The 576,716-nt window shown below is 36.5% G+C and overlaps 2 protein-coding genes and 3 non-coding genes across 5 annotated transcripts; all 5 read left to right on the forward strand.

Moving 5' to 3' along the window:
* Positions 1 to 227,077: 227,077 nt before the first annotated feature.
* Positions 227,078 to 227,184, forward strand: LOC141694909 (small nucleolar RNA R71). Its single transcript, XR_012564188.1, has one exon. It is a non-coding gene; the product is annotated as a small nucleolar RNA R71 (small nucleolar RNA).
* Positions 227,185 to 299,919: 72,735 nt separating this feature from the next.
* Positions 299,920 to 300,654, forward strand: LOC141690666 (uncharacterized). Its single transcript, XM_074495445.1, has one exon. The coding sequence runs from the start codon at positions 299,920 to 299,922 to the stop codon at positions 300,652 to 300,654; it is 735 nt and encodes a 244-aa protein (XP_074351546.1).
* Positions 300,655 to 303,147: 2,493 nt separating this feature from the next.
* LOC141690667 (uncharacterized) lies at positions 303,148 to 305,057 on the forward strand. The gene is made up of 2 exons (XM_074495446.1): positions 303,148 to 303,967; positions 304,252 to 305,057. Exons 1-2 carry the CDS (start codon positions 303,148 to 303,150, stop codon positions 305,055 to 305,057), a joined length of 1,626 nt encoding a protein of 541 aa, XP_074351547.1.
* Positions 305,058 to 409,802: 104,745 nt separating this feature from the next.
* Positions 409,803 to 409,909, forward strand: LOC141694325 (small nucleolar RNA R71). The gene has a single exon (XR_012563643.1). It is a non-coding gene; the product is annotated as a small nucleolar RNA R71 (small nucleolar RNA).
* Positions 409,910 to 513,318: 103,409 nt separating this feature from the next.
* LOC141694451 (small nucleolar RNA R71) lies at positions 513,319 to 513,425 on the forward strand. Its single transcript, XR_012563757.1, has one exon. It is a non-coding gene; the product is annotated as a small nucleolar RNA R71 (small nucleolar RNA).
* The last annotated feature ends 63,291 nt before the right edge of the window (positions 513,426 to 576,716 follow it).

The raw sequence follows: 576,716 nt of genomic DNA on the forward strand, positions 1-576,716 counted from the left end.
AGAGTTGAATGAATTTGAAAGAAACAAAGTCTGGACCTTAGTGCCAAGACCTAAGAATAGATCTGTTGTTGGTACAAAATGGGTATTCAGAAACAAAACTGACAGTGATGGCATAATTGTAAGGAACAAGGCAAGGCTGGTTGCAAAAGGATATTCTCAACATGAGGGAATTGACTATGATGAAACATTTGCGCCAGTTGCTAGGTTAGAAGCCATAAGGATATTCATGGCTTATGCTGCTCACAAAAAGTTTACTGTCTTTCAAATGGATGTGAAAAGTGCTTTTCTCAATGGAGAATTGGAGGAGGAAGTATATGTTGAACAACCTCCAGGCTTTGTAGATTCCAAACATCCAGATTATGTCTACAGGCTTGATAAAGCACTTTATGGACTTAAGCAAGCTCCTAGAGCATGGTATGAGACTTTAGCTCAGTTTCTTCTGGAAAGTGGATTCAACAGAGGAACTATTGACAAAACACTGTTCTATCTCAACCATGGCGAGGACTTACTTTTGGTCCAGATTTATGTTGATGATATCATTTTTGGGTCTCCAAATGACAAACTTTGCAAAAAGTTTGCCAAACTAATGCAGTCAAGATATCAGATGAGTATGATGGGAGAACTTAGTTATTTTCTGGGCCTTCAAGTCAAGCAGAGTGAAGAAGGCACTTTTATTTGTCAATCTAAGTACACCAGAAACTTGCTGAAGAAATTTGGAATGCAAGACTGTTCAAGTGCATCCACTCCCATGGCCACTGCAACAAAACTGGATAAGGATACTGGTAATTCAGTAGATATTACTGATTACAGAGGTATGATTGGCTCACTTCTCTATCTAACTGCTAGTAGACCAGATATCATGTTTGCTACCTGTCTTTGTGCAAGATTTCAAGCAGATCCAAGAGAACCTCACTTAACAGCTGTAAAAAGAATCTTTAAGTATCTTAAAGGAACAGCTGATCTAGGATTATGGTATCCTAGAGAATCAGATTTTAAATTAATAGGTTACTCAGATGCAGATTTTGCAGGTTGCAAAATTGACAGGAAAAGCACAAGTGGAAGCTGCCAATTTCTTGGAGGCAGATTGGTTTCTTGGTATAGCAAGAAACAAAAGTCAATTTCCACATCAACTACAGAAGCAGAGTATATTGCTGCAGGAAGCTGCTGTGCACAGATTCTTTGGATGAAGAATCAGTTACTGGATTATGGGTTAACATATTTCAAAATCCCTATTTACTGTGATAATCAAAGTGCTATTGCTATGACAGGTAATCCAGTTCAACACTCTATGACAAAGCACATCAGCATCAGGTACCATTTCATCAGGGAACATGTGGATGAAGGTACAGTGGAATTGCATTTTGTTCCCACAGATCAACAAGTAGCAGATATCTTCACAAAACCACTGTGTGAAGCTACCTTTACAAGATTGGTAAATGAACTTGGAATGATTTCAGGTTCTTTCTCTAAATCTGCTTAAACTTGTTTTATGTTATCAGACTTTATGATCAGTATTTACAGAATTAATCTCTTTATGTATTCTGTGCTTAATTGATAAATGTTTTTAAGTACTGACTGTTGTCTGATATATATCTCTTAACTCTAATAAGTGCTATATCTGTTTAAGTAATCATTCAATCCTATGAGGATAATTGTGCTAGATACTGACCTACTAGTCTTCAATAAACAAATGATCCCATGAAAGAAGTAATTATTTCTGTGGAAATCTTATGACACAAGCAAATTCTGATACTTGAGCTTAGTTTAGTTTACTTTATTCATCTTATTACTAAGTCCCAAATTAGAATAATGCTACTCATCTGTTTAAGTTCTGATTCTAGTAAAACTGCTGAATGTACTAAGTGCTGATAAACCTCACTTATCAAAAGAAGAAGAAAAAGAATCAAAGAATAATATCAGGTACTCCTTTGAGATCTAGAGTAAAAATGTGAATGGGACGACCCAAGTGCATAGCTGGTATTAAGTAAATATGCATTAGAAAAGCAAAATATTTTCTTGGTGACTTTTCACACTCTATGATTACTGGAGAAATACTCTGATAATAGCATAAATTCTGATAAGCAGTCGTAACTCACTTACACTGAGAAGCCACTGTAAAATAGAATTTAAAAAGATGCATAAAATTAGCACAAAAACAGTTGAGGTGGACTCATGTATGAACTCATTTATCAGTAGGTTTCAGGATAATGACAGCTCTTTAGCAAAATTTTAATTATGACTTATTTCTAAGATGTACTGAAGTAAATCAGACTTTACTCTTTATTAGTTATTTAGCTTAATGCACACACAAATCACTCCATATGAATGATGAAATTTTTGTGGTGGTCTATGTTCTTTTAGATAAACAGTCACTGTGTCACCTTGCACAAATTCTGAGGACACGTTCTAGTTATATGTTCTGATGATTAAGTTCTGAAGACTATAACTCAGAACTTGTATGAAAACTTACTAAGATAGATATTCCTTGTTCGAGTTAAGACATTATGTTCTGATGACTGTTAAGTTCTGGTATAGGTCTAAGTTCTGATTTTTCAGTCTAACCCTTTACTTGACTTATCTGTGAGTAAAATTTGGTAACAGTCTCAGAGTAATTTAGAATATGTTGAAGTGGAAGATTAATAGTCTATGGTTAGGACTAATGGCACTCGTCCTTGAACAGTTCACTCTTGTTACATGTGCACATTCCTTTTCAAATGACTGTTATTCTTTTTCAAGTCTAGGGAGACGAGGTAGACTTAACTCTATCTGTCAGCATTAAATATCTTCGCGTCTCCTGGCATTCTCTTGCCTATATAAACAGCCACTTCACATTAGCCTTTCCATCAATTTTTCTCACAATCTTAACTTCATATTCTTTTTCAAAAACATCATGGTCCGATTCAACATGTTTTTGAATTACCAAAATTTTCATATGGAGCTAAGCTGCGCCGACTGGCAGCAGGAGTGGCATGTAACTGCCATTCCTGAAGAGATATGGGGCTCTGTCCCACAGGCGGTGCTGAACCGACTTCTGTTCTTCGAGATGGACTACCAGCTTCATCTTGATCGATTGGAGGAGGAAAGGCGGGAAGCTATCCATCAGCAAGAGCGAATCATTCGACTCGCTATCTTGTTTGTCGAAGATAGGAAGAGGAAGATGACTTAATCTCGTCTTCTTCCTGTTCTTCTTCATCCTCAGCTTTGTCAGGCTCCTTAGCTAGGACTAAGGCTGTTGATGTTAGATTTAGAAGCTTAGGACAAGATTGTAAAAGTTCTGATGTAATTTCAATTTCATCAATGTATTATTTTGATATATTAATGGAATTTGTTTTTGTCTTATGATCTTGTCTCTGAGAAATTTTGATACGCATTGATAAATCCTGATAAATATTCTGATGATAGTATAAATTGTGTCTGACTTTAAGTTCTGATAATGTTTTATCAGTACTTACTTAACTGATTGATTTTACTCATTCTCACACACAGTTTTTTTTCAGAATATTGATATTGCAGAGTAAAATATTTGAATTAGTGGGAACAGTTTCAATTTTAAATTAAAACTGATTCACCTTGATTAATGGAATCTAGGTAAGTGGAACGGTTTTTCCTTGAAAAACTGTAAGTGGGTGGTAATTATTCCTTATTTACCGTGCCCATTACTTTTTGCCTTCTCTATGTATAACAGGTGTCAAGGTATTTACCACTACTTTTACATGCATGTCTGCCATGTGTCCTCAACGGTTACTTTTTGTGTATAAGTAAAAGAGAGCAAAGATTGTCAAATCTTTTATTTACCTTTATATTTTATCTCTCTCTTTACTTTTCAACTCTCTCATCTACTGACGATTTTCTTTTAAGAGGCATTTTCTCAAACACATTACAGGTTACCGATTTCTTTCCAAACATAATGGCGCCCAAGGACATTCTCTTTGATGGAGCAAAGTTTGTTCCTAATAACTTCTCTGCGATACTAAACACTACAGAGGCACCCTCTGAACTTCATTTCATTCAGGACTTTCTCACTAGTTCTGATATTGGGTTTGCTCTAACTGAGCCTACATCCATTTCTGGAGTTCAAGTACTGGAGTTTTGGAGGAGTGGAGTATATGACAATGGTGGTGCTCAAGGGTCCCCAAGTATAATATTTTCATCAGGGGAAGATGAGTATGTTGTGACTTTGTCTACAGTTAGACAGGCATTACAGCTACCTGAGGACTGTGTTTATTCTACTGTTGATGACTCAATTCTTCAAAACATGATGGTTAGTCTGGGATATGAAGGAACATTGACCAAGCTTGGACAATTGAAGAGATCTTTCATAAGGAGGGAATGGAGTTTCTTCTTTGATTGCATTACCAAAGCTTTCGCCAACAAATGTTCAAATTTTGATGCAATTCCCATATTCAGCCAACAAATCGGGTATGCACTTCTAAATCACACTGATTTTGATTATGCACGAGCAGTCTTAGGTTTTATTGGGGATAGGATGACAGAAGATCGCAATACAGTATATTTTGCAAGATTTTGTCAGCTTATTTATAGTTTTTGTTGTAATCCGCCCCAAAATTTTGGTGATCTAATTCCATCTTTCAGAATAGCTAAGAGAGCTTTTACTGATTTATTATCTTCTGATACTAAAAAGGCTGTGTTAAGACCCCTCGTAATACCTTTATCTGTCAAACAAGCCTTAATCACCTATGATCCTGTTAAGTACACTGCACTTTATCCTGATGTTCAAACATCAGAACCTGGTTCATCAGCACTTACCACCTCTACTCAGCCACCTCAAACCTCTCTACCATCTCTCAGAACATATCTCAAGTCCTATGTGAAGCCTACATCTTCTAAGTCAAAGAGAACAAAGACTGTTTCTCAAACACCTCAGAAGAAGAGGAGGATTACTTTGAGAGATGAATCAGATTCTGAGGAACAGATTCTTTCTTCAGAACCTGTGGTAACTGCAGCTGAGAAAAAGATTTCTCAAAAGGATTCTGAACTTGGAGGATCTAAGCTTCTCAAGAGGCTTAGAAAAATGACAATTCCTGAAACTTCCAAGGACTCTAAATTACCAAGGAAATACAAGAAACAGAGGGCAAAAAGGCCAGTTTCAGATGATGAGGAGGAAGCAGCTAAGGAAGGGGATCAGGAATCTCTGATCTCACAAGAAAAAGAATTTGATCCAGTTACTTCTTCTCCATCTACTCCATCTCAGGAAACTGTATCTGACAAGGCTAATTTCCCATCTGTGTCTCCTGGTAATCAAGGCACAAGTGCTGATAATGCTGATCAACACTTAGTTGTGCCTGGAGTAATTTTCTTAGAAGCTCCAACAACAACAAATCTTTTGCCAACAAATGTTACTGATGCTATTCAAACTCCGGAATTATCTAAGTCACCTTCTCTACATCTAGACACTGATGATCAGACTTTAGGTGAGCATCAAGATATGGCTGTTGATCAGAACTTAGCATCAGATCAGCAATTAGAGGATGCTGACGCCTCCATTGCTACTCACACTGCTATTATATCAGATGATACTGATTCTATAAGTTCTGATGCTGCCCATGCTGGAGATACTGGTGATGCTGCTCCAACTGCAAATACTGATGCAGCAGGTCCTTCAGGACACATTCCTCTTTCTAAGTCTGAACTAGTAAAGAAGTTTGTTACAGAGGAACCACCAGTGCCTTGGAGTGAAACTCCTGCAGGACAGGAGTGGACTAAGGAATGGAACTCAGTCTCATGTATTCCATCTGCGTTACATCTTACTGAGCACTTGACTAAAGCTGATGAAATGTTAAATTCTGATGATTTCAAAACTCAGCTTCGTGTCACTGCATTGAGTACTAAACATCTACAAGGTCTTCATTCAACTACTCATGCAGAAATACACAAGATTCAGGAGAACTTTATCAAACAAGAACAAGTTTGGAAACTTGATAAGAAAAAGTTCTTTCAACCATCTATGGACAGGATTGCTTATATTGAGAAGACTCAAGATCGTCAACAAGCACAGATTGATAAAATTCTGCAAAATCAAGCTTCTCAGCAATCACAACTGACTGAAATCCAATCTTCAGTGGAATTGCTTATCTCTCTTCTACTTCCTGCTGATGCCAAAAAGGGGGAGAAAGTGATTAAGTCCAAATGCAAGGATGACAAGACACTGCAAGGAAAGGATGATGAAAAAGATGACCAAGGAAACTCTGGAATGGGTGGAGGTCATAGTCAAGGTAAAAGATTCTCATCAAGAAATGCTGAAATTGCAAGTCACAGGATAAGTTCTGATACTGGGAAGAGAATAAGTTCTGATACTGGTAAAAGAATAAATTCTGATGAACTTCTAGATCTTGATGAAGAAATGTCAAGACAGTTATTTCTTCAAGAAAATCCAGGAATGGACTTGGAAAGTTTAAAGGAAGAAGAAGCTAGACTTAAATCAAAGAAAGCCACATCTAAATCTGAAGCTTCTGGTAAAAAGTCACTTCCAAAACTGAAAGGTATTGTGATTAAAGAAAAGGCACAAACTGAAGCAACATTTGCTAAATCACAACCAAAGATAGATCCAAGATCCAAGGGTAAAGAAAAGGTTGGTGAACCTGTTAAAGTTTATGTACCTCCTGTTGATGAAGAAATTACTGATAAAGAAGATAATCTTGCTCTGACTTCAAGAAAAGTTCTTAAAACAACCTCTGACATGGCTCAAGTTGTTCAGAGTCAAGAAATTAAAAGTTCTGATATTCAAAAGAAGCAAGTAACCTCTGACACAGCTCAAGTTAACTTGATATCAGAAGGAAGATCAAAAACACTCCTACCAGGATTCACTAAAGCAAAACAAACTCAACCTTTGAAGACTACTGCAAGTCGTTTTGAAGCTAGAGTAGTTACTGGAAAGGAAGCAAGAGATAAAACTGGATTGGGAAGTGCTGATGAAAGAAGAGTACACAACACTACCAATGATCCAACTTCCTTGAGTGAACCAGGAATTGGAGCAACTCCTGAAAGATTGAATCAATTGGAATCTGTACAAATGGTTTACCATACCTACTTGAAGGAACACATCTTGTTGTATTTCATGACAGATGGTAGGGTTTATCATAGAAGACAAAATGCCATTCCATTGAAGTATTTTGAAGAATTGGAGCATGTATTATTCTTACTTCAAGTGGATGACAGATTGACAGGGACTGCTGCATACTATTTGAAAGAACAGATTCAGAGACAGAAAAGACTTTATTCTGTTAAGTCTGACAGCATATATGTTCCAAAGTACAGAAATCACAATGGTGATATTGTTGATATGAAGCCTAATACTGCACAGATCAGAACATATCTTGGTATTAAGGGGCTTGAATTCAATCTAGAGTCTGACAAAGCTTATGTCATAAGACTAGATCAGGAGTTGAGAAAAGCAAAGATTAATGATCTCAGAGCTGCAATATTTCAAACTGGTGAAGATACTGCAGAGCTTAAAGATGTCAAACGGAGAATGATTGATGAACTCAGATATGCTGAGAAATGTTTGTTGAAGAATTATCTCAGAATAACTCCTGACATCAGAGAGATCAGAAAATGATGAAGCCAAGTCGAAGATCTACAACTGCTTAAATTCTGATATGTATACAGACTAAAGTTGTTATCAGAAGTTGAATTGGTAAAAGCTTTAAGGACTGTAAGTTGTAGTTATCTTGTCTAATTCTCATGCATTTGTACTTAATGTTTTTGACATCATCAAATATCTGTTAAACTTGTATATTTTGCTAATTTACAAGTTGGGGGAGATTGTTAGATATATTTGATAATGTCATGGCTAATATGTTTTATGTTTAGATTTCAGATCTTATTTGAACAGGACAAATCAGTACTTAACTGGAGATCAGTACTTATACTGGACGTCAGGACTTAAGGGATATCAGTACTTATGTTATCAGGAGATAAGCATCAGGAGATAGATATCAGAACTTAAGTGCTGAAGGACGATCAGATAAGGACAGTAGCTGATTAAAGTTAAGAAGATCAAGATAAACATAAGAAGAGATATGCATGAAGAAGGAATTCCGTAAAGAATGGAATACTTGGAAGAAAAGATATCTGATTGATATATATTAGGAAGCAGAATTATATTCCATATCAATTAGCGATTATCTTGTAACTGTGTAATATATAAACACAGACATAGGGTTTACACTATAAGTGTTATCATTATCGAGAATATTATTTACTGTAACCCTAGCAGCTCTCGTAATATTTTGTTCATCACTGAGAGATAACAGTTCCAGATTGTAACAGAGTTTATTGTTTCAATAAAGTTTGTTTTCTGTTACATAAGTTCTTGAAGTTTGATTTGATTGTAATAAACACTGTATTCACCCCCTCTACAGTGAAAGTGTGACCTAACATCTTTTTTTCCTGGTCATTTTGGTATATTATATGATTAATTTGGAGTTCAATAACATGTCAAAATTGATGTTTGATTCTTGGATTGTTAAATTAGGGTTTATAAGCGATGAATGTTCTTAATTGAGATTTATGATTTTCTTATTCGGGGGTTATGGATTAGTTTTAATGATGTAAAGAGTTTCCTGGCATCGTTTATATTCAATTCAAGTATTTATTTGTATGGAACGACACTCAGAAGTGGTCAGTCGAGGTGGCCGGATTTTTGACCGGTTTTAATAGAGATATCGTCGGATTTTCATATACGGGCACAGTCTGGGGTTGTTATTGCAGTAATTGGATTTCTGTTAGGATGTTTATCAAAACACAGTCGAAGGGAAGGCCAAATCACGATGTTTTAACTAAGATCGAAGCCTCGCCGGAGCTGCCAAGGGTCGCCGGATTCTAGGTTCCTGCCGGTGGTTCATGGCAGACCCGACCCGGTTCTTCCCAACCCGTTTGGGTTCTTTTCCGACCCGCCTTCGATCCAATTTCCCCTAACTCTGTTTCTAAAAATCTGTTTCTACAGATTTTTATTTAAAAATTAATTCAAAATTCTATTTATAAATTCTAAAAATTCATTTTTAATTTTAAAATTCATTTCAATTATTTATTAATTCCAAAAATAAATCTGATTTATTTTATTAATTAATTTTAATTAGTTTTTAATTATTTTAATTAATCGATTAATTTAATATTAATTGATTAAATAATTTAATTAATTATTAATAGATTTTAATTGATTTAATAATTGGATTTAATTATTTAATTGGATTTAAAAATTCCGAAAAATAGTTTCGAGCTTTAAAATATTATTTTAAATTATTTTCAAGGCTCAATAATTATTATAAAATTATTTTAAAGTCAGATTCGGGTGTTTGAAACCCATTATTTAAATTATAAAATAATTCGGAGTCCCGTTTAAATTCCGAAAAATGTTCAAAAATTCGTATTAAATACTTGAAAAATCATTTTGACCCCGAATCTTCTTTGAAAAATTATTTTGATAGAATATCTTGCATTCTACGTGCTACGTGCTATCTGATTAATGTGTTATATGCCTATGTAATTATTGTTTGACTGTTTTAGTCATAACTTTCAATCCGTAAATCGGATTTGGGTGAAACGAAGGGTAGATGAAAGCTTATGATGTATATGTGACAATTAGAATGATATGAGATTGAGTAATGATAGATACTTGTGATGCCTAGCAGAGTAAGCCAGGCATAGGAAAGAAATCCAGTGATTAATAAATAGAAATAAAGCGTAGAAAAAGAAAGCAAGTGAACGATGAATAAAAGCAAGGCACAGAAAAAGAAGGAAAGTGGTTGATGAGTAGAACTATTAGATAAGTACAAGTAAAGTTGAAAATCAGCTGTGATAAGACAAGTACTTCCGAACCTTCTTCAAAATATATTGTGAATATTTTCGAACTTTATCATAACATGGTGCTATTATTCAAAATTACTCATGTTTTATATTGTAAGCGCTTTAAACTGTTCAACCCCGAACCCTGATCGTATCATTGAACGTGAGCTGTAAGCCTTATTTCTTGTAAACCACCAACGGTTGATTTCCCAGATATCAAACCATACAAATACAATACTACTCCACAAATATATACCCACCATAAACAAGATACTGAATCTGAATTCCTTAAAACTGATAAATCTTATACTACCCTATGTTAAAGATCTATATCCTGCTCTATCATTGAACCATTGATCATCATATACTTAATTTTTCATCAGGCTTACAGCCGTTCTTCATATTTACACCTTGACATACCATGGTGAAACCTATGAAATGATTTATGCTCTGAGATAAATGCTTTATCAACGTTAATCATGATTATGTTTTTATTGAACTGTACCGGTTATCATATTGAATTGTTTTAGAATTCGATGGTTTTATAAATATGGACCATATTCGTGGTCGGACCAGATTCGTGGTCATAATAGGCCAATATGTGCCTTGGATCCAGTATATAGAGCAAAGTTGGGAGCCTTGCTCGAGGTTAGTGCGTGACTGATCAACAACCTAACCTTGGTTTTTAAAATGAAATGTGAATATCCAATTCTAATCATTTCTTATTCAGAATACTTGATCCTTCTGAATTGTTCAAATTGATCATTATTTAACTTCAATTGTTGCGATTATGACTTGCTGAGCTAGTTAGCTCACTCGTGCAAACTTTTTAATGTTTTTAATAGTTGAAAAAGGAAATTGTTGGTAACAAGGATTCCCAGTCCAATGTGCAAGCTAGGATTCCAGGTTAAGTTGGATCGAGCTAGAAGGAGCTTTATCTTGTAGATGAGTTATGCAAGATTGTAAGAATGATATCATTATCAATTGTAAGTTGAACTAGTTGGGATTTGGTACGATGTAATAAAAGTTAAGGTTGTAGCTTGTTTTTATACTTTAACCTGTTGCGATCTGTGGTTCAGTAAAGAAGGGTCAATGCATATAATATTTTATATACAGGTTTATATATTGGGTGTGTGTTGTGAGTCCCAAACTTCTGACCCGGGTTTGGAGGGCATTGTAGAAAGAAACTCAAGAAGAATGTCTGTTTAACAGCTTTCTCTCTAAGGAAGAACCAAAGAAGGTAGACGAAGCTCTGTTGGATCCTGATTGGGTTTTAGCTATGCAGGAAGAGCTAAACCAATTTGAAAGGAACAAGGTATTGAAGCTGGTACCCAAGCCTAAAGGAAAGAATCCAATTGACACCAAGTGGGTATTAAGAAACAAGATGGATTAAAATGGCATAGTTGTCAGGAATAAAGCTAGATTGGTTGCTAAGGGCTACTGTCAACAAGAAGGAATAGATTTTGATGAAACTTTTGCTCCTGTTGCAACATTTTGATGTCAAAAATGTCTTTCTGAATGGAGATTTGGAGGAGGAAGTCTATGTCAGTCAGCCTCCTGGTTTTGAAGATCCAAATTTTCCAGAATATGTCTACTATCTTTTGAAAGCACTTTATGGATTGAAGCAAGCACCTAGAGCCTGGTATGATACTTTGTTAGTCCCTTAACAATATAGCAAGAATTACAGAAGGGGGGTTGAATGGAATTCTTGAACCTTTTTCTTGACTTAAAAATGTTTAACTCGATTATAGATATATTTGTTTTGATTAGTACAATACGGAATGAAAATTTAATTGAATCAAAACATAAGTAATTAAAAACAAGAGTCTTTAAAAACTTTCTGGTGGATTTAAACAATTCCACCAGAGATATATATATATAATATCGAGAGGACTCTGTGTGCAGAAATGCTCACAGCTGCTTACAAATGGAACTGCTGAGAATACAGGAAATGCTAAAGATTATGCTTACAAAGATTTCTCTATTTTTGTGTTTCTCAGCTATCTCAGTCATTTTTCTATTCGCTACTCTCTTGGTATATATAATACCAAGATTACAAAGTCAAACAGACTGAACAAATATAAAATCTAACAGTCTTAAGCTTTGTTGCTTTTTGTCCTCTATTACCCAGTTAATGGGCTTCCACAGTGTGTTTGTATACATCTCGACGGCTGTGTGTCAGCTTTCACTGTTCAACTGCTGTTTGAATTCTTCATATGATCATCCGTCGACTTTCAGAACATCCGTTGATGGTTTAATTGATCATCCGTCGACTGCTATATTAAACATCCGTTGATAGTCATTTGATCATCCGTCGATGGTTTTGTTAATCATCCGTCCGTAGCTCTTTTGGCACTTGACTCTATTTCACTTATGCAGAATTACAAGACATCAATTATGTACAATTAATCAACCTATTATGCATATCTAGTTAAAGTCAACATGACTTATATGCTACTACAGATTCTATACAAAGGTGCATACATAACTGTGCTACAAACTTATTATTACATAAGCTACTCACTCGATGGATAATAAGTTAATCATCCGCCGGGACTATAATGAGTTATCCGTCGAGACTATAACTCTTATCCGTCGAGTGCTACATAATTTCACTAAGTAAAATCTACTTAGATGTTTTGTTTATGAAATCATCAAGTACACAACATATGCACAACAATCTCCCCCAATTTATGGCTACTGGAATTGTAGCCATAAATTAAGAGATACTTGATGATAACAAAACTTCCTGAACATATATCTTTAAAGATAAGTAGATAAATTGAAAGTGCTTCAATTAATTAAAATGTGCAAGGTTTAGCTCACAGTCAATTCAAGATGCTCCTCTATCCTGAGCAGATTTTTCTAGTTCCTTGAAGATCTGGATCTTCTTCCAAGCTTTCTGTTATTTTCTTCAATTTGATTCTGGAGCTGCCTGTGGAATTCTAGTTCATCAGATTCTGAGAGATCTAGCTTTTCTTGCATTTCCAAGAGAATCTCATTGCTTGAGATACTCAGTTGGTCTTCTAATCTGAAGAATCTTCTCACACCCTTGTCATCCATGAATTCCATCAGCCAGTAGGGCCTTAGATGCACTTTTCTCCCTGTGTATGGGATGATTAGAGTCTTTGGGAGTGCATCTTTAGCTCTAACACTCCTCAGCTCTTCAATCTTCTTCAATACTAGTCTTCTTGCAATTATATTGAACCCAAAGTTTTTCTTGAAGGATGAATAAACTTTAATCAGCACAGCTTGGCTTTCTTGAAGAATCCTGTGAAGTGGCCACTGAATCTCCCTTCCTCCTTTGTACTTGAACACCAACCTTTCAGGTAGGTTTCTGTATGCATCAATTGCCCTTACTTCATCCAGTTCATCCAGATAAAGGTTTAGATCTGAAAATTCTTTGATGTCACACAAGTACAAGTACTCTCCCCTGTTGACCTTGGGTTGAGCTTTAACTACTGACTTGGATTTGAGAGGTAACAGCTTCACTTTCTTGACTGCCCTTGACTTTGTCCTTTTTGGCTTGCTAAGGATTGGTAAGTTGAAGTCAGGAATTGGTATGTTATCCCACTCTATTGGCTCATCCTTTGGCATAATAGGTTCACCATGTATGTTCCTGTAGGGATCCACCACCCTTATGTCTTCAAATACCATAGAGGGCTTTAATGCTTGAGTTGTAGCTAGTGTGGATTCCTTAGGAAATTGATCTTCCAATTCTATGTCAACAACATCCAGTTTCCTTTTTGTTCTTCTAGCCAATTCTTTATTCCTTGGGGATTTCTTCTGTTCTTCAATCTTCTTCTTTGATTCAGCAGCTTCAGATGGTTGAGAGAGAATTTGTTGAGAAGAATTCACAGCCTGTAGCTTGGCCAAGATAGCAATCTGTTCTTTCTTTTGTTTAGAATTCTTTGCATCTAGAGCAACTTGCCTCTTTTCCTGCTTTAATCTGGCTTTTTCTTCTTTCTTTGCTTGAGCAAATTTTGGATGTCCAGCTACCACACAAATTTCCTTTCCGTTTATGAATATCTTAACAATTCTCCTTTTTGAAGCTGAATCAGCTAGATCTTTATAGAAGACAATAGATCTTGACAGAAGCTTCTTTTCATCAGGCTTAGGTGTCTCATACACAGTGTCCATAGGGTTCTTCCAAGATGATTTTGGATAATTTGCCCTTGGTTTAAGAATTGTTTCAGCCTTTGTAGACTTGATGCAGGAAGATTGTCCGTTTTCCAGATAGTTCATGCTCATCTCATTCACACTGATTGGCTTGACATGAGAATGATGGATGGCTGACTGAACTGGCTCCTTGACTAGTTCAAACTTTTTCTGTATCTCCTCATCAATCTTATTCCAGTTGATCAAACTCAACTTTCCTTTTTCAACAACTTTCAAATTTGCTGCTGCTGCTGCATTAATTAGATCTATACCATCTGCAACTGTTGGCTTGGAGATTGTAATTGAAGGTACAATTACTTTGCTGATTTGTACTTGAAGTTTCTCCCCCTCAGTTGGTCCTTTCTCCCCCTTACTTGATTCTCTCTCCCCCTTTTTGTTATTATCAAGGTGAGGAGTTAGGCCTTGTGCTTTAGCCAGTTGCATAAGAAGATTTATCTGAGTCTGTTGATTTTGAAGAAGGATAGCCACTGAATTCTCAATAACTTGAACTCTGTTTTCCAGCTTGGCTAGCTTCTTTTCAGAATCTGATTCTCTCCTTAATCTTAGTAGTAGATCTTGCATGGTACCATATGGTATTACTGAATCCAGCTTCTCAGAATTGTATGTCTTCAAGTCAGCTATATCTCTTTTTAGTTCATCCACACTCATATTCTATCTTAAGTGATGGATCTTCATAAGATGTAGAAAGTCTAGGTGAGCTCGAAGAATAGCCTTGGTACCAGCATCTGAAGTCTCCTGAAGGGCCTTTTGAATAGCCACCACTTTCTTGACCAAAGACACATCAAATTATCCTGGTGTAAATTCCTTTGTCCATGCCCATCCAGGTAAATTTAAAACAGAACTTGGGCCTTCATCTCCCCCTAAGTTCATGCTTCCATCCAAAGAAACAGAGTCATCATCATTAGAATTTACTCCAAATTCTTCAGATGTATCACCAGCTTGAGAAGGCATCCTATTGACAGCAGCTTTATCTCTTTGAAGAGATTCTGAGGTTTGTACTAAATTCAAAGTCTGTTCTGCCTCCACTTTGCCCTGAGCAGTCAACAATTGATAGGCTGACACAGGATGAGTAAAAGTGTCAGCATCCAAGGAAATGTTATCAATTTCAGCTTTGTAATGTTGCTGAAATTGTCTTCCCTTTTCAGCATCATCCACAATCATTGACTCACTAGCAATGGCTGGATCCATCCTTATTTCACCTGTACCTGCCTTTCTCTCATAATCTCTCTTTTGTTGCATCAGGGTCTCACCCTGGCTCCCCACCCTCACACCCTCACCTTCACCTACTAAGATGGGACTCCTCTCACTCACTTTTGCCAATCCTGAATAAATGGATTGCTGAGATTCACTCTTTTCCTCTCCTTTTTCCTGGGAGCAACCCAGCCTCTCACTCAATACACTCTCCTCTCTCAGTCCTAAGAGTGACTGTATTACCACTAAGTCTTCTGCACTAGAAATAATTGAAGTTTGAAGTTGTGCAGAGACACTCGACGGATAAGTGATATCCATCGGGTGAGTGGTAAAGCTATCCGACGGATAACTGCTGTTAAGCTTATCTGTCGGGATACAATCACTACTCGATGGATGAGCAATATCCATCGAGAGAGTAGAAATGAATGAGGTGAGAAGAAAAACTATTGTTGACTCTGTGTTGATTGAAGTTATTTGAGGCACAGATGTCACAATAATATCTGAAAGAATTGGCAAATGAGCCAACAAATCATCTAAAAGATGATGCTCACTTGCACTAGATTTTGACTTCCCCAACAGAGTTAAAGAAGGGGAATCGGGAATTGAAGTGTTTATCATATCCACTTCCAGAGAGTTTGTTGGTGAGTATGGTGTTTCAGAGGCTTCTATTATAAGAGATTTTGGCTGTGACTCCACATTTTTTGGAGCCACATCAATCTGAATTTCAGAAAGTGTAGGGACTGTGTCTTTAGCACCAGTTTGCACTGTGTGTGTGCCCTGTGCATCCCCAGTTGTTTTGGATTTCTTCTTTCTTGTGTAAGTTTGGGGTGAGCTTGTGTCCCTAACCCTTTTGGCATGTGCTCTTGGCTGAGAGCTTTGTTCAATAGCCACATCCTTTTGGGAGGATGCAGCTAGAAGTGAGCTTTTGTCCTTTTTAAGCACTACAGTTTGTTGGGAAACTGCAGTGTGGCTAGGCTGGGATTCACTCAACTCTCCAACCTTATCCTTGGGGTTTCTTTGATGTTCACCCCTTCCCTCACCTAAATGACCCTCCTTCACACTCCCCTCTTTGGCTTTGGTAGATTTTTCAACTGGTACCTTTTGAGAGATACCAGAGGGGGTTTTCTTTGACTTGGATTTAGAAATTACAGTTATTTTGGCAGCTTTGGTAGACAAATGTTTGGTCATTGTCACAGTTGCCATAGCTACTCCTGAACTCAAAGAAATTGAGGAGATTGGAATAGTTGAGGGTATGGATGAACTTACCTCACTTACCTGAGGTGTCTGCATTACAGGAAAGTAGAACATTGGCACATCCCTATGATGGTTGGCTCTGTTCAAATCTGCAATGATTCTTCTCTCTTGAACCCAACAAGCTAATTTGTTGTTTGGGTTCTCAAGTACAATCTTTTGACAAAGATGGTTAGCCAATATGATGAAAAATCTAGCATAACATACATTCTTTCCCCTTTTGTCTAACTCACCTAGTTTAAAACCCAACTCATACAAGACAAGGTCACTGAAATTGTAAAATTTATCTGTAACTAGCATGTATAGCATGTTAAGCATGGAAATATTCACAGAATCAAAATTACTGACTTTTCCAGAGAAAATTTTAGTCACAACATCACACATGAAACTCCATTCCTTCCTAAGACCTAATCTTCTAATCTCACTTAGATTATTAGTAGGAAGTGCATAATGCATGGAATTAAGCATATTGATAATACCAGTGTCAGTGTGTGGTGAAGTTACATTATCATCAGGAATTTTGAAACATGCTTTTATGACATCACTATTGATACAGAACTCATTACCTTTGATAGTTAGAGTGATGGTTTTGAAAGTAGAGTTGTAGATTGTAGTGGTCCACATCTCTTCAACAACTTCACAGTAAACTGTGGGTGATTCAAGAATGGCATAACTTAACTTGCAGTTCTTCACGAAGTTCATCATCTTGTGATAGTCTTCTGATTGCTGAATACCCTTATTGACTAAAGCAGTGAAGTTGTTCTTCTCATAAATGAACCCAGTCTGAGACATGATCTTTACTACAGGTGCCATTGTTAGAGAATGAATGCTTGAAGAGAAAGAGGATATTTGCTTGAGAGAGAATAAAATGAAAGCTGTTGAATTTGAGAATGATAAAAGAAAATAATTAGAATGAAATAAGCTTTTATACTATCTCAAAAACAACGGATGAAAATAATAAAGAAAAGTAAATTACCCCATAGAAATTGCCTAAATTAGCCGTTTAAAAATAAACTGTAAAAATTCCACCCATTATCCGTCGTGTAATGCTTACAAACTGTAAGTATACTCGATGGATAATGTTCAGGGAATTAACGGCTAAGATTTAGACACTTCGACGGATGAGGATAAACTTTTATCCGTCGAGTTTTAAAAGATTCCAGAAAAGTAATTGATTTTTATTTGCACATTATATATCGACGGACGACTCAACTCTATGGATAATGGTCATCCGTCGAGATGCAAATTTTGACTTAGCCAAAATTTCATCCATGACTAAAAATCAGTTAAATTTCTGGCTACATATCAACTTGCAAAATAACTCAGATAGATTCAAGAGTAATTAAGCATACCTAACTCACTTACCAACCTAGAAAAGGTGGATTCATCCAGTGGCTTGGTAAAAATATCTGCAAGTTGCTTCTCACTTGGAACAAAATGTAACTCTACAGTACCATTCATTACATGTCCCCTTATGAAATGGTACTTGATGTCTATGTGCTTTGTCCTTGAATGTTGCACTGGATTTTCAGTGATGGCAATTGCACTTGTGTTATCACAGAAAATATGAATCCTCTCAACTTGCAAACCATAGTCTAGCAATTGATTTTTCATCCATAAAATCTGTGCACAATAACTGCCAGCAGCAATATATTCAGCTTCAGCTGTAGAAGTAGAAACTGAATTTTCCTTTTTACTGAACCAGGACACAAGCTTGTTTCCTAGAAATTGACAAGTTCCTGTTGTGCTTTTTCTGTCAATTCTGCAACCTGCATAATCTGCATCTGAATAACCAGTTAGATCAAAACCAGAATCTCTAGGATACCAAATGCCAAGTTTTGGTGTTCCCTTGAGATATCTGAAAATTCTCTTAATAGCTATCAAGTGAGACTCTCTAGGATCAGCCTGAAATCTAGCACATAAATATGTAGCAAACATTATATCTAGCCTACTAGCTGTTAAGTACATAAGTGAGCCAACCATGCCTCTATAGCTTGAAATATCCACAGACTTTTCAGTAGTGTTTAGTTCAAGCTTAGTTGCAGTGGCCATGGGAGTTTTTGCAGATGTGCAATCCATTAGATCAAACTTCTTTAAAAGATAAAAAATATATTTAGTTTGACTAATGAATATTACATCACTAACTTGCTTAACTTGTAAACTAAGAAAGTAAGTTAGTTCTCCCATCATACTCATTTCATACTTACTTTGCATCAGTTTGGCAAACTTTTTACAAAGTTTCTCATCTGTAGAGCCAAAAATAATATCATCTACATAAATTTGAACAAGTATGCTAGAGCCATTAACATTTCTGAAGAATAAAGTTTTATCTACAGTACCTCTTGTGAAGTGATTTTTCAAAAAGAACTTTGATAAAGTGTCATACCAGGCTCTAGGTGCTTGCTTCAGTCCATAAAGTGCTTTCAGTAGATAATAGACATACTCTGGAAAATTTGGATCTTTAAAGCCAGGAGGTTGACTAACATACACTTCTTCCTCCAAATCTCCATTCAGAAAGGCACTTTTGACATCCATTTGATAGACCTTAAAATTGGCATGGGCTGCATAGGCTAAGAAGATTATGATGGCTTCAAGTCTTGCAACAGGAGCAAATGTTTCATCAAAATCTATTCCTTCTTGCTGGCAATAGCCTTTAGCAACCAATCTGGCTTTGTTCCTTACTACTATGCCATTTTCATCCATCTTGTTTCTGAATACCCATTTAGTGTCTATTGGATTCTTTCCTTTAGGCTTGGGCACCAGCTTCCATACTTTATTCCTTTCAAATTGGTTTAGCTCCTCCTGCATAGCTAAAATCCAATCAGGATCTAGCAAGGCTTCTTCTACCTTCTTTGGTTCTTCCTTTGACAAAAAGCTGATGTATAGACATTCTTCTTGAGTTGCTCTCCTGGTTTGAACTCTAGAAGAAACATCACCAATAATCAGTTCAAAGGGGTGATCTTTTGTCCATTTCCTTGGTTGAGGTAGATTAGCTCTAGATGAAGAGACCTCAATGTTGTCTTGATGTGTGATTGAGTTTTGATTGCTAGAAACTCCCCCTGAGTTTGTGGATCTTTGATTTGAGAAAGGGGTATTTTCTATGGGTGATCTGTCTTGACTTCCTGCTTCTTTTGATAACCCGACGGATGGTGAATTTTGAGTACCGATGGATGAGGCAGGTTGTCTACCGACGGATAACACAGATTGCCTTCCGACGGATGAAGCATTTTGTAACTCGACGGATGTTGAGTTTTGTGCTTTATTGGTGGTAGATTTGTCTGCATTATCCTTAGACACTGTTTCTTGATCACTTTCATCATCACTTCCATCATTGACCATCTCAACATTGTCGAATTTGAGGTTCTCATGGTAATCTCCATCTTTCAGTCCTTCAATCTTTTTATCATCAAACACAACATGTATAGATTCCACAACAATGTTGGTTCTTAGATTGTAGACTCTATATGCTTTACCAACAGTATATCAAACAAAAATTCCTTCATCTGCTTTAGCATCAAACTTCCCATTTTGATCAGTTTGATTTCTCAGAATATAGCATTTACAGCCAAAGACATGAAGAAAGTTTAGAGTTGGCTTCTTGTTCTTGAACAATTGATAAGGAGTCATGCATCTTGCTTGATTAATCAGAGAGATGTTCTTAGTGTAGCATGCAGTGTTTACAGCTTCAGCCCAGAAATATGTTGGTAATTTTGACATGGTCCGGAGTCACCTCAACAACTGATAGAGAAATTACTAGAATAATTAGTTATTCGCTAATCTCATTGCGAAGTTTCACTGTATATAGTATATCTGGATAACATAGTTATTCATTATCTATCAAATAAAAAGGTTTGTTCTAGCAGAATGATTGCAAGAATGAAAGGATTCCAATAATCAAATGACTATTGGTATCTAATGCATCACAAGAATATTTATAAACAGTTCTAATATTTTGAATACGTAAAACAATAAACTAATCTAAATTTAGAATAGGGGAAAAAACTTGCATAATCGGATTCAAAATAAATATCACTTGAATGATAAGTGCAGATATAAATACTTGCCGAGTATGCTCGATAACTTCTCACTATAACCTCGGCTTATACCTGCTGGCTATCAACTCCGTCTAACACTTGACTACACTCCTTGCTACTCGATTCTATAAACAAAAGGACTATCTTAATTGACAGAACCAAACTCAAAAGACGTAACTATACGTCTTGCCATCTACCCAATCGTTTATAACTAATCATGGCATTTAAAACTGTAAATAGATAGCATGCATATCACGTAACTAGTAATCATGTTATTCGTATAAGACGCAATCATATAATTCATGTAACACATAAGTCACATTATCAAAATATAGGTCTCAATACGTTTAGAATTGAAATCAGGTCAATAACAGTGTTTATCGACTAAATACCGACTCAGAATGATTCACAAATCAAACGAATTTTCAATACAAAAGAAATTAGATCTCGAAAGTATTTTTATTGAAAGCGGAATATTTTTCTGAGTCTATATACGTTCATTTCGTATTAAATGAACGAACGATTTATTTATTACGAAGAAAATAAGATTAAATAGGAATAAATCAATTAATAATAATATTAATTGATTTTTTTAAATACCAAAATATAATTTTTAAAAGTTTAAGAATAATTTTTAGGAATTAATTGAATTAATTATAAATAATTATACTTTATTTAACTATTTATAAATAAAATTAATTGATTAAATGAATTAATCAATTAATTAAATCTATAAATAATTAATTAAAATAAATTATAAATAATTAAATCAAATTGGATTTTTGAAAATAATAAAAGAAATAAGATTTTGGAATTTAAAAACAATACAGTTAATTATTAACATAATTAACTAAATGAATTTTAGAATTAAAAATTGAATTTAGGAATTTAAAATAAAGAATTTTGAATTTTTATAAAATAAAATCTGTAAAAACATATTTTATGAATTGAATTTGGGGAAATAAGATTGAAATAAGGTAAAAGGATTTGGGAATCGGGTCGCCAAGAAACCGGCCGGGTCGCCAAGAAACCGGCCGGTTCGCCAAGAAACCGGCCGGTTCGCCAAGAACAACCCACCGGATTTCTGGAAAACCCAGAAACCGCGGTAAGTCCGGCGAAATCCCAGCAACATCCAGAACGAATTCATTCAAGTCTGTTTCGATCGATTTCGATTCCAAATCATACTGTAAATAATTACACTAACCCAGAAATCAAATTCATCACCTGATTCAAGTTTTTTGGCCAAAACCTCAAATTTTCGATGAATATATCGGAAAATTCGAATTCAGTCCATCCCTGATGAAAATTCACACTACTGTTATCAAAATGATCCTAACATCGCATACAAATTAATCATAATCTTAAAACTAACAAACAATCAATAGGTAGCCCATAAATTCAATTCAAAAATATGACAAACTTAAAAAATCGGTTTTAGTCGAATCGGGATGAAAATTACACAATTTATATACGAAAATGATCCTCTCAGTCTCAGGAACGACAATCGATTAACAAAAACATCAAACAATTATTCAATAATAAAAAACGAATTCTAAGTTCAAGAACAAAATTTCGATTTTTACCAATACTCAATCTCAGATGTTGAAACTGGAATCAATTTGTAGAGCTTGAAATAAGCTTTGATTTTGTTACTAGAACATCCGATTTGGTTCCCTGAATCGTCCACAATAATTAATCAATGTTTGAGCAAAAATTTTCACCCCCAAAATTAATTAAGGGTGTTTTTATCCCCTACTTAAAATAATTAGGCCCATTAATAATTATTATGGGGAATAATTTTTAAATCCAATAAATACCAAATTTACGTCAAAATTCCCCAAAAATTATGAATAATTTAAAAATACAATAATATAAGGTATTTGAAATATGAATGATTTTATAAAAATAAAAACATGAATTTTGTGGGCTTTGACGTCCCGGTGGAGTCCGGATTCATTGATTTTTGAAAAACAGAAACGATTCCTAAATTAACAAAAAACCCTGAAACACACATTAAATACATTCAAATGCACATAAAATGAGATAAAACGAGTACCTCGATAAAGATGCTAATAAACACACTCTTGTAATATCCGGGATATATCGTGTAATTGTTTTTGCTAATAGAATATTATTATATGTGTTCAGTATCTATTTTATGAATTATTTGTTAAGTGTTAAATGTGTTTGGATGTTTAAAAATAATATTAACCGAGTATTTTAATTTTTATATGTCCAAAATAAAATAAAAATAATTGTCATATTCCTATTTATTTTTATGATGATTTATGATTTTATAGGAAATATATGGATTTTATAAAATCTTTTTCCGAGTATTTAAAAACTATTTTATACAATCGAGAACCAACCGACGTCATCCTTTTTTACGTTTTTATAACCCGAAACTCTTCCGAGAACTCCTTCCTAACCTAATTGCAATATTCCGAGCATTTTTCATGTTTCGACTTTTTCGATCCGGCGTACGGTTTGTCCTGTGCGGGTCCCGGCGTAACATTTTCGATACATTATTCATTTCTGTAAATCAATAAAACTCGTATTTTTGATAAACGGGAACTTTTTATTAAACTATCACAATTATCACCTCGTAATACGTGTAACCAGGCGCTGAGACCAAGACCGCAGTACAAATTGTACTAATTTGGATAATTATCCCGAAAACCGGTACCGTTTGGATCAGTTTTTATAAATAAACGTACCATTTTATATCTGGAATGATCCAACAGGATACTAATTTTCATAATTATAAATAGCCTCTACCGTATTTTCTTTTGTACCAGAAATCATTTGCAAACAGTATTTACAGAGTTTTTATAGAGAAAATACCATAAATATATTTTGTTCTTCGTAATCAAACACAAATTCGGAGGCGTTATCGATATCCGATTTTGGCGTATATATACTCAAAACGAAGCTACTGAAATCTAGAATCCAAATCTTTCATCAAAACATACCCAGAACCATCAGGTGATTTTCTATTTAATTAGTTATATTCGAATTTTTTGGTATTTAAATTATGAATTTTTGTTCGAGAGATTGTTTATATGATTTGATGAATTTATGTTGTAGAGCTTGTTTTCCTGATCATTTTGGTATATTATACTCTTGATTTGGAGTTCAATAACATGTTTAATTTTGAGTTTGATTTTTGAATCTCAGAATTAGGGTTTATATTGTTTTGAATGTTTTCAATTCGATTTGGGGGTTTCTTATATCGGGATTGATAGACGTTCTAGAGGGGTGGGTTTTGTTCCCTTTGAAATTTGCAATCGATTCGTATAAGTTGTGCAAATCGACGAGGCCTGTAGAGGAGTGAGTTGTGATTTGAAGTTCTCGACGGTGTTCTTGAAGCTTTTGGCCGGATTTTTGTTTGCAGATATCATTTGGTTCGTTTGTTGTTTGATTTGAACTCCCGAGGTGATTTGGAACGAAAACCCCACCTGAATCATGTAAAACCATGTCGTTTTGATCGAATCGGGGCTCGCCGGGGTTATTTTACGGTCACCGGAAACTGGGTTCTTCGCGACCCCTTTCTGTTCTTGGTGACCCGGATTTTGACCCGGTTTTGACCCAGTTTCAATCCAAAATTTCCTAAAACAAAATATTAAATAGTGTTTTTACAGTTTAGTCCCTGAAAGTTTCTAAACTTTGTAGATTTCAGATTTCTGTTTCAAAAGATTTTAAAAATTAGATTTCTGTTTTAAAACTTTTCAAAAATTAGATTTCTTTTATAAAATCATTTTAAAAATTGTTTTTAATTTCCAAAAATTCCGAAAATGATTATTTTAATTCAAAAATTCATTTTTAATTCAAAAATAATCCAAATTATTTATTTAATTAATTTTAATTAATAATTAATTAACTGATAGATTAATTAATTTAAATATTAATTGATTAATTAGATTAATTATTTACTAATTAATTTTAATTACTTATTTAATTTGATTTAATTATTTAAAATTGATTTAAAAATTCTGAAAAATAGTTTCGAGCTTTAAAATATTATTTTAAATTATTTCCAAGGCTCGATAATTATTAGAAAATTATATTAAAGCCAAATTTGGCCAACTGAATTCTATTTATTTCTTTAAAAATTATCCGATGACCCGTTTTAATTCCGAATAATGTTTTAAAAATTATTTTAAATACCCGAAAGCCTATAAAATGATATTTCATTGATTGTTTGACGTGCTCTGTGTTATATGTGACTTATTTGTTTGACTGTCGGTCTATGTGATCAGTTCTTACTTGTTTTAGCATAACTTTTAATCCGTAAATCAGATTTGGGTAAAACGAAGGGTAGTTGAAACCTTATAACGTCCATGTGACGATTATAATAATGTAAGATGAATATTGATAGATACTTATGATGCCTAGCAGAGTAAACAAGGTGTAGGAAAGGGAAGCAAGTGATCAAAAAATAGAATCGAGGCATAGGAAAAGTAGACGAGTGGTTGTTGAAGAAAGCCATTAGGCGAGTACAAGTGAAATTGGAATCGATTGTGATAAGGCAAATACTTCTAAACCTTTTTCGAGATATAATGCAAATATTTCTAAACTATCTCGTAACATATTGTTAAGTATTCAAAATAGCTTTGTTTTATGTTGAAAGTACTTTGAATCCTTTAGCCTTGAACCTGAGCCACATCATTTGATATTTGAGCCGTAAGCCTTATTCTTTGTGAACCATTTCTTGTTGATTTACCAGATACTAAACCACACAAACACGATGCTGCTCCACAAATATATATCCATCATATACCAAACACTGGAACAGAATTGTTTACACATACATAAACTTTTATACTCAACCATACCTTGTGACATCAAAGTACTAAAACCTTGTAAAAACATTATTCATCTAATACCCGATTATCCTACAGGCTGGAGGCCACTTCTTTTATATACTTTGACATACCCTTTCGGTACTCATGAATTTTCACCATGCTCTTATACAAATGTTTTATTGTTATTGATTATGATCCGGTTTTATTGAATTATATTGTTTATCATATTGAACTGCTTTAGAATTGGATAGTTTTCTTTATGTGGACCAGATTCGTGGTCAGACCATATCGATGGTCAAGTTAGGCCAATGTGTGCCTTGGATCCAGTAGTTAGAGCAATGCTGTGTGCTTTGCTCGGGGTTAGTGCGTGACTGATCAACAGCCTAACCTTGGTTTTAAAAACTTAAAATGAATATCCAATTTTATTGGTTGTTTAACAAGAAACTTGATTCCTTTGAATCATCTCGTTTGATCATTGTTTAGCCTCAGTTATTGTTATTATGACTTGCTGAGCTAGTTAGCTCACTCTTGCGAATCTTTTTATATATTTTATAGTTAAGAAGGATATGGATGATAGTGAAGTTCCTTAGTCCAAAGTGCGAGCTAGGATTCCACTTTGAGTTGGATCGAGCTAGCAGAAGCTTCATATGGTAGTGAGATAATAAGATTGTAAGAATAATTTCATTATCAGTTGTAAGTTAAATTAGTTGGGATTTGGTACGTTGTAATAAAAGTTAAGGTTGTGGCTTGTTTTCATACTTTAACCTGTTGCGATCCGTGGTTATGTAAAGCAGGGTCATTGCAAATAATATTTCATATACAGGTTTATATATTGTATATGTGTTGTGGACCCCAAACTTCTGACCCGGGTTTGGAGGGCGCCACACGTCTCGATTGCGGTTCGATTTATATAGATGTAGTTTAAACACATATTAATTAATCGAAAACTTTTCTTGTCCTTGCAGGGCCACAAATAACAGTTATAACATGTAATATCATAGAAATAATCATTTTAACTTATATAAACACATAATATTTATTTATTTAACATAAAATATTCACATAATTTTTGCGGAAAACAAGTGAGGATACTTGGTTTGCATTTTGCTTTCCAATTCCCAAGTTTACTCTTCAACCTTGGGATTCCTCCACAAGACTCGTACTAAGGAGACAAACTTATTCCTGAGTACTCTTTCTTTCCGGTCTAAAATCTGCACTGATCGCTCTACAAAAGATACGTCTGGCTGAATCTCGATTGGCTCATTGTTAGGAATATGTGTATTAGTTTGATGATAAGTTAAACAAAACACTTAAGTAGAAATCTAGTGTTTGTAGCTTCAACGGATAAGACCATTTTGGCTATCCGTTGAAGGAGTAGCTTTTCTTAGAAATAAGTTTAGTATTGTAGCACATTTCATTCTCTGTACTTAAGTTGTAATTCTTAGATGTTGTGGGAAATTATCAGTCATGTTGGCTACTAGTGATATGCAAATAGGAGGGCTAATTGTAAATATTTCATGCCTTGTAATTTTGTATAAGTGAAGTAGTATCAACTGATATTAAAGGCCTTCAACGGATGAGAAACAAAGCTTCAACGGATGTCTCTAAAGCTTCAACGGATAATATCCATCAACGGATGAGTGCTTCAACGAATAAAGCTTCAACTGCTAATGCATCAACGGATAAAGCTTCAACGGATAAAGCATCAACGGATGAAAGCTTCAACGGATGCTTTGTTCAAATAGCAGTTGATAGTGACAATTCATAAGCTGACAAAGGCACATGGATTGACAGAGACAAACTGGAATGTGGCAGCCTCTAGGAGGAATCAAGAAAATGCAGCATTTCTATTCAGGTGCAAACAAGCAAGTATTCAAAGATTCATAGCTAAACCTAAATTGCATTGGATAGAGAAATGAAGAAGAAATATGTGAAGAATCTTTTAATTGTATTTTACAGTTTTGTCTTTACTTGTAAACTTGGTGATATATAAACCAAGTAGCAGCTAGTAATTAGAGTGTGAATTTCCCAGAGCTGTTTAGAAAAATCCAGAGAGAAAATCATATAGTTTGTACTAGGACGCAGCTGTGATTTAATTCTTTGAATCACAGATTTTCTGAAATAACACATCTCTGGTGGACCAACAAATTCACCAGAAAAGTTTTTAAGTCTGTTGTGTTCTTTACATTTGTGTTTAAATATATATCTCTCTGCATTAGCTGGAAGCAATTCACACACTTGTTCATCAAAACACATAAGCTTAGAAACCGCTCAAAACTTGAAAAAGTTTTGAGATTTACATTCAACCCCCCTTCTGTAAATCTCATTATTAGTTCAATGGGAATAACAATTGGTATCAGAGCAAGCTCTTAACATACAAAAAGTTTAAAGATCTATTCTGCTAACATCATGAGTAAGAAGGATATTGGTGTAAAGATTCCAATCCTGGAAAGAGATAACTATCATCACTGGAAAGTGAAGACGCATTTACATCTTCTCTCTCAAGATGAAAGCTACATCAACTGCATTGAAAATGGTCCTCACATCCCTCACAAGGTGGCCACAGCTGCTACTACAACAGTTGCTGTTGGACAGTCTATTCCCAAGCCAAAAGCAGAATGGACTGTTGAAGATATTGAAGAGGTTCACAAGGACAAGAAAGCCATGAACATTCTGTTTAATGGCCTAGATCAAGATATGTTTGACAATGTCATTAACAGCCAAACTGCTAAGGAAATTTGGGATACTGTGCAACTTATCTATGAAGGTACTGAGCAAGTTAGAGAAAACAAAATGCAGCTTCTCATTCAACAGTATGAATATTTTTATTTTGAAGAAGGAGAATCATTGAATGATACCTTCAACAGATTTCAGAAACTGTTGAATGGATTGAAGCTGTATGGAAGAGAGTACCAAGTCAAGGACTCCAATTTAAAATTTCTGAGGTCTCTACCAAAGGAATGGAAGCCTATGACTGTTTCTCTAAGAAATTCTCAAGATTATAAGGACTTCACACTTGAAAGATTATATGAAATTTTGAAGACATATGAACTTGAGATGGAGCAAGATGAGCTGTTGGAAAAGGGAAAGAGAAAAGGAGGATCAGTTGCACTTGTAGCTGACAATGAGAAGATTGAAGCCAGGAATGAGGAAAAGACAATGTCAAGTCTCAAAATTGGCACAAGCAAATCAGAATCAAGCAAGGGAAAGGAGCAAGTAGCTGAGGATGAAGACAATTCCAGTCAAGATAACTCTGATGATGTTGATGAACATCTGGCTTTTCTGTCCAGGAGGTTTGCAAAGATGAAATTCAGGAAAAATACAAAATTCACTAAGTCAAACAAAAACATGGTGGACAAATCTAAGTTCAAATGTTATAACTGTGGCATTAGTGGACACTTTGCCAATGAGTGCAGGAAGCCAACCTCTGATAAGAAGAAATTTGAGCAAGTTGATTACAAAAAGAAGTATTTTGATTTGCTCAAACAAAAGGAAAGAGCTTTTCTGACTCAAGATGATTGGGCAGCAGATGGAGTCAATGAAGATGATGATATGGAATATGTCAACCTAGCCCTGATGGCTAATTCTGATGAAAATGAAACTAGTTCATCAAACAACCAGGTAATTACTACTGATCTCTCTCAGCTTTCTAAGATTGAATGCAATGAAGCCATAAATGATATATCCAATGAATTATATCATTTGCGTGTTTCCCTTAAATCACTAGCTAAAGAAAACACAAGAATCAAAGAGAATAATTTATTTTTAAGTGATAGGAATGCTGTGTTAGAGAATCAGGTAATTGAGCTTGAAAAGATTAAAATTAAATGCTTGACTGTTGAAAGTGAACTAGAAGAAGCTGTTAAGAAAGTAGAAATTCTTTCTAAACAGTTAGAAAGTGAGCAAGAGGTAATCAAGGCCTGGAAAACATCTAGGGATGTTAGTGCTCAGATTGTCAAGGTTCAGGGAATTGAATCATTCTGTGAGAATGCCTGGAAGAAAAACAAAAAGGAGTTAAAATTAATTGATGGATTGTCAATGGATGTGGAATCAATGGATGATGAAAGTTATCCGTTGAAGGAAGAAAAAGAGCATCCGTTGAAAGCTCATCAATTAAAATAGGCAAGTGATTCTAAAAAGAATAATCTCAATAAGAAGGTTGGATCAACTTTTAAGAACTTTGTCAAAGAAGGAGCTAGCACATCCAAAGATGCCAGTAAGGTGAATATAGGACACATGACTTTGGATCAGCTGAAAAATAGGCTTAAATTGGTTGAGGATAAAAAGGAAACTAAAAGAAAATCTAATAGAAATGGGAAGGTAGGGATTAACAAACACAACAACTACACACCTGATAAGTATGCTCCTAGAAAAAGCTGTGTGCATTGTAAAAGTGTTAATCATCTATCTGATAACTGCAAATCTGTTAACAATGCTCCCATGCCTTTAACTCCCTCCATGCCTAACATGTCTATGTCACCTCTGCATGCTATGCCTGTTATGTCTCATCAGAATCCTCATGCACATTTTTTAAACATGCCATATGTTAACAATCCTTATTTTACTGCATTCAGTATGCCTTAGATGCCATACAACATGCCTATATGGAATAATATGTTTGCACAATCCATGCCTTATCAAATTCAACCAAATGTGCTAAATGATTCTGTGACTAACCCTACACTTCAACCAACTACATCTGAGACCAAGGTTGACCCAAAGTTACCTAAGTCAAAAGATGCAGGAGGAATGAAGTCTAGGAAAAAGACTAACAAGGCTGGACCCAAGGAAACTTGGGTACCAAAATCAACTTGATTGATTTTGTTGTGTGCAGGGAAAAAGAAGGAATCTATGGTACTTGGACAGTGGCTGTTCAAGACATATGACAGGAGATTTCACCCTGCTCACAGAGTTCAAGGAGAGAGCTGGCCCTAGCATAACCTTTGGAGATGACAGCAAAGGGTTCACTATGGGATATGGCTTGATTTCAAAAGAAAATGTCATCATTGATGAAGTTGCATTAGTTGATGGTCTCAAACACAATCTATTGAGCATCAGTCAACTATGTGACAGAGGGAATACTGTTTCCTTCAATTCTGAAGCCTGTGTTGTCACAAGTAAGAAGGACAACAAAGTGGTTCTAACTGGAGTTAGAAAAGGGAATGTGTACTTAGCTAACTTCAACTCTACAGATTTAGAATCAATTACTTGTCTTCTCAGCAAAGCAAGTCCAGATGAAAGTTGGCTATGGCACAAGAAGCTATCCCATTTGAATTTCAAGACAATGAATGATCTAGTCAAAAAGGACTTGGTTAGAGGAATTCCTCTAGTGGAATTCACAAGGGATGGACTCTGTGATGCTTGTCAGAAAGGAAAGCAAAGGAAATCATCATTCAGTAAGAAGCTTGAATCTGCAATTGATGAACCATTACAACTGCTACACATGGATCTTTTTGGACCAGTCAATGTATTGTCAATTTCAAGGAAAAGATATTGCCTAGTGATTGTAGATGATTTCTCAAAGTTTTCATGGGTTTATTTCCTTGGATCAAAGGATGGAGCTAGTGAAATCATTATCAATCATATCAAGCAAGTCAACAATCATCCAGATTTCAAAGTAAGGAATATCAGGAGTGACAATGGAACTGAGTTCAAGAATACAACCATGAAGTTGTTCTGTGAAGAAAATGGGATCATGCATGAGTTCTCAGCTCCAAGGACTCCACAACAAAATGGTGTGGTGGAAAGGAAGAACTGATCAGTAATTGAAGCTGCAAGAACAATGCTTGAAGAGTCAAAACTCCCAACATACTTTTGGGCTGAGGCTGTTAACTGTGCATGTTACACTCAAAATATTTATCTAATTAATCAGGAAAAAGGAATGACTCCCTATCAATTATTCAAGAGAAGAAAACCAACTTTAAACTTTCTGCATGTCTTTGGTTGCAAATTTTATATACTAAGGAATCAGCCTGATCACAAAGGGAAGTTTGATGCAAAGGCTGATGAAGGAATATTTGTTGGTTATTCTGCTGGTAAATCATATAGAGTCTACAATCTAAGAAACAACATTGTCATGGAATCTGTGCATGTTGTGTTTGATGATAAAAAGATTGATGGACTAACAAATGAGGGACATCATGAAGGACTCATATTTGACAACATTGAGATATATTGTGATGATAGTGAAGATGAGAATGATGGAGAAGGCACCTCCAAAAGAATTCAAAATCTGCCTTTGAATAATGCACAAAATGCTGCATCCGTTGAAAGTCATAATTCAGCTTCCGTTGATAGAAGCAATGCAGCATCCGTTGAAAGACAAAGTGCATCATTCATTGAAGTTCATAATGAAGCATTCGTTGATCACAGTCTGTCAACGGATAATCATTTTACTTCATCAGTTGATAGAACTCCCAATTCCTTTCAAAGGATCAGCAACTCAAGGGGAGTTTCAACCAATCAACATTTTATCTCACATCATGACAATACTGAGGCAACCTCATCAAGAGCTAATCTACCACCTCAAAGGAAATGGACCAAGAATCACCCTTTTGAACTAATCATTGGTGATGCTACATCTAAAGTGCAAACTAGAAGGGCTACTCAAGATGAATGTCTGTATAGTAGCTTTCTATCACCGGAGGAACCTAAGAGAGTGGAAGAAGCTCTATTGGATCCAGATTGGATTTTAGCAATGCAAGAGGAGATAAACCAATTTGAAAGGAACAAAGTATGGAAGCTGGTACCCAAGCCAAAGAACAAGAGTTCTATTGACACAAAATGGGTATTCAGAAACAAGATGGATGAAAATGGCATTGTCATAAGGAATAAAGCCAGATTGGTTGCTAAAGGCTATTCTCAACAAGAGGGAATAGATTTTGATGAGACATTTGCTCTAGTTGCCAGACTTGAAGCCATCAGAATCTTTCTAGCCTATGCAGCCCATGTCAATTTCAAGGTCTATTAAATGGATGTCAAGAGTGCATTTCTGAATGGGGAATTGGAGGAAGAAGTTTATGTAAGCCAACCTCCAGGATTTGAAGATCCAAATTTTCCAGACTATGTGTATTATCTGTTGAAAGCACTCTATGGACTAAAGCAAGCACCTAGAGCCTGGTATGAGACTTTGTCAAAATTTCTTCTAGATAATCACTTCACAAGAGGTACTGTTGACAAAACTCTTTTCTTTAGAAATGTTAATGGCTCTACAATACTTGTTCAAATTTATGTAGATGATATTATATTTGGTTCTACGGATGATAAGCTTTGTAAAAAGTTTGCTAAGTTAATGCAAAGTAAATATGAAATGAACATGATGGGAGAGCTAACTTATTTTCTTGGTTTACAAGTTAAACAAGTTAGTGGTGGAATTTTCATTAGTCAAACTAAATATATTTATGATCTGTTAGATATATTTGATAATGTCATGGCTAATATGTTTTATGTTTAGCTTTCAGATCTTACTTGAACAGGATAAATCAGTACTTAACTGTTGATCAGTACTTATACTGGAAGTCAGGACTTAAGGATATCAGTACTTATGTTATCAGGAGATAATCATCAGAAGATAAATATCAGAACTTAAGTGCTGAAGGACAATCAGATAAGGACAGTAGCTGATTAAAGGAAAGAAGATCAAGATAAACATAAGAAGAGATATGCATGAAGAAGGAATTCTGTAAAGAATGGAATACTTGGAAGAAAAGATATCTGATTGATATATTTTAGGAAGCAGAATTATATTCCATATCAATTAGCGATTATCTTGTAACTGTGTAGTATATAAACACAGACATAGGGTTTACACTATAAGTGTTATCATCATTAGAGAAGATTATTCATTGTAACCCTAGCAGCTCTCGTGATATTTGTTCATCACTGAGAGGTAACAGTTCCATACTGTAACAGAGTTTATTGTTTCAATAAAGTTTGTTTTCTGTTACTTAAGTTCTTAAAGTTCGATTTGAGTGTACTATACACTGTATTCACCCCCTCTACAGTGTGTGTGTGACCTAACAATTGGTATCAGAGCCTATCTGTTAACATACATACAGTTAAAGATCCAAACACAATCATGTCGGACACAGAAACTCCAACTAAGCCTACCAAAACTGAGGAATCACCAAAGATACAAATTCAGAGTCGGTATGAGACCATCAGAGTTCCCATACTGAGACCATCTGAATATCCCATATGGAAGGTAAGGATGACCATGTTCCTGGAAGCAACAGATCCAGAATACCTTGATAAAATCAAGGAAGGCCCTCACAAACCAACCAAGCTTGCTGTTGCAGTTGCAGGTGAAGCAGCAAAGACCGTACCAAAAGAGAAGAGTGATTATACTGCTGAAGACATAGCATCAATTGCTAAGGATGCTAAGGTACGACACTTACTGCATAGCGCCATTGATAATGTAATGTCAAACAGGGTAATCAACTGCAAGACTGCTAAGGAGATATGGGATGCTCTGGAAACAAGGTGTCAGGGAACTGACACAATTAAGAAGAACAGGAAGACAATACTCACTCAAGAGTATGAACACTTTGACTCAAAGACTAATGAGTCATTGAATGATTTATATGATAGATTTGTCAAACTTTTGAATGATTTATCATTGGTTGATAAAGAGTATTATCTTGAAGATTCAAACCTTAAGTTCCTGTTAGCTCTTCCTGAATGCTGGGATTTGAAGGCAACGACAATAAGAGACAACTACAATCTTGATGAAACAACTCTTGACGAAATCTATGGAATGCTCAAGACTCATGAGCTGGAGATGGAACAAAGAAGCAAGAGGAAAGGAGGAAAGTCAAGGATAGTTGCTCTTAAGGCTGAAGAAGAATTCCCCAAAGCAGCTTTCTCAAAGGAAGACAAGGGTAAAGCTCTTTTCATAAAGTCTGATACTGAGTCATCAAGTTCTGAGAGTGATGATGACTCAGATTCTGAAAGCTTGCCTGAGACTAATGCTGATGAGGAGATGATGAAGCTGTGTGCTCTTATGGTGAAAGGAATCACAAAGATTGCATACAGGAAGTTCAGGAAGGGAAAGAAGTTTTCCAGGAAAGGCATAATTTCTGATAAAAAGAATTTCAGAAGATCTGAAGGCAGAGGAGGAAAGTCTGACAGAGGAGATTACACCAATGTTAAATGCTATAACTATGGTGAGAAAGGCCACATATCTCCTGACTGCAAGAAGGTAAAGGGTGACAAAGGCAAGGCTCTTGTCACAAAGCAGAAAAGCTGGACAGACACCTCAGACTCTGAAAGTGAGGAAAACTATGCATTGATGGCAAATGTTGATAAAGAAAGTGCTGAGAGCAGTTCTGAAGCTGCTGAAACAAAGGTACCTTAGACTACTTATGCTTTTCATACTGATGATATTAATGAGTTGAGAAGATATCTTAAAACCATGTTTGTTAGTTATAGAGATCAAACTTTAACATGTGAAAGATTAACTTCTGAAAATCTTGCATTTAAGAAAAGAAATGATTTCTTAGAAAAAGAGTTAGTCATGTTCCATCAAACTCAGAAGGATAGAGATGATGCTTTTTATGTTAGGAATGAAGTGCTAAAATTAAATGAATCTCTAAAAACTGAGTTAGAAAAGGAAAGAGAGATTATCAGGACTTGGACTAACTCTGGCAAAACAACTCAAAATTTGCTAAGTAGTGGAAACTGGAAAGAGGGCTTAGGTTATGGAGAAGATAAGAAAGATAAAGGAACTGGAGAAATTAAGTCTATTGATAAGCAAAAGCCAAAGTTAAAACCTGTTAAGTTTGTAACTGTAAAGTCTGAAAATGAAAAATCAGAAGTTACAAAGGAATCAACTTCTGACAAACTAAAACAGGAAAAGACAGCTGAAGTGAACATAGGCTTAATGACAAAGAAGCAGCTTAAGCATAAGCTGAAAGATGTCAAGAATGCAAACAAGGTAAAATCACCTAGGAAAAATAGGAATGGAAAGGAAGGTGTGAATAAAAGCAATGATTATAAACCCGTTCCTGATGCTCCTAGGAAAACATGTCATAACTGTGGAAGTTCTAACCATCTGGCTTCTTTTTGCAGGAAGAATAAGAATATTAACTCCTTACCTTCAAAATCAGGAGTTAAGAGTCAGTCTGTTAGATACAAACCACAAAATCCTTGTTTTCATTGTGGTAGTTTATGGCATTCCATTTATACTTGTAAGGAATATCATAGTTTGTACTATGATTATTATCAAATAAAACCTTCTTTGAAGAAAGTTTCCATTATTCCTTCTAGTGTAAATTCTGATTCAAAGTCTGATAGTGTAAATTCTGATAAGAAAAATGTTAACATAAACTCTGATGCTAAATCCGCTGCAAATGTTAACAAACTTAATAAGGCCAAAGGATCCAAGCAAGTCTGGGTCCTTAAAATTAATAATTAGTGGTCTTTGTGATTGTAGGGCAACAGGAAAAATATTCTAGTTCTGGACAGTGGATGTTCAGGACATATGACTGGAAATAAGGCCCTGCTATCAGACTTTGTGGAGAAAGCTGGCCCAAGTGTTTCTTATGGAGATGGCAACATTGGAAAAACATTGGGATATGGCAATATCAATCTTGGAAGTGTCATAATTAAACAAGTAGCTCTAGTCTCAGGACTTAAACACAACCTACTGAGTATAAGTCAAATTTGTGACAGAGGTTATCATGTTGATTTCTTTGAAGAACACTGTGAAATTGTGAGTAAATCTAAAGGCAAAGTTGTTCTGAAAGGATACAGGCGTGGTAACATTTATGAAGCTAAGCTTTCAACAAGTACTGATGGTTCTGCAATCTGTCTGATGAGTAGAGCATCAATTGAAGAAAGCTGGAATTGGCATAAGAAACTCTCTCATTTAAATTTCAACAATATAAATGAACTGGTCAAGAAAGATCTTGTGAGAGGATTGCCAAACACAGTATTTGCTCCTGATGGTCTTTGTGATTCATGTCAGAAAGCCAAACAAAGAAAATCTTCATTCAAGAGCAAGACTGAATCATCAATTCTTGAGCCTTATCATCTACTACATGTTGATCTATTTGGTCCAGTAAATGTCATGTCTATTATAAAGAAGAAGTATGCGTTGGTCATAGTGGATGAGTTCACCAGATACACATGGGTGTATTACTTGCATACAAAAAGTGAAACTGCATCAACCTTGATTGATCATATCAAACATCTGGATAAAATGGTCAAAGACTCTGTGAAAGTTTTAAGGAGTGATAATGGCACTGAGTTCAAGAATTTGATAATGGAAGAGTTCTGCAAAAGCCATGGAATAAAGCAGGAATTTTCTGCTCCTGGAACTCCACAGCAAAATGGAGTTGTTGAAAGGAAGAATAGAACTCTCATTGAAGCTGCACATACAATGCTTGAAGAAGCAAAGCTTCCAACCTATTTCTGGGCTAAAGCTGTGTAGACTGCTTGTTTTACTCAAAATGCAACACTCATTAACAAGCATGGAAAAACACCATATGAGATGGTGAAGAAAAAGAAGCCAAATCTGAAATATTTTCATGTATTTGGATGCAAATGTTTTGTTCTCAAGACTCATCCTGAACAGCTATCAAAGTTTGATCTAAAAGCTGATGAAGAAATCTTTGTTAGATATCCACTTTCCAGAAAAGCCTTTAGAGTCTATAATTTGAGAACAAAAGTGGTCATGGAATCTATCAATGTCTCTTTTGATGACAAAAAGATTACTGGTCTTGAAGATTTCATTAACCATGATCAGCTGAGATTTGAAAATGAAGACTCAAATTCTGATACAGAAAATCCTGACAGTTTAAGTCCTGATACTGTAAACTCTGATGGATTAAACTCTGATGTTATTGAAACTGTGGAGACTACGTCAAAGGAAGATGCACCTATGCAGGGGGAGCATACTCAAGATCCTACCACATCTCAAGAAACATCAGAACATGCATCTGGCTCTTCAAGTTCTGATTCGTCAAGTTCTGATAAGCCAAGTTCTGATAGTGCTGAAAATCTAAATACTGAAGAATCCAACTCAGAGAGCATAGTTTCAGGGGGAGCATCAGAAAATGAAAATGAAAATAGCATGGATCATGGGGGAGCATCCAGTTCTAGAGAAAACCTTCCATCTTCAAGGAAGTGGACAAAATCACATACACCTGATTTGATAATTGGAAATCCTGATGCAGGTGTCAGAACTAGAATAGGTACTTCAAATGAATGTCTTTACAATTCTTTTCTCTCTCAGACTGAGCCAAAGAAAGTGGAAGAAGCTCTTCAAGATGCTGATTGGGTGCAAGCAATACAGGAAGAGTTGAATGAATTTGAAAGAAACAAAGTCTAGACCCTAGTGCCAAGACCAAAGAATAGATCTGTTGTTGGTACAAAGTGGGTATTCAGAAATAAAACTGACAGTGATGGCTTAATTACAAGGAATAAGGCAAGGCTGGTTGCAAAAGGATATTCTCAACATGAGGGAATTGATTATGATGAAACATTTGCACCAGTTGCTAGGTTAGAAGCCATAAGGATATTCTTGGCTTATGCTGCTCACAAAAAGTTTACTGTCTTTCAAATGGATGTGAAAAGTGCTTTTCTCAATGGAGAATTGGAGGAGGAGGTATATGTTGAACAACCTCCAGGTTTTGTAGATACCAAACATCCAGATTATGTCTACAGGCTTGATAAAGCACTTTATGGACTTAAGCAAGCTCCTAGAGCATGGTATGAGACTTTAGCTCAGTTTCTTCTGGAAAGTGGATTCAACAGAGGGACAATAGACAAAACACTGTTCTACCTCAACCATGGAAAAGACTTACTTCTGGTCCAGATTTATGTTGATGATATCATTTTTGGATCTACAAATGACAAACTTTGCAAAAAGTTTGCCAAACTAATGCAGTCAAGATATCAGATGAGTATGATGGGGGAACTTAGCTATTTTTTGGGCCTTCAAGTCAAGCAGAATGAGGAAGGCACTTTTATTTGTCAAACCAAGTACACCAGAAACTTGCTGAAGAAATTTGGAATGCAAGATTGTTCAAGTGCATCCACTCCAATGGCCACTGCGACAAAACTGGATAAGGATAGTGGTAAATCAGTAGATATTACTGACTACAGAGGTATGATTGGCTCTCTACTCTATCTAACTGCTAGTAGACCTGATATCATGTATCCTACCTGTCTTTGTGCAAGATTTCAAGCAGATCCAAGAGAACCTCACTTAACAGCTGTAAAAAGAATCTTTAAGTATCTTAAAGGAACAGCTGCTCTGGGATTATGGTATCCTAGAGAATCAGATTTTAAACTAATAGGTTACTCAGATGCAGATTTTGCAGGTTGCAAAATTGACAGGAAAAGCACAAGTGGAAGCTGCCAATTTCTTGGAGGCAGATTGGTTTCTTGGTATAGCAAGAAACAAAAGTCAATTTCCACATCAACTGCAAAAGCAGAGTATATTGCTGCAGGAAGCTGTTGTGCACAGATTCCTTGGATGAAGAATCAGTTACTGGATTATGGGTTACATATTTCAAAATCCCTATTTACTGTGATAATCAAAGTGTTATTACTATGACAGGTAATCCAGTTCAACACTCAATGACAAAGCACATCAGCATCAGGTACCACTTCATCAGGGAACATGTGGATGAAGGTATAGTGGAATTGCATTTTGTTCCCACAGATCAACAACTAGCAGATATCTTCACAAAACCACTGTGTGAAGCTACTTTTACAAGATTGGTAAATGAACTTGGAATATTTTCAGGTTCTTTCTCTAAATCTGCTTAGTCTTGCTCTGTGTTATCAGACTTTATGCTCAGTATTTACAGAATTAATCTCATTGTGTATTCTGTGCTTAATTGATAAATGTCTTTAAGTACTGACTGTTGTCTGATATATGTTTCTAAACTCTGATAAGTGATATGTCTGTTCAAGTACCTATTCTATCCTATGAGGATAACTGTGCTAGATACTGACCTAGTAGTCTTCAATAAACAAATGATTCCATGTAAGAAGTAATTATTTCAGTGGAAACCCTATGACACTAGCAAATTCTGATAATTGAGCTTAGTTAAGTTTACTTTGTATATCTTATTACTAAGTCACAAATTAGAATAATGCTACTCATCTGTTAAGTTCTGATACTAGTAAAACTGCTGAATGTACTAAGTGCTGATAAACCTCACTTATCAAAAGAAAAAGCAAAAAGATCAAAGAATAAAATCAGGTACTCCTTTGAGATCTAGAGTAAAAATATGGAAGGGACGACCCAAGTGCATTGCTGGTATTAAGTAGATATGCATTAGAAAAGCAAAATATTTTTTTGGTGACTTTTCACACTCTATGATTACTGGAGAAATACTCTGATAATAGCATAAATTCTGATAAACAGTTGTGACTCACTTACACTGAGAAGCCACTGTAAAATAGAATTTCAAAAGATGCATAAAATTAGCACAAAACAGTTGAGGTGGACTCAAGCATGAACTCATTCATCAGTAGGTTTCAGGACAATGACAGCTCTTTAGTAAAATTTTAGTTATGCCTTATTTCTAAGATGTACTGAAGTGAATCAGACTTTACTCTTTGTCTGTTATTTAGCTTAATGCACACACTAATCACTCCATCTGAATGATGAAAATTTCTATGGTGGTCTATGTTATTTTAGATAAACAGTCATTGTGTCATTATTGCACAAATTCTGAGGACAAGTTCTAGTTACACGTTCTGATGATTAAGTTCTGACGTCTATAACTCAGAACTTGTATGAGGATTTACTAAGATGGGCATTTTTTTGAGTTAAGAAATTATGTTCTGATGACTGTTAAGTTCTGGTATAGGTCTAAGTTCTGATTTCTCAGTCTAATCCTTTACTTGGCTTATCTGTGAATAAAATTTGATAACAGTCTCAGTTCGAACTAGAATATGTTGAAGTGGAAGATTAATAGTCACTATGATTAGGATTAATGGTATTCGTCCTAGAAACCTCATTTAGTCAGCACTCAAACCCCACCTTTTAAGGTTGTAAAATGATACTTTAATGACCTGGTAAATGCTGATACTAAGAAAAAAGTGGTTAGACCATTACAGATTCCTAAGTCTATAAAACAGATCCTGGTAAATGCTGATCCTGATACTTATAGATCTGTTTACTCTGATGTCCAACCAACTCCAAACACCCAAAATCCATCAACCTCAGTACCTACCTCTCATTCTACTCAACCTACCCTCAGAACATATCTCAAATCCTATCTCTCAACTTCACAGACTGCTTGACCTTCATCTTCAGCACCTACTGTGAAATCTTCATCTTCCAAGCGAAAGAGGACAAAGAATGTTCCTCAAACATCTCACAAGAGAAGGAGGATTGCATTGAGCGATGAATCTGATTCTGAGGAACCGGTTCGTGCTAGAGAACCTGTTGTATCTGAAGCTGAGAAAGAGATTTCTCAGAAGGATTCTGAAATTGGGGGTTCTAGGCTTCTCAAGAGGCTTAGACGAATGACAGTTCCTGAAACTCCCAAGGAATCCAAATCAACAAGGAAGTACAAGAAACAGAGGGCACAAAGGCCAGTTTCAGATGATGAAGAGGAAGCAGCTAAGGAAGAGGATCAGGAATCTCTGATCTCACAAGACAAGGAATTTGCTCCAGTCACTTCTTCTCCATCAACTCCATCTCAGGAAGCTGTATCTGACAAGGCTAACTCACCATCTGTGTCTCTTGTTGATCCAGGCACAAGTGCTGATATTGATGTTCAACACTTGGTTGTGTCTGAAGTATTTCTCTTAGAAGCTCCAATAGCAAATAATCCTTCCACAACACCTGTTACTGATGCTGTTCAAACTCCAGAGTTATCAACAACACCTTCTCTGCATCAAGATGCTGATGATCAGACTTTAGGTGAGCATCAGGATATGGCTATTGATCAGAACTTAGTATCAGATCAGCAATTAGAGGATGCTGAAGCCTCCATTGCTACTCACACTGTTGTCTTATCAGAAGATACTGATTCTTTAAGTTCTGATGCTGCAAATGCTGGAGATACTGGTGATGCTGCTCCAACTGTAGATGCTGATGAAGCAGGTCCTTCAGGACATACTCCTCAACAGACTCTTCCTAAGTCTGAACTGGTAAAGAAGTTTGTTACCGGGGCTGCACCAGTACCTTGGAGTGAAACTCCTGAAGGTCAGGAGTGGACTAAGGAATGGAACTCATTTTCATGTGTTCCAACTGCAATACATCTTGCTGAGCACTTGACTAAAGCTGATGAAATGTTAAATTCTGATGATTTAAAAGCCCAGCTTAGAGTCACTGCATTGAGTATTAAACATCTACAAGGTCTTCATTCAACTACTCATGCAGAGCTACACAAGATTCAGGAGAACTTTATCAAACAAGAACAAGTTTGGAAAATTGATAAGAAAAAGTTCTTTCAACCTACCATTGATAGGATTGCTTATATTGAGAAAACTCAAGAGAAACAACAAGCTCGGATTGATGAAATTCTGACAAATCAAGCTTCTCAGCAATCGCAACTTACTGAAATCCAATCCTCAGTGGAATTACTTATCTCTCTTTTACTACCTGCTGATGCCAAAAAGGGGGAGAAGGTAATTAAGTCCAAATGCAACACTAACAAGACACTGCAAGGAAAGGATGATGGAAATGATGATCAAGGATACTCTGGAATGGGTAGCGGTCATAGTCAAGGTAGAAGGTTTACATCAAGACAAGCTAGTCACATGACAAGTTCTGATACTGGGAAAAGAATAAGTTCTGCTGCTGGTAAAAGGATAAGTTCTGATGAACTTCTAGATCTTGATGAGGAAATGTTAAGATAGTTATTTCTTCAAGAAAATCCAGGAATGGACTTGGAAAGTTTAAAGGAAGAAGATGCTAGACTTAAATCAGAGAAAGTCACATCTAAATCTGAAGCTTCTGGTAAAAATTCACTTCCAAAACTCAAAGGCATTGTGATCAAAGAAAGGACACATACTAAAGCAACGTTGGCTAGATCACAACCACAGATAGATCCAAGATCCAAGGGTAAAGAAAAGGTTGGTGAACCTATCAAGGTTTATGTACCTCCTGAGGAAGAAGAAATTACTGATGAAAAGGATGATCTTGCTCTGACTTCAAGAAAAGTTCTTAAAACAACCTCTGACATGGCTCAAGTTGTTCAGAGTCAAGAAATTGTAAGTTCTGATATTCAGAAGAAGTAAGTAACCTCTGACAGAGCTCAAGTTAACTTGATATCAGAAAATAGATCAAAGACACTCCTACCAGGATTCACTAAAGCAAAACAGACTCAATCTTTGAAGACTACTGCAAGTGGTTTTGAAGCAAGAGTAGTTACTGGAAAGGAAGCTAGAGATAAAACTGGATTGGGAAGTGCTGATGAAAGAAGAGTACACAACACTACCAATGATCCAACTTCCTTGAGTGAACCAGGTATTGGAGCAACTCCTGAGAGATTGAATCAACTGGAATCTGTACAGATGGTTTACCATACCTACTTGAAAGAATACATCATGTTGTATTTCATGACAGATGGTAGGGTTTATCATATAAGACAAAATGCCATTCTATTGAAGTATTTTGAAGAATTGGAGCATGTACTTTTCTTACTTCAAGTGGATGACAGAATAACAGAGACTGCTGCAAACTACTTAAAAGAACAGATTCAGAGACAGAAAAGGCTTTATTCTGTTAAGTCTAACAGCATATATGTTCCAAAGTACAGAGATCACAATGGTGATATTGTTGATATGAAGCCTAATACTGCACAGATCAGAACATATCTTGGTATTAAAGGACTTGAATTCAATCTGGAGTCTGACAAAGCTTATGTCATAAGACTAGATCAGGAGTTGAGAAAAGCAAAGATCAATGATCTCAGAGCTGCAATCTTTCAAACTGGTGAAGATACTGCAGAGCTTAAAGATGTCAAAAGGAGAATGATTGATGAACTAAGATATGCTGAGAAATGTTTGTTGAAGAACTATCTCAGAACAACTCCTGACATCAGAGAGATTAGAAAATGATGAAGCCAAGTCAAAGATCTACAACTGCTTAAATTCTGATATTTATACAGACTGAAGTTGTTATCAGAAGTTGAAATTGGTAAAAGCTTTAAGGACTGTAAGTTGTAGTTATCTAGTCTAATTCTCATGCATTTGTACTTAATGTTTTTGACATCATCAAATATCTGTTAAACTTGTATATTATGTTAATTTACAAGTTGGGGGAGATTGTTAGATATATTTGATAATGTCATGGCTAATATGTTTTATGTTTAGCTTTCAGATCTTACTTGAACAGGATAAATCAGTACTTAACTGTTGATCAGTACTTATACTGGAAATCAGGACTTAAGGATATCAGTACTTATGTTATCAAGAGATAATCATCAGAAGATAAATATCAGAACTTAAGTGCTGAAGGACAATCAGATAAGGACAGTAGCTGATTAAAGGAAAGAAGATCAAGATAAACATAAGAAGAGATATGCATGAAGAAGGAATTCCGTAAAGAATGGAATACTTGGAAGAAAAGATATCTGATTGATATATTTTAGGAAGCAGAATTATATTCCATATCAATTAGCGATTATCTTGTAACTGTGTAGTATATAAACACAGACATAGGGTTTACACTATAAGTGTTATCATCATTAGAGAAGATTATTCATTGTAACCCTAGCAGCTCTCGTGATATTTGTTCATCACTGAGAGGTAACAATTCCATACTGTAACAGAGTTTATTGTTTTAATAAAGTTTGTTTTCTGTTACTTAAGTTCTTAAAGTTCGATGTGAGTGTACTATACACTGTATTCACCCCCTCTACAGTGTGTGTGTGACCTAACATGATCTTTTAAAGAAGTTTGACTTAATGGATTGTTCATCTGCAAAAACTCCCATGGCCACTGCCACCAAGCTTGAATTAAACAAGGCTGAAAAGTCTGTAGACATCTCAAGTTATAGAGGCGTGGTTGGTTCACTTTTATATTTAACTGCTAGCAGACCTGATATAATATTTTCTACATGTCTCTGTGCTAGATTTCAAGCTGACCCTAAAGAATCTCACTTAGTGGCTATTAAAAGGATTTTCAGATATCTCAAAGGGACTCCAAATCTAGGAATTTGGTACCCTAGAGAGTCTGGTTTTGATCTAATTGGCTACTCAGATGCAGATTATGCAGGTTGCAAAATAGACAGGAAAAGCACAACTGGCACCTGTCAATTTCTAGGGAATAAGCTTGTGTCATGGTTCAGCAAGAATCAAAATTCTGTTTCAACATCAACAGCTGTAGCTGAGTACATTGTTGCTGGTAGTTGCTGTGCACAGATACTGTGGATGAGAAATCAACTATTTGACTATGGACTAACTGTTGACAAAATTCCTATATTCCGTGACAACACAAGTGCCATTCCCATTACTGAAAATCCAGTGCAACACTCAAGAACCAAGCACATTGACATCAAGTACCACTTCATAAGGGAACATGTGATGAAAGGTACAGTGGAACTTCATTTTGTTCTAAGTGAAAAGCAGATTGCAGACATATTTATCAAGCCACTTGATGAATCAACATTCACAAGATTAGTAAGTGAGCTAGGTATGCTTAATTATTCATAAATTCATGTCCTCATTATAATCTGCTTTGAAGCCTGAAATGAATTTGTGTCGAGAACAAAGTTGGCTTTAAGTAAAGATTATTCTATCAATGGATATTCCCTATCCGTTGAAAGCCAAAATTGTTCTATCAACGGATGTTTATTATCCGTTGAAAGACAAATACATTTCTGGTAATTTTATCCTTCAACGGATAAAAACTGTGTTAATCTTCAACGAATAACTATTTACCTCATCCGTCGAAGTGTCACATCAGTTACTTTAAGTGAGTCACAGCCGTTGATTTGTTTACTTAACCGTTGATACATATATACACTGTTGTATGTATTTGTATTAAAGGCAGTTTCAGAATTTCTATAGTTTTCTTTATTCTCAAACGGTTGTAATTTATTTAAAAGTATCATTTAATCATTTTATTTACGTTTTAATTCGAGAAAGTATAAAAGCCCATTGAATTCTTATTTTCACTTTACGCTTTCTTGCAATTTTTACTCTTTTTCTCTCCCAAAACTCTCAATCTTTTCTCTGCAACCTCTACTCACAACAATGGCACCAGTAGTCAAGATTATGTCTCAGTATGGCTTTGTTTATAAAAAGAACAATTTCGTAGCCTTGGTGGAAAAGAATGAAGCCCATTCAGATTATCACAAGATGATGGACTTCATCAAGAACTACAAACTAAGCTATGCAATGCTGGAAGCCCCAACTATCTATTGTGAGATAATTGAGGAGATTTGGACAACTGCTGAGTTCAATTCCCCAGATATGACCATTGTTTTCTCTCTCAAAGGTAAGGATTATTGTATTAACTGTGATGATATACAGTCATGCTTTAAGTTACCTGAGAATAATTCCATGACACCACACACTGATAATGATGTATCTGCTATGGTAGATTCCATAGGCTATTCTGCTATGGTAGATTCCATAGGCTATTCTTTTGATTCTGCCAGTTTAGGGAGCATCAGAAGAAAGGGTCTTAGGAAAGAATGGAGTTTTCTTGGAGATGCCTTTATCAAGGTTTTCTCTGGGAAGATTAGCAATTTTGATGTCATAACTTCATCTCTTGTTAATATGCTCTACATGCTAGTTTCTGATAGGTACTTTAATTTTAGCAACTATGTCATGCTAGAATTAGGTTCCAGGTTAGGTAACAAAGCCAATAGACCTCATAACATCTACTATGATAGATTCTTTATGTTATTGGCTAACCATGTTGCTGAAGGTTTGGTCATAACTAATGAGAGCAATAAACTCAAATGTTGAGCGCAAGAGAAAAGGGTCCTTGCAGACCTTTTGAGAATTAACCTCAACAACCAGGTGCCATTGGTATATTTACCAATAATGAATGCACCTCAGGTAAGTGAGGTAAATACTTCTGCAACTCCTACATCTTCCACCCCCATTGTTTCTTTGCCTTCTAGTGTGGCAATGGAATCTGTCTCTTTGTCTCAACAGATTCCTACCAAAGCCGCCAAAACTAAAATTCCAAAACACAAGTCAAAGAAAACCACCTCTGTTGTCTCTCAAAAGACAACAGTTGTAACAACTACCATAAACCCTGAAAGGAGTGAACAGGGTGTGAGTGGTGAGGGGAGGGGTGAACATCAAGAAACCCCCCAGGATAAGGTGGGAGAGGTGAGTGGTACCCTAGCCAGCCAAGCCACAGTTTCTCAAAAGACTGTGGTGGTTCAAAAGGAGTCAAACACATCCCTAGTTGCATCCTCCCAAAAGGATGCAGCTATTGAAAATAGTCCCCAACCAGGGACACAGAACAAAAGAGGGAGGGACACTGAAGCCACACATTCACCTGTCAAAGCTTTTTCAAGAAGAAAGAAGGCTAAAACCCTAGTTTCCACACAGGGGGCACACACTGCACAGATACATCCACCTGTATCTTTTCCTTCTCAAATTCACTTTGATGTGGCTCCAGCAAATGTGGAGTCACAACCCCATTCTCTCATAATAGACACACAATAATCACCAAATTCTCCATCACCATCTCTGGATGTGGATATGATATTCACATCAATTCCTGATTCTCCCTCTTTAAAACTCAGGGAGGAGCCCCACTCAAATCCTGGTGATCATCATCTGTTAGATGATTTGTTGGATCATCTGCCAATTCTTTCAGACTTAGTTGAAGAATCTGTGTCACCTCACTTAAAATCAATTCACACAGATTCAACAATTATGTCACTTTCAATATCTACATCTTTTCCTTCTTCAACGGATATCTCTCATCCGTTGACAAGTGGTTGTTCTTCGACGGATAAGCTTAACAACAGTTATCCGTTGATATCATCAGTTTCCACTTCAACGGATACTCCCTATCCGTTGATAGTCTCTACACATATAACTGAATCAATTCCAAGTGTAGAAGACATGGTTACTGTACAATCACTTCTAGGATTGAGGGAAGGGAGTGATAATTTGAGTGAGAGGCTGGGTTGCTCCCAGGAAAAAGGAGAGGTTGAGAGTCAAAATATGCATGCTATTTCTTCCAGCATGGCAAAAGTAAGTGAGGGGAGTGCCACCTTAGTAGGTGAGGGTGAGGGTGTGAGGGTGTGAGGGTGTGTGTGAGCCAGGGGGAGCCCCTGATGCAATAATATAGAGAAAATGAGAGAAAAGCAGGTATAGAAGCTATAAGGGTGGATCCAGCCATTGCTAGTGTGTCAATGATTTTGGATGATGCTGAAAAGGAAAGACAATTTCAGCAACATTACAAAGCTGAAATTGATAACATTTCCTTGGATGCTGACACTTTTACTCATCCTGTTTCAGCCTATCAAATGTTGGCTGCTCAGGGCAATGTGGAGGCAGAGCAGACTTTGAACATAGTGCACACTTCAGAATCTCTTCAAAGAGATAAAGCTGCTGTTAATATGATGCCTTCTCAAGCTGGTGAGCCATCTGAAGAATTAGAAGTAAATGATGATGACTCTAATTCTTTGGATGGGAGCATGAACTTAGGGGGAGATGCATGCCCAAGTTCTGTTCCAGATTTACCTGAATGGGCATGGACAAAGAAATCGACACCAGGACAATTTGGTATAGCTTTGGTCAAGCAAGTAATGGCTATTCAAAAGGCCCTTCAGGAGACTACAGATGCTAGTATAAAGGCTATTCTTCAAGCTCATCTAGACTCTCTGCATCTCTTGCAGTTGCAGCATATCAGACAGAATTTAAGTGTGGATGAACTCAAAAAGGATATTACTGATCTGAAATCCTACAATTCTGAGAAGTTGGATTCAGTTATGCCTTATGGTACAATGCAAGATTTGTTGCTGAGATTGAGGAGAGAATCTGATGCTGACAAGAGGCTGGCCAAGTTGAAACAAGAGTTCAAGTCATTGAAGACTCCGTGGTCACCATTCTTCAAAATCAACAATCTAAGACAAATCTACTATTGCAGCTGGCACAAGCACAAGGCTTGACCCCTATCCTTGATGATAACAAAAAGGGGGAGAATAAAAGGAAAGGGGAAGGAGAGCCATCAATAACAGTTCAAATATCTAAAGTGCTAGTTCCTGCCATCACTACTTCTCCAACTCTTCAAATCAAAGGAAAGCTTGATGGAATTGATTTAATCCAGATAGCAGCAGCTGAGATGAAAGTCAAAGAGCAAAGGAAGAAAATTGATGAAAGGATGCAACAAATCTTTGGTTCTACAACTTCTAAATCACAATCTGTAAAGCATAGCACAAAGGTGGAGCCAATCATTATGGAGCTCAAGCCAGTAAGGAGGAATAAGGTTGGAGAGACTTCTTCCAAGTATCTGAAACCTATGGTTCTCAAGCCCAGCAAAAGATCCAATAAGGAATCTACAAAGAACCCTTTAAGCCTTGCTCAGTTGAAAGAAGTGGACTTTCCTCTTCCAAAGCCTGATAAAGACAAGGTTTTGGGTGGTAATATCATGAAGCACAAGGAGACCAAGGATGTGATTGAAAGGATGAACATGGCTATTATATTTAGAGAGGGAAAAAGTATCTGTGTGATACAAGGACATCCCAAATTCTCAATAGCCAAGAGGGAAGAAGCCAGAAGGTTAAAGGAAGAAGCTAAAAAGCTAAAGGCTGACAAAAGAGCACAAGCAAAGCTTGAAAAATATCTAAAGTCAAGACAAGCTGAAGAAAAGAAAGAAATTGTAGACAAGAGTGAAGATGTAGGTATGGGGGACATGATTAGTGATGATGTGGAAGAAAGAAGTAAGGAAAGAAAGGAATGGCAGAGAGGGAACAGAAAGAAGGCCAATGCAAAAAGGAAGATGGTAGATGAAACTGAAGAAACCTAATCAAAATCCAAATCACCTTCTATTCTTGAACCCATTGTGCCTGACCCCTTCATAAACATCCATTGTGAAACAATCACTCCTAAGGAGGAACCAATTGATTGGGACACCATCAAATTGCCCACCTTCTTAACCACCTCTCCACCATCAAAGAAACAGAAAAGGAAAATCAAATCAACACCTCCTCTAACCTCAATTAAATTCACTCAGAAGCCTAAGCCTAAGCCACAAGCCTCAAAGGATGCTTATGTTCATATTTGTGACATAAAGGAATTTTCAGACATTGAACTCTATCTGGATAAGCTGGAGGAAGTAAGGGGAATAGATGCCTACAGACAGCTTCCAGAAAGACTAGTGTTCAAATATAAAGGAAGTGGGGAAAGGACTTGGCCTCTTCACAGAATTCTGAATGAAGGTTATTCTACCTTGGTTAGAGTCTACTCAGCCATAAAAAGGGATTCTGGTTTTACCAGGACTGCCAAAACTGAGATTCTCAACAAGATTGCCAGCATAAGGAAAACTTGGTGGGAGCCCAATGCCTTGCCTAGAATATTACTCATACCAAAGAGAGAAATTACAGTTCATAAATCACCTCATTGGTTGATGGAGTTCAGAGACAATAAAGGAGTCAGAAGATTTTTTAGACTTGAAGATCAGCTCAAGATTGCCAGTAATGAAACTCTCAAGGATATGCAATCTAAGTTGGACATCAATGAAGAAGATGAAGCTGAGTTCTACAGACAACTCCAACTCCAAATAGAGGAGAATGACATGAGGCTAGGGAAGAAAACAAGGGATTAAAGGAAAAGAAATTAATCTGCTCAAGATAAAGGAGCACCCTTGGAAACAATGTAATTCTTCAATTCTATCTCATTATACACACCATTGCAGCATTTTTGAATTTCTACTTTATTTCAGTTCATATGTTTATTAAGTGTTTTGTTATCATCAAGTTAAACCCAAATTTATGCCTACAGTTCTAGTAGACATAAATAGGGGGAGATTGTTAGGAATATGTGTATTAGTTTGATGATAAGTTAAACAAAACACTTAAGTAGAAATCTAGTGTTTGTAGCCTCAACGGATAAGACCATTTTGGCTATCCATTGAAGGAGTAGCTTTTCTTAGAAATAAGTTTAGTATTGTAGCACATTTCATTCTCTGTACTTAAGTTGTAATTCTTAGATGTTATGGGAAATTATCCGTCATGTTGGCTACTAGTGGATATGCAAATAGGAGGGCTAATTGTAAATATTTCATGCCTTATAATTTTGTATAAGTGAAGTAGTATCAAATGATATTAAAGGCCTTCAACGGATGAGAAACAAAGCTTCAACGGATGTCTCTAAAGCTTCAATGAATAACATCCATCAACGAATGAGTGCTTCAACGGATAAAGCTTCAACTGCTAATGCATCAACTGATAAAGCTTCAACGGATAAAGCATCAACGGATGAAAGCTTCAACGGATGCTTAGTTCAAATAGCAGTTGATAGTGACAATTCATAAGCTGACAGAGGCACATGGGTTGATAGAGACAAACTGGAATGTGGCAGCCTCTAGGAGGAATCAAGAAAATGCAGCATTTCCATTCTGGTGCAAACAAGGAAGTATTCAAAGATTCATAGCTAAACCTAAATTGCATTGGATAGAGAAATAAAGAAGAAACATGTGAAGAATCTTTTAATTGTATTTTACAGTTTTGTCTTCACTTGTAAACTTGGTGATATATAAACCAAGTAGCAGCTAGTAATTAGAGTGTGAATTTTCCAGAGCTGTTTAGAAAAATCTAGAGAGAAAATCATCTAGTTTGTACTAGGACGCAGCTATGATTTAATTCTTTGAATCACAGATTTTCTGAAATAACACATTTCTGGTGGACAAACAAATTCACCAGAAAAGTTTTTAAGTCTGTTGTGTTCTTTACATTTGTGTTTGAATATATGTCTATCTGCATTAGCTGGAAGCAATTCACACACTTGTTCATCAAAACACATAAGCCTAGAAACTGCTCAAAACTTGAAAAAGTTTTGAGATTTACATTCAACCCCCCTTCTGTAAATCTCATTGTTAGTTCACTGGGAATAACACTCATATTCTATCACATGATTGGAATCAAGAAAATAACACTTTAACATTGACACATGGAACATATTGTGGATATGCTGCAAGTGTGGTGGTAAGGTTAGCTTGTAAGCGACCTTTCCCACATGCCTAAAAATCTTAAAAGGGCCAACATACCGCGGACTCAGCTTTCCTTTCTTCCCGAATCTGGATAAACCTTTCCAAGGTGAAATCTTCAATAGCACTCCTTCTCCAACTTCAAATTGCATATCCTTTCTTGCAGGATCAGTATATTTGCGTTGACGATCTTGAGCTGCTACTAATCTTTTTCGGATGAGTTCTACTTTTTCTTTTGTCAGCTGGATCAATTCTTGACCCAAAATCTTTCTCCCACCAACTTCATCCCAACATATTGGAGATCTGCATCTTCTGCCGCACAGGTCTTCGTAAGGCGGAATTCCAATACTGGCATGATAGCTGTTGTTGTAGGAAAATTTAACCAACGGCAAATGTTCGTCCCAACTTCCTTCAAAATCTAGCGCACATACCCTTAGCATGTCTTCGATAGTCTGAATTGTTCTTTTACTTTGACCATCTGTCTGCGGATGATACGCGGTACTCATATTCAGCTTCGTTCCGAGACAATCTTGAAAACTTCTCCAAAATCTTGAATTAAATCGAGGATCTCTGTCTAAAACTATGGATACCGGAAATCTATGTCGAACCACAATTTCCTTTAGATATAACTGAACCAATTTTTCCAATGAGTATCTCTCGTTGATAGGAAGAAAATGCGCTGGCTTCGTCAATTTATCAATAGTAACCCAAATAGCATCATGATTTTCCTTGGTCCTCGGTAATCCAACTACAAAATCCATTACAAGATGTTCCCACTTCCATTCTAGAATGTCCAATGGCTGTAATAGTTCACTGAGTCTTCGATGTTCTGCTTTGACTCACTGGCAAGTGTAACACTTACTCACCCATTCAACAATTCTTTTCTTCATACATGGCCACCAAAAGTTTTCTCTTAAGTCTCTATACATCTTTGTACTCCCGGGATGAATTGAATATCTAGAATTGTGAGCATCTCGAAGATTTTTCTCTTTCAGCTCGGCCACGTTGGGTTTTCATATTCTGGAAGAAAACCTTAGGATTCCTTTATGTTAGGTAATGAATAACACACAGGGGGGTGAATTTGTTTTAGTGTTTTTCTGCTTTTCTTGATTTGTTTATGGTGGTGAACAAAGTAAATAAACCTTGTAGTGAAATGTGTTAAAACTGAAATTAAACAAGTTACAGTAAAGAACAGAGATCTTTCAAAACTCACTTATTTATATTAAAAATAAGAATATTTTGCTACAAAATTTCTAGGCTCTTTGTTGATAAAGAGCTTAGCTTCTTCCTTGAGAGAATACAAGATTTTTCTGATCCAAATTGTTACAACTGACAAAGCATCCAGTGTTTACTTTATAGATCAGTAAACACTGGTTATTACAGAGCATGCAACAGCATGTACTAAACCCTATTTTTAGATAATCAAATCTTTCTATTTCTGGCTTAGTGTATCTTGCTAATCTTGCACGCCTGTGACTTTACTTTTCCCGTTAATCTTGGCCTTTGATCTTATACTCTTCAAGCTACTTTTTGTAGACTTATCAATCCAACTTATTGGATTGTTTGTTGATTTATAATCTTGGATATTGAACTGGTCTGCATTTTGTACTTTGAGTTTTACCTCGATATCTCCAGTTTGGTATATAGAGAACTTGACATCTCGATAAGTATATTGGTTTATCGAGATCTCTCATTTCTCTATAGTTGTTTTGACTTGTAGAGGTCTCTGAGTTCTCTATAAGAGAATTTAGCTTGTCGAGATCTCTCATCTTCATATCTTCACTTTGGCTTATCGATATCTCTGAGTTCTCTAGTGACCAATTGACTTGTCGATAACTTAGAGTTCTCTAGTGATATTTTGACTTGTCGATATCTCAGAGTTCTCTAGTGGTATCTTGACTTGTCGATATCTCAGAGTTCTCTAGTGATATTTTGACTTGTCAATATCTCCGAGTTCTCTAGTGAAGAAATGACTTGTCGATATCTTCAATCTTCATGTGTTCAATATTACTTGTTGATATCTCCGAGTTCTCTAGTAGCTTTCCTGACTTCTCTATAAGTCATTCTGTAGTTCTCGAATGACTTCTCTATAACACTAAATCTGTGACTTGTAGAGATCTTGACTTAGAGCATTTTTCTCAAAACAGATTTATTCAACTCCAAGCTTCTTCATAATTATTCTGAGGCATGATCTTCTTGATCTTCTTCCAGATAGAATTCTTAGGCTTGATACTGTTTACAGAAAAAGACTCCAGTATGCTCCATTTACATTTTTACAGACTTTAAATGTTACAATACATAATGCAAACAAAGATTATCATACAACTTACTTAGGATTGTCAATTTGACTTAGTCTTGTTATTGTACAGGCATGTCTTGCACAACAATCTCCCCCAATTTGTGAGAAAATTGTTTAACACAAATTATGCCTGTTAACAAGACTAACCCCAAGATTCAATGGAAAATAAGATTAAAATATAAAAATTGACACAATTACAACATTTATACATTAGGAGATTTCTTGAGTTTAAATAGTTACAACATTTAGATAAAAACAGTTTTTGCTTTTATTTCTTCTCTAATGAGATCCTTTAAGTAAACAAGAATTTCATGTTCTTCTATGATTGGTATCTCATTTAAAGCTTCCAAAAGTTTGAGTATGTCTGTCTTTGCATAACCATTTAGTAAATCAATCCTAAATCTTGTGAATTTGCCAGCTTTGATGTTTAGAAATTTTCCATCTTTAGAAATTCTGCTCATTTCTTTGGCCTTGAGTTCTTCTGATCTTTTGATGTACATTTCAATCTCCTCATTTTATTTCCTCATCCTCTCCTCAGATTCAGCTTTATTCTTTGCTCTTCTTTCCTCCCTTTCAATCAACCATTCAGCTAAAACAGATCTCATTGCTCTTGTAACAGTATTCTTATCCTTAAGTAGGTTTATCACTCTTTTAATTTCCGTGGGAGAGAGAGTGTCCATTAAGGTACACCCTAGAAATATGAAGGATCCATCTTCATAGTAGATTCTTACTTCCCTTAGAGTTACAACCCAGAATCTAACTATTTCCTCAGCTAGTTGTTGAAAATAATCTTCATCTGAGATGCACCAATTTAAGGGTAGAAAGTCATTTTGCTTAAAACAATTCCAGGTGGCCCTTTCAGTGACTTCCACTTTTTCAGTAGGCTTGGCTTTCTTAGGTTTCCTCCCAATAGAATTGTAGTTAATATTGAGTGAAGGCTTGACAGAAGGTAGGTTTGTGATTTTCTTGAGAAATGTCTGGCTTGAGGTGATTGGTATTTTTAGGAAGGTGTTTGCAGTTTGTTTATACATGAACTTAGGCTAAGAGGTTTGAGGTGGTTTAATGATTGAGTTTGTTGGCTTTGAAGGTTGAGCTTGAGTTGTTTGGATTTTTAGGGTTTGTTGTGGTTGTGGTTGTGATCCATCTTCCTTCTTCCTTCTTCTTCCTTCTCCTCTCATCCCCTTTCCTCTTCTCAGCATCCTTTTTCTTCTCATCCTGCTTCTTATCCTTGCTTCCAGCTGCCTTAGATGATTGACTTGGATTTGAGCCAGAAGGTTTTTGATCATCTTTCTTCTGCTCATCATCATCCAAGTTATTCTTATTGATTTAAGTTTTAGGCAAGCTGGCTTCAGGATTTCTCAGATATCTCCTCAACAGCTTAATCATTTCTTCATCTTCAACAGTCTTATTTTTCTTTACTTTTAAATCAGTCTCCATAATCATGATAATCTTTTTGTTGGCCATGACACATTGCTTAGGGATTTTTAATTGTTTGTAATGTTTGGTGGTAGCACATATGTATGCTACTCCCTTGCTAGGCTGTAGATAAGCTTCTGGAAAAGCAGCCACTTGAGCATTCTTCAATTCATTTAGTAAGAGAGTGTCTTCATGAATCACTCTTTGGACTTTGTTTATCAGAATGTCCAACTCAGATGCCCTTCTAGAGATGAGATAGTTGAGGGAAACCTGCATACACCTGTCTACCCCTGAGTCATTTATGTTGACCACAATCCTTCTTTTCTGAGAATTATCCCTTTTTACTAAGATCACCCTTATTAAGTTTATCATCTTTTCCAAAGCTTTCTTGTAAGAGAAGAAATTGTCATTGAGAGAAACCCTGAGAGCCATAAGCAATTCATCAAATTCCCTGCTTAGACTAGGTCCCTCAGTTTCTCTAATAAGCCTCTCCATTCTAATATCAACTTCTTGAGTTTTGCTCTGTTCAACAGCTTGGACACTTTGAGTAGATGATCTTAATAGCCTGGCCTCTATCTCCCCTAAGTCTTGTTGGCAGGCATGAGAAGGGGAGTAGGAATTTCAGGCCTCACAACTTCAGGTAGTGTAGACAATGGTATGTTGAGCTTGCCCATGATGGCTCTCAAAGCAACAAAATTTTGCATTTGTAGGTGCTTGTGGGGGTCTACCATGACTTGAATGTCAGCTTGTTGACTCTTCACTGGGGTAGTGAGAGCATGCACTTGAGCTGTGAGCTGGTCATTTAAAGCTTGCAGAATGGAGACTTGACCTTGAAGAGACTGAATTTGAAGGTTTGTAGAAGTTGAGACAGGTTGATGAGAACTTGCAGATGTTAAGGAGCCAAAAGTTGCTTCCACAGCTTGTTTGATTCCATCCATAGGCAATGCAGAAGGCTCATATCTGGTCTGGTGAAGCTGGTCCAACTTGATCTTTGTATCATTTGAATTTGTGATTTGCTATTGAACCACTTTATGAAGAGCAATGAAAGACTGTATGAGATTTTTGACATCTTTTTCAATAGAATCCAGATCCATCCTTGCCATTTGATCAGTAAAATGTTTGAACTTTGAAGTGATCTTGACTTGTGGTGGTATGATCTCATCCATCTACTCTTTCACTAGTTTCCTGATTTTATCTTCATGACCAACCATCTTGAGTTCTAGTGCTTTTCCAAAGAGATGGAAAACTTTGAGTTGAGCCTTGGAAACTTCATTAATTGCATCATAAACTTCACCAAGAGTCAGTGCTTTAGCATTGCTGCCCAAAATTGTCAGATAATCTTCCCTGAACTTAGCTAAAACACCCTCCATCTCCAGATTGTAGTCCATGTTCAGCCAAGCATCACAATTGCCATCATGTTCAGCTTCATTAACGATTTTGTCTTGTTGCTCTTGGACATCTGTTTAATAGGAGAGCATAATGGCTTGATAGTCCTGGTTAGACATATCAGAGGTCAACAATTGTTGAGAGATTTGTGCAAGTCCTGCAAGCTGATCCACCCTGAAACTTTCAATATTAGATGTAGGTGCAACTTCTTGTAGCCAGTTGGAGAGAAGGTGAGGTTGTTAAGGTTGTGAGGTTGAGGGTTGTGGAGTTGGATCAGAACCATCTGTGACCGAAGTCACAGTTTGACTCACAGTAGGTACTGTGCTTATGACAAGTTGTTGTTCCATACTAGTTGTGGGAACCTCCAATATTGGAGGGGATTTGACTGGGTTACTGTCATGTGCACCAGTCTCAAACCCTTGTGTGTCTTGCACCACACTGTCACCTGAATGTGCTATTCTTACCTCCTCTATGACAGGATCATTGGCAATTGTACTCCCTGATTCAATTGTCAAGGCAATCTCAGCCAGGGTTTTTAGGGGAGTTGTTCCTGGAATATGAACCTCCAATTGAATTGGAGAGGATTTAGATAGCTCCCCCTCAGGAGTACTACCCCCAAACCTAACAGCATGTGAAGGCTGATTTGCACATAAAGGTGCATTTGTAACATCCATTGGGTCTTCAGTAAAAAATGATGAATCCCCCATAGTTTTGATGGTGTGATCAAGGTGTACCCCGGCTAGTAGCATCTCACCATCTGATTATAGTGTCTGGGTGGTGAGCAAGGTTTTTTGAACCAAGTCACTTGAATGATCTTGCACTTGAGAAATAGATTCAAGTGTTGTATGTGAAGAAGAAATTTATGAGATTAAGAGTTGTTATTCAGTAGTGAGTGTTGGCAGCTCCCCCTGAATGGATGAGCGAGCTTCAATAGATGTGTTAACACTGTGTGTGCCATCCTTATTTCTTCTACCATACACTTGAATTTGATCAAGTGTTGGCTGTGCAGTGTTGGCTGTGCAGACTCTTTACAGGATGCATTTGGGAGAATGCTCTTTTCAATAGAAACACCCCAATGAGAGGATGTATCTAGAGTCTATTTTGTCCCCATTTTTACAACTGCATCCTTTTAGGAGGATACAGAGGAGGTTTGAGTGGTCAACTCAGTTTGCTTAGCCTTCTTTGTCTTTTTGACCAAGGGTGACTCAGTTTGTGTTTGATCCTCACCACTCTCATCTATTACTGTGAGGGTTATCTCTTTTCTCTTTTTTTTACTCACTTCACCCTTTTGAGAGGATGAAATGGTTCGTTTCCTAGCTGCTATAGGTATAGAATAAAGAGTCTCAGCATTGGAAGGTCCCTGCTGGTATTCCTGTATTTGTACTTCCACAGGTTCAGGAACCATTGATGTACTAGATTGAGCATTGGCCATCATGTTAGCCATAGGATAAGGGTAGGTCTTAAATCTTTCAATCATGAAAGGTGTTAACTTAAGACCCACTGGAACCTTATTCTTGGTAATAAGTGATCCAAATGAAAGTTTGGACACTTGATTACAATTGCCTATTTGTGATCTAGCTACACCATTTCTCAGATGTTTGTCATTCACTTTATAGTTTAAAGCAGACATAATGAATCTAGGAAGAAAAATTTCCTTACCTCTTGACTCCAATGGAATGGTTAGCCTGGTGCTCAACTCCTCCAGTATGTAGTGTCCTACATTGATTTATTAGTTGTGAGCCATTGTGTAGACCAGGATCTGGACAATACTAGATATGTTATCAAACCCTGACTTCCTGCAAGTGAAAGCCCTTATCACTGAATCAAACAGGAAGGACCATTCTCTCCTCAGGTGCTTCTTGTTCATGCTTGACTGATTGATCTTCTCAGGATAGTTGATAAAGTCCATGAATTCATATAGCTTATCCTGAGTTGGAGTCTCCACCAGCTTGTCAGTAGGTATCCCTAGAGCAATATTGACATCATCCTCAAAGATCTCCACCTGTTGGCCCTTGATTGTGCAGTTTATTATAATTGATACAACCCGGTTCTCATGCACAATTGTCCTTATTACTGCTGTGTTCCAAAAATCCCCTAACACATCCAAGTAAAGCACAGGATTAGTGTTAGTCCCTAACAATGCAACAAGAATTACGGAAGGGGGGTTGAATGTAATACTAGTAAACTTTTTCTTGAACTATAAAATGTTCTAACTCAAACTATATATATAAGTGTTTTGATTTGCAAGGTACGGAATCACAAGTTAAATAAATCAAAAACACAAAGTAATAAAAACAAGAGACTTTAAAACTTTCTGGAGGATTTGAAAGTATCCACCATATATATATATATATATATATATATATATATATATATATATATATATATATATATCGAATTAAGAACTCTGTGAAGAACAAATTGTCTCACAGCTGCTTTACAAGTGAACAGACAAATTACAGAGAAATTCTTAACAATTACAGCTTTTTCTATTTCTCTTCTAAAAGTGTTTGCTTAGTTATTTGTTCTACAAGCTACACTTGGTTTATATACCACCAAGTTTACATGGTAATAGGACAAGATAATAAAACAAAACTATCAAGTCAATCTCCCCCAATTTATGCCTACTAGAATTGTAGCCATAAATTAAGAGAAACTTGATGATAACAAACACCCTAAAAATACAAATTTAAAAGGTAGTAGATAAAGCTAAAAAGTGTTGCAATAATTACTGAAGAATTTACAAGACAAATTGTACACAGGTTTGCTCACAGTCATTTTCAAGGTGCTCATCTAGTCTGAGCAGATTGATCTATTTCCTTGATGGTCTGGATTTCTTTCCAAGCATCATGTTGTTTTCTTCTATCTAATTTTGGAGCTGTCTGTGGAATTCAAGTTCATCAGCTTTTGACAGATTTAGCATTTCTTGCATTTCCAGTAGAGTCTGATTGCTAGAGATGCTCAGCTGGTCCTCTAGTCTGAAGAATCTTCTAACTCCCTTATCATCCAAGAATTCCATCAGCCAGTAGGGCCTTAGATGCACTCTACTTCATGTGTAAGGAATAGTTAAAGTCTTTGGGAGTGCATCTTTGGCTCTAATACTCCTCAGTTCTTCAATCTTCTTTAGAAGTAGTATTCTACTTGTCACATTGAATCCAAAGTTCTTCTTGAAATATGAATAGACTTTTATCAGTATAGATTGGCTCTCTTGAAGAATCCTGTGAAGTGGCCATGTCATCTCTTTTCCTGCCTTATACTTGAATACTAGCCTTTCAGGTAAATTTCTGTAAGTATCAATCCCTCTAACTTCTTCCAGTTCATCTAAATAGAGGTTTAGATCAGAGAATTCCTTTATGTCACAGATATACATGATATCTCCCTTGTTGACTTTAGTTTGAGCTTGGGTTAGGGACTTGGATCTGAGAGTTGAGGGTTTCACTTTCTTGACTGCTCTGGTTTTTGTTTTCTTTGGCTTCATGAAATGAGGTAGATTTAGTTTAGGAATTGGTAGACTATCCTAGTCTATTAGCTCATCCTTTGGAATGATAGGTTCATCATGGAAATTCTTGGATGGATCTATCTTGTTCTTCATGTGCAACAGAGGGCATGGATGTTTGAGTTGTTGTAGAAGTAGACTTTTTGGGAAACTGATCTTCCAATTTCTCTTCATCAAAGTTCACTTTTCTCTTGGAATGAAGTTTGTATATAAATCTTCTTTTCTGTTGTGATTCTTCTAGCATTTTCAGATCCTTAGATCCAGTGGTTTCAGATGGTTGTTCAGGAATTTGTTGTGTGGGTTTCACAGCTTGCAACTTGGCCAAGATAGCAACTTGCTCCTTCTTTTGTTTGAGCTTTTTAGCATCTAGAGCAGATTGCTTCTTTTCTTGCTTCAATCTTACCTTTTCTTCCCTTTTTGCTTCAACCAATTGAGGATGTCCATCCACCACATAAATTTCCTTACCATTTTTGAAAACCTTGGAAATTCTCCTTTTTAGAGCTGAATCTGCAGGATCTTTATAGAATGCTATAGACCTGGACAACAGCTCCTTCTTATTAGGCTTTGGTGTCTCATACACTGTGTCCAAAGGGTTCTTGAGTGAAGACTTTGGGTAGTTCACCTTTGGCTTCATGATTAGATCTGCCTTTGGGGATTTGATGCAAGATGCCTGGCCTCTCTCCAGATAGTTCATGCTCATATCATTCACAGAAATTTGCCTGACTTGAGAGTGATGAATGACTGATTTTTCTGGCTTCTTTGCTAGACCAAATTTCTTTTGAATATCCTCATCAATTTTCTCCCAGTTGATTGGACTAAACTGCTTCTTCTCAGCATCTCTCAAAGTGGCTGCTGCTTCATTTATCAGATCAATGCTATCTTTAGTTGGTGGCTTTGTGAAAGCAATTGTTGGCACAATTGCTTTACTCACTTGAATGTTAAGCACATTTTGCTCCCCCTCACTTCTAGAACTCTCTTTCTCCCCCTTTTTGTTATCAGCAAGTTGAGTAGAGGAGGAGGTCTGTGCAGCCACCAGTTTTTGAAGCAAGTCTGTTTGTTGAGCTTGGTGTCGATGGATTGCTGTAAGAGAAGCTTCCATAGCAACCATTCTTTTGTCCAAGGAATCTACCTTGGTTGCAAGATCAGAGTTTTTCCTGAGCTATCTTTTGATGTCAAGCATTGTGGCTTCTGGAAGTTTAGCTTCCAACTTGTCAGAGATATCTTTCTTAAGTTGATCAACTTCATTTTTGATGAGGGAGACATTTTGACTTTGTTGGTGGCCTGAGATTTGTTGTAGTTGGAGAGAAGCAAGATGTGCTTGCAGAAGCTTCTTGGTGCTAGCATTTGTGGTTGATTGAAGTGCAGACTGTGTTTGGCTAATAAGTTGAATGAGTGTGGTCTTGAAATGGTGATCATCAAAGTTCTTGGAGAAGGCCCATAATGGTATGCTTGATCTGGAACTAGGGCCTACTTCTCCCTCTATGTCCAATGGCTCTTCTTCACTATCTCCACCCTTACCTCCAAAGAATTTTTCTGATCCACCAGTCTCATAATCAACATCACTAGCTGTTGAGGGCAAAGCTGTGATGGCATCCTTAGCTCATTGCATGGACTGTGTGGTGTGCACCAAATTGAGAATTCTTTCTGCATTGTCATTGCCCTGTCCAGCTAGAAGTTGATATGCTGGAACATGGTGAGTAAATGTCTCAGCATCTAAAGAGGTAGAATCTATAACAGCTTGAGTTTGCTGAGATAGTCCCTCCCTGTCTGCATCCTGGACATTCATTAACCAACTTACAATGACATCCACCCTTATATCTCCAGTACCTGCATTTCTCTCATTTTCTTTCTTTTTTTGCATCAAGGTCTCACCTTGGCTCCCCACCCTCACACCCTCACCTTCACCATCTAAGGTGGGACTCCTCATACTCACTTTTTCCAGTCCTGAAGAAATGGATTGCATTGGATCACTCTTTTCCTCTCCTTTTTCCTAGGAGCAACCCAGACTCTCACTCAAGTCACTACCTTCCCTCAATCCTAATAGTGATTGCACAATTACTAAGTCATCTGCACTTGTGACTATAATTGAACTTTGGAGTTGTGCAGAGACACCCGACAGATGAGAAATATCCATCGGGTTAGTAATTTGACTATCCGACGGATGACTGCTGTTAGGCACATCCGTCGGGATACAATCACGAACAATATCCATCGAGTGAGTAGAAATGAATGAGTGTGGAGTGGAGACTATTGTAGACTATGTGCAGATTGATGATAATTTTGGCACAGATGTCTCAACAGTCTCAGAAAGAAATGGCAAGTGAGCCAACAAATCATCTAGAAGATGATGCTCACTTGCATGGAATTTTGGCTTCTCCAACAGAGTTAAAGATGAAGAATATGGTTGAGATGTTTGAATCATGTCAACATCCAAAGAGTGTGTGGGAGAATTTTGTGTTTGAGGTGTTCCAATTTGTACAGATTTTGGCTGTGACTCCACATTTGTTGGAGCCACATCAATTTGACTTTGAGATAGTGCAGTGACTAGGTCTTTAGCTCTAGTTTGCACTGTGTGTGTACCCTGTGCATCCCCATTGGTTTTAGTTTTATTTCTTGTGTAAGTTTGTTGTAAACTTGTGTCCCTACCCCTTTTGTTCTGTGCTCTTGGTTGAGAGCTTGTTTTAATAGTTACATCCTTTTGGGAGGATGAAACTAGAATTGAGCTTTTGTCCTTATTAACAACCAAAGTTTGTTGGGAAACTGTGGTGTGGCTTGGTTTTGGTACACTATGCTCACCATCCTTATTCTTAGGGCTTCTTTGATTTTCACCCTATCCCTTACCTGTCTTTCCCACCTTCACACTCCCTCTTTGTGTTTTGTGGATTTTATAACTGTCATCTTTTGAGAGACACCGGAGGGGGCTTTTTTTGTCTTTAATTTTGAAACTTTGGTTTTGGTAGCTTGGGTAGGCATCTGTTTGATCATTGACACACTGCTACACTAGAAGGCAAAGAAATGTTTGAGGTTGGAAGAGTAGAGACAGTTGAAATTACCTTACTTACCTGAGGTGCCTCAATTACTGGAAAGTAAAAGAGTGGCACCTCTTTGTGGTGATCTGCTCTATTGAGATCTGCAATAATTCTTCTTTCTTGAACCCAACAATTTAACTTGTTGGCTGGGTTCTCAATCACAATGTCCTCGGAGAGGTGGTTAGCAAGCTCCCCTAACTTATTAAGCTCCCCTAACTTAAACCCCAAATCAAATAGGACAAGATCACTAAAATTGAAGTATTTATCAGTTACTAGCATGTAAATCATGTTGAGCATAAAGATATTAACAGAATCAAAATTGCTAATTTTACCAGAAAATACTTTAGTAACTATATCACACAGGTAACTCCATTCTTTCCTAAGACCCAATCTCCTAATTTCACTTAATTTAGAGATGGTGAGTGCATAACGCATGGAGTATAACATATTAACAATATCAGTGTCTGTGTGTGGAGTAGTGACAGTATTATTAGGAATCCTAAAGCATGCTTTAATAATGTCACTATTAACACATAATTCCTTACCTTTAATAGTGAAAATGATGGTCTTGTCAGTTGAGTTGTACACAACAGTTGTCCATATTTCCTCCACAACCTCATAGTAGATAGTGGAAGACTGTAGCATGGAATATTTGAGCTTACATCCTTGCATAAAATCCATCATTTTGTGGTAGTGGCTAGACTGTTGAATCCCCTTCTTCACTAGAGCTGTGAAATTGTTCTTCTCATAGATAAATCCAGTTTGAGACATGATTTTGACGACTGGTGCCATTGTTAGAGAGTAAAAATTGCAGAGAGAGAGAGAGAGAGGATATTTGCTTTTGAGAAAGAAAGAAGTTAGAGCAGATGAATTGAGAATGATAAAAGAAAAGTAATGAAAATGAATTTTGCTTTTATACTCTCTCAAAAATAAACTGACAAAAGTAATAAAACACCAATCAAAATTGCCCAAAATAGCCGTTTAAATTAAATAAACTGTCAAAATTCTATCAACCATCCATAGAAATATACTTACAGACTATAAGTAAACTCGATGGATGATGTTCAGAGAATTAACGGCCATAATTTGGACAACTCGACGGATGAGGATAAAACATTTGATCCGTCGGGTTATTAAAATAATCCAAAAAATAATTGAATTTTAGATAATCTATTCCGACGGATGATCAATACTCGAAGGATAATGATCATCCGTCGGGATGTAAATTTTGACTTAGCCAAAATTTCATCCAAGGCAGAAAAATCAATTAAATTTCTGGTTGCATTACAACTTGCAAAAATATCTGAAATAATTCAAGAATAATTAAGCATACCTAACTCACTTACCAACCTTGAAAAGGTGGATTTATCCAGTGGCTTGGTAAATATATCTGCAAGCTGTTTTTCACTTGGAACAAAATGTAGTTCCACAGTACCATTCATCACATGTTCCCTTATGAAATGGTACTTGATGTCTATGTGCTTTGTTCTTGAATGTTGTACTGGATTTTCAGTGATGGCAATTGCACATGTGTTATCACAGAAAATAGGAATTCTTTCCACTTGCAAACCATAGTCTAGCAATTGGTTTTTCAACCACAAAATCTGGGCACAGCAACTGCCAGCAACAATATATTCATCTTCTGCTGTAGAAGTAGAAACTGAATTTTGCTTTTTACTGAACCAGGAAACAAGCTTATTTCCTAGAAATTGACAGGTTCCTGTTGTACTTTTTCTATCAATTCTACAACATGCATAATCTACATCTGAATAACTAGTTAGATCAAAACCAGAATCTCTAGGGTACCAAATGCCAAGTTTTGGTGTACCTTTGAGATATCTGAAAATTCTCTTAATAGAAATTAAGTGAGATTCTCTAGGATCAGCCTAAAATCTAGCACAAAGACATGTAGCAAACATTATATCTGGCCTACTAGCTGTTAAGTAAAGAAGTGAGCCTACCATGCCTCTATAACTTGAAATATCCACAGACTTTTCAGTAGTGTTTAATTCAAGTTAGTTGTAGTGGCCATGTGAGTTTTTGCAGATGTGCAGTCCATTAGTTCAAACTTCTTTAAAAGATCATAAATATATTTAGTTTGACTAATGAATATTCCATCACTAACTTGCTTAACTTGTAAACCAAGAAAGTAAGTTAGTTCTCCCATCATGCTCATTTCATACTTACTTTGCATCAATTTGGAAAACGTTTTGCAAAGTTTTTCATCTGGAGAGCCAAAAATAATGTTATCTTCATAAATTTGAACAAGTATGCTAGAGCCATTAATATTTCTAAAGAATAAAGTTTTTTCTACAGTATCTCTAGTAAAGTGATTCTCTAAAAGAAACTTTGACAAAGTGTCATACCAGGCTCTAGGTGCTTTCTTCAATCCATAGAGTGCTTTCAAAAGATAGTATACATGATCAGGTAGATTTGGATCTTCAAAACCAGGAGGCTGACTGACATAGACTTCCTCCTCCAAATCTTCATTTAGAAAGGAACCTTTGACATCCATTTGATAGACCTTGAAATTGGCATGAGCTGCATAGGCTAAGAAAATTCTGATGGCTTCAAGTCTTGCAACAGGAGCAAAGGTTTCATCAAAATCAATTCCTTCTTGTTGACAATAGCCCTTAGCAACCAATCTAGCTTTTTTCTTGACCACTATGCCATTTTCATCCATCTTGTTTCTGAATAGCCATTTGGTGTCAATTGGATTCTTTCCTTTAGGCTTGGGTACCAGCTTTCATACTTTATTCCTTTCAAATTGGTTTAGCTCGTCTTGCATAGCTAAAATTCAATCAGGATCCAACAAAGCTTCTTCTACCTTCTTTGGTTCTTCCTTAGATAGGAAGCTGCTATATAGACATTCTTCTTGAGTTGCTCTCCTTATTTGAACTCTAGAAGATACATCACCAATGATGAGCTCAAGGGGTGATCCTTCGTCCATTTTCTTTGTTGAGGTAGATTAGCTCTAGATGAAGAGGCCTTATTGTTGTCTTGATGTGTGATTGAGTTTTGATTATTAGAAACTCCCCCTGAGTTTGTGAATCTTTGATTTGAGAAAGGGGAACTTTCTGTAAGTGATCTATTCTGACTTTCAGCTTTTTTTGATGACCCGACGGATGGTATGTTTTGAGTTCCGACGGATGAAGCTGATTGTCTCCCGATGGATGATGCAGATTGTCTCCCGATGGATGAAGCATTTTGTAACTCGATGGATGTTGAGTTATTAGCTTCATTAGTTGTAGATTTTTCTGCACTATCCTTAGTTTTAGTTTCTTGATCACTTTCATAATCACTGTCATCACTAACCATCTCCACATTGTCAAATTTGAGGCTTTCATGGAAATCTCCATCTTGTAGTCCTTCAATCTTTTTATCATCAAACACAACATGTATTGATTCCACAACAATTTTGGTTCTTAGATTGTAGGCTCCATATACTTTTCCCACAGCATATCCAACAAAAATTCCTTCATCTGCTTTAACATCAAACTTCCCATGTTGATCAGTTTGATTCTTCAAGATATAACATTTGCAGCCAAAGACATGAAGAAAATTTAGAGTTGGTTTCCTATTCTTAAACAATTGGTAGGGAGTCATGCATTTTTCTTGATTCACCAAAGAGATATTTTGAGTGTAGCAGGCAGTGTTCACAGCTTCAGCCCAAAAGTATGTTGGTAACTTTGATTGTTCAAGCATTGTCCTTACAGCTTCAATAAGGGATCTGTTCTTTCTTTCTACCACTCCATTTTGTTGTGGAGTCCTTGCTGCAGAGAATTCATGCATAATCCTAGTTTCTTCACAAAATGATCTCATCACAGAATTCTTGAACTCAGTTCCATTGTCACTCCTGATTCTTCTAACTTTGAAATCAGGATGATTGTTGACCTGCCTTATGTGATTGATGATGATTTCACTAGCATCATCTTTAGACTTTAGGAAATATGTCCAAGAGAACTTTGAGAAATCATCTACAATTACTAGGAAAAAATCTTTTCCTTGAGATGGACAACATATTGACTGGTCCAAACAAATCCATGTGTAGCAATTGCAAAGGTTCTTCAATTGTTAAATCAAGCTTATTTCTAAATGATGCTTTGATTTGCTTTCCCTTTTGGCAAGCATCACACTGTCCATCTTTTGTAAATTCCACTTGAGGAATACCTCTAACCTGTTCTTTCTTGACAAGCTCATTCATGGTCTTGAAGTTTAGATGGGACAGCTTCTTGTGCCATAGCCAACTTTCATCTTGACTTGCTTTGCTGAGAAGGCAAGTGACAGATTCTGCATTTGATGAGTTGAAGTCAGCTAGATACACATTTCATTTTCTCACTCCAGTGAGAACCACTTTGTTGCTCCTCTTGTTTGTCACAACACTGGCTTCTTAATTGAAGGTTACTGAATTGCCCTTGTCACAAAGATGGTTGATACTCAGCAAATTATTCTTAAGACCATCCACTAGGGCAACCTCCTCAATGATGACATTGTCTTTAGAAATCAAGCCATATCCCACAGTATAACTCTTACTGTCATCTCCAAAAGTAATACTTGGGCTAGCTCTGTCCTTGAACTCTGTGAGCAGGGTAGAATCTCCTGTCATGTGTCTTGAACAACCACTATCCAAGTACCACAGATTCTTTCTGTTTCCATGCACATATCAAAACCAAATCAAGTTGATTTTGGTACCCAAGTTTCCTTGGGTCCTGCCTTGTTAGCTTTCTTTTTTTGTTTCTTAGGTTTTATCTCATTTGACTTGGGGATATCAGATTCATCCTTAGTCATCTGAGTTGGACCTTTGAAACTAGTCATTAAAACAGAATTATCATGCATATTTTGATTAACAGGAAATGGCATGTTATTTGTAAACATGTTATTCTAGTAAGGCATGCTAAATGGCATTTGAGGCATATTAAATGCAACATAATTAGGATTAGGTGCAAATGGCATATTAGCAAATTGTGCATTCATATTCTGTGCAGAGATAGCATTCGTACGCATAGAAGGCATATCACTCATGTTGGGAAAAGAAGATGGTACAAATATGGAAGTAGGCATGGCAAGTTTGCAATTAACAGATAAATGATTAGTACTACCACACTTTACACAGATTTTTCTTGGAGCATACTTATCAGGTGTGTAGTTGTTATGTTTGTTAATCCCTACTTTCCCATTTCTATTTATTTCTTTTTAGCCTCTGTTTTAACCTCAATCTTTTCTAGTCTGTCATTCAATTTCTTGATAGACAGATGACCAACATTCACTTTCTTCTCCTTCTTCACTTGACTTGTTTCTCATGAAATAAAGTTTTTGGAAACTGATCCATATTTCTCATTTAACTTGGCAAGTTTACCTTTACTCACAGATTTGCTCACAACCAACGAATGAGGATTTATGTCACTCGACAGATAATCTTGTTGATTATCCGATGTATGACTCTCATCATCCGTCGAGTCTACATCTGTTAGCAATCCTTCAACCAAATTGGATTCCAGCTTCTCTTTACTCTTTTTCCAGGCTGCATCACAAAAGGACTCAATACCTTGAACTTTGGTAATTTGAGCATGAACATCTCTGGATGATTTCCATGCCGTAATCACCTCCTATTCTCATTCAAGCTGCTTCTTCAAAATCTCTTCTTTCTTCAAGGACTCGGTTAATTCATCCTTAGCAATCTTACATTTTATTCTCAATTTTTCAAATTCAATAAACTGAGACTCGAGCACATTATTCCTCTCACTTAAAAACACATTGTTTTCTTTGATTTTAGCATTTTCCTTAGTGAGGGACTTAAGTGTAATACACAAATGATATAATTCTGTAGACATGTCATTAATTGCATCATTACACTCAGCTTTAGATAAATGTGCAAGGTTAGTGGTGACTACCTGATTACTTGAAGAACTTATCTATGTTTCATCAGACTTGGCCACTAGGGCTAGATTGACATAGCTAACATCTTCATCCTCATCCAGACTATCAGCTGCCCTGTCATTTTCTTGTGTAATAAAAGCCCTTTCCTTTTGTTTTAGCAACTCAAAATACTTCTATTTATAATTCACAGGCTCAAACTTCTTCTTGCTGGAATCTGACTTTCTACACTTACTGGAAAAGTGCCCTGCCAAGCCACATTTGAAACACTTGAATTTTGATTTATCCACCATGTTTCTATTTGGCTTAGCTTCTCCAAAGTTCTTCTTGAACTTGAGCTTGGAAAATCTTCTGGAAAGAACTAAAAGATGTTCATCAGTATCATCTATATCATCTTGGCTCATAGAATCTTCATTTTCTGCTACCAGCCCCTTTCCCTTATTTTCACAGACCTTTGAAGTAGACTCAACAGCTTCTATCTTCATCTCCTTCTCTTTCTCTAACTCAGAAACCAGTGCAATGGACCTCCATTATTCCTCCCTTTCTCCATTCTTTCATCTTGCTCTATTTCGAGCTCATAAGTCTTTAGAATGCCATACAGTCCCTCTAGTGTAAACTCCTTGTATTCTTGTGAATTTCTCAAGGAGACTGTCATTGGTTTCCATTCTCTTGGAAGGGATCTTAGGAATTTGAGGTTAGAATCTTTAGTTTGGTAGACTCTTCCATGCAGCTTTAGAGCATTTAGTAGCTTTTGAAATCTACTAAAGATACCAGTGAGAGTTTCACCTTCTTCACAGTGGAAATGCTCATATTGCTAAATTAGTAACTGCATCTTGTTTTCTCTAACTTGTCTAGTGCCATCACAGATTATTTGAATGGTATCCCAAACTTCCTTGGCTGTCTTGCAGTTAATGATGTTATCAAACATGTCACCATCAACTCCATTGAACAGAATATTCATGGCCTTTTTGTCTTTCCTGACTTGTTCAATATCAGGATCTGACCATTCATGCCTTGGTTTGGGAACTGATGGCTCATTTCCAGTTGCAGCTCTCATTGGTACATGAGGACCTCTCTCTATGCAATCTACATAGGCCTCATCTTGAGAAAGTAAATGAAGATGCATCTTCACTTTCCAGTGATGGTAATTATCTTTGTCCAGAAAAGGAATCTTGACTCCAACATCCTTCTTGTTCATCTTGCTATTTGTTGTGATCTTTAAATTCTTTGTGCTTCAAGATCTTGCTCTGATACCAATTGTTAGTCCCTAACAATGCAGCAAGAATTACAGAAGGGGGTTGAATGTAATTCTAGTAAACTTTTTCTTGAACTATAAAATGTTCTAACTCAAACTATATATATAAGTGTTTTGATTTGCAAGGTGCGGAATCACAAGTTAAATAAATAAAAAACACAAAGTAATAAAAACAAAAGTCTTTAAAACATTCTAGTGGATTTGAAAGTATCCACCAGATATATATATATATATCATATTAAGAACTCTGTGAAGAACAAATTATCTCACAGCTGGTTTATAAGTGAACAAACAAACTACAGAGAAATTCTTAACAGTTACAGCTTTTTCTATTTTTCTTCTAAAAGTGTTTGCTTATATATTTGTTCTACTAGCTACACATGGTTTATATACCACCAAGTTTATATGGTAATAGGACAAGATAATAAAACAAAACTATCAAGTCAAACTCCATGTTGCTTCACTACTCTATTCTAGCATCTTTGAAAATCTTCTTATCTTGCATGGAAATAGTAATGCTTCTTTGTTCTTCATTTCTTGTTAAACAGGCTTCCACATTCCTTTTGCAAACACCCAACGCATGTGACTGTGTTGTCACTGTCAAAAGACATTTGAATTGATGATCCGTCGGGTACATGCTTGTCATCCGTCGGGTAGCTTTGTTGATCATCCGTTGGGTAGCTATTTGACACTTGACTTCATTTCACTTATGCAGAATTACAAGACATCTTATATTTATAATTAATCAACCTATTCTGCATATCTAATAAGAGTCAACATGACTTATATGCTACTACAGAATCTATATAAAGTTGTTTGCAGAAATGTGCTACATGACTTATTGTTACATAAGCTACTCACTCGATGGATATCAAATCATCATCCGTCGGGACTATATTTGAGTTATCCGTCGGGACTATATTTGATCATCCATCGAGTGCTACATTTTTCACTAAGTTAAATCTACTAAGGTGTTTTGTTAATATAATCATCAAGTTCAACATATTCCCAACACTTAGCAGTAAGAGCCCCTACAAAGTAAGTCTCAAACAAGAATTTGACAAAACTTTTGAAAATTTCAGGAGCTTGGTTTGCATCTAAGAATGCAAGGAAGTTAGTCTCCTTTGGGATGAAGGGTACAATATTGTTGGCTGCCATTGTTATGAGTATGAAGTTTAGTGGGTAAGAAAAATTAGTGAGAATGGAGTTGAAATGAGAGTGAAATCGGTTTTGGATTGAAAAAGCTAGGTCACTTAGAGTTCTCGAAGGTGTAAGTATGTATATGTATCGAGATGTCTGGGTATTTATAGTGAAAGCATATGACTTGTCGAGAAGTCAAAAATAGACGTTTGGAGTATACTTATCGAGAAGTCATTTTTTGATATGAAAGATATATCGATAAGTCATTTTATATATTCTTGTAGAGAACTAAAAATTAACTTATCGAGATGTCAGATAAATACCCAGTTTGTCCAAAATGGACTGAATTGTTTCCAATTTTTATTTGATTAAATTAAAATAAAATCAGAATAAATTTGCCAAAAGTATTTTACCAAAATAATTTATTAAATTAAACTATTTCAGTTCTGAGTTATTTATAAGTCTAAAAGTTATACTTGTAGAGAACTTTGTGAGTTAACACTACTAGAGAACTCTACAATGATTTATATGTAAGTCGTAATAAAGCTTATCGAGAAGTCAGTAAATTGACTTATCAAGAACTCATTCGAGAAGTCTTAAAATGACTTGTCGATAAGTCAGTTAGACTTATCGAGAACTCAGTTCTCTATATACTTTTGATCACTTTGATTCTACCTTGTGTTAATTTTACATATTAAGAATATAAATTAACAGCTAGACAGTTTTCTTAGAATTTGAAAAATTTCAAGCTGAATTTTCATTTTTGAAAAATAAATATGCAGAGATTTCTGAAAGATATATAATTCATATTTTAGTTAATTTTCAATTAAATCAAATTAATTTTGATTTACTAGAAATTAATCTGCTGCAAAATATTACCTGAGTTCTTGCCTTAGGATGACGAATTAAGCATTCCAATCTTACCTACAAGTCTAGTGAAAGTTGCTTCATCCAAAGGTTTAGTAAAAATGTCAGCTAATTATTTTTCTGTTGGAACAAAAATGAGCTCAATGGTATCACTTGAAGCATGTTCTCTAATAAAATGGTACCTTACATCAATGTGCTTAGTTCTAGAATGATTAACTTGATTAACCACTATAGATATAACACTAGCATTGTCACACATAATTGGAATTTTGTGTAACACTGGACCATAGTCCATTATTTGATTTCTAATCCAAAGCACTTGAGCACAACAACTTCCTGTAGCTATGTATTCAGCCTCTGTTGTAGAAGTTGACACAAATTGTTATTTATTTATACCTGGATACAAGTCTTTGTCCAAGAAATTGACAGCTTCCACTAGTGCTCTTGCTGTCAACCCTGCATCCATCAAAATCTGCATCTGTGTAGCCAATAGCTTCAAAACCAGTTCCCTTAGGATACCATAATCCCAAGTTTGGAGTCCCCTTCAAGTATCTGAAAATCCTCTTTACAGCCTTCAAATATGATTCTTTTGGATTGGCTTGAAATCTTCCATACAGACATGTAGCAAACATGATGTCTGGTCTACTTGCAGTTAAGTAAAGCAATGATGAAGATCCAATCATTCCTCTATAGCTTAAGATATCTACACTCTTGCCTTTTTTATCTTCATCCAATTTTGTAGCTATAGACATAGGTGTAGATGCAGGTGAATAATTAACCATACCAAACTTTTTCAATAAATCTTTGACATACTTAGTTTGGCTGATGAAGATTCCATCACTTATTTGACTGACTTGAAGTCCAAGAAAGTAACTTAATTCCCCCATCATACTCATTTTATATTCACTATGCCTAATCCTGGAGAATCTTTGGCAAAGCTTTTCATTTGTAGAACCAAAGATGTTATCATCCACATAAATCTGAACTAGGATCATATCATTACCATGGTTCTTGTAGAAGAGAGTCTTATCTATAGTGCCTCTGGTAAAACCATGTCTAAGTAAGAATTCTGACAATGTATCATACCAAGCTCAAGGTGCCTGCTTTAGTCTATATAGAGACTTGAGTAACCTGTACACAAAATTTTGAAATTCTGCATCTTCAAAGCCAGGTGACTGTTGCACATAAACTTCTTCTTCTAGCTCACCATTTAGGAAGGCACTCTTGACATCCATTTGATACACTTTAAAATTTGAATGTGCAGCATATGCTGGAAAAATCCTTATTGCTTCAAGTCTTGCAACTGGAGCAAAAGTTTCATCATAATCAATTCCTTCTTCCTATGAGTAGCCTTTTGCAACCAACCTTGCCTTGTTTCTGGTAACTATACCATTTTAATCCATCTTGTTCCTGAACACCAATTGTGTTCCAATTACACTTCTGTTCTTTGATGTAGAAACTAACTTCCAAATTTTATTTCTTTCAAACTGATTCAGTTCTTCCTGCATGGAAGATATCCAATCAGGATCCATTAGAGCTTCTTCAGTTTTCTTAGGCTCTACTTGAGACAGAAGCATGCATGTAGGCACTCATTAGCAGTTACAATTCTAGTTCTCACTCCAGCAGTTGGATCGCCAATAATTGCTTCTCTAGTGTGACTTCTATCCCACTTCCTTCTGTGAGTTTGTTGACTCGTGCCTTCATTATTTTCTTTATTATTGGTATGACTGGTAGATCCCTCTTCTCTTTCTCCCCCTGAGTTTGTGCTATCAAATTCAGGTGTTTGAGATGAGCTTCCATTTTCATGATTTTCTTGTTCAGTAATCTCTTCATTCATCATCTGTTGTGCATTGACTTCATCTTCTTCATCAGAATCACTGTTAATATTGAGGTTTTCAAATGCAAGGGCTTCAGCTTCATTATCATCAAGGCATTCCAAGCCTGGACACTTGTCATCATCAAAAGTCACATATGTGCTTTCCATGATCTTCTTTTGATCAATTACATAGACCTTGTAGGTAGTTCTTTTCAATTAATTTCCCAGAAAAATTGCTTCAAAAACCTTTGAGACAAATTTTCCCACATATTCAGAGTTTTCTTTCAAAATGTAACACTTTCTTCCAAACACATGAATATGCTTTACAGTACGCTTTCTCTTAGAAATTATTTGAGTAAGGTGATTTTCCAGTTAATGATATATCTGTTTTGAGTAAAGCATGCAGTGTTAACAGCTTCTTCCCAAAAACTAGTTGGCAGCTTGGCATTTTGCAGCATTGTTCTTGCAGCTTTAACTAATGTTCTGTTCTTTCTCTCAACTACCCCATTTTGTTGAGGTGTTCTAGCAGCAGAGAATTCTTGAACAATGTCTTTATTTTTGCAGAATTCACCCAGTGTTGCATTTTTGAATTCTGTTCCATTATCACTTCTTAATCTCTTCACACAGTTTTGATCTTCAGCCTGTTTATCTATTTTCTTTATGTGCTCAATTATGATGTGTGAATTTTCATCTTGGGAGTGCATGAACTCTACCCAAGTCTATCTTGAGAAATCATCCACCATCACAAGTGCATATTTGTTTCTTGAAATTGATAAGACATTTACTGGCCCAAACAAGTCCATGTGAATAAGTTGCAATGGTACACTTATAAAATTCACAGTTTTTGACTTGTGACTTAATCTTTTCATTTTTTCTTTCTGACAAGCTTCACAAACTTCAATTTGAGCAAACTCTAACTTTGGCGTGTCTCTCACTAACTCTTTCTTGATCAAGGTGTTGATTGCCTTGATGTTTAGATGTGATAGTTTCTTATGCCATAAGTTGCTTTGCTCTATAGATGCCTTGGTGTAGAAGCAACAAAAACCATACTCATTTGTTGAGTCCAAGTCTGCAACAAACAAGCTTCCTTTCCTTGCTCCTTTTGTAGAAGCTTCATTGGTTTTCTTGGTGATGAAAATACATTTTTCTTTATCAAATAAAACTTTAAAACCTTTGTCTACAAATTGGCTGACACTGAAAAGATTTACTTCAAGACCAGCTACCAATGCTACATCATTAATGACAACATTTCCAGAAACAATCTTTCCATATCCCATTGTGAATCCTTTGTTGTTGTCTCCAAAGGTCACCAAAGGGCCAGCCTTCTCCTCAAATTGTGATAGCAGGGCCTTATCACCTGTCATATGTCTGGAACATCCACTGTCTATGATCCATATGACCTTCTTCATTTTTCCCTGCACACAATGAATTTTAAGTGTGTTTAGCAACCCAAGCAGTGTTGGGCACTTTCTTCTTATTAACTGATTTAGCAGAAGTAGAATGACTTGTTTCAAATAAAATAGAATTCATTGACTGTTGTACATTTTCCCTGTCTGTTGTAGACCCAATTTTTATTTCTTTGAGGTTTACTCTCAGCTTGTGGCAACTTTTCATTACTTTCAAGTTGCAAGGGATGCAATCAAACTTGTCACAGAATGAGTAAGGATCATTTGCATCTACTTTATTGTATTTGCAGGCTCCTTCAACTGGCTTCCTAACAACCTTTTAACAAAGGTGAGTTAGGTGATTCATAGAGCCACATTTCTCACATTTCTTTCTTGGAGCATCTTCAACATAAGCAAAATTGTTGCTTTTGTTTATTCCAATCTTCCCATTTCTATTTTTCTTCTTCTTTCTTGCATCTTCAGTTTTTGTTTCCTTCACAGGTTTCTTGGAATCTTGGTTGTCCATGAGCTTCTCTTCAGCTTTAGAAGATTGCTTTGTTTCTACAATTTATTCTCATTGTCTTCATCAGCAATCTCTTGCTTTATAATCAACTCTTCTTCACTGAAGTTTACTTCACATGCTTTGAACATAGGTGAACCAACCTTTTTCAGAATAACTGAAATATCATCATTATAACGACTCGTATATTTCTGTAATATTTAAATATATAATTATTGCGTAGATAATTAATAAAGAAGTTATAGTATTTATGGTCTCTGTGTTTAATTATTATTGTTTATATGTGATTGCTGGTTTGCGTGATGTGTTTTTATGATTAGCTGGTGCTCAATGTTATTTTTGTTTCACTTTTAAAAAGTGATTTTATGACAATTCTATTTCCAAAATTATTTGGGTTGTCTCCAAAATTGTTTTTATGATTTTATAATCTTGCTAATTATTTTAGGGATTTTATAAAATTTACAAATCAATATTTTGTTATTTATTTATTCTTCAATAATTTTCTGAATTCATTTAAATTGTAAAATCCATATTTAATTCTTGGATTCTTCAAAAATTATGAAACTCATATTTTATTATATTTACAATATTCTATGAATTTTAAAATTATTCTGGTAATTTTCGAGATTAATTTTACTCGCGTGCTGTTTCGTTATTTCATTTAATGCGGGTATAAGTTGTGTATGTAAAATGCTTTAAAAATTATGAAAATTTTATTTTTATTAACTTCCGAATATTTCGAGAATTCTGGTATAAATTTTGTAAATTTTTCGGGATGTTTTAGCCAGTAGCTGGTACGTTATTTTAGTCAGGAACGAACCAAATTTTTTGTAAAAGCAGGGTAGTGACACGTGTCAAATGGTAGTTTCTTTTGTTGATACGTGGCTGCAGTTGGGTTAATCTAATAAAAAAAAGAGGAGGAAACCTCCCCCTTCCCCTGTTCTTGACCCCGTTCGTCTCTCTCTCGGAATCTCTCCGACTCTCTCTCAAATCTCTTCCTCCCTCTCTCTGTAACACTCTCTTCTCACCTCTCTTTCTTCTCTCTTTCTTCCCCTTCCTCGTTTTCTTTTTCTTTCGCCGTTGTTCTGCGGATTTCCGGCCGCCGCCTTCGGTTTCCGGTGGATTCCGCTTGTGTTCGTCCTTATATATATACATACAGTGTTATTTGTATGGGCATGTGTATATTTATGTGTGTGAGTGTGTGTGCACAGTGTGTGTGCACAGTGTGTGTGCACAGTGTGTGTGTGTGTGTGTCGTGCGTGCGGTGGCGCGTGCGGTGGTGTGTGTGCGTGTTTTTGCAGTGTTGTGCTGTGTTGGTTTGGTTGTATCTTTGGCCCTGTTGTTCGGTTATTGATTTGCAAATTTTGATTTTCTGCAGAATTTCGTTGAGTGATTTCGTGATATTAAATTCGGTGGGTGCGGAAAATGATTTTTTTTAAAAAGAATCGGTGAAATTATTTGGAAACTCGTATATTTTCGGGCACCAATAATTTTGCTGCCGCGCGCGATGATTATTTACGAGCGCGCGGTGGACGGTGATGACCTTGTTCTGAGTCCTATATATTTTAATAGATAAAATTTGTATAAATTGTTTTCGGGACTAAAAATTTAGTTATGAGACGATTCAAATTGATTTTGTTGGGATTTGACATCGATTGATGTTTCGACGGGTAGGCCTATAAATAGAGGAGTCGCTGTCCAAATTTTTCTAAAAAATACCTTAAATTATAAATCGAGTATATATATCTCATTTAATACAAATTAACCCCTGATTGTTATGTGCACTATTATCGCGTATATATTATTGTTATTAATATGTATGCGAGTCCGGAATTATGTCGTTGGGTAATTAATTAGTGAGGAAAGTCAAGCATAATTGGTTGTTTAACCTAGGTTATTTCGATTTCGTAGGTTCGAGTCAAAGGACCCAGTAGTTGAAGTCAATTAGAGTTAAGCCAGAGTTAGTGCAAAGCTTCGCAAGGCAAGTACCCCTGAACTAATCTTTTACAGTTCAGTATATATGAATCGTTGTTGATTTAAATTATGTACTGGAACATAACGTTTTAAGTTACGTATTCCCCGTATTTAAATATGTTTTACTGAATGAGGTTTTGGGGAAAAAGTAGCTTCTGAAAATGCCTATCTCTAGATTGTGATTAAAATTAAAAAGGGATTTTTTTTAGAATGTGTGCTGTAATCGTTTAAAAAGAGATAGGTGTAAATGATTTAGGAAACTGGATAAAAATAAATCAGATATTGGATGGTCAGTGGCGTAAGAGGTCCGTTATTAGGTAATGACCCAGCATGGTTACGTAAGAGGCTAAGTCGGATGCGCGCACTGGTAGGACGCTTAGTCCAGCATGACAGGGACCTAGCTAGTCTCTGAGTTCCGGAACGAAATTGTGGTGGGATAGACTGATCAGTTATCCCTAGAATTCATCCTCTTTTATATCTGATAAAGGTTTAATGGTTCCCTAAACGGAACAAATGGTTTATAGTCCCCGTAACGGGACAGGTGATTTATGGGTCCAGCAATGGACAGTGGTTTTGGAAAGGAAATAGCATGCTAAAATTGAACTATGGTATTTTTACACAGCACACTACAGATAATGTTATTTTACAAAGCATGCTAGTTTTGATATCCAGTTTATACCTATTTTACAGATTTTTTGTATATCAGTTTAATATATGTTCCTATACTATTTTATACATCATGTTACTGGTTATTCATATAGAGGTACTGTTGAGCAATGGATTGCTCACCCTTGCAGCTTATTTTGTATTTATTTATTGCGGATGTCTAGAAGACCAGGTCCGCGTAGAGTGTCAGCCTCCGGTCCCGGCTCCTCTGAGGTAGTTTGTATCAGACCCTGAGGTCTGATGAGTTGCTGTAATAAGTGAAGATGTCTGGTTTTGAATAAGTGAGTGTGTGTGTTGTAACCTAAATAATACTTGAACCTGTCTCGGCTCCTGGTTGGGGTCGTGTATTATAATAAAATATATTTAGTAGTTTTTGTTATAGTTTAGCATATTTTTGGTGACGTCAGCCCCTGACCTCGGAATTGAGGCCGTCACAGTTGGTATCAGAGCTACAGGTTTAAGTCCCTAATTTAGGTTAAGAGTTGAGTCAGTAATGTGTAGGAAGTATGTCCTATAGTGTGAGTCAGCAACTCATGTCGAGGAGCAACCTTAGGTGTCAGTCGAGGGTTCCGACGGTGTTACCCTGGCATCTATTAATATTTTAATAGACTTGCCTTAACCTTGTTATGTTTTTCCTGTATATTGTTATGATTGGCAGTGGCCTATAGTGATCTCCAGTTCTCCTTCTCGGGGAAACCCGTCAGACTCAGATGATTAAGATTCTGAGCGGACCTTGGATGTTGTAGCCGAGGAGACTCCCATGCCTCCTCCACCTGTTCCTCCAGTTGTATTAAGAGGTGTGTCAGGACCTAGTATCCGTCCTCGCTGGGTACGAAGGTCAGTGTCGGCTGTTAGGGATTTCCCTCCAGGATGTGGTCCCAGTTCCTCCACTTCGAGACCACCTGTTCCTCCCTCTGTTCCTTCAGGTGCATCCTCCCCGATCCCTTACCATGTTCATCGAGCGGTGAACTAGTCTTTGATCAGAGAGCAGAGCCCAGGGTTAGCAGCTCAGCTTGACCAGATTCCGGTTGGGCTTTTCCAGGGTGTTCCTGCCCCTTCCCCAGATGTGCAGGAGAGAGTACGATCCTTGACTCAGGCTGCAGTAGAGAGAGCTCGGACCATTGACCGTTTCATTAGCTCTGAGTTTAGAGCTGTTCAGTACCAGGATCTCGTGAACTGGTTGGTATTTGAGTTAGGATCCATTAGTGGCAGTGGCTAGATTAGAATTGCTGCAGTGAGATACAGAGCTCGGAGTTAATTGTAGGAGTTCTGTAGATGCTTTTCTTATGTATGTTTTCTATGTATTGTAGCTTGTATTAGGCGGGGCTGCTATGACAACCAATTTTGTTGTGTACTTAGTATATTATGAGTGTTGTACTGTAGTTGTTAGATGGATTTGTACTGTTGTTGTACTATTATTTTCTGATGTTACGGTTGTCGGTTTTATTTTATTGCACTTTTGTTATTGCTGTTATTGTTATTGTTGTATTTGTTGCTGGATTTGTTGAATTTAGTTATGCATCATGGGTGGACCCCAAATAAACAAGGAAGGGAATATTTAATTGTGACCGCATTCTCCTGATGCATAAAGCTGTTGCTACCCAGGGGCACAATTTTCATATAAAACCTTTTTGTTGTGTTTTAGGAGAATGCCTCCCAAGAAAAATTTCCCGTCCAATTCCTCCAGCAGGAACTCTAAAGGGGGCCCAGTCATGGATGAATTACTAGATTTGCTGCGCCAACAGTCTAATCAGATGGCTCAGAAGCAAGAACAATTCCAGCAACAACAACAATTCCTAGAACAGCAGCAACAACATCAGCAATTTATACAACAACAACATCAATAAATCCAACAACAGTTACAGCTTCAACAACAACCCCAGCCAAGAGAGTTGAACCAGACTGTTAGTTTCAAGTCTTTCCAGTCAGTTAAACCCCCAGAGTTTAAGGGCGAGGTAGACCCGATTGCTGCTAGAATTTGGCTTAAAGACATGGAGAAAGCCTTCACCCTTATTCAGGTGAGTGATGATTCTAAGTCAGATTATGCAAGTTATTTTCTTAAAGGTGAAGCAAGTTTTTGGTGGGAATCTGCGCGTGCCTTAGAAGGAGAAGGCCCTGTTTCTTAGGCCAGATTTACGGAGTTGTTTCTAGAAAAGTATTTTCTAGATTGTTTGCAGAGTCAGTTGGAAGTAGAGTTTTTGGAATTGAAGCAAGGAGAAAAGAGCGTGGCTGAGTATGAGGCCAAGTTTACGGAGTTGGCTCGACTAGCCCCTGGATATATGAACACTGAGATTCAGAAAGCTAGGATATTTTAGCAAGGACTAAAGCCGGATGTTCGTAATGGAGTGGTGGCCCTAAAACTTAAGACGTATACCTCTGTAGTTCAAGCCGCCCTGGTGATTGAGAGTGATCAGAAGTTAGCCTCCAAGGAAAGGGGTGATCGGAAGAGAAAGTTTGAAGGTGGTATAGGTAATGCAGACCAGGAGGAGTCTATTCAGAAGTTTCCAAGGAAGTTTGGCCGGAATAAGAATTGGAGATTTAGAAGGCAAGGCATGGCTCAGACAAATTCTGGTGTCACCTCAGTTGCCTCCGCCCCAGTCTAGTCAACCAGGCCAGTTGTGGATTGTAAGTTATGTGGTAAAAAGCATAGTGGTCAGTGCTGGAAGGATGTCCAGTGTTTTAAATGTGATAAAAAGGGTCATTATACGTCAGAATGTAACCCAGGAAACATCGGAGTCACCTGCTTCAAGTATGGTAAGGTTGGGCACATCTCCAGAAACTGCAAGACGGCTACTCAAGGTAGTGTAGGAGGGAATGAATCTCAAGGACCAGCAACTAGCACAGCAAGAGCCAGAACCTTTAAAATGACCAAGAAATCTAATGCTCAAGATTCAGATGTGGTTGCAGGTACACTTTCTTTAAATTCCGTTCCTGTTAAGGTTTTATTTGATTCGGGAGCATCTAAGTCTTTTATATCTAAAGAATGTGTAAGTAAAATGAATTTGATGTTGGAAAATCTAGATGAGCCCTTATCGATAGAGGTAGCTAATCAGGATAAAGTTTCAGTAAACCAGTTTTGCCCTAGATATCAAACAGAAATTTGTGGGCATCTCTTTTTTGGTGGATTTAATACCTTTTCAGTTAGGAGAGTTTGATGTAATTTTAGGAATAGATTGGTTGTCTCAGCATAAGGCAAATATTGATTGTAAGAAAAAGAAAGTTTTGTTATATTCAGAAGACGATAAAAGAATAGTTTATAAGGAGTACCTGGATAAGTTTGTTATTGTATTTATTGATGACATCCTCATCTACTCAAAGACCAAAGACGACCATGCCGGACATCTAAGGATTGCATTACAAAGGTTGAGAGAAAAATGATTATATGCTAAGTTCTCAAAGTGTGAATTTTGGTTGGAGGAAGTCCAGTTTTTAGGTCATATAGTTGGTAAGGATGGTATTAAGGTAGACCCTGCAAAGATTGAAGCGGTATCCAGATGGGAACAACCGAAGACCCCAACGGAAATTAGAAGTTTTCTTGGATTAGCAGGCTATTACCGAAGATTTGTGAAGGACTTTGCCAAGATTGCAACCCCGTTGACCAAGCTGACCCGGAAGAATGAGAGATTTATTTGGACGGAGAAATGTGAAGAAAGTTTCCAAGAGCTAAAGAAAAGACTAGTGACAACACCAGGGTTAGCATTACCAGATGAAACCGAGAATTTCGTAATTTACAGTGATGCTTCTCTTAAAGGATTAGGCTGTGTGCTAATGTAACATGATAAGGTTATTGCGTATGCGTCTAGGCAGTTAAAGCCCCATGAGTAGAAATATCCAGTTCATGATCTTGAGTTGGCGGCTATAGTGTTTGCTTTGAAGTTATGGCGTCATTACTTGTACGGAGAGAAATGTGATATCTACACGGATCATAAAAGCTTAAAGTACATATTCACCCAAAAGGACTTAAACATAAGACAAAGGAGATGGTTGGAGTTGATTAAGGACTATGACTGTTCAATTAATTATCACCCAGGTAAGGCTAATGTGGTAGCTGATGCCCTAAGTAGAAAAGAGAAATTAAATATGGCCCGTATCGCGGATAAATTAACCCGGGACTTAGAATAGATGGAAATCAAAATTCGAGTATCAGGTAAAGATCGGGAAATGCTATACGAGATTACTTTCCAACCAGCGTTAATGGAAAAGATTAAAAGATGTCAAGAAGGAGTTATGGAATGAGAATTGGAAGATCTGACATGAGAAGAATTAGGTACTCAAAAGGATAACCATGGTCTATATAAGTTTTCCTCTCACATCTGGATTCCTAATGTAGCAGAACTGAAGAATGAAATATTGCATGAAGCGCACAATTCTAGGTTTTCTATTCACCCTGGTAGCACGAAGATGTACCAAGATTTAAAGAAGCACTTCTGGTGGCCAGGAATGAAGAAAGAGATTGGAGTGGGTTAGCAAGTGTCACGTGTGTCAGAGGGTAAAAGCAGAGCACCAAAGGCCCAGTGGATTGTTGCAGCCTCTGGAGATTCCACAGTGGAAATGGGAAGAAATTGCAATGGATTTTATGGTAGGCTTGCCGAGGACAAGATCGAATCACGATGCCAATTGGGTGATCATTGATAGATTGACCAAGTCAGCGCATTTCCTCCCGATTAATAAAAAGTATTCTCTGGAAAAGCTCGTTAAAATATATTTAGATGAGATAGTTGCCAAGCATGGGGTACCTGTGTCTATAGTATTGGATCGAGATCCAAGATTTAATTCAAGGTTTTGGACAAAGTTTCAAGAGTGTTTAGGAACTAAATTAAATATGAGCACCGCTTATCATCCTCAAACTGATGGCCAAAGTGAAAGAACGATTCAGACGATCGAAGATATGTTAAGGGTATGCACTTTGGATTTTAAGGGAAGTTGGGATGATCATTTACCGTTAATAGAATTTTCCTATAATAACAGCTACCACGCCAGCATTGTAATACCACCCTACGAAGCTTTATATGGACGAAAGTGTAGATCACCTCTGTATTGGGATGAGGTAGGAGAAAAGAAAGTGTTAGGACCTGAATTAGTACAGCAAACCAAGGAAGCAGTGGGGTTAATTCGAAAAAGATTGGAAGCCGCTCAGAATAGACAGAAAAAGAATGCAGATTTGCATCGAAAGGACATAAGTTTTGAAATAGGATCATTGGTATTACTAAAAGTTTCACCATGGAAGGGATTGGTTCGATTCAGTCAGAAAGGTAAACTGAGTCCGAGATATATAGGACCATTCGAAGTTTTGAAGCAAATAGGAAAAGTTGCATACGAAATAGCTTTACCCCCGCAGTGGCAGCATATCCATAACGTATTTCATGTGTCCATGTTGAAGCCGTACATTCCTGCCTCGAATCAAGTAATTGAATATGAACCGATCGAGCTTCAATCGGATTTATCCTATGTGGAGCAGCCAATCCAGATATTAGACCGTAAGGAGCGTGTACTTAGGAATAAATCTATCCCTATAGTTAAAGTACTTTGGAGAAACCCTAGGGTACAAGAGTCTACTTGGGAACTAGAATCAGATATGCTTGAAAAATATCCTCACTTATTTAATTAATAGAGATTCTGAGGACAGAATCCTTTTTAAGGGGGGAAGGATATAACGACTCGTATATTTCTGTAATATTTAAATATGTAATTATTGTGTAGATAATTAATAAAGAAGTTATAGTATTTATGGTCTCCGTGTTTAATTATTATTGTTTATATATGATTGCTGGTTTGCGTGATATGTTTTTATGATTAGCTGGTGCACAATGTTATTTTTGTTTCACTTTTAAAAAGTGATTTTATGACAATTCTATTTCCAAAATTATTTGGGTTGTCTCCAAAATTGTTTTTATGATTTTATAATCTTGCTAATTATTTTAGGGATTTTACAAAATTTACAAATCAATATTTTGTTATTTATTTATTCTTCAATAATTTTTTGAATTCATTTAAATTGTAAAATCCATATTTAATTCTTGGATTCTTCAAAAATTATGAAACTCATATTTTATTATGTTTACAATATTCTGAGAATTTTAAAATTATTCTGGTAAATTCGAGATTAATTTTACTCGCGTGCTGTTTCGTTTTTTCATTTAATGCGGGTATAAGTTGTGTGTGTAAAGTGCTTTAAAAATTATGAAAATTTTATTTTTATTAACTTCCGAATATTTCAAGAATTCTGGTATAAATTTTGTAATTTTTTCGGGATGTTTTAGCCAGTAGCTGGTACGTTATTTTAGTCAGGAACGAACCAATTTTTTTGTAAAAGCAGGGCAGGGACACGTGTCAAATGGTGGTTTCTTCTGTTGATACGTGGCTGCAGTTGGGTTAATCTAATAAAAAAAAGAAAGAGGAGGAAACCTCCCCCTTCCCCTGTTCTTGACCCCGTTCGTCTCTCTCTCTCGGAATCTCTCTGACTCTCTCTCAAATCTTTTCCTCCCTCTCTCTGTAACACTCTCTTCTCACCTCTCTTTCTTCTCTCTTTCTTCCCCTTCCTCGTTTTCTTTTTCTTTCGCCGTTGTTCTGCGGATTTTCGGCCGCCGCCTTCGGTTTCCAGTGGATTCCGCTTGTGTTCGTCCTTATATATATACATACAGTGTTATTTGTATGTGCATGTGTGTGTTTATCTATGTGTGAGTGTGTGTGCACAGTGTATGCGTGTGTGTGTGTCGTGCGGGCGGTGGCGCGTGCGGTGGTGTGTGCGCGTGTTTGTGCAGTGTTGTGCTGTGTTGGTTTGGTTGTATCTTTGGCCCTGTTGTTCGGTTACTGATTTGCAAATTTTGATTTTCTGCAGAATTTCGTTGAGTGATTTTGTGATATTAAATTCGGTGGGTGCGGAAAATGATTTTTTTAAAAAAGAATCGGTGAAATTATTTGGAAACCCGTATATTTTCGGGCACCAATAATTTTGCCGCCGCGCGCGATGAATTTTTACGAGCGCGGTGGACGATGATGACCCTAGTCTGAGTCCTAAATATTTTAATAAATAAAATTTGTATAAATTGTTTTCGGGACTAAAAATTTAGTTATGAGACGATTCAAATTGATTTTGTTGGGATTTGACGTTGATTGATGTTTCGACGGGTAGGCCTATAAAAAGAGGAGTCGCTGTCCTATTTTTTCTAAAAATTACCTTAAATTATAAATCGAGTATATATATCTCGTTTAATAAAAATTAACCCCTGATTGTTATGTGCACTATTATCGCATATATGTTATTGTTATTAATATGCATGCGAGTCGGGAATTATGTCGTTGGGTAATTAATTAGTGAGGAAAGTCAAGCATAATCGGTTATTTAACCTAGGTTGTTTCGATTTCGTAGGTTCGAGTCAAAGGACCCAGTAGTTGAAGTCAATTAGAGTTAAGCCAGAGTTAGTGCAAAGCTTCGCAAGGCAAGTACCCCTGAACTAATCTTTTACAGTTCAGTATATATGAATAGTTGTTGATTTAAATTATGTACTGGAACAAAATGTTTTAAGTTACGTATTCTCCGTATTTAAATATGTTTTACTGAACGAGGTTTTGGGGAAAAAGTAACTTCTGAAAATGCCTATCTCTAGATTGTGATTAAAATTAAAAAGGGATTTTTTTAGAATGTGTGTTGTAATCGTTTAAAAATAGATAGGTGTAAATGTTTTGGAAACTGGATAAAAATTAATCAGATATTGGATGGTCAGTGGCGTAAGAGGTCCGTTATTAGGTAACGGCCCAGCATTGTTGCGTAAGAGGCTAAGTCGGATGCGCGCACTGGTAGGCCGCTTAGTCCAGCATGATAGAGACCTAGCTAGTCTCTGAGTTCCGGAACGAAATTTGTGGTGGGATAGACTGATCAGCTGTCCCTAGAATTCATCCTCTTTTATATCTGATAAAGGTTTAATGGTTCCTGAAACGGAACAAATGGTTTATAGTCCCCGTAACGGGACAGGTGATTTATGGGTCCAGCAATGGACAGTGGTTTTGGAAAGGAAATAGCATGCTAAAATTGAACTCTGGTATTTTTACACAGCACACTACATATGATGTTATTTTACAAAGCATGCTAGTTTTGATATCCAGTTTATACCTGTTTTACAGATTTTTCGTATATCAGTTTAATATCTGTTCATATATTGTTTTATACATCCTGTTACTGGTTATTCATATAGAGGTACTGTTGAGCAATGGATTGCTCACCATTGCAGCTTGTTTTGTATTTATTTGTTGCAGATGTCTAGAAGACCAGGTCAGCGTAGAGTGTCAGCCTCCAGGCCCGGCTCCTCTGAGGTAGTTTGTATCAGACCCTGAGGTCTGATGAGTTGCTGTAATAAGTGAGGATGTCTGGTTTTGAATAAGTTAGTGTGTGTGTTTTAACCTAAATAATACTTGAACCTGTCTCGGCTCCTGGTTGGGGTCGTGTATTATAATAAAATATATTCAGTAGTTTTTGTTATAGTTTAGCATATTTTTAGTGATGTCAGCCCCTGATCCCGGGGTTGAGGCCGTTACAATCATTTTCATTTTCTTTCCCTTTTTCACCTACAACTTTCTTCTTGTTATTCAAGGCATCATGGTCAAGACCAATAGCAATATTAGCCCATGACTTGTTCTTCTCATGGTATTGTCCAACCAACTCAGATGCAATCTTGAAAGATTTTAACTTGACTTCATTCTTTTCCAGCTTCTCCCTTAGCATTGCTTCAATTTCACTTGCACACTTGAGCTTGTTCTTCAAATTTGCATTTTCTTGTTTCACAACTTCAAGCTCTACCAGCAACAACTCAGTTTCTTGTTTCTCATTTTCAAGTTTCTCATTTATCTTTGTCAGTCTTCTAACCTCTTCATTAGCAGCAACCATACTTGTATGAATGTGAAACATTTATGTGCTCATCTTTTCTACAGTTTCCTTATATTGACTCACATTTAAATCAATGGTGGTAAGAGTTGGTACCTGTGATTTTGATGAGGATGACTCTCCTTGCTCCAAGGCCATTAATGCATAGTTTCCAACTTCCTCATCTTCATCATTATCAGAATCATCCCAACTCTTTCCCTCTGCAATATAGGCTTTGCTTTGTTGTATCTTCAAAAGAACTTCATACTTTGCTTCCAGTTCAAGATAAGATTTGTCTTTCTTTGCTTTCTTGGGTTTCCTACATTCTGTAGAAAAATGGCCTAGCTCATCATAGTTGTTAGGTCCCTATGTGTTTGTAGAAGGGGGGGTTGAATACAAACAGTACCGAATAATCGAATTAAATGCGGAAAAAAACTGTGAAACAAAATTCAAGTTAAATAAAAATATTATTAAACTTGAAAGGTGTTACAACAACTGTATCGATTACAAGGAATTAATCTCAAATTAATTATCACAAATTTAGAATAAATTTGACATGAACTTTTTCTATTTTTGCAATAATTAGAATCAAATGCTAAACGCGATTTGAGATTAAGTTCTAGGGATTTTGATCCGCTAGATTGTTACACAAGAACAAGAGAATGATTTCTAGTTGATTGGATTTAACTTTGCAAACTAGAAATTTGATCTTGAATCTAGCAGAGAAGATATAATGTTTCAGAGGCGGCTGCTTTGTTCTTGAGTTGTGTTCTGTGTTGATTTCTATTTTTTGGATTATTGAATGACTTCTGCTGCTTCTCTTCTTTTTAAACTAATCAACAGACTTGAATGAACTGGAGTGACAATAGGTGAGACAATCCAATTGTATTAGCAAGACAATCTGTTGAACGGGAGAGACTTTCGGTATGACTATTGTTTGTACTAGCAAGACAATCTGATTGAACTAGCAAGACAATCATCTTCCAGTGTAACTTTCGGCAAGACAATTATTTGTACTAGCATGACTTTCAGTATGACAATTGATTGTCATACCGATTGTCATATTAGTACAATCAGATTGTCTTGTTGAATTTAAATAGATTTTAATCCAATTTAAATTCTGAAAATCCTTAATATTAATTCTGAATTAATTAATCAATTAATTTTAATTAATAAATAAATTAATCTTTGCAGATATAATTTATTTTCTTAATTAAATTATATGACTTAATTAATTAATAGAGAATTAATACTAATCTTAAGCAGCAACCATTCTTCTGAATATCTTCTGAAAATCACTGAAAATTATGAATCAATTCCACCACTTCAATGTTGACACTCGATGTACTGTCTGGTTCATGAGTGACTAACTTCCGTGACATTTCTTTATGTCTTGACTTTGATACTTGATTTTCTTTAGATTAAATCCTTGTAATTATCTGATACCCTGACGAGATCTCTGTCACTTGATTAAATCCACAATCTTGATTTATATCACTGAGGCATGATCAATTTCTTGAACTTCTTCCAGTGAATTAATTCCTCAAGTCTGTAGATGAAGCTTGTTTCTGAATCCTTTGACATATATTACTTTGCGAGATCTCTTTGACGGTAGATCCACTATTTACTTATTACATTCTTATTTGAGTTGAGTTAAATCCTCGAAAATACAAATAGGCTATGAAATATGCCTTACAATCTCCCCCTATTTGTTTGTTAGACAATAACACACAAATACCTAGAGGATAACTCAACTAACAAATAAGAAAAAGATATAAACAGAAATACAAAGTAAATAGCATAAAAGTTCTGAATAACATTTAACCTTTTCCAGATTCCAAATAAATGTTCCTCTAGAGTGAACATATCTTCAAGTAGTTTCATCTTCTTTTGTACAACCACATTTCCTGTTGAGAAGCAAATATCTCTCTTGCTTCTCCCCCTATGAGAATCAACTGATTAAAGAAGATCACCTTCGTTTACCACATCTCCCGTACAATAGGATCCGCAGATAAAAACCAATGGTACTCCCCTTTTGAAAATAGCTTCTTCCCTTACTAGAAAATCACCTTGTGTTTACCACCTCACCCGTACAATAGGATCCGTAGTTACAAACAACAATGGTGTGGTGTAGTGTACATATGTAAGATCTTTTTCTTTTTTCTTCCTCCCTGCTATTTCTCCCCCTAAGTTGAGGAATCCTCCAAACTATTACTTAAGCTTTTATCTCCCCCTTAAAGAAGGAATGTATGCCATCGTCTGAAGGAGTTCTCATATTTCACTTGGTTGGAAAAGAAATAACAAGTATTTTCTCTTTCTTCCTCACTGTGAGTGTGTGATTCTGTTTAGTGTACCTCATATATGTTTCACTCTTCTCTCCACTCGTGTTTACACTCATTCTCACAAGTGTATCACTTCACTCATAGCTCCAAAAATCAGTTGTATTTGCAAGGAAAATCACCTTAGCCATCCTTAAGGAGGTCACAGGTGGTGCAATGGGAGTTCACAAATCCCCATCCTCCTTAGACTCGTCAGATGAATCTGAGTCATAATCTACAAGTTGCTAGTTTCCCTTTTAGGGTTCCAGATTTGAATTCTGGGAAGGTAAACAATGATCCAACGAATTTAACATAAAGATCAAAGTTCCCTTCTAATGTCTGTGAAGACATTTCCTTGAGACTCATCAGGTAATATCTGAATCATTGTCAACAAGTTGCCGATCTGCACCTATGTCAGATCCACTATCCGCAGATACATCTAGGGGATTTAAGCCTGGGGAGGTAGACACTGACCACTGACATATGGCTTTTGGATCAGTATCCTCTCCTAACACCTGTAAAGGCAATTGGTCCATTAACGAACCTTGAACAATCGAATCTGACATTAAAATGGTCGAAACTCTTATTTCCGTCAACTCATCCTTTGTGTGTGTAACCTTTCCTTGTGCATCAAGAATTATTTATGTTTGAAGTGGTGACACTACATCGGATGCCTTGGCCGACAGGCAAAATTCAATAGACGCACCCTGTTGAGAGAATGAATCTAGTAACTTTTTTGTGCCTTTTCAGCCATTACATCTTTTTGAGAAGATGTATGGGGGCTAGCAGTTGTCTCGGTTTAAATACTACTCATCTATGTAGGAGACAGAGCTACTGGGTTGACTTCAGAACCTTCCTTATGTGGTGCACTAAGGCACTATCTCCCTCACGCTCACTCATACTTCATTTTAGTGGTAAGAGAGTGTTGGTTGGTTCTGTTTCTGTGTTTGTCTTTACAGTCTGGGATAGATGTTGTGGGTTTTCAACCTCATGACTGTCAATGAAAGAAAGTCATTGGAGACTGAACCTATATCACAGAACATATGGCAATAGGGGGATAAAATGTATTTAAGATCTATAATGAATGAAAATTATACATTTAATCTTTTGAGAGTAATGATGTACAATAGTGATTTCAAAAGATTTTACATGAAATAAGAAATCACTATTGTAGAAAGAAGTTTGATTTACTCCTAAAACTCACTGCACATATAAAACAATATGATTGTGCCTAGTGATTAGAGAGTTATAAATATGACGATTGCTTGAGCAGTACACTAGTTCATACCAACCTGAAGTGAGATTATGAAGAAGAGATTGCATAGTCCAATAGATCTGCAGCTGCAAAGTCCATGAACTGTGGTGCACTGACTTCCTCATTTGACTCACCAACTAGGAGTACACTTATACACATCTTACTAGAGTCCAATTCCAAGTGTAATGTGCAGCAGGTGCCTGATATGTCGTAATATTCTCAAGTCTCGTCACTGGTCTATATGTTAGATACTGCTTCCTGATAATAACCTAGCACAATATACAAATTTTCAATGATAACATTCCCAGCTTGCAAACAGCCATATCCCTCAGATAAACCTTTGCTGTTATCTCCAAAGGTAACCAGTGGGCCAGCTTTCTCAATCCACATTTGATAGCAGGGCTCTATCTCCGGTCATATGTCTTTGACGATCCGCTGTCAAGAATCCACACTACCGGTTCCACCTGTTTACTGCCCTGCACTACAAATGGATTAGACCTTCTTCGGAACCCAAACTTGGTTGGGCCCGACATACTTGTAGAATTGTCTTTTGTCAGGCAAAACAACATTTTTAATTTTAATGGTCTCAACTTTCTCAATGACTGAACATTTGACCTTGTAAACAGCCTTAACAAATTTCTGTTTAGGCTTAGGCACAAATGACTCCTTTCTAGCCTTAGAAGGACTAGCAGTCTTAGACCTATCATGCTTCTTATTATTCACATGCTGACGAGGAGTAGTCTTATCACTAGAAACATGCTTACCATTAAAATAAGCATACATCAAATTAAAAGCACAAGACATACAATTAGCAACACCACATGCTTTATGAGAGTGGTTAACAGCATGCAATTTATGCATGGTAGACATGGCATTTTTGTTATCCAACTCATGTATGTCTGAGTTAGTCTCAGTTGTTTTCACAACTTTGACTGGAACTTTCGACACACTCGACTTGGAAACAACCTTCTCATTAGCAAGATCTTCAGCACGTATTTCTTCTTGAATAACAGAAGAGGTCGCATCAAATGGTTCAGCAATTGATGGTTTATAGAGGGGTTCATCAACACCCTTAAGCACATGTGGTACTTCCCTCCCTTTAGCACAGACATGAGGAGGGGAGTTTTTGCCTAATTCTCCAATAGAAATATTGTAATCATAACCTATTCCAGATGTTTGATTAACAGATTGCTTACTGTAGAACTCTTTAGCCTTCGAACAAGAATTGAAGTAGGCTCTAACCTTAGTCTCAAGACCGGTGATCTTGTCTTTGAGAATGGTTTTGAGTTTTCTATAACAGTCAACTCTATTCTCTAGAAAAGATACTTGTTCTTTTAATTTGTCTTGATTAATATGCACAAGTCTTAATTCATTGACCTCTTTCTCAAGGTCTTTGATCTGTAAACTTAACAGTTCATTATCACGACGTGCATTATCTAAGTTACCTCCTAGATGATAAACCAATTCAGCATCAGTATATTTTACCTCTTTTCTTGATGATGAAGCTTTTCCATCAATAGCCATAAGAGCAAGATTCCCTTCTTCTTCATCTTCACTATTAGTATCATCCCAGCTTCTTCCCTTTGCCAGATAAGCCCTTTCAGAGTTACTCTTCTGATTTGAATCATAAGAGTTCTTCCTTACATGCTTTGGCTTCCTACATTCTGTGGCAAAGTGTCCCAACTCATTGCAGTTATAGCATCTAATAGTGCTCCGATCAACCATCCCTATTTTGTATCCACCACTGCTGGTGTTAGAGGATGAAGATCCACCTTTCTGGAATTTGTTGTCGTTGGACTTGTACTTAAGATTGGGATTCCTCTTGAATCTGACATTGGAGAATCTTTTGACAATTTGGGCCATTGACTCATCTTCCAATTGCTCCAGCTCTTCCAAGGAATAAAAATCATCACTTGATTGATTTGTAGTAGGAGGATCATATTCTGCTACTAACACATTTTCCTCAGCCTTGGAAAACTGTACCATTCTCTCCAACTGTTGAGATTGTTGTTGTTGTTGACCTTCAGCTACAAGAGCAGTAGATGTGCTAACCATTCTATCTTTCCCGTAGACTTCCTTTTGCTGAATCTGCTCCAACTCATAGGTTTTTAACACACCATAGAGTCTTTCCAAAGAAATCTCACTCAGATCTCAAGCTTCTCTAATGGCAGTGATTCTATGTTCAAGATGAGTTGGCAGTGTTAAAAGGAACTTTTTGTTGACCTCCCTGATTGAATAAACTTTTCCATTTATGTTCAGGTTGTTGATCAACGCATTGTACCTCTCAAACACTTCAGTAATTCCTTCTCCTGGATTTGATTTAAAATGTTCATACTCAGAGGTTAGGATCTCCAACTTGTTTTCCCTAACTTCCTCTGTGCCTTCATTAATCACCTCAATAGTTTCCCACATGTGTTTGGAATTTTTACAGTTCATCACATGTCTGTTCATCAAGGGATCAAGGGAATCAATTAATATTAATTGAAGGCTGGCATCCAAGGAGGCTTCTTCCTTCTCAACAGGAGTAAAATCTTCAGGCTCTTTTGGATAGGTTCTAGCTTTGGTAACCACAACATCATCTACTATCACCTCTGGTTCAATAACCATCAGAGTTTTTAGACCCTTCTTTAACAAGTTCAGATATTTGGGATTTGCAACTTGTAAAAATAATAGCATCTTCTTCTTCCACATGATATAATTTTCTTCATCAAATAGTGGAATTTTAACGGTTCCAACTTTTTGTGAAGTCATTATGAATTTTTGAATAAATAAAAATTCAAGGAGTTGAAAAATCACAAAAGTCTAGGATCTTGATTTGTTCGTTAATCAGAAGGCTCTGATACCAATTGTTAGGTCCCAATGTGTTTGTAGAAGGGGGGGGTTGAATACAAACAGTACCGAATAATCGAATTAAATGCGGAATAAAAAATGTGAAACAAAATTCAAGTTAAATAAAAATATTATTAAACTTGAAAGGTGTTACAACAACTGTATCGATTACAAGGAATTAATCTCAAATTAATTATCACAAATTTAGAATAAATTCGACATGAACTTTTTCTATTTTTGCAATAATTAGAATCAAATGCTAAACGCGATTTGAGATTAAGTTCTAGGGATTTTGATCCGCTAGATTTTTGCACAAGAACAAGAGAATGATTTCTAGTTGATTGGATTTAACTTTGCAAACTAGAAATTTGATCTTGAATTTAGCAGAGAAGATATAATGTTTCAGAGGCGGCTGCTTTGTTCTTGAGTTGTGTTCTGTGTTGATTTCTGTTTTTTGGATTATTGAATGACTTCTGCTGCTCCTCTTCTTTTTAAACTAATCAACAGACTTGAATGAACTGGAGTGACAATAGGTGAGACAATCCAATTGTACTAGCAAGACAATCTGTTGAACTGGAGAAACTTTCGGTATGACTATTGTTTGTACTAGCAAGACAATCTGATTGAACTAGCAAGACAATCCTCTTCCAGTGTAACTTTCAGCAAGACAATTATTTGTACTAGCATGACTTTTGGTATGACTATTGATTGTCATACCGATTGTCATATTAGTACAATCAGATTGTCTTGTTGAATTTAAATAGATTTTAATCCAATTTAAATTCTGAAAATCTTTAATATTAATTCTGAATTAATTAATCAATTAATTCAATTAATAAATAAATTAATCTTTGCAGATATAATTTATTTTCTTAATTAAATTATATGACTTAATTAATTAATAGAGAATTAATACTAATCTTGAGCAGTAACCATTCTTCTGAATATCTTCTGAAAATCACTGAAAATTATGAATCAATTCCACCACTTCAGTGTTGACACTCGATGTACTGTCTGGTTCATGAGTGACTAACTTCCGTGACTGTAATAACCCCCAAAATTTTCAACTTTTTGTAACCCTTGTGAATAGTGTTTTAGCTGAATGAGAAAACTTTTCATGCCACACTATGTAGGGGTTCTATTATGGATATTCTGAGATTTTATTAGTACTCTATATGGTATATGAGTGTATGTAAAGATCGCCAGAATCCAATTCCGAACACTTTGGTTTTTCCCGGAAATACCCTAGATGCGGAAAGAATTGAGTATAAGGTAACAGGATACGAAGGATTTAAATTAAAGGATTATAATAGAGGATCATAAAAAGGAATATAATGTATTGAGAAAGGTTAAGGGAACCTAAGTAATAAGATGCCGGGTATGATCCTTCAAACGATAAACGAGAACGAAAGTTAAGCGAACCGTATAACAGATCAGCGGTCATTAGGCAAATAATTAGGAAGTTAATCAAAGGGATTAGAGAGAGTGATGTCACCCAACCAATGAGAAGAGGACAAGGAGGGAAGGATGACATCACCACATGACATGGGCATGACATGGGAAGGAAGGAGATGTGGTGGCTTTATAACCACACAAAATCAAGGTTAATTAGGTAATTAACCTAAAACAAATCAAAAGCAACCAACCAAAAGCAAAACAAAGCAAAACACAAAAATTATTTCATCTTCTTCAAGCCTTTGCTCTCGGCTTTTCTTGGAAAATGCAAGGATGAGAATTTCAAAACCATAGCTACACACCTTCAAAAATCAAGAGGTTTGTTTCTTTAGCTTCCATAATTCATAGCTTAGATGAGCCATAAGTTTAAGCTCAAGATTCCATGATTTTCATAGCTAATTAATTCACCAAAGATTAGGGTGAATAGTGTTTTCAAAATTTTAACTTTGTGTTCTTGATTTCATTTGCAGATCAAGGTTATATAAGGATAGATCAAGGTTCTTTGAGGCTCCCTAGTAACTTTTCACTCTCCAAGGAAGGTATAAACTACAAACCCTAGCTTTAGTTTTGAGTAATTAGGAATGAATATGTTTGATATAGTATATGTGAAGCATGATGCTTGATTATTTGAAGTTTGGTTGAGTTTGTAGAGATTAGTTGGTTTTGTGGTATTGTTGGAGTGGTAAATCTTGTGGTTTTGATTAAAAGAACTTAAGTATAGTTAAAGTTAAGCTTAGGCATAAGTATAAATGTTGGAATTGAATTGATTGGGGCTGTTATGATGTGATAAGGATGGATGTTAGTTGTGTGTTTGATTTGAGGTTGAATTGTGGTTGGTTTTGAATGGTTTAAAATTGGGAAATCGCGTAAACATAGCCGTCGTAACGTCCGATTTTCTTTAGACTGTTTTTGTGCATAACATTAGGACCCGAGAAACCCCTGCTAGATTATGACCATTGCCATTTCTAGATAGCTCGTGTTACGAGCTTCGTTTTGATATGTAGTTCGTTCGATTCCGATGCACGGTTTAGGAGAAACGACCGTTTCAAGTAACGGCGTTTCGCGAACGAAACTTTTCCCCTCGCCTTACTTTGAAACATAGGTTAAAGACCAAAAATGGTTAATTAATGTATGAAACATTTATGGTAAGTGTGTTAGGCAGTTGGTAAGACACTCGCGAAGGAATCGCCTTAAAACTCGTAAAGGTTAAATTATTAAAAATGGTGGAGCCGAGGGTACTCGAGTGACTTAAGAAAATCAGTAAGCGCAAAACAAGCGTTACAGTCTAAGTTAGTTAAAGTATAGATTTACAAGTGACTTTGGTTTAATTCCAACTTACTTGTTGTTATAGGTTACCAGACTCGTCCCGAGCCATTCGTAACCCCCAGTCGCTCAGGCAAGTTTTCTACCCCATATACTGTTGTTGTGATGTAAATATATGTATATGCATTATCTTGTGATAGTGCATGATTGTTATTAGCAAATTTTGCGATATATTGGAGCATGCTGATATGGTATATATGCATGTCTGTTTCGTAATCTGGTTATCTATCTATTGATTTCAATGCTTATAGTTGCATAATACCTATGCTAGAAATAAGCAAGTAGTTGCGTATACCCTTAGTATAGGGGATAAAAGGTGAACATATTTCTAAAACGGGAGTCGTCCATCTACTAGTAGAAAAGGTTACTTATTGGTATCTTTGCCTGATCAGCAAGATATTAGGTTTATGCCAAAATTCTTTCCTTTCCAAATTTATTGGATATTGCAATTCTGTTCATACTTTACATGACAGAGGTTTTCAGGAAATGTATGTATATATATAGGTGTATATATATGTCGGGACTTAATGAAGTATCTCGTAACTTCATTATTTATAATGATATTCAAAGATTGAATCTATTCAAATCTTGTCTTGTAGTCTCATCTATGTGATGAACTTTTGAAACTGATTATAACTTGAATGGTGGTAGTTCAAGTAGTATTGGGAAAGATATAAGTGTATTGGGGTATCTTGTAACTTCGTCTTTTAAACTTATATCTAATTAATAATTGTCTTATGAATGACAAAGATTTTCAGAAAAACGTTGAGACAAGGTTAGATATATGAGATCACCTTGCAACGATATTTTTTTATACAGTTATACACTGGGACTTTGTGTATATTATGCATGGAAGAGGACTTCCAATATTTTGAAAAGTATATATGTATATATATATTGAATATTTTGCGACTTCATCGCATTAAGATATCAACTTGGTTCATTTCTTTTGACCAAGACTTTCATGAATACTATGAGAAGGCTCATATATTGTTAATCATTATACATATTATTTTGGTGGGCTTGCTGCTCACCCTTGCTTTCTTCTTTCATCACACAACATCAGATAGACAAGATGAACAGGACCAAGCTCCCAATTCGCAAGCGGATAGGAAATGTTCCGCAGCTTTCTGGAAGCGTTGAGGCCGCTGTAGCTGAGGTAGAAATTACCAATAGGCTAAGTTTTCAACTAATAATGTACCAGACTTATGTATATTAGGTAATGGCAAAGAAATGTAAATTTATCCAGAAAACCTTTTAAGGTGTATTGACATATAATTGTGGAATAAAATGACTTGTGATTTTTTTTTTTGGATATTCATCTCTGAGACTATAACTTGTGGTGTGTGTGTTTATTGTGGGGTCACAGCACAGAGTAGTTGATTGTGTATTAAGATTGGGTGTTATTAAGGGAAATGGAACTCGTGACAACCCGGATCCCCAACCCCGGATTTGGGGGTGTTACAGAAATGGTATCAGAGCGAAGCGTTATAAACCTCAGAGATGATGTGACGTAAAGATAATAAGTTCACTAAGATAAATAAGAACTCTTGCCAAGTTCATAGTCGGACTACCTAATGTAGTACTGAAAGTTAAAACCCTTATGGGAACCCTTATAAATATCGTGATAGAAGCGTAGTACGTTATCGTATATGGTAGCGGGACTCCGAACCCTGAGGTTGAGGAGCAACAACGCGATGATGTTTTATTAATTATTGGAGATCAGATTGTGGACCCGATAGAGCGTCCTAACGCAGGACCGGATGATGTTCATATTGAGGATGTAGCGGTTGAGGATGTTGTCCTAGAAAGGATTGTGGCTGAGGAGGATTCCGTGGAGGATCCTGACAAGAATGAATAAAGGACCACTGAGGAATTGATGACCATGGTTAGGGAAACTACCAGAGGTAGGATTGGCCGGTCACTACCGGAGGTTCGTTCAAGTTTGTAAAGATAGTAGCCCCTTTGACGCGGCTTACTCGTAAGACTAAGAAGTTTGAATGGACAGAGAAATACGAGAAAAGATTTTAACAACAAAAGCAAAGGTTGGTGGCGGCCCATATGTTGGCGTTGCTGGATGAAAAAGGAGATTTTGTGAGTTGTAGTGACGCTTCGCATAAGGAATTAGGGTGCTTCTTATACAACACATCAAGGTAATCGCGTACGCGTCAAGATAATTAATGGGAATATAAAGTTTGATATCCCCACCCATGAGCTTGGGCTCGTGGCAATAGTTTTGTCCTAAAGATTGGAGGCACTACTTGTATGGAGAGAAGTGCGAGATTTACACAAGCCATAAGTGCTCAAGTGCATTTTCACGCAGAAAGAGCTCAACATACGCCAGAGGAGGCGGTTAGAGCTAATCAAGAATTATGATTGAGAGATTCTTTATCATTCGGGGAAAGCCGATGTGGTGGCTGATGCCCTTAGTAGAAAGGAGAGACTCAAGATGATAATGTCCTTGGGAGAGTTATAAGAGATTTTGAGAAAATGGAAATAGAAGTGAAGGTAACCGGAGCCGGTACCGAAAAGCTGTTTGAGATTGCAATACAGACCGAATTATCGGAAAATAACATATTGTGCCAGGAAAAGTGATGAATGAAGGTAGAGAGCCAACAAATAGATATGAGATTAATACCGAGAAAGATGATAAGGGAATAATGAGGTATTCCTATAGAATTTGGGTTCCAAAAGTTCAAGCGCTTAAGGATGAGAACTTAGATGAGAGCCATAGTTTGAGGAATAAGATTTAGGGCAAACCCTGAATGTGATAGTCAGGGAGGTTGCCATCAAGAAAGAAGGAGCCCATTACATAATGAAGTGGAAAACAAGGATTTTAACGTATAAGATAACCCCAAGTATGGGAGAAGGATGAAACATTTCATACTAATGAAACAGAAAGTCGAGTAAGGAAAGGAGACCCGAGACGGTACTCCTATACGGTAATTCGTGGACCTGTCTAAAAAGGACTTAGACTATTATCCCCAACCACCACCCTGAGGAAACAATGCGGTGAGAAATTCTTTCAGGACCTTTAAGTCACCAAGCCCTTAGAGTTCCAAGGGACAAGCTGACCCAGTCGAGGCAAGAGCCTGACTAAAGGAAATATAGGAATCATTTGAAATTCTAAATGATTGACGAATCACAAAAGACTGTTTTTGTCACTTACCCTCCTAAGAGAGAGACCACCCGCTGGTGAAAGACCAAGAAAGGCACGGAGCCAGAGGATAGAATAAACTGATTTAAGTTCAGTCAATTGTTTTCGGGAAAGTAATTCCCAAAGATAAGGAGATAGTGTAAAAGCTTTGGAGCTAGAACAAAAGTGGATGGGTATGATGAATTATGAATCTAAGTTGTAAAATTTGTCAAGATTCGTTCTAAGGATACGAATCCAGAATGACGGGATGTTTGAAATCAATGCTTATATTGTATTGGTTCATGAAATAATGATAAGAGAAAGGGAAATAAAAAGGAACTGAAGTGGAAAGGGATATAAAGGCAATAGAGTTTGAGGTATGATAAGGGAGTTGGGTATGAGGAAACCCTAAAGACTCGTAGCAATAGAAATAGGAAAGTATGTAATCATTGGTATGAGGGTGATTCACCATGAGTTAAAGTTGATGGTTAAAGGCATACGAGTTATGTACATTTTATCCCCTTTAAGTTGGGAGGATTCAAGGAAACCTTTAGATAGTTCGAAGGATAAATAATAAGACGCAGATAGACTAAGGAGACAAGAAAGTAAGAAAGTAGGAAAATTGGATGAAGGAAGTGACCTTCAATAATGTGAAATGTAAGACCGGTGGCTCGATACTCAGAAAGGGAGACGCCAGGTATGAGAGGTATCCCAACATTGAGATGACTGTTGAGATAAACAACAAAAGTAAATAAGGAATTATTAAGAAGAAGTTCACGTTGAACATGACCAATATCTTCCAGAACATCCATGTTATCATTACCAAATCAAGAAAGAAAAGCGGATGACCATTGTTATCTTTTGGAGGCCATATGGATTGATCTCAATTTGAATAAGGATGCTATTATGAAGTTAGGTATAGACTATCGAGGTGGGAATGATGAATAAGATAATCTATCAAGGATATATGACTTGATTTATCCATGGAAGGATGCAGGTACCTTTTAAAGGTGGAATTAAGGATAGAACATTGGTAACTTAAAATGAATCCTAGGGGACTGCATAAAGGTTGGCATGTCACCCTTAATAGGGACAGTATGAGTTTTGACAGTATGATTGGGAAAGGGTTAAGGTAACAACAACCTTTAAGAATCAGTAGAGAAATTTTTCAGAAGAATATAGACAATGGTTCTAGTATTAGTAAATGGTATTGTGATATGCCCTGTATCTAGGGAATACAGGAGGAACGATTGAAGGATAACCTTAGAGGTTTTACAAGGAGAAAGGTAATATTCAAAATTCTCAAGAATAGAAATGTTGATAAAGGAAATATGACGTAATTATAATATTGCCAAGTGGGGCACGTGTTAAACCACGAGAAAGTATGGATCGAACCAGTAATGGTCGAAATTGTTCAGGGCAATTAGGACTTAAGATAAAAGGTGTTCTAATTATGATTGAGAGTCAGTCATGACAGTGATTAACCTCTAAAGACTAAGGGGATAACTTATGGAAAAACGGTAATTTTTTTTTACTCATCAGATTTTAAGGAAAGCATTTTCACATAAGCTGTGATTGAAATAAGGTAGAAAATTTATTTGGAGGTGGTTAAAATGACATTGACTGTAAGGAAATTTTACTATCAGGAAAGGCCAAAGAGGTGGCCGACACTTTAAAGGTAAGAGGATAATTATTGGCGCTTGTGCCAAAGGAATACAGTGATGATGGTTAAAGCTATGAAGGTTGTATTATGGTTTGGAAGATTGACATTCCTTCTGATGACTGTGCAATATCCAACCGTAATAGTAGTTGGTAAAGGTTTAATTCGTGTAATCGCCATGAGCGGGCTATCTATCTTAGAAGGTACTATCTTGAGAATGAGCCTGGACCATGTTTCAAAAGGACTAAACGAACCTTTGAGTTAAGTCTTCTATCGAAGGCATATGATTAAGAATGGTATTAACCTGCTATCGTTACTTTGATTGAAACTCTTCTGCAATTTTATCTACTTCATGTCATGAAAGTACGTCAGAGTTTGGAGTGTTCTTCATGAATTGTGATTGGTGGTTATGTTAACTCCTTAGGAGAATTAGATACGAGATGTATGGACTCCGTATGGTTAGCTATTAAGACTTTATGGAAAATGAATGACTACAGTAGGTCAGTGGTGGACCATAGTAAGGCAACAATGATTCTGCTAGTAATGAGCTGATTACAACCGTGAGAGTTGTATTGGAATGGGTGTTGAGATTGAGTACCACTAATCGAGTCATGGTAGTGTATAAGTTATCATTGATAGACTAATTAAGTAGAGTATCTACCTATTGAATATTATTCTTTCTTATCAATAGAGAGTCGTATTACTATACGAGGAAGGTTGCGGTGCAAGCATAGAATTCTATTAACGATGATGTATAAAATGAGATTCCAGATTCGATTTTCGATGTCGAGGGAGTTTCATAGGTGATTGAGTATAAGCTCGAGGAAGAGCATGGGTCCATAGAATGATGGACGGAATAACAAAAATATTTAAGCATGTGAAATGCGATGCGATAATACTTGATGTTGATATATATACATATATGTTTTGTTCTCCTATGACAAACCTCTATAATTCAGAGGTAGGTTCCAAGCCAGATATTTTATGGAAATATTTTTTCATATATACAATTCTCTTCAGTTCGTTCTTTTCTCTCTTTTCATTTCATGTAAACTGAGAAGAACAACCCTTCCAGAAGGGGAGGTATTGTCGAATGACTATCTATCTGTGTGATAGAAGCCGAGTAGGATACCAGCTATTGTTTAATTGCTTGTCAAGTACTAAAGGCTGGCCACCTTCTGTACTAACTATACGATATAACAAGTGTTCATGATCATAGTGATCTCTCAACAAATTCCTTTACTTCAATTTGATTGATCAAATTTTGGAAAATAGAAACAACTGAAAAAGGAGTAATAAAGTGGTGGTAGTATGCGGAATGGAAACACATTCATGATACTAAGGTTGACGTGGTTATTAAAAGGTTATAGAACGCTAACGAGCCAAAGGTATAACCAGTATAATATTAGGAACGGAAGGTAATAGCGATTACGAACTGGAAAAGAATGGGTATTGAGAAGCAAAAGCTCTAATGCTAAAAGCTATAATGAGAGTCTGTGCAATAGACTTGAAAGAATTTGGAATGATCACTTAACGCGGATTAAGTTATCTTACGACAATAGATCATATGTCATTATCGAGATGTCACCTTATGAGATCCTTGAGGGAAGACAATGTCGATCTCCCTTATGTTAGGGAAGACAATGCTCGGACCCGCAGTAGTCCAAAGGACCAAGGATATGATAAATCTAATCAGAGGATGGCTGGTAGTAGCCCAAGATGGGAACACGAAGTATGTTTATTTAACACGAAAGGACAAGGAATGGGAAATAGGGGACCTAGTAATGTTATAGGTATCCCTTGGGAAAAGGGTTGATGAGATTCGGAAAGAAAGGAAAGCTAAGTCCACGAATTATTGGACCCTTGGATATATTAAGACGTATTGGGAGGATAGCATATGAGCTAGCCCTAACCCCGAACATGTAGCAGGTCGTAACATGTTCCACGTATCAATGTTAAGGAAGTGTAATTCAGATGCCAGATAAATAGGGGTATATGAGCGCATAGACATGCAACCCGACGTAACCTATATGAAGTGACCAGGAAGGGTTATAGAGTGAAAAGGAACAAGTGCTTAGGAGAAGGATTATCAAACTAGGCAGAGTTTGGTGGTAGGACCACAATGTGGGAAATTTTACTTGAGAGTTAGAAAGTGCAATGCTAAGAGGGTATCCCTATTCATCTTCTATCTAATTCCGGGACGGAATCCTTTTAAGGAGGGGAGACTGTAATAACCCCCAAAATTTTCAACTTTTTGTAACCCTTGTGAATAGTGTTTTAGCTGAATGAGAAAACTTTTCATGCCACACTATGTAGGGGTTCTATTATGGATATTCTGAGATTTTATTAGTACTCTATATGGTATATGAGTGTATGTAAAGATCGCCAGAATCCAATTCCGAACACTTTGGTTTTTCCCGGAAATACCCTAGATGCGGAAAGAATTGAGTATAAGGTAACAGGATACGAAGGATTTAAATTAAAGGATTATAATAGAGGATCATAAAAAGGAATATAATATATTGAGAAAGGTTAAGGGAACCTAAGTAATAAGATGCCGGGTATGATCCTTCAAACGATAAACGAGAACGAAAGTTAAGCGAACCGTATAACAAATCAGCGGTCATTAGGCAAACAATTAGGAAGTTAATCAAAGGGATTAGAGAGAGTGATGTCACCCAACCAATGATAAGAGGACAAGGAGGGAAGGATGACATCACAACATGACATGGGAAGGAAGGAGATGTGGTGGCTTTATAACCACACAAAATCAAGGTTAATTAGGTAATTAACCTAAAACAAATCAAAAGCAACCAACCAAAAGCAAAACAAAGCAAAACACAAAAATTATTTCATCTTCTTCAAGCCTTTGCTCTCGGCTTTTCTTGGAAAATGCAAGGATGAGAATTTCAAAACCATAGCTACACACCTTCAAAAATCAAGAGGTTTGTTTTTTTAGCTTCCATAATTCATAGCTTAGATGAGCCATAAGTTTAAGCTCAAGATTCCATGATTTTCATAGCTAATTAATTCACCAAAGATTAGGGTGAATAGTGTTTTCAAATTTTTAACTCTGTGTTCTTGATTTCATTTGCAAGATCAAGGTTATATAAGGATAGATCAAGGTTCTTTGAGGCTCCCTAGTATCTTTCCACTCTCCAAGGAAGGTATAAACTACAAACCCTAACTTTAGTTTTGAGTAATTAGGAATGAATATGTTTGATATAGTATATGTGAAGCATGATGCTTGATTATTTGAAGTTTGGTTGAGTTTGTAGAGATTAGTTGGTTTTGTGGTATTGTTGGAGTGGTAAATCTTGTGGTTTTGATTAAAAGAACTTAAGTATAGTTAAAGTTAAGCTTAGGCATAAGTATAAATGTTGGAATTGAATTGATTTGGGCTGTTATGATGTGATAAGGATGGATGTTGGTTGTGTGTTTGATTTGAGGTTGAATTGTGGTTGGTTTTGAATGGTTTAAAATTGGGAAATCGCGTAAACATAGCCGTCGTAACGTCCGATTTTCTTTAGACTGTTTTTGTGCATAAAATTAGGACCCGAACACCCCCTGCTAGATTATGACCATTGCCATGTCTAGATAGCTCATGTTACGAGCTTCGTTTTGATATGTAGTTCGTTCAATTCCGATGCACGGTTTAGGAGAAACGACCGTTTCAAGTAACGGCGTTTCGCGAACGAAACTTTTCCCCTCGCCTTACTTTGAAACATAGGTTAAAGACCAAAAAGGGTTAATTAATGTATGAAACATTTATGGTAAGTGTGTTAGGCAGTTGGTAAGACACTCGCGAAGGAATCGCCTTAAAACTCGTAAAGGTTAAATTATTAAAAATGGTGGAGCCGAGGGTACTCGAGTGACTTAAGAAAATCAGTAAGCGCAAAACAAGCGTTAGAGTCTAAGTTAGTTAAAGTATAGATTTACAAGTGACTTTGGTTTAATTCCAACTTACTTGTTGTTATAGGTTACCAGACTCGTCCCGAGCCATTCGTAACCCCCAGTCGCTCAGGCAAGTTTTCTACCCGATATACTGTTGTTGTGATGTAAATATATGTATATGCATTATCTTGTGATAGTGCATGATTGTTATTAGCAAATTTTGCGATATATTGGAGCATGCTGATATAGTATATATGCATGTCTATTTCGTAATCTGGTTATCTATCTGTTGATTTCAATGCTTATAGTTGCATAATACCTATGCTAGAAATAAGCAAGTAGTTGCGTATACCCTTAGTATAGGGGATAAAAGGTGAACATATTTCTAAACCGGGAGTCGATGTTCCCGAGTATATTATATATATATACATATATATATATATATGGATATAATTTTTAAAACTATTGATCGAATAAGGTTTATTTGATACCTTTATTTTACTTAATTGAATATTAATTCGAGTATTCATTCGAGGGCTTATGACTCAGTACATTTTATTATTTGAATATTATTTGAATATTCATTCGAGGGCTTATGACTCAGTTCATTTTATTATTTGAATATTATTTGAATATTCATTCGAGGGCTTATGACTCAGTTCATTTTATTATTTGAATATTATTTGAATATTCATTCGAAGGCTTATGACTCAGTTTATATTATTATTGAATATTACTTGGATATTCATTTGAGGATGTATGACTCCTTTATTTTATGAATATTATTTATAGTATTCATTCGAGGTATTATGACTCCGCTTATTACTTAATAATATTCTTTATTGTATTAAAGAATAAGGTGTCGATAATCAAACTTATTTTTGATTATTCAAATAAAGATATTACTTTCGTATAAGTATATCTTTGATTATTTGCTATTCATTCAAGTATAAGTTTTCCAACTTCTACCTCAATTATTCTTTATGGGAATATTATTTAAATGATAATATTCAGATATTTCTTTCATATTGGGACTGATTTATTTTATAAATCAGCATTACTCCAAACATTCTTAAAAATGTTTACGAGTCTTCAAAATGAATTTAAAAGGTAGAGCGGATCCCAAAACTTGTTTTCAAATTCAAGATCTTCCACTTTAAGGGGACTTGAATACTCGCTCAAAAATCTAAGGGATCCGGCTCTATGGTGTATTTTATATTCGCAACAAGGTTGCAGTTTTGGTAAATGAATTGATTACTTACCCAACGTTCGGGAAGTAAGTCCATCTATTGAGTCGGCATAAGCAACATGGGCTCAGTGGGTGTCCATGATAGTGTAAGTGGCTCAGTGGGAGTCCATCAAATGCATAAGTGGCTGAGTGGCAGTCCAGCATAAGGTCCTATTGCAACCAGGGTGATGACCAGTGGGGAATTCGTCCATCTACTAGTAGAAAAGGTTACTTATTGGTATCTTTGCCTGATCAACAAGATATCAGGTTTATGCCAAAATTCTTTCCTTTCCAAATTTATTGGATATTGTTGGATTTTTAAACGCAGCGGGGCGTGGAAAAACACTTTTACACATACAAAATCCAAATAAAAGCATATAAATCGTGAATAAAAAATTCGAGGGATCGAATCTAACCTTTTAAAATAATTCGGAGACAACGATCAGAGATCCTTAGCAGTTGCTCCTCAAGTGTGAAGCACTCCACCGGTATCCACCAAGAAAACGATGTTAAGGAGGAGGAAGGAGGTGGAGAGAATTGGGTTTTCCAAACTTTTTGGGTTTTCGGGTTTGATGTGGGTTCGAATAAAATTAGGGTCTATAATAGTGTATTTATAGGCAAAATTTTCAGCTGAAATTTTCCCATAAATATTATTATTATTATTATCCCATTTATTATTCTCATTAATAATTAAAACACCTTTTAATTATTAATCCTTTTTCTAAACACTTTAGAAATAATTCTCTCTCTTGATTTAATTTCCAAAATTTAAATCCTTAATTAATAATATTAAGAACTTTTCTTAATTAATTTATAACCAATTAAATCTCATTTAATCAATTATTAAATTTGCCAATTAATTATTTATTTCATAAATAAATAATTATTAGCCATTATTAATTAATTCCTCCACCATTAAATCATTCTCTTTTTATGGTGTGACCCTGTAGGTTCAATATTAAGCCGGTAGTAGAAATAAATAATAATAAAACTATTTTATCATTATTTATATAAATTTTCTAATTTATTAAATATGATTAATTAATTAATCACATTTATTCTACATCGTGAGTGATGCTTCTCAACATATCGCGACTATCCGGATAATATGAATTCACTGCTTAGAATACCAAGAACCTGTCAGTGAATAGTTACCGTACAATAAACTCCTTCTACCCTACAATGTCCCGATTAAATACAAGGCATGGATCTCGTGTCAAGCCTATCTAATTCAATCATTTTGCTTACCATTTACTATGCGTAGTTCTATGCAAATTAGAAACTCCTTTCTAATTTCATTTACTCTGGCCAGAGATTCCTGAACTAGCATAAGTGGATCAGCCTTGAACATTCGCTTCCTTCACTGGAAGGGGTAGATCCTTTATTGATCATACACTATCTTCGTGTACAAATTCCTATACCCAGAAGAGCCCTAATAATTGTCCCTGGAGACTAAGAACTAAACCAAAGCATAGTTCAGTGTACACAAGATGACTATGATGACCTCAAGTCTAAGGATACTTGTACAACTATCACTATGTGAACAACTGCTGACACGTGAGTGAACTCCATCAGTTGTTCAGCTGTGCGAGTCATGTTCAGTGAACTTATTCCATAATAAGCACCTACATACTAGCTATAGTGTCACCACACAAATGTCTATGAGAACAGACATCCTTCATAATGAAGCAAGCATAGTATGTACCGATCTTTGCGGATTATTAATTACCAATTAGTAATCCTATGACCAGGAACTATTTAAGTTTAGAGTTATCATCTTTTTAGGTCTCACTATTATGATCTCATCATAATCCATAAAAAGCTTTACTCTAAACTATGGTATATCTTATTTAAACACTTAAATAGATAGAGCCCGTAATAAAAACAAAACAAGTCTTTTATTAATATCAATGAAATCAAAACAGATTACATCAAAGTTATTCCTAAATCGTAATACATGATTGGACTTAGGACATATTCCTTTCAATCTCCCACTTGTACTAAAGCCAATCACTCTGGTATCTAATACTCATCCTGTCATTATGACGATCAAAGTGACTTTCAAAAAGTAGCTTTGTGAGTGGGTCTGCTATGTTGTTATGTGTGTCAACTCTAATTCAATACAATACAAGAAATGTTACCGCACTCCCACTAACCCTTTTGTAGATGCATGGTTCATCTACGTTTTTGATAAAATCAAACTCTTTGATTGTCTCATCAAAACGAATGTTCCATCTACGAGAAGCTTGCTTTAAACCACATATGGTTCGCAATAGCTTACACACTAGGTTTTCATTTCTCTTGGAAATAAAACCACCTGGCTAATTGCCAAATCTCATAGTCGTAGTAAGCAGCAATCGCAAGCAAAATCCGAACTGATTTTAACAGGGCTACAGGCAAAAAGTTTCATCAAAGTCAATCCATTACCTTTGTTTGAATCCTTTTTCCACAAGCATGGCCTTATAGGTCTCCACCTGGCCATCTGCTATAATCTATCTTTTGTATACCGTATACATAGATTCCATTCTGGATTTCATGGCACCATGCCATTTCTCTGAGTCAACACTACTCATAGCCTCATTATAGGTCACAGGGTCGTCATCAACAATGATCGACAACTCATTGTCATTCTCAATGACAAGGCCATATTACCTCTCAGGTTGGCGAGACACTCTCCCTGATCTATGAATGGGCTGTTCCACAAAAAGTTGTTCAGTCAGAACAGGTGTTTCCACTTGAACTGTAGTAGTTTGTGCTTCTTGAACTTCATCAAGTTCAATTTTGCTCCCACTGTTTCCTTCAAGGATAAACTCCTTTTCCAAGAAGGTAGCATGTCTGGAGACAAACACCCGATGATCGGTGTAAAAGTAATACCCTAAAATCTCTTTAGGATATCCCACAAAACTACATTTTACGGATCGATATTCCAGCTTATCTGGGTCAACTTACTTGACATAAGCTGGACATCCCCAAATCTTAACGTGTTTAAGACTCGGTTTCCTTTCTTTCCATATCTCATACGAAGTTTGAGGAACAGATTTTGGAAGGCACCATATTCAGTAAATATGCTAAGGTTTCCAATGCATAACCCCATAGGAATACTGGAAGATTTGCATAGCTCATCATGGACCGAACTATGTCTAACAAAGTTCGATTTCTCCTTTCAGATACTAATCTGGAGGAGTCCACTGGGAGACTATACCATTTACTTTGAGATAATCTAGAAACACTCCATTAAAGTATTCACCACCTCGATCTGATCGAAGAGTTATAATACTATGTTTGGTTGTTTCTCCACTTCATACTTATATTCTTTGAACCTTTCAAAGGCCTCAGACTTGTGTTTCATCAAACACATATCCGAATCCAGATCTATCATCTATAAAAGTAATGAAGTATGAAAATCCACCCATGGCTTGCGTAGACATTGGTCCACATACATCTGTGTGTACCATTCCTAGAAAATCTGCAGCCCTCTCTCTATGTCCACTAAATGAAGACTGCAGTGCCACTATGAAGTGAGATTTTCATCATCCCTTTTCTTTTATTAGTTTGTTCAATCTGAAGTAAATTATGTCACATATATACAGACCATTATTTAAAGTACCACGTCCATAAAGAATATTATCTCTAAGAATAGAACATTCATTATTCTCAATAATAAATGAAAATCCAGCCAAGTCTAACATGGGAATAATATTCCTCACAATCGAGGGAACAAAATAACAATTATTTCAAACAATAGTCTTGCCCGTAGGCATATGTAAATGAAATGATTCTACATCTTCAGCAGCAACTCTTGCTCCATTTCCCAACAGTAGAATCACCTCCTCTTCCTCAAGAGTCCTACTTCTCCTTGGTCCCTGCAATAAATTGCAGATTTGAGAACCACAGGCAGTATCTAATACCCAAGTAGAAATTTGATTTAATGACATATTCACTTCTATCATGAACATACCTGAATCAGAAGCGGTAGTCTCACTACCCTTCTTCTTCAATTCTGCAAGGTAAACCTTGCAGTTCCTCTTCCAGTGCCCCACCTTATTACAGTGAAAGCAAACAACTTTGCTCTTGGGGTCTTCAGCTTTTGGTGGAACCGGCGTTTTCTCACCTACTTTCTTCTTCTTGGAAGAGTTCATCTTCCTTTTCTTAGGATTGGAACCTTCACCAATTAGAAGAACAGAACTCTTCTTAGGGGGAAAATTCGATTCCGCAGTCTTCAACATGTTATGGAGTTCAGGCAGGCTGACATCCAACTTATTCATGTGAAAGTTCACAACAAACTGCGAGAACGAACTCGGAAGCGATTGCAAGACCAAGTCTTGGCTCAGCTCCCCATCCATGGCAAAACCAAGTTGTCCAAGACGTTCAATCAAATTGATCATCTTAAGTACATGGTCATTCACAGATGATCCCTCAGACATCCTACAACCGAACAGCTCCTTCGATATCTCATATCGAGCTGTCCTCCCTGCCACATCATACAACTCTTGTAGATGCATGAGGATAGTGTGAGCATCCATATGCTTATGTTGCTTCTGTAGCTCAATGTTCATAGAAGCTAGCATGATGCATTGAGCAACATTTGCATCATCTATCCACTTACGATACACAACATGTTCATCATTATGTGCATCACTAGCAGGTTCATTAGGCTTAGGTGAGTCAATCACGTATTCCAGCTTCTCAATCCTGAGAACAATTCTCAAGTTTCGAAGCCAGTCAGCATAATTAGGACCAGTCAATTTGTGAGCATCTAGTATGCTCCTGAGTGATAGTGCAGAAGATATAACGTACAAAGTAAATCTGTAAATGATAAACACATAACAATACTTAGCAAATATTTGATTTCATTTCAAAACACTATATGAATCGGGTCTTTATTCATAAGTGGCTCCCACTAGTTTTCTTAATTTATTCAACCCCCTACGTGAAAAATTAAGCATTCATAATGCTAGTGAGAATAGGGATCCTACATTCCATTACAAGACCCCGGCTGTAGCACGAACCGCCATGTAATGTTCAATAGGCAGACAACTCTTGTCAATTACATCTTATGTTATTCCCTAATCAAACTTTAGCCTCTTGAATAATTGAGTCTCGGCTGTAACACGACAAACTCAATATTCTAAGTGAAGTCTAACCCAACATTCCGTACAGTTGAATCAGTCCCCAAAGGCCCACGGCTGTAGCACGTACCGACCTTTAAATTCTTATTCAATGTACACATCTCTATGTAATAGACAAGTATTTCTTATTTCGAAATCAAAGCCCTCGGCTGTAGCACGAACCGACAATGATTCAAAAATAAGAACTACTTTCTACCATGTTGGAAGGCTATGACCGACACAAGCCCGTTGTGTCATTGGCCAATTACTACTTGATATTATTTAATTTTAGAGGGATTATATTACGTTACAATCATAATCATATTATAAAGAGATTCTTCCTTTTAAATTAAATATTTCAAATCAATAATCAATAATCAGATGATTCCCAGATCGGGTGGAGCATTGTCAAGAGGCGTCACTTAATAACCCTTTCTTACCGATAGAAATCTGTTGTTGACAGAATCATCCTTTCTCTCATATCAAAAATTCATATTCATTTACGTGTTTCACAAACACAATAATCTCATTATTGTATTCATAATATTGTTCTTAAGGTTATGAAACAATTTCACTATACTAGGTTGTCTAACAAACGCCTTATGTTCATTTAAGTTCACCTAAATCTATCATCGCATGATAAACTAAGCATATATCACATATATAAACATGAATAAACATCAAGGTAGGCATGTTACATCATCTAGCACATTAGTCTAAGCATTATACATCTCTATGTATCACATGAAGCATTTAAAAGCAATTAAAAATAGTCAAAAACAGCTTTAAAACACTTCATGGAAATATAAACAGTTCAAAACTTTTATATAAACTAAAATTGATCACTCCATTAGATCCGTCTCGGAAAAACGAATCCAACGGTATATTGCACGCCCAAAACGGAGTTACGAAACTCCCAGAAAATCAATTTTAAAATCAACAGAAGGGCTGTAACGCATTACAGGAACGCGTTACAAGCCCTGTAACGCATTCCGGTGATGCGTTACACACCTTTTAAGCCATTTAAGGGTGTAACGCATTCCGTGAATGCGTCACAGGTGTGTAACGCATTCCCGGAATGCGTTACACCCCTATAATTTATTTATTTTTTAATTTTCAGCAGCCGACTTCTTTTTCCTTCTCGAAAAACGTGCATGACAGCTGTTGACAGCCGTGCAGAACAGACAGCATACAACACAGACATAACAGCAGTACAGCTTTGCAGATGTATTCTTTTACAATAACAATACAAATAATTCATATATATATATAATTATTTAATTATGAATTTAATTGCAAGAACTTCAAAAATTCATAATAAAAAATCTATACATCCTAAAATTATGAAAAAAATACCCAAACGATCTACAACACTTGTAGAACCCAGATCAACATTCAAAATTATTCTGAGAAACGATTTCTCATTAGGCAAAATTAATCCATAATATAACTTGTAAAAATCATAATTAATTCATACAAGCACATAAAATTCTGAAATTTTTACCACAGATCTATATGCATACAACCTATGCTCTGATACCATTGTTGGATTTTTAAATGCAGCGGGGCGTGGAAAAACACTTTTACACATACAAAATCCAAATAAAAGCATATAAATCGTGAATAAAAATTCGAGGGATCGAATCTAACCTTTTAAAATAATTCGGAGACAACGATCAGAGATCCTTAGCAGTTACTCCTCAAGTGTGAAGCACTCCACCGGTATCCACCAAGAAAACGATGTTAAGGAGGAGGAAGGAGGTGGAGAGAATTGGGTTTTCCAAACTTTTTGGGTTTTCGGGTTTGATGTGGGTTCGAATAAAATTAGGGTCTATAATAGTGTATTTATAGGCAAAATTTTCAGCTGAAATTTTCCCATAAATATTATTATTATTATCCCATTTATTATTCTCATTAATAATTAAAACACCTTTTAATTATTAATCCTTTTTCTAAACACTTTAGAAATAATTCTCTCTCTTGATTTAATTTCCAAAAATTAAATCCTTAATTAATAATATTAAGAACTTTTCTTAATTAATTTATAATCAATTAAATCTCATTTAATCAATTATTAAATTTTCTAATTAATTATTTATTTCATAAATAAATAATTATTAGCCATTATTAATTAATTCCTCCACCATTAAATCATTCTCTTTTTATGGTGTGACCCTGTAGGTTCAATATTAAGCATGTAGTAGAAATAAATAATAATAAAACTATTTTATCATTATTTATGTAAATTCTCTAATTTATTAAATATGATTAATTAATTAATCACATTTATTCTACATCGTGAGTGATGCTTCTCAACATATCGCGACTATTCGGATAATATGAATTCACTGCTTAGAATACCAAGAACCTGTCAGTGAATAGTTACCGTACAATAAACTCCTTCTACCCTACAATGTCCCGATTAAATACAAGGCATGGATCTCGTGTCAAGCCTATCTAATTCAATCACTTTGCTTACCATTTACTATGCGTAGTTCTATGCAAATTAGAAACTCCTTTCTAATTTCATTTACTCTGGCCAGAGATTCCTGAACTAGCATAAGTGGATCAGCCTTGAACATTCGCTTCCTTCACTGGAAGGGGTAGATCCTTTATTGATCATACACTATCTTCGTGTACAAATTCCTATACCCAGAAGAGCCCTAATAATTGTCCTTGGAGACTAAGAACTAAACCAAAGCATAGTTCAGTGTACACAAGATGACTATGATGACCTCAAGTCTAAGGATACTTGTACAACTATCACTATGTGAACAACTGCTGACACGTGAGTGAACTCCATCAGTTGTTCAGCTGTGCGAGTCATGTTTAGTGAACTTATTCCATAATAAGCACCTACATACTAGCTATAGTGTCACCACACAAATGTCTATGAGAACAGACATCCTTCATAATGAAGCAAGCATAGTATGTACCGATCTTTGCGGATTATTAATTACCAATTAGTAATCCTATGACCAGGAACTATTTAAGTTTAGAGTTATCATCTTTTTAGGTCTCACTATTATGATCTCATCATAATCCATAAAAAGCTTTACTCTAAACTATGGTATATCTTATTTAAACACTTAAATAGATAGAGCCCGTAATAAAAACAAAACAAGTCTTTTATTAATATCAATGAAATCAAAACAGATTATATCAAAGTTATTCCTAAATCGTAATACATGATTGGACTTAGGACTTATTCCTTTCAGATATTGCAATTTTGTTCATACTTTACATGACAGAGGTTTTCAGGAAATGTATGTATATATATAGGTGTATATATATGTCGGGACTTAATGAAGTATCTCGTAACTTCATTATTTATAATGATATTCAAAGATTGAATCTATTCAAATCTTGTCTTGTAGTCTCATCTATGTGATGAACTTTTGAAACTGATTATAACTTGAACGGTGGTAGTTCAAGTAGTATTTGGGAAAGATATAAGTGTATTGGGGTATCTTGTAATTACGTCTTTTAAACTTATATCTAATTAATAATTGTCTTATGAATGACAAAGATTTTCAGAAAAACGTTGAGATAAGGTTAGATATATGAGATCACCTTGCAACGATATTTTTTTATACAGTTATACACTGGGACTTTGTGTATATTATGCATGGAAGAGGACTTCCAATATTTTGAAAAGTATATATGTATATATATATACTGAATATTTTGCGACTTCATCGCATTAAGATATCAACTTGGTTCATTTCTTTTGACCAAGACTTTCATGAATACTATGAGAAGGCTCATATATTGTTAATCATTATACATATTATTTTGGTGGGCTTGCTGCTCACCCTTGCTTTCTTCTTTCATCACACAACATCAGATAGACAAGATGAACAAGACCAAGCTCCCAATTCGCAAGCGGATAGGAAACGTTCCGCAGCTTTCTGGAAGCGTTGAGGCCGCTGTAGCTGAGGTAGAAATTACCAATAGGCTAAGTTTTCAACTAATAATGTACCAGACTTATGTATATTATGAATTGTAATAATGGCAAAGAAATGTAAATTTATCCAGAAAACCTTTTAAGGTGTATTGACATATAATTGTGGAATAAAACGACTTGTGATTATTTTTTTTGGATATTCATCTCTGAGACTATAACTTGTGGTGTGTGTGTTTATTGTGGGGTCACAGCACAGAGTAGTTGATTGTGTATTAAGATTGGGTGTTATTAAGGGAAATGGAATTCGTGACAACCCGGATCCCCGACCCCGGATTTGGGGGTGTTACAGTGACGTTTCTTCATGTCTTGACTTTGATACTTGATTTTCTTCAGATTAAATCCTTGTAATTCTCTGATACCCTGACGAGATCTCTGTCACTTGATTAAATCCACAATCTTGATTTATATCACTGAGGCATGATCAATTTCTTGAACTTCTTCCAGTGAATTAATTCCTCAAGTCTGTAGATGAACCTTGTTTCTGAATCCTTTGACATATATTACTTTGCGAGATCTCTTTGACGGTAGATCCACTATTTACTTATTACATTCTTATTTGAGTTGAGTTAAATCCTCGAAAATAAAAATAGGCTATGAAATATGCCTTACAACAGTTATAGCACCTTATCTTTGATCTGTCAACAGATTCAGTTTTGTAACCATTTTTGCAATCAGATGTGTACTTCCCTTTTCCTTTCCAACTGCTGTCTTTGTTGAATGATTGTCCTTTACCCTTGAAGAATCTTGGCTTATTTACTCTAAGGTTAGAGAACTTTCTTTCCAGATAGGCTATTGACTGATCAAGCTCATCAAGTTCATCCAGGGTGTAGAACTCATCTTCTTCCAATTCCAGTATGACTTGTTCCTGTGAATCATTATTTATTTGCTCACTTGCTGAGGCAACTGGAGTCTGGGATCTTGGCTCATCATTAGAGGTTTGGCTTTCATTGACAATTAGAGCACTTGAACCATCTACAACATGCCCTTGACCAGCTCTTAATGATTTCCTTTGAATCATCTCTAATTCATATGTTTTTAAGATTCCATATAGAACTTCCAGAGTTATTCTGCTCAAGTCTCTCCCTTCTCTGATTGCTGAAATTTTCTGTTCCAAATGATGAGGGAGTGTAAGCAAAAAATTCAAGTTCACTTCTTCAGCTTCATAGTATTTGTCATGCAGCTGCAAGTTATTTATCAGCTTGTTAAACCTTTCAAACACATCAGTGATACTTTCTTTTGGCTTAACCATGAAACCATCATATTGTGAAATAAGTATCCTTCTTTGAGTAGATCTAACTTCCTCAGTTCCTTCACAGAGTATTTCAATCTTTTCCCAAATCTGCTTAGCAGTTTCACAGTTGACAATGTTATTGTACATTACATTGTCAAGTGACTCTATTAGGATCAACTGCAAGCCACTGTCCAGGGAGACTTTTTCTTTCTCAGGCTCAGTATACTTTGAAGGATCTTTAGGAGCATAATGAGCTAGGATGACCATGTCTCAATCTGTAGATTCCTCAACTGTAACCATAGGAGTGAAAGGCCCATTTTTGAGAATCTGAATATATAATAGATTGGTCATCCTGATGAACAACAACATTTTCTTCTTCCATAGAGTATAGTTAGTTTTATCAAAAGTAGGGACTTTGATGCTACTGATTTTCTGTGTATTCATTCTTCCAAGATTTTTAATATGTTTACTTTCATATTTGGCTCTGATACCACTTGTTAGGTAATGAATAACACACATAGGGGGGGTGAATGTGTTTTAGAGTTTTTTCTGCTTTTCTTGATTTGTTTATGGTGGTGAACAAAGTAAATTATACCTTGTAGTGAAATTTGTTAAAACTAAAGTTAAACAAGTAACAGTAAAGAACACGAACCTTTCAAAACTCACTTAATTTTATATTAAAATTAAGAATGTTTTGCTACAAAATTTCTAGGCTCTTTGTTGATAAATAGCTTAGCTTCTTCCTTGAGAGAATACAAGATTTTTATGATCTAAATTGTTACAACTGACAAATTATCCAGTGTTTACTTTATAGATCAGTAAATACTGGTTATTACACAGCATGCAATGACATGTACTAAACCCTATTTTAGATAATCAAATCTTTCTATTTCTGGCTTAGTGTATCTTGTTAATCTTGCACCCCTGTGACTTTACTTTGCTAGTTAATCTTGGCCTTTGATCTTATACTCTTCAAGCTGCATTTTGTAGACTTGTCAATCCAACTGATTGGATTGTTTGTTGATTGATAATCTTGGATATTGAACTGGTCTGCATTTTGTACTTTGAGTTTTACCTCGAGATCTCCAGTTTGGTATATAGAGAACTTGACATCTCGATAAGTATATTAGCTTATTAAGATCTCTCATTTCTCTATAGTTGTTTTGACTTGTAGAGGTTTCTGAGTTCTCTATAAGAGAATTTAGCTTGTCGAGATCTCTCGTCTTCATGTCTTCACTTTGGCTTATCGATATCTCTGAGTTCTCTAGTGACCAATTGACTTGTCGATAACTCAAAGTTCTCTAGTGATATTTTGACTTGTCAATATCTCAGAGTTCTCTATTGATATCCTGACTTTTTGATATCTCAGAGTTCTCTAATGATATTTTGATTTGTCGATATCTCAGAGTTCTCTAGTGAAGAAATGACTTGTCAATATCTCTAATCTTCATGTATTCAATTTGGCTTGTCGATATCTCTGAGTTCTCTGGTAGCTTTCCTAACTTCACTATAATTCATTCTGGAGTTCTCGAATGACTTCTCTATAACACTAAATCTGTGACTTGTAGAGATCTTGATTTAGAATATTTTTTCTCAAAACAGATTTATTCAACTCCAAGCTTCTTCATAATTCTTCAGAGGCATGATCTTCTTGATCTTCTTCCAGATAGAATTCTTAGGCTTGATACTGTTTATAGAAAAAAGACTCCAGTCTGCTCCATTTACATTTTTACAGACTTTAAATGTTACAATACATAATGCAAACATAGATTATCATACAACTTACTTAGGGTTGTAAATTTAACTTAGTCTTGTTATTGTACAAGCATGTCTTGCACAACACTTTATCATCCTTTTGACTCTCTTTCTCTTCTCTTGTTAACTGATCTTGTTCATGGCTCATTACTTTTTCTTGACATCTTCTTATTTTCTCCAACAGTTCTGGTTGAAAAGACATTACACACAACATTTCTGTAGACATACTTGAAATACTGACCTCTATTTCAAGCTTCTCAAATCCTTTGATCAATTCTTCAGATGAATTAATCATGTTTAACCTTTCTTTTCTGCTTAGAGCATCTGCCACCATATTTTCTTTTCCTGGATGATAGTTAATTGTACAGTCATAATACTTGATCAATTCGAGCCATCTTCTCTGCCTCATGTTTAATCTTCTGGGTAAAGATATACTTTAAACTGTTGTAGTCTGTGTAGATCTCACACTTCTCTCCATTAAGATAATGTCTCCATATCTTCAATACAAACACTATAGTTGCCAATTCAAGATCATGGGTTGGATACTTCTCTTCATGTGGGTTCAGTTGGCTTGAAGCGTAGACTATCACTTTGTCATGCTGCATCAAAACACATCCTTATAGCTTATACGACGTGTCACTGTAGATCACAAAATTTCCTTGATCATCTGGTAAGACTAGTACTGGAGAAGATACTAATCTGTTCTTTAATTCCTAGAAAATCTCTTCGCATTTTTCATTCCATTCAAACTTCTGGTTCTTTCTAGTGAGCTTTGTCAATAGTATAGCTATCTTCGCAAAATATTGCACAAACCTTCTATAGTAACCTACCAGTCCCATGAAACTGCTTACTTCTGTTGGTGTTTTTGGTCTCTCCCATGATTATACCTTCAATCTTTGACGGATCCACTTCCACTTTTTTATTACTAATCACGTGCCCAAGAAACCGTACTTCTTTTAACCAAAATTCATACTTGGAAAACTTTGCGTACAATTTCTCTTGTCGCAGTGTCTCCAGAACTATTCTCAAATGCTCTGCATGTTCTTCTTCCGTTTTGGAATAGATTAAGATGTCGTCTATGAACACAATCACAAATTTATCCAAATATTTCTTGAATACTCGATTTATCAAGTCCATAAAAGTTGTTGGTACGTTGGTTAATCCAAATGCCATTACCAAGAACTCATAATGCCCATATCTGGTTCTGAATGCTATCTTTGGAATATCTTCTGGATTAATCTTCAGTTGATGATATCCAAATCTTAAATCGATTTTAGAAAACCATACAACACCTTTCAGTTGATCGAACAAATCATCAATCCTTGGCACCAAATAATTGTTCTTAATGGTCATCTTATTCAATTCCCGATAGTCAATACATAGCCGCATACTTCAATCTTTCTTCTTGACGAACAAAACAGATGAGCCCCACGGGGATACACTGGGTCTTATAACTCCTTTATCCAAAAAATATTGCAACTGAGTTGCCAATTCTTTCATCTCCACAGGTGTCATCCGATACGGAGCTTTAGAAATTGGTTCTGTTCCAGGTGCTAAATCAATCGCAAACTCAATTTCTCTGTCGGTCCTGGAACATCATCTGGAAAGTGATCTGGAAACTCATTGACAACTGGAATTGCTTCTTGTGCTGACACTTCTTTGCTGATGTCTACCACTTGGGCCAAATACGCCTCACAATTTTAATGCAATAACTTCTTCGCTTGAGCTATCGCTAAGAACTTCTTTTCCTGCTTACTCCCCCAAAATATCACTTCTTTCTTACTATCCAATGTCTGCAGTCTAACTTTCCTATTCTTACAATCAAATGGAGCGTTATTCTCTGACAACCAATCCGTTCCTAAGATACATCAAATTCTCCCAACTTAAAAGGTATTAAGTTGATATAAAATGATGTCCCGCTATCTCAATGTCACACCTCGGGCACACTTGGTCGACGTGAACTTGGTTCTTATTAGCTAATTCTATCATTAACGCTTGTTCTAACAATTCAACTTCATAATGCAGTTTATCGACAAAATCTTGAGATATAAATGACCTTGTAGCTCCAGAATCAATTAAAACTTTAGTATCTACGGAGTTGACTAGAAGCGTACCTGCAACTACGTCTAAACTCTGAACAACATCTTTCATAGTCATATTGAATGTCCTGGCTTTTGGATGATTCTTTTCCGGTGGTCCTTCAATCTTTGCCACACCCTGAGAGGATGGTCCTGCAATCCTTGATACATTTACACCTTGAGTTTTCTCTTTACAGTTGTTTGCATAATGCCTTGTCTTCCCGCATCGGAAATATGTAACTTCTGGCATCTGATTACGGCACTCATATGTATAATGTCCTTTCATATTACATTTGTAGCAAACAGAATTAGCTTTGCAAACCCCAAAGTGGAATCTTGCACAAAACTTGTAATCTGGCATTGGTGGACGATTGGACCTCTGCTGATTTGAATTCTGAAAACGGATACCTTGTCCCCCATTTCCTGATTGTGGTCTTCTGAATCCCACACTCCTATTACCCTGAAACTCTGGCCTTCTGTTGAAACGGCCTTGGAAATTACCCTGTTGTCCTCCTCCTGAAGTTTCTATTTTTCTTTTCTTTCCATCCTTTTCTCTCTGAGACATGTCACTTCTACTTTTGATCACCATCACTTTCTGAACCACTGCCACATATGAAGTCAACTGAAACATGGCCACTCTATTCTGAATCCATAATATTAATCCTTGTTTAAACCTTCTTGCTTTCTTTTCATTTGTATCAACCTGATCTAGCACAAACCTCGCCAATTCAGTAAACTTAGCCTCGTACTCAGCGACAGTAAGATCACCCTATTTCAGGTTCAAAAACTTGATCTCCATTTGGTTCTTCATATACCTCGGGATATATTTCTCCAAGAATAGCTCTGTAAACCTTTCCCAAGTTACAAACTCACCTTCTTCCAATGCTCGCGTGGATTCCATCAATAGTTTACCTCACCCTACAGGAAGTAACTGGCAAACTTGGTCTTTTCTTTAGCTCCTACTCTGACTAGATCAAAAGCTTTCTTAATCTCTTTAATCCATGCATTGGCTTCCACAGGATCAACACTTCCCTTGAACTCAGGTGGTTTTACAGCTTGAAACTGCTTAAAAGTTACCGTAGGTGGTGCTGCTGCTTGTACTGCTGTTGTTGTTGCTGTTGTGTAAGATGCAAAACTTATTGCTGCATCAGTCCCAACATCTGGACAATCGCTGGATCTGTACGACTCTTGGTACGATCCTCTCCTGAATTACTCCTCCTCTTTGGTGCCATTATTCTAGTAAGAAACAAGCAACGTATATAATAATCTGTCAATCATAGTGTCAAATGTAGCAATCCTTTAGTATATCAAAAATTCTCAAGCAGTATCTCTTTTCAAAATATTATAAACTTGCTACCATATTAACACATGCGACATGATTATCACATAATCCTGCTTATTATCTCAAAGAATAGTAACACAAAGAAAATTGATGAAGAATTAACCAAACCTTCCAACTCTTACTCAAAATCTCAATTCAACCAACAAATGGTGGATAGGGTTGCAACACAACCTTCCAACCTATTTCATCACTTCTTACTATCCTCAGAAACTAACAAAATAGCAAAGCAATGGCATAAAATCCTAATGCTGAATGCAAAATAGGAACCTCATCAACTTAGCTATAACCCAGCCCAAAAACATAAACTTAACTCTATAAGAGCTAAACTACACGCACTTATCTTATGTGATCTTCCTATGACTTACTTATGACAACCCTAAGCCTGTTTCAGTGACCATAATATGTAGCTCTGATACCAACCTGTGACGCCCTCCAAATCCGGGGTCTAGATTTGGGGGTCACTATACGATAAACAATACTAAAATATGCATAACGGAATAAAATAATAAATATGACCCCTTGCGTGCAACTGGATCGATCACAGGTTATAGTAGACAATTATACAAACTAAATGTTATTACAACCCATAAGTCTATTTAGTTTTACAACTTATTCAAATTTTATTCCAAACCTTTAGACTAGTCAAGCATCCCAAAACAGTCTACCTGGAAAACACACCAAACTATTTACAAGTACACATCTCCTGGTAAAACCTGGATCTCAAGCCTGATCTGGATTAGCTGAAGGTCAGAATAATAAACAAGTATGAGTGAAGAAATGCTCAGCAAGCAATATATAGTTTATAATTGAACAACAATAACAATATCTGAGTAAAACCAGAAGCTTATATAAACTTTAATGTTTAAGAGACAATTTTTAACAAACACAATTATGCACTATGTTGTTCCTGATGATCAGTCATAAAACAACACCGGTATCCTGCAGCCATACCGTAAATATAGGTATCGATATCCCCCAGCCATACCGTACCTACTGGATATCCATAAAAAAGGCATATACTTGCCTTACACTTTCATATAATAGATCATGCGGGACCGGTGCGTCGGCCTCTTACGCTAACCAATAACCAATTCACAAAACAATTTTGATTAAAGGAGTCGTATCAATGACATCCTTATCCATCTAACTCCCCATTTCACATGGTCCGGAGTCACCTCAACAACTGATGGCGAAATAACTAGAATAATTAGTTATTCGCTAATCTCATTGCAAAGTTTCACTGTATAGAGTATATCTGGATAGTATAGTTTTTTCACTATCTATCGAATAAAAAGGTTTGTTCTAGAAGAATGATTGCTAGAATGAAAGGATTCCAATAATCAAATGACTGTTGGTATCTAATGCATCACAAGAATATTTATAAACAGTTATAATATTTTGAATACGTAAAACAATAAACTATTATGAATTTAGAATAGGGGAGAAAACTTGCATAACTGGATTCAAAATATATACCACTTGAACGATAAATGTAGATATAAATACTTGCCTGGTATGCTCGATAACTTCTCACTATAATCTCGGCTTATAACTGTTGGCTATCAACTCCATCTAACACTGGACTGCACTCCTTGCTACTCGATTCCATAAACAAAAGGACTATCTTAATTGACGAAACCAAACTTAATCGACGTAACTATACGTCTTGCCATCTAACCGATCGTTTATAACTAATCATGTCATTTAAAACTATAAACATATAGCATGCATATCATGTAACACGTAATAATGTTATTCGTATAACACATAATCACATAATTCATGTAACACATAAGTCACATTGTCAAAACATAGGTCACAGTACGTTTAGAATTGAAATAAATTATAAATAATTAAATCAAATTGGATTTATAAAAATAATAAAAGAAATAAGATTTTGGAATTTAAAAATAATTCAGTTACTTATTAACATAATTAACTAAATGAATTTTAGAATTAAAAATTGAATTTAGGAATTTAAAATAAAGAATTTTGAATTTTTATAAAATAAAATTTGTACAAACAGATTTTAGGAATTGAATTTGGGGAAATGAGATTGAAATCGGGTCAAAGGATTTGGGAATCGGGTCGCCAAGAAACCGGCCAGGTCGCCAAAAACAACCCGCCGAATTTCTGGAAAACCCAGAAATTGTGAGGTTTTCTGGTGACCGTGGTAAGTCCGGCGAAACCCCGGCAACACCCATAACGGATTCATTCAAGTCCGGTTCGATCGATTTCAATACCAAATCGATTCCAAATCATATTGTAAACAATTACACAAACCCAAAAATCAAAATCATTATCTGATTCAAGTTTTCCGGCCAAAACCTTAAATTTTCCGATGAATATATTTCGAATCTAGTCCATACCTGATGAAAATTCACACTCCTGGTATCAAAACAATCCTAACATCACATACAAACTAATCATAATTTTAAAACTAACAAACAATCACCAGGTAGCCCAAAAATTCAATTCAAAAATCTGGCAAACTTAAAAACTCGATTTCAGTCGAATCGGGATGAAAATCACACAAATTATATACGAAAGTGATTCTCTCAATCTTAGGAACGTAAATCAATTAACAAAAACATCAAACAACTATTCAATAATCAAAAACGAATTCTAAGTTCAAGAACAAAATTTCGATTTTTACCAATACTCAATCTCAGATGTTAAACAGGTATCAATTTATACAGCTTGAAATAAGCTTTGATTTGTTTACTAAAACATCTGATTTGGTTCCTTGAATCGTCCACAATCATTAATCAAAGTTTGAGCAAAATATTTCATCCCCAAAAATATGTACTTGGTTTTTGTTTTTAATAATAAAAAATTAAAATAAAAAGAATAATAGGCTATTTATATTAATCATAAAATTATACCCCCAAAATTAATTAAGGGTGCTTTTATCCCCTAATTAAAATAATTAGGCCCATAAATAATCATTACATGGAATAATTTTTAAATCCAATAAATATAAAATTTATGTCAAAATTCCCCAAAAATTATGAATAATTCGAAAATAAAAAAGTAAGGTATTTGAAATATGAATGATTTTATAAAAATAAAAAACATGAATTTTGTGGGCTTTGATGTCCCGATGGGGTCCCGGTTCGTTTATTTTTGAAAAACAGAAACGATTCCTAAATTAACAGAATACCCCGAAAATACATAAAATACATTCAAACGCACATAAAACGAGTACCTCGATAAAAAGACGCTAATAAACACGCGTCTCGATTGCGGATTGATTCATATTAATGCAGTTTAAACATGTATTAATTAATTGAAAATTTTTCTGGTCCTTGCAATAATCATTTTAACTTATATAAACACATAATATTTATTTAATTAACATAGAATTTTCACATAATTTTCTCGGTTATTACAAATATTGACTGCTTCTTCCGAAAAACTTGTTGGCAATTTGACATCTTGAAGCATTGTTCTAGTAGCCTCTACTAGAGTTCTATTCTTTCTCTCAACTACCCCATTTTGCTGAGGTATCCTTGCAGCTGAGAACTCTTGAACAATTCCTTTATCCTTGCAGAATTCATGCAAAATTGCATTTCTGAATTCTGTGCCATTGTCACTCCTCAATCTTTTTATACAGTTTTAATCTTCAGCCCGCTTCTCAATTTTCTTGATGTGTTCAATTATGATGTGTGGAGTTTTATCCTTTGAGTGCATAAACTCTACCCATATGTACCTTGGATAGTCATCCACCATCACAAGTGCATATTTCTTTCTAGAAATAGATAAGACATTAATTGGTCCAAACATATCCATGTGAATGAGTTGTAAAGATGCACTTATGGAATTCACAGTTTTGCTCTTATGACTAGACCTCTTCATTTTGCCTTTTTGACAAGCCTCACAAACTTCATTCTGAGCAAACTCCAAGTTTGGCATGTCTCTCACTAACTCCTTTTCCACCAGGGTAATGATTGCTTTGTAATTCAGGTGAGAGAGTTTTTTGTGCCACAGTTTGCTTTGATCAACAGATGCCTTGGTGTAAAAGCAACATATTCCATCCTTATTTGCTGAGTATAAATCTGCAACAAACAAGCTTCCCTTTCTTGCTCCTTTCAAAGCAACTTCACCAGTCTTTTTGCTGATAATTGAGCATTTTCCTTTGTCAAATCAAACATTGAATCCTTTATCTGTGAATTGACTACCACTCAGGAGATTCACCTCAAGACCAGCTACCAATGCTACATCTTCAATGGCAACATTTCAGAAACCAACTTGCTTTATCCCATTGTCAACCCTTTGTTGTTGTCTCCAAAAGTCACCAATGGGTCATCCATCTCCTCAAACTGTGATAGCAGGGCCTTATCACCAGTCATATGCCTGGAGCATCCACTGTCTATGATCCATATGACCTTCTTCACTTTTCCCTGCACACAATGAGGATTAAGTGTATTTAGCTACCCAAGCAGTGTTGGCTACTATCTTCTTATTAACAGAAGTTGCGCTAGTAGAATTTGATGATTCAGAAAGAACATTGTTTAAATTTTGATTTGCAGTTTCCTTTTTAGCTGTAGACTCAATTCTTGCATCTTTGAGATTAACTCTCAGTCTATGATAACTTGTCATTACTTTCATGTTTCAAGGAATACAATCAAATTTGTCAGAGAAGGAAGAAGAATTTTCAGCTTTTGCTTTATTGTATCTGCAGGCTCCCACTTTTGGCTCACTAGTAGCCTTTTTGCAAAGGTGAGTTAGGTGATTTGTAGAGCCACATTTTTGATATTATTTCATGGGAGCATCTGCAACAAATGTAAAGTTATTGCTTTTGTTCACTCCAATTTTTCCATCTTCGTTCTCCTTACTGCATTTTCAGTATGAATTTTCTTGATTGGCTTTCTAGAAACTTGATCTACCATGGACTTTTTTTTCAGTTTTAGGAGTTGGAGTTGTTTCTGTGCATTCCTTATCATTTTCTTCATCTGCAAGCTCTTGCTTGATAACCAACTCAACTTCACTGAAATTGACTCCACATGCTTTGAACAAAGGTGCATCAACTTTTTTTAGCATAACTGGGACATCTTTATTTGCAATTGCTTTACCTTTGTCACCTTCACTTTTCTTGTTATTGTTCAAAGAATCATAGTCCAAACTAATATCTATGTTAACACATGGTTTGTTCTTCTCATGGTACTGACCAACCAACTGAGATACAATCCTGAAAGATTTCAGTTTTACCTCATTCTTCTCTAGATTTTCCCTCAATACAACTTCTATTTTACTTGCACACTTCAGCTTGTTCTTCAAATATTCATTTTCTTGCTTGACAGTTTCAAGCTCAACAAGCTGCAATTCCAAATCTTGCTTCTGAATCTCAAGGTTCTCATTTAACTTTGTCAGTCTACTCACTTCCTTAGTAGCTGCCATCATTCTTGTATGGATATGAAACATCTCTATACTCATCTTTTCGATAGTTTCTTTATATTGGCTTGTATTTAAATAAATGGTAGTTAGAGTTGGTACCTCTGATTTTGATAAGGATGATTCTTCTTGCTCAAGAGCTATTAGTGCATAGTTTCCAAACTTTTCATTCTCATCTTCATGATCAGTATCATCCTAACTTTTGCCTTCAGCAATGTAAGCCTTTCCTTGCTATTTTTTCAAAAGAGCTTCATACTTTGCCTCCAATTCCAAATAGTCTTTATCCTTCTTCACCTTCTTAGGCTTCCTGCAGTTAGTAACAAAGTGACCCAACTCATCACATTTGAAGCACCTTATCTTAGATCTGTCAACAGATCCAGTTTTGTAGCCACATTTGTTAACTGAGTTGTACTGAATCTTTGGTTTCCAATTGTTGCTGTTGGGAGACTGTCCCTTGTTCTTGAAGAATCTTGGCTTTTTGACTCTAATGTTAGAGAATTTCCTAGCCAAATAAGCCATAGATTGGTCCATCTCATCTAGCTCATCCAAGGTGTAAAACTAATTTTCCTCTAGCTCCAAAATAACTTGCTTCTAAGGTCCTTTGTTCTTTTGCTCCACAATTTGAATAACTAGAACTTGAGCATCTTGTTCATCTTCATTTGCTTCACTGTCATTTATAACTAAGGAACTGGAACCATTAACCACATGTCCTTGGTTTGCCTTTAAGGACTTTCTTTGCAACATTTCAAGTTCATAAGTTTTCAAGATCCCATATAACACTTCCAATATTATTCTGCTCAAGTGTCTTCCTTCTTTAATAGCTGATATTTTCTGTTCAAGGTGGTCAGGAAGAGCTAGCAAGAACTTTAGGTTAACCTCCTCAGCTTCATAATACTTATCATGGAGCTACAAGTCATTTATCAATTTGTTAAACATTTCAAAAACTTTAGTCATTCATTTTTTAGGCTTTTCCATGAATCCCCCATGCTGAGACACTAGTATCATCCTTTGATATGATTTAACTTCCTCTATACCCTCACACAAAATCTCAATTTTCTCTCAGATCTGTTTGGGTGTGTTACAGTTGACAATATTATTGTACATGACATTGTCAAGTGACTATATCAGAACTAGTTGTAGGCCACTATCCAGTGAGACTTTTTTCTTTTCAGTTTCAGTGTATTTTGAGGGGTCTTTAGGAGTATAATGAACTGGGATAACCATGTCTCCATCACTAGATTCTTCAACCCTTTCTATGGGAGTAAAATGGCCATTCTTGAGAATCTGGATATATGATGGGTTAGCCATCCTTATGAACAACATCATCTACTTTTTCCAAAGTGTGTAGTTGATTTTATCAAAGAATGGTATCTTGATATTGCTTATCTTTTGTGCACTCATACTTCCAAGATCTTGATCTGTTTACTTTTAGATTTTGCTCTGATACCACTTGTTGGTTATTGAGTACAACACAGGGGGTTGAATGTGTTTTATGGATTTTTAGCCTTTAAAAAAAACTTGTTTGGATATGGTGTGTGAATAAAGCAGTTTAATTGTAGAGATATTGTGTTAGCATAATTAAAACAACAAGCACAACAGACATAATATTTCAAAACTCACTTAATTTGTATTAATTAAGTTTATCTTGCTATAAATTATGTCTTCTTAAAAATATAAGAACTCAGTTTCTTTCTTGAGAGAATACAATAAAATGTGAATATGTTTGTTACTTTTAAACTAAGGTTCAGTGCATGCTTTATACACTAGCAGCACGGGTTTATAAAACTTGCACTAAAATGTACTAAACCCTTTTCTAAAGCAACCTTTTTCTATTTCTATTTCTGGCTTAGCAAATCTGTGCAGAATCTTGTAGGCCTATGACCATCCTTTGTCTAGTTAATCTTGGCCCTTGATCTTGTACTTTCTCTAGCTACTTTATAGACTTTTCAATCTAGATGATAGATCGTTTGTTGACAGATAATTTTAAATCTTCATTTGTTTGCATTCTTTATTTGAAAGGCGTATCGAGATCTCCAGTTTGTTCTATAGAGAAGTGACATCTCGATAAGTATAATAACTTATCGAGATCTCTGAGTTCTCTATAGATATATTTGACTTGTCGAGGTCTCTTGATCTTTGCATGTTAAATGACTTGTCCATATGTCTGATATCTCTACATGTAGAGTTGACTTGTCAATATCTCAGAGATCTCTATATACATTTAGACTTGTCGATATCTCTGAGATCTCTAATGAGAAGTTGACTTGTCGATATTTCCGATCTTCACATGTTTACTTGTCGATATCTATGAGTTTTTTTACATGCAGAAATGACTTGTCGATATCTCCAATCTTCACATCTTCATTTGACTTGTCGATATCTCCAACACTTCTCTATAAGCCATTTTGGACTTCTCGATAATTCATTCTGCAGTTCTCGAATGACTTCTCTATATTGCTTGATCTGTGACTTGTCAATATCTTGACTTAAAATATTTTTCATAAAATAGTTTATTCAACTCCAATATTCTTCACTTTTCTTTGAGGCATGATCATAGCTTGATCTTCTTCCAGAATTTATTCATTAACTTGAATCTATTTACAGAAAAATACGCTAGTCTAATCTTCTAACCATTTACAGACTCAAGTAATACAACATAAAACACAAAGTTGAATATCAAATAACTAAATTTTAGGGTTGACAATATGACCTAATTTTCTTATGTAGGCATGTCTTGCACAATAGTGGGAACCCATCTCATTTCCTCTTCATATCCTTACCATTCACCATGGTTATGTTAGGCTTAAAAACTCCACTACGAAAAACTTCACAAACAGAAAAAGTATGTAATAACCCCAAAATTTTGAACTTTTTTGGTAACCCTTATGAATAGTGTTTTTGCTGATATTGCTGAATAAGAAAACTTTTCATGCCACACTATGTAGGGGTACTTTATTGTTATTCAGAGATCTTATTAGCACTCTATATGATATATAAGTGTATGTAAAGATCGTCAGAATCCAAATTCAAACACTTTGATTTTTCCCGAAAATCCACCAGATACCGAAAGAATTGAGTATAAGGTAACAGGAAAAAAAGGATTTAAATTCAAGGATTATAAGAGAGGATCATAAAAAGAATATAATGTATTGAGAAAGGTTAAGGAAACCCAAGTAATAAGATCCCGGGTATGATCCCTCAAACGATAAACGAAAACGAAAGTTAAGCGAACCGTATAACAGATCAGCGGTCATTAGCCAAGTAATTAGAAGCTAATCAAAGAGGTTAGTGAGGGTGATGTCATCAAACCAATAAGAAGAGGACAAGTGTGGGAGGATGACATAACATGATGACCTAAGCATGACCAAAGAGAAGTGTGTTGTTGGTTGATTAAGAACCACACAAAATTCACCATGGTTAAAAGTAATAAATCAAAAACAAAAGCAAGCAACCAAGCAAAACAAATCACAAAATCACAAAATACAAAGTTGACTTCTTTTCTTCAAGAAAGCTCTCGGCCTTTCTCTTTTTTTCAAGAAGAAAAATCCAAAATCCAAGATCCAAGCCTTGTTAATTAGTGAGGTAATTATCTAATACTCCTTATGCATAGATATAGCTATCCTATAAGTTTGAGCTTCGAATTCATTCACAATCTCTTCCTAAAATTCATGGAATAAGAGGGTGAATAGTGTTTTTCAAGAACTTAAATTTTTGTTCTTGAGTTTTTGTTTGGATTAAGCTTGGATAAGGACTTTCAAGGGTGATTCCAAGCCAATTAGTTACTCCTACTCACAAGGAAGGTATAATCTCTTAACCTAGCTTTGTTATTGAATGTTAAGAGCTTAGCATGAGTATTATAGTTCATAAGAGGCTTGATTGTTGTGTATGTAGAGCTTAGTTGGTTTTGTGATGTTTTTGGAGTTGTAAATCTTGGTTATTAGTTAAAGAACTTAAGAATAGTTTTAGTTCATGTTTGAGATTAATATAAATTGGAAAAACTTGAGGTGTTGGGGCTGTTGTAGTGAGGTATGGATGGAGTTTGGTTGTATGGTTGAATTGTGGTTGGTTTGTGGTTGATTTGGAGTAGAATAAAAATTGGTATTCGCGTAAACATAGCCGTCGTAATGTCCGATTTACATTAGACTATTTTTGCTCTTAACATCAGGACCCGAGAACTCACTGTTAGGTTTTGACCATTGCCATGATTAGATAGTTCATGTTACGAGCTTCTTTTTGATATGTGGTTCGTTTGAATCCGATATACGGTTTAGGAGAAACGATCGTTTTAAGTAACGGCGTTTCGCGAACGAACCATTACCACTCGCCTTACTTTGAAACATAGGTTAAAGACCTTAAAGGACTAATTGGAGTATGAAACATTTATTTGAAGTGTATTATGCAGTTGGTAAGGCACTCGCCAAAGAATCGCCTTATAACCCTTAATGGTTAATTTATTAAAAATGGTGGAGCCGAGGGTACTCGAGCGACTTAAGTGAATCGTTAAGCGCAAAAGCGAACGTTAGGGTCTAATTGGCTAAAATATAGATTCATAAGCGACTTTGGTTTAATTCCAACTTACATGTTGTTTATAGGTTACCAGACTCGTCCCAAGCCATTTATCACCCCCAGTCGCTCAGGCAAGTTTTCTACCCGTTATACTGTTGCTGTGATGTAAATATATGTATATGCATTATCTTGTGATAAGTGCATGATTGTTATTAGCAAATTTTGCGATATATTGGAGCATGCTGCTATGGTATATATGCATGTCTGTTTCGTAATCTTGATATCTAATTGTTGATTTAAATGCTTATAAGTTGCATAATACCTATGCTAGAGATAAGCAGTAATTGCGTATACCCTTAGTATAGGGGACCCAAAGGTGAACATTATCTAAAACCGGGAGTCGATGTTCCCGAGTAAATTATATATATATATATATAGTTATAGTTTTCAAAACTATTAACCGAATAAGGTTTATTCGATAACTTTATTTTTATTAATGAATATTATTTTGAATATTCATTCGAGGACATATGACTCCGTTTATTTTATTAATGGATATTATTTTGAATATTCATTCGAGGACATATGACTCCGTTTATTTTATTAATGAATATTATTCTGAATATTCATTCGAGGACATATGACTTCGTTTATTTTATTTAATGAATATTACTTTGAATATTCATTTGAGGACTTATGACTCCGATTATTTACTAAGTAATATTCTTTATTTTATTAAAGAATAATGTTTCGATAATCAAACTTATTTTTGATTATTCAAATAAAGATAGTACTTTCGTATAAGTATATATTTGGTTATTTATTACCAATTTCAAGTATGAGTTTTAACACTTCTACTTCGATTATTTTTACAGAGATTATCCTTTTTGGGAATATTATTTAAATAATAATATTCAGATATTTTCTAATATATTGGGACTGATTTATTTTAATAAATCAGCAGTACTCCAAACATTCTTAAAAATGTTTCGAGTCTTCAAAATGATTTTTAAAAGTTAGAGCGGATCCCAAAACTCATTTTTTTTATATTTAAGATCTTCCTTTCAAAGGGGATTTAAATACTCGCTCAAAACTTGAGGGATCTGGCTCTGTGGTGTATTTTATATTCGCAACGAGGTTGCTGTTTGGAATAATGAATTGATTACTTACCCAATGTTCGGGAAGTAAGTCCATCTATTGAGTCGGCATAAGCAACATAGGCTCAGTGGGCGTCCATGAAAGTGTAAGTGGCTCAGTGGGAGTCCATCAATGCGTAAGTGGCTGAGTGGCAGTCCAGCATAGGTCCTATTGCGGCCAGGGTGATGACCAGTGGGGAATTCGTCCATCTACTAGTAGAAAATGTTACTTATTGGTATCTTTGCCTGATCAGCAAGATATCGTGTTTATGCCAAAATTCTTTTCCTTTCCAAAATTCATTGGATGTTACAAACTCTGTTCATACTTTACATAACAGAGGTTTCCAGGAAATGTATAGAAGATATATATGTGGATATATATATCGGGACTAAATAAAGTATCTCGTAACTTCATTTCATTCAATAATATAGCAAAGATTGAATCTATTCAAGTCTTAACTTGTGGTCTCATGTATGGGATGACCTTTTGAAACCTATAATACTTTGAACAGTGGTAGTTCAAGTAGCTTTATAAATGGTATAAGTATTGAGAAGTAATTGGTAACTTCATCTTCCTTTAAGCTTATATCCAGTAAGTATCTACCTGACACTTGATAAAGGTTTCCAGTAAGTTATCCATTTAGATACTTGCATTATTATTTACACTATATATTATCTTGCGAGCTGTAATGCTCACTCTTGCTTCATTTCTTCATCACACAACAATAGTTAGGAAAGATGACCAGACTCAAGCAGACCCAGCGCAAGCGCGTGGGAAGCGTCTCGCGTCTTCCTGTTGATGTTGTAACTGCTATAGCTGCAGAGGTAGATCTATTGGTAGATCAGGCTTTCTACTTTTGGGAACCAAATATTGTATAATTATAATTTGTGGCAGATAATGGCAAATAACTGTAAACTTATCAAGTAATCATTTTGGGTTGTAATAACTTTTAAATTGTGGATTCAAGGACTTGTACTTATTTCAATTTCATCTCTAAGACTGTAACGGGTTGTGGTGTGTGTTAGTGTGGGGTCACATCATGAGGTTATTTATTATTAATTAAGTTAAGTGATATTGTGGGAAGAAAGACCGTAACGACCCGGATCCCCGACCCCGGATCTGGGGGTGTTACAAAGTAACCTTGGATCTAGCTCCACTTCCCCACCAACAATAAAAGCAGAGGCGGAAAGAGCCTTCTATATTATGAACAAAGCCTAAAATGCGTGCACCTCAACAACCTCAAGAAGCTCAGGTCCTGTTAAGCATCGCCAAGAGCTGCTCCCGACAAAGAAAAAAAGACAGGCTCTCACATTTAGAAAATTAATTTATTTTTTAATTCTTTTTTAACACGTCTATTCTCCATTGTACAGAAATAAAATAAAACTCTCCTATATAAAACTCTATAATTAAAAGATCTAAAGATCTTTTTGGAGTAAAGGGGGGACTGAATGTCGGGCGACCGACCTAATATAGAGTCCACTTAGTAGGCCCATTTAGACACTATAAATACACTATAAATACGCTTGTACTCACACATCGTAAAAGGATCCAAATGTTATAGTTCAACAGTCTCTAGACGGATAAAGTATCTTCTGTTTTCTGACAGTAGGGTTCCAAAGATAGATATTGTACTGATAAATTTCTTCGCTCGTGGCATAAAAAATCACTCCATTACAACAGTCATGTATCGTTACATCTTTTAGCCCATCCGGAAACATTAACGCGCAACACTTTCTCAGAGGGTACATTGTCAGAGTGTAATGAAAATCACAAACAATGTTAGAGTCGACTAAAGTCTCACAGATCAGATATTTGGTATTGTCCGGACTAGAGAGGTGAGTGTTGATAAATTGCGAAGATTTTATCAAAGAACGACATGATTTGCAAATGGAGGTGCATCTCACAATAAATTTTGTACATTGAATTTTTAAAGAGAATCTGCTCTAAGATATTTCCGGGAAGGAAAATAGAAGAAGGTTTGGCAAGCATAAGACCCCATTATGTACAAACAAGTTGATTAAAATATACATAACTAATACTCATGTCCCATCTATTAGAGATGCTCTAAGGGTCATTTTTAAGATTTTACCGTGTCTACTTTATTAGGGGTTTTGTCCTCCCCAGGTCATCATTACTGTGTTAGTTTTATAAGTTTGTGTGTTTTGAATTCTCTTCACCTCCTATTATTCTTACCTCTTTTTATTTCTTTTATTTATTCTTGTACAACCACTCCGGTTTCAAGCGTAGAGTTTATTTTTAAAATATGTTATTAAATAAACTAAATATTTTTAATATTTTTGTGGTAATTACTTAAATATTAATTATTTTGTTAGGATTTTATTTTCCATGATAAATATAAAGTTATTATTTTGTAGTACCTTATCATTCATGTAGTTATAGTAAATATAACACGTTACAAACTATATTTTTTAGTAACTAAAATTTAATTTAGATGATTCGAGAGGTTTAACATTTTGTAGAAATTATAAGCTCGAGTTCGGCCTAAAAGGTGTAATATATTCAAGGTCAGAAGCTTTTGCAGGAGTGAATCCCACTCGTTAGGCATCTACTAATAATCTCAAGTAGTCCAGTTAACCTAGTTTAGTATTTAAAGTTTGAAGTTCAACCTAACAGTATCTTGACTTTTAGAACAAGTCCCATGCAACATGCAAAATAACTAGTTATTACTACTATTTGACATCAAAAGGTGTCTTTTGATACTAAAATAAAATTTGAACTCCAATGCTAGACACATTTGGAAACCAAATATTTTCTAATTTACCTAAATTTTGTCACTTTCCCCTAAGTTTCATTTCAAGCACAACAACATTCATCTCGTTTGTAGTAGTTTGATGATGTGGTTAGATGCATAAATGCATCTTTGGTTTCAAATTTAGAATCAAGAATGCATATATGCATATTTGCATCCGAGTATAGAACTCCTTTGGAGTTGAAATTTTTGACATTTGATTTCAAATTATAGAAATGGCACCACTTATAGTTGATAGGGATAAATAAATTATGATTGTATAATTAAATACTGCATTAATTGTACAAGCTGTGGGCTGCTAGGCCCAATAAAAAGATATATGATACTCAGACCAGAAAGGTTAAGTCTGATGGACCAGATCAGGCCTGATGGAATAAAAAAGGCCCAAAAGCCCTAATTATTAATTAATTTCGTAATTAATTAATAAGGGAAAAATCAGCAATTGAGAAGAGTCCCGATAAGGATATAAATCCTTATAGATTAGCCTCAAGGGGACCTAAAAGGATAAGGAATCAGCTTCCTACTTCCTAGGAATCCTAAGTCTATCCTAATTCAGAGGCTTGTCCACCAAGTCTCCTATACCAAGTCCAATTCAAGGACTCCCACATCTATATAAGGGGCCTCACCCCACAAATCAGAACTACGTTTTTTGGCTTGATTCTCTAATTCACAGAGATACGTAGGCATCTCGTAAAGGCAGAATTAAGCTATGACACACGAGAGCAGCCATTAAAGGCCTTGAGCTCCCGAATCTTAGTAATAAATACAGCAAATAATAACCTTAGCTTTTTATCCATAACATTTGACGCCGTCTGTGGGAAGCACAATAATAACCATGGCGAGAACACGGAGAACAATTGGAGCTCTAGAGGAAGGAACACCATCAGAGACAACCCAGGTGATTTCATCAACCGTGGAGGTTCCTCCCCATTCAACTTATGCATCTACTCAGGAGGAAGCCCAGACAGGGGCAACTCAACCCCATACAAGGGACAACTCCCCCGATTCAAGGTACGAATCCTCAAGTTCAACAAATACATATACCTGTGAATTCTCGACCCGTCGGGTATAAATATTCAACTATTGTTACTACTAACCCCCCTTATGGGATGCCCCTTCACCATGAGGTTGAAGGAAGCGGATATGTTGGGCGAAGTGAAGCACGAGGGCGGTCACCCCCTATATACGAGGTTTGGGTCCTATCCCTGAGGATCGGGAATTTTCTGGTCCATACACTGAGAGAGACTCCGAATCTTCGGATGATGAAGTGGCCCCGAGAAGGAGGCGTCCTGGAAAAGAGCCAATGGCTGATGGAAAGCAACGCCCCAGAGCACCCCAGGGGCGAATCCCCAAGAAGTGCAGGAAAGGATCAGGGCTCATGAGGCTGAAATCCAAAGGCTGAGGCGTGATTTGGAGGCTCACCAGGACACCAGACCCCAGATACCTCCTAGGGGGAGAAATCCTCCTCCTGTCATAGACCTGGATGGTCCGGTAAGAAGAAGGGCTGCTGTCCCAAGAACTGATCCAAGCAATCTCCTTCCCCTTGGAGATCCTGATGATCCAACTCCACCCTTCACAGAAGAGATAATGAATGCCCATATCTCGAGGAAATTCAAGATGCCCACTATCAAAGCCTATGATGGCACGGGAGATCCTGCTAATCATGTTAGGACATTCTCTAATACACTGCTGCTGTAACCCGTGAATGATGCTATAAAGTGTCGGGCCTTCCCTCAAACCCTGTCGGGTATGGCTCAAAGATGGTACAGTCGCCTGCCCCCAAATTCTATTGGATCGTTCAGAGAATTAAGTCAGGCTTTTATTAAGCAATTCATCAGTGGAAGAGTCCATGAGAAAAGTTCAGCATCTCTTATGAGTCTTGTGCAGGGAGCTAAGGAATCCTTGAGAGATTACCTGAATCGTTTTACAAAGGAGGCTTTAAAAGTCCCAGACCTTGATGATAAGGTAGCCATGATAGCACTGCAACAAGGAACTAGGGATGAGTTTTTCAAGATGTCCTTGGCCAAACATCCCCCTGAAAACATGTTGCAACTCCAAGAGAGGGCAGGGAAGTATATCAAGGTTGAAGAAAGCATGAGGAAGACCGTAGTGAGTAATGAGCCCACTGGAGGTAAGAAGCAAAAAACTGATCTGGAGTATATCGCTAAGGACAAATATCCTAGAACCGAACAAAACCCTGATTCAACCCCCAAGAAGGAAGGACCTGGGCAAAAGTTCACTGAATACGCTAAGCTGAGTGCTCCTAGAAGTCAGATTTTGATGGAGATTGAGAAAGATAGAGATATTCGCTGGCCTAAGCCCTTGAAGGCTGATCCCGCCAAGCTAGATAAGAGCAAGTATTGCAGGTTTCACAAGGATGTTGGCCATGACACCGATGAGTGTAGGCAATTGAAAGATGAAATTGAGTTTTTGATTCGAAAAGGAAGGTTGAACAAGTATACTGGAGATGGAGGAGACAGAAATAATAATGGAAGGAAGGATTTTGAAGATCGTAGGAGGGACTAAGATGATCAGGGGTGGAATCCCCAACCCAGAGGGCCGGTTATAAATGCAATTTTTGGAGGACCGCGACGCCCTCGAGGGCCAGTGATAAACACGATCTTTGGAGGTCCAACTGCTGCTGGATTGTCCAAAAATTCCAGAAAGGCATATACTAGGGAGGTTATGCATATTGTTGGAGAAGCCCCGAAGAGGGTCAGGACAGAAGTAACATTGGCTTTTGATGATTCCGACCTAGAGGGTGTGAAGTTTCCCCATGACGACCCGCTGGTCATAACACCGATAATAGGAAATAGCCCGGTTAAGAGGGTCCTTGTGGATAATGGTGCTTCTGTGGATATCTTGCTCCACGACACCTTTCTAAGAATGGGATATAATGACTCCCAGTTGACACCAACCGACATGCCGATATATGGATTTGCTGGAGTAGAATGTCCTGTGGAAGGGATAATCAAATTGCCAACCACCATAGGTACGGAACCAAGGCAAGCAACGCAGATGCTGGATTTCGTGGTGGTAAAGGCTAGTTCAACTTATAATGCTATCATGGGGAGAACAGGGATACATTCAGTCATGAAGTTTCCCACCCGAAACGGGATTGGAGAAGAGAGAGGAGATCAAAAAATGGCTAGAAGCTGTTATGTGGCCTCTTTGAGGGAAGATGGAGTCGGGGGGCAGGTTCTTCCTATTGAAGATATGGATGTTCGAGAAAATGATGAGAATAGAGGAAGGCCAGCAGAAGAATTGGTTTCGGTTCCTTTAGACCCCGAGAATCCTGAGAGGATGACTTTCATTGGAGCCACATTAGAGGAGCCTCTTAGAGGGAAGTTAGTGAAATTTTTACAAGAAAATAGTGATGTGTTTGCATGGTCAGCAGCTGATATGCCAGGCATAGACCCGGAGTTAATTACTCACAAGCTAAACGTGGATCCAAGCAGGAAGACAGTAAAACAAAAGAAAAGAAATTTTGCCCCGGAAAGACAAGAGGCTATAAAACAGGAAGTAGAAAAGCTCTTAGAGGCTGGTTTCATTAAGGAGATTCAATTTCCGGAGTGGTTAGCAAACCCTGTAATGGTGAAGAAGGCTAATGAAAAGTGGAGGATGTGTATAGACTTCACTGATCTGAATGATGCATGCCCCAAAGACTGTTTCCCGCTGCCTAGAATTGATACTTTGATTGATGCCACTGCTGGACATGAGATGCTGAGTTTCATGGATGGATTTAGCGGATACAATCAGATCAAAATGCATAAGGATGACATTCCAAAGGTATCATTTATCACTGACTTTGGTGTTTATTGTTATCTTGTTATGGCGTTTGGTCTCAAGAATGCAGGAGCCACCTATCAGAGGTTGGTGAATAAAATTTTTAAGGATCTTATTGGGAAGACTATGGAAGTCTATGTTGATGACATGCTAGTCAAGAGTCTAGTAAAGACTGATCATATAACCCATTTGAGGGAAGCTTTTGAGGTCCTAAGGTACCACAAGATGATGTTGAATCCAACAAAGTGTGCTTTCGGAGTAGGATCTGGAAAATTCGTGGGATTGATAGTCTCAAAGAGGGGAATTGAGGCCAACCCCGATAAAATAAAGGCAATCTTGGATATGGAACCACCAAAAACTATCAAGGATGTACAGAAGCTCACAGGAAGGGTTGTGGCGCTAGGACGATTCATCTCCAAGTCAGGAGACAAGTGCTTGTCATTTTTCAAGTCATTAAAGAACATTAAAGACTTTGTATGGAGTGAGGAAAATCAGAAGGCATTTGAAGAGTTAAAGAAGTATATGGGCCAGGCCCCGTTGTTGGCCAAGCCAGTTCTGAGTGAAGTTTTATTCTTGTACTTGGCTGTTTCAGAGAGCGCCTTGAGCGCGGTGTTGGTTAAGGAGGAACTGAAAGTCCAGAAACCCGTATACTATGTCAGCAAAATCTTGCATGGTGCAGAGTTGAATTATTCAACTATTGAGAAATTCGCTTTAGCCTTGGTAATGGCTTCAAGAAAGCTGCGTCCTTATTTTCAAGCTCACCAGATTGAAGTGCTAACAAATCAGCCACTGAGAAACATCATTCACAGTCCCAAGGCAAGTGGGAGACTGATTAAGTGGGCAATAGAGTTGGGAGAGTTCGATCTCAAGTATAAGCCACGTACGGCCATAAAAGCCCAGGCACTAGCTGACTTCGTGGTGGAATGTACCATACCCAACCAAGAAGTCGGGGGGCAAGAAGATACCATACCTCAAGACAAGGGAGTCGACAATGGGGATAAGGAGAAAGAATATTGGGTTCTCTATTTTGATGGAGCATCAAAAACAAATTCCAGTGGAGTAGGGTTGATTTTGCAAAGCCCTGATGGATTATTAATTGAGTATGCTATGAAGCTAGACTTCCCAACCACAAAAAATGAGGCAGAGTATGAAGCCCTGATTGCTGGCCTTGGTCTAGCTGGGACACTTAGAGTCAAAAACTTAAAGGTCCGTGGAGACTCGAAGCTGATCATATCCCAGGTAAAGGGAGAATTTGAGGTAAGGGATGATACGATGGCTAAGTATGTTCGCCTAGTAAGGGCTGTGATGACCCAATTTAATGAATGCCATGTTGAACACATTCCAAGCGAAGAAAATGCTAAAGCAGATGCGCTATCAAAGTTTGCTTCATCTGAGATTGAAGAAAGTTCAGGAAGTGTGTACTTCCGTGTTTTGAAGACACGAAGCATAGATGTTAAGCTTGTGGCTCCCATAGGCTTGGGGACGTCATGGATTGATCCCATCAAGGCTCATATTCAGACCGGTTGGTTGCCAAGTGATGCAACTGAGGCACGGAAGTTAACTATTCGAGCACTAAGGTACTCCTTGATAGATGGAATTCTGTATAAGAGATCTTTCGTGGTTCCTTACTTGAGGTGTCTCAGGCCCGACGAGGCACGCTTGGCTCTTGAGGAAGTGCATGAAGGTATTTGTAGGCAACACTTGGGGGGCAGGGCCTTGGCTCATAAGATAACCCATTTAGGCTTCTATTGGCCAGAAATGATGGCTGATGCCAAAGAATATGTGAAGAAGTGTGATCGCTGTCAGAAGCATGCACCAGTTGTTAGACAACCCCCCGAGATGCTGACCTCTATCAACTCGCCTATTCCCTTTTCCATGTGGGGATGGATATTCTAGGGCCTTTTCCTATGGCCACGGCACAAAGGAAATTTATGATTGTAGCCATTGATTATTTCACCAAGTGGATCGAAGCCAAACCCTTGGCCAAAATCACAACTAAGCAGGTTGCACAATTCCTGTGGGAAAACATTATGTGCCGATATGGAATTCCCCGTATCCTCGTCACTGATAATGGAGCACAATTCAACAATGAGGAATTCAAGAATTATTGTGAAGAAAATGAAATTGAATTACGATTCACCTCTGTGGCTCACCCGCAAGCCAATGGGCAAGCAGAAGTAGCAAATCGGATAATCCTGGATGGACTAAAGAAGAGGATCGAGAAGTCAAGAAATAATTGGGTGGATGAGATACTTCCCATATTATGGGCCTATAGGACTACCTGTAGAGTCACGACAGGAGCAACTCCTTTCATGTTGGCATATGGGGCAGAAGCAGTAGTTCCCGTGGAGATATCACATTCCTCTCCAAGGATTCAGGCTTTCAACGCAGAAGAAAATGAGGAAGGGCAGAGGTTAGCCCTGGATCTGATCGATGAAGTGCGAGATAAGGCACATGCAAAGATAGTAGAATATCGGAAAAGGCTTCATTCTACTACAACCTAAGGGTTAAAGAAAGGTTTTTTAAACAAGGCGATCTAGTCTTGAGGAAGATAGAAGCATCTGGTATAGGACAAAAAGGGAAGCTTCCCCGAATTGGGAAGGGCCGTACAGAGTCAAGAGTGTTCAAGGTAGAGGAACCTACAAGCTAGAGACTATGGATGGATTTGAAGTCCCGAGAACTTGGCATGCACAAAACCTGAAGGTTTACTATGTGTAGGGCAGCCGGATACGATTCTCACTCGTCAGGATGGCGAGTAGGTTGAAAAGCACCTTGAAGCTTTGCTTGCTTAGGATTTATATGTTTTAGTTTTATTACGAAGTTTATTATTACTTGTGTAAGGGACGAATCCCAGACAATTTTACGAAATTCATGAGTTCTTCAAAGTATGTTTGTGGCCTAACAAATAAAAATCAAATGCATGGATACAAGCATAGAAGGTGATAAATGAAATAGATCTGATAGATATTACAAATATTCGATAAATAAAGTCTCGAAAATAGGATAAAAAACAACAAGCCATGCAGGGCTGAAAAAGCTCTAAGGAGCTGAAGTACCCTCGGCATCCATATCATCGTCCTCTCCGCTCTCGCTGGATGTCTCCGTCGTCTCGGAGGAGGAGGAAGAGCTATCATCCTCAGCTGGTCTGGAAGAAGACTCGGGAGGAGGAAGGAGTGGATCCTGAGGAACATGGTCCGAGACAACTACTCGGGTACGAAACCTCTGTAGCAAAGCCTCGTCATCAGGGCAGATGTAGTCCGCCGGGTTAATATCAGGACAAGCCTCGTTCACGGTCCCAAGGGCCGTGTCCCAACCAGTCTTAAAAAACCCGGGAAAGACTGAATCATCCCTAATCCTCATGGATTGGGCAAACTCCTCCGAGTCCAGATAGTTGTCTATAGTTTTATCCTTCTCCGCCCGAAGTACCACCAGCTCGGCGTTAGACTCTCCGAGTTCTTCCTCCTTGCGCTTGAGCTTCTTCTCCAGGGTAGCATACTTCTTCTGTTGCCTCCTGAGGGAATTATCGGCCTTATCAGAAGCCCGCTTCCATGATTCGGCTTGCCTCACAGCGCCTTGAAAGTAGGCGTTAGACTGAAACAAAGCAATTAACAAAGTATAAGGCAAGAAAATGCTACAAGAACGAAAAATAAGTTCAAAAAAGAGAAGGCATACCGAAGCCAGAGACTGAGCTCCCATGAGCTTAATCCTCTCAAGATCAGGGGTGGCCACCACATCAGTAAAGTCCTTGGGAGTCACGCTATGGTATGACCAATCCCAAGCATGTTTCGTGGAACCAACTACGGTGTCCCCTCGGCGGAATCCCCAGAGAGGCTGAAAGGCGCCTGTGGCAGCAGCAGTAGGGGCAGCAGCAGTGATAGGAGCACCATGGCCTCCAGCTCCTTCAGTTGAAGCCTCCCCTATAGGCTCTTTGTGCTTCTTCAAAAAGATAGGCTCCGTGGCCTTTCCCCGGGTGTCTAGGCCTGCGAGCCGAGCTTTCTTCATCCTAGCTGTTTCCTCAACCAAAGGAACATTGTCCTCGTTAATCTCCTTAGCAGCTGAAACAAAGCAAAAGACAAAATAAGTGATGTTAATAATGCATGAAATGAAGTAAAATTGAGAAGGGAAGAAAAATACCCTGTTGAGAAACAGAGGATAGTCCCACATGAATCAGGGAAAACTCCTCTAAGAGAGTCCAGCTGGTGGTGGTGCCATCATCCTGAGTAAGCCCATTATAAATAATAGTTTCTTCAGGAGTTAAGTGAATGGATTTGAGGCTACCATCACTGACCTTCCCGAAGGAAGATCGAAAAAGTGTGCCCCAGTCACCATTCTCCCAACGTAACCCAACGAAACTATTCCTCCAATTTTGATTATTATCAGGAATAGAGGCGCTGTTAAAGATATGTTTGCTTTTGGGCCTTTGCTTGACATAGACTCAGCCACAGATATTGGAAGAACTATTATAACACTGAAAGACCTTCCTAAAAACAGCTACAGAAAGAGGAAAGCCCTCCCTAAGACAACAAACCATAAAACATAGAATGTTCCTCCAGGCGTTTGAAGGAAGCTGACACGGGTTGATTTGTAAATCAGCCAAAAGATGAGGAATAAAAGGATGAAAAGGAAACCTAAGCCCAGCATTAAGGGCATCTGTGTAAATGAAGAGAGTGTCGGGTCTCCAGTGGCAAGTACGGTCACCACCAGAGACTGGAACTAATCTAAAAGGAGGAAGGACGTTATAACGAGCATTTAGTTTATTGAAATCAATGTTGTGCCAAGTGTTACAATGATTAAAAGAATCGAGATGTGCAGTAGAGGGATATTCATCCCCCCTAGTGTTAATCATATCGATTAAAGACATGTACGAAGAATGGATCTCGATATCCTTACCTCGTTTGAAGCCGAGGCAATCTTCGCCGCTCTCTCGGAATTCTTGTCAGCCATTAGTAAAGCCTAGAAAACCTGAAAGTCTTGAAGGGAGGAGTGGCCAAAAAAAACTAAAGGAAGAGAAGAGGGAGAAATTTGTAGGATGAGTGGAGAAGTGAAATGAGAGGTGTGAGGAATCACACTCTCATCCCACCTTTTTATAGCCAAGAAGAAGGGGATTTGGGCCTCAAAAAAGCCCATATGGGCCCAAAAATGGAAGGATCTGGAATGTTCCAGATTATTTTAGAAAAATCTTAGAAATATATGGAAAAATCTGGAATGATATAGAAATTCCAGAATATTCTGGAAGTCAGGCTTAAGAGTTAAAGCCCAATCCAAGTTTGAATGGGCTTTGGATATTAAAGTATGATAAAGGCTCAGTCCAAGAAAGCCCAGAAAGAGGGCCCAATTAGTTGACAGACAAAATCCCAGATTTAAGAAATGGGCCCTGGTTGAAGACTCATTAAGAGGGTGGCCCAAGAAATCCAGGCCCAAATCAAGGACCCAAGAGAGTCCACCCCAGATGTATGGCCCAACTTCAAGGTAAAAAAAAAGGGGGGGGGGAGCCTGACCCAATTCGATCAGAACCTGCACCAAGATCCTAGTCGATTGCATTGAGGTCGATTTTCCTTCGACCAAGGCTGAAAAAAGGGGCTATTTCGGTCAAGAGAAGGATCCTGACCAGAAATTCCTGGTCGAAAAGGGGAAATAACTATTTCATTCAACCAGAATGCCAGAACGTTTTTTGACCCTGTCGACCAGGAAGCAAAGTAAAATCCTGATCGAATGGACCCTGCCCGAATTTACGTCGACCTGGGCAACAAAAGATGGCTAATTCGGTCAAAAAGCATGAAATCCTGACCGAAATGAAATCCTGGTCAAAAAATTCTGCTTGAAATAAAAAAAAAGGGAGAAAAGGAAGAAAAAAGAAGAAAAAGGAGGGAAAAATTCCTGGAAAATTACAGAAAAATAAGGAAATTCCTTAAATAATTTCTGAAAAATACTAATATTTTCAGGAATAAGGAATAAATCCAGAAAATAAAGGATAAATCCCAGAAAATTAGGGAAAAATCCAGAAATTAAGGATAAATCCCAGAAAATTAAGGGAAAAATCCAGAAAATAAAGGATAAATCCCAGAAAATTAGGGAAAAATCCAGAAATTAAGGATAAATCCCAGGAAATTAGGGAAAAATCCAGAAATTAAGGATAAATCCCAGAAAATTAGGGAAAATCCAGAAAATTAGGGAAAATCCCAGAAAATTAGGGAAAAATTCCTGGAAATTAAGATAATTCCTGAATAAAAGGAAGATTCATTGTAAATGTGTAGGTCGCTCCACACTTTACGGAAAAACGAAACCCTGTAAGGGAACGAATAGACTTAACTTCTGCGAAACCTAATCAATGTTTCCCAAAAGTTGGGGGGCAAATGATAGGGATAAATAAATTATGATTGTATAATTAAATACTGCATTAATTGTACAAGCTGTGGGCTGCTAGGCCCAATAAAAAGATATATGATACTCAGACCAGAAATGTTAAGCCTGATGGACCAGATCAGGCCTGATGGAATAAAAAAGGCCCAAAAGCCCTAATTATTAATTAATTTCGTAATTAATTAATAAGGGAAAAATCAGCAATTGAGAAGAGTCCCGATAAGGATATAAATCCTTATAGATTAGCCTCAAGGGGACCTAAAAGGATAAGGAATCAGCTTCCTACTTCCTAGGACTCCTAAGTCTATCCTAATTCAGAGGCTTGTCCACCAAGTCTCCTATACCAAGTCCAATTCAAGGACTTCCACATCTATATAAGGGGCCTCACCCCACAAATCAGAACTACATTTTTTGGCTTGATTCTCTAATTCACAGAGATACGTAGGCATCTCGTAAAGGCAGAATTAAGCTACGACACACGAGAGCAGCCATTAAAGGCCTTGAGCTCCCGAATCTTAGTAATAAATACAGCAAATAATAACCTTAGCTTTTTATCCATAACAATAGTATTACATTGGAATTGCTCTTAGTATTCATTACATCCGGTTTCTCATATTCTCTCAAGTTCTGCAAAATGCAGCAAGCAAATTCCCACCGATACCCCGGTGTGATAGGCCTATGATAGCACAAATAAAGATGATGGTTTAATATAAAACAAGAGTCGCACATTTACTTGATGCATGATTGATAGCAACATATAAAAACGTCTCCAACCCATTTGCACTATACTAAAATTGAGGCGGAAAGAGCCTTCTATATTATGAACAATTCCTAAAATTCATCAGTAGGTATCATTGCATGCAACTCAACAACCTCAAGAAGCTCAGGTCCTGTTAAGCGTCGCCAAGAGCTGCTCCAGACAAAGAAAAAAAAGACAGGCTATCACATTTAGAAAATGAATGTATTTCTTAATTCTTTTTCAACACTTCTATTCTCCATTGTACAGAAAGAAAAAAAACTCTCCTATATAAAAGTCTATAATTAAAAGATATAAATATCTTTTTGGAATAAAGGGGGTACTGAATGTTGGGCCAAGACCCACCTAATATAGAGTCCACTTAGTAGGCCAATTTACACATTATAAATACACTTGTAATCACACATCATAAAAGGATCCAAATATTATAGTTCAATAGTCTCCAAATAGATAAAGTATCTTCTGTTTTCTGACAGTAGGGTTCCAAAGATAGATATTGAATTTCAGTACGTGAAAATACAGAATTGAATGTTAATATATGTGAAATTCACGTTGATCCGTTGAACTTAAAGATTCAAAATGAATCGAATGTTCAAACATCTTCTAAAGACAATCTTGATAAAGAAAAAGAGCTATTAGAAACCAATGAGCTTACTATTGAAGCTCAAAGGTTAAAAGAAGAAAATCATAAGCTCATAGCTCAAGTTAAGGATCAAGAAAGATTTCTTAACAACAAGATTGATGCCTTAATAAAAGATGATGAAAATCTTAAAATTGTCATTCAAAGATTTACAAAAGGCAATAAGATGTTGGATCAAATGATTCAGACAAAAGCCTCATATAATCATGAAGGTTTGGGATATGATAAGTGTTAGATATATTTGTGATGTCATGTCTAATATGATTTGTGTTTAGTTTTCAGATCTTACTTAACAGGACAAATCAGTACTAAACTGGAAATCAGTACTTATACTGAAGTCAGGACTTAAGATATCAGAACTTAAGTTGTCGGAATTTAAGTTATCGGGAGATATTTATCAGGAGATAATATTAGGAGTTAAGGAGGCTTTCAGATAAGGAAGGCGGCTGATTGAAAGGAAAGAAGATCAAGACAAACATAAGAAGAGATATGCATGGAGAAGAATTCTATAAGGAATAGAATACTTGGAAGAAAAGATAACTGATTGATATATATTAGGAAGCAAAATTATATTCGATATCAATTAGAAGATTATCTTGTAATTGTGCGTCTATATAAACACAGCATAGGGTTTACATTATATGTGTTATCATAATCGAGTTTATTATTCATTGTAACCCTAGCAGCTCTTGTGATAATTTGTTCATCACTGAGAGAGAACAGTTCTTTGTAACAGAGTTTATTGTGTTGAATAAAATCTGTGTTTTGTTACTTGAGTTCTTATATTCGATTTGATTATCGTAAACACTGTATTCAACCCCTTCTACAGTGTGTGTGACCTAACAAGTGGTATCCGAGCAATCTGTTAACATACATACAGTAAAAATCCAAAAACAATCATGTCTGAAGAAGCACAAACTCCAACCAAGCCCACCAAAACTGAAGAAACTCCAAAGACTTAAATCCATAATCAATATGAGACTATTAGGGTTCCCATACTGAAACCTTCTGAGTATCCCATATGGAAGGTGAGGATGTCTATGTTTCTGGAAGCTACAGATCCAGAATACCTTGACAGAATTAATGAAGGACCACATAAGCCAACCAAGCTCTCTGTTATAGTTGCAGATCAGCCAGCACAGACTGTACCAAAGGAGAAAAGTGAATATACAACTGAAGATATCTTATCTATTACAAAGGATGCAAAGGTAAGACATTTGTTGCACAGTGCCATTGATAATATAATGTCAAACAGGGTAATTAACTGCAAGACTGCAAAGGAGATATGGGATGGCTTGGAGACAAGGTGCCAGGGAACTGATTCAATTAAGAAGAACATGAGGACTATACTCACTCAAGAGTATGAGCACTTTGACTCAAAACCTGATGAGTCATTAACTGGTTTATATGATAGATTTGTCAAACTCTTGAATGATCTGTCACTGGTGGATAAGGAATATGATCTTGAAGACACTAATCTGAAATTCCTTTTAGCTCTTCCTGAAAGTTGGGATTTGAAGGCCACAACTATAAGAGACAACTATGCTCTTGATGAAACTATCTTGATGAAATTTATGGTATGCTCAAGACTCATGAACTTGAGATGGATCAAAGAAAAAAGAGGCATGATAGAAAGTCAAGGACAGTTGCTCTTAAGACTGAGGAGGAATCCCCTAAAATGGCTGTCTCAAAGAAAGGCAAAGGAAAGGCTCTCATCACAAAGTCTAATACTGAGTCATCAAGTCCCAATAGTGATGAGGATTCAGAAACTGAAAGTCTATCTGAGATGGACCCTGATGAAGAGATGATGAAGCTGTGTGCTCTTATGGTGAAAGGAATCACAAAGATTGTATACAGGAAATTCAGAAGGGGAAAGAAGTTTTCCAGAAAAGGTGCAAGTTCTGATAAGAAAGGTTTCAGAAAATCTGAAGGCAAAGGAGGAAAGTCTGACAGAAGAGATTACTCAAATGTCAAATGCTACAACTGTGGTGAGAAATGCCACATATCTCCTGACTGCAAGAAAGGAAAAAGTGATAAAAGCAAGGCTCTTGTCACAAAGAAGAAAAGCTGGACATACACTTCAGATTCTGAAAGTGAGGTGAACTATGCCTTGATGGCAAATGCTGATAGCAGTTCTGAAGCTGCTGAGTTAAAGGTACCTCAAACAACTTATGCTTTTCATACTGATGATATTACTGAGTTGAGAAGATATCTTAAAACCATGTTCATTAGTTATAGAGATCAAACTTTAACATGTGAAAGATTAACTTCTGAAAATCTTGCTTATAAAAAGAGGAATGATTATTTAGAAAAAGAGTTAGTTATGTTTGTTATTCCCAGTGGGCTAACAATGAAATTTACAGAAGGGGGGTTGAATGTAAATCTCAAAACTTTTTCAAGTTTTGAGTAGTTTCTAAGGCTAAGTGTTTTAGTGAGCAAATGTGTGTGAATGGCTTGAAGCTGATACAGACAGATATATATTCAAACACAAATGTAAAGAACACAAAGAACTTAAAAACTTTTCTGGTGGATTTGTTATTCCACCAGAGATGTGTTATTTCAGAAAATCTGTGATTCAAAGATTTAAATCACAGCTGCTTCCTAGTACAAACTAGATGATTTTCTCTCTGGATTTTTCTAAACAGCTCTTGAAAATTCACACCTAATTACTAGCTGCTACTTGGTTTATATATATCACCAAGTTTACAAGTGAAGACAAAATTGTAAAATACAATTAAAGAGGCTCTTCACATGTTTCTTCTTCATTTCTCTATCCAATGCAATTTGGGTTTAGCTGTTGATCTTTGAATACTCCCTTGTTTGCACCAGAATGGAAATGCTATATTTTCTTGATTCCTCCTAGAGGCTGCCACATTCCAGTTTGTCTCTGTCAACCCATGTGCCTCTGTCAGCTTATGAATTGTCACTATCAACTGCTATTGAACTAAGCATCCGTTGAAGCTTTCATCCGTTGATGCCTTATCCGTTGAGGCTTTATCCGTTGAAGCTTTATCCGTTGATGCATTAGCAGTTGAAGTCTTATCCGTTGAAACACTTATCCGTTGATGGATATTATCCGTTGAAGCTTTAGAGACATCCGTTGAAGCTTTATTTCTTACCCGTTGAAGGTCTTCAATATCAGTTGATACTTCTTCACTTATACAAAATTACAAGGCATGAAATATTTACAATTAGCCCTCCTATTTGCATATCCACTAGTAGTCAACATGACTGATAATTTCCTACAACATGTAAGAGTTACAACTTGAATCCAGAGAATGAAATGTGCTACAATACTAAACTTATTTCTAAGTAAAGCTACTCCTTCAACGGATAGCCAAGATGGTCTTATCCGTTGAGACTACAAATACTAGATTTCTACTTAAGTGTTTTGTTTAACTTATCATCAAACTAATACACATATTCCTAACAATGTTCCATCAAACTCAGAAAGATAGAGATGATGCTTTCTATGTTAGAGATGAAGTGCTTAAAATGAATGAATCTCTAAAAACTGAGTTAGAAAAGGAAAGAGAGATTATCAGGACTTGGACTAACTCTGGCAGAACAACTCAGAATTTGTTAAGTAGTGGAAATTGGAAAGACGGCTTAGGTTATGGAGATGATAAGAATAATAAAGGAACTGTAGAAATTGAGCCTATAGTTGTTAAACAAAAGCCAAAGGTAAATCTTGTTAAGTTTGTAGATGTAAAGTCTAATATTGATAAATCAGAAGTTAAAGAGAAATTAACTTCTGAAAAACCAAAACAGGATAAGCCAACTGAAGTTAACATAGGCTTAATGACAAAGAAGCAGCTTAAGCATAAGGTGAAAGATGTTAAAAATGAAAACAAGGTAAAGCCACCTAGGAAAAATAGGAATGGAAATGCAGGTGTGAAAAAAAGCAATGATTATAAGCCTGTTCCTAATGCTCCTAGAAAGAAATGTTATAACTGTGGAAATTCTAACCATCTGGCTTCTTTTTATAGGAAGAATAAGAACATAAACTCCTTAACTTCAAAATCAGGAGTTAAAAGTCAGTCTGTTAGATATAGGCCACAAAATCCCTGTTTTCATTGTGGTAGTTTATGGCATTCCATTTATACTTGTAAGGAATATCATAGTTTGTACTATAATTATTATCAAATAAAACCTTCTTTAAAGAAAGTTAGCATTATTCCTTCTAGTGTAAATTCTGATGCAAAGTCTGATATTGTAAATTCTGATAAGAAAACTGTTAACATAAACTCTGATGCTAAATCCGCTGCAAATGTTAACAAACTTAATAAGGCCAAAGGATCCAAGAAAGTCTGGGTCCTTAAAACTAATCATTAGTGGTCTTTGTGATTGCAGGGTAATAGGAAAAACATCCTAATCCTGACAGTGGATGTTCAGGACATATGACTGAAAATAAAGCCCTGCTATCAGACTTTGTGGAGAAAGATGGCCCAGGTATTTCTTATGGAGATGGCAGCATGGGAAAAACTCTGGGATATGGCAATATCAATCTTGGGAATGTCATTATTGAAAAAGTAGCTCTGGTCTCAGGACTTGAACACAATTTGCTGAGTGTTAGTCAAATCTGTGACAGAGGTTATCATGTGGATTTCTTTGAAGAACACTGTGAAGTTGTAAGCAAATCTACAGGAAAAGTTGTTCTAAAAGGATACAGGCATGGTAACATTTATGAAGCCAAGCTTTCAACAAGTATTGATGGTTCTGCAATCTGTCTGTTAAGTAGAGCATCAATTGAAGAAAGCTGGAATTGGCACAAGAAACTCTCTCATTTAAATTTCAACAATATAAATGAACTAGTCAAGAAAGATCTTGTGAGAGGACTACCAAAATCAATATTTGCTCCCGATGGCCTTTGTGATTCATATCAAAAGGTAAAACAAAGAAAATCTTCATTCAAGAGCAAGACTAAATCTTTAATTCTTGAGCCTTATCACCTACTACATGTTGATCTATTTGGTCCAGTGAATGTCATGTCTATTGCAAAGAAGAAATATGTTATGGTCATAGTGGATGAGTTCACCAGATACACATGGGTGTATTTCTTGCACACAAAAAGTGAAACTACATCTATCTTGATTGATTATATCAAACAACTGGATAAATTGGTTAAAGACTCTGTGAAAATCATAAGAAGTGATAATGGCACTGAGTTCAAGAATTTGATTATGGAAGAGTTCTGCAAAGACCATGGAATCAAGCAGGAATTTTCTGCTCCTGGAACTCCACAGCAAAATGGAGTTATTGAAAGAAAGAATAGAACTCTCATTGAAGCTGCACGAACTATGCTTGATCAAGCAAAGTTACCAACCTACTTTTGGACTGAAGCTGTGCAGACTGCTTGTTTTACTCATAATGTAACACTTATCAACAAGCATAGAAAGACACCATATGAGATGGTGAAGAAAAAGAAGCCAAATCTGAAGTATTTTCATGAATTTGGATGCAAGTGTTTTGTTCTTAAGACTCATCCTGAACAGCTATCCAAATTTGATCTAAAAGTTGATGAAGGAATTTTTGTTGGATATCCACTTTCCATAAAAGCCTTCAGAGTCTACAATTTAAGAACAAGGGTTGTCATGGAATCTATCAATGTCTCTTTTGATGATAAGAAGATTATAGGACTTGAAGATTTCAATGATCATGATCAGCTGAGATTTGAGAATGAAGTTTTAAATTCTGATTCTGTAAATCCTGATAGTCTAAATCCTGATACTGCAAACTCTGATGGGTTAAACTCTGATGTTATTGAAACTGTGGTGACTATGCCAAAGGAAAATGCACCTGTGCAGGGGGAACATATTGAAGATCCACCATATCTCAAGAAGCATCAGAACCTAGAATAGGCTCTTCAAGTTCTGACTCGTCAAGTTCTGATGGGCAAGTTCTGATAATTCTGGAAACTCAAATTCTGATTCATCAAGTTCTGATGGGCCAAATTCTGATAATTCTAGAAACTCAAATTTTGAAGGATCCAACTCAGAGAGCATAATTTCAGGGGGAGCATCAGAAAATGTTGATGGAGACAGCATGGATCATGGGGGAGCATCCAGTTCTAGAGATAACCTTCCATCTGCAAGGAAGTGGACTAAAGCACATACACCTGACTTGATTATTGGAGATCCTGAAGCAGGTATAAGAACTAGAACAACAACATCAAATGAATGTCTCTATCACTCCTTTCTTTCTAAGACTGAACCAAAGAAAGTGGAAGAAGCTCTTCAAGATGCTGATTGGGTGCAAGCAATGCAAGAAGAGTTAAATGAATTTGAAAGAAATAAAGGCTGGACCCTAGTGCCAAGACCAAAGAACAGATCTATTGTTGGTACAAAGTGGGTGTTCAGAAATAAAACTGATAGTGATGGCATAATTACAAGGAATAAAGCAAGCCTGGTTGTAAAAGGATACTCTCAACATGAGGGAATTGATTATGATGAAACATTTGCACCAGTTGCTAGATTGGAAGTCATAAGAATATTTTTGGCTTATGCTGCTCACAAAAAATTTACAGTCTTTCAAATGGATGTAAAAAGTGCTTTTCTTAATGGAGAATTGGAAGAAGAAGTATATGTTTAACAACCTCCAGGTTTTGTAGATTCAAAATTTCCTAATCATGTCTAAAGACTTGATAAAGCACTTTATGGCCTTATGCAAGCTCCAAGAGCATGGTATGAGACATTAAATCAGTTTCTTCTGGAAAGTGGATTTAACAGAGGGACTATTGACAAAACATTGTTTAATCTCAACCATGGAAATGACTTACTTTTGGTGCAGATATATGTTGATGATAACATTTTTGGTTCTACAAATGACAGACTTTGTAAAAGGTTTGCCAAGCTAATGCAGTTAAGATATCAAATGAGTATGATGGGAGAACTTAGCTATTTTCTGGGCCTTCAAGTCAAGCAGAATGAAGAAGGAACTTTTATTTGTCAATCCAAGTACACTACAACAAAATTGGATAAGGATACTGGTACATCAGTAAAATATTACTGATTATAGAGGTATGATTGGCTCACTACTCTATCTAACTGCAAGTAGACCTGATATCATGTATGCTACCTGTCTTTGTGCAAGATTTCAAGCAGATCCAAGAGAACCTCACTTAACAGCTGTAAAAAGAATTTTCAAGTACCTAAAGGGTACAGCTGATCTAGGATTATGGAATCCTAGGGAATCAGACTTTAAGCTTATAGGTTACTCAGATGTAGATTTTGCAGGATGCAAAATTGGCAGGAAAAGCACAAGTGGAAGCTGCCAATTTCTTGGAGGAAGATTAGTTTCTTGGGTTAGCAAGAAGCAAAAGTCAATTTCCACATCAACTGCAGAAGCAGAATACATTGTTGTTCTTTGGATAAAGAATCAGTTACTAGATTATGGGTTAACATATTCTAAAATCCCTATTTACTGTGATAATCAAAGTGCTATTGCTATGACAGGTAATCCAGTTCAACACTCAATGACAAAGCACATCAGCATTAGTTACCACTTCATAAGGGAACATGTTGATGAAGGTACAGTGGAATTGCATTTTATTCCAACAGATCAACAACTAGCAGATATCTTCACAAAACCACTGTGTGAAGCTACTTTTACAAGATTGGTATATAAACTTGGAATGGTTTCAGGTTCTTTCTCTAAATCTACTTAGTTTATGTTTTGATACATCAGACTTTATGATCAGTATTTATAGATTTTACTACCTTTGTGTAATCTGTGCTTAAATTGAAATTTTCTAAGTGTTGATTGTTGTCTGATGTGAATTTCTAAACTCTGATAGTGATATGAATGTTTCTGTGACTATTCAATCCAATGAGGATAACTGTGCTAGATGCTGACCTAGTAGTCTTTAATATACTAATAATCCCATGTTTGAAGTAATTGTTTATGCGAAAATCTTTTAACACAAGCAAATTCTGATATTGAGCTTGGTTTAAGTTTACTTTGTGTATCTTATTACTATGTCAAAAACTAGAATAGTGCTTCTTATCTGTTAAGTTCTGATGTTAGTAAATCTGATGGATGTACTAAGTGCTGATAAGCCTCACTTATCAAAAGAAAAAGAAAAGAAAAGTAATAAATATAAGGTACTCCTTTGAGATCTAGAGAAAAATATATGTGGAAGGGAAGACCCAAGTGCATTGCTGGTATTAAGTAATATGCATTAGAAAAGCAAAATAAAATTTTCTTGGTGACTTTTTACATTCTCTGATTACTGGAGAAATACTCTGATAACAACATAAATTCTGATAAGCAGTTGTGACTCACTTACACTGAGAAACCACTGTAAAAAGGAATTTCAAAAGATGCATAAAATGAGCACAAAACAATTGAGGTGGACTCATGCATGAACTCATTCTATAGTAGGCTTTAGACTAATGACAGTTTTTAAGCAAAGTTCTTAGTTATGCCTTATTTCTAAGATATACTGAAGTGAATCAGACTTTACTCTTTGTCTGATATTTAGCTTATTGCACACACTTACACTCCATATGAATGATGAAAATTACTGTGGTGATAAATGTTGTTTTAGATGAACAGTTTAAGTGACAGTTGCATAAATTCTGAGGACAAGTTATGATGGAAGTTCTGATGATTAAGTTCTGATGAAATCATATCAGTATTTATGTGAAGAATTACAGAAATACACATTCACTTTTTGAGTTAAGGATCCATATTCTGATGACTTTTAAATTCTGATAATAATCAAGTTCTGATGCTGACGTGGCAATATTTATTTACTTGGTTTATTTTTTGTCATTACTTGAACGGTTATATTTTCTCAGAATAATGGTTTATGTGAGATAAAGCAGTAATAATCATTTGTTTAGTGGGAACAATTTTTTTTTAAAACTGAACGTGCAATGTAATTATTACTTATTTATCGTGCCCATTAACTTTTTCCTTAACTGCTGCATGCCTTACATGTGTAAAGGTCTGTTCCACTTCTCATTAACTGCTGTCACATGTGGTGTCTAAGTAAAAGAGATAAAATATTTCCAAATCTTTTATTTTCATTTTTATTCTACTCACTCTCTCTCTTTTCTTATTCTCTCTCACATTTTCTGACGGTTTTCTTTACAGACATTTTCTCAAACACCTAACAGGCACTCTAACTTCTCACTTATTTCTGATGGCGCCCAAGGATTTAATTGTTGATGGAGCCAAGTTTGTACCAAATAACTATGTTGCAATCTTGAATAAGGCTGAAGCTCCATCAGATCTGCACTTTGTGCAAGATTTATTAGCCAATAGTGAGACTGGGTATGCTTTGACCCAACCTCAAACTATTTCAAGCCAACAAATGCTGACATTTTGGCGAACTGGGCTTTTTGATGATGGTGGTGCTACTCGTACTCCAAGCATTATTTTCGCATCAGGAGATGTTGAGCATGTGGTTACTCCTGGAGTAGTTCGTAAAGCTCTCCACTTACCTGAAGGTTGCACATTCTCAACAGTGGAGGATTCTGTCTTATGGAAGCTTATGGCCAGTTTGGGCTATGAGAAAAGTTTGGGAAAGCTGGGTCAACTGAAAAGAGCAAACATCAGAAAGGAATAGAGCTTTTTCTTTGATTGTATCACTAAGGCATTGGCAAATAAGTGCTCCAACTTTGATGCTATTCCCATCATGAGTCAGCAAATCGGGTATGCCCTTATTCATCAAACTCATTTTGATTTTGCAAATGTTGTGACAAGTTTCATAGGGGATAGGATGACAGAGGATAGGAATGTAGTATACTTTGCTAGATTCTGTCAGCTTATATATACTTTTTGTTGTGCTGATGAACCCCAACTAGCCAGTACTTTAATTCCACCCTTTAAGCTTACAAAAAGGGCTTTTAATGATTTGTTAAATGCTGACATTAAGAAACAAGTACAGAGACCCTTACAGATTCCTCAGTTAGTAAAACAAATCTTTGTAAATGCTGATCCACAAATATACACATCTGTTTACCCTGATGTCCAACCCACCAACACATCACATCCAACACAACAGCCATCAGAACATACCACCTCTCACCAACCTCAAACTTCTCAACCTCAACCAACTCAACCCTCCATCAGGACATATTTCAACCTTCAACACATCAAATGAAGCCTTCATCTTCAAAACCCAAGAGGACTAAGATAGTACCTCTGTCTCAACAGAAGAGAAGGAGAATTGTTTTGAGAGATGAGTCAGACAATGAGGAACAAGTTCCAATATCAGAACCTGTTGTTGTAGAAGCTGAGAAGATATCTTCTCAGAAAGATACTGAAACTGGGAGTTCTAGGCCCCTCAAAAGGCTTAGAAAGCTAAATTCTGATGATGAAGCTCCCAAAGTCTCTAATTCTGCAAAGAGACTTAAAAAGCAAAGAGCCAGGAGGGCTGTAAGTGTATCATCACACTCTGAAGAAATTCTGGAAGCAGCAGCAAAGGAAGGGGGTCAGGAATCTCTGATCCTAAATGAACCTATAGTCATTGAATTACTTCCCACAGCTGAATCAGACTTAACTCAAGCTCCAAAGTCTCCTATTCAAGAGCAAGAGGATATTCCAGAGCAAGTGTTTACCCCTCCTGTGTCTCCTATAATTGATCCAGTAATACTGAAGACCCAGGTACAAGTGCTGAAATTGATATTCATAACTTGATTGTGTCTGAGGTTCTGTACTTGGAAGCTCCACCAACTCAACTCACTCCACTAATAACACCAATTCTAGATGCTGATTTCAATGAAGATATTCCAACAAAGCCAATTCTGAATCTGGATGATGAAAATCAGATTTTAGGTGGGCATCAACATTTGGATGTTGATCAAAACTTAGTTGCAGATCAGAATTTAGAGGATGATGTTGAAGCCTCTATAGCCTCACATACTGTAATTTTATCAGAGGATGTTGATACTGCAGGATCTGTAAGTTCTGATGCTGACAATGTTGAATCTACTGGTGAAGCTGCTACTAATCTAGATGCTGATGCAGCTGGTCTTTCAGGACATGCACCTCAACAAACATTTAACAAAGCTGATTTGATCAAGAAGTTTGTTAGAGAGGATGCCCCAGTACCTTGGAGGGAAACTCATAGAGGAAATGAGTGGACTAAGGAATGGAACATAGTTAGTTTTCTTGCAACTAAAAAAATTCTTGCTGAGCACCTTGCCAAAGCTGATGCAATGCTGATAAATGATGATTTCAAGGCACAACTTAGAGTTACTGCAATGAGTACTAGGCACCTTCAGGGTCAACACTCAATAACTCATGACAAGGTGAATAAAATTCAAGAATCTCTAATCCAGCAAGATATGAATATAAAATTGGAGAAGAACAGATTTTTCAAGCCAGCCTTTGACCGAATTGGGTATATTGAAAAGACTCAGGAGAAGCAACAAGATCAAATTTATGAAATTCTAAAGAATCAAGCTTCTCAACAAACTCAACTCAATGAGATCCAATCCTCAGTGGAATTACTTGTCTCTCTTTTTTTACCTGCTGATGCCAAAAAGGGGGAGAAAGTAATTAAGTCCAAATGCAAATCTACTCAATCACTGAAGGGTAAGGATGATGGAAATGATGATCAGGGAAACTCTGGAATGGGTAGAGGTCATGGTCAAGGTAAAGGTTCTTCATCAAAGACAACTGAAATTTTTGTTACTGATAAAAGGATAAGTTCTGTTGGACATCCGAAGCTTGATGAAGAAATTTCAAAGAGATTATTTCTTGAAGAAAATCCAGGAATGGACTTTGAAAGTCTAAAGGAAGAAGAAGCTAGACTTAAAGCAGAAAAAGTCAACTCCAAGTCTAAAGCTTCTGTTGTTGAAAAGAAACTTCCAAAACCTAAGGGTATTGTGATTAAGGAGAGGACAAATTCTGAGGCAGCCAAAGCCAAATCACAAGTAAAGGTAGATCCAAGATCCAAGGGCAAAGAAAAAATTGGTGAACCTGTAAAGGTATATGTGCCAATCATGGATGAAGAAATAATTGATGAAGAAGATGCTAGTCTTACTCTGATGAAAAAGAAGATTTCTCAACCAACCTCTGACATTGAACAAGTTGTTCAGAGTCAAGATGTAGTAAGTTATGATATGACAGTAAAGCAAGCAACCTCTGACATAGCTCAAGTTGGCTTGATATCAGAAGATAAGGAAAAGGAAACCTCTGACATTGCTCATGTTAAACCCTCAAAGATTCTACTACCAGGATTCACCAAAGCTCAACAGACTCAACCTTTGAAGAATACATCAAGTGGTTTTGAAGCAAGAGTTGTTACAAGAAAGGAAGCAAGAGATAGATCAGGACTGGGTAGTTCTAAAGAGAAGAGAGTACACAATACTACCAATGATCCAACTTCCTTAAGTGAACCAGGTGTAGGAGCAACTCCTGAGAGATTGAATCAACTTGAATCTGTACAAATGGTTTACCACTCTGTTTTGAAAAAAGATATCATGTTATATTTTATGACAGATGGGAGGGTATTCCAGATCAGGGAGAATGCAATTTCATGGAAGTATTTTGAAGAACTGGAACATGTTCTATTTTTGCTTCAAGTGAAAAACAGATCAACAGATGGTGCTGCAGGGTGTTCAAAATCAAATATTCAAAGACAGAAGAAGCTTTACTCTGTAAAGTCTGAAAGCCCATACTGTCCTAAGTACAGATCTCACAGTGGAGAAATTGTTGAAATGAAGCCTAATACTGCTAAAATCATCACTACATTTTCTGGTATTAAGGGACTTGAATTCAATCTAGAGTTTGATAAAGCCTATATCATCAGACTAGATCAGGATATAAGGAAAGCTAAAATAAAGGATCTCAGGGCTGCTATCTTTCAAACTGGTGAAGATACAGTTGAATTGAAAAATGTTAAAAGGTGGATGGTCAATGAACTTGAATATGCTGAGAGATGTCTGTTGAAGAACTATCTCAGAACAACTCCTGATATCAAAGAGATCATAAATTGAAGCCAAGTCAAAGATCTACAACTGCTTAAATTCTGAAGGATATACAGACTAAAGCTGATACCAGACTTTGAGGATGGTAAAGCTATAAGGACTGTAAGTTATAGTTATCTAGTCGAATTCTCATGCATTTGTACTTAATGTTTTTGACATCATCAAATATCTGTTAAACTTGTATATTATGCTAATTTACAAGTTGGGGGAGATTGTTAGATATATTTGTGATGTCATGTCTAATATGATTTGTGTTTAGTTTTTAGATCTTACTTAACAGGACAAATCAGTACTTAACTGGAAATCAGTACTTATACTGAAGTCAGGACTTAAGATATCAGAACTTAAGTTGTCAGAACTTAAGTTATCAGGAGATATTTATCAGGAGATAATATCAGGAGTTAAGGAGGCTTTCAGATAAGAAAGGCAGCTGATTGAAAGGAAAGAAGATCAAGACAAACATAAGAAGAGATATGCATGGAGAAGAATTCTATAAGAAATAGAATACTTGGAAGAAAAGATAACTGATTGATATATATTAGGAAGCAGAATTATATTCGATATCAATTAGAAGATTATCTTGTAACTGTGTGTCTATATAAACACAACATAGGGTTTACACTATATGTGTTACCATAATCGAGTTTATTATTCATTGTAACCCTAGCAGCTCTCGTGATAATTTGTTCATCACTGAGAGAGAACAGTTCTTTGTAACAGAGTTTATTGTGTTGAATAAAATCTGTGTTTTGTTACTTGAGTTCTTATATTCGATTTAATTGTAGTGAATACTGTATTCAACCCCCTTCTACAGTGTGTGTGACCTAACAATAAGAATTCTCCTCCTAAAAGGAATCCACGGAGATTTGTATCACCAATAAAGACTTTACCCAAATCACCATCTTATAAATGTTCTTATTACAATAAAATGGGACATGCCTTTCAATATTGAAAATTCAATAATGGTGAAATTAAGGGGAAATATGTAAGTATTCGCAAGGAATCATACAAGAAATATGATAAACGAATGCCTTACAAGAATATGAAATATAAAGATCAAGACAACAAAGGTCTCATAAACCTCCCATGTTTCAAAATGGAAATATAAAATATCATATCAGTGATAATGCATTTAGAAGACAACAACCTCTTAATAAGAATATGTATGCTAATTACCATGCTAATAATAGACATATTGTTTATCATGATCCACCCAAATTTTATGATAGCTCGAGGTATTGTCAACCTCAAACTAGGCATTATGCATCTAAAAATATTTATATGCCTAATGATAAGTATACAATGCCTAGATTCTTTCATGAAAATCAAATGCTATATATAATATACTAACCCTAGGACCCTCAAGACAAAAGGGTACTTATAAATTTAATTAATCAATTTTGAAGGTTTGTCTTGCCGCAAAACAAGACATATGGTACCTTGATAGTGGGTGTTCAAGACATATGACCGAAAATAAGTCACTCTTAAACAATATTAAAAAGGTCACCGCGGGGAACGTAATATTTGGAGATAATAACAGAGGAAACATTGTCGGTATTGGAGATATCGGTAATGAAAAAGTTAAAATTTCTGACGTGCAACTAGTCACCGGATTAAAGTAAAATCTTCTCTCCATTAGTCAACTATGCAACAATGAATACAAGGTAATTTTCTACACTACTCATTGTTCAATTCTAGATAAATACGGAAAGTTGGTCCTCACTTGCCCTCGAAAAAAATGTATATACATGTGACATGAGCAAGCAAGTGAGCGTATACCTAATCACTATAAATGATGATTCATGGATATGGAATTAAAGATTAGGACATGCCAACATGAAGTTGATAAAGAATATATCAACTAAAGACCATGTACGAGGTATACCAAAGTTAAATTAGCATAATGATCATACTTGTGAAGCTTGCGAAATTGGTAAACAAATTTGAGCCTCTCACAAAGCAAAATTCATGGTATCTACCTCAAGATCTCTCGAGCTATTACATATGAATCTTATTGGTCCGGTTCCTATACAAAGTCTCGGAGGTTCCTCATATATGATGGTAATCGTAGATGATTATTCACGATTTACATGGACGGAATTTCTCAAAGCTAAAAGTGACGCTTTTGAATCCTTCTCTTCTTTATGTAAAAGGATTCAAAATCAACAAAATAAAACCATAGTCTATATAAGGGCTGATCATGGTAAAGAAATTGAGAATTCGAGTTTTACCAACTTTTGTGATGAACATGACATCACACATAATTTTTCCACTCCATATACTCCACAATCAAACAGAGTAGTTAAACGAAAAAATAGAACACTCCAAGTAATGTCTAGCACAATGCTAAATGAATATCGTCAACCTAAATATTTTTGGGCCAAAGCTATGTCAACCACTTCCCATATTCCTAATCGGGTTTTGCTATGACCTATAAATCAAAAGACTCCTTACGAGCTCTATTTTGGCAAAACTCCGAAGTTAAGCTACTTTTGATTATTCAGAAGCAAATGCTTCATATTAAATTCAAAATAATACCTTACAAAATTTGATCCAAAATCACATGAATGTATATTTCTTGGATACTCGATTAATAGTAAAGCTTATCGAGTGTTTAATCTAAAGTCGCTTGTGGTGGAAGAATCAATGAATGTGGCATTTGATGAAAGTAAACCACCCGCGAAATATAAAGATCTTGTTGACCAAGAAAATATCGAACAAGATGATATTGAAAATATTATTTGATAATTCAAAAATATGGATATTGGGACTCCCATTCATAAAAATCCATTAGAAATAGACGAAAAGGAAGATGAACTTCCCAAAGCAATTCCTACTATAAAAAGTCATCCACTAGATAATGTTATTGGAGACTTAATAAAGGGAGTTCAAACGTGGTCACAAGTTCAAAACATTGTGAATCATCTTAGTTTTCTATCTCATATAGAACCTAAGACCGCGAAAGAGGCTTTATTAGACGAGGATTGGATCTCTGCTATGCAAGAGGAATTACTCCAATTTTCTTGTAGTAAAGTTTGGGAACTTGTCCCAAAACCTCGTGATACCTCTATAATTGGTACAAAATGGGTATTTCAAAATAAATTAGATGAAAATGGAACGGTAGTTTGAAATAAAGCGAGATTACTCGCACAAGGATATACCCAAATTGAAGGTATAGACTTTGATGAAACATATGCACCGGTAGCAAGAATTGAATCAATTCGAATGCTATTGGCTTATGCATGTCATAAAAATATCAAAGTATACCAAATGGATATGAAATCTACATTTTTAAACAGGATATTAGAAGAAGAAGTATATGTAAAATAACCTCCAGGTTTTGAAGATGCAAAACATCCAAATTATGTCTATAAATTATATAAAACTCTATATGGGTTAAAATAAGCTCCAAGATCTTGGTATGAAAGGTTAAGCAAGTTACTTTTATAAAATAAATTTAAGATGGGAACGGCCGATAAAACCTTATTTACGAGGAAAGAAAAAGATGATATATTGCTCGTACAAATATATGTAGATGACATCATATTTGGGTCAACAAATGATGCACTATGTAAAGAATTCTCTGATAATATGAGTAAAGAATTCGAGATGAGTATGATGGGAGAATTAAATTTTTTTTGGATTACAAATAAAGCAATCTGATGAAGGCATCTATATCTCTCAATCAAAATATTGTAAAGGGATGGTGAAATTTTTTGAAATGGATAATGTCAAACCTATCTTTACTCCTATGTCTATATCCAATAAATTAATGGAATATCCAAAAAGAATTCCTGTAGACACAAAGAAATATCGGGGAATGATTGGTAGCTTGCTTGATATCACTGCAAGTCATCCCGATATTCAATATAGTGTTTATAAGTGTGCTAGATTTCAAGTAGCACCAAAAGAATCTCATTTATCCGCGATAAAAAGGATATTGAGATATCTTAAAGAAACCACTGATGTTGGTCTTTTGTATCCAAAAGGAATACCATTTGACTTAGTATATATTTCTGATTCAGACTATGTCGGGCATTTAGTCGACAGAATATGTACTAGTGATACTTGTCAGTTTCTCGGTGGATGCCTAGTTTCTTGGTTTTCAAAGAAACAAAATTATGTATCCATCTAGACAACAAAAGCTGAATATATAGTAGCTACAAAGTGTTGTGCTCAAATATTGTGGATGAAGCAAACACTAGCTGACGATAATATAAAGTTTGATGTAATCTCAATCTTATGTGATATTACGAGTGCTATTGATCTTAGGAAAAATCCCATATTGCATTCAAGATCTAAACATATAGATGTGAGACATCACTTCTTACATGATCATGTCAATAAAGGCGACATAAAAATGACTCATATAGATACTGAGTTTAATCTCGCTGACATATTCATGAAACCATTAAATTCCAAAAGATTCACTAAACTCTGTCTAGATTTAGAAATGCTGGAATCAATAAAATAGATTGACAATAAAAGAAATTATATTATCTATCTTCTGGGTTTATTCAAGCCATCTCATGAAAAAGATATTTTTACGATCAAGTTAGTAAGTCTTGTAAATTCAGATTTGTCAATGAAGAAATTTATTGATCGGATTTAATGAGATCTTAAATAACTTAGATTGACCAGGAAAACAACACTGTTCGAGTAAATATTTCTACTCAGTGAGATTTATAATGGCTATTATAAAAATATTCTTATAAGATATTATTATATATATCAATATATAATCTTATTAATATATATTTATTTGGATGTTTTGAAAACTACTTTGTCAAAAATATTAAATATATATGTTTTTTGGATTAATTTTATATATTTTTTATCCATCCCGAACAAATTTTACTTGGCCAATTTTCTTATTTCAAGCCCATTTATACAAAATCAATTTATCTGAACTGTTGATCTTTAATTAGATCAAATCTTAGCCGTCTATCTACTTAGATATATATACAAAACACTGTTGTGTACAGTGTTAATTATACGGTTCAATCTTTACCCTAATTTCTGAATCATCTCATCTCCTTTCTCTACCTCTTTCGAAAACCTTAAAACTAAAATTCTTCAAAGACCCATATATTTTGATGAAATCATACAGATTCTATACTTATAAATCATCATTCGTAGTTTGTTACATACGTTTATGGTTAATCTTATTTGGTTTGCTGAAAATAAAACGGTTTTGATGATAAAAATCGACGATTTATATATAAATCGAACGAGAATCATCAAATCGAACATTAGATTGATCGATTATGTAACCCTAACATGATTGTTGAGTTTAATTAAAGGAGAAGACCTGAATAATTGCAAAAACCACTCGAAGAAGATGGAACACTGTTGGATGTTTAAATCGGAGATTGGATGTTGACTCAGTCCGCGACTGAGTCAACCAAGTAAGACGTAATAGCTAGGCCAGGCTTTAGGCTCAGGTATGGAATCGTTCATCAATTAGTCTCTTAAATATTGTGAAATTGTGTTGTTCACATTTCGATCTCTGTGAATTTATGTTCAAATTGATCGATTGATTGATTTTTCTTCGAATTAAGAACATGAACTTGGGATGTGGTTTATGAATGGTACTTATAATTTGTGTTGATTTTACTTGGTTAAGTTGGATTTGATTATTGTGTATATTACTTGTGACATAGTCAAGTTGAATTCGAATATAAATTCTTGTTGTGTTTGAAGTATTCGACTGTGATGTGAATATGGACTTTGGCTTCAATATTTGAAGTGAAAAATAAATATAAAATTATGTATCTAAATTCGAACTTAACTCATATAGTGATTAGTTAACAACTTGATTCATGATGTCATATATATATATATATTCTATTAAGAATCACATGAGTAACTGATGTTTGATGAAGTTGAACTGATTTTATGATATGTATTTGATAAAGAATTGAGATTCACTAGAGTTAAAAGTCTTTTTCTAATAGTTCAATTTATGGATTAAGGTTAGAGTTCTTGATTTAATTACTGGTTGATACACAAACTCTTATTAATTAACTGAGATAAAACTGAAATAAGTATGAAAAGCATGTGTCTTCTTTAAGTAAAGGTCTGTTTGTATCCCTAACCTCTGTATTCTTACTGAAAGTACTTATCTTGTGATACTTTAACTATTTGATAAAGAATGTTTCATTAACATCACTGTGACGACATCACTGTGACGGCCTCAACCCCGGGGTCAGGAGTTGATGTCACCAAACACAATAACCAAAATATAAACAACAGGATAATTATTAAAATATAGTAACTTGACCCCAAACCAAGATCCGAACCAGGTTCAAGTATAATTCAGATTCACACTATTACAACCCATTTATTTAACATCTAACTTTATTCAGCAACTCATCAGACCTCATGGCCTGATACAAACTACCTCAGAGGAGCCGGGTCCAGTAGGGGCGGGAACATGGGTCTGTCTGACTGGTCTTCTAGGCATCTGCGAGATATACATAACAGTTTGCAAGGGTGAGCATAATCGCTCAGCAGTACCAATATATGAATAATGGAGTAAAAGCAATAATGTAACGAGAATAGGAACAGAGCTGTAATCATTATATCAACATTATGTAATGAAAATCAGAGATAACTGGGTGTCACTAACTAGCATGCTTTATCAAAACAACATAGTAGTGTGCTGTGTAAATACCAGAGTCCAATTTTAGCATGCTAATCACTTTTATAAAACCGCTGTATCCACTACTCATGCTCTTACGTAAATCAAAAATCCCAATCAGATTCGTAGCGGATATGTGAAGATAGCTGATCAGGCTATCAACACCAGACGGCTCTAACTGCCATCTCATTACCTGTTCCGGAACTCAAAGACTAGTTAGGTCTCTCACTTTCTGGACTAATCGGTTTTATAGTGCGCGCAACCGAATTAGCCTCTTACGCCACCTCAATAGGCCTACTCTGGCCCCAATGTATTCCATATCTGACCGTTTTATCCAGTTTTCAAAACACTTGTACCTATCTTGTGGCGCCCTCCAAACCTGGGTCAGAAGTTTGGGGTCCACACACACACCTTAATTATAACCTGCTTATAACAATAATAAAGATAATAATAATATATGCAATGACCCTACTTACCAACCACCACGGACCGCAACAGGTTAAAGTATGCACACAAGCCAAACACACTAATATATTACAAACCGTTCAAATCCCAACTATTTCAAATTCAACTGAGTATTAAACATTATTACAAACTTTTACAAACTTAAATTATTCCAAAAGAAGCCTACTAGCTCAGCTTTCTCAACCTGAACCCCTAGCTCTCGCGCTGGACTGGGGATCCTCTTTACCAACTGGTTCCTTTTTAACTGGAAAGAATATAAACAATATCGCACAAATGAGCTAACTAGCTCAGCAAGTCACAATGACAAAACTGAGAATAATGATCATCAGGTGAATATGGTTATGATATCAAGTGAACAATGGATTATGATTTAGAATTGGATATTATACTTTTAATTTAAAACCAAGGTTAGGCTGCTGATCAGTCACGCACTAACCCCGAGCAAGGCACACAGCATTGCTCTAACTACTGGATCCAAGGCACACATTGGCCTAACTTGACCATTATATGGTCTGACCACAAATCTGGTCCACAATTTTATAAAAACAATCCAATTCTAACATAATAACAGAATATGCAATAATAAACAATAACCGAAATCATTAACAATAATAAATGTTTAACAATGAAAGGGTTTCAATCCTTGTAAGGATCAACAAGGTACTTTCAAAGCTTGAATGTTGGGTAATGAAAGAATTGGATAACAAAGGAAACAATGTTTCAGGGTTTCAAGGATTTAGTCTTTCAAAGCATAAGATATCATGGATTGAGTATATAGTAATCCAGTTCAGTGTCTGGTATTTAGTTTGTATGTATTTGTGGAGTAGTATCGTAGATTTGTGGTTCGTGTTTGGGTATACAATAATCAATGGCTTAGAAAGAATATGGTTCATAGCTCAAGAATAATAACCGAAATCAGGATTTAGGTTTCCGTGCTTCAAAGCACTTGCAATGTCAACAAAACTATCAAGAATTACAATATCTCGAGAAAGTTCAGAACACTTGCCTGATATTAGCTTACTAGCCTGCACTTGTTTTCAATCACAATCGTCTTACTCCTCAACTACCTGTTTCTGTAATAACCCCAATTTTTGAGAAATTTTGAAACCCTTATGAATAGTGTTTTTGCTGAACGAGAAAACTTTTCATGCCACACTATGTAGGTGTTCTGATATGGATATTCTAAGATTTTATTAGTACTTTATATGAGATATAAGTGTATGTAAAGATCGTCAGAATCCAATTCCGAACACTTTGATTTTTCCCGGAAATCCACTAGATACGGAGAGAATTGAGTATAAGGTAACAGGATAAAAAGGATTTAAATTAAAGGATTATAAGAGAGGATCATAAAAGGAATACAATGTATTGAGAAAGGTTAAGGGAACCTAAGTAATAAGATCCCGGGTATGATCCTTCAAACGATAAATGAAAACAAAAGTTAAGCGAACCGTATAACAGATCAGCGGTCATTAGGCAAACAATTAGGAAGTTAAGCAAAGGGATTAGAGGAAGTGATGTCACCCAACCAATGAGAAGAGGACAAGGAAGGGAGGATGACATAGCAATGTGATGTAAGCATGACATAGGGAAGGAGGAGATGTGGTGGAATATTAACCACACAAAACCAAGGGCAACTAGGTAATTCACTAAAGCAAACAACAAAAATCAACCAACCAAGCAAATCATTTCATTTTCATCAAACAAAACACAAAATTCTCTCTTCTTCTTCCTCATGCTCTCGGGTGGTTTCTTAAGAAATGGGAAGTCCAAGCTCCTCCACTTGTTATTTTCCAAGGTAATTATCCTAGCTCCTCCTAGTTAAGTTACATACTTCCTATAAGTTTAAGCTTCTAATTCCAAGCCAATCTTTTTCTATAAATCATCAAAGAAGATGGTGAATAGTGTTTTCAAGAACTAAAATTTGTGTTCTTGAAGTTTTGTTTAGATTAAGCTTGGTTAAGGGCTTTAAAGGTGATTCCAAGCCATCCTCTTGATTCTCCACTCTCCAAGGAAGGTATAAACTACAAACCCTAGCTTTAGTTTTGAGTATTTAGGAATGGTTATGAGTAGTATAGTATATGTGAAGCATGAAACTTGTTTGTTTAAGAGTTTGGGTTGGAATGGTGGTGATTGATTTGTTGAAATCTTAAGATTTGGTTAAAGAATGTAGTATAGTTTAAATTCAAGTTTTAGGAGTAAGTAAATGGATTATAATGAGTTGGTTTGGGGCTGTTGTAATGTATTTTGGATGGAGTTTGGATTGGGTTATGAATTGGGGTTGGATTGTGGTTGTTTTGAGTTGGTTTAAATTTGGGAAATCGCGTAAACATAGCCGTCGTAATGTCCGATTTACCGTAGACTGTTTTTGTTCTTAACATCAGAACCCTTGAACTCACTGCTAGGTTTTGACCATTGTCATGTTTAGATAGTTCATGTTACGAGCTTCGTTTTGATATGTGGTTCGTTTGATTCCGATGAACGGTTTAGGAGAAACGACCGTTTCAAGTAACGGCGTTTCGCGAACGAAACTTTTTCCCCTCGCCTTACTTTGAAATGTAGGTTAAAGACCGAAAAGGGTTAATTAATGCATGAAACATTTATGGTAAGTGTTTTAGGCAGTTGGTAAGTCACTCGCGAAGGAATCGCTTTAAAACTCGTAAAGGTTAAATTATTAAAAATGGTGGAGCCGAGGGTACCCGAGTGACTTAAGCGAATCAGTGAGCGCAAAACAAGCGTTAGAGTCTAAGTTAGTTAAAGTATAGATTTACAAGTGACTTTGGTTTAATTCCAACTTACTTGTTGCTTATAGGTTACCAGACTCGTCCCGAGCCATTCGTAACCCCCAGTCGCTCAGGCAAGTTTTCTACCCGTTATACTGTTGTTGTGATGTAAATATATGTATATGCATTATCTTGTGATATTGCATGATTGTTATTAGCAAATTTTGCGATATATTGGAGCATGCTAATATGGTATATATGCATGTCTGTTTCATAATCTGGTTATCTATCTGTTGATTTCAATGCTTACAGTTGCATAATACCTATGCTAGAAATAAGCAAGTAGTTGCGTATACCCTTAGTATAGGGGATAAAAGGTGAACATATTTCTAAACCGGGAGTCGATGTTCCCGAGTATATTATATATATATATATATATATATTTATTTATATATATATATAGATATAGTTTTTAAAACTATTAATCGAATAAGGTTTATTCGATAACTTTAACTTTATTTTATTATTGAATATTATTTGAATATTCATTCGAGGGCTTATGACTCTTTTATATATTATTATTGAATATTATTTGAATATTCATTTGAGGATCTATGACTCCGATAATGTGCTGTAATATATTCTTTATTTTATTAAAGAGTAAGGTGTTAATAATCAAACTTATTTTCGATTATTCAAATAAAGATAATACTTTCATATAAGTATATCTTTGGTTATTTAATGTTTATTTCAAGTATAAATTTTAATACTTCTACTTCAATTATTTTTATAAAGATTATTCTTTATGGGAATATTATTTAAATAATAATATTCAGTCATTTTCTAAATATTCTGGGGACTGATTTACTTCATTAAATCAGCCTTACTCCAAACACTCTTTAAAGTGTTTTCGAGTCTTCAAAATGATTTTTAAAAGTCAGAGCGGATCCCAAAACTCATTTTTTTTATATTTAAGATCTTCCTTTTTAAAGGGGATTTAAATACTCGCTCAAAACCTGTGGAATCCGGCTCTGTGGTGTATTTTATATTCGCAACGAGGTTGCAGATTTGGTAAATGAATTGATTACTTGCCCAACGTTCGGGAAGTAAGCCCATCTCATTGAGTCGGCATAAGCGACAGGCCGGGGTACGGTCTATTATTGTGTAAGTGGCTGGGTGGCAGTCCATCAACGCGTGAGGGGCCGGGGTACGGTCTAGCGCGAGGTCCTAATGCGGCCAGGGTGATGACCGGTGAGGAATTCATCCATCTACAGTAGAAAAGGTTACTTATTGGTATCTTTGCCTGATCAGCGAGATATCGGGTTTATGCCAAAATTCTTTTCCTTTCCAAAATTCATTGGATGTTTCAACTCTGTTCATACTTTGCATAACAGAGGTTCCAGGAAATGTTTAAAGGGATATATATATGTGGATATATATATATATCGGGGCTAAATAAAGTATCTCATAACTTTTTCATTCAATAATATTTCAAAGATTGAATCTATTCAAGTCTTATCTTGTGGTCTCATCAGTGGGATGAACTTTTGAAATTGATTATAACTTGAACGGTGGTAGTTCAAGTAGTATTTGGGAATGATATAAGTGTAGTGAAGTATTTGGTAACTTCATCTTTTAAACTTATATCTAATTAATAATTGTCTTATGAATGACAAAGATTTTCAGAAAAACGTTGAGACAAGGTTAGATATATGAGATCACCTTGCAACGATATTTTTATACAGTTATACAATGGGACTTTGTGTATATTATGCATGGAAGAGGACTTCCATTACTTTGAAAAGTATATATGTATATATACTGAATATTTTGCGACTTCATCGCATTAAGATATCAAACTTGGTTCATTTCTTTTGACCAAGATTTTCATGAGTATTATGAGTAGACTCATATACTATTAATCATTATACATATTATTTTGGTGGGCTTGCTGCTCACCCTTGCTTTCTTCTTTCATCACACAACATCAGATAGATAAGATGAACAGGACCAAGCTCCCAATTCGCGATCGGATAGGAAGCGTTTCGCAGCTTCCTATAGGCATTGAAGTCACTGTAGCTGAGGTAGGGAACTACCAATAGATTAGGCTTCAACTTTTGATGTACCAGATTTATGTATATTTATGAATTGTAATAATGGCAATGAAATGTAAATTTATTCAGAACCTTTTTAAGGTGTATTGACATATAATTGTGGAATAAAACGACTTGTGATTATTTTTTGGATGTTCATCTCTGAGACTATAACGTGTGGTGTGTGTGTTTATTGTGGGGTCACAGTACAGAGTAGTTGAGAAATTATTAAGATTGGGTGTTAATAAGGGAAATGGAACTCGTGACAACCCGGATCCCCGACCCCGGATCTGGGGGTGTCACAGAAATGGTATCAGAGCTAAGCGTTATAAACCTCAGAGATGATGGGACGTTAAGATAATAAGTTCACTAAGATAATAAGAACTCTTGCCAAGTTCATAGTCGGACTACCTAACGTAGTACTGACAGTTAAAACCCTTATGGGAACCCTTATAAATATCGTGATAGGAGCGTAGTTCGTTATCGTATATGGTAGCGGGACTCCGAACCCTGAGGTTGAGGAGCAACATCGCGATGATGTTTTATTACTCATTGGAGATCAAATTATGGATCCAATAGAGCGTCCTAACGCAGGACCGGATGATGTTGATATTGAGGAGGTAGCGGTTGAGGAGGTTGTCCTAGAAGGGATAGTTGTTGAGGAGAATCCCAAGGAGGATCCTGGCAAGATTGGATAAAGGACCACTGATGAATTGATGACCATGGTTAGGGCAACTCCCAGAGGTAGGATTGGCCGGTCACTACCGGAGGTTCGTTCAAGTTGTAAAGATAGTAGCCCCTTTAACGCGGCTTACTAGTAAGACTGAGAAGTTCGAATGGACAGAGAAATACGAGAATAACTTTTAAGAACTGAAACAAAGGTTGGTGACGTTCCCTATGTTGGCGTTGCCGGATGGAAAATGAGATTTTGTGATGTGTAGTGACGCTTCGCATAAGGAATTAGGGTGCTTCATATACAGCACAGCAAAGTAATCGCGTACGCGTCAAGACAATTAAGGGAATATATAATTCGATATCCCCACCCATGAGCTTGGGCTCGTGGCAATAGTTTTTTTTTCCCTAAAGATTGGAGGCACTACTTGTATAGAGAGAAGTGCGAGAATTACCTGAGCCATAAAGTGCTCTAGTACATTTTTCACGTAGAAAGAGCTCAACATATGCCAGAGGAGGCAGTTAGAGCTAATCAAGAATAATGATTGGGAGATTCTTTATCATTCGGGGAAAGCCAATATGGTGGCTGATGCCCTTAGTAAAAAGGAGAGACTCAAGATGATGATGTCTTTTGGAGAGTTTATAAGAGATTTTGAGAAAATGGAAATAGTAGTAAAGGTAACCGGAGCCGGTACCGAAAGGCTGTTTGAGATTGCAATACAGTCTGAATTATCGGAAAAGAACACATTGTGCCAGAAAGAGTGATGAATGAAGGCAGAGAGCCAACAAATAGATAAGAGGTTAATACCGAGAAAGATGAGAAGGGAATAATGAGGTATTCCTACAGAATTTGGGTTCCAAATGTTCAAGAGCTTAAAGATGAGATCTTAGATGAAAGCTAGTTTGAGGAATAAGATTTAGAGCAAACCCTGAATGTGATAGTCAGGGAGGACGCCATCAAGATAGAAGGAACCCATAACATAATGAAGTGGAAAATGAGGATTTTAACGTATAAGATAACCCCAAGTATGGGGAGTAGGAAGAAATATTTAGACTGAGAAAACAAAAGTCGAGCGAGATAAGGAGACCCGAGACGGTACTCCTATACGGAAATTCATGGACCTATCTAAAAAGAACTTAGACTATTATCCCCAACCACCACCTTGAGGAAACAATGCGGTAGGAAATTCTTTCATGACCTTTAAGTCGCTAAGCTCTCAGAGTTCCAAGGAACAGGTTGACCCAGTCAAGGCAAGAGCCTGGCTAAAGGAAATAGAGGAATCATTTGAGATTCTAAATGATTGACGAATCACAAAAGACTATTTTTATCACTTACCCTCCTAAGAGAGAGGCCACCCGCTGGTGAAAGGCCAAGGAAGGCACGGAGCAAGAGATTATAATAAACTGATTAAAGTTCAGTCAATTGTTTTCAGGAAGGTACTGCCCAAAGTTATGGAGATAGTGTAAAAGCTTTAGAGCCAGAACAAAGGCGGACGAGTATGATGAATTGTGAATCTAAGTTGTAAAAAGTTGTCAAGATTCGTTCTAAGGACACGAATCCAGAATGACGGGACGTTTGAAATCTATGCTTATGTTGTGTTGGTTCATGAATTAATGATAAGAGAAAGGAAAATAAAAAGGAATTGAAGTGGAAAGGAATATAAAGGCATTAGAGTTTGAGGAATGATAAGGGAGTTGGGTATGAGGAAACCCTAAAGACTCGTAGCAATAGAAATAGAAAAGTATGCCTTCGTCAGGATGAGGGTGATTCACCATGAGTTAAATTGATGGTTGAAGGAATAAGAGATACATATATTTTATCCCCTGTAAGTTGGGAGGATTTGAGGAAAACTTGAGATAGTTCGAAGGTTAAATATGAGACGCGGATAGACTGAGGAGACAAGGAAGTAAGAAATTAGGAAAATTGGATGAAGGAAGTAACCTTCAAGAATGTGAAGTGTAAGATCGGTGGCTTGATACCCAGAAAGGGAGACGCCAGATAGGAGAGATATCCCAACATTGAGGTGACTGTTGAGAAACAACAAAAGTAAATAAGGAATTATTAAGAAGAAGTTCACGTTGAACACGACCAATATCTTCCAGAACATCCTTGTTATCGTTACCAAATTAGGCAAGATAAGCGGATGACCATTGTTATCTTTTGGAGGCCATATGGATTGACCTCAATTTGAATAAGGATGCTATTATGAAATTAGGTATCGACTATCGAGGTGGGAATGATGAATAAGATAATCTGTCAAGGATATATGACTTGATTTATCCATGGATGGATGCAGGTACCTTTTAAAGGTGGAATTAAGGCTAGAACATCGGTAACTTAAAATGAATCCTAGGGGAATGCATAAAGGTTTGCATTTCACCCTTAATAGGGACGGTATGAGTTTTGACAGTATGATTTGGAAAGGGTTAAGGTAACAATAACCTTTAAGAATTAGTGGAGAAATTTTCAGAAGTATATAGACAATGGTTCTAGTAATAGTAAATGGTATTTTGATATGCCCTGTATTTAGGGAACACAGGAGGAACGATTGAAGGATAACCTTAGAGGTTTCCAAGGAGAAAGGTAATATTCAAAATTCTCAGGAATAAAAATGTTGATAAAAGAAATATGACGTAATTATAATGATGCCAAGTGGGGCACGTGTTAAACCACGAGAAAGGATGGATCGAACCAGTAATGGTCGAAATTGTTCAGGGCAATTAGGACTTAAGATAAAAGATGTTCTAAGTATGATTGAGAGTCAGTCGTGACAGTGATTAACCTCTAAAGACTGAGGCAATAACTTATGGAAAAATGGTGATATTTTTTTTTACTCATCAGATTTTAAGGGAAACATCTTCACTCAAGCAGTGATCGGAAATAAGGTAGAAAATTTATTTGGAGGTGGTTAAAATGACATTGACTGTAAGGAAATTTTACTATCAGGAAAGGCCAAAGAGGTGGCCGACACTCTAAAGGTAAGTGGATAATTATAGGCGCGTGTGCCAAAAGAAAACAGTGATGATGGTTAAAAATGTGAAGGTTGAATTATGGTTTGGATGATTGACATTCCTTCTGATGACTGTGCAATACCCAACCGTAATAGTAGTTGGTAAAGGTATAATTCGTGTAATCGCCATGAACGGGCTATCTATCTTAGAAGATACTATCTTGAGAATAAGCCAGGACCATGTTTCAAAAAGGACTAGACGAACCTTTGAGTAAGTCTTCTATTTAAGGCATATGATTTAGAATGGTATTAACCTGCTATCGTTGCTTTGAGCGAAACTCTTCTGCAATTTTATCTGCTTCATGTCATGTATGTATGTCAGAATCAGGAGTGTACTCCATGAATCAAGAATGGTGATTATGTTAACTCCTTAGAAGAATTAGATACGACATATATGGACTCCGTATGGTTAGATATTAAGATTTCATGGAAAGTGAATGATGACAGTAGGTCAGTGGTGGACCATAGTAAGGCAGCAATGATTCTGCGAGTAATGAGCTGATTACAACCATGAGAGTTGTATTGGAATGGGTGTTGAGATTGAGCACCACTAATCGGGTCGTGGTAGTGTATAAGTTATCATTGATAGACTAATTAAGTAGAGTATCTACCTAGTGAATTATTATTCTTTCTTATCAATAGAGAGTCGTATTATTATACGAGGAAGGTTGCGGTGCAAGCATAGAATTCAAGTAACGATGATGTCTAGAATGAGATCCCAGATTCGATTTTCGATGTCGAGGGAGTTTCAAAGGTAATTGTGTATAAGCTCGAGGAAGAGCATGGGTCCATAGAATGATGGACGGGATAGCGAAAATATTTAGGCACGTGAATTGCGATGCTATAATACTTGATGTTGATATAAATACATATATGTTTTGTTCTTCTATGACAAACCTCTATAGTTCAGAGGTAGATTCCAAGCCAGATATTTTATGGCAATAAAATTTTTTTTATGAATATACAATTCTCTTCAGTTCGTTCTTTTCTCTTCTTTTCATTTCATGTAATCTGAGAAGAACAACCCTTCCAGAAAGGGGAGGTATTGCCGAATGACTATCTATCTGTGTGATAGAAGCCTAGTAGGATACCATCTATTGTTTAATTGCTTGTCAAGTACTAAAGGCTGGCCACCTTCTGTACTAACTATGCAATAGGACAAGTGTTCGTGATCATAGTGATCTCTCAACAAATTCCTTTACTTCTATTTGATTGATCAAATTCCGGAAAATAGAAACAACTGAAAAAAGGAGTAATAAAGTGGTGGTAGTATGCGGAATGGGAACACGTTCGTGATACTAAGGTTGACGTGGTTATTAAAAGGTTATAGAACGCTAACGAGCAAAAGTATAACCAGTATAATATTAGGAACGGAAGGTGATAGCGATTACGAACTGGAAAAGAATGGGTATTGAGAAGCAAGAGCTCTAATGATTGGAAGCTATGATGAGAGTCTGTGTAATAGACTTGAAAGAATTTGGAATGATCACTTAATGCGGATTGAGTTATCTTACGACAATAGATCATATGTCATTATCGAGATGTCGCCTTATAAGATCCTTGAGGGAAGATAATGTCGATCTCCCTTATGTTAGGATGAAGTTGTAGAGCGCAAGATGCTCGGACCCGCAGTAGTCCAAAGGACCAAGGATATGATAGATCTAATCAGAGGACGGCTGGTAATAGCCCAAGATGGACATGATAAGTATGTTGATTTGACACGAAAGGATAAAGAGTATGAAATAGGGGACCTATAATGTTATAGGTATCCCTTGGAAAGGATTGATGAGGTTCGGAAAGAAAGGAAAGCTAAGTCTACAATTTGTTGGACCCTTGGATATATTAAGACGTTTGGGAAGTTAGCATATGAGCTAGCCCTAACCCAGAACATGTAGCAGGTCGTAACGTGTTTCACGTATCAATGTTAAGGAAGTGAAATTCAGATGCCAGATAAATAGAGGCATATGAGCGCATAGATATGTAACCCGACGTAACCTATATGGAGCAACCAGGAAGGGTTATAGAGTGAAAAGGGAACAAGTGCTTTGGAGAAGGGTTATCAAACTATTCAGAGTTTGATGGAAGAACCACAATGTGGGAAAATTTACTTGAGAGTTAGAAAATGTAATGCTAAGAAAGTATCCCCATTTGTTTTCTATCTGATTCCGGGACGGAATCCTTTTAAGGAGGGGAGACTGTAATAACCCCAATTTTTGAGAAATTTTGAAACCCTTATGAATAGTGTTTTTGCTGAACGAGAAAACTTTTCATGCCACACTATGTAGGGGTTCTGATATGGATATTCTAAGATTTTATTAGTACTTTATATGGGATATAAGTGTATGTAAAGATCGTCAGAATCCAATTCCGAACACTTTGATTTTTCCCGAAAATCCACTAGATACGGAGAGAATTGAGTATAAGGTAACAGGATAAAAAGGATTTAAATTAAAGGATTATAAGAGAGGATCATAAAAGGAATACAATGTATTGAGAAAGGTTAAGGGAACCTAAGTAATAAGATCCCGGGTATGATCCTTCAAACGATAAATGAAAACGAAAGTTAAGCGAACCGTATAACAGATCAGCGGTCATTAGGCAAACAATTAGGAAGTTAAGCAAAGGGATTAGAGGAAGTGATGTCACCCAACCAATGAGAAGAGGACAAGGAAGGGAGGATGACATAGCAATGTGATGTAAGCATGACATAGGGAAGGAGGAGATGTGGTGGAATATTAACCACACAAAACAAAGGGCAACTAGGTAATTCACTAAAGCAAACAACAAAAATCAACCAACCAAGCAAATCATTTCATTTTCATCAAACAAAACACAAAATTCTCTCTTCTTCTTCCTCATGCTCTCGGGTGGTTTCTTAAGAAATGGGAAGTCCAAGCTCCTCCACTTGTTATTTTCCAAGGTAATTATCCTAGCTCCTCCTAGTTAAGTTACATACTTCCTATAAGTTTAAGCTTCTAATTCCAAGCCAATCTTTTTCTATAAATCATCAAAGAAGATGGTGAATAGTGTTTTCAAGAACTAAAATTTGTGTTCTTGAAGTTTTGTTTAGATTAAGCTTGGTTAAGGGCTTTAAAGGTGATTCCAAGCCATCCTCTTGATTCTCCACTCTCCAAGGAAGGTATAAACTACAAACCCTAGCTTTAGTTTTGAGTATTTAGGAATGGTTATGAGTAGTATAGTATATGTGAAGCATGAAACTTGTTTGTTTAAGAGTTTGGGTTGGAATGGTGGTGATTGATTTGTTGAAATCTTAAGATTTGGTTAAAGAATGTAGTATAGTTTAAATTCAAGTTTTAGGAGTAAGTAAATGGATTATAATGAGTTGGTTTGGGGCTGTTGTAATGTATTTTGGATGGAGTTTGGATTGGGTTATGAATTGGGGTTGGATTGTGGTTGTTTTGAGTTGGTTTAAATTTGGGAAATCGCGTAAACATAGCCGTCGTAATGTCCGATTTACCGTAGACTGTTTTTGTTCTTAACATCAGAACCCTTGAACTCACTGCTAGGTTTTGACCATTGTCATGTTTAGATAGTTCATGTTACGAGCTTCGTTTTGATATGTGGTTCGTTTGATTCCGATGAACGGTTTAGGAGAAACGACCGTTTCAAGTAACGGCGTTTCACGAACGAAACTTTTTCCCCTCGCCTTACTTTGAAATGTAGGTTAAAGACCGAAAAGGGTTAATTAATGCATGAAACATTTATGGTAAGTGTTTTAGGCAGTTGGTAAGTCACTCGCGAAGGAATCGCTTTAAAACTCGTAAAGGTTAAATTATTAAAAATGGTGGAGCCGAGGGTACCCGAGTGACTTAAGCGAATCAGTGAGCGCAAAACAAGCATTAGAGTCTAAGTTAGTTAAAGTATAGATTTACAAGTGACTTTGGTTTAATTCCAACTTACTTGTTGCTTATAGGTTACCAGACTCGTCCCGAGCCATTCGTAACCCCCAGTCGCTCAGGCAAGTTTTCTACCCGTTATACTGTTGTTGTGATGTAAATATATGTATATGCATTATCTTGTGATATTGCATGATTGTTATTAGCAAATTTTGCGATATATTGGAGCATGCTAATATGGTATATATGCATGTCTGTTTCGTAATCTGGTTATCTATCTGTTGATTTCAATGCTTACAGTTGCATAATACCTATGCTAGAAATAAGCAAGTAGTTGCGTATACCCTTAGTATAGGGGATAAAAGGTGAACATATTTCTAAACCGGGAGTCGATGTTCCCGAGTATATTATATATATATATATATATTATTTATTTATATATATATATAGATATAGTTTTTAAAACTATTAATCGAATAAGGTTTATTCGATAACTTTAACTTTATTTTATTATTGAATATTATTTGAATATTCATTCGAGGGCTTATGACTCTTTTATATATTATTATTGAATATTATTTGAATATTCATTTGAGGATCTATGACTCCGATAATGTGCTGTAATATATTCTTTATTTTATTAAAGAGTAAGGTGTTAATAATCAAACTTATTTTCGATTATTCAAATAAAGATAATACTTTCATATAAGTATATCTTTGGTTATTTAATGTTTATTTCAAGTATAAATTTTAATACTTCTACTTCAATTATTTTTATAAAGATTATTCTTTATGGGAATATTATTTAAATAATAATATTCAGTCATTTTCTAAATATTCTGGGGACTGATTTACTTCATTAAATCAGCCTTACTCCAAACACTCTTTAAAGTGTTTTCGAGTCTTCAAAATGATTTTTAAAAGTCAGAGCCGATCCCAAAACTCATTTTTTTTTATATTTAAGATCTTCCTTTTTAAAGGGGATTTAAATACTCGCTCAAAACCTGTGGAATCCGGCTCTGTGGTGTATTTTATATTCGCAACGAGGTTGCAGATTTGGTAAATGAATTGATTACTTGCCCAACGTTCGGGAAGTAAGCCCATCTCATTGAGTCGGCATAAGCGACAGGCCGGGGTACGGTCTATTATTGTGTAAGTGGCTGGGTGGCAGTCCATCAACGCGTGAGGGGCCGGGGTACGGTCTAGCGCGAGGTCCTAATGCGGCCAGGGTGATGACCGGTGAGGAATTCATCCATCTACAGTAGAAAAGGTTACTTATTGGTATCTTTGCCTGATCAGCGAGATATCGGGTTTATGCCAAAATTCTTTTCCTTTCCAAAATTCATTGGATGTTTCAAACTCTGTTCATACTTTGCATAACAGAGGTTCCAGGAAATGTTTAAAGGGATATATATATGTGGATATATATATATATCGGGGCTAAATAAAGTATCTCATAACTTTTTCATTCAATAATATTTCAAAGATTGAATCTATTCAAGTCTTATCTTGTGGTCTCATCAGTGGGATGAACTTTTGAAATTGATTATAACTTGAACGGTGGTAGTTCAAGTAGTATTTGGGAATGATATAAGTGTAGTGAAGTATTTGGTAACTTCATCTTTTAAACTTATATCTAATTAATAATTGTCTTATGAATGACAAAGATTTTCAGAAAAACGTTGAGACAAGGTTAGATATATGAGATCACCTTGCAACGATATTTTTATACAGTTATACAATGGGACTTTGTGTATATTATGCATGGAAGAGGACTTCCATTACTTTGAAAAGTATATATGTATATATACTGAATATTTTGCGACTTCATCGCATTAAGATATCAAACTTGGTTCATTTCTTTTGACCAAGATTTTCATGAGTATTATGAGTAGACTCATATACTATTAATCATTATACATATTATTTTGGTGGGCTTGCTGCTCACCCTTGCTTTCTTCTTTCATCACACAACATCAGATAGATAAGATGAACAGGACCAAGCTCCCAATTCGCGATCGGATAGGAAGCGTTTCGCAGCTTCCTATAGGCATTGAAGTCACTGTAGCTGAGGTAGGGAACTACCAATAGATTAGGCTTCAACTTTTGATGTACCAGATTTATGTATATTTATGAATTGTAATAATGGCAATGAAATGTAAATTTATTCAGAACCTTTTTAAGGTGTATTGACATATAATTGTGGAATAAAACGACTTGTGATTATTTTTTGGATGTTCATCTCTGAGACTATAACGTGTGGTGTGTGTGTTTATTGTGGGGTCACAGTACAGAGTAGTTGAGAAATTATTAAGATTGGGTGTTAATAAGGGAAATGGAACTCGTGACAACCCGGATCCCCGACCCCGGATCTGGGGGTGTCACAGTTTCCCTTTCCTACGCCTTGCCTCTTCTGCTCACATATCATAAGTATCTATCAATCATCAACTCACAGGATTCTATTCAACACATACTTCTATCTACCCTTCATTTTACCCAAATCCTATTAACGGATTGAAATCTATGCAATAACCAAGTAAACACCGAATATATAGACCGATAGTCAAACAACAGGTCACGTATAACACATAATACATCACGTAATCAATGACATATCATCTATAAAGAAGTCTCGGGTCATAAATATGCTTTCGGGTTTAAAATGATTTTTAAAACATTTTTCGGAATTAAAACGGGTCGTTGGATCAATTTCGGGTTAATAAACAGGGTTTGGTTGGCCCATTCTGGCTCCAAAATAATTTTAGAATAATTATCGAGCCTTGGAAATAATTTAGAATAATATTTTAAAGCTCGAAACTATTTTTCAGAATTTTTAAATCATTTTTAAATAATTAAATCTAATTAAATAACTAATTAAAATCAATTAATAATTAACTAAATCAATTAATCAATTAATTTTCGAATTAATTGACTAATTAATCAATTAAAAATTAACTGAAATTAATTAACTAATTAATTCAGATTTATTTGTGAATTAAAAATAATTTTCGGAATTAAAATAATAATTTTTAGAATTTTCAGAAATTAAAAACGAATTTTTATAATAAAAATAAATAGGAAATATGATTTTTAAACATTTTTAAAACAGAAATCCAATTTTTGCAAAGTCTGGAAACTACAGGGACCAAACTGCATCGTTTTCAAAAGTCCAGGGACCAAACTGTAAATTTTACATCCCGTCGCCGGAAAACACAGAGGTGGCCAGAGAACACGATTCTGGCCTCCTCACCTTGCCACAAGCTCCAGATCACATCTACAGGTTACCAGGAACACAACCATGCAATCAAAACAACCTAACAATCCCTGAGTTGGCCGGAATTTGGCCGTGAAGTTTTCCAGTTTCCGGCGAACATCGGAAAACTTCAAAACACAACTCCCTTCTCTACAGACCTCGTTGGTTCATGAAACTTATACGACTAGATTGCAAATTTCACAGAGAACACAACCCACTATTGTAACACCCCCAGATCCGGGGTCGGGGATCCGGGTCGTCACGAGTTTCATTTCCCTTAACAACACCCAATCTTAATAAATAATCAACTACTCTGTACTGTGACCCCACAATAAACACACACACCACACGTTATAGTCTCAGAGATGAACATCCAAAAAAAATAACCACAAGTCATTTTATTCCATAATTATCTGCCAATACACCTTAAAAGGTTTTCTGAATAAATTTACATTTCTTTGCCATTATTACAATTCATAAATATAAATAATCTGATACATCAAAAGTTGAAAGCCTAGCCTATTGGTAGCTCCTACCTCAGCTATGGCGGCATCAGTGCTTCTAGAAAACTGCGGAACGTCTCCTAACCTCTTGCGAATCGGAAGCTTGGTCCGGTTCATCTTGTCTATCTGATGTTGTGTGATGAAAGAAGAAAGCAAGGGTGAGCAGCAAGCCCACCAAAATAATATGTATAATGATTTACAATATATGAGCCTACTCATAATACTCATGAAAGTCTTGGTCAAAAGAAATGAACCAAGTTTGATATCTTAATGCGATGAAGTCGCAAAATATTCAGTATATATACATATATACTTTTCAAAATATTGGAAGTCCTCTTCCATGCATAATATACACAAAGTCCCAGTGTATAACTGTATAAAAAATATCGTTGCAAGGTGATCTCATATATCTAACCTTGTCTCAACGTTTTTCTGAAAATCTTTGTCATTCATAAGACAATTATTAATTAGATATAAGTTTAAAGATGAAGTTACAAGATACCCCAAAATACTTATATCTTTACCAAATACTACTTGAACTACCCCCGTTCAAGTTATAATCAGTTTCAAAGGTTCATCACATAGATGAGACTACAAGGTAAGACTTGAATAGATTCAATCTTTGAATATCATTATAAATAATGAAGCTACGAGATACTTCATTAAGTCCCAATATATAAATATATTCATATATATCTCCCATACATTTCCTGAAAACCTCTGTCATGTAAAGTATGAACAGAGTTGCAATATCCAATGAATTTGGAAGGAAAAGAATTTTGGCATAAACCAGATATCTTGCTGATCAGGCAAAGATACCAATAAGTAACCTTTTCTACTAGTAGATGGATGAATCCCCCACCGGTCATCACCCTGGCCTCATAAGGACCTTGTGCTGGACCACCACCCGGCCTCTTACGCGTTGATGGACTGCCACCCAGCCACTTACACAATAATAGACCGTACCCCGGCCTGTCGCTTATGCCGACTCAATTAGATGGGCTTACTTCCCGAACATTGGGCAAGTAATCAATTCATTTACCAAAACTGCAACCTCGTTGCGAATATAAAATACACCACAGAGCCGGATTCCCCAGGTTTTGAGCGAGTATTTAAATCCCCTTAAAAAGGAAGATCTTAAATATAAAAATGAGTTTTGGGATCCGCTCTAACTTTAAAAATCATTTTGAAGACTCGAAAACACCTTATAGAGTGTTTGGAGTAAAGCTGATTTAATGAAGTAAATCAGTCCCCAGAATATTTAGAAAACGACTGAATATTATTATTTAAATAATATTCTCATAAAGGATAATCTTTATAAAAATAATTGAAGTAGAAGTATTAAAACTTATACTTGAAATAAACATTAAATAACCAAAGATATACTTATATGAAAGTATCATCTTTATTTGAATAATCGAAAATAAGTTTGATTATTGAACCCTTATTCTTTAATAAAATAAAGAATATATTTCAGTAATAAGCGGAGTCATAATACCTCGAATTAATATTATAAATAATATTCATTAAATAAAATAAAGGAGTCATACATCCTCAAATGAATATTCAAATAATATTCAATAATTAAAATAAAAGGAGTCATAAGTCCTCGAATTAATATTCAAAATAATATTCATTTAATAAAATAAAGAAGTCATAAGCCCTCGAATTACTATTCATAATAATATTCATTAAATAAAATAAAGTTAAAGTTATCGAATAGACCTTATTCGATTAATAGTTTGGAAAACTATAACCATATATATATATATATAAATATATATATATATATATATCCATATCCATATATACAAAATCTACTCGGGATCCTCGACTCCCGGTTTTAGAAAATATTTTCACCTATGGGTCCCTATACTAAGGGTATATGCAAGTTACCGCTATCCTCTAGCATAGGTATCATCAACTGAACCAACAGATATATATTTCAAGAATATGAAACAGGCATGCATATATACCATATCACATGCTACAATATATCGCAAGAATTTGCTAAATAACCAACATGCATTTATCGCAAGATCAAGCATATACAAATGTATACATCACAACAACAATATAACGGATAGAATACTTGCCTGAGCGACTGGGGGTTACGAATGGCTCGGGATGAGTCTGGTAACCTATAAGCAACAAGTAAGTTGGAATTAAACCAAAGTCACTTGTAAATCTATACTCTAACCAACTCAGACTCTAACGCTCGTTTGCGCTTACTGATTTGCTTAAGTCACCCGGGTACCCTCGGCTCCACCATTTTTAATAATTTAACCTTTACGAGTTTTAAGGCGATTCCTTCGCGAGTGTCCTACCAACTGCCTAACACACTTACCATAAATGTTTCATACATTAATTAACCCTTTTTGGTCTTTAACCTATGTTTCAAAGTAAGGCGAGGGGAAAAGTTTCGTTCGTGAAACGCCGTTACTTGAAACGGTCGTTTCTCCTAAACCGTGCATCGGAATCGAACGAACTACATATCAAAACGAAGCTCGTAACATGAGCTATCTAAACATGGCAATGGTCAAAATCTAGCAGGGGGTTCTCGGGTCCTAATGTTATGCACAAAAACAGTGTAAAGAAAATCGGACGTTACGACGGCTATTTTTACGCGTTTTCCCAATTTTAAACCATTCAAAACCAACCACAAATCAACCCCAAATCAATCATACAACCAATATCCCTCCAAACCACATCATAACAGCCCCAACAAATCCACATTAACCATTTATACTTATTCCTCACATGAACTAAAAGCTTTACTTAGGTTCTTTAACTAATTACCAAGATTTACAACTCCAACAATGCAACAAAACCAACTAATCTCTACAAACTCAACCAAACTTCAACCAATCAAGCATCATGCTTCACATATGCTATATCAAACACATTCAATCCTAATTACTCAAAACTAAAGCTAGGGTTTGTAGTTTATACCTTCCTTGGAGAGTGGAGAATCAAGAGAATGGCTTGGAATCACCTTTAAAGCCCTTATCCAAGCTTAATCTAAACAAAACTTCAAGAACACAAATTTTAGTTCTTGAAAACACTATTCACCATCTTCTTTCATGATTTATAGAAAAAGATTGGCTTGGATTTAGAAGCTTAAACTTATAGGAAGTATGTAACTTAACTAGGAGGAGCTAGGATAATTACCTTGTAAAATAGCAAGTGGAGGAGCTTGGACTTCCCATTTCTTAACAAAGAAGCCGAGAGCTTTATGAAGAAATGGAGGATTTGGTGTTTTGTGATTTGTTTTGCTTGGTTGCTAGGTTTTTGTTTTGTTTGATTTAGTCAATTACCTTGTTGCCCTTGAATTTGTGTGGTTCTCATTCAACCACACCTCCTTCCTTCCCATGTCATGCCTACATCACTTTGTGATGTCATCACCCCTCCTTTGTCCTCTTTCTATTGGTTGGATGACATCATCCCCACTAATCCCTTTGATTAGCTTTTAATTGATTGCCTAATGACCGCTGATCTGTTATACGGCTCGCTTAACTTTCGTTTTCGTTTATCGTTTGAGGGATCATACCCGGGATCTTATTACTTAGGTTCCCTTAACCTTTCTCAATATATTATATTCCTTTTATGATCCTCTCCTATAATCCTTTAATTTAAATCCTTTTTATCCTGTTACCTTTTTCTCAAATCTTTCCGTATCTAGTGTATTTCCGGGAAAAATCAAAGTGTTCGGATTTGGATTCTGACGATCTTTACATACACTTATATCCCATATAAAGTACTAATAAAATCTCAGAATATCCATATCAGAACCCCTACATAGTGTGGCATGAAAAGTTTTCTCATTCAGCAAAAACACTATTCATAAGGGTTTCAAAAATTTCCCAAAAATTGGGTTATTACAACTATAACACAACATCAATCTATCACAGAATAAGAAACCCCCAAATTTCAATTAAGAACATTCATACGGGTTATAAATCCTAATTTTGAAATTCGAAAATTAAACTCAAATTTGAACATGTTATTGAACTCCAAATCAGACGTATGACATATGAAAATCATCAGGAAAACAAGCTCTACAACATGCAATCATTAAATCATACAAACAATCATCCGAACAAAAATTCATATTTTTAATAAAATAAATTCGAAAATAAATAAATTTTTAGAAAAATACCCTTGATTTATGCAGTAAATTAAAGCTCAGAATCTGATAGAACACCTCAAATCCTTCGTTTTGGTTACTCAAGCTTTAAAAACAGAGATCGGTAACGCCTTCGTTTTGCTGTTTGATTCTTAGAACAGTTTATGTAATTAGGGTTTTTCTCTAAAAATTATATAATTAACTATCTGCAAATGATTTTGATACGAAATAAAATACGGTAAAAGGCTATTTATAATTACGGAAAATTTGTATCCCGTTGGATCATTCCGGATATAAAATAGTACGTTTATCTGTAAAAACTTATCCAAACGGTATCGGTTTTCGGGATAATTATCCAAATCAGTACAATTTGTACTGCGGTCTTGGTCTCAGCGTCTGGTTACACGTATTACGAAGTGATAATTGGGATAGTTTAATAAAAAGCTCTCGTTTATCGATAATACGGGTTTTATTGATTTACCGAAACGAATATTGTATCGAAAATGTTGCGCCGGGACCCGCGCAGGACAAACCGTAAGCCGGATCGAAAAAGTCGAAACATGAAAAATGCTCGGAATATTATAATTAGGTTAGGAAGGATTTCTCGGAAGAGTTTCGGGTTCCAAAAACGTAACAACGGTTGACGTCGGTTGGTTCCCGTTTTTATAAAATAGATTTTAATTACCCGGAAAAAGATTTTAGAAATTTCATATGATTCTTATAAATCCATAAATCAACATAAAAATAATTAGGAAGATATGACAATTATCTATATTTTATTTTGGACATATAAAAATTAAAATACTCAATTAATATTATTTTTGAATATTCAAGTACAGATAACACTTAACAATTAACTCACAGAATAGATACTGGGCACACATAATAATATCAAAAATAATTACATGATATATCCTGGATATTACATATCTCATTTTCAAAATCATTTATTTAACCAGCACACATATAAAATCCATTTCATAAATCATTTCATTCAAGATAGGTACCTTGCGAAGTTACTTTTCCCCAAAATAATTTAAAAACAGTGATTTATAACTACAGGGGATACGTAACTTAAAACATTTCTGTTCCATTATGAAAGTAAAATATTTAACTATTCATATGCACTGAACCATAAAAGAATGGTTAGGGGTACTTGCCTTGCAACGCTTTACAAAACCCTAAGTAGCTTTCAGGCTGACTTTGATCCTGGGAAAACTCGACTGAGATCTACAAGAGAGAGTACCCTAATTAGTTATACCGACATGTTTGATATCCTCAAATCCTAATTACCCAATCCGATAACCCGACTCGTATAATCATTATACACGTAATCACATAATCACGTAGTCAGAACACTATTAGGGATAACACGTATAACATAATTATATACATTTATAATATATTTTTAGAAAATTTTGGCAGCATCTTATTTATTTATAAGAGTACCCGTCGATTACAATCGACGTCAATAATCCACAACAATCCACAATATCACTTCATTATTTTATACAACATGCATCCCAACATTATTTGAAATTAATTATTTAGGTCCGAAAATACTTTACGTAATTACTTTATTTATTTATAGAATTTAGGACTCGGAACATCGTCATCACCATCCACCGTCGACTCACCGAAGTTCATCGTCCACGGCGGCATAATTTATTGGTGCCCGATATAATACGGGTTCCCAAATAAATTATACCGATTAATATTATTTCCCGCAACGAAAGTTTTAATTTCACGAATACTAATCATTTATTTTCCTGCAGAAAAAGAGAATAGGAATTAAAATTATAACAGTTAGCCCACTGCAAAGCCCAGCCCAACAGTCAACCCAACTACAAGGCCCAACAAAGAAACCAACAACAGAACCAAGCCCAACAACCATGAACGCAGCTGCACACACTGCACAACCATCTTCCACCGCACACACGGCCTCACGGCCATCATAACACACACACAACACAATTACACACACACACCATTACACAGGGCACACACATATATACAAATATATATATATATATATACATGCATAAACCAACTGAGCAACAGAGTCACCAAGCTCACCGGAACAAAAGCACGGCGGCGAAACCGGGGTAACAGGGGAAGCCAGAGAAGAACGCCGGAAAACAGAGAAAGAACGGGGAAAAAGAAACGGGAAGGGAGAGATACAGAGGGAGAGGGATAACGAGAGATGAGAGAAGAGAGATTAGAGATTTCGAGAGAGAAAGAGACAACAGGCCGAGTAACACAGTGAAAGGGGAAACCCCCCTTTAATTTTTTTTATTATTTTTTCCTTTCTCCTGCTTACAACACGTGGCAATGCAAATACTGAGAAGCTGACACGTTGTTTTTGTGATAATTATAAAGATTTAAAGGCATGCTTTGCCCCGGGATTCAAAATTAACAGGTTGAGGTGCACGAAAAATAATTCCCGAAAATTACAAAAATAATATCAAAATATCATAAATAACCTGAAGTTTACAAAGGCATAATTTTTGAAATTTTTAAAAAACTTTTCAAGGTGCTCTTCGTATCCGCTTTTAAACAAATAATGAAACGACGCGAGGTGAAACGATTCGCGAAAATTTCCAAAATAATTTTAAAATTCTCAGAATAATGCAAACTTAATAAAATATAAGTTCCATGACTTTTAAAGAATTCCTGAATTAAATATGGATTTTACAAGTAAACACACTCAGAAAATCATTTAAAAATAAATAATTAATAAAATATTGATTTCTCAATTTTATAAAGTCCTAAAAATAATTATTGAAATAATAAAATTATAAAACCAATTTTGGAAATAACCCAAGTATTTATGGAATTACAATTATAATAAAATCACTTATACAAGCGAAATAAAATCATATAACTCACTAATAAATCACACAATTCAATCCCACATAACAACAAATCATAAATAATTAAATAACAATCAGTAACCGCTGCCAAAATCAATACACATATTTTATTTAATTATTCAAATCTTTATTACACTTTTAAATATTAAAGTAAAAAGAAAAATACACGAGTCGTTATATCCTTTCCCCCTTAAAAAGATTCTGTCCCCAGAATCTGACTTAACTAAACAGATGAGGATATTTATCAAGCATGTCTGACTCTAATTCCCAAGTAGACTCTTCTACTCGAGGATTTCTCCATAGAACCTTCACAATAGGAATCGACTTATTCCTAAGGACTCATTCCTAACGGTCTAGGATTTGAATCGGTTGTTCCACATAGGACAAATCTGGCTGAAGCTCAATCGGTTCATATTCTATGACTTGATTTGAATTAGTGATATAGGGCTTCAACATAGACACGTGGAACACATTATGAATGTGCTGCCACTGCGGTGGTAACGCTATCTCATAAGCAACCTTTACTATTTTCTTCAAACTTCAAAGGGTCCTATAAATCTAGGGCTAAGTTTACCCTTCTGACCAAATCGTACTAACCCTTTACAAGGTGATACTTTTAGTAACACCAGAGCTCCTATCTCGAAGTCCATATCTTTTCTATGCAAATCCGCATACTTTCTTTGTCTATCTTGGGCTGCTTCTAACCTTTTTCGAATCAATACTATGGCATCTCTGGTTTGCTGAACCAACTCAGGACCTAACACTTTCTTTTCTCCTACCTTATCCCAATACAACGGTGATCTACACTTACGTCCATACAAAACTTCGTAGGGTGGCCTCCCGATACTGGCATGGTAACTGTTATTATACGAGAACTCAATCAAAGGTAGGTGTTCATCCCAATTACCCTTAAAATCCAGAACACAGACTCTCAACATATACTTTATGGTCTGAATCATTCTTTCACTTTGGCCGTCCGTCTGAGGATGATAGGCGGTGCTCATATTCAACTTTGTTCTTAGGCATTCTTGGAATTTAGTCCAAAACCTGGAATTAAATCTCGGGTCTCGATCTGACACTATAGAAACAGGCACTCCATGTTTGGTAACTATCTCATCCAAGTATAACTTAACTAGCTTTTCCAATGAATACCTTCCATTGATCAGAAGGAAATGCGCCGACTTAGTCAACCTATCAATGATTACTCAAATAGCATCATGATTCGCTCTCGTCCTTGGCAATCCCACTACACAATCCATAGCAATCTCTTCCCACTTCCATTGGGGAATCTCCAAAGGTTGTAACAATCCACTCGGTCGTTGATGCTCTGCTTTCACCGTTTGACATACATGACACTTACTTACCCAAGTGGCAATATCCTTCTTCATTCATGGCCACCAAAAGTTTCTCTTCAAGTCCTGGTACATCTTAGTACTACCAGGGTGAATAGAAAACCTAGAGTTATGCGCTTCGTGTAATATCTCATTCTTTCATTCTGTTACATTAGGAATCCAAACTCTGGATGAAAATCTATACAAACCTTGACTGTCTTTTTGAGTACACAACTCTTCTCCTGTCAAAGTATCCAACTCTTGTTCCATAACTCCTTCCTGACACCTTCTGATCTTTTCCATCAATGTCGGCTGGAAAATGACTTCATATAGTTGCTCCTGACTTTCGCTAGGTACTCGAACCTCAATCTCCATTCTTTCCAAATCTTGTGCTAGTTCTTCCGCCATCTTAATCATATTCAGCCTTTCTTTTCTACTCAAGGCATCAGCCACCACATTGCCTTTACCTGGGTGATAGTTAATCGAACAATCGTAGTCCTTAATCAGCTCCAACCACCTTCTTTGTCTCATGTTCAAATCCTTCTGCGTGAATATGTACTTCAGGCTCTTATGATCTGTATAAATATCGCATTTCTCTCCATACAAGTAATGATGCGATAACTTCAAAGCAAATACTATCGCTGCCAACTCAAGGTCATGAACTGGATATTTCTGCTCGTGAGGCCTTAACTGTCTGGAGGTATAAGCAATCACTTTATCATGCTGCATTAACACACAACCCAATCCTTTCAAAGAAATATCACTATAGATTACAAAGTTTCCCGTCTCATCTGGTAATCCTAACACTGGAGCCGTTACTAATCTCCGTTTTAATTCCTGGAAACTTTCTTCACACTTTTCTGTCCAAATGAACTTCTCATTCTTCCTGGTCAACTTGGTCAATGGGACACAATCTTCGAGAAATCCTTCACAAACCTTCGATATTACCCTGCTAATCCAAGAAAACTCCTTATTTCCGTTGGTGTCTTCGGTTGCTCCCACTTTGATATGGCTTCAATCTTTAGTGGGTCTACTTTGATACCTTCCTTATTACATGACCAAGAAACTGTACTTCCGTCAGCCAAAACTCACAGTTAGAAAACTTCGCATATAATTTCTTTTCTCTTAACTTCTGAAGGGTAATCTGTAGATGCATTGCGTGATCTTTCGGATTCTTCGAGTATATGAGGATTTCATCAATAAATATAATAAAAAACTTATCCAAATACTCCTTATATACCCTATTCATCAAATTCATGAAAGTCGTTGGCGCATTCGTCAATTCAAACGACATCACTAGAAACTCGTAATGGCCATACCTTGTTCTGAATGCAGTCTTGGGGATATCTTCAGGCTTTACCTTCAGTTGGTGGTATCCAGATCTGAAGTCAATCTTTGAGAAGTAACATGCTCCCTTAAGCTGATCAAACAAATCATCAATTCGTGGAAAAGGATACTTATTCTTTATCGTCAACTTGTTCAGCTCTCTGTAGTCAATACACAATCTCATACTTCCATCCTTTTTCTTCACAAAAAGCACAGGAGCACCCCACGGGGAAACACTAGGTCTAATAACTCCCTTATCCAATAATTCCTGAATTTGCTTAGCCAATTCTTTCATTTCCATTGGGGCCATCCGGTATGGAGCCTTAGAAACTGGTTCAGCTCCAGGAATCAAATCAATAGAAAACTCTATCTCTCGATCAGGTGGCAATCCTGGTAACTCTTCTGGGAAAACGTCAAGGAATTCTCTTACTATAGGAATCTCATCCAAAATAGGGGTCTCTTTCTTCGTATCCACCACATGAGCCAAATACGCCTCACATCCTTACCGCAACAATCTCTTTGCTTGCATCACTGAAAGGAACTTCCTATCTTGTCTCTGTCCTTGGTAACTGATACCTTTATTATCTGGGGTGTACATAACAACTCTCTTTTTCTTACAGTCTATATTCGCCTTATCTAAAGACAACCAATCCATGCCTAAAATAACATCAAAGTCTCCCAACTCGAAAGGTATTAAGTCAACAGGGAACATATACCCTGAAATCTCTAGGGAACAACTAGGACAAAATTATTTTACAGGTACTTTATCTTTATTAGCCACTTCTATGGTCAGAGGTTCATCTAGGTCTTCTAACATCAATTGCATTTTATTCACACAATTCACATATATAAAAGATTTGGACGCTCCTGAATCAAATAAAACGTTAACAGGTACGGAATTAAGAGTAAGCGTACCTGCAACCACATCAGAGTCATGAACTGGAGACTTCTGGGTCATCTTGAAAGTCCTAGCTCTAGCAGTACTGGTTGCTGGTCCTTGGGACACACTCCTTCCAACATTACCTTGGGTCACTGACTTGCAATTCCTAGCTATGTGTCCCACTTTACCCCAACTAAAGCAAGTAACTCCTTAAATCTCAGACTTACATTCCGTGGAATAGTGACCTTTTTGTCCACACTTAAAACAATTGATATTCTCTCGACACTGTCCACTGTGTTTCTTCCCACACGTCTTACAGTCAACCACTGGCTTACTCATTCTCGTCGGGGCAGAGTTAACTAAAGTAGTACCGGGTTTAGCCTGGGGAAAATTCTGCCTTTTGAACCTCTTATTCTTATTCATGCCAAACCAACGCTGGAACTTCCGACTTGCTATTCCTGATTCTGACCTAGTGGGTCCACTTTCAAATTTCCTCTTCTTCTCACCCTGCTCCTTTGCCGCTAACTTCTGATCACTCTCTATCACTAGGGCAGCCTGAACTACCGAAGTATAGGTCTTGAGTTGTAAGGCTACAACTCCACTCCTTATTTCTGGCTTCAACTCTTGTTGAAACCACTTCGCTCGTTGAGCTTCCGAACTCACATATTCCGATGCTATACGGGCCAATTCCGTAAACTTCGCTTCATATTCCGTAACACTCCTATCTCCTTGTTTCAATTCCAAAAATTCAATCTCCATTTGACTCTAGAGACAGTCCGGGAAGTATTTCTCCAAAAACAACTCTGTAAATCTGGCTCAGGGAACTGGACCTTCTCCTTCTAGGGCTCGCGTAGATTCCCACCAATAATTCGAATCATTCCTTAGAAAATAACTAGCATAGTCAGTCTTTAAGTCCTCACTCACCTTGATGAGCACAAACGCCTTTTCCATCTCCTTTAACCATATCCTGGCAGCAACAGGATCTACTTTTCCTTTAAACTCTAGGGGCTTTACTGCTTGAAAAGACTTAAAACTAACACCCTGATTTGCCCATCCCATCTCATGCTACTGTTGGAGTTGTAGTTGTTGCTGTTGGATTTGCTGTTGTTGTTGTATGAGCTGCTGTTGTTGTTGTTATTGTTGCAATTGTTACTGCTGCTGCTGGAATCGTTGTTGTTGTTGGGCCAGCTGTACAGTCTGCTGACGCAATAAGTTCATCAATTCACTCATGGTAGGATCCCCAGCAGATCCATTATTGGGTTGAGAGTTTCTCTTTGGTGGCATCTCCTGAAACATAACAGTTATATATAAGAAAATGGATTGCTCCAGCAGTTTATATTTATGCATCAGGAGAGCGTTGCCACAAAGACAATATTCTCATCCCCAGTTTAATTGGATCCGTCCTGAGTGAATGATTATAATCTAAAAATGCTAGTAACAGAAACAACAATAATAATAACAACAATAATAGCAACGCACAATATATAAAAACTGAACAATAAGATAAAGCAGCTGAAATACAATAACCATCAGAATCCAACTAGTACAACTGGAAATCCAACTGGAAAGAACCTATCCGAATACACACCAAAATTGGTTGTCATAGCAGCCTCGCCTACTACAAACTATCATAATATAATTTACATATACAAAGTAAACAACTACAGAACTCCTAGAAGGAAACTCTGAGCTCTGTATCTCTCTGCTGCAACTCTGTCTAGCCACTACCACTGCCACCAATGGAACCTAGCTCAAACACTAGTCAGTTCACTAGATCCTGATACTGCACAGCTCTGAACTCTGAACTAATGAAACGGTCAACATATCTAGGCCTCTCTACAACCATCTGGGTCAATGCTCTCACACGGGCTTGCACCTCAGGGGAAGGGGCAGAAATACCCTGGAATGGTGCAATAGGTACCTGGTCAAACTGAGCAGCAAACTCCGGACGCTGATCTCTGATAAAGGAAGTGTTCACCACTCGGTGAACATGGTAAGGGATCGGTGAAGAAGTACCACTAGGGGCCACAGGAGGTACTGGAGGTCTCATCATGGAAGAACTGGGACCGCAGCCGGGAGGGAAGTCCCTGACAGCAGACATAGACCTACGTACCCAACGGGGATGAGGACCAGATCCAGGGATGTCTCTCGGCACAAAGAAAGGAACTGGTGGAGGTGGCATAGGGGTTTCCTCAGTAACAACATCTGGGGGCCTCTCAGAATCTGAACTATCCGAATCAGAGGGATTCTCCCGAAATGGAGAACTCGAAATCGCAATAGGCCACTGTCAATATAATAAATATACAGGCAAGACACAACCAGGTCAAGGCAATTCTATCAAAACATTTAATAGATGCCAGGATAACACTGTCGGAACCCTCGACTAACTCTAAAGGTTTGCTTCTCTATATGAGTTGCTGACTCACACCAAAAGACTCACGTTATCACCTACTCGACACAATCCCTAACCTGAATCAGGGACTTGAACCTGTAGCTCTGATACCAACTGTGACGGCCTCAACCCCGGGGTCAGGAGTTGACGTCACCAAACACAATAACCAAAATATAAATAACATGATAATTATTAAAATATAGTAACCTGACCCCAAACCAAGATCCGATCCAGGTTCAAGTATAATTCAGATTCACACTATTACAACCCATTTATTTAACATCTAACATACTCTAACTTTATTCAGCAACTCATCAGACCTCATGGCCTGATACAAACTACCTTAGAGGAGCCCGGTCCAGTAGGGGCGGGAACATGGGTCTTTCTGACTGGTCTTCTAGGCATCTGCGAGATATACATAACAGTTTGCAAGGGTGAGCATAATCGCTCAGCAGTACCAACATATGAATAACGGAGTAAAAGCAATAATGTAACGAGAATAGGAACAGAGCTGTAATCATGATATCAACATTATGTAATGAAAATTAGAGATAACTGGATATCACTGACTAGCATGCTTTATCAAAACAAGATAGTAGTGTGCTGTGTAAATATCATAGTCCAATTTTAGCATGCTAATCACTTTTCTAAAACCGCTGTATCAACTACTCATGCTCTTATGTAAATCACAAATCCCAATCAGATACGTAGCGGATATGTGAAGACAGCTGATCAGGCTATCAACACCAGACGGCTCTAACTGCCATCTCATTTACCTATTCCGGAACTCAGAGACTAGCTAGGTCTCTGACCTGCTGGACTAATCGGTTTTATAGTGCGCGCAACCGAATTAGCCTCTTACGCCACCTCAATAGGCCTACTCTGGCCCCAATGTATCCCATATTTGACCGTTTTATCCAGTTTTAAAAACACTTGTACCTATGTTATTTTCAAAATCATTTATTTAACCAGCACACATATAAAATCCATTTTGTAAATCATTTCATTCAAGATAGGTACCTTGCGAAGTTACTTTTCCCCAAAACAATTTGAAAACAGTGTTTTATACGTAACTTAAAACGTTTCTGTTCCATTACGAAAGTAAAACATTTAGCTATTCATATGCACTGAACCATAAAAGAATGGTCAGGGGTACTTGCCTTGCAACGCTTTACAAAACCCTAAGTAGCTTTCACGCTGACTTTGATCCTGGAAAAACTCGACTGGGATCTACAATATAGAGTACCCTAATTATTTATACCGACATGCTTGATATCCTCAAATCCTAATTACCCAATCCGATAACTCGACTCGTATAATCATTATACACATAATCACATAATCACGTAGTAAGAACACTATTAGGGGTAACACGTATAACATAATTATGTACATTTACAATATATTTTTAGAAAATTTTGGCAGCATCTTATTTATTTATAAGAGTGCCCGTCGATTACAATCGACGTCAATAATCCACAACAATCCACAATATCACTTCATTATTTTATACAACATGCATCCCAACATTATTCGAAATTAATTATTTAGGTTCAAAAATATTTACGTAATTACTTTATTTATTTATAGAATTTAGGACTCAGAACATCGTCATCACCGTCCACCGTCGACTCATCGAAGTTCATCGTCCACGGCTGCACAATTTATTGGCGCCCGATATAATACGGGTTCCCAAATAAATTATACCGATTAATATTATTTCCCGCAACGAAAGTTTTAATTTCACGAATACTAATCATTTATTTTCCTGCAGAAAAAGAGAATAGGAATTAAAATTATAATAGTTAGCCCACTGCAAAGCCCAGCCTAACAGTCAACCCAACTACAAGGCCCAACAAAGAAACCCAACAACGGAACCAAGCCCAACAACCATGAACACAGCTGCACACACTGCACAACCATCTTCCACCGCACACACGGCCTCACGGCCATCACAACACACACACAAAACAATTACACACACACACCATTACACAGGACACACACATATATACCAATATATATATATATACATGCATAAACCAACTGAGCAACAGAGTCATCAAGCTCACCGGAACAAAAGCACGGCGGCGGCGAAATCGGGTTAACAGGGGAAGCCGGAGAAGAACGCCGGAAAACAGAGAAAGAACGGGGAAAAAGAAACAGGAAGGGAGAGATATAGAGGGAGAGGGATAACGAGAGATGAGAGAAAAGAGATTAGAGATTTCGAGAGAGAGAGAGACAACAGGCCGAGTAACACAGTGAAAGGGGTAACCCCCCTTTAATTTTTATTATTTTTTTTCCTTTCTCCTGCTTACAACACGTGGCAATGCAAATACTGAGAAGCTGACACGTTGTTTTTGTGATAATTATAAAGATTTAAAGGCCTGCTTTGCCCCGGGATTCAAAATTAACGGGTTGAGGTGCACGCAAAATAATTCTCGAAAATTACAAAAATAATATCAAAATGTCATAAATAACCCGAAGTTTACAAAAGCATAATTTTTGAAATTTTTAAAACACGTTTTAAGGTGCTCTTCGTATCCGCTTTTAAATAAATAACGAAACGACGCTCGGTGAAACGATTCCCGAAAATTTCCAAAATAATTTTAAAATTCTCAGAATAATGCAAACTTAATAAAATATAAGTTCCATGATTTTTAAAGAATTCCTGAATTACATATGGATTTTACAAGTAAACATATTCAGAAAATTATTTAAAAATAAATAATTAATAAAATATCAATTTCCCAATTTTATAAAGTCCTAAAAATAATTATTGAAATAATAAAATTATAAAACCAATTTTAGAAATAACCCAAGTATTTATGGAATTACAATTACAATAAAATCACTTTTACAAGCAAAATAAAATCATATAACTCACTAATAAATCTCACAATTCAATCCCACATAACAATAAATTATAAATAATTAAATAACAATCAGTAACCGCTGCCAAAATCAATACACAGATTTTATTTAATTATTCAAATCTATATTACACTTTTAAATATGAAAGTAAAAAGAAAAATACACGAGTCGTTATAATCACTAATTCAGTTAAATTAATTATTATGAATAAATGATCTATCAAAAGTTACAGGAACTTGGTTAGTTGAAAACTATCTTGATATTAGTATATAAAATGAAATCTAATTTATCATGTACTGTATCATGTGTGATTAAGTTAATTTAACATAAAACCTTAAAATCTTGTTGAGATAATTGTAACTCTGTTTATGCTAAATCTATGTGAAAAGGCCTTATGAATCCAAATAAGCATTTTGGTATGAATAATCTGATTAATTGTTATAAGTATTGGGTACAACTTATAAGCCTACTAGTAGACAAACTGTTATAAATTCTTAAACTAATAATGACTCATCTATCCGTACAAGTTTTGTCAAACTAAATGACTTTGATCAATCAATTGCTCTATGTTTGTCTGATAAGAATTATATAAAGACTATGATAAGGTATCAACATTAATAAAATGTTACTTGATTCTTTGAACTTTATCTTGATGGTTTAATTACACATACTTTATACTTGCACTTACAAATGTTTCTTATCATATGCACTATAAATATGAGTATGACTTGGTGTAACTCAAGAAAGGTAAATGTGTACTATATGATTGACTGGATGCATAACTAGTTTTAATCTTTTAGATTAAAAGGTAAAGTCAAAAGTATACACTGCCCTCACCGTAAGACCTGGTAGGGGAACCTTGAGCACCTATGTATCTGGATCACTGCTGTGATTAATGACCACTTAGAACCTTTAGGAGGAATATTCATTTACATCTATTACATTTAAGCTGATATACCTGACATTAATGATCTGTGTATTGTGTAACCTTGAGTGCTGCTTGAAATGAAAACTAATTGTGCATTAATATATGATGCATAGTTATATGTTAAATGTGCATAACATTCTCCTGGTTGCACCTCATTAATAAAAAAATGCCTTAAGAAATAAATGTGACCTTCTTTGAATAAAACCAAAAAGGTTCCAGATCTTTGAAAATCAATTTTTTTAAAAGTGGCAACATAGTTGCACCCATCCTTTCTGCACATTCTTAAATGCATTGTTTTTCACTTGCATAGGTCATAGGTTGTAGAGTAAGCTACAAATCTACTTATGTCACACACTATCCAATATTTGTACTTATAACAGTACCATGTATCATTCTTTATTCCTGTGTGGCACTATTTGCTTATCTTATTCACATTTCATCATCATTTCTACTGTAGTTAGCTATGAAACCTAGGATTTTGGAATGACTCAAACCATACTTTGTTACACAAAACTTTACAAACTGCATTAAATGATTAACACTGTTCATGAACAATAGAAAAAGTATTTTACAGAAAAATTATTTGCTTGACTAAGTGATTATCTCTGTGTTATATGAATATATATATGCATACACTTGCATCTGCATTCACACAAAAATAAAGTTCATTTGTATACTTTATTTCACTAATTATGAATCCAAATTCGAGACCATTCTACCCTAATCCAAGACCAGCCATCACAAATCCATATCCATATCTGCTGGAAGATATGGAAAAGAAATAGTTTCTTCACCACAAATCTTCATCATTCAAAACTGTAACTCCTTCAAACCCTAGAAACAAGCACCCAGGGCCATCTCTTCCAAGAAACCACATAAAAGGTTTCAAAAATCACACTATCCCCTTCTATCAGAGTAGGAAATTTCAAGATCCTAACTCTCCCAACCCTAGACCTGCCAAACCCTTTCAAGCCAGAGTTTATACCAGAAAAAAAACCTAAGACAAGAACCAAACACAAACACAGACACTTACAACTCTAAGCGTCCACCACCAGACCTTGCTAATCCTTCTAATTCCAAGAAATTCCTTGACTTAGTCAAGAATGTTTAGCCTGGTATTTGTATGAACCTAACTGGTGAAGTGGAGTGGTTCATTAGGCATGCTAAGTGGGAGGGATTAGTATTTCATTTGAGTAGAAAGTACTTCATACATCTCATTGGTGAGATTTACTGTAACATGAACATCATTAAGGGTGTAGAGGGAGTCTTTCATTTTACAACCACTGTGAACAAGAAAGTAATTTGTGTTGATAATAAGAGTCTTAATAGAGCACTACATTTTCCACTGCACTTGTGTGAATTACCATGTCATGACATCTATTCCTTGTTTGTGTTTAACAAAGCTGAGTATGAACTTATGCTTGGTGTCTTGTGTGAGTCTGATGTTCTAACTGGTCTTTGTGATGTTAACTATGGAATCCATTTTAAGCATTTTAAAGGAGTTTTTCAGCATCTTGCACTTATCATAAGGGCAAATGTCCTGCCCAAACCAAATCAAAGTAAATACTTTAATTTTTATGATGTTAAACTGATTTATCTTCTTTACAACAATAAAATCAACTTTAGCATTTATTACGTCATTCTTCTCAATATGATAAATTCTAATCTGGTAGGATACATGCCATATGGACTCCTCATCACTTGTTTCTTTCTTATGTGCAATATTCATCTACCTGATAAGTTTGCTAATCTAGGTGATTTACACATCACAAATGAGCACATTAGGCCACAAATTCCTCTCATGCACTGTGAACCAAAAGAGGTTGAACCCATTGTGATTCCTCCTTTAATTAGAGAAGAAGATGTCTTCCTCAATTATGAGTCTGTCATATTCATGATGAATGAACCTAAAAATGAACTAAAGAGGGTTAAAAATGAAAACAATGAAATTAAGGAGAAAGTGACCTATCTAGAGGGTGTGACTGTGTCTTGTAAGAATAGAATTGCATATCTTGAGAACTTAGCTTCATCTACCCTAGGAGAACACTGTATGACTGACCAAGAGACTGTGAATATTTTACAAGTTCCAATTCCTGATGACTTTGAAAGGATATCTTCGATATGTTATTTATTTTGGTATTTGTACTAGTAAAAATAAAATTTATTTACACGTAGATCCTCTCCATTAGGATATGAATTTAATTGATCCAAATCAAAGTCAAAAAGGCAACTATCAAAATCATTTCTTTCAAAACATATTTATATCACATATATATAAATACAAAAGAGATATTCCAGTTTTCCAAAATATCAAAATTATATCTATTATGAAATATATCTCTAAGGCAATATGATCAAAGAAGAAATATCAAGATATGACATTTCTTAGATCTGTGTTGCAACAAAATATGGCAAAAAGCTCGTATAAAAAATATATCAGAAATATTCTTTATAGGTCTCGTGCTATATTAAAAATATTTCACTCTTCGATCAAAAATATATTCTCACATCAATAAAAAAGAGTTTTTTTAAAAGTTATTAATATTCATGGTTGGAATATTAATATCTAGGTCAACAACTCATCCCATGTATACTTACAGTAATTTTCTCTCGTTTCGTAAAATCAGAATTTCTCGGAGAAAATTATTCAAAAATAATCAAAAATTATTTTCTACCATCCAAATATATTTATATTAGGAAATATATTTTTAGTATTTATTCAAGTCAAAACTTTGGTCAAAAGATCCATCTCCTTCATTTCAAAACCAATGATATTTTTACTCGGAAGAAAAGGCTAACAAAATCATTTTAAATCTAGATAAAATACTTCCACTCACTAGAATTACTTGAAATTTGATATGGATCATTTAAATGGTATTTTATATGCATGGTAAAAATTTAGTAACATTTCAATAATTTTTGTACAGGCACAATTTTCGAGGCAATTGGTCCCACAGTTGACCACGCTTGACCTAGTTACCATTGACCAAAGTTGACCAAAATTTGCATGACTTCATTTTATATTATTTAAATAATTATCAGTTTTAATGGTATTTATTTAGTAGTTTTAATGTGATCATAATTAATGGTGTTTAATCCTTAATTAAGTGATTAAATAATGATTAAAAGAACAGGTAAATACATTATAAATAAAATAAATCAGCTGAGTTTTTGGTCACATAAATATGTTTGTCTTATATGGATATGTCAAATAAACACAACCTACTTTACATGTCATCAATCCATGTGACATACAACATCCACCATCCTTTTTCCTCAAATCTCCACCATTCAATCCACCCAACTTCTCCAATAAATAAACCCCCACCCCAACTCATTTTCTTTAAGCTAAAGAGCCACAAAGTTGCTGGAATTTTTTAAGAAGTGCCTCTCTTCATCTCTTTCAAATTTTATACACACACTTCTTCTCAAAAACCTTCTCTCTCTTCTATATACTAATATATCTACAAGGTTTTTGAAACCCAAGCTTAACTTCGCCCAACCAAGCTTTATCTCACTAAGTGAGCTCATCCACTAACAAGGCTGCCCAAGTTCGACCAAAGTGCCACAATCCGGCCGAACCTTCGACGAATTTTTCCGGCAAACTTTTCCGACCGTTTCTCAAAAGTGGTAACTTTTAGCTTATTATTTGAGTTCTTTTTATTTGAGATTTGTACTTAACTTCTCTATTGCATCTTAAGCTCTAATACAAGATCTCTTATAAAGAAAGTTCTCAAGGGAAAAGAGAACTAAAATTTGAACTCGAAATTCGAATAAGTACTTCATCTTCGTAAAAATTATTTCATCAAGAAGATATATAAAGTTAGGTACTTAATCTCCAAGGGTGAGATTTTATTTGACACAAGTTCACGAGTTAGCCAATTATTTTCACGCTCTTTAATTGGATCTTGGCTAACAAATATTCGTGCATATAAGATAATTACGAAGCATAGTTTAATCATTTCTAACGTCTTTAGTGTTCCGGGGGATTATAACTCGATCTATAAACACTTCGTAATTTGTCAAATATCAAAATAGATTAAGTTCACAAGTTAGCCAATTACTTTCACGTTATTTAATTGGATCTTGGCAAAAAAATATCGTGCACATAACATATTACGAAGCATAGTTTTAATCCCTTCTAACATCTTTAGTGTTCCGGGAGATTATAACTCGATCTATAAACACTTCGTAATCATCCGTTATTTAAAGACGAATCAAATTCATGAGTTAGCCAATTAATTTCAAGCTCTTTAATTGGATCTTGGCTAACACATATCGTGTATATAATAATTATGAGACATATCTTATAAGCCCCTTCTAACATCTTTAGTGTTCCGTGGGGTTCTTATTCAATATATATAAACTACTCGTAATTATTCGTCTAAACTTCAAAAGCACGATCTTACGCCAATTACTTGCACTTCTCTTATTTGGATCTTGGCTAAGACTCATAAATATTATACAAGTTCTTGAAGTTAAAAGTATACTTTGACTACATAATTGTCAAAACATAAGTATACTAAAATCCTTAAGCCTACGAGCATTAAGGATAAGTTAAAATTTCGAGATTGTAACTAAAGTATTCTTCGATCTACAAATACTTAATCGAAACAAGAAGAATACTAAAAAAGTCATAAGCTATAAGTACTTTATATAAAAGACTTTTAATATTACTCCACAAATTCATTTAATCTATAAAGAAGTAATTATAAAAATACTTGGACTACTATTTATTATCTTAAGTCAAGTATTCTTATTTAGTTTTAATATTCTTATTTGAATATTATACTATCTTGTGGGCTAGTACCATAACATACGAGTTCAAAATAAACCTTTCTCTATACTTGTTGTTTTGTGGATTGTCTTATTAGTTGTGTAGTGAGGTGAAGCGACGTAAGGTGATTCTCGTTCTAAGACCCAAGTCCTAGACGTACTAACAGAGAGTTAGTAGTCTTCGCACTGTGAAGAAGAGAAAAGACCCAAGACCGGATCACTAAGATCCAAGACCGACAAAAGCTAAGGAAGCCAAGTCCACACAAAGGTTCTACAACAACTTTGAAGAAATAACGGGGAGTTATTGTCTAAGATAAGTTGTGTAGGTATTACATTTATTTTGAGGTGGTGACCCCTGTGTTACGCGCCAAGAAAAATACTTGTAAGGTTGTAAAGGCTTCTCCACCTACTAAAGGAGCGAGTATATTTTAAGGGAAAATCCCGAGCCCGGGAGAGGAGCTCGGGGACTGGACGTATGGGGTGAGCGAATCTATTGAAGGTTGCGCCATCGCGAACCAGGATAAAATCTCCGTGTGATATTTTATTTCCTTGCACTTTATTTTCCACACATATAAACTGCATAACCACTCGATAAAGTCTTAAAAAGGGATAAATTATTTTAAAACTCCATAATAATTTTTAAATTGGTAATTAAGCTATTAAACCCCCCTTTCTAGCTTAATATAGCCCTCTTAACCGGTCCTAACAATTGGTATCAGAGCAGTGCTTTTTAACATGTTTGTTAAGTGATTTGCAGATTTACAGGCACAAGGTAATTTTCTACACTACTCATTGTTCTATATTAGATAAATTTGAAAAGTTTGTTCTCACTTGCCCCAGAAATAAAAATGTCTATACATGTAACATACGCAAGCAAGTGAACGTGTGCCTAATCACTATAAATGATGATCCATGGGTATGGCATCGAACATTAGGACATGCCTACATGAAGTTGATAAAGAATATATCAACTAAAGACCGTGTCCGAGGTATACCAAAACTAAACTATCATAAAGATCATACTTGTGAAGCTTGCGAAATTGGTAAACAAATTCGAGCATCTCACAAAGCAAAGTTTATGGTATCTACCTCGAGACCTCTCGAGTTACCACATATGGATCTTATCGGTCCGGTTCCTATACAAAGTCTCGGAGGTTGTTCATATACGTTGGTAGTTATGGATGATTATTCATAATTTAGATGGACTAAATTTCTCAAAGCAAAAAGTGATGCTTTTGAATCATTCTCATCTTTATGTAAAAGGATTCAGAATCAACAGAATAAAACCAAAGTCTATATAAGGACTGATCATGGTAAAGAATTTAAGAATTCTAGTTTCACCAACTTTTGTGATGAACATGGCATCACACATAATTTTTCCGCTCCATACACTCCTCAATCCAACGGAGTAGTTGAACGAAAAAATAGAACACTCCAAGAAATGGCTAGCACAATGCTAAATTAATATCATCGACCTAAATATTTTTGGGCCGAGACTATGTCAACTGCTTTCCTTATTTTGGCAAAACTCCGAAACTAAGATACTTTCGAGTATTCAGAAGCAAGTGCTTCATATTAAATTCGAAATACTACCTTAAAAAGTTTGATCAGAAACCAGACGAAGCTATATTTCTTGGATACTCGAATAATGGTAATGCTTATCGAGTGTTTAACCTCAAATCGTTTGTGGTGGAAGAATCAATGAATGTCGCTTTTGATGAAAATAAACCACCTGCAAAATATAAAGATCTTGTTGACCAAGAAAATATCGAGCAAGATGATATTGAAAAGGTTATTCGACAATTCGAAAATATGGATCTCGGGACTCCCGTACATAAAAATCCATTAGAATTGGATGAAAAGGAAAATGAAATTCCTAAAGCAATTCAAACTATAAAAAGTCATCCACTAGATAATGTGCTTGGAGACTTAAGGTCAAATGCAGTCACAAGTTCAAAATGTTTTGAATCATCTTAGTTTTCTATCTCAAATAAAACCTAAGACCGCGAAAGAGGCGGTATTAGACGAGGATTGGATCTCTGCCATGCAAGATGAATTACTCCAATTTACTCGTAGTAAAGTGTGGGAACTTGTCACAAAGCCTCATGATACTTCCATAATTGGTACAAAATGGGTATTTTGAAATAAATTAGACAAAAATGGAACAGTAATCCGAAATAAAGCAAGATTAGTTGCACAAGGATATACCCAAATAGAAGGTATAGACTTTGATGAAACATATGCACCGGTATCAAGAATTAAATCAATTCGAATTCTATTGGCTTATGCATGTCATAAAAATTTCAGAGTCTATCAAATGGATGTGAAATCTGCATTCTTAAATTGGATCTTGGAAGAAGAAGTATATCTAAAACAACCTCCCGGTTTTGAAGATGCAACACATCCCGATTATGTCTATAAATTATATAAAGCTCTATATGGCTTAAAACAAGACCCAAGAGTATTGTATGAAAGGTTGAGCAAGTCCCTCCCAGAAAATAAATTTTAGATGGGGACGGCCGATAAAACCTTATTTACGAGGCAAGATAAAGATGATATATTTCTCGTACAAATATACGTGGATGACATAATATTTGGTGCACTATGTAAAGAATTCTCTGAAAATATGAGTAAAGAATTCGAGATGAGTATGATGGGAGAATTAAACTTCTTTTTAGGATTGCAAATAAGGCAATCTTATGAAGGTATCCATATCTCTAAATCCAAGTATTGTAAAGAGATGTTGATAAAATTTGAAATGGATAATGATAAACCCATCTCTACTCCTATGTCTACATCCAATAAATTAACGGAAGATCCAAAAGGAAATCCCGTAGACACAAAGAAATATCGGGGAATGATCGGTAGCTTGTTCTATATAACTGCAAGTCATCCCGATATTCAGTATAGTGTTTGTAAGTGTGTTAGATTTCAAGTAGCACCAAAAGAATATCATTTATCCACAGTAAAAAGGATATTGGGATATGTTAAAGGAACCACTGATGTTGATCTTTGATATCCAAAAAGAATACCTTTTGACTTAGTATGTTTTTCTGATTCGGACTATGCCAGGCATTTAGTCGACATAAAAAGTACCAGTGGTACTTGTCAGTTTCTCGTTTGATGTTTAGTTTCTTGGTTTTCAAAGAAACAAAATTCCGTATCCATCTCAACAACCGAGGCTGAGTATATAGCAGTTGCAAAGTGTTGTGCTCAAATATTGTGGATGAAGCAAACACACTATAATATAAAATTTGATGTGATCTCAATCTTATGTGATAATACGAGTGTTGTTAATATTAGAAAAAATCACGTATTACATTCAAGATCCAAACATATAGATGTGAGACATCATTTTTTACATGATCATGTCAATAAAGGCGATATAAAATGACTCATATTAATACTGAGATCAATCTCGCTGACATATTCACAAAACCATTAAATTCTGAAAGATTCTCTAAACCCCGCTTGAATTTAGGAATGTTGGAATTTATAAAAATAATATTTCATATAAAAACTTACAAATAAAGTGAGAATATTTGAGTATTATAAAGTTATCTCACGAAAAGGATATTTTCTCGATCAAGTTATTAAGTTTATCTAACTCAGATTCATCAATAAAGAAATTTATTGATCGGGTTAAGATAACTTAAATAACCTAGATTTATCGGGAAAATATACCTAATCGAGGGAATATTATTATTCCATGATAATTTTTAAGTGAATTAAATTTATTCTCATAAAAATAAATATTATATTGATATTTCAGATATTTATATAAATACCTATTTGATCTTGAAAATATTACAAATATATATAATTATTCTCATTTATTTACTTACAGATAAATATATAAATATATGTTATTTTGAGAAAATAATTTTACAAACATATATATATATATATTATGAATTAGTTTTTGGACCAGCCCAACAGAAAGAATTTTTAAGGCCCAATATTATATCTATACAAGCCCAAATATTTTTGAGTTGGACATATATATAAAATCCAAAATATTTAAAAAATAAAACCTTTATTTTTATTTATAAAAGCCCAGCCCAATTGTCTTGAACCCAATTCAGTTTTATAAAACCCTACGATATCAGCCACACATTTCTGATGAGATCTAATCTCAGTCATTGATTCAATAAAATATATATACCTATTTTACATTACTATTTACACGGCTCAACCCTATTCTCTAATCTCTCTTCTCGCCGCTTCTCTCTTTCTCTCCTTCGAAACCCTAACCCTCCTTTTCCGATCAATTCCTCTCAAATCTGATGAAATATCAGAGAAATTATGTTTATCTATACTTATATATATATTTATATATTCATCAAATATGAGTTCTGTTAGGTCACACAACACTACAGAAGGGGGTTGAATATAGTGTTTATACAATCAAATCGATTTAGAACACAAGTATGTAACAATAGTCAAGTTTATTCGATATAATAAGCTCTGTTACAAAGTAGGTTAAACTACTCTCTCAGTGATGAACAATATCACTAAGAGCTGCTAGGTTACAATGTATAATCTTTCTCGTGAATGATAACACATATAGTGTAAACCCTAAGCTGTGTTTATATAGTACACAGTTACAAGATATCTTCTAATTAATATGGAATAGAATTATGTCTCCAAAAAAATATATCAATCAGATATTATCTTCTACAAGTCTTCTAAACTTCTAACTCTTCATGCATATATTCTATTGTTTTAGTCACAATCATTTCCTGTAAATCAGCTGCTTTCCTTATCTGAAGTACCCGCACTTAAGTCCTGATATAAATCATGACGGCTTTAAATTCTGATATAAGCTCTGACTTCAGTAAGTTCTGATTTCTAGTAAGTCCTGATATTAAGTTCTGAAACTAAACTCAACAGATTAGACATGACATCTCAAATATATCTAACAATCTCCCCCAACTTGTAAATTATGAAAAAATATACAAGTTAATAGATTTGATGATGTCAAAAACATTTAAGTACAAATTCAATGAGAGTTTAATTAGATAACTAACTACAACTTACAGTCCTTGTAGCTTTTACCAAATTTACTGAGTTAATCTGAATCCAAAGTGATTCTTGAAAAAGTTTGATATCAGCTTCTCTTCTGCATTCCTCAGGACTTGAGTTAATGTAGCCTTGACTTGTTTCATTTCTTCATCTTGACTTCCAGTCTGGTAGATTGCAGTCTTAAGTGCTGAGATGTGATTTCTTTCTAATCCATCACCAAGTCTGATTACTCTTGGATGAGATGAGTCTTCATTATAGAACAGACATTTCTCTTTCAGAATAACCTCAAGTTTAGCAGAATCCTTCTTCATTGGAATTTCACTTCCATCATCTTCAACTATATTTGGAATGAATTATGTAAACCTTGATCCAGAAATTCTTGCTCCCTTATGGTCTTCATGATGCAACTTGACCATCTCCTAGTAATCTCAGACTTTATCTCCAAAAGATAATGAAAGAATTGAAGTTCTTTCAGAGATTTGTTCAGTATATCTGATTCTGACATTCTGTATGTTCTTCCATCTTCAAGAAACAGAATCAGCTTTTCCTTGACATTACTTTTATCATGAGCATCCAGTACCACTTGAACAGATATAACGTTATCAAGGTGTTTCTGTGTAACTTCTTCAAGAGGTTTGTCAGTCAATAAAAATGGATCTCTTGTAAGTACTTCAACTCCTGTCTTGATTTTGGCTTCTTCAGAACCTAATCCAGCTCTGTCTCTTACTTTTCTGGCTTTCAATCCAATAGTCATAAAATCAGATATCAATTGACTTTTCTTAGGATCTGATGGATTAACATTCTTCCATAGGAGTTTTCTCTTATCAGTAACTATCAATTTGTTCAAATCAACTTGAGCACTGTCAGAGGTTAAAGTCTTGATGACTTGATCAGAATTTGCTGTTTCTTCTGTAGCTTGTTGTTCTTCACTCTGAACAGCTTGAGCTATGTCAGAGGTTGTCTTCGATTCTTCAGTTATCTTCCTACTTTTCAGAGTTTCAACAGTTTTATCTTCGGCAGCTGTATCATCAAAAACTTGAACCATTTTCCACACTGGTTTCATCAGGATTTGAGGAATCTTCATCTCCTATGTCTTTGTTGGTTCATCAATCTTTCCTTTCCCTTTTGCCTTGGGATCAATTTCAACTTGTGACCTTGTCTTGGGCTTTGAAGCCTTAGAGCGTTCCTTGATCACAATGCCTTTTGCCTTAGGCCTTGGAGGTTTCTTTGCATCAGAAGCTTTAGACTTAAGATTTGTCTTCTCAGCTGCAAATCTAGCTTCTTCCTCCTTAAGAGTCTCTAAATCCATTCCAGGATTATGCTTGAGAAATAATCTTCTAGCAATTTTTTCATCAAGTGTCTGAATCTTAGGATCTTTATAATAGACTGTAGTCTCCCTTCCCTTTAGTTTCAGTGTTTGTAAAAACTTCTGAGAGTCTTGACTTTCAGCTTGAATCAGAACAAACTTGATATCATATTTTGATTATCGGAATTGGCTATCAGATTTTGGGCATTCACAGCTTCATAAATTGTCTTCTTCTGTGTAGAAGATTTTCTAGAATCAGAATTTAGTTTCCTTGAAGAAACTTTGTTGCTTTGCCCTTGACCTTGACCCTTGCTAGGGTTTCTCTGGTCATCTTCTTTATCATCCTTCTTCTTCAGTACTTGACTAGTAGAGCATTTGGACTTCACTACCTTCTCCCCCTTTTTGGCATCATCTGGTAGGAGTAGAGATAGAAGAAGTTCTACTGAAGATTGGATTTTATTCAGTTGAGCTTGTTGAGAGGCTTGATTCTGCAGGACCTCAGTCAGTTGGGACTGTTGCTTTTCTTGAACCTTCTCAATAGCCTCTACTTTCTCATGAATAGGTCTGATAAACCTGTTCTTTTCCATCTTGATCATCAGGTCCAGCTTATCAGTATTTTCCTGTAGTTTATCAACCTTGGAATGAGTAATGGAGTGTTGACCTTGAAGACTTTTAGTACTGAGAGCTGTGACTTTAAGTTGAGCTTTAAAATCAGAATTTGTCATCAACTCATCAGCTTTGTCAATATGATCTGACAGAACTTTGGAGCTTGGAATGAAATCAGATTCATTCCACTTCTTGGTCCATTCAACTCCTCTTTTGAGTTTCTTCCCATAGAACAGGAGCATCTTGTTCAACAAACTTTTTAATCAGTGTCTCCTTTCCAATAACTTGAGCTGGAGTGTTAACTGGAGCTACCTCTCCAGAACTTGCAAGAAACTCATCATCTTCTGACAACACAAGTGTGTGTGTGGATGTTGGAGATTCTGGTACAACTTCATCTGTTTCCACATCCAGAATTGGAGTATGAGGAACTTCAGCATTTAGTGTAGAAACAGGTGGAGTTGTCACTTGTCCTTGTGGTGCTTCCAGAAACAGGACAGATGGAATGTGCAGCTTGTGAATATCAATTTCAGGACTTAATCCTGAATCTTCAACTGGAACATTTTCTTTGATAGGAGAGACAGGAGGTGTGATCATTATGTCATTAGCAGTGTTTTTAGATTGAGGTGGAGGTGGAAAGGCTTCAATCACTATTGGTCCTTATGAGATCATAGATTCATGATCCCTTTCCTTGGCTTATTGAGCATTCTCAGAGTGAGGTTGTGCCATATGCCTTCCTGCTCTCATTTTCTTTGATCTCCTGGATGGTGGAGGAATTGCTTGAGCAACATCAGAACTTGAAGTTCTTTTCCTCTTTAAAATATCAGAACCCTCAGCTTTAGTCTGTTTCTGAGAAATTGACTCTTCAGCTTCTACCTCCTTCTGAAAAATTACATTTTCAGCTTCTGCTGTCACAGGTTCTGATGCATGAACCTGGACTTGCTCCTCTTCATCTAATTTATCCCTAAGAATCATCCTTCTTCTCCTTGGTGGAGATTTAGGAACAGATTTTGGTCTTGAAGGTTTGGGTCTAGATGTTATAGCAGATGGTTATGGTTGAGAAGATTTTGTGGGTTGAAAATAAGTTCTGATGGTAGGCTGTGGTTGAGGTTGATAGGATTGAGCTTGTTGTGTATTGGTTGTAGGTACTGATGGAGGTTGAGATGGTGCCACATCAGGATATATGGTACTGTATGTGAGAGGATCAGAATTTACTAAGAACTATTTGACTGATTGAGGAATTTGGAGGGGTCTTAGTATAGTCTTCTTATTATCAGTAGATAAGAAGTCTGTGAAGGCCCTTTTAGCAAGCTTAAAGGGTTGAATTGTCTCACTATAGTTTTGAGGCTTATCAGGACAACAAAAACTGTAAATTAATTGACAAAATCTAGCAAAGTACACAGTATTTGGGTCCTCATTCATTCTATCTCCAATAAAACCAAGAATAGCAGTAGCATAATCGAAGTGAGTTTGATTTAGAAGTGCATACCCTATTTGCTGACTGAGAATGGGAATGGCATCAAAGTTTGAGCATTTGTTGGCAAAAGCTCTGGTGGCAGTCAAAGAAGAAACTTCACTCTCTTCTAATGTATGGCCTCTTCATTTGTCCCAGCTTGGACAAACCTTTCTCATAGCCAAGATTGGCCATCATACCCTGTAGAAGTGGCTCCTCTATCTGAGCATTGAAAGTGCAATTTTCTGGTAAGTGCAAAGCCTGTCGAACTGTTGACAATGTTACCAGATGCCCTTCTTCCCCTGCTGTAAAAATGATACTTGGGGACCCATCTTCACCACAATTATCATAAACACCGGTCTTCCAAAACTCCAGTATTTGAGTACCTGAGAGTAATTGTGGTTAGGTCAGAGCATACCCAATCTCACTTCGAGCCAGAAAGTCTTGAATAAAATGAAGATCTGATGGAGCATCATCCATGCTAAGAATAGCCATGTAGTTGTTGGGGAAAAACTTGACTCCATTAAAGATTATGTCCTTGGGTGCCATTTCTGCAAGAAATTAAGTGAAAGTTGTGTGTACGAAAGGTGTTTGATAAAATGCCTGTAAGAAAAAGCTTCAGAGAATATTAAAGAGTGAGAGAGAGAATAAGAGAGATTAGAAAGTAAAAATAGTAGGTAAAAAGATTATAAAATCTTTTAACTCTCTTATTTATACAACCCACGTGACAACGGCTAATTTTGTGAAGCAGAACAGACTTTTTACACCTGGCAGCATGGAAATAATCAAAAAGTAATGAGTGGGCACGGTAAACGTGCAATAATTATTGTTCACATGATGTTACCAAAACAAACACGCAACTCATTAACCAAATTATTATCACTATTTTTATCTCACTTAATTTTTTTCTGACAAAATATAACCGTTACAGTAATTATTAAAAATAAGCCAAGTAATTAAATAATGCCACGTAAGCATCAGAGTTTCCATCAGGATTTGCATCAGAACTTGACTATTATCAGAATTTAACGGTCATCAGAACATGGCTTCTTTACTCAAAAAGTGAATGACTGTATTTGTGATTCTTCACACAAATACTGACTGGTTTCTTCAGAGTTTAATCATCAGAACTTTCATCAGAACTTGTCCTCAGAATTTATGCAAATAATCCTTGGCTAAGTTGCAGACGAAGGTAAGTAATTAACATTATTTTTAATATATTTCATGAATAAATTGAAAATCTGTAAGAGGAATTATGATTTAACAGAGTTCTTATGAATCTTGATGTGATTCTGTGACTTTTATGAACTTTTTTGTTTGATTTAATGAAACTGAGTCCGAGAAATATCAAAACTGTGTGTATCTGATTGATTCATAGTTTGGTCTATCAAAACTGAGTCGAATGTCAAGTTGCATATTTAATAAAATCTCTCTGTTAGACATACAAGGGGTCGAATATGATTTGTGAGTATTTTTTACAATTAAAATATTGAAATTTGATTAATTACTTATTAAATCAAACTGAGTCTGATATACCTATATATGGTACTTATATTTCTCAATAACTTGACTGATTGATTATATATAATTAAGAACTACAACTGTCATAAATAAGCTATGTGTGTATGGTTCTTGAATTGGCCTGCTTATGGTAAAGGTTGAGATTTGATAATTTGGTTATTTGATTTATATATTTAAGTATACTAAGAATAGAATTAAAAGAAAATATGTTGTAATATGATTAATTGATTATTGAATCAATCAGAGCTTGATATAGTTGATATGTATCTATATAATCTATAAATCTGGCAATCTGATTTAAATATGTTTCTTCATTTGTAAATTGGTAACTATACTATGAATCATAATCTATTAAGTTAATTAGATGACATTGATTAAATGATTTAGTTGATGTTAAAATATGCTAGTTATCTAATAACTTGAACTTTTGGTGAAAAAACCTGTAAGTGTCTCTACGAATCCAACTTGTTGCTTAAAAGATAAACCTCTAAATATGATTGGGACTATTTGATTGAATAAGATTGATAAATTGTAACTGAGTGATGTATGTTAATATGCTTAAGTGTAAAACATGTTACAAATTGACAATAATCAAACCCAGAAAATCAAAATAGTTAACCTCTATGATATCTTTCATAACCACAGGTCTCTGTTCACTAGAGTTTTGACCTAAACTGTTTAACTACTTTGAGAGTATTATGATAAAGTGCTAAATAAATCAAACAATGTTAACTTCTGCTTATACATATATTTGATTAACTTAAACTTTGTTGACCTAATCAGTCTCTATGTGCTATCTGCTTGATGAATAATCTGTTTTGATAATGTGCAATCACAGTTACTTGCCTTGAATTTTGATAATGGTAAATGAATGATTATTGATATTAGCTAAATAATATACACAAACATACACTGTTCTCATAGTAAGACCTGGAAAGGGGGCCTTAAGTAACCTTGTATCTGGATCACTACTGTGATCAATGGCCACCTAGACATTTAAGTTTTTTTTAATTACAAAATTTTGTATTTGTTCCTTAGATACATTAACTGCTATCTGAGATAAATGAGGTATGAATATTGCTTATCATTAAATGTTAAATGATTGAATGTTAAATGTTTGAATGATAAATGCTAAGTGATTAAATGCATCTTACATTCCCTGTGTTGCATTATGTGATTCATTGCATTAAACTGCATTTGCCTTGAGAAACAAATGTAACAAAAAATTATTCAAATTAAAAACACATCCTTTTCATCAAACTCACTTCAAACACAACAACTTCCTTAAATGCTCTTGTACTAATAGTATAGACTATGTGTCATAGAGTAAGCTATAACCTCAACTTAATGTCTCACTATTTTCAAAAATCTGTACTTCTACACTCAACTGTTTACTAAAGTGAGAACAAAAACAAAGAATAAATACATTCTTTATTCTCTGTTATGTACTGGTACATGCATCTGTGTGTATTAGCGGCATTACATCACTCACTAATATGCGTCATCCTAGTATCTATCTGTAAAATAGGCTTGAATTTTTGTATAACACAGCCATGCATGTCTTAAATGATTTTCACTGTTCATGAACAGTAGAAAAATTTAAAAAAAATTATTTTTCAAAATCTTTTTGCCTCTTTGTTAAATGGTTATATATATGCATACATATCTTAAATGTTGCATTCACACACACACACTGGGCATTTGCATAATTCCACTTTATTTGCAATATGAACCCAAATGCCAATCCCTATTACCCCAAGCCCAGAACACTAATTGAAAATCCATACCTTCTTGTAGATATGGAGAAAAATCAGTTTTACCATCACAAAACCTTGGCTTTCAAAACTCTTCAATCCTCACTTCCCAAACATTATCACAAAAGACACTTCCCACCTAGACAAATAAGAAAGGGATACAAAAATAGTACAATCCCTTTCTATCAAAGCAGAAAATTCCAAATCTCTCATTCCCCTAACCCTAGGCCAACTAAACCTTTCCAAGAAAAGGTTTACACCAGAAAAGCCAATCTTAGACAAGAACCAAACCCTAGCCCAAATATGAACAAACCAAAACCTCCACCACCAAAACTATCAAATCCATTAAACTCCAAAAATGTTTTTTGAACTCATAAAAATGTCAAATCTGGAACTTGTATGGATGTTAAAGGTGAAGTGGAGTTTATCATTAGAAGGGCTAAGTGGGATGGTTTAATGTACAATCAAGGAAAACAGTATTTCATTCATCTAATGGGGGAATTTTATTGCAACATGAACATAATAAAAGGGGTAGAGGGTATCTTGCATTTCACTATTACAATGAATAGGAAGGTTATCTGTAATATACAGGAAATTATGTGAATATTTGTTGTTAAATAAATAAATATAATGTGTTTTATGAGTTTAAAATGATTATTGCCATGATATAACGTGTTATAGTTGTTATATGTGGCCCCGCAAGGACCAGAAAGTTTTTCTAGTAATTGTTATGTGTTTAAACTGCATTTTTTTGAATCGATCCGCAATTTGGACGCGTGTTTATTAGCGTCTTTATCGAGGTACTCATTTTATCTCATTTTATGTGCGTTTGAATGTATTTTATGTGTTTTTGGGATTTTCTGTTAATTTGGGTATTATTTCGATTTCCCAAAAATTAACGGACCGGACCCCACCGGGACGTCAAAGCCCACAAAATTTACGTTTTTATTTTCATAGAATCATTCATATTTCAAATACCCAATATTTTTGTATTTTTGAATTATTCACAATTTTTGGAGAATTTTGACATAAATTTTATATTTTATTGCTTTTGAAATTATTCCTCATAATTATTATTTTTGGGCCTACTTATTTTAATTAAGAGATAAAAAGACCCTCAATTGATTTTAAGGGTACAAATGTCTGATTAATATAAATAGCTGAAGAATATTTTTATTTCATTTATTTTTATTAAAAATTTCAGAAAATAGAAAATCAAGAACACGATTTTGGGGTTTTTAATTTGTGATGTTTTTGGATGTTTTTAATGATTTTAATAGCTTCATCGTGTTCTGTAGAATCGATTCATGTGATTACTATGTTTGTTCTATTGCTGGTTTGCTTACTCGAGTTTTTAAGTTTTATGTTGTTTTGATTTTTGATTTTTACGAATCATAAAAGCTGTGGGTGTTGCTGATGATTGTGTGTATAGACTGTACGCGTTCACGACTGTATTTTGATATATAACGGATTCGATTTGGTTAAGTAATGACCGTGATCGGGTTTTTTGCCGGAAACCTCTGAGTTCTCATTGGTTTTAATGGCAGCTATTAGGCACAAAGCATGCGCTAAATAAATCACGCAAGTATACGCGTGCGCAAGTAGTATAGAATGATTTCTAGTTCCTTCCCACAGAGACTCTAATTAATTATATTTAATTAACACTTACTCACCAATGTATGATTCCTCTTCAATGTCAAGACAATAACAATTAAGGTTGATTAACTAATATTAACTACGAGAATAAAACACTTAAAATTAACATTATTAAACACACATGAGATCATAACTTCATTACTACTTCATTCAATAGTTATTGTTATTACCCTTAGCATATAATGGTGTTGATATTAATCGAACAACACAAAATTGATAAATGCCAACTTTCGTTGTACGAATACCATTCTACCAAGCATCCACAATTAAGAGAGAAGTTGAATAGGCATCAATTATGTTGAGACCCTATATGTCTACATAATTTGACAACATAATGATTTAAACGCAAGTTATTCATTATGATTACACAGGGCAAGTAAAACGGTTAGAGTTACCCACTAATCATGTATACAATACATGAACCTATGCTAGCATGGCAAGTTCTAAATCTCAAGATTCACTGTCGCTTCACAAGAGATTGACAAGCTATCTTATATGTTCGCAATGCACATAAGACGAATAAGCACAACCTATGCTAGATATCATACAATCACCACATACAAGGTATTAAACAATTAACTAAATAAATTCATAGTAAATCCGCTATGATCCCATGATCACGATTAGCCCATAATAGAACTCATCGTCACCATGGGTTCATATAAAAAATGATAATAACATAATGATATAAACTAATAAAAATACTTAATAAAAACAGAGTATGTCACAAGAGTATTAAGGTTCAAAGAGTAAAGAAAACTAGCATCCACCGTTACAATGAATTAAAAGAATCACAAGATAAACGTATGCTTCCTCTTCTTCGTTGTTGCGTGCTAAAACGGTCTTCTTGATCTTCTCTCCTTGTTTCTTGTTTTTGAAAACGTCTCCCCAATAGGTTTATATAAGAGTCCACAAGAAACAGCGCGAACAGAAGCCCATTAGAACTTGAATTCTAAAAATCAGATTCTGAAATTACGAACCCAGGCGGCCGCCTCCTCCTTCCAGGCGGTCGCCTGCTCCTTCCAGGCGGGCGCCTGCAAGCCTTCTGGAATTTTCCTAAGTTTGCTTCTAATTTTGCTGAATTCTTCGCACAACTCCCCCCAAATGATCCCAAGTACTTCCTTAGGCTTATTTTGATGAAATCCTTTTATTTAAGCAAGTTATAGCCTCAAATGCAAAAACACTCGAAAATGCATTAAATACACAAAATACTCGAGTTCAAGACGCCAATTCAAGCCGTTATGAGACGCTCTAAGTGGTATAAAATGCCACTTATCACAACCCCAAACTTAAATCGATGCTTGTCCTCAAGCAGCACAGACTCAAACTCAGAATAAAACATGCATGAATGCAAACTATATGAAATGCAGCGATCCCCATCGCGATGACTAAACCAACCAACACATGACATATCAACAATGCAATTAGGCAACTAAAAATCAATCAAATCATGCAAGCTAACATACAACTAGAAATGTGGTGTGTGCGAATATTTAACAGATATACTTCGAAACTAGATCAATCACCATAACTTAATTATCCTCAAGGAAATCACAAGATTATACAAAGAATATATTCTAGACACAAAATGACTTATAACACTTCAAGATCATTGGAGTTTATTACGGAATCATGCTTTTATTTAACACATAAATAAATGCTTATTTGATCGTGCAATGAGTGAGGTCCGCAAAAGATTTATGCAATGGTATCCATTTAGCGAGCGTTAGGTTAGCGGATCCCAGACTATAAAAGCCTTAGGTCACTAGGCACAAAGTCCCCTAAGAACTTAATAACTCGAACACCAAAGAGCTCACTCGTGATTGATTATGTATTAAACCATATTTTTTTTACTTTTTTTTCTTCTTTTTTTTCTATTTTTTTCAATTTCTGAGCAAGTGCAATTCGCTCCATCTTGCTCAACCCTAGACTACTCGTATACAATACGAGCCAGCTACTAGCCATTTGACGCCTAGCCACATTAGCAATGAATTCCAATTTTTTACTCCAAATTTTATTTTTTCATGCCTTTTATCATTAAGAGCCTATCATACATTCTAAGCATAGGCAATATATTAACCTCAAAAACCATCAAACCATGACAACAATCTATTCCTTAAGTATACTCTAAGACTTAGTGAAATTACAAGTGTTTCTAGCATGCATGCCAACCTAACAAGATTCAACATCACTCTAGCGCTATCACTACACTCGCATCAATATCACATATCCATCGGTAAAGCAACACAAAAGAGATCATGGTATATGCATGAGCTATATGACATGATAAATAAAGCTATAAAAAAAAAACTAAATAAAAAAACGAAATGGCAAAATATGCAACTATATGAACGAAACTAACATGAAAATGCAACTACATGACACACACACAAATATTTTCCTTAACTACCACCCCCAAACTTAAAATCTTCACTGTCCCCAGTGAAGGTGATTGAAAGGAACACAGGGTATACCTACTCAGAAGAATCATCTTCATTATCATCACCCTCAAAGGGTGGAGTATCAGGAGGTGGATAAGCAGAATCCTCACAAAAAACGGGCCACTGGATGTTAGCTTCAAGGCCTCTAAATGCAGTCCCAAGTGCTAGGGTGAGCTCTTGCACAAACCTACTCTGTGACTCATACATCGCATCCATCCTCCTGGAAAGCCTCCTGTACTGGACATCAGTTAATCCCGAACCATCTCCTCCCTAGGCTCTCGAAGAACCTGCCTCTCCCTGAGCCTGACTGGGTCTAGCCATGGTAGCACCAGCTGCTGGACGTCCTCCTGGGAGGTGATATCCCAAACCATGTGACTCGGGCTCGCCACCCATCCACTCCTGCATTGCATTCAACGTCGCTAAATCAATAGGAGCGGCCAGCATCTACAACTGCTCATAAGAAGGCCACTGGACTCCAACTGCCTTGCACCGCTTTGTGACAATAGAGGCATACAGGATATTGTATTGCGACTTCCCCCTCAAAAACTTCAAAATCCCTTGGTAGATGAACTCACCAAGGTCCACATAATACTCCTCATTCAGAATCCCCCACAACAACCTGGCTCTCTCAACTATAACCTCATGTGCATGTGAAGAAAGAAGAATATTAGCACAAATAAATGCATTCCATGCACGAGCATACCTGTTCATCGCGACAGCTGGGAAAGAACGATAATTGTTAGATCCCCTCTTAAACTTGCACACTGTTCCCGGCTGACAGAGAGTAGCAATAATCAAGTCTGAGTCAAAATCCTCATGGGGCCTTTTCATTCCAATTCTCTTCCCGGGGTTTCCTTTGTCGCTGCCCAATAACCCGGTGAATCGCCTCGGGCTGATAATCAACAGTAAGCCCACGAACAACAGAAAACCCATTCTTGTCGGCCTTGACATTCACATAGAACTCGCGAACAGCACCCAGCGGGACAGCCTCATGTGACTCGCAGAAAGTAACCCATCCCTTTTCAGCAATCATTGGTAACAACTCACCATCCCTCCTCGATGGCAAGAACCCCCTCTCCTTCATAATCGACTTCATTAACAGCTTAGCATACTCTTCTTCAGCAGCCCTATCCAACAATCGGGGCCTCTCAGCAATACTCCTCGATGAATCAGTAGCAATCGGATTGGTGCTGCTGCTACCCATAGTTCTCAATCTCTTTGGTGCCATGAAAACTGAAAATAAGGGCTTGAGAGTTTGTGTTTGGTGTGTAGGAGAGAGTTTGAGAGTTGAAAGTATATGAGATGTGTAATATGAGGTTGTATGTATATATAGGGTAGTCTTAGGGTTAGAAATTGATTTGGACTGGGATTGTGGCTAATTTGTAGGAAGAAAATCGTGGGTAATGGGGATTGTGGTCTGTGGTTTTTTATTTTTCTATTTTTATGTTTTTTATAGGCTGAAAACCGATTTTTTTCAAAATTCAGGTCCGCAGGCAGTCGCCTGGCACCAGCAGGTGACCCCTGCTAGCACGCGGCCGCCTGGTCCTAGCAGGCGGGCGCCTGCTAGGTCTCTGGAAAAAATAAATTCTGCCAATATTTTTATGATTTTTTTGGGTTTTTGGATAAAGTACTAAATTCTAAGGGTTCCTATGGTCTCATATCTTGGGTTGTCTCCCAAGAAGCGCTTCTTTTACGTCATTAGCTTGACGTAGAGTATTGCGATCAAGTTGACAATAAAACAGCACTAACCACTTCACGGGTTGCCGTATCCCCATAATAGTGCTTCAATCTCTAACCATTAACTTTGAATGCTTGGCCCGGATCGTTCTCAAAAATCTCCACCGCTCCATGTGGAAACACAGTTTTGACGATAAATGGTCCAGACCACCTTGATTTCAAATTTCCAGGAAAAAGTCGGAGACGTGAGTTGAATAGAAGAACTTGTTGCCCCGACACAAATGACTTAGGAGATAGCTTCTTATCATGCCACCTTTTTACTTTTTCCTTGTACATTTTGTTGTTTTCCTATGCTTGAAGTTGAAATTCATCAAGTTCATTTAACTGAAGCATTCGCCTCTTCCCAGCTGCATCTAGGTCAAGGTTTAACTTCTTCAATGCCCAATAAGCCTTATGCTCAAGCTCCGCAGGTAAATGACATCTCTTACCATAGACAAGTTGAAACAGGGACATCCCAAGTGGAGTTTTGTATGCTGTTCTATAAGCCCAAACAGCTTCATCGAGCTTCAAAGACAAATCTTTCCTTGACGGACAAATGACTTTCTCTAGAATGCGCTTGATCTCTCTATTAGACACTTCAGCTTGACCATAAGTTTGCGGATGATAGGCAGTAGTGATGCGATGATTCACATTGTAGCGTTGCATCATAGAAGTGAACTTACGATTGCAGAAATGTGACCCTTCATCACTTATGATAAATCGTGGCATTCCAAACCTTGTGAATATCCGCTTATGAAGAAAACTCAACACTACCTTCGCATCATTAGTCGGCTGAGCCTTGACTTCTACCCATTTCGAGACATAATCGACTGCCAGCAAGATGTACTGATTATTGCAGGACGAGATAAATGGTCCTATGAAATTAATTCCCCAAACATCGAAGACCTCAACTTCAAGCATCATATTTAAAGGCATCTCATCCTTTCTGGTAAGATTCCCAACTCTTTGGCAACAATCACACCTTAAAACGAACTGATTTGCATCCTTAAACAATGTAGGCCAGAAAAAACCTGCTTCAAGAATACAAGCTGTTGTCTTTTCACCACCATAATGTCCACCATAAACTGTGGAATGACAGTCTCATAATATCCCCTCCGTCTCACAGAATGGGATACATCTCCTGATAATCTGGTTAGCTCCTTGTCTAAACAAATATGGTTCATCCCACATATACCACTTCACCTCATGCAGAAACTTCTTCTTTTGAGCCGCATTCATGTTAGGAGGCATTATATTGCTAACAAGATAGTTCACAATGTCTGCGAACCATGGATCTTCCTCTTGAATTACGAACAACTGCTCATCCAGAAAAGATTCGTTGATCAATGTCCTATCATGTGAAGTAGAATCGGGATTCTCCAATCTAGAGAGATGGTCAACTACTTGATTTTCAGTACCTTTTCGATCCTTGATCTCTAACTCAAATTCCTGTAGCAAGAGCACCCAATGAATAAGTCTAGGCTTCGAATCCTTCTTTAAGACCAGATAGCGGATGGCAGCGTGATCCGTAAATATTGTCACCTTTGTCCCAAGTAGATAAGATCAAAATTTTTCAAAACCAAAAACTATCGCCAAGAGCTCCTTCTCAGTAGTGGTGTAGTTCAATTGGGCTCCATTTAACGTCTTACTAGCATAGTAGACCACATGAAAGATATTAAATTTTCGCTGCCTAAAAACTGCTCCCACTGCATATTCACTTGCATCCCACATCATCTCAAAAGGTTCTCTCCAATCAGGTTCCGTAATAACTGGTGCAGTGATCAAACTCTTTTTGAGAGTCTCGAATGCTTCCAAGCATTCATCATCAAATTTGAAGGGCACATCTTTCTCAAGCAAGTTGCACAATGACTTAGATATCTTAGAGAAGTCCTTGATGAAGTGCCTATAAAAACCCGCATGACCAAGACCCTTACTAGAGACTTTATGCCCAAGAATGATGCCTTGCTGCACCATGAAGTGACATTTTTCCCAATTGAGCACCAGATTGGTTTCCACACATCTTTTGAGCACCAAACGGAGATTATTCAAGCATTCATCATACGAATTTCCAAAGACAGAGAAGTCATCCATGAACACTTCGACATTATTTCCAATTATATTAGAGTATATAGCCATCATGCATCTCTGAAAAGTGGCAGGTGCACCACATAAGCCAAAAGAAACTCTGCGGAAAGCAAACGTGCCGAACGGACAAATGAAAGTAGTCTTCTCTTGATCTTCTGGTGCAATGCAAATCTGATTGTAGCCCGAATAGCCATCAAGAAGATAATAATACTCATGACCAGCCAACCTATGAAGCATCTGATCAATAAATGGAAGAGGGAAGTGATCCTTCTTTGTGGCTTTATTCAACTTTCTGTAGTCCATGCATACCCTCCATCCTGTGACTGTTCGAGTGGGGATGAGCTCGTTCTTCTCATTTGCTACCACGGTAATACCTCCTTTCTTAGGTACACATTGCACGGGACTCACCCAAGAACTGTCAGAAATAGGATATATAGTTCTTGCATCTAGCCACTTTAGAATTTCTTTCTTCACCACTTCTTTCATAATAGGATTAAGCCTTCGTTGTTGCTCAACCATTGGCTTGCTACCTTTCTCTAGCAGAATTTTATGCATGCAGTACGAGGGATGATCCCTTTTATATCTGCTATAGTCCATCCGATGACCGATTTGAATTCTCTCAAAATCCTCAAGAGCTTGTCCTTATCACTACCTGAAAGGTCAGATGTAATAATAACAGGTAAAGTAGATGCATCACCTAAAAAAGCATACCTCAAGTGTTCAGGCAGTGGTTTAAGCTCCAAAGTAGGTGCTTCCTCAATAGATGTTTTGAGCTTTCCCTCAGCATTCTTGAGATTAGTATTACCAAGAGATTCAAATGGCAGGTCTAGCTTTCATTTCCAAGGAGAAGCATTTAGATATTGTAACTGCTCATTGCCTTCCTTATCATCACTGTCAAATTCCCCCAATAAGGCTTTTTCTAAGGCATCAGACCTTAGCACCTGATCAAGTTCTGAAATAACTGCAGAATCGACCAAATCCATCTTGAAGCACTCCTCATCTTCCCTAGGGAATTTCATTACATTGAACACATTGAATGTCATATCCTGATCTTGCACCCTCATAGTAAGTTCACCTTTTTGCACATCAATCAAGGTACGGCCTGTAGCTAAGAAAGGTCTTCTCAAGATTATGGGAATCTTCTTATCTTCCTCGAAATCCAGAATGACAAAGTCTGCAGAAAAGATGAGCTTGTCCACCTTTACTAGCACGTCCTCCACAATGCCTCGTGGGTATGTAATAGAACGATCAGCCAATTGTACAGACATGTAGGTGGGCTTCGGATCAGGCAAATTCAGCTTTTTAAAGATAGACAACGGCATCAGATTGATGCTTGCTCCCAAATCGCAAAGGCACTTGTCGAATGACAACTTGCCAATGGTGCAAGGAATGGTGAAGCTACCTGGATCCTTAAGCTTTGGAGGTAACTTTTGCTGTAGCACGGCACTGCACTCTTCCATCAGAGCAACGGTATCAAGATCATCCAGTTTCACCTTCCTTAAAAGAATACCTTTCATGAATTTTACATAACTAGGCATTTGCTCCAGAGCCTCAGCGAAAGGTATGTTGATGTGAAGTTTCTTGAACACCTCCAGAAACTTACCAAATTGCTTGTCCAGATTTTGTTTTTGCAATCTCTTAGGAAAAGGTGGTGGATGATAGAGTTGTTTCCCCCCTATATTACCCTCAGGCAGAGTGTGTTCAACAGTAGTCTTCCTCGGATCCCCCTCTTTTTCCTTTTGCTTTTCTTCTTCATCTACAACTTTAGCTTCTCCATCTTTTACTTTTTCAGCATCAGCAACTTTTCCAGACCTTAAAGTGACAGCTTTGACTTGCTCTTTAGATTCCTTCCTGCCTAGCACTTCAGTATCGCTGGGAAGTGTGCCAGGTTGACAATTGAGCAAGGCATTGGCTATTTGTCCAATTTGATTTTCCAAGGTCTTAATAGAAACAGCCTGACTTTTGCGCAACAGCTTTAACTCCTCAAAATCAGCACTAGAAGGTGGAGCAGCACCTCCTTGTTGAGGATATTGTTGCCTTTGAGCATATTGCTGAGGTTGCTGGAATCCAGGTGGATTAAACTGTTTACTTGCAGCTTGCTGATATGGTTGCTGAACAACATTCTGATTATTGCTCCAGCTGAAATTGGGATGATTTTTGTTATTAGGATGATAAGTAGCGGGCACAGGCTGCTGCGATCTCTGAAAATTATTCACATACTGAACAGATTCATTAACAAGAAAACACTAATCTGTAGCATGAGAGCCTGCACAAAGCTCACAGACAATAGCTATTTGATTGACTCTATAGTTAGCTAAAGAATCGACCTTCATAGACAGCGCTTGGAGCTGCGCTGCAATAGCTGTAGCTGCATCAACTTCCAGAATACCTGCTACCTTCCCAGGCATCATCCTCTGAGTTGGGTTTTGATAATCGTTTGCAGCCATAGTTTCAATGAGATTATAAGCCTCAGTATAGCTTTTGGCCCACAAAGCGCCTCTAGAAGCTGTATCGAGCATGGGCCTAGATTGGGCCCCCAACCCATTGTAGAAACCAGTGATCACCATCCAGTCAGGCATACCATGATGTGGACACTTTCTCAACATCTACTTGTAGCGCTCCCAAGCTTCACACATAGATTCTCCTTGTTGCTGCGCAAACTGAGTAAGATCACTCCTCATAGCTGCAGTCTTGGCCATTGGATAGAACTTCACCAAAAAATTTTGTGCGAGATTTTCCCAAGTAGTGATGGACCCAGCTGGTAAAGAATGTAACCAGTCCTTAGCTTTGTCCCTCAGAGAGAATGGGAAAAGCCTCAACTTGATAGCCTCATCAGTAACACCATTATATTTGAAAGTACTACAGATCTCGAAAAAATTCCTAATATGCATGTTGGGATCTTCAGTCGCAGCACCTCTGAAAGAAACAGAATTTTGCACCATCTGAATAGTGCCCGGCTTGATTTCAAAAGTATTGGCCTGAATAGCCGGATGAATGATGCTTGACTGAATGTTATCAATTTTAGGCCGAGAAAAGTCCATAAGAGCTGGATCGGCTTGAACTATACGATCACCCATTATTACAGGTTCTTTCTTTTCACTCTCTTTATCCGAATCTTCAAAAACTATCTTCTCCGAAAAGTCAAGAGCTGTATCTGTCTCCTCAGCCGTATCAAGATTTCTCTTGCGGGTGCGAGAACGTGTTTGCATAAACACTCGCTAGAGTACCTGAAACACAACCGGAAGCAGTAAGTAACAAGTCTTAATCAATGAATCCTAATGACCACTGATGGCAAGTACATAAACTAAATAAATTAACACCGAGTCCCCGGCAGCGGCGCCAAAAACTTGTTAGGCACAAAGCATGCGCTAAATAAATCATGCAAGTATACACATTCACAAGTAGTATAGAATGATTTCTAGTTCGTTACCACAGAGACTCTAATTAATTATATTTAATTAACACTTACTCACCAATGTATTATTACTCTTCAATGTCAAGATAATAACAATTAAGGTTGATTAACTAATATTAACTACCAGAATAAAACACTTAAATTAACAATATTAAACACACATGAGACCATAACTTCATTACTACTTCATTCAATAGTTATTGTTATTACCCTTAGCATGTAATGGTGATGATATTAATCGAACAACACAAAACGGATAAACACCAACTTTTGTTTTACGAATACCATTCTACCAAGCATCCACAATTAAGATAGAAGTTGAATAAGCAACAATTATGTTGAGACCCTATATGTCTACAGAATTTGACAACATAACGATTTAAGCACAAGTTATTCATTATGATTACCGAGGGCAAGTAAAACGGTTAGAGTTACCTGTTAGTCCCTTAACAATATAGAAAGAATTACAGAAGGGGGGTTGAATGGAATTCTTGAACCTTTTTCCCAAAATAAAAGTGTTCAACTCGAATATAGATATAAGTGTTTTGATTAACACAATGCGGAATAGAAACTTAATTAAATCAAAACATAAGTAATTAAAAACAAGAGTCTTTAAAAACTTTCTGGTGGATTTAAACAATTCCATCAGAGATATATATTATATATCGAGAGGACTCTGTGTGCAAGAATGCTCACAGCTGCTTACAAATTGAACTACTGAGAATACAGGGAAATGCTAAAGATTGTTCTTACAAAGATTTCTCTGTTTTTCTTTTGTATCTCAGCTCTTCTTTTTCTTATTTGCTACGTTCTTGGTTTATATATTACCAAGATTACAAAGTCTAAAAGACCGAATAAATATAAAAACTATCAGTCTTAAGCTTTACTACTTTTTGTCCTCTTTTACCCAGTCAATGGGCTTTCACAGTAGATTTGTATACATCTCGACGGCTGTGCTCAGTTTTCACTGTTCAACTGCTGTTTGAATTCTTTATATGATCATCCGTTGGACTTTATGAGTATCCGTTGGATATATGATCATCCGTCGACTTTCGGAACATCCGTTGATGGCTTCGTTGATTATCCGTCGACTGCTATATTAAACATCCGTTGATAGTCATTTGATCATCTGTCGATGGCTTTGTTAATCATCCGTCGGTAGCTATTTTGGCACTTGACTTCATTTCACTTATGCAGAATTACAAGACATCATTTATATATAATTAATCAACCTATTCTGCATATCTAGTTAAAGTCAACATGACTTATAGACTACTACAGAATCTATACAAAGATGTATACAGAACTGTGCTACAGACTCATTATTACATAAGCTACTCACTCGATGGATAATAAGTTAACATCTGTCAGGACTGTAATGAGTTATCCGTTGGGACTATAATGAGTTATCTGTCGGGACTATAATTCTTATCCGTCGAGTGCTACAATATTTCACTAAGTAAAATCTACTTAGATGTTTTGTTTATGAAATTATCAAGTACACAACATATGCACAACAATCTCCCCCAATTTATGTCTACTGGAATTGTAGCCATAAATTAAGAGATACTTGATGATAATAAAACATCCTAAACATACAGCTTTAAGGATAAATAGATAATATTGAAAGTGCTTCAATTAATCAAAACGTACAAAGTTTGGCTCACAGTCATTTCAAGATGCACCTCTAGCCTGAGCAGATTTTTCTAGTTTCTTGAAGATCTGGATCTTCTTCCAAGCTTCATGTTGTTTTCATCAATCTGATTTTGGAGCTGCCTGTGGAATTCCAGTTCATCAGATTCTGAGAGATCTAGCTTTTCATGCATTTCCAAGAGAGTCTCATTGCTAGAGATACTCAACTGGTCTTCTAACCTAAGAATATTTTCACACCTTTGTCATCTATGAACTCCATCAGCCAGTAGGGCCTTAGATGCACTCTTCTCCTTGTGTATGTGATGATTAGAGTCTTTGGGAGTGCATCTTTAGCTCTAATAGTCCTTATTTCTTCAATCTTCTTCAATACTAGTCTTCTTGAAGTTACATTGAACCCAAAGTTTTTCTTGAAGGATGAATAAACTTTAATCAGTATAGTTTGGCTATCTTGAAGAATTCTGTGAAGTGGCCACACAATCTCCTTTCCTCCTTTGTACTTGAACACTAACCTTTCAGGTAGGTTTCTGTATGCATCAATTCCCCTCATTTCATCTAGTTCATCCAGATAGAGGTTTAGATCAGAAAATTCCTTGATGTCACACAAGTACAAGTAGTCTCCCCAGTTGACTTTGGGTTGAGCTTTAACTACTGATTTGGATTTGAGAGGTGACAGCTTCACTTTCTTGACTACCCTTGACTTTGTCCTTTTTGGCTTGCTAAGGATTGGTAAACTGAAGTCAGGAATTGGTATTTTATCCCACTCTATTGGCTCATCCTTGGGCACAATAGGTTCACCATGAATATTCCTGTAGGGATCCACCACCCTTATATCTTCAAATACCACAGAGGGCTTTGATGCTTGAGTTGTAGCTGGTGTGGGTACCTTAGGAAATTGATCTTCCAATTCTTTGTCAACAATATCCAGTTTCCTTTTTGTTCTTCTAGGCAATTCTTTCTTTCTTGGAGATTTCTTCTGTTCTTCAATTTTCTTCTTTGATTCAGCAGCTTCAGATGGTTGAGAGGGAATTTGTTGAGATGAATTCACAGCCTGTAGCTTGGCCAAGATAGCAATCTGCTCTTTCTTTTGTTTAGTCTTCTTTGTATCTAGAGCAGCTTGCTTCTTTTCCTGGTTTAATCTGGCTTTTTCTTCTCTCTTTGCATGAGCAAATTGTGGATGTCCAGCTACCACACAAATTTCCTTTCCATTTCTGAATATCTTAGCAATTCTTCTTTTTGAAGCTGAATCAACTGGATCTTTATAGAAGACAATAGAGCTTGACAGAAGCTTCTTCTCATCAGGCTTTGGTGTCTCATACACAGTGTCCAAGGGGTTCTTCAAGGATGATTTAGGATAGTTTGCCCTGGGTTTAAGAATTATTTCAGCCTTTGTAGACTTGATGCAGGAAGATTGTCCTCTTTCCAGATAATTCATGCTCATCTCATTCTCACTGATTTGCTTGACTTGAGAGTGATGGATGGATGACTTAACTGGCTCCTTGATAAGTTCAAACTTTTTCTGTATCTCCTTATCAATCTTATCCCAGTTGATCGAACTCAACTTTCCTTTCTCAGCAACTTTCAAATTTGTTGTTGCTGCTTTAATAAGATCTATACCATCTGCAACTGGTGGCTTGGAGACAGTAATTGAAGGTACAATCACTTTGCTGATTTGAACTTGAAGTTTCTCCCCCTCACTTGGTCCTTTCTCCCCCTTACTTGATTCTCTCTCCCCCTTTTTGTTATCATCAAGTTGAGGAGTTAGGCCTTGTGCTTTAGCCAATTGCATGAGAAGATTTGTCTGAGACTGTTGATTTTGAAGAAGGGTGGCCACTGAATTCTCAATAACTTGAACTCTATCTTCCAGCTTGGCCAGCTTCTTTTCAGAATTTGATTCTCTCCTCAGTCTCAGTAATAGATCCTGCATGGTACCATATGGCATGACTGAATCCAGCTTCTCAGAATTGTAGGTCTTCAAGTCAGCTATATCCTTTTTGAGTTCATCCACACTCAGATTATGTCTTAATTGCTGTATCTTCATGAGATGTAGAGAGTCTAGGTGAGCTTGAAGAATAGCTTTGGAACCAGCATCTGAAGTTTCCTGAAGGGCCTTTTGAATAGTCATAACCTGCTTAACCAAAGATACACCAAATTGTCCTGGTGTAGATTCCTTTGTCCATGCCCATTCAGGTAAATTTGGAACAGAACTTGGTCCTTCATCTCCCCCTAAGTTCATGCTTCCATCCAAAGAAACAGAGTCATCATCATTAGAATTTACTTTAAATTCTTCAGATGGCTCACCAGCTTGAGAAGGCATCCTATTGACAACAGCTTTATTTCTCTGAAGAGATTCTAAAGTGTGTACTAAGTTCAAAGTCTGTTCTGCCTCCACATTGCCCTGAGCAGCCAATAGTTGATAGGCTGACACAGGGTGAGTAAAAGTATCAGCATCCAAGGAAATGTTATCAATTACAGCTTTGTAATGTTGCTCAAATTGTCTTTCCTTTTCAGCATCATCCACAATCATTGACTCACTAGCAATGGCTGGATCCACCCTTATAGCTTCTATACCTGCTTTTCTCTCATAATCTCTCTTTTGTTGCATCAGGGTCTCACCCTGGCTCCCCACCCTCACACCCTCTCTCATAATCTCTCTTTTGTTACATCAGGGTCTCACCCTGGCTCCCCACCCTCACACCCTCACCTTCACCTACTAAGGTGGGACTCCTCTCACTCACTTTTGCCAATCCTAAATAAATGGATTGCTGATTTTCACTCTTTTCCTCTTCTTTTGCCTGGGAGCAACCCAGCCTCTCACCCAATACACTCTCCTCTCTCAGTCCTAAGAGTGACTGTACAACCACTAAATCTTCTGCACTTGAAATAATTGAAGTTTGAAGTTGTGCAGAGATACTCGACGGATAAGTGATATCCGTCGAGTGAGTGGTAATGCTATCCGATGGATAACTGCTGTTAGGCTTATCCATCAGGATACAATCACTACTCGACGGATGAGCAATATCCATCGAGAGAGTAGAAATGAATGAGGTGGGAAGAGAAACTATTGTTGACTCTGTGCTGATTGAAGATATTTGAGGCACAGATGTCACAATAGTATCTGAAAGAATTGGCAAGTGAGCCAACAAATCATCTAAAAGATGATGCTCACTTGCACTAGATTTTGGCTTCCCAACAGAGTTAAAGAAGGGGAGTCAGGAATTGAAGTGTTTATCATATCCACTTCCAGAGAGTTTGTTGGTGAGTATGGTGTTTCAGATGCTTCTATTATTAGAGATTTTGGCTGTGACTCCACATTTATTGGAGCCACATCAAACTGAATTTGAGAGAGTGCATGGACTGTGTCTTTAGCACCAGTTTGCACTGTGTGTGTGCCCTGTGCATCTCCAGAGGTATTAGATTTCTTCTTTCTTGTGTAAGTTTGGGGTGAGCTTGTGTCCCTAACCCTTTTGGCCTGTGCTCTTGGCTGAGAGCTTTGTTCAATAACTGCATCCTTTTGGGAGGATGCAGCTAAAAGTGAGCTTTTATCCTTTTTGAGCACTGCAGTTTGTAGGGAAACTGCAGTATGGCTAGGCTGGGATTCACCCAATTCTCCATCCTTATTCTTGGGGTTTCTTTGATGTTCACCCATTCCCTCACCTGACTTTCCCTCCTTCACACTCCCCTCTTTTGCTTTTGTGGATTTTTTAACTGGTATCTTTTGAGAGATACCAGAGGGGGTTTTCTTTGATTTAGATTTGGAAATTGTAGAGGGTTTGGAGGCTTTGGTAGGCAACTGTTTGGTCAAAGAAATAGTGGAGGTTGGAATAGTTGTAGGAATGGATGAACTTACCTCACTTACCTGAGGTGCCTGCATTACAGGAAAATAGAACATTGGCACTTCCCTATGATGGTTGGCTCTGTTCAAATCTGCAATGAGTCTTCTCTCTTGAACCCAACAAGCCAGTTTGTTGTTTCGGTTCTCAAGCACAATCTCTTGACATAGATGGTTAGCCAATAACATGAAAAATCTAGCATAATACACATTCTTTCCTCTTTTAGCTAACTCGCCTAGTTTAAAACCTAACTCAAACAAGACAAGGTCACTGAAATTATAAAATTTATCTGTAACTAGCATGTATAGCATATTAAGCATGAAAATATTCACTGAATCAAAATTACTGACTTTTCCAGAGAAAACTTTAGTAATCACATCACACAAGAAACTCCACTCCTTCCTAAGACCCAATCTCCTAATATCACTTAGTTTAGTAGTAGGAAGTGCATAGTGCATGGAATTAAGCATATTGATAATATCAGTGTCATTGTGTGGTGAAGTCACATTATTATCAGGAATTTTGAAACATGCTTTTATTACATCACTATTGATACAAAACTCATTACCTTTGATGGTTAGAGTGATGGTCTTGTCAGCAGAATTGTAAATAGCAGTGGTCCACATCTCTTCAACAACCTCACAGAAGATTGTGGGTGACTCCACCATGGCATAATTTAGCTTGCAATTCTTCACAAAGTCCATCATCTTGTGATAGTCCTCTGATTGCTGAATACCCTTATTGACCAAAGCAGTGAAGTTGTTCTTCTCATAAATGAACCCAGTTTGAGACATAATCTTTACTACAGGTGCCATTGTTAGAGAATAAAAGCTTGAAGAGAAGGAGAATATTTTCTTGAGAGAGAATGAAATAAAAGCAGTTGAATTTGAGAATGATAAAAGAAAACAATTGCTATGAAATAAGCTTTTATACTATCTCAAAAATAACTGATAAAAATAATAAAGTAAAGTAAATTAACCAATAGAAATTGCCTAAAATAGCCGTTTTAAAATAAAACTGTAAAAATTCCACCCATTATCCGTCGTGTAATGTTTACAAACTGTAAGTATACTCGATGGATAATGTTCAGGGAATTAATGGCTGAGATTTAGACAATTCGACGGATGAGGATAAACTGATATCCGTCGAGACATAAAGTATTCCAGAAAAATAATTGACTTTTATTAGCAAGTAGTATATCGACGGATGACTAAACTTGATGGATAAGGGTCATCCGTCGAGATGCAAATTTTGACTTAGCCAAAATTTCATTCAAGATTTAAAGATCAATTAAATTTTTGGCTGCATTACAACTTGCAAAATAACTCAGATAAATTTAAGAGTAATTAAGCATACCTAACTCACTTACCAACCTTGAAAAGGTGGATTCATCCAGTGTCTTGGTAAAGATATCTGCAAGTTGCTTCTCACTTGGAACAAAATGTAATTCCACAGTACCATTCATCATATGTTCCCTTATAAAATGGTACTTGATGTCTATGTGCTTTGTCCTTGAATGTTGCACTGGATTTTCAGTGATGGCAATTGCACTTGTGTTATCACAGAAAATAGGAATCCTTTCAACTTGCAAACCATAGTCTAGCAATTGATTTTTCATCCATAAAATCTGTGCACAGCAACTGCCAGCAGCAATATATTCAGCTTCAGCTGTAGAAGTAGAAACTGAATTTTGCTTTTTACTGAACCAAGACACAAGCTTATTTCCTAGAAATTGACAAGTTCCTGTTGTGCACTTTCTATTAATTCTACAACCTGCATAATCTGCATCTGAATAACCAGTTAGATCAAAACCAGAATCTCTAGGGTACCAAATGCCAAGTTTTGGTGTTCCCTTGAGATATCTGAAAATTCTCTTAATAGCTATCAAGTGAGTTTCTCTAGGATCATCCTGAAATCTAGAACATAAACATGTAGCGAACATTATATCTGGTCTACTAGCTGTTAAGTACAGAAGTGAGCCAACCATGCCTCTATAACTTGAAATATCCACAGACTTTTCAGTAGTGTTTAGTTCAAGCTTAGTTGCAGTGGCCATGGGAGTTTTTGCAGATGTGCAATCCATTAGATCAAACTTTTTTAAAAGATCAAAAATATATTTAGTTTGACTAATGAATATTCCATCACTAGCTTGCTTAACTTGCAAACCAAGAAAGTAAGTTAGTTCTCCCATCATGCTCATTTCATACTTACTTTGCATCAATTTGGCAAACTTTTTGCAAAGTTTCTCATCTGTAGAGCCAAAGATAATATCATCTACATAAATTTGAACAAGTATACTAGAGCCATTAACATTTCTGAAAAATAAAGTTTTATCTACAGTACCTCTTGTGAAATGATTTTCCAAAAGGAACTTTGATAAAGTGTCATATCAGGCTCTAGGTGCTTGCTTCAGTCAATAAAGTGCTTTCAGAAGATAATAGACATATTCTGGAAAATTTGGATCTTCAAAACCAGGAGGTTGAATAACATACACTTCTTCCTCCAAATCTCCATTTAGCAAGGCACTTTTGACATCCATTTGATAGACCTTGAAATTGGCATGGGCTGCATAGGCTAAGAAGATTATGATGGCTTCAAGTCTTGCAACAGGAGCAAAAGTTTTATCAAAATCTATCCCTTCTTGCTGACAATAACCCTTAGCAACCAATCTAGCTTTATTCCTGATTACTATGCCATTTTCATCCATCTTGTTTCTGAATACCCACTTGGTGTCTATTGGATTCTTTCCTTTAGGCTTGGGTACCAGCTTCCATACATTATTCCTTTCAAATTGGTTTAGCTCCTCCTGCATAGCTAAAATCCAATCAGGATCCAACAAAGCTTCTTCTACCTTCTTTGGTTCTTCCTTTGACAGAAAGCTGTTGTATAGACATTCTTCTTGAGTTGCTCTTCTTGTTTGAACTCTAGAAGAAACATCACCAATGATAAGCTCAAAGGGGTGATCTTTTGTCCATTTCCTTTGTTCAGGTAAATTAGCTCTAGATGAAGAGACCTCATGATTGTCTTAATGTGTGATTGAGTTTTGATTGATAGAAACTCCCCCTGAGTTTATGGATCTTTGATTTGAGAAAGGAGAATTTTCTATAGGTGATCTGTCTTGACCTCCTGCTCCTTTTGATAACCCAATGGATGGGGAATTTTGAGTACTGACGGATGAGGCAGGTTGTCTTCCGATGGATAACACAGATTGCCTTCCGACGGATGAAGCATTATGCAACTCGACGGATGTTGAGTTTTGTGCTTCATTGGTGGTAGATTTGTCTGCATTATCCTTAGACACTGTTTCTTGATCACTCTCATCATCACTAACCATCTCCACATTGTCGAATTTGAGGCTCTCATGGTAATCTCCATCTTTTAGTCCTTCAATCTTTTTATCATCAAACACAACATGTATAGATTCCACAACAATGTTGGTTCTTAGATTGTAGACTCTATATGCTTTACCAACAGCATATCCAACAAAAATTCCTTCATCTGCTTTAGCATCAAACTTCCCATTTTGATCAGTTTGATTTCTCAGGATATAGTATTTGCAGCCAAAGACATGAAGAAAGTTTAGAGTTGGCTTCTTGTTCTTGAATAATTGATAGAGAGTCATGCATCTTGCTTGATTAATCAGATAAATGTTCTGAGTGTAGCACATAGTATTTACAGCTTCAGCCCAGAAATATGTTGGTAGTTTAGATTCTTCAAGCATTATCCTTGCAGCTTCAATAAGTGATCTGTTCTTCTTTTCCACTACTCCATTCTGTTGTGGAGTCCTTGCTGCTGAAAACTCATGCAGTATCCCATTATCTTCACAAAATGCTCTCATGACAGAATTCTTGAACTCGGTTCCATTGTCACTCCTGATTCTTCTAACTTTGAAATCAGGATGATTGTTGACTTGCCTTATGTGATTGATGATGATTTCACTAGCCTCATCTTTAGACTTTAGAAAATATATCCAAGAGAACTTTGAGAAATCATCTACAATTACTAGGCAAAATCTTTTCCTTGAGATGGACAATACATTGACTGGTCCAAACAAATCCATGTGAAGCAGTTGTAAAGACTCTTCAATTGCTGAATCAAGTTTATTCCTGAATGATGCTTTGATCTGCTTCCCTTTTTGGCAGGCATCACACAATCCATACTTTGAAAACTCCACTAGAGGAATACCTCTTACTAATTCTTTCTTTACTAGCTCATTCATGGTCTTGAAGTTTAAATGAGATAGCTTCTTGTGCCATAGCCAACTTTCATCCTGACTTGCTTTACTGAAAAGACAAGTTACAGATTCTGCTTTAGTTGAGTTGAAATCAGCTAGGTACACATTTTCTCTTCTCACACTAGTGAGAACCACTTTGTTGCTTTCATTATTAGTCACAACACAGGCTTCTTTGTTGAAGGTTACTGAATTGCCTTTGTCACAAAGCTGGCTGATACTCAACATATTGTGTTTGAGACCATCCACTAAGGCAACCTCCTCGATGATGACATTGTCCTTTGAAATCAAGCCATATCCTATAGTATAACCCTTGCTGTCATCTCCAAAAGTAATACTTGGGCCAGCTCTCTCCTTAAACTCTGTGAGCAGGGTAGAATCACCAGTCATGTTTCTTGAACAACCACTGTCCAAGTACCAAAGATTCCTTCTGTTTCCCTGCACACATCAAAATCAAATCAAGTTGATTTTGGCACCCAAGTTTCCTTGGGTCCTGCCTTGTTAGCTTTCTTCTTCTATTTCTTAGGTCTTAACTCATTTGACTTAGGAATTTCAAATTCTTCCTTAGTCATTTGGGTTGGACCTTTGAAACCATTTAATGCAACATAATTATCATGCATATTATGGCTAACAGGAAATGGCATGCTTGGTGTAAACATGTTATTCCAGTAAGGCATGCTAAATGGCATTTGAGGCATACTGTATGCAGCATAATATGGATTAGGTGCAAATGGCATATTAGCAAACTGTGCATTCATGTTCTGTGTAGGCATAGCATTAACAGGCATGGGAGGTATGGCATTCAAGTTAGGAAATTGAGAGTGAACAGACATGGGAGTAGGCATGGCAGATTTGCAATTAACAGACAAATGATTTACACTACCACACTTGACACATATTTTTCTAGGAGCATATTTATCAGGTGTGTAGTTATTGTGTTTGTTAATCCCTACTTTACCATTCCTGTTGTTTTTCCTTTTAGTCTCTGTTTTTATCTCAATTTTCTCAAGTCTGTCACTTAACTGTTTGACAGTCATGTGACCAACATTAGCCCTTTTTCCTTTCTTAACTTGACTTGACTCTCCTGAAACAAAGTTCATGGAAACAGACTCATACTTCTCATTCAGCTTGATTAGTTTGGTTTTGCTAATGGGCTTGCTCACAGCCGACAGATGAGGATTTTCATCTTTCGACGGATAACACTTTTTGTTATCCGATGGATAGTCCTCATCATCCGTGGAGTCTACATCTGTCAGTAAACCATCTACCAAATTAGGTTCTAGTTTCTCTTTACTCTTTTTCCAGGCTTCATCACAAAAAGACTCAATTCCTTGAACTTTGGTGATTTGAGCATGGACATCCCTGGATGTTTTCCATGCTTTAATCACCTCTTGTTCACGCTCGAGCTGCTTCTTTAAAATCTCTTCCTTTTTCAAGGACTCGGTTAATTCCTCCTTGACAAACTTACACTCAATTCTTAGTTTCTCAAAATCAACAAACTGAGACTCAAGCACATTATTCCTCTCACTTAAAAACAAGTTGTTTTCTTTGATTTTAGCATTTTCTTTAGTAAGAGACTTAAGTGTAACACGCAAATGATATAATTCTATAGACATTTCATTTATGGCATCATTACACTCAGCTTTAGATAAATGTGCAAGGTTTATAGTAATTGCCTAATTACTTGAGGAACTTGTCTCTGTTTTATCAGACTTGGCCATTAGGGCTAGATTGACATAGCTGACATCTTCATCTTCATCCAAACCATCTGTTGCCCTATCATTCTTTTGTGTAATAAAAGCCCTTTCCTTTTGTTTGAGTAGATCAAAGTATTTTTGCTTATAATCCACAGACTCAAACCTTTTCTTACTGGAATCTGACTTTTTACACTCATTTGCAAAATGCTCTGCCAAGCCACATTTGAAACATTTGAATTTTGACTTATCCACCATGTTTCTATTTGGCTTGGCAGCTCCAAAGTTCTTCTTAAACTTGAGCTTGGAAAATATCTTGGAAAGAAATTCTAGGTGCTCATCAATGTCCTCCATGTCATCTTGGCTCAATGAATCTTCACTTTCTACTGCAAGCCCCTTGCCCTTGTTCTCACAGACCTTAGAAGTTGACTTAACAGCTTCCATCTTCACTTCCTTCTCCTTTTCCAAATCAGCAACTAGTGCAATAGATCCTCCTTTCTTCTTTCCTCTCTCCATCCTTTCATCCTGCTCTATCTCAAGCTCATAGGTCTTCAGGATGCCATACAGTCTCTCCAAAGTAAACTGCGCAACAAAAACTGCTACAAATTACAAATTTTGTAAATAGAAATGATCGACTTAAGGATAATTAAAAATCATGAAATTTTTACAGAGAGTAATAAATAGAGTTTATAAACTTCCAAAAAAATTTCAAGTAAAAATATTTATTTATCAGTTTTATAAAAATATCGGAGCCGAAATCGTGCGGAGTACGAACATCAAAAACAACCCCCTGTTAGAAAACTGCCACTTCGAGATTTTGACACCTGTTACCCGAAAACCATTTTCAAATAATGTGTTACCAATTTTGTCTAGATTGCGCACGCGAAAACGGGATGTCAATTGAGTTAACGATTTGAGAGATATCAATATTTTAGTGAAAGCGGTTTAAATAGTAAAACTCTGTAGTTGACCGGACTTTCAAAATGTTTTTCACCTATTTAAACTCATTTTATCAAAATGGAACTTTTATGATAAATATTACAAGCACTCAAGAAGCTCCTCGAGATGGTTTCGTATTAAAATATTAATTTTAACAATTTATTAAAAATGTTAGAGTGTGAGTCGCGTAATAGTAACATCCGGAAAAGTCAACTCCAGAAGACCACTTTGACCGTCCGTTTCGACCAAGGATTGATACTTATTTCGAGTCAGTCGAATATTGAAAATTATGAAGTACTGAACTTATTATAAATATAATTTAGTGATGAGAGTAGGAATACTGATTAAGATTATGATGTTTGTTGATTAGAAAACCCGAAACGAGAGGAAGTCGGGAAACGTATCTTGGACTCCAGGCAAGTTTTCAAACCATACCTTTTAAAACTGTTGTGTTGTGTTTGTTTTCAAATAAATACTATATACATGATGTTGTATTATGATATTTTACGAATTATGATATATAATAGTATACAATATATTAATGATTTTGGTATATGAATATTACCGAATTTCAATCGATAACGCTAGAGAGTAGCATTGTATATATGAGGAGTATATTTTAGACCGCGGATTGGTCACTATAATTTGATGAAAACCTGGAAGTATTCTGGAGGTGTATAAGTTAAGACCGAGAGTCGGTCAGTTTTATAAAGTATAAACCCGGGAATGATCCCGGAGATGTTTTGGACGATTAAAAGTCTGTGCTTGTTTTATCCCTAGGGACTCGGTGTCCACTTGTGAAGTATTAAATACCTCGAATATATTTAAAACAATTTCCAAAGATCGTATTTCTTTAATTACATTTAATTATTTGAGCAACAAATATTATTTCAAGTTATTCATTCAATATAGTAGAAGTATTCTCCAACGATTATTTATTTCAAACCTGATTAAGTATATTATTAAAGATTACTTTAATTATTTAAACATAAATTAATTGGGGAATATTATTTCAAACATTCTTTAAAAATATATTCATTCGAGGTCTAATTATTTAATAATTATTATTTAATTATTAATTAATTATTTAAAGATTTATTATGATTTAAAAATCATAAAACCAATTCAAAAATACTCCTGGATTTTAGAAAATCATACGAATACTTTAAGATCTTCGATGAATTTATCTCAACTTATTTTAAATATTTGAGCATAGTTTCAAAAGAAACTCCTCTTTATATATTTATCTGTTGACAACGGTCAACTCACATTATCTTAGTACTTCCTCCGAAAATTCTCGGAAGTACATATGTATACAGATATATGATAAGCGGTGCCTTTCAACAAGAAAAATGCTAGGGGAACTTCGATATAGTTCGATATTCCAAATACATGATAGGATTCTTAAAAGGACAGAGGAGGGGTAGAGATCTAGTACTTCGTGGACTGGGGAGACTACTAATTTACTACCACAAGAGAAAGTATCTTATATACCGATGAACGTGTGTATTATGCGTACCTGAGAGGGATGGATGCAAAACCGTGTCTTGAGAGGGATATACGCGAAGTGTGTACCTGAGAGGGATGGACACAGAAAAGACCCGAATGCGGCCAGGGTGATAACCGATAACAAAAGGGAATCGTCATTCTACTAGTAGAAAAGGTTACTATTACCGTTATACGACTGATCATCGTATCTCGGGGGCTCTAGTGAATGTCTTATTCTTCCAATTGATATTGAGATGCAATACCGTAACTCAAGCCTAGGTGCTGGGTTTACCATTAAGGTATTCGCAGGATAATAAGTCCACAAAAGAATTATTTTCGAAAGAAGGTGTGTATCACCGAGGAAAACTATTTTTGAATAAATATATTTATCGTATATAGAATTATACTTGAATTTCTCATACAGTCTTTTCATACTGTACATTATTATGGCTGAGCGTTATTGCTCACTCTTGCTTTCTTTTAAATGTCACAACACAACAGATAACCAGTATGTCGGTGTGAGACTTAGTCGCTTGTAGTCATGGGGAGAATCCCTGGAAGCTTTGTCTCTGGTGGGCCAGAGTATTAGATAGGTATAAGATATCAGTCGTAATTATTGTAACTTCATGTAGAGGTTATGAATAATTGTTTGAGATCCTGTAAAGTACATTTGAGTTTTAATAACAGATGATACTTGTTGTACGACATTTCTAAGGCTATAACTTGTGAGTGTGTGAGTTTGGGGGTCTGTGATATAGAATTATTGGATTATTAAGTTAATACAGGTTATACATGATTGAAGGATTGCGTGACGACCCAGACTCCTGACCCCGGATTTTTGGGTGTTACAGTCTTAATTCATAGATATCATCAATATCAAAAGCAAGAGTAGTCTGAGATACCTTTAATTTAGCATCGTCAACCTCAGTATTTTCCATGAGACCATAATTGACCTCATCATCTGATTCTGATTAGTCACCCCAGTTTTTCTTCTTTGATATCATGGCTTGTTTCTTCTCAGCTCTGGGTTTTCTGCAGTCAGCTGCAAAATGTCCAAATCCATCACAGTTGTAGCATCTCTCCTTTGACTTCTCAAGTTTTCCAGATCTTGGTACTTTCCAATCAGTATTTCTTTTGTTGTTCCTCTTATTAGAGTTTGAGGAACTGGAACCTTTTCTGGAAAATCTTTTCCCTTTCTTGAAGTTCTTGTAGACCATCTTCTTGAAGCTTTTAACTAGTAGAGCTGCCATTTGCTCCATGTTTTCATTATTGTCATGATCATTGTCAGTATCTGATTCATTATTAGTATTTGAGTCATCATCAGAGTTTGATGATTCAGTATCTGACTTTACAATCATAGCTTTTCCTTTGGAGTAACTTTTTCTCTTAGCTTTCTCCTTTGGCTTCTTTTCAACTCTGAGTGCAACTGGTCTAGACTTGGATCCTTTTCTCTTGCATCTTTTCTCCATCTCTAGTTCATGAGTTTTCAGAACTCCATAGATCTCATCTAGAGGCGTTTCATCAAGTTGATAGTTATCCCTTATTGATGTGACTTTAAAGTCCCACTTTTCAGGGAGAGCAAGTAGAGATTTCAAGTTTGAGTCCTCCAAATCATACTCCTTGTCGACAAGAGACAAGTCATTCAGAAGCTTTTGAAATCTGTCATAGATCTCAGTTAAGGACTCATTATCTCTTGAGTCAAAGTGCTCGTATTCTTGAGTAAGTAATGTCCTCCTGTTCTTCTTGATAGCAGTTGTGCCTTGACACTATACTTCTAAAGTATCCCATATCTCTTTTGCTTTCTTATATCCAATAACCCGATTGGACATAACACTCTCAAGACCGTTGTGCATATGTGTCTCACCTTAGTATCCTTCATAATAGATGAAAGATCTTCAGGAGTGTAGTCCTTTCTTTCTTTGTCAACCATCTTTTCTGGTTAACCTGCAATAGAAACAACTACCTTCATTGGTTTATGAGGACCATCATAAATCCTTCTTAGATATTAAGGATCTGTGGCTTACAAACACATAGTCACCTAGACTTTCCATATTGGATATTCATGTATCTTTAGGATTAGCACCTTGATATCTTTATACCTACTCATGTTGCTGCTAATTTGTGATGTGGATGGGGGTGGTGGTGGTGGATTCTGTGGTTCTTCTTCTTTTTCTGACATTATAGAATTGATTTTCAGATCTTTAACTGTTTGTATGTCAACATCAAGCTCTAATACCAATTGTTAGGTCCATAATCAACTGTAGAGGGGGAGGGGGTGAATACAGTTTATGCAATCAATTCGATAAATTTTCAACAAAATCAACAATTTTTATATCAGCAGATAAAAACCGATTACAAACATACTCTCTCAAAAGGATGAACAAATATCCTTGAGAGCTGCTAGGTTATGCGAATGATATAACAATGTTCGCAATGCATGTAGCATGAACCTAATATGTGCTTTATATAGTGCATAGTTACACAATCAAATAAGGAATCCTATTCAATTACAATAAGGAAACCTATCCATGTATGATTGCTTCTGAGATAAATTCCTTCACCTCCTTGAATTCGTGCTTTCCTTTTCCTCATAGAATATCTACTGAAGTGACAAATCCTGATGACATCATCTGCTGGTTGATCCTTTTTCCAGTTCTTTTACATGATCAAGAAGAATGGATGGTGTCTCATCCTTGGTGTGCAGAAAATACACCCGTGTGTATCTTGTATATTCATCAACAATAACAAGTGCATACCTCTTCTTTGCAATAAACATTACATTGACTGGACCAAAGAGATCAATATGTAGCAAGTGATATGGTTCAAGAATTAAGGATTTAGTTTTACTCTTGAAATATGATTTCCTTAACTTGGATTTCTAGCATGAATCACATAAGCCATCAAGAGTAAATACTGCATTGGACAATCCTCTCACAAGATCTTTCTTCACAAGTTCATTGATGTTGTTGAAATTAAGATGAGGAAATCTTTTATGCCAGTTCCAGCTGTCTTCCATAGATGCTCTACTAAGTAGACATATTTTAGAATTATTAGTATTTGTGGAGACCCTGGCTTAGTATAAGTTACCATGTCTGTAACCAGTCATTGCAACCTTGCCATCTGATTTACTAAAAATTTCACAATGTTCTTCATAAAAAGTCACATGGTAATCTCTGTCACATATTTAACTCAAACTGATCAGATTATGATTGAGTCCTGCAACTACAACTACAATTTCCAATTTAATTAACACTCTAAATTATCATCAATTCACTCACAACCACCAATACAACAATATTCAACCATCATACTACAAACTCAGTCCCCAACTCCAAGTTTTACCAATTTATCCAACCAATCAAAGACCCAATATTCAAAACCAATACAAATCCACCAAAACTACTTATAATCAAAGATCAAGCCTTAATACTAAAAATGCTTCAATAAAACTTAATGGAATCATAAAATCAAAGCTAGGGTTTAAAGTTGATACCTTCCTTGGTAGATGTTAAGTTTCTAGGAAGCCTTAGGGAGACTTAATCTAACCTCCTACAAGCTTGATCTTTCCAAAGAAATCAAGAACACAAAGTTAGGTTTTGAAGTTTCTAAAAGTCAGATTGAAAGAACTGTCAAAACGAGGGTCTTACCATGCTTATTTGGATGAGACTTGTGAACAAGAGTTGTAGGCCATCTCAATACCTTTCCAAAGAGCTATAGAACATACTATTGGAGTGAGTATTGAAGGAGATATGGTAGTTTGAAGTTGCTGCTCTGGTTTTGGCCGAGAGCTTGCTTCTTTAAAATGAAAAGTCAAGTTTATGTTATCATTTTTTTGTTTTGTTTCTTTGTTTATGGCTTGGCTAATTTTGAGGATTTACCATGGTAAAGAATGAATGGCTCACAATCAACCAACAACACACTTCTTTTTGTCATGCTTAGGTCATCATTCTTATGTCATCCAATTGCCACATGTCTCTTCCTTGTGGTTTGATGATGTCACAATCCTTGGCTTCTTGTACAAGCTTGTCTCTTGGTCGCTTATTTGTTTTACGGTTCACTTAACTTTCATTCTCGTTCGTCGTTTGAGGGATCATATCCGGGATCTTATTACTTGGGTTCCCCTAAACCTTTCTCAATATTTTATATTCCTTTTTATGATCCCCTCTTAAAATCCTTGAATTTAAATCCTTTTTATCCTGTCACCTTATACTCAATTCTTTCGGTATCTGGTGGATTTTCGGGAAAAAATCAAAGTGTTCGGATTTGGATTCTGACGATCTTTACACACACTTATTTACTTTATGGAGTACTAATACGATCTTAGAATATCAATAAAAGAACTCCTACATAGTGTGGCATGAAAAGTTTTCTTAATCAGCAAAATCACTATTCATCATTGTTTCAAAGATTCCAAAAAATGGGGTTATTACACACTTACAACTAAAAATGTGAAAGTACTTCAAATTGGCTTCTTTCCCTTCACCATTTCAAATGGTGTTTTTCCATGCCTGTTAATCAATGTTGCATTTTGTGTAAAGCAACTAGTTTGCACAGCCTCATCCCAGAAGTAGGTAGGCAATCTTGCTTCCTCTAGCATGGTCTTTGTAGCTTCTATGAGAGTTCTATTCTTTTTATCAACAACTCCATTTTGTTGTGGAGTTCCAGGAGCAGAAAAATCTTATTTTATCCCCTTACGTTTGCAGAACTCTTTCATAGAGCTATTCTTGAATTCAGTTCCATTATCACTTCTGATGATCTTCACTTTATATGTTGATCCTTTTTCCAGCTCTCTTACATGATCCAGAAGAATGGATAGGGATTCATCCTTGGTGTGCAGAAAATATACCCATGTGTATCTTGTATATTCATCAACAATTACGAGTGCATACCTCTTCTTGGCAATTGACATATTATTTACTGGACCAAAGAGATCAATATGAAGTAGATGATATGGTTCAAGAATGGAGGATTCAATTTTACTCTTGAATGATGTTTTCCTTTGATTGGCTTTCTGGCATGAGTCACATAAGCCATCAGGAGTAAACGCTGCATTGGGAAATCCTCTTACAAGATCTTTCCTCACAAGTTCATTGATATTGTTGAAATTGAGGTGGGAAAGTCTTTTATGCCAGTTCCAGCTGTCTTCCACAGATGCTCTACTAAGTAGACAAACTTCTGATTTATCAGTATTTGTGGAGACCCTGGCTTCATATAAACTACCATTTCTTACATCAGTCATTCCAATCTTTCCATCAGTCTTACTGACAATTTCACAATACTCCTCATAGAAGTTGAAATGGTAACCTCTGTCACAGATTTTACTCACACTGATCAGATTATGCTTGAGTCCTGCAACCAGAGCTGTATTTTTAATGATGACATTTCCAACTTTGATTTTTCCATATCCCAAGATTTTTCCTAAGTTGTCATCTCCATAACAAACACTTGGGCCAGCCTTCTCCTCAAATTCTGATAGCGGGAATTTATAACCAGTCATGTATCCTGAGCATCCACCGTCCAAGACTTGAGTATTCCTCATATTTTCCTGCAATCAGTAATTGAAATCAGTTAGTATTTTTAAGGACCCGAACTTGCTTGGATCCTTTGGCCTTTTTTAGTTTGTTAACATATGTAGCAGAAGACTTTTTATCAGAGTTTATGTTAACATCCTTACTATCAGTTTACACATGCAGAAATATATTTCTCTTTATTTAAAGAGGGTTTCAGTTTATAATAATCATAATACAAATTGTGATACTCTTTACATGTATAAATAGAGTGTCAAACACTACCACAATGAAAACAAGGACTATGTGGTTTATATCTAACTGTTCTATTCCTAAACTCTGATTTGGAAGGAACAATATTTATCTCTTTATTCTTCCTGCAATAATTAGCAAGATGATTAGTACTACCACAGTTCAAACAGGCCTTTCTAGGTGCATTGGGAGGAGTTATATGATTGCCATTCTTATTAACACCTACCTTGCCATTCCTATTATTCCTAGGCCTTTTTTTCTTGTCTTTCATGTGTAGATCCTTCAGCTTTTGCTTAAGCTGTTTCTGAGTCATTAAACCATTATTTACTTATTTTATTTGAACTTGTTCACTTTTATTAGTAATTAAGTTTGATCAAGGTACTGAGGTTGAACCTACCTCATTAACTGATTTAACAGCATCAACACTTGGATTAAACTTAATGCTCTTCAACTGAACTTTCTTCAGTTTGACCTTAGTATTAGTACTTACTGGTTTATTTTTCTCAGTATCTTTTTTAATTTTCTTATCAGAATTAGATCTATCAGCATATCCTAATTCTGATCCCCAGCAGCCGTTCTCTAAAATTTCTTGAGTTGTCTTTCCTGAGTTAGTCCAAAGTTTAATAATCTCTCTTTCTTTAGCTAACTCCTTTTCTAGATAATCATGTTTTTCTAACAATTTTTCTTTAACATAAACAGCATTATCTCTTTCTTTTTGAATTTCTAGCATGGAATGCAACTCAATTTCTAGTTGATCGTTCCTTTTCTTTAACACATAATTTTCACTCCTGATTATATTATTCTCTAAGGTTTGATCCCAATAACTAACATGCAGAGATTTAAGAAACAGTCTTTGTAAAAACCCAAACTTTTGACATTGGTAAAAGAGTGTAAGAACCCCAATTTTTGGAAATTTTTGAAACCCTTATGAATAGTGATTTTGCAGATTATGCTGAATGAGAAAACTTTTCATGCCACACTATGTAGGGGTTCTGGTATGGATATTCTGAGATTTTATTAGTACTCTATATGGTATATAAGTGTATGTAAAGATCGTCAGAATCCAATTCCGAACACTTTGATTTTTCCCGGAAATCCACTAGATACGGAAAAAATTGAGTATAAGGTAACAGGATAAAAAGGATTTAAATTAAAGGATTATAAGAGAGGATCATAAAAGGAATATAATGTATTAAGAAAGGTTAAGGAAACCCAAGTAATAAGATCCCGGGTATGATCCCTCAAACAATAAATGAAAACGAAAGTTAAGCGAACCGTATAACAGATCAGCGGTCATTAGGCAAATAATTAGGAAGCTAATCAAAGAGATTAGAGGGGATGATGTCACCCAACCAATGAGAAGAGGGCAAGTAAGGGATGATGACATAACAAATGTGACATAAGCATGACATGAGGGGGAAGGAGGTGTGGTTGATTTAGAACCACACAAAGTTGATGGTTAAAAAGGTAATTAACCAAAAGCAAGCTAAAAACAACCAACCAAAACAAATCAAAGCAAAACACAAAATTTTTTTCATCTTCATCATCTTGCTCTCGGCTTTTGAAAGAAAAACAAGGAGGAGTTTTTCAAAAACTCAAGCTACACACCTTCAAAAATTATAAGGTTTGTTTCTTTAGCTTCCATAATTCATAACTTAGTTATGCTATAAGTTTGGATCCAAGAATCCAAGGTTTACCTAGTTAATCAATTCCTAAAAGTTTAGGGTGAATAGTAACTTTCAAGAACAAATTTTTGATTCTTGATTTTATTTGTAAGGACAAGGTAGCTTAAGCATAGATCAAGGCTTCCATGGGCATTCCAAGGATCTTTCATGGATTAAAAGCTTCAAGGAAGGTATAAACTCCAAACCCTAGCTTTAGTTTTGAGTATTTAGGAATGGTTATGAGTAGTATAGTATATGTGAAGCATGAAACTTGTTTGTTTAAGAGTTTGGGTTGGAATGGTGGTGATTGATTTGTTGAAATCTTAAGATTTGGTTAAAGAATGTAGTATAGTTTAAATTCAAGTTTTAGGAGTAAGTAAATGGATTATAATGAGTTGGTTTGGGGCTGTTGTAATGTATTTTGGATGGAGTTTGGATTGGGTTGTGAATTGGGGTTGACTTGTGGTTGTTTTGAGTTGGTTTAAATTTGGGAAATCGCGTAAACATAGCCGTCGTAATGTCCGATTTACTTTAGACTGCTTTTGTTCATAACATTTGGACCCGAGAACTCCCTGCTAGATTATGACCATTGCCATGTTTAGATAGTTCATGTTACGAGCTTCGTTTTGATATGTAGTTCGTTTGATTCCGATGAACGGTTTAGGAGAAACGGCCGTTTTAAGTAACGACGTTTCGCGAACGAACCTTTACCCCTCGCCTTACTTTGAAACATAGGTTAAAGACCTTAAAGGACTAATTGAAGTATGAAACATTTATGTAAGGTGTAATAGGTAGTTGGTAAGATACCCGCAAAGGAATCGCCTTAAAACTCGTAATGGTTAAATTATTAAAAATGGTGGAGCCGAGGGTACTCGAGTGACTTAAGAGAATCAGTAAGCGCAAAGCGAGCGTTAGAGTCTAAGTTGGTTAATGTATAGATTTACAAGTGACTTTGGTTTAATTCCAACTTACTTGTTGTTTATAGGTTACCAGACTCGTCCCGAGCCATTCGTAACCCCCAGTCGCTCAGGCAAGTTTTCTACCCGTTATACTGTTGTTGTGATGTATATGTGTATATGCATTATCTTGTGATAAATGCATGATTGTTATTAGCAAATTATTGCGATATATTGGAGCATGTGATATGGTATATATGCATGTCTGTTTCGTAATCTTGATATATATCTGTTGGTTCAAATGCTTATTAGTTGTATAATACCTATGCTAGAGATAAGCAGTAGTTGCGTATACCCTGAATATAGGGGACCCAAAGGTGAACCCTTTTCTAAAACCGGGAGTAGATGTTCCCGAGTATATGATATATATATATATATATATATTGATATGGTTTTTAAAAACTATTAATCGAATAAGGTTTATTCGATAACTTCATATTATTTAATGAATATTACTTGAATATTCATTCGAGGACTTATGACTCCTTTTATTTTATTTAATGAATATTACTTGAATATTCATTCGAGGACTTATGACTCACTTTATATTATTTATTGATTATTAATTGGATATTCATTTGAGGATGTATGAGAGATATATATAGGTGTATATATATATCGGGACTTAATGAAGTATCTCGTAACTTCATTTCATTCAATAATATTTCAAAGATTGAATCTATTCAAGTATTATCTTGTAGTCTCATCTATGTGATGAACTTTTGAACTAATTATAACTTGAACGGTGGTAGTTCAAGTAGTATTTGGAAAAGATATAAGTATATTGGAGTATCTTGTAACTTCATCTTTTAAACTTATATCTAGTAAATGATTATCTTATGCATGACAAAGATTTTCAGAAAAACGTTGAGACAAGGTTAGATATATGAGATCACCTTGCAACGATAGTTTTATACAGTTATAAACTGGAACTCTGTGTATATTATGCATGGAAGAGGACTTCCAAGATTTTGAAAAGTATATATGTATATATACTGAATATTTTGCGACTTCATCGCATTAAGATATCAAACGTGGTTCATTTCTTTTGACCAAGACTTTCATGAGTACTATGAGAAGGCTCATATATTGTTAATCATTATACATATTATTTTGGTGGGCTTGCTGCTCACCCTTGCTTTCTTCTTTCATCACACAATAACAGATAGAAAAGATGAACATGACCAAGCTCCCGATTCGCGAGCGGATAGGAAACGTTCCGCAGTTTCCTATAGGCGTTGATGTCGCTGTAGCTGAGGTAGGAACTACCAATAGGCTAGGCTTTCAACTTTTGATTTATCAGATTATGTATATTTATGAATTGTAATAATGGCAAAAAAAATGTAAATTTATTCAGAAAACCTTTTAAGGTGTATTGGCAGATAATTGTGGAATAAAATGACTTGTGATTATTTTTGGATGTTCATCTCTGAGACTATAACGTGTGGTGTGTGTTTATTATGGGGTCACAGTACAGAGTAGTTGATTAATTATTAAGATTGGGTGTTATTAAGGGAAATGGAACTCGTGACAACCCGGATCCCCGAACCCGGATTTGGGGGTGTTACAGAAGTGGTATCAGAGCTAAGCATTGTAAACCTCAGAGATGATGTGACGTTAAGATAATAACTAAGATAATAAGAACTCTTGCCAAGTTCATAGTCGGGCTACCTAACGTATTACTGACAGTTAAAACCCTTACGGGAACCCTTATAAATATCATGATAGTAACGTAGTTCGTTCTCGTATAGGGCAGCGGGGCACCGAACCCTGAGGTTCAGGAGCATCAGCATGAGGATGTTTTATTACAAGTTGGAGATCAAATTGTGAATCCGATGGAGTACCCTAATGAGGGACCGGATGAGATTCATATTGAGAATGTTGCGGTTGAGGATGTTGTCCTAGATGGGATAGTTGCTGAGGAGGATCCCGTGGAGGATCCTGACATGAATGAATAAAGGACCACTGAGGAATTGATGACCATGGTTAGGGCAACTCCCAGAGGTAGGATTGGCCGGTCACTACCGGAGGTTCGTTCAAATTTGTAAAGATAGTAGCCCCTTTGACGCGGCTTACTCGTAAGACTAAGAAGTTTGAATGGACAGAGAAATACGAGAAAAGATTTTAACAACTAAAGCAAAGGTTGGTGGCGGCCCCTATGTTGGCATTGCCGGATGGGAAAGGAGATTTTGTGAATTGTAATGACGCTTCGCATAAAGAATTACGGTGCTTCTCATACAGCACAGCAAGGTAATCGCGTACGCGTCAAGACAATTAAGGGAATATAAAATTCGATATCCCCACCCATGAGCTTGGGCTCGTGGCAATAGTTTTGCCCTAAAGATTGGAGGCACTACTTGTATGGAGAGAAGTGCGAGATTTACACAAGCCATAAGTTCTCTAGTGCATTTTCACGTAGAAAGAGCTCAATATACGCAAGAGGAGGCGGTTAGAGCTAATCAAGAATTATGATTGGGAGATTCTTTATCATTCAGGGAAAGCCAATGTGGTGGTTGATGCCCTTAGTAAAAAGGAGAGACTCAAGATGATAATGTCTTTTGGAGAGTTTATAAGAGATTTTGAAAAAAATGGAAATAGAAGTGAAGGTAACCGGAGCCGGTACCGAAAAGCTGTTTGAGATTGCAATACAGTTCAAATTATTGGAAAAGAACAGATTGTGCCAGAAAAAGTGATGAACGAAGGCAGAGAGCCAACAAATAGATAAGAGATTAATACCGAGAAAGATGATAAGGGAATAATGAGGTATTCCTACAGAATTTGTGTTCCAAATGTTCAAGAACTTAAAGATGAGATCTTAGATGAAAGCTAGTTTGAGGAATAAGATTTAGAGCAAACCCAGAACGTGATAGTCAGGGAGGTCGACATCAAGATAGAAGGAACCCATAACATAATGAAGTGGAAAATAAGGATTTTTAACGTATAAGATAACCCCGATTATGGGAGAAGTTGGAACATTTCATACTGAAAAAAATAGAAGTTGAACAAGATAGGGAGAATCAGGATGGTACTCCTATTGGACAATTCATGGACCTGGCTAAACAGAACTTATACTATTATCCCCAACCACCACCCTGAGGAAACAATGCGGTGAGAAATTCTTTCAGGTTCTTTAAGTCGCTAAGCTCTCAGAGTTCCAAGGAACAAGCTGACCCAGTCGAGGCAAGAGCCTGGCTAAAGGAAATATAGGAATCATTTGAGATTCTAAATGATTGATGAACCACAAAAGACTGTTTTTGTCACTTACCCTCCTAAGAGAGAGACCACCCGCTGGTGAAAGACCAAGGAAGGCACGGAGCAAGAGATTATAATAAATTGATTTAAGTTTAGTCAATTGTTTTCGAGAAAGTAAATCCCAAGGTTATGGAGGTAGTGTAACAGATTTAGAGCCAGAACAAAAGCGGACGAGTATGATGAATTGTGAATCTAAGTTGTAAAAGTTGTCAAGATTCGTTCTAAGGGCACGAATCCAGAATGACGGGATGTTTGAAATCAATGCTTATGTTGTGTTGGTTCATGAAATAATGATAAGAGAAAGGAAAATAAAAAGAAATTGAAGTGGAAAGGAATATAAAGGCAATAGAGTTTGAGGAATGATAAGGGAGTTGGGTATGAGGAAACCCTAAAGACTCGTACCAATAGAAATAGAAAAGTATGTAATCGTCAGGATGAGGGTGATTCACCATGAGTTAAAATTGATGGTTGAAGGCATAAGAGATACATATATTTTATCTCCTGTAAGTTGGGAGGATTCGAGGAAACCTTGAGATAGTTCGAAGGATAAATAATGAGACGCGGATAAACTGAGGAGACAAGAAAGTAAGAAAGTAGGAAAATTGGATGAATGAAGTGACCCTCAAGAATGTGAAATGTAAGACCGGTGGCTCGATACCCAAAAAGGGAGACGCCAGGTATGAAAGATATCCCAACATTGAGGTGACTGTTGAGATAAACAACAAAAGTAAATAAGGAATTATTAAGAAGAGGTTCACGTTAAACACGACCAATATCTTCCAGAACATCCTTGTTATCGTTACCAAATTAGGCAAGAAAAGCGGATAACCGTTGTTATCTTTTGGAGGCCATATTGATTGACCTCATTTTGAATACAGATGTTATTGTGAAATTAGGCATATACTATCGAGGTGGGAATGATTGAATAAGACACCCTTATCAGGGATATATGACTTGATTTATCCATGGAAGGATGTATGTACCTTTTTAAAGGTGAAATTAAGGATAGAACATCGGTAACTTAAAATGAATCCTAGGGGAATGCATACAGGTTGGCATTTCACCCTTAATAGGGATAGTATGAGTTTTGACAGTATGAATTGGAAAGGATTAAGGTAATAACAACCTTTAAGGATCAGTGGAGAAATTTTTCAGAAGTATATAGACAATGGTTCTAGTAGTAGTAAATGGTATTTTGATATGCCCTGTATCTAGGAAATACAGGAGGAACGATTGAAGGATAACCTTAGAGGTTTTACAAGGACAAAGGTAATATTCAAAATTCTCAAGAATAGAAATGTTGATAAAGGAAATATGACGTAATTATAATGATGCCAAGTGGGGCACGTGTTAAACCACGAGAAAGTATGGATCAAACCAGTAAAGGTCGAAATTGTTCAGGGCAATTAGGACCTAAGATAAAAGATGTTCTAAGTACGATCGAGAGTCAGTCGCGATAGTGATTAACCTCTCAAGACTGAGGCAATAACTTATGGAAAATAGTGATTTTTTTTTACTCATCAGATTTTAAGGAACACATCTTCACATAAGCTGTGATTGAAATGAGGTAGAAAATTTATTTGGAGGTGGTTAAAATGACATTGACTGTAAGGAAATTTTACTATCAGGAAAGGCCAAAGAGGTGGCCGACACTTTAAAGGTAAGAGGATAATTATAGGCGCGTGTGCCAAAGGAATACAGTGATGATGGTTAAAGCTATGAAGGTTGTATTATGGTTTGGAAGATTGACATTCCTTCTGATGACTGTGCAATACCCAACCGTAATAGTAGATGGTAAAGGTTTAATTCGTGCAATCGCCATGAGCGGGCTATCTATCTTAGAAGGTCCTATCTTGAGAATAATCCAGGACCATGTTTCAAAAAGGACTAAACGAACCTTTGAGTTAAGTCTTCTATTGAAGGCATATGATTAAGAATGGTATTAACCTGCTATCGTTGCTTTGATTGAAACTCTTCTGCAATTTTATCTGCTTCATGTCATGAATGTACATCAGGATCTGGAGTGTTCTTCATGAATTATGATTGGTGGTTATGTTAACTCCTTAGAAGTATTCTATACGACATGTATGGATTCCGTGTGGTTAGATATTAAGATTTCATGGAAAGTGAATGATGACAGTAGGTCAGTGGTGGACCATAGTAATGCAGCAATGATTCTACGAGTAATGAGCTGATTACAACCGTGAGAGTTGTATTGTAATGGGTGTTGAGATTGTGTACCACTAATCGGGTCATGGTAGTGTATAAGTCATCATTGATAGACTAATTAAGTAGAGTATCTACCTATTGAATATTTATTCTTTCTTATCAATAGAGAGTCGTATTATTATACGAGGAAGGTTGCGGTGCAAGTATAGAATTTTAGTAACGATGATGTCTAGAATGAGATCCCAGGTTCGATTTTCGATATCGAGGGAGTTTCAAAGGTGATTCTGTATAAGCTCGAGGAAGAGCATGGGTCCATAGAATGATGGACGGAATAGCAAAAATATTTAAGCATGTGAAATGCGATGCGATAATACTTGATGTTGATATATATACACATATGTTTTGTTCTCCTATGACAAACCTCTATAATTCAGAGGTAGGTTCCAAGCCAGATATTTTGTGGCAGTATATTTTTTCATATATACAATTCTCTTCAATTCGTTCTTTTCTCTTCTTTTCATTTCATGTAAGCTGAGAAGAACAACCCTTCCAGAAAGGGGAGGTATTGCCGAATGACTATCTATCTGTGTGATAGAAGCCTAGTAAGATACCATCTATTGTTTAATTGTTTGTCAAGTACTAAAGGCTGGCCACCTTCTGTACTAACTATGCGATATAACAAGTGTTCATGATCATAGTGATCTCTCAACAAATTCCTTTACTTCTATATGATTGATCAAACTTTGGGAAATAGAAACAGCTGAAAAAGGAGTAATAAATTTGTGGTAGTATTCGGAATGGAAACACATTCGTGATACTAAGGTTGACGTGGTTATTAAAAGGTTATAGAACGCTAACGAGCAAAAGTATAACTAGTATAATATTAGGAACGGAAGGTTGTAACGATTACGAACTGGAAAAGAATGGGTATTGAGACGCCAAAGCTATAGTGTTAGAAGCTGTGATAAAATTCCATGCAATAGACTTGAAAGAATTTGGAATGATCACTTAACGCGGATTGAGTTATCTTATGACAATAGATCATATGTCATTATCGAGATATCGCCTTATGAGATTTTTGAGGGAAGACAATGTCGATCCCCCTTATGTTAGGATGAAGTTGTAGAGCGCAAGATACTCGGACCAACAGTGGTCCAAAGGACCAAGGATTTAATAGATTTAATCAGAGGACGGCTGGTAGTAGCCCAAGATGGACATAAGAAGTATGTTGATTTGACACGAAAGGACAAGGAATGGGAAGTAGGGGACCTAGTGTTGTTATAGGTATTCCCTTGGAAGGGGTTAATGAGATTCGGAAAGAAAGGAAAGCTAAGTCCACCAATTGTTGGACCCTTGGATATATTAAGAAGTATTGGGAGGTTAGCGTATGAGCTAGCCTTACCCCAGAACATGTAGCAAGTCATAACGTGTTTCATGTATCAATGTTAAGGAAGTGTAATTCGGATGCCAGACAAATAGGGGCATATGAGCACATAGACACGCAACCCGACGTAACCTATATGGAGCAACCAGGAAGGGTTATAGAGTGAAAAGGAACAAGTGCTTAGGAGAAGGATTATCAAACTAGGCAGAGTTTGTTGGTGGGACCACAATGTGGGAAAATTTACTCGAGAGTTAGAAAGTGCAATGCTAAGAGAGTATCCCTATTCATTTTCTATCTGATTCCGGGACGGAATCCTTTTAAGGAGGGGAGACTGTAATAACCCCAATTTTTGGAAATTTTTGAAACCCTTATGAATAGTGATTTTGTAGATTATGCTGAATGAGAAAACTTTTCATGCCACACTATGTAGGGGTTCTGGTATGGATATTTTGAGATTTTATTAGTACTCTATATGGTATATAAGTGTATGTAAAGATCGTCAGAATCCAATTCCGAACACTTTGATTTTTCCCGGAAATCCACTAGATACGGAAAGAATTGAGTATAAGGTAACAGGATAAAAAGGATTTAAATTAAAGGATTATAAGAGAGGATCATAAAAGGAATATAATGTATTGAGAGAGGTTAAGGAAACCCAAGTAATAAGATCCCGGGTATGATCCCTCAAACGATAAACGAAAATGAAAGTTAAGCGAACCGTATAACAGATCAGTGGTCATTAGGCAAACAATTAGGAAGCTAATCAAAGAGATTAGAGGGGATGATGTCACCCAACCAATGAGAAGAGGGCAAGTAAGGGATGATGACATAACAAATGTGACATAAGCATGACATGAGGGGGAAGGAGGTGTGGTTGATTTAGAACCACACAAAGTTGATGGTTAAAAAGGTAATTAACCAAAAGCAAGCTAAAAACAACCAACCAAAACAAATCAAAGCAAAACACAAAATTTTTTTCATCTTCATCATCTTGCTCTCGGCTTTTGAAAGAAAAACAAGGAGGAGTTTTTCAAAAACTCAAGCTACACACCTTCAAAAATTATAAGGTTTGTTTCTTTAGCTTCCATAATTCATAACTTAGTTATGCTATAAGTTTGGATCCAAGAATCCAAGGTTTACCTAGTTAATCAATTCCTAAAAGTTTAGGGTGAATAGTAACTTTCAAGAACAAATTTTTGATTCTTGATTTTATTTGTTAGGACAAGGTAGCTTAAGCATAGATCAAGGCTTCCATGGGCATTCCAAGGATCTTTCATGGATTAAAAGCTTCAAGGAAGGTATAAACTCCAAACCCTAGCTTTAGTTTTGAGTATTTAGGAATGGTTATGAGTAGTATAGTATATGTGAAGCATGAAACTTGTTTGTTTAAGAGTTTGGGTTGGAATGGTGGTGATTGATTTATTGAAATCTTAAGATTTGGTTAAAGAATGTAGTATAGTTTAAATTCAAGTTTTAGGAGTAAGTAAATGGATTATAATGAGTTGTTTTGGGGCTGTTGTAATGTATTTTGGATGGATTTTGGATTGGGTTGTGAATTGGGGTTGAATTGTGGTTGTTTTGAGTTGGTTTAAATTTGGGAAATCGCGTAAACATAGCCGTCGTAATGTCCGATTTACTTTAGACTGCTTTTGTTCATAACATTTGGACCCGAGAACTCCCTGCTAGATTATGACCATTGCCATTTTTAGATAGTTCATGTTACGAGCTTCGTTTTGATATGTAGTTCGTTTGATTCCGATGAACGGTTTAGGAGAAACGGCCGTTTTAAGTAACGACGTTTCGCGAACGAACCTTTACCCCTCGCCTTACTTTGAAACATAGGTTAAAGACCTTAAAGGACTAATTGAAGTATGAAACATTTATGTAAAGTGTAATAGGCAGTTGGTAAGATACCCGCGAAGGAATCGACTTAAAACTCGTAATGGTTAAATTATTAAAAATGGTGGAGCCGAGGGTACTCGAGTGACTTAAGAGAATCAGTAAGCGCAAAGCGAGCGTTAGAGTCTAAGTTGGTTAATGTATAGATTTACAAGTGACTTTGGTTTAATTCCAACTTACTTGTTGTTTATAGGTTACCAGACTCGTCCCGAGCCATTCGTAACCCCCAGTCGCTCAGGCAAGTTTTCTACCCGTTATACTGTTGTTGTGATGTATATGTGTATATGCATTATCTTGTGATAAATGCATGATTGTTATTAGCAAATTCTTGCGATATATTGGAGCATGTGATATGGTATATATGCATGTCTGTTTCGTAATCTTGATATATATCTGTTGGTTCAAATGCTTATTAGTTGCATAATACCTATGCTAGAGATAAGCAGTAGTTGCGTATACCCTGAGTATAGGGGACCCAAAGGTGAACCCTTTTCTAAAACCGGGAGTAGATGTTTCCGAGTATATGATATATATATATATATATATATATATATTGATATGGTTTTTAAAAACTATTAATTGAATAAGGTTTATTCGATAACTTCATATTATTTAATGAATATTACTTGAATATTCATTCGAGGACTTATGACTCCTTTTATTTCATTTAATGAATATTACTTGAATATTCATTCGAGGACTTATGACTCACTTTATATTATTTATTGATTATTAATTGGATATTCATTTGAGGATGTAAGACTCCGTTTATTTTATTTAATGAATATTATTTGTAATATTCATTCGAGGTATTATGACTCCGCTTATCATTTAATAATATTCTTTATTTTATTAAAGAATAATGTTTCGATAATCAAACTTATTTTCGATTATTCAAATAAAGATAGTACTTTCGTATAAGTATATATTTTGTTATTTAATATTCATTTCAAGTATGTGTTTTAAAACTACTACTTCGAATATTTTTATAAGAATTATCTTTATGAGAATATTATTTAAATAATAATATTCAGATATTTCTAATATATCGGGACTGATTTATTTTAATAAATCAGCAGTACTCCAAACATTCTTAAAAATGTTTTCGAGTCTTCAAAATGATTTTTAAAGTTAGAGTGGACCCCAAAACTTATTTTTATATTTAAGATCTTCCTTTCAAAGGGGATTTAAATACTCGCTCAAAACCTGGGGGATCCAGCTCTGTGGTGCATTTTACATTCGCAACGTGGTTGCTGTTTTGAGAAAACAAATGAATTGATTACTTACCCAACGTTCGGGAAGTAAGCCCATCTAATTGAGTCGGCATAAGCGACAGGCCGGGGTACGGTCTATCAAAGTGTAAGTGGCTGGGTGGCAGTCCATCAACGCGTAAGAGGCCGGGTGGCGGTCCAGCACAAGGTCCTGATGTGGCCAGGGTGATGACCGGTGGGGGATTCATCCATCTACTAGTAGAAAAGGTTACTTATTGGTATCTTTGCCTGATCAGCAAGATATCGGGTTTATGCCAAAATTTCTTTTCTTTCCAAATTCATTGGATATTGCAACCCTGTTCATACTTTACATGACAGAGGTTTTCAGGAAATGTATGAGAGATATATATAGGTGTATATATATATCGGGACTTAATGAAGTATCTCGTAACTTCATTTCATTCAATAATATTTCAAAGATTGAATCTATTCAAGTATTATCTTGTAGTCTCATCTATGTGATGAACTTTTGAACTAATTATAACTTGAACGGTGGTAGTTCAAGTAGTATTTGGAAAAGATATAAGTATATTGGAGTATCTTGTAACTTCATCTTTTAAACTTATATCTAGTAAATGATTATCTTATGCATGACAAAGATTTTCAGAAAAACGTTGAGACAAGGTTAGATATATGAGATCACCTTGCAACGATAGTTTTATACAGTTATAAACTGGAACTCTGTGTATATTATGCATGGAAGAGGACTTCCAAGATTTTGAAAAGTATATATATATATACTGAATATTTTGCGACTTCATCGCATTAAGATATCAAACTTGGTTCATTTCTTTTGACCAAGACTTTCATGAGTACTATGAGAAGGCTCATATATTGTTAATCATTATACATATTATTTTGGTGGGCTTGCTGCTCACCCTTGCTTTCTTCTTTCATCACACAACAACAGATAGAAAAGATGAACAGGACCAAGCTCCCGATTCGCGAGCGGATAGGAAATGTTCCGCAGTTTCCTATAGGCGTTGATGTCGCTGTAGCTGAGGTAGGAACTACCAATAGGCTAGGCTTTCAACTTTTGATGTATCAGATTATGTATATTTATGAATTGTAATAATGGCAAAGAAAATGTAAATTTATTCAGAAAACCTTTTAAGGTGTATTGGCAGATAATTGTGGAATAAAATGACTTGTGATTATTTTTGGATGTTCATCTCTGAGACTATAACGTGTGGTGTGTGTGTTTATTGTGGGGTCACAGTACAGAGTAGTTGATTAATTATTAAGATTGGGTGTTATTAAGGGAAATGGAACTCGTGACAACACGGATCCCCGACCCCGGATTTGGGGGTGTTACAAAGACCTTTATGAATAGTAACCTTATGGTTTAATAAAAACTTTTGCGACCACACCATATACGAGTTTTTGATTTAAGTTTCCGAGTTCATATTGTGGTTATACGTACTAAATGAGTGTATGCAAAAGTCGTGAGATTTCGAAGAAAACCAATAGCTCAAATGATATTAATTTATGAGCCATCGAGGAATAAGAGAATTATACTACGACCAAGAAAATTTTGAGAATTATAATTTCATAACTCATAGCCAAGTATGAGCACTGGAAATGGTAATGATTTACGATAAGCGGAATTATTAGACGTAGCATTTACGGAATTGATTTAAAAGTACGTGAACGAATGCGAGATAATTTAGGATGGAAAGGGATCAAGTGATAACCTTGGAAAATTAAGTATTTATAAATTTATCCAATAAGTAATAAATTAGGAAGCTAGTTACAAAAATAGATAAATAACAAATTTCAATAAACATAAAATTCAAGGAGCTTATCATGCAAGCTTTGACAAATGAGACACCTAGCTAAGACTAGCCTTTAAAAATATGATGCATCTTGTCCTACACACTTTCTATATTCACAAGAAGTCTATTTCCACCACATTTCCAAGAAGTAAGCAAGGCAATTCTCTCTCTCCAAAAACACAATGATGATTTTCAAGAACACCATGGGAAGAACAATTCATATCTCATATTATACCCATTGAAACATCACCAAATTTTAACCAACGCTTCCTCATATCATGTACAAGGTACATTCAAAATTTCATAGCCATTGGATTAGTATAGCATAGTCAAATCCTTGCTTAAAATTGGTGGTGAATAGTAACTCTAAAAATCTCTTTTTGTTTTCTTGATTTTCATGGCATGATTTAGGATCCTTAAGCATAACCAATCCCTCCCAAGGTTCAACCATAAAGAAGAGGACCTCCCAAGCTACCAATAAAGGTATAAACCTTCATCCAAACTTTGTTTAAGTTTTAAGTTTCACGAAATGTAAGGATCTTGGATGTAAGTATGGTTTTGATGATTGATTTGATATTATCTTGATGTTTAGTTAATTAGTTTTAAGGTTGATGATTGTTGCCTCAAGAACATGATGTTCTTGAGAGGATTTAGTGTTGAGATGATTATTTGATGGTTTTTGATGGCGGTATAATGATTTAAGACATAAATGAAACTCGGATCGTAATCGTAACCTCATTAAAACAAAAAAAACTCAACTTAATTTTCTGCAGACGTTCCCGAATGTATAAACTGTAGTTTCTTGAAAATTGAGACCTTTTTATGATAGAAAATATTATGAGGATCGTATAGGCGCTTCAATCGCTTGATTTCGATTTATGGATCAAAAGTTATGACCGTTTTAGTAAAAGCAATTTGTGCAACAAAAACTGCTACAAATTACAAATTTTGTAAATAGAAATGATCGACTTAAGGATAATTAAAAATCATGAAATTTTTACAGAGAGTAATAAATAGAGTTTATTAACTTCCAAAAAAATTCAAGTAAAAATATTTATTTATCAATTTTATAAAAATATCGGAGCCGAAATCGTGCGGAGTACGAACATCAAAAACAACCCCCTGTTAGAAAACTGCCACTTCAAGATTTTGACCCTTGTTACCCGAATACTATTTTCAAATAATGTGTTATCAATTTTGTCTAGATTGTGCACGCGAAAACGGGATGTCAATTGAGTTAACGGTTTGAGAGATATCAATATTTTAGTGAAAGCGGTTTCATTAGTAAAACTCTGTAGTTGACCAGACTTTCAAAATGTTTTTCACCTATTTAAACTCATTTTATCAAAATGGAACTTTTATGATAAATATTACAAGCACTCAAGAAGCTCCTCGAGATGGTTTCGTATTAAAATATTAATTTTAACAATTTATTAAAAATGGTAGAGTGTGAGTCGCGTAATAGTAACATCCGGAAAAGTCAACTCCAGAAGACCACTTTGACCGTCCGTTTCGACCAAGGATTGATACTTATTTCGAGTCAGTCGAATATTGAAAATTATGAAGTACTGAACTTATTATAAATATAATTTAGTGATGAGAGTAGGAATACTGATTAAGATTATGATGTTTGTTGATTAGAAAACCCGAAACGAGATAAGTTGGGAAACGTATCTTGGACTCCAGGCAAGTTTTCAAACCATACCTTTTAAAACTGTTGTGTTTGTTTTCAAATAAATACTATATACATGATGTTGTATTATGATATTTTACGAATTGTGATATATAATATCATACAATATTTTAATGATTTTGGTATATGAATATTACCGAATTTCAATCGATAACGCTAGAGAGTAGCGTTGTATATATGAGGAGTATACTTTAGACCGCGGATTGGTCACTATAATTTGATGAAAACCTGGAAGTATTCTGGAGGTGTATAAGTTAAGACCGAGAGTCGGTCAGTTTTTATAAAGTATAAACCCGGGAATGATCCCGGAGATGTTTTGGACGATTAAAAGTCTGTGCTTGTTTTATCCCAAGGGACTCGGTGTCCACTTGTGAAGTATTAAATACCTCGAATATTTTTAAAACAATTTCCAAAGATCGTATTTCTTTAATTACATTTAATTATTTGAGCAACAAATATTATTTCAAGTTATTCATTCAATATAGGAGAAGTATTCTCCAACGATTATTTATTTCAAACCTGATTTAGTATATTATTAAAGATTACTTTAATTATTTAAACATAAATTAATTGGGGAATATTATTTCAAACATTCTTTAAAAATATATTCATTCAAGGTCTAATTATTTAATAATTATTATTTAATTATTAATTAATTATTTAATGATTTATTATGATTTAAAAAATATAAAACCAATTCAAAAATACTCCTGGATTTTAGAAAATCATACGAATACTTTAAGATCTTCGATGAATTTATCTCAACTTATTTTAAATATTTGAGCATAGTTTCAAAAGAAACTCCTCCTTATATATTTATCTGTTGACAACGATCAAGTCACATTATCTTAGTACTTCCTCCGAAAATTCTCGGAAGTACATATGTATACAGATATGTGATAAGCGGTGCCTTTCAACAAGAAAAATGCTTGGGGAACTTCGATATAGTTCGATATTCCAAATACATGATAGGATTCTTAAAAGGACAGAGGAGGGATAGAGATCTAGTACTTCGTGGACTGGGGAGACTACTAATTTACTACCACAAGAGAAAGTATCTTATATACCGATGAACGTGTGTATTATGCGTACCTGAGAGGGATGGACGCAAAACCGTGTCTTGAGAGGGATATACGCGAAAGGTGTACCTGAGAGGGATGGACACAGAAAAGGCCCAAATGTGGCCAGGGTGATAACCGATAACAAAAGAGAATCATCATTCTACTAGTAGAAAAGGTTACTATTACCGTTATACGACTGATCATCGTATGTCGGGGGCTCTAGTGAATGTCTTATTCTTCCAATTGAAATTGAGATGCAATACCGTAACTCAAGCCTAAGGATAATAAGTCCACAAAAGAATTATTTTCGAAAGAAGGTGTGTATCACCAAGGAAAACTATTTTTGAATAAATATATTTATCGTATATGGAATTATACTTGAATTTCTCATACAGTCTTTTCATACTGTACATTATTATGGCTGAGCGTTATTGCTCACTCTTGCTTTCTTTTAAATGTCACAACACAACAGATAACCAGTATGCCGGTGTGAGACTTAGTCGCTTGCAGTCATGGGGATAATCCCTGGCAACTTTGTCTCTAGTGGGCCAGAGTATTAGATAGGTATAAGATATCGGTCGTAATTATTGTAACTTCATGTAGAGGTTATGAATAATTGTTTGAGATCCTGTAAAGTACATTTGAGTTTTAATAACAGATGATACTTGTTGTACGACATTTCTAAGGCTATAACTTGTGAGTGTGTGAGTTTGGGGGTCTGTGATATAGAATTATTGGATTATTAAGTTAATACAGGTTATACATGATTGAAGGATTGCGTGAAGACCCAGACTCCTGACCCCGGATTTGGGGGTGTTACAGTCTTAATTTATAGATATCATCAGTATCAAAAGCAAGAGTAGTCTGAGATACCTTTAATTTAGCATCGTCAACCTCAGTATTTTCCATGAGACCATAATTGACCTCATCATCTGATTCTGATTAGTCACCCCAGTTTTTCTTCTTTGATATCATGGCTTGTTTCTTCTCAGCTCTGGGTTTTCTGCAGTCAGCTGCAAAATGTCCAAATCCATCACAGTTGTAGTATCTCTCCTTTGACTTGTCAAGTTTTCCAGATCTTGGTACTTTCCAATTAGTATTTCTTTTGTTGTTCCTCTTATCAGAGTTTGAGGAACTGGAACCTTTTCTGGAAAATCTTTTCCCCTTCTTGAAGTTCTTGTAGACCATCTTCTTGAAGCTTTTAACTAGTAGAGTTGTCATTTGCTCCATGTTTTCATTGTTTTCATGATCATTGTCAGTATCTGATTCATTATCAATATTTGAGTCATCATCAGAGTTTGATGATTCAGTATCTGAATTTACAATCATATCTTTTCCTTTGGAGTAACTTTTTCTCTTAGCTTTCTCATTTGGCTTCTTTTCAACTCTGAGTGCAACTGGTCTAGACTTGGATCCTTTTCTCTTGCTTCTTTTCTCCATCTCTAGTTCATGAGTTTTCAGAACTCCATAGATCTCATCTAGAGGCGTTTCATCAAGTTGATAGTTATCCCTTATTGATGTGACTTTAAAGTCCCACTTTTCAGGGAGACCAAGTAGAGATTTCAAGTTTGAGTCCTCCAAATCATACTCCTTGTCGACAAGAGACAAGTCATTCAGAAGCTTCTGAAATCTGTCATAGATCTCAGTTAAGGACTCATTATCTCTTGAGTCAAAGTGCTCGTATTCTTGAGTAAGTAATGTCCTGCTGTTCTTCTTGATAGCAGTTGTGCCTTGACACTATACTTCTAAAGTATCCCATATCTCTTTTGCTTTCTTATATCCAATAACCCTATTGGACATAACACTATCAAGACCGTTGTGCATATGTGTCTCACCTTAGCATCCTTTATAATAGATGAAAGATCTTCAGGAGTGTAGTCCTTTCTTTCTTTGTCAACCATCTTTTCTGGTTAACCTGCAATAGAAACAACTACCTTCATTGGTTTATGAGGACCATCATAAATCCTTCTTAGATATTCAGGATCTGTGGCTTCCAAACACATAGTCACGTGGACTTTCCAGATTGGATATTCATGTATCTTTAGGATTAGCACCTTGATATCTTTATACCTACTCATGTTGCTGCTAATTTATGATGTGGATGGGGGTGGTGGTGGTGGATGTGGTTCTTCTTCTTTTTCTGACATTATAGAATTAATTTTCAGATCTTTAACTGTTTGTATGTCAACATCAAGCTCTAATACCAATTGTTAGGTCCATAATCAACTGTAGAGGGGGAGGGGGTGAATACAGTTTATGCAATCAATTCGATAAATTTTTAACAGAATCAACAGTTTTTATATCAGCAGATAAAAACCGATTACAAACATACTCTCTCAAAAGGATGAACAAATATCCTTGAGAGCTGCTTGGTTATGCGAATAATATAACAATGTTCGCAATGCATATAGCATGAACCTAATATGTGCTTTATATAGTGCACAGTTACACAATCAAATAAGGAATCCTATTCAATTACAATAAGGAAACCTATCCATGTATGATTGCTTCTGAGATAAATTCCTTCTCCTCCTTGAATTCCTGCTTTCCTTTTCCTCCTAGAATATCTACTGAAGTGACAAATCCTGATGACATCATCTGCTGGTTGATCCTTTTTCCAGTTCTTTTACATGATCAAGAAGAATGGATGGTGTCTCATCCTTGGTGTGCAGAAAATACACCCGTGTGTATCTTGTATATTCATCAACAATAACAAGTGCATACCTCTTCTTTGCAATAAACATTACATTGACTGGACCAAAGAGATCAATATGTAGCAAGTGATATGGTTCAAGAATTAAGGATTTAGTTTTACTCTTGAAATATGATTTCCTTAACTTGGATTTCTAGCATGAATCACATAAGCCATCAAGAGTAAATACTGTATTGGACAATCCTCTCACAAGATCTTTCTTCACAAGTTCATTGATGTTGTTGAAATTAAGATGAGAATGTCTTTTATGCCAGTTCCAGCTGTCTTCCATAGATGCTCTACTAAGTAGACATATTTTAGAATTATTAGTATTTGTGGAGACCCTGGCTTAGTATAAGTTACCATGTCTGTAACCAGTCATTGCAACCTTGCCATCTGATTTACTAAAAATTTCACAATGTTCTTCATAAAAAGTCACATGGTAATCTCTGTCACATATTTAACTCAAACTGATCAGATTATGATTCAGTCCTGCAACTACAACTACAATTTTAATGATGACATTTCCAAGCTTAATCTCGTGATATCCCAAAGTCTTTCCTAAGTTGCCATCTCCATAAGAAATATTTGGGCCAACTTCCTCCTTAAACTCTGATAACAGGTATTTATTTCCAGTCATATGTCCTGAATATCCACTATCCAAGACTAAAGAATTGTTCTTATTACCCCGCAATCAGATTTAACAATTAATTAGTGTTTTTAAGGACCCAAACTTGCTTGGATCCTTTGGCCTTTTTAAGTTTGTTAACATTTACAGCAGAAGATTTTAAAATCAGAGTTTATGCCAATATTCTTAATATCAGAGTTTACACATGGAGAAACAACTTTTGATTTATTTAAAGAGGGTTTCAGTTCATAATAATTATATTACAAATTGTGATACTTTTTACATGTATAAATTGAATGCCAAACAGTACCACAATAAAAACATACATTATGTGGTTTATGTTTAACTTTTCTATTCCTAAACTATGACTTATGAGAAACATTATTTATCCATTTATTCTTCCTGCAAGCAACAACAAGATGATTAGCACTACAACGGTTAAAACAAACCTTTCTAGGTGCATTAGGAAAGAGTTTATATTTGTTCTCCTTATTAACACCTTCTTTTCCATTTCTATTCTTTATAGGCTATTTTTATTTTTCTTTTTTTAAATTTTAACTTCCTTCATCTTTTGCTTAAGCTATTTCTGAGCCATTAAACCAATATTTACTGACTTGGTATAAAGACGTTCATACTTATCAGTTTTTAAATTTGACTTAGATGTTGATATTGACCATTTTTCATTAATTGACTTAACAACATCAGCACTTAAGTTAAACGTAATGGGTCTTAACTGAGATTTGTTCAGTTTTACCTTCTCATCAGTATTTACTGGTTTAACTTTCTTAGTTTCCTTTTTATTACACTTATCAGAATTATTTTTATCAGCATATCTTAATCATGATCCCCAACAACCATTTTCTATTATACCCTGAGTTGTTTCTCCTGAACTAGTTCAAATATTAATAACTTCCCTTTCTTTAGATAGTTCCTTTTCTAGATAAGCATGCTTTTCTAATATTTTTTCTTTAACATACAAAGCATCATTTCTTTCCTTTGAGTTTCTAGCATGAAAATCAACTCAGATTCTAGGTGATCATTCATTTTCTTAAGATCAAAATTTCCAGTTTTAATACTAGCATTCTCAAGTGCCTATAACTAACATGCATAGATTTAATAAGTATAATTAGTTCACAAATATCATCAGTATCAAAAGTACAATTGTCCTATAACTGACTGAAGGTACCTTTAACTCAGCAGTATCAGCCTCAATATCAGTATTTTTCATAAGTGCATAGTTAACACCATCATCTGATTCTGATGTATCATCTCAGTCCTTCTTCTTGGTGATCAAGGTCTGTTTCTTCTCAGCCCTTAGCTTCCTTCAGTCAGTTGCAAAGTGTTCTAAACCATCACAGTTGTAGCACTTTTCCTTTGACTTGTCATATTTCACAGATTTTGACTCCTTCTCATTAGAGTTTCTTCTATAATTCCTCTTATCAGTTTTTGAGGAACTAGAGCCCTTTCTAGAAAACCTTTTTTCCTTCTTGAGGTCCTTGTAGACCATCTTTTTGAAGTATTTAACCAAAAGAGCAGCCATTAACTCAATATGTTCATTGTTATCATGATCACCTTCAATGTCTGATTCACTTTCAGAGTTTGAGTCATCATCAGAGTTTGATGACCCGGTATCAGACTTTCTAATCTTAAACTTGCCTTTGGAGTTGCTTTTTCTCCTAGCTTTCTCCCTTGGATTCTCTTCAACCTTAAGTGCAACATGTCTTGCTTTTGGTCCTTTCCTCTTGATTATTTTCTCCATCTCCAGTTCATGAGTCTTCAGCATGCCATAGATCTCATTTAGAAATGTATCATCAAGATCATAATTGTCCCTTATTGATATGACCTTAAAGTCCCACTTTTCAGGGAGTGCAAAAAGAAATTTCAAGTTAGAATCTTCTAAATCATATTCTTTGTCAACTGGTGACAAGTCATTCATCATCTTTTCAAACCTATCATAGATTTCAGTCAAAGACTCATCAGACTTTGAATCAAAGTGCTCATACTCCTGAGTTAGTATTATCCGTATATTCTTTTTTATAGCAGTAGTATCTTGACACTTGACCTTCAAAGTATCCCAAATTTCTTTAGCAGTTTTGTAGCAGTAGTACCTTGACACTTGACCTCCTGACTCTATTGGACATGACACTATCAAGACTGCTATGAAAAATATGTCTTACTTTTGCATCTTTAATAATAGATGAAAAATCCTCAGGAGAATAGTCCTTATTATATTTATCAACAATCTTTTCCTCTTGGCCAACAATAACAACTGCCAGTTTTATTGGCCTGTGAGGACCATCATAAATCTTGTTTAGATATTCAGGATCTGTTTCTTCCAGTTACATGGCCATCTTCGCTTTCCATATTGGATATTCATGTATTTTCAGAATTGGAACCTTGATAGCCTCATACCTACTCATGTTGTGGCTGACTGGATTTGTGGCTGGCGGAGGTGGGGGAATCTGTTGTACTTCTTTGTCTGCCATCAGTGATTGTTCTATGGATCTTAAACTATTTGTGTATCAACAGCAAGCTCTGATACCAATTGTTAGGCCTTTAATGAACTATTAGGGGTGAATACAGGTAAATAATCAATTCAAAATAACAAACACAATTCAATCAACAGTTTTTATTATTGTTGTATAAATACTGTTTAGAATATTCTCTCAAAGTATGGATAATTATCCTTGAGAGCTGTTAGGTTATATGAGTGATATAACAATTCGTAACACCTAAAGTGTAAACCTAATATGTGCCTATATACTGCATAGTTACATAATCAATAAGGAATCCTATTACAGTACAATAAGGAATCATAGAACATATCCATCTATTGATTGTTACAGTAAGTAAAGTCCTACATCGACATATATTCTGCAATTTTTTCTCCTTTGATATCTCTTGGTTTCCAGCTCGACATATATTGATATGAATAAATCCTGATGATAAAAGATGATTAGCAAGTACTGATGGTAAATGCTGATGATGTCATCACTGTCCAATACTGATATTAAACGCTGATAAATAAACTATGGTAGTTAAATATTGATATCATCAATTTCTTCTTACACAAACCATGAATTTTACTCATTAGTCATCTTTTATATTCATTGAAATTGATTAAATTGATTTCTTTTATTAAAAAATATTTTAATTTCAATTTTTGTTCAGATTTTTTTGGTCATAAATGAAGTTCTTAAGTTCACTAACATTGATGTAACACCCCAAAATCCGGAGTCGGGGATCCGGGTTGTCATGGGTTCCATTTTCCTTAATAACACTTAATCTTAATAAATAACCAACTATTGCATACTGTAACCCTATAATATACACGCACACCACAAGTTATAGTCTCAGAGATGAATACCAAAAATAACACAAGTCATTTTATTCCACAATTATAAGTCATTACACCTCGAAAGGGTTTCTGAACAAATTTACATATTCTTTGCCATTATTACAATTCATAAATATACATAAGTCTGGTACATCAAAAGTTTAAAGCCTAGCCTATTGGTAGTTCCTACCTCAGCTACAGCGACATTAACACCTATAGGAAACTGCGGAACGTTTCCTATCCGCTCATGAATTGGAAATTTGGTCATGTTCATCTTGTCTAGCTGTTGTTGTGTGATGAAATAATAAAGCAAAGGTGAGCAACAAGCCCACCAAAATAACATGTATAGTAATTAACAATATATGAGCCTTCTCATAGTACTCATGAAAGTCTTGGTCAAGAAGAAATGAACCAAGTTTGATATCATAATGCGACGAAGTTGGAAATTATTTAGTATTTATATACATATATACATTTCAAAATCTTTGAAATCCTCTGACATATATAATATACACAGAGTTCCAGTTTATAACTGTATAAAAATATTGTTGCAAGGTGATCTCATATATCTAACCTTGTCTCAACGTTTTTATGAAAATCTTTATCATGCATAAGATAATCATTAACTAGATATAAGTTGAAAAGATGAAGTTAAAAGATACTCTAATATACTTATATCTTTTCTGAATACTACTTGAACTACCATCGTTCAAGCTATAATCAGTTTCAAAAGTTCATCACATAGATGAGACTACAAGATAAGACTTGAATAGATTCAATCTTTGAAATATCATTTAAAAGAAATGAAGTTACGAGATACTTCATTAATTCTCGATATATATATACACCTATATATATCATACATTCCTTGAAAACCTCTATTATGAAAAGTATAAACAAATTTATAATACCCAATGAATTTGGAAAGAAGAAAAACTTTGGCATAAACCCGATATCTTGCTGATCAGGCAAAAATACCCATTAAGTTACCTTTTGTACTAGTAGATGGATGAATTCCTCGCCGGTCATCACCCTGGCCGTATTAGGACCTTGCGCTAGTCCGTTACCCGGCTACTTACGCATTGATGGACTGTCACCCAGCCTCTTACACCTTGATAGACCGTACCCCGGCCTATCACTTATGCCGACTCAATTAGATGCACTTACTTCCCGAACGTTGGATAAGTAATCAAATTCTTTTATCAAAACATCAACCTCGTTACAAATATAAAATACACTACAGTGCCGGATCCCTCAGATTTTTAAGCGAGTATTTAAATCCCCTTCAAAAGGAAGATCTTAGATTTGAAAACAAGTTTTGGGATCCGCTCTATCCTTTAAAATCATTTTGAAGACTCGGAAATATTTTTGAAAGTGTTTGGAATAAGGATGATTTGATAGAATAAATCAATTCCAGGATAATCAAAAAATATCTGAATATTATGTTATAATTAATATTCCGATAACAAATAGCTTTTGTCAAAGCAAATGAAGTAAAATTTTTGAAAATAACTTTATGAAAATATTTAAGGTAAGAATGATTGACGATATCAATCATTTCTCGAATACTTGGCGAATAACGAAACATTATTCTTTAAGAAAATAATGAATATTATTTAATAAAATAAACGGAGTCATAAGTCCTCGAATGAATATTTAAACTAAGATTCTTTTTATTATAATTTAAAACTATCGAATAAATATTATTCGATTAATCATTTTGAAAAAAATATATATATATATATATATATATATAATATACTCGGGAACCTCACCTCCCGGTTAAGAAAAATGTTAAACTTTGGGTCCCCTATACTAAGGGTATACGCAAATAATGCCTATCTCTAGCATATGTATTATGCAGTTTATAACAATTAAATCAACAATCACATATCAAGATTACGAAATAGGCATGCATATATATCATATCAACATGCTCCAATATATCGCAAGATTTGCTAATAACAATCATGCACTTATCACAAGATAATGCATATACATATATACATCACAACAACAGTTATATGGGTAGAAAACTTGCCTGAGTGTTCCGGGGTAGACTTAAGTTTAGAGAGGGTCCGGTAACCTATGAACAACAATATAATCCAAAATTAAACCACGGTCGCTTAAGAAACTAGACTTTATCCACTTAGACCCCAACGTTCTCTTTTGCGCTTAACAATTTACATAAGTCGCTCGAGTACCCTCGGCTCCACCATTTTTATAAAGTTAATTGTTAAACATTTTAAGGTGAGTCTTTCGTGAGTACTTTACCAACTGCCTAATCCACCTTACATAATTGCTTCGTAATCCAATTAGTCTTTTAGAGGCCTTAAACAAGGTTTCAAAGTTAAGCAAGGGGTAAAGGTTCGTTTGCGAAATGCCGTAACTTAAAACGGTCGTTTCTCCTAAACCGTACATCGGATCCAAGCGAACCACATATCAAAATGAAGCTTAAAATACAGAATATCTAAGAATGGTAGTTGTTAGTTCTTAGAAGTGGGTGTTCGGTTCCAAATGTTATGCACAAAATAGTTAAGGAAAGTCAGGCATTACGATGGCTATAACCTAACGATTTCCAAATTTTACCAACACCGAAACAACACCAATCCAACCACAACAATCCAAACATCAACCATTAAAAACCCAACATCCTAATCACCATTATCATCCAAACAAACCAAATTTAAAACTAAGGGTTCAAGAGTTTATACCTTCCTTGGAGAGCGGAGAATTACTAACAAGCGTATATGAACCTCTAACTATCTCTACCAAGCTTGGATCTTAAAGAAAACATAAGAAAACAAAATGTTAGTTCTTGAAAACACTATTCATCAAGAACTTTGAGGAATTGTTTAACTAAGGAATCCTTGGAATCTTGGCTTCAAACTTATAGCATAACTAAGTTATGAAATATAGGATCCAAAGAAACAAACCTTGTAATTTTCCATGGCCTAAAGCTTGAGTTTAGAAAATCTATTTCACCATTTTTATGATAAGGTCGAATGGAAGAAGAAGGAAATGGGGAGAGCTTTTGCTTCCTTGGTTTCCCTTGGGAAATGAGAAAGAAATGCTTGGTGGAGGATGATTCTTGAACAAATATCTTGATAAAGTGATGACATCACTTTCTTATGTCATTGCTTGCATCATTCCTTTGCCACGTGTCACAATCTCATGGTGTGAGGGTGTCTTTACTTACAACCACATATTTTAGCTTTCCTTGGAAGCTTCCTTCTCATGCTACTTGCATGTGCTTACGTCGTTTATTTGTTTTACGGTTCACTTAACTATCGTTTTCGTTAATCGTTTGAGGGATCATATCCAGGATCTTATTACTTTGGGCTTCCCTAAACCTTTCTTAATATTATATATTCCTTAAATGATCCTCTCTTATAATCCTTGAATTGAAATATTTTTCATCATGTTACCTTATACTTAATTCTGTCAGTATCTGGTGGATTTTCGGGAAAAATCAAAGTGTCCGAATTCAAATTCTGATGATCTTTACATACCCTCATATACATTATGGAGTGCTAATATGATCTTAGAGTATCCATTAAAGAACCCCTTCATAGGGTGGTCTGACAATTTTTATTAATCAGCAATATCAGCAAAAGTTACTATTCATCAGCGTTTCAAAAATTTCCAAAAATTGGGGTTATTACAGTCTCCCCTCCTTAAAAGGATTTCGTCCCGGAATCAGATAGAAAATAGTTGGGGATAATTTTCTAGCATTGTAGTTTCTAACTCTCAAGTCAATTTTCCCACATTGTGGTTCTACTACCAAACTCTGACTAGTTTGATAACCTTATTCCTAAGCACTTGCTCCTTTCAATCCATAACCCTTATTGGTTGCTCCATATAGGTCAAGTTCGGTTGGATGTCTATGCGCTCGTATTCTCCTATATGTCCGACATTCGGATTATTTTTCCTTAAAATTGATAAGTGGAACATGTTATGAACTTGCTACAGGTTTGAGGGTAGGGTTAGCTCATATGCTAACTTCCCAATACATCTTAATATCTCCAAGGGTCCAATAAATCGTAGACTTAGCTTTCCTTTCTTTCTGAACCTCATTAATTCTTTCCAAGGGAATACCTTTAACAATACTAGGTTCCTTACTTCATACTCTTTGTCCTTTTGGGCCAAACTGACATACTTCTCTAGTCGATCTTGGGCTGCTACCAGCTGTCCTGTGATTAGATCTACTATGTCCCTGGTTATTTGGACTACTTTGGACCTGAGCATCTTGCGTTCTCCAACTTCATCCCAATATAAGGGAGATCGACATCTTCTTTTTTTCGTACAGGGCCTCGTAAGGTAATATTCCGATATTGTCATATCATCTATCGTCGTAAGAAAACTCAATCCGTGCTAAGTGATCATTCCAAATTTCTTTCAAGTCTATCACACAGACTCTCATTATATCATCTAGCTCTACAGCTTTCGCTACTCAATACTCATTCTTTTCTAGTTCGTAAGCGTTACTACCTTTCGTTCATAATACTATTTGGTTTATACTTTTACTCATTGGAGTTTTTTAACCTTCTAATAATTGCGGCGACCTTAGTATCACGAACGCGTTTCGATTTCGGAGACAAACACATTTATACTACTCCTTTCCTAGCCGCTTCTATCTTTGAAAGCTCGATCAATTATATAGAAATAAAAGAATTTATGGAGAGATCACTATGATCATGAACACTTGTTATATCACATAGTTAGTACATAAGGTGGCCAGCCTTTAGTACTTGACAAGAAATTAAACAACATGTGGTATCCTACTAGGCTTCTATCACACAGATAGATAGTCATTCAGCAATACCCCCCCCCCTTCTGGAAGGGTTGTTCTTCTCAATTTACACGAAATGAAAAGGAGTGAAAAAGAACAAATTTAAGAGCATTATATAAAAAAATACTGCCACAAAATATCTGGCTTGGAATCTACCTCTGAACTATAGAGGTTTATCAAAGGAAAATGAAACATATTTACATATGCCAACATCAAGTATTATAGCATCGTATTTCATATGCCTGAATATTTACTATTCCGTCCATCGTTCTATGGACCCATGCTCTTGCTTGAGCTTATAAACAATTACCTTTGAAACTCCCTCGACATTGAAAATCGAATCTGGGATTTCATTCTAGACATTATCGTTACTAGAATTTTACGCTTGCACCACAACCTTCCTCGTATAGTAATACGACTCTCTGTCGATAAGAAGGAATAAATATTTAATAGGTAGATAATCGACCTAGTTTGTCTATCAAAGATAACTTATACGTCAACATGACCCGATTAGTGGTACTCAATCTTAACATCCATTACAATATAACTCTCACGGTTGTTATCGTCTCATTATTCAAATAATCGTTGATGCATTATTATAGTCCACCGCTGACCTACTATAGTCATTCGTTTTCCTTGGAATCTTAATAGATAATCATACGGAGTCCATACCTGCCGTATCGGAATCTTCTAGGGAGGAAAAATAATCACCATTTCATGATTCATGAAGAACACTCCTGAACTTGGCGTATGTATGACATGAAGCAGATAAAATTGCAGAAGAGTTTCAAACAAAGAAATGATAGCAGGTTAACACCATTATTAACCATATGTCTTTATTGGGAGACATGCAGCTCAAAGGTTCATTTAGTCCTTTCGTAACATGGTCCCGGCTTATTTCAAGATAGGACCTTCTAAGATAGATAGCCCACTTACGGCGATAACATGAATCAAATCTTTACCAAACTACTATTACAGTTGAGTATCGCACAATCATCAGAAGGAATATCGATCTTTCACACCATAATACAGCCTTTACGACTTTAACAATCATCACAGGATTCCTCTGGCACGAGCGCCTATAATTGCTCTCTTACACTTAGAGTGTCGGCCACCTCATTGGCCTTTCCTGATAGTAATAGTACCTTACAATCAATGTCTTTTGAACCACCTTCAACTAAATTTTCTACCTCATTTCCAATCACTGCTAATGTGAAAATGCTCTTCTTAAGTTCTGGTGAGTAAAAAAAATATCACCATTTTTTTCATAAGTTATTGCCTCGGTCTTTAGAGGTGAACATTGTCATGACTAACTCTCGATCATACTTAGGACGTCTCTTATCTTGGGTCCTTGTTTTCACCAATCTCGACCTTCATTGGGTCGATCTATACTTTCTTATGGTTCAACACGTGCCCCACCTAGCATTATTATAATTGCATTAGATTTCCTTTATCAAAATTTCTATTCTTGAGAACTTTGAATATTACCTTTTGCCTTGTAAAACCTTTAAGGTTATCCTTAAATTCTTCATCTGGTACTCCCTAGGTACATGGCATATCAAGATACCATTTACTAATACTAGAACCGTTGTCTATATAGTTCTGAAAACTTTCTCCACTGATCTTTAAAGGTTGTTATTGCCTTAATCCTTCATTCCGTACTACCCAAACTTATAATGTCACTATTAAGGCTGACATGCCAACCTTTATGCATTCCCCCATGGTTCATCTCAAGTTATCGAGGTTACATCCTTAATTCCACCTTTAAAAAAGGTACTTGCATCCTTCTATAAATAAATCAAGTCATATATCCTTGATAAGGATCTTATTCAATTATTCTCACCTTGATAGTCTATGCGTAATTTTACAATAACATCCATATTTAAAATGAGGTCAATCCATATGGCCTCCAAAAAATACCAACGGTTATCCGCTTTTCTTTTCTGATTTGGTAATGATAACATGGATGTTCTGGAAGATATTGGTCGTGTTCAATGTGAACTTTTTAGTTCTAACTACTTATTTACCTCTTTTATTAATCTCAACGGTCATCTCAATGTTGGGATATCTTTTATACCTGGCGTCCCCCTTTTTGGGTATCAATTCAAATGTGTTACTTACATTTCACATTCTTGAAGGTCACTTCCTTCATCCAATATCCTAATCTCCTCAGTCCATCTTTGTTTTCTTATTAGCCCATCGATCTATCTCAAAGTGTCTTCGGATACTCCCTACTTAAAGGGGATTAATTATATGTATCATTTATGCCTTCAAAACTTTACTTTATCTCATGATATGTCATTATCATGCTGATGATGACACATTTCTCTATATTTATTGCAAGGGTTTCTTAGGGTTTCACATACCTAACTCCCGTATCATTTCTCAACTTTATTTCCTTTATATCCCTTTATACTACTTCCCCTTTCAGTCTTTTATTTTCATTTCTGTTACAACTATTTCATGAACCAACACAACATAAGCATTGATTTCAAACATCCCGTCATTTTGGATTCATGTCCTTCAGACAAATCTTGACGAATTTCACAAGCTAGATTCATGATTTATCATACTTGTCCGCCTCTGGTCTAGTTTTAAAACTTCTACACTATCTCTCTATCTTCCTTAGCCTTCCATCAATGGGTGGCCTCTCTCTCTTAGGAAGGTAAGTTGCAAAAACAGTCTTTTGCGTTTCATCAATCATTTAGAATCTCAAATGATTCATCTATTTCCTTTAAGCAGGCTCTTGCCTCGACTAGGTCAGCTTGTTCCTTGGAAATCTGAGAGCTTAGCGACTTAAAGGTCCTGAAATAATTTCCCACCGCATTGTTTCCTCAGGGTGGTGATTGGGGGTAAAAGTATAAGTTTTGTTTAGGCAGGTCCATGAATTGCCCCATAGGAGTACCGTCCTGGTTCTCCCTATCTTGCTCGACTTCTGTTTTCTCAGTATGAAATATTTCATCCTTCTCCCATAATCGAGGTTATATTATATGTTAAAATCCTTTTTTTCCACTTCATTATGTTATGGGTTCCTTCTTTCTTGATGGTGACCTCCCTGACTATCACATTCAGGGTTTGCCCTAAATCTTATTCCTCGAACTATGGCTTTCATCTAAGATCCCGTCCTTAAGCTTTTGAACATTTTGAACCCATATTCTGTAGTAATACCTCATTTTTCCCTTATCATCTTTCTCGGTTTTAATCTCTTCTCTATTCATTGGCTCTCTTCCTTCATTCATCACTTTTTCTTGGCACAATATGGTCTTTTCCAATAATTCGGGCTGCATTACAATCTTAAACAACTTTTTTGTACCGGCTTCGATTACCTTCACTTCTATTTCCATTTTCTCGAAATCTCTTATCAACTCTTCCAAAGACATTATCATCTTGAGTCTCTCCTTTCTACTAAGAGCGTCATCCACTATATTGGCTTTTCTTGGATGATAAAGAATATCACAATCATAATCCTTAATTAGCTCTAACCACCTCCTTTGGTGCATGTTGAACTCTTTCTACGTGAAAATGTACTAGAGCTCTTATGGTTTTTGTAAATCTCACACTTCTCTCCATACAAGTAGTGCCTCCAATCTTTAGGGCAAAACTATTGCCACGGGCCCAAGATCATGGGTAGGATATCGGAGTTCATATGCCCTTAATTTTCTTGACGCGTACGCGATTACCTTGTCGTACTGTATAAGAACGCACCCTAATTCCTTGTGTGAAGCGTTACTACAAATCACCAAATCTGTTTTTCCATCCGGCAACTCCAACATAGGGGCCGTCACCAATATTTTCTTCGGTTCTTGGAAGTTGTTCTCGCATTTCTCTATCCATTTGAACTTCTCAGTCTTACAAGTAAGTCACGTTAAAGGGGTTGCGATCTTTGCAAACTTGAAAGAACCTACGGTAGTAACCGGCCAATCCCATCTCTGGTAGTCACCCTGACTATGGTCATCAATCCTCAGGGGTCCTTTCTTCATTCTCGTCAGGATCCTCCATGGGATCCTCTTCAGCAACAATCCCTTCTGGGATAACATCCTCCACCGCTACATCCTTAATATGAACATCATCTGGTCCCTCATTAGGATGCTCCAATCTGATCCCCAATATGTTGTAAAACATCATTGTGTTGTTGCTCTTTAACTTCAGGGTTCGGTGCCCCGCTACCTTATACGATAACGATCTATGTTACTCTCATGATATTTATAAGGGTTCCCGTAAGGGTTTTAACTGTCAGTACTATGTTAGGTAGTCCGACTATGAACTTGGCAAGAGTTCTTATTATCTTAGTGAACTTATTATTTTAACGACACATCATCTCTGAGGTTTATAACTCTTAGCACTGATACCATTTCTGTAAGACCCCCAAATCCGGGGTCGAAGATCCGGATTGTCACGAGTTCCATTTTCCTTAATGATATTTAATCTTAACAAATAACCAACTATTGCGTACTGTGACCCCACAATATACACACACACACACCACAAGTTATAGTCTCAGAGATGAATACCAAAAAAAACACAAGTCATTTTATTCCACAATTATAAGTCATTACACCTCAAAAGGTTTTTTGAATAAATTTACATATTCTTTTCCATTAATACAATTCATAAATATACATAAGTCTGGTACATCAAAAGTTGAAAGCCTAGCCTAATAGTAGTTCCTACCTCAGCTACAGCGACATCAACACCTATAGGAAACTGCAGAACGTTTCCTATCCGCTCGTGAATTGGGAGCTTGGTCCTATTCATCTTGCCTAATTATTATTGTGTGATGAAAGAATAAAGCAATGGTGAGCAACAAGCCCACCAAAATAACTTGTATAGTAATTAACAATATATGAGCCTTCTCATAGTACTCATGAAAGTCTTGGTCAAGAAGAAATAAACCAAGTTTGATATCTTAATGTGACGAAGTCGTAAAATATTTAGTATTTATATACATATATACTTTTCAAAATATTTGAAATCCTTGCCATGTATAATATACACAGAGTTCCAGTTTATAACTGTATAAAAATATTGTTATAAGGTGATCTCATATATCTAACCTTGTCTCAACGTTTTTCTGAAAATCTTTGTCATGCATAAGATAATCATTAACTAGATATAAGTTGAAAAGATGAAGTTACAAGATGGTCCAATATACTTATATCTTTTCCGAATACTACTTGAACTACCATCGTTCAAGCTATAATCAGTTTCAAAAGTTCATCACATAGACGAGATTACAAGATAAGACTTGAATAGATTCAATCTTTGAAATATCATTTAAAAGAAATAAATTTATGAGATATTTTAATTCTCGATATATATATACACCTATATATATATATATCTTATACATTGCTTGGAAACCTCTGTTATGAAAAGTATAAACAGAGTTATAACACCCAATGAACTTGGAAAGAAGAAAAACTTTGGCATAAACCCGATATCTTGTTGATCAGGCAAAGATACCCATTAAGTAATCTTTTCTACTAGTAGATGGATGAATTCCTCGCCGCTCATCACCCTGGCCGCATTAGGACCTTGCGCTAGACCGTTACCCGGCCAGTCAAGCATTGATGGACTGTCACCCAGCCTCTTACACCTTGATAGACCGTACTCCGGCCTGTCGCTTTTGCCGACTCAATTAGATGGACTTACTTCCCGAACATTGGGCAAGTAATCAAATTCTTTTATCAAAAAAGCAACCTCGTTGCGAACTAAAATACACCACAGAGCCGGATCCCTCAGATTTTTAAGCGAGTATTTAAATCCCCTTCGAAACGAAGATCTTAAATTTGAAAACAAGTTTTGGGATCCGCTCTAGCCTTTAAAATCATTTTGAAGACTCGGAAATATTTTTGAAAGTGTTTGGAATAAGGATGATTTGATAGAATAAATCAATTCCAGGATAATCAAAGAATATCTGAATATTATGTTGTAATTAATATTCTGATAACGAATAGCTTTTGTCAAAGCAAATGAAGTAAAAGTTTTGAAAATAACTTTATGAAAATATTTAAGGTAAGAATGATTGACGATATCAATCATTTCTCGAATACTTGGCGAATAACGAAACATTATTCTTTATGAAAATAATGAATATTATTTAATAAAATAAACGGAGTCATAAGTCCTCGAATGAATTTTTAAATTAATATTCATTTATAATTTAAAACTATCGAATAAATATTATTCGATTAATCATTTTGAAAACTATATATATATATATATATATAATATACTCGGGAACCTCACTTCCCGGTTTAGAAAAATGTTAAATTTTGGGTCCCCTATACTAAGGGTATACACAAATAATGCCTATCTCTAGCATAGGTATTATACAGTTTATAACAATTGAATCAACAATGAGATATCAAGATTACGAAACAGGCATGCATATATATCATATCAACATGCTCCAATATATCGCAAGATTTGCTAATAACAATCATGCACTTATCACAAGATAATGCATATACATATATACATCACAACAACAGTTATACGGGTAGAAAACTTGTCTGGGTGTTCCAGGGTAGACTTAAGTTTAGACTGGGTCCGGTAACCTATGAAAAACAACATAATCCAGAATTAAACCACGGTCGCTTAAGAAACTAGACTTTATCCACTTAGACCCTAATGTTCGCTTTTGTGCTTAACGATTTACATAAGTCGCTCGAGTACCCTCCGCTCCACCATTTTATAAAATTAACCGTTAAACGTTTTAAGGCGACTCTTTCATGAGTACTTTACCAACTTCCTAATCCACCTTACATAATTTTTTCGTAATCCAATTAGTCTTTTAAGGGCCTTAAAACAAGGTTTCAAAGTTAAGCAAGGGGTAAAGGTTTGTTCGCAAAACGCCGTAACTTAAAACAATCGTTTCTCCTAAACCGTACATCGGATCTAAGCGAACCACATATCAAAATGAAGCTTAAAATACAAAATATCTAAGCATGGAAGTTGTTAGTTCTTAGAAGTGGGTGTTCGGGTCCAAATTTTATGCATAAAATAGTTAAATGAAATCGAGCATTACGACTGCTATAACCTAACGATTTCCAAATTTTATCAACACTGAAACAACACCAATCCGACGACCACAATCCAAAAAACAACCAAAAATAACCCAAAATCATAATAACCATTATCATCCAAATAAACCTAATTTAAAACTAAGGTTTCAAGACTTTACACCTTCCTTGGAGAGCGGAGAATTACTAACAAGCCTCTAGGAACCTCTATCTATCTCTACCAAGCTTGGATCTTAAAGAAAACATAAAAAAAACAAAATGTTAGTTCTTGAAAACACTATTCATCAAGAACTTTGAGGAATTGTTTAACTAAGGAATCCTTAGAATTTTGGATTCAAACTTATAGCATAACTAAGTTATGAAATATAGGATCCAAAGAAACAAACCTTGTAATTTTCCATGGCCTAAAGCTTGAGTTTTGAAAATCTATTTCACCATTTCTATGATAAGGTCGAATGGAAGAAGAAGAAAATGGGGGAGAGCTTTTGATTTCTTGATTTTCCTTGGGAAATGAGAAAGAAATGCTTGGTGGAGGATGAGTCTTGAACAAATATCTTGATAAAGTGATGACATCACTTGCTTATGTCATTACTTGCATCATTCCTTTGCCACGTGTCACAATCTCATGGTGTGAGGGTGTCTTTACTTACAACCACATATTTTAGCTTCTCTTGGAAGCTTCCTTCCCATGCTACTTGCATGTGCTTACCCCTTGGTCGTTTATTTGTTTTACAGTTCACTTAACTCTAGTTTTCGTTAATCGTTTGAGGGATCATATCCAGAATCTTATTACTTGGGCTTCCCTAAACCTCTCTTAATATTTTGTATTCCTTAAATGATCCTATCTCATAATCCTTGAATTGAAATCTTTTTCATCATGTTACCTAATACTTAATTCTGTCGGTATCAGGTGGATTTTCGGGAAAAATCAAAGTGTCCGAATTCAAATTCTGACGATCTTTACATACCCTCATATACATTGTGGAGTGCTAATATGATCTCAGAATATCTATTAAAGAACCCCTTCATAGGGTGGTCTGACAATTTTTATTAATCAGCAATATCAACAAAAGCTACTATTCATCAGGGTTTCAAAAATTTTTAAAAATTGGGATTATTACAATTGATCTTGGGTTATATCCAAGATCAGAAAGAAGAAGGAGAAAAGGTTATATAAACAATACTAGTATATAACCCGTGCGATGCACGAACTGTTTTTAATATATTATAATTTATCTTTTATAGTATTTTTTTCCATTTGATGATATTTGTATAATATTTAGGAATTATAGCCATGTACATGTTATCATTATTTAATTATAATTTTAAGGTGACATATATTTTTATAATAATTAATCTTTATAATAAAATTGGAATAGTAATCTATATTGAATAAAATTGTATCTTCATGAAGCTGGAATTAAGAATATGATATTAAAATTAGTGATTATTATTTATTTAAGAAAGAATGTAAAAAATATACCCCTTTTGGGTTTCAGCAAGCCAAAATACCATAGGCAGGATGAACCACCTAAAATACCCACGAAGTATGTATTCAGAGGATGATGCGTGTTCATGTTTTATAAGTTTAACTAATAATACGCATGTGATATATGCGTATTGAGCTTATGATTTTAATACACTGTTGAAATATGTGTTCAGAGATAAAAAAAAGCATATACGCATTCTCTTATGGCGTATTCTTTGTTAATATTTAAAAAATTGAATATGCATCTTCGAGATGCGTACTACTTAGTGGGTATTTTAGGCAGCCTTGAGCGATATTTTGGGCATTTGCCCCCCAAATTATGAGTATTTTGGTTTTTCAACATAAACATTGTTTAGAACTAAAAAAACAAGTTGTAAATATTATTATTATTTTTAACATATTCCGAAATTTTAGACCTTTTGTAATATACATGCTATAATATTTTTCAATGAGTTTGTTTATAATTTAAATAATACTATAATATTAATTAAAAATTTCATGTTGTCTACTTTTCTTTAATGTAACAGAATATGTAGTCATCTACATACACTACTTCTCGGAAATAGACCGATTATTTGAGATTCTTAATACCCCTATCGTAAATATACGAGAGAGTAAAACTCGTAGCTCTTATTTATTTATAAAATAGTTTTGGTAGTTTCGATTTAATATAGAGATTTTTTTTAAAATAGTTTACTACCTGTGCGATTCAGAATTTTCTACTTTTTTAAAAAAATTTAATATTTTTTAATAATGTTTTAAATTGAAAAATATACTAATTTTGAATTTAAATAATTTTTTGATGATAAATTATATTCCTATATACAATAGAATATCTAATCATATTATATCTACATTTGTATCATTCTATCATATTATATTCTTTGAATAGTAGTAAAATAACGTAATATTTTTATATTTATGATTGATTGAACCTTTAATAATATTCCATGTGAACTGTATTAGATTCATTTCTTCTTTTTTTTAATTAGTCTCCTTATCTAATAAAACTTAATTTTGACGGTCTATTTTTAAAAAATAACATATCAACGGTCGAGATTGTTTTGGTGGTACATGACCAAAATTTTGGATAAAAAATCTCTTATGTTTACTAGCCTAAAACCCGTGTAATACAGGGGCTAGTTGAATTAACCGAATATTTTCTACTATTTTTTAGGTGTGTTTTGAGTTAATTTATTTTTTAATTATCATTTTTTATGTTGATGCATTTTTTATGTTTTAGTCTTTATATTTTAGCCAATATTTTTGATTGATCCTAATATTGAATCATATTTAAGTGAGGAACAACACTCCTTTATTGATACTATTTTTCCAACCCTCATCATGTAGGGCAACTAGTCTCTATTTATAAGGGACCCTTAATGGGCTTTTCCCTTTACAATTGGGCCCCTATTGGGCCTAATATGGTTTTACATGTGTTTTATTTCAGTTGCTGGAAGTTCCTTGAGAAGGCTTTTGGACCGTGGAGTTTCGGTGGAAATGGACAAGGCCATGATGATGTTGGTTAAGAAATCGAAGGCTGGAGTTGTCGATGCACCGACGGTTGATGAGAATACTTCATCAAAAATAATTTCTATTGAGCTGCTGGATGAGAACGGTAATAAGGTGGTCGGGGGTCTGAACGTGTCCCTTGTGAGGGGGTCGAGGCTCCTTCTCAGAAGAGGGTGAGGACTGTAGCTGTTGAGATTCCAGATGACACAGAAAAAGAGGCTCGTGAGGATGCTGCGGGGTCTGGCGTGAACATGACTTTGACGATAATTGGGAATCGGAGGATTATACAGCCTACCGTTGACCCTGGGGTTAGTAAAGAAATTATTCGTGTTGAGATTCGATCCACCGAGAGATGGGTTGGTGGCTCGACAGTTCCTCTACGAACTTTCCGAGTTTTTAACCTGCCTCAAGATTCCAGTGCTTATGCTAAGAGATCCAGAACGGATCTCGTTGATCGATGTTTAGGGAGAGCTGAAAGGGTATGCGTTTCTTTTTAGATGCTTATTTAACCTATTTCTTAGATACTGTAATTATAGATCTCGTTGGTCAATGTCTTTATTTTTGTTTATGTTTTGACAGTTTTTGTCCGATATGGTGCACCTTCTTGAGGATTATAGAGCTGATGAGAGCAGAGACTCTTCTTCAAAGCTTGAAGAAGAGAGGGATATTTTAAAGGGTGAGAAAAAGAAGCTTGAAAATGATTTGATTGATGCCAGGAGTCGCATTGCCGAGATTTCGAAGGCAAACTCAACTTTTCGAACTAAGGTGTGCGAATTACATATTTTTTTTCTTAAATTATCTTTAATTATATGCTCGGCTAAATATTTTGTTTAATGTAGATAAGTGAATTGGAGTTGACTAATGATTCCTTAAAAGAGGAATCAAAGGGTGTCGGGTCCCGACTAGTGAGCGCTGAAACTTTTCTTGCTGAAGAGACGAAGAAGCGTAAGGCCCTGGAAGTCGAAGTCATCACTCTTCGTGAGAAGAACGGAGCTTTGTAGACGGACAATTTGAACTTAAAACTAGAGGTAGAGAAGGGTGTGGAGGAAATAGCTGGGGCCCTCGGTAATGGGTATGGTCGATGCCTTAACCATATGAAGATGGTTGGCTATGACGTCGAGGGACATGGTTTTGATGATTATATCCGAGACTTTGCTGAGGAGACTAGGGAGAAAGGTGCCGACCCCTGAAGGCGAGGGATGCCTCGTTTATCTATGTATTTTTTAAACTGTCTTTTTTTTTTAATTTGAGTACGTTATGGATTTGTCTTGGCCAACTCCTTTGAAGGAGATGCTCGGTTTATCTTGTTTTTTGTATGCATAATTCTGACTTCAGTCTTAATTAGCCTTAAGGCTAACTGTTGATTTTTGAAGATATTGAAACTTGTTATTTCGTTCAACAGAGGGGTTCTTTAACTATGTACTGGTCATTATTGTCTTGTAATCGTGTTTGATTTTGTGATAGTATTGTTACGCTTGTTTATCTTTCTTTTCTTTTTTCGTTGGTGTATTTGTTTACCGATTTTCCCTTATCTTGATATTCTAACTTTGCTTAAAAAGCGTGTTTGTTTCTTTTATCTCTTTTTTTTATTTATAGTCTCGATAGATGATATTTTTCCTTGTGCTGCAACCCTCGTTGCTGGATTTGATCCTTTCTTAGGCTAATTAAACTTGTTCTTACACAAGAACTTTATACTTACAAATTACACAATGTCTTGAACAAAATAGATTGCATTGATAATTTAGGGTAATGTCTTAGCGGGGATCTCATATCAACCCCTTTTCGCTAAAAACTGCTTTTGCATAATTAAAGGTAGTTCTAATTCATACATTTCAAACAAACTGATTACTGATAAAACTTCTTCAAGTGAATCGCGTTCCACGCATTCTTAATGGGAGTCCCATCGAGTATCGACAGACGATAGGTTCCTGGTGCAACGACCTCTGTTACTTGATAAGGTCCTTCCCATGGGGCTTTGAGTTTTCCTGTTATGGAGGGCTGAGATGTTGCTGACTCTCGGAGAACTAGATCTCCCATCAAAAATTGCTTAACCTTCACCTTCTTGTTGAAGTAAGCTGTTGTGCGCGCTTGTTGCTGGAGGACTCCCTTAGATGCTTCATCCCTGATTTCTTCCATATGGACATTGTGAAGTTGAATCCCTTCCTATGATGCTTTGGAGTCAAAGTACTCGACCCTCGGGGTATTGAGGGACACTTCGAATGGTGAGACCGCTTCTAAACCAAAGGCCATCCTAAAGGGGGATACTCATGTTGAGCTCCTAAGGGTCGTCCTATAAGACCAGAGTACATTAGGCAGTTCCTCGACCCATGGCCTTGGCAACTCGTCGATCCTTTTTTTGATCCCCTGTAGGATTATCCTGTTGGTCACTTCAACCTGTCCATTGGCTTGGGGGTAGGCTACCGAAGACTTGATGTGCTTTATTTTGAGTTGTGAGAGTGTTTCTGTGAACTTATCCCCCACAAATTGAGTTCCGTTGTCTGTTACAATGATTCTTGGCACCCCAAATCTGAACACAATATATTCCATCAAAAACTCGATCATCTCTTTCTCGCGAATTTTAGCTAAAGGTCGGGCTTTGACCCATTTTGTTGCATAGTAGACGGCCACGATGATATATTGGGCTTGGTTCTTAGACTTTGGGAAAGGTCCCACATGGGTTGGTTACTGGAATCATTCCTACTGATGGTTGATTGGACACCAACCCGTATAGTTGACATGACTTACACTTCCGCACAAAATTTTCACAATCACTTTGCATTGTAGGCCAAAAAAGACCCTGCCTCACTATTTTGAGGGCTAGGTTTTTACCTCCTAAATAATCTCCACAGATACCAGTATGGACTTCAACCATCGATAGGCGAGAGTCTTCTTGGTCTATGCATAGGAGTAACGGGTCTACAAGTCCTCGACGGTATAGCTTATTTTCTAGCACACAATAATTTTTTGCCTTGTATGATATGGATCTAGCTTCATTTTTATCTTGTGGCAGCTTGTTCTGCAAGATATATTCCAAAAAAGGTTGACGCCAATCCGCCATAGAGGATATCTCATTGACTTTCAACATGTTGGGGAATGGAGAGTCTAGGTCGATGGAGGGGACCTTTCTTTCCTCGACGTAAATTGCCTCAGACGTTGTCATAACAGACGAGGCCAATTTAGATAGTGCGTCGGCCCATTGGTTGTCCTCCCTGCAAATATTCTTGATTGTCCACGACTAAAATTTCTCCAACAAAGACATGGCCAGTTTTAAATATGTCGATATTCGAGCATCGTGAGCTTTAAACTCACCATGTAACTATTTTGCTACAAGTTGTGAATCCCCAAATATCTCTAAAATCTTTACCTTCAGTTCAATTTCCAGTCGCAATCCTGCTAACAAAGCCTCATACTCAGCTACATTGTTTATTACTAGAAATGAGAATTTTACGGCCTGTTATATTTTGAAACCTTCTGGACTGATTAAAATGAAACCTGCACCCCCTGATGATGATGTTGATGAGCCATCGACGTAAAGAACCCAAGCCTTTTGTGGAAACGATGTTTCTTCAATTATAGGACTGTCAAATTAACATTCTACAACAAAGTCTGATAAGACTTGAGACTTTACTGCATTCCGGGGTGAATATTCAATGTGGAATTGGCTTAGTTCAACCGTCCAACCGACGAGATGCCCTGTCATGTCGGACTTATGTAAGATACATTTCAGGGGTTAATCAGTCATGACTTTTATCATACGGCCTTGGAAGTAGTGTCGGAGTTTTCTGCTTGCTACCACAACAGCATAAATTAATTTTTCAACATGGGGGTAACGAGTTTCAGCGTCTTTCAAAGTGTGACTGATGTAGTAGACTGGAGCTTCCCGTTCCTCGACATCTTTAACCAACACAGAAGCTACTGACCCATCGGAGGCCGAGATGTATACTTTCAAAGTTTCACGAGGCAATGCTCTTGCTAAGACTGGGGGGCTTGTTAAAAATGCTTTTATAACTTCAAAGATTTCTTTACATTGATCATCCCATATCAAATTTTTCTTTCTTGATGCTTCTTTGATGACCTTAAAGAAAGAACTACACTTTTTGGAGGCCTGTGGTATGAAGCGTCGAAGAGCCGCTATACAATCCGTAAGACGTTGAACCTCTTTGATGGTCGACGGATCTTTCATTTCAGATATTGCTCTGATCTGTGAGGGGTCAGCCTCGATCCCTCGTTGGAAAACAAGAAAACCTAGGAATTTCCCAGATGTTAAGCCAAAGGAGCACTTTAACGGGTTCAACCTCATGTTATTGCGCATGACATTCTCAAAAATCTCTCGAAGGTCACTGCAATGATTATTTGAAGATTTTGATTTGGCTATCATATCATCGATGTACACCTCGAGGTTTCGACCCAATTGTTTCTTAAATATTTCATCCATCATGCGCTGAAATGTTGCACCAGCATTGATTAACCAAAAAGGCATGTTTCGATATGCAAAGACCCCTCGATGTGTGATAAACGCTGTTTGCTCCCAATCTTGATCATCCATCCTGATTTGGTTATATCCTGAGAACGCGTCCATGAAAGACAACAATTCGTGGCCGGCCGTGGCATCGATAAGTTGATCTATATTCGGCAAAGGGTAATAATCCTTCGGACATGCTTTGTTAAGGTCTGAATAATCAACACACATTCGCCATTTCCCATTACTTTTCTTCACCAGAACAACATTAGTAATCCATGTTGGAAACTTCACCAGCTCAATGAAATGTTCTATTAAGAGCCGATCAAGTTCCTCCTCTATTGCTCGTCGTTTTTCTTCTGAGAACGTGCGCCTCTTTTGCTTGACTGGGTTTTTCAGGCGGTCGACATGTAGGGAGTGTCTTGCTACGTCGACGGGTATTCCTGGCATGTCGGAAGGCGACCATGCGAAAATATCCGAAAATCCTTGGAGTAACCTTATTAATTCATCTTTTGTCTCAATGTCTAGATATTTTCCTATTTTAACTGTTTTATCCGGCAAATTTTCCATTATCGACACCTCAATAGTCTCACCGACGGGAAAGAATGAGGGCTCCCTCGGGATATCGATGATGTTATCAGGGTCTATCTGGACAACCTCGTTGACCGTTTGAGAATCACAATTTTACTTTTTGGGTACAACGGTAGTGAAGTAGCATTATCTCGAGACCGCTTAGTCACCTCACATCTCCCCTACTCCAAACTCAGTTGGAAATTTCATCTTCAAATGGGGTATTGACGTGATGGCTTCCAGTGCTGATATAGTCGTTCGGCCTAGAATGGCATTGTGACTTGAATTCGCACTGATTACATGGAATTTAACTATCTTCCATACTTGACAAGGTATTGTGCCGAAAAGAACCGGGAGATCGATTGTTCCAACAACCTTTACCTCATTACCCGTGAAGCCGTAGAGAGGCGAATGGGTATTTTCTAATTTTCGTTCCCCTATATCCATTCGCGCCAAGGCGTGATGATACAGAATGTTGACAGAACTGCCATTATCGACAAATTTTTTTTTACTGTATTGGTGCCAATTTTTGCTGTGATAACCAGCGCATCTTGATGTCCTCTTATGATGTTTGGAGAGTAATCTTCATCTGAGAATGATATGACAAGAGATGGAGATGGCTTACATCTCTTGGGATATGAAGGGTTAACACTACACACCTCTCGAGCGTAGGACTTACGAGAATTGTTTGACATACCTCCAGCGGCATAATCGCTGAAGATCATGTCGACTATTTTGTCGTCTTGTCTTTGTTGATTTTGGCCCTGTCCTTCGATGTAATGGACGAAATGGCCTCTTCTGATTTTATACTCGATGAGATTGCTTAACTGATAGCATTGTTCTGTAGTATGTCCCGTATCTTCGTGATAGTCACCATATCGAGAACTTGGAGGACGACCCGGCTTTATCAGCCTCGGGGGTCGAAAGTCAGGTTCTGTCTTTAGAATTTCCAAGATTGTTGCTTTGTCGACTGTAAGTTTAGTAAACTCTTTGTCTTTTTTGTCATGTGGCTTCCATCTTCTATCTGATACGGGCTGTCGCAGGTATTCTCGACCTCTCGGGCTCTGATATTTCTCTTTTCCAGTATCCCTTCTCGGCGATGAACGTCGAGGAGATTTGGAATCATATCTTCGAGACCTTGGAGTCCGAGGGTTATGGGTTCTTGTCTTATCATACTTGTAGCTAGAGTGTCGAGGAGATCTTATGCTTCCCACGGCCACTTGGAGCGTTATCCGGTGCTCGACAATCTGGAAGGCCGCGTGGAGATGTTGAGGATGTTTCTCTATGAGCTCTTCTAGCAGGATGCCATGTCTGCTTCCATCAATGCCTGCTGCTAAATAGTTTACTGCCAAAGGTTCCTCCAGATCTGTTATTTCAGATATAGCTTGACGAAAGCATCCTAAATAGCTTCTCAAGGATTCGCTAGGTCTTTGACGCATCGTAATCAAAGATGCTGTGATATTTCCCCCTTTGTAGTTGCTTGAAAACCTCGTCTGAAATTTTGTTTTTAATGTAGTCCAGGAGTCGATCAACCTAGATGGGAGATTGTTATACCAATGTAAGGCTGTTCCCTGTAGACATGTGGAGAAGAATTGGCAACGAGCAACTTCTGAGTTTCCGTAGAACGCCATTCGACCATCGAAAGTATTGAGAAAGCCTGATAGGTCTGTTGATTCATCAAATTGGTCGAGCGCCGGGGTTTTTAAAGTCCAGTCTATCTTAGCTTTTTCGATGCTTCGAGATAGAGGGCTTTCCACCGGGGCTTCAAATCTCGATTGCGTTTTAACTAGGTTGCGAAGTTGAGCCATATCTTCCTGCATCTTAAGAAATTCCTCTTGTGATATCGAGTCTGTTGACATCGACCCTTGCGGGGTACCTCCTGAGGAAACTGTCCTTGGGCGTCGAGGCCTGGAATATATAGATTCTGTGGATACTTCCTCCTCATCATAGTAATAATCTTCATCGTCCTTTGACAGCTCTACATATCCTATTTCTTCGTCACCCCCTTCTTTAATTGATGCCTGCTTCAACTCCTGTTGTAAACGATGGATTTCTTTTATTTTTTTAACTTTGCTTCTAGTCTTTTAGCTTCAACCTCTAACAACTTAAGCTCTTCATCTGAACCTTCCGTGCCCTCTATTTCCTGCTCCCGTAAAAGTTTTCTCTGTCTCAATTTCTGCAAATGCAACCTAGCATCACCGGAGAGGACTTGCTTTCCTTTCTCTGTTAAAACACGGGAACGGGTGTCTTTAATGATCCTCTTTTTACGCTTAACAGGTGGTTTCTGCATCTGAGAGCCTTCAGGTGGGAGATTATCCTCCACCGGAAACAGTCTTCTTGGCCTGAGGGTCGATGGTTCCTTTTCTTTTCCTGCTGGATTGATTTGCTCTGATTTTTGGACAGTTTGAATTTCTGTCGTATTTCCGCATTTCTCTGGATCTTCCTCCTCAATTATCATGCTGGAGTATCAAATTTCGGAGCTCCTTCTAGCGCCAAATGATTGATCCTAATATTGAATTATATTTAAGTGAGGAACAACACTCCTTTATTGATACTATTTTTCCAACCCTAATCATGTAGGGCAACTAGTCTCTATTTATAAGGGACCCTTAATGGACTTTTCCTTTTACAATTGGGCCCATATTGAGCCTCTTATTACAAGATTATATATTCAAGTCCCTATCTATGGTCCATCTTCTTCGTTTATTCTCGGGCCAACAAGTTTTTTAAATTTTTCTGTGTGCCTATTGACAACTTTTTAGTGCTTATGTTGACAACTTTTTCTATCGAAGTAGTCGATAATCAGATAATTAAAGTAATAAAAATTCAGAATGCAACTTAGCTCTTTAAAATATTAAACTTTCCTTTATGAAATTCAAACGAATCATGTAACTAAATTGTACTGTTATTGAAAATTCGATCTAATAAAATACGTTATATTCGTAATATATGTGTGGATGTGTCAAATGTAATATTTATGTTGGATTCATGATTTATTTGTTTATTAAATAAATATATAAAATAATATTATATCCTAGATTTTTTTTGTTTATTTTAAATTATTTTGTGATGTTAATCTTTTATTTTAAATTAATTTTTGTATCTTTTGTAATTATAATTTTTAATAATTACCTTGTTTATTATGTCCATATGGTCATCACCGAAAAATTTGTAGTTTCCTATTTTTAGTAAGTATTTTTTTTAACTAATAATAAATAAAAATTAGAAATATCATTAAATTGTACATCTTATTTTAAATATTTTGATTGAGATTTGTAGATATACTTTTCAATTTCTCCCCAATATTAAAACTTTTAATAATAGATAGTGTAATAAACATATTAACACAATTAATAATTTTTAAAAATATAAACAAAAGTATATAAAATTTTAAAACTATTAAATATAATGAACAAATTATGTAAAAAATACTATAAATAATACCGTGCATCCCACAGGTATAAAGGTAGTATATTTAAAATAAAAGATATTCGAATTTGTAAGGAATGTGAGTTGAGCTTTATACCGGCAATTTTAAGCATAATAATTAAAATTTCTTTTTACGTAATAAAATATGTTATCTAGAAATAATGAAAATTCAAATTTGAAGTGAAATGGTTATAATTAAACTTTTATTAACATTTCTTTTTTTTTTGCTACAAACCCATTAGTTTTGTTGTTGTTATTTTGATTGTGAAACAATTAAATAATACCTACTAATTCATTAAAATAATGATTCACTGCTAGGTGTGTTGTTTTTATTTGCAGTTCACAAGAGCAACTTTAACCTACAAAAATAAAATATTCTTACGGTGCATATATTCTGCAACTATTCTCATGCGGAGTTAGATTATCTCTAGTTTTCTTATTAAGGTCTAACTTTACAATCAAACGGATTAGTCTGATTCGTGTAGATACCTGAGAAGAGTAGGCTTTTTCGTTTCATTATTTTATGTACACAGGTCTCTTGTTTGGATTATAATAAATTTTCACCCTTAGGGTGATGTACAGTGATAATGACTGTGTTGCAGACACAAATAGACTGACCTTGGAGCAAGCCCCACAACCTTCACCACCTTTGAACAAAATCGGACTCATTGCTTAACCCACATGCTCCCCTTATGTCTATACATTAAAATTCAATAAGTACTCAAAAAATTAACATTTACATTGTGACTAAAATGTGCAAAGTACTAATAATAAAAATAATTTACCATTGCTTTCATCTCCATCTGGACTTTTGTACCATATGATGGAAAATGGAATGACAAAACAGAGTAGGAGTAGGGCAATAGGCAGAAGTTAAATATAACGTGTTCTCAAGAATTGCTCCCTCATCGATTTCGGGTCCAAATTACTTATTTCATTATCTGGAATTTTCAAGATTCGGTAATACTTCCAAGCAAGGAAAACATCAAAACTTAGTTGCACAAATTAATTAAATAAAGTAAATTTCCTAAAAAACTCTACTCACTACAAACATTATATTATAAGAACGCTTACTGAAACCAAGCATAGTTCTTACGAAGCATTTATATGCAATAACTCATACTCCGACATTAATTAATTTATTAACACTTTTCTATCTTTGTAACTTTATTTATTTTTTTCTCTTTCATTATGACTTTTTGTTGTCAGGACAATATTTATGCATTGTGATATCCTCTCCACTTGCAATCTTGTAAACTACTTTTGAAAAAAGGGGTTCTAGTGTTGTAAGAAATATTAATCAATTAAAAAATCAAGAATTTATTCATTAAACAAATTCTATCAATCTATGTATAACCTGGCATTTACCAAAGTTAGCATATTTTTGTGTCAATATATATACTTTGACTGCCTACTAATTTCTTATTATTTAGTATCAATATATACATATACTGCCTACCAATTTTATTATTATTATTTATATTTTCATAAATGTGAATGCTTTAGTCACGTCATATTGCAACATACTTGAGGAGCTTGATTTTTTGCAAGAAATATTAATCGGTTAAGAATCCGGCATTACACAAAATTCTATCAATCTATATACAAATTGCCATATACATAAATTTTACTTATTTCTTTTAAAAACTGTATTATTATCCTAACATTAGCATTATCATAGTGAAAATAATTCTCTATTTAGGTGAAAGTCTTGATGAAATTATTTAAATGTTGATTGTCTACTTGTGATGTGGGGGTATAAGAAGCTTGATCAACAAATAAGAGACTGATTCATATAGTTTGTTAGAAAAGAATGAGAAAAGAAGCATAGATGTATGGGACCTCAAATCATCAAAACCACTTTTTAGCTTTGTTTCTAAATAGAGTTTGCTATCATAGCAGATTATCTCTAATTCTCTTGTTAAGGTATAATTAAGTTGGAGTAGCCTAAAAATTCTCCAGAAAAGCATCTAAACCACTAAAATCTGTAGAATAAATAAACAATACTGAGTACTAACTATAAGTTGCAGTATGGGTTTCTAGTCCTAACACTACTTATAATTGTAATTCAGAAAAAATGCCCATATGGCAATTTAGGTAACAAAAATTACTACATTTTTTCCATGAATTTTTCAACCAAAAAAGATAATTCAAAACTGATAAGTAGAGAATATGTAAAAAAACAAATCTCAAAGTTATGCAAATTCAGCCTAGCATGTTAATATCCATATGCAAACTTTCAAATAAAATTAGAATCTTATATAAATGCTAAGTAAAGATTAAATTATATTGAAATCAAGCATACCTAATGTTATGCCCAAAAATTGGTATAAACAATATTTAGATTAAGATTAATAAAATGAGCAGAATTAAAAGAGAAGCGCCTGAAATCTAGGAAAAAGATGAAATTAACTTTCCATAAATAGAAGGCGCGCTCAAAGACCGCGTCCCGATTGACTGAAACTGAATTGACAGTTGTGATTATCCTGTATTAAAGGTGCGCCCTCAAACAGGTGGAGGAGGCGCGCCCAGTTATCGAGAAGAAGGAGAGAAATTTCTTAATTGAAACCTGTAGTGTAGTGAGCCTTAGGGCGCGCCTTGGACAAGGAAGGCTCCGTGGGTGGATTGTTTGGACATGATTGATTTGATAGACTTGCTCGTTGGCTTGGACAGAATTAGAGCGAGCCCTAAAGATGAATAGTTTTTGGCGCGCCCTATGATGTAGAATGATTTAAGAAGAGACCAAGGGCTGGTGACACAGGGCGATGCCAACATGCAGAGATGTCAGGGCGCGCCCTCAACTTCTACTTGACATGTTAATGCAACTTTTATGTGCTGCTTGGATGGGTTCTCTGGAAGACTCAAGGAAGATGGAGAATGTTATTACTAACCTATTTGATGCAGGTACTCTATTGAAGAACTCCTTCCTGTAGCATATCTACAGGAAAGGCGGTGTCCGTGGTTAGAGACCTCCAGGGGTGTGCTTGGACTGAAGGCCTCCTCCTGTAGTCAATGGGTGTCCTCATTGGGGATGTGGGGTGAAATCTGGTGTATGCTTTGGGAACTCTGTCTCTGTAGTCAACGGGTGTCCTCGTTGGGAGACTTTGGAGTATCCTGCACTTTGCACCCAAAAGCTTGGGATCACTTGTCCTGTAATCTGGTAGGGGCTCCTTATCGGGGGACAAGGATGCGTCCAACATTTGGGGTGAATCACGGCTATACCTACGTCCACGGACTAGAGAAACAGCTGGTAGCGGAGGGTTATCCTTGGCCAGGGAGATGCCTCATCCGTGAAGTCTCGAAGCCGTGGACGAGCCTTGGGCCTTTGTGGTTGGGCCTCATCGGCGGACATTCCTAAAGCTAGTAGAAGACGGTTTCCAGTGGGTTTCCCATTGGGCCTCGGGATAAGAAATCTAAGCTCGTTAGGTTTCTTGTTCCCCAAGAACTACGTGGGCTTGATCCCCTATAAATAGGGGTACGTAGGCACATTGTAAGGGGTCAGAAGCGAGAGCACAAAGGAGCCACCACTAACCCTAAAAAATCTCAGCCCCCAATAATCAACACCACCAAACACTGTTCATCTTTTCCGACGAGTACTGTTCATCGGATCCACCGACTACTGTTCACGTTTCTGATAAAAAACCGCCATCACAGATCTTATTTCCGGCTACTAACCTCAAGTTTTGTTGTTCCCAAATTCCTCCGTCAACAAATTGGCGCTAGAAGGAGGGGCTAAACAAGATCTACATCTGGGAGGAAGGATGTCTCAATATCACGATGGAGGTTTTTACGATGGAAGTTCTGAAGAGGATTCCGATCATGGCTATGAATATGAACCCTACGTTCCGCCAATGACTAACCGTCCCACACCGGACGTTGGAGGACAGCCGCCTATGCTCATCAGCAACGCCGATTTGTTGGAAAAACTGTATCGCATGGGCGATGCTTTGAATGGTTTCGATTCAAGGTTAAGCACCGTGGAATGACGCAAGGGCAGGAGAGGTCTTCACCACAACCGAGCGGCTCAGGCGCCTGGAAAAGCACCCATGACAGACAGGGATATCTCGGCCGGCCATGGCCACACTGAAAGAGGGCGTGTGCCGATAACCCCGCGACGCTGGACTATTCTAATGACACGTCCCCGATCGTTGAGCTAGTGGAAGAAGATGCTGATGGACGGGAAATTCTGCGAACAGATAACCGGGGAGCCACCCATCCACACCGCTCTGGACGTAGTCTCGAGGAACGCCGGAAGGTGGAGTCAATGTCGGAGAATCAACCACAAGGCTTCACAGCTCTGAAAGATCGCTTGGGGATTCGCTTGGGCGATGACGATTTGAGAATGGTGTTACTTGAATGGCAGAGAGAAGCTGATCGCGGAGATGTGACGCCCCATGATACAACGCGTGTGCCCCTGAATTCCCAGGAAAATCGGGAGCGGCACCGCGATCCAACGCGTGTGCCCCTGAATGCCCAGGAAAATCGGGAGCGGCACCGCGATCCAACGCGTGTGCCCCTGAATTCCCAGGAAAATCAGGAGCGGCACCGTGATCCAACGCGTGTGCCCCCGAATCCCCAGGAAAATCGGGAGCGGCACCGCGATCATGAGAGAGCTCCTCCCCGCAGATCGCTGGATCGATATGGACGCGGGTATGGAAACGATCGATGGAGAAGGCCTCAATGGAGAGGAAGAGGTGGAGGCCGAGGCAGATATTTAGACGGATACCGTCGTGGCAATTACCGCGGACACCTTGATTCCCGCTGGAATAACCAAGCAGATGGCTATGATTATGTGGAACATGCTGATCCCAGGAATATAGAAAACTATGACCGTGGTACGGTTCAAGGCCGCGGCCAAGGTGGGGAAGAGAATCAAGGGAGAAATCAAGAACGAAATCCTGAAATAATTGTAATACCTGAAGACGCCCAGAATACAAAGCAGCAGCAAGCCCCTCCCGGGGGGAATCAAGTGGAAATACCTCCATTGCAACCCCAAGGTCCACAGCCTCAAATGCAGACCATTCCCGGCGTGGGAACTTTCAATGTAGGAGATCTAAAAAGGCTTCTTAACCACCTCGAAGGCAGGGTGACGGCTACAACTGAAATCCCTTCCCCATTCTTGACAGCAGTGAGGGATGCACAATTGTCGGCCGGCTATCGCAACACTACTAGCGATCTCCGTTTCCACGGAAACTCAGATCCGGTGGAATTCCTGGGTCGTTTTAATATAGAGATGGATGTGTACCAAGTTCCGGACTTGGCTCGATGTCGTCTCTTGGCGGCAACCTTTAGAGAAAGTGCCCAGTAGTGGTTTCAAAAGCTCGGGCCAGGGGTGATCACCTCGTGGGATCAGATGAAGAATTGGTTCTTAACTAAGTTCCAAGCAGCGGTGAGATACGCCCCCTCTGTCACAACTCTTGCCAATGTTAGGCAAAGGGAAAATGAAAGCTTGACATCGTACTTCAAAAGGTTCAACGCCGAATCTACTAGTGTGAGGGGGGCATCAGACGAAGCTTTAAAAAGCTTCCTGATCGCAGGATTAAGGGTTGGATCAGATTTTTGGAAGCACTTGCAAGGGAAAGATCCGGCCACTCTAGCGGATGTCTTCGCTTTGGCAGAATCTTTTAAAGCCATTGAACAATCTTTGGCAAAAGTACAACCAACCTTACAGTCAAGTCAGAGAAATAAAGGAAGGAAGAGGGATAGGTCTCCAAGCCCAAGATACCGAAGGGATAGTCGAAGCGCAGACCGGGTAAATACAGCAAGCACAAGGAAGGGATGGAGCCCTCCCTCAAACTATGACTACAGGACGAGCCGGTACACGCCTTTGGTTGCATCTATCAATCATATCTACGAGGTAAACAGAAATAAAGGGCTATTTAGAAAACCTGAAGCCTTATCATCATGGCAAAGCAAAGACAAGAAAAAATATTGTGAATACCATGAATCATCTGGACATAACACGCATGAGTGCCGATATTTAAAAGACGAAATCGAAGCGCTTATCAAGGAAAGATACCTCGGAGAATGGGTAGTCAAGGAAGTAAGGAAGCACAAGGATGATAGAACAAGGGAAGAGGAAAGATGAGCCCCACACGGGACAAATAATGATACCCTGGAGGAAAATAAATTTATCAGAGATGGCAGTATCCGAACAATCTACGGGGGAGATCCCGGAATGGAATGCAACAACCGAGCCTTGGAAAAATACGCTAGGGATGCCCGGTTCAGGCCTCTTACAGATATTCATAAGGTGGAAACCCGGCCACCCAAGGTGTTTAAGGGTGAGTCCATGGATATCACTTTCAGAGAAACAGATGCCCGATGGGTACATCACCCACACAATGATGCGTTGGTTATTTCCATCCAAATCGGAACAAAGAATGTTCATAGAGCCTTCGTGGATAATGCAAGCTCAGCAAACATCCTCTATTACAGCACCTTCAAAAAGATGGGACTGCTGATCAGGATATGTCGGGGGAAGACTCGTGGGTCTACGGTTTTTCAGGTGCAGGAGTTAGAGTCATGGGGTCGATTTGGCTCCCATGTACACTGGGGGAAAGCCCATTGACGGTAACAAAGATGCTTGAATTTAAGGTCCTGAATCAGGAATCGTCCCACAATGTGTTATTGGAACGACCTTTTCTGCGGGAAATGAGAGTCATCACTTCAATTCATCACCTAACTATCAAATTTCCAACGCCGAATGGAGTGTGAAGTATCAGGGGTTCCCAATATGACTCACGGGAGTGGTACAGGCAAACAATGAAAGGTTTCAGAAAAGACTCCCACGCCGATGATACTCCGGACATGGATCGGGAGAAAAGTGTTGAGCAACCAACCGAGGAAATCCGAGTCCACTATTATATTGAGCAAGAAGAAGAACATCCCTCTAAGTTGCCCTCGACAATGTTGTACTTGGAAGACACCATCAGAATTGAGATGTTGGAAGAAGAAGAAGACGCGATGGATACCATAGTCCAAGCAGATTTCCATGGGGAACGTTGGGAAGGAAGATTTGATGTCTTGCAAAGCGTCGAGTAGGGTGATGCCATTCCTCTTGCAGGAGCACCCTCACCCGCGAAACATATTGAAAAAATTGATGACTCTACTACGCAAGGCACACCTACTGAAGGGGATGCACCCTCTCCACAAAGCCAGGAGATCTATAATCCCCTTGACTTGGATCCCCGGATACCAATGCCGACGGAAAAGATGGGGCCAGCAGAAGATACGATCGAAATCCCCGTTGATGAAAAAGACCCGAGTAAGGTTCTGAGAATAGGGTCCAATTGGCACCAAGATTAAAGGAAAGTCTTTCAATATTTCTGTTGGCAAACCTTGATGTATTTGCATGGAGCCATTATGATATGGTGGGGATTGATCCAGAAATAATATGCCACCGATTGAATATCGACCCCAAGCATAAAGGGGTTCGACAAAAACGAAGGGCCGTAGGTGGAGAAAGAGCTATAGCCCTAGCAGAAGAAGTAGAAAGGCTCCTAGACGTCGGACTAATTCGAGAATCTTTTTACCCAGAATGGCTAGCAAATCCGGTATTGGTAAAAAAGCCCAACGGCAAATGGAGAACGTGCGTGGACTTCACCGACCTAAATAAAGCATGCCCAAAAGATAGTTTTCCCCTACCAAGAATTGATCAGTTGGTCGACGCCACGGCGGGACATGCTCTGCTCAGCTTCATGGACGCATATTCCGGGTAAAACCAGATCCTTATGTATGAGCCTGACCAGGAGTACACCTCTTTCATCACTGATAGAGGGCTCTACTGCTATATCGCAATGCCATTTGGTCTGATCAACGCCGGTGCCACTTACCAAAGGTTGGTAAATAAAATGTTCAAGAAGCAGATTGGGAAGACTATGGAAGTGTATGTGGATGACATGCTCGTGAAATCGAGAAGGGCGGAAGACCACGTCGCCGACTTAACTGAAATGTTCCATATCCTGAGAAAATATAGGATGAAACTAAACCCGCAGAAATGCATGTTCGGCATAGAGTCGGGAAAATTCTTGGGATTCATGGTCAATAACCAGGGAATTGAGGCCAACCCGGCAAAAATAAAAGCTCTGCTAGACATGAAATCTCCCACCAGTGTCAAACAGGTACAGAGTCTAACAGGAAGGATCGCGACCCTGAATCGATTTGTGTCAAAGTCGTCGGATAGGTGCAAAAAATTCTTCAAAGCAATCAAAGGGAGAGGGAAGGATTTTCTGTGAACCCCTGATTGTGAAGAAGCTTTTCTGAAAATCAAAGAACAACTGGGAAATCCGCCGATGTTGGCCAAGCCAGAAGACGGAGAAACATTAATTCTATATTTGGCGGGGTCAGAATATTCCGTCAGTGCCGTCTTGGTAAAGGAAGAAGCAAGCCACCAGTGGCCTGTATACTATGTAAGCAAAAGGTTGTTGGATGCAGAAACCAGATATACCAACATGGAAAAATTAGTGTACACTCTTTTTCTTGCGACACGAAAGCTAAGACCGTATTTTCAGGCTCACCGAATAGAAGTTCGCACCGCTTATCCGCTCAAATTTTACATAAACCCGAATCATTGGGAAGAATGTTAAAATGGGCCATAGAGCTAGGGCAATTCGATTTAGAATATTGTCCACGCACGGCAATCAAAGGACAAGCACTGGCCGATTTCGTACTTGAGTTTGATGAAGAAATTGATGATAAGGCCATAGTGCCGGCAGAACCAACCCCGCAAGAAAGTCATCCAGACGAAAAGAAGCAGGAACTCCCCCACCCGTGGTGGACATTACATGTGGACGGGGCCCTAAACAACAGCGGGTCCGGAGCCGGGATACTCTTGATCACTCCGGAGGGGCACCGCATGATAAGTGCTATCCATTTCAAGTTTTATGCTACCAACAATGATGTTGAGTATGAAGCCTTGATTAACGGTCTAAAGTTAGCTCTGGAGGTAAGGGCCGTGAATTTGATAGTTCAAAGTGATTCCGAATTAGTTGTCAATCAAGTCAACGGAGGATTCCAAGCCCGAGGACCGCGGACAGAGCTGTATATGAGATGTACAAAACGCCTACTGGGAAAATTTTCAAGTGCCAGACTGGAAAGCGTTCCGCGAGAAGAGAATAGTAATGCGGACGCTTTGGCCAAGATGGGTTCACAGATGGACAGCATCCAACTTGGACAAATCCCCTTGGGAATCCAGGAAGTTCCAAGTATCCCAGAGGTGGAGGTGTTTCAAACGCAAGAAATCCCAAAAGAAAACTGGATGACCCCCATCCATAACTATATTCAGTCAGGGGCTGTACCGGAGGATAAACTACAGGCTCGACGTCTTTGGTACCAAGCTGCAAAGTATATCGAGTATGACGGGGTACTATACAAGAGAGGATTTAACCAGCCACTGTTACGTTGTGTGGACAGGGAAGAAGGAAATTATATTCTCAGAGAGGTGCATGAAGGGATTTGTGGCAATCACTCGGGAGGTGGTTCCTTGGCATTGAAAGCGCTCAGACAAGGGTACTACTGGCCGACTATGAGGGAAGATGCTTTCAATTTTGTCGGGGCTTGTGATCGTTGCCAACGGTTCGCCAACTATTCCAACATCCCGACGTCCACCATTACCTCATTAACAAGTCCCTGGCCTTTCGCCATGTGGGGGATTGATCTCATTGGAGAGTTACCCAAAGCAAAGGGGGTGTGAAATACGCCGTGGTAGCTGTGGACTACTTCACCAAATGGGCAGAAGCCATGCCACTAGCCACGATCACGGCAAAGAAGATAAGAGATTTTGTGTTCAACTCCATAGTATGCAGGTTTGGTATCCCTTACAAGCTCATTTCAGACAATGGAAAACAATTTGATAGTAAGGAGTTAAGGAAGCTCTGCGAAGACTTAAAGATTAAAAAAGACTTCGCCGCGGTTTATCATCCACGGAGTAATGGTCAGACAGAAGCCATAAACAAAATCATAAAACATACCTTGAAGGCAAAGTTAGAAGAAAAGAAAGGGGATTGGCCAGAAGAAATGCCTATGGTCCTTTGGTCTTACAACACGACACCTAGGACGACCACAGGTGAAACCCCTTTTCTGCTGACCTACGGGTATGAGGCCATGGTTCCCGTGGAGGTAGGAGCAGGATCTCTACGGAGAGATGTATTCGTCGAGGAGAATGCAGAAGTTAACCAGAGGCTCCACTTGGATCTGTTAGATGAAGCCCGGGCAAATGCTCAATTGAAGCTCGCTGCATACCAACAGAGGGTCGCAAGGTATTTCAATAAAAAAGTAAAACCCATACCGTTCAAGGTTGGAGACCTCGTGTTGCGAAAGGTTATGCCTAACACTAAGATAGCTCAGCACGGGGTGCTTGGAGCTAATTGGGAAGGACCGTACAAAGTCAAAGCTATACTTTGGAAAGGGACCTATCGCTTAGAAGATCTAGATGGTAAACTTATTCCTCGAGCATGGAATGCAGAACATTTGCGGAAGTATTATCAGTAGGGTGTGGTTGTGCCCCCTTTGTTTCCTTGTTTTAATTCTTATGTAATAGGCTAGTAGCAAATAAATTCCTCCTAGCCTCGGGGGGTAGTACACATGACTGCGAACCTCGGAACTAGCAGAAGGAAGAAATTTTTTTCAAATAATTTCCCCATAGAGCATAGTAGCCATGGGACTGGTGTAATTTACCCACTAGAGCACATTATCAATAAAAGAGAAAAGTTACTTCAAAAGTTACTGTATTTGCTTAACATGAAAATTCTCACCTGAAAAATATCAATGGCGCGCCCTACAAAGAGGCGCGCCCTATCTGATAAACTCCTGCTTTATGATCATGACAGACATAGTAGAAGAAAATAAATGCCCATGGTCAATAAGGCGCGCCTATTGGACCAATAAGTCAACTAAAATATGACAAAGGTATTAATGGAAAGAAACACAATGACAAACTTTGAGATCGCACAAAAATCTATAAGGGCGCGCCATATAGTAATACACTCCATGGAAATATATGGTTGCCAAGGGGAAAATCAAAGTGACTTAACAAATTTTTGAGTAAAGATGAAATTAACGAGTCATACATGCAAGAATAAAAGAGTAGCAGAAAGAACAAGTCATACAACTTTACACAACATCAAAAGAGGGCTGGCTCCTCATAAGTATTTAAAATTTAAAACTGTAAATGATTAAGGCGCGCCTTGGGACTGGTCTGTTGGAGGAATAGATTGGAGAGGGACAGTTGGATCAACTTCAGGCGCGTCCTTGGAGACTTCCTCTTGAGGCGCGCCCTCCCCTTCTTCTTCTTCTTCCAATCCAAGCTCTACCCTCCTGGCCTTGATTTCAGTGGCATGCTCCTTTTTGAATTCCACCATCTCAGCAACAGTCTCCTCCCCAAACTTCTCAAAGGAATAGTCAGGATCATTGGCCACAAAGCCCACTCTGTAGAAGTGAAAACCATTGGCAAAAACCTCATCAGATATCTCCCTCTTTTCATCAGGCCAGCCTAGCTTCTGTTGCTCCTCAAGATATTCAATCCTCAAGTTGGCTGCACCCAGCTCAGTGTGGAGAGAGGTAGCCTTTTTGTTGACAATCTCCAGCTGGGAAGTAAGATTGGCCACCTCATCCTTGAGAAAAGAGATCTCAGAATCCATAGCTTTAATGTCCTTGGCATGAAGAAAGTCTTTGTCTTTGAGGGTGTTCCTTAAAATGTTGTTATCCCCCTGCAGCCTCTCCAGGCACGCCCCCTCCTCCAGTAGCTTATCCATCAATCGAGTGGAGTGGATAAACAATTGGCAAGATGCCTTTATTGAAGCACGAGCTGCGTCTCCCAAATCCATGGCTTGCCATTGCTCCACTTCTTCATCTGAAACATGAAGAGAACCCATGGGGCCAAGAGCATTCAGGGCAGCAGAAGAGATGGAAGGCGCGCCCTCTGCTCTTTGCCTCTTAGGCGCGCCCTACTTTTCTGTGAGGTCGATGATGGGCCTCTTTTGAGCAGGTGCAGTTTGAGGGATGGAGGCAGAAGTTGGAACAGATGCCTGTGCAGCAGGAGCATCCTTCTTCGATTTGGGCCTAGGCTTATCACCAGGGCACGCCCCAAAAGACTTAGGGATTCTTGGAGGAGCCATTTCTGCACAAGACATAAAGACATATTAGTTAAACATGACAGTCAAATATGTTGAACAATGCAGTAAATAGAAGCAATTGATAGAGACAACATTGATAAACATGAGTAAAATGCTACGCCCAGAGTAACAGGGTGCGCCTTAAAGACGCAGAAAGATAAAAGGAACGAAAGTTTTTCTATCCGGTATGGCAATGAAAAGTTAACAAAAAGAAGTAAGACGCGCCAATAGTGAAAAGGCGCGCCCTTATATTCTACAGTTAATGAACCTGAAGGATCTTGGCCTTGTAGGGAGCCATCCTCTGTTTCTTCTTCTTCTTCTTCAGCTTCTTCTTCGCTGTTTAAATCAATAACACGAGAAACAGGGGCACCCTTCCTGAATTTTAAATATTTGCACTTCACTCCTACTTGATCAGAAAAGATTCCTACTCGCATCAAGTTGGCTCGAGTGACTAAGGTTTTTAGGTTCCACCTGTTAGAAGCCACTCTAAGGAGGGCTTCGGCTCGTTTTTTGGGCTCGCCTTTAAGGGGTTTTGAAGCTGGTCTGTCTGAAAAAAGTATAAGGATGAGAAAAGAAAGCTAAAATATAGAAATAACACAAAGGAAAAAACGAAAGGGCGCGCCCTTACTCGGTGACTTGTTGAATCTTATCCTTATTCTGGGAACGTCATACAGATAAAAGAAGTTCTCCTTCCAACCTTTCTCATGGCTAAGCTTGCCGGAGGAAAAACTCTTCTTGTTGTGCTGCTTGTCCACCACCAGATAGTAGTAGCCATGGTCAGATTTTCTTAGATTAAAAAAATAAGCAACTTCTGCCATTGACGGTTGAGGGAAACCCAAGTCCATATAGAGGATAAACAGAGCCAGGATAAACTTATAGCTGTTGGGAGATAGCTGAAGTGGGGCCACATCATACAGTTCTATCACTCCCTAAGGTAGGGATGTAAGGGCGCGCCTATACCCAAAGATACCAGCTTGGGGCTGGTCACCATTCTGGGAATTTTAAAGTTTTTCCCATAATTAGAAATATGGGGCCGCATCGTGCTTAAAAGGCGCGCCCATATGCCCTCCATGTCATAAAATTCCATAAGCCATCCCAGTTGCTCGTCTGAACAAGCTGAGGACAAGCCCACGCAGAAAAGCTTCCCATGCTCCTTCCTAAAACGCTTCTTCACAGCTTCAGTACATGGTTCAAATTCATCCCAGTCAAAATCTAATTCACTATCAGAAACTTCCCAGTGGTGGAAAGGGATTTGAGAAGGTTCAGGAGAGGTGGAAAATTGGAAGGAATCCTCATCAAAGAAATTTTCCTCATCGCGAAGAGGGGACGCACTCGCTTCAGGTGCGCCCTCTGTGTGTTGGGGAGACAGACTTGGAGATACATTCTTATAGGATACTTTAGAGGGTCTTGCTCCTACGTTGACGCCCCTCTCAATGCCCCTATATCTATCAGCGTTCAAACTCTCGAACCAATCATCATCGTCCAGCTCTGTCCTATCTGGGATTGGAGATCTATCCTTTTGGACCAGCTTCTGCTTGCCTTGCCTACGAGATAATAGAGTATTGTTCGTGGACGAGTTATCTGATGAATCTGCCATCAAGGTACCCTCTTTAGAATCCTGAAGAAGACACGCCACCCGGTTCAGAAATTCAGGAGTGTGGTGGGCGTTCGGAGGTTGAGGATCGAAATAAGTGTTTGGGGGCGAATAAATCCCCAAATTGGTGAGAAAGTTCTTGAAAGGGTGAAAGGGAGAGGATGCGCCCTCGTCTTCCAGCTATCAAGAAAACCAAAAGAAATATTGAGGGCGCGCCCTATACGAAAGAATGAGATACAAAAGTGTAAAGAAAATGGGATAGATAGGTGGGGGTGTAAGAGGAGAGTACTTCCTATGATCTATATCAGCTCCCTTCTAAAACAAGCCCTCTCATGAGAAGGCATGCCATAAAGAAAATCATAGTTTATTCATAAGGATGAGTTTTACTAAAAACAGGCGCGTCTTATTATGGTTGTTTACAAATTATAAGCTAAAGATAAGGCGCGTCCTAAGTTGCTAGCGGATTTTGAAGGCACAGATGGTCATAAGTGATGGTCTTTAAGACATAAGGGTATTAACGATTAGAATTCTCAAAAACATCAGTCTAGCGGTTAAATTCAATAATTTTGGATCTAAGACAGTAAAAATTGGAAATTATATATATACATACACAGATACATACACCATTTTATGTATATCTTCAAGAACATTCGAAGAAGTTGAAGAGACAAAGTAGCATGCAATGGGATTTATGCAGTGAAATTCAAAAAAGAAAGAAGCTTTATGTACCTTTTCGAATGGAGAAGGGAATGATCGGAAAAAACTGGAGAAAGGGTGGCCGAGAGATAGGATTCCGAGCAGAAGAGTAGTGCCGCCGGTAGTGGAACTTTGGACAGGAGAAGGGGGTGAAGTAAGAGAGAAAGTAAAAACTAAAAATGAAAATGACTGTAGTGACTAGTATTTATAGGTGAAAGGGACAGCTGTTAAAACTATCATGTCAGTCACGATTCCTGAAGAATAAGGAAAACCGTTTCAAATTATTTCAAATTTTAAGACGCGCCCTCTTGAAGGCGCGCCTTATAAGGTTGGCATCGATCTAGAATGCATGGAAAATAAGAATATTGAATATATAGAAGCCCTCTGCTATTCAGGGCGCGCCCTGTAAAGAATATTGGAAGATTTGTTTATACAAATTCTAATAAAGGTGAAGAAAAATTCCAATCCCATTTTCAATAGCATATGGAATTTGGGGGGTAGTTGTTATGCCCAAAAATTGGTATAAACAATATTTAGATTAAGATTAATAAAATGAGCAGAATTAAAAGAGAAGCACCTGAAATCTAGGAAAAAGATGAAATTGACTTTCCATAAATAGAAGGCGCGCTCAAAGACCGCGTCCCGATTGACTGAAACTGAATTGACAGTTGTGATTATCCCGTATTAAAGGCGCGCCCTCAAACAGGTGGAGGAGGCGCGCCCAGTTATCGAGAAGAAGGAGAGAAATTTCTTAATTGAAACCTGTAGTGTAGTGAGCCTTAGGGCGCGCCTTGGACAAGGAAGGCTCCGTGGGCGGATTGTTTGGACATGATTGATTTGATAGACTTGCTCGTTGGCTTGGACAGAATTGGAGCGAGCCCTAAAGATGAATAGTTTTTTGCGCGCTCTATGATGTTGAATGATTTAAGAAGAGACCAAGGGCTGGTGACACAGGGCGGCGCCAACATGCAGAGATGTCAAGGCGCGCCCTCAACTTCTACTTGACATGTTAATGCAACTTTTTTGTGCTGCTTGGATGGGTTCTCTGGAAGACTCAAGGAAGATGGAGAATGTTATTACTAACCTATTTGATGCAGGTACTCTATTGAAGAACTCCTTCCTGTAGCATATCTACAGGAAAGGCGGTGTCCGTGGTCAGAGACCTCCAGGGGTATGCCTGGACTGAAGGCCTCCTCCTGTAGTCAATGGGTGTCCTCATTGGGGATGTGGGGTGAAATCTGGTGTGTGCTTTGGGAGCTCTGTCTCTGTAGTCAACGGGTGTCCTCGTTGGGAGGCTTTGGAGTATCCTGCACTTTGTACCCAAAAGCTTGGGATCACTTCTCCTGTAATCTGGTAGGGGCTCCTTATCGGGGGACAAGGATGCGTCCAACATTTGGGGTGAATGACGGCTATACCTGCATCCACGGACTAGAGAAATAGCTGGTAGCGGAGGGTTATCCTTGGCCAGGGAGATGCCTCATTCGTGAAGTCTCGAAGCCGTGGACGAGCCTTGGGCCTTTGTGGTTGGGCTCCATCGGCGGACATTCCTAAAGCTAGTAGAAGACGGTTTCCAGTGGGTTTCCCATTGGGCCTCGGGATAAGAAATCTAAGCCCATTAGGTTTCTTGTTCCCCAAAAACTACGTGGGCTTGATCCCCTATAAATAGGGGTACGTAGGCACATTGTAAGGGGTCAGAAGCGAGAGCACAAAGGAGCCACCACTAACCCTAAACAATCTCAGCCCCCAATAATCAACACCACCAAACACTGTTCATCTTTTTCGACGAGTACTGTTCATCGGATCCACCGACTACTGTTCACATTTCTGATAAAGAACCGCCATCACAGATCTTGTTTCCGGCTACTGACCTCAAGTTTTGTTGTTCCCAAATTCCTCCGTCAACACCTAACCGAGAGATTATGATCTTATATTGAAAAATTAACCAACAGAGAAAAAAATTACACTGTTTCAACAGCCTAAGTTTAAAAAAGAAATTATTGTATCCTAGTTGAACAACTTAAATATTTTGACAACCTAAATTAAAAAAGGAGTAATGAATAAGAGGATAATAATTGTGGTTCATGCACGTATAGTCCGGTCTGGGTATGTGCTGCTTGAGTTTGCGAGTGAATACAAGAGGCGTGAGGCGTGCAGATGTCTCTGGTGGAAGAAAATCCAATTACAGAGGCCTTGAATTGGAGAGTCATGAAAATCAAATTATAGAGGTCATTGTTAGATATTGAGTACAATACAGAGGGGCGTGAATGTGTTTTTTTGGATTTTTAGCCTTTTTTAAACGGTTGGATATTAGATGAACAAAGCAGTTTCTAATTTACAGAGATATTGTGTTTAACATAAATAAAATAACAAGCATAATATTTCTAAACTCATTTAATTTGTATTAATTAATTTTGTCTTACTACAAATTATGTGTTCTTAAAAAATATAAGAACTCAGCTTCTTTCTTGAGAGAATACAAGAAAATATGAATATGTTTGTTACACCTAAACTAAGGATCAGTGCATATTTTATACACTAGTCGCGCGAGTTTACAAGACCTGCACTAAAATGTACTAAACTCTTTTATAAAGCAACCTTTTTCTATTTTCATTTTTAGCTTATCAAATTTGTACAGAATCTTGCAGGTATGTGACCATCCTTTATCCATTTAATCTTGACCCTTGATCTTATATTCTCTCCAGCTACTTTGTAAACTTTTTAATCTAGTTGATAGATCGTTTGTTGACTGATAATCTTGAATATTAAACCTGTCTGCATTCTGTACTTGAGAGGCATATCGAGATCTCCGGTTTATTTTATAAAGAAGTAACATCTCGATAAGTATAATGACTTATCGAGATCTATGAGTTCTCTACAGGTATATTTGACTTGTCGAGGTCTCTTGATCTGTAATATCACGTAATTTTTAGAATTTGATTAATAATAGAACAATAGAAAAAAGTATTAAATTAGATAATGATAAGGATTTAAAATTAAATTAGATTAATGAGCCTAAAATTTGGATTAGTTTTTAATATGGATAACTTGTAGGTTAAGATACAGGGTTTTGTAAGATTAGAAATACATCATATTCGTCTTCCTCATTTTTTGTACTAAAATTCGTAGGGCTTTCAGGCATAAAAATTAGCACTCTTGTAAAATTCGTAGAAAAATTCATCGTGATTCGGAATTCAGTGATCCTGGATTATTCGAAAATGTCTTTTCGTTATCTTCAACTTTCATGTTTCGTGTTTTTAAAGAAAATATCTTTTACTGGGTCAAAAAGGATAATTTCAGATCTGATCAGGTTTTGAGGTAAGTTTTCGATCGATCTTGCTAGTGTTTTCAGAATTTGTGTTATACGTGTATATTTTTTTTATCAAAAATTGAGGCTAAGCGATAATATATTTGATATTATTATGTGTTATAGAATATGTATCGATGTATATGTGTGTTTTCTAGACGATAATTTGGATCTCTGATTTATGCCATTGTTTGTGAAAATATCGAATAAGAACTTAGGACCGTAGTCACCGGATTGTAGTGACAGTATTCTGAAAATTTAGGACCATTATCACCGGGTTGTAGTGGTCATGGCATGGATTATGGGTTTTGAATTATTGTTGTTCATGTGCTATGTGTATCATATGTATCAAATAAGAATAAGAAAGTGTATCGAAAGTATTTGTTTCGTATCTCGTATCGTATAGATTATCGTATTTTGTTATGTGTGTATATATTACATAGCCTACTAGTTGGATTGATTGTGTTCTTGCTGGGCTTCACAGATCATTCTTTCAAATTTCAGGTTTCGCTAAGATTCGAGTTGGATAACATTGAAGTTGGAGGACTTAGGATTTTCGAGTAGATTGGCCTTTGTACTTCCGTTAGCTACGCTTTTGTAAAAGTTGCCTTGTTAATAGATTTTGAATTAGTAAATTGAATTTTGTATTAGTTTGGATTTAGAGTTAATAGTCCGGAAGTGAGGGCTGTCTCAGTTGGTATCCAGAGCAGGCTGTCCTTCGCAGTGTGTTAGGTATTGGACTAGTACATTTTCTGTGTATCGATCTTGTGGACAATAGGTTAAGTTTGACCTATAAGATATTAGGAGGCGTAGACATATATGATTGTTGTGAATATGGGGACCAAATTTTTTTTAAGAAAGTTAGTATGTAATATCCCGTAATTTTTAGAATTAGATTAATAATAGAATAATAGAAAAAAATATTGATAATGACTAGGATTTAAAATTAAATTAGATTAATGGACCTAAAATTTGGATCAATTTCTAATATAGATAACTTGTAGGTTAAGATATAGGATTTTGTAACATTATAAATACACCATATTCGTTTTCCTCATTTTTTGTATTAAAACTCGTAGGGCTTTCAGGCACAAACATCAGCAGTCTTGTAAAATTCGTAGAAAATTCTTCGTGAGTCAGAATTCAGAGATCCTGAAATTTTTGGAAAGATCTTTTCGTTATCTTCAACTTTCTTATTTCGTGTTTTTAAATAAAATATCGTTTATTAGGTCAAAAAGTACAATTTCAGATCTGGTCAGGTTTTGAGGTAAGTTTTCGATCGATCTTGCTAGTGTTTTCAGAATTTGTGTTATACGTGTATATTTTATTATAAAAAATTAGGGCTAAGTGATAATATATTTGATAGTATTATGTGTTATAGAATGTGCATAGATGCATAAGTGTGCTGTCTACACGATAATTTGGATCTCTGATTTACGCCATGGTTTATGAAAATATCGAATAAAAACATAGGGCCGTACTCACCGGATTGTAGTGACAGTTTTCTAAAAATTTGGGACCGTTATCACCGGGTTGTAGTGGTCGTGGCATGGATTATGGGTTTTGAATTATTGTTGTTCATGTGCTATGTGTATCATATGTATCGAATAAGAATGAGAAAGTGTATCGAAAGTGTTTGTTTCATATCTCGTATCGTATAGATTATCGTATTTTGTTATGTGTGTATATATTACTTGGCCTACTAGTTGGATCAATTGTTTTCTTGCGGGGCATCTCCTTGAGAGTTTCCTTGCTTGCAATCTTTAGCTGATCTTCCAATCTGAAGAATCTTCTGATGTATTTTTCATCCTTGAACTCCATGATCCAGTATGGCCTCAAATGCACCCTATCTCCAGTAAAAGGGATTGTCAATACTCTTGGAAGTGCATTTGGTCCTCTCCAGCTATTTCTTATCTCCTCAATCTTGTTTAATACCATTTTCTTGGCAACTATATTGTTAGGGCGGAAAACACGCGCTAATAATACACGCAAGTATACGCGTTCGCAAGTAATATAGAATACTTTCTAGTTCGTTCCCACAGAGACTCAGACTAATTATGTTCAATTAACACTTACTCACCAATGTATAATTACTTCTCAATGTCAAGACAATAACACGTAGATTTGATTAACTAATTATTAACTAGAGTTAACTATGAGAATTAAACACTTAATTGACACTTGAATTAACAATATTAAACACACATGAGATCATAACTTCATTACTACGTTATTACCCTTAGCATATAACGGTGATGATATTAATCGAACAACACGAAACTGATAAAAGCCAACTTTCATTGTACTAATACCATTCTACCAAGCATCCGCAATTAAGACAGAAGTTGAATAGGCATCAATTATGTTGAGACCCTATATGTCTACAGAATTTGACAACATAACGATTTAAGCAGAAGTAATTCCTTATAATTACACAGGGCAAGTAAAACGGTTAGAGTTACCCACTAATCATGTATACACATACATGAACCTATGCTAGCATGGCAAGTTCTAAATCTCAAGATCCACCGTCGCTTCACAAGAGATTAACACCCAATCTTATATGTTCGTGACACACATAAGATGAATAAGCACAACCACTACTAGATATTATACAATCATCACACATTAAGGTATTAAACAACTAACTAAAGAATTCCATAGTAAATCTGTTACGACCCCATGATCACGATTAGCCTATGATTGAACTCATCGTCACCATGGGTTTATATGAAAACATGATAATAACACACGAGAATAATTAAATAGCTACATATATTAAACCAGAGTACGTCACAAGAGTAAATAGGTTCAAAGTAAAGAAAACTAGCATCCACTGTTACAAGGAATAAAAGAATCACAAGAAAATATGCTTCCTCTTCGTTGCTATGTGCTAAAACGGTCTTCTTCCTTATCTCATTGCTCCTTGATTAATACCACGATTCAATACACGTGAAACGTCTCTGAAAACTACTTATATAGAAGCCCTACAAAACCCATCTATCTCAGAAGTTGGAAATCCAGCCGAACCAGGAGCCTAAAAATCAGAATTAAAATTTACGCCCCTGAGCGGCCGCTCAGCAATCCTGAGCGGGCGCCCATCTTCTAGAGCGGCCGCTCAGCTAGGCTGAGCGGGCGCCCAGCACCTTTCTGGAAAATTCACTATTTTGCTCCCGTTCTTCACTGTATTCTGCTCCTAACTTCCCACTTGTAATGCCAAGCACATACTAAAGCTTATTCTTGATAAAATCTCCCCACAAATGCAAGTAATACCCTAAAATGCAAAAATACTAGAAAAACGCATCAAATACACAAAATACTTGATTTCATGACATCAATTCAAGCTATTATAAGACGTTCTAAGTGGTATAAAATGCCACTTATCATATATTAAATCCAATGTTTTTCTTGATTGCAGAGAAGATGGTCACCAAAGTGGAATAACCTTCATTGAGAATTCTGTGACGTGGCCATGTAATCTCTTTACCACCCTTGTACCTGAAGACTAGTGTCTCTGGAAGGTGCTTGTAGGCATCAATAGCTCTAGCTTCTTCTAGCTCATCCAGATAGAGATTTATATCTAAAAATTCTTTGATGTCACATATATAGAGTTGATCTCCCTTGTTGATATTAGTATTGAGTTTTGCCAAAGACTTGGATTGAAGTTTAGCAGGCTTGACTAATTTGACTACTTTTCTCTTTGTCTTTCTTGGTTTGGTAAAGATTGGAATGTTTAGATCAGGAAGAGTCAAGTTGTCCCAATCTATAAGTTCATCCTTAGGAACAACAGGATCACCATGAAAGGTGATGTTAGGGTCAAACTTGAATTCAGCCTCCTTCACAGTAGGTATGGCTGGTTGTCTTGAAGTTGTAGATTGGGTTGGCATGTATTATTCCTTATCTTCATTGAAATATATCTTCCTCTTTGCATGGATTTTGTATCTAAACTTCCTCTTAGTCTGCTTTGGTTCTTCTTTCTTTCCTTCATTCAGATCTTCAGTTGTCACAGTAGGCAATGTAAGTTCTGTGATTGCAGGCTTCTTGGCTAGGTTCTTGGCTTCTAAAGTAACTTGATTTTGTTGTTATTTAAGCCTCACCTTTTCTTCTTTCTTAGCCTTTGCAAACTGTGGATGTCTAGCCACTACACAGATTAGTTTACCATTCCTATAGATGTTAGAAATTATGTTCTTTGACATTATGTCTCTGGAATCTTTGGATAAGGAAATAGACCTTGCAAGAAGCTTCTTTTCATCTGGCCTAGGGGTTTTTATAGGATAATTCCAGTGGATTTTTGTCTGAATTCTTTGGATAATTTCTTCTTGGCTTTAAAATCACACTGGCCTTTGGAGACTTGATTGATGAGGTTTGACCCCTTTTCATGTTCCCCAGGCTCATTTTATTAACTGAAATTTGTCTCAATTGAGAGAAGTGAGAAAAGACTTTGTCTTGCTTCCCAATCGGACCAAATTTCTTCTTGATATTTTCATCAAGCTTCCTCCATTTTGCATCTAGCTCTTGCTCTATTGCTGCTACATCAAGCTTTTTCAACTTGTCATTTGACTCCAACTTAGCTGCTGCTAAATTAATTAGATCAATGCTGTCAAGAGTTGGTGGTTTAGTGAAAGCCATTGCTGGCACAATCACTTTGCTAACTTTAATGTTGAACACTTTCTCCAACTCACTTGTTGGCTCCCCTGGCTAATTGAGATGATAGAGTCTTTCTCCCCTTTTTTGTTAGCATCAAGTTGAGTAGAGGTTGAGGTTTGTGCAGCCACCAACTGTTTTAGTAGACTAGTTTGAGCTTCCTAATGTGCAAGTATCCTGGCCACTGATTTTTCCACAGTTGTCAGTCTAGAATCCATGGCCTCAACCTTCATGTTCAAATCAGCTTCCTTTCTGAGCTTTTGAGCTAATTCTGTCATTGTGGTGCCTGGAAGCCTAACATCCAACCTTGCTACAAAGTCTTGTTTAATTTCACCAATTTCTCGTTTGATGGCATCCACATGTTGACTTTGTTTGAGAGCTTGAATTTTATGCAATTGGAGAGATTCCAGGTGAGCTGAAAGTAGTCTTTTTGTGCTAGCACTACCGGATGCTTGAATTGTCATTTGGGTATCATGGATAAGCTTAAATAGTGTGGATTGGAGATGTGGGTAATAGCATTCCTTGTGCAGCATCCATGATGGAGTTTCTACATCTCCCCCTATGCGCATGCTTTCATCCTCACCATCATCCCCGAATGAGTTTTAATCAAATCCAAAGTCATTACCAGATGTGGAGGGCATAACAGTTATAACATCCTTTGCCCTTTGCATTGAAGCAGTAGTGTGCACAAATTTCAATGTCTTCTCAGCCTCCTTATTGCCTTGTCCAGCCAGAATTTGATACGCTGGAACAGGATAACTAAATGTCTCAGCGTCCAAAGAGATATAATCTATTACAACTTGATATTCTTTCTAAAACAGTCTCTCATTTTCTGCATCACTAACTTTCATTGACTCACTAGCAATGGTGTCCATCTTTGTATCTCCTGTACCTTCTTTTCTCTCATAATCTCTCTGTTTTTGCATCAAGGGCTCCCCTTAGCTTCCCACCCTCACACCCTCACCTTCACCTACTAAGGTGGGACTTCACTCATTGACTTTTGCCAAGCTGGAAGAAATAGCTTGCAGATTTTCACTCTTTTCCTCTCCTTTTGCCTGAGAGCAACTCAGCCTCTCACTCTGCTCACTCCCTTCCCTCAATCCTAAGAGTGACTATATAACCACTAAATCATCTGCACTTATAATAATAGTTGAAATTTGGAGTGGTGCAGTGATACTCAACGGATGAGAAACATCCACCGAAATAGTAGTCGAAAGTTTCAATGGATGACTGTTGTGAAGCACATCCGTCGAGATACAGTCACTAGTAGACAGATGAATAATATCCATCGAGATAGTATAAATGACAGAGTTTGGAGTAGAGACTACTGTAGAATCTGAGGAGATTGATTTGAGATTTTGCACAGTATTTTCAGTAGAATCAGAAAGGAATGGCAAGTGAGCCAACAAATCATCTTAAAGATGATGCTCACTTGCTTGAGATTTTGGCTTCTCCATGAGAGTTAAAGATGGAGAATCAAGAATTGATGTGTGAATCATGTCCACATCCAGAGAATTTATGGGTAGTTTTGAGTGTGAGGTGCTTCTATAACTAAAGATTTTGGTTGTGACTCCACATTTATTGGAGCCACATTAATCTGACTTTGAGAAGGTTGTTAGGGCGAAACACGCGCTAAATAAATCACACAAGTATACACGTTCGCAAGTAGTATAGAATGATTTCTAGTTCGTTCCCACATAGACTCTGATTAATTATATTTAATTAACACGTACTCACCAATGTATGATTACTCTTCAATGTCAAGACAATAACAATTAAGGTTGATTAACTAATATTAACTATGAGAATTAAACACTTAAATTATCAATATTAAACACACATGATATCATAACTTCATTACTACTTCATTCAATAGTTATTGTTATTACCCTTAGCATGTAATGGTGATGATATTAATCGAACAACACCAAACTTATAAACGCCAACTTTCGTTGTACGAATACCATTCTACCAAGCACCCACAATTAAGATAGAAGTTGAATAGGCATCAATTATGTTGAGACCCTATATGTCTACAGAATTTGACAACATAACGATTTAAGCGCAAGTTATTCATTACGATTACACATGGCAAGTAAAACGGTTAGAGTTACCCACTAATCATGCATACAATACATGAACCTATGCTAGCATGGCAAGTTCTAAATCTCAAGATTCACTGTCGCTTCACAAGAGATTAACAGGCTATCTTACATGTTCACGACGCACATAAGACGAATAAGCACAACCTATGCTAGATATCATACAATCACCACACACCAAGGTATTAAACAATTAACTAAAGAAATCCATAGTAAATCCGCTATGAACCCATGATCACGATTAGCCCATGATGGAACTCATCATCACCATGGGTTCATATGAAAACATGATAATAACACAACGATATAAACTAATAAAAATACTTAATAAAAACAGAGTACGTCACAAGAGTATTAAGGTTCAAAGAGTAAAGAAAACTAGCGTCCACTGTTACAACGAATTAAAAAATCATAAGATAAACGTATGCTTCCTCTTCTTCGTTGTTGCGTGCTAAAACGGTCTTCCTAATCTTCTCTCCTTGTTGCTTGTTGTTGAAAACGTCTCCCCAATAGGTTTATATAAGAGTCCATAAGAACTAGCGCCAACAGAAGCCCATTAGAACTTGAATTCTAAAATCCAGAATTTAATTTCCCACACCCAGGCGGCTGCCTCCTCCTTCTAGGCGGGCGCCTGCTACCAGGAGGTCGCCTGCTCATTCCAGGAGGGCGCCTGCAAGCCTTCCGGAAAAATCCAAAGTTTGCTTCTAATTTTGCTGAATTCTTCGCACAACTCCCCGCAACTGATCCCAAGTACTTCCTTAGGCTTATTTTGATGAAATTCTCCTATCTAAACAAGTTATACCCTGAAATGCAAAAACACTCGAAAATGCGTTAAATACACAAAATACTTGAGTTCAAGAAATCAATTCAAGCCGTTATAAGATGCTCTAAGTGGTATAAAATGCCACTTATCACACCCCCAAACTTAAATCGATGCTTGTCCTCAAGTAGTACGGACTCAAACTCAAAATAAAAAATATGCATAAATGTAAACTATATGAATGCAACGATCCCCATCGCGATGACTAAACCAACCAACACATGACATATCAACAAATGTAATTAGGCGACTAGAGATCAATCAAATCACGCAAGCTAACATACAACTAGAAATATGGTGTGTGCGAATGCTTAAAAGATATGCTTCGAAACTAGATCAATCACCATAACTTAATTATTCTCAAGGCAATCACAAGATTATACGAAGAATATATTCTAGACACAAAATGTCTTATAACACTTCAAGATCATTGGAGTTTATTACGGAATCATGCTTTTATTCAACACATAAACAAATGCTTATTTGATCGTGCAATGAGTGAGGTCCACAAAAGACTTACGCAATGGTATCCATTTAGCGAGCGTTAGGTTAGCGGATCCCAGACTATAAAAGCCTTAGGTCACTAGGCACAAAGTCCCCTAAGAACTTAATAACTCGAATACCAAAGAGCTCACTCATGATCAATTATGCATTAAACCATTTTTTTTCCAATTTCTGAGCAAGTGCATTTCGCTCCATCTTGATCAACCCTAGACTACTCGTATACAATATGAGCCGACTACTAGCCATTTGATGCCTAGCCATAACTACCAATGAATTCCAATTTTTACTCCAATTTTATATTTTCATGCCTCTTATCATTAAGAGCTTATTATACATTCTAAGCATAAGCAATAGATTAACCTCGAAAACCATCAAATAATTACAATAATCTAGTCCCTAAGCATACTCTAAGACTTAGTGAAATTGTAATTATTTCTAGCATGCATGCCAACCTAACAAGATTCAACATCACTATAGCGCTATCACTACACTTTGCAACAATATCACATATCAATCGGTAAAGCAACACAAAGGGATCATGGTATATGCATGAGCTATATGACATGATAAATAAAGCTATAAAATAAAAAAACTATATGAAAACTATACTATATGGCAAAATATGCAACTATATGAACTAAACTAACATGAAAATGCAAATACATGACACACACACAAATATGTTCCTTAACTACCACCCCCAAACTTAAAATCTTCACTGTCCCTAGTGAAGGTAATAGAAAGGAACACATGGTATACCTACTCAGAAGAATCATCATCATCATTACCCTCAGAGGGTGGAGTGTCAGGAGGTGGATAAGCAGAATTCTCACCAAAAATGAGCCACTGAATGTCAGCTTCAAGGCCTCTAAATGCAGTCCCAAACGCTAGGGTGAGCTCCTACGCAAACCTACTCCGTGACTCATACATCGCATCCATCCTCCTGGAAAGCCTCTTGTACTGGACATCAGCCAATCCTGAACCATCTCTTCCCTGGGCTCTCAAAGAACCTGCCTCCCACTGAGCCTGGCTAGACCTAGCCATGGTAGCTCCAGTTGCTGGACGTCCTCCTGGGAGGTGATATCCCAAACCATGCGATTCGGGCTCTCCACCCGTCCATTCCTGCATCGCATTCAGCGTCGCTGAATTAATAGGAGCGGCCGGCATCTGCAACTGCTCATAAGAAGGCCAGTAGACTCCAACTGCCTTTCATAACTTAGTGACAACAGAGGCATACGGGATATTATATTGCAATTTCCCCCTCAAAAACTTCAAAATCCCTTGGTAGATGAACTCACCAAGGTCCACATAATACTCCTCATTCAGAATCCCCCACAACAATCTGGCTCTCTCAACTGTAACCTCATGTGCATGCGAAGAAGGAAGAATATTAGCACAAATAAATGCATTCCAAGAACGAGCATACCTGTTCATCATGACAATAGGGAAAGAACGATAATCGTTAGATCCCCTCTTAAACTTCCACACCGTGCCCGGCGGACAAAGAGTAGCAATAATCAAGTCTGAGTCAAAATCCTCAGGGGCCTTTTCATTCCAATTTTCATCCTGGGGCTTCCTTTGTCGCTGCCCAATTACCCGGCGAATCGCCTCGGGCTGATAATCAACAGTCAGCTCATGAACAACAGAAACCCCATTCTTGTCGGCCTTGGCATTCACATAGAACTCGCGAACAGCACTCATCAGGACAGCCTCAGGTGACTCGCAGAAGGTCATCCATCCCTTCTCTGCAATCATCGGTAACAACTCACCATTCCTCCCCGATGGTAAAAACCCCCACCCCTTCATAATCGGCTTAGTAAGCAGCTTGGTATACTCCCCTTTAGCAGCCCTATCCAACAATCGGGGCCTCGCAGCAGTACTCCCCAAAGAATATGTAGCAGTCGGATTGGTGCTGCTGCTACCCATAGTTCTCGATCTCTTTGGTGCCAAGAAACTGAAAATAAGGGCTTGAGAGTTTGTGTTTAGTGTGTAGGAGAGAGTTTGAGAGTTGAAAGTATATGAGATGTGTAATATGAGGTTGTATGTATATATAAGGTAGGCTTAGGGTTAGAAATTGATTTAGAGTGGGATTGTGGCTAAATTGTAGGAAGAAAATTGTGGGTAGTGGGGATTGTGTTCTGTGGTTTTTTTTTTGTTTTTTATAGGATGAAAACTGTTTTTTAAAAATTCAGGTCCGCAGGAGGTCGCCTGGCACCAGCAGGCGAGCGCTTGCTAGCACGCGGCCGCCTGGTCCTAGCAGGCGGGCGGCTGCTAGGTCTCTGGAAAAAAAAAATTCTGCCATATTTTTCTAATTATTTTGGGTTTTTGGATAAAGTACTACATTCTAAGGGTTCCTATGGTCTCATATCTTGGGTTGCCTCCCAAGAAGATCTTATTTTACGTCATTAGCTTGACGTAGAGTATTGTGATCAAGTTGACAATAAAATGACACTAACCACTTCACAGTTTGCCGAATCCCCATAATAGTGCTTCAATCTCTGACCATTTACTTTGAATGCTTGGTCCAGATCGTTCTCAAAAATCTCCAACGCTCCATGTGGAAACATAGTTTTGACGATAAATGGTCCAGACCACCTTAATTTCAACTTTCCAGGAAAAAGTTGGAGACAAGAGTTGAATAGAAGAACTTGTTGCCCCAACACAAATGACTTAGGAGATAGCTTCCTGTCGTGCCACCTTTTTACTTTTTCCTTGTCTATTTTGTTGTTTTCATACGCTTGAAGTCGAAATTCATTAAGTTTATTTAACTGAAGCATTCACTTCTTCCCAGCTGCATCTAGGTCAAGGTTTAACTTCTTCAATGCCCAATAAGCCTTATGCTCAAGCTCCGCAGGTAAATGACATCCTTAACATAGACAAGTTGAAATGGGGACATCCCAAGTGGAGTCTTGTATGTTATTTTATAAGCCCAAACAGCTTCATCGAGCTTCAAAGACCAATCCTTCCTTGACGGACAAACGACTTTCTCTAGAATGCGCTTGATCTCTCTATTAGACACTTCAGCTTGACCATTAGTTTGTAAATGATAGGCAGTAGCGATGCGATAATTCACATTGTAGCGTTGCATCATATAAGTGAACTTACGATTGCAGAAATGCGACCTTCATCACTTATGATAACTCGTGGCATTCCAAACCTTGTGAATATCTGCTTATGAAGAAAACTCAACACTACCTTTGCATCATTAGTCGGCAGAGCCTTGACTTCTACCTATTTCGAGACATAATCGACTTCCAGCAAGAAATATTGATTATAGCAGGATGAGATAAATGGTCCCATGAAATCAGTTCCCCAAACATCAAAGACCTCAACTTCAAGCATCACATTTAAAGGCATCTCATCCTTTCTGGTAAGATTCCCAACTCTTTGGCAACGATCACACCTTAAAATGAACTGATGTGCATCCTTAAACAATGTAGGCCAGAAAAAACCTGCCTGAAGAATACGAGCTACTATCTTTTCACCACCATAATGTCCACCATAAACTGTGGAATGACAGTCTCGTAATATCCCCTCCGTCTCAAAGAATGGGATACCTCTCCTGATGATCTGGTCAGCTCCTTGTCTAAAAAAATATGGTTCATCCCATACGTACCACTTTACCTCATGCAGAAGCTTCTTCTTTTGAGCCGCATTCATATTAAGAGGCATTATATTGCTAACAAGATAGTTCACAATGTCTGCGAACCATGGCTCTTCCTCTTGAATTGCGAACAACTGCTCATCCGGAAAAGATTTGTTAATCAATGTCTTATTATGTGAAGTAGTATCGGGATTCTCCAATCTAGAGAGATGGTCAGCTACTTGATTTTCAGTACCTTTTCGATCCTTGATCTCTAACTCAAATTCCTGTAGCAAGAGCACCCAACGAATAAGTCTAGGCTTCGAATCCTTCTTTGAGACCAAATAGCGGATTGCAGCGTGATCAAGGTATACTGTCACCTTTGTCCCAAGTAGGTAAGATCGAAATTTTTTGAAACCAAAAACTATCACCAAGAGCTCCTTCTCAGTAGTGGTGTAGTTCAGTTGAGCTCCATTTAGTGTCTTACTAGCATAGTAGACCACATGAAAGATATTAGACTTCCGCTGCCCAAGAACTGCTCTCACTGCATAATCACTTGCATCACACATCATCTCAAAAGGTTCTCTCCAATCAGGTGTCATAATTATTAGGGTTTATACTGAAATATTCGTTTGAAGTATATACTTTAATAATAAATTATTTGAGAATCTCGAATGCATGTTTTCACATAGTCTGTATATTATATATTGTAGACAATCTAGTATCAAATAGGATAGCAGAAGATTAGATTGTCAAACTCCTTATATAATATAATAAAGGTTCACAGTCTAAGTGGTATTAGACAAACCACTGGAACAGCTGAAGTATTATTTAGAAATAGTTTATCTTGACTATTGAATAATACTTGTATACTTTGTGTATATTGAACGGGATCAAAATAGTAGAATAATTGTTTCTTTTATTCAGACAATAAAGAAGAACTAAGATTCTATGATATTATTATTGCTTAGGTTCTTAATCCGGATGTAGTAATTGACACTTGTATTTAATGCACATGCCTTGATTCGTACATTAAGTAATTTATTTTAAATTACAAATTTATGTATTGGGCAATGACATTATATACAGAGTGGGATATTAAATATAAAAGAAAACCGTGTCCGAAAAATTTATTCGAGTGATGATATCCTCTTCAAAGCTCATAAAGATAATTATGCTTTAGTCCTGCAGGCAGATTTGTTCTTGCATAATTATAAGGCTGAGTGGATGATGAAGGATAAAAGATATTGATTAAATTAATTGTCAGAAATTAATTTAATTAATGGACATGCGATATCTTAAACATGGGGAATTTATAAGTAATTAATATGGGAGCCGAATTAAATAATTAATTTACGAAATTAGGAAAGGTAGTACAAATATTAATTCTTTAGTGGATTGAATTAATATTTAATGACATTGGGCTTGGCCCGGAGTGTCATTAGAAGGCCTGACCTAATGGTCCATGATCCCTACTGTAGCCTATAAATATTCTCATTCTCCTAAAGCTAGGGTTAACACACAAAAAATGAAATCACATCCTAGGGTTTGAGAGAGGCAGCCGTTTTTCTCAAGGAGCCATCTAGGGTTTTGGAATTTCGGAGCTTTGGGAGAGGTACACCTTGGGAGATCGAAGCCCACACTTCATCCAAGGAGAATTAGGGAATACATTAGAAGACGTGGATTTGAATCGCTTGTGCCGTAGCGATTAAGGTTAATGTTCTATTCGTACTCTTTTAAATTAATATCATAAAATGCAGGGCCAAGATTCGATAGATCCAACAATTGGTATCAAGAGCCTGGTTCTAGGTTCTGCATTTTATGATATGTTGTCCATGTCTTGATTATTTATACATGTATATAGTGGTATGCTTGTATTGATTGTGTGATGCAAGTTATTGTTCACTATTATATCCATGTTTTGATTATGTGTTTGGATCCCACGTGGTTTAATCGTGGTTATTTTGTTTTGATTGGATTCCACGTGGCTTATCATGGTTTTGTTGTAAATCACGAGGGTTGATCGTGATAGTTTTGTTTTTATCATATTCTGATCTTGTAATCTTGTAAATCAATTTGTAATTGTTTTAGATTATGATCTGATGTAATAGAATATGCTGGTTCATCTGTATTATTTTGTATGTAATTGTTTGATCAACGGAGCTGCAAGAAACAGAGATTTTCCGCTGCTGCATTCTGTTTTCGGGGTGCTTCGTTGTTTTGGCTGTAGATTTTGCATACGATGTCCAATTTGGGCGTACGATACCTTTTCGGAAACGGAAGAACGAGACGATCAGGTATTAAATGGTCAAAAGACCATTAACCCATTATTTCAAGGCGTTTTGAGGCTGTTAAGGCCTCCAACCGGGCTCTCGAAGATTTCCAGAATTTTTCGAAGGATAAATTCGAAGCTATTTTTCTGGGGCCATAATAGTGGATGTGTTTTATTATGTTTTACATAATTTCTGCTTCTCTTGATTATTGCTACTATATGTTTCTTGTCTATGTTGTTATGCCATGTGATACTAACCCTTAGCATGCTAGAATGACATGGACATTTGGATGTTTTTATTAATGCTTTAATCATGATAGTATGCTGCTATGCTATGTGTTCTTTATGTTGTTATAATACATGCGGACTTCGAAGAAATAACATAGGACGATGCATCTAGATTAAAATCCTCAAAGTAAATACTAAGTGGGAGAGGGAATTAATATGAAATTAAATCCGATAGTCTCCATTATTGTTTGTATGTAATTTAACATAAAGACGAATATAAATTATATATACGTCACCCATCGTGGCATGTAATTTATGGTGTCTAGAATGTTATAGAAATTACTAGAACAAACTTCTTTAATTAATAAGTTTTTTACAAGGAATAAATACGAATTTTCTTTATTTCTGATATGGGGCGATTTTGTCAAAAACGGGTCCATCGAACTTATAAGGCTGTGGGTATTAAGTGACACCGATGTGACTCCTCCACTACCTGGAAATCAAAACATTGATGGATATTGAATTGAAGTATTCTATTCAAGGAAAAATTACAAATATTGAAAGGTATACACGCCACCCATCGTGGCGTACCGAGTTCCATAGATTTCGAATAATTTAAGATTTGATGATGGTATACACATAGCTATGAAAAATAATATAGACCACCCCAACGTGGTGTATTGTTTAGTAATAGGACCAAAGTAACATTTAAACAAATTTAGGTGGTATACATGTCACACATCGTGGCGTACCAGAAACTTATGGTGTTTGAATGTTAGGGCGTTTAATTTTAATAATTGTTAGAGGAATCAATAGGTCTTAATATTTAATCCACCCTTATTTATGTGTAATGTGAAGTTTTTTTCATGCATGATTCTCAGGATAAAATGGGCTTTAATCCACTATTCACCATACTTAAGGATAACAAACTTACCAGACCTAACTATATTGAATGGAAACGAAATTTGGACATTGTGTTGACTACTGAGGAGTACAAGTTTTGCACTTATGAACCCAAGCCTGATCAACCTGCTGCTGATGCTCCTGAAGATGAGAAAGAGTATTATAAGCGATGGATTAAGGCTGATGAGATATCGCGATATTACATTCTGGCAGCAATGTCGGGTGTTTTGCAGGATCAACATCAGTCTATGGCCACTGCTTCGGATATGCTCTTTAATCTCAAGGAACTTTTTGGAGATCAGAATAGGGCTGCTAGGCAAGTAGCCATGAAGGCTTTAATGAACACTCAGATGGCTGAAGGAACACCTGTAAGGGATCATGTTCTCAAGATGATGTCACATCTGAATGAGATAGAGATCCTTGGTGCTGAACTTGACGGGGAAACCCAGATTGACATTATCCTTATGAGCTTGTCCAAGAGTTTTGAGCAGTTCCACTTGAATTACAACATGAGCAAGAGGCAGTATAGTCTCGCGGAACTGCTGACAGAACTTCAGGCAGCTGAAGGATTATTTTGGTAGAGTATTTAAGTGAATGTGGCTGAGAAAGGTTCTTCCTCTAAACCGAAAGGTATTAAGAAGAAGAAAAAGGTTCAGACACTAAAAGCTGTGAAGGAAGTGGGAGTTCAAGGTGGTGTGAAAAAGCCTAAGGGAAAGTGCTTCAGGTGCAAACAGTCAAGTCACTGGAAACAGGATTGTCCTCTTCCTAAGAAGACAAACAATACTGGTATATCTCTTTCTCTAGTTACAGATGCATTTATAGCGGCTATATCTACGAGCACTTGGTGTGTAGATACAGGAGCCACTGATCATGTTTGTAATTCTATGCAGGGGTTCCAGCTATCCAGAATGCTTAGAGATGGTGAGATATACGTGTTCATGGGAGATGCTACAAAAGTAATACTAGTTACAATAAGAGTTATTCATTTATCTTTTTGTTCTGATAGGATTTTGGTTTTGAACAATTGTCTTTATGTACCTTCTTTTAGAAGGAATTTATTTTGGTTTCTAAACTTGCTTTGGATGGTTATAATGTTTGTTTGGATCGTAATGTTTCTATTATGATGAATAAATGAATTATATGTTCTGGTACATTGCAAGACAATTTGTATATAATTAATCCTAGTCAACCTGCACTGTAACAATAATATAGGGAATTGAACAACACATCTTCTACCTCTACTAAAAGAAAGGAACCTTCTAGTTTGAACCAAACATATCTTTGGCACTTGAGATTAGGTCATATTAACTTGAGGAGGATTCAAAGACTAGTAGTAGACAGACCTTTAAGCTCATTGGCAGTGGAGCCATTTCCAGTTTGTGAATCCTGCTTGGAAGGTAAAATGACTAATAGGCTTTTCAAGGCAAAGGAAAATAGAGCCAAAGAAGTGTTAGAATTGGTTCACTCTAATTTATGTGGACCCATGAATACAAGCAAGGGGTGGTTATGAGTATTTTGTCACTTTCATTGATGATTATTCTAGATATGGGTACGTTTATTTGTTGCGCCGTAAGTCTGAGTGCTTTGATAAGTTCAAAGAGTACAAAGCTAAAATGGAGAAGTGACTTAATAAAAGTATCAAGTCACTACGATCAGATCGTGGTGGCGAATACTTGCTTGGAGAATTTAGAGAATATTTATCAGAAAATGAGATAGAATCCCAGTTAACTGCACCAGGCACACCCCAGCAGAACGGTGTAGCAGAGAGAAGGAACTGGACTCTTTTAAAGAGTGTTAGATCGATGATGAGTTATTCGGATTTACCTAAGTCATTTTGGGGACATGCCTTAGAGACATCAGCTTATCTTCTGAACTTAGTACCTTCTAAGTCGGTTCCTAAAATTCCCTTAGAATTGTGGACCGGGGACAAACCGAGTCTAAGACACATTCGGATATGGGGCTGTCCAGCACATGTGCTGAACAAGAACGCGACTAAGTTAGAATCTCGTACAGAAGTAAAGTTGTTTGTAGGCTACCCCATGGGAATGAAAGGTTATTTATTTTATAGTCCGAAGAATCGGGATGACATTGTTACCACCAATGCAAGATTCTTAGAGGAGGACTATATAATGAATCACAAACCCATGAGTACTGTCATTTTAGAGGAACTAGTGGGAGGGACAGATAATACCCATGAAGCTATAGTACAAGTAGAACAACCACAACAAAATGTACAACCTGTCACTAATACCGCACTAGTGCCTCATCGTAGTGGAAGGGTTGTTCAACAGCCTGATAGATTCATGTTTTTAGGAGAGTCTTCAGACTTGGTCTCTGGTGAACATGATGATGATCCCCGTACATACGAAGAGGCAGTAAAAGACAAAGATGCAGATCTTTGGCAAAAGGAGATGGAATCTGAGATGGAATCAATGTATTCTAATCAGGTCTGAGAGCTCGTGGAACCACCCAAAGGTATAAAACCTATTGGATGTAAGTGGATCTACAGGAAAAAGAGGGGATTAGATAAAAAGGTGAAAGCCTGGAAAGCAAGACTTGTTGCAAAAGGGTATACTCAGAAAGAAGGTATCGATTATGAGGAAACCTTTTCGCCGGTAGTCATGCTTAAGTTAATCCGTATTCTTTTATCTTTTGCAGCTCATCTCGATTATGAGATTTGGAAAATGGATGTCAAGACAGCTTTCCTTAATGGAAGTCTTCAAGAAACCATCTATATGCAGCAATCGGAGGGATTCATTAAAGAAGGCCAAGATCATCTTGTATGTAAGCTTAAGAGGTCTATTTATGGACTTAAACAAGCTTCTAGGTATTGGAACATTCGTTTTGATAAGGCAGTCCAGTCATATGGATTTGATCAAAGTCCAAGCGAAGCATGCGTGTATAAGAGATGTGAGGGAAATGCAGTGGTTTTTCTAGTACTATATGTTGATGACATTTTACTCATTGGAAACAATGTTAAGATGTTGTCTTCAATAAAGGCATGGTTGTTCAAACAATTTGAAATGAAGGACTTAGGTGAAGCAGCATACATCCTTGGGATCAAAGTTATAAGGGATCGCAAGAAAAGGATGTTGGCTTTATCTCAGGAGCCCTATATAGATGACGTATTAGCTCATTTTAACATGCAGGACTCCAATAAGGGTAATTTACCTTTCAGACATAGAATTTCTCTATCAAAGAGTCAGTGCCCTTCGACACCTAAGGAGATAGAGAACATGAAGGCAGTTCCTTATGCTTCGGCATGTGGAAGCCTAATGTATGCTATGTTATGTACGAGGCCTGATATCTGCATTTCCGTGGGCATGGTTAGCTGATACCAGTCAAACCCAGGACAGGAATATTGGAGTGCAGTAAAAATAATACTCAAGTACATGCGAAGGACTAAGGAGTATATGTTAGTTTACAAGTCCTCTGATTTATTGCCTCTGGGATATACTGATTCAGATTTCCAGACAGATAAGGATAAGAGAAAATCCACCTTCGGATGTGTTTTTACTTTGGGAGGTGGAGCCGTAATATGGAGGAGTGTGAAGCAGAAAAGCATTACAGACTCAACCATGGAAGCCGAATATGTGGCAGCCTCTGAGGCAGCCAAAGAGGCTATATGGTTCTGAAACTTCCTGTTGGATTTGGATGTGTTTCCTAATTTACCACGGAAAATCATGATTTATTGTGATAATACCGGTGCTGTGGCAAATACCAAGGAACCACGGGCCCATAAGGCAGCAAAACACATAGAGCATAAGTATCACCTTATACGGAAGTTCGTTAAGCGAGGAGATATCATTGTGGCTGATATAGCATCAAAGGATAACCGGGTAGATCCTTTCACGAAGAGCTTACCAGCTAAGGCTTTTCAGGAGCACGTGGAAGCACTAGGAGTCAGATACTTGGTCATATAGTTATATAGTTGGTAGTGGATTGCTTGTAATAAATGCTGATATACTCAAAGAATATCTTGAGTATAAGTTAGAGATTGTTAGGGTTTATACTGAAATATTCGTTTGAAGTATATACTTTAATAATAAATTATTTGAGAATCTTGAATGCATGTTTTCATATAGTCTGTATATTATATATTATAGACAATCTAGTATCGAATGGGATAGCAAAAGATTAGATTGTCGAACTCCTTATATAATATAATAAAGGTTCACAGTCTAAGTGGTATTAGAAAAACCACTGGAATGGAAGAACTATTATTTAGAAATAGTTTATCTTGACTATTGAATAATACTTGTATACTTTGTGTATATTGAACGAGATCAAAATTATAACAACCTAAATTCGGGGTCAAGATTTAGTGTCACTAAACGATCTTTACATAAAATAAAAGAATATTCAATTAACCCCTTGAATCCGGATCGTTTACAAGTTATGGTATGAAATAAGAATCTAACCCTTTTACCACTCACAATAACTAGGATACAATTATAAATACCTTTCAACTAATGCTCTTGTCACATTCTTCTAACATCTTCAACATCTCCCAGCGGAAATTTTTCTAACTCCTGCTGTCTATCAAAGCTATTCACTTTTATCCTTATATGTTTCTGGAAGAAATAAGAATTTACAAAGCAAGAGTGAGCCAAAAATGCCCAGCAAGTATATAATTTGAGTTTCAAATATCAATAACAAAGGAAAATTCCCGGACAAAATCTCTAAACAATTTTAAAAAGTTTTAATTATTTGAGGAAGTTGAGCGACTAAACCTTGGCTGTTACCAGCCTGTAGTTATAAATCCAAAAGTGACAAGCGATTCCCAGCTTCATCTCCTGAAGCAGGGTTTTGTCCGGTTTTTGGAATCATAAAACTTTCGAGAGAGAATGCCGTTCTTGGCGATCAACAACAAATTAGACTGGACACTAGTTCGCATCTATATCCTGCTGATCAGTCAGGATACAGTGCAGATCTATACCTACCTGTATAGATCCAATTGGGTCCCCAGGCACTACGGCCCATCTCAAGGCACCGGTTATGTTTCGGTCCTTAGGATTAAGTAAAACTTAACCCCCAAAGTATCACTATCCAGCCCATGGAGTATTTTGATATCAAATCATTTTGAATTCAAAACATCCCAATTCAGGGTTCGCAAATAACCCGAAAGAATGGGTATTTTCTCAAGAGAGCAATCGAATTATAGGAACAAGAATAAAAGAACATGCATAATAAAAGGAATTGCAGCGAAATATAAAACAGATAACTGTTCTGAACTTAGAATAGGAATGAATAAATATTTGCAGTATTTAAGGAAAGTTCAGGAATACTAGCAGTATTTAAAAGAAAATCAAGAATACTTGCCTCAATAAACTTCAATCGCTATTACTAGTTGACTTTGATTCGACTTGATCGTTTGGCTTTATCGTCAAACTACTATTCCATTCTGGATTCGATCCCGACACTTAGGTTCTTCGATTGGAACTTCGTTGATCCCAACGTCTAATCACTAGATCAATCCTAGCCCAACGTCACGTCTCGGGTCTTCCGACTAAGAACTACAGGGTTAGAATACCCTAATTCAGATAACCGCTTAACATAACACCACAATCCTATTATACCCATACGATTTCATAACCCAACTTGTATTTATATGTATTATCAAAATACACAAAGCAATTATGGTTCACATCTTCGAAACTCGGTTCGGTATTTATTTTTGGAAAATACGAATATTTGTTATCTCAAAAATAGGGTAATCGATTACTTATAAATTATTTTGTTTTAATCGCAATTAAGTTTATATAGTATAGTCGTATATGATTATTTGACGTCTCCGATAGTTATAGGTTACATTCCCGTGTTTTCGGAATCAATTTTCCCAAAAATCGGGCAGCGTCTCCTCTGTTTATCGGCCTACCCGTCGAATCAGTTCGACATCAATCACAATCAACAATCACATCCAATCCACAACTATAATTCACAATTCCCAATCACCGATACAATTCAATTATTTTTATGTTTTTATTCGTACTTTTTATTCCTATTTTATTTATTTTTATTCGTATTTTTATTCGTAGGACTCACATAAAAATCATCACCGTCCACCGTCGGCTCGCCGATGGCGGTAAAATTCGTGGGTTCTCGTTTCTTACGGGCGTCCGACACGGATTTCACCGATTAATTATTATAACACCGTGCAATTCATTATATCAAGAAACATTAATCAACATTTTTCTGCAAAATTAAAAGTTTAATCAGTAAACTACATAAATATTCGAACAAAAATATCAAGCAGCACACGCGCCTCACGCGTTGCAACAACACATCACGTAAGCAGAACAGGACAAGAAACATAGATGGAAAACCACCGAATCCGGCGGCAACAAATTAGAGAATTAAGAACTGGACTCAACACAACACCTCACAATTGATACACACACACATATATATATATATATATATATAAACATACATTTATAAATTGAATAAACAGGAGCAAAACAAAGCACACAAGCGAAACCAACCGGAAACAGAGGCGGCAACTGGAAATAGTCGCGGCGGCTCAACCAGAAAATGGGGGTCAAGAAAAGAGGGGTTGGAGAGATTGATGTTGAGAGAGAGAGAGAGAATGGAAGAGAGAGATAGAAAGAGATTGGGGAGATAGAGGGTAGAGAGAGATCACCCGAGAGAGAGAAAAAGAAATCAGGAGAGAATTAAGGGAAGAGAGGCGGTGGGGGGGGTGTTTTTATGTTTTTATATATTTTTTTCTCTTTTACCTTCAACCCCGGTTTCGCCTCGAGATTTTTAATAAAAAAAAAATGTGCGCTGATAAATAAAGCACGAAAATTGTCAAACTAATTTTTAGAATTCTCGGAAGAATTAAAATTAACAAATTAAAATTTCCATAATTTTAATACAAAATTTTTCTTGAAATTTTATACCCACATTTAACCAATTAACGAACAAATGTGCAGTTAAACAAAAGCCAGAAAGTTTCTGAAATAAGTTTAAAATTCTCAAAATATTTAAAAGTTAAAAAAATAAAATTTTCATGATTTTTGAAATATCTTGGAATCAAATATTGATTTTACAATTAAATGGAATCAGATAATCATTTAAAGATAATTAATAAATAAAATATTGATTCCTAAATTTTATAAACTCTTAAAAATAATACATAAAATTATAAAACAACAAAAATAATTTTAAGAGCAATTTTAGCATTTATGAGAATAAATATTTAATAAAATCATTTTAAAAATGAATTAAGTTCATACAACTCGATAATTAATCATAAAATTAACCTTTGCATTCAACAAATCACAAACAATAAATAATACACATCACATAGCTGACCGAATCATCGCACATTTGATTTGTTTAATAATTCGATAATTACATTTACCTTTTAGATCCGAAAATAGGTTACTTAGCCGCTAAGTAACTACAAAGACGATACGATTAAGAATAATGTTTCGATAATCAAACTTATTTTCGATTATTCAAATAAAGATAGTACTTTCGTATAAGTATATCTTTGGTTATTTATTATTCATTTCAAGTATGAGTTTTAAAACTTCTACTTTAATTATTTTTATAAAGATTATCCTTTATGGGAATATTATTTAAATAATAATATTAAGATATTCTCCAACATATCGGGACTGATTTATTTTATTAAATCAGCATTACTCCAAACATTCTCAAAAATATTTTCGAGTCTTCAAAATGATTTTAAAAGTTAAAGCGGATCCCAAAACTCGTTTTCAAATTTAAGATCTTCCTTTCGAAGGGGACTTGAATACTCACTCAAAAATCTGAGGGATCCGGCTATGTGGTGTATTTTATATTCGCAACGTGATTGCTATTTTGAGAAAACAATTTGATCACTTGCCCAATGTTCGGGAAGTAAGTCCATCTAATTGAGTCGGCATAAGCGACAGGCCGGGGTACGGTCTATGAAGGTGTACGAGGCTGGGTGAAAGTCCATCCATGCCTGAGTGGCCGGGTAACGGTCTAGCGCGAGTTCCTAATGCGGCCAGGGTGATGACCGGTGTAATAACCCCAATTTTTGAGAAATTTTGAAACCCTTATGAATAGTGTTTTTGCTGAACGAGAAAACTTTTCATGCCACGCTATGTAGGGGTTCTGTTATTGATCTTATGGGATATTATTAGTACTCTATGTGGTATATAAGTGTATGTAAAGATCGTCAGAATCCAATTCCGAACACTTTGATTTTTCCCGGAAATCCACAAGATACGGAGAGAATTGAGTATAAGGTAACAGGATAAAAAGGATTGAAATTAAAGGATTATAGGAGAGGATCATAAAAGGAATATAATATATTGAGAAAGGTTAAGGGAACCTAAGTAATAAGATCCCGGGTATGATCCCTCAAACGATAAACGAGAACGAAAGATAAGCGAACCGTAAAACAAATAAGTGACCAAGAGACAAGCTTGTACAAGAAGCCAGGGATTGTGACATCATCAAACCACAAGGTGTGGACAAGTGGGAGCATAATGACATGTGCAAGGTGACACAAGCATGACATAGAAGGGAAGGAAGTGTGGTTGAATTATAACCACACAAAATCAAGGTTAATTAAGTCATTAACCAAAAACAACACAAAAATCAACCAACCAAGCAAATCATTTCATTTTCATCAAACAAAACACAAAAATATCTTTCTTCCCAAGCTAGCTCTCGGCCCATTTCTTAAAATTTGAAGATCCAAGCTCCACCACTTACTATTTAGCAAGGTAATTATCTAAGCTTCCCCATGGATAGTTACATACTTCCTATAAGTTTAAGCTTCTAATTCCAAGCCAATCTTTTTCTATAAATCAAGGAAGAAGATGGTGAATAGTAACCTTCAAGAAATAACTTTAGTTTTCTTGAATTTTTATGAAAGATTAAGGTTATACAAGCAAGGATCAAGGTTCTTTTAGGCATTCAAAGCTCTTGGGTTGTGTTAGGAAGCTTCAAGGAGGTATAAACAACTTTCACCTTTAACTTATAGTTTGAACTTTGAGTTTTGATGAGTTTATGGATGGATTAATGTATATATAGAAATATCCATGTATGTATAGCAAGATCCATGTATGATAGATGGTTTGGTTGGATTTGTGGTGATTTTGGATATGAATCTTGGTTAATGGTTAATGAATCTTAAGTTATGGTTAGTAGATCATGTTTGTGGTTGAATAAGTTGGAAAACCTTGAGATTATGGACTGACTTTGCCTTGATATAAGTTGTGTTTGAGGTATTGATGATGGTTGGGTGGTTTGTAGTGAATTGGTAAAGAATTGGAGTGGTATAAATATTGGTAATCGCGTAAACATAGCCGTCGTAACGTCCGATTTTCTTTAGACTGTTTTGTGCATAACATTAGGACCCGAGAACCCCCTGCTAGATTATGACCACTGCCATGTTTAGATAGCTCATGTTACGAGCTTCGTTTTGATATGTAGTTCGTTCGATTCCGATGCACGGTTTAGGAGAAACGACCGTTTCAAGTAACGGCGTTTCGCGAACGAAACTTTTTCCCTCGCCTTACTTTGAAACATAGGTTAAAGACCAAAAAGGACTAATTGAAGTATGAAACATTTTTGGTAAGTGTGTTAGGCAGTTGGTAAGACACTCGCGAAGGAATCGCCTTAAAACTCGTAAAGGTTAAATTATTAAAAATGGTGGAGCCGAGGGTACCCGAGTGACTTAAGCGAATCAGTGAGCGCAAAACGAGCGTTAGAGTCTAAGTTAGTTAAAGTATAGATTTACAAGTGACCTTGGTTTAATTCCAACTTACTTGTTGCTTATAGGTTACCAGACTCATCCCGAGCCATTCGTAACCCCCAGTCGCTCAGGCAAGTTTTCTACCCGTTATACTGTTGTTGTGATGTAAATATATGTATATGCATTATCTTGTGATATTGCATGATTGTTATTAGCAAATTTTGCGATATATTGGAGCATGCTAATATGGTATATATGCATGTCTGTTTCGTAATCTGGTTATCTATCTGTTGATTTCAATGCTTATAGTTGCATAATACCTATGCTAGAAATAAGCAAGTAGTTGCGTATACCCTTAGTATAGGGGATAAAAGGTGAACATATTTCTAAACCGGGAGTCGATGTTCCCGAGTATATTATATATATATATTTATATATATATATATATATATGGATATAGTTTTTAAAACTATGGATCGAATAAGGTTTATTCGATACCTTTATTCTATTATTTGAATATTATTTGAATATTCATTCGAGGGCTTATGACTCCTTTTATATTATTTATTGAATATTATTTGAATATTCATTCGAGGGTTTATGACTCAGTTTATATTATTTATTGAATATTATTTGAATATTCATTTGAGGATCTATGACTCCGATTATTTGCTGAAATATATTCTTTATTTTATTAAAGAATAAGGTGTAAATAATCAAACTTATTTTCGATTATTCAATTAAAGATAATACTTTTATATAAGTATATCTTGGGTTATTTAATACTCGTTTCAAGTATAAGTTTTAATACTTCTACTTCAATTATTTTAATAAAGATTATTCTTTATGGGAATATTATTTAAATAATAATATTCAGTCATTTTCTAAATATTCTGGGGACTGATTTACTTCATTAAATCAGCTTTACTCCAAACACTCTTTAAAGTGTTTTCGAGTCTTCAAAATGATTTTTAAAAGTCAGAGCGGATCCCAAAACTCTTTTTTTATATTTAAGATCTTCCTTTTAAGGGGATTTAAATACTCGCTCAAAACCTGGGGAATCCGGCTCTGTGGTGTATTTTATATTCGCAACGAGGTTGCTGTTTTGAGAAAACAATTTGATTACTTGCCCAATGTTCGGGAAGTAAGTCCATTTGATTGAGTCGGCATAAGCGACAGGCCGGGGTACGGTCTATTATTGTGTAAGTGGCTGGGTGGCAGTCCATCAACGCGTGAGGGACCGGGGTACGGTCGAGCGCGAGGTCCTAATGCGGCCAGGGTGATGACCGGTGAGGAATTCATCCATCTACAGTAGAAAAGGTTACTTATTGGTATCTTTGCCTGATCAGCGAGATATCGGGTTTATGCCAAAATTCTTTTCCTTTCCAAAATTCATTGGATGTTTCAAACTCTGTTCATACTTTACATAACAGAGGTTCCAGGAAATGTTTAAGAGATATATATATATGTGGATATATATATATCGGGACTAAATAAAGTATCTCGTAACTTTATTTCATTCAATAATATTTCAAAGATTGAATCTATTCAAGTCTTATCTTGTGGTCTCATCAGTGGGATGAACTTTTGAAACTGATTATAACTTGAACGGTGGTAGTTCAAGTAGTATTGGGAAAGATATAAGTATATTGGGGTATTTGGTAACCTCATCTTTTAAACTTATATCTAATTAATAATTGTCTTATGAATGACAAAGATTTTCAGAAAAACGTTGAGACAAGGTTAGATATATGAGATCACCTTGCAACGATATTTTTTTATACAGTTATACACTGGGACTTTGTGTATATTATGCATGGAAGAGGACTTCCAATATTTTGAAAAGTATATATGTATATATACTGAATATTTTGCGACTTCATCGCATTAAGATATCAAACTTGGTTCAATTCTTTTGACCAAGACTTTCATGAGTATTATGAGTAGGCTCATATATTGTAAATCATTATACATATTATTTTGGTGGGCTTGCTGCTCACCCTTGCTTTATTTCTTCATCACACAACAACAGTTAGGAAAGATGGCCAGACTCCAGCAGACCCAGTGCAAGCGCGTGGGAAGCGTCCCGCGTCTTCCCGTTGATGTTGTAGCTGCTATAGCTGCAGAGGTAGATCTATTGTAGATCAGACCATCTACTTTTGAGAATCAATTATGTATAGTTATAACTTGTGGCAGATAATGGCAATTAACTGTAAATTTATCAAGTAATCATTTTGGGTTGTAATAACTTTTAAATTGTGGATTCAAAGACTTGTACTTATTTAAATTTCATCTCTGAGACTATAACGGGTTGTGGTGTGTGTTAGTGTGGGGTCACAGCATAAGGTTATTTATTATTAATTAAGTGAAGTGATATTGTGGAAAGAAAGATCGTGACGACCCGGATCCCCGACCCCGGATCTGGGGGTGTTACAGAAATGGTATCAGAGCTAAGCGTTATAAACCTCAGAGATGATGGGACGTTAAGATAATAAGTTCACTAAGATAATAAGAACTCTTGCCAAGTTCATAGTCGGACTACCTAACGTAGTACTGACAGTTAAAACCCTTATGGGAACCCTTATAAATGTAGCGATAGAAGCGTAGTTCGTTATCATATAGAGTAGCGGGACTCCGAACCCTGAGGTTGAGGAGCAACAGCGCGATGATATTTTATTACTAATTGGAGATCGGATTGTGGATCCGATAGAGTGTCCTAATGCAGGACCGGATGATGTTGATATTAAGGATGTTGTTCTAGAAGGGATAGTTGCTGAGGAGGATCCCATGGAGGATCCTGACAAGAATGGATAAAGGACCATTGATGAATTGATGACCATGGTTAGGTCAACTACCAGAGGTAGGATTGGTCGATCACTACCGGAGGTTCGTTCAAATTTGTAAAGATAGTAGCCCCCTTTAACGCGGCTTACTCATAAGACTGAGAAGTTCGAATAGACAGAGAAATGCGAGAACAGCTTTTAAGAACTGAAGCAAAGGTTGGTGACGGCCCCTATGTTGGCGTTGCCGGATGGAAAAAGGAGATTTTGTGATTTGTAAGTGACGCTTCGCATAAGGAATTAGGGTGCTTCTTAGCGCAGCAAGATAATCGCGTCTGCGTCAAGACAATTAAGGTAATATGAAATTCGATATCCCCGCCCATGAGCTTAGGCTCGTTGCAATAGTTTTACCCTAAAGATTGGAGGCACTACTTGTATGGAGAGAAATGCGAGAATTACCTAAGCCATAAGTGCTCTAGTACATTTTCACGTAGAAAGAGCTCAACATATGCCAGAAGAGGCAGTTAGAGCTAACCAAGAATAATGATTGGGAGATTCTTTATCATTCGGGGAAAGCCAATATGGTGGCTGATGCCCTTAGTAAAAAGGAGAGACCCAAGATGATAATGCCTTTTGGAGAGTTTATAAGAGATTTTGAGAAAATGGAAATAGAAGTGAAGGTAACCGGAGCCGGTACCGAAAAGCTGTTTGAGATTGCAATACAGCCCGAATTATTGGAAAAGATCATATTGTGCCAGAAAAAGTTATGAATGAAGGCAGAGAGCCAACAATTAGATAAAAGATTAATATCGAGAAAGATGATAAGGGAATAATGAGGTATTCCTACAGAATTTGGGTTCCAAATGTTCAAGAGCTTAAAGATGAGATCTTAGATGAAAGCTAGTTTGAGGAATAAGATTTAGAGCAAACCCTGAACGTGATAGTCAGGGAGGTCGCCATCAAGATAGAAGGAACCCATGACATAATGGAGTGGAAAATGAGGATTTTAAATTAAAAGATGACCCCAGTTATGGGGAGTAGGATGAAACATTTCATACTAAGGAAACAAAAAGTCGAGTAAGGAAAGGAGACCCGAAATGGTACCCCTATACGGCAATTCATGGACCTGTCTAGACAGAACTTAGACTATTATCCCCAACCACCACCCTGAGGAGACAGTGCGGTGGGAAATTCTTCATGACCTTTAAGTCGCTAAGCTCTCAGAGTTCCAAGGAACAAGCTGACCCAGTCGAGGCAAGAGCCTGGCTAAAGGAAATAGATGAATCATTTGAGATTCTAAATGATTGACGAACCACAAAAGACTGTTTTGTCACTTACCCTCCCAAGAGAGAGACCACCCGCTGGTGAAAGGCCAAGGAAGGCACGGAGCAAGAGATTATAATAAACTGATTAAAGTTCAGCCAATTGTTTTCGGGATCGTAATTGCCAAGGTTATGGAATAGTGTAAAAGCTTTAGAGCCAGAACAAAGGCAGACGAGTATGATGAATTATGAATCTAAGCTGTAAAAGTTGTTAAGATTCGTTCTGAAGACGCGAATCCAGAATGACGGGATATTTGAAATCAATGCTTATGTTGTGTTGGTTCATGAAATAATGATAAGAGAAAGGAAAATAAAAAGGAATTGAAGTGGAAAGGAATAAAAAGGCAACAGAGTTTGAGGAATGATAAGGGAGTTGGGTATGAGGAAACCCTAAAGACTCCTATTAATAGAAATAGAAAAGTATATGATCGTCAGGATGAGGGTGATTCACCATGAGTTAAAGTTGACGGTTGAAGGCATAAGAGATGCATATAGTTTATCCCCTGTAAGTTGGGAGGATTCGAGGAAACCTTGAGATAATTCGAAGGATAAATAATGAGACGCGGATAGACTAAGGGGATAAGAAAGTAAGAAATTAAGAAAATTGGATGAAGGAAGTGACCTTCAAGAAGGTGAAGTGTAAGACCGGTGGCATGATACCCAGAAAGGGAGACGCCAGATATGAAAGATATCCCAACATTGAGGTGACTGTTGAGATAAACAACAAAAGTAAATAAGGAATTATTAAGAAGAAGTTCACGTTGAACACGACCAATATCTTCCAGAACATCCGTGTTATCGTTACCAGATTAGGCAAGAAAAGCGGATAACCGTTGTTATCTTTTGGAGGCCATTTTGATTAACCTCATTTTGTATACAGATTTTATTGTGAAATTAGGCATTTACTATCGAGGTGGGAATGATTGAATAAGATACCCATATTAGGGATATATGACTTTATTTATCCATGGAAGGATGCTTGTACCTTTTTAAAGGTGGAATTAAGGATAGAACATCGGTAACTTAAAACGAATCCTAGGGGAATGCATAAAGGTTGGCATTTCACCCTTGATAGGGATAGTATGAGTTTTGACAGTATGATTGGGAAAGGGTTAAGGTAACAACAACCTTTAAGAATCAGTGGAGAAATTTTGCAGAAGTATATAGACAATGGTTCTACTATTAGTAAATGGTATTGTGATATGCCCTGTATCTAGGGAATACAGGAGGAACGATTGAAGGATAACCTTAGAGGTTTTATAAGGAAAAAGGTAATATTCAAAATTCTCAAGAATAGAAATGTGGATAAAGGAAATATGACGTAATTATAATGATGCCAAATGGGGCACGTGTTAAACCACGAGAAAGTATGGATCGAACCAGTAATGGTCGAAATTGTTCAGGGCAATTAGGACTTAAGATAAAAGATGTTCTAATTATGATTGAGAGTCAGTCATGACAGTGATTAACCTCTAAAGACTGAGGGGATAACTTATGGAAAAATGGAAAATTTTTTTTTACTCATCAGATATTAAAGAAAAGTATTTTCACATAAGCTGTGATTGAAATAAGGTAGAAAATTTATTTGGAGGTGGTTAAAATGACATTGACTGTAAGGAACTATTACTATCAGGAAAGGCCAAAGAGGTGGCCGACACTTTAACGGTAAAAGGAAAAATTATAGGCGCGTGTGCCAAAAGAATACAGTGATGATGGTTAAAAATGTGAAGGTTGAATTATGGTTTGGAAGATTGACATTCCTTCTGATGACTGTGCAATACCCAACCGTAATAGTAGTTGGTAAAGGTTTAAATTGTGTAATCGCCATGAGCGGGCTATCTATCTCAGAAGATACTATCTTGAGATAAGCCAGGACCATAGTTCAAAAAGGACTAAACAAACCTTTGAGTTAAGTCTTCTATTGAAGGCATATGATTAAGAATGGTATTAACCTGCTATCGTTGCTTTGAGCGAAACTCTTCTGCAAATTTTATATGCTTCATGTCATGTATGTATGTCAGGATCAGGAGTGTTCTTCATGAATCAGGAATGGTGATTATGTTACCTCCTTAGAAGGATTTGATACGACATGGATAGACTCCGTATGGTTAGCTATTAAGACTTCATGGAAAATGAATGACTACAGTGGGTCAGTGGTGGACCATAGTAAGGCAGCAATGATTCTGCGAGTAATGAGCTGATTACAACCGTGAGAGTTGTATTGGAATGGGTGTTGAGATTGAGTACCACTAACCGGGTCGTGGTAGTGTATAAGTTATCATTGATAGACTAATTAAGTAGAGTGTCTACCTAGTGAATAATTATTCTTTCTTATCAATAGAGAGTCGTATTATTATACGAGGAAGGATGCGGTGCAAGCATAGAATTCTAGTAACGATGATGTATAGAATGAGATCCCAGATTCGATTTTCGATGTCGAGGGAGTTTCAAAGGTGATTATGTATAAGCTCGAGGAAGAGTGTGGGTCCATAGAATGATGGACGGGATAGCGAAAATATTTAAGCATGCAAAATGCGAGGCTATAATGCTCGATGCTGATATAAATACGTATATGTTTTGTTCTCCTATGACAAACCTCTATAGTTCAGAGGTAGATTCCAAGCCAGATATTTTGTGGCAGTATATATTTTTTTTTTCATATATACAATTCTCTTCAGTTCGTTCTTTTCTCTTCTTTTCATTTCATGTAAGCTGAGAAGAACAACCCTTCCAGAAGGGGAGGTATTGCCGAATGACTATCTATCTTTGTGATAGAAGCCTAGTAGGATACCACATGTTGTTTAATTGCTTGTCAAGTACTAAAGGCTGGCCACCTTCTGTACTAACTATGCGATATAACAAGTGTTCATGATCATAGTGATCTCTCAACAAATTCCTTTACTTCTATTTGATTGATCAAATTTTGGAAAATAGAAACAACTGAAAAAGGAGTAATAAAGTGGTGGTAGTATGCGGAATGGGAACACATTCGTAATACTAAGGTTGACGTGGTTATTAAAAAGGTTATAGAACGCTAACGAGCAAAAGTATAACCAGTATAATATTAGGAACGGAAGGTAGTAGCGATTTCGAACTGGAAAAGAATGGGTATTGAGAAGCAGAAGCTCTAATGATAAAAGCTATAATGAGAGTCTGTGCAATAGACTTGAAAGAATTTGGAATGATCACTTAATTCGGATTGAGTTATCTTACGACAATAGATCATATGTCATTATCGAGATGTCGCCTTATGAGATTCTTGAGGGAAGATAATGTCGATCTCCCTTATGTTAGGATGAAGTTTTAGAGCGTAAGATGCTCGGACCCGCAGTAGTCCAAAGGACCAAGGATATGATAGATCTAATCAGAGGACGGCTGGTAGTAGCCCAAGATGGACATGATAAGTATGTTGATTTGACACGAAAGGATAAAGAGTATGAAATAGGGGACCTAGTAATGTTATAGGTATCCCTTGGAAAGGATTGATGAGGTTCGGAAAGAAAGGAAAGCTAAGTCTACAATTTGTTGGACCCTTGGATATATTAAGATGTTTGGGAAGTTAGCATATAAGCTAGCCCTAACCCCGAATATGTAGCAAGTTCATAACGTGTTCCACGTATCAATGTTAAGGAAGTGTAATTCGGATGCCAGTCAAATAGGGGCATATGAGCGCATAGATATGCAACCCGACGTAACCTATATGGAGCAACCAGGAAGGGTTATAGAGTGAAAAGGAACAAGTGCTTAGGAGAAGGATTATCAAACTAGGCAGACTTTGGTGGTAGAACCACAATGTGGAAAATTGACTCGAGAGTTAGAAAGTGTAATGCTAAGAAAGTATCCCCATTTGTTTTCTATCTGATTCCGGGACGGAATCCTTTTAAGGAGGGGAGACTGTAATAACCCCAATTTTTGAGAAATTTTGAAACCCTTATGAATAGTGTTTTTGCTGAACGAGAAAACTTTTCATGCCACGCTATGTAGGGGTTCTGTTATTGATCTTATGGGATATTATTAGTACTCTATGTGGTATATAAGTGTATGTAAAGATCGTCAGAATCCAATTCCGAACACTTTGATTTTTCCCGGAAATCCACAAGATACGGAGAGAATTGAGTATAAGGTAACAGGATAAAAAGGATTGAAATTAAAGGATTATAGGAGAGGATCATAAAAGGAATATAATATATTGAGAAAGGTTAAGGGAACCTAAGTAATAAGATCCCGGGTATGATCCCTCAAACGATAAACGAGAACGAAAGATAAGCGAACCGTAAAACAAATAAGTGACCAAGAGACAAGCTTGTACAAGAAGCCAGGGATTGTGACATCATCAAACCACAAGGTGTGGACAAGTGGGAGCATAATGACATGTGCAAGGTGACACAAGCATGACATAGAAGGGAAGGAAGTGTGGTTGAATTATAACCACACAAAATCAAGGTTAATTAAGTCATTAACCAAAAACAACACAAAAATCAACCAACCAAGCAAATCATTTCATTTTCATCAAACAAAACACAAAAATATCTTTCTTCCCAAGCTAGCTCTCGGCCCATTTCTTAAAATTTGAAGATCCAAGCTCCACCACTTACTATTTAGCAAGGTAATTATCTAAGCTTCCCCATGGATAGTTACATACTTCCTATAAGTTTAAGCTTCTAATTCCAAGCCAATCTTTTTCTATAAATCAAGGAAGAAGATGGTGAATAGTAACCTTCAAGAAATAACTTTAGTTTTCTTGAATTTTTATGAAAGATTAAGGTTATACAAGCAAGGATCAAGGTTCTTTTAGGCATTCAAAGCTCTTGGGTTGTGTTAGGAAGCTTCAAGGAGGTATAAACAACTTTCACCTTTAACTTATAGTTTGAACTTTGAGTTTTGATGAGTTTATGGATGGATTAATGTATATATAGAAATATCCATGTATGTATAGCAAGATCCATGTATGATAGATGGTTTGGTTGGATTTGTGGTGATTTTGGATATGAATCTTGGTTAATGGTTAATGAATCTTAAGTTATGGTTAGTAGATCATGTTTGTGGTTGAATAAGTTGGAAAACCTTGAGATTATGGACTGACTTTGCCTTGATATAAGTTGTGTTTGAGGTATTGATGATGGTTGGGTGGTTTGTAGTGAATTGGTAAAGAATTGGAGTGGTATAAATATTGGTAATCGCGTAAACATAGCCGTCGTAACGTCCGATTTTCTTTAGACTGTTTTGTGCATAACATTAGGACCCGAGAACCCCCTGCTAGATTATGACCACTGCCATGTTTAGATAGCTCATGTTACGAGCTTCGTTTTGATATGTAGTTCGTTCGATTCCGATGCACGGTTTAGGAGAAACGACCGTTTCAAGTAACGGCGTTTCGCGAACGAAACTTTTTCCCTCGCCTTACTTTGAAACATAGGTTAAAGACCAAAATGGACTAATTGAAGTATGAAACATTTTTGGTAAGTGTGTTAGGCAGTTGGTAAGACACTCGCGAAGGAATCGCCTTAAAACTCGTAAAGGTTAAATTATTAAAAATGGTGGAGCCGAGGGTACCCGAGTGACTTAAGCGAATCAGTGAGCGCAAAACGAGCGTTAGAGTCTAAGTTAGTTAAAGTATAGATTTACAAGTGACCTTGGTTTAATTCCAACTTACTTGTTGCTTATAGGTTACCAGACTCGTCCCGAGCCATTCGTAACCCCCAGTCGCTCAGGCAAGTTTTCTACCCGTTATACTGTTGTTGTGATGTAAATATATGTATATGCATTATCTTGTGATATTGCATGATTGTTATTAGCAAATTTTGCGATATATTGGAGCATGCTAATATGGTATATATGCATGTCTGTTTCGTAATCTGGTTATCTATCTGTTGATTTCAATGCTTATAGTTGCATAATACCTATGCTAGAAATAAGCAAGTAGTTGCGTATACCCTTAGTATAGGGGATAAAAGGTGAACATATTTCTAAACCGGGAGTCGATGTTCCCGAGTATATTATATATATATATTTATATATATATATATATATATGGATATAGTTTTTAAAACTATGGATCGAATAAGGTTTATTCGATACCTTTATTCTATTATTTGAATATTATTTGAATATTCATTCGAGGGCTTATGACTCCTTTTATATTATTTATTGAATATTATTTGAATATTCATTCGAGGGTTTATGACTCAGTTTATATTATTTATTGAATATTATTTGAATATTCATTTGAGGATCTATGACTCCGATTATTTGCTGAAATATATTCTTTATTTTATTAAAGAATAAGGTGTAAATAATCAAACTTATTTTCGATTATTCAATTAAAGATAATACTTTTATATAAGTATATCTTGGGTTATTTAATACTCGTTTCAAGTATAAGTTTTAATACTTCTACTTCAATTATTTTAATAAAGATTATTCTTTATGGGAATATTATTTAAATAATAATATTCAGTCATTTTCTAAATATTCTGGGGACTGATTTACTTCATTAAATCAGCTTTACTCCAAACACTCTTTAAAGTGTTTTCGAGTCTTCAAAATGATTTTTAAAAGTCAGAGCGGATCCCAAAACTCTTTTTTTTATATTTAAGATCTTCCTTTTAAGGGGATTTAAATACTCGCTCAAAACCTGGGGAATCCGGCTCTGTGGTGTATTTTATATTCGCAACGAGGTTGCTGTTTTGAGAAAACAATTTGATTACTTGCCCAATGTTCGGGAAGTAAGTCCATTTGATTGAGTCGGCATAAGCGACAGGCCGGGGTACGGTCTATTATTGTGTAAGTGGCTGGGTGGCAGTCCATCAACGCGTGAGGGACCGGGGTACGGTCGAGCGCGAGGTCCTAATGCGGCCAGGGTGATGACCGGTGAGGAATTCATCCATCTACAGTAGAAAAGGTTACTTATTGGTATCTTTGCCTGATCAGCGAGATATCGGGTTTATGCCAAAATTCTTTTCCTTTCCAAAATTCATTGGATGTTTCAAACTCTGTTCATACTTTACATAACAGAGGTTCCAGGAAATGTTTAAGAGATATATATATATATGTTGATATATATATATCGGGACTAAATAAAGTATCTCGTAACTTTATTTCATTCAATAATATTTCAAAGATTGAATCTATTCAAGTCTTATCTTGTGGTCTCATCAGTGGGATGAACTTTTGAAACTGATTATAACTTGAACGGTGGTAGTTCAAGTAGTATTGGGAAAGATATAAGTATATTGGGGTATTTGGTAACCTCATCTTTTAAACTTATATCTAATTAATAATTGTCTTATGAATGACAAAGATTTTCAGAAAAACGTTGAGACAAGGTTAGATATATGAGATCACCTTGCAACGATATTTTTTTATACAGTTATACACTGGGACTTTGTGTATATTATGCATGGAAGAGGACTTCCAATATTTTGAAAAGTATATATGTATATATACTGAATATTTTGCGACTTCATCGCATTAAGATATCAAACTTGGTTCAATTCTTTTGACCAAGACTTTCATGAGTATTATGAGTAGGCTCATATATTGTAAATCATTATACATATTATTTTGGTGGGCTTGCTGCTCACCCTTGCTTTATTTCTTCATCACACAACAACAGTTAGGAAAGATGGCCAGACTCCAGCAGACCCAGTGCAAGCGCGTGGGAAGCGTCCCGCGTCTTCCCGTTGATGTTGTAGCTGCTATAGCTGCAGAGGTAGATCTATTGTAGATCAGACCATCTACTTTTGAGAATCAATTATGTATAATTATAACCTGTGGCAGATAATGGCAATTAACTGTAAATTTATCAAGTAATCATTTTGGGTTGTAATAACTTTTAAATTGTGGATTCAAAGACTTGTACTTATTTAAATTTCATCTCTGAGACTATAACGGGTTGTGGTGTGTGTTAGTGTGGGGTCACAGCATAAGGTTATTTATTATTAATTAAGTGAAGTGATATTGTGGAAAGAAAGACCGTGACGACCCGGATCCCCGACCCCGGATCTGGGGGTGTTACAACCGGCGAGGAATTCATCCATCTACAGCAGAAAAGGTTACTTATTGGTATCTTTGCCTGATCAGCAAGATATCGGGTTTATGACAAAATTCTTTTCTTTCCAAATTTATTGGATATTACAACTCTGTTCATACTTTACATGACAGAGGTTTTCAGGAAATGTATGAGAGATATATATGGATATATATATCAGGACTTAATGAAGTATCTCGTAACTTTATTTCTTTTGAATGATATTTCAAAGATTGAATCTATTCAAATCTTATCTTGTAGTCTCATCTATGTGATGAACTTTTGAAACTGATTATAACTTGAACGGTGGTAGTTCAAGTAGTATTTGGAAAAGATATAAGTATATTGGAGTATCTTGTAACTTCATCTTTTCAACTTATATCTAGTTAATGATTATCTTATGCATAACAAAGATTTTCAGAAAAATGTTGAGACAAGGTTAGATATATGAGATCACCTTGCAACGATATTTTTATACAAGTTATAAACTGGAACTCTATGTATATTATGCATGGAAGAGGATTCTAAGATTTTGAAAAGTATATATACTTATATACTGAATATTTTGCGACTTGGTCGCGTTAAGATATCAAACTTGGCTCATTTCTTCTTGACCAAGACTTTCATGAGTACTATGAGAATGCTCATATATTGTTAATTATTATACATATTATTTCGGTGGGCTTGTTACTCACCCTTGCTTTCTTCTTTCATCACACAACAACAAATAGACAAGATGAACATGATCAAGCTCCCAATTCGAAAGTGGAGAGGAAACGTTCCGCAGTTTCCTGTAGGCGTTGATGCCGCCGTAGCTGAGGTATGAACTACCAATAGGCTAGGTTTTCAACTATTGATGTACCAGACTTATGAATATTATGAATTGTAATAATATCAAAGAATATGTAAATTTATTCAGAAACCCTTTTGAGGTGTAATGACTTATAATTGTGGAATAAAATGACTTGTGTTATTTTTGGTATTCATCTCTGAGAGTATAACTTGTGGTGTGTGTGTGTGTATTATGGGGTCATAGTACGCAGTAGTTGGTTGATTGTTAAGATTAAGTATTATTAAGGGAAATGGAACTCGTGACAACCCGGATCCCTGACCCCGGATTTGGGGGTGTTACAACAACAATCATTTATCTTGGACGATACACATTTAATTTTATTAACTAATCTGTTTATCTTTTAATAATCACGTCCGGTTTTCATTACTATCGTCTCACTCTGGTGGAAACTTAATCGTTATATCGTTATTTCTTAAAAGGTTTCACAGTCGAGTCACCATTACTTCATTTCCACTTATGGTTTCGCATCAAACTTTCGTCACTGACCCAGGTATGAGCATTGAATTCACCATCACTTATTTACGCAAGTTAGAGAACTTCACAATTTTTTGAAGAACACGTTCGAAGTTCGATTACATTTAAGATTTCTTTCATTTTGAATCTTCACGACAAATATCTTCCCACGACAAAGGGATGCTTCACGTAGTAATTGTATGTCTGAATCATTGTTCAGAATTTCCTTAATCTTTGATCGTCACCCCGACCCTCGCTTGTTTTGTCTGACGCACACCACCTTACTTCTTTATTTTGTAATTAATGTACGACTCTCTAACCATTCATTTCGCGTCGAAATCCTCTAGTTTGAAGTGCATTACGTTAACGCAATCTACCATACTGATGAGATCCTCGTAACACGAACAACTGTCTGATTTGATATCCTTGCCCTGACCACGTAGTCGGTGTATCCATTCTTCCCTGCTCGTAAATGTCCATCATTTATCGACTTGCAATCACATTCCCCTTTGCCACCTAATTCTACCTGTCGCACGGAACTATTCTATTTCTTTTGTAATCGTCAAAGAACAGACTCTACACAAGAGGAGAGTTTGTGAATAGGACTTTGAATGAAAAGAAGGATAAGGAATAACAATGCAACAAACAGTTAGAAGAATCTGCAATTCAAAAAATTTGAAGGAAGAAAAATGAGTGAAGAATGAGACAACCATATTCGTACTCAAGATGGCCAGTCTTTCATACTATATGGCATACAACACATGATTAGGTGGCGTCCCACCCGACTCTTCGTCATTTCGACCAAGCGTCATATCACAACACTGTTGTCTCAATCAGGAATCGAGAATTTGAGAAGAAAAACATTTCAGAAGAAATACAAGAATTTTCTTTCGTTTCCGCCTCATATGATTTATCAACAAAAGAAGCTCATACGTATTCAAAACTCGAGAAGAACATATGCTATCGTATTTGTAAAAGAATAACATTGTAGATCACCATTGGTCACCATCCACGCTCCATTTACATATGCCTTCAGGGATCATTCGGATGAGAGATTCACCGTTTAGGTCACGTTATAACTTCAGATTGTCTTCTGGAAATACCTCCATATTCAAAGCTTTAATAATTCGATCATATCGCGTCCTTATAAAGTTTACAATCATTGCTTCCAGTCGCATTCAAGAATCAAGAAAACGTAAGCTATCTTATTAGAAGAAAGGATGTCAGTGTCGATCACTTTCCATGCTTCGCCAACATCTGCCTTCAGGATCGTTCGAATACCGGTTTACAATTTAAGTCACATCATTGCTTCGAAATTATGTCTGGAAATTCCTTCACACCAAATGCTTCAATAATTTGATCTTAATCACGTCGTTCCAAAATTTAGAATCACGGCTTCAGATTTCATCCATGTCGCATAAAATATCCATCGATCACCATCTAGAAGATTCTGCCATTTCCTTCAATCACCCTCTGTTCGTTCGAATCACGAATCTTGATAAATTTTAATAATTTTATAAATTGGGTAAATAATATTTTAATATGTTGATTTAATTATTGATTTTATTAAACAACGTTTACTTTCATTTTTCACAGCAAACTTTAAACCTTCTCCCTACTGGGGTTTACTTGGCTCTTCGAATTAACAACACTGAGCCTAATTCTATTCTTCTTTTTAGGTCATTTTCTGTTTATAATAACAAGAACATAAATATTAATTTGACAACCAATTTGTAAAACTCATTTTATGCCAAAAATCTTCTGAAAGTTGATTAAGAAATCCCTTTTGGAATCTCATTTTAAAATTTTGGAAATCAAATTTTTGGTCGTCATTACTATATAAATTACTTGCTATTTTCCTGATTTACCAATGAAATGTCTAATTAAAAGAATGTCCATATAAGGGTCTCTTCACTTTGGTACCTCTTCCACATTTCCTCGGATTCAGCTCGCACTGATTAGTCGCCGAAACTTCATTCACTGTCGTAAATCATTTTATTCGCAACTCTATCGCAACGCTGCCATTTAGTACTATCTTTAACATTCTTGTCATCGTCCTTGACATTATGCTCACACCCACGCATGTGATTCGGTGTTCCGTCTTTAGATAAAGGCGCACATTCTTGCTAGTCTTAACTATACCTAGTGAGCTAAATATCATTCCTCGTGCAGCTCTCGATAAGTGATAAGAATCCTCTCGCAACGGTGGAGCCTTCGAATCGCGCAACGTTAGCTCTTCATCAGCTTCTATAACGACTCGTGTAATCTTTTTGAATTATTTAATTATGCAATTAAGGAAATTATTAAATAAATAAAATATGTGTGTTGGTTTTGACCGCTATGTGTTGTTTGATTATTATCCATATGTGATTTATAATGTATCGGGTTGTCCGCGCGATTAATTATGCGATCATATTGAATTGTTTCAATTTTAAAAGTGGATTTAATGCAAATTTATTTGTATAAATATTTGAAGTGTCTCTAAAATTGTTTTTATGGTTTTATAATTATAATAATTATTTTTAGGATTTTATAAAATTGAGAAATCAATATTTCATTAATTATTTATCTTTAAATGATTTTCTGAGTATGTTTAATGGTAAAATCCATATTTACTTCTAAAATTCTTCAAAAAATTATGAAACTCATATTTATTTAAGTGGGGAATATTCCGGGAATTTTAAAATTATTTTGGAAATTTTCGGGATTAATTTCACGCGCTCGTTGTTTCGTGTTATTAATAAAAGCGGGTACAAGTTGCGTTTTAGAAATTATTTTAAAATTCCAAAAGTTACATTTTTATTAACTTCGAGATATTTTTATCATTTTAAAATTAATTTGAAATTATTCTGGTTACTATTAATTCATACTCTATTTCGTTATATCAAATAAATCGTTACGAAAAATGGGGCTATTCGGGAAATCAATATACGTGTCTTGCACTTAAAATGACATGTATCTGTTTTCCCCTGTCCAGTTAACACGTGTGTAAAGGGGGAAAATTACTATTATCATCTCAGTCTCTCTTATCTCCTTCCTCGATCACTTCCTTTTTCTTTCTTTCTTCCTATGGAATTTGCTCGCCCGATTTCCGGTCGGTTTTTCTTTTTCGACAGCCTCCGGTTACGCCCATCTCTGTTGTTCCGCCGCCTTGTGCTTCTATTTTTTGGCGACTCCGCCGCCTGTTCTTTCGGCACCGTTACTGTCTTGCTTCTATCTTCCCTGTACTAAATCATTTGTCCAGTCTCTGGTATATATTTATGTATACATGCAGTTGCAGTGTGCATTTTGTGTGTGTTGTGTATAAATTCGTGTGTGTATGTGCGATTGGGTTTGTGTGTTTGGTTATTGGCGCGTGGGTGCGCGCATGAGTTCCTGTGATTAATTTCCTTGCTGTGCTGCTATGATTCAAAACAGTTCTGATTTGAATATTATTATCTCCGCAGGAAAATATTTGATTAATGTCCATGAAATAAATTTTTTGTACGGGGAAAATTTTGTTGCTAATCGGTGAAGTTCGTGTGGAAATCCAAAGTTTATTGGGTACCGACGAGTTTTGCCGCCGTCGGCGATGAGCCTCGGCGAGCCGACGGTGGACCGTGATGATTATATTCTGAGTCCTAACTTAATAATTAAATAAATGTAAAATGCGAATAATAATTAAAAATAGTACTAAATTGGTGGTTGGGAAAAATTATGGATGTTGATTGTTGTAATCATGGATTGTTGTGGTGAATTGACATCAATTATATTCGACGGGAAGTCCGATAAATGAAGGAAATACTGTCCGATTTTAGGAAAACTGAATAACTCAAACACAGAAACGTATCCGATGAATATCAGGACGTCGAGAGGCTATATATATATATGTGTGTATATTTTATACGAAACTTGATTGTATAATGTGATGAAATATTTTTCTAAATCGATAACCCTGATTTCGTAAAATAAAGAATATAAGTATTTTCCGAAAACGAACACTGAACTGATTTTCGAGAACGTGAACCCTAAGTAATACGTGTATTATTATATGAAGTATGTTACGAGTCGGATTTTGTTAACGTTCGGGTGGACTGTTAGCGAGGATATGTCAAGCATAATCGAATGTCTAAGTTAGGATGTTTCGACCTTGTAGGTTCCAATCGGAATGCCCGAGAATTGGAATTGGACGAAAGATACTTGATGGTGAGTCGAAAAGCTCAGGAAGGTCCCAATCAAAGGACTTGAGTGTTGAGATCGAATCCAGAGTGATATAGTGGTTGGACGTAAAAGCCTAAGCGGCAGAGTTGGCCCAGAATTGATCAGTAGTAGTTGTAGAGCCTTGTAAGGCAAGTACTTCTGAACTTTTCTTCAAGATATATTGCAATTATTTGCGAACTGTTTCATAACATGTCGCTATTATTTAAAACAACTCCTGTTTTGTATTGTAAGTATTTTAAACTATTTACCCTTGAACCCTGATTTTCTTAATCTTGAGCCGTAAGCCTTGTTCTTTGTAAACTATCCTTTGTTGAACCTCAGATACCAAAACACACAAATATGATACTACTCCCCAAATGTATAGCCCCCAAACACCAAACACTGGAACAAAATTATTTTAAGAACACATAAATTTCTATATCTCAACCATTCTTTATAACATCAAAGAACCATATCCTGAAAAATCATTACTGGTCAAATACCTGATCATTTTACAAACTGGAAAAATGTTCTTATACATAACCTGATATACCCTTGTGATATCCATGAGTTTCCTTACGTTTTTATGCAAATGTTTAACCATTATTGATTTTGATCTTGTTTTATTGAATCATATTGTTATCATATTGAACTGCTTTAGGATTGGATAGTTTTTATATATATGTGGACCAGATTCGTGGTCAGACCATACCAGTGGTCAAGTTAGGCCAATGTGTGCCTTGGATCCAGTAATTAGAGCAGTGTTGTGTGCTTGCTCGGGGTTAGTGCGTGACTAATCAGCAGCCTAACCTTAGTTTTTTTAAACTTAAAATGAATATCCAATTCTAATGATGAGTTAAAAAGAAACTAGATTCCTTTGAATCATCTCATTTGATCATTGTTTAACCTCAGTTATCACTATTATGACTTGCTGAGCTAGTTAGCTCACCCTTGCGATTTTTTTATATATTTTACAGTTGAAAAGAATATGGATGATAGTGAAGTTCCTTAGTCCAAAGTGCGGACTAAGGTTCCAGTCGAGTTGAATCGAGCTAGCAGAAGCTTCATGCGGTATAGAGATAGTCAGATTGTAAGAATGATTTTATTATCAATTGTAAGTTAAATTAGTTGGGATTTGGTACGTTGTAATAAAGGTTAAGATTGTGGCTTGTTTTCATACTTTAACGTGTTGCGATCCGTGGTTATGTGAAACAGGGTCATTATAAATAATATTTCCTATACAGGTTTATATTGTGCATATGTTGTGGACCCCAAACTTCTGACCCGAGTTTGGAGGGCGTCACAGGTTGGTATCAGAGCTATAGGTTATAAGTCACTGAAACAAATCTAGATTGTTGGGATTGGGTAGAGGGTTAGGATTAGGAATAGGAAATATATAGATAAGACGTTGTGAGGATGAGTGCGACTATATAGCAAGTCTTCGACACGGTTCGTGTTGCGATTTGGGATTCCCAACTTGTGACGTGATTTCCAGACAATGGCAATGGCAGATCTTGATTTCCCGGTGTCATTTGATCATTTGGAGCTTTCCGTTCGAGGATCGTCATCTTCTCTCAGATTGGAATTGCACCTTGTTTCTCCACTAATATTAATGCATTACCTTCTGTTATAACGATTGCACTTCTTCAAGCTATTCTACGCTACTCTACCACCTCTTGTTGTGAGACTATCTATTTAAGAACCTTCATTTGTTTATTTTTATTTTACTGAACATTCAGTTGTGAGTCTATCTCTTCAGTTTACCCTATATCCTGTCCTATGAAGTGATTGTATCTACGAGGATGGATTCGAGAGTTATAGTAAATGGGGAGCGCTTGAGAGATAAATAAAGGTGAGAAGAAGTTTAGAGGGAAGATTTAAGTGTTTCAAAGGATAGATGTTATCGGGTTAAAAGAAGTCATTAGTGACTAAGCCACCCGTGAATAATTATGGGATGAATTAGATGAATTTTGAAAGAGTTAGAAAGAAAGGTAAAAATCTGGAATTTTTGGTGGAATTAAATGATGGTGCTATGATGAATGCGATATGTAAAGTAGTGATGTGATATGATACGAGCAAACTTTGTTCTATGAAATAGACTTGTTGACCATTGGATAGCCTGTTTTACTTAACCACTGCAACGGTAATGTCGGGAGTATTACCAGTATGGAAGCTTTGACGTGAAGCTATGAATAAGATAACATGCAACGACAATTGAAGTTTTCGTTAATTAAGGAAGGCAAATGGACCCGATAAAGGAGAAAGCGGTAGGTTGGAGTGAATGAACTTTTATGTAATTGTTTCTTTACTATGGTACCTTGTTATAGGTCGGAAGGACAATAACCAACTCATATGGTAAAAATAACCAGGTTTGTGATTTTCCAAACCTTTTTAAACAAGTTTTCGAAAAAGAATTTTCATTACAAATTTCTAAAGGCCTTTTCGAATAAAATGTTTCTTTTTAAAACATTGGTTGTCAAGTTACTATTTTAGTTTCTTGTTTGTTAGAAAGCCCGGATTACCTGGAAGGATGCTATTTCAGACTTAGTATTGCTAATTTCGAGAACGAAGTAACCTATGATTATGAAGAAGTTGATTATTCTTAACAGTAAAGTGCAAGTATTGTTTGAGAAAATTTACAACAGAATCAGCGTACGGAGTAACTACACATTCAATTACTAGGACTATCAGAGTTTGAAGAATTCATTGATTTAGCAGTAGCCGGAGCGTGATCGCAGAAGATTGGAAAAATTTTCCAGACCTCTCTAAAAGCAGAGTATTATTAACAAAAGGATCGTTATGTCGAATGGTATGTGGTTATTCTAAATTAAAAGAGGAATCTTGAAGTTACCTGGTAAGGAACGCCATTATGATCAAATTGTTTAAGTATTATCCGTGTGGGTGCGATATTAAAGACGCATGACGTGACAAGTAGGAATCTACCATAATGCTTAATTTGCAAAAGCATTTCAGTGTACCCTCTAAAGTGGCTATATGATGCAATTGGTGTAACGCCCCCAAATCCGGGGTCAGAGGATTTGGTCGTCACTATAAAATCTCAATCCAAATTAACCTGTTTAATCAATAAATAAATGCCAGCGGAAGATATTTAGCATAAATGACCCCAACTAATCCAAGATCTTTTAAGGTTACAGTTCTAGAAACAAGAATTCCAAATTCCATCAATAAATTTTTCACTTTCTTTTACATTTCTTTACAACAATTCTCAATCTCAAAACTTAACCCGCTAGTATAACTTCGAAAAGAAGTATACTAGGCCCAACTATAAAATACACAATTATTATATAATATAATATAAACAACTTTATACAATAAAACTTACACTAGTCCACAAACCCTGGACCAACCACCTTCCGAGAGCTTCTTTTTTGCTTCCTCGAATTACGCAGCTAAACAGCGAAACTAATCCTCACTGGAGGTTAAATTTGAAAACAGGCAAGTATGAGCGAAAGAAATGCTCAGCAAGTATCATTAAAGTAAAAGCAAATCCTGAAATATTTTGAAGAGCGAAATACGAAATCATTTAGAGGATATACTTCAACAACTTAAAAATCAATTTGATTTGCATTGCTATAAATCACATAGGAAATAATGACATTTTTGTAAGAGCTTCAGTATTACGTGTTTTCAAAATAGCTTCTGGTAACACTTTCATATCTAAGCAACAAATGCATCAACTATCCATAAAACAACGTTCAAGAAATTCCTAACTATTCAGTATCTATCATTATCGACTAAGTTTCCATAGACTTAGCCTGCTAAACCAGCCTGATAAGGACGGGTTGAATAATTAAGAAGATCCCAATTCATTCAAGATTCTAATTATCACTGAGCAACTAATGCTGCAGCAACAATCTGAACTTCGAATTCATTTATAAACACTGTAGTTTCCCGAAACTTAATGCTAAGAAAGAATAGCATTAATCCATAATATTAAATTTTCGAAAGAGAATGCCGTTAATGGCAATCAACAATAAAATAGACTGGACACTAGTTCGCATCTATATTCTGCTGATCAGTCAGAATATAATGCATATCTATATCTCAATATATAGATCTAGTCGGGTCCCCAGGCACTACGGCCCATCTCGAGGCACCAGTCATCCCGGTCCTCAGGATTAAGTAAAACTCAATCCCCAAAATATCACTATCCAGCCCGTAGAGTGTTTTGATGTCAAACCATTTTGAATTCAAAACATCCCAATTCAGGATATGGCACTTAGAAATAGCCCTCCACTGGACCGTCCGTCCCGGTCACTTACGCAATTATGATCCAATCTTAAAACCTTTTATTGAAATGGGGTCATAATAATTGACACCCGAAATAATTTTATTCCCCCAATTCTTGGGTAGGAATATTCGCAACCAAATCACTTTTCTCAAAATCCAAAACATTTATAAATACGATAATTGGATAAGTAAAATCACTTGACTATTCTTAACATAGAACAGCAGACGAGCATTTGCATAAACAGAATTATTTAATTCAGCGATATGTAAAACATTTATCTATTACGAACTGAGAATAGGGAAAGCAATACTTGCATGATAAGATTCAAAATAAATATCACTTGAATAATAATTGATGATAGGGATACTTGCATAATATGATTTGAAATAAACATCACTTGAACGATAAGTAAAGTCAGGGGTACTTGCCTTTGGGTTTTAGTAGTTAGTCACACTCGCAACGACACATTTATTCTGACATTCTGTCTCAAAACGTCACCGTCTTTCTTTTCAACACTTCACCGATATGCTGCTCCTGCGATTGCTAGAAGCCAAATATCCAATACCATTCCATTTCATTCTTTATCCAACACCTTGTCCTGATCAACTCGAGAGATCCGCATCTATAATTAAAAAAAATATAACTTTAATCGTCTAAATGAAAATAACTCGACGAACTGCGCGTCAAAACCCTAATGTCTACCCATACGATAGCCCACACATAAAGGAAACAGTCAAACACAAGACTCTTGACCCACGTACGCACATAATTCACATAGCACTTATGCACATAACTCATGTATCACATAATTTATAACACACATCCCTCGATTCGTCAAAAGGTTCGACTCGATACGTTTAAAACTGAAATCGGGTCAAAAATATGATTTATCGATCAATAATCGACTTGGAATGATTCGTAAAATAAACGACCTTTCGAAACAAAAGTATTTGGGTCTCGAAAGTATTTTTAATGAAAGCAAAATATTTTTCTGAGTCTGTACGCGTTCGTTTCGTATTAAACGGACGAACGGTTTATTTATTATGAATTTTTGAACATTTTTCGGAATTAAAACGGGTCTCTGAATTATTTTATAACTAAATAATAGGGCTCGAACACCCGATAATAATTTTATAAGAATTATCGAGCCTGGAAAATAATTTAAAATAATATTTTCTTGGAAATCCGACAGCACCTCCTCTATTTCTCGGACTGCCAGTCGATATCATATCTACACAACCAACAACAATCAACACAATAATTTATATTTACGCGTATAAACACTCGAGAAATGAATAACACAGCCAGCTGAACCAAAACTCGGACCAAAAGTGACTTCTCCAAATATTTCTAAAAATTATGAAATAAATATATAAACACTAACATGCTATAATATACACAAGTACGAAGGCGGAATTTCGGAATCGTTACCCAAAATAAATTCTGCTCACCCCGAGGAGAATATCTGATGTCCGGAAAATATCTCCAGAAAAATCCGAAATTAATGGTCATAGACATATACACGCTGAGATGCCATGTGGAGTAATCAACGCCTTCAAACTCCTTTTCTATGACCCGAAAATAATTAAAACGGAAATATAACGGAAATATGCCCCGCAAATTTTCTTCTCAAAACCTCGCAATATATATACCTATGCGTAGGTATCGAAGCGCTGATCGTTTATATATATAACAATTGAAATTTGGATGAACGGTTGAGAAGATATGTATTTTTGAAAATTAAAAGTATATAAACAGGGAGAGAGACAGAAGAGAAGGAGTATTGTGTGTAAACGGGGAAGGGGAGAAGAAATAAAAAGGGAGGGGGCGACGCACGGGTACGGGTGGTGGGGGGTGCGTGGGGAGCCAGGTGGGGTTGGGGGGTTTTGACATGTTTTTTTTTTCTTTTTTTTTTCTTTTTTTTAACAGAGCACATCAGCATATCCTTATTTATACCTGAAAATTTTGTTTTGCCCCGCATTTCTCAACTTATCGAATAAACGCGCCGGTAAATAAAACCAAAAAAAGTACCAAACAAATTCTAAAATTCTCAGAATAATTAAAAACTAATAAAATAAAATTTTCATAATTTTTAAAGCATTTTTGACTTGCGCGTTATACCCGCATTACACAATTTAACGAACCGAGCTGCACTTGAAACAAATTCAGAAAATCACGAAAATAGTCTTAAAATGTTAAAAATATCCCGAAGTTTATAAAAACATAAATTTCGAAATTTTAAAATAATTTTTGAAACGCAATTTATACCCACTTTTATCAATTAAACGATTCAACGCGCGGGTAAAATTAATCCTAAAAATTCCCAAAATAATTTTAAAATTCTCAGAATATTCCAAACTTAAATAAATATGAGTTTCATAATTTTTGAAGAATTTTGGAATTAAATATGGATTTTACAAATAAATGCAATCAGAAAATCATATAGGGGTAAATAATTGATGAAATATTGATTTTTAAATTTTATAAAATCCCAAATATAATTATTGTAATTATAAAACCATAAAAACAATTTTAGAGACAATCCAAGTATTTATGCAAATAAATATCCGAAAATAGATTACTTAGCTGCTAAGTAACTATAAAAATGATACAATTTAATACCATATTTGGATAATCATCAAAACCCAGCTTTTTATAAAACACCATATACGAAAATAATGTAAACATATCCCGTCTCTCGAGAATACGGATTTTGTTGATTACCGAAATAACTATCGTATCGAAAATCTAGCGCCGGGCCGCGCACGGGTCAAACCGTAATCCGGATTGAAAAAGTCAAAACACGAAAAATGTCCGGAATTCCCAGATTAGGTTAGGAAGGAGTTTTCGGAAGAGTTTCGAGTTGTAAAAAGGAAAAAAGGTTGAAGTTGGACGATCCCCGGCTTTATAAAATAATTTTGGTAATTACTCAGAAAATAATTAATAATTCATAACTCAATATAAAATCATCTAACAGTCCAAAAATTACCAGAAAAATATCACAATTATCTATATTTTATTTTGGACATATAAAAATTCAAATACTCAAATAATATTACATCTAAACACCCAAACATCAATTCCACTTATCAGATAATTCACTAAAATTCACCTAAAATCACATAAATAATTCCAAATAATTATAATAATAATATTTAAAAATATGGGATATTACAATCTACCCTCCTTATAAGGATTCCGACCTCAGAATCAGCAGAAGAAAGCACTAAGGGATCTTATCACAAATTTTCCATTTCCAAATAAACTCAATTTTCCATAATCTCAAATAAATCTTGTATTCCTTGTATAATAAAACTTTTACAGGAGTTTCACTGTGCACCACTGTTCCATTCATACCCTTTGACCAATTCTTCAATAGAATCACTTTTTACTGATCGCGAGAAAGAAGAATAGAAAGAAGGATAGAGAGAAGAAAAGAAAGATAGAGAAATAAAGAAACAGATTGACTTCGCTATACACCCCTGATATTTTAATCGCATTGCAATCTACTGTTGCTCTTGATAATCCCATCACATAACCCTGCTTTGACTTGACCAGGAAAACTCGGCTTAACTTAATTGGCATACCTTCGAATGTTTGAGATGATAAAAGCATGGAATTTCAAAAAGAAAAGAATTCGATATCATAACAGATGTCTCACCATTGTGGGTACCAAAGTCTGAATTTATGAGAAAGTGTTGTTGAAATGAAAGAATAACTGAGAGATCAATATGATCAAATAAACTTTGTATTGCGTGTCCAAATTAAGACACTACTAAAGGTTGTTAACCTTCATGTATTCACAATACACACAAGTGATGGTGTCCCATCCAACTCCTATCACACAGACATGTATACCTTGTGTCCCCTATAGTTAGGGTTGTTCATCTCAGTCAGAATAAAAGAATATCAAAGGGATCGAAAATCAAATGAATAAAACTGAAAAGATTTCAAAGCTGATATTTCTGAAGGAAATGAAATCCAGATAACAAAATTATGTCACCAAATGAGCAAATGGTGTCACATCATCAAGAAACTATCCACCAAATAAGAAAAGTGGAATTAAATTATCATAACTTAACAGAGCTATCAAAACCTGAAAAATAGGCTTCATGACAGCCTCTGGCACATTTAAAACACAGTTATGATTGAAAATGAGTGTTAGGGAATATATCCTCTAACAATTACTTCTTTTGAGAGAGGCCAAAAGAAATTATAGAAAGAAAAGGTATTGCCAAAGTCTTAATATTTATCTTCAATTTGAACTCTCCAGTTGACTCGCCATCTGATTCTAGACGCTTCTTCATGTTCCAAGGACATCGATAATCTTCATCGTCGTCAAAACGTAGTAGCCTCGAAAGATTCCACAATAGAAGTTTGCAACTGCCAAGAGTTTTGTCCATCTCAACACAACCATCTCAAACGAATGCGCCTATCTTAACTTATTCGTTGGTACTATATCCAATAGTCCAACAGGAACTCGATATGAGCTCAAGCGTCCTCACATAGCTATACACACTCCTACACACTCTCGTTTCTAGTTTACTATAACCTCAACTCTGATACCAACCTGTAACACCCCCAAATCCGGGGTCAGAGGATTTGGTCGTCACTATAAAATCTCAATCCAAATTAACCTGTTTAATCAATAAATAAATGCCAGCGGAAGATATTTAGCATAAATGACCCCAACTAATCCAAGATCTTTTAAGGTTACAGTTCTAGAAACAAGAATTCCAAATTCCATCAATAAATTTTTCACTTTCTTTTACATTTCTTTACAACAATTCTCAATCTCAAAACTTAACCCGCTAGTATAACTTCGAAAAGAAGTATACTAGGCCCAACTATAAAATACACAATTATTATATAATATAATATAAACAACTTTATACAATAAAACTTACACTAGTCCACAAACCCTGGACCAACCACCTTCCGAGAGCTTCTTCTTTGCTTCCTCGAATTACGCAGCTAAACAGCGAAACTAATCCTCACTGGAGGTTAAATTTGAAAACAGGCAAGTATGAGCGAAAGAAATGCTCAGCAAGTATCATTAAAGTAAAAGCAATTCCTGAAATATTTTGAAGAGCGAAATACGAAATCATTTAGAGGATATACTTCAACAACTTAAAAATCAATTTGATTTGCATTGCTATAAATCACATAGGAAATAATGACATTTTTGTAAGAGCTTCAGTATTATGTGTTTTCAAAATAGCTTCTGGTAACACTTTCATATCTAAGCAACGAATGCATCAACTATCCATAAAACAACGTTCAAGAAATTCCTAACTATTCAGTATCTATCATTATCGACTAAGTTTCCATAGACTTAGCCTGCTAAACCAGCCTGATAAGGACGGGTTGAATAATTAAGAAGATCCCAATTCATTCAAGATTCTAATTATCACTGAGCAACTAATGCTGCAGCAACAATCTGAACTTCGAATTCATTTATAAACACTGTAGTTTCCCGAAACTTAATGCTAAGAAAGAATAGCATTAATCCTGTTAGATATATTTGATAATGTCATGGCTAATATGTTTTATGTTTAGCTTTCAGATCTTACGTGAACAGGATAAATCAGTACTTAACTGTTGATCAGTACTTATACTGGAAGTCAGGACTTAAGGATATCAGTACTTATATTATCAGGAGATAATCATCAGAAGATAGATATCAGAACTTAAGTGCTGAAGGACAATCAGATAAGGATAGTAGCTGATTAAAGGAAAGAAGATCGAGATAAACATAAGAAGAGATATGCATGAAGAAGGAATTCCGTGAAGAATGGAATACTTGGAAGAAAAGATATCTGATTGATATATTTTAGGAAGCAGAATTATATTACATATCAATTAGCGATTATCTTGTTACTGTGTAGTATATAAACACAGACATAGGGTTTACACTATAGGTGTTATCATTATTAGAAAAGATTATTCATTGTAACCCTAGCAGCTCTCGTGATATTTATTCATCACTGAGAGATAACAGTTCCATACTGTAACAGAGTTTATTGTTTCAATAAAGTTTGTTTTTCTGTTACTTAAGTTCTTAAAGTTCGATTTGAGTGTACTATACACTGTATTCACCCCCTCTACAGTGTGTGTGTGTGACCTAACAATTGGTATCAGAGCCTATCTGTTAACTTACATACAGTTAAAGATCCAAACACAATCATGTCGGACACAGAAACTCCAACTAAGCCTACCACAACTGAGGAACCACCAAAGACACAAATTCAGAGTCGGTATGAGACCATCAGAGTCCCCATACTGAGACCATCTGAATATCCCATATGGAAGGTAAGGATGACCATGTTCCTGGAAGCAACAGATCCAGAATACCTGGATAGAATCAAGGAAGGTCCTCACAAACCAACCAAACTCGCTGTTGCAGTTGCAGGTGAAGCAGCAAAGACCGTACCAAAGGAGAAGAGTGATTATACTGCTGAGGACATAGCATCAATTGCTAAGGATGCTAAGGTACGACACTTACTGCATAGTGCCATTGATAATGTAATGTCAAACAGGGTAATCAACTGCAAGACTGCTAAGGAGATATGGGATGCTCTGAAAACAAGGTGTCAGGGAACTGACATAATTAAGAAGAACAGGAAGACAATACTCACTCAAGAGTATGAACACTTTGACTCAAAGACTAATGAGTCATTGAATGATTTATATGATAGATTTGTCAAACTTTTGAATGATTTGTCATTGGTTGATAAAGAGTATGATCTTGAAGATTCAAACCTTAAGTTCCTGTTAGCTCTTCCTGAATGCTGGGATTTGAAGGCAACGACAATAAGAGACAACTACAATCTTGATAAAACAACTCTTGACGAAATCTATGAAATGCTCAAGACTCATGAGCTGGAGATGGAACAAAGAAGCAAGAGGAAAGGAGGAAAGTCAAGGACAGTTGCTCTTAAGGCTGAAGAAGAATTCCCCAAAGCAGCTTCCTCAAAGAAAGACAAGGGTAAAGCTCTTTTCATAAAGTCTGATACTGAGTCATCAAGTTGTGAGAGTGATGATGACTCAGATTCTGAAAGCTTGCCTGAGACTGATGCTGATGAGGAGATGATGAAGCTGTGTGCTCTTATGGTGAAAGGAATCACAAAGATTGCATACAGGAAGTTCAGGAAGGGAAAGAAGTTTTCCAGGAAAAGCATAAGTTCTGATAAGAAGAATTTTAGAAGATCTGAAGGCAGAGGAGGAAAGTCTGACAGAGGAGATTACACCAATGTTAAATGCTATAACTGTGGTGAGAAAGGCCACATATCTCCTGACTGCAAGAAGGTAAAGGGTGACAGAGGCAAGGCTCTTGTCACAAAGCAGAAAAGCTGGACAGACACCTCAGACTCTGAAAGTGAGGAGAACTATGCATTGATGGCAAATGCTGATAAAGAAAGTGCTGAGAGCAGTTCTGAAGCTGCTGAAACAAAGGTACCTCAGACTACTTATGCTTTTCATACTGATGATATTAATGAGTTGAGAAGATATCTTAAAACCATGTTTGTTAGCTATAGAGACCAAACTTTAACATGTGAAAGATTAACTTCTGAAAATCTTGCATTTAAGAAAAGGAATGATTTCTTAGAAAAAGAGTTAATCATGTTCCATCAAACTCAGAAGGATAGAGATGATGCTTTTTATGTTAGGAATGAAGTGCTAAAATTAAATGAATCTCTAAAAACTGAGTTAGAAAAGGAAAGAGAGATTATCAGGACTTGGACTAACTCTGGCAAAACAACTCAAAATTTGCTAAGTAGTGGAAACTGGAAAGAGGGCTTAGGTTATGGAAAAGATAAGAATGATAAAGGAACTGAAGAAATTAAGCCTGTTGTTAAGCAAAATCCAAAGTTTAAACCTGTTAAGTTTGTAACTGTAAAGTCTGAAAATGAGAAATCAGAAGTTAAAGAGGAATTAACTTCTGATAAACTAAAACAGGAAAAGAAAGCTGAAGTGAACATAGGCTTAATGACAAAGAAGCAGCTTAAGCATAAGCTGAAAGATGTCAAGAATGCAAACAAGGTAAAATCACCTAGGAAAAATAGGAATGGAAAGGAAGGTGTGAATAAAAGCAATGATTATAAACCTGTTCCTGATGCTCCTAGGAAAACATGTCATAACTGTGGAATTTCTAACCATCTGGCTTCTTTTTGCAGGAAGAATAAAAATATTAACTCCTTACCTTCAAAATCAGGAGTTAAGAGTCAGTCTGTTAGATACAAACCACAAAATCCTTGTTTTCATTGTGGTAGTTTATGACATTCCATTTATACTTGTAAGGAATATCATAGTTTGTACTATGATTATTATCAAATAAAACCTTCTTTGAAGAAAGTTTCCATTGTTCCTTCTAGTGTAAATTCTGATTCAAAGTCTGATAGTGTAAGTTCTGATAAGAAAAATGTTAACATAAACTCTGATGCTAAATCCGCTGCAAATGTTAACAAACTTAATAAGGCCAAAGGATCCAAGCAAGTCTGGGTCCTTAAAACTAATAATTAGTGGTCTTTGTGATTGCAGGGCAACAGGAAAAATATTCTAGTTCTGGACAGTGGATGTTCAGGACATATGACTGGAAATAAGGCCCTGCTATCAGACTTTGTGGAGAAAGCTGGCCCAAGTGTTTCTTATGGAGATGGCAGCAGGAGTGGCATGTAACAGCCATTCCTGAGGAGATCTGGGATTTTGTCCCACAGGAGGTGCTGACTCACCTTCTATTCTTCTATATGGATTACCATCGCCATCTGGAGCGATTGGAGGAGGAAAGGCGGGAAGCAATCCGTCAGCAAGAGCGAATCATACGACTCACCATCTTGTTCGTCGAAGATAGGAAGAGGAAGATGACTTAATCTTGTCTTCTTCCTGTTCTTCTTCATCCTCAGCTTTGTCAAGCTTCTTAGCTAGGACTAAAGCTGTTGATGTTAGGATTAGGAGCTTAGGGAAAATCTTATATAAATATTGATGTAATTTCCATTTCATAAATGTATTGTCTTGATATATTAATGAAAGTTGTTTTTACTTCAAGATTTTGTCTCTGAGTTATTTCATCTTGTGTTGATAAATCCTGATTGATGTTCTGATGACCATATATATTGTGTTTCATATTAAATTCTGATTCATTTTCAGCACTTACTCCTTTAATTTATCTTGGTCATTTTCATGTGATGTATTTTCAGAATATCAATGATACAGTGAAAAATAATTCAATCGGTACTAATGGTTTCAATTTTGAATTAAAACTGTTTCTCTTGATTAATGGAACGGTTTTTCCTTGAAACAAGGCAACTGGGTAAGTAATGATTCCTATTTTCTCGAGCCCAGTAACTGACCGTTATTACTGCATGTCTGACAGGTGTCCAACGGTAACATTTCTTTTCAGAGTATAAGTACAACAGAGAGAAGATTTCTTTAATCTTTTATTTTCTTTATACTTTATATCTCTCCTTACTTTTACTCTCTTTCTCCTTCTTTCTCACGTTGGTTTTTCATACAGACATTATCTCAAACACCTAACAGGCATACTTGAATCTCAATATTTTTCACATGGCACCAAAGGATTTAATCATTGATGGAGCAAAGTTTGTTCCAAACAACTATGCTGCAATTCTTGATCATGCTGAAGCTCCATCTGAATTGCACTTTGTGCAAGATCTTCTTGCACATAGTGAGGTTGGGTACGCCTTAACTCAGCCTGAATTATTTTCAAGTAAACAAGTTCTGAGGTTATGGAGGACTGGAGTTTTTGATGATGGTGGCAAACATGGAACTCCCAGTATTATCTTCCAAGTGGGTGATTCATCCTTAGTAGTCACTCCTGGTACAGTACGCAGGGCTTTACATCTTCCAGAAGATTGTACTTTCTCAATTCCAGAGGACTCAGCCCTTCGGGAGTTAATGGCTGAATTGGGATATGAAAAGAGTCTGACAAAACTTGGACAGTTGAAACGGGCTAATATTAGAAGAGAATGGAGTTTCTTCTTTGATTGCATCACCAAAGCTTTTGGGAACAAATGTTCAAATTTTGATGATATCCCAATTCTGAGTCAGCACATAGGGTATGCTATTATCCATCAAACTCATTTTGATTTTGCAACTGGAATGATTGGTTTTATTGGGGATAGGATGACAGAGGATCGAGATGTTGTTTATTTTGCTAGATTCTGTCAACTTATTTACACTTACTGTACTGATGAACCTCATTTAGTCAGCACTCAAACCCCACCTTTTAAGGTTGCAAAACGATACTTTAATGACCTGGTAAATGCTGATACTAAGAAGAAAGTGGTTAGACCATTACAGATTCCTAAGTCTGTAAAACAGATCCTGGTAAATGCTGATCCTGATACTTATAGATCTGTTTACTCTGATGTCCAACCACCCAAAATCCATCAACCTCAGTACCTACCTCTCATTCTACTCAACCTACCCTCAGAACTTATCTCAAATCCTATCTCTCCACTTCACAGACTGCTCAACCTTCTTCTTCAGCACCTACTGTGAAGTCTACATCCTCTAAGCCAAAGAGAACAAAGACTGTTCCTCAAACACCTCAAAAGAGGAGGAGAATTACTTTGAGAGATGAATCAGATTCTGAGGAACAGGTTCCTTCTTCAGAACCTGTGGTGAATGAAGCTGAGAAAGCAACTTCTCAGAAGGATTCTGAAATTGGGGGTTCTATGCTTCTCAAGAGGCTTAGACGTATGATAGTTCTTGAAACTCCCAAGAAATCCAAATCAACAAGGAAGTACAAGAAACAGAGGGCACAAATGCCAGTTTCAGATGATGAGGAGGAAGCAGCTAAGGAAGGGGATCAGGAATCTCTGATCTCACAAGACAAGGAATTTGCTCCAGTCACTTCTTCTCCATCAACTCCATCTCAGGAAGCTGTATCTGACAAGGCTAACTCACCATCTGTGTCTCTTGTTGATCCAGGCATAAGTGCTGAAATTGATATTCAGAACCTGGTTGTGCCTGAAATACTTTTCTTAGAAGCTCCAACAACAAATAATCCTTCCACAACACCTGTTACTGATGCTATTCAAACTCCAGAGTTATCAACAACACCTTCTCTGCATCAAGATGTTGATGATCAGATTTTAGGTGAGCATCAGGATATGGCTGTTGATCAGAACTTAGTATCAGATCAGCAATTAGAGGATGCTGAAGCCTCCATTTCTACTCACACTGTTGTCTTATCAGAAGATACTGATTCTTTAAGTTCTGATGCTGCAAATGTTGGAGATACTGGTGAAGCTGCTACAACTGTAGATGCTGATGAAGCAGGTCCTTCAGGACATACTCCTCCACCGACTCTTCCTAAGTCTGAACTGGTAAAGGAGTTTGTTATCAGGGATGCACCAGTGCCTTGGAATGAAACTCCTGCAGGTCAGGAGTGGACTAAGGAATGGAACTCAGTTTCATGTGTTCCAAATACTTTACATCTTGCTGAGCACTTGACTAAAGCTGATGAGATGTTAAATTCTGATGATTTTAAAACCTAGCTTAGAGTCACTGCATTGAGTACTAAACATCTACAAGGTCTTCATTCAACTACTCATGCAGAGCTACACAAGATTCAGGAGAACTTTATCAAACAGGAACAAGTTTGGAAAATTGATAAGAAAAAGTTCTTTCAACTTACCATTGACAGGATTGCTTATATTGAGAAAACTCAAGAGAAACAACAAGCTCAGATTGATCAAATTCTGAAAAATCAAGCTTCTCAGCAATCGCAACTTACTGAAATCCAGACCTCAGTGGAACTACTTATCTCTCTTCTACTACCTGCTGATGCCAAAAAGGGGGAGAAGGTAATTAAGTCCAAATGCAAAACCAACAAGACACTGCAAGGAAAGGATGATGGAAAAGATGACCAAGGAAACTCTGGAATGGGTAGTGGTCATAGTCAAGGGAGAAGGTTTACATCAAGACAAGCTAGTCACAGAACAAGTTCTGATACTGGGAAAAGAATAAGTTCTGCTGCTGGTAAAAGGATAAGTTCTGATGAACTTCTAGATCTTGATGAGGAAATGTCAAGACAGTTATTTCTTCAAGAAAATCCAGGAATGGACTTGGAAAGTTTAAAGGAAGAAGAAGCCAGACTTAAATCAGAGAAAGTCACATCTAAATCTGAAGCTTCTGGTAAAAAGTCACTTCCAAAACCTAAAGGCATTGTGATCAAAGAAAGGACACATACTGAAGCAACATTGGTTAGATCACAACCACAGATAGATCCAAGATCCAAGGGTAAAGAAAAGGTTGGTGAACCTATCAAGGCTTATGTACCTCCTAAGAAAGAAGAAATTGCTGATGAAAAAGTTGATCTTGCTCTGACTTCAAGAAAAGTTCTTAAAACAACCTCTGACATGGCTCAAGTTGTTCAGAGTCAAGAAATTGTAAGTTCTGATATTCAGAAGAAGCAAGTAACCTCTGACAGAGCTCAAGTTAACTTGATATCAGAAAATAGATCAAAGACACTCATACCAGGATTCACTAGAGCAAAACAGACTCAATCTTTGAAGACTACTGCAAGTGGTTTTGAAGCAAGAGTAGTTACTGGAAAGGAAGCTAGAGATAAAACTGGATTGGGAAGTGCTGATGAAAGAAGAGTACACAACACTACCAATGATCCAACTTCCTTGAGTGAACCAGGTATTGCAGCAACTCCTGAGAGATTGAATCAACTAGAATCTGTACAGATGGTTTACCATACCTACTTGAAAGAATACATCATGTTGTATTTCATGACAGATGGTAGGGTTTATCATATAAGACAAAATGCCATTCCTTTGAAGTATTTTGAAGAATTGGAGCATGTACTTTTCTTACTTCAAGTGGATGACAGAATAACAGAGACTGCTGCAAACTACTTAAAAGAACAGATTCAGAGACAGAAAAGGCTTTATTCTGTTAAGTCTGACAGCATATATGTTCCAAAGTACATAGATCACAATGGTGATATTGTTGATATGAAGCCTAATACTGCACAGATCAGAACGTATCTTGGTATTAAGGGACTTGAATTCAATCTTGAGTCTGACAAAGCTTATGTCATAAGACTAGATCAGGATTTGAGAAAAGCAAAGATTAATGATCTCAGAGCTGCAATCTTTCAAACTGGTGAAGATACTGCAGAGCTTAAAGGTGTTAAAAGGAGAATGATTGATGAACTAAGATATGCTGAGAAATGTTTGTTGAAGAACTATCTCAGAATAACTCCTGACATCAGAGAGATTAGAAAATGAAGAAGCCAAGTCGAAGATCTACAACTCCTTAAATTCTGATATTTATACAGATTGAAGTTGTTATCAGAAGCTGAAATTGGTAAAAACTTTAAGGACTGTAAGTTGTAGTTATCTAGTCTATTTCTCATGCATTTGTACTTAATGTTTTTGACATCATCAAATATCTGTTAAACTTGTATATTTTGTTAATTTACAAGTTGGGGGAGATTGTTAGATATATTTGATAATGTCATGGCTAATATGTTTTATGTTTAGCTTTCAGATCTTACGTGAACAGGATAAATCAGTACTTAACTGTTGATCAGTACTTATACTGGAAGTCAGGACTTAAGGATATCAGTACTTATATTATCAGGAGATAATCATCAGAAGATAGATATCAGAACTTAAGTGCTGAAGGACAATCAGATAAGGATAGTAGCTGATTAAAGGAAAGAAGATCGAGATAAACATAAGAAGAGATATGCATGAAGAAGGAATTCCGTGAAGAATGGAATACTTGGAAGAAAAGATATCTGATTGATATATTTTTAGGAAGCAGAATTATATTCCATATCAATTAGCGATTATCTTGTAACTGTGTAGTATATAAACATAGACATAGGGTTTATACTATAAGTGTTATCATTATTAGAAAAGATTATTCATTGTAACCCTAGCAGCTCTCGTGATATTTATTCATCACTGAGAGGTAACAGTTCCATACTGTAACAGAGTTTATTGTTTCAATAAAGTTTGTTTTTCTGTTACTTAAGTTCTTAAAGTTCGATTTGAGTGTACTATACACTGTATTCACCCCCTCTACAGTGTGTGTGACCTAACAAATCCATAATCATAAAATTTTCGAGAGAGAATGCCGTTAATGGCAATCAACAATAAAATAGACTGGACACTAGTTCGCATCTATATTCTGCTGATCAGTCAGAATATAATGCAGATCTATATCTCAATATATAGATCTAGTCGGGTCCCCAGGCACTACGGCCCATCTCGAGGCACCAGTCATCCCGGTCCTCAGGATTAAGTAAAACTCAATCCCCAAAATATCACTATCCAGCCCGTAGAGTGTTTTGATGTCAAACCATTTTGAATTCAAAACATCCCAATTCAGGATATGGCACTTAGAAATAGCCCTCCACTGGACCGTCCGTCCCGGTCACTTACGCAATTATGATCCAATCTTAAAACCTTTTATTGAAATGGGGTCATAATAATTGACACCCGAAATAATTTTATTCCCCCAATTCTTGGGTAGGAATATTCGCAATCAAATCACTTTTCTCAAAATCCAAAACATATATAAATACGATAATTGGATAAGTAAAATCACTTGACTATTCTTAACATAGAACAGCAGACGAGCATTTGCATAAACAGAATTATTTAATTCAGCGATATGTAAAACATTTATCTATTACGAACTGAGAATAGGGAAAGCAATACTTGCATGATAAGATTCAAAATAAATATCACTTGAATAATAAGTGATGATAGGGATACTTGCATAATATGATTTGAAATAAACATCACTTGAACGATAAGTAAAGTCAGGGGTACTTGCCTTTGGGTTTTAGTAGTTAGTCACACTCGCAACGACACATTTATTCTGACATTCTGTCTCAAAACGTCACCGTCTTTCTTTTCAACACTTTACCGATATGCTGCTCCTGCGATTGCTAGAAGCCAAATATCCAATACCATTACATTTCATTCTTTATCCAACACCTTGTCCTGATCAACTCGAGAGATCCGCATCTATAATTAAAAAAATATAACTTTAATCGTCTAAACGATAATAACTCGACGAACTGCGCGTCAAAACCCTAATGTCTACCCATACGATAGCCCACACATAAAGGAAACAGTCAAACACAAGACTTTTGACCCACGTACGCACATAATTCACATAGCACTTATGCACATAACTCATGTATCACATAATTTATAACACACATCCCTCGATTCGTCAAAAGGTTCGACTTGATACGTTTAAAACTGAAATCGGGTCAAAAATATGATTTATCGATCAATAATCGACTTGGAATGATTCGTAAAACAAACGACCTTTCGAAACAAAAGGATTTGGGTCTCGAAAGTATTTTTAATGAAAGCAAAATATTTTTCTGAGTCTGTACGCGTTCGTTTCGTATTAAACGGACGAACGGTTTATTTATTATGAATTTTTGAATATTTTTCGGAATTAAAACGGGTCTCTGAATTATTTTATAACTAAATAATAGGGCTCGAACACCCGAAAATAATTTTATAAGAATTATCGAGCCTGGAAAATAATTTAAAATAATATTTTCTTGGAAATCGGACAGCACCTCCTCTATTTCTCGGACTGTCAGTCGATATCATATCTACACAACCAACAACAATCAACACAATAATTTATATTTACGCGTATAAACACTCCAGAAATGAATAACACGGCCACCTGAACCAAAACTCGGACCAAAAGTGACTTCTTCAAATATTTCTAAAAATTATGAAATAAATATATTAACACTAACATGCTATAATATACACAAGTACGAAGGCGGAATTTCGGAATCGTTACCCAAAATAAATTCTGCTCACCCCGAGAAGAATATCTGATGTCCGGAAAATATCTCCAGAAAAATCCGAAATTAATGGTCATAGACATATACATGCTGAGATGCCATGTGGAGTAATCAACGCCTTCAAACTCCTTTTCTATGCCCCGAAAATAATTAAAACGGAAATATAACGGAAATATGCCCCGCAAATTTTCTTCTCAAAACCTCGCAATATATATACCTATGCGTAGGTATCGAAGCGCTGATCGTTTATATATATAAAAATTGAAATTTGGATGAACGGTTGAGAAGATATGTATTTTTGAAAATTAAAAGTATATAAACAGAAGAGAAGGAGTATTGTGTGTAAACGGGGAAGGGGTGAAGAAATAAAAAGGGAGGGGGCGACGCACGGGTACGGGTGGTGGGGGGTGCGTGGGGACCAGGTGGGGTTGGGGGGTTTTGACACGTTTTTTTTTCTTTTTTTTTTTCTTTTTTTTTTAACAGAGCACATCAGCATATCCTTATTTATACCTGAAAATTTTGTTTTGCCCCGCATTTCTCAACTTATCGAATAAACGCGCTGGTAAATAAAACCAGAAAAAGTACCAAACAAATTCTAAAATTCTCAGAATAATTAAAAACTAATAAAATAAAATTTTCATAATTTTTAAAGCATTTTTGACTTGCGCGTTATACCCGCATTACACAATTTAACGAACCGAGCTCCACTTGAAACAAATTCAGAAAATCACGAAAATAGTCTTAAAATGTTAAAAATATCCCGAATTTTACAAAAACATAAATTTTGAAATTTTAAAATAATTTTTGAAACGCAATTTATACCCGCTTTTATCAATTAAACGATTTAACGCGCGGGTAAAATTAATCCTAAAATTTCCCAAAATAATTTTAAAATTATCAGAATATTGCAAACTTAAATAAATATGAGTTTCATAATTTTTGAAGAATTTTGGAATTAAATATGGATTTTACAAATAAATGCAATCAGAAAATCATACAGGGGTAAATAATTGATGAAATATTGATTTCTAAATTTTATAAAATCCCAAATATAATTATTGTAATTATAAAACCATAAAAACAATTTTAGAGACAATCCAAGTATTTATGCAAATAAATATCCGAAAATAGATTACTTAGCTGCTAAGTAACTATAAAAATGATACAATTTAATACCATATTTGGATAATCATCAAAATCCAGCTTTTTATAAAACACCATATACGAAAATAATGTAAAAATATCCCGTCTCTCGAGAATACGGATTTTGTTGATTACCGAAATAACTATCGTATCGAAAATCTTGCGCCGGGCCGCGTACGGGTCAAACCGTAATCCGGATTGAAAAAGTCAAAACACGGAAAATGTCCGGAATTACCAGATTAGGTTAGGAAGGAGTTTTCGGAAGAGTTTCGAGTTGTAAAAACGTAAAAACGGTTGAAGTTGGACGATCCCCGGCTTTATAAAATAATTTTGGTAATTACTCAGAAAATAATTATTAATTCATAACTCAATATAAAATCATCTAACAGTCCAAAAATTACCAGAAAAATATCACAATTATCTATATTTTATTTTGGACATATAAAAATTCAAATACTCAAATAATATCACATCTAAACACCCCAAACATCAATTCCACTTATCAGATAATTCACTAAAATTCACCTAAAATCACATAAATAATTCCAAATAATTATAATAATAATATTTAAAAATATGGGATATTACAATTGGGATGTGATCGAACAAGCTCGAAAGATGAATACAAGTGAAATGTGGATGGTGACCAATGGTATCGTTCTAGTTTTCAATATTACAGCGTATATTCCTTCTCAATTCCTAAAAATATATGAACTTCTTTTCTCAAATAAACTCTTTTCAATGATATCGAAAAGGAGGATATTCCATTTCTTTCAAATTTAATTGTTTCCCTCAAGTTTTGCTTTCTGATGGGGACAAGCAGTGTTATGGTGAGACACTTTTTCAGAATGACGAAGAGCCGGGTGGGACGCCACCTAATCATATGCTGTGTGCCATATGGTACGAAAGACTGGCCATCTTAAGTACCAATGTGGTTGTCTCATTCATATTCAAATCCTTACTTCTTCTTTCTTTTCAACCCTAATTTCTGTGAGTTCTGAATCCTTCTAGTCGTTTCATTGTACTGTTGTTCTTTGCAAGAGGTTTTCAAGTAGAAATCAACGTATCCTGAGTCAAGCGGACGAAGTTCCATCTACCTCTTATGCATGGAAAGGAAACACGGGCACATGACGAGGATTGCAAATCACTAACCCCGTCAAGGATCCACTAAGAGTCAAGGAAATCTACTCCAATAAGGAATACGTCTCCAAGAACGATAGTTTATGAATTGTCTGTGAAATAGGTTATTCCGAATACGTATGCGATGACGTGAATGATTATGGTGAATACCTTAAGCGTGAAAATATTAAAAGATGTGAGAGAAACTTAATTGTTTATCTCTCAAAGTTTTGTTGATAAGATGAATTACCCTTTGAATTGATAAGATTGTGATTAAAGGATTAGCAAGTCAAGAACGTGTAGTTGTTAAATAAGTGAGTACCAATAGTGAAATTAAGTTTCCTGACAATAAGTTGTGTAGAATTGATATCCTGGAAGATAAGAGGATTTGATATTATTCTAAGGAATGGATTGACTACTAAGGAGTGATGTCCAGACAGACCGTCGTGACGAAAAGATAATTCTGAGGATGCCAAATGAGAAGGTGAGAAGGTTCAGAAGATGAAAGAAGGTAACAAATTTGTTAATGATGATTACGGTGATCAAGATATGAGCATTATGGTGATTATGGAATACATAAAAGTCGGAAGCAAACAAAGTTTAAAGATTTTATAGTAATTAAGGAGTTTCAAGATATGTCTTTGAATGAGTTATTAACATTTCCTCCGGATATAGAAATTGAGTTCGTGACTGACTTAGCACCTGAAATGAAGCTAGTGTCCAAGGCCCCGCACAGAATGGCGCCAGTTAAAGTAAAGGAGTTAGCAAAGTAAATGCAAGAAATGCTAGAAGAAGAAGCGATTAGACCTAGTGTACCCCATAAGATGCACCGGTATTAAATGTTAATAAGAAAGATGGAAGTATGTGATTGTGCATCGACTAACGAGAGCTCAACAAAGTTTACTATCAAAAGCAAGCATCTGTTACCTCAACCCAATGATTTTTCTGATCAAACGAAAGAAGCAAAGTACTATCATGAGATTGATTTAAGACTTAGTATTTCACCAACTGAAGATTAAACTTATGGATATATCAAAGATAATTATCAGAACTAAGTACTGTTCTCGTATCATCAATTGGATTAACCAATATACTAGTAATATTTGAACTGGATGGAAAGCACCTATAAGGAATATCCGAGTAAACTATAGTTGTGATACTTAAAGTCAACAGAGGACCATGCAAAGCATTTAATGATGACTGGGAAGTTGGAGAAGAAAGAAGTTGTATGAAATATAGTTCTTAGCATAAATAGTCAATGTAGAAAAGATTAAAAGAGATTCAGTAGAAGTTAAAGTTACTATGAATGAAAAGAGACCAAAAACACCAACAAAAGTAAGAAGTTTATATGAAGTAAAGAAGGGTAAAGAAAGTTTTACAGAGTTAAGTGAAAGAATGGTTACAGCACCTGTTTTATTATTTTGAAAGTATCAAGGAGATTTGGTAGTCATAGTGATGCTTCTCATAAGGGAATAGGATGTGTGATGATGCAGCTCAATAAAGTTATTGTATATGCACCTAGACAACCGAAATCTTATGAGCAGAAGTATCCTACTTATCATTGAGACTAACAGTAATAATATTTGTTTTGAAAAATGGGGAGACATGATATGTATGGAGAAAGGTGTAAGAACTATATGGGCCATAAGAGGTTGAAGTATGTATTCACGAGGAAAAGCAAAGATAGAGGAAAGCAATAACGGACATAGAAACTATACCGGAAGAATTTTCTATGGAATTTTAGAAGTTGGAATTGGGAGTCAGAGTTTATAATTCAAACAGGAGCAAGGATGAATAGTATGACCTTTCAGTCGTAGTTGTTAAGAGAAAGATAAGGAGATGTCAAAAGAAGATAATGGATCACGCTGTTAGTAGTAGTGAGAGGAAATTTATGCGCCCAGGAGAATGATCACGATTACCCCAGGTTCTCTTCCAGTACTTGGAAGTTACAAGTAGAAAAATTAAGAAATGAAATGCCACAGGGAATTCATAGTATAAAGTATATACTCTATTGAAGAGATGCCAAAATATATGGAAATAAAAGAAAAACTGCGATAACCAGGTATAAGAAGGATATTTCAAATGGATTAGAAAGTGTTGGACATGTCAAAGAATTAAGGTGAACTATTGGATGCTTAATGGATAAGGCAGACCCAGGGAATGGTTTTACAAGAAGTGAACCGTGAAGAGTACTAGTGATGTTCATGGAGAAAAGGAATGAAATTATAAGAGTATGTACTGATTATCGGGAATTTAATAAAACAATGAATAAGAAAAAGTGAGACCCTATAAAGAATTGATTACTTATAAGACTTAATTTAAGAAGTGTGTTATGTACTGAGAATTAACTTAAGATCTGACCTGAGGAAATATCAGAGATTACGATCAAAGTGAGTTCAGAGCATTGCAAGCTCTGATGATATTATGTGAAATGACATGTGTATCAGGTGACTACAAGGAATTAAGGAAAGTGGTGTATAAGGAGTACTTGGATAAGCAAATTGTATTTATTGATAACATCCTCAGTTATTCAAAGAATAAGAAAGCCTGCATGGAATGCCCAAAAAATTTTCTCCAAGGATCAGAAGGAAAGCAAATATGCGTTAAGTTTTCAAGAATGAAATTTTGACTAAGGTTAACAAAAGGTTCTGAATTAATCCATTAACAACTACCTAAGCAAAGCCGTATGGTAACAGATGCCTTATGCCGACAAAAAGGATTAGATGTAAATAAGACCACCGAGAAATTTATAGACAAATGGGAAAAAGTGGAATCTGAAGCTTAAATACTTAAAGGTGATAATACGTGAATATATAAGACTACCTTTCAGCCTTAACTGATGAAAAAATGATAAGAGATGCTTAAACGTTTAGGAACCAAGTGGAAACCGAGCACCGTCTAACATCCTTTTGCGGAGAGTCAAAGTACGGAAGTGATTCAGGAAAGGTAAAATATGTTGAGAGGTGGAGTTTTAAGGAAACACTGGAACAATCATTTATCAGCAATGTCAGCTTTAAAATGCCACTGTATCAAGTTTCGTGTGAACGCAAGTGTAGGTCCCCATTTCTATTAGAATAAAGTGGGAGGAAGAAAGTTGTTAAATCCTAAGTTAAATTGGCACGCCAAGAGCGTAGTGAGGTGAAGCAGCTCGGAGTAGACAAAGAAAGAAAATGAAATTGTATTGAGAGAAAGTATGAGTATAGAGATAGGACCAGTAGTGTTAGAAAAAGGGTCATCTTACAAGAGATTGGATAAAGTTTGAATAGAAGGGACAAGCTAAGTCCTAAAATTAGTAAACCATTTGAGGTACTGATAAATATAGGTAAAGTTGTTCATAAATGATATGACTGTCACACCAGTGTGCATACCTAATGTATTTTACTTGTCAATATTAAAGTGATAAATATTGGGTTTAAATTAAGTAATAGATCAGAAGCCAATTGGGCTCTTGTCTAAGTTGTTCTGCATATAGTGATCAATCCAAATTCTTGATCGTTAAAGGCAAGTCCTTGGAAATGAGTGCATACCTATTTTGAGTACGTTTGAATCTTCGAGTAGAAGAGTCTACTTAGAAATTTGAGTCAGATATGCTTGACAAATATCCTCACTTGTGTAACTAGAACAGATTCTGAGAACATAATCTTTTTAAGGGGGGAAAGATATAACGACTCGTGTAATCTTTTTGAATTATTTAATTATGCAATTATGGAAATTATTAAATAAATAAAATATGTGTGTTGGTTTTGACCGCTATGTGTTGTTTGATTATTATCCATATGTGATTTATAGTGTATCGGATTGTCCGCGCGATTAATTATGCGATCATATTGAATTGTTTCAATTTTAAAATTGGATTTAATGCAAATTTATTTGTATAAATATTTGAAGTGTCTCTAAAATTGTTTTTATGGTTTTATAATTATAATAATTATTTTTAGGATTTTATAAAATTGAGAAATCAATATTTCATTAATTATTTATCTTTAAATGATTTTCTGAGTATGTTTAATGGTAAAATCCATATTTAATTCTAAAATTCTTCAAAAAATTATGAAACTCATATTTATTTAAGTGGGGAATATTCCAGGAATTTTAAAATTATTTTGGAAATTTTCGAGATTAATTTCATGCGCTCGTTGTTTTGTGTTATTAATAAAAGCGGGTATAAGTTGCGTTTTAGAAATTGTTTTAAAATTCCAAAAGTTACATTTTTATTAATTTCGGGATATTTTTATCATTTTAAAATTAATTTGAAATTATTCTGGTTACTATTAATTCATACTCTATTTCGTTATATCAAATAAATCGTTACAAAAAATGGGGCTATTCGGGAAATCAATATACATGTCTTGCACTTAAAATGACACGTATCTGTTTTCCCCTGTCCAGTTAACACGTGTGTAAATGGGGAAAATTACTATTATCATCTCAGTCTCTCTTATCTCCTTCCTCGATCACTTCCTTTTTCTTTCTTTCTTCCTATGAAATTTGCTCGCCCGATTTCCGGTCTGTTTTTCTTTTCCGACAGCCTCCAGTTCCGCCCATCTCTGTTGTTCCGCCGCCTTGTGCTTCTATTTTCCGGCGACTCCGCCGCCTGTTCTTTCGGCACCGTTACTTTCTTGCTTCTATCTTCCCTGTACTAAATCATTTGTTCAGTCTCTGGTATATATATATGTATACATGCAGTTGCAGTGTGCATTTTGTGTGTGTTGTGTATAAATTCGTGTGTGTATGTGCGATTGGGTTTGTGTGTGTGGTTATTGGCGCGTGGGTGCGCGCGTGAGTTCCTGTGATTAATTTCCTTGCTGTGCTGCTATGATTCAAAACAGTTCTGATTTGAATATTATTATTTCCGCAGGAAAATATTTGATTAATGTCCATGAAATAAATTTTTTGTACGGGGAAAATTTTGTTGCTAATCGGTGAAGTTCGTGTGGAAATCCAAAGTTTATTGGGTACCGACGAGTTTTGCCGCCGTCGGCGATGAGCCTCGGTGAGCCGACGGTGGACCGTGATGATTACATTATGAGTCCTAACTTAATAATTAAATAAATGTAAAATGCGAATAATAATTAAAAATAGTACTAAATTGGTGGTTGGGAAAATTTATGGATGTTGATTGTTGTAATCATGGATTGTTGTGGTGAATTGACGTCGATTGTATTCGACGGGTAGTCCGATAAACGAAGGAAATGTTGTCCGATTTTAGGAAAACTGAATAACTCAAACACCGAAACGTATCCGATGAATATCGGGACGTCGAGAGGCTATATATATATGTGTGTGTATTTTATACGAAACTTGATTGTATAATGTGATGAAATATTTTTCTAAATCGATAACCCTGATTTCGTAAAATAAAGAATATAAGTATTTTCCGAAAATGAACACTGAACTGATTTTCGAGAACGTGAACCCTAAGTAATACGTGTATTATTATATGAAGTATGTTACGAGTCAGATTTTGTTAACGTTCGGGTAGACTGTTAGCGAGGATATGTCAAGCATAATCGAATGTCTAAGTTAGGATGTTTCGAACTTGTAGGTTCTAGTCGGAATGCCCGAGAATTGGAATTGGACGAAAGATAGTTGATGGTGAGTCGAAAAGCTCAGGAAGGTCCCAATCAAAGGACTTGAGTGTTGAGGTCGAATCCAGAGTGATATAGTGGTTGGACGTAAAAGCCTAAGCGGCAGAGTTGGCCCAGAGTTGATCAGTAGTAGTTGTAAAGCCTTGTAAGGCAAGTACTTCTGAACTTTTCTTCAAGATATATTGCAATTATTTGTGAACTGTTTCATAACATGTCGCTATTATTTAAAACAACTCATGTTTTGTATTGTAAGTATTTTAAACTATTTACCCTTGAACCCTGATTTTCTTAATCTTGAGCTGTAAGCATTGTTCTTTGTAAACTATCCTTTATTGAACCTCAGATACCAAATCACACAAATATGATACTACTCCCCAAATGTATAGCCCCCAAACACCAAACACTGGAACAAAATTGTTTTAAGAACACATAAATTTCTATATCTCAACCATTCTTTATAACATCAAAGAACCATATCCTAAAAAATCATTACTGGTCAAATACCTGATCATTTTACAAACTGGAAAACTGTTCTTATACATAACCTGATATACCCTTGTGATATCCATGAGTTTTCTTATGTTTTTATGCAAATGTTTAACCATTATTGATTTTGATCTTGTTTTATTGAATCATATTGTTATCATATTGAACTGCTTTAGGATTGGATAGTTTTTATATATATGTGGACCAGATTCATGGTTAGACCATACCAATGGTCAAGTTAGGCCAATGTGTGCCTTGGATCCAGTAATTAGAGCAGTGTTGTGTGCTTGCTCGGGGTTAGTGCGTGACTGATCAGCAGCCTAACCTTGGTTTTTTAAAACTTAAAATGAATATCCAATTCTAATGATGAGTTAAAAAGAAACTTGATTCCTTTGAATCATCTCATTTGATCATTGTTTAACCTCAGTTATCACTATTATGACTTGCTGAGCTACTTAGCTCACCCTTGTGATTCTTTTATATATTTTACAGTTTAAAAGAATATGGATGATAGTGAAGTTCCTCAGTCCAAAGTGCGGGCTAAGGTTCCAGTCGAGTTGAATCGAGCTAGCAGAAGCTTCATGCGGTATAGAGATAGTCAAATTGTAAGAATGATTTTATTATCAATTGTAAGTTAAATTAGTTGGGATTTGGTACGTTGTAATAAAGGTTAAGATTGTGGCTTGTTTTCATACTTTAACCTATTGCGATCCGTGGTTATGTGAAACAGGGTCATTACAAATAATATTTCCTATACAGGTTTATATTGTGCATATGTTGTGGATCCCAAACTTCTAACCCGAGTTTGGAGGGCACCACAGCTTCCTTCAACTGGTTTCCTTCGGCGTGAAGCTCGTCCTACTACCTAATTCTAATTTAAATCGTAGCTTCTCTTACACAAATTCTGTAACACCCCCAAATCCGGGGTCGGGGATCCGGGTTGTCACGAGTTCCATTTCCCTTAATAACACCTAATTCTTAATAAACAATCATCTACTGCGTACTGTGACCCCACAATATACACACATACTACAAGTTATAGTCTCAGAGATGATTACCAAAAATAACACAAGTCATTTTATTCCACAATTATAAGTCATTACACCTCAAAAGGGTTTCTGAATAAATTTACATATTATTTGCCATTATTACAATTCATAAATGTACATAAGTCTGGTACAACAAAAGTTGAAAGCCTAGCCTATTGGTAGTTCCTACCTCAGCTACAACGGCATAACGCCTACAGGAAACTGCGGAACGTTTCCTATCCGCTCACGAATTGGGAGCTTGGTCCTGTTCATCATGTCTATCTGTTGTTGTGTGATGAAGAAGAAAGTAAGGGTGAGCAACAAGCCCACCGAAATAATATGTATAATAATTAAAAATATATGACCATTTTCATAGTACTCATGAAAGTCTTGGTCAAGAAGAAATGAACCAAGTTTGATATCTTAACGCGAAGAAGTCACAAAATATCCAGTATATATATACATATATACTTCTCAAATCTTTGAAATCCTCTGACATGTATAATATACACAGAGTTCCAGTTTATAACTGTATAAAATATCGTTGCAAGGTGATCTCATATATCTAACCTTGTCTCAACGTTTTTCTAAAAATCTTTGACATGCATAAGATAATCATTTACTAGATATACGTTTAAAAGATGAAGTTACAAGATACTCCAATATACTTATATCTTTTCCGAATACTACTTGAACTACCACCGTTCAAGTTATAATTAGTTTCAAAAGTTCATCACACTGATGAGACTACAAGATAAGACTTGAATAGATTCAATCTTTGAAATATCATTTAAAAAAATGAAGTTACGAGATACTTCATTAAGTCCCGATATATATATACACCTATATATATATATATACATTTCATACACTCCTTGAAAACCTCTGTTATGAAAATTATAAACAGATTTGTAATATCCAATGAATTTGGAAAGGAGAAAACCTTGGCATAAACCTGATATCTTGCTGATCAGGCAAAGATACCAATAAGTAACCTTTTCTACTAGTAGATGGATGAATCCCCCACCGGTCATCACCCTGGCCGCATTAGGACCTTGTGCTGGACCGCCACCCGACCTCTTACGCGTTGATGGACTGCCACCTAGCCACTTACACTTTGATAGACAGTACCCCGGCCTGTCGCTTATGCCGACTCAATTAGATGGACTTACTTCCTGAATGTTGGGTAAGTAATCAATTCATTTATCAAAACAACAATCTCGTTGCGAATATCAAATACATCACAGAGCCGGATCCCTCAATTTTTAAGTGAGTATTTAAATCCCCTTCGAAAGGAAGATCTTAAATTTGAAAACGAGTTTTGGGATCTGCTCTAACTTTTAAAATCATTTTGAAGACTCGAAAATATTTTTAAGAATGTTTGGAGTAATGCTGATTTAATAAAATAAATCAGTCCCAATATATTAGAAAATATCTGAATATTATTATTTAAATAATATTCCCATAAGGATAATCCTTATAAAAATAATTGAAGTAGAAGTTTTAAAACTTATACTTGAAATGAATAAAAAATAACCAAAGATATACTTATACGAAAGTATGATCTTTATTTGAATAATCGAAAATAAGTTTGATTATCGAAACATTATTATTTAATAAAATAAAGAATATTATTTAATAAAAGAAGCGGAGTCATAAGTCCTCGAATTAATATTCAAAATAATATTCTTTAAATAAAATAAACGGAGTCATAAGTCCTTGAATGAATATTCAAAATAATATTCATTAAATAAAATAAACAGAGTCATAAGTCCTTGAATGAATATTCAAACTAATATTCATTAAATAAAATAAACGGAGTCATAAGTCCTTGAATGAATATTCAAACTAATATTCATTAATTAAAATAAAGTTATCAAAAAAACCTTATTCGATTAATAGTTTTGAAAACTATACCTATATATATATAAATATATATATATATTATACTCGGGAACATCGACTCCCGGTTTAGAAATATGTTCACCTTTGGGTCCCCTATACTAAGGGTATACACAACTACTGCTTATCTCTAGCATAGGTATTATGCAACTTATAAGCATTTGAATCAACAATTAGATATCAAGATTACGAAACAGACATGCATATATACCATATCAGCATGCTCCAATATATCGCAAGATTTGCTAATAACAATCATGCACTTCTCACAAGATAATGCATATACATATATACATCACAACAACAGTATAACGGGTAGAAAACTTGCCTGAGCGACTGGGGGTGGTAAAAGTACTGGGATGAGTCTTGTAACCTATAAACAACATATAAGTTGGAATTAAACCAAAGTCGCTTAAGAATCTTTACTTTAACCAATTAGACCCTAACGTTCGCTTTCGCGCTTAACGATTGACTTAAGTCGCTCGAGTACCCTCAACTCCACCATTTTTAATAAATTAACCATTAGGAATTTTAAGGCAATTCTTTCGCGAGGACCCTACCAACTGCCTAATACACTTTATATAATTGTTTCATATTGCAATTAGTCATTTAAGGGCCTTAACCAAGGTTTCAAAGTAAGGCGAGGGGTAATGGTTCGGTTGCGAAACGCCGTTACTTAAAACGGCTGTTTCTCCTAAACCGTACATCGGATTCAAGAGAACCACATATCAAAACGAAGCTCGTAACATGAAATATCTAATCATGGAAATGGTCAAAACCTAAAAGTGAGTTCACGGGTTCTGATGTTAAGAACAAAAGCAGTCTAAGGTAAATCGGGCATTACGACGGCTATGTTTACGCGATTACCAAATTTGTACAACTCCAAATCAATCCACAATCAATCAACGCAATCATTACTTCAACCAAACTCTATCCATACTCTACTACAACAGCCCCAACATCTCAAGATTTCCAATTTATACTACTCTCAATCATGAACTAAAAGCTTATACGTAAGTTTCATTAACTACAAACAAGATTCAATCATCCAAATCGCTACAAACCCAACCAAACTTTAAACACACAAGCATCATGCTTCTCATGAACTATATTAATCCAAACCAATCCTAAATATTCAAAGTAAAACTAGGGTTTGAAGTTTTATACCTTTCTTGAAGCTTTTAATCCATGAAAGATCCTTGGAATGCCCATGGAAGCCTTTATCTATGCTTAAGCTACCTTGACCTTACAAATAAAATCAAGAATAAAAAATTTGTTCTTGAAAGTTACTATTCACCCTAAACTAAAATGATTTGTTTGAGATAGAAAACCTTTGATTTAAGCACTCAAACTACTTGCTCTTCTTAGTTATGAAATATAGGATCCAAAGAAACAAACCTCTTGAATTATGATTGAGTAGAGCTTGGGTTTGGAAATTTTTCTTCTTGTTTTTCTTCAAAAAACCGTGAGCAAGGAGATGGGGGGAAGAGAAATGAATTTGTTTGCTTGGTTGCTTTGTTTTTGTTGTTAACTAACCTTTTACCATGGTAAAATTTGTGTGGCTTATAATCAACCAACAATTCCTTCCCATTGTGTCATGCTTATGTCATCCTCTTATGTCATCTTCCCACACTTGTCTTCTTCTTGTTGGTGTGATGACATCATCATCACTAACCTCTTTGATTAAATCCTAATTACTTGGCTAATGATCGCTGATCTGTTATACGGTTCGCTTAACTTTCGTTTTCGTTTATCGTTTGAGGGATCATACCCGGGATCTTATTACTTGGGTTCCCTTAACCTTTCTCAATACATTATATTCCTTTTTTGATCCTCTCTTATAATCCTTGAATTTAAATCCTTTTTATCATGTTACCTTATACTCAATTCTTTCGGTATCTGGTGGATTTTCGGGAAAAATCAAAGTGTTCGAATTTGGATTCTGACGATCTTTACATACACTTATATACCATATAGAGTACTAATAAGATCTCAGAATAATAATAAAAGAACCCCTACAAGGTGTGGTATGAAAAGTTTTCTTATTCAGCATAATCAGCAAAAATACTATTCATAAGGGTTATAAAAAGTTCAAAATTTTTGGGGTTATTAGAGTCTCCCCTCCTTAAAAGGATTTCGTCCCTGAATCAGATAGAAAACAATTGGGGGTACTTTTCTAGCATTACGCTCTCTAGTCCCCAAGTTGATTCCTCCACATTATGATTCTGCCATAGCACTCTGACTAGCTTGATCACTTTGTTCCGAAGCACCTGTTCCTTCTTATCTATAATCTTTACTAGTTTCTCCACGTAAGTCAGATCTGGTTGCATATCCACCTGCTCGTACTCCACTATGTGTCTGGCATCCCGATGATACTTCCTTAGCATTGACACATGGAACACATTTTAAACTTGCTACAGTTTCGGGGGGGGGGGGGTAGGGCTAGCTCATATGTTAACTTCCCACTATGTCTTAATACCTCAAAGGGGCCAACAATTCGTGGGCTTAACTTTCCTTTCTTTCCGAACCTCATTCATCCTTTCCAAGGTAATACTTATAACAGCACTAGGTCCCCTACTTCCTATTCTTTGTCCTTTCGTGTCAATTCAACATACTTCTTATGTCCATCTTGGGTTACTACCAGCCGTCCTCTGATTAGATTTATAATATCCTTGGTCCTTTGGACTACTGCTGGTCCGAGCATCTTGCGCTCTACAACTTCATCCTACCATAAGGGAGATCGACATTGTCTTCCCTCAAGGATCTCATAAGGCGACATCTCGATACCTAACATATGATCTATTATGGTAAGAAAACTCAATCCGCGTTAAGTGATCATTCCAAATTCTTTCAAGTCTATTGCACAGACTCTCATCATAGCTTCTAGCACTATTTTCTTGTCCGTAGTCATTACTATCTTCCGTACATAATACTATACTGGTTACACTTTTGCTCGTTAGTATTCTATAACCTTTTTAATAACCGCGTCAACCTTAGTATCACGAATGCGTTTCCATTCCGAATACCACCATACTTGGTACCACTTCATCTCTAGCTGCCTCCATCTTCGAAAGCTTGGTCCTTCGCGTAAAAGTAAAAGAATTTATTGAGAGATCACTATGATCATGAACACTTGTTCTATTGCATAGTTAGTACAGAAGGTGGCCAGCCTTTAGTACTTGACAAGCAATTTAAACAACATGTGGTATCCAACTAGCCTTCTATCACACAGATAGATAGTCATTCGGCAATACCTCCCCTTCTGGAAGGGCTGTTCTTCCCAGCTTATACAAAATGAAAAGGAGAGAAAAGAACGAATTGAAGAGAATTGTATATGAAAAAAAATACTGCCACAAATATCTGGCTTGGAATCTACCTCTGAACTATAGAGGTTTGTCATAGGAGAACAAAACATATGTGTATATATCCACATCAAGTATTATAACATCACAATTCACGTGCCTGAATATTTACTATTCCGTCCATCGTCCTATGGACCCGTGCTCTCGCTCGAGCTTATAAACAATCACCGTTGAAACTCCCTCGACAGCGAAAATTGAATCTGGGAGTTCATTCTAGACATCATCGTTACTAGAATTCTATGCTTGCACTGCAACCTTCCTCGAATAGTAATACAGCTCTCTATTCATAAGAAGGAATAAATAATCAATAGGTAGATAATCGAATTAATTAGTCTATCAATGATAACTTATACATCACCACGACCCGATTAGTGGTACTCAATCTCAACATCCATTCTAATTCAACTCTTACGGTTGTAATCGACTCATTACTCGCAGAATCATTGTTGTATTACTATGGTCCATCGCTGACCTACTGTAGTCATTTGTTTTCCTCAGAATCTTAATATCTAATCATACGGAGTCCATATCTGCCGTATCAAAATCTTTTAAGGAGTTAACATAATCACCATTCATGATTCATGAAGAACACTCCAGATCCTGACGTACACATGATATGAAGCCGATAAAACTGAAGAAGAGTTTCAATCAAAGCAACGATAGCAGGTTAATACCATTCTTAATCATATGTCTTTATCAGGAGACATGAAGCTCAAAGGTTCATTTAGTCCTTTCGTAACATGGTCCTGGCTTATCTCAAGATATGTCCTTATAAGATAGATTGCCCGCTCACGGCGATTACATAAATTAAATCTTTACCAAACTACTATCACGGTTGAGTATTGCACAGTCATCAGAAGGAATGTCAATCTTCCAAACCATAATACAACCTTCACGGCTTCAACCATCATCACTGTATTCCTCTGGCACGAGAGCCCATAATTATCCTCTTACATTTGAAGTGTCAGCCACCTCTTTGGCCTTTCCTGATAGTAAAATTTCCTTACAATCAATGTCATTTTAACCACCTCCAACTAAATTTTCTACCTCATTTCAAACACTGCTTATGTAAAAATGCTTTTCTTAAATCCTGGTGAGAAAAAAAAATCACCATTTTTCCATAAGTCATTGCCTTAGTCTTTAGATGTGAACATTGTCACGACTGACTCTCGATCATACTTAGGACGTCTCTTATTTTGGGTCCTTCTCGTTTTCACCAATCTCACCCTTCATTGGGTCGATCTATACTTTCTTATGGTTCAACACGTGCCCACCTGGAATTATTAAAATTATGTCATATTTTCTTTATCAAAATTTATATTCTTGAGAACTTTGAATATTACCTTTTTCCTTGTAAAACTCTAAGGTTATCCTTAAATTCTTCATCCGGTACTCCCTAGGTACAGGGCATATCAAGATACCATTTACTAATACCAGAATCATTGTCTATATACTTCTGAAAAATTTCTCCACTGATCCTTAAAGGTTGTTGTTACCTTAATCCTTTCCAATTCATACTGTCAAAACTCATACTGTCCCTATTAAGGGTGAAATGCCAACCTTTATGCATTCCCCTAGGATTCATTTTAAGTTACTAATGTTCTATCCTTAATTCCACCTTTAAAAAGGTACATGCATCATTCCATGGATAAATCAAGTCATATATCCCTGATAAGAGTGTCTTATTCAATCATTCCCACCTCGATAGTATATGCCTAATTTCACAATAACATCTGTATTCAAAATGAGGTCAATCAATATGGCCTCCAAAAGATAACAACGGTTATCCGCTTTTCTTTCCTGATTCAGTAATGATAACAGGGATGTTCTAGAAGATATTGGTCGTGTTCAACGTGAACCTTTTTGTTCTAACTACTCATTTACTTCTTTTATTTATCTCAACAGTCATCTCAACGTTGGGATATCTTTTATGTCCGGCGTCCCCCTTTTTGGGTATCAATTCACATGCGTTACTTACACTTCACATTCTTGAAGGTCACTTCCTTCATCCAATTTTTCTAATTTCTTACTTTCTTGTCTCCTCAGTCCATCCATGTTTCCTTATTAATCAATCGATCTATCTCAAATTTTCATCGAATACTGTCAACTTCAAGGGAATTAACTATACATATCGCTTATGCCTTCAAACCTTGAATTTATCTCATGGGCAGTCACCATCGCGCTGATGATGACATACTTCTCTATATTTATTGCAAGAGTTTCTTAGGGTTTCCCATACCTAACTCCCTTATCACTTCTCAACTCTATTTCCTTTATATCCCTTTATACTCCTTCCCCTTTCAGTCGTTTATTTTCGTTTCTATTACAACCATTTCATGAACCAACACCACATAAGCATTGATTTCAAACATCCCATCATTCTGGATTCGTGTCCTTCAGACGAACCTTGACGGCTTTCACAACCTAGATTCATCATACTTTTCCGCCTCTGGTCTGGCTCTAAAACTTCTTCACTATTTCTCTATCTTCCTTAGCCTTCCACCAGCGGGTGGCCTCTCTCTAAGGAAGGTAAGTGGAAAAATAGTCTTTTGTACTTCGTCAATCATTTAGAATCTCAATTAATTCCTCTATTTCTTTTAGCCAGGCTCTTGCCTCGACTGGGTCAACTTGTTCCTTGGAACTCTGAGAGCTTAGCGACTTAAAGGTCCTGAAAGAATTTCCCACTACATTATTTCCTTAGGGTGGTGTTTGGGGATAATAGTCTAAGTTCTTTTTAGACAGGTCCATGAATTGCCGTATAGGAGTACCGTCTCGGGTCTCCTTTCCTTACTCGACTTTCTGTTTCCTTAGTATGAAATGTTTCATCCTTCTCCCATACTTGGGGTTATCTTATACGTTAAAATCCTTGTTTTCCACTTCATTATGTTATGGGCTCCTTCTTTCTTAATGGCAACCTCCCTGACTATCACATTCGGGGTTTTCCCTAAATCTTATTCCTCGAGTTATGGATTTCATCTAAGATCCAGTCCTTAAGCTCTTAAACGTTTGGAACCCAAATTCTGTAGGAATACCTTGTTATTCCCTTATCATCTTTCTTGGTATTAATCTCTTCTCTAGTCATTGACTCTATGCCTTCATTCATCACTTTTTTTTGGCACAAGATGATCTTTTTTGATAATTCGCACTGTATTGCAATCTCAAACGGCGTTTCGGTACCGGCTCTGGTTATCTTCACTTCTATTTCCATTTTCTCAAAATCTCTTATCAACTCTCCCAAAGACATTTTCATCTTGAGTCTCTCCTTTATACTAAGGGCATTAGCCGCCATTTTGGCTTTCCCTGGATGATAAAGAATCTCATAATCGTAATCCTTGATTACCTCTAACCACCTCCTCTGGCGCATGTTGAGCTCTTTCTGCGTGAAAATGCACTAGAGCACTTATGGCTTGTGTAAATCTCGCACTTCTCTCCATAAAAGTAGTGCCTCCAATCTTTAGGGCAAAACTATTGCCACGAGCCCAAGCTCATGGGTGGGGATATCGAAATTTATATTCCCTTAGTTGTCTTGACGCGTATGTGATTACCTTGCTGTGCTATATAAGAAGCAACCTAATTCCTTATGCAAAGCGTCACTACAAATCAAAAAAAAAATCTCCTTTTCCATCCGGCAACGCCAACATAGGGGCCATCACCAACCATTGCTTCAGTTCTTAAGAGTTGTTCTCGCATTTCTCTATCCATTCGAACTTCTCAGTCTTACGAGTAAGCCGCGTTAAAAAGGCTACTCTCTTTACAAACTTGAACGAACCTCCGGTAGTGACCGACCAATCCTACCTCTGGTAGTCGCCCTAACCATGGTCATCAATTCCTCAGTGGTCCTTTATTCATTCTTGTCAGGATCCTTCACGACATCCTTCTCAACAATAATCCCTTCTAGGACAACATCCTCAACCGCTACATCCTCAATATGAACATCATCCGGTCCCGTGTTAGGACGCTCTATCGGATCCACAATCTGATCTCCAATACCTAATAAAATATCATCGCATTGTTGCTCCTCAACCTCAGGGTTCGGAGTCCCCCTACCATATACAATAACGAACTACGCTTCTATCACGATATTTATAAGGGTTCCCATAAGGGTTTTAACTGTCAGTACTACGTTAGGTAGTCCGACTATGAACTTGGCAAGAGTTCTTATTATCTTAGTGAAATTATTTTAACGTCACATCATCTCTGAGGTTTATAATGCTTGGCTCTGATACCATTTCTGTAACACCCCCAAATCCGGGGTCGGGGATCCGGGTTGTCACGAGTTCCATTTCCCTTAATAACACCTAATTCTTAATAAACAATCATCTACTGCGTACTGTGACCCCACAATATACACACATACCACAAGTTATAGTCTCAGAGATGATTACCAAAAATAACACAAGTCATTTTATTCCACAATTATAAGTCATTACACCTCAAAATGGTTTCTGAATAAATTTACATATTTTTTGCCATTATTACAATTTATAAATTTACATAAGTCTGGTACAACAAAAGTTGAAAGCCTAGCCTATTGGTAGTTCCTACCTCAGCTACAACGGCATCAACGCCTACAGGAAACTGCGGAACGTTTCCTATCCGCTCACGAATTGGGAGCTTGGTCCTGTTCATCATGTCTATCTGTTGTTGTGTGATGAAGAAGAAAGCAAGGGTGAGCAACAAGCCCACCGAAATAATATGTATAATAATTAACAATATATGACCATTCTCATAGTACTCATGAAAGTCTTGGTCAAGAAGAAATGAACCAAGTTTGATATCTTAACATGACGAAGTCATAAAATATTCAGTATATATATACATATATACTTCTCAAATCTTTGAAATCCTCTGACATGTATAATATACACAGAGTTCCAGTTTATAACTGTATAAAATATCATTGCAAGGTGATCTCATATATCTAACCTTGTCTCAACGTTTTTCTAAAAATCTTTGACATGCATAAGATAATCATTTACTAGAAATACGTTTAAAAGATGAAGTTACAAGATACTCCAATATACTTATATCTTTTCTGAATACTACTTGAACTACCACCGTTCAAGTTATAATTAGTTTCAAAAGTTCATCACACTGATGAGACTACAAGATAAGACTTGAATAGATTCAATCTTTGAAATATCATTTGAAAGAAATGAAGTTACGAGATACTTCATTAAGTCCCGATATATATATATACACCTATATATATATACATTTCATACACTCCTTGAAAACCTCTGTTATGAAAATTATAAACAGAGTTGCAATATCCAATGAATTTGGAAAGGAGAAAACCTTGGCATAAACCTGATATCTTGCTGATCAGGCAAAGATGCCAATAAGTAACCTTTTCTACTAGTAGATGGATGAATTCCCCACCGGTCATCACCCTGGCCTCATTAGGACCTTGTGCTGGACCGCCACCCGGCCTCTTACGCGTTGATGGACTGTCACCCAGCCACATACACTTTGATAGACAGTACCCCGGCCTGTCGCTTATGCCGACTCAATTAGATGGACTTACTTCCCGAATGTTGGGTAAGTAATCAATTCATTTATCAAAACAACAACCTCGTTGCGAATATCAAATACACCACAGAGCCGGATCCCTCAATTTTTAAGCGAGTATTTAAATCCCCTTCGAAAGGAAGATCTTAAATTTGAAAACGAGTTTTGGGATCCGCTCTAACTTTTAAAATCATTTTGAAGACTCGAAAACATTTTTAAGAATGTTTGGAGTAATGCTGATTTAATAAAATAAATCAGTCCCAATATATTAGAAAATATCTGAATATTATTATTTAAATAATATTCCCATAAGGATATTCCTTATAAAAATAACTGAAGTAGAAGTTTTAAAACTTATACTTGAAATTAATAATAAATAACCAAAGATATACTTATACGAAAGTACGATCTTTATTTGAATAATCGAAAATAAGTTTGATTATCGAAACATTATTCTTTAATAAAATAAAGAATATTATTTAATAAAAGAAGCGGAGTCATAAGTCCTCGAATGAATATTCAAAATAATATTCATTAAATAAAATAAACGGAGTCATAAGTCCTTGAATGAATATTCAAAATAATATTCATTAAATAAAATAAACGGAGTCATAAGTCCTTGAATGAATATTCAAACTAATATTCATTAAATAAAATAAACGGAGTCATAAGTCCTAGAATGAATATTCAAACTAATATTCATTAATTAAAATAAAGTTATCGAACAAACCTTATTCGATTAATAGTTTTGAAAACTATACCTATATATATATAAATATATATATATATATTATACTCGGGAACATCGACTCCCGGTTTAGAAATATGTTCACCTTTGGGTCCCCTATACTAAGGGTATACGCAACTACTGCTTATCTCTAGCATAGGTATTATGCAACTTATAAGCATTTGAATCAAAAATTAGATATCAAGATTATGAAACAGATATGCATATATACCATATCAGCATGCTCCAATATATCGCAAGATTTGCTAATAACAATCATGCACTTATCACAAGATAATGTATATACATATATACATCACAACAACAGTATAACGGGTAGAAAACTTGCATGAGCGACTGGGGGTGGTAAAAGTCCTGGGATGAGTCTGGTAACCTATAAACAACATATAAGTTGGAATTAAACCAAAGTCGCTTAAGAATCTATACTTTAACCAATTAGACCATAACGTTCGCTTTCGCGCTTAACGATTCACTTAAGTCGCTCGAGTACCCTCGGCTCCACCATTTTTAATAAATTAACCATTAGGAATTTTAAGGCGATTCTTTCGCGAGTACGCTACAAACTGCCTAATCCACTTTACATAATTGTTTCATATTCCAATTAGTCATTTAAGGGCCTTAACCAAGGTTTCAAAGTAAGGCGAGGGGTAATGGTTCGGTCGCGAAACGCCGTTACTTAAAACGGTCGTTTCTCCTAAACCGTACATCGGATTTAAGAGAACCACATATCAAAACGAAGCTCGTAACATGAAATATCTAATCATGGAAATGGTCAAAACCTAACAGTGAGTTCACGGGTCCTGATGTTAAGAACAAAAGCAGTCTAAGGTAAATCGGGCATTACGACGGCTATGTTTACGCGATTACCAAATTTGTACAACTCCAAATCAATCCACAATCAATCAACACAATCATTACTTCAACCAAACTCTATCCATACTCTACTACAACAGCCCCAACATCTCAAGATTTCCAATTTATACTACTCTCAATCATGAACTAAAAGCTTATACTTAGGTTTCATTAACTACAAACAAGATTCAATCATCCAAATCGCTACAAACCCAACCAAACTTTAAACACACAAGCATCATGCTTCTCATGAACTATATTAATCAAAACTAATCCTAAATATTCAAAGTAAAACTAGGGTTTGAAGTTTTATACCTTTCTTGAAGCTTTTAATCCATGAAAGATCCTTGGAATGCCCATGGAAGCCTTTATCTATGCTTAAGCTACCTTGACCTTACAAATAAAATCAAGAATAAAAAATTTGTTCTTGAAAGTTACTATTCACCCTAAACTAAAATGATTTGTTTGAGATAGAAAACCTTTGATTCAAGCACTCAAACTACTTGCTCTTCTTAATTATGAAATATAGGATCCAAATAAACAAACCTCTTGAATTATGATTGAGTGGAGCTTGGGTTTGGAAATTTTTCTTCTTGTTTTTCTTCAAAAAATCGTGAGCAAGGAGATGGGGGGAAGAGAAATGAATTTGTTTGCTTGGTTGCTTTGTTTTTGTTGTTAATTAACCTTTTACCATGGTAAAATTTGTGTGGCTTATAATCAACCAACAATTCCTTCCCATTGTATCATGCTTACGTCATCCTCTTATGTCATCTTCCCACACTTGTCTTCTTCTTGTTGGTGTGATGACATCATCATCACTAACCTCTTTGATTAAATCCTAATTACTTGGCTAATGATCGTTGATCTGTTATACGGTTCGCTTAACTTTCGTTTTCATTTATCGTTTGAGGGATCATACCCGGGATCTTATTACTTGGGTTCCCTTAACCTTTCACAATACATTATATTCCTTTTATGATCCTCTCTTATAATTCTTGAATTTAAATCCTTTTTATCCTGTACCTTATACTCAATTCTTTCGGTATCTGGTGGATTTTCGGGAAAAATCAAAGTGTTCGAATTTGGATTATGACGATCTTTACATACATTTATATACCATATAGAGTACTAATAAGATCTCAGAATAACAATAAAAGAACCCCTACAAGGTGTGGTATGAAAAATTTTCTTATTCAGCATAATCAGCAAAAACACTATTCATAAGGTTTATAAAAAGTTCAAAATTTTTGGGGTTATTACAAATTCTCACAAGAATCGATCTCATATTTTTTTCAAAACCACATGAAAAGTAGGGTAACATACCCCATCTCCGTCGATTTGTCGATTCCTCATTATTCTATGATCTGAGAACTCAATATACCTATAATGTTGTGATATTCGCCTTACACTTTCTCAACGATCCTATCTTAGCAACTCCATCTTGGATCTACTAACCCTAATTCGCACTCAACTCAATTTATCCTGAGTATGCCTAGAGTCTTTTATATCTTGTACGACCTATCATTCCTATTTTACTCTCACTTAGTTTCTTATTTCAGTGACCAATAACCTGCAGCTCTGATGCCAACTTGTAACAACCCAAATCCGGGGTCAAGATTTGGTGTCACTAAACAATCTTTACATAAAATAAAAGAATATTCAATTAACCCCTTGAATCCGGATCGTTTACAGGTTATGGTATGAAACAAGAATATAACCCTTTTACCACTCACAATAACTAGAATACAATTATAAATACCTTTGAACTAATGTTCTTGTCACATTCTTCTAACATCTTCAACATCTCACAGCGGAAATTTCTCTAACTCCTGCTGTCTATCAAAGCTATTCACTTTTATCCTTATCTGTTTCTGGCAGAAATAAGAATTTACAAAGCAAGAGTGAGCCAAAAATGCCCAGCAAGTATATAATCTGAGTTTCAAATATCAATAACAAAGAAAAATTCCCGGACAAAATCTCTAAACAATTTTAAACAGTTTTAATTATTTGAGGAAGTTGAGCGACTAAACCTTGGCTGTTACCAGCCTGTACTTATAAATCCAAAAGTGACAAGCGATTCCCAGCTTCATCTCCTGAAGCAGGGTTTTGTCCGATTTTTGGAATCATAAAACTTTCGAGAGAGAATGCCGTTCATGGCGATCAACAACAAATTAGACTGGACACTAGTTCACATCTATATCTTGCTGATCAGTCAGGATACAGTGCAGATCTATACCTACATGTATAGATCCAGTCGGGTCCCCAGACACTACGGCCCATCTCAAGGCACCGGTTATGTTTCAGTCCTTAGGATTAAGTAAAATTAATCCCCAAAGTATCACTATCCAGCCCGTGGAGTATTTTGATATCAAATCATTTTGAATTCAAAACATCCCAATTCAGGGTTCGCAAATAACCCGAAAGAATGGGTATTTGCTCAAGAGAGCAATCGAATTATAGGAACAAGAATAAAAGAACATGCATAATAAGAGTAATTGTAGAGAAATATAAAATAGTTAACTATTCTGAACTTAGAATAGGAACGAATAAATATTTGCAGTACTAAAAGGAAAGTTCGGGAATACTTGCAGTATTTAAAAGAAAATCAAGAATACTTACCTCAATAAACTTCAATCGCTATTACTAGTTGACTTTGATTCGACTCGATCGTTTGGCTTTATCGTCAAACTACTATTCCATTCTGGATTCGATCCCGACACTCAGGTTCTTCGATTGGAACTTCATTGATCCCAACGTCTAATCACTAGATCAATCATAGCCCAACGTCACGTCTCGGGTCTTCCGACTAAGACCTACAGGGTTTGAATACCCTAATTCAGATAACCGCTTAACATAACACCACAATCCTGTTCTACCCATACGATTTCATAACCCAACTTGTATTTATATGTATTATCGAAATACACATAGCAATTATGGTTCACATCTTCGAAACTCGGTTCGGTATTTATTTTCGGAAAATACGTATATTTGTTATCTCGAAAATAGGGTAATCGATTACTTATAAATTATTTTGTTTCAATCGCAATTAAGTTTATATAATATAATCATATATGATTATTCGACGTCTCCGATAGTTATAGGTTACGTTTCCGTGTTTTCGGAATCAATTTTCCCAAAAATCGGGCAGTGTCTCCTCTGTTTATCGGCCTACCCGTCGAATCAGTTCGACGTCAATCACAATCAACAATCACATCCAATCCACAACTATAATTCACAATTCCCAATCACCGATACAATTCAATTATTTTATGCTTTTATTCGTACTTTTATTCATATTTTATTTTTTTATTCGTATTTTTATTCGTAGGACTCAGATAAAAAACATCACCGTCCACCGTCGGCTCGCCGAGGCTCATCGCCGATGGCGGTAAAATTCTGGGTTCCCGTTTCTAACGGGCGTCCGACACGGATTACACCGATTAATTATTATAATCCCGTACAATTCATTATATCACGAAATATTAATCAACATTTTTCTGTAAAATTAAATTTTAATCAGTAAACTACATAAATATTCGAACAAAAATATCAAGCAGCACACGCGCCTCACGCGCTGTAACAACACGTCACGTAAGCAGAACAGGACAAGAAAAATAGTCGGAAAACCACCGAATCCGGCGGCAACAAATTAGAGAATTAAGAACTTGACTCAACACAACACCTCACAATTGATACACACACATATATATAAACATACGTTTATATATTGAATAAACAGGAGCAAAACAAAGCACACAAGCGAAACCAACCGAAAACAGATGGCCGGAAACAGAGGCGGCAACTAGAAATAGTCGCGGCGGCTCAACCAGAAAATGAGGAAAAGAACAGAGGGGTTGGAGAGATTGATGTTGAGAGAGAGAGAGAGAGAGAATTGAAGAGAGAGGTAGAAAGAGATTGGAGAGAGAGAGGGTAGAGAGAGATCACCCGAGAGAGAAAAAGAAATCAGGAGAGAAGATTGAGGGAAGAGAGGCGGTGGGGGGGGGGGTGTTTTTATGTTTTTATATATTTTTTTCTCTTTTACCTGCAACCCCGGTTTCGCCTCGAGATTTGTAATAAACGAAAATATGCGCTGATAAATAAAGCACAAAAATTGTCAAACTAATTTTTAGAATTCTCGGAAGAATTAAAAATTAACAAATTAGAATTTTCATAATTATAATACAAATTTTTTCTTGAAATTTTATACCCACATTTAACCAATTAACGAACAAATGTGCAGTTAAACAAAAGCCAGAAATTTCTGAAATAATTTTAAAATTCTCGAAATATTTAAAATTTAATAAAATAAAATTTTCATGATTTTTGAAATATCTTGGAATCGAATATTGATTTTACAATTAAATAGAATCATAAAATCATTTAAAGATAATTAATAAATAAAATATTGATTCCTAAATTTTATAAACTCTTAAAAATAATACATAAAATTATAAAATAACAAAAATAATTTTAGGAGCAATCATAGCATTTATGAGAATAAATATTCAATAAAATCCTTTTAAAAATGAATTAAGTTCATACAACTCGATAATTAATCATAAAATTAACCTTTGCATTAAACAAATCACAAACAATAAATAATACACATCATATAGCTGACCGAATCATCACACATTTGATTTGCTTAATAATTTGATAATTACATTTACCTTTTGGATCAAAAAATAGGTTACTTAGCCGCTAAGTAACTAAAAAGACGATACGATTATAATACCAGAATTGGATAACTATCCGAATAGAGACTCTTATAAAATACATTATACGAAAATGAGGTAACAATGTCTCGCCTTTTGAGAATATGGATCCTTATCGATATATAAAATAATTTACATATCGAAAATTTCACACCGGGACTCGTACAGGTCAAACCGCCCCCCAGATCGAAAAAGTCAAAACACGGAAAGTGTTAGAATTATCATATTAGGTTAGGAAGGAGTTTTCGGAAGAGTTTCGGGTTGTAAAAACGCAAAAACGGTTGAAGTGAAACGATTTCTGATTCTAAAAAGTAATTTTATAACTAAGTAAAATAATCATCATTAATTCTACAAATCCTTATAAAATCATATGATAATCAAAAAATTACCAGAAAAATACCAAAATTATCTAGATTTAATTCTGGATAATTGGAAATTAAAATATCTCAATTTTATTAGAAATAAACATCCAAATGTTATTATCCATCATCAAATAATTCACCAAAATTCACAAAAAATCACATAATAATTATTTATTGATAAAATTAATTACATAAATTTCCCGGATGTTACATCCTCCCCCCTTAAAAGGATTCTGTCCTCAGAATCATGCTAAGGAACAAACCATGATGTTTCTCAAGTATCTTTCTTATAATTTCTCAGTTCTCATCACCTTAATCACAACTCAATGTCCTTTTACCGTCATCAACTCTATTAGTTGCTCATGCAACCCTTATCTCAATCTCTACTTCATACATTTGAAGCTAAATGAATTTTCATAGTCATACACACATGAATGTCTTATAGATTTATTATACCCGTGACAACAAGACCAACTCATTCACAATCGTTCTATCTGTCTCATTATCTCAAAGGGCTAACTTAATTCACACTAATCTTCTTTTCTCTCTAATTCTAATAGTTCATGTTCATGAACTTTCTATTTCCACTGGCTGTTCTATTCTACTTTTCATGTCTCCTTTTGTTCGGTTAGCCTGACCTATGAGCATTTCCGATCGTATGCGAGAATCCTTAATCGGTCTCTTGCATTTTCTATCCATCTGCGCCCGATATCCTGAGCTCATGACGCCTGATAATTCGGAATGTTCTACATTTATTCAAAAACTAAAAGTAAAGGAAAATCTCGACAATTGCATTTAACTCACCACTTTGCGGTATACTTCAATTTCTTTTCGATCACCATCAAGTATGTTCATTGAGCGAGAATCTATTACTATCTAAAAAGAAAGTACATTAATTTGGAACGGAATGAATTATAACTTTATTCAAAACCCGGTCTTTTGGTACTAATACTCATTTTGTTGTCATATCAAATTAGATATCAATACGAACTTTGATGCTCACAACGTCCCATACTGAAGTCAACATCAATCATCTGCATTAATACCACATTTGATATCCAACAACAAAGTAAATATCAGCATAACCCAGAAGATGGATCAACCTATTCTTCAATTCCTAACTTTTCCAATTCTTTTAACCATTTTCCAACAATTTTAACGGTATTCACTCTTTTCTTTCTATTTGAACATCTGTTCCTAAATGGACCTTTCCTGTTTGGTAGTTAACCACACACTGGAGCTCATAATCAATTATAACCAGAATTCATATCTTTGAAGCTGAGAATTTAGCTGCTATATATTTTTTTCAACTCTTCGCAAGCATATCTTCAGGCGTTCAACTTTGTCTTCCTTAGTCCTTGAATTAGCGAGGATGTTATCAATAAATACAATCACACTATCCCAATATTCCTGGTACATTGTGTTCACTTAATCTTCAAACTTACAATTTCTGATAATCGACGCGTAACTTCATACCTTCATCTTTTTTTTCCATGATCGCTTTCGTGCAAAGCGCAAAAATATTCTTTATTTCATTATTCTTTCATTCCATATTTCTGAAGTTTTCCTTCACTTATTATTTCATCCCTATTGAGTTATACTATACAAGGTTTTTGACACCAGCTTGACTCTGTGCGGTAACCGACGAGAAATTCTTACCTCATTCCTCGAGGTAACCTTGGCAAATCATTTGCTCGAACCTCCGGGACTTCACTTTAATTTTAAAGAATTCCAACATGAGATTCATTGCAACGTTCTTCTCTAATAGTTCGCCATCAATACCTCTGTTTAATCATCCCTGTTTACACGCATTTTTGGAACGAATTCCTATCTCCAACTATCGACGTTTCACCTCATTCTCCTAACAGTTCGGGCCCAATCGACATTCCCAACTTACATATTTCCTGGATTATTTTATAAAATTTCTTTAGCATCCTTTTGATTCCACTTCTTGTCTTGATTAGTTCTTCATTCTCACTATTTATTATCTCTTTTAAACAAAGCGAATTTCTTTTTCTTAGTAATATTAATCTGTTTATCATTGGATAAGTCATTTCTGGAGTTCACACTGGAATGAAGGCTTTTATTTGTACTATTTAAATTCTTACTAACAGAATTATCGAATTTCCTCAGTAGCTATTTCCTTGACCTTGCCTGACGTATCACAGATCGCGTGTTTGACTTCTCTTCATTGACCATCATCTCTTTTTCCTGAGTTCACATGCAGACTTCATCAATCTCCGTCTTTCATTGGGTGCTTGAATTTGTGAGCTTTCCGTTATTCTACAGCAACTTCCATTCAATCACCGTTCCAAAAGAAGTATACATTCAAATCTTCCATTAATTCGTTATTTGATATGGGTATACATTCAAGTTCTTCCTGAAACTCTATTGCAGATGATATAATCCCTTTACTTTATCTTGAACCTTCAGTTCTTAAAAATATTCTTCTTACTAGCGTGTACCAGTAACTTCCTGTTCCTCTTATTCATCGAAAAGAGCGTATTCTTCTGGATCAAACCTTGCATCTGATGACAGTAACATCACGCTAATTAAACTAAGCCTTCAATTTATGTTAACGCCATTACTTTTTCCAAATTTCTTATCTCTTTGATTTCGGATCTAGAAATCATGTTAGAGCTTGACTCAATCTAATTGGAATCGATCTCCATTTAACTAACCATTAGTTGGTAAAGTTGATCAATTAACTCCTGTAACTGATCACTTAAACCAAGTGTTGACTGGCTAACTGGAATCAAAGACCAATTATATAAAGTCGGTTTGGTCATAACAACTTTCTCAAGAACCGAGATCGCAATTATTTGGAGTACTGACGAGAACGATAATATACTTCTTTGTCTTTAACTATAGGGTAATTTCTGAAAATTTGGGCAGCACTTCCCCTACATCATTGACTACCAGTCGGACTCAAGCCGACACCATCAATCAACTAAATCATCCATAATCATATCCACCCACTTTCATCAACTAAAATCATCAATTCCCACAATTCACCTTTGATCAGCATCTGACTGGCATATCATATATCTTTTAAAATGAGACTTAAGGTCTTAAATTAACAAGGATTAATATAACCACTCCCTTTCCAGTTGTTTCAGAATCTTACAAAATTTTATTAGTGAACTTTAAAATTGGTCTCGTTTCTCAAAATTTTATTTCGCGAGTATCTTAACTTATTCCTTGTCGTTACCAATTGTGTACAGTTACTTTTAAGAATTATGCTGCATCCTTCCACCAATCACAACAATCATTTATCTTGGACGATACACATTTAATTTCATTAACTAATCTGTTTATCTTTAAATAATCACGCCCGGTTTTCATTACTATCGTCACACTCTGGTGGAAACTTAATCGTTATATCGTTATTTCTTAAAAGGTTTCACAGTCGAGTCACCATTACTTCATTTCCACTTATGGTTTCGCATCAAACTTTCGTCACTGACCCAGGTATGAGCATTGAATTCACCATCACTTATTTACGCAAGTTAGAGAACTTCACAATTTTTTTGAAGAACACGTTCGAAGTTCGATTACATTTAAGATTTCTTTCATTTTGAATCTTCACGACAAATATCTTCCCGCGACAAAGGGATGCTTCACGTAGTAATTGTATGTCTGAATTATTGTTCATAATTTCCTTAATCTTTGATCGTCACCCCTACCCTCGCTTGTTTTGTCTGACGCACACCACCTTACTTCTTTATTTTGTAATTAATGTACGACTCGCTAACCATTCATTTTGCGTCAAAATCCTCTAGTTTGAAGTGCATTACATTAACGCAATCTACCATACTGATGAGATCCTTGTAACACGAACAACTGTCTGATTTGATATCCTTGCCCTGACCACGTTGTCGGTGTATCCATTCTTCCGTGCTCGTAAATGTCCATCATTTATCGACTTACAATCACATTCCCCTTTGCCACCTAATTCTACCCGTCGCACAGAACTATTCTATTTCTTTTGTAATCGTCAAAGAACAGACTATACGCAAGAGGAGAGTTTGTGAATAGGACTTTGAATGAAAAGAAGGATAAGGAATAATAATGCAACAAACAGTTGGAAGAATCTACAATTCAGAAAATTTGAAGGAAGAAAAATGAGTGAAGAATGAGACAACCATATTCGTACTCAAGATGGTCAGTCTTTCATATTATATGGCATAAAGCACATGATTAGGTGGCGTCCCACCCGACTCTACATCATTTCGACCAAGCGTCATATCACAACACTGTTGTCTCAATTAGGAATCAAGAATTTGAGAAGAAAAACATTTCAGAAGAAATACAAGAATTTTCTTTCATTTCCGCCTCATATGATTTATCAACAGAAGAAGATCATACGTATTCAAAACTCGAGAAGAACATATGTTATCGTATTTGTAAAAGAATAACATTGTAGATCACCATTGGTCACCGTCTACGATATTATTATTGCTTAGGTTCTTAATCCGGATGTAGTAATTGACACTTGTATTTAATGCACATGCCTTGATTCATACATTAAGTAATTTATTTTAAATTACAAATTTATGTATTGGGAAATGACATTATATACAGATTGGGATATTAATTATAAAGGAAACCGTGTCCGAAAAATTTATTCGGGTGATGATGTCCTCTTGAAAGCTCATAAAGATAATATGCTTTAGTCCTACAGGCAGATTTGTTCTTGCATAATTATAAGGTTGAGTGGATGATCAAGGATAAAAGATATTGATTAAATTAATTGTCAGAAATTAATTTAATTAATGGACATGCGATATCTTAAACATGGGGAATTTATAAGCAATTAATGTGGGAGCCGAATTAAATAAATAATTTACGGAATTAGGAAAGGTAGTGCAAATATTAATTCTTTAGTGGATTGAATTAATATTTAATGACATTGGGCTTGGCCCGGAATGTCATTAGAAGGCCTGACCTAATGGTCCATGATCCCTACTGTAGCCTATAAATATTCTCATTCTCCTAAAGCTATGGTTAACACACAAAAAACGAAATCACATCCTAGGGTTTGAGAGAGGCAGCCATTTTTCTCAAGGAGCCAGCTAGGGTTTTGGAATTTCGGAGCTTTGGGAGAGGTACACCTTGGGAGATCGAAGCCCACACTTCGTCCAAGGAGAATCAGTGAATACAGTAGAAAACGTGGATTTGAATCACTTGCGCCATAGCAATTAAGGTTAATGTTCTATTCGTACTCTTTTAAATTAATATCATAAAACGCAGGGCCAAGATTTGATAGATCCAACAATAATAACTGGTGCAGTGATCAAACTCTTCTTGAGAGTCTCGAATGCTGCCAAACATTCATCATCAAATTTGAAAGGCACATATTTCTCGAGCAAGTTGCATAACGACTTAGATATCTTAGAGAAGTTCTTGATGAAACGCCGATAAAAACCCGCATTACCAAGAAACTACGGATTCCTTTCACATAAATAGGTGGCGGAAGATTTTCAATGACTCACACCTTGGCTTTATCCACCTCAAGACCCTTACTAGAGACCTTATGCCCAAGAATGATGCCTTGTTGCACAATGAAGTGACATTTTTCCCAATTGAGCACCAGATTGGTTTCCACACACCTTTTGAGCACCAAACGGAGATTATTCAAGCATTCATCATACGAATGTCCAAAGACGGAGAAGTCATCCATGAACACTTTGACATTATTTCCAATTATATTAGAGAATATAACCATCATGCATCTCTGAAAAGTAGCAGGTGCACCATATAAGCCAAAAAAAACTCTGCGAAAAGCAAACGTGCGGAATGGATAAGTGAAAGTAGTCTTCTCTTGATCTTCTGGTGCAATACAAATCTGATTGTAGCCCGAATAGCCATCCAGAAGACAGTAGTACTCATGACCAGCCAACCTATCAAGCATCTGATCAATAAATGGAAGAGGGAAGTGATCCTTTATTGTGGCTTTATTCAACTTTCTGTGATCCATGCATACCCTCCAGCCTGTGACTGTTCGAGTGGGGATGAGCTCGTTCTTCTCATTTGCTACCATAGTAATACCTCCTTTCTTAGGTACACATTGCATGGGGCCCACCCAAGAACTGTCAGAAATAGGATATATAATTCCTGTATCTAGCCACTTTAGAATTTCTTTCTTCACCACTTCTTTCATAATAGGATTAAGCCTTCGCTGTTGCTCAACAGTCGGCTTGCGACCTTCCTCTAGCAGAATTTTATGCATGCAGTACGAAGGGCTGATCCCTTTTATATCTTTCATAGTCCATCCGATGGCCGATTTGAATTCTCTCAAAATCCTCAAGAGCTTTTCCTCATCACTACCTGAAAGGTCAGATGTAATAATAACATGTAAAGTAGATGCATCACCTAAAAAAGCATACCTCAAGTGTTCATGCAGTGGTTTAAGCTCCAAAGTAGGTGCTTCCTCAATAGATGGTTTGAGCTTTCCCTCAGCATTCTTGAGATCAGTATTACCAAGAGATTCAAATGGCATGTCTAACTTTCGTTTCCAAGGAGAAGCATTTAGATATTGTAACTGCTCATTGCCTTCCTCATCATCACTGTCAAATTCTCCCAACAAGGCCTTTTCTAAGGCATCAGACCTTAGCACATGATCAAGTTCTGAAATAACTGCAGAATCGACCAAATCCATCTTGAAGCACTCCTCATCTTCCGTAGGGAATTTCATTACATTGAACACATTAAATGTCGCATCCTGATCTTGCACCCTCATAGTAAGTTCACCCTTTTGCACATCTATCAAGGTACGGCCTGTAGCCAAGAAAGGCCTTCCCAAGATTATGGGAATCTTCTTATCTTCCTTGAAATCCAGAATGACAAAGTCTGCAGGAAAGATGATCTTGTCCACCTTAACTAGCATGTCCTCCACGATGCCTCGTGGGTATGTAATAGAACGATCAGCCAATTGTAGAGACATGTAGGCGGGCTTTAGATCAGGCAAATTCAGCTTTTTAAAGATAGACAACGACATCAGATTGATGCTTGCTCCCAAATTGCAAAGGCACTTGTCGAATGACAACTTTCCAATGGTAAAAGGAATGGTGAAGCTACCAGGATCCTTAAGCTTTGGAGGTAACTTTTGCTGCAGCATGGCACTGCACTCTTCCGTCAGAGCAACGGTATCAAGATCATCCAGTTTCACCTTCCTTGAAAGAATACCTTTCATGAATTTTGCATAACTAGGCATTTGCTCCAGAGCCTTCGCGAAAGGTATGTTGATGTGAAGTTTCTTGAACACCTCGAGAAACTTACCAAATTGCTTGTCCAGCTTTTGTTTTTGCAATCTCTTAAGAAAAGGAGGTGGAGGATAGAGTTTTTTTCCCCTGTATTACCCTCAGGCAGAGTGTGTTCAACAATAGTCTTCCTTGGTTCCCCCTCTTTCTCCTTTTGCTTTTCTTCTTCATCTACAACTTCAGCTTCTCCATCTTTTGCTTTTTCAGCATCAACAACTTTTCCAGACTTTAAGGTGACAGCTTTGACTTGCTCTTTAGCTTTCTTCCTGCCTGGCACTTCAGTATCGCTGGGGAGTGTGCCAGGTTGATGATTGAGCAAGGCATTGGCTATTTGTCCAATTTGATTTTCCAAGGTCTTGATAGAAACAACCTGACTTTTGCACAACAGCTTTAACTCCTCAAAATCAACACTAGAAGGTGGAGCAGCACCTCCTTGTCGAGGATATAATTGCCTTTGAGCATATTGCTGAGGTTGCTGGAATCCAAGTGGATTAAACTGTTTACTTGCAGCTTGCTAATATGGTTTCCGAACAATATTCTGATTATTGCTCCAGCTAAAATTGGGATGTTTTCTGTTATTAGGATGATAAGTCGCTGGCATAGGCTGCTGCGGTCGCTGATAATTGTTCACATACTGAACAGATTCATTAACAAGAGAACACTGATCCGTAGCATGAGAGCCTGCACAAAACTCACAGATAATAGCTATTTGATTGACTCCATAGTTGGCTAAATAATCGACCTTCATAGACAGCGCTTGGAGCTGCGCAGCAATAGCTGTAGCTGCAACAACTTCTAGAATACCTGCTACCTTCCCAGGCATCATCCATTGAGTTGGGTTTTGATACTCGTTTGCAGCCATAGTTTTAATGAGATTATAGGCTTTAGTATAGCTTTTGGCCCATAAAGCGCCTCCAGAAGCTGCATCGAGCATGGGCCTAGATTGGGCCCCCAAACCATTATAGAACCCAGTGATCACCATCCAGTCAGGCATACCATGATGTTGACACTTTCTCAACATCTCCTTGTAGCGCTCCCAAGCTTCCCACATAGATTCTCCTTGCTGCTACACAAACCGAGTAAGCTTCCCACATAGATTCTCCTTACTGCAGTCTTGGCCATTAGATAGAACTTTACCAGAAACTTTTTTGCGAGATCTTCCCAAGTAGTGATGGACCCAGCTGGTAAAGAATGTAACCAGTCCTTAGCTTTGTCCCTCAGAGAGAATGGGAAAAGCCTCAGCTTGATAGCCTCATCAGTTCACCATTATATTTGAAAGTACTACAGATCTCGATAAAATTCCTGATTTGCCTGTTGGGATCTTCAGTCACAGTACCTCCGAAAGAAACAGAATTTTGCACCATCTGAATAGTGCCCGGTTTGATTTCAAAAGTATTGTCCTGAATAGCCGGATGAATGATGCTTGACTGAATTTCATCAATTTTAGGCCGAGAAAACTCCATAAGAGCTGGATCAACTTGAACTATACGATCACCCATTAGTACAGGTTCTTTCTTTTCACTCTCTTTATATGAGTCTTCAAAAACTATCTTCTCCGGAAAATCAAGAGCCGAATCTGTCTCCTCAGCCGTATCTAGATTTCTCTAGCGGGTGCGAGAACATGTTTGCATAAACGCTCGCTAGAGTACCTGAAACACAACTGGAAGCAATAAGTAACAAGTCTTAATCAATGAATCCTAATGATCATTTATAATAAGTACATAAACTAAAGAAATTAACACCGAGTCCCCGGCAGCGGCGCCACAAACTTGTTAGGGCGAAAACACGCGCTAAATAAATCACGCAAGTATACATGTTCGCAAGTAGTATAGAATGTTTTCTAGTTCATTCCCACACAGACTCTGATTAATTATATTTAATTAACACTTACTCACCAATGTATGATTATTCTTCAATGTCAAGACAATAACAATTAAGGTTGATTAACTAATATTAACTACGAGAATTAAACACTTAAATTATCAATATTAAACACACATGAGATCATAACTTCATTACTACTTCATTCAATAGTTATTTTTATTACCATAGCATGTAATGGTGATGATATTAATCGAACAATACGAAACTGATAAATGCCAACTTTCGTTGTACGAATACCATTCTACCAAGCATCCACAATTAAGATAGAAGTTGAATAGGCATCAATTATGTTGAGACCCTATATGTCTACAGAATTTGACAACATAACGATTTAAGCGTAAGTTATTCATTACGATTACACAGGGCAAGTAAAACGGTTAGAGTTACCCATGAATCATGCATACAATACATGAACCTATGCTAGCATGGCAAGTTCTAAATCTCAAGATTCACTTTCGCGTCACAAGAGATTAATAGGCTATCTTACATGTTCGTGATGCACATAAGACGAATAAGCACAACCTATGCTATATATCATACAATCACCACACACCAAGGTATTAAACAATTAACTAAAGAAATCCATAGTTAATCCGCTATGATCCCATGATCACGATTAGCCCATGATAGAACTCATTGTCACCATGGGTTCATATGAAAACATGATAATAAGACAACGATATAAACTAATAAAAATACTTAATAAAAATAGAGTACGTCATAAGAGTATTAAGGTTCAAAGAGTAAAGAAAACTAGCATCCACTGTTACAACGAATTAAAAGAATCACAAGATAAACATATGCTTCCTATTCTTCGTTGTTGCTTGCTAAAACGGTCTTCTTAATCTTCTCTCCTTGTTGCTTGTTGTTGAAAACATCTCCCCAATAGGTTTATATAAGAGTCCACAAGAACCAGCGCCAATGGAAGCCCATTAGAACTTGAATTCTAAAATCCAGAATTTAATTTCCCACACCCAGGCGGGCGCTTGCAAGCCTTCTGGAAAAATCCAAAGTTTGCTTCTAATTTTGATGAATTCTTCGCACAATTCCCCGCAACTAATCCCAAGTACTTCCTTAGGCTTATTTTGATGAAATTCTCCTATCTAAACAAGTTATACCCTGAAATGTGAAAACACTCAAAAATGCATTAAATACACAAAATACTCAAGTTCAAGACATCAATTCAAGCCGTTATAAGATGCTCTAAGTGGTACAAAATGCCACTTATCAAAGGTGCATGAACTGAGTCTTTGACTGCAGTAGGCACTGTGTGTGCACCCTGTGTATCCCCAATAGTTTTTGATTTCTTCTTTCTGATATAAGCCTGGGGTAAGCTTGTGTCCCTAACCCTCTTGACCTGTGTTCTTGGCTGAGAGCTTTGTTCAATGGTCACATCCTTTTGGGAGGATGCAACTAGCAATGAGCTTATATCCTTGTTAAGCACTACAGTTTGTTGGGAAACTGTAGTGTGGCTAGGCTGGGATGCACTCACCTCTCCATCCTTATTCTTAGGGCTTCTTTGATGTTCACCCGGTCCCTCACCAGCCTCACTTCCCTTCACACTTCCCTCTAGGCTTTTAGTGGATTTTATAACTAGTTTCTGTTGAGAGAAACTAGAGGGGGCTTTCTTTGACGTGGATTTGGAGATTTTTGGTTTTGTGGCTTGGGTAGGCACCTGTTTGGTCACTGTCATAGGTGCCATAGCCACATTTGATTGCAAAGAAATAATAGGTAGGGAAGTAGTAGGAACATAAATGTTTACCTCACTTACCTGAGGCTGTTCCATGATTGGAATGTACACAAGTGGAATATCCTTGTGATGATTTATCCTGTTTAGATCAGCAATAACTCTACTCTCTTGGACCCAACAATCTAACTTGTTTGTTAGGTTCTCAATTGAGAGATTCTCAGAAAAAATTAGCTATCATCATGAAGAATCTAGCATAATAGATATTATTAGACCTCTTCTTAATAATCCTTAATTTACTCCCTAACTTATACATAACAAAAGTGCTAAAATTGAAGTACTTATCACTAAGGAGCATATAAAACATGTGAACAAGTGAGTAAGATACAACATCAAAATTGCTAATTTTGCCAGAAAACACTTTAATGAATTAATCACACAGAAAACTCCATTCCTTTCTAAGACCCATTCTCCTAACATCACCTAATTTAGTGGGCATCAAGAGCATAACCCATATAAACTAGCATATTACTCACATCAATTGTCTGTGTGTGAAACAAGTGTGTTATTTTCAGGAAATTTAAAGCATTTTTCAATAGCATCACAGTTAACACAGTGTTCATTACCTTTGAGAGTGAAGGTAATAATTTTGTCCTTAGAGTTGAACACTGGTGTAGTCTAAATTTCCTCGAAACTTCACAGTAGATGGTTGGAGACTTAAGCATGGCATAACTCAATTTGCAATTCAGTATGAAGTTCATCATCTTGTGATAATCTTCAGATGCCGGAATTTGCTTGTTCACCAGAGACATAAAGTTGTTCTTTTCATAGATAAACCAATTTGAGGACATAATTTTGACTATGTGTGCCATTTTGTGATTGGAGTTAGTTGCAGAAAGAGAGTATTTGCTTTGGGAAGAAGGGAGTTAGAGAAATTGCTTGAGAATGATAAAAGTGAAAAATGGAAATGAAATTCGCTGTTGTACTTACTCAGAAATAAACTGTTAAAAATTAAAAAAGTAAATAAAGTAACAATCAAATTAGCCCAAAATAGTCGTTTCAAAAATAAATAAAACTAACAAAATTCTAAGATTATCCATTGAAATATACATACAGGCTGTAAGTAAATTCGACGGATGATGCTTAAAATTAACGGCTAAGATTGAGTGTTATTCGACGGATAATGATAAAAGTACCTAGAGTGATAATTGATATTTCTACGGATAATAAAATTCAACGGATGTTCATTGTTAACGGATGATGAACATCCGTCGAGATGTAAATCCTGACTTGGCCATAATTTACATTTTTGACAAGAAATATCAAATATTATTATGGCTGCAATTCGAACTGCTTAGACATCAAAACATATTAAGAGTAATTAAGCATACCTAACTCATTTACCAACCTAGTGAAGGTGGATTCATCAAGTGGCTTGGTGAAGATGTCTGCAAGTTGCTTCACACATGGAACAAAATGAAGTTCCAGAGTACCATTCATAACATGCTCTCTAATGAAGTGGTACTTGATTTCAATGTGCTTGGTCCTTGAATGTTGTACTGGATTTTCAGTAATTGCAATGGCACTTGTGTTGTCACAGAAAATAAGAATCCTATTCACCTATAGACCACAGTCCAATAGTTGATTGTTCATCCATAAAATCTGAGCACAACAACTACCAGCAGCAATATATTCACCTTCAGTTGTAGAAGTAGAGACTGAATTTTGCTTTTTACTAAACCAGGATACTAGCTTATTTCCCAGAAATTGACAGGTTCCTGTTGTACTTTTCTATCAATTTTACAACCTGCATAATCTGCATCTAATTAGCCAGTTAGATCAAAACCAGAATCTCTAGGATATCAAATACCAAGTTTTGGTGTTCCTTTGAGATATCTGAAAATTTTCTTAATAGCAAAATATGAGATTCTCTAGGATCATCCTGAAATCCAGCACAAATACATGTAGCAAACATTATATCTAGCCTACTTGCTGTTAAATATAAAAGTGATCCAACCATGCCTCTATAACTTAAAATATCGACAGACTTTTCAGTAGTGTTTAATTCAAGTTTAGTTGCAGTGGTCATGGGAGTTTTTGCAGATGTGCAATTCATTAAGTCAAACTTCTTCAAAAGATTATAAATGTATTTGGTTTGACTAATGAATATTCCATCACTAACTTGCTTAACTTGTAAACCAAGAAAGTAAGTTAGTTCTCCCATCATGCTCATTTCATATTTACTTTGCATTAGTTTGGCAAACTTTTTATAAAGTTTTTCATATATAGATACAGATACAATACCACCTACATAAATTTGAACAAGTATAATAGAGCCATTAACATTTCTAAAGAATATAGTTTTGTTAACAGTACCTCTTGTGAAGTGATTTTCTAAGAGAAACTTTGACAAAGTATCAAACCAGGCTCTAGGTGCTTGCTTCAATCCATAAAGTGCTTTCAAAAGATAGTAGACATATTCTGGAAAATTTGGTTCTTCAAAACCAGGAGGCTGACTAACATAGACTTCCTCCTCCAAATCTCCATTTAGAAAAGCACTTTTGACATCCATTGGATAGACCTTGAAATTGGCATGGGATGCATAGGCTAAGAAGATTCTGATGGCTTCAAGTCTTGCAACAGGAGCAAAGGTTTCATCAAATTCAATTCCTTCTTATTGACAGTAGCCCTTAGCAACCAGTCTAACTTTGTTCCTTACTATTATGCCATTTTCATCCATCTTGTTTCTGAATACCCAATTAGTGTCAATAAGATTCTTTCCTTTAGGCTTGGATACCAGTTTCCAAACTTTATTCCATTAAAATTGGTTTAGCTCCTCATGCATAGCTAAAACCCAATCAGGATCCAACAGAGCTTCCTCTTCCTTTTTAGGCTCTTCCTGAGATAGAAAGCTGTTATATAGACATTCCTCTTGAGTTGCTTTTCTTGTCTGCACTCTAAAAGATACATCACCAATAATTAGTTCAAATGGGTGATCTCTATTCCATTTCCTTAGTTGTGGTAGATTAACTCTAGATGAAGAGGCCTCATTATTGTCTTGATGTGTGACAGAGTTTTTATTAGAAGAAACTCCCCCTGAGTTTGTGGATCTTTGACTTGTAGTTGGGGTCCTTTCTAATTGTGATTTGTACTGGCCCTCAATTTCTACTGATGGTTCAATGGATGTTAAGTTTTGCCTTTCGACAGATGATGCAGATTGTCTTTCAAAGGATGATGCACTTGATCTTTCGACGGATGTTGAGTTATGTGCTTCATTGGTTGTAGAATTCTCTGTATTGTCCTTAGATATTTGTTCTTGATCACTTTCATCATCGCTGTCTTCATAAATCATCTCAACATTATCAAATTTGAGGCTTTCATGGAAATCTCCATCTTGCAATCCTTCAATCTTTTTATAATCAAACACAACATGTACAGATTCCATAACAATGTTGGTTCTGAGATTTAGACTTTACGCTTTTCCAACTACATATCCAACAAACATGTCTGCATCTTCTTTGGCATCAAACTTCCCATGTTGATCAGTCTGATTCCTTAAGATATAGCATTTACAGCCAAAGACATGAAGAAAGTTTAGTGTTGGCTTCCTATTCTTGAACAATTATAGGGTGTCATGCATTTTGCTTGATTAATAAAAGATATATTATGAGTGTAGCATGTAGTATTTGTGGCGCCCTCCAAACCCGGGTCAGAAGTTTGTGGTCCACACACACACACACATCTTATTTATAACCTGCTTATCACAATAATAAAGATAAATATAATAATATGCAATGACCCTACTTACCAACTACCACGAACCGCAACATGTTAAAGTATGTACACAAGCCAAACACGCACTTATATTACAAACCGTCCAAATCCCAACTATCCAAACTCAGAACTGAGTATTAAGCATTATTACAAACTTTTACAAACTTAAATTATCTCAAAAGATGCCTACTAGCTTAACTCGATCAACCTGAACCCCTAGCTCTCGCGATGGTCTGGGGATCCTCGCTACCAACTGGTTCCTTCTTAACTGGAAAAGAATATAAACAATATCGCACAAATGAGCTAACTAGCTCAGCAAGTCTCAATGACAAGACTGATAATAATGATCATCAAGTGGAAAGGGTTATGATATCAAGTGAACAATGAATTATGATTTAGAATTGGATATTATATTTTTATTTTAAAAACCAAGGTTAGGCTGCTGATCAGTCACGCACTAACCCCGAGCAAAGCACACATCACTGCTCTAAATACTCGATCCAAGGCACACATTGGCCTAACTTGACCATTACTATGGCCTGACCATGAATCTGGTCCACAATTTTATAAAAACAATCCAATTCTAACATAATAACAGAATAAACAATGTAAAGCAATAAACAGAATCATAAATAACATTGGATGTTCGATAATGACATGGTTTCAATCTTTACAAGGACCAATATGGCAATTTCAAAGCTTGGCCGTTAGGTAATGAAAGAATTGGATAACAAAGGAATCAACATTTCAAGGTTTCAAGGATTTGGTCTTTCAAAGCATAAGGTACAATGGTTTGAATATGTAAGTAATTCGGTTCAATGTTTGGTATTTAGTTTGTATGTATTTGTGGAGTAGTATCGTATATTTATGGTTCATATTCGGGTATACAACAATCAATAGTTTAGAAAGAGTAAGGTTTACGGCTCAAGATCAATAGCTGGAATCAGGTTTAGGGTTCAGTGCTTCAAAGCACTTGCAATATAAAACAAGACTATCAATCAATTATAATATATCTCGAGAAAGTTCAGAACACTTGCCTGGTACTAGCTTTCTATACTGTACTAACTTCCAATTACAACGGTCTACTCCTCGACTATTTATTTCCCTTTCCTACGCCTTGCCTCTTCTACTCACATATCATAAGCTTCTATCAATATTCAACTCATACGATTCTATTCGATACACACTTCTATCTACCCTTCGTTTTATCCAAATCTGATTAACGGATTGAAAGTTACGCTATAAACAAGTAAACACCGAACATATAGATCGAGAGTCAAACAACAAGTCACATGTAACACGTAACACGTCAAACAATCTATGATATATCATTTATAAAGGAGTCTCGGGTTGTAAACAGGCTTCCGGGTATTTAAAATGATTTTTAAAACATTTTTTAGAATTAAAACGGGTCGTTGGATCAATTTCAAAGTAATAAACAGGGTTCGGTTGGCCTCATCTAGCTTCAAAACAATTTTATAATAATTATCGAGCCTTGAAAATAATTTAAAATAATATTTTAAAGCTCAAAACTATTTTTTGGAATTTTTATATCATTTTTAAATAATTAAATCTAATTAAATAATTAATTAAAATCAATTAATCAATTAATTAAATCAATTAATCAATTAATTTCCAAATTAATTGATCAATTAATCAATTTATTATTAACTAAAATTAATTAACTAATTAATTCAGATTTATTTTTGAATTAAAAATAATTTTTGGAATTAAAATAATGATTTTTGGAATTTTCAGAAATTAAAAACCAATTTTGGAAATGAATTTATAAAAGAAATCTGATTTTTAAAAGTTTTTGAAACAGAAATCCTATTTCTGCAAAATTAGGAAACCGTGGGGGACTAAACTGTAAAAACAGAAGTTAGAAATTGATTTTACAAAATTTTGGATCAAAACCGAGTCAAACCGGGTCAAAAATCCGGGTCACCAAGAACAGAAACGGGTCGCGAAGAACCCAGTTTCCGGTGACCGGAAAACAACTTCGGCGAGCCCTGAACTGAGGAAAAACAGCACAGTCCCGTGTGATTCAGATGAGGTTTGCATTCCAAATCATTCCCAGAGTTCAAATCAAGCATCAATTGAACCAAACATGACTGGAAATAGAAATCCGATCAAAACTCAACAGAATTCCGGTTAACTCGATTAAAAACCGGCGAAAACTTTAAATCACAACTCCAAACTTATCAGGAATCGTTTGTGATATCTAAATACATGGTTTGATTGCAAATTCGATATGGAACACAAAGCACCCATCAAGATCGACTGAAAACCCCTAACAAAGATTCCCCCAAATCAAATTAAAAATATTCAAAATAATATAAACCCTAATTTCTAAATTCTGAGGATCAAACCTAAAATTAAACATGTTATTGAACTCCAAATCAAGAGTATAATATACCAAAATGATCAGGAAAACAAGCTCTACCACATACAATCATCAAATCATACAAACAATCTCTCGAACAAAGATTCATAATTTAAATACCAAGAAATTCGAATATAAATAATTAAATAGGAAATAACCTGATGTTTCTGAGTTGAAATTGATGAAAGATTTGGATTCTAGATTTCAGTAGCTTCGTTTTGAGTATATGTACGCCAAAATCGGATATCGATAATACCTCCGAATTTGTGTTTGATTACGAAGAACAAAATATAATTATAGTATTTTCTCTGTAAAAACTCTGTAAATATTGTTTGCATATGATTTCTAGTACAAAATAAAATACGATAGAGGCTATTTATAATTACGGAAAATTAGTATCCCGTTGGATCATTCCAGATATAAAATGGTACGTTTATTTATAAAAACTGATCCAAACGGTGCCGGTTTTCGGGATAATTATCCAAATCAGTATAATTTGTACTGCGGTATTGGTCTCAGCGCCTGGTTACACGTATTACGAGGTGATAATTGTGATAGTTTAATAAAAAGATCTCGTTTATCGAAAATACGAGTTTTATTGATTTACCGAAACGAATAATGTATCGAAAATGTTGCGCCGGGACCCGCACATGACAAACTGTACGCCGGATCGAAAAAGTCGAAACATAGAAAATGTTCGGAATATTGCAATTAGGTTAGGAAGTAGTTCTCGGAAGAGTTTTGGGTTATAAAAACATAAAAACGGATGACGTCGGTTGGTTCCCGATTGTATAAAATAGTTTTTAAATACTCGGAAAAAGATTTTATAAAATCCATATATTTCCTATAAAATCATAAATCAACATAAAAATAAATAGGAAGATATGACAATTATTTATATTTTATTTTGGACATATAAAAATTAAAATACTCAATTAATATTATTTTTAAACATCCAAACACATTTAACACTTAACAAATAATTCACAGAATAAATACTGAACATACATAATAATTATTTATTAGCAAAATAATTACACGGTATACCCCATATATTACAGTATTTATAGCTTCATCCCAAAAATATGTTGGTAACTTTAATTCTTCTAGCATTGTCCTTGCAGCTTCAATAAGAGATCTGTTTTTCCTTTCCACCACACCATTTTGTTGTGGGGTTCTTGCTACTAAGAACTCATGCATGATCCCATTCTCTTAACAAAATGATCTCATCACAGAATTCTTGAACACCGTTCCATTGTCACTCCTGATTCTTCTTACTTTGAAATCAGGATGATTGTTGACCTGCCTTATGTGATTGATGATAATTTTACTAGCTTCATCTTTGGATTTTAAAAAATATATCTAAGAGAACTTTGAGAAATCATCCACAATTACTAGGCAATATCTTTTTTTGAGATGGACAATATATTGACTGGTCCAAATAAATCCATGTGCAATAGTTGCAAAGGTTCTTCAATTGTTGAATCAAGCTTCTTTCTGAATGATGCCTTTATTTGCTTTCCTTTCTAACATGCATCACACAGTCCATCCCTTGAGAATTCCACTTGAGGAATACCTCTTACCAAATCTTTCCTGACCAGCTCATTCATAGTCTTGAAGTTAAGGTGAGACAGCTTCTTGTGCCATAGCCAACTTTCATCTTGACTTTCCTTGCTAAATACACAAGTGACAGATTCTGCATTTGATGAGTTGAAGTCAGCTAAATAGACATTCCCTTTTCTTACTCCAGTGAGAACCACTTTGTTGCTTCTCTTATTTGTCACAACACAGGCTTTAGAATTAAATGTTACTAAGGTCTGTTATTCCCAAACAATACAACAAGAATTACAGAAGGGGGGTTTAATGTAATTCTGGATACCTTTTGAGATTTTAAAAATGTTCTAACTTAATATATATAACAGTGTTTGATTTGCAGTAATGCGGAATAGAAGAATAATAGAAATCAAAACACTAAGTAAAAAAACACAAAGCTTTAAAACTTTCTGGTGGATTTGAATGTATCCATCAGATATATATATATATATATATATATATATATCAGATTGAGAACTTTGTGATGCTTTGAATAGCACACAGCTGCTTTACAAGTGAACAAACAAACTACAGAGAAATTCTTAACAAGTACAGCTTTATCTATCTCTCTGAAAAATATGCTTGCTTAGTTATTTGTTCTACTTGCTACTCTTGGTTTATATATCACCAAGTTACATGATAATAAGACAAGACAATAAAACAAAATGAATCTAGTCTAATATCATGCTGCAACATTACTCTATCCGACATCTTTGAATATCTTCACATTTGCATGAAAATGGTAATGCTTCTTTTTTCTCAAAATCCTACTTAACAGGCTGCCACATTCCTTTTACAAACACCCGACGCATGTGACTGTGTTGTCACTATCAACAGCTATTTTGAATATGATCATCTGTCAGAATTATGTTAAACATCCGTCGGGAATATGTTGATCATCCGTCGGGAGCCTTGTAGATCATCCGTCGGGAGTCTATCTATCACCTGACTCTATTTCACTTATATAGAATTACAAGACATCTCATATTTACAATTATCCAACCTATTCTATATATCAATCTAGTAGTCAACTTGACTTAGAGAATCCTACAGAATCTACTAGACTAAAACTTTATTGTTTGTAGAAATGTGCTACAATACTTATTGTTACATAAGCTACACTCTCGATGGATGTTCAGTTGTCATTCGTCGGGACTATAAAGTTCATCCATCGGGACTATAATAAAACATCTGTCGAGAGCTACAAAATTCACCAAGTTAAATCTACTAAGGTGTTTTGTTTAATTTGTCATCAAGTTCACAACATACTCCTAACAATCTCCCCCAATTTATGTCAACTGGAATTGTAGCCATAAATTAAGAGAAACTTGATGATAACAAAACACCCTAAATCTACAGATTAAAATATAGTAGATAAAACTAATGAGTGCTACAGTTAATTGAAAATTGAACAAAGTAAAGTGTACAAAAAGTTCTCACAATCATTATCAAGGTGCTCCTCTAGTCTGAGCAGATGATTTCTATTTCCTTGATTATCTAGATTTCTTCCCAAGCTTCCTGTTATTTTCTTCAATTTGATTTTGGAGTATTCTGTAGAATTCAAGTTCTTCAGCGTCTGATAGATCCAGCTTTTCTTACATTTCCAATATAGTCTCATTACTAGAGATACTCAGTTGGTCATCCAGTCTGAAGAATCTTCTAACACCCTTGTCATCCATGAATTCCATCAGCCAATAAGGCCTCAAATGCACTCTATTTCCTGTGAAGGGAATTGATAGAGTTTTTGGGAGTGCATCTTTGGCTTTATTGCTCCTTAGATCTTCAATCTTCTTTAGGACTAATCTCCTTGCAGTCACATTAAATCCAAAGTTTTTTTTGATGGATGAGTATATCTTTATCAGTATAGATTGGCTTTCTTGAAGAATCCTGTAAAGAGGCCATGTGATCTCTTTCCCTCCCTTATACTTAAACACCAGACTTTCAAGAAGATGTTTGTGAGCATCAATTCCTCTTACCTCTTCCTATTCATTCAAGTAGATATTTATATCTGAAAATTCCTTGATGTCACAGATGTAGAGTAGATCTCCCTTGTTGACAGTTGGTTGAATTTTAGCTGAGGTTTTGGTCCTGAGAGTCACAGGCTTGACCTTCTTGATTGTTCTAGACTTTGTTCTCTTTGGCTTGTTGAAGATAGGTAAATTGAGTTCAGGAATTGGCAAGCTTTCCCAGTCTATTGGCTCATCCTTGGGAATTATTGGCTCATTATGAAAATTCTTTGTTGGATCCACCTTGAATTCCTCATGTACCACTGAGGGCTTGGATGTTTGAGTTGAAATTGTAGACTGTTTGGGAATGTAGTCTTCCAATTCCTCATCCCTGAAGTCCGATTTTCTCTTGATTCTTTGTTTGTATCTTGGTTTCTTTGTCTATTGGGGTTCATTGAGCATTTTCTGATTTTGAGCTCCAGTAATCACATGTGGTTTCTCAGAAATCTCAGTTGTAGTTTTCACAGCTCGAAGTTTGGCCAAGATAGCAGCTTGCTTCTTCTTTTGTTTGAGCTTTTTAGCATCTAAAGAAGCCTACTTCTTTTCTTGCTTAATTCTTTCCTTTTCTTCCGCTTCTACAAACTGGGGGTGTCCAGCCACCATACAGATTTCCTTACCATTCCTGTAGATCTTGGAAATTCTTCTTTTCAGCACTGAATTAGTTGGATCTTTGAAGAATGCAATTAATCTTGCCAACAGCTTCTTTTCATCTGGCCTTGGTGTCTCAAACATAAGATCCACATGATTTTTTGTCTAAGAACTTTGGATAGTTCTTTTTAGGCTTCAAAACCAGATTGGCCTTTGGAGAATTTATGCATAAAGGTTGGCCCTTTTCCAAGCTACCTAGACTCATTTCATTCACAGAGATTTGTTTGACTTGTGAGTGGTGATGAAAGATCTTGTCTGGTTTCTGTATCTAACCAAATTTCTTCATCAATTTTCCTCCACTTGTCATCCAATTCCTTTTCAACAGCTGCAACATCAAGCTCCTTGAGATTTGACTTAGAATCCAGCTTAGCAGCTGCTATTTGAATCAGATCAATGATGTCCTATACTGGTGGCTTTGGTAATGTGATTTCTGGAACTATTACTTGGCTGATTTGAACATTTAATGCGGCGCCCTCCAAACCCGGGTCATAAGTTTGGGGTCCACAACAAATACACAATATATAAACCTGTATATGAAATATTATTTTCCAGATCATGCTTTACATAACCACGGATCGCAACAGGTTAAAGTATGAAAACAAGCCTAAACCTTAACTTTTATTATAACGTACCAAATCCCAAACTAATTTAACTTACAACTAAAAATGAAATTATTCTTACAATCTTACAATCTTACTATCATATGAAGCTCCTGCTAGCTCGATCCAACTCAAGCTGGAATCCTAGCTCGCACATTGGACTGAGGGACTTCACTCTCATCCATATCCTTTTTAACTGTAAAATATATAAAAAGATTCGCAAGAGTGAGCTAACTAGCTCAACAAGTCAAAATAACGATAACTGAGGTTAAATAATGATCAAACGAGATAATTCAGAGGAATCAAGTTTCTTTTTAACTAATCATTAGAATTCGATATTCATTTTAAATTTTAAAACCAAGGTTAGGCTGCTGATCAGTCACGCACTAACCCCGAGCAGGGCACACAGCTCTGCTCTACGAACTGGATCCAAGGCATACATTGGCCTAATTCGACCACGAATCTGGTCTGACCACGAATCTGGTCCACATAAAGAAAACTATCCAATTCTAAAGAAGTTCAATAGGATAAGCAATATAACTCAAAAAATCAAAATAATAATTAACAGCAATAAAACATTTGTATAAGAGCATGGTGAAAATTCATGAGTACCACGAGGGTATGTCAAAGTATATAAAAGAAATGGCCTTCGACCTGTAGGAGAATCGGGTATTAAAGGAACAATGATTTTATAAGGTTTAGTTCTTTGATGTCACAAGGTATGGTTGAGTATAAAAGTTTATATAGGTTCAAACAATTATGTTCCAGTGTTTGGTATATGATGGATATATATTTGTGGAGTAGTATCGTATTTGTGTGGTTTAATATCTGGTAAACCAACAAGAAATGGTTCACAAAGAATAAGGCTTACGGCTCCAAGATCAAATGATATGGCTCAGGTTCAAGGATGAAGGATTTAAAGTACTTACAATATAAAACAGAGCTATTTTGAATACGTAACAATATGTCAAAAGAGAATTTAGAAATATTTGCATTATATTTCGAAAAAAAGGTTTAGGAGTACTTGCCTTACAGGGCTTTACAACTATTACTGATTGAGGCTGAGCCGACTCTGCCGCTCAGGCTTTATTGTCTATCCACTAAATAACCCCGGATTCGACCTTAACACTTAAATCCTTTGATTGGAACTTTACTGAGCTTTTCGACTGCCCATCAAATTATCTCTCATCCCATGCCAATTCTCGGGCCTTCTGACTAGAACCTACATAGTCGAAATACCCTAATTTAGACTTCTGATTATGCTTCACATATCCTCACTAACAATCTACCCGTGCGTTAACAAAACCCGACTCGTAACACATACATTATTGTAATACATGTATCAGTTAGGGTTCACATATTCAAAACTCAGCTTGATATTCACTTTCGGAAAATACATATACTCATTATTTCAGAAAACGGATTGTCAGTTATATTTTACAAAATAATTTATTTATAATTATATAGTTATACACATTCGACTAATATTTCTGATATTTAATAGGATACGTTCCCAAAAATCGGGCAGCGTCTCTTTTGTTTATCGGACTACCCGTCGAATACAATCGACATCCACAACAACCAATCAATTAGACAGTTAATTCAACAACCACCGTTTATAATCCAAATCACTCAACAACAATCTCCGTCAAATTTCATAAATCCCAATCACAACCTCGATATAATCTTAATAATCACAATTACTTTAACCGTTTCATTACAATATTTACGAATTAACTAATTCGATCCATAAAAATATAAAACTAATTTTATTTATTTTAAAATATTAGGACTCAGATATACATCATCATCGTCCACCGTCGGCTCTCCGAGGCTCATCGCCGACGGTGATAAAATTCACAGGTTTCCAAATATATCAGACATCCTTCGCGAATTTCATCGATTAAATCGTATAATTCTGCAAAATAATCTTTTTAATTCACGAAACTTTAAATCATTTAATCTGCAAAATTGGAAGTGCAGTTAGTAAATAAAATAAATAATTGACAGCACAGCCACTCCTCGCCATGCGCCACTCGCGGCCGGGAAGAACCACGGAGACCGGGAAAGAAAAAAATAAAGGAACAAAGCCACAGCATGAACACCCGATCAAATCCTGTGCACACATACAGTTTACATGACACACACACAGCTGTATACACACACGATATATACAATTACACGAATAACACTCACCACCGCACCAGAATACCTCGCCGGAAAAACTGGCGGCATCAAGGCAGCCGAAGCATAACAGAAAAGGGGAAAACGACGACGACTTTAACAGAATCTGGGAGAAACAGATACGGGGTGGGGGGATTTGACGATGAGGGAACATAACAGGGGTGTATACCCGTGTGATGTTTGTGTTTTTGTTTCTATCTATTTATTTTTCCACCAACACTGCAAAATAGCTGAACAGATGATAGACACGTATCACAAACCAACCTGAGGAATTTCCACGCGTCTTTTTCCTTTTCTGGCAGCCTTATTTGATCCCGTTTTTGTAATTTAACGAACCATTGCGTGAATAAAAATAATCCCAAAAAATTCCAAATAAATTTTAAAATATCAAAAATAATTCAAAGTTATTAAAAATAATTTTTCCATAATTTTAAAAGTATTTTTGAAACGCAACTCATACCCGCATTTAACAAATAAACGAATCAACGCGCGGGTGAAATTAATCTCAAAAATCTCCAAAATAATTTTAAAATTCTCGGAATATTCCAAACTTAAATAAATATGAGTTTCATAATTTTTGAAGAATTCTGGAATTAAATACTGATTTTACTAATAAATATAGTCAGAAAATCATTTCAGGATAAATAATCAATAAAATATTGATTTCTAAATTTTATAAAATCCCAAAAATAGATATTATAATTATAAAATCATAAAATTTTTTTAGAGATAATCCAAATATTTATGAAAATAAATCTGTCATAAAACCACTTTTACAATTAACAATGAAGTAATACATCTCAACAAACAATCATACAAATAATCATTAAACACCAACGATCTCACATAATTAATAACAAGATAATATCAAACTAACAGAACCCATACACATATTTTATTTATTTAATAATTTACATAATTACATATTGAAGTCATTCAAAAATACACGAGTCGTTATATCCTTCCCCCTTAAAAAGATTTTGTCCTCAGAATCTGGTCTAACTAAATAAGTGAGGATATTTGCCAAGCATATTAGACTCTACCACCCAAGTAGACTCTTCTACTCGAGGATTTCAAACGTGCTTACTATAGATATACCCTCATTTTCAAGGACTCTCCTTTATCTATCAAGAATTTGGATCGATTACTATATGCAGAATAAACTTGGACAAGAGCCCATTGGCTCCTAATCAATCACTTAATTCAATTCAGATACTTATCACTTTAACATTGACAGGCAAAACACATTATATGTACACACTGTTGTAACAGTAACATCAACTCATAAATAACTTTATCTATATTTATCGATACCTCGAATGGTTCACTAATTTTAGGACTTAACCTGTCCCTTCTACAGATTTATCCAATCTCTTTCAAGATGAAACTTTTACTAACACTACTGGTCCTATTTCTATATTCATACTCTCTCTCGATACAAATCTGCCTTCTTTCTTTGTCTACTCCGAGCTGCTTCAATCAATATCACCACGCCCTTGGTGTGCTGAATTAACTTAGGATTTGACAACTTCTTTTCTCCCACTTTATCTCAATAAAATGGGGACCTACACTTGCGTTCACATAAGGCTTGGTAAAGTGGTATTCTAAAGCTGACATCTGTCACACCCCCAACTTAAATAGCAAAATAATTATAGCTATTACATCATTTTAATGAGTATTATACAACCATAATCCAAGATCTTACAGTTTAGGGTTTGAAACAGCCCAACACTACCAACTATTACATCTGATTACAAATACCGAGTCCTCACACAACTATTATTACTTATTCTACCTGAGCTCGAACATAAGCGTCAGCATCACAGGTCTTACGGGCAGTCTGCTTGAATCTAACCATGGCTGCTAGCTGTAATATCAGGGTAAAGCAAGAAGTGAGCCAAAAGCTCAACAAGTGCTAACAATACAACGCAAAGCATAAATCGAGATATACCTTTAGGAATGACAATGGAATGACATAACCAATGATAATCGAAAGATAAAAACATATGTGAGTTGGCATCATTTTGCTTGCATCAAAACAAATTTTAAAACCATTCTTAATCAAAATCATTTTATGACGCTACGGATTACAGCCGGTGATCAGCCGCGAAGTAATCCCGAACCTCGCTGGGTTCTAAAACATTATTGGGAATCCCTAGGCAACTTTTAAGCCTAATATAAGTGTGGAAAGGACTCGCGTCTCAGTCCAGATCCACCATTCAAGAAAACATTTGTCCCCCTTTGGGACTGAAAAAAATCCACCTTTTATTCATTTCGAAAACTGATGCCGATTTATGACAAAATCTCTTTTGACTGAAATCATTTTTATCAGGGGATTATAGATCAACTTGAAACATTGGAATTCTGACTCTAAATCTCAGGGCCATGATCTACTAGACTTTACTATATTAGGGTAATCGAGAGATTTCCATAAACAAGAATTTTGACAAGGAAATTAAGCAAGGCTATTGGATAATATGAAAGAGTAATGCCAAACTAGGCTTAAAGCAATGGTTGTAGACAAGGTATAGGTATTAGAACATCAAGGAGATAAGCATCACTGGTTCCAATAGGATAGAGGTGCTAAAATATAAAGGAAGTGATCATCAGCTCAAGATATAACAGGGCATCAAGCTTTAGGGTAAGGATAGGGTTATCAAACAATCATGAATGAATTTAAGAAAAGATTGGCTTTTAGGTATCAAGATAAAGTTTCTATCGAGGTTATTTCAAGAGTTGAATCATAGCATCAGGGTGCAACATCAAGATTTCTCAGGGATCAATAGCATGATAATCAAAAGGATCAATAAGGTATTATAACACATCTCTATTTTATCATGGCATTAAACTATCATGAAAGACTTTTGAACTACTTGCAATACGTACTCGGGGGTTCATGGCATTTCTATGTAACTCAAAGATAAACAAAAGATACTCTTGATTTAAATACATCAAAATGACTCAGGATAATTGCATCGATATATATATATGAACTGTTTACAGTAAATGCGAAGGTCAAGTTGAATCACTTGCCTTGAGATAGACTGGTCTGGTCTGACTAGTAGGAGCAACAACTGGAGCTTCACTCGACTTTTATGGCAAGTTTTCCCTCGTCTCGAGATCCTACATCAATAATAATAATCCTTATTATAATATATTCTTTTCATCTTAACCTATTTACAACCCGAAATTAAACATGGATGGCACTTAGGCCTATACACACTTAATTCATATCCAACATTTATATTTTCAAATGTACACACGTAGCCACATAATCACATATCGTATATTAATACCAAATAACATCATATGCACCATAATGCCACGCTAGGCTTGGATGATCTCGACTCACCACTTAAGTTACTTGGTCGCTAACTAAACGAAGTCTTCGAATTTGGGCTTCCTAACTCAATGTGCCTTTCCTAAATTATCCAAAACCTATTGACCCTCACTTGTGCCTTTTGTTCTACTGACCTTATACTATCTTACAACTATGGTGGTCGACCTAATACTCACTTCTAAGTGTCCTAAAACTATGTGATAAGTGAAAGTGCTCACTGGTGCAAATTTCAGAATGGTAACTAAGGTTTCTTGAGTGCATTAGACACTCTTAAACTACAAGTTTTTCTTCAAAATTTTTACACAAGACTCTCCTGACCTAAGGGCATCTCACAAGCTTGATGTGGCTCAAAGGCCTGGCTTGGGCCTTCTTGGGCCTAAGCTAAAAGTCCAAGGTTCCCCTGTTTTTCTGGGCAGAAAATGCCCTGACTTGAGTTAACTTGTGACACATGGTTCTAGCTCATATCCTATGAACTATGGTTGGAAAAACTTCTCTGACATACCCTCTAACTAAGGCCCAATTGGGCCTAATGAGGGCCTACCCATGACATGGCCAAATCTCCCTATTTCTAAGTTGCAACAAAACTGTCCCCTGCTGGACAGATTTTGTTATTCTACTTGTGCACCTAACCAAATGACATGCAAACCTCCAACCAACTCCTAAAACCTATTATATACTCCCCATACTAACTTCTGGTGGCTTGGGCCTCAAAGTGCACATCAATGACATGGTCAAAACTCACTCTAAACTCAGGGTACTAAACTGATTTTTTCTGCAGAAACTATAACTCTCATTTTCCAAGGTTTTGACTTGACAAACCCAATTATCAACAACTAAATACTTAAACCAAGACCTATACTTGGTGTTCTACTGAACTAACTCCCTTTTTCTCAAAATACCCTTGGTGAGATCATCCTTACCTATGGTGCAACTATGGCAAAATAAAAGAGACTACTCTTAACAAATCATAAACCTTTATGCTTTTGAAACAACAAGATATATATTTTTATAAAAGATAACCACAAATTATTACCATGCAACAAGAAGCATAAATCCATATTATCACATTATTCCTACTGAAATTAAGGCTCACTAACAAAATCTTTTCCAAATGGTCAAAATCTTACAACAAACTAAGAGAATTCCACATGCATGCATGCCTTCGGGTTTTTCAAACCAAAACAACATATTTTCTACATATATTCCATCTTAAAATTGACATGCAATCCTAGCCTAAGGTATACCTAGATGATCACTTAGCATGCAAGGAGTTTTATCAAATTTTCACCACCAAATTCAAGTCATTATCACATAAACATGCAAAAATTGATCAAAACTACAAGAATGATTTCAAGGACCATTCATTCGGCTCCCATATGGTCATGGCCGAATGAAATGGATGGAAATGGCCATTAAATCATCAAGATTTTCCTTCTCATGACTTGGCACTTATCCATTCATTGTAGTCCTCTCAAAAACAACCTTAAATCCATAAGAATCAAGATTGTATTTTGAGTTTCACTAAAACCTTTACATGCAACCCTTAAACTTAAACTTTCTACTCAAAACTCTTTGAAATATGAATGATCATGGTATGGGAGATAACATTTACTTGTATAAAGAGTAGAAGCTTGGTGGAGAAATGAAGAAAAATGGGGAGGGGGGGGTTCTCGGTCTAAAAACCCGAGAATGAGAGAGAGCCGAGAGTGAGGGAGAAGGGGAGGGAGGAGAGAGTGAGTGTGGTGTGGGTGATGAGTAAAATGATCATGACTTTGCTTGTCTTATGGTTTTTGTATTGGCAAAAGTGAGTGGAATTAGGAATTGTCATGATTAACCTTCCACTTAAACTTGGTTGAATTTGCATGCAAGGGTAAAGAAGGTATTTGGCTAGGAAATAAGAGTTAGTGGGGTGGTTATTGACTCTTTAGCCCTTTTGGAATGTATGGAAGGAATTTGCATGCAAGGATAACTATGTAATTTGCTAATTATATTTATAAAGATTTATTTTTATAAAATAAAACACAAGTTCAAAAATTATAAAATTTATACCATAAAATAACTTGGATTTTTAGAGATTTTATAAAATCACTTTCAAAATTTGTGAACAAAATATCTTTTAAAAGAAAATTTCTCCAAGGCTTAGAATATTCCTTATAAATCAAAAATAAAGAAATTAAGTAAACTTTTGCTTTGAAAAATCATATACTACACAAAGCAAATTTATAATGCAGAAATTTTTACTCACACTAGCGCACAATCATTGAATATATTTTTATTTAACTTAATATTATTCACAAATAATATTACATAAAATGCCGGTCGTAACATTCTCTCCCCCTTAAGGGATTCTGTCCCCAGAATCTAAGAGAACAGATGAGGATACCGGGAACGCATATCAGACTCTAGCTCCCAAGTCGACTCTTCGACCTTAGGGTTCCTCCAAAGTACTTTTACTAACTTTACTGATTTATTTCTAAGACTCTTTACTTGCCAGTCGAGTACTTTAACCGGTTGCTCCACAAATGACAGGTCTGCCTGAATTTCTACAGGTTCATATTCTATCACATGGCTAGCGTCAGGATTGTACTTCTTAAGCAACGACACATGGAACACATTATGCACATGCTGATACTGAGGTGGTAAGGCCAACTCGTAGGCCACCTTTCCTACTTGACTCAAAATCTCAAAAGGACCTACGTATCTAGGTGCTAACTTTCCTTTCTTGCCAAATCTTATCAACCCTTTCCTAGGTGACACTTTTAGTAACACAGCTTCGCCAATTTGGAATTGAACATCCTTACGCGCTGGATCTGCATACTTCCTCTGTCTATCTTGAGCAGCAAGCAACCTTTTCTGAATTAACTTGACTGAGTCATGCAACTGTTGTACCAATTCTGAGCCGAGAATTCTTCCTTCTCCTACTTCATCCCAACTTGTTGGTGATCTACATTTTCGCCCGTACAAAGCTTCATATGGTGGCATGCCGATACTGGAATGATAGCTGTTGTTATATGAAAATTCAATCAATGGCAGGTGGTCGTCCCAACTTCCAGCAAAATCGATTGCACAACTGCGCAACATGTCTTCAATTGTTTGAATTGTTCTTTCACTCTGGCCATCAGTCTGCGGGTGATACGCCGTGCTCATATTCAACTTCGTGCCAAGACATTCCTGGAATTGCTTCCAGAATCTTGAGTTAAATCGGGGATCTCTGTCTGAAACTATTGATACAGGTACTCCATGCCTTAATACGATTTCGTGCACATACAGATGAACCAACTTGTCCAGTGACGACTTCTCATTTATTGGAAGGAAATGCGCCGCCTTCGTAAGACGATCAATTATAACCCATATTGCGTCATGTCCGGACTTTGTTCGCGGTAGTCCTACTATAAAGTCCATAGCGATGTTTTCCCATTTCCATTCTGGAATCTTCAGGGGCTGAATTAATCCGCTTGGTCGTTGATGTTCTGCCTTTACTTTCTGACAGGTATAGCACTTCGCAACCCATTCTGCCACGTCTCTTTTCATATTTGGCCACCAAAAGTTCTTCTTTAAGTCTTGATACATCTTGGTGCTTCCCGGGTGGATTGAAAATTTCGAATGGTGGGCTTCATGGAGGATCTCATTCTTTAATTCAGATACATGGGGAATCCATATTCTGGATGAAAACCTTAGTATTCCTTGCTCATCCCTTTTAGTATTAATCTCTTCTCCAGATAACTGATTTTTCTCTTTTTCCATTACTTCCTCTTGATACTTCTTTATCTTTTCCAGTAGTGTTGGCTGAAAGGTCATTGCATGACAAACTTCTTTGACTTTCCATAAGCACAAAGTTCCAATTCAAATTTTCCGATTTCTTCAGATAACTCTTTTGATGTTATCTTTGCATTCAATCTTTCCTTCCGACTCAGCGCATCGGCCACTACGTTCGCCTTTCCAGGATGGTAATTTATCGAACAGTCATAGTCCTTAATCAATTCCAGCCATCTCCTCTGCCTCATATTGAGCTCTTTCTGAGTAAAAATGTATTTTAAACTCTTGTGATCCGTGTAGATTTCACACTTTTCTCCATAGAGATAGTGTCTCCAAATCTTGAGTGCGAACACTATGGCGGCTAGTTCCAAGTCATGCGTCGGATACTTTAACTCGTGCGGCTTCAACTGTCTTGACGCATATGCTATTACCTTGCTGTGTTGCATCAACACACAACCCAAACCCTTATGTGAGGCATCGCTGAATATTACAAAATTCCCTTGATCATCTGGAAGTACTAACACCGGAGCTGTTACCAACTTCTGTTTTAACTCTTGAAAGCTATTTTCACATTCTGCACTCCATTCAAACTTTTGATTCTTTCTGGTTAACTTGGTCAATGGTGTGGCGATCTTCGAGAAATCCTTGACGAATCTTCTATAGTACCCGGCCAATCCTAGAAAACTTCGCACTTCCGTAGGAGTCCTTGGCCTCTCCCAACTCATAACTGCATCAATCTTTGCCGGATCCACTTTAATTCCATCACTTCCAATAACATGCCCCAAAAATTGAACTTCCTTTAACCAAAACTCACATTTGGTAAACTTGGCATACAACTTCTCTTGTCGGAGTATCTCCAAGGCTATCCAGAGATGCTGCATATGTTCTTCTTCCGATTTAGAATAAATAAGGATGTCATCAATAAATACCACGACAAATTTATCCAAATACTTCTTAAATACCCGATTCATCAGATCCATGAATGCGGCCGGAGCGTTGGTCAATCCAAACGGCATTACTAGGAATTCATAATGCCCATATCTAGTCCTAAATGCGGTCTTGGGAATATCTTCTTCCTTGATCTTTAATTGATGGTATCCCGATCTCAAGTCAATCTTCGAAAAACATTTTGCTCCCTTTAACTGATCAAAAAGGTCATCTATTCTTGGTAGCGGGTAGCGGTTCTTGATCGTTACTTTATTCAACTCCCGGTAATCTATGCATAGACGCATACTCCCATCTTTCTTCTTCACAAAGAGAACAGGTGCTCCCCATGGCGACGTACTTGGTCGTATCACTCCCTTATCCAATAATTCTTGTAGCTGGCTCGCCAACTCTTTCATTTCTGCTGGTGCCATCCTATACGGAGCCTTTGAAACTGGTTCCGTGCCTGGAGCAAGGTTGATCTCAAACTCAATCTGTCGATCTGGTGGTAAGCCTGGTAGTTCGTCGGGAAACACATCGGGGAACTCATTAACTACAGGAATATCTTCCATGCTGGGGCTGCCTCTCTCTGAATCCACTACATATGCTAGGAACGACTCACAACCTTTTCTAAGTAACTTCTTAGCCTGAATAATTGTAAGAAATAGTCGCTCTTGCCTCTGTCCCTTAAATACTACCTTCTCTCCACTCTTCGTCTTTAAATACACTCTCTTGGTCTTACAATTTATCTGCGCGCTATTCTCTCCTAACCAATCCATTCCTAAGATTATATCAAACTCTCCCAGCTTGAAGAGTATCAAGTCGGCCGAGAACTTATATCCCGAAATATCAATCTCACATTTTGGACAAAATTGATTCACAGGAATCTTCTCTTGGTTCGCAATTACCACATTTACTACCTCACTCATAACCGTTTTATCACATTGGATCTTATCAACAAAAGATTCTGATATGAAAGATCTTGTGGCTCCCGAATCAATCAATACTTTAGCTTTGACATTATTGAGTAAAAGTGTACCTGCTATCACCTCAGAATTCTGAACAGCATCTTTCATCTTTAGGTCAAATGTCCTGGCTGTTGCTTGCGGGGTTGGTGCGGGTGGTGGAGGTAATGCCAATACCTCAGCTGGCACGCTTGCACTGGTACTTGCCACGTTCATCAGAGCTCTGACTGGTCCTGTTGCCTTACACTCCCTAGCCATGTGTCCAGTCTTCCCACATTTGTAGCACGTAACTCCCGGCTTCGGCATCTTGCACTCATTGGCCAAATGTCCTTTCTGATTGCACCTATAACAGGTCATACTCAGCTTATTGCATACTCCGGGGTGCCTTCTTCCACAGTGCTTGCATTCTGGCCTCTGGAACCTGTTTTCTCCAACTTGCCCTTGGCTTGCCTGATTGTTCCCTTTTGATTCTTGCCTTTTGCCCAAATTTCCTTTCCTTTGAAAATTTCCGCCCTTCTGGAAACCAATCCTCTTTACATTCCGATCTTGCGAACTTCCAGCTTCAGACTTTTCTCCATAAAATGGAACCTTCCTCTTCTTGTTATCCCTCTCTTTCCTTGACTGCATCCCATTATTCTCAATCAGAGCAGCTTTCTGTACTACTCCCGCATAAGTTTCAAGTTCAAACATAGCCACCCTATCTCTGATCCAAGGCTCCAATCCTTGCTGAAATTTCTTTGCTTTTTCTTCCTCAGTGCTGGTATACTTTGTCACAAACCTTGACAACTCAGTGAACTTCTTCTCATATTCCAGTACAGTCATGTTTCCTTGCTTTAACTCAAGAAATTTTAGCTCCATCTGATTCTGCATGTACTTAGGGTAATACTTGTCCAGTAATAACTTCTTAAATCTCTCCCAAGAAATCTGCTGAGTGACTTCCATAGCTTTTACTGATTCCCACCAATAAATGACTTCTCCCTTCAAGAAGTAAGTGGCATACAGCGTCTTCTGATCGTCCCCTAACTGTACCAACTCAAAAGCCCTTTCCATCTCCTTGATCCATGTGTTTGCTATCACTGGATCAGTGGTATCATGAAATACAGGTGGATTCACATTCTGAAAAGCCTTGAAAGTGACAATTTGTCTTGGTGGTACTGGTGGTTCAGGTGGTTGATATGGCTCACGGTTATCTTGGTTTTCAATTCGTTGTTGAAGGGTTAGTTGTTGTTGAGCTATAGCATTGGTTTGCTGTTGCAAGGTTTCCAGTAGTTGAAGAATATTTGGGTCTGTGGTGAAGGTGGTTGTTGGATTCTTCTTTTTGGGAGGCATGATCCTGAAATAAGAGTTGTGTTATAACAAATATGAATGATAAAATGATTCGAGGGTATCGCATGGCATTCTTGTTTACATATGGGGTCAAATTTCCAGATATGATGACAAAACATAAAATAACAGTTGAGAGCAGATGGAACAATAGCACATAATTATTGAAATTTTAAAGGTCACAGTACATAGGATTGGGACATAGTCTGATTCTAGAAATAACAGGCTTATTTAAAGGAAAGACGGAAACAACTGGGGATTCCATAGAGTCTGATAGTACAACAACATGAAAGGTAAATGGAAAGAACTAAGGCTCCACTCCATCTGAACGGGGCTTGGTAGACTTTTCCTCTCGAAGCGTCTTCGCAATGCTCTGGAGCTCATCCGCCACCATCTGAATGACATACTGGCTGGTACGGTCCCGGTGTACTGGCATCTCCTCAAGCTTAGTGTTGACGTACCCAACCAAGGTCTCAAGTCTCACAATCATCTGCTCCTTGGGCTTCCCTTCGTAGTTTCGGCTGTCCGGATACACGTTCTTCAGTCGGTCTATCAGTCGGTCGTACTTGCCCTGAAGCATATCGAACTCGCGCCTCAACTCAGCATACACGGAGAAAGCAATAGTGTCGTCCGACCCAGAGGATGACGAGGAATGCGCCCTTTGCTGACAACCAATAAGAGGAGTATTAATAATAATTTACTTTACCTACTCTCTCGCGTAGTATCTATAACCTACACACAAATCCTATAACCTATTTGGGCTGTCCAGGGACTCTAAACCGTAGCTCTGATACCAAAACCTGTCACACCCCCAACTTAAATAGCAAAATAATTATAGCTATTACATCATTTTAATGAGTATTATACAACCATAATCCAAGATCTTACAGTTTAGGGTTTGAAACAGCCCAACACTACCAACTATTACATCTGATTACAAATACCGAGTCCTCACACAACTATTATTACTTATTCTACCTGAGCTCGAACATAAGCGTCAGCATCACAGGTCTTACGGGCAGTCTGCTTGAATCTAACCATGGCTGCTAGCTGTAATATCAGGGTAAAGCAAGAAGTGAGCCAAAAGCTCAACAAGTGCTAACAATACAACGCAAAGCATAAATCGAGATATACCTTTAGGAATGACAATGGAATGACATAACCAATGATAATCGAAAGATAAAAACATATGTGAGTTGGCATCATTTTGCTTGCATCAAAACAAATTTTAAAACCATTCTTAATCAAAATCATTTTATGACGCTACGGATTACAGCCGGTGATCAGCCGCGAAGTAATCCCGAACCTCGCTGGGTTCTAAAACATTATTGGGAATCCCTAGGCAACTTTTAAGCCTAATATAAGTGTGGAAAGGACTCGCGTCTCAGTCCAGATCCACCATTCAAGAAAACATTTGTCCCCCTTTGGGACTGAAAAAAATCCACCTTTTATTCATTTCGAAAACTGATGCCGATTTATGACAAAATCTCTTTTGACTGAAATCATTTTTATCAGGGGATTATAGATCAACTTGAAACATTGGAATTCTGACTCTAAATCTCAGGGCCATGATCTACTAGACTTTACTATATTAGGGTAATCGAGAGATTTCCATAAACAAGAATTTTGACAAGGAAATTAAGCAAGGCTATTGGATAATATGAAAGAGTAATGCCAAACTAGGCTTAAAGCAATGGTTGTAGACAAGGTATAGGTATTAGAACATCAAGGAGATAAGCATCACTGGTTCCAATAGGATAGAGGTGCTAAAATATAAAGGAAGTGATCATCAGCTCAAGATATAACAGGGCATCAAGCTTTAGGGTAAGGATAGGGTTATCAAACAATCATGAATGAATTTAAGAAAAGATTGGCTTTTAGGTATCAAGATAAAGTTTCTATCGAGGTTATTTCAAGAGTTGAATCATAGCATCAGGGTGCAACATCAAGATTTCTCAGGGATCAATAGCATGATAATCAAAAGGATCAATAAGGTATTATAACACATCTCTATTTTATCATGGCATTAAACTATCATGAAAGACTTTTGAACTACTTGCAATACGTACTCGGGGGTTCATGGCATTTCTATGTAACTCAAAGATAAACAAAAGATACTCTTGATTTAAATACATCAAAATGACTCAGGATAATTGCATCGATATATATATATGAACTGTTTACAGTAAATGCGAAGGTCAAGTTGAATCACTTGCCTTGAGATAGACTGGTCTGGTCTGACTAGTAGGAGCAACAACTGGAGCTTCACTCGACTTTTATGGCAAGTTTTCCCTCGTCTCGAGATCCTACATCAATAATAATAATCCTTATTATAATATATTCTTTTCATCTTAACCTATTTACAACCCGAAATTAAACATGGATGGCACTTAGGCCTATACACACTTAATTCATATCCAACATTTATATTTTCAAATGTACACACGTAGCCACATAATCACATATCGTATATTAATACCAAATAACATCATATGCACCATAATGCCACGCTAGGCTTGGATGATCTCGACTCACCACTTAAGTTACTTGGTCGCTAACTAAACGAAGTCTTCGAATTTGGGCTTCCTAACTCAATGTGCCTTTCCTAAATTATCCAAAACCTATTGACCCTCACTTGTGCCTTTTGTTCTACTGACCTTATACTATCTTACAACTATGGTGGTCGACCTAATACTCACTTCTAAGTGTCCTAAAACTATGTGATAAGTGAAAGTGCTCACTGGTGCAAATTTCAGAATGGTAACTAAGGTTTCTTGAGTGCATTAGACACTCTTAAACTACAAGTTTTTCTTCAAAATTTTTACACAAGACTCTCCTGACCTAAGGGCATCTCACAAGCTTGATGTGGCTCAAAGGCCTGGCTTGGGCCTTCTTGGGCCTAAGCTAAAAGTCCAAGGTTCCCCTGTTTTTCTGGGCAGAAAATGCCCTGACTTGAGTTAACTTGTGACACATGGTTCTAGCTCATATCCTATGAACTATGGTTGGAAAAACTTCTCTGACATACCCTCTAACTAAGGCCCAATTGGGCCTAATGAGGGCCTACCCATGACATGGCCAAATCTCCCTATTTCTAAGTTGCAACAAAACTGTCCCCTGCTGGACAGATTTTGTTATTCTACTTGTGCACCTAACCAAATGACATGCAAACCTCCAACCAACTCCTAAAACCTATTATATACTCCCCATACTAACTTCTGGTGGCTTGGGCCTCAAAGTGCACATCAATGACATGGTCAAAACTCACTCTAAACTCAGGGTACTAAACTGATTTTTTCTGCAGAAACTATAACTCTCATTTTCCAAGGTTTTGACTTGACAAACCCAATTATCAACAACTAAATACTTAAACCAAGACCTATACTTGGTGTTCTACTGAACTAACTCCCTTTTTCTCAAAATACCCTTGGTGAGATCATCCTTACCTATGGTGCAACTATGGCAAAATAAAAGAGACTACTCTTAACAAATCATAAACCTTTATGCTTTTGAAACAACAAGATATATATTTTTATAAAAGATAACCACAAATTATTACCATGCAACAAGAAGCATAAATCCATATTATCACATTATTCCTACTGAAATTAAGGCTCACTAACAAAATCTTTTCCAAATGGTCAAAATCTTACAACAAACTAAGAGAATTCCACATGCATGCATGCCTTCGGGTTTTTCAAACCAAAACAACATATTTTCTACATATATTCCATCTTAAAATTGACATGCAAGCCTAGCCTAAGGTATACCTAGATGATCACTTAGCATGCAAGGAGTTTTATCAAATTTTCACCACCAAATTCAAGTCATTATCACATAAACATGCAAAAATTGATCAAAACTACAAGAATGATTTCAAGGACCATTCATTCGGCTCCCATATGGTCATGGCCGAATGAAATGGATGGAAATGGCCATTAAATCATCAAGATTTTCCTTCTCATGACTTGGCACTTATCCATTCATTGTAGTCCTCTCAAAAACAACCTTAAATCCATAAGAATCAAGATTGTATTTTGAGTTTCACTAAAACCTTTACATGCAACCCTTAAACTTAAACTTTCTACTCAAAACTCTTTGAAATATGAATGATCATGGTATGGGAGATAACATTTACTTGTATAAAGAGTAGAAGCTTGGTGGAGAAATGAAGAAAAATGGGGAGGGGGGGGTTCTCGGTCTAAAAACCCGAGAATGAGAGAGAGCCGAGAGTGAGGGAGAAGGGGAGGGAGGAGAGAGTGAGTGTGGTGTGGGTGATGAGTAAAATGATCATGACTTTGCTTGTCTTATGGTTTTTGTATTGGCAAAAGTGAGTGGAATTAGGAATTGTCATGATTAACCTTCCACTTAAACTTGGTTGAATTTGCATGCAAGGGTAAAGAAGGTATTTGGCTAGGAAATAAGAGTTAGTGGGGTGGTTATTGACTCTTTAGCCCTTTTGGAATGTATGGAAGGAATTTGCATGCAAGGATAACTATGTAATTTGCTAATTATATTTATAAAGATTTATTTTTATAAAATAAAACACAAGTTCAAAAATTATAAAATTTATACCATAAAATAACTTGGATTTTTAGAGATTTTATAAAATCACTTTCAAAATTTGTGAACAAAATATCTTTTAAAAGAAAATTTCTCCAAGGCTTAGAATATTCCTTATAAATCAAAAATAAAGAAATTAAGTAAACTTTTGCTTTGAAAAATCATATACTACACAAAGCAAATTTATAATGCAGAAATTTTTACTCACACTAGCGCACAATCATTGAATATATTTTTATTTAACTTAATATTATTCACAAATAATATTACATAAAATGCCGGTCGTAACAACATCGATGATAAATGATCATTCCAGTGTTTCCTTAAAACTCAACCTCTCAACATATCTTATATTTCCTGAATCACTTCCTTACTTTGACTCTCCGTTTAAGGATGATAGGCGGTGCTCGTTTTCAACTTTAACTTCCAAACATTTAAACATCTTCTATTCATTTCTATCTATTAAGGTTGAAAAGTAATCTCATATATTCACTTATTATCACCTTTAGTTATTCGAACTTCATATTTCACTCTTTCCAATTCGTTCATTAACTCCTCAGTGATCTTAATTACATCCAATCCTTTCTTTCTGCATAGGGCATCTGTTGCCATACAGATTTGTTTAGGTAGTTGTTAATGGATTAATTCAGAATCCTCTGTTAATCCTCCGTCAAAATTTCATACTTGAAAACTCAACGTATAGTTGCTTTCCTTCTAATCTCTGGAGGAAAATCCTTGGGCATTCCACACAAGCTTTCTTATTCTTTGAATAGTTGAGGATGTTATCAATAAATACAATCCGCTTATCCAAGTACTCCTTATACACCATGTTCCTTAATTCCTTATAGACAACTGATACACTTGTTATTTCACATAATATCACCAGAGCTTGCAATGCACATAATTTATTTTAATCGTAATCTCTAATATGTTCTCAAGTCAGATCTTAAGCTAATTCTCGAGACATAACACACTTCTTGAATTAGGTCTCATAAGTAATCAATTCTTTATAGGGTCTCATTTTTCCTTATTTGTTGTTTTGTTAAACTCCTGATAATCAGTACATAGTCTCATAATTTCATTCCTTTTCTCCCTTTACATCATTGGTACATTTCACGATCCGCTTCTTGTAAAATCATTCCCTGGGTCTACCTTATCCACCAGGCCTCCAATACTTCGCCTTAATTCTTTGACATGTCCAACACTTCCTAATTCATCTTGAAATTCCCTTCTTATACTTGGTTATCATTATTTCTTTTTACATTTCCGTATATCTTGGCATTCTTCAATAAATTAAATACTTTACATTGTGAATTCCCTGTGGGATCTCATTTCTTAATTCTTCTACTTGTAGCATCCAAGTGCTGGAAGAAAACCTAAGAATATCATGATCGTCCTCCTGGGCGTATAAATTTCCTCTTACTAACTGCTAACATCGTGATCCATTATCTTCTCTTGACATCTCCTTATCTTTCCCTTAACAACTTCGACTGAAAGGTCATACTATCCATCCTTGCTCCTTTTGGATTATAAACTCTGACTTCCAATTCTAACTTCTAAAATTCCATAGATAATTCTTCTGGTACATCTTCTATGTTCGTTCTCTCCTTTTTTATTATCGCTTGCCTCTACATTTGCTTTTCCTCGTGAATACATACTTCAAACTCTTATGGTCCGTATAGATCTTACACCTTTCTCCATACATATCATGTTTCCCAATCTTTCAAAGCAAATATTTTTACTGCTAGTCCCAAATTATGAGTAGGATACTTCTGCTCATATGGTTTTGGTTGTCTGGATGCATATACAATAACTTTATTGTGTGGCATCAACACACATCCTATTCCCTTATGAGAAGTATCACTATAAATTACCAAATCTCCTTGATATCTTCAAAAAAATAAAACAGGTGTTGTAACCATTCTTTCATTTAACTCCACAAAACTTTCTTCACCTTTCTTCATTTCATATAAACTTCTTGCTTTTCCTGGTTAGCTTCGTCAAAGGTATTGAAACTTTCAAGGAATCTTGCACAAATTTTCAATAATAACCGGTCCATGGTAAAAAATTTTACTGTTGTTGGTGCTTTTGACCTTTCTTTATTCATAGTAACTTTAATTTCTACTGGATCTTCTTTGGTCTCCTCCTCACTGATTATTTATGCTTTCTACCATCAAAACTTTCACCTTGTAAACTTTACATACAACTTCTTTCTTCTCCGACTCTCCAGTTTTCATTAAATGCTTCGCATGGTCCTCTGTTGACTTTAAGTAACACAAATACAACTCATCCAGATATTCCTTAAAGATTCCGTCCATCAAGTTTAAATATTATTGGTATATTGGTTAATTCAGATGACATCACTAGAACTTTATAGCATCAGTACTTATTCTGAAAATTATCATTGATATGTCCATAGGTTCAATCTTCAATTTCTAATGCCCAAATCTTAAATCAATTTTAGAAAATACTTTGCTTCTTCTATTTGATCAAACAAATCAGTAGTTCGAGGCAACAGATACTTATTCTTGAGGGTAAACTTGTTGAGCTTTCTTTAGTCGACACATAATCTCATACTTCCATTTTCTTATTAATAATTAGTACCGGTGCACCTTATGGGATACACTGGGTTTAATCACTTCTTCTTCTAACATCTCTTGCATCTGCTTTGATAACTCCTTCATTTTAACTAGTGTTATTATGTGCGGGGCTTTTGGACACTGGCTTCCTTTCAGGTGTTATGTCAATCGCGAACTTCATTTCTCTATCTGGAGAAAATGTTGATAACTCATTTGGAAACATATCTTGAAACTCCTTAATTGCTATAAAATTTTCATTTTTTTTACTTATGACTTTTATTTATCACATAATCACCATAATGCTCACACCTTGATCACCGAAATCATTTTTAACAATTCTTTATCTTCCTTCATCTTCCAAACCTCATCACATTCTCATTTAGCGTCTTCAGAACTATCTTTCCATCACGACGGTCTACCTGGTCATCACGCTTAAATAGCTAGTCCATTTCTTAAAATAATGTCAAATCCTCACAAACTTATTGCCAGAAATCTCATTTCCACCATTGGTACTCACTTATTTAACAAATACACGTTCTTGAATTTTCTAGTCCTTTAGTCATAATCTTATTAACTCAACAGGGTAAATCATCTTATCAACAATACCTTGGGGGAATAAACAATCAAATTGCTTCCACATCTTTCAATAATTTAATGCATAAGGTATCCACAATAATCATTCACATCACCGCATCCGTATTCTGAATAACATATTTCACAGACAAATCATAAGCTCTCGTTCTTGGAGACGTATTCCTTATTGGAGTAGATTTCCTTGGCTCTTAGTGGATCCTTCACTGGGGCTAGTGATTGCAATCCTTGACATATGCCCTGGTCTCCTTCCCGTGCATAAGAGGTAGCTGGAACTTTGTCCGCTTGGTTCATAATACGTTGATTTTTTTTTTGAAAAACTTTTGCAAAGAACGACGGTATAATGAAATAATTAGAAGGATTCATAATTCAATAAACTTGAAGTTGAAAAGAAAGAAGAAATAATGATTTAGATATGAATGAGACAACCACATTGGTACCTAAGATGGCCAGTCTTTCATACCATATGGCATACAACACATGATTAGGTGGTGTCCCACCCGACTCTTCGTCATTCTGATGAAGTGTCTCACCATAACACTTTGTGTCTCAATTAGAAAGCAAAACTTGAGGGAAACAATTAAATTTGAAAGGAATGCAATATCCTCCTTTTCGATATCATAGCAAAGAGTTTATTAAGAAAAGAAGTTCATACATATTTAGGAATCAAAAAGGAATATACGCTATAATATTGAGGACAAGAATGATACCATTGATCACCATCCACATTTCACTTGTGTTCATCGTTCGAGCTTGTTCGATCATATCCCAATTGTGTCATATAACAACTTTAGAAGGTACGCTGAAATGCCTTCTCAAATTAAGCATTATGGTAGATTCTTACTTGTTAAGTCTTGCGTCTTTAACATCACATGTACACGTATAATAATTTAATAATTTGATCATAATGGCGTTCCTACCAGATAACCTCGAGTTTCCTCTTTTCAATTTAGAATAACCATGAATCATTCGACATAACGATCCTTTTGTTAATAATAATCTTGTTTTAGAAGAGTCTGGAAATCTTCCCAATTTTCTTCGATCATGCCCCGACTCTTTTTAAATCAATGAATTCTTTAGACTTTAATGGTCTCTGCAACTGGATGAATAATTACTCTGTACGTGGATTCTGTTGTTAATCTTGTCAAACAATATTTGCACCTTACCATTAAGAATAATCAACTTCTTCCTAATCGTGGGTTACTTTATTCTCTGAATTAACAATACTAAGTTTGGAACAAGCATCCTTCCAGGTGATCCGGGTCTTTAGCAAACAAGAAACTCAAGTAGTAACTTGACAACCAATGTTTAAAACTCATTTTATTCAAAAAGGCTTTTATGAATTTTGTAAGGAAAAATCTTTTTTTTTTGAAAATCACAAATCTGGTTGTCCTTACTATATGAGTTGGTTGTTGCCCTTCCTACCTATCACAAGGTACCAAATTAAAGAAACGATCACACAAAGGTCCATTCACTTCCATTTATCTTCTCTCCTTCATTGGGTCCATTTTCCTTCCTTAATTGACGAAAACTTTAGTTGTCGTTGCATGTTATCTTATTCGTAGCTTCACATTAAAGCTTCCATACTGGTGATACTCCCGTCATCAACTTTGCAATCGTTAAGTGGAACAGACTATCCAAGAGTCAACAAGTCTATTTCATAGAACAAAGTTTGCTCATATCACATCACATCACTACTTTACATATCACATTTATCATAGCACCATCATTTAATTCTACAAAAATTCCAGATTTATACATTTCTCTCTAACTCTTTCAAAATTCATCTAATCCATCCCACAGCTAATCACGGCTGGCCTAGTCACTAATGGCTTCTTTTAATCTGGTAGCAGCTATCCTCTGAAACACTTAAATCTTCTTTCTAAAATTCTTCTCACCTTTATTTATATCTCAGGTACTCACCATTTACTGTAGCTCTCGAATCCATCCTCGTAGGTACTGTTGCTTCATAGGACGAGTTTTAAAATGGGGGTATAGAACAGGGTGAAGGAATTTACGGATGAGCGGAAGCGTGATATAACAATTATTCCGTAAAAACCATGTATTACACATAGAAAAACGTATAAATCAGAAAAACGGAGGAATCGTAACCATACCTTGAAAATCGAAGCTTTATAATTATGGTTGCTAGCAGTTGCTCCTCAGTGTGTGAAGCACTCTACCGGTATCTACCAAGAATGATCTTCTTCGATGAAGCTTTTTATAAAACCAAGCTTTTATAAAAATGGAGTTTTTGGGAGAGAGAGAGAGAGAGAGGAAGAAGATGGAGGCTAGGGTTTTCAGAAAACCAAGTATATGAATAGAATGAGCCATCTCATTCTTTTTATAGGGCTCTCCTAGGGTTTTATAATATATCTTTATATATATATATTAACCTCCACATTTTATCTTTATAAAATGCTTTAATAATAATTAAAACTATTTTAATCATTATTTCTTTTTCTAAACTATTTAGAAAATAATTCTCTCTCTCATTATTTCATCAAAGAAAATATTCTTTTATGGTGTGACCCTGTAGGTTTAATATTATGCCGGTAGTAGAAATAAATAATAATAAACTTTTATTAATTATTTACATGAATACTAAATTCACTAAATATAATTAACTGATTAATTATATTTATTCTACATCGTGAGTGATGCTTCTCAACATATCGCGACTATCCGGATAATATGAATTCATTGCTTAGAATACCAAGAACCTGTCAGTGACTAGTTACCGTACAATGAATTCCTTCTACCCTTACAATATCCCGATTAAATACAAGGCATGGATCTTGTGTCAGGCCTATCAAATTTAATCATATGAATTCTTATTCATAATGCAAAGTCTATATTAATGTAAATTAGAAACTCCTTTCTAATTTCATAAACTCTGGCCAGAGATTCCAGAACTCGCACACTAAGAATAACATAGGATATTCTCTTCCTATACCGGAAGGGGTAGATCCTCTATTGACGTTAAATATCTCTATACATAAATCCCTATGCCCAGAATAGACCTAATGGATGTCCTTGAGACTAAGGACTAAACCAAAGCACAGTTCATTATATATAAGATAACTTTAACGATCTCAAGTCTAAGGACACTTGTACAACTATCACTCAGTGAATAACTATTGACACGTGAGTAATCTCCATTAGTTGTTCAACTTATCGAGTCATGTCCAGTGAACTTATTCCCTAATAAGCACCTACATACTAGCTATAGTGTCACCACACAAATGCCTATGAGAGCAGACATCCTCCTGAAGGGAGCAAGCATAATATGTACCAATTTTTGCGGATCCACTAACATCCGATTAGTTATCCTATGATCAGGAACTGTTTAAGTCTAGAGTTATCATCTTCTAGATCTCACTATTATAATCTCATTATAATTCTAGAAGTTTTACTCTAAACTATGGAGCATCTTATTTAAAACACTTTAAATAGATAAAGCCCATAATAAAACCAAAACTAGTCTTTTATTAATATCAATGAAATCAAATAGGAATACAAGAAAGTTCTTCCTAACTCATCATACATGATTGGATTTAGGACAAACACTTTCAATCTCCCACTTGAACTAAAGCCAATCACCTTGGTATCTAATACCCATATTCTCTTTATGACGATCAAAGTGAATATGAGACAATGACTTTGTGAGTGGGTCTGCTACGTTGTTATGTGTGTCAACTCTCTCAATCTTGACATCTCCTCTTTCAATAATTTCCCTAATCAAATGAAAGCGTCGTAAAACATGTTTTGAATTTTTATGAGACCTAGGTTCCTTGGCTTGTGCTATTGCTGCGTTGTTATCACAATACAACACAATAGGCTCTTCAATGTTAGGAACAACTCCCAACTCAGAAAAAAAATTCCTCATCCAAACGGCTTCTTTTGCAGCCTCACTTGCAGCTATATATTCTGCTTCTGCTGTGGAGTCAGCCGTTGTAGACTGGTTGGAACTCTTCCAACTAATCGCACCACCATTCAGAGTAAACACGTACCCTGCCATGGATTTGCTATCATCACTTTCTGATTGAAAACTAGAGTCAGTATAACCCTCTATTTTCAACTCAGATCCACCACCAAAAACAAGAAAAATATCCTTAGTCCTTCGCAAGTACTTAAGGATGTTCTTCACTGCATTCCAGTGGTCTTCACCTAGATTAGACTGATATCTGCTCGTCACACTGATTGAATAAGCAACATCAGGCCTAATACATAACATCGCGTACATGATAGATCCTATTGCTGAAGCATAAGGGATCTTACTCATACGCTCTCTTTCCTCAGGTGTCTTAGGAGACATCTTTTCGGAAAGGGATACTCCATGGCTCATCGGTATGAGACCACTTTTGGAGTTTTTCATGCTAAACCTTTTAAGCACTTTCTGGATGTATGTACCCTGGGTAAGACCTATCATTTTTCTAGATCTATCTCTATAGATCTTCATACTGAGATTATAGGATGCTTCTCCCAAGTCCTTCATAGTGAAGTTCTTCGATAGCCACACTTTGACTGATTGCAGCATCGGTATATCATTTCCTATAAGAAGTATGTCATCCACATACAATACAGGAAATGTTACCGCGCTCCCACTAACCTTCTTGTAAACACATGGTTCATCTATGTTTTTGATAAAAACAAACTCTTTGATTGTCTCATCAAAACGGATGTTCCATCTACGAGAAGCTTGCTTTAAACCATATATGGTTCGCAGCAGCTTACACACTAGGTGTTCATTTCCCTTGGAAAGAAATCCTCTGGCTGTGTCATATACACTTCCTCTTCAAGTTTCCCATTGAGGAAGGCCGTTTTCACGTCCATTTGACAGATCTCATAGTCGTAGTAAGCAGCAATCGCAAGCAAAATCCGAATTGATTTTAACAGGGCTACAGGAGAAAAAGTTTCATCAAAGTCAATCCCTTGCCTTTGTCTAAATCCTTTTTTCCATGAGTCTGGCCTTATAGGCCTCCACCTGGCCATCTGCTCCAATCTTTCTCTTGTATACCCATTTGCACTCAATAGGCTTCACACCCTCAGGTGCTTTAACCAAAGTCCATACATGGTTAGTATACATAGATTCCATTTCAGATTTCATGGCACTTTGCCATTTTCTCTGAGTCAACACTACTCATAGCCTTATTATAGGTCATAGGGTTATCATCATCAATGATTGACAACTCATTGTCATTCTCAATGACAAGGCTATAATACCTCTCAGGTTGATGAGACACTCTCCCTGACCTACGAATGGGCTGTTCCACAGAAGGTTGTTCAGTCTGAACAGGTGTTTCCACTTGAACCGTAGTAGTTTTTGCTTCTTGAACTTCATCAAGTTCAATTTTTCTCCCACTGTTTCCTTCAAGGATAAATTGCTTTTCCAAGAAGGTAGCATGTCTGGAGATAAACACCCTATGATCGGTGTAAAAGTAATACCCTAAAGTCTCTTTAGGATATCCCACAAAACTACATTTTACGGATCGAGATTCTAGCTTATCAGGGTCAACTTTCTTGACATAAGCTGGACATCCCCAAATCTTAACGTGTTTAAGACTTGGTTTCCTTTCTTTCCATATCTCATATGGAGTTTGAGGAACAGATTTGGAAGGCACCTTATTCAGTAAATATGCTGAGGTCTCCAATGCATAACCCCACAGGAATACTGGAAGATTCACATAGCTCATCATGGACCGAACCATGTCTAACAAAGTTCGATTTCTCCTTTCACATACCCCATTCAACTGTGGAGTATATGGAGGAGTCCACTGGGAGACTATACCATTTTCTTTGAGATAATCTAGAAACTCTCCATTCAAGTATTCGCCACCTCGATCTGATCGATGAGTTATAATACTATGTTTGGTTTGTTTCTCCACTTCATGCTTATATTCTTTGAACTTTTCAAAGGCTTCAGACTTGTGTTTCATCAAATACACATATTCGAATCTAGATCGATCATCTATGAAAGTAATGAAGTATGAAAATCCACCCATGGCTTGCGTAGACATTGGTCCACATACATCTGTGTGTACCAATCCTAGCAAATCTGCAGCCCTCTCTCCATGTCCACTAAATGGAGATTTGGTCATTTTACCCAATAGACAAGACTCGCATGAAGGATATGATTCAAAATCAAAGGGTTCAAGTAACCCTTCCTTATGCAATGTCCGCATTCTATTTTCACTAATATGAGCAAGTCTGCAGTGCCACAAAAAGGTGAGATTTTCATCATCCCTTTTTCTTTTATTACTATGTTCAATTTGTAGTAAATTATGCTCTACGTCACATACATACAGACCATTATTTAAAATACCACTTCCATAAAGAACGTTATCTCTAAGAATTGAACATTTATTATTCTGAATAACAAATGAAAATCCAGCCAAGTCTAACATGGGAATAGAAATAATATTCCTCACAATCGAGGGAACAAAATAACAATTATTTAAAACAATAGTCTTGCCCGTAGGCATACGTAAATGAAATGATCCTACAGCTTCAGCAGCAACTCTTGCTCCATTTCCCTTCCGTAGAATCACCTCCTCTTCCTCAAGAGTCCTATTTCTCCTTAGTCCCTGCAATGAATTGCAAATATGAGAACCACAGGCGGTATCTAATACCCAAGTAGAAATTTGATTTAATGACATATTCACTTCAATCATGAAGATACCTGAAACAGAAGCGGTAGTCTCACTAACCTTCTTCTTCTTCAATTCTGCAAGGTAAACCTTGCAGTTCCTCTTCCAGTGCCCCACCTTATTACAGTGGAAGCAAACAGCTTTGCTCTTGGGGTCTTCAGCTTTTGGTGGAACAGGCTTTTTCTCACCTACTTTCTTCTTCTTGGAAGGGTTCTTCTTCCTTTTCTTAGGATTGGAACCTTCACCAATTAGAAGAACATAGCTCTTCTTAGAGGGAAAATTCGATTCCGCAGTCTTCAACATGTTATGGAGTTCAGTCAGGCTGACATCCAACTTATTCATGTGAAAGTTCATAACAAACTGCGAAAATGAACCCGGAAGTGATTGCAAGACCAAGTCTTGACTCAGCTCCCCATCCATGGAAAAACCAAGTTTTCCAAGACGTTCAATCAAATTGATCATCTTAAGTACATGGTCATTCACAGATGATCCCTCAGACATCCTACAACGGAACAGCTCCTTCGATATCTCATATCGAGCTATCCTCCCTTCCACATCATATAACTATTGTAGATGCATAAGGATAGTGTGAGCATCCATATGCTCATGCTGCTTCTATAGCTCAATGTTCATGGAAGCTAGCATGATACATTGAGCAACATTTACATCATCTATCCACTTACGATACACAACATGTTCATCATTATGTGCATCGTCAGCAGGTTCAGCAGGCTTAGGTGAGTCAAGCACATATTCCAGCTTCTCAACCCGGAGAACGATTCTCAATTTTCGAAGCCAGTCAGCAAAATTAGGACCAGTCAACTTGTGAGCATCTAGTATGCTCCAGAGTGATAGTGCAGAAAACATAACATATATAGTAAATCTGTAAATGATGAACAAATAACAACACTTAGCAAATATTCAATTTCATTTCAAAACACTATATGAATCGAGTCTTTATTCATAAGTGGCTCCCACTAGTTTATCTAATTTATACAACCCCCTTAAGTGAAAAATTAAGAATTCATAATGCTAGTGGGAATAGGGATCCTACATTCCATCACACAACCTCGGCTGTAGCACGAAATGTCATGTGATGTTCAATAGGCAGACAACTCTTGTCAATTACATCTTATGTTATTCCCTAATAAAAATGTAGCCTCTTGAATAATTGAGTCACGGCTGTAGCACGACAGACTCAATATTCTAAATCAAGTCTAACCCAACATTTCGTACAATTGAATCAGTCTCCAACGACCCACGGCTGCAGCACATAACGACCTTTAGATTCTATTTCAATGTACACATCTCTATGTAATAGACACGTATTTCTTATTTCGAAATCAAATCCCTCGGCTGTAGCACGAAATGACAATGATTTAAAAATAAGAACTACTTTCTACCATGTTGGAAGGCTATGACCGACACAAGCTCGTTGTGTCATTGGCCAATTACTACTTGATATTATTTAATTTTAGAGGGATTATATTATTTTACAATCATAATCATATTATAAAGAGATTCTTCCTTTTAAATTAAATATTTTAAATCAATAATCGATAATCATATGATTCCCAGATCGGGGGGAGCATTGTCAACAGGCGTCACTTAATACCCCTTTCTTACAGATCGAAATCTGCTTTTGACATAATCATCCTTTCTCTCAATATTGAAAATTCATATTTAATTACGTGTTTCATAAACACAAGAATCTCATGATTGTATTCATAATATTATTGTTAAGGCAAGAAACGATTCCTATTCTAGATTTTCTAGAGCACGCCTTATTTTGATTTAAGTTCACCTAAATCTATCATCGCATGGTAAACATAGGCATATATCTCATATATAAAAATAAATAAACAAGTAAGCATGCAAGTAATATCATGTCACACATTGATATAATGATGTATGGATTTATTATAGCATTTAAAATTAATTAAAACATGCTTTAAAACACTTTCGGGAATATAAACAGTTCAAAACTTTTATATAAAGAATATTTGAAACTGTTTTTGCCTTTATTACCCAAAACAAAAACTGCCGAATTCATTTATTGTAGTATTAATAATAACTATTACTATTATCATTATTGGCCCCTTTTGTAACTGTTATTACATTTATGTCCCAAAACAAAAACTGACGAATTCATTTATTGTAGTATTAATAATAACTATTATTATCAACATTACAATTACAAGGTCAGCCAATGGATGAAAGCAAATATTAAATACATATTTATTTACATGCATAATTATTTTATGAATTTTAATTAAAATAATTTTAAAAAAACAAATAATCTACATATCACAAAATTATGATAACAATACCTAGATGATCTACAACACTTGTAAAACCTAGATTAGTGGCCAAAATCCAATGCAAAAATATTTCGAATTAATTCATAATTAAATCTAAATAAACTTGAAAAATTCATAACAAATCCATACATTCATAAAAAAATCTGAATTTTTTTATATGAATCTCTATATGCAAAACCTAGCTCTGATGCCATTGAAGGAATTTACAGATGAGCGGAAGCGTGATATAACAATTATTCCGTAAAAACCATGTATCGCACATATAGAAAAACATATAAATCAGAAAAATAGAGGAATCGTAACCATACATTGAAAATCGAAGCTTTATAATTATGGTTGCTAGCAGTTGCTCCTCAGTGTGTGAAGCACTCTACCGGTATCTACCAAGAATGATCTTCTTCGATGAAGCTTTTTATAAAACCAAGCTTTTATGAAAATGGAGTTTTTGGGAGAGAGAGAGAGAGAGAGAGGAAGAAGATGGAGGCTAGGGCTTTCACAAAACCAAGTATATGAATAGAATGAGCCCTCTCATTCTATTTATAGGGCTCTCCTAGGGTTTTATAATATATCTTTATATATATATATTAACCTCCACATTTTATCTTTATAAAATGCTTTAATAATAATTAAAACTATTTTAATCATTATTTCTTTTTCTAAACTATTTAGAAAATAATTCTCTCTCTCATATTTTATCAAAGAAAATATTCTTTTATGGTGTGACCCTGTAGTTTCAATATTATGTCGGTAGTAGAAATAAATAATAATAAACTTCTATTAATTATTTACATGAATACTAAAATTCACTAAATATAATTAACTGATTAATTATATTTATTCTACATCGTGAGTGATGCTTTTCAACATATCGCGACTATCCGGATAATATGAATTCACTGCTTAGAATACCAAGAACCTGTCAGTGACTAGTTACCGTACAATGAATTCCTTCTACCCTTACAATATCCCGATTAAATACAAGGCATGGATCTCGTGTCAGGCCTATCAAATTTAATCATATGATTTCTTATTCATAATGCAAAGTTCATATTAATGCAAATTAGAAACTCCTTTCTAATTTCATACACTCTGGCCAGAGATTCCAGAACTCGCACACTAAGAATAACATAGGATATTCTCTTCATATACCGGAAGGGGTAGATCCTCTATTGATGTTAACTATCTCTGTACATAAATCCCTATGCCCAGAATAGACCTAATGAATGTCCTTGAGACTAAGGACTAAACCAAAGCACAGTTCATTATATATAAGATAACTTTAACGATCTCAAGTCTAAGGACACTTGTACAACTATCACTCAGTGAATAACTATTGATACGTGAGTAATCTCCATTAGTTGTTCAACTTATCGAGTCATGTCCAGTGAACTTATTCCCTAATAAGCACCTACATACTAGCTATAGTGTCACCACACAAATGCCTATGAGAGCAGACATCCTCCTGAAGGGAGCAAGCATAATATGTACCAATCTTTGCGGATCCACTAACATCCGATTAGTTATCCTATGATCAGGAACTGTTTAAGTCTAGAGTTATCATCTTCTAGATCTCACTATTATAATCTCATTATAATTCTAGAAGCTTTGCTCTAAACTATGGAGCATCTTATTTAAAACACTTTAAGTAGATAAAGCCCATAATAAAACCAAAACAAGTCTTTTATTAATATCAATGAAATCAAATAGGAATACAAGAAAGTTCTTCCTAACTTATCATACATGATTGGATTTAGGACAAACACTTTCACAGGGTGTAAAGTAAACTGAAAAGATACACTCCCAGTTGAATGTCCAGTAAAACAAGAATAAATAGAGAGAGGTTCTTAGATAGGTAGTTTCATATCAAGAGGTGATAAAATAGTGTAGAATAGGTTGAAAGAGTGCAGGTGCTTTAACAGAAGGTAATACCATTAATATTGATGGAAGAACAAGGTGCAAATCAAATCTGGAAGGAGATGACGATCCTCGAACGGAAAGCTCCAAATCAGGATTTGCCATTGCAGTTGTCTGGAAATCACGTCGCAAGTTAAAAATCCCGAATCGCAATACGAACCGTGTCGGAGATCTACTATACAATCACACTCAACCTCATAACGTCTTATCTTTCTATTTCCTATTCCTAATCCTAACCCTCTACCCAATCCCGACAATCTAGGCTTGTTTCAGTGACTTATAACCTGTAGCTCTGATACCAACCTGTGGCGCCCTCCAAACCCGGGTCAGAAGTTTGGGGTCCACACCAAATACACAATATATAACCCTGTATATGAAATATTATTTTCCAGACCCTGATTTATATAACCACGGATCGCAACAGGTTAAAGTATGAAAACAAGCCACAACCTTAACTTTTATTACAGCTGAAAATTTTCCCATAAAATATTATTATTATTAACCCTTTATTATTCTCACTAATAATTAAAACACCTTTTAATTATTAATCCTTTTTCTAAACACTTTAAAAATAATTCTCTCTCTTGATTTAATTTCCAAAAATTAAATTCTTAATTAATAATATTAAGAACTTTTCTTAATTAATTTATAATCAATTAAATCTCATTTAATCAATTATTAAATTTTCCAATTAATTATTTATTTCATAAATAAATAATTATCAGCCATTATTAATTAATTCCTCCACCATTAAATCATTCTCTTTTATGGTGTGACCCTGAAGGTTCAATATTAAGTCGGTAGTAGAAATAAATAATAATAAAACTATTTTATCATTATTTATATAAATTCTCTAATTTATTAAATATGATTAATTAATTAATCATATTTATTCTACATTGTGAGGGATACTTCTCAGCATATCGCGACTATCCGGATAATACGAATTCACTGCTTAGAATACCAAGAACCTATTCAGTGAATAGTTACCGTATAATCAATTCCTTCTACCCTGCAATATCAGGATTAAATACAAGGCATGAAACTTGTGTCAAGCCTATCTTATTTAATCACTTGCTTTCCCATTCACTATGCTAAGTTCTATTTAATGTAAATTAGAAACTCCTTTCTAATTTCATTCACTCTGGCCAGAGATTCCTGAACTAGCATAAGTGGATCAGCATTGAACATTCTCTTCCTTCACTGGAAGGGGTAGATCCTTTATTGATCATACACTATCTTCGTGTACAAATTCCTATACCCAGTAGAGCCCTTATAATTGTCCCTGGAGACTAAGAACTAAACCAAAGCATAGTTCAGTGTACACAAGATGACTATAATGACCTCAAGTCTAAGGATACTTGTACAACTATCACTATGTGAACAACTGCTGACACGTGAGTGAACGCCATCAGTTGTTCAGCTGTATGAGTCATGTTCAGTGAACTTATTCTATAATAAGCACCTACATACTAGCTATAGTGTCACCACATAAATGTCTATGAGAACAGACATCCTTCATAATGAAGCAAGCATAGTATGTACCGATCTTTAAGGATTATTAATTACCAGTTAGTAATCCTACGACCAGGAACTATTTAAGTTTAGAGTTATCATCTTTTAGGTCTCATTATTATGATCTCATCACAATTCATAAAAAGCTTTACTCTAAAATGTGGTATATCTTATTTAAACACTTAAAATAGATAGAGCCCGCAATAAAAACAAAATAAGTCTTTTATTAATATCAATGAAATCAAAACAGATTACATAAAAGTTATTCCTAAATCCTCATACATGATTGGACTTAGGACATATCTCTTTCAGGTATATGATGGGTATATATATTTTTGGAGTAGTATCGTATTTGTGTGGTTTAGTATCTGGTAAACCAACAAGAAATAGTTCACAAAGAATAAGGCTTACGGCTCCAAGATCAAATGATATGGCTCAGGTTCAAGGATGAAGGATTCAAAGTACTTACAATATAAAACAGAGCTATTTTGAATACTTAACAATATGTCATGATAGAATTTAGAAATATTTGCATTATATTTTGAAAAAAAAAAGGTTTAGGAGTACTTGCCTTACAGGGCTTTACAACTATTACTGATTGAGGCTGAGCCGACTCTGCCGCTCAGGCTTTATTGTCTATCCACTAAATTACCCTGGATTCGACCTTAACACTTAAATCCTTTGATTGGAAATTTACTGAGCTTTTCGACTACCCATCAAATTATCTCTCGTCCCATGCCGATTCTTGGGCCTTCCGACTAGAACCTACAGAGTCGAAATACCCTGATTTAGACTTTTGATTATGCTTGACATATCCTCACTAACAATCTACCCGTGCGTTAACAAAACCTGACTCGTAACACATACATTATTGTAATACAGGTATCAGTTAGGGTTCACGTATTCAAAAGTCAGCTTGATATTCACTTTCGGAAAATACATATACTCATTGTTTGAGAAAATGGGTTGTCAGTTATATTTTATAAAATAATTTATTTATAATTATATAGTTATACACATTCGACTGATATTTCCGATATTTTATAGGATACGTTCCCAAAAATCGGGCAGCGTCTCTTTTGTTTATCGGACTACCCGTCGAATACAATCAACGTCCACAACAACCAATCAATCGGACAGTTAATTCAACAACCACCATTTATAATCCAAATCACTCAACAACAATCTCCGTCAAATTTCAAAAATCCCAATCACAACCTCGATACAATCGTAATAATCATAATTACTTTAACCGTTTCATTACAATATTTACGAATTAACTAATTTGATCCAGAATAAAAATATAAAACTAATTTTATTTATTTTAAAATATTAGGACTCAGATTTACATCATCATCGTCCACCGTCGGCGTCGGCTCGCCGAGGCTCATCGCCAACGACGATAAAATTCACGGGTTTCCAAATATATCAGACATCCTTCACGAATTTCATCGATTAAATCGTATAATTCTGCAAAACAATCTTTTTAATTCACGAAACTTTAAATCATTTAATCTGCAAAATTGGAAGTGCAGTTAATAAATAAAATAAATAATTGACAGCACAACCCCTCCTCGCCACGCGCCACACGCGGCCGGGAAGAACCACAGAGACCGGAAAAGAAAAAAATGAAGGAACAAAGCCACAACATGAACACCCGATCAAATCCTGTGCACACATACAGTTTACACGACACACACACAGCTGTATACACAGACGATATATACAATTACACGCATAACACTCACCAATGCACTAGAATACCTCGCCGGAAAAACTGGCGGCATCAAGGCGGCCGAAGCATAACAGAAAAGGGGAAAACGATGGCGGCTTTAACAGAATCCGGGAGAAACAGATACGGGGTGGGGGAATTTGACGATGAGGGAACATAACAGGGGTGTATACCCGTGTAATGTTTGTGTTTTTGTTTCTATCTATTTATTTTTCCACCAACACTGTAAAATAGTTGAACAGATGATAGACACGTATCACAAACCAACATGAGGAATTGCCACGCGTCTTTTTCCTTTTCTGGCATTCTTATTTGATCCCGTTTTTGCAATTTAACGAACCATTGCGCGAATAAAAATAATCCCAAAAAATTCCAAATAAATTTTAAAATATCACAAATAATTCAAAGTTATTAAAAATAAATTTTCCATAATTTTAAAAGTATTTTTGAAATGCAACTCATACCCGCATTTAGCAAATAAACGAATCAACGCGCAGGTGAAATTAATCTCAAAAATCCCCAAAATAATTTTAAAATTCTTGGAATATTCCAAACTTAAATAAATATGAGTTTCATAATTTTTGAAGAATCCTGGAATTAAATACTTATTTTACTAATAAATATAGTCAGAAAATCATTCCAGGATAAATAATCAATAAAATATTGATTTCTAAATTTTATAAAATCCCAAAAATAGATATTGTAATTATAAAATCATAAAAATAATTTTAGAGATAATCCAAATTTTTATGAAAATAAATCTGTCCTAAAACCACTTTTACAAGTAACAACGAAGTAATACATCTCAACAAACAATCATACAAATAATCCTTAAAGACCAACGATCTCACATAATTAATAACAAGATAATATCAAACTAACAGAACCCATACACATATTTTATTTATTTAATAATTTCCATAATTACATATTGAAGTCATTAAAAAATACACGAGTCATTATATTTAACACATGCTCCCCTCACTAGTTTGCCCTCCTTGACTAACTGAGATGGTTGAATCTTTCTCCCCTTTTTTGTTATCATCAAGTAGAGTGGAGGTAGAAGTTTGTGCAGCCACCAGCTTTTGAAGCAACTGAGTTTGTTGTGCTTGATATAGATGAATAGCTGTGAGAGAGGCTTCTACTGCTTTCAGTCTTGTGTCCAGGGAATCCATTTTAGTTGCAAGAGTATAATTCTTCCTCAACTGTCTGTTGATGTCAAGTACTGTTGTATTTGGGAATTTAGCATCCAATCTTTCAGAGACATCCTTCTTGACTCGGTCAATCTCTGTTTTAATTGAAGTGACATTTTGATTGTGTTGAAGAGCTTGTATTTGATGTAGTTGTAGAGAGTTGAGGTGTGCTTGTAGAAGCTTCTTGGTGCTAGCATTAGTGGTGGCTTGAAGAGCAGTGTGTGTATGTTGAATGATGTGAAAAAGAGTTATGTTGAGATGTTGCTCATCACACTCTTTAGAAAACACCCAAGGTGGAATGTTTGATCTAGAGCTAGGGCCTGCTCCTCCCCTTATATCCATGAACTCTTCTTCATCACCATCTTCATCTAAAAAGAATTCTTCAGACTCACCAGTTCCATAGTCAACATTATCACCAGCTTTAGGTGGCATGGCTGTGATAGCATCCTTTGTTCTTTGAATTGAAGAAGTTGTATGCACCAAGTTAAACATTTTTTCTACAGCCACATTGTCCTGTTCAGGTAGAACTTGATATACTGACACAGGGAGAGTAAATGCCTCAGCTTCAAAAGAAACAGAGTCTAAAATAGCTTGATATTCTTGTTAAATTAGTTGTCTCTTGTCAGCCTCATTGACATCCATTAACTCACTTATAATGGGCTCTTCCCATTCAGTTGTACCTTCTTTTCTCTCATTTTCTCTCTGTTCTTGCATCAAGGGCTCCCTTTGGCTCACCACCCTCACCTTCACCTACTAAGGTGGAACTCCCCTCACTTACTTTTGCCAGGCTGGAAGAAATAGCCTGCATTTGTTCACTCTTTTTCTCTCCTTTATCCTGAGTGCAACTCAGCCCCTCACTCAGTTCACTCCTTTCCCTCAGTCCTAAAAGTGATTGTACAACTACTAATTCGTCTACACTTGTAACAATTGTTGAAATTTCAGTGTTTGTAGTGAGTACTAACGGATGAGAAACATCCATCGGGGTATAATCACTAACTGATGATTAACAATATCCACCGGAATAGAAGAAATGATAGAGTTTGGATTGAAAAATATTGTAGACTCTGTGCAGATTGATGATAATTTAGGCACAGATGTCTCAACAGTTCCTGAAAGAATTGGAAAGTGAGCCAATAAATCATCTAAAAGATGATGCTCACTTGCACTAGATTTTGGCTTCTCCAACAGAGTTAAAGAAGGAGAATCAGGGATTGATGTGTTGATCATATCCACATCCAGAGAATTTGTGGGAGATTTTGGTGTTTAAGGTGCTTCTATGATTAAAGATTTTGGTTGTGACTCCATATTTATTGGAGCCTTATCAATCTGAATTTGAGATGGTGCAGTGACTGAGTCTTTAGCTTCAGTTTGCACTGTGTGTGTTACCTGTGCATCCCCAATGGTTTTGGATCTCTTCTTTCTGGCATAAGTTTGAGGTGAGCTTGTGTCCCTTACCCTCTTGGCCTGTGCTCCTGGTTGGGAGCTTGTTTCAATAGGAACATCCTTTTGGGAGGATGAAACTAGAGTTGTGCTTATTTCCTTATTAATCACCACAGTTTGTTGGGAAACTGTGGTGTGGCTAGGCTTGGGTACACTTACCTCTCCATCCTTATTCTTGGGGTTTCTTTGATGTTCACCCTGTCCCTCACCTACCTTACTACCCTTCACACTCCCCTCTTTAGTTTTGGTAGATTTTGAAACTGGTTTCTTTTGAGAGAAACCAGAGGGGGTTTTATTTGTTTTAGATTTTGAAGTTTTTTTTTTGGTGGCTTGGGTAGGCATCTGTTGGGTCATTGACACAAATGCCATAGCCACACTTAAAGGAAAATAAATTTGGGAGGTTGGAATAGTAGAGACAGTGGTGCTTACCTCACTTACCTGAGGGCCCTCCGTGATTGGAAAATAGAAAAGGGGCACCTCATTGTGATGACTTGCTCTGTTAAGATCTGCAAGCACTCTCCTTTCTTGAACCCAAAAATCTAGTTTGTTGGTTGGGTTCTCAATAAAAATATCCTCAATAAAATGGTTAGCAAGAATCATAAAGAATCTAGCATGATAGATATTTTTAGTTTTCTTTTTAATTTCCCCTAACTTGTAACCTTACTCAAACATGATCATGTCACTGAAATTATGGTACTTATCAGTGACTAGCATATAAAGCATGTTAAGCATGGCAGTGTTGACAGAATTAAAATTACTTATCTTACCAGAAAACACCTTGGTAACCACATCACACAAATAACTCCACTCTTTTCTAAGACCTAGCCTTCTAATCTCACTTAACTTAGTGGAAGGAAGGGTATAGCCACTAGAATTAAGCATGGTAACTAAATTAAAATCTGTGTATGGTTCAGTAGTAGTGTTCTCAGGAATCTTAAAGCATGCTTAAATTACATCACTGTTAATGCAGAGTTGCTTACCTTTAAGAGTAAAAGTTATGGTTTTTCAGTAGACTGGTACATAGCAGTTGTCCATATCTCCTCCACAGTACCATTCATCACATGCTCCGTAATGAAGTTGTATTTGATGTCTATGTGCTTTGTTCTTGAATGTTGTACTAACTTTTCAGTGATGGCAATTGCACTTGTGTTATCACCGAAAATAGGAATTTTGTCCACTTGTAGACCATAGTCCAATAGTTGTTTTTTCATCCATAAAATATGTGCACAACAACTACCAGCAACAATATATTCAGCTTCAGCTGTAGAAGTAGAAACTGAATTTTGCTTTTTACTGAACCAGGATACTAGCTTGTTTCCTAGAAATTGACAGGTTCTTGTTGTACTTTTTCAATCAATTTTACAACCAGCATAATCTGCATCAGAATAACCAGTTATATCAAAATCAGAATCTCTAGATTACCAAATACCAAGTTTTGGTGTTCCCTTGAGCTATCTGAAAATTCTCTTAATAGATACTAAGTGAGATTCTCTAGGATCAGCCTGAAATCTAGCACAGAGACAAGTAGCAAACATTATATCTAGCCTACTAGCTATTAAGTATAGAAGTGATCAAACCATGCCTCTATAGCTTGAAATATCCACAGACTTTTCAGTAGTGTTTAATTCAAGTTTAGTTGCAGTGGCCATGGGAGTTTCTGAAGATGTGAAATCCATTAGATCAAACTTCTTTAAAAGATCATAAATATATTTGGTTTTACTAATGAATATTCCATCACTAACTTGCTTAAATTGTAAACCAAGAAAGTAAGTTAGTTCTCTCATCATTCTCATTTTATACTTACTTTACATCAATTTGGCAAACTTTTTGCAAAGTTTTTCATCTGTAGAGCCAAATATAATATCATCTACATAAATTTGAACAAGTATACTAGAGACATTAACATTTCTAAACAATAAAGTTTTGTCAACAGTACATCTTTTAAAGTGATTTTCTAAGAGAAACTTTGACAAAGTATTATATCAGGCTCTAGGTGCTTGTTTCAATCCATAAAGTGCTTTCAAAAAATAGTAGACATATTCTGGAAAATTTGGATCTTCAAAACCAGGAGGCTGACTGACAAAGACTTCCTCCTCCAAATCTCCATTCAGAAAATCACTTTTGACATCCATTTGATAGACTTTGAAATTGGCATGAGCTGCATAGGCTAAGAAAATTTTGATGGCTTCAAGTCTTGCAACAGGAGCAAAAGTTTCATCAAAATCTATTCCTTCTTGTTAATAGTATCCCTTAGCAACCAATCTAGCTTTGTTCCAGAAATCTATGCCATTTTCATCCATCTTATTTCTGAATACCCACTTGGTGTCAATTGGATTCTTTCATTTAGGCTTGGGTACCAGCTTCCATACCTTGTTCCTTTCAAATTGGTTCAGCTCTTCCTGAATTGCTAAAACCCAATCAGGATCCAACAGAGCTTCTTCTGCCTTCTTTGGTTCTTCCTTAGAAAGAAAGCTGCTATACAGACATTCTTCTTGAGTTGCTTTCCTTGTTTGAACTCTAGAAGATGCATCACCAATAATGAGCTCAAAAGGGTGATCTCTAGTCCATTTTCTCTGTTGTGGTAGATTAGCTCTAGATGAAGAGGCCTCATTGTTGTCTTGATGTGTGATTGAGTTTTGATTATAAGAATCTCCCCCTGAGTTTATGGATCTTTGACTTAAAGATGGGGTTCTTTCTGTAAGTGATCTATTTTGACTCTCAGCTTCTCTCATTGTTCCAACGGATGATGCACTTTGTATCTCAACGGATGAAGCTGATTGTCTACCGACGGATGAAGCATTATATAACTCGACGGATGTTGAATTATATGCTTCATTAGTTGTAGATTTTTCTGCATTGTCCTTAGCCACTATTTCTTGATCACTTTCATCATCACTATCATCACTAACCATCCCAACATTATCGAATTTGAGGCTTTCATGGAAATCTCCATCTTGCAGTCCTTCAATCTTTTTCTCATCAAACACAACATGTAAAGATTCCATAACAATGTTGGTTCTTAGATTGTAGACTATATATGCTTTTCCCACAGCATATCCAACAAAAATTCCTTCATCTGCTTTGGCATCAAACTTTCCATGTTGATCAGTTTGATTCCTTAAGATATAGCATTTGCAGCCAAAAACATGTAAGAAATTTAGAGTTGGCTTCCTATTTTTGAACAATTGGTAGGGTGTCATGCATTTTGCTTGATTAACAAAAGAAATATTCTGAGTGTAGCATGCAGTATTCACAGCTTCAGCCCAAAAATATATTGGTAAATTTGATTCTTCTAGCATTGTTCTTGCAGCTTCAATAAGAGATCTGTTTTTCCTTTCCACGACTCCATGTTGTTTTGGAGTTCTAGCTGCAGAAAACTCATGCATAATCCCATTCTCTTCACAAAATGATCTCATCATTGAATTCTTGAACTCAGTTCCATTGTCACTCCTGATTCTTCTTACTTTGAATTCAAGATGATTGTTGACTTGCCTTATGTGATTGATGATGATTTCACGAGCTTCATATTTGGATTTTAGAAAATATGTCCAAGAGAACTTTGAGAAATCATCTACAATTACTAAGCAATATCTTTTCCTTGAGATGGACAACACATTGACTGGTCCAAACAGATCCATGTGTAACAGTTACAAAGGTTCTTCAATTATTGAATCAAGCTTCTTTCTGAATGATACTTTAATATGCTTTCCTTTCTTGCAGGCATCACATAATCCATCCTTAGTAAAATCCATTTGAGGAATACCTCTAACCAATTCTTTCTTGACTAACTCATTCATGGTCTTGAAGTTTAGATGGGACAGCTTCTTGTGCCATAGCCAACTTTTATCTTGACTTGCTTTACTGAGAAGACAAGTTACTGATTCTGCATTTGATGAGTTAAAATCAGCTAGATACACATTTTCTTTTCTCACTCCAGTGAGAACCACTTGTTGCTCTTTATGTTTGTCACAACACAGGCTTCTGAATTGAAAGTAACTGAGTTTCCCTTATCACAAAGCTGGCTGATACTCAACAAATTATGCTTGAGACCATCCACTAGGGCAACCTCTTCAATGATGACATTTTCTTTTGAAATCAAGCCATATCCCACAGTATAACCCTTAATGTCATCTCCAAAAGTAATACTTGGGCCAGCTCTTTCCTTGAACTCAGTTAGCAGGGTAGAATCTCCAGATATGTGCCTTGAGCAACCACTATCCAGATACCAAAGATTCTTTCTGTTTCCCTGCACACATTAAAATCAAATCAAGTTGATTTTGGTACCCAAGTTTCCTTGGGTCCTGCCTTATTAGATTTCTTCTTTAGTTTCTTGGGTTTGATCTCATTTGACTTGGGAATTTCAGATTCATCCTTAGTCATTTGAGTTGAACCTTTGAAACCAGTCATTAAAACAGAATTATCATGCACATTTTGGTTTACATGAAAAGGCATGATATTTACAAACATGTTATTCCAATAAGGCATGCTAAATGTCATTTGAGGCATACTAAATGCAACATAATAAGGATTAGGTGCAAATGGAATATTAGCAAATTGTGCATTCATATTCTGAGTAGACATAGAATTCACAGGCATCGTAGGCATGGCGGTCATGTTGGCAAAAGAAGAGGGTGCAGACATGGGAGTAGGCATAGCAAGTTTGCAATTAACAGACAAATGATTAACACTACCACATTTAACACAGATTTTCCTTGGTACATATTTATCAGGTGTGTAGTTGTTATGTTTGTTAATTCCTACTTTTCCATTTCTATTGTTTTTCTTTTTAGCTTCTATTTTAACCTCAATCTTTTCTAATCTGTCATTCAATTGCTTGATAGACAGATGTCCAACATTAACTTTCTTTTCTTTTCTGACTTGACTTGATTCTCCTGGAATGAAGTTTTTAGAAACTGATCCATATTTCTCATTGAACTTAGCAAGCTTAGCTTTGCTAACTGGTTTACTCACAGCCGACAGATGTGGCTCCTTGTCTCTCGACGGATAATCCTTTTGATTATCCGACGGATGATTTTCATCATCCGTCGAGTCCACGTCTGTAAAGAGTCCTTCAACCAGATTAGAATCAAGCTTCTCTTTGCTCTTTTTCCAGGCTGCATCACAAAAGGATTCTATACCTTGAACTTTAGTAATTTGAGCATGAACATCTCTAGATGATTTCCATGCTTTAATTACTTCCTGTTCTTGCTCAAGATGCTTCCTTAAAATCTCTTCTTTCTTTAAGGATTCTGTTAGTTCATCCTTAGCAACCTTGCATTCTAATTTCAATTTTTCAAACTCAATAAATTGAGTCTCTAGCACATTTTCTCTTTCACTTAAAAACACATTATTCTCTTTGATTTTATTGTTTTCTTTAGTGAGAGACTTGAGTGTAACACGCAGGTGATATAATTCAGTAGACATGTCATTTTTTGCATCATTACACTCAGCTTTAGACAAATGAGCTACGTTGGTTGTGATTACCTGATTACTTGATGAACTGGTCTCTGTTTCATCTGATTTGGCCATTAGGGCTAGGTTGACATAGCTTGTTTCTTCATCTTCATCCAATCCATCTGCAGCCCAGTCATTCTCCTGTGTGATGAAAGCCCTTTCCTTTTGCTTGAGGGACTCAAAGTATTTTTGCTTATAATCAACAGGCTCAAACTTCTTTTTGCTGGAGTCAGACTTTCTACACTCACTAGCAAAATGACCTGCCAAGCCACATTTGAAACACTTGAATTTTGACTTATTAACCATATTTCTGTTTGGTTTGGCTGCTCTAAAATTCTTCTTGAATTTGAGCTTGGAAAATCTCCTGGATAAGAATGTTAGATGCTCATCAATATCATCCATGTCATCTTAGCTCAACTGTTCTTCATTTTAGCTACCAGCCCTTTACCCTTGCTTTCACAAACCTTTGATGTAGATTCAACAGCTTCCACCTTCATCTCTTTCTCCTTTTCCAACTCAGCAAGAAGTGCAATGGATCCTCCCTTCTTCCTTCCTTTTTCCATCCTTTCATCTTGTTCTATTTCAAGCTCATAGGTTTTCCGGATGCCATACAGTCTCTCCAAGGTGAACTCCTTGTAATCTTGTGAATTTCTCAATGAGACTGTCATTGGCTTCCACTCTTTTGGGAGAGATCTAAGGAACTTGAGGTTAAAGTCTTTTGTCCGATAGACTCTTACATGCAGTTTTAGAGCATTTAGCAGTTTTTGAAACTTACTGAATATATCAGTGAGTGACTCACTTTCTTCACAGTGAAAGTGCTCATATTGCTGAATCAAGAGTTGCATCTTGTTCTCCCTTACTTGCTCAGTACCATTACAGATAATCTATATTATATCCCAAACCTCTTTGGTTGTTTTACAGTTAATGATGTTGTCGAACATGTCACCATCAACACCATTAAACAGTATATTCATGGCCTTTTTATCTTTCCTAATGTGCTCAATGTCTGGATCAGACCATTCATGCCTAGTCTTTGGAACTGATGGTTCATTCCCTGTAGTAGCTCTCATAGGGACATGAGGACCTCTTTCAATGCAGTCCACATAAGATTCATCTTGAGAGAGAAGATGTAGGTGCATTTTCACCTTCCAGTGGTGATAGTTGTCTTTGCCTAGAAATGTAATCTTTAATCCAACATCCTTCTTGTTCATCTTATTGATTTGTTGTGATCTTTACACTCTTTGTGCTTCAAAAGCTTGCTCTGATACCAATTATTATTCCCAAACAATACAACAAGAATTACAGAATGGGGGGTTAAATGTAATTCTTGCTACTTTTTGAGATTTTAAAAATGTTCTAACTTAATATATATAACAGTGTTTGATTTGCAGTAATGCGGAATAGAAGAATAATAGAAATTAAAACCCTAAGTAATAAAACACAAAGCTTTAAAACTTTCTTGTGGATTTGAATGTATCCACCAGATATATATATATATATATATATATATCAGATTGAGAACTCTGTGATGCTTTAAATAGCACACAACTGCTTTACAAGTGAACAAACAAACTACATAGAAATTCTTAACAAGTACAGCTTTATCTATCTCTTTGAAAAATATGCTTGCTTAGTTATTTGTTCTACTTGCTACTCTTGGTTTATATATCACCAAGTTATATGATAATAATACAAGACAATAAAATAAAATGAATCTAGTCTAATATCATGCTGCAACATTACTCTATCCAGCATCTTTGAATATCTTCACATTTGCATGGAAATGATAATGCTTCTTTATTCTCAAAATCCTGCTTAACAGGCTGCCACATTCCTTTCACAAACACCCGACACATGTGACTGTATTGTTACTATCAACAGCTATTTTGAATATGATCATCCGTCAAGATTATGTTAAACATCCGTCGGGAATATGTTGATCATCCGTCGAAAGCCTTATAGATCATCCGGTAGGAGTCTATCTGTCACTTGACTCCATTTCACTTATACAAAATTACAAGATATCTCATATTTACAATTAGTCAGCCTATTCTATATATCAATCTAGTAATCAACATGACATCGAGAATCCTACAAAATCTACTAAACTAAAACTTTGTTGTTTGTAGAAATGTGCTACAATACTTATTGTTACATAAGCTACACTCTCGATGGATGTTCAGTTGTCATCCGTTGTGACTGTAAAGTTCATCCGTCGGGACTTCAATAAAACATCCGTCGAGAGCTACAAAATTCACTAAGTTAAATCTACTAAGGTGTTTTGTTTAACTTATCATCAAGTTCACAACATATTCCTAACAAGTTGCCCTTATCATAAAGCTGACTGATACTCAACAAATTGTGCTTGAGTCCATCTACTAGGGCAACTTTCTCAATGATGATATTATCCTTTGAAATCAAGCCATATCCCACAGTATAACCCTTGTTGTCATCTCCAAAAGTGATACTTGGGCCAGCTCTCTCCTTAAACTCAGTGAGCAGGGTAGAATCTCCAGTCATGTGCCTTGAGTACCCACTATCCAAATACCAAAGATTCTTTATATTTCCCTGCACACAATAAAATCAAATCAAGTTGATTTTGGTACCCAAGTTTCCTTGGGTCCTGTTTGGTTAGCCTTTTTCTAAGATTTCTTAGGCTTGTCCTCATTTGACTTAGACATTTGAAGTTCATCCTTAGTCAGTTGAGTAGAGTCCTTAAAACCATTCATCATTGCAGAATTATCATGCACAGGTTGATTAACATGGAAAGTCATATTCTGTGCAAACATGTTATTCCAGTATGGCATGCTAAATAGAATTTGTGGCATACTAAATGCAGCATAGTAAGGATTTTGAGGAAATTGCATATTAGCAAATTGTGCATTCAAATTATGTGCAGGAATAACATTTACAGGTATTGTAGGCATGCTGAGAAATGAAGGTGGTGCAGACATAGCAAGTTTGCAATTAACAGACAAGTGATTAACACTAGCACACTTAACAAAAAATTTTCTTGGTGCATATTTATCATATGTGTAGTTGTTATGTTTGTTAATTCCAACTTTCCCATTTCTATTTTTTTCTTTTTAGATTCTGCTCTTACTTCAATTTTCACCAATCTGTCATTCAATTGCTTGATACACAGATGCCCTACATTGACTCTCTTATTCTTGTTCACTTGACTTGTTTCTCCTGGAACAAAGTACTTAGAAACTGATCCATATTTCTCATTTAGCTTAGCTAGTTTAGCTTTACTAATTGGCTTTTTCTCACTCAACGGATGTAATTCCTTGTCTTTCGACGGATGATCCTTTAGGTATTTCGAAGGATGACATTCATCATCCGTCGAATCCGCATCCGTAGAAAGTCCATCTACCAAATTAGAATCTAGTTTCTCCTTGCTCTTTTTCCTGGTTTCATCACAGAAGGATTCTAGACCTTGAACTTTAGTAACTTGAGCATGGACATCTCTAGATGATTTCCATGCCTTAATTATTTCATGTTCTTGTTCAAGCTGCTTTCTTAAAATCTCCTCTTTCTTTAAGGATTCAATTTGTTCATCTTTAGCAATCTTCATTCTATCTTTATTTTTTCAAACTCAACAAATTGAGTTTTTAACACAATATTTCTTTCACTTAAAAACAGATTGTTCTCTTTAAGTTTAGTGTTTTATTTAGTGAGAGACTTGAGTGCAACACGCAGATGATATAATTCAGTAGACGTGTCACTTATGTCATCATTACACTCAGCTTTAGATAAATGTTCTAGGTTAGTGGTGATTACCTGAATACTTGATAAACTGACCTCTGTTTCATATGATTTGGCCATAAGTTGTAGATTAACATAGCTTGTATCTTCATCCTCATCAAATCCATCTGCAGCCCAGTCATTTTCTTGTGTGATGAAAGCCCTTAAATTTTGTTTGAGCAACTCAAAGTATTTCTATTTGTAATCAAGAGACTCAAACTTCTTTTTACCATAATCAGACTTTCTGCAGTCACTATCAAAATGACCTGCCAAGCCACACTTGAAACATTTGATTCTAGACTTATCAACCATGTTTCTGTTTGACTTGGATGCTCCAAAATTCTTCTTGAATTTGAGCTTGGAAAATCTCCTTGATAGAAAAGCAAGATGCTCATCTATGTCATCCATGTCATCTGGACTAAGATTTTCTTTATGTTCAGCTACTAGCCCTTTTCCCTAGCCTTCACAAACTCTATGGTTTGGTGCATATTAAACAGCTTCAACCCTTGTCTCCTTCTCCTTTTCTTGCTCAACAACTAATGCAATGGATCCTCTTTTCTTTCTTCCTTTGTCCAGCTTCTCATATTTCTCTATTTCAAGCTCATAGTTCTTTAGAATCCCATACAGTCTATTCAAGGTGAATTCCTTGCAATCTTGAGAATTTCTCAATGGGACTGTCATAGGCTTCCATTCCTCTAGAAGGGATCTAAGGAAATTGAGGTTTGAGTTTATTATTCCCAAACAATCTAATCAAAAATTACAGAAGGGGGGTTTAATGGAATTTTGGCTTCTTTTAGATTTCAAGAACAGCTCTTCTACAAATAAATAATTGTATTTGATTTTGCAATAGTGCGGAATGAAAGTAAAGTAGAAATTAAAACACAAAGCATTTAAATACAAGTATTTAAAAACTTTCTGGTGGATTGAACTTTTTCACCAGAGATATATATTAAGTAGAGAACTCTATGTTATAAAATTGTACACAGCTGCTTACAAGTTGAAAAATAAGAACAGAGAAATTCTTTACAGATATTGCCTTATCTATTTCTCTGGTAAATGCTTAATAACTTGGATACTATTCAACTTGCTACCCTTGGTTTATATATCACCAAGTTACATGACTAAAAGACAAGACAATAAGATAAACTATATCTAGTCTAATTTCATACTGCTACACTTCTCTTTCCAGCATCTTTGAATATCTTCTGTTTAGCATGGAAATGGAAATGCTTTTTTTATTTTCTAAAACCTAAATTAGGCTGCCACATTCCATAGTCATACAATTAACGCATGTGACTGTCAAGTCACTATCAACTACTCTTTTGAATCTGATCATTCATTGAAACTTTGGTTGATCATCCGTTGAAACTATGTTTGATCATCCGTCGAGACTTATGTTGATCATCCGTTGAAGCTTTGTGAATCATCCGTTGAGACTGTCTTCTTGGCAGTTAACTCTATTTCATTTATACAAGATTACATGGCATCTAATATTTACAATTAACCATCCTATCTTGCATATCAATCTAGTAGACAAGATGACTTAAACATTCTACAACATCTAGTTCACTAAGCCATTTAAGTATGCAGAAATGTGCTACTAAATTTATTGTTACATAAGCTACTCTTTCAATGGATGTTGAAATGATCATCCGTTGAAAGCTACAAAATCACTTAACTAAAATCTACTAAGTGTTTTGTTCAAGTTATCATCAAGTACACAACATATTCCTAACAATCTCCCCCAATTTATGTCTACTGGAATTGTAGCCATAAATTAAGAGAAAGTTGATGATAACAAAACACTCTATGAATACATAATGAAATACAGTAAATTAATAATTTACAAGTGCTGTAGTTTATTGAAGAATCACACAAAGAAAGATTTGTAGAATGTCTTACAGATCATTTTCAAGGTGCTCCTCTAGATTGAGCAAATTTAGATCATTTCCTTGATTGCCTTGACTTCTTTCCCAGCTTCACATTATTTTCCTCAAATTGATTTTGGAGTTGTCTATAAAATTCAGATTCATCCTCATTTGTCTGATCCATCATTTCTTGCATCTCCATAAGAGTTTCATTGCTTGCAATCTTTAGCTGATCTTCCAATCTGAAGAATCTTCTAATGTTCTTTTCATCCTTGAACTCCATAATCCAGTATGGCCTCAAATGCACCCTATCTCCAGGAAAAGGAATTGTCAATACTCTTGGGAGTGCATTTGGTCCTCTCCAGTTATTCCTTATCTCCTCAATCTTGTTTAGTACCATTTTCTTGGCAACTATATTAAATCTAAAGTTTTTCTTGATTGTAGAGACAATGGTCACCAAAGTGGAATAACCTTCATTGAGAATTCTGTGAAGTGCCATGTAATCTCTTTACCACCCTTGTACCTGAAGGCTAGTCTCTCTGGAAGGTGCTTGTAGGCATCAATAGATCTAACTTCTTCTAGCTCATCCAGATAGAGGTTTATGTCTGAAAATTCTTTGATGTCACATATGTAGAGTTGATCTCCCTTGTTGACATTAGGTTTGGGTTTGGCCACTTGCTTGGATTTAAGCTTGACAGGCTTGACTCTTTTGACTACTCTTTCTTTTATCTTCCTTTGTTTGGAAAAGATTGGAAGATTTATATCAGGAAGAGGCAAGTTGTCCCAATCTATAGGTTCATCCTTGGGAATCACAGGTTCACCATAAAAGGTGATGTTAGGATCAACCTTGAATTCATCCCCCTTCATTGTACGTATGGCTAGTTGACTTGAAGTTGTAGATTTGACAGGCATGTAGTCTTCTTTTATCATTATTAAAATCTATCTTCCTCTTTGCATGGATCTTGTATCTAAACTTCCTCTTTGTCTGCTTTGGTTCTTCTTTCTTTCCTTCATCCAGATTTTCAGATGTCTCGGTTGGCAATACAGCTTCTGTGATTGCAGGATTCTTAGCTTGGTTCTTGGCATCTAAAGCAGCTTGCTTTTGGTGTTATTTGAGCCTCACCGTTTCTTCTTTCTTAGCCTCTGCAAACTGTGGATTTCCAGCCACAACAGAGATCAGTTTACCATTTCTGTAGATTTTAGAAATCCTTTTCTTTAGTACTGAGTCTCTGGGATCCTTGAAGAAAGCTATGGACCTTCCAAGCAGCTTCTTTTCATCTGGCTTAGGGGTTTCATATGATAGATCCAGTGGATTTTTGTCTGAGATCTTTGGATAATTTCTTTTTGGTTTAAAAATCACACTGGACTTTGGAGATTTGATTTTTGAGGGTTGACCCCTTTCTAAGTTCCCTAGGCTTATTTCATTAGCTGAAATTTGTCTCAATTGGCAGAAGTAAGAAAAGAACTTGTTTTGCTTCTCAATTGGACCAAATTTTTTCTTGATATTTTCATCAAGCTTCTTCCATTTTGCATCCAGCTCTTGCTCAACTGCTGCAACATCAAGTTTTTAAAATTTTTCATTGGATTTCAACTTAGCAGCTGTTATCTTGATCATATCACTGCTATTCAAGGCTGGTGGCTTAGTAAAAGAAATTGATGGAACAATCACCTTGCTAACTTGTATATTTAGCACTTTCTCCCCCTCACTTGTTGACTCCCCCTGGATAAATGAAACAATTGAGTCTTTCTCCCCCTTTTTGTTAGCATCAAGTTGAGTGGAGGTTGAAGTTTGTGCAGCCACCAGTTTCTGAAGTTGATAGGGACAAATAAATTATGATTGTATAATTAAATACTGCATTAATTGTACAAGCTGTGGGCTGCTAGGCCCAATAAAAATATATATGATACTCAGACCAGATAGGTTAAGCCTGATGGACCAGATCAGGCCTGATGGAATAAAAAAGGCCCAAAAGCCCTAATTATTAATTAATTTCGTAATTAATTAATAAGGGAAAAATCAGCCATTGAGAAGAGTCCCGATAAGGATATAAATCCTTATAGATTAGCCTCAAGGGGACCTAAAAGGATAAGGAATCAGCTTCCTACTTCCTAGGACTCCTAAGTCCATTCTAATTATGAGACTTGCCCACCAAGTCTCCTATACCAAGTCCAATTCAAGGACTCCCAACATCTATATAAGGGGCCTCACCCCACAGCTCAGAACTACGTTTTTTTGGCTTGATTCTCTAATTCACAGAGATACGTAGGCATCTCGTAAAGGCAGATCGAGCCACGAAACACGAGAGCAGCCATTAAAGGCCTTGAGCTCCCGAATCTTAGTAATAAATACAGCAAATAATAACCTTAGCTTTTTATCCATAACATTTGGCGCCGTCTGTGGGAAAGCACAACAACAACCATGGCGAGAACACGGAGAACAATTGGAGCTCTGGAGGAAGGAACACCATCAGGGACAACTCAGGTGATTTCGTCAACCGTGGAGATTCCTCCCCATTCAACTTATGCATCTACTCAGGGGGAAGCCCAGATAGGGGCAACTCAACCTCAGCTACAAGGGACAACTCCCCCGACTATTCAAGGGACGAATCCTCAAGTTCAACAAATACATATACCTGTGAATTCTCGACCCGTCGGGTATGAATATTCAACTATTGTTACTACTAACCCCCTTATGGGATGCCCCTTCACCCTGAGGTTGGAGGAAGCGGATATGCTGGGCGAAGCGAAGCACGAGGGCGGTCACCCCCCTATATACGAGGATTGGGTCCTATTCCTGAGGATCGGGAATTTTCTGGTCCTTACACTGAGAGAGACTCCGAATCTTCGGATGATGAAGTGGCCCCGAGAAGGAGGCGTCCTGGAAAAGAGCCAATAGCCGATGGAAGGCAACGCCCCCAAAGCACCCCAGGGGCGAATCCCCAAGAAGTGCAGGAAAGGATCAGGGCTCATGAGGCTGAAATCCAAAGGCTGAGGTGTGATTTGGAGGCTCACCATGCCACCAGACCCCAGATACCTCCTAGGGGGAGAAATCCTCCTCCTGTTATAGACCTGGATGGTTCGGTAAGAAGAAGGGCTGCTGTCCCAAGAACTGATCCAAGCAATCTCCTTCCCCTTGGAGATCCTGATGATCCAACTCCACCCTTCACAGAAGAGATAATGAATGCCCATATCTCGAGGAAATTCAAGATGCCCACTATCAAAGCCTATGATGGCACGGGAGACCCCGCTAATCATGTTAGGACATTCTCTAATGCACTGCTGCTGCAACCCGTGAATGATGCTATAAAGTGTCGGGCCTTCCCTCAAACCCTGTCGGGTATGGCTCAAAGATGGTACAGTCGCCTGCCCCCAAATTCTATTGGATCGTTCAGAGAATTAAGTCAGGCTTTTATTAAGCAATTCATCAGTGGAAGAGTCCATGAGAAAAGTTCAGCATCTCTTATGAGTCTTGTGCAGGGAGCTAAGGAATCCTTGAGAGATTACCTGAATCGTTTTACAAAGGAGGCTTTAAAAGTCCCAGACCTTGATGATAAGGTAGCCATGATAGCACTGCAACAAGGAACCAGGGATGAGTTTTTCAAGATGTCCTTGGCCAAACGTCCCCCTGAAAACATGTTGCAACTCCAAGAGAGGGCAGGGAAGTATATCAAGGTTGAAGAAAGCATGAGGAAGACCGTAGTAAGTAATGAGCCCACTGGAGGCAAGAAGCGAAAAACTGATTTAGAATATATTGCAAAGGACAAATATCCTAGAACCGAACAAAACCCTGATTCAACCCCCAAGAAGGGAGGACCTGGGCAAAAGTTCACTGAATACGCTAAGCTGAATGCTCCTAGAAGTCAGATTTTGATGGAGATTGAGAAAGACAGAGATGTTCGCTGGCCTAAGCCCTTGAAGGCTGATCCCGCCAAGCTAGATAAGAGCAAGTATTGCAGGTTTCACAAAGATGTTGGCCATGACACCGATGAGTGTAGGCAATTGAAAGATGAAATTGAGTTCCTCATTCGAAAAGGAAGATTGAACAAATACACTGGAGAAGGAGGGGATAGGAATAATAATGGAAGGAAGAACTTTGAGGATCGTAGGAGGGACCAAGACGATCAGGGGCAAAACCCCCAGCCTAGAGGACTAGTTATAAACACCATTTATGGAGGGTCGAGACCTCGAGGGCCTGTGATAAACACGATCTTTGGAGGTCTAACTGCTGCTGGATTGTCCAAAAATTCTAGAAAGGCATATACTAGAGAGGTTATGCATATTGTTGGAGAAGCCCCGAAGAGGGCCAGGACAGAAGTAACATTGGCTTTTGATGATTCCGACCTAGAGGGTGTGAAGTTTCCCCATGACGACCCGCTGGTCATAACACCAATAATAGGAAATAGCCCGGTTAAGAGGGTCCTTGTGGATAATGGTGCTTCTGTGGATATCTTGCTCCACGACACCTTTTTAAGGATGGGGTATAACGACTCCCAGTTGACACCAACCGACATGCCGATATATGGATTTGCTGGAGTAGAATGTCCTGTGGAAGGGATAATCAAATTGCCAACCACTATAGGTACGGAGCCAAGGCAAGCAACGCAGATGCTGGATTTCGTGGTGGTAAAGGCTAGTTCAACTTATAATGCTATCATGGGGAGAACAGGGATACATGCCTTCAAGGCAGTCCCCTCTTCCTACCATTCAGTCATGAAGTTTCCCACCTGAAACGGGATTGGAGAAGAGAGAGGAGATCAAAAAATGGCTAGAAGCTGTTATGTGGCCTCTTTGAGGGCAGATGGAGTCGGGGGGCAGGTTCTTCCTATTGAAGATATGGATGTTCGAGAAAATGATGAGAATAGAGGAAGGCCAGTAGAAGAATTGGTTTCGGTTCCTTTAGACCCCGAGAATCCTGAGAGGACGACTTTCATTGGAGCCACATTAGAGGAGCCCCTTAGAGGGAAGTTAGTGAAATTTTTGCAAGAAAATAGTGATGTGTTTGCATGGTCAGCAGCTGATATGCCAGGCATAGACCCGGAGTTAATTACTCATAAGCTAAACGTGGATCCAAGCCAGAAGACAGTGAAACAAAAGAAAAGAAATTTTGCCCCGGAAAGACAAGAGGCTATAAAACAGGAAGTAGAAAAGCTCTTAGAGGCTGGTTTTATTGAGGAGATTCAATTTCCGGAGTGGTTAGCAAACCCTGTAATGGTGAAGAAGGCTAATGGAAAGTGGAGGATGTGTATAGACTTCACTGATCTGAATGATGCATGCCCCAAAGACTATTTTCCGCTGCCTAGAATTGATACTTTGATTGATGCCACTGCTGGACATGAGATGCTGAGTTTCATGGATGGATTTAGCGGATACAACCAGATCAAAATGCATAAGGATGACATTCCAAAGGTATCATTTATCACTGACTTTGGTGTTTATTGTTATCTTGTTATGGCGTTTGGTCTCAAGAATGCAGGAGCCACCTATCAAAGGTTGGTGAATAGAATTTTTAAGGATCTTATTGGTAAGACTATGGAAGTCTATGTTGATGACATGTTAGTCAAGAGTCTAGTAAAGACTGATCATATAGCCCATTTAAGGGAAGCTTTTGAGGTCCTGAGGTACCAGAAGATGATGTTGAATCCTACGAAGTGTGCTTTTGGAGTAGGATCTGGAAAATTCTTGGGACTGATGGTCTCAAAGAGGGGAATTGAGGCTAACCCGGATAAGATAAAGGCGATCCTGGACATGGAACCACCAAAAACTGTTAAGGATGTTCAGAAGCTTACAGGAAGGGTTGCTGCGCTAGGACGATTCATCTCCAAGTCGGGGGACAAGTGTTTGTCATTCTTCAAATCGCTAAAGAGCATCAAAGACTTTGTATGGAGTGAGGAAAACCAAAAGGCATTTGAAGAGTTAAAGAAGTATATGGCCCAGGCCCCGTTGTTGGCCAAGCCAGTTCTGAGTGAAATTTTATTCTTGTACTTGGCTGTTTCAGAGAGCGCCTTGAGCGCGGTGTTGGTTAAGGAAGAACTGAAAGTCCAGAAGCCCGTATACTATGTCAGCAAAATTTTGCATGGTGCTGAGTTGAATTATTCAACTATTGAGAAATTCGCTTTAGCCTTGGTAATGGCTTCAAGAAAGCTGCGTCCTTATTTTCAAGCTCACCAGATTGAAGTGCTAACAAATCAGCCACTGAGAAATATCATTCACAGTCCCAAGGCAAGTGGGAGACTGATTAAGTGGGCAATAGAGTTGGGAGAGTTTAATCTCAAGTATAAGCCACGTACGGCTATAAAAGCCCAGGCACTAGCTGACTTCGTGGTGGAATGTACCATACCCAACCAAGAAGTCGGGGGGCAGGAAGATACCATACCTCAAGATAAGGGAGTTGACAATGGGGACAGGGAGAAGGATGATAAGGAGAAAGAATATTGGGTTCTCTATTTTGATGGAGCATCAAAAACAAATTCCAGTGGAGCAGGGTTGGTTTTGCAAAGCCCTGATGGGTTCTTAATTGAGTATGCTATGAAGCTAGATTTTCCAACCACAAACAATGAGGCAGAGTATGAAGCCCTGATAGTTGGCCTTGGTCTAGCTGGGACACTTAGAGTCAAAAACTTAAAGGTCTGTGGAGACTCGAAGCTGATCATATCCCCGGTAAAGGGAGAATTTGAGGCAAGGGATGATACGATGGCTAAGTATGTCCACCTAGTAAGGGCTGTGATGACCCAATTTAATGAATGCCATGTTGAACACATTCCAAGGGAAGAAAATGTTAAGGCAGATGCGCTATCAAAGTTCGCTTCGTCTGAGATTGAAGAAAGTTCAGGAAGTGTGTACTTCCGTGTTTTGAAGACACGAAGCATAGATGTTAAGCTAGTGGCTCCCATAGGCTTGGGGACGTCATGGATTGATCCCATCAAGGCTCACATTCAGACCGGTTGGTTGCCAAGTGATGCAACTGAAGCACGGAAGTTAACTGTTCGGGCACTAAGGTACTCTTTGATAGATGGGATTCTTTACAAAAGATCTTTCGTGGTTCCCTACTTGAGGTGTCTCAGGCCCGATGAGGCACGCTTGGCTCTTGAAGAAGTGCATGAAGGTATTTATGGACAACACTTGGGGGGCAGGGCCTTGGCTCATAAGATAACTCGTTTAGGCTTCTATTGGCCAGAAATGATGGCTGATGCCAAAGAATATGTGAAGAAGTGTGATCGCTGTCAGAAGCATGCACCAGTTGTTAGACAACCCCCCGAGATGCTGACCTCTATCAACTCGCCTATTCCCTTTGCCATGTGGGGGATGGATATTCTAGGGCCTTTTCCTATGGCCATGGCACAAAGGAAATTTCTGATTGTAGCCATCGATTATTTCACCAAGTTGATCGAAGCCAAACCCTTGGCCAAAATTACTACTAAGCAGGTTGTACAATTCCTGTGGGAAAACATTATGTGCCGATATGGAATTCCCCGTATCCTCGTCACTGACAATGGAACACAATTCAACAATGAGGAATTCAAGAAGTATTATGAAGAAAATGAAATTGAATTACGATTCACCTCTGTGGCTCACCCGCAAGCCAATGGGCAAGCAGAGGTAGCAAATCGGATAATCCTAGATGGATTAAAGAAGAGGATCGAGAAGTCAAGAAATAATTGGGTGGATGAGATACTTCCCATATTATGGGCCTATAGGACTACCTGTAGAGTCACGACAGGAGCAACTCCTTTCATGTTGGCATATGGGCAGAAGCAGTAGTTCCCGTGGAGATATCACATTCCTCTCCAAGGATTCAGGCTTTCAACGCAGAAGAAAATGAGGAAGGGCAGAGGTTAGCCCTGGATCTGATCGATGAAGTGCGAGATAAGGCACATTCAAAGATAGTAGAATATCAGAAAAAGGCTTCATTCTACTATAACCTAAGGGTTAAAGAAAGGTTTTTTAAACAAGGCGATCTAGTCTTGAGGAAGATAGAAGCATCTGGTGTAGGACAAAAAGGGAAGCTTGCCCCGAATTGGGAAGGGCCGTACAGAGTCAAGAGTGTTCAAGGTAGAGGAACCTACAAGCTAGAGACTATGGATGGATTTGAAGTCCCGAGAACTTGGCATGCACAAAACCTGAAGGTTTACTATGTGTAGGGCAGCCGGATACGATTCTCACTCGTCAGGATGGCGAGTAGGTTGAAAAGCACCTTGAAGCTTTGCTTGCTTAGGATTTATATGTTTTAGTTTTATTACGAAGTTTATTATTACTTGTGTAAGGGACGAATCCCAGACAATTTTACAAAATTCATGAGTTCTTCAAAGTATGTTTGTGGCCTAACAAATAAAAATCAAATGCATGGATGCAAGCATAGAAGGTGATAAATGAAATAGATCTGATAGATATTACAAAAATTCGATAAATAAAGTCTCGAAAATAGGATAAAAAACAACAAGCCACGCAGGGCTAAAAAAGCTCTAAGGAGCTGAAGTACCCTCGGCATCCATATCATCATCCTCTCCGCTCTCGCTGGATGTCTCTGTCGTCTCGGAGGAGGAGGAAGAGCTATCGTCCTCAGCTGGTCTGGAAGAAGACTCGGGAGGAGGAAGGAGTGGATCCTGAGGAACATGGTCCGAGACAACTACTCGGGTATGAAACCTCTGTAGCAAAGCCTCATCATCAGGGCAGATGTAGTCCGCCGGGTTAATATTAGGACAAGCCTCGTTCACGGTCCCAAGGGCCGTGTCCCAACCAGTCCTAAAAAACCCGGGAAAGACTGAATCATCCCTAATCCTCATGGATTGGGCAAACTCCTCCGAGTCCAGATAGTTGTCTATAGCTTTATCCTTCTCCGACCGAAGTACCACCAGCTCGGCGTTAGACTCTCCGAGTTCTTCCTCCTTGCGCTTGAGCTTCTTCTCCAGGGTAGCATACTTCTTCTTTTGCCTCCTGAGGGCATTATCGGCCTTATCAGAAGCCCGCTTCCATGATTCGGCTTGCCTCACAGCGCCTTGAAAGTAGGCGTTAGACTGAAACAAAGCAATTAACAAAGTATAAGGCAAGAAAATGCTACAAGAACAAGTTCAAAAAAGAGAAGGCATACCGAAGCCAGAGACTGAGCTCCCATGAGCTTAATCCTCTCAAGATCAGGGGTGGCCACCACATCAGTAAAGTCCTTGGGAGTCACGCTATGGTAGGACCAATCCTAAGCATGTTTCATGGAACCAACTACGGTGTCCCCTCGGCGGAATCCCCAGAGAGGCTGAAAGGCGCCTGTGGCAGCAGCAGTAGGGGCAGCAGCAGTGATAGGAGTACCATGGCCTCCAGCTCCTTCAGTTGAAGCCTCCCCTATAGGCTCTTTGTGCTTCTTCAAAAAGATAGGCTCCGTGGCCTTTCCCCGGGTGTCTAGGCTTGCGAGCCGAGCTTTCTTCATCCTAGCTGTTTCCTCAACCAAAGGAACATTGTCCTCGTTAATCTCCTTAGCAGCTGAAACAAAGCAAAGGACAAAATAAGTGATGTTAATAATGCATGAAATGAAGTAAAATTGAGAAGGGAAGAAAAATACCCTGTTGAGAAACAGAGGATAGTCCCACATGAATCAGGGAAAACTCCTCTAAGAGAGTCCAGCTGGTGGTGGTGCCATCATCCTGAGTAAGCCCATTATAAATAATAGTTTCTTCAGGAGTTAAGTGAATGGATTTGAGGCTACCATCACTGACCTTCCCGAAGGAGGATCGAAAAAGTGTGCCCCAGTCACCATTCTCCCAACGTAACCCAACGAAACTATTCCTCCAATTTTGATTATTATCAGGAATAGAGGCGCTGTTAAAGATATGTTTGCTTTTGGGCCTTTGCTTGACATAGACCCAGCCACATATATTGGAAGAACTATTATAACACTGAAAGACCTTCCTAAAAACAGCTACAGAAAGAGGAAAGCCCTCCCTAAGACAACAAACCATAAAACATAGAATGTTCCTCCAGGCGTTTGGAGGAAGCTGACACGGGTTGATTTGTAAATCAGCCAAAAGATGAGGAATAAAAGGATGAAAAGGAAACCTAAGCCCAGCATTAAGGGCATCTGTGTAAATGAAGAGAGTGTCGGGTCTCCAGTGGCAAGTACGGTCACCACCAGAGACTGGAACTAATCTAAAAGGAGGAAGGACGTTATAACGAGCATTTAGTTTATTGAAATCAATGTTGTGCCAAGTGTTATAATGATTAAAAGAATCGAGATGTGCATTAGAGGGATATTCATCCCCCTAGTGTTAATCATATCGATTAAAGACATGTACGAAGAACGGATCTCGATATCCTTACCTCGTTTTGAAGCCGAGGCAATCTTCACCGCTCTCTCGGAATTCTTGTCAGCCATTAGTAAAGCCTAGAAAACCTGAAAGTCTTGAAGGGAGGAGTGGCCAAAAAAAACTAAAGGAAGAGAAGAGGGAGAAATTTGTAGGATGAGTGGAGATGTGAAATGAGAGGTGTGAGGAATCACACTCTCATCCCACCTTTTTATAGCCAAGAAGAAGGGGATTTGGGCCTCAAAAAAGCCCATATGGGCCCAAAAATGGAAGGATCTGGAATGTTCCAGATTATTTTAGAAAAATCTTAGAAAAATATGGAAAAATCTGGAATGATATAGAAATTCCAGAATATTCTGGAAGTCAGGCTTAAAAGTTAAAGCCCAATCCAAGTTTGAATGGGCTTTGGATATTAAAGCATGATAAAAGCCCAGTCCAAAAAAGCCCAGAAAGAGGGCCCAATTAGTTGACAGACAAAATCCCAGATTTAAGAAATGGGCCCTGGATGAAGACCCATTAAGAGGGTGGCCCAAGAAATCCAGGCCCAAATCAAGGACCCAAGAGAGTCCACCCCAGATGTATGGCCCAACTTCAAGGTAAAAGAATAAAAAAAAGGGTGGAGCCTGACCTAATTCGATCAGAACCTGCACCAAGATCCTAGTCGATTGCATTGAGGTCAATTTTCCTTCGACCAAGGCTGAAAAAAGGGGCTATTTCGGTCAAGAGAAGGATCCTGACCAGAAATTCCTGGTCGAAAAGGGGAAATAACTGTTTCATTCAACCAGAATGCCAGAACGTTTTTTGACCCTGTCGACCAGGAAGCAAAGTAAAATCCTGATCGAATGGACCCTGCCCGAATTTACGTCGACCTGGGCAACAAAAGATGGCTAATTCGGTCAAAAAACATGAAATCCCGACCGAAATGAAATCCTGGTCGAAAAAATCTGCTTGAAATAAAAAAAAAAAAAAGGGGAAAAATCCTGGCCGAAATTCGACCAGGATTCCAGATCGAAACCATCCTACCCGAAATCCTGTCGACCAGGGCAATATGAAGGTTAATTCGACCAGGATCCTGGTCGAATGGATTCCTGGTCGAAATCTGCATAAAAAAAAAGGAAGAAAAAAGAAGAAAAAAGGAGGGAAAAATTCCTGGAAAATTACAGAAAAATAAGGAAATTCCTTAAATAATTTCTGAAAAATACTAATATTTTTAGAAAATTAGGGAAAAATACAGAAATTAAGGATAAATCCCAGAAAATTAGGGAAAAATCCAGAAATTAAGGATAAATCCCAGAAAATTAGGGAAAAATCCAGAAAATTAGGGATAAATCCCAGGAAATTAGGGAAAAATCCAGAAAATTAGGGAAAAATCCCAGAAAATTAGGGAAAATCCCAGAAAATTAGGGAAAATCCCAGAAATAAGGGAAAAATTCCTGGAAATTAAGATAATTCCTGAATAAAAGGAAAAATTCATTGTAAATGTGTAGGTCGCTCCACACTTTATGGAAAAACGAAACCCTGTAAGGGAACGAATAGACTTAACTTCTGCGAAACCTAATCAATGTTTCCCAAAAGTTGGGGGGCAAATGATAGGGATAAATAAATTATGATTGTATAATTAAATACTGCATTAATTGTACAAGCTGTGGGCTGCTAGGCCCAATAAAAAGATATATGATACTCAGACCAGATAGGTTAAGCCTGATGGACCAGATCAGGCCTGATGGAATAAAAAAGGCCCAAAAGCCCTAATTATTAATTAATTTCATAATTAATTAATAAGGGAAAAATCAGCCATTGAGAAGAGTCCCGATAAGGATATAAATCATTATAGATTAGCCTTAAGGGGACCTAAAAGGATAAGGAATCAGCTTCCTACTTCCTAGGACTCCTAAGTCCATTCTAATTATGAGACTTGCCCACCAAGTCTCATATACCAAGTCCAATTCAAGGACTCCCAACATCTATATAAGGGGCCTCACCCCACAGCTCAGAACTACGTTTTTTGGCTTGATTCTCTAATTCACAGAGATACGTAGGCATCTCGTAAAGGCAGATCAAGCCACGAAACACGAGAGCAGCCATTAAAGGCCTTGAGCTCCCGAATCTTAGTAATAAATACAACAAATAATAACCTTAGCTTTTTATCCATAACAGAAGTAGCAGAGTTTGTTGGGCTTGATGGAGATGGATTTCAGTAATTGATGTTTCCAATATTTTGAGCCTTTTGTCTAAAGAGTCCACCTTGCTAGCTAGATCGGAATTTTTCCTAAGTTTTCTGTTGATGTCTAGCATGGTTGTGCTAGGAAACTTAATATCCAATCTCTCAGTCACATCTTTCTTGACTTGATCAATTTCTATCTTCAGCTCAGTGACATCCAGATTTTGTTTGAGAGATTGAATTTGATGTAGTTGGAGAGAGTTCAGATGTGCTTCTAGAAGACTCTTGGTGTTATCATTTGTAGTGGTTTGAAGAGCTGTCTGAGTTTGTTGAATGATGTGAGAAAGTGTGGACTTGAAGTGGTGCTCATCACATGCTTTGGAAAACACCCAAGATGGAATGTTTGACCTTGAGCTAGGGTCTGCTTCTCCCTCTATATCCATGAACTCTCCTTCATCATCATCTTCATCCCCAAAAATATCCTCAGAGCCACCAGTTCCATAATAAACATCATCACTAGCTGTGGATGGCATGGCTGTGATGGCATCCTTAGCCCTTTGCATAGAAGCAGTAGTGTGTAGCAAGTTGAGTATCTTCTCAGCCTCCTTATTTTCCTATCCATCCAGAATTTGATATGCTAGAACAGAATGAGCAAATGTCTGTAATATCCGGGATATATCGTGTAATTATTTTGCTATTAAATAATTATTATGTGAGTTCAGTATCTATTCTGTGAGTTAATTGTTAAATGTTATCTGTACTTGGATATTCAAAAATAATATTAATTGAGTATTTTAATTTTTATATGTCCAAAATAAAATATAGATAATTGTCATATCTTCCTAATTATTTTGATGTTGATTTATGGATTTATAAGAATCATATGAAATTTCTAAAATCTTTTTCCGGGTAATTAAAATCTATTTTATAAAAACGGGAACCAACCGACGTCACCCGTTGTTACGTTTTTTGAACCCGAAACTCTTCCGAGAATTCCTTCCTAACCTAATTGTAATATTCCGAGCATATTCCATGTTTCGACTTTTTCGATCCGGCGTACAGATTGTTTTGCGCGGGTCCCGGTGCAACATTTTCGATACAATATTCATCTCGGTAAATCAATAAAACCCGTATTTTCGATAAACGGGAGCTTTTTATTAAACTATCCCAATTATCACTTCATAATACGTGTAACCAGGCGCTGAGACCAAGACCGCAGTACAAATTTTATTGGTTTGGATAATTATCCCGAAAACCGATACCGTTTGGATCAGTTTTTACAAATAAACGTACCGTTTTATATCCGGAATGATCCAACGGGATACTAATATTCTGTAAATATAAATAGCTTTATATCCGGCGAGTTTCTTGATTAAATTCCGGCCAAGTCTGGGGTTATTGATGAATTTTGATTGCAGATATAGGTTCCTGGTGTTGTGTAGTTTAATTCTGGAGGTGATGGTGGTGGGAGGATGCCGGAGGTGAGTTCTCCGGTCACCCCCGATTTTCCGGCGACTGAAACTGCTTGCAGTTTAGTCCCTGTATTTTTGAAGATGGTGAAGTTTAGTCACTGTAGTTTGCAAAATTTTCAAAAATAGGATTCCAGTTTATAAAATGTTTAAAAATCATATTTCCTATTTATTTTTATTATAAAAATTCATTTTTAATTTCTGATAATTCTGAAAATTATTATTTTAATTCCGAAAATTATTTTTAATTCAAAAATAATTCTAAATTAATTAGTTAAATAATTTCAGTTAATTTTTAATTAATTAATTGGTCAATTAATTTCAAAAATTAATTGATTAATTGATTTAATTAATTATTAATTGATTTTAATCAATTATTTAATTAGATTTAATTATTTAAAAATGATTTAAAAATTCTGAAAAATAGTTTCGAGCTTTAAAATATTATTCTAAATTATTTCGAAAGCTCGATAATTGGCCTACCGAACCCTGTTTATTAACCCGAAATTGATCCAACGACCCATTTTAATTCCGAAAAATGTTTTAAAAATTATTTTAAATACCCGAAAGCCTATTTATGACCCGAGACTTCTTTATAAACGACATATCATTGATTACGTGATGTATTATGTGCTATACGTGACTTATTGATTGACTATCGATCTATATATTCGATATTTAATTGATTATTGCATAACTTTCAATCCGTTAATCGGATTTGGGTAAAACGAAGGGTAGATGAAAGTATGTGTTGAATAGAACTCTATGAGTCGATTTTTGATAGATGCTTATGATATGTGAGCAGAAAAGGCAAGGCGTAGGAAAGGGAAACAGGTAGTTCAGGAGTAAGACGATTGTGATTGGAAGCGAGTGCAGTGTAGTAAGCTAATACCAGGCAAGTGTTCTGAACTTTCTCGAGATATTGTAGTACTTGATAGTCTTGTTGATATTGCAAGTGCTTTGAAGCACTGTACCCCAAACTCTGATTCCAGTTATTAATCTTGAGCCATAACCTGATTCTTTCTAGACCATTGATTGTTGTATACCCAAACACGAACCTCAAGTATACGATCCTACTCCACAAATACATACAAACTAAATATTAAACACTGAACCAGATTGCTTACACAATCAAATCTTTGTATTTTATGCTTTGAAATACCAAATCCTTGAAACCCTGAAACATTGATCCCTTTGTTATCCAATTCTTTCATTACCCAGCATCCAAGCTTTGAAATTATCTTATTGATCCTTACAAGGATTGAAACCCTTTCATTGTTAAACACTTATTGTTGTTAATGATTCTGGTTATTGTTTATTATTTCTTATTCTGTTATTATGTTAGAATTGGATTGTTTTTATAAAATTGTGGACCAGATTCGTGGTCAGACCATATAATGGTCAAGTTAGGCCAATGTGTGCCTTGGATCCAGTAGTTAGAGCAATGCTGTGTGCCTTGCTCAGGGTTAGTGCGTGACTGATCAGCAGCCTAACCTTGGTTTTTAAATTAAAAGTATAGTATCCAATTCTAAATCATAATCCATTATTCACTTGATATCATAATCATGTTCACCTGATGATCATTATTCTCAGTTTTGTCATTGTGACTTGCTGAGCTAGTTAGCTCATTTGTGCGATATTGTTTCTGTTCTTTTCCAGTTAAGAAGGAACCAGTTGGTACCGCAGATCCCCAGTCCAGCGCGAGAGCTAGGGGTTCAGGTTGTTCGAGCTAAGCTAGTAGGCTTCTTTTGGGATAATTTAAGTTTGTAAAAGTTATAATAAAGTTTAATACTCAGTTTGAGTTTGAATGATTGGGATTTGAACGGTTTGTAATATATTAGTGTGTTTGGCTTGTGTGCATACTTTAACCTGTTGTGGTCCGTGGTAGTTGGTAAGTAGGGTCACTGCATATATTATTATTATTGTTATAAGCAGGTTATAAATAAGGTGTGTGTATGGACCCCAAACTTCTGACCCGGGTTTGGAGGGCGCCACAGGTTTGGTAACAGAGCTACAGGTTATAAGTCACTGACACAAGCCTAGGTTGACAGGAATGGGTAGAAGGTTAGGATTAGAAGTAAGGAATAGAAAGATAGAACGTCGAGAGGTTGAGTGCTTGGTATATCAGGTATTAGTGTAATTCACGTTATGGTTCGAGATTCTGATATTGCGATATGATTTCAGATAGCAGCGATGGCCGACTCTTTTATTCCCATATCAGCTGATCACTCAGAGCCTTCAGTTAGAGTGCCGTCTTCGGATCCACGTCATGTTGTTCCACCAGTGTTGGTTATACTACCTCCACCTGTGTTGCAGCCCGTACCATTGCAGGCTATTCCACCTCCAGGCATGAGGCCACCTGTCAGAGGACCCCCACTTGCTGATTCAGGCTTTACTAGTCATTCAGTCACAGGAGTACCTTTCCAGTTCTCTTCCTATCCTGTCCCATATCATCAGTTTGAGGCTTGCCTTATGGAGCAGCGATTCCTACAGGGTCAGATCCAGGAGTTATTGCATATCATGCGTACCAGAGAGATGGGGAGTGGTGAGAGGCGACTTAGGGAGAGGCTCCAGGCGTTTCGTAGAGCAGCTGCTGTGAGGATTGTTGAGGCTACACATGAGGACATCACCCCTGATTTCCTAGTGGAGTGGGCTAAGTGGGTTCTAGAGGAGCTTGAGGAGATAGGAGGTCCAGATTTTCCATGAGCCAGAGATTCAGAGATGGAGATGCTGAGCAGTGTTGTTATGGTTATGTAGTATCTACAGTAGTGTGTAGTGTGTATCAGTAGACTTTTGAGTTGTATTTACAGACTAGCTATGCTGACTAGTGAGTAGGTTATTGTACCCTTTTTGTTTTTACTTTCGAAGCGTCTTTACGCTTGTACTACCTAAAACTTTTAATCTATATATATCAGCACCTTTTTCCTTCCCATTACTGTCATTTATTTTATTGCACCTGTTTTACCTTACCTTATCTATTGTACCAGTTATACCCCTGTGATACCATGTACCCTGTTTTCCATAACTGTTTATATATTCTGTAAAGAAGCATGCAATTTACTTTGTTACAACTGTTTTCAAATAGAGATATATCTATTTTGCAAAAATGTTCTTTTATGCAAAAGATTGATTCAAAAGCTAAATAAGTTGATTGATTCTTTACAGAAAATGCCTCCCAGGAGAAATACCTGCACCAACACCCAGAATGAAGAAACCAACAACAACAACCAAGATGATATAAACCCAAATGTGAACCCAGGACCCATAGACCCAGCAATAGCCCGGATTCTTCAAATCTTGGCCCAACAAACAGTTCACCTGACACAACAACAACAAAGACAGACCAACCCCCAGGTAACTTTCAAAACTTTTCAAGCAGTAAACCCACCAGAATATAAGGGTTCCTTAGAGCCAATTGAAGCAAATGTTTGGTTAAAGGAAATAGAGAAGACATTTGCCTTTGTGAAAGTAAAGGAGGAACAGAAGGTTGAGTTTGCAAGTTACTATCTGAAGAATGAAGCCACCTATTGGTGGGAGATAGTGAAGACATTGGAAGGTATATATGTTATTACTTGGGAAGATTTAAGGAGTTGTTTTTAGAAAAGTATTTTCCTCAGTTTGTTCAGGATCAAATGGAGCTGAAGTTTTTAGAATTAAAGCAAGGGAACATGTCGGTAACAGATTATGAGGGTAAGTTTGAGAAATTGTCAAGGTATGTACCGTCGTATGTGGATACTGACAGGAAGAAGGCTAAAACATTCCAGCAAGGTTTGAAACCCTGGATCAAAGGGAAGGTAGCCATTTTTGAATTGGATACCTATGCAGGAGTAGTACAAAAGGCTATGATCGCAGAGACAGAGAGTGAGATGTTCTAGAAGGAGAAAGAAAGCAAGAAAAGAAAAATTGAGGGAAGTGAGGGTCAGTCACAACCAGGGAAGTTTCCAAATTTTAAGAAGGGCAAGTTTCAGCCAGGGAGAAATTTTAATTTCAGGAAACAGAATGCAGAAGACGGAGGCCAGAGCAACCATCCAGTTAATACAAATCAGCCAAATCAGTTGAGACTAACTTTTCCAGATTGTCAAGTATGTTGAAAGAAGCATGGAGGAGTTTGTAATAAGTTGAATGTGGTATGTTTCAAATGCAACCAGAAAGGGCACTATTCGAGGAGTGTCGAAATCAGCCAGCAAGAGAACCAGCAAGTAAGGATCAGCCTATCCGGAATCCAGTAGTAAAGGTTCCAGTCATTGGATTTACATGCTTTAAATGTGGAAAGCCAGGACATATGGCCAGGGATTGCAAGACATCAGCCCTAGTCAGTAATGCATTAAGGATTATGGGATCTACCCCAGCAGTGAATGAGACTCCAAGGGCTAGAGTTTTTAACATGTCGGTGAAGGATGCGATCCAAGATACAGATGTCGTGGCAGGTACGCTTAATGTGAATTCTTTATGTGCCAAAGTGTTAATAGATTCGGGAGCAACTCGATCGTTTGTTTCACAAGATTTTGTTAGTAAGTTAAATTGTCTAGTTGAGTGTTTAAATGAAATAATGACTGTGGAATTAGCAAATCAAGAACGTGTATCTGTTAATCAAGTTTGTGGGAATTGTGAGATTGAGATTTCTGGTAGTAAGTTTTGTGTAGATTTGATACCATTTAAGTTAGGAAAATTTGACGTTATATTAGGGATGGATTGGTTATCTAGGCACGATGCCCAGATAGATTGTCGAAATAAGAAGGTAATGGTGAAAATGCCAGACAAAAGGATAGTAACGTTCAAGGGCCAAAAACAAATAAAGAAGTTCTTAACGATGATTCAAGCCAAGAAGTTACTATGATAAGGATGTGAGCATTTCATGGCATATGTGATTGACAGAAGTCAAGAACCAACAAAACTTGAAGATATTCCAGTTGTGAATGAATTTCCAGACGTATTTCCCGACGAGTTACCAGGACTTCCTCCAGATAGACAAATTGAATTTGCGATCGACTTAGCACCTGGAACAGAACCAGTATCCAAGGCCCCGTACAGAATGGCGCCTATTGAGATGAAAGAGCTAGCAAAGCAATTGCAGGAATTGTTAGAGAAAGGAGTAATCAGACCTAGTATATCCCCGTGGGGAGCCCCGGTATTATTTGTCAAGAAGAAAGATGGAAGCATGAGACTATGTATTAACTATAGGGAGCTCAACAAGCTTACGATAAAGAACAAGTATCTGTTACCCAGAATCGATGATCTGTTCGACCAGTTAAAGGGAGCCAAGTACTTCTCCAAAATTGATTTAAGATCAGGATATCATCAATTAAAGATCAAGCCAAAAGATATATCAAAGACAGCTTTCAGAACAAGGTATGGACAGTACGAGTTTTTAGTGATGTCTTTTGGATTGACCAATGCCCCGGCAGTGTTTATGGACCTGATGAACAGAATTTTCAAGGAGTATTTGGATAAGTTTGTTATTGTATTTATAGACAATATTTTAATCTATTCAAAGACGGAAGAGGATCATGCGGAACATGTGAGAACGGCTTTGGAGATTTTAAGGAAAAAGAAGTTATATGCTAAATTCTCGAAGTGTGAGTTTTGGCTACAGGAAGTTCAGTTCTTAGGGCACATAGTTAGTAATGAAGGGATCAAAGTGGACCCGGCAAAGATCGAGGCAATTACGAATTGGGAGAGACCGAGAACACCCACTGAGGTAAGAAGTTTCTTGGGATTGGCAGGATATTATCGTCGATTTGTTCAAAATTTCTCGAGGATTGCCACACCATTAACAAAGCTTACACGAAAGAATGAGAAGTTTATATGGAGCGACAAATGCGAGGAAAGTTTTCAGGAGTTGAAGCGACGATTAATCACGGCACCTATTTTGTCACTTCCAGATGATCAAGGGAATTTCGTAATTTATAGTGATGCTTCTCACAAAGGATTAGGATGTATTCTAATGCAACACGAAAAGGTGATTGCGTATGTGTCAAGGCAATTAAAACCACACGAACAGAAGTATCCTACTCATGATTTGGAGCTAGCAGCCATAGTTTTCGCTTTGAAGATTTGGAGACATTATTTGTAAGGAGAAAAGTGCGAGATTTTCACGGATCACAAAAGCTTAAAGTACATATTCACACAGAAGGAACTTAATATGAGGCAAAGGAGATGGTTAGAGCTGATCAAAGACTATGATTGCTCGATTAATTATCATCCTAGTAAGGCTAACGTTGTGGCAGACGCATTGAGTCGGAAGGAAAGGTTGAATATATTATCAGTACCTAAAGATTTATATAAGGAATTTCAGAATTTGGAATTGGAAATTAGAGTTTGCAAGGCTGAGGAAGCGAAAGTATACAGTATGACTTTCCAGCCGGAGTTGTTGGAAAAAATAAAGAAGTGTCAGGAAAATGTAATGGATCAAGATATAAATCGTTTGGTAGGTGAGGAATTATGCACACAGAAGGATGATCAAAGTATTTTTAGGTTTTCTTCAAGAATTTGGATTCCACCAGTGACGGAGCTGAAAAATGAAATTTTACAAGAGGCACATAGTTCAAGATATACTTAATCCATCCAGGGAGTACCAAAATGTACAGAAATTTAAAGAAGAATTATTGGTGGCCAGACATGAAGAGGGAAATTGCGGAATGGGTTAGCAAATGTTATACTTGTCAGAGAGTTAAAGCAGAGCATCAGAGACCAAGCGGATTGCTACAGCCATTGGAGATTCCAGAGTGGAAGTGGGAACATATTACCATGGATTTCATAGTTGGATTACCAAGGACAAGGGCTAATCATGATGCCATTTGGGTTATAGTGGATAGACTTACCAAGTCAGCTCATTTTCTGCCTATAAATGAAAGATTTTCGCTCGACAAGTTAGTCCATATGTACCTGAAGGAAATTGTAGTTCGTCATGGAGTTCCTGTGTCTATTGTATCTGATCGAGATCCAAGGTTTAATTCAAGATTTTGGAAGAGTTTTCAAGAATGTTTGGGAACAAGACTGAATATGAGTACGGCCTATCACCCCCAGACGGATGGCCAAAGTGAAAGAACGATCCAGACAATCGAGGACATGTTACGTGTTTGTGCTATTGATTTCAAAGGAAGTTGAGACGAACATTTACCTCTGGTAGAGTTTGCTTACAACAACAGTTATCATGCCAGCATTGGGATGCCACCCTATGAAGCCCTTTATGGACACAAATGTAGATCTCTAATATATTGGGACGAAGTAGGAGAACGCAAGATACTTGGACCTGAACTGGTATAGCAGACAAAGAAAATTGTTGAAATTATCCAGAAGAGATTGATAGCCGCACAAGATCGTCAGAGGAAATATGCAGATCAGTCAAGGAAAGACATGGAATTTGAAGAAAGAAGCTTGGTATTACTGAAAGTATCACCGTGGAAAGGACTAACGAGGTTTGGAAAGAAAGGAAAGCTGAGTCCAAGATATGTCAGACCTTTTGAGATCCTAAAGCGCATTGGCAAAGTAGCTTACGAGTTGGCGTTACCACCGCACATGGAGCACATTCACAATGTTTTTCACGTATCGATGCTCAAGAAATATAATCCAGACTCCAGGCATGTAATAGAATATGAGCCAATAGAGCTTCAGGCAGATTTATCATATATAGAGAGTCCGATAGAGATTCTAGAGGAAAGGGAGAAAGTATTGAGAAATAAAGTGGTAAAGTTAGTAAGAGTATTGTGGAGAAACCCAAAGGTTGAAGAGTCAACCTAGGCGTTAGAGAGTGATATGAGAAAAAAGTACCCTCATTTGTTTTCTTAGGAAATTCTGAGGACAGAATCCTTTTAAGGGGGAAGGATGTAATATCCGGGATATATCGTGTAATTATTTTGCTATTAAATAATTATTATGTGAGTTCAGTATATATTCTGTGAGTTAATTGTTAAATGTTATCTGTACTTGGATATTCAAAAATAATATTAATTGAGTATTTTAATTTTTATATGTCCAAAATAAAATATAGATAATTGTCATATCTTCCTAATTATTTTGATGTTGATTTATGGATTTATAAGAATCATATAAAATTTCTAAAATCTTTTTCCGGGTAATTAAAATCTATTTTAGAAAAACGGGAACCAACCGACGTCACACGTTGTTACGTTTTTGGAACCCGAAACTCTTCCGAGAACTCCTTCCTAACCTAATTGTAATATTCCGAGCATATTCCATGTTTCGAGTTTTTCGATCCGGCGTACGGATTGTTCTGCGCGGCTCCCGGCGCAACATTTTCGATACAATATTCGTCTCGGTAAATCAATAAAACCCGTATTTTCGATAAATGGGAGCTTTTTATTAAACTATCCCAATTATCACTTCGTAATACGTGTAACCAGGCGCTGAGACCAAGCCCGCAGTACAAATTGTACTGGTTTGGATAATTATCCCGAAAACCGATACCATTTGGATCAGTTTTTACAAATAAACGTACTGTTTTATATCCGGAATGATCCAACAGGATAATAATATTCCGTAAATATAAATAGCCTTTTTCCGTATTTTATTTCGTATCAAAACCATTTGCAGATAGTTAATTCTATAATTTTCAGAGAAAAACCCTAACTACATAAACTGTTCTAAGAATCAAACAGTAAAACAAAGGCGTTACCGATCTCAGTTTTCAAAGCTTGAGTAACCAAAACGAAGGATTTGAAGTGTTCTATCAGATTCTGAGCTTTGTTTCACTGCAGAATCAAAGGTTTAATTTCTGGAAATTTATTTATTTTCGAATTAAATTTATTAAAAATATGAAATTTTGTTCGGATGATTTTTTGTATAATTTGATGATTGCATATTGTAGAGCTTGTTTTCCTGATGATTTTGATATATTATACGTATGATTTGGAGTTCAATAACATGTTCAAATTGGAGTTTGATTTTCGAATTTTAAAATTAGGGTTTATAACCCGTATGAATGTTCTTAATTGAAATTTGGGGGTTTCTTATTCTGAAACAGATTGATGTTGTGGTATAGTGTATTGTATTCTCTGTGAAATTTGCAATCTAGTCGTACAAGTTTCATGAATCAACGAGGTCTGTAGAGAAGGGAGTTGTGTTTTGAAGTTTACGTCGAACCCGCCGGAAACCGGCGAGTTTCTTGATCAAATTCCGGCCAAGTCTGGGGTTATTGATGAATTTTGATTGCAGATATAGGTTCCTGGTGTTGTGTAGTTTAATTCTAGAGGTGATGGTGGTGGGAGGATGCCGGAGGTGAGTTCTCCGGCCACCCCCGATTTTCCGGCGACTGAAACTGCAAAATTGTAGTTTAGTCCCTGTATTTTTTAAGATGGTGAAGTTTAGTCCCTGTAGTTTGCAAAGTTTTCAAAAATAGGATTCATGTTTATAAAATGTTTAAAAATCATATTTCCTATTTATTTTTATTATAAAAATTCATTTTTAATTTCTGAAAATTCTGAAAATTATTATTTTAATTCCGAAAATTATTTTTAATTCAAAATTAAATCTAAATTAATTAGTTAATTAATTTTAGTTAATTTTTAATTAATTAATTGGTCAATTAATTCAAAAATTAATTGATTAATTGATTTAATTAATTATTAATCGATTTTAATCAATTATTTAATTAGATTTAATTATTTAAAAATGATTTAAAAATTCCGAAAAATAGTTTCGAACTTTAAAATATTATTCTAAATTATTTCCAAAGCTCGATAATTAGTATAAAATTGTTTCGGAGCCAGAATTGGCCTACCGAACCCTGTTTATTAACCGGAAATTGATCCAATGACCCGTTTTAATTCCGAAAAATGTTGTAAAAATCATTTAAATACCCGAAAGCCTATTTATGACCCGAGACTTCTTTATAAATGACATATCATTGATTACGTGATGTATTATGTGCTATACGTGACTTATTGATTGACTATCGATCTATATATTCGGTGTTTACTTGATTATTGCATAACTTTCAATCCGTTAATCGGATTTGGATAAAATGAAGGGTAGATAGAAGTATGTGTTGAATAGAACTCTATGAGTCGATTTTTGATAGATGCTTATGATATGTGAGCAGAAAAGGCAAGGCGTAGGAAAGGGAAACAGGTAGTTGAGGAGTAAGACGATTGTGATTGGAAGCGAGTGCAGTGTAGTAAGCTAATACCAGGCAAGTGTTCTGAACTTTCTCGATATATTGTAGTACTTGATAGTCTTGTTAATATTGCAAGTGCTTTGAAGCACTGTACCCCAAACTATGATTCCAGTTATTGATCTTGAGCCGTAACCTGATTCTTTCTAGACCATTTATTGTTGTATACCCAAACACGAACCTCAAGTATACGATCCTACTCCACAAATATATACAAACTAAATATTAAACACTGAACCAGATTACTTACACAATCAAATCTTTGTAATTTATGCTTTGAAAGACCAAATCCTTGAAACCCTGAAACATTGATCCCTTTGTTATCCAATTCTTTCATTACCCAGCATCCAAGCTTTGAAATTATCTTATTAATCCTTATAAGGATTGAAACCCTTTCATTGTTAAACACTTATTGTTGTTAATGATTCTGGTTATTGTTTATTATTTTTTATTCTGTTATTATGTTAGAATTGGATTGTTTTTATAAAATTGTGGACCAGATTCGTGGTCAGACCATATAATGGTCAAGTTAGGCCAATGTGTGCCTTGGATCCAGTAGTTAGAACAATGTTGTGTGCCTTGCTCAGGGTTAGTGCGTGACTGATCAGCAGCCTAACCTTGGTTTTTAAATTAAAAGTATAGTTTCCAATTCTAAATCATAATCCATTATTCACTTGATATCATAATCATGTTCACCTGATGATCATTATTCTTAGTTTTGTCATTGTGACTTGCTGAGCTAGTTAGCTCATTTGTGCGATATTGTTTCTGTTCTTTTCCAGTTAAGAAGGAACCGGTTGGTACCGCAGATCCCCAGTCCAGCGCGAGAGCTAGGGGTTCAGGTTGTTCGAGCTAAGCTAGTAGGCTTCTTTTGGGATAATTTAAGTTTGTAAAAGTTGTAATAAAGTTTAATACTCAGTTTGAGTTTGAATGATTGGGATTTGAACGGTTTGTAATATATTAGTGTGTTTGGCTTGTGTGTATACTTTAACCTGTTGCGGTCCATGGTAGTTGGTAAGTAGGGTCACTACATATATTATTATTATCTTTATTATTATTATAAGCAGGTTATAAATAAGGTGTGTGTGGACCCCAAACTTCTGACCCGGGTTTGGAGGGCACCACAATGTCTCAGCATCTAAAGAGATAGAATCTATCACGGCTTGATATTCTTGCTGAAACAGTTTCTCTTTTTCTGCATCACTGACATTCATTGATTCACTAGCGATGGTCTATATCCTTATTTCTCCTGTACCTGATTTTCTCTCATTTTCTCTCTATTTTTGCATCAAGGGCTCCCCGTGGCTTCCCACCCTCACACCCTCACCTTCACCTACTAAGGTGGGACTCCACTCACTCACTTTTTCCAAGTTGGAGGAAATAGCTTGCAAATTTTTATTCTTTTCCTCTCCTTTTGCATGAGAGCAACTCAGCGTCTCATTCTGTTCACTCCCTTCCCTCAATCCTAAGAGTGACTGTACGTCCACTAAATCATCTGCACTTGTAACTGTAGTTGAAGTTTGGAGTGGTGCAGTGATATTCAATGGATGAGAAACTTTCATCGAAATAGTAGTTGAAAGTTTTAACGGATGACTGCTGTTAAGCACATCCGTCGAGATACAATCACTATTAGATAGATGAAAAATATACATCGAGATAGTAGAAATGACAGAGTTTGGAGTAGAAACTACTGTTGAATCTGTGGTGATTGATTTGAGATTTTGCACAGTATTCTCAATAGAATCAGAAAGGAATGGCAAGTGAGCCAACAAATCATATAAATGATGATGCTCACTTGCTTTAGATTTTGGCTTCTCCATGAGTGTTAAAGATGGAGAATCAGGGATTGATGTGTGAATCATGTCCACATCTAGAAATTTGTGGGTGAGTTTTGAGTGTGAGGTGCTTCTATGACTAAAGATTTTGGCTGTGACTCAACATTTATTTGAGCCACATCAATCTGACTTTGAGAAGGTGCATGAACTGAGTCTCTGACTTTAGTAGGCATATTGTGTGCATCCTGTGTATTCCCGATGGTTTTTGATTTTTTCTTTCTGACATAAGTTTGGGGTGAGCTTGTGTCCCTAACCCTTTTGGCTTGTGCTCTTGGCTGTGAGCTTTGTTCAATAGTCACATCCTTTTGGGAGGATGCAACTAGCATGAGCTAATATCCTTATTAAGCACTACAGTTTGTTCGGAAACTGTAGTATGGCTAGGCTGAGATGCACTCACCTCACCATCCTTATTCTTAGGGCTTCTTTGATGATAACCCTGTCCCTCACCAGCCTCACTTCCCTTCACACTCCCCTCTTGGCTTTATGTGGATTTCACAACTAGTTTTTGTTGGGAGAAACTAGAGGGGTCTTTCTTTGATTTGGATTTGGAGATTTTTGGTTTTGTGGCTTGGGTAGGCATCTGTTTGGTCATAGTCATGGATGTCATTGCCACACCTGATTGCAAAGAAGTGATAGGTTGATAAGTAGTAGGGACAAAAGTGTTTACCTCACTTACCTGAGGCTGTTTCATGATTGTCATGTACACAAGGGGAACATCCTTGTGGTGATTTGACCTGTTAAGATCAGCAATAACTCTTCTCTCTTGGACCCAACAAGCTAACTTGTTTGTTGGTTTCTCAATTAATAGACTCTCAGAAACAAAATTAGATAGTATCATAAAGAATCTAGCATCATAAATATTCTTAGATCTCTTCTTAATATCCCCTAATTTACTCCCTAGCTCATACATAACAGAAGTGCTAAAATTGAAGTACTTATCACTAAGGAGCATATAAAGAATGTGAACAAGTGAGTAAGATAATGCATCAAAATTACTGACTTTTCTAGAAAATACTTTGATAAAAGAATCACACAAGAAACTTCATTCTTTTCTAAGGCATAATATTCTAACTTCACCTAACTTAGTGGTAGTCAAAGAAAAACCCAGAGAGACTAGCATGTTACTCACATCAGTGTCTGTGTGTGGAGCAAGTGTGTTATTTTCAGGAAATTTAAAACACTTTTTAATAGTATCACAGTTAACACAGTGTTCATTACCTTTGAGAGTGAAGGTAATAGTTTTGTCCTTAGAATTGAACACTGTTGTAGACCAAATTTCTTCGACAACCTCACAGTAAATGGTTGGAGACTCAGTCATGACATAACTTAGTTTGCAGTTTTGGATGAAGTCCATCATTTTGTGATAGTCTCCAGATGCCGGAATTTGCTTGTTAACCAGAGCCAAGAAGTTGTTCTTCTCATAAACAAACCCAGTTGAGGACATGATTTTGACTACGGGTGCCATAACTGTAATTGAGATTAGTTACAGAGGAGAGTTTTTGCTTTTGGGAAGAAGAGAGTTAGAAAAATTGCTTGAGAAAGATAAAAGTGAAAAATAGAAATGAAATTAGCTTTTATACTTACTCAAAAATAAACTGTCAAAAATTAAAAAGTCAATAAAGTAACCAATCAAACTAGCCCAAAATAGCCATTTTAAAAATAAAGAAAACTGATTATCCGTTGAAATATTCATACAGGTTGTAAGTAAATTCGACGGATGATGCTTAAAATTAACAGCTAAGATTGAGTGCAATTCGACGAATAATGAAGAAAGTACGTGGATCAATAATTGATACTTCTACGGATAATAAAATTCAACGGATGTTCATTTTCAATGGATAATGAACATCTGTTGAGATATAAATTTTGACTTAGTCAAAATTTTATCTTTGACAGAAAATATCAACTTTTACTCTGGCTGCATTATAATTTACTTAGACATCAATATACATTAAGAGTAATTAAGCATACCTAACTCACTTACCAACCCAGTGAAGGTGGATTCATCAAGTGGTTTGGTAAAGATGTCTGCAAGTTGCTTCTCAGTTGGAACAAAATGAAGTTCTACAGTACCATTCATAACATGCTCTCTAATGAAGTGGTACTCGATGTCAATGTGCTTGGTCCTTGAATGTTGTACTGGATTTTTAGTAATTGCAATGGCACTTGTGTTGTCACAAAAAATAGGAATCCTATTCACCTGTAGACCATAGTCAAACAGTTGATTATTCATCCATAAACTCTGAGCACAAAAACTACCAGCAGCAAAATATTCAGCTTCAGCTGTAAAAGTAAAAACCGAGTTTTGCTTTTCACTGAACCAGGATACTAGCTTATTTCCTAGAAATTAACAAGTTCATGTTGTACTTTTTTTTATCAATTTTACAACCTGCATAATCTGCATCTGAATAACCAGTTAGATCAAAACCAGAATCTCTAGGATACCAAATGCCAAGTTTTGGTGTTCCTTTGAGATATCTGAAAATTCACTTAATAGCTATTAAATGAGATTCTCTAGGATCAGCCTGAAATCTAGCAAAAAGACATGTAGCAAACATTATATCTAGCCTACTGGCTGTTAAATACAAAAGTGAGCCAACCATGCCTCTATAACTTGAAATATCCACAGACTTTTCAGTAGTGTTTAATTCAAGTTTAGTTGCAGTGGCCATGGGAGTTTTTGCAGATGTGCAATCCATTAAGTCAAACTTCTTCAAACGATCATAGATATATTTGGTTTGACTAATGAATATTCCATCACTAACTTGCTTAACTTGTAAACCAAGAAAGTAAGTTAGTTCTCCCATCATGCTCATTTTATATTTACTTTGCATTAGTTTGGCAAACTTTTTACAAAGTTTTTCATCTATAGAACCAAATATGATATCATCTACATAAATTTGAACAAGTATACTAGAGCTATTAACATTTCTAAAGAATAGAGTTTTGTCAACAGTACCTCTTGTGAAGTGATTTTCTTAGAGAAACTTTGACAAAGTATCATACCAGGCTCTAGGTGCTTGCTTTAATCCATAAAGTGCTTTCAAAAGATAGTAGACATATTCTGGAAAATTTGAATCTTCAAATCCAGGAGGCTGGCTGACATAGACTTCCTCCTCCAAGTCTCCATGTAGAAAAGCACTTTTGACATCCATTTGATAAACCTTAAAATTGGCATGGGCTGTGTAGGCTAAGAAGATTCTGATGGCTTCAATTCTTGTAATAGGAGCAAAGGTTTCATCAAAATCAATTCCTTCTTATTGACAGTAGCCCTTAGCAACCAATCTAGCTTTGTTCCTAACTACTATGCCATTTTGATCCAGCTTGTTTCTGAATACCCACTTAGTGTCAATAGGATTCTTTCCTTTAGGCTTGGGTACTCGCTTTCATATTTTATTCCTTTTAAATTGGTTTAGCTCATCCTGCATAGCTAAAACCCAATCAGGATCCAGCAGAGCTTCCTCTACCTTTTAGGCTCTTCCTGTGATAGAAAGCTGCTATATAGACATTCCTCTTGAGTTTCTTTTCTTGTCTGCACTCTTGAAGATGCATCACCAATGATCAGTTCAAATGGGTGATCTCTAGTCCAGTTTCTCCGTTGTGGTAGATTAGCTCTAGATGAAGAGGCCTCATTGTTGTCTTGATGTGTGACAGAGTTTTGATTAGAAGAAACTCCCCCTGAGTTAGTGGATCTTTGACTTGTAGTTAGGGTCCTTTATGATTGTGATCTGTATTGGCCCTCAATTTCTATTAATGGTTCAACGGATGTTGAGTTTTGTCTTTTAACAGATGAAGTAGTCTGTATTTCAACGGATGATGCACTTGATCTTTCAACGGATATTGAGTTGTTTGCTTCATTGATTGTAGACTTTTGTGCATTGTCCTTAGATATTTGTTCCTGATCATTTTCATCATCACTCTCTTCACAAATCATCTCAACATTGTAAAAATTGAGGCTTTCATGGAAATCTCCATCTTGCGGTCCTTCAATCTTTTTATCATCAAACACAACATGTACAGATTCCATAACAATGTTGGTTCTGAGATTGTAGACTCTATATGCTTTTTCAACTGCATATCCAACAAAAATGCCTCCATCTGCTTTGGCATCAAACTTCCCATGCTGATCAGTTTAATTCCTTATGATATAGCATTTACAGCCAAAGATATGAAGAACGTTTAGTGTTGGCTTCTTGTTCTTGAACAATTGGTAGGGTGTCATACATTTTGCTTGATTAACCAAAGAAATATTCTGAGTGTAGCATGCAGTATTTACAGGTTTAGCCCAAAAATATGTTGGTAACTTTGATTCTTCTAGCATTGTCCTTGCAGTTTCAATAAGAGATCTATTTTTCCTTTCCATCACACCATTTTGTTGTGGGGTTCTTGCTGCTGAGAATTCATGCATGATCCCATTCTCTTCACAAAATGATCTCAACATAGAATTCTTGAACTCAGTTCCATTGTTATTCCTGATTCTTCTTACTTTGAAATCAGGATGATTGTTGACTTGCCTTATGTGATTGATGATGATTTCACTAGCTTCATCTTTGGATTTTAGAAAATATGTCCAAGAGAACTTTGAGAAATCATCCACAATTACTAGGCAATATCTTTTCTTTAAGATGGACAATATATTGATTGGTCCAAATAAATCCATGTGCAATAGTTGCAAAAGTTCTTCAATTGTTGAATCAAGCTTTTTTCTGAATGATGCCTTGATTTGCTTTCCTTTCTGACACACATCACACAGTTCATCCTTTGAGAATTCCACTTGAGGAATACCTCTTACCAAATCTTTCATGACTAGCTCATTCATAGTCTTGAAGTTAGGGTGGGACAGCTTCTTGTGCCATAGCCAACTTTTATCTTGACTTGCCTTGCTAAACAGACAAGTGACAAATTCTGCATTTGATGAGTTAAAATCAACAATGTACACATTCCCTTTTCTCAATCCAGTGAGAACCTCTTGGTTGCTTCTCTTGTTAGTCACGACACAGGCTTCAGAATTAAATGTTACTAAGTTGCCCTTGTCACAAAGCTGGATGATACTCAACAAATTATGCTTGAGTCCATCCACTAGGGCAACTTCTTCAATGATGACATTATCCTTTAAAATCAAGCCATATCCCACGGTATAACCCTTACTATCATCTCCAAAAGTGATACTTGGGCCAGCTCTCTCCTTAAACTCAGTAAGCAAGGTAGAATCTCCAGTCATGTTCCTTGAGCATCCACTATCCAAATACCAAAGATTCTTTCTATTTCCCTACACATAATAAAATCAAATCAATTTGATTTTGGTACCCAAGTTTCCTTGGGTCATGTTTGGTTAAGTCTTTTTCTTAGATTTCTTAGGCTTGTCCTCATTTGACTTAGGCATTTGAAGTTCATCCTTAGTCAGTTGAGTAGAGTCCTTAAAACCATTCATCATTGCGGAATTATCATGCACAGGCTGATTAACATGGAAAGGCATATTATGTGCAAACATATTATTCCAGTATGGCATGCTAAATGGCATTTGTGGCATACTAAATGCAGCATAGTAAGGATTTTGAGCAAATGGCATATTAGCAAACTATGCATTCAAATTATGTGCATGCATAACATTTACAAGCATTGTAGGCATGCTGGGAAATGAAGCTGGTGTAGACATGGGAGCAGGCATAGCAAGTTTGCAATTAACAGACAAGTGATTAACACTACCACACTTAACACAGATTTTTCTTGGTGCATATTTATCAGGTGTGTAGTTATTATGTTTGTTAATTCCTACTTTCCCATTTCTATTGTTTTTCTTTTTAGATTATGCTCTTACTTCAATTTTCTCCAATCTGTCATTCAATTGCTTGATAAACAGATGCCCTACATTGACTCTCTTGTTCTTGTTAACTTGACTTGTTTCTCCAGGAACAAAGTTCTTAGAAACTGATCAATATTTCTCATTTAGCTTAGCTAGTTTAGATTTTCTGATTGGCTTTTTTTCACTCAACGAATGTAATTCCTTGTCTTTCTATGGATGATCCTTTAGGTCTTTCAACGGATGACATTCATCATCCGTCGAATCCACATCCGTAGAAAGTCCATCTACCAAATTAGAATCTAGTTTCTCCTTGCTCTTTTTCTAGGCTTCATCATAGAAGAATTCTATATCTTGAACTTTAGTAATTTGAGCATGGACATCTCTAAATGATTTCCATGCCTTAATTACTTCCTGTTCTCATTCAAGCTGCTTTCTTAAAATCTCCTATTTCTTTAAAGATTCAGTTAGTTCATATTTAGCAATCTTGCATTCTATCTTTTATTTTTTAAACTCAACAAATTGAGTTTCTAACACAGTATTTCTTTCACTTAAAAACAGATTATTCTCTTTAAGTTTAGTTTTTTCTTTAGTGAGAGACTTGAGTGTAACACGCAGATGATATAATTCAGTAGACATGTCATTTATGGCATCATTACACTCAGCTTTAGATAAATGTTCTAGGTTAGTGGTGATTACCTGATTACTTGATGAACTGACCTTTGTTTCATCTGATTTGGCCATAAGTGCTAGATTGACATAGCTTGTATCTTCATCCTCATCTAATCCATCTGCGACCCAATCATTTTCTTAAGTGATGAAAGCCCTTTCCTTTTGTTTGAGCAATTCAAAATATTTATTTTTGTAATCAACAGACTCAAACTTCTTTTTACCAGAATCAGACTTTCTGCATTCACTATCAAAATGACATGCCAAGCCACACTTGAAATATTTGAATTTAGACTTATCAACCATATTTCTGTTTGACTTGGCTGCTCCAAAATTCTTCTTGAATTTGAGCTTGGCAAATCTCCTGGATAGAAAAGCAAGATGCTCATCGATGTCATCCATGTCATCTTGACTAAGATTGTCTTCATGTTCAGCTACTAACTGTTAGGGCGAAAACACGCGCTAATAATACACACAAGTATACGCGTTCGCAAGTAATATAGAATACTTTCTAGTTCATTCCCACATACACTCGGACTAATTATGTTCAATTAACACTTACTCACCAATGTATAATTACTTCTCAATGTCAAGACAATAACACTTAGATTTGATCAACTAATTATTAACTACAATTAACTACGAGAATTAAGCACTTAATTTACACTTGAATTAATAATATTAAACACACATGAGATCACAACTTCATTACTACTTCCTTCAATAGTTATCGTTATTACCCTTAGCATGTAACAATGATGATATTAATTGAACAACACAAAACTGATAAAAGCTAACTTTCATTGTACTAATACCATTCTACCAAGCATCCACAATGAAGATAGAAGTTGAATAGGCATCAATTATGTTGAGACCCTATATGTCTACAGAATTTGACAACATAATGATTTAAGCACAAGTTATTCCTTATGATTATACAGGGCAAGTAAAACGGTTAGAGTTACCCACTAATCATGCATAAACATACATGAACCTATGCTAGCATGGCAAGTTCTAAACCACAAGATCCACTGTCCCTTTACAAGAGATTAACACCCTATCTTATATGTTCGTGACGCACATAAGACGAATAAGCACAACCAATACTAGATATCATACAATCATCACACACTAAGGTATTAAACAACTAACTAAAGAATTCTATAGCAAATTCGTTACGACCCCATGATCACGATTAGCCCATGATTGAACTTATCGTCACCATGGGTTCATACGAAAACATGATAATAACACACGAGAATAATAACTAAAACTACTTATATTAAACCAGAGTACGTCACAAGAGTAAATAGGTTCAAAGCAAAGAAAACTAGCATACAACGTTATAACGAAATAAAGAATCACAAGAAAATATGCTTCCTCTTCGTTGCGATGTGCTAAAATGGTCTTCTTCCTTATCTCCTCGCTACTCGATTAATACTACGATTCAACACTCCTGAAACGTCTCTGAAAACTACTTATATAGGATTCCCACAAAACCCAGATATCTCAGAAGTTGGAAGCTCAACAGAATTAGGAGTCTAAAAATAATAATTTAAATTTCCGTCCCTGAGTGACCGCTCAGCATTCCTGAGCGGGCGCTCCGCTTCCGGAGCGGTTGCTCAGCAGAGCTGAGCGGGTGCTCAGACCCCTTCTGGAAAATGCTCTGTTTTTGCTCCCGTTCTTTGCTGCATTCTGCTCCTATCTTCCCACTTGCAATGCCAAACACATGTCAAGGCTTATTCTTGATGAAATCTCTCCACAAACGCAAGTAATACCCTGAAATGCACAAACACTAGAAAAACGCATCAAATACACAAAATACTTGATTTCAAGACATCAATTTAAGCTATTATAAGATGTTCTAAGTGGTATAAAATGTCACTTATCACACCCCCAAACTTAAATCGATGCTTGTCCTCAAGCATCACAGACTCAAAAACAAAACAAAACCATGCATGAATGCAATCTATATGAAATGCAGCGATCCCCCTTACTACAACTAAACCATCCAACTTACGACATCTCAACAAATGCAATTAGGCGAACAAAGATCAATCAAATCATGCAAACTAACATACAGCCGGAAATGTGGTGTGTGCGGATGCTTAACAGATATGCTTCGAAACTAGATCAATTATCATAACTCGACTATCCTCAAGGTAATCACATGATTATATGAAGAATAAAATTCTAGGCACAAAATGACTTATAACACTTCAAGATTACTGGAGCTTATTGCGGAATCATGCTTTTTATTTAACACAACAAACAAATGCTTATTTGACCGTGCAATAAGTGAGGTCCACAAAAGACTTATGCAATGGCATCCATGTAGCGAGCGTTAGGTTAGCGGATCCCAGACTATAAAAGCCTTAGGTCACTAGGCACAAAGTCCCCTAAGAACTTAATAACTCGAATACCAAAGAGCCCACTCGTGATCAAATATACATTAACTCTCTATTTTTTTTCTTTTCTTCTCTTTTTTTCTATATTTTTTTTCTTTTTTCTTTTTTTTCTATATTTTTTTCAAAATTTTTGAGCAAGTGCGTTTCGCTCCATCTTGCTCAACCGTAGACTACTCGCATAAAAATACGAGTCGGTTACTAGCCATTTGATGCCTAGCCACAATTAGCAATGAATTCCACTTTTTACTCCAATTTTTCTTTTCATGTCTTTTATCACTAAGAACCTATTATAAATTCTAAGCATAATCAATAGATTAACCTTGAAAACCATTAAACCATGACAACAATCTAGTCCTTAAGCATTTTCTAAGACTTAGTAAAATTACAACTGTTTCTAGCATGCACGTTAACCTACAAGACTCAACATCACTTTAACGCTATCACTACACTCGCATCAATATCACAAATCAATTGGTAAAGCAACGCAAAAGGGATCATGTTATATGCATGAGCTAAATGACATAATAAATAAAGCTAAAAAATAAAAAAATAAAAAACTATATGGCAAAAATATATTATATGAACTAAACTATCATGAATATGCAACTATATGACACACACACAAAATATTCCTTAACTACCACCCCCAAACTTAAAATCTTTATTGTCCCCAGTGAAGGTAGTAGAAAGGAACACAGGGTATACCTACTCGAAGAGATCATCATCATCATCACCCTCAGAGGGTGGAGTATCAGGAGGCGGATATACAGAGTTCTCACCAAAAACGGGCCACTGGATATCAGCTCCAAGGCCTCTAAAAGCAGTCCCAAGCATAAGGGTGAGCTCCTGAGCAAACCTGCTCTGCGTCTCGTACATAGCATTCATCCTCCTCGACAGCCTCCTATACTGGGCATCAGCCATCCCAGCACCCTCCTGAGCTCTAGAAGAACCTGCCTCATCATGCCCTAGTCTCACCATGGTAGCACCTCATGCTGGACGCCCTCCTGGAAGACGATAACCCAGCCCATGCTTCTCGGGCTCTCCACCAGTCCACTCCTGCATCGTATTCAGAGTCCCGGAATCAATAGGAGCGGTCGGCAGCTGCAACTACGCATGAGAAGGCCACTGAACTCCCACTGCTTGGCAAAGCTTTGTAACAGTAGATGCATAAGGAATGTTCATGTGCTTCGCTCCCCTCAAAAACTTCAGAATTCCTTGGTAGATGAACTCACCAAGGTCCACATAGTACTCATTCAAAATACCCCATAACAACTGTACTCACTCAACTGTAACCTCGTGTGCATGTGAAGTAGGCAGAATATTAGGACAAATAAAGGCATTCCATGCACGGACATACTTATTCATCGCAATCTCCGTAAAATGACGATACTCGTTAGTCCCAGTCTTGAACGTCCAAACCGTGCCCGGCCTACAGAGAGTAGCACAAATCAAATCCAAGTCAAAATCTTCAGCAGTCTTCTCGTTCTAATTCTCCTTCGTGGGCTTCCTCTGTCGCTGCCCAATCATACGGTGAATCGCCTCAGGGTGATAATCCACCGTCATCCCCCGCACAACAGAATACCCATTCTTTTTAGCCTTCGCATTCGCATAGAACTCACGAACAACTCTCATCGGAACTGCCTCTGGTGACTCAGAGAAAGCGATCCAACCCTTCTCAGCAATCATTGGTAACAACTCACCATCCCTCCCCGATGGTAAGAATCCTCTCTCCTTCAAAATCGGCTTACCCAGAAGCCTAGTGTAATCCTCCTCAGCAGCCCTATCAAACAAATGAGGCCTCGCAGCAGTACCCCTTGAAGAATCAGCAGTAGGAACAGTGTTGCTGCTATCAATAGTCCTGGATCTCTTGGGTGCCATTGAAACTGAGAAAAAGTGCTTAAGAATTGTGTTTTTGAATATGGGAGAGAGTTTAAGGTTTGAAAGTGTATGGGGGAGTATATGGAATAGTTGTATGTATATATAGGGTATAGATTAGGTTAAAATTTGATTAGGAGTGGTTTTGAGGGTTAAAAACGTGGGTAATGGGAAGATAATTCGTGGGTAGTGGGTCTGTGTTTTTATTTTTATATTTTCTGGTTTTTTTGGATTTTTCTAAGGCTTAAAAAAAATTCTGCCAGTCGGGCCCTGAGCGGTCGCTCAGCAAACCTGAACGGGAGCTCACCTTGTTGAGCGGGCGCTCAGCTTGTTGAGCGGGCGCTCAGGGGTCTTCTGGAAAAATAATTTTCTTGCCCTGTTTTTCTGATTTTTTTGTGGTTTTGGATAGGTTAAGAACTTCTAAGGGTGCCTATAACAACAAATCATGGGTTGCCTCCCAAGAAGCGCTTCTTTTTCGTCATTAGCTTGACGTAGCGTACCTTACTCAAGTTGACAATAAAACGGCACTAACCACTTCCCAGTTTGCGGTGTCCCCATAGTAATGCTTCAAACGCTGACCATTAACCTTGAATGCTTGGCCCGGATCATTCTCAAAAATCTCCACCGCTCCATGTGGAAACACAGTTTTGACAATAAAAGGTCCAGACCACCTTGATTTCAACTTTCCAAGAAAAAGTCGGAGACGAGAGTTGAATAAAAGAACTTGCTGCCCCGACATAAATGACTTAGGATATAGCTTCCTGTCGTGCCACCTTTTCAGTTTTTCCTTGTACATTTTGTTGTTCTCGTACACTTGGAGTCGAAATTTATCAAGTTCATTTATCTGAAGCATTCACTTCTTCCCATATGCATCTAGATTAAGGTTCAACTTCTTCAACGCCCAATAGGCTTTATGCTCAAGCTCCGCAGGTAAATGACATCCCTTACCATACACAAGTTGAAATGGGGACATCCCAAGTGGAGTCTTGTATGTTGTTCTGTAAGCCCAAACAGCTTCATCGAGCTTTAAAGACCAATCCTTCCTTGACGGACAAACAACTTTCTCTACAATGTGCTTGATCTCTCTATTAGACACTTCCGCTTGAACATTAGTTTGCAGATGATAGGCAGTAGCAACACGATGATTCACATTGTAGCGCTCCATCATAGAAGTGAACTTACGGTCGCAGAAATGCGACCCTTCATCACTTATGATTACTCGTGGCGTTCCAAACCTTGTGAAAATCTACTTATAAAGAAAATTCAACACTACCTTTGCATCGTTCGTTGGTAGAGCCTTGACTTCTACCCATTTTGAGACATAATCGACTGCCAGCAAGATGTACTGATTATTGCAGGATGAGACAAATGGTCCCATGAAATCGATTCCCCAAATATCAAAAACCTCGACTTCAAGCATCACATTTAACGGCATCTCATCCTTCCTCGTAAGATTCCCCACTTTTTGGCAACGATCATACCTTAAAATGAACTGATGAGTATCCTTAAACAAAGTAGGCCAGAAAAAACCTGCTTGCAGAATACGAGCTGCCGTCTTCTCACCACCATAATGTCCACCATAAACTGTGGAGTGGCAGTCTCGTAATATCCCCTCTATCTCACAGAATGGGATACATCTCCTGACGATCTGGTCAGCACCATGTCTAAACAAATACGGTTTATCCCACATATACCACTTCACCTCATGAAGAAATTTCTTCTTTTGAGCTGTATTCATATTAGGAGGCATTATATTCCTGAAAAGATAGTTCACAATATCTGCGAACCATGGCTCTTCCTCCTGAACTGCGAACAACTGCTCATCCGGAAAAGATTTGTTGATCAATGTCTTATCATGTGAAGTAGACTCGGGATTCTCCAATCTAGAGAGATGGTCAGCTACTTGATTCTCAGTACCTTTTCGATCCTTGATCTCTAACTCAAATTCCTGTAGCAAGAGCACCCAACGAAGGAGTCTAGGCTTCGAATCCTTCTTGGAAACCAAATAGCGAATGGCCACATGATCAGTGAACACTGTCACCTTTGTCCCAAGCAAATAAGATTGAAATTTTTTGAAACCAAAGACTATAGCCAAGAGCTCCTTCTCAGTAGTGGTGTAGTTCATTTGAGCTCTATTTAAAGTCTTACTAGCATAGTAGACCACATGAAAGAGATTATTCTTGTGCTGCCCAAGAACTGCGCCCACCGCATAATCACTCGCATCACACATCATCTCAAAAGGCTCTTCCCAATCAGGTGCTGTAATAACTGGTGCAGTTATCAAACTCTTTTTGAGAGTCTCGAATCCCGTCAAGCATTCATCATCAAATTTGAAAGGCACATCCTTCTCAAGCAAGTTGCACAACGGCTTAGATATCTTTGAAAAGTCCTTGATGAAATGCCGATAAAAATCCGCATGACCAAGAAAACTACGGATTCCTTTTACAGAAATAGGCGGTGGAAGATTTTCAATGACTCCCACCTTGGCTTTGTCTAGCTCAAGACCCTTGCTAGAAACCTTATGCCCAAGAATAATGCCATCACGCACCATAAAATGACATTTTTCCCAATTGAGCACCAAATTCGTTTCCACACACCTTTTGAGCACCGCACGAAGATTATTCAAACATTCTTCATACGAATGTCCAAAGACGGAGAAGTAGTCCATGAACACCTCTACGTTATTTCCAATCATATCAGAGAATATAGCCATCATACATCTCTGGAAAGTGGCCGGTGCGCCACATAAGCCAAATGAAACTCTGCGAAAAGCAAACGTGCCAAATGGACAAGTAAAGGTAGTCTTTTCTTGATCCTCTGGTGCAAAAAAAATCTGATTATAACCGGAATAGCCATCCAGAAGACAATAATACTCATGACCGGCCAACCTATCAAGCATCTGATCAATAAATGGAAGAGGGAAGTGATCCTTCCTCGTGGCCTTGTTCAACTTTCTGTAGTCCATGCATACCCTCCATCCTGTGACCGTCCGATTGGGAATGAGCTCATTCTTCTCATTTGCTACCACAGTAATACCTCATTTCTTAGGTACACATTGCACGGGGCTCACCCAAGAACTGTCAGAAATGGGATAAATGATTCCTGCATCCAGCCACTTCAGAATTTCTTTCTTCACCACTTCTTTCATGATAGGATTAAGTCTTCGCTGTTGCTCAACAGTCGACTTACTACCTTCCTCTAGCAGAATTTTATGCATGCAGTACGAAGGGTTGATCCCCTTGATGTCTACTATAGTCCATCCGATAGCCGATTTGAATTCTCTCAAGATCCTCAAGAGCTTGTCCTCCTCACTACCTGAAAGGTCAGATGCAATAATAACAGGTAAAGTAGATGCATCACCTAAAAAAGCATACCTCAAGTGTTCAGGAAATGGTTTAAGCTCCAAGGTAGGTGCTTCCTCAATAAATGGTTTTAGCTTTCCTTCAGCATTCTTGAGGTCAGATGTACCAAGAGATTCAAATGGCATGTCTAGCTTTTGCCTCCAAGGAGAAGCATTTAGATATTGTACTTGCTCATTGCCATCCTCATCAGCACTGTCAAAGTCCCCCACTAAAGCTTTCTCTAATACATCAGACATTAGCATATGATCAAGTTCTGAAGTAACCGCAGAATCAATCAAATCCACTTTTAAGCACTCCTCGTCTTCTGTAGGAAATTTCATCGCTTTGAATACATTGAATGTCACATCCTGATCCTGCACCCTCATAGTAAGTTCACCTTTCTGCACATTTATCAAGGTACAGCCTGTAGCCAAGAAAGGTCTCCCCAAGATTATGGGAATCTTCTTATCTTCCTCAAAATCCAGAATAACAAAGTCTGCTGGAAAGAAGAGCTTATCCACCTTTACTAGCACATCCTCCACTATGCCTCGTGGGTTTGTAATAGAATGATCAACCAATTGTAGAGACATGTAGGTGGGCTTTGGATCAGGCAAATTCAACTTTTCGAAGATAGACAACGGCATCAGATTAATGCTTGCTCCCAAATCACACAGGCACTTGTCAAAAGACAACTTGCCAATGGTGCAAGGAATGGTGAAGCTACCTGGATCTTTAAGCTTTGGAGGTAATTTTTGTTGCAGCACAACACTGCACTCTTCCGTTAGAGCAATGGTCTCAAGGTCATCCAGTTTCACCTTCCTTGAAAGAATACTCTTCATAAATTTCGCATAACTAGGCATTTGCTCCAGAGCCTCAGCGAAAGGTATATTGATGTGAAGTTTCTTAAACACCTCCAGAAACTTACCAAACTACTTATCCAGCTTTTGTTGTTGCAATCTCTTAGGGAAATGTGGTGGAGGATAGAGCTGTTTCTCCCCTGTATTACCCTCAGGTAGAGTGTGTTCAACAGTAGTCTTCCTTGGTTCCGCCGCTTTCTCCTTTTGCTTAGCTTCTTCATCACCAACTTCAGCTTCTTCATCTTTTGCTTTTTCAGCATCAGCAACTTTTCCAGACCTTAAGGTAATAGCCTTGACTTGCTCTTTAGCTTCCTTCCTGCCTGACACTTCAGTATTAGTGGGAAGTGTGCCAGGTTGACGATTGAGCACTGCATTGGCTATTTGACCAATTTGATTTTCCAAGGTCTTGATAGAAACAGCCTGACTTTTGCACAACAGCTTGAGTTCCTCGAAATCAGCACTAGAAGGTGGAGCTGCACCTCCTTGTTGAGGATATGATTGCCTTTGAGCATAATGTTGTGGTTGCTGGAATCCAGGTGGATTAAACTGTTTACTTACGCCTTGCTGATATGGTTGCTGAATAGCATTCTGATTATTACTCCAGCTGAAATTTGGATGATTTCTGTTGTTAGGATGATAAGTAGCTGGCACATGCTACTGCAGTCGCTGATAATTGTTCACATACTGAACAGATTCATTAACAAGAGAACACTGATCCGTAGCATGAGAACCTGCACAAAGCTCACAGACCATAGCTACCTGATTGACTCCATAGGTGGCTAAAAAATCGACCTTCATAGACAGCGCTTGGAGCTGCGCTGTAATAGCTGTAGCTGCATCAACTTCCAGAATACCTGCTACCTTCCCAGGCATCATCCTTTGAGTTGGGTTTTGATGCTCATTTGCAGCCATAGTCTCAATAAGATTGTAAGCCTCAGTATAGCTTTTGGCCCACAAGGCGCCTCCAGCTGCTGCATCGAGCATGGGACGAGATTGGGCCCCCAAACCATTATAGAACCCAGTGATCACCATCCAATCAGGCATACCATGATGTGGACACTTTCTCAACATCTCCTTGTAGCGCTCCCAAGCTTCGCACATAGATTTTGTAGGTTGCTGCACAAACTGAGTAAGAGCACTCCTCATAGCCGCAGTTTTCGCCATTGGATAGAACTTCACCAGAAACTTCTGCGCAAGATCTTGCCAAGTAGTGATGGACCCAGCTAGTTCAGAATGTAACCAGTCCTTAGGTTTATCCCTCAGTGAGAATGGGAAAAGCCTCAGCTTGATAGCCTCATCAGTCACACCATTATATTTGAAAGTACTACAGATCTCGACAAAATTCCTGATGTGCATGTTGGGGTCATCAGTCGCACCACCTCCGAAAGAAAAGGAATTATGTACCATCTGAATGGTGCCCGGCTTGATTTCAAAGTTATTGGCCTCAATAGCTGGATGCATGATGCTTGACTGAATGTCATCAATTTTGGGCCGAGAAAAGTCCATAAGAGCTAGATCTGCCGGAACTATACGATCACCCATGATTACTGGTTCTTTCTGCTCACTTTCTGTATCCGAATCTTCAAAATCAATCTTCTCCGGAATGCCAAGAACTTCGTCTGTCTCCTTAGCCGACTCTAAAGTCCTCTTGCGAGTACGAGAACGTGTTTGCATAAACGCTCGCTAAAGTACCTGAAACACAACGGGAAATAATAAGTAACAAGTCTTAATCAATGATTCCTAATGACCACTGATGGTAAGTACATAAACTAAACAAATACTCCGAGTCCCCGGAAGCGGCGCCAAAAACTTGTTAGGGCAAAAACACACGCTAATAATACACGCAAGTATACGCGTTCGCAAGTAATATAGAATACTTTCTAGTTCGTTCCCACAGAGACTCAGACTAATTATGTTCAATTAACACTTACTCACCAATGTATAATTACTTCTCAATGTCAAGACAATAACACTTAGATTTGATTAACTAATTATTAACCACAATTAACTACGAGAATTAAGCACTTAATTGACAATTGAATTAACAATATTAAACACACATGAGATCACAACTTTATTACTACTTCCTTCAATAGTTATCGTTATTACCCTTAGCATGTAACAGTGATGATACTAATCGAACAACACGAAACTGATAAAAGCCAACTTTCATTGTACTAATACCATTCTACCAAGCATCCACAATTAAGATAGAAGTTGAATAGGCATCAATTATGTTGAGACCCTATATGTCTACAGAATTTGATAACATAACGATTTAAGCACAAGTTATTCCTTATGATTACACAGGGCAAGTAAAACGGTTAGAGTTACCCACTAATCATGCATACACATACATGAACCTATGCTAGCATGGCAAGTTCTAAACCTCAAGATCCACTGTCGCTTCACAAGAGAACACCCTATCCTATATGTTCGCGACGCACATAAGATGAATAAGCACAACTAATACTAGATATCATACAATCATCACACACTAAGGTATTAAACAACTAACTAAAGAATTCCATAGCAAATCCGTTACGACCCCATGATCACGATTAGCCCATGATTAAACTCATCGTCACCATGGGTTCATACGAAAACATGATAATAATACACGAAAATAATAACTAAAACTACTTATATTAAACCAGAGTACGTCACAAGAGTAAATAGGTTCAAAACAAAGAAAACTAGCATCCAACGTTACAACGAAACAAAGAATCACAAGAAAATATGCTTCCTCTTCGTTGCGATGTGCTAAAACGGTCTTCTTCCTTATGTCCTCGCTCCTCGATTAATACTACGATTCAACACTCGTGAAACGTCTCTGAAAACTACTTATATAGGAGTCCCACAAAACCCAGATATCTCAGAAGTTGGAAGCTCAATAGAATTAGGAGTCTAAAAATAATAATTTAAATTTCCGTCCCTGAGCGGCCGCTCAGCATTCCTAAGCGGGCGCTCAGCTTCTTGAGCGGTCGCTCAGCAGAGCTGAGCGGGCGCTCAGACCCCTTCTGGAAAATGCTCTGTTTTTTCTCCCGTTCTTTGCTGCATTCTGCTCCTATCTTCCCACTTGCAATGCCAAACACATGCCAAGGCTTATTCTTGATAAAATCTCGCCACAAACGCAAGTAATACCCTGAAATGCACAAACACTAGAAAAACGCATCAAATACACAAAATACTTGATTTCAAGACATCAATTTAAGCTATTATAAGACGTTCTAAGTGGTATAAAATGCCACTTATCACTAGCCCTTTTCCCTAGCCTTCACAAACTCTATGGTTTGGTACAGGTTCAACAGCTTCAACCTTTGTCTCCTTCTCCTTTTCTTGCTCAGCAACTAATACAATGGATCCTCCCTTCTTTCTTCCTTTCTCCAACTTCTCATCTTGCTCTATTACAAGCTCATAGGTCTTTAGAATCCCATACATTCTATCCAAGGTGAATTCCTTGTAATCTTGAGAATTTCTTAATGAGACTGTCATAGGCTTCCATTCCTTTGGCAGAGATCTAAGGAATTTGAGGTTTGATTATGTTATTCCCAAACAATCTAATCAAGAATTACAGAACGGGGGTTGAATGGAATTATGGCTTTTTTAGATTTCAAGAACAGTTCTTCTACAAATAAATAACTGTGTTTGATTTTGCAATAGCGCGGAATGAGAGTAAAGTAGAAATCAAAACACAAAGCATTTAAATACAAGTATTTAAAAACTTTATGGTGGATTGAACTTTTCCACCAGAGATATATATTAAATAGAGAACTCTGTGTTACAAAATTATACACAGCTGTTTATAAGTTGAACAATAAGAACAGAGAAATTCTTTACAGATATTGCCTTATCTATTTCTCTGGTAAATGTTTACTGACTTGGATACTATTTAACTTGGTACCCTTGGTTTATATATCACCAAGTTACATGAAAAAAAGATAAGATAATAAGGCAAACTATTTTTAGTCTAATTTCATGATGCTACACTTCTCAGCATGGAAATAGAAATGCTTCTTTTATTCTCTAAAACCTAAATTAGGCTTCCACATTCTATTTGCATACAATTAACGGATGTGACTGTCAAGTCACTATAAACTGCTCTTTTGAATCTGATCATCCGTTGAAACTTTGGTTGATCATCCGTTGAAACTATGTTTGATCATCCGTCGAGACTTATGTTGATCATCCGTTGAAGCTTTGTGAATTATCCGTTGAGACTGTCTTCTTAGCAGTTAACTCTATTTCATCTATACAAGATTACAAGGCATCTAATATTTACAATTAACCATCCTATCTTGCATATCTGTTAGGTCTCGAATTATCATAGAAGGGGGTTGAATACGATAATCACTAAATTAAAAATTCTTTCAAATCTTTAGCGGATATAGATTTAGTGCTCGGTTAGTGGTTCTGTGTTCTTGAGGTGAATAGTGTTTGGGAATATAAAAGGAAGAACACAAGATATTCGGGGAAGTATATATTCATATATAAATCCTCGAGGGGTGTTGCTACATTCCGATAAATAAATTAACCGGCTACAATCCAAGAACAACAATTTTTTGCTTCTACAAAGATATACAAATTAAATCCTAAATAATGATCTAGCTTTTGTTTGTCTAAGGATTTAATTACCGGCTAATGATTATAATGTCCCTATGAATATACAAGAATTAAATCGGGCATTATAATGTTACTCCGGTGAGAAGTTAAACGGATATACAAAAAGCTTGAGCTTCTCTGAAAATCTGTGCTGCTATTTTTCACCTCTCTTGGGAGAGAAGAAGAATAGGAAAATTAATCCAATAGCTTGAATTTGATCTGCTGCTGAGTGTAGTCTTTTTATTCAATTCAAATATGTGGCTCAATTTTAACCACACAAATAAACTGAACGTACAATAAAATATGTGGCTGAGAATTGAGGAGTGCTCTGTGGCGACAAAATTTAGGCTCTCTATGGCGACCAAGGTGATTATTTGCTTTAGCTTGTTTGTTGTAGTTTCTCTGTGGCGACACCTAGTACATGAGGAGTTAACTGATTACTCTATGGCGACAACAAAAGGGGGTGGGGGGGGAAGACTCCTCTGGCGACCACTAGTACTACTAGTATATAATTGTTTTACTTAACCAAAAAACAAAAGCAAACTTGTACTTTCGTTTGTTTGTTTTATTTCCTTTTTTTCTTTTTTTTCTTTTTTTTCTTTTATTTTTATTTTTCTTTTCTCTTTTTTTTTTATTTTTCTTTTTATTTTTCTTTTCTTCCTTTTTTTCTTTTCTTTTTTTTTAGTTTAAATTGTAACTAAATTAATTTATAAAATTAACTTAAATATAACCTATATAAATAAACTAATTTAGATTTATAAAATAAACTTAATTAAAGTTTATAAGATAAATCATTTTAAGTTTATTAAATAAATTATATTAAAGTCCATTAAATAAATTTATTCTTAATTAAAGTTTATAAGATAAATCATTTTAAGTTTATTAAATAAATTATATTAAAGTCCATTAAATAAATTTATTTAAGTTAACAATTAAACTTTGAACTATGCCAATCCCCTGAGTTGTTTAGTTGTATACCCCATGCACCACTTCTCGTACTTTAACAGATAAACATTCAATCCAAGTATATTCCTCGACTTAACAATCCTTCTATAAATAATACCCAGATTCCTTTCACGAGCTATTGACGTCTAGTGCAACTGGTCTGGTTCACAGACGACTAACCCTTGATTACATTGTTAGGCTTGCCTCAACTTTATTGCTTCGTACACTGACTGTCAATAAATAACTGTACTTTCACTAGAATCCTTTCTGGTACTATAGACAACTTATTCATTGCTACTACAATCTTGAATACTTAGTTCATTGTTCTTCACTGGCGCGTGAACATATAAATGAACTCTTATCAGTGAGTATAACTTCAAAATTGCAGCTCTCTTCTTTAACCTCTGTTTATACCATGTCTTCAATTTTTCAGATTCCTATGCTTCAAACATTGTCTATCTTTATTCAATGCCAATACAATGAAATCTTTCGGCAACACTTGTACACTAAAAGTCTTTAATCTTTATTCTTCACTGAGGCATGATCATATTAATGAACTTCTTTTAGTGACCTGTAAATATACTTCAAGCCTTCTTCTAATCTTTTGATTCTTTGTATTTGCCTTGTCTTCATTCATCCTGATTTCTTGTGTAGTCGTAGTTTTATTAACATGTCATGTTCTAGTGTTGTTCTCGTGTTGAGTTATCACGTAACTGTTCATACAGCTACGCAGTCTCACCAACAATATCAATCTAGTAGACAACATGACTTAAAAATTCTACAATATTTAGTTCACTAAGCCAGTTAAGTATGCATAAATGTGCTACTAAACTTATTGTTACATAAGCTACTCTTTCAACGGATGTTGAAATGATCATCCGTTGAAAGCTACAAAATCACTTAAGTAAAATATACTAAGTGTTTTGTTCAAATTATCATCAAATACACAACATATTCCTAACAAAGTCTTTTATTTGATAGACCTTTCCATGCAGTTTTAGAGCATTCAGTATTTTTTGAAATCTACTAAAATTGTCAGTGAGTGACTCACTTTCTTCACTATGGAAATGCTCATATTGCTGAATCAGGAGTTGCATTTTGTTCTTCCTTGCCTGCTCAGTTCCATCACATATAACTTGAATTATGTCCCAGACATCCTTAGCAGTTTTGTAGTTTATGATGTTGTCAAACATGTCACCATCAACACCATTAAACATGTTCATGGCCTTTTTATCCTCATGAACTTGTTCAATATCAAGATCATACCATTCTGCTCTAGGCTTTGGGACAGATGATATATTTCCTGTAGCAACTCTCATAGGGACATGTGGGCCTTTCTCAATGCAGTCCACATATGCTTCATCTTGAGATAGGAGATGCAGGTGCATCTTCACCTTCCAGTGGTGATAGTTGTCTTTGTCCAGAAATGGAATCTTTATTCCAACATCTTTTCTGCTCATCTTGTTAGTTGTTGTGATCTTTAAACTCTTTGTCCTTCAAGAGCTTGCTCTGATACCAGTTGTTATTCCCAAACAATCTAAACAAGAATTACAGAAGGGGGGTTGAATATAATTCAGGCTTCTTTTCAATTTTTAAGAAAAGTTCTTCAATAAATATATATAGTTGTGTTTGATTTAGCAATGGTGCGGAATAAAAGAAGTATAGAAATCAAAATACAAAGTATTTAAATACAAGTACTTTAAAACTTTATTGTGGATTGAACTTTTCCACCAGATATATATAATTAGTAGAGAACTCTGTGTTACAGAATTGTACACAACTGCTTACAAGTTGAATCTACAAAATCCAGAGAAATTCTTTACAAATTCTGCCTTATCTATTTCTCTGGTAAATTGCTTGCTGACTTAGATCCTATTCAACTTGCTACTCTTGGTTTATATATCACCAAGTTACGTGATAAGAAGACAAATAAATAAGACAAATTATTTCTAGTCTAACTTCATGCTTCTTCACTTCTCTTTCTAGCATCTTTGAATATCTTCAATTTAGCATGGAAATGGAAATGCTTCTTTGTTCTCTAAAACCTGAATTAGGTTGCCACATTCCATTTGCATACAACCAATGCCTGTGACTGTCAAGTCACTATCACTGCTCTTTTGAATTTGATCATCCGTTGAAACTCAGATTGATCATCCATTAAAACTCAGGTTAATCATCCGTCGAGACTTAAGTTGATCATATGTTGAAATTTTGTGAATCATTCGTTGAGACTGTCTTCTTGGAATTTGACTCAATTTCATTTATACAAGATTACAAGGTATCTAATATTTACAATTAACCAACCTATCTTGCATATCAATCTAGTAGTCAACATGACTTAAATATTCTACAACATCTAGTTCACTAAGTTATTTAAGTATGCAGAAATGTGCAACTAATCTTATTATTACATAAGCTACTCTTTCAACAGGTGTTGAAATGATCATTCGTTGAAAGCTACAAAATTACTTAACTAAAATCTACTTAGTGTTTTGTTTAAGTTATGATCAAGTGCACAACATATTCCTAACACACTTTCGATACACTTTCTTATTCTTATTCGATACATACGATACACATAGCACATGAACAACAATAATTCAAAACCCATAATCCATGCCACGACCACTACAACCCGGTGATAACGGTCCTAAATTTTTAGAAAACTGTCACTACAATCGGGTGACTACGGTCCTAAATTCTTATTCGATATTTTCACAAACCATGGCATAAATCAGAGATCCAAAATTATCGTCTAGACAACACACATATACATCAATACATATTCTATAACACATAATACTATCAAATATATTATCACTTAGCCTCATTTTTTATAATAAAATATACACGTATAACACAAATTCTGAAAACACTAGTAAGTTTGATCGTAAACTTACCTCAAAACCTAACCAGATCTGAAATTATCCTTTTTGACCCAATAAATGCTATTTTTTCTTTCAAAACACAAAATGCAGAAGTTGAAGATAACGAAAAGACCTTTCCGGAAAGTCCAGGATCACTGAGTTTCGACTCACAATGAATTTTCTAAGAATTTTACAAGACTACTGATTTTTGTGCCTGAAAGCCTTACGAATTTCAATACAAAAAATGAGGAAGACGAATATAGTGTATTTGTAATCTTACAAAATCCTATATCTTAACCTACAAGTTATCCATATAGAAACTTATCCAAATTTTAGGCCATCAATCTCATGTAATTTTAAATCCTAGTCATTATCTAATTTTAATACTTTTTTCTATTATTCTATTATTAATCTTATTCTAAAAATTATGGGATATTACATGATCTTTGTATGTGGAATGGTTTGTCGATATGTCTGAGATCTCTACATGTAGAATTGACTTGTCGATATCTCTAAGATCTCTGTATACATTTTGACTTGTCGATATCTCTGAGATCTCTAATGAGAAATTGACTTGTCGATATCTTCAATTCTTCACATCTTAATTTTGATTTGTCGATATCTTTGAGTTCTCTACATGCAGAAATGACTTATCGATATCTCCAGTTCTCTACATCTTCATTTGACTTGTCGATATATTTGAGACTTATCTATAAGCCATTTTGGACTTCTCAATAAGTCATTCTGGACTTCTCGAATGACTTCTCGATATAACTTGATCTGTGATTTGTCGATATCTTGACTTAGAACCACTACGCCATAGATGGCCTATCGCAATGGTTTAATCATGAGTGTTATAAAAATATGTTACATTAGGTATGTACATTTCAACCTACCGTAACATAGTACTTTTGATGTTACCATAGCCTTTACAACATGTTACTACAGCTACAAAGTGTTACATAGTGTAACATGTGGAAACTTATGTTACAATAGGGTATTAATGGATTTAAAGAAATAACATTTTATAAATAATTAAATATATACAATTATTTGACTTCAAAATTATCAAGTTTGATAATACAGTTAAGCAATAATATTAAAATATACTTTCAGATCAATTAATTGAGTAATTCTATAATTATTTTAAATATTAAAATAAATATAAGTTTTGAATTATTAATTACACCATTTTTAAAATAAAAATATTATAAATAATTATTATATTTGACTTGAAAATTATTAATTTTTTGATAAAAGATTTTTTTTGTTTAATTTTATAAACTGTACTAAGTAACTGATTTTTTTATTAATAAAAATTTGAATAATATTTATAATTAAAAAAATTCTATAAAATAAAAAAAGTCAAATTACCAATTTTTAGTTGGATTTAGGCGGGATAAAAATGCTCTCAAATTTTGGACAAGCGGGCAATTTAGTTTTCTACTGGGCGGGTTAAAATTTCAAATAGTTCAATACTTACCATCTCTCTGAAAACAACTCTCTACCTACCTTATCTCAACATGACTCTTTCTGTCTTTTTCTCTCGCAGCTCGTACTCTCTCTTCCAATTGAAAGTTAAATTAAAGCTAAACTTTCACAGATCGATGGAAACGGGTATTGATTCAACCGATTTGTGTTCAAACAAAACTAGGGTTTTGTGTTTGAATTAGGTATTTTTTTTCTTTGTTAATTTCTCTTGTTCCAGTACTAATTTTGTTTTTATCTCTTTGTCTAGTGCTAATTTCGGGTCGAATTAGCTTTAGTTTAGGTTGCGCTTCTACTTTAATGATGATAATGATTTTGATTCGAAATGATTTAGATTTTCCGGATGAGGTGAGAGCTGTGGGGATTATGGAGAAGTGGAATAAGGTTACGAAGAAGTGAAAGTGGTGTTTTATAATTTTCGATCGTTTTCTCGACTCCGTAATTGAATGCTAATATTGTTTAGAGTTTTCGGGTTTTGGTACATTGTATGGGATTATAGTTTAAGTTTATTTGTAGTAATAGTTCATAATGATAATGAAATCCGCTCAAACCACCACTTCAAACATCAATCCAAGAAAACGGTACCATGTTTTTACTTAATACCATGTTTTTATGTGTGGTTATAATTTGATCAAATATTTGGCAAAAATTAAAGACTGTGAAGACAAAATCCGAGAATTAGAGCAAACTAAACAGCAGTTTAAACTGGTAATGTTAAGTGTTAAGTGGTATCCATTCTGCTAAGGTTCCCGTCATCTTTAATTTATGTTAAAAATTAGTCTTGGTACTGTCAGCTATTAACAGTCAGCAAGTTACTGAGTTCACTTTAGTTGATTCTATATCTGCAGGTTAAAATGATATTTTTTCCTAACATAAATGTATGCCTGGAAAACTTTTTATTGGATTCCAACAAGAAGCTAAGCTAGAGCCTCCAGCATTTGACAGTATGTCAAATATACTGTCATTTTGTATTGGCATACCTGTGCTCTTATTTTTTTCATATGCAAATATAGTGGTAATTTAGCACTATATTTATTAATGGGCATATGCAAATATTTATGATTTTATTTTGATATTGAGGCAATTTAGAACATTTTCATAATGTTCTTTAAAATTGACAGGATGGAATTTTCTTTATGTTCGAATAGTGTAAAAGTACAATACTAATGGTTATATATTTCTTTTATTGTGTGTGCTGAGCAAATTATTATTTTGCCAAAATAAAGTGTTTCCGTCGGGAAGCATGTTATTACCATTTTTAGGGGGGGGAGGAGGGTACTGAAGGCAAAATAAAATTTACTGCCTTGTGCCTTGTTCATGTATAGGTGCACCATGGTATAAAAGATTCACTGGAGTGCTAAGCGTGAGGCTTGAAATAAATAAATATAAGGGAAAAAAAATTACTTCCTACTGCCATGTACATCTGCACTTTGGCTCAAAGGTTCCTATGGAGTATGCGCAAGGATTGGGATAAATAAAGATAAAATTTATTTATGCATATTGTTAGATATATTTGTGATGTCATGTCTAATATGATTTGTGTTTAGTTTTCAGATCTTACTTAACAGGACAAATCAGTACTTAACTGGAAATCAGTACTTATACTGAAGTCAGGACTTAAGATATCAGAACTTAAGTTGTCAGAACTTAAGTTATCAGGAGATATTTATCAGGAGATGATATCAGGACTTAAGGAGACGTTCAGATAAGGAAGGCGGCTGATTGAAAGGAAAGAAGATCAAGACAAACATAAGAAGAAATATGCATGGAGAAGAATTCTATAAGGAATAGAATACTTGGAAGAAAAGATAATTGATTGATATATTTTTGGAAGCAGAATTATATTCAATATCAATTAGAAGATTATTTTGTAACTGTGTAGTATATAAACACAGGCATAGGGTTTACACTATATGTGTTAATATAATCTAGTTTATTATTCATTATAACCATAGCATCTCTCGTGATAATTTGTTCATCACTGAGAGAGGACAGTTCCATATTGTAACAGAGTTTATTGTGTTGAATAAAATCTGTGTTCAGTTACTTGTGTTCTTAATTCGATTTGATTGTAGTAAACAATGTATTCAACCCCCTTCTACAGTGTGTGTGACCTAACAAGTGGTATCAGAGCAATCTGTTAACACACAAACAGTTTAAGATCCAAAATCAATCATGTCTAAAGAAACACAAACTCCAACCAAGCCCACCAAAACTGAAGAACCTCCAAAGACTTAAATCCATAATCGATATGAGATTATGAGGGTTCCCATACTGAAACCATCTGAATATCCCATATGGAAGGTGAGAATGTCTATATTTCTGGAAGCTACAGATCCAGAATACCTTGATAGAATCAATGAAGGACCACATAAGCTAACCAAACTCTCTATTGTAGTTGCAGATCAGCCAGCACATACAGTACCAAAGGAGAAAAGTGAATATACAGCTGAAGATATCTCATATATTGCTAAGGATGCAAAGGTACGACATATGCTGCATAGTGCCATTGATAATGTAATGTCAAACAGGGTAATTAACTGCAAGACTGCAAAGGAGATATGGGATGCCTTAGAAACAAGATGTCAGGGAAACAAGATGTCAGGGAACTGATTCAATTAAGAAGAACAGGAGGACTATACTCACTCGAGAGTATGAGCACTTTGACTCAAAACCTGATGAGTCATTAACTGCATTATATGAAAGATTTATCAAACTCTTGAATGATCTGTCACTAGTGGACAAGGAATATGAACTTGAAGATTCAAATCTTAAATTCATGTTAGCTCTTCCTGAAAGTTGGGATTTGAAGGCCACCATTATAAGTGGCAACTATGTTCTTGATGAAATTTATGGGATGCTCAAGACTCATGAACTTGAGATGGAACAAAGAAGCAAGAGGAATGGAAGAAAGTCAAGGACAATTACTCTTAAGGCTGAGGAGAATGTCCCCAAAGTAGCTGCCTCAAGAAAAGGCAAGGGAAAAGCTCTCATCACAAAGTCTGATACTGAGTCATCAAGTTCTGATAGTGATGATGACTCAGAAACTGAAAGCTTACCTGAGATGGATCCTGATGAAGAGATGATGAAGCTATGTGCTCTTATGGTGAAAGGAATCACAAGGATTGCATACAGGAAATTCAGAAAGGGAAAGAAATTTTCCAGGAAAGGTGCAAGTTCTGATAAGAAGGGTTTTTGAAAATCTGAAGGCAAAGGAGGAAAGTCTGACAGAGGAGATTACTCAAATATCAAATGCTACAATTGTGGTGAGAAAGGCCATATATCTCCTGATTGTAAGAAAGTAAAGAGTGACAAAGGAAAGGCACTTGTCACAAAGAAGAAAAGCTGGACATACACTTCATATTTTGAAAGTGAGATGAACTATGCCTTAATGGCAAATGCTGATAGCAGTTTTGATGTTGCTGAGTTAAAGGTACCTCAAACTACTTATGCCTTTCATACTGATGATATTACTGAGTTGAGAAGATATCTTAAAACCATGTTCATTAGTTATAGAGATCAAACTTTAACATGTGAAAGATTAGCTTCTAAAAATCTTTCTTATAAAAAGAGGAATGATTATTTAGAAAAAGAGTTAGTCATGTTCCATCAAACTCAGAAAGATAAAGATGATGCCTTTTATGTTAGGGATGAAGTACTTAAAATGAATGAATCACTAAAAACTGAGTTAGAAAAGGAAAGAGAGATTATCAGGACTTGGACTAACTCTGGCAGAACAACTCAGAATTTGTTAAGTAGTGGAAACTGGAAAGAGGGTTTAGGTTATGCAGATGATAAGAATGATAAAGGAACTGTGGAAACTGAGCCTATAGTTGTTAAACAAAAGCCAAAGGTAAATCCTATTAAGTTTGTAGCTGTAAAGTCTGATATTGATAAATCAGAAGTTAAAGAGAAATTAACTTCTAACAAACCAAAACAGGATAAGCCAACTGAAGTTAACATAGGCTTAATGACTAAGAAGCAGCTTAAGCATAAGTTGAAAGATGTTAAGAATGTAAACAAGGTAAAGCCACCTAGGAAAAATAGGAATGGAAAGGAAGGTGTGAATAAAAGCAATGAATATAAGCCTGTTCCTAATGCTCCTAGAAAGAAATGTTATAACTGTGGAAATTCTAACCACCTGGCTTATTTTTGCAGGAAGAATAAGAACATAAACTCCTTACCTTCAAAGTCAGGAGTTAAGAGTCAGTCTATTAGATATAGGGCACAAAATCTTTGTTTTCATTGTGGTAGTTTGTGGCATTCCATTTATACTTCTAAGGAATACCATAGTTTGTACTATGATTATTATCAAATAAAACCTTCTTTAAAGAAAGTTAGCATTATTCCTTCTAGTGTAAGTTCTGATGCAAAGTCTGATATTGTAAATTCTGATAAGAAAACTGTTAACATAAACTCTGATGCTAAATCCGCTGCAAATGTTAACAAACTTAATAAGGCCAAAGGATCCAAGCAAGTCTGGGTCCTTAAAACTAATCATTAGTGGTCTTTATGATTGCAGGGCCACAGAAAAAACATCCTAGTACTGGACAGTGGATGTTCAGGACATATGACTGGAAATAAAGCCCTGCTATCAGACTTTGTGGAGAAAGCTGGCCCAGGTGTTTCTTAAATTCAAAAGTAAAATTTGTTGAAATTGAGAAAGGAGATGGCAACATTGGAAAAATTCTGGGATATGGCAATATCAATCTTGGGAATGTCATCATTGAAAAAGTAGCTCTTGTCTCAGGACTTAAACACAATTTGTTGAGTGTTAGTCAAATATGTGACAGAGGTTATCATGTGGATTTCTTTGAAGAACACTATGAAGTTGTAAGCAAATATACAGGCAAAGTTTTTCTGAAAGGATACAGGCATGGTAACATTTATGAAGCAAGGCTTTCAACAAGTTCTGATGGTTCTGCAATATGTCTGTTAAGTAGAGCATCAATTGAAGAAAGCTGGAATTGGCACAAGAAACTCTCTCATTTAAATTTCAACAATATAAATGAACTAGTCAAGAAAGATCTTGTGAGAGGACTGCCAAAATCAGTATTTGCTCCTGATGGCCTTTGTGATTCATGTCAGAAGGCAAAACAAAGAAAATCTTCATTCAAGAGCAAGACTGAATCATCAATTCTTGAGCCTTATCACCTACTACATGTTGATCTATTTGGTCCAGTGAATGTCATGTCTATTGTAAAGAAGAAATATGTTATGGTCATAGTGGATGAGTTCACCAGATACACATGGGTGTATTTTTTACACACAAAAAGTGAAACTGCATCTATCTTGATTGATCGTGTCAAACAACTGGATAAATTGGTCAAAGACTCTGTGAAAATCATAAGAAGTGATAATGGCACTGAGTTCAAGAATTTGATTATGGAAGAGTTTTGCAAAAACCATGGAATAAAGCAAGAATTCTCTGCTCCTGGAACTCCACAGCAAAATGGAGTTGTTGAAAGAAAGAATAGAACTCTTATTGAAGCTGCACAAACTATGCTTGATGAAGCGAAGTTACCAACCTATTTTTGGGCTGAAGCCGTGCAGACTGCTTGTTTTACTCAAAATGCAACACTTATCAAAAAGCATGGAAAGACACCATATCAGATGGTGAAGAAAAAGAAGCCAAATCTGAAGTATTTTCATGTATTTGGATGCAAGTGTTTTGTTCTTAAGACTCATCCCGAACAGCTATCCAAATTTGATCTAAAAGCTGATGAAGAAATTTTTGTTGGATATCCACTTTCCACAAAAGCCTTCAGAGTCTACAATTTAAGAACAAGGGTTGTCATGGAATCTATCAATGTCTCTTTTGATGATAAGAAGATTACTGGACTTGAAGATTTCGATGATCATGATCAGCTGAGATTTGAGAATAAAGTTTTAAATTTTGATTCTGTAAATCCCGACAATCTAAATCCTGACAGTCTAAATCCTAATACTGTAAATTCTGATGGATTAAACTCTGATGTCATTGAAACTGTGGTAACTATGCCAAAGGAAAATACACCTTTGCAGGGGGGACATATAGAAGATCCAACCACATCTCAAGAAGCATCAGAATCTAGAACAAGCTCTTCAAGTTCTGATTCATCAAGTTCTGATGAGCCAAGTTCTGATAATTCTGGAAACTCAAATTCTGAAGGATCCAACTCAGAGAGCATAATTTCAGGGGGAGCATCAGAAAATGTTGATGGAGACAGCATGGATAATGGGGGAGCATCCAGTTCTAGAGATAACCTTCCATCTGCAAGGAAGTTGACTAAAGCACATACACCTGACTTGATTATTGTAGATCCTGAAGCAGGTATAAGAACTAGAACAGCAATATCGAATGAATGTCTCTATCACTCTTTTCTTTATTAGACTGAACCAAAGAAAGTGGAAGAAGCTCTTCAAGATGCTGATTGGGTGCAAGCAATGCAGGAAGAGTTAAATAAATTTGAAAGAAATAAAGTCTGGACCCTAGTGCCAAGACCAAAGAACAGATCTGTTATTGGTACAAAGTGGGTGTTCAGAAACAAAACTGACAGTGATGGCATAATTACAAGGAATAAAGCAAGGCTGGTTGCAAAAGGATACTCTCAACATGAGGAAATTGATTATGATGAAACATTTGCACCAGTTGCTAGATTGGAAGCCATAAGGATATTTTTGGCTTATGCTGCTCACAACAAGTTTACAGTCTTTCAAATGGATGTAAAAAGTGATTTTCTTAATGGAGAATTAGAAGAAGAAGTATATGTTGAACAACCTCCAGGTTTTGTAGATTCAAAATTTCCTCATCATATCTACAGACTTGATAAAGCACTTTATAGCCTTAAGCAAGCTCCAAGAGCATGGTATGAGACATTAGCTCAGTTTCTTCTGGAAAGTGGATTTAACAGAGGGACTATTGACAAAACATTGTCCTATCTCAACCATGGAAAGAACTTACTTTTAATGTAGATATGTGTTGATGATATCATTTTTGATTCTACAGATGACAGACTTTGTAAGATGTTTGCCAAGCTAATTCAGTCAAGATATCAAATGAGTATGATAGGAGAACTTAGCTATTTTCTGGGCTTTCAAGTCAAGCAGAATGAAGAAGGAACTTTTATTTGTCAATCTAAGTACACCAGAAATTTGTTGAAGAAATTTGGAATGCAAGATTGTTCAAGTGCATCCACTCCTATGGCCACTGCAATAAAATTGGATAAGGATACTGGTACATCAGTAGATATTACTGATTACAGAGGTATGATTGGCTCACTACTCTATCTAACTGCAAGTAGACCTGATATCATGTATGATACCTGTCTTTGTGCAAGATTTCAAGCAGATCCAAGAGAACCTCACTTAACAGATGTGAAAAGAATTTTCAAGTACCTTAAGGGTACAGCTGATCTGGGATTGTGGTATCCTAGAGAATCAGACTTTAAGCTAATAGGTTACTCATATGCAGATTTTGCAGGTTGCAAAATTGATAGGAAAAGCACAAGTGGAAGCTGCCAATTTCTTGGAGGCAGATTGGTTTCTTGGTTTAGCAAGAAACAGAAGTCAATTTCCATATCAACTGCAGAAGCAGAGTACATTGCTACAGGAAGCTGTTGTGTACAGATTCTTTGGATGAAGAATCAGTTACTGGATTATGGGTTAACATATTCTAAAATCCCTATTTAGTGTGATAATCAAAGTGTTATTTCTATGACAGGTAATCCAGTTCAACACTCAATGATAAAGCACATCAGCATTAGGTACCACTTCATAAGGGAACATGTGGATGAAGGTACAGTGGAATTGCATTTTGTTCCAACAGATCAACAACTAGCAGATATCTTCACAAAACCACTGTGTGAAGCTACTTTTACAAGATTGGTAAATGAACTTGGAATGGTTCAGGTTCTTTCTCTAAATCTGCTTAGTTTATGTTCTAATACATCATACTTTATGATCAGTATTTACAGATATTACTATCTTTGTATATTCTGTGCTTAAATTGAAATTTTCTAAGTGTTGATTGTTGTCTGATGTGAATTTCTAAACTCTGATAGTGATATGCATGTTTTTGTGACTATTCAATCCAATGAGGATAATTGTGCTAGATGCTGACCTAGTAGTCTTTAATATACTAATAATCCCATGTTTGAAGTAATTGTTTATGTGGAAATCTTTTAACACTAGAAAATTCTGATACTGAGCTTAGTTGAAGTTTACTTTGTGTATCTTATTACTAAGTCAAAAACAAGAATAGTGATTCTTATATGTTAAGTTCTGATGTTAGTAAATCTGATGGATGTACTAAGTGCTAATAAGCCTGACTTATCAAAAGAAAAAGAAAGAAAAGAAAAGAAATAAATATCAGGTACTCCTTTGAGATCTAGAGTAAAAGTGTGGAAGGGAAGACCCAAGTGCATTGTTGGTATTAAGTAATATGCATTAGAAAAGCAAAATAAAATTTTCTTGGTGACTTTTCATATTCTCTGATTACTGGAGAAACACTCTGATAATAGCATAAATTCTGATAAGCAGTTGTGACTTACTTACACTGAGAAGCCACTGTAAAAAGGAATTTCAAAAGATGCATAAAATGAGCACAAAACAGTTGAGGTGGACTCATGCATGAACTCATTCTATAGTAGACTTAAGAATAATGACAAATTTTGAGCAAGGTTCATAGTTATGCCTTATTTCTAAGATGTACTGAAGTGAATCAGACTTTACTCTTTATCTGATATTTAGCTTAATGCACACACATACACTCCATATGAATGATGAAAATTACTGTGGTGATATATGTTGTTTTAGATGAACAGTTTAAGTGTCAGTTGCATAAATTCCGAGGACCAGTTCTGATGGAAGTTCTGATGATTAATTTCTGATGTACCCATATCAGTATTTGTGTGAAGAATTACAGGAATACACATTCACTTTTCGAGTAAAGGAGCCATATTCTGATGACTTTTAAATCCTGATAAGAATCAAGTTCTAATGCTGACGTGGCAGTATTTATTTACTTGGTTTATTTTTGGTCATTACTTGAACGATCATATTTTTTTTCATAATATTGGTTTATGTGAGATAAAGCAGTAATGATCATTTTTTTAGTGGGAACAGTTTTTTTAAAATAACTGAACGTACAAAGTAATAATTGCTTATTTACCGTGCCCATTAACTTTTGCCTTAACTACTGCATACCTGATAGGTGTAAAGGTCTGTTCCACTTCTTATTAATTGTTGTCACATGGGGTGTCTAAGTAAAAGAGATAAAAGATTTTCAAATCTTTTATTTTCATTTTTATTCTACTCTCTCTCTTTTCTTATTCTCTCTCACATTTTCTGACAGTTTTCTTTATAGACATTTTCTCAAACACCTTACAGGCACTCTAATTTCTCATTTATTTCTGATGGCACCCAAAGATTTAATTGTTGGAGCCAAGTTTGTACCAAATAACTATGCTGCAATCTTAAACAAGGCTGAAGCTCCATCAGATTTGCACTTTGTGCAAGATTTATTAGCTCATAGTGAGATTGGGTATGCTTTGACCCAACCTCAAACTATTTCCAGCCAACAAGTGCTGATGTTTTGGAGGACTGGGCTTTTTGATGATGGTGGTGCTACTGGTACTCCAAGCATCATTTTCACATCAGGAGATGTCGAGCATGTGGTTACTCCTGGAGCAGTTCTTAAAGCTCTCCACTTACCCGAAGGTTGCACATTCTCAACAGTGGAGGATCCTGTCTTACAGCAGCTCATGGCCAGTTTGGGCTATGAGAAAAGTTTGGGAAAGCTGGGTCAACTGAAAAGAGCAAATATCATAAAGGAATGGAGATTTTTCTTTGATTGTATCACTAAGACATTCGTCAATAAGTGCTCCAATTTTGATGCTATTCCTATCATGAGTTAGCAAATCGGGTATGCCCTTATTCATCAAACTCATTTTGATTTTGCAAGTGTTGTGCTAGGTTTCATAGGGGATAGGATGACAGAGGATAGGAATGTAGTATACTTTGCTAGATTATGTCAGCTTATATATATATATTGTTATGCTGATGAACCCCAACCTACCGGTGATTTAATTCCACCCTTTAAGCTTGCAAAAAGGGCCTTTAATGATTTGTTAAATGCTGACATTAAGAAACAAGTACAGAGACCCTTACAGATTCCTCAGTTAGTAAAACAGATTCTGGTAAATGCTAATCCACAAACATACACATCTCTTTACCTTGATGTTCAACCCACCAACACACCACAGCCAACTCAACAGCCATCAGGTCCTACCACAACTACACAACCACCTCAAACTTCTCAAACTCAACCTACTCAACCCTCCATCAGGACATATTTCAAACCATCACAGTCATCTCAACCTCAACCTTCAGCACATCCTGTGAAGCCTTCATCTTCAAAACCCAAGAGGACTAAGATAGTACCTCAATCTCAACAGAAGAGAAGGAGAATTATTCTGAGAGATGAGTCAGACAATGAGGAATAGGTTCCCATATCAGAACCTGTTGTTGTAGAAGCTGAGAAGGTCTCTTCTCAGAACGATACTGTAAGTAGGAGTTCTAGGCCTCTCAAAAGGCTTAGAAAGCTAAATTCTGATGATAAAGCTCATACAGTGTCTCCACCCTTGAAGAAAATGAAAAAGCAAAGAGCTCACAGGGACACAGTTGAGTCAGATTCAGAAGTTGAGGAAGTAGCTAACGAAGGGGGTCAGGAATCTCTGATCCCAACAGATTCAATTGTTATTGAATCACTTCCTTCTGCACAACCAGAAACTGCTCAAGACAGAGTGCCTACACCTCCTGTGTCACCTATAATTGAACAAGTACACACTACAGATCCAGGTACAAGTGATGAAATTGACATTCACAACTTGAATGCACCTGAGATTCTATACTTGGAAGCTCCACCAACTCAACTCACTCCACCGACAACACCAATTTTGGATGCTGATTTCAATGCCAATATTCCATCAACACCAATTCTCGATCTAGATGCTGAAGATCAGATTTTAGGTGAGCGTCAAAATGTGGATGTTGATCAGAACTTAGCTGCAAATCAGAATTTAGAGGATGATGTTGAAGCCTCTATAGCCTCGCATATTGTTCTTTTATCAGAGGATGCTGATGCTGTAGGATCTGTAAGTTCTGATGCTGATAATGCTGAACTTACTGGTGAAGCTGCTGTAAATGTAGATGCTGATGCAGCTGGTCCATCAGGTCATGCACCTCAACAAGCTCCAAACAAAGCTGATTTAATCAAGAAGTTTGTTAGAGAGGATGCACCAGTACCTTGGAGTGAAACTCCTAGAGTAAAGGAGTGGACTAAGGAATGGAACACAGTTAGATTTGTTCCTACTGAAAAGATTCTTGTTGAGCATCTGGCAAAAGCTGATGAAATGCTGATAAATGATGATTTCAAGGCACAATTGAGAGTTACTGCATTGAGTACTAGGCACCTTTAAGGTCAACACTCAACAACTCATGCCAAGGTGAATAAAATTCAAGAAACCTTGATCCAGGAAGATATGAATGTAAAACTTGAAAAGAACATATTTTTCAAGCCTGCCTTTGACAGAATTGCCTACATTGAGAAAACTCAGGAGAAGCAACAAACTCAGATTGATGAAATTCTAAAGAATCAAGCTTCTCAGCAAACTCAACTCAATGAGATCCAATCCTCAGTGGAATTGCTTGTCTCTCTTCTTTTACCTGCTGATGCCAGAAAGGGGGAGAAATTAATTAAGTCCAAATGCAAATCTACTCAATCACTGAAAGGAAATGATGATGGAAATGATGACCAGGGAAACTCTGGAATGGGTAGAGGTTAAGGTCAAGGCAAAGGATTTTCATCAAGTAAAGCTAGAATTACAAGTCAAGAAACAAGTTCTGATACTGGGAGAAGAATAAGTTCTGATACTGGTAAAAGGATAAGTTCCGGTGAACATCTGGAACTTGATGAAGAAATTTCAAAAAAATTTCAAAGAAAATCCAGGAATGGACTTTGAGAGTCTAAAGGAAGAAGAAGCTAGACTCAAAGCAGAAAGTGTCAAGACAAAATCTAAAGCTTCTGTTGCTGAAAAGAAACTTCCAAAGCTTAAGGGTATTGTGATAAAGGAAAGAACAAATTCTGAGGCAACCAAAGCTAAATCACAAGTGGAAGTAGATCCAAAGTCCAAGGGCAAAGAAAAAGTTGATGAACCTGTAAGGGTTTATATGCCAGTCATGGATGAAGAAATAATTGATGAAGAAGATGTTAGTCTTACTCTGATGAAAAAAAAGATTTCTCAAACAACCTCTGACATGGCTCAAGTTGTTCAGAATCAAGATGTAGTAAGTTTTGATATTAAAGTGAAGCAAGCAACCTCTAACATAGCTCAAGTTAGCTTGATATTAGAAGATAAGGAAAAGGAAACCTCTGACATTGCTCATGTTAAACCTTCAAAGATGCTACTACCAGGATTCACAAAAGCTCAACAGACTCAACCTTTGAAGACTACATCAAGTGGTTTTGAAGCAAGAGTTGTTACAGGAAAGGAAGCAAGAGATAAATCTGGATTGGGTAGTTCAAAAGAGAACAGAGTAAGCAATACTACCAATGATCCAACTTCCTAAAGTGAACCAGGTGTAGGAGCAACTCCTGAGAGATTGAATCAACTTGAATCTATACAAATGGTTTACCATTCTGTTTTGAAAAAACATATCATGTTATATTTTATGACAGATGGGAGGGTATTCCAGATCAGGAAGAATGTTATTCTACTGAAGTATTTTGAAGAACTGGAACATGTTTTATTCTTACTTCAAGTGAAAAATAGATCTACAAATGGTGCTGCAGATTATTTAAAATCAAATATTCAAAGACAGAAGAAGCTTTACTCTGTAAAGTCTGACAGCCCATACTTTTCCAAGTACAGAGATCACAAAGGTGATATTGTTGAAATGAAGCCTAACACTGCTAAGATCATAACTACTTTTCTGGGTTATAAGGCTGTGGAATTCAATCTAGAGTCTGACAAAGCATATCTGATCAGACTTGATCAGGACATAAGGAAAGCTAAAATAAATGATCTCAGGGCTGCTATTTTTCAAACTGGTGAAGATACAACTGAATTGAAAAATGCTAAAAGGAGGATGGTTAATGAACTTGAATATGCTGAGAGATGTCTTTTGAAGAATTATCTCAGATCAACTCCTGACATCATAGAGATCAGAAATTGAAGCCAAGTCAAAGATCTACAACTGCTTAAATTCTGAAGTGTATACAGACTGAAGATATTATCAGACCTTGAGGATGGTAAAGCTATAAGGACTGTAAGTTGTAGTTATCTAGTCAAATTCTCATGCATTTGTACTTAATATTTTTGACATCATCAAATATCTGTTAAACTTGTATATTATGCTAATTTACAAGTTGGGGGAGATTGTTAGATATATTTGTGATGTCATGTTTAATATGATTTATGTTTAGTTTTCAGATCTTACTTAACAGGACAAATCAGTACTTAACTGGAAATCAGTATTTATACTGAAGTCAGGACTTAAGATATCAGAACTTAAGTTGTCAGAACTTAAGTTATCAGGAGATATTTATCAGGAGATAATATCAGGACTTAAGGAGACGTTCAGATAAGGAAGGCGGCTGATTGAAAGGAAAGAAGATCAAGACAAATATAAGAAGAAATATGCATGGAGAAGAATTCTATAAGGAATAGAATACTTGGAAGAAAAGATAACTGATTGATATATTTTAGGAAGCAGAATCATATTCAATATCAATTAGAAGATTATCTTGTAATTGTGTAGTATATAAATACGGACATAGGGTTTACACTATATATGTTAATATAATCGAGTTTATTATTCATTGTAACCCTAAAAGCTCTCGTGATAATTTGTTCATCACTGAGAGAGGACAGTTCCATATTGTAACAAAGTTTATTGTGTTGAATAAAATCTGTGTTCAGTTACTTGTGTTCTTAATTCGATTTGATTGTAGTAAACACTATATTCAACCCCATTCTACTGTGTGTGTGACCTAACACATATATACAGAGAGATACCTAAACTCAATTAGTGCCATATGAAGCATGTTACCTTTTATTTAGAACCAAAAGTCGAATGAGAAAACTATCAATATGATTTAACGTAAAATAAACAACGAAAGTAATTACCTTGAACAATAATAGTATTCCCAAACAAAAAAGAACATAAACAATAATAGTACCGCTATTTGCAAGTCCAGTGTATTGATGTAGTTATATCCTTGTTGAACAGGCTCAATAGCTATTTCAGAGCGATGCACAAACAATAATACTTGAAGCTCTAAAAAGTGTTAAAGCTGCTCTTCCGAAAAGCGAAATTGAGCACAAAGATGAGCCTTGATAACAATTTGTACCTCGTAAAGCAGCTGGTCAAGCTTGGGAGTATTCTTCGGAGTATGTGGAGTTGGTGAATTGTGTATAAATTGTAGTATTTGGTGGGGGTTTGTGAACACTGATTTGCAGTTTGGTTTGAATTGTTTATACTTTATTTTGTTCACTTGGATGTAAAATAGGTTTTATGGCATGTTGAATTTATAAACCATTCCTGTCAATTTCTTTTTGAAAAATGTGTTACATTAGGTACTTAAATGTTACAAAGAAATTAGTATAATACAAACCATTACTTTTACAATATGCATCAAAGGTAACATCAAAGTGTGTCTATATTATTACATTATGCATGTTACCTTTACAAACAAATGGGGCCTAACATGTGGGGCCCACACGGGAGCCCACTAGGTGGGCCCAACTATGGGGCCCACCAGTGCGGCCCATCAGTGGGTCCCATTGGTGGGCCCCATTTTTTTGGAAATTCTAAGTGCAAAGGTAACATACATATTGTCATACTATAGACATAGATTGATGTTACCTTTGACAGCTATTGTAACACAAATGTGAATGTTACACTAGGGCAAGACTAATGTTACCTTATGGGCCAAAGTTAACTCGAAAAAAAATAACTTAATTTTTATGTTACCTTAGGGCTTTTTCTGACTGTGGTAACATTTTTTTGGGTCTGTTGTAACATTTTCTTGCTGTTACTGTTGGGTCCCAATGTGTTTGTAGAAGGGGGGTTGAATACAAACAGCACCGAATAATCGAATTAAATGCGGAATAAAAAATGTGAAACAAAATTCAAGTTAAATAAATTTATTATTAAACTTGAAAGGTGTTACAACAACTGTATCGATTACAAGGAATTAATCTCAAATTAATTATCACAAATTTAGAATAAATTCGACATGAACTTTTTCTATTTTTGCAATAATTAGAATCAAATGCTAAACGCGATTTGAGATTAAGTTCTAGGGATTTTGATCCGCTAGATTGTTACACAAGAACAAGATAAAGATTTCTAGTTGATTGGATTTAACTTTACAATCTAGAAATTGATCTTGAAGTTGCAGAGAAAATGAAATATTGCTCTGCTTCTTTTTCTTTTGTTCTTGGGTGTTGACTTCTGTTTGATGTGTATTGGATTTTTTAACTTCTGCTGCTTCTGTTTCTTTTTAAGTAAACAGCCGAATGCAAATGAACTGCAATGACAATCCTGTAAGCTTGCATGACAATCGGTGAGACTATCCTTTTGAATTAGCAAGACAATCATTTGAACCAGCATGACTTTCGGCAGGACAATCTATTTGAACTGGCATGACTTTCGGTATTACAATTGATTGTCATACTGATTGTCACATAAGTACAATTCAGATTGTCTTGCAAAGATTAATAACAGATTTTTAATCTAATAAAAATTCTAACAAAACAATTAAATGAATTAGCATGACTTTCGGTATGACTATTGATTGTCATACCGATTGTCATACTAATACAATCAGTTTGCCTTGTTTCAATTTAAATAGATTTTAAACCAATTAAAAACTTGAAAATCCTTAATATTAATTCTGAATTAATTAATCAATTAATTTAATTAATCAATAAATTAATCTTTGCAGATATAATTTATTTTCTTAATTAAATTATATGACTTAATTAATTAATAGAGAATTAATACTAACCTTGAGCAGCATCCAATCTTCTGATAATCTTCTGAAAATCACTGAGACTTATGAATCAATTCCGTCACTTCAATGTTGACACTCGATGTACTGTCTGGTTCATGAGTGACTAACTTCCGTGACGTTTCTTCATGTCTTGACTTTGACGCTTTGATTTTCTTCAGATTAAATCCTTGTAATTAATGATACTCTGACGAGATCTCTGTCACTTGATTAAATCCACGATCTTGATTTATATCACTGAGGCATGATCAACTTCTTGAACTTCTTCCAGTGAATTACCTCCTCAAGTCTGTAGATGAACCTTGTTTCTGAATCCTTTGACAGATATTACTTTGCGAGATCTCTCTGACGGTCGATCCACTATTTACTTATTACATTCTTATTTGAGTTGAGTTGAATCCTCGAATATACAAATAGGCTATGACATATGACTTACAATCTCCCCCTATTTGTTTGTTAGACAATAACACACAAATACCTAGAGGATAACTCAACTAACAAATAAGAAAAAGATATAAACATACATGCACAGTAAATAGCAGAAAAGTTCTGGATGAGATTTAACATTTTCCAGATTCCAAGTAGATGTTCCTCTAGACTGAACATATCTTCAAGTAGTTCCATCTTCACATGTACAACCACATTTCCTGTTGAGAAGCCCATATCTCTTGCTTCTCCCCCTATGAGAATCAACTGATTAAAGAAGATCACCTTCGTTTTACCACCTCTCCCGTACAATAGGATCCGCAGATAAAAGCCAATGGTACTCCCCTAACAGCTTCTTCCCTTACTAGGAAATCACATTGTGTTTACCACCTCTCCCGTACAATAGGATCCGTAGTTACAAACAACAATGATGTGGTGTAGTGTACATTTTTAGGATCTTTTTCTTCCTCCTTGCTATTTCTCCCCCTTAGTTGAGGAATCCTCCAAACTATTACTTAAGCTTTTATCTCCCCATTAAAGAAGGAATGTATGCCGTCGTCTGAAGGAGTTCTCCTATTTCACTTGGTTGGAAAAGAAATAACAAGTAGTTTCTCTTTCTTCCTCACTGTGAGTGTGTGATTGTGTTTTAGTGTACCTCACATGTGTTTCACTCTTCTCTCCACTCGTGTTTACACTCATTCTCACAAGTGTATCACTCTTCTCTCATAGCTCCATAATCCAGCTGTACCTGCAAGGAAAATCACCTTAGCCATCCTTAAAGGAGGTCACAGGTGGTGCAATGGGAGTTCACAAATCCCCATCCTTGTTAAACTCGTCAGACGAATCTGAGTCATAATTTACAAGTTGCTAGTTTCCCTTTTAGGGTTCCAGATTTGAATTCTGGGAAGGTAAACAATGATCCAAAGAATTTAGCATAAAGATCAAAGTTCCCTTCTAATGCCTGTGAAGACATTTCCTTGTGACTCATCAGGTAATATCTGAATCATTGTCAACAAGTTGCCGATCTGCACCTATGTCAGATCCACTATCCGCAGATGCATCCAGGGGATTTAAGCCTGGGGAGGTAGACACTGACCACTGACATATGGCTTTTGGATCAGTATCCTCTCCTAACACCTGTAAAGGCAATTGGTCCACTAACGAACCTTGAACAATCGAATCTGACCTTAAAATGGTCAAAACTCTTGTTTCCGTCAACTCATCCTTTGTGTGTGTAACCTCTCCTTGTGCATCAAGAATTGATTATGTTTGAAGTGGTGACACTACATCGGATACCTTGGCCGACAGGCAAAATTCAATAGACTCACCCTGTTGAGAGAATGAATCTAGTAACTGTTTTTGTGCCTTTTCAGCCATTACATCTTTTTGAGAAGATGTATGGGGGCTAGCAGTTGTCTCGGTTTAAATACTACTCATCTATGTAGGAGACAGAGCTACTGGGTTGACTACAGAACCTTCCTTTTGTGGTGCACTAAGGCACTATCTCCCTCACGCTCATTCATACTACATTTAGTGGTAAGAGAGTGTTGGTTGGTTCTGTTTTTGTGTTTGTCTTTACAGTCTGGGATAGACGTTGTGGGTTTTCAACCTCATGACTGTCAATGAAAGAAAGTCATTGGAGACTGAACCTGTAACACAGAATATATGGTAATAGAGAGAAAATGATTTACAATAGTGATTTCAAAAGATTTTACATGAAATAAGAAATCACTAATGTAGAAAGAAGTTTAATTTTTGTTTTTCAATATGAATGAGTTTTTGATAAAACATTGATCACTTAGGGTAAAGTCTAAGTAATTCTCATTCATGTCAAAAGCTTACAAATATCTGCAACATAATGTTAACAAGATATCATTGACCGATACTTGTCAAGTACTTTAGATACTAATTGTTATGTTGCATAATCAATATACCACTGCACATATAAAACAATATGATTGTGCTTAGTGATAAGAGAGTTATAAATATGACGACTCTACTTATTCATATTAAATTGTAACTGCAGTTAGAGTGCCATACCATGTCCTTGACGATTGCTTGAGCAGTATACTAGTTCATACCAACCTGAAGTGAGATTGTGAAGAAGAGATTGCATAGTTCAATAGATCTGCAACTGCAAAGTCCATGAACTGTGGTATACTGACTTCCTCTTTTAACTCACCAACCAGGAGTACACTTGTACACATCTTACTAGAGTACAATTCCAAGTGTAATGTGCAGCAAGTGCTTGATATGTCGTAATATTCCCAAGTCTCGTCACTGGTGCTATATGTTGGATACTGCTTCCTGATAATAACCTAGCACAATATACAAAATTATAATGATAACATTCCCAGCTTGCAAACAGCCATATCCCTCGGATAAACCTTTGCTGTTATCTCCAAAGGTAACCATGGGGCCAGCTTTCTCAACCACATTTGATAGCAGGGCTCTATCTCCGGTCATATGTCTTGATGATCCACTGTCAAGAATCCACACTACCGGTTATACTTGTTTAATGCCCTGCACTACAAATGGATTAGACCTTCTTCGGAACCCAAACTTGGTTGGGCCCGGCATACTTGTAGAACTGTCCTTTGTCAGGCAAAACAACATTTTTAATTTTAATTGTCTCAACTTTCTCAATGACTGAACATTTGACCTTGTAAACAGCGTTAACAAATTTCTGTTTAAGCTTAGGCACAAATGTCTCCTTTCTAGCCTTAGAAGGACTAGCAGTCTTAGACCTATCATGCTTCTTGTTATTCACATGCTGACGAGGAGTAGTCTTATCATTAGACACATGCTTACCATTAAAATAAGCATACATCATATTAAAATCACAAGACATACAATTAGCAACACCACATGCTTTATGAGAGTGATTAACAGCAGGTAATTTATGCATGGTAGATATGGCATTATTGTTATCCAACTCATGTGTGTCTGAGTTAGTCTCAGTTGCTTTCACAACTTTGACTGGAACTTTCGACTCACTTGACTTGGAAACAATCTTCTCATAAGCATGATCCTCAGCACGTATTTCTTCTTGAATAACAGAAGAGGTCGCATCAAATGGTTCAGCAATTGATGCTTTATAGAGGGGTTCATCAACACCCTTAAGCACATGTGGTACTTCCCTCCCTTTAGCACAAACATGAGGAGGGGAGTTTATGCCTAATTCTCCAATAGCAGCATTGTAATCATATCCTATTCCAGATGTTTGATTAACAGCTTGCTTACTGTAGAACTCTTTAGCCTTCGAACAAGAATTGAAGTAGGCTCTAACCTTAGTCTCAAGACCGGTGATCTTGTCTTTGAGAATAGTTTCGAGTTTTCTATAACAGTCAACTCTATTCTCTAGAAAAGATACCTGTTCTTTTAATTTGTCTTGATTAATATGCACAAGTCTTAATTCATTGACCTCTTTCTCAAGGTCTGTGATCTGTAAACTTAACAGTTCATTATCACGACGTGCACAATCTAAGTTACCTCTTAGATGATAAACCATTTCAGCATCAGAAAGTTTTACCTCTATTCTTGACGATGAAGCTTTTCCATCAACAGCCATAAGAGCAAGATTTCCTTCATCTTCATCTTCACTGTCAGTATCATCCCAGCTTCTTCCCTTTGCCAGATAAGCCCTTTCAGAGTTCTTTCTTACTTGCTTTGGCTTCCTACATTCTGTGGCAAAGTGTCCCAACTCATTGCAGTTATAGCATCTAATGGTGCTCCGATCAACCATCCCTGTTTTGTATCCACCACTGCTGGTGTTAGAGGATGAAGATCCACCTTTCTGGAATTTGTTGTAGTTGGACTTGTACTTAAGCTTGGGATTCCTCTTGAATCTGACATGGGAGAATCTCTTGACAATTTGGGCCATTGACTCGTCTTCCAATTGCTCCAGCTCTTCCAAGGAATAAAAATCATCACTTGATTGATTTGTAGTAGGAGGATCATATTCTGCTACTAACTCATTTTCCTCACCCTTGGAAAACTGTACCATTCTTTCTAACTGTTGAGATTGTTGTTGTTGTTGACCTTCAGCTACAAGTGCATTAGATGTGCTGACCATTCTATCCTTCCCGTAGACTTCCTTCTGTTGAATCTGCTCCAACTCATAAGTTTTTAACACTCCATAGAGTCTGTCCAAAGAAATCTCACTCAGATCTCTAGCTTCTCTAATGGCAGTGATTCTATGTTCAAGATGAGCTGGCAGTGTTAAAAGGAACTTTTTGTTGACCTCCCTGATTGAATAATACTTTCCATTGATGTTCAGGTTGTTGATCAACGCATTGTACCTCTCAAACACTTCAGTAATTCCTTCTCCTGGATTTGATTTGAAATGTTCATATTCAGAGGTTAGGATTTCCAACTTGTTCTCCCTAACTTCCTCTGTGCCTTCATTAGTTACCTCAATAGTTTCCCACATGTGTTTAGAATTTTTACAGTTCATCACATGTCTGTTCATCAAGGGATCAAGGGAATCAATTAATATTAATTGAAGGCTGGCATCCAAGGAGGCTTCTTCCTTCTCAGCAGGAGTAAAATCTTCAGGCTCTTTTGGATAGGTTCTAGCTTCAGTAGTCACCACACCATCTATTATTACCTCCGGTTCAATAACCATCGGAGTTTTTATACCCTTCTTTAACAAGTTTGAATATTTGGGATTTGCAACTTGTAAAAATAATAGCATCTTCTTCTTCCACATGATATAATTCTCTTTATCAAATTGTGGAATTTTAACGGTTCCAACTTTATGTGAAGTCATTATGAATTTTTGAATAAATAAAAATTCAAGGAGTTGAAAAATCACAAAAGTCTAGGATCTTGATTTGTTCGTTAATCAGAAGGCTCTGATACCAATTGTTGGGTCCCAATGTGTTTGTAGAAGGGGGGTTGAATACAAACAGCACCGAATAATCGAATTAAATGCGGAATAAAAAATGTGAAACAAAATTCAAGTTAAATAAATTTATTATTAAACTTGAAAGGTGTTACAACAACTGTATCGATTACAAGGAATTAATCTCAAATTAATTATCACAAATTTAGAATAAATTCGACATGAACTTTTTCTATTTTTGCAATAATTAGAATCAAATGCTAAACGCGATTTGAGATTAAGTTCTAGGGATTTTGATCCGCTAGATTGTTACACAAGAACAAGATAAAGATTTCTAGTTGATTGGATTTAACTTTACAATCTAGAAATTGATCTTGAAGTTGCAGAGAAAATGAAATATTGCTCTGCTTCTTTTTCTTTTGTTCTTGGGTGTTGACTTCTGTTTGATGTGTATTGGATTTTTTAACTTCTGCTGCTTCTGTTTCTTTTTAAGTAAACAGCCGAATGCAAATGAACTGCAATGACAATCCTGTAAGCTTGCATGACAATCGGTGAGACTATCCTTTTGAATTAGCAAGACAATCATTTGAACCAGCATGACTTTCGGCAGGACAATCTATTTGAACTGGCATGACTTTCGGTATGACAATTGATTGTCATACCGATTGTCACATAAGTACAATTCAGATTGTCTTGCAAAGATTAATAACAGATTTTTAATCTAATAAAAATTCTAACAAAACAATTAAATGAATTAGCATGACTTTCGGTATGACTATTGATTGTCATACCGATTGTCATACTAATACAATCAGTTTGCCTTGTTTCAATTTAAATAGATTTTAAACCAATTAAAAACTTGAAAATCCTTAATATTAATTCTGAATTAATTAATCAATTAATTTAATTAATCAATAAATTAATCTTTGCAGATATAATTTATTTTCTTAATTAAATTATATGACTTAATTAATTAATAGAGAATTAATACTAACCTTGAGCAGCATCCAATCTTCTGATAATCTTCTGAAAATCACTGAGACTTATGAATCAATTCCGTCACTTCAATGTTGACACTCGATGTACTGTCTGGTTCATGAGTGACTAACTTCCGTGACGTTTCTTCATGTCTTGACTTTGACGCTTTGATTTTCTTCAGATTAAATCCTTGTAATTAATGATACTCTGACGAGATCTCTGTCACTTGATTAAATCCACGATCTTGATTTATATCACTGAGGCATGATCAACTTCTTGAACTTCTTCCAGTGAATTACCTCCTCAAGTCTGTAGATGAACCTTGTTTCTGAATCCTTTGACAGATATTACTTTGCGAGATCTCTCTGACGGTCGATCCACTATTTACTTATTACATTCTTATTTGAGTTGAGTTGAATCCTCGAATATACAAATAGGCTATGACATATGACTTACAGTTACTATAGGCCATTTATGGCGTAGTGAACATTTTTTATAAAAAAAAATTTATTCAACTATAAGCTTCTACACTTTTCTATGAGGTATGATCATGGCTTAATCTTCTTCTAGATTTAATTCCTTATCTTGAATCTGTTTATAGAAAAATACTCCAGTCTAATATTCTAATCTGTTTACGGACTCAAGTAATATAATTCAAATTACAAAAGTGACTTAGTCTTGTTATAGTATAGGCATGTCTTGCACAACAACCATGAATTGCAAAGTATGTGTGTAGACAGAGTACGTGTGAACTGCAGAGTCCGCGTGAAAGTCTTCCGTGTTTTTTTGTTACAAGTTTGAGTCGGTTAACAATAATGTTTTCTGAAAAGAAAAAAAATAACCAAACCAACCAAGAAATGACATATTAAATTATATCTCATTTCGGTAATTATAATATTGTATAGATTATATATAAGGATATAGTTTTTCTTAATTTGTTAATAATTATGTGATATCAAAATTTGAATTATTTAAATTAATTTTGAAAATTTCTGGTATTCAATGAAAGAGTAAGAAAGAAGTTGGTAAGATTAAAAATTCAAGTTGGATTATAGTTTCCAGAGTTTATGGTTATATTGGATACATGATTTAATATTTTTAAAATAAATAATTATTATTTTATTTGGAAGATGTTAACCAAGCGACTAAAGTCTAAGCGACCAAACAAAAAATGGGATCCTTGTTATTTTATTATTTTGTTCTTAAATTTCAGTGCATACTTCTAATTAATGGTTATGGTTATTTAAATAATTTACGGTTATTTAAATAATTCAGAGTTATTTAAAATGATTAGGACCTGCAGATAGGTTTTTAATAAAATGATCCCATAAGTCCATCCTAAGTTTATAGATTTTGGAAAGTATAGACCCGCTCCATACGGCAATTGTATTTAGGGTTGTATTTTAATTAAAATAGTTTTATTTTTATTTTACAAAGATTATTTTAAAACAACTTGGACATTAATATAGGTTTAAAATAGTTCTTTATTTAGAAATATTTTAGACATGTGTTTTTAGACCGGATATTATGAACATTATATGATATTATGAACATTATATGTGTTTTGTGAAATTTAAATATAAAAGTTATAATTATTTCAATTATAATATTAAGATATTCAAGTAGATTTAAAATAATATGATTACGATGATCAAATTTTAATAATATGGTTATAATTAGTAATATTGATATTTTAAAGGCTATAACCTGTGTGATGGTTGATTGTTTTCAAATTTAAATTTTAATATTTCACTATTTATGTCTTTTAATACTTCGTTTATTGAATTAGTTAAAAATATAAATAGGTTCGAATATGTATTTGAACTTGTTGGTGTTTATAATTAGAGATGGGTTCATTATACCTCAAATAAATAGATATAAAGATGTATGTTCAATTATCCAAAATAATTATAGACAGGATTTTCGACTAAAATATTCATGAAATACGTATTCAATCTTTAAAAAAACATATTTATAAAATACGTATTCAATTTTTTCATGTAGGGAATATGCATGTAAATTATGCGCATCCCATTAAAAAGTAGAATGGAACTCGTTTGTTATCCTTTACAATTTTTAGAAAAAGCTATTGCACATGTATGTAATGGATATTTTGGGATCTACGCCCTTATCTAAATTCATTTAAATAATCTAATTATTTAAAAAAATGATACTTAAATATTATAAATTTAAAAATTCTAAATAAATTTGAACTAAGATAAAAAAAGATGACCAAAATATCTAATTTTTTAATATATTTTATATCCTAAATTACATATATAACTAATATATATATATATAACTATATTAAAATTCTTATAATGCACTTTTTTAACATATATGACCATTTATTATAGAGTAATAAGAACTCTGATTAAAATAATTAGAAAAAAAACTCCGATTAAAATTTAGACATCTAATATATATACACAATTAGTACTTACGTGATTTCAAACTCCAAAGATTTGAGATGGAATATATGTGCACGGCTATGGAACTTGTATTCCGGTGAAAGAGAATAAGCTAGAAACTCTGCTTTTATTAGGATACTTCTACGTTTAATATTTTTAGTTATAGGAAGTTATATATTATTTTTTGGAGGTGCTAACCAATCAAATATATCCATTAAAATTTTATTTCTAATCTACCGCTTTCGTCAGCTCATGCAGTAAGGTGTTGGGTTAAGTCATGCAACGAGCGCAACTAGAGCTGGCCAAACGAGCGGTTTGGCTCGGCCCGTTCGTAATTCCGCTCGTCAAAATTTGTATAATTCGGCTCGTAAACAAACGAATAGTTATTCGGCTCAAACCGTCTACTATAACGAACCGAACACAAATAGCATTTGAGGAAACCGAAACCGGCCCGGAACCGGCTCGGCCCGGATAATTTGTAACCGAACAAAAAATCTGAAAGCAGGTGAACCGCGAATAATTCATTCGACCCGCAAATTATTCGTTCGTCTGAATACAACAGGCACGCGAATTATTCGTTCGTTCGTTCGTTCGGCCCATGTATTTGTAGAATTTGTTAGATTTTGTATTTTATTTAAAATGTAAACACGGTTTATTCCATTTTTCTAAAGAGGAGTCCTCTCGAATCAATTATAACATTTTTTATAATTAATAAAATTTATAGAGGTACTGTCCTCTTTTCCTTCTGTAACATACTAATTTATTTTTCAAAAACTAACTTTTTAAAAATATGATTAAAAATAAAATTTTACTAATCTAATAATATAATGTTAATCGATGATAATCTTTTTTAATATAAGAAAATGTAAATAAAAAACAGAAAACCAAAAAAAACAGCAATTCACCGAAACATAAATGCAAAAATGTAGTTGACTGTACAAATAAAAAGCAAAACATAAAAAAAATGTAGTACATTGTACAATTAAAAAACAAAACAAAAAATAATTTACTACACTGTACAGCAGTCAGCACTCAGTAGTACAGGAGCTCACAGACCACAAACACAACTCTATTCGTTATTCGCCTATTCATTCATTATTCGCCTGTTCATTCGTTTATTCGCCAGAACGCCAAATTCGTTTTATTCGCGAGCCGTTCACGGTTATATTTCCTGTCTAACCGGCCCAAATTCGTTTTGATAGTACATATAGCTCCTGGGAGGACTACTCCTAGGCTTTCAACTCTATACAGCTCCTAGAAGGACTACTCCTAGGCTCCTAACTCCATATAGCTCCTGGGAAGACCACTCCTAGGCTCCTAACTCCACGCAGCTCCTGGAAGGAGTAGTCCCGCACACTACCAGTCCTAACCAGCTCAGTCCCGCAAGCCTAATCTTGGTAAATCCCAGCACGTGAGACGTTGACCCAGGCACATGATGGGGACAACTGTCACACATCAATCATGGGAATAATTAGGGCACGTGTCAGAGGATCCTCAGAACATTCCTCAGCCAGTCCCATACCGACACGTGTAAAGCATCCACTCCAGCCAGGGGTTATCCACTCCCAGAACCAATGGCTAGGTTTAAAGGTACCAACCCCAAAACCCTACCTTGGGCTATAAATAGCCCAAGGAGGTGAGGTTTTGGGGTTAATCACTCTTTCACACTCATATACACACACAGCCACCTTCATTCATTCATATCTATCTTCATCTCCCCCAAAAGCGAGTTCTTACTCTCATACCGGAGGCGCCGCGAGACTCAAACTCCCCTTCCGGTGTTGTTTTGTAGAAACCCCACCACAGCTACACCCCCACAGCAGAGAAGGATCCAGGCACGGCGTCGAAGGAGCAGCCCCGCCAACAGGAGTTATCATTTGGCGCTAGAAGGAGGGGCTCTCCATCCTTGGGTCTCGGTGCCCCTAGATTCACCTTCATCAACAAACTCTTCAAAGAGTCCATTTATTCAAACTTGTAAGAACCCAAGCAACCAACCTCTTCCATAAGCATGAATGTTGTTTATTTCAGCCACGTTTGTGTGTGCTAATTATTTTAGGCCACGTTTGTGTGGGCCCGTTTTGTTGATTTAAGCCACGTTTGTGTGAGCTATCGTTAGTTTTAATCGTTTTTGATCTAGTTTGAATATGGCATTTGCGTTATGCTACATCGTTGAGTAGTCCCAAGAAATTGTTTAAACTGCTCCCAGGTAGCTATTTGTTAGTGTTTGTTGTTATTCTGGGTAGTTTCTGCAAATTTCATAAAGCAACCTTAGAACAATATTCTCTGTAGCATATTGTTGTTATTTATTTTTGGTATTGTTGAGAAATGGAAAAACCAGGATAGAATACCTCTGGGAGACCATCTGCTAGTGCTCAGGTCCAGGAGCCGGACCACTCCCAGGCCCTTGACCCAAGAGCCGAGAGAGAAACATTCCAGGAGCAACCACTACACACTCCCATAGTGGAGAGAATCATAAACACTAGGGATGCCCGGACCCTCATAGAGCTCAATCAGTACAAGTACACAAATGTTCCAGTAGCCGAAGAGCACATGGCCAACCTTACAAGCGATGAACTAGCGGAAGCAATCAGACTATACAGGCAGGAGCAGACCCGGCTCCAAGAAGAAGCCGAACTCGAGGAGGAACCGGAGGAGTCCGGAGACTCCCAGCAATCGAAGAGATCGGTGTTTGATCGAATTGGAACCAAAGGAAAGAAAAGCAAAAAAGATCAAAGTAAGAAAGAAGCAGAAGCTGCTAAACAGAGAAGGTTGGAAGAGGTCCGGGAATAAATCAGGAAAGAAGAAGAATCAGAGCTTGAGCTAAAGATCCAAAAGAGAATGTAGCTAGAAGAAGAAAAGCTATTGGCCAAGTCTAGGAGCAAAAGAACCCGGAGAGATCCTACTCCGGAGCTGATTTCTGATGATGAAGAAGAAGAGAAGCAGAAGGACCTGAAAGATATGATTTATGAATTACAAAGAAAGATGGACAGAGATTCAGGAGTAGAAATTGGAGAAATGTTAACTCCGTTCAGTTACTCATTGGAAGCTGTAATAACCCCAATTTTTGGAAAATTTTGAAACCCTTATGAATAGTGTTTTTGCTGAATGAGAAAACTTTTCATGCCACGCTATGTAGGGGTTCTGTTATTGATCTTATGGGATATTATTAGTACTCTATGAAGTATATAAGTGTATGTAAAGATCGTCAGAATCCAATTCCGAACACTTTGGTTTTTCCCGGAAATCCACAATATACGGAGAGAATTGAGTATAAGGTAACAGGATAAAAAGGATTTAAATTAAAGGATTATAAAAGAGGATCATAGAAGGAATATAATATATTGAGAAAGGTTAAGGGAACCTAAGTAATAAGATCCCGGGTATGATCCTTCAAACGATAAAACGAGAACGAAAGTTAAGCGAACCGTATAGCAGATCAGCGGTCATTAGGCAAACGATTAGGAAGTTAATCAAAGGGATTAATGGGAATGATGTCATCCAACCAATAGAAAGAAGACAAGGAAGGAAGGATGACATCATGAGGATGAGGTAAGCATGACATGGGAAGGAAGGAGGTGTGGTTGAATAAGAACCACACAAATTCAAGGGCAAGGTAGTAATTTGCTAAATCAAAAACAAAAACCAAGCCAACCAAGCTAGCAAAATCATTTCATCAAAAATCAAAATCAACCAAGGCCTTGTTCTTCACTTTGCTCTCGGCTTTTACACATTTTAAAGGGTAGATTTTTCAAAAATCAAGATCCAAGCATCCTTAATTGGTAAGAAAATTCCCTAATCATCTTCATGCTTAGTTATGGCTATATCATGAGTTTAAGCCATTAATTCTTTCTCTAACTTCTTCATTTAACCAATGAAGAAGACAATGAATAGTGTTTTCAAGATTTTTAACTTGAAGTTTGTCTTGTTTTCTTGAAGATCCAAGCTTTCCTAAGGCTTCTCAAAGTTTCTTAAGGCTTCCTAGCTCTACCCACCACTCCAAGGAAGGTATACCATTTCCAAACCCTAGGTTCATATATATTATAAGGTGATTTTGATGAGTAGGATGTTATGGTATCTTGTTGTTATGATTAGAGTTTGAGATTTGGAATGGTAGTGAAATGAAATGGTAATTTTGTGGTTTTGATTTAAAGAAACTTAAGTATGATTAAAGTTAGGTTTAAGCATATGTATGAATGATTAAAAGTGAATTGGTTGGGATTTTTATGATGTGATAAGGATGGATGTTTGTTGTGTGTTGGATTTGAGGATGGTTTGGGTTGATTGTGGATGGTTTAAAAAATGGGAAATCGCGTAAACATAGCCGTCGTAACGTCCGATTTTCTTTGGACTGTTTTTGTGCATAGCAATAGGACCCGAGAACCCCCTGCTAGATTGTGACCACTGCCATGTTTAGATAGCTCATGTTACGAGCTTCGTTTTGATATGTAGTTCGTTCGATTCCGATTTACGGTTTAGGAGAAACGACCGTTTCAAGTAACGGCGTTTCACGAACGAAACTTTTTCCCTCGCCTTACTTTGAAATGTAGGTTAAAGACCAAAAAGGGTTAATTAATGCATGAAACATTTATGGTAAGTGTTTTAGGCAGTTGGTAAGTCACTCGCGAAGGAATCGCTTTAAAACTCGTAAAGGTTAAATTATTAAAAATGGTGGAGCCGAGGGTACCCGAGTGACTTAAGCGAATCAGTGAGCGCAAAACAAGCGTTAGAGTCTAAGTTAGTTAAAGTATAGATTTACAAGTGACTTTGGTTTAATTCCAACTTACTTGTTGTTTATAGGTTACCAGACTCATCCCGAGCCATTCGTAACCCCCAGTCGCTCAGGCAAGTATTCTATCCGTTATACTGTTGTTGTGATGTATACACTTGTATATGCATTATCTTGCGATAGATGCATGTTGGTTATTTAGCAAATTCTTGCGATATATTGTAGCATGTGATATGGTATATATGCATGCCTGTTTCATATTCTTGAAATATATATCTGTTGGTTCGGTTGATAATACCTATGCTAGAGGATAGCGGTAACTTGCATATACCCTTATATTATTTATTGAATATTATTTGAATATTCATTTGAGGATCTATGACTCCGATTATGTGCTGTAATATATTCTTTATTTTATTAAAGAATAAGGTGTTAATAATCAAACTTATTTTCGATTATTCAAATAAAGATAATACTTTCATATAAGTATATCTTTGGTTATTTAATACTCGTTTCAAGTATAAGTTTTAATACTTCTACTTCAATTATTTTTATAAAGATTATTCTTTATGGGAATATTATTTAAATAATAATATTCAGTCATTTTCTAAATATTCTGGGGACTGATTTACTTCATTAAATCAGCCTTACTCCAAACACTCTTTAAAGTGTTTTCGAGTCTTCAAAATGATTTTTAAAAGTCAGAGCGGATCCCAAAACTCATTTTTATATTTAAGATCTTCCTTTTAAGGGGATTTAAATACTCGCTCAAAACCTGGGGAATCCGGCTCTGTGGTGTATTTTATATTCGCAACAAGGTTGCAGATTTGGTAAATGAATTGATTACTTGCCCAACGTTCGGGAAGTAAGCCCCTCTCATTGAGTCGGCATAAGCGACAGGCCGGGGTACGGTCTATTATTGTGTAAGTGGCTCAGTGGGAGTCCATCAAATGCATAAGTGGCTGAGTGGCAGTCCAGCATAGGTCTTAATTATGACCAGGGTGATGACCAGTGGGGAATTCGTCCATCTACTAGTAGAAAAGGTTACTTATTGGTATCTTTGCCTGATCAGCAAGATATCGGGTTTATGCCAAAATTCTTTTCCTTTTCAAAATTCATTGGATGTTTCAAACTCCGTTCATACTTTGCATAACGGAGGTTCCACGAAATGTTTAAAGGGATATATATATGTGGATATATATATATCGGGACTAAATAAAGTATCTCATAACTTTTTCATTCAATAATATTTCAAAGATTGAATCTATTCAAGTCTTATCTTGTGGTCTCATCAGTGGGATGAACTTTTGAAATTGATTATAACTTGAACGGTGGTAGTTCAAGTAGTATTTGGGAATGATATAAGTGTAGTGAAGTATTTGGTAACTTCATCTTTTAAACTTATATCTAATTAATAATTGTCTTATGAATGACAAAGATTTTCAGAAAAACGTTGAGACAAGGTTAGATATATGAGATCACCTTGCAACGATATTTTTATACAGTTATACACTGGGATTTTGTGTATATTATGCATGGGAGAGGACTTCCAATATTTTGAAAAGTATATATATGTATATATATACTGAATATTTTGCGACTTCATCGCATTAAGTTATCAACTTGGTTCATTTCTTTTGACCAAGACTTTCATGAGTATTATGAGTAGACTCATATACTGTAAATAATTATGCATATTATTTTGGTGGGCTTGCTGCTCACCCTTGCTTTCTTCTTTCATCACACAACATCAGATAGACAAGATGAACCGGACCAAGCTCCCGATTCGCAAGAGGTTAGAAATCGTTCGGCAGTCTTCTGGAAGCGTTGATGCTGCTGTAGCTGAGGTAGGAACTACCAATAGGCTAGGCCTTCAACTTTTGATGTACCAGACTTATGTATAATATGAATTGTAGTAATGGCAAATAAAATGTAAATCTATTCAGAAAACCTTTTAAGGTGTATTGGCAGATAATTGTGGAATATAATTACTTGTGGTTATATTTTTTTTATGTTCATCTCTGAGACTATAACGGGTTGTGGTGTGTGTTAGTGTGGGGTCACAGCATAAGGTTATTTTTATTAAGTAAGTGAAGTGGTATTGTGGAATGAAAGACCGTGACGACCCGGATCCCCGACCCCGGATCTGGGGGTGTTACAGTAATGGTATCAGAGCTAAGCGTTATAAACCTCAGAGATGATGGGACGTTAAGATAATAAGTTCACTAAGATAATAAGAACTCTTGCCAAGTTCATAGTCGGGCTACCTAACGTAGCACTGACAGTTAAAACCCTTATGGGAACCCTTATAGGTATCGTGATAGTAACATAGTTTGTTCTCGTATAGGGCAGCGGGGCACCAAACCTTGAGGTTCAGGAGCATCAGCATGAGGATGTTTTATTACAAGTTGGAGATCAAATTGTGAATCCGATGGAGTACCCTAATGAGGGACCGGATGAGGTTCAGCTAGAGAATGCTGCGGTTGAGGATGTTATCCCGGAAAGGATTGTGGCTGAGGAGGATCTCATGGAGGATCCTGATGAGAATGAAGAGAGGACCGTTGAGGAACAGATGACCGTAGTCAGGGCGACTACCAGAGCAAGAATGGCCGCGAGGGTGGCCCTAGAGAATGAAGAGTTACCAAGGGCACAAAAGTTAATGAGGGCAGAAGGAGTGGGGCCTTCCACGACCCCAATTATACCAGTATCAGACCCTCTTCCAGAGGCTCCTGTAGACCTCCATGAGGTTCCACCAATTCCTGTTCCCTCCCCTGTACAGAGCCCAGCACATACTGAGGAAATGCCACCTTTATCCCCTGCACCATTGTCACCTGATACCGTGCTTGGTTATCCATTTGGATCTCCTGGGTCTGCACCACCTGTTCCCCATGGACTGCTAAATGCTACCACTCAGGCTTCTCTTATCGCTGATTATCATATGACTTTGGGTGGCCTGTCAGAGGCCCGGAATGTTAGGAGTGATCTGTTGGATCGACTTACTGCACCAAGGATTGAGGGTGGGATACTTCCGGCAGGATTAGCGTATAGCATGGAAAGGATTGAGGCTACCACCCGTGTTACAGCTAGAGGCCATCTTGAGGGTCAGGTTGATCCAGCTCTACTTGCGACTATCTTAGACCTCATCACCTCTGTGATGGAACAGGTTAGGGATGTTGTGCGTGCTCGCACCTCTTAATCCATGGTAGTGTGCAGAGCCAGAGCAATCAAACAAGGGTCTCATGTAGCACCGCTTTTGGATGATTAGCCTAAGTTATGAATGATTAGTATTAATGACGAGATGACTATTTATGGTAGTACTTTTGGGATAGGAGCGATAAGTTCATATGATGTAATCCTCTTTAATATGTTCAGTTGTTGTACCCTCGAACAAATGGTTATGTATATATTCGTTAATTTCAGTTCAGATCAGTTTGATTGTGATAAATCACATTGTTAATTGCTCTATTAACACTTAAGAGAGTGTCATGAAGTTTATCGAACTTAAGAATTCATAATTTGCAATCGTGCAAGGACTAAACGAGGGGAAGACTTAAGCAAAGTAAGTAAGACAAATATCCAGAGACTCTCAAAATTTTCCAAGTAATATGCCCCACAAGGAATAAGGTTAGAGCAAACCCTGAATGTGATAGTCAGGGAGGACGCCATCAAGAGATAAAGAACCCGGAAAATAAAGTGGAAAATGAAGATTTTAAATTAAAAGATGACTCCAATTATGGGGAGTAGGAAGAAACGTTTAGACTGAGGAAACAAAAGTCGAGTAAGGAAAGGAGACCCGAGACAGTACCCCTATATGGCAATTCATGGACCTGTCTAAAAAGAACTTAGACTATTATCCCCAACCACCACCCTGAGGAAGCAATGCGGTGAGAAATTCTTTCAGGACCTTTAAGTCGCTAAGTTCTCAGAGTTCCAAGGAACAAGCTGACCCAGTCGAGGCAAGAGCCTGGCTAAAGGAAATATAGGAATCATTTGAGATTCTGAATAATTGACGAATCACAAAAGAGTGTTTTTGTCACTTACCCTCCTAAGAGAGAGACCACCCGCTGGTGAAAGACCAAGAAAGGCATGGAGCCAGAGATTATAATAAACTGATTAAAGTTTAGTCAATTGTTTTCGGGAAGGTAATTCCCAAGGTTATGGAGATAGTGTAAAAGCTTTAGAGCCAGAACAAAGGCGGACGAGTATGATGAATTATGAATCTAAGTTGTAAAAAGTTGTCAAGATTCGTTCTGAGGGCACGAATCCAGAATGACGGGATATTTGAAATCAATGCTTATGTTGTGTTTGTTCATGAAATAATGATAAGAGAAAGAAAAATAATAAGAAACTGAAGTGGAAAGGAATATAAAGGCAATAGAGTTTGAGGTATGATAAGGGAGTTGGGTATAAGGAAACCCTAAAGACTCGTAGCAATAGATATAGAAAAGTATGCATTCGTAAGGATGAGGGTGATTCACCATGAGTTAAAGTTGATGGTGGAAGGCATAAGAGATATATATAGTTTACCCCCTGTAAGTTGGGGGGATTTGAGGAAACCTTGAGATAGTTTGAAGGATAAATAATGAGACGCGGATAGACTGAGGAGACAAGGAAGTAAGAAATTAGGAAAATTGGATGAAGGAAGTGACCTTCAAGAATGAGAAGTGTAAGACCGGTGGCTTGATACCCAGAAAGGGAGACGCCAGGTATGAGAGATATCCCAACATTGAGGTGACTGTTGAGATAAACAACAAAAGTAAATAAGGAATTATTAAGAAGAAGTTCATGTTGAACACGACCAATATCTTCCAGAACATCCTTGTTATCGTTACCAAATTAGGCAAGACAAGCGGATAACCGTTGTTATCTTTTGGAGGCCATATTTATTAACCTCATTTGAATACAGATGTTATTGTGAAATTAGGCATTTACTATCGAGGTGGGAAAGATTGAATAAGATACCCATATCAGGGATATATGACCTTATTTATCCATGGAAGGATGCAGGTACCTTTTAAAGGTGGAATTAAGGATAGAACATCGGTAAATTAAAATGAATCCTAGGGGAATGCATAAAGGTTGGCATTTCACCCTTAATAGGGATAGTATGAGTTTTGACAGTATGAATTGGAAAGGGTTAAGGTAGTAACAACCTTTAAGGATCAATGGAGAAATTTTTTCAGAAGTATATAGACTATGATTCTGGTATTAGTAAATGGTATTTTGATATGCCCTGTATCTAGGGAATACAGGAAGAACGATTGAAGGATAACCTTAGAGGTTTACAAGGAGAAAGGTAATATTCAAAATTCTCAAGAATAAAAATGTTGATAAAGGAAGTATGACGTAATTATAATGTTGCCAAGTGGGGCACGTGTTAAACCACGAGAAAGTATGGATCGAACCAGTAATGGTCGAAATTGTTCAGGGCAATTAGGGCCTAGGATAAAAGATGTTCTAAGTATGATTGAGAGTCAGTCGTGACAGTGATTAACCTCTAAAGACTGAGGCAATAACTTATGGAAAAATGGTGATTTTTTTTACTCATCAGATATTAAGGAAAACATCTTCACTTAAGCAGTGATCGGAAATAAGGTAGAAAATTTATTTGGAGGTGGTTAAAAAGACATTGACTGTAAGGAAATTTTACTATCAGGAAAGGCCGAAGAGGTGGCCGACACTTTAAAGGTAAGTGGATAATTATAGGCGCGTGTGCCAAAAGAATACAGTGATGATGGTTAGAAATGCGAAGGTTGAATTATGGTTTGGAAGATTGACATTCCTTCTGATGACGGTGCAATACCCAACCGTAATAGTAGTAGGTAAAGGTTTAATTCGTGTAATCGCCATGAACGGGCTATCTATCTTAGAAGGTCCTATCTTGAGAATAATCCAGGACCATATTTCAAAAAGGACTACACGAACCTTTAAGTTAAGTCTTCTATTGAAGGCATATGATTAAGAATGGTATTAACCCGCTATCGGTGCTTTGATTGAAACTCTTCTGCAATTTTATATGCTTCATGTCATGTATGTATGTCAGGATCAGGAGTGTTCTTCATGAATCAGGAGTGGTGATTATGTTACCTCCTTAGAATGATTTGATACGACATGGATAGACTCCGTATGGTTAGCTATTAAGACTTCATGGAAAATGAATGACTACAGTAGGTCAGTGGTGGACCATAGTAAGGCAGCAATGATTCTGCGAGTAATGAGCTGATTACAACCGTGAGAGTTGTATTGGAATGGGTGTTGAGATTGAGTACCACTAATCGGGTCGTGGTAGTGTATAAGTTATCATTGATAGACTAATTAAGTAGAGTATCTACCTAGTGAATTATTATTCTTTCTTATCAATAGAGAGTCGTATTATTATACGAGGAAGGTTGCGGTGCAAGCATAGAATTCAAGTAACGATGATGTCTAGAATGAGATCCCAGATTCAATTTTCGATGTCGAGGGAGTTCCAAAGGTAATTGTGTATAAGCTCGAGGAAGAGCATGGGTCCATAGAATGATGGACGGGATAGCGAAAATATTTAGGCACGTGAAATGTGATGCTATAACACTTGATGTTGATATAAATACATATATGCTTTGTTCTTCTATGACAAACCTCTATAGTTCAGAGGTAGATTCCAAGCCAGATATTTTATGGCAATAAAATTTTTATGAATATACAATTCTCTTCAATTCGTTCTTTTCTCTTCTTTCATTTCATATAAACTGAGAAGAACAACCCTTCCAGAAGGGGAGGTATTGCCGAATGACTATCTATCTGTGTGATAGAAGCCTAGTAGGATACCATCTATTGTTTAATTGCTTGTCAAGTACTAAAGGCTGGCCACCTTCTGTACTAACTATGCGATATAACAAGTGTTCATGATCATAGTGATCTCTCAACAAATTCCTTTAATTCTATTTGATTGATCAAATTTTGGAAAATAGAAACAGCTGAAAAAGGAGTAATAAAGTTGTGGTAGTATTCGGAATGGAAACACATTCGTGATACTAAGGTTGGCATGGTTATTAAAAGGTTATAGAACGCTAACGAGCAAAAGTATAACCAGTATAATATTAGGAACGGAAGGTAGTAACGATTACGAACTGGAAAAGAATGGGTATTGAGAAGTAAAAGCTTTAATGTTAAAAGCTATAATGAGAGTCTGTGCAATAGACTTGAAAGAAATTAGAATGATCACTTAACACGGATTGAGTTTTCTTACGACAATAGATCATATGTCAGTATTGAGATATCGCCGTATGAGATCCTTGAGGGAAGACAATGTCGATCTCCCTTATGTTAGGATGAAGTTGTAGAGCGCAAGATGCTCGGACCCGCAGTAGTCCCAAGGACCAAGGATATGATAGATCTAATCAGAGGACGGCTGGTAGTAGCCCAAGATGGACATGATAAGTATGTTGATTTGTCATGAAAGGATAAAGAGTATGAAATAGGGGACCTAGTAATGTTATAGGTATCCCTTGGAAAGGATTGATGAGGTTCGGAAAGAAAGGAAAGCTAAGTCTACAATTTGTTGGACCCTTGGATATATTAAGACGTTTGGGAAGTTAGCATATGAGCTAGCCTTAACCCAGAACCTGTAGCAAGTTCGTAACGTGTTTCACGTATCAATGTTAAGGAAGTGTAATTTAGATGCCAGATAAATAGAGGCATATGAGCGCATAGATATGCAACCCGACGTAACCTATATGGAGCAACCAGGAAGGGTTATAGAGTGAAAAGGAACAAGTGCTTAGGAGAAGGGTTATCAAACTAGGCAGAGTTTGGTGGTAGGACCACAATGTGGAGAATTGACTTGAGAGTTAGAAAGTGCAATACTAAGGAAGGTATCCCTATTCATTTTCTATCTGATTCCGGGACGGAATCCTTTTAAGGAGGGGAGACTGTAATAACCCCAATTTTTGGAAAATTTTGAAACCCTTATGAATAGTGTTTTTGCTGAATGAGAAAACTTTTCATGCCACGCTATGTAGGGGTTCTGTTATTGATCTTATGGGATATTATTAGTACTCTATGAAGTATATAAGTGTATGTAAAGATCGTCAGAATCCAATTCCGAACACTTTGGTTTTTCCCGGAAATCCACAATATACGGAGAGAATTGAGTATAAGGTAACAGGATAAAAAGGATTTAAATTAAAGGATTATAAAAGAGGATCATAGAAGGAATATATTATATTGAGAAAGGTTAAGGGAACCTAAGTAATAAGATCCCGGGTATGATCCTTCAAACGATAAAACGAGAACGAAAGTTAAGCGAACCGTATAGCAGATCAGCGGTCATTAGGCAAACGATTAGGAAGTTAATCAAAGGGATTAATGGGAATGATGTCATCCAACCAATAGAAAGAAGACAAGGAAGGAAGGATGACATCATGAGGATGAGGTAAGCATGACATGGGAAGGAAGGAGGTGTGGTTGAATAAGAACCACACAAATTCAAGGGCAAGGTAGTAATTTGCTAAATCAAAAACAAAAACCAAGCCAACCAAGCTAGCAAAATCATTTCATTAAAAATCAAAATCAACCAAGGCCTTGTTCTTCACTTTGCTCTCGGCTTTTACACATTTTAAAGGGTAGATTTTTCAAAAATCAAGATCCAAGCATCCTTAATTGGTAAGAAAATTCCCTAATCATCTTCATGCTTAGTTATGGCTATATCATGAGTTTAAGCCATTAATTCTTTCTCTAACTTCTTCATTTAACCAATGAAGAAGACAATGAATAGTGTTTTCAAGATTTTTAACTTGAAGTTTGTCTTGTTTTCTTGAAGATCCAAGCTTTCCTAAGGCTTCTCAAAGTTTCTTAAGGCTTCCTAGCTCTACCCACCACTCCAAGGAAGGTATACCATTTCCAAACCCTAGGTTCATATATATTATAAGGTGATTTTGATGAGTAGGATGTTATGGTATCTTGTTGTTATGATTAGAGTTTGAGATTTGGAATGGTAGTGAAATGAAATGGTAATTTTGTGGTTTTGATTTAAAGAAACTTAAGTATGATTAAAGTTAGGTTTAAGCATATGTATGAATGATTAAAAGTGAATTGGTTGGGATTGTTATGATGTGATAAGGATGGATGTTTGTTGTGTGTTGGATTTGAGGATGGTTTGGGTTGATTGTGGATGGTTTAAAAAATGGGAAATCGCGTAAACATAGCCGTCGTAACGTCCGATTTTCTTTGGACTGTTTTTGTGCATAGCAATAGGACCCGAGAACCCCCTGCTAGATTGTGACCACTGCCATGTTTAGATAGCTCATGTTACGAGCTTCGTTTTGATATGTAGTTCGTTCGATTCCGATTTACGGTTTAGGAGAAACGACCGTTTCAAGTAACGGCGTTTCACGAACGAAACTTTTTCCCTCGCCTTACTTTGAAATGTAGGTTAAAGACCAAAAAGGGTTAATTAATGCATGAAACATTTATGGTAAGTGTTTTAGGCAGTTGGTAAGTCACTCGCGAAGGAATCGCTTTAAAACTCGTAAAGGTTAAATTATTAAAAATGGTGGAGCCGAGGGTACCCGAGTGACTTAAGCGAATCAGTGAGCGCAAAACAAGCGTTAGAGTCTAAGTTAGTTAAAGTATAGATTTACAAGTGACTTTGGTTTAATTCCAACTTACTTGTTGTTTATAGGTTACCAGACTCGTCCCGAGCCATTCGTAACCCCCAGTCGCTCAGGCAAGTATTCTATCCGTTATACTGTTGTTGTGATGTATACACTTGTATATGCATTATCTTGCGATAGATGCATGTTGGTTATTTAGCAAATTCTTGCGATATATTGTAGCATGTGATATGGTATATATGCATGCCTGTTTCATATTCTTGAAATATATATCTGTTGGTTCGGTTGATAATACCTATGCTAGAGGATAGCGGTAACTTGCATATACCCTTAGTATAGGGACCCAAAGGTGAAAATATTTTCTAAAACCGGGAGTCGAGGATCCCGAGTAGATTTTATATGGATATGGATATATATATATATATATATTTATATATATATATATGGTAATAGTTTTCCAAACTATTAATCGAATAAGGTTTATTCGATAACTTTAAACTTTATTTTATTATTGAATATTATTTCGAATATTATTCGAGGATTTATGACTCCTTTTATATTATTTATTGAATATTATTTGAATATTCATTCGAGGGCTTATGACTCTTTTATATTATTTATTGAATATTATTTGAATATTCATTTGAGGATCTATGACTCCGATTATGTGCTGTAATATATTCTTTATTTTATTAAAGAATAAGGTGTTAATAATCAAACTTATTTTCGATTATTCAAATAAAGATAATACTTTCATATAAGTATATCTTTGGTTATTTAATACTCGTTTCAAGTATAAGTTTTAATACTTCTACTTCAATTATTTTTAGAAAGATTATTCTTTATGGGAATATTATTTAAATAATAATATTCAGTCATTTTCTAAATATTCTGGGGACTGATTTACTTCATTAAATCAGCCTTACTCCAAACACTCTTTAAAGTGTTTTCGAGTCTTCAAAATGATTTTTAAAAGTCAGAGCGGATCCCAAAACTCATTTTTATATTTAAGATCTTCCTTTTAAGGGGATTTAAATACTCGCTCAAAACCTGGGGAATCCGGCTCTGTGGTGTATTTTACATTCGCAACAAGGTTGCAGATTTGGTAAATGAATTGATTACTTGCCCAACATTCGGGAAGTAAGCCCCTCTCATTGAGTCGGCATAAGCGACAGGCCGGGGTACGGTCTATTATTGTGTAAGTGGCTCAGTGGGAGTCCATCAAATGCATAAGTGGCTGAGTGGCAGTCCAGCATAGGTCTTAATTATGACCAGGGTGATGACCAGTGGGGAATTCGTCCATCTACTAGTAGAAAAGGTTACTTATTGGTATCTTTGCCTGATCAGCAAGATATCGGGTTTATGCCAAAATTCTTTTCCTTTCCAAAATTCATTGGATGTTTCAAACTCCATTCATACTTTGCATAACGGAGGTTCCAGGAAATGTTTAAAGGGATATATATATGTGGATATATATATATCGGGACTAAATAAAGTATCTCATAACTTTTTCATTCAATAATATTTCAAAGATTGAATCTATTCAAGTCTTATCTTGTGGTCTCATCAGTGGGATGAACTTTTGAAATTGATTATAACTTGAACGGTGGTAGTTCAAGTAGTATTTGGGAATGATATAAGTGTAGTGAAGTATTTGGTAACTTCATCTTTTAAACTTATATCTAATTAATAATTGTCTTATGAATGACAAAGATTTTCAGAAAAACGTTGAGACAAGGTTAGATATATGAGATCACCTTGCAACGATATTTTTATACAGTTATACACTGGGATTTTGTGTATATTATGCATGGGAGAGGACTTCCAATATTTTGAAAAGTATATATGTGTATATATACTGAATATTTTGCGACTTCATCGCATTAAGTTATCAACTTGGTTCATTTCTTTTGACCAAGACTTTCATGAGTATTATGAGTAGACTCATATACTGTAAATAATTATGCATATTATTTTGGTGGGCTTGCTGCTCACCCTTGCTTTCTTCTTTCATCACACAACATCAGATAGACAAGATGAACCGGACCAAGCTCCCGATTCGCAAGAGGTTAGAAATCGTTCGGCAGTCTTCTGGAAGCGTTGATGCTGTTGTAGCTGAGGTAGGAACTACCAATAGGCTAGGCCTTCAACTTTTGATGTACCAGACTTATGTATAATATGAATTGTAGTAATGGCAAATAAAATGTAAATCTATTCAGAAAACCTTTTAAGGTGTATTGGCAGATAATTGTGGAATATAATTACTTGTGGTTATATTTTTTTTATGTTCATCTCTGAGACTATAACGGGTTGTGGTGTGTGTTAGTGTGGGGTCACAGCATAAGGTTATTTTTATTAAGTAAGTGAAGTGGTATTGTGGAATGAAAGACCGTGACGACCCGGATCCCCGACCCCGGATCTGGGGGTGTTACAGAAGCCATTCCCCGGTAGCGGAACTTGAAGCATTACAACTTTGACTCCTTCGATGAACTAGGAGACCCGGAGGAGCACTTGAACTACTTTGAGCAGATAGCGCAGATATATTACTACAACGACTTAACGAAATCAAGGTTCTTCGCTTCAACTCTTAAGGGAGGGGCCCCGAGATGGTTCAGCAGAATCCCTCCTGCAGCATCCACTCTTGGAAGGAATTTCGAACCTCATTCCTTCGGAGATTTCGGGCAAACAAAATGCACGAAATGCACATGTGTCACCTGGAGACAATCCGGAAGCATGACAATGAGTCCCTCTCCGCATACATGCGCCGGTTCGAGGAAGCAATCAATAAAGTTTCAAGTTTGGATGAGAAGGAATCTTTAAGCATTTTCAGGAGAAACTTGGACCCAGAGCATAATGAGAGATATATAGTGGATCTACTCAATAAGGAGCCGCAAAGTCTGGCAGCAGCCTACTCTATGGCTGCCAGATTCATTAAGGAAACAGATGTGCTCCAGGCAATGAGGATGACCCGGAATGGAGGGTCCAGGAGTAAAAACACTGATGACCGATCGAAAGGGGGTTACCATCAGGATAAGAAATTCAAGCAAAGCAACCAAAGCCAAGAAAGACAAACTACTCCAGTTTTCCAGAGACTTGGTCCTAAGAAGGAGTCGAGCAGCGACCCAGGACCCGCGAAGCAACCCCGGGAGCCGAAGCAGGAGCCGGACTGGACTCCTCTCAACATGACCCGGGAGGAAATCTTGAAAGAGGTAAAAGACAAGCCTTTATATTATCCTCTGAAACCAATGCAAACTCCTCCAGAGAGCAGGCCTTACAATAGGCAATGTGATTACCACGAGACCCATGGCCACAAGACTGAGAACTGCTTATCACTCAAGTACTTCATCGAGGATCAAGTGAAGAAGGGGAACATGAACAAGTACTTAGTCCGGGACAGCAGAGGGGAAGCGCAGAATAAAGGAAAGAATGTAGTCAATGTGGTCCTAGGTGGATCATACTCCCCACCCCGGAGCCCGGACTTCGGCGAAGAAGTGCTCTCAATCCAATCACTCCCAGACCTGGTGATATCCTTGAGTAGCAAAGACTACGAAGGAGTCAACCCTCATCACAATGCAGCTTTAGTTGTCACTCTGAACATCTTTGATAATGAAGTAAGAAGAATGCTCATAGACAATGGTTCCTCAGTAAATATTCTCTTCAAGCACACAGTGGATAGAATGCAGTTAGGGAGCGTCCGCTCAAATGAGTGCCGGGAGGACCCACTCTATGGTTTCGGCCACAACTTAGTCCCGATCCAAGGAACTTTATATCTGCCAGTCATTTTTGGATCTGCTCATAACCAAGTGACTCATGTCATCAAATTTTATGTGATCAATGATCCTTCTTCATACAACGGAATCATCGGTAGATCAGCTCTAACCATGATGCAAGCAATAACTTCAATCTCCCATCTCAAGATCAAATTCCCAACCCCGACAGGAGTCGGGGAGATTAAAGGAGATTATGGAGTTGCTAAAACATGCTACAACCAAGGGTTAGTTATGGAAGAAACCCATCAAGATAACAAAAGGAAGGCTACGGTCGTTCGCAAGCAACAAAGCATGAAGAAGCACCGACCCCGGACAAGGGAAGAAGCAAACAAAACAAGTCCAGAAGGACTGGCAAGCAACCAAGTCATGGTAGTGGACAAGGCAAATCAAGTCCCAGACCAAGTTAGTCCTACCATGCAAGCAACCAAAGAATCTGAACAAGCAAACTTCTATCTAAAAAAGAACTCTGAAGCCCGAATTCATCAAATGGTTTCAAACAAAGAGCAAGCAAAAATTGAAGCTGCAGTTGAAACAGAAGAAGTCCAGGTAGATGAAAGCAATTCTAGCAAAAAAAGTGAAAGTTGGGTCAGGACTCGAGGAGTCCTTCAAGGAGAGATTAGTGTCCTTGCTCCGGGAGTACAGAGATGTTTTTTCCTGGAGTCCAAGGGACATGCCAGGACTATATGATTCCATAGAAATGCACAGCTTGGATGTCAACCCCAACAGAAAACCAGTCAAACAGAAGAGAAGAAATTTTGCTCCGGAGAGGCAAAAACAATCGATGAAGAAGTGGAAAAGCTACTCAAAGCAGGAATCATCAAAGAAATTAAATATCCGGAATGGCTAGCTAATGTTGTTATGGTGAAGAAGTCTAACGGAAAATGGAGAATATGTGTGGACTACACTGATCTGAATGCTGCATGCCTGAAGGACCCGTACCCTCTCCCAAATATTTATCAACTAATAGATGCCACCTCCGAACACATCATTCTAAGTTTCATGGACGCCTTCTCCGGATACAACCAGATAAAGATGAACCCAAAGGACATTCCTAAGACAACATTCATAACTCACAGAGCAGTCTATGCTTATGTGATACTACCCTTCGGACTTACCACTGCAGGATCCACTTACCAAAGAGCCATGAACAAGATATTCAAATCCCAGATTGGGAGGAACTTGGAGTGCTATGTCGATGACATGATTTCCAAATCAATAACCATACCAGGACATGTGGAAGACCTGAAGGAGTGCTTTGACAACCTAAGGAAGAACCAACTCAAACTGAATCCGGAGAAATGCACCTTCGGAGTAGGAGTAGGCAAGTTTCTAGGATTCATGATCAGCAACAGAAGCATAGAAGCCAATCCGGAGAAAATAAAATCCATCCAGGAGATGAAAGCTCCCAGGACCCAAAAAGATGTGCAGAAGCTAGCAGGATCTCTAGCAGCACTCAGGAGATTTATCTCAAAACTAGCAGAGAGGTGCCTCCCATTCTTTGATTTACTCAAAGGAGCAACCAACAAGAAAGAGGTGAACTGGAATCCGAAGTGCCAAAAGGCATTCGAAGAAATCAAGTACTACCTCTCTCAGCCACCAGTCCTAACTAAAGCTCAACCAGGAGAGCCTCTCTACTTATACTTGTCAGCGGGAGCACAAGCTGTAAGAGTTGCCCAAATCAGGGAGGAGAATGGAACACAGCAACCAGTCTACTATGTAAGCCAAGTCTTAAAAGATGCAAAAACAAGATACCCAAGATTGGAGAAGTTTACCTTTGCCTTAGTCACAACTTCAAGAAAACTCAGGCACTACTTCCAAGGGAGAGAAATCAGAGTAGTAACAAATCAACCACTTAGGAAAATAATTCAGAAGCCAGACGTCTCGGGAAGACTTGTCAATTGGGCTGTGGAGTTGAGCCAGTTCAATATAAGCGTCGTTCCCAGGACGGCAATCAAAGCTCAAGCTTTTGCAGATTTCATAATCAAATGCAACTTCCCAGAAGAAGAACCGGAACCAATGGACATAGATCAGGAGCCAAAAAAGGAAACAAGTCCAGGAGCCTGGACCTTAAAGGTAGATGGTTCTTCAACAAGCGAAAGGTTGGGAGCCAGACTCATACTCAGAAGTCCAGAAGGATTCAAGATACAGACAACTATATCTTTCGGCTTCCCCGCAACAAACAATCAAGCAGAATATGAGGCATTGATCGCAGGACTAAAGCTCTCCAGGACTCTAAAGATCTAGGTCTTAAAAATTTACAGCGACTCTCAGATAGTGGTCAAGCAAACAAATGGAGAATACATAGCAAAGGACCCTACTCTGGCAAAGTATCAAGCCTTGGTTCAGAGCTACTTAGCTTCAATACCAAGCCATCAAGTCATTCAGATATATCGAGAAGAAAATGAAGAAGCAGACATCATATCCAAATTAGTCCGGAACTCATCAGATCTAGACTGCTCAGTTTATTTTGAAGAACTCCTCAAACCATCCATTGAATCCGGAGAGGTCTTGGAGATCGAAAGCAGCCACAACTGGATGACTCCCTTCATCAAATACTTGGAGAATGGAGAGCTCCCAGAAGACAAAGGAAAAGCTCAAAGACTGAAAGCAAAAGCAGCCAAGTTCTTCCTTGAATAAGGAATACTCTACCGCAGGACCTTCTCATCTCCTATCCTGAAATGTATTGGCCCAGAAGAAGCAAAGTACTGTTTGGCAAAAGTGCATGAAGGGATATGCGGAGACCACATGTCTGTAAAACCCCTAGCTCATAAGATTATAAGACAAGGCTACTATTGGCCAACCATTCATCAGGATGCAATAGAATTCGTCAAGAAGTGCAAAGAATGCCAGCTTTTCAGCAATGTGTCCCGAATCAGCCCAGTCCTACCATCCTCAGTCCTGTCACCTATCCCCTTCACAATTTGGGGTATTGACATCATGGGACCCTTCGCTCGGGCCAAAGGAGACCTCAGGTACCTTCTAGTCTCTATTGATTATATGACTAAATGGGTTGAAGCAAAAGCAATGAGGACAATCAATCAACCAGACTACATAAAGTTTATGGACAACATTTTGATGAGGTTCGGGATACCACGAGTCCTAGTATTAGACAATGGGCCCCAATTTATTGGATCAGAGTTCGAGTCCTACCTCCAGGAGCGCGGGATCAAGCACAAAAAATCATCGGTGGCATATCCCCAAGGAAATGGCCAAGTAGAAGTAACTAACAGAATCCTGCTCCGAGGTATCGAGAAAAGACTCAAAGAAAGCAAAAGCAAATGGCCAGAAGAACTACCAAGTATACTTTGGTCCTACAGGACAAGCCCAAGGACAAGCATCGGGGAAACACCATTCAAGCTAGCTTACGGAATAGAAGCAATGCTCCCTATTGAAGTGGGCTCTCCTTCCTACAGAGCAATAAGCTTTGAAGAAGAAGCAAATGAAGAAGGACTCAGAACAAACATGGAGCTAATCGATGAGGTCCGGGACCAGGCTGTAGAAAGGATGGAAAAATACAAGGAGAAAATAAGAGAACACTTCAGTAAGAAGTCAAGAGTCAAAAACTTCCAAATTGGAGACTTAGTCCTTCGAGACACTAAAGCATCAGATCTAACAAACACTGGAAAACTAATGCCCAAATGGGAAGGACCATACAAGATCAAAGAAGTCCTCAGGCCATGAACCTACAAGCTCCTGAACATGGATGGCTCAAAAGTCCCAAACACTTGACATGGACTAAGGCTAAGAAAATTCTACCAGTAGGGGAACTAACAAAGCAACTAAAAATCTTATAGCCAATATGGCAAACAATCAATTTGATTCTCCTTCTATTTTGTATGAATTATTAATGAAAAGCTTTTCCCTCTTTACATACTTTTCAAAACTAACCACTAGTCCGGACAAGCTATTAGTCAGAACTAGAGCAACCATTTTTACTTAGAATTAATTTTCTAACTAAAAGCAACCACTAGTCCGGACAAACTATCAGTCAGGACTAGAGCAACCATTTTTACTTATAATTAATTTTCTAATTAAGAGCAACCACTAGTCCGGACAAACTATCAGTCAGGACTAGAGCAACCATTTTTACTTAGAATTAATTTTCTAATCAAAAGCAACCACTAGTCCGGACAAGCTATTAGTCAGAGCAACCATTTTTACTTAGAATTAATTTTCTAATTAAAAGCAACCACTAGTCCGGACAAGCTATTAGTCAGGACTAGACCATTTTTACTTAGAATTAATTTTCTAATTAAAAGCAACCACTAGTCCGGACAAGCTATTAGTCAGGACTAGAGCAACCATTTTTACTTAGAATTAATTTTCTAACTAAAAGCAACCACTAGTCCGGACAAGCTATGAGTCAGGACTAGAGCAACCATTTTTACTTAGAATTCATTTTCTAACTAAAAGTCAACAATAGTCCGGACAATCCATTGGTCAGGACTAGAGCAACCATTTGTACTTAGAATTAACTTACTAACTACGAAAGCAAACATTTCACTTGAAACAAAATAACCAAGTAATGAAGCCAACCACTAGTCCGGACAAGTTATTAGTCAGGACTAGTACAACAATTTTTACTTGGAATTTTTTTTCCTAAGGCAAAAACAACCAAAAACATCAAAACAAAATAACAACAATAAAAGCAAAAATTCAAATTGTAGCCAAACCAAACAAATCCAGAGCAAGTACGAATATTACAAAGAAATCTAAAGTCTCAAGGCAAAATAAAATTACAAGAAATTCAAAACCCCGGAGCACTGGGAGGCAGGAAGCTGGGACAAGGCCCGTCAAACGGCTCCGACTCCCCTAATCCGAGCTCAATATCTTCCTTTGCCTTAATAAACTCTGTGACGAAGTTGTCCCAATCAGCCTCCGGATTGGTCTTGATATGCCGCTCTGCAACCAACCAGCAACGAGCTATCTCCAGAGCACCAGCATTAGCAAGAGCTTTATCATACTCCTCAGACCTTTTGAACTCCTCAATAACCTCAGCTTCCGGACGCACAACAGATATTTTCCTCCGGAGCTCAGCCAGTTCGGATTTCAGATCTAAAGATTCCCTTTCAGCATTCTCAGCCCGGGTCCTGACATCATCAAGCTGTTGGTTCAGTCCGGAGAGAGAAGTGTCCTTCACGATTATCTGGTCCCGGAGTTGACTAATCTCTGAGTCCTTATCAGCAATGGCACTCTGGAAACCTTTGAGCTCATTGTAGGCCAGAGAAGCAGATCCAGCCATATACCCACCAAGCTGCAAAAAATGGAGAAACTTAGAAAATATTCTAAGGCAAATCAACACAAGAAATGAGAACAAAAAGAAGATATACCTGACCCCAGAGCCGGGAACACTCCTTCATAGTGGCATTAAATCCGGACTGGTTCATCCTCCTCCAGTCAGCTTGAGTAGGATTCTCAGCCATGCACCAAGCAACTTTTTCCTCCAGCCCCGGACTACGTGCATCCGGACTCCCTTCATCAACAGTTTTTCCTTTACCAGCCCCGGACCCAGAGCCAGCTTCAAAGTTTTCTGCCCGGGGAGGTTTTGTCCCAAGAGTCCGGAGCCTCTTCCTCTTCCGTCCAGTCTCAACATCCGGAATTTCCCCAATAGGGCCAAGATCCTCAAGATTATCAAACTCATTGCCGATATCCACCTCAACTTCCGGTTCTGGCCTCGGAACGACATTACTCTGGGATCCTTCCTCCACAGAGGCATTGGATCCGGACCCAGCACCAGCAGTTTTCTTTGGCAGCTTGAAAGCCTTGCCAAGACCTTTCAATGCATCACTGTATGCCGAAGACGACATATCTGGATTGTAGTGTGGCAAACCTACAAAGGAACAAAGCAAAAACACAGGTCAAAACCAATAAAGAATCAAGGAAGATGAAGACATATAAGAAACATATAAGAAGTCCGGACAAAAAGGAAAATTACTTACATCCTAGTCTATGCATAGTTCTATGATTCATGAAAGTGTCTCTGGTCATTTGAAAACCCAGACATTCACAAAACGCAAACATCAACCGGATAGCTTCACCCCGGAGTACATCCCTACGGAAGCGGGTCCGGACTCCATCCGAAGCAATATGGGGAAGATAGTATAAATCTAAACCCCGGAGCATGATCAACTCCCCATTCCAGTACTTCAAAGAAGATTGCTGGATTACAGGCCTGTACGAGCCGCCATACCCGCACTCCAGAGCCCGGAACCGAAGTTCATAAAGAGGAAACTGACTAGACCGGACCAGGTGAAAGATGTGATGCCATAGCTTGAACGTGGGCTGCACCTTGAACTGATTGCAAGTAGTAATGAACCAGGTCATCCACTTTATACCATTAGGGGTTATCTGCATCGGAGAGATCTTGTACACGTACTTGCATAGATGCTTCAGGAACAAGTGCCAATGAGGATTCCATCTGGACCGGAGATGCTCCAGCCACACCGGAACAAACCCATCAGCCGGCCTATTATGAACCCGCTCGTCCGGAGTCGGCCACCTCCACTCGACCCGGGGATCCAACTGAAAAGCAGTCTGTACTCCAAAATCCTGAGCCGCGTGATTTAAAGCCACGTATTCATCCTTCAGCTCGTAGTGCTCCTTAGCCACTATACTGTCAATGAATTTCTTATCAAATGCTTCCCTATCGTAAGGTCTCGGACCCGCATTAGCCTGCCTAGCATACCCGGACCGGATACTCCTATAATAGAAACTATTTTCTATCTCATCACTCTTGCTAACAAAGTACCACAACTTTTCGACCCACAGACCCTCCGGACTGCAAGGCACCTTTCTGGAAAAATCTTGGCAACAGAAAGCTTCGTTATAGATTCGGAGTCTGAGGTGGAAGCCTTCTTCCCCATCCCAGCCCGCTCAGAATCACCAGAGGACTCAGAATCTGAACCAGATGGCCCCGGATAGCAAGTTATGTAAGCCTTGGCAAGAGCTTTAGTCCGGACCATAAACCTAAAACAAGTGATAAAGGTTAGTCTAAAACCCTACAGCTTATTTATCTTGAAAACTAGATGGTCCGGACTACCCTATTTTCAATTTTATTACAAGTCAGAAACAAACAGTTTGGAGACCCAAGCCCAAAAAAAAAAAACAAAAACCCCGAACGAAACAGCTACTCCGAACTACAAAAACCTAAATCTAGGATACCACTCCGGACTACAAACCCAGCCTACCACTTTGAACCCGAAGGCCACAATAACACAAAAACAAGAACCAATTACAACCCCAAACACAAAATCCCTAGTCCGGACTAAGCTACCAAGTCTGGACCTAAACAAAAAACCCTAAACCCAGAAACGATATCAAGAAGAATCAAAAAGCAAACCATACCCGAAAATTATATACATACATATATACATAGAAATAGCATCAACAAAAACACCAAACACAAAACACAAAACATATCGAACGATATCAATAATATTACAGATTTACAAGAAACGGAAAAAAAATAGAGACAGAGGAGGCTTACAATAGTAGAGATCAAGGAGCGGTTGGGGACGACCAAGCAAAAACAAGCAACCTCCAAGAACTATCCTCAACAAACGGCGGCGACGGCAAGAAAAAGAAGAAAAAATGAAGAAAAAACGAGAGAAGAAAAGAAGAGAAAGTAAAAAAGAAGTAGGAGGGGAGGAGCACCTTTTATAGGCACGGTGAAATCCCAACAACCAGTGACACGTGGCAAAATCTGGAACTCCCATCAAAACCGTAATTAATACAAGTAATGATGAGGCACGTCTCTCCACACTCTTATAGTTGTAATAATTCAAATAATGGGGGGGGAAATCCCCAATACCGTTTCAACTTCCAAGTCCGGACTCTTTCGCTCTTAGCAATCTGGACTGGGGGAGTAAGAAAAGCTCCACTCCTGCTAAGAACAACCACCTTAGTCCTGATTCACTGAACTCAGCAATCCGGACTGGGGGCAAGAAAAGCTCAACTCCTGCTAATGACAACAACCTTAGTCCTGATTCGCCGAACTCCGCAATCCGGACTGGGGGCAAGAAAAGCCCAATTCCTGCTAAGGACAACAACCTTAGTCCTGATTCGTTGAACTCCGCAATACGGAATGGGGGCAAGAAAAACCCAACTCCTGCTAAGGACAACCACCTTAGTCCTGATTCGCCGAACTCAGCAATCCGGACTGGGGGCAAAAAAAGCCCCACTCCTGCTAAGGACAACCACCTCAGTCCAGATTCGCCGAACCAAGCAATCCGGACTGGGGGGGCAAGAAAAGCTCAACTCCTGCTAACGACAACAACCTTAGTCCTGATTCGCCGAACTCCGCAATCCGTATTGGGGGCAAGAAAACCTCAACTCCTGCTAAGGACAACCACCTCAGTCCTGATTCGCCGAACCAAGCAATCCTGACTGGGGGGCAAGAAAAGCTCAACTCCTGCTAACGACAACAACCTTAGTCCTGATTCGCCGAACTCCGCAATCCGGACTGGGGGCAGGAAAAGCTCAACTCCTGCTAAAGACAACCACCTTAGTCCGGATTCGCCGAACTCTGCAATCCGGACTGGAGGGCAAGAAAAGCTCTACTCGTGCTAAAGACAACCACCTTAGTCCCGATTCGCCGAACTCACCGCAATCCGGACTGGGGGTCAAGAAAAGCTCAAATTCTTCTAACAAAACAGTCAAAAGCTCATGTTCTACAAACAAACCCAAATTCACTCCCTCATACAGAAAATCTGCATAAGGGAGTGGGGGCACATGATAGTACATATAGCTCCTGGGAGGACTACTCCTAGGCTTTCAACTCTATACAGCTCCTAGAAGGACTACTCCTAGGGTCCTAACTCCATATAGCTCTTGGTAAATCCCAGCACGTGAGACGTTGACCCATGCACATGATGGGGACAACTGTCACACATCAATCATGGGAATAATCAGGGCACGTGTCAGAGGATCCTCAGAACATTCCTCATCAAGTCCCGCACTGACACTTGTAAAGCATCCACTCCAGCCAGGTGTTCTCCGCTCCCAGAACCAATGGCTACGATTTAAAGGTACCAACTCCAAAACCCTACCTTGGGCTATAAATAGCCCAAGGAGGTGAGGTTTTGGGGTTAATCACTCTCTCACACTCATATACACACACAACCACCTTCATTCATTCATATATATCTTCATCTCCCCCAAAAGCGAGTTCTTACTCTCACACCGGAGGCGCCGCGGGACTCAAACCCCCCTTTCGGTGTTGTTTTGTAGGAACCCCACCAAAGCTACACCCCCACAGCGGCGAAGGATCCAAGCACAGCATCGAAGTAGCGGCCCCGCCACCAGGAGTTATCAAAGGTCAATTGTGTTATTGCTAATTTTGGGATTGATGTAAGTTGGATTATTCGAGATGTCATTGTAATACTTTTTAGATTAAAGAATTTGAATATTTTATATGTTAAACAATCTGAAAATAAAACAGTTATTTGGTTAGCTCGATTTTTGTTTCATAATTAGATTGTAGTTGACAGTTCGGGGGTTTGACCCGGCTGGAATTCAATATTTTAATGAATTCTTCATTTTGTTCGTAAAAAAAATCAAAAGTAATATTGTGTATATTTGGCCATCACACACAATAAACAATTTCTATAAATATTACCACAAATTCCTTATTCGCAACATATTAAATATCACACTTTTTCGCACTTTCAAATCTTATTGGGAAAACTGTTGATACTCATTTATGCACAGACCTTGAGGGGATGTTTAAAAATATATTTACATTATTATTATTATTATTATTATTTTATTATTTTATTATTTTATTATGATTATTATTATTATTATTATATTATGAAGGATATTTTCAAAATTTTAGTTTATACAAATTTTTATATAAATATGGAGACATGTATTATAATTTTTTTAAAAAAAATATCAAAAAAATTTACATGTCTTTTCTTCTAAAGTTATTCAATGTCGGATGACAGCAGATCAGCAGGTAAAAATATTGGACTTAGGGTTTAAAAACAGAGTTCGGTTTTTGTTTAATGTCATGAAATATATTGGTTGATTCCTCTGTATATCCATGATAAAGAATTGTCCTAAGAATATAAATTCAAGAAGTACAACAAGGATTGTACTCGTATAGAGATGCACAAAAGGCCCACCAGGCCGGATTTTGACCGGGCCTTAAAAAGCCCGGGCTTTGACCTGGCCGGGCTTTTCGGGCTCTGACTTTGACCGGGTCGGGCCGGGCTTTCCGGAAATGTCAGAGCCCGTTTGGGCCCTCGAGGCGGGTCTAACCGGGCTTTTTTTCGGGCCGGATCGGATCAGGCCGGGTTTTTTCCTAATTTAAATCGGATCGAGTATTATTATAGATTCTGAAGAATACATGTGTTAGCAACTAGATCATCGTAAAAATGTATTAGTTTACATGGAATATTTTATGAAAACATTACTTCGTTGAAAACATTTAAATTCGGCAAAAAATAAACATGTTTATAGAATAATATATTTTATCATTGTTATGATAACAATGATATCCAAATATTCATAACAATGATATCCAAATATATATAGTGTACTTATTATATCTTCTTTCATTATTTATGCAACGAAGTATATAAATAATATTAGTAATCACAAATATGTAAATATTTATGTGTATAAAGTATTATTTATATTTATAGTAAATGTGAATTTATAAATATATAAAAAAATATATTAGAATAATCAGATTATAACCGGGTTTTTTCGGGCTTTTAATCGGGTCGGGCCGAAGCCCGGGCTTTCAACTGGGCCGGGCCGGGTCGGGCTTTTCCTAAAAATATAGGGCCCGTCGAGGCCCGAAGCCCGGGCCGGGACCGGGTCAGGCTTTGACCGGGCCGGGCTTGACCAGGTTTTGATCAGATCGGGCTTGACCGGGTTTTGACCGGATCGGGCTGGGTCGGGCTTTTCCTAAAAATATAGGGCCCGTCGAGGCCCGAAGCCCGGGCCGGGACCGGGTCAGACTTTGACCGGGCCGGGCTTGACCGGGTTTTGATCGGATTGGGCCGGGCCAGATTTTCGGGCCCAGGCTTTTTGTGCATCTCTATACTCGTATGAAAGGTACTGATTTGATCTCCGAAAACGCTGAAGATGAGGCCTCCAAACCCAAGTTTACGGATACATTGACGCTTGGTTCGCTCTTTGGGCTTTAAAGCCTTCCAACGAAGATCAGTCGTCGTGATCTAGGTTCTTTTTGTCCAATTAATATATGCACTTTAAAGTGATATAATCATGACATCTGATTAGTATTATGTGTATTTAGTTTCAGTATTTAGTTTCAATTCAGACAAATCATCTTTATTAAAATCAACATTCTTGAAATTAGTCTTAATTTAACATCAACCAAGCCTATTCGTCAAATCTTAACTTCTCAAAATTATAATTATTTGTGTGTTCGTTGTATGTTTTGTGTTGTATTCGCTATATGATCGCGATGTTATTCAAGATCATTCTAGTCGAAATTGTTCCTTTGCTATCATCTAAATCAAAATTGATATATTTTTAGGTCATTTTAAATTCTTTTCTAACTGCACCCGGTTGACTCACCGTGTTCGTTCCCCAGTTAGGAAAGAGAATTTTCGTTTGTTTTCCATAATTGTTGATAGTGATTTATTTGTGTATTAATTTTCAAGTAATGTGTCTTTATTTTATTAATTTTGAATACATCATTTAGAAATAATCTAAATGTATATTTCAATGTTTTATAGACTTAATATGATTTTTT

The sequence above is a fragment of the Apium graveolens genome, chromosome 10 (genome assembly GCF_009905375.1).
Source record: "Apium graveolens cultivar Ventura chromosome 10, ASM990537v1, whole genome shotgun sequence".
Lineage (NCBI taxonomy): Eukaryota > Viridiplantae > Streptophyta > Magnoliopsida > Apiales > Apiaceae > Apium > Apium graveolens.

Bases quoted from the DNA above. Each gene is read 5' to 3' on its own strand.
- LOC141690666 (XM_074495445.1), top strand. From the start codon at position 299,920: ATGAAGAATTGGTTCTTAACTAAGTTCCAAGCAGCGGTGAGATACGCC.
- LOC141690667 (XM_074495446.1), top strand. From the start codon at position 303,148: ATGTTAAAATGGGCCATAGAGCTAGGGCAATTCGATTTAGAATATTGT. The intron at 303,968-304,251 runs GTTGTGTGGACA...CCCAAAGCAAAG, and splicing joins ATTTAACCAGCCACTGTTAC to GGGGTGTGAAATACGCCGTG.